At 35.5% G+C, this 576,716-nt stretch overlaps 27 protein-coding genes, 1 long non-coding RNA gene and 26 other non-coding genes across 64 annotated transcripts; 22 read left to right on the top strand and 32 right to left on the bottom strand.

Annotated features, from left to right (window-relative positions):
• Nucleotides 1-6,678: 6,678 nt before the first annotated feature.
• On the bottom strand, nt 6,679-7,358 carry LOC132903447 (uncharacterized). Its single transcript, XR_009657409.1, has 2 exons — nt 6,971-7,358; nt 6,679-6,872 (listed from the first exon to the last, which is right to left on the bottom strand). It is a non-coding gene; the product is annotated as an uncharacterized LOC132903447 (long non-coding RNA).
• Nucleotides 7,359-14,051: 6,693 nt separating this feature from the next.
• Nucleotides 14,052-57,512, bottom strand: LOC106138490 (retinal homeobox protein Rx1-like). Its single transcript, XM_013339649.1, has 4 exons — nt 57,110-57,512; nt 45,012-45,271; nt 14,684-14,855; nt 14,052-14,221 (listed from the first exon to the last, which is right to left on the bottom strand). Exons 1-4 carry the CDS (start codon nt 57,510-57,512, stop codon nt 14,052-14,054), a joined length of 1,005 nt encoding a protein of 334 aa, XP_013195103.1.
• A 51,084-nt stretch (nt 57,513-108,596) lies between these two features.
• LOC106138477 (homeobox protein orthopedia) lies at nt 108,597-146,327 on the bottom strand. Of its 4 annotated transcripts, XM_013339630.2 has the most exons (8): nt 145,839-146,327; nt 139,968-140,093; nt 138,463-138,574; nt 137,929-138,046; nt 116,594-116,759; nt 113,532-113,684; nt 111,657-111,782; nt 108,597-110,568 (listed from the first exon to the last, which is right to left on the bottom strand). In XM_013339630.2, the coding sequence occupies exons 1-8, from the start codon at nt 145,870-145,872 to the stop codon at nt 110,429-110,431; spliced, it is 975 nt and encodes a 324-aa protein (XP_013195084.1). In that variant the 5' UTR covers nt 145,873-146,327; the 3' UTR covers nt 108,597-110,428. The 4 variants fall into 4 exon arrangements, with proteins under 4 accessions (XP_013195084.1, XP_060807855.1, XP_013195085.1 ...); XM_060951872.1 differs by lacking the exons at nt 139,968-140,093; nt 145,839-146,327 and adding an exon at nt 139,545-139,603; XM_013339631.2 differs by lacking the exons at nt 139,968-140,093; nt 145,839-146,327 and adding an exon at nt 139,404-139,467.
• A 5,850-nt stretch (nt 146,328-152,177) lies between these two features.
• Nucleotides 152,178-153,665, bottom strand: LOC132903421 (uncharacterized). The gene is made up of 2 exons (XM_060951718.1): nt 153,457-153,665; nt 152,178-153,374 (listed from the first exon to the last, which is right to left on the bottom strand). Exon 2 carries the CDS (start codon nt 153,300-153,302, stop codon nt 152,178-152,180), a length of 1,125 nt encoding a protein of 374 aa, XP_060807701.1. The 5' UTR covers nt 153,303-153,374; nt 153,457-153,665.
• Nucleotides 153,666-187,005: 33,340 nt separating this feature from the next.
• On the top strand, nt 187,006-228,098 carry LOC106138476 (mucin-2). The gene is made up of 5 exons (XM_013339629.2): nt 187,006-187,588; nt 189,752-190,204; nt 191,070-191,773; nt 222,296-226,705; nt 226,854-228,098. Exons 1-5 carry the CDS (start codon nt 187,006-187,008, stop codon nt 227,799-227,801), a joined length of 7,098 nt encoding a protein of 2,365 aa, XP_013195083.2. The 3' UTR covers nt 227,802-228,098.
• A 1,068-nt stretch (nt 228,099-229,166) lies between these two features.
• On the top strand, nt 229,167-230,612 carry LOC106138489 (uncharacterized). The gene has a single exon (XM_013339648.2). The coding sequence runs from the start codon at nt 229,251-229,253 to the stop codon at nt 229,758-229,760; it is 510 nt and encodes a 169-aa protein (XP_013195102.1). The 5' UTR covers nt 229,167-229,250; the 3' UTR covers nt 229,761-230,612.
• A 4,267-nt stretch (nt 230,613-234,879) lies between these two features.
• Nucleotides 234,880-236,510, bottom strand: LOC132903420 (uncharacterized). The gene is made up of 2 exons (XM_060951716.1): nt 236,420-236,510; nt 234,880-235,919 (listed from the first exon to the last, which is right to left on the bottom strand). The coding sequence occupies exons 1-2, from the start codon at nt 236,508-236,510 to the stop codon at nt 234,880-234,882; spliced, it is 1,131 nt and encodes a 376-aa protein (XP_060807699.1).
• A 2,583-nt stretch (nt 236,511-239,093) lies between these two features.
• Nucleotides 239,094-239,213, top strand: Trnal-caa (transfer RNA leucine (anticodon CAA)). Its single transcript has 2 exons — nt 239,094-239,131; nt 239,169-239,213. It is a non-coding gene; the product is annotated as a tRNA-Leu (tRNA).
• A 420-nt stretch (nt 239,214-239,633) lies between these two features.
• On the bottom strand, nt 239,634-239,705 carry Trnae-uuc (transfer RNA glutamic acid (anticodon UUC)). Its single transcript has one exon. It is a non-coding gene; the product is annotated as a tRNA-Glu (tRNA).
• A 747-nt stretch (nt 239,706-240,452) lies between these two features.
• On the top strand, nt 240,453-240,645 carry LOC132903470 (U2 spliceosomal RNA). The gene has a single exon (XR_009657423.1). It is a non-coding gene; the product is annotated as a U2 spliceosomal RNA (small nuclear RNA).
• Nucleotides 240,646-241,133: 488 nt separating this feature from the next.
• Nucleotides 241,134-241,252, bottom strand: LOC132903473 (5S ribosomal RNA). Its single transcript, XR_009657426.1, has one exon. It is a non-coding gene; the product is annotated as a 5S ribosomal RNA (ribosomal RNA).
• A 206-nt stretch (nt 241,253-241,458) lies between these two features.
• LOC132903469 (U2 spliceosomal RNA) lies at nt 241,459-241,651 on the top strand. The gene has a single exon (XR_009657422.1). It is a non-coding gene; the product is annotated as a U2 spliceosomal RNA (small nuclear RNA).
• A 1,071-nt stretch (nt 241,652-242,722) lies between these two features.
• On the bottom strand, nt 242,723-242,804 carry Trnas-cga (transfer RNA serine (anticodon CGA)). Its single transcript has one exon. It is a non-coding gene; the product is annotated as a tRNA-Ser (tRNA).
• Nucleotides 242,805-243,465: 661 nt separating this feature from the next.
• Nucleotides 243,466-243,537, bottom strand: Trnac-gca (transfer RNA cysteine (anticodon GCA)). The gene has a single exon. It is a non-coding gene; the product is annotated as a tRNA-Cys (tRNA).
• Nucleotides 243,538-244,097: 560 nt separating this feature from the next.
• Nucleotides 244,098-244,171, bottom strand: Trnan-guu (transfer RNA asparagine (anticodon GUU)). Its single transcript has one exon. It is a non-coding gene; the product is annotated as a tRNA-Asn (tRNA).
• A 1,123-nt stretch (nt 244,172-245,294) lies between these two features.
• Nucleotides 245,295-245,413, bottom strand: LOC132903472 (5S ribosomal RNA). The gene has a single exon (XR_009657425.1). It is a non-coding gene; the product is annotated as a 5S ribosomal RNA (ribosomal RNA).
• A 208-nt stretch (nt 245,414-245,621) lies between these two features.
• Nucleotides 245,622-245,814, top strand: LOC132903468 (U2 spliceosomal RNA). Its single transcript, XR_009657421.1, has one exon. It is a non-coding gene; the product is annotated as a U2 spliceosomal RNA (small nuclear RNA).
• Nucleotides 245,815-246,764: 950 nt separating this feature from the next.
• LOC132903466 (U1 spliceosomal RNA) lies at nt 246,765-246,926 on the top strand. Its single transcript, XR_009657419.1, has one exon. It is a non-coding gene; the product is annotated as a U1 spliceosomal RNA (small nuclear RNA).
• Nucleotides 246,927-247,266: 340 nt separating this feature from the next.
• Nucleotides 247,267-247,385, top strand: LOC132903474 (5S ribosomal RNA). Its single transcript, XR_009657427.1, has one exon. It is a non-coding gene; the product is annotated as a 5S ribosomal RNA (ribosomal RNA).
• A 500-nt stretch (nt 247,386-247,885) lies between these two features.
• LOC132903467 (U2 spliceosomal RNA) lies at nt 247,886-248,078 on the bottom strand. The gene has a single exon (XR_009657420.1). It is a non-coding gene; the product is annotated as a U2 spliceosomal RNA (small nuclear RNA).
• A 1,380-nt stretch (nt 248,079-249,458) lies between these two features.
• LOC132903465 (U1 spliceosomal RNA) lies at nt 249,459-249,620 on the top strand. Its single transcript, XR_009657418.1, has one exon. It is a non-coding gene; the product is annotated as a U1 spliceosomal RNA (small nuclear RNA).
• A 2,581-nt stretch (nt 249,621-252,201) lies between these two features.
• On the top strand, nt 252,202-252,320 carry LOC132903464 (5S ribosomal RNA). The gene has a single exon (XR_009657417.1). It is a non-coding gene; the product is annotated as a 5S ribosomal RNA (ribosomal RNA).
• A 216-nt stretch (nt 252,321-252,536) lies between these two features.
• On the bottom strand, nt 252,537-254,527 carry LOC106138480 (growth arrest and DNA damage-inducible protein GADD45 alpha). Its single transcript, XM_013339637.2, has 3 exons — nt 254,243-254,527; nt 253,538-253,754; nt 252,537-253,333 (listed from the first exon to the last, which is right to left on the bottom strand). The coding sequence occupies exons 1-3, from the start codon at nt 254,302-254,304 to the stop codon at nt 253,115-253,117; spliced, it is 498 nt and encodes a 165-aa protein (XP_013195091.1). The 5' UTR covers nt 254,305-254,527; the 3' UTR covers nt 252,537-253,114.
• On the bottom strand, nt 253,846-253,917 carry Trnad-guc (transfer RNA aspartic acid (anticodon GUC)). The gene has a single exon. It is a non-coding gene; the product is annotated as a tRNA-Asp (tRNA).
• LOC106138479 (electron transfer flavoprotein beta subunit lysine methyltransferase) lies at nt 253,962-287,860 on the top strand. Of its 3 annotated transcripts, none has more exons than XM_060951864.1 (5): nt 253,962-254,154; nt 281,566-281,753; nt 286,896-287,026; nt 287,224-287,411; nt 287,694-287,860. In XM_060951864.1, exons 2-5 carry the CDS (start codon nt 281,569-281,571, stop codon nt 287,835-287,837), a joined length of 648 nt encoding a protein of 215 aa, XP_060807847.1. In that variant the 5' UTR covers nt 253,962-254,154; nt 281,566-281,568; the 3' UTR covers nt 287,838-287,860. The 3 variants fall into 3 exon arrangements, with proteins under 3 accessions (XP_060807847.1, XP_060807848.1, XP_013195089.2); XM_060951865.1 differs by lacking the exon at nt 253,962-254,154 and adding an exon at nt 254,548-254,942 and having other exon boundaries at nt 287,224-287,403; XM_013339635.2 differs by lacking the exon at nt 253,962-254,154 and adding an exon at nt 254,579-254,942.
• Trnaa-ugc (transfer RNA alanine (anticodon UGC)) lies at nt 287,116-287,187 on the bottom strand. Its single transcript has one exon. It is a non-coding gene; the product is annotated as a tRNA-Ala (tRNA).
• An 858-nt stretch (nt 287,861-288,718) lies between the features above and the next one.
• Nucleotides 288,719-311,923, bottom strand: LOC106138487 (LHFPL tetraspan subfamily member 3 protein). The gene is made up of 4 exons (XM_013339646.2): nt 311,275-311,923; nt 292,784-292,882; nt 291,305-291,451; nt 288,719-289,274 (listed from the first exon to the last, which is right to left on the bottom strand). The coding sequence occupies exons 1-4, from the start codon at nt 311,675-311,677 to the stop codon at nt 289,087-289,089; spliced, it is 837 nt and encodes a 278-aa protein (XP_013195100.1). The 5' UTR covers nt 311,678-311,923; the 3' UTR covers nt 288,719-289,086.
• On the bottom strand, nt 297,940-299,460 carry LOC132903460 (tektin-4-like). Its single transcript, XM_060951896.1, has one exon. It carries the CDS (start codon nt 299,458-299,460, stop codon nt 297,940-297,942), a length of 1,521 nt encoding a protein of 506 aa, XP_060807879.1.
• LOC106138486 (tektin-4) lies at nt 303,172-304,689 on the bottom strand. Its single transcript, XM_013339645.2, has one exon. It carries the CDS (start codon nt 304,687-304,689, stop codon nt 303,172-303,174), a length of 1,518 nt encoding a protein of 505 aa, XP_013195099.2.
• A 791-nt stretch (nt 311,924-312,714) lies between the features above and the next one.
• LOC106141752 (ribosomal protein S6 kinase delta-1) lies at nt 312,715-331,793 on the top strand. Its single transcript, XM_060951691.1, has 12 exons — nt 312,715-312,974; nt 315,572-315,742; nt 316,014-316,112; nt 316,382-316,514; nt 317,001-317,573; nt 320,621-320,727; nt 321,158-321,325; nt 321,694-322,194; nt 322,889-322,995; nt 323,740-323,968; nt 329,051-329,146; nt 329,652-331,793. The coding sequence occupies exons 1-12, from the start codon at nt 312,882-312,884 to the stop codon at nt 329,778-329,780; spliced, it is 2,406 nt and encodes an 801-aa protein (XP_060807674.1). The 5' UTR covers nt 312,715-312,881; the 3' UTR covers nt 329,781-331,793.
• Nucleotides 331,794-335,012: 3,219 nt separating this feature from the next.
• LOC106141451 (uncharacterized) lies at nt 335,013-420,495 on the top strand. 2 transcript variants are annotated; one of them, XM_060951690.1, is made up of 26 exons: nt 335,013-335,318; nt 363,537-363,565; nt 378,392-378,754; nt 383,771-383,841; nt 384,261-384,358; nt 387,169-387,302; nt 389,411-389,632; nt 390,741-390,884; nt 391,867-391,944; nt 392,587-392,774; nt 393,063-393,234; nt 393,691-393,723; nt 394,085-394,867; nt 397,019-397,142; nt 397,929-398,037; nt 400,452-400,656; nt 401,456-401,682; nt 403,670-403,861; nt 410,169-410,316; nt 411,217-411,433; nt 412,317-412,549; nt 413,210-413,382; nt 414,614-414,799; nt 415,984-416,141; nt 417,566-417,684; nt 419,530-420,495. In XM_060951690.1, the coding sequence occupies exons 3-26, from the start codon at nt 378,598-378,600 to the stop codon at nt 419,535-419,537; spliced, it is 4,179 nt and encodes a 1,392-aa protein (XP_060807673.1). In that variant the 5' UTR covers nt 335,013-335,318; nt 363,537-363,565; nt 378,392-378,597; the 3' UTR covers nt 419,538-420,495. The 2 variants fall into 2 exon arrangements, with proteins under 2 accessions (XP_060807673.1, XP_060807672.1); XM_060951689.1 differs by lacking the exon at nt 419,530-420,495 and having other exon boundaries at nt 417,566-417,869.
• On the bottom strand, nt 343,936-347,985 carry LOC132903419 (uncharacterized protein K02A2.6-like). Its single transcript, XM_060951715.1, has one exon. It carries the CDS (start codon nt 347,983-347,985, stop codon nt 343,936-343,938), a length of 4,050 nt encoding a protein of 1,349 aa, XP_060807698.1.
• On the top strand, nt 350,530-353,247 carry LOC106141203 (uncharacterized). Its single transcript, XM_060951692.1, has 7 exons — nt 350,530-350,868; nt 350,944-351,140; nt 351,246-351,424; nt 351,505-351,752; nt 351,916-352,087; nt 352,195-352,792; nt 352,903-353,247. Exons 1-6 carry the CDS (start codon nt 350,741-350,743, stop codon nt 352,558-352,560), a joined length of 1,290 nt encoding a protein of 429 aa, XP_060807675.1. The 5' UTR covers nt 350,530-350,740; the 3' UTR covers nt 352,561-352,792; nt 352,903-353,247.
• LOC106141199 (uncharacterized) lies at nt 352,256-355,598 on the bottom strand. The gene is made up of 3 exons (XM_013342857.2): nt 355,132-355,598; nt 354,864-355,044; nt 352,256-354,516 (listed from the first exon to the last, which is right to left on the bottom strand). Exons 1-3 carry the CDS (start codon nt 355,366-355,368, stop codon nt 353,324-353,326), a joined length of 1,611 nt encoding a protein of 536 aa, XP_013198311.2. The 5' UTR covers nt 355,369-355,598; the 3' UTR covers nt 352,256-353,323.
• On the top strand, nt 362,937-363,009 carry Trnam-cau (transfer RNA methionine (anticodon CAU)). The gene has a single exon. It is a non-coding gene; the product is annotated as a tRNA-Met (tRNA).
• On the bottom strand, nt 371,656-371,727 carry Trnae-cuc (transfer RNA glutamic acid (anticodon CUC)). The gene has a single exon. It is a non-coding gene; the product is annotated as a tRNA-Glu (tRNA).
• LOC132903471 (5S ribosomal RNA) lies at nt 372,125-372,243 on the bottom strand. Its single transcript, XR_009657424.1, has one exon. It is a non-coding gene; the product is annotated as a 5S ribosomal RNA (ribosomal RNA).
• Nucleotides 381,551-381,632, top strand: Trnas-cga (transfer RNA serine (anticodon CGA)). The gene has a single exon. It is a non-coding gene; the product is annotated as a tRNA-Ser (tRNA).
• Nucleotides 383,115-383,187, top strand: Trnar-ucg (transfer RNA arginine (anticodon UCG)). Its single transcript has one exon. It is a non-coding gene; the product is annotated as a tRNA-Arg (tRNA).
• Nucleotides 416,770-416,842, top strand: Trnar-ucg (transfer RNA arginine (anticodon UCG)). Its single transcript has one exon. It is a non-coding gene; the product is annotated as a tRNA-Arg (tRNA).
• Nucleotides 420,496-420,732: 237 nt separating the features above from the next.
• Nucleotides 420,733-428,428, bottom strand: LOC106136018 (phytanoyl-CoA dioxygenase, peroxisomal-like). Its single transcript, XM_013336447.2, has 8 exons — nt 428,237-428,428; nt 426,507-426,626; nt 425,489-425,600; nt 424,440-424,595; nt 423,202-423,348; nt 422,637-422,780; nt 421,878-422,015; nt 420,733-421,327 (listed from the first exon to the last, which is right to left on the bottom strand). Exons 1-8 carry the CDS (start codon nt 428,284-428,286, stop codon nt 421,274-421,276), a joined length of 921 nt encoding a protein of 306 aa, XP_013191901.2. The 5' UTR covers nt 428,287-428,428; the 3' UTR covers nt 420,733-421,273.
• Nucleotides 428,429-428,687: 259 nt separating this feature from the next.
• LOC106136017 (serine protease inhibitor 77Ba-like) lies at nt 428,688-430,362 on the bottom strand. Its single transcript, XM_013336446.2, has one exon. The coding sequence runs from the start codon at nt 430,294-430,296 to the stop codon at nt 429,073-429,075; it is 1,224 nt and encodes a 407-aa protein (XP_013191900.2). The 5' UTR covers nt 430,297-430,362; the 3' UTR covers nt 428,688-429,072.
• Nucleotides 430,363-436,492: 6,130 nt separating this feature from the next.
• LOC106136011 (serine protease inhibitor 27A) lies at nt 436,493-438,212 on the top strand. Its single transcript, XM_013336439.2, has one exon. It carries the CDS (start codon nt 436,645-436,647, stop codon nt 437,854-437,856), a length of 1,212 nt encoding a protein of 403 aa, XP_013191893.2. The 5' UTR covers nt 436,493-436,644; the 3' UTR covers nt 437,857-438,212.
• A 9,718-nt stretch (nt 438,213-447,930) lies between these two features.
• On the bottom strand, nt 447,931-477,239 carry LOC106136019 (uncharacterized). 3 transcript variants are annotated; one of them, XM_013336448.2, is made up of 15 exons: nt 476,879-477,239; nt 472,498-472,644; nt 471,157-471,310; nt 470,439-470,526; nt 467,342-467,523; nt 465,867-466,057; nt 464,706-464,818; nt 463,795-463,960; nt 463,252-463,508; nt 461,682-461,813; nt 461,105-461,234; nt 460,474-460,592; nt 459,645-459,874; nt 456,535-456,718; nt 447,931-449,485 (listed from the first exon to the last, which is right to left on the bottom strand). In XM_013336448.2, exons 2-15 carry the CDS (start codon nt 472,526-472,528, stop codon nt 449,339-449,341), a joined length of 2,124 nt encoding a protein of 707 aa, XP_013191902.2. In that variant the 5' UTR covers nt 472,529-472,644; nt 476,879-477,239; the 3' UTR covers nt 447,931-449,338. The 3 variants fall into 3 exon arrangements, with proteins under 3 accessions (XP_013191902.2, XP_013191903.2, XP_013191904.2); XM_013336449.2 differs by having other exon boundaries at nt 476,887-477,239; XM_013336450.2 differs by having other exon boundaries at nt 476,934-477,239.
• A 1,614-nt stretch (nt 477,240-478,853) lies between these two features.
• LOC106136012 (uncharacterized) lies at nt 478,854-483,298 on the top strand. Its single transcript, XM_013336441.2, has 4 exons — nt 478,854-479,065; nt 481,186-481,310; nt 481,751-481,941; nt 482,611-483,298. Exons 1-4 carry the CDS (start codon nt 479,032-479,034, stop codon nt 483,062-483,064), a joined length of 804 nt encoding a protein of 267 aa, XP_013191895.2. The 5' UTR covers nt 478,854-479,031; the 3' UTR covers nt 483,065-483,298.
• A 1,517-nt stretch (nt 483,299-484,815) lies between these two features.
• On the bottom strand, nt 484,816-500,035 carry LOC106136015 (juvenile hormone epoxide hydrolase). The gene is made up of 8 exons (XM_013336444.2): nt 499,882-500,035; nt 491,046-491,230; nt 490,449-490,676; nt 489,859-490,023; nt 488,893-489,078; nt 487,196-487,358; nt 486,122-486,356; nt 484,816-485,087 (listed from the first exon to the last, which is right to left on the bottom strand). Exons 2-8 carry the CDS (start codon nt 491,226-491,228, stop codon nt 484,859-484,861), a joined length of 1,389 nt encoding a protein of 462 aa, XP_013191898.2. The 5' UTR covers nt 491,229-491,230; nt 499,882-500,035; the 3' UTR covers nt 484,816-484,858.
• A 2,723-nt stretch (nt 500,036-502,758) lies between these two features.
• On the bottom strand, nt 502,759-511,648 carry LOC106136016 (juvenile hormone epoxide hydrolase). Its single transcript, XM_060951894.1, has 8 exons — nt 511,519-511,648; nt 508,913-509,097; nt 507,773-508,000; nt 507,162-507,326; nt 505,561-505,746; nt 504,904-505,066; nt 504,196-504,430; nt 502,759-503,042 (listed from the first exon to the last, which is right to left on the bottom strand). Exons 2-8 carry the CDS (start codon nt 509,093-509,095, stop codon nt 502,817-502,819), a joined length of 1,386 nt encoding a protein of 461 aa, XP_060807877.1. The 5' UTR covers nt 509,096-509,097; nt 511,519-511,648; the 3' UTR covers nt 502,759-502,816.
• Nucleotides 511,649-512,708: 1,060 nt separating this feature from the next.
• Nucleotides 512,709-522,374, bottom strand: LOC106136010 (juvenile hormone epoxide hydrolase). Of its 3 annotated transcripts, none has more exons than XM_013336438.2 (8): nt 522,320-522,374; nt 517,928-518,104; nt 516,215-516,442; nt 515,659-515,823; nt 515,189-515,335; nt 514,436-514,640; nt 513,498-513,732; nt 512,709-512,988 (listed from the first exon to the last, which is right to left on the bottom strand). In XM_013336438.2, the coding sequence occupies exons 2-8, from the start codon at nt 518,102-518,104 to the stop codon at nt 512,775-512,777; spliced, it is 1,371 nt and encodes a 456-aa protein (XP_013191892.1). In that variant the 5' UTR covers nt 522,320-522,374; the 3' UTR covers nt 512,709-512,774. The 3 variants fall into 3 exon arrangements, with proteins under 3 accessions (XP_013191892.1, XP_060807845.1, XP_060807846.1); XM_060951862.1 differs by lacking the exon at nt 522,320-522,374 and adding an exon at nt 521,990-522,126; XM_060951863.1 differs by lacking the exon at nt 522,320-522,374 and adding an exon at nt 521,982-522,023.
• A 611-nt stretch (nt 522,375-522,985) lies between these two features.
• LOC106136007 (juvenile hormone epoxide hydrolase) lies at nt 522,986-526,532 on the bottom strand. The gene is made up of 4 exons (XM_060951904.1): nt 526,419-526,532; nt 525,055-525,235; nt 524,319-524,553; nt 522,986-523,231 (listed from the first exon to the last, which is right to left on the bottom strand). The coding sequence occupies exons 1-4, from the start codon at nt 526,506-526,508 to the stop codon at nt 523,009-523,011; spliced, it is 729 nt and encodes a 242-aa protein (XP_060807887.1). The 5' UTR covers nt 526,509-526,532; the 3' UTR covers nt 522,986-523,008.
• A 9,820-nt stretch (nt 526,533-536,352) lies between these two features.
• Nucleotides 536,353-544,919, top strand: LOC106139793 (juvenile hormone epoxide hydrolase-like). Its single transcript, XM_060951780.1, has 8 exons — nt 536,353-536,519; nt 538,243-538,437; nt 539,834-540,061; nt 540,844-541,005; nt 541,755-541,901; nt 542,508-542,697; nt 543,773-544,010; nt 544,407-544,919. Exons 1-8 carry the CDS (start codon nt 536,511-536,513, stop codon nt 544,627-544,629), a joined length of 1,392 nt encoding a protein of 463 aa, XP_060807763.1. The 5' UTR covers nt 536,353-536,510; the 3' UTR covers nt 544,630-544,919.
• Nucleotides 544,920-552,332: 7,413 nt separating this feature from the next.
• Nucleotides 552,333-572,423, bottom strand: LOC106139791 (facilitated trehalose transporter Tret1). The gene is made up of 4 exons (XM_060951858.1): nt 571,563-572,423; nt 560,400-560,568; nt 557,930-558,117; nt 552,333-553,423 (listed from the first exon to the last, which is right to left on the bottom strand). Exons 1-4 carry the CDS (start codon nt 572,421-572,423, stop codon nt 552,359-552,361), a joined length of 2,283 nt encoding a protein of 760 aa, XP_060807841.1. The 3' UTR covers nt 552,333-552,358.
• Trnag-ucc (transfer RNA glycine (anticodon UCC)) lies at nt 558,645-558,716 on the bottom strand. The gene has a single exon. It is a non-coding gene; the product is annotated as a tRNA-Gly (tRNA).
• On the bottom strand, nt 558,821-558,892 carry Trnag-ucc (transfer RNA glycine (anticodon UCC)). The gene has a single exon. It is a non-coding gene; the product is annotated as a tRNA-Gly (tRNA).
• Nucleotides 566,318-566,389, top strand: Trnag-ucc (transfer RNA glycine (anticodon UCC)). Its single transcript has one exon. It is a non-coding gene; the product is annotated as a tRNA-Gly (tRNA).
• Nucleotides 572,424-576,716: the final 4,293 nt, after the last annotated feature.

Below are 576,716 nucleotides of genomic sequence, written 5' to 3'. Positions count from 1 at the left end.
AATTTAATTTGATAAGAAATATTATTAAATTTTATAAAACTTTCAGATGATACATATATAGGGTTGTCCCTCCACTTTTGCCTTCAAAATTTTAGTAAAAACTTAAAAATAATTAACACTTAAACATTTTTATGCATAGCGTATGATATTTAAAAAAAAAACACAGTGAACAGCAGATACCTACCTATAGAAAAAAAAAATCCCGCTCCTAAACTAAAAGTTATTAAGTGCGAAATTAATAAAAAGCCGTACCACGGTTCGTCGACTTTGAAATAGCAACAACTGTCAAAGTAAAATCGCCCGTATTGATTCCGATTCAATTATGCCCGTGCTTTGACGGGTAACAATGCCGCCCCCCACCAGTCTCCCCTCCCCCCTCCACCTAGAGGGCCAGGATGTCAGGTTAATAATGATTATTAATATAGTTTAGCTCTCGTTAGGTTTTAATGAACACAGAACTTGTCTAATATAGACGAGAGTAAATAGTCGTGGTTGGGGATAGGCCAAGAGACAGTGGGTATTTGCTATTAGTAAAATTATTGCAGATTTTTTATTTTTTTAATTAATTTTATCTGTGACGCTTTTTACGGTGGAGTTCAGAAATTTTTTTATGTCGGCAGCTCGTTCGGCAAGCAAATGTTTGTCTGAAATAAATTTAGAGACCCAGCGACATGGACTGTGCGTTGGCATGCACTCGGGGGCCAATCTAGTTGGGATATCTGGAAAAATTGTAAAATTATTTTGCATACATACATACATATGGTCACGTCTATATCCCTGGCGGGGTAGACAGAGCCAACAGGCTTGAAAAGACTGAATGGCCACGTTCAGCTGTTTGGCTTAATGATAGAATTGAGATTCAAATAGTGATAAGTTGCTCGCCCATCGCCTAAAAAAGAATCACAAGTTCGTAAGCCTATCCCTTAGTCGCCTTTTACGACATCCATAGGAGAGAGATGGAGTGGTCCTATTCTTTTTTGTATTGGTGCCGGGAACCACACGGTAAAATTATTTTGAATAACAGAATTGTTCTAATTTTTGCCTTAAATCATACACATAATCACGTCTATATTCCTTGCGCGGTAGACAGAGCCAACAGTCTTAAAAATACTGATAGGCCACGTTCAGCTGTTTGGCTATCAATTTTCCATATTTCCATTTTCCATAGAGGTTATAGAAACAATTAACAAAAAACACGTAGTTCTGCTCTGTCGCCCAGGTATTACTTCACTACATAGTATAAAACAAAGTCGCTATTTTAGTCTGTTTGTCTGTATGCTTAAATCTTTAAAATTACGCAACGGATTTTGATGCGGTTTTTTGTAACAGATAGAGTGATTCAAGAGGAAGGTTTTTATGTATAATTTTTTCCGAATTTTGCACCCGTGCGAAGCCGGGGCGGGTCGCTAGTTACTTATAAAGATTAGCAGCGTTTGTACAACATTAGATCGTCCCCTGGTCTATAGACGAGCGTTGTATATTAGCCTCCTACTGGAGCTATTCCAATTATTCCTCGACACAGATCAGATTAAACGTGGTATCTCCGTGTCCTATGGGAAATAGGAATTGTATTTTCTTCGTGTCGTGCCGTGTGGTTTACGGCACTTTAGAATAGAATCACTCTTCGTCTTACCCATGGATGTCGTTAAAGGTGTCTAAGGAATAGGTTTATAATCTAGGGGTTCCCTCTTTTAGGCGTTGGGCTAGCAAGCTGACGCTATTTGAATCTAAATTCCATCATGAAACTATACAGCTGAACGTGGCTGCGCTAAATTCACGCGGGTGAATCTACGGGTAAGTAGTAATTAATAAATAGATGAGTAAGTATGAACACCACTTTATCAAACCTAGTTATCCCAATTTGTAGGGCTTGTTTGCATACAACTAATGCGGTTTGAAGTGGAATTGGGTGGTAATAACCGGTCGGGACCGGATTTAGTCAAATTAAACAGTAAACAAACATACAAAATGTATTAATATATTATTATTGATGTACTTACATTAATATAGCCATAAAATTGAACATGGAGATTCAGTGTTTTTAAACTGCTGGCTCTGTCTACTCCGCAAGGGAAAAAGAAGTGATTACATGTATTTATTTTTTATTGATCTTGTAACTTCATTATTTTATGTAAATTTTTCTAGTTTTCCTATATAATAATCACGTCTAAATTTCTTGCGGAGTAGACAGACCCAAGAGTCTCGCTAAGACTGAATGGCCATGAATGGATGTCGTAAAAGGCTACTAAGGGATAATCATAGCATTCTTCTTTTGGGCGGTGGCCTAGCAACCTGCCACTTTTTAAATCGTAATTCTATCATCAAGCCATACAGCTGAATGTGTCTACTGCCATACAGTCTGCCTACCCCTACGGGAAAGAGGCGTGATTTTATGTATGTATGTACTTAAGTAGAGCCCTGATTCAATAACGGATACTGAACATTTTTAATTACAGAGTTAGCCCGTCTGTTATTCGAATGAAAAGCTCACAACTGACTGTTTACTCGGCAGCTTTGAGCCGCAATTTTAACTGTATATCTTTGATTTCATCTTCAATTTATACCCGTTCTTGAGATTATTTAATGAAATTTTGTAAATTTCAAAGAGAGTTTGTTAATTATGTTAATCCATATTATTTTAAAATTGCGATGCCCGACTGGGTTCATATTGTACCTAAGTACTTATAAGCCGTGTGGTTCCCGGCACCAATAAAAAAAAGAATAGGACTATCCATCTCGCTCCATTGGATGTCGTGAAAGGCGACTAAGGGATAGGCTTTTAAACTTGGGATTCTTCATTTAGGCGATGGGCTAGCAACCTGTCACTATTTGGGTCTCAGTTCTATCATCAAGCCAAAAAGCTGAACGTGGCCTATCAGTCTTTTTGGGACTGTTGGCTCTGTCTACCCCGCAAGGGATATAGACATGACTACATGTATGTATGGATGTACTTATAAGAAGTGGTTGTAATTCAACTGTTGTACTACATGATAGGCTATAAAGATTTTAAATCGGATTGAATTGAAGCAATTATTATTATAAATGTTAATCACCGTCTTACTTGTAGGAAAACCTGACGAGTAAGTACCTAATCCAGGCTCCAACCCAGGGAGAGGTGAGGACGCGGGCGCTCTGTAGTGATGGAATTAAGTTTCGGAGAGAGTATAAGTATAAACCATTTCCTTAATTGACATTAAAATTCTTCATTCTTTTAATACAGCGCGAGAATGCTGCCTGTGTGATGTAAAAAAAGGAGTCCAAATTAAAAAATATTTTTTTTTTAGATTACAGTTTAGGAATTTTACTTTATTTTATTTAAGTAGATTAATTATTAGTATAGTTAAGAAATGTAATAGTTACACTTTGTCAACTTTATTCACCAAATCAATCTTTATTCTTAATATTAATAAGGCTTCTTCTTCACGTAAAATATAACAGTGTGTATTGTTCTCTTCTGACACACAGACAAAATAAAACCACCAAACAACGACACAAATCACAAAAAATCGACAAAACCATTTCATTATCCATCGACGTATTAGTATGGAAATTAAACCGCTAAATGTAAGAAGCGGCAATGTAAGCAAACATAATGTAATTCAGGGGGAGGGGGGAGGAATTTAATATTGGCAGCGCGCGGGTTAAGGCGCCGTGCAAATAAAACTGTATGAGACCGCGTTGGCAGGGTTAAGGCGAAGACGAGCGAAGCGAAATTAATAGGTTTTTTTAAACATATGTGTTGAGGTAAAATTTTGGTTAAAATATTTAGTTTCGAACTGAATAATAATATCTATAATGATGATTGCTAAAAATTTAAATGTTTATTGTCGAGCACAAAAATTAATTGATGTATAACTTTCTTAAACTTGTCTCGATTTTATTTTTGGGACAAGCTCTTTTAATTGTAATCAATATCTATTCTTTTTCTCTTAACATTTTACCATTTTTTTTTTAAATTTAATTTTCTAGTGAAAATACAGCCAAATATTATTTACACTGACCTCTATAAGTACTGTTGTTCATTTATTTTTTTATTAATTTATCTTTATTAGGGAAACAAACAGTTACATGGTTTATATGTTTTAATCTGTATTATTTAAAAATATCTAACTATATTACAAATGCAAAAGGATGTAAGGATGTTTCTCTATTACGCAAAATTACACGCATAATTCTATCTATCAATACGCAGTTGGAAACACGTATTAGATCATTAAAATGTTGTTTTGTTGTGAAACCAAAAGATATGACAATTATTAAGTGATATGAAGTATCCTATAATGATGAATCAAAATTTTTGATTTATTTTCAATTTTGAATTTCGAAGAAATTATTAAAAAATTACACAGAAAAAAAAACCCGGCTAATTTAACTCCGAGTCTCGTTAATCCGCGCAAGCTTCGCCTTAACACTATGTCTGCGGATATTTTTACAAACGTTATTACTGTCGGGAGGCGCGCTTCAGCTTACTTTATTAAATCGTAGTTAGGGTCGCAGTTAGTTCATAGACTGTAGTGTAGTTTAGAGTTAACAGGTGATTATGTGGGGACTGCTTCTTTTGCCGTGGAGATTATAAAAGTCAGCCAAAGGAAAGGAAAATAAACTTGGGTTTCTTCTTTTAGACGATGGGCTAGCAACCTGTCACTATTTGAATCTCAATTCTATAATTAAGGCTTTATAGCTGAATGTGAGCTTTTAGTCTTTTCCAGACTGTTGACTCTGCCTACCTCTAATTAATAAAGACGTAATTATGTGTTATATGAATGTAATTTGATTCAAAAATGTATCTAAATAAAGGATGTTAAATCCATTTAAGTTAAGCTTAAAAAACTTGGTACTCTTCAAGTCATGGGTTAGCAACCTGTCACTATCTGAATCTATTCCATCATTGGGCCATTCAGCTGAACGAGGCCTTCAAGTATTTTGGCTCTGTCTACCCTGTGATATATAAAAGGATAAAGACGTAATTGTATACTTGTAGGTAGGTATTAGTTTAAGTTATTAATGTCAAAGGAGTGCTTATGCACTCCTTTGACACTGGTACTGCCAAAAAAGGAAAAAAATATTATTCGGTCGTAACCGTAAAAATAATAATTTACCATTATTGTTTCCATATTTGGACATTGTTCATCAATTCTATCTTAAAGCCAAATAGCTAAACGTGGCCTATCAGTCCGCTCAGGACTGTTGGCTCTGTCTACCCCGCAAGGGATATAGACGTGATTATATGTATGTTTATTATATGTTGGACATTGTGTTAAAAATTATAAGGAATGAAGAAGATGAAGAAGCTTGCACGAAGAGAGTTATGAATGTGGATGAAGTGAAGGAAGTATGCAGAGATCGTGGCAAGTGGAAAGATGTAGTCTCTGCCTACCCCGCCGGCAAAAAGGCGTGATTTTATGTATGTATGTATTATAAGGACAGGCAGACCACCACATCAAAATGTCTTTTCCACATACCATACCGATACAATATTGAAAGGTGCCTAATAATGGCGGGCCATACAGGTGAGGTATATTTTTACAGCTTTCATCAAAACTAGTTCGTGGTCGGTCGGATAGACGGTAAGACTGACTGCGGTAAAATAAAATTTTTACTTTTAGCTATTTTCATTGTAAGGAGATTAAGTTTTAATGTCATGAAAAAAATGCTTCGTGGTGCGCCGTCAGTTCACTTACTGCCATCTTTAGAAGCAAGTATGAACTAATTATCATTTGCTATTCACTCATAGATGGCGCAACAGACGTTTTATTTATCACTAGTTTGCTTTTCTTTCGTTGTGGTGTCAAATCTTGTTACTAGATGGCGCTAGGTTCAATATCAAAATGAAATTTGATAAGGAAATAATATTCCATAGAATTTAATAATCTGTACCGATGGTATAAAAGATTGTTGGCTATGTCTACCCAGCAAGGGATATAGACGTGATTATATGTATGTGTGTATGTATAAGAGATTGTATGCAAAGCCAATAATTTAAAAATAAAGATATATTTTTTTATCTTTATCCATACGAGAGGTAAAATTTGACAAATTTGACAAAAAACATTTCCTATTTCATAAGCCCTTCCATTGATTAATTTTAACAATTTTTGCGGGAAGAGAAGCAGATGGTAGGGTACACATTTATTTTCTACAACCCCAACATGGAAGTTTACCTTCTCCTTCCTATGATGTTAATCCCGATTACATCCTCACCTCTCTGAAGAGATTCGAACCCGGGACCTCCGATGTCACAGACAAGCGTACTACCGCTGCGCCACAGAGGCCATCCTCCTTACCTTATTGTCAATGTGTTATTTTAAGAAAAAATGTAATTGTGACTAACATGCATACTTATATCACGTCTGTATACCTTACGGAGTAGACAGACTCAAAAGGCGTTCAGCTAACTTTCCAATGAAACTGAGAATTAGATTTGATAAACTTTAACAGTTTGCAAGGCAATGCCTTTATCCATTTTATACTTATTGAATAAAATCAAAACATTTCGAATAATAGGCTATTACACTCTTTTTTGAAAACTGTTTTAAATCAATCCTGAGACTGTGTTATAACTATAGAATTTTTATTAAAATTTTTTGAAGCCGAAAAGTGCTCTAAAAACGATTTATTATTTATGATTTTGTATTTTCGCGCGAAAACGCCATCCGCCATGCTGTTTTGACTCGTGACGTCATACTTTTAGTAAACAATACGGCTCTACGTAAGACTAAAGTAAAAAGATTTTTGTAATAATGAATTACAATACATATTGTTGGTGTCTTGTTCCTGAATGCAAGAATACAAGTATAAAAACACCAGAAAAATTGTGGATTCCACTGCCAAGTGATATTAAAATGAGAAACACGTATGATTCCCTTCCGGACCTGATAACAAAAAATAGGTTATGTTGGATTGGTTGTGTAATAATTTACCTATTATAATTGTGTATTGTAAGAGAATGTTTAATACAATAAATACTTACATCGCTGTTTTAACATTTCTTAACTCAGCAGAACAGAAATCGGGATTAGACGCAAAAAATTTCGCCACCATCAACGTATTAATCCTCGGTAGATTTATATTGTCTGCTTTCACAAAACCGTCTTCCATGATTCTATTAAATTATTAAAGAGTAAAAACCCAAAAACGTGATAGAAATTTTAAAATTTCAAAATAAACAGAGCCTGACATCATCAATATGTTTTCGATTCGATATTTGTTTACTAAAAGTATGACGTCACGTCAGTACCCAACATGGCGGATAGCGTTTTCGACTTTTGAAGAACAGATTAAAAAAGAGGATTTTTTAAATTGAATTATAAAATCCATATTGCACTTTTATGAATAATGATCGATGTTTTTCTTTTATTTTTTACGAAATTTATAAGATACGTGCATTTTTATATTTTTTTTTACATGGTGTAAAATAGCCTATTGTTTACTAATGTACTTAACTCCAAAAAAAACTAACGAAGAAAGGAATACACTGATATTCAACAAATTAAACTTCACTCATCGCCCGGAGCTGTTATATAAAATTGAAAAGGACAAACCTCATTAGATCGTAATTTAAACAAGAATGCATGAAAAGAAATGCAATCAGCAATCCTAATAAAGCGGTTACATAAACTCTTTATAAAGAGCCAATTGGCAATCCAATAAAGGAGAGGGGCGGGGCTGGGAGGGGGAAAGGGGGGGGGGGTGCTTCAATAAACCCTCATATCTCCAGCAATTACTACAAAACAAATGAGAGTTAACGAAATTCACCTCCGAGAGAGATCGGAGCGCGGACTAAAAATGCAGTGGAGATTGTTGTTTTTAGTAGGTATTAAAAAAAACTTTGTCATTATAGCAGATCAGTATAAGAAATCAGATATAAAAAAGATGTGAATTTTTGTTTAAGTATATTGAATAGACTTAAAACTCGATCGATTTTGATGATAATTGGAACTGAGATAGACAAAACTTTGAGTAACAAGCAAAAGTTAGTCTTAAATAAATTGGCTGTTGGACGAATTGCTTTTATCTCCACATAAGTACATATACACACTTCGCATGTGTCTAAATGAAATTAATCGTGGAACATTACTATTGTTTGACTTCCGTTACACTATCCATAGCAAACTACTTGGATACGACTCTTCTTGTATGTTTTATTTGACCTCAAATAGATACAAACAATAAAAGGTATGTATAGATCTTTTAGAACGGTAAAAAATGCGTCAGGCTTTATTCGCTCTCTAAGACACCAGGTTATTTCTGTTTCGTTTGCATACATACAAAGAGTCACGTCTATATCCCTCGCGGGGTAGACAGAGCCAACAATCTTGAAAAGACTGATAGGTCACGTTAGGCTGTTTGGCTTAATGATAGAATTGGGATTCACATAGTGCCAGGTTGTTAGCCCATCGCCTAGAACTCAAGTTTATAAGCCTATCCCTTAGTCGCCTTTTACGATTTATATTGATTTAATGTTAACCAAGAGACTAACAATTTTTTTTTCAATCTTAACCAAATATGAAATGGCTACTTAGGTACTTACAGAGGACTTTACTTCCCACTTGAACAAATTAAAAGTAAAAATAACCACTCCACGCCACTCTCTGTTCCTAACCGAGTGCCAAAGGGCTGTGTGTCGGGTGTTTTAGGGTTTTTTCAGCGGCTTTGTGTTGCAAATTGTCGCGCCACGCCGCGCCCGCCCGAGGCCCACTGCACTTAATTAAAAATCCGATAACAACTAGCGCCGCAGCGGCGAGTGGCTGAACTAGACATGTAAAATATTTAATGTGTCGCTTTACACAAAATGAAAAATGTAAATTGCTTTTATAATATATATTAATTTTAATTTCCGTTATGATATGATATATAACGTTACTCTATCTATATCTGATTATCGTTATGTAAAAATAAATTAAATTAAATATTCTTTTTGCCAAAAGATGGCGCTAGTTCAGTTTTAAGCTACTGAAAGTCTATAACAAGTACTTCATACATATATTTTAAATGTGAAACCTTGTTTGTTTGTCCGTTTTTCACTTCAAAATGATTGAACGTACTGAAACGTCCTTCACTGAAAGAGGACTGAAAAGGTCAAGAGGTACTTTTCACGCGAGCGTAGTCGCGTGGGAAAGCTAGGGAATTCAAATTCAAAATTTTTATTAATTATTATAGGATACTTCATATCGCTTAATAATTGTCAAAACGTATGGTTTAACAACATGGGTTGACGTCAAATAAATTACTTAAAATTAAGTTTACTGCCGCTTCCAAGGCGTCAGTGCAGAAGAAGCGGTAGATAACAAATTGCACTGCAGCATTTTCTTCTACTGAATACAGAATGTTATACTGTTGAGCTAAAAAGGTGCTGTGAGATTTATTTATGATTTTGATAAATGATTGTAATAAAGTTCTTATAATTTTGTTAGTTTTTCATCATTACCTTAACAGGCTTCTCCTTCATTTATTCTTCTTTAACATTAAACTTTTTATACTTTACATTCATACCTAATATAATCACCATTTCCTTTTATCCATAACGGGGAAGATAGAGCCAACCTGAAAAGCCACGTTCAGCTGGGGTGTAATTGAAATTCAGATCATTATCATTCATTCAGAAAGAGCATATTGACATTAGCCCTAGCCCATTGCCCAAACAAAGAATTCAATAAAAGCATTTCTTAAATACATACATACATACATAAAATCACGCCTCTTTCCCGGGGGGGTAGGCAGAGACTACCTCTTTCCACTTGCCACGATCTCTGCATACATTCATCGTCGCAAAGCGGCTTTCAGCAGACCGCATAAATAATTATAATTAAATAGAGAGTACTAACAGTTTCACTGTAAGATTTCAAAAAATATTAAAAGATAACAACGCTAATTAGAGCTGATGAAACCAGGGGCAGAAGTTAGTAATAAATATGATTAATTATCACATTAGTCGGTCAGTTAATGCGCGACTGCCGTGATCGTGCCTATGTTTGTTAATTGTTGTGCTTAAAGCATGTAGTCTAAGAGACAGCATGCCTTTTTTTAAATTATTTTATTTTTCACTAGGCTATGCTATGCTAAAATAATTATAATATTTGCGCTGGAATTAAAGATGATGATACCTCTGCCAAGAATTTTTATATTCCTTTTTTTTCAATTACATAATTGGTACCTTTTGTTTTTTTTTTATAAAAGGAGTTTGTAAAACATATAATACTTGAAGTCAGTATTCAAATAAGTCATAAGTACTTCTTTTTTAAATGGTGCAATGTACTTAGTCCCTAACACTTTAGAATGCGTCAGCTCCGTTGAATTCCGATGAATGTCGTAGCCGACTAAGGGAACAAACACATTCATCTAGTGGAAATTTCAAACCTGGTGGAAGAAAACAAAGTGTGTGCAAGAGTGTCTCTCTTTAACGTTAACTACGAGAAAAGCTTATGAAAATGATATTCTTCTTTGAAAAGATTGGCTTGGCTATTTGAATTTCTTTAAGCCTTTAGTCTTTTCAAAACTATGCGCTCCGTATGGCATGTTCACACAAACTAAAGCATTGAAATTGTAGCTTTTACGGCGAGGAAAAGAATGTTGAAGAAATCTGCACAAAGAATTGCAAATACAATTGAACGTATAACCATCTCATTGATTGCTTTGAAAAGGTTGCGGAGGTTTGATGATAGTCGAAATCCAAAATCATGGTCATAAGGCTCCCCTGGGATCTTCTCCAGGGGCTGATGATGTATCTGGGACAATAAGGATACCTTATTTACTATTGACTTGACCTTTCCCTAAATGACACTGATTTTAATCAAGCGTGTCTTACATAATAATTGATCGTCTGAGCTCAAAAAGGAAACTAAATTTTTCTTCAGTTTTAACCCTGTCTCTTGGACTATACTTATTAAAATTACTTGTAAAATTAATTTGCTTTGATCAACTTAAGCGGACTCTTATGCAAATAACAAGTTTACATATATGTCACCTAATATGTTTTTTTCGGTAATTTAACATGGAGTTAAATGTTTATAATAAATAATGTTACTAAAATAATTAAAAAGGCTTGTTTATTATACTATACCTAGTACTGTCATACCTACCTCATCATTATTTTAGGCAAGCTTATTCAGATTGAGTTACCTATCTTTTACAATCTCATGCTTTTGGCGTTACGTTCGTCCTGGAAATGCCTGTGCCGTGTGGCTCCCGGCACCAATACAAAAAAGAATGGGACCACTCCATCTCATTCCCATGGATGTCGTAAAAGGCAACTAAGGGATAGGCTTACAAACTTGGGATTTTTAGCTAGGCGATGGGCTAGCAACCTGTCACTATTTGAATATCAATTCTATCATTAAGACAAATAGTTCTTTGGTTTTCAAGCCAACAGGCTTGAAAAGACCGAATGGCCACGTTCAACCCCGCAAGGGATATAAAGGTGACCAAATGTATGTATGTATGTATTCTTTCTGGAGAGGAGTCAGGGGTCCGATTCTGAGTACGATCCTGTAGTGGGTTAGTCAGATTTTTATACTGACTTTCTGACTCGCAACAGATCACGCTTTCAACGGGCTTGTTTGTTTGTTTGTAAACTCTTTATTGCACATACAAATAAATATAACAAAAATAGAACAGTCATTGGATACAGAAGAACATGTACAATGGCGGATTTATCCCAATCGGGATTTCTTCCAGTCAACCAAAATAAAAAAGGAAAATCCATAATCAAAGAGGCAGCGCAGATTAAAAGCATATAAGTAGATATTCTTGAGGTTTTGTAATGACGACTTGGTAGTTTTTTTATAAGACAAATTGAGCTAGCCCCAAATAAAGTTGGAATCTTGTGTTATGAGATACTATCAATAAAATTACATTTTAAAAGAGTTATCCTAGATCCAGGACGATTAGAAAAAGTTAATTTTACACTATGACCTGGCCAGAATTCGAACCCGGTACCTTTTTGTGTATCAAATACCGCTTAGTTCCAACATAACCGCTGTGCCAGTGAGACAAGATTAGTACCTAAGAATTAAGTTTGTTAATGCCTGGAGGATGATGATACAGACATCACGTCTTTATCCCTTACGGGGTAATCAGAGCCAACAGTCTTGAAGTATGAAGGCCACGGTCAGTTGCTTAATTATGAATATATCATTAACCTATGGTTTCATTAAAAATTCTGATGTCCTATCAAAGAACTAGACTGAATGTTAAAATAAAAAACAGCTTAATGAAATGACACATTTATTTATCTCTCATAATATAGATAATATAGCTATGTTTACTAGGTACACTCATATATACAAATTACAAATAAATATATATAAATATTTACACATAACCTATAAGTTAGGCCTAAGACATACAAGTACCTACTTACAACTGTTTTAAATTTATAATTATGTAGGTTACCGAATTTATGAACAGTTAGACTAAATTTCAAAGAAATAAAATTTTAAATCGATAAAATATATTTTGACACAAATCAAATATCAAATTAGATACTTACGTCTTTATGTTTCGAATAGATACCCTTTTTACTTCGAAATTATAAGTTTAAGTGCCGTGTGGTACCCGGCAATAATATAAAAAAGAATGGGACCACTCCATCTTATTTCCCATGGATGTCAGAAGAGGCAACTAAGGGATATGCTTATAAACTTGGGATTCTTATTTTAGGCGCTGGGCTAGAAACCTGTCTCTATTTGAATCAATTCTATGATAAAGCCAAACAGCTGAACGTGGCCTATCAGTCTCAAGACTGTTGGCTCTGTCTACTCCGCAAGGGATATAGAGGTGACTATATGAATGAATGAATTATAAGGTAAATGCCCCAATTAGTGACAGAGTTTATATAATGGAAATATGTATTATATGTATTATTGTATATTTAATACCACTCATAATATTAATTTAAATTCATATGTTTTAGTGGTTGCTTTTGTAAAACAAATTTAAGTACCTACCCATCTTTTCAGTAAATATCTACTTTGATTATTTAATAACAGCTAAAACTAATTAAATGCATTTAATTATTATTTGTTAATCCTAAATGAATCATTTAATATTTCAGCAAATTGCAACATAATGTTGGGGTCACTTGAAAATCTAGATAGGTACACACACACAGTAATGATCATAAAATAACGCATTAATTAAACTTAATTAAATGCATACACTTTTAATTAAAATACTTAAGAGTAAAAAATATATTTGCCCTGACTGTCAAAGTTTAAAATGAACCATGGATCAACAGTATACCAATCAAATCATAGTTAATGTAACTGGCTGTTTCCAAATTATAACAACGCGAGTTAAAGAAATAATAATTAGTGCACAAGTTTCAAGGTAGACTTGATGATAATAAAATCTCTGGATGAATGATAAATTAAAGTAAAACGATCTGTAAAACCCATGGTTTATGTTGAATAAATACGCACTACCTACATATCGAAAAATAAAAAAAATTTGTGCTGAATTAAGTTGTTTTATTTATATAATATTAATTTTATTTAGCTTTTTTATACAATTTTAAGATTTTTACATGATACTTTTATACAAACCTACATTCATCTAGGGGAAAATCATGTGAATCAGAATTTGTAAATCAAAATACTGACTTATCAAATTCGTCTTAAATTCCTAACTCTATAATAATTATATTTTATAAAATTATATTATTTACTAATTGAATACACACCAGAGCTATACAATTACATTTTTAGTTAGATACTAGGAAGATGTGATATTCTTTTTTTTTAATATTTACAATATTATTGCTTTTACTCAACCAGCAATAAAATACTAGTCTCATTATTTAATAAACCTAAGTTTCACATCATCTCAGTATCTATATCATAACAATAGATTAAAAAGTAAAATTTCAAAATGGAATGCCTATTGTAAAGTTGATCACAAACAAATCGGAGCGTAAACTAAGAGTTTTTTTTTTTAATTAAATAAGTACACTCAGGTGCGGGAATCAATGAATCAAATTTTTTTTTTCAAAAAGTCTTTGAAAAAGGAATCCTTTCAAGAAAATTTATCACTAGAACACTTTTAAGTCTACTCTTTTACACCATCTGGAGTCCTTTGCTGAGACTTTCGACGTGTTCTTTAGCCTTCATTCTGAGGGCCGCGATGGAGGAGGAGCGCGGGTCGGGCGGGGCGGGCGGGGCGGTGGGCGCGGGGGCCGGCGGGGTCAGGTAGCTGGGGTACCCTGACGGCGGATGGCTGAGGAAGCCTGCAAGGAAAATTGGAGAATTTATTTACAAAACATTGTCAGAAGTTTAAGTTTTCGATCCAATCAATGTGAATTGGTAGGTAGGTAGTGCTCTTTATTTTTCAAGTTAAATTTATTATTTTTTTCATTCTTTGTAGTGTGATTCCTTGCACTTTAGAATAGGACCAATCGCTATTTCCAATGGATGTCGTATAATGCGACTAAGCGATGCTAATGATCTTGAACTCTTCTTTAAGGCGGTGGGTCGGCAACCTGTCATTATTTGTTTGTCAATTACATCATTAAGCCTTACATCTAAACTTGGGCTTTCAGCCTTTGCGAGACTCTGTTTACCCCGTAAGGTATAAAGACGTAATTTAATTTTCAAATCCTTTTACTATCTTCTGAAAGAGTTACCATACAAAATTTCTAAAGACTCAAATTGATCTACGCTTATCGATAATCCAAAAATTATAATCTTACCAGGTAAAGCAGTCAGCAGCGGTGGAGCCAACCACGGGTCTACGGGGAGACCCAGACCACTAAGCCTGGGTATTCCACCACCAGCTCCGCAGCCGTACTCCGACAGCCCCAGCCGGGCCGCCTCCATCTTCTCCTGGCGACGCCATTTCGCCCGACGGTTTTGGAACCAGACCTTAAATAAAAGGAAGGTAATGTTATTTTGATTCAAGGGATTTATTAGATACTTATGCGTAATTGATAAAAGATTAATTTCAGCTTTTTTATGACACTAGTTATTTTTTTCTCTGTTATGATTTTATGATATTTACATTCACAAACGTTAATATTGTTGTAAAAGAAATTGTCGTATTTACTTAATTTATAATTAAACCTTGCCCTACATAAAAAATTAAAAAACTAAAAAAAAAATGTTATATGTAAAGATTAGAACTTTTTCCCTTTGTGATAAATCTGCGATAGTATGTTAAAATTAAAGAAAATAGTAACAGAAATGTGGATTCAGGATGCCAAATGCATATGTGTCGTAGTTAAGTATATTTGCATATAAATAACAATAAAATCCACGTATATACATACTTATAATCCGTCTACTCCGCAGACGGAGCCAATAGTCTTGAAATGACTGACTAACCACGTTCAGCTGTTTGGCTTAATGATAGAATCGAGATTCAAATAGTGACCAGTTACTAGCCCATCCCCTACAAGAAGACTCCCAAGTTTATGAGCCTCATCCTTAGTCGCCTTTTACGACATCCGTAGAAAAGAGATGGAGCCGTCCTATTCTTTTCCTATTCGTGGCGAGAACCACACGGCACAACAAGTGTTTAAAGTTCTAATTACAGTACAAATGACCAAGTTCTCAAGTCACGTAGGAACATAACCTAATAATAAAATAAAGGACCCTGTCGCAAACTTGGCTAATTAATGTGCCACCGTCTATTAACGTATGAAAGTTTACGATACAATAAAACCCCTAAAAAGGTTTAACTTAAACTATAAATCAGAAATAGAACACGTTACTCCTAAGCCGTTTGGGGCCAGACATAACAAAACTAAGTTTGAATACGTTAAAGAACACGAACTCAATCATATAAATGGTGTACCATCACAGTGCCATCCACCCTGCTACGCTGAAATAAAACTAGGAATAGCTTTTATTGCCAAGCCGTAAAGTTTACTTTCGATTGTCACTTGAATAGATATGTGATATGAATGTAGTGTCAAATTGTAGTGTGAAATGATATATTCAGGGGGGGGTCACAGGAATAAAAATACTCGGCGATTGCGTGATCGTTTCGATTTCAGTTCAGGAGACAGCAGGTTACGAACATGCAACATTTGATAGCTTACCTGTCAAATGTATTAAATATGTTTAACAATGGTAATGTGGAGAACGTAAAAAATAAACAAACAACGATTTTCTGGTGCGCATAGAGTTGGTGTAGATATGTTTTTTTTTTGGGCGATAACTTTCGCTAGTTGGCATTAGAATGAATTGTTTGCTTTTATGATAGCTTTCGAGAATTATTTCTGAAATGTGTAATTTTTACTCTCTTTTCGGTACAAGAGCATTTATTCTTGCAATTACCTAACTTTATAATTCTGTCAGTCAAATATAAAGTTTTAGAAAGTATTTTGTAAAAATACAAGTATCAGGGCAGTCCATACTGCAGCGTATTACATTTAAAAAATACTGTCTGAGAAGAAGATGAAGTTTTGTTTTAAAACCTCAAATCCTAAAAGGCAAAGATGAAAAAAAAATCTGTAATAACTTATGTATGAATAATTTCCAGACGAGTTGACGGCGTGTTTGCTAAATCTTTTCTCGATAAGTTGACATCACAACGAATTGTAATCATAACAACATGAACGACAAATTAATCGGGCGATTACAGTTCACCATCGCGTGTCCAAAAACTTTAATACGTGTGACGCTCATAGTGAGCGTGAAGTATGGTGTCTGTCTGTGCCATCGACTGTTCACGCCGTCATAATTTTATTGGGTTTGTGTGATTGTTTAATTGGTTATAGTTCTGTGTAGTTTAAGGTTCTTATTGTCATATTGAGGCATTATACGTAGTATGAACTCAGCTATTGTTATAGAAGGGATTTTCCTTGTTATTATCCTACTGATGTAAGTTTGTAGGTACCATTATTTTACCCATGCAATGATTTGGGATCCAACTATAACCTCGATTCAGAAGTGCAAAGCTAGTCAGTTTTAAGAAGTACCTAACTCTTTTGCACTCTTGATAACGGAAAAACCATAACCATTTTGAATCATAGTAGTTGCGCAATGTCAGAGTGATCATTTATTTAGTCTTCTCCAATGCTTTTAGCAAGAAGAAGAAAGAAGTAAGAGTGGGTCAATTTTCAAAAGCCGAAAACACATGTAACTTTTACCTATAGGTACTTACATGTATAGAATTCAAATAACATGAAAAAAATGAGATGAGCTGGAGCTAGCCCTAAAGTAAGTTTTTGTTCGTGTTATAAGAAACTAACTCTACTAACTAACGATGCTTTATTTTATGATAAATATGTTAAAATTCAATAATCTTAACCTGGCGGGTATTGAACCCAGAACCGCACCTCAGAATTGTGCATTTTATGTACCACTATTTGTGTATTTCTCGTTCTTTTATTATATTCAAAATTTATTAATTAAATAAATATAGGTAACTGTGAAAGGTCATTTAACCTTAATCACTGTTATTTATAACAAAAATTAAACCCATTAAAACAAAGAAAACTAACCTAATCAAAACTGGAAATCGTGTAACAAACAGTCGCATTAACCAACGCAGATAAGTACAGAGAAAAATGTTTTATTAATTCACAAAAATAAAAATTAAAGTCGACAGCAGTAAATGGCTAATTTCTTGCGTTTGTTTGTGATATAATAAGTTTGGACACGCGAGTAAACTTTGACGTTAACAAGCGCAATAGTCGAGAACTGGCACCTTTACCCTACGCCACGAACATCAAGAATTAAATAAAATTGTTTATTTAGTACTTGTTTTTCCTGAATTATGCATTGTCGGGTTACAATGTTTGTTGAAGAAATTCTTTTTTGTAACTTTTTATTGTTGTACTTTTTATTAATGTCACATTTGTTTTCAATTTAAACATCAAATTACAACTTGACTAAGTATATTGTTATACATAATGCTTCATCTTTTTCGTCGCTAATTGAATAAAAACGAATGTAACAAAATAGAATGACAAGAGTACGCCCCCGCCAACTGTCGCAGTCCGCAATAAAAAAAGAAAAATGTCACAACAATGGCGGGAAAAGTGACAGATGTCAGATTTGGGCGCTAGGAATCGAGTGCTGAAATTGAATGTTTGATTTGAATATGATTCGATTGTCTCGAGTGAGTCCCGCTGTTTGTCTGTTTGTAACTTTTGATTGTTATAACTCGATTACGTTCAGTCGTTTAGCCATTAGTTGGACATATAGGGCCACATGTGTTTATCTTTTAGCAATTTGAATGGATATAATTTCATTAATATTGGACAAAAATAAAAAAAAAAACAACAGATTTTTTAAACTTACAAACGCAGGCCTCTTTTTTTACTTTTAAAAATTTAAATCAGTTCATTACGTAGGTATTTTCAGTCAAGACATGTAAGTAACCATATATATTTTAGGTATTTTTAATAGCGCAAAAATTACACAAAGTGTGGCAACTTACACACTTTTTTCGAAGTGGGTTATATATGTTACAATATTTCGTAAAACAGGTGAGTAGTCACGTGACCACACAACGGTCTAATTTAATTTTTTATTAGCTGATGTTATCGTGACCGAGCAGCCGCGATTCGGTCTTGGACAAATTTTTTTATTGTATTATTTTGGGTTTTTAGTTGGCTGAAGGGCCAATTATCGTTGAATGCACTAACAGGGTTCTGATAAAATTATCGATTGTATGAATGTAACAAGATTAAGCATTTTTTAACACAGCATTTGTATCATTACCATACATTATTAGTACGTTTGAGGGTTTCCTCACGATATTTTCCCTTACTATATCATCATCAGTTAGCACTCAAACTAATGACATTACTCAAAAAGTCTTTGGTAAGTTCAAGGCATGGACGCGGTAGGATTTGAACCTGCACCTCGTTGCACATTACGCATTTTAGTCCGCCGTCTGATCGATTCGACCACGGACGCTTAATTTCATATCTATATTACAATTTATATTTCAGTGCAGCATCGGCAGGGTTATTCTAATACAGCAACATAGTTTAATGATAAAGTCCCGTAGAGCTGGTACTATTGGCGTGTCATTGGGGTGAAATTAAGGCAGTTAAGCTGTTCGTGCTTAGAATTGTTCGCTAATTAGACTCGCGACATACAAGCCTGTTTGTCGGGAATTATATAGAGATGATATTTTATTCTCGGTATTTCAATATGGGACAGGTTTCTCAGGTCAGTTAGGCGAAAGTCAAACGCGAGTCGGTCCGTGTAAAGATCTAACTTTGACCATCCTGGATCATGGTCATAAGCTAGGCTTCTCTTAGAAGAGGAAAGGATTGCAATTGCAATACAATTCCGAAACTAACGCCAGAAGCTGAGGGTTTTATTCCCGAAACAAGAACTTAAACAATGGTTCTTAGTGTAACTAGAGCTCACAGTGGGTAAGTATTGTATTTGGTGAGTACATTTTTCTCCTAAAACAATTCCATAATAACACTAAAATGCTGATGTTAATAACTCAATTGTAATAAGTACAATTACAAGTCAAACAATACGTCACGTAAATTGCGATCCTTAACTTAAAAAGTAGAGTTAGGTTAGGTTAAGTTATTGTTAATTTGTTTTCTGTGTGATCACAACTTTATTCATACGCTTTCGATGATTATGGTTTTATTAAGTAATAAATAGTGTGGTATTAACATCTCTAAGCAGTTATTCAAGTTTAATATTTTTGAATTTCGAACCGCGCGTGTTAACCTGCGGCCACCGCGCGGCAATTCATCACCAAAATTATGTTTGAGAGTACACATAACACCACACTCACATGATCCTTACAGTCTCAAACATAAGGGTTATTTTAGAATATGAAATAAAGCGACTTGTCATATTTACAGCGGTTTAAAGTAAATTGAGTTTGTGCCTTGGAGTAAGGTTCAATTTTGCTGTTTATTGCCTTTGTTCAAACTGTATGTTTCTTTGCGGTGTTAAGATGTTAATAAAAGTTATAAAAGTACTTCACATACATACATATAATCACGTCTATATCCCTTGCGGGGTAGACAGAGCCAACATACATACATACATACATATGATCACGTCTATATCCCTTGCGGGGTAGACAGAGCCAACAGTCTTGAAAAGACTGAATGGCCACGTTCAGCTATTTGGCTTAATGATAGAACCGAGATTCAAATAGTGACAGGTTGCTAGCCCATCGCCTAAAAGAGGAATCCTAAGTTTATAAGCCTATCCCTTAGTCGCCTTTTACGACATCCATGGGAAAGAGATGGAGTGGTCCTATTCTTTTTTGTAATAGTGCCGGGAATCACACGGACAGAGACAGAGCCAACAGTTTTGAAAAGTCTATAAGGCCACATTCAGCTTGTTTAGCTTAATGCAAGAATTGAGATTTAAATACTGAAAGGTTGCTAGCCTATCGCCCAAAAGAAGAGTTCGAAGTTTATAAGCCAATCCCATGTTACAAGCATAGAGTACTTTACACGCAAGCGAAAGCTAGTTTTTAGTACGAATAATTTTAAATCATTTCTAGTAAAAAAAAACATGTTAAAAAATGTTAAGAAAAATAGATGTTGGCCGATTTTCAGACATATACAATATGCTCACAAAATTTCATGAGAATCGGTCAAGACGTTTCGGAGGAGTACGGGAGCGAACACGGTAATTTTATATATAAGAAAAAGCAAAGGAGCTAATTCCAAATAGCTTAAGAAACGCACGACTGTCTACAATTTTATCAACAAAAGATACAGTCCCTTTAACCTCGAATCTCCAGGGACAGTTCAGTTTATTAAATCGGAAACGCGGAGCACTGGCGGGGCGGCATGCCGCGTCGCAAAGTATGGAAGGAATAGAAAGACAGGAGAGAGAGAAAATGATAGACATTTAATGAGACATGACGAATTTGTGTTAACAATTGTGCTGGAGAAAGGAGAAGAGGCACGAAGAATGAAATATTTTGAAAAAAGAATATCAAACATGCTTGCAAATAAAAAAAGTGAACGGAGAAAACAAATGAATGAACGACGCTCCAAGAATTATCTCTTAAATTTTAGAAAAAGAAGATACTTAATAAGTGGCATGAATTATGCAATAATTTGGTGGCTTTGATATCGGTCTACAAGTCGTGTATTCACTAATTATATTGTAAAAAAGATATCTACCTAGATGAAAGGGGTATCCTTTAAGGAGAACAAAAAAAAAACAAAAACATACCAATATATTTTGGCAAGGAGATTAAAAAAAAACATTTGATTCGTAAAGATCAAGGCAAAAAGGAAATAAAGAATATTTACTGGTTAATACCTCCACAATCATTGAGTCGCTTTTGGCTTGAATATCTTAGATTCTTTACTAGAATCATCATAATACATACATACGATAACGTTTTCATTCCTTATGGGGTTTATAGAGCCAACAGTCAACAGCCTTGAGAAGACTGAACGGCGACGTTCAAATGTATGGCTTAATTGTAACAAATTGAGATCCACTTTAATTGATACAGCGCGAAGTGAATAAAACTTCATTATCTACAAAATATTTAATAAAATACGTTTCATCAATATTTAAAACCTTTTTGACTTTGAATCTATGCAGATTAGTGTTCTGAATTTATAAGACAAATATAATTTTTTTAACATGCATATTCACTGTTTCCTTATTGCTTCAAAAGAAAAGTTCATTTCTATTTTTTCTTTATTTTGAGTCAGCGGAACGGCAGAGGGGAGGGGTAGCTACTGACACTTCCGCGCCCTAACGAGATATGTTTCGGAGATTTCTGAACGAATTGAATGCGGGATATACGTCTTAAGTTTGTTTAGGAAGATATTTCAATTGGGTTTGTGTAAATAGAGCTTTGTTTTTATTTTTGAATTTGTTTTCAGTGATATTTCCTGAACTTAAAACATAATTAACCTTTAACACAAACGTACAAATTTGTATAGACATTTCAGTAAAAATATGAGATAAGTACCTAATAAAGAATTTTAATATACTTAAAAGTGTAAGCTTACCGGATAAGTCCATATTGGTTTATATGTCTATGACAAACTATTAATCGATTGCAATGTTAAAAGTATCCTTATTCTGGCAGTTTAATAGACAAAACCCACATTATTTAGGTTTAAGTATTTAAATACTTTCTGCTCTACTTTATTCAGTCAAAGAAATTAACAAAGAGATTTTTTACATATAGAAAAATACACTTGTATGTATAATTTCTACATCCATAGGTACACAAAACATAACTGAATCAAACCCCAACTCGACATTTAGTTTCACACAGAAAATAAATAAAACTAGCATTCTATTTTTAAATTCTGACAGATATCGAAACGTTTTTTCCGAATTCAAACCGAGCAGTCAGCTGTCACAATCAATAACGACTTGGCATGGAAAAAGAAACAAAAGTGGAATCGAAAAAGGACAAGCGCTTTGACAGTGAAAATTTTGATTTTTGAAAATGGAATCGCGGCCTCCGTCGACCCACGACACGTTAGTAGAGTTAACTAAAATTCTTGCAGACTTTCCAACCATCAGTACTATAGGGTTTATAACTCAGAACAAGCGTAGAGAGAAACGGTTTATTTTTGACAATCTGGCAACTTTTAAGACCGATTCAGCACTGTTTTGGTGGCAAAGAGTCAGTCTGCTCGGTGCAATAGAAGTCGGAACCTTAGGTGTGCATAATTTTTCACATAAATATTATGGAGATGATATGAAATGTTTATTTTCATAATGATAACAGTCGAAAACTCTACACTAATATTGATAAAATTAAATGCAGAAATACAAGACATTCAGGAGTAACAAAAGCTACTTTCTCGAGAACCCACAAAAGACGCAACTGGGACAAAATCTAGAAGAACACCTAGATAATAAAGTAGTTAAGTAAAAGTTATAATACTTGAAATATATGAAAATATTGGAAATTGCATTAAATATCAATATATTTAATGCAATTTCCAATATAGATATTCATAACGAGTACTTACATGACCTTTAAAAAAATAAATTGAAACACTAGAAACAAATAAAAATCACTGATCAAAACAAAATTTTGGCAATAAACGCATCAAAAACCAGTCGCATAACCAAGCAAAAACAAAAGAATGAAAAGTTTGGGGTAAAAAGGGGAAAATATTGGGGTAAAAATGACATGTGTCGTTGGACAGTTTGCGATGTGGGCATTCTCGGACGCGTGACGGGTTTAACTCACTTCATAAATTGAGGAGTACTATGGTGTGGATGAATTTACGTATTGTAAGAAATAGTTTCTTTTCCACAACTTTGTATAAGGTAAAGGAGTACGTATAGGTACATTTTAATATCATCACCATCACGTATTTTCTATAGGAGTATACATACAGACCTCTTTTGCTTTCTCCACATATCTTATCATAAATAATAGTCTAATGTCTGTTGAAATAAGTAGCACCCACCTTTGTACTTACTACAATTACAGTATTAAATGCTCCAGTATATAATTTTGTGTAGGTACCTAAATAAATAAATAGTTAAGACGCCTTTTGTTTAAGTATAATTGTTTTGAAATTACATTTTTTTTTACTGTTAATTAAGTATCTTCTACTTATACCATTTAATTTTAGTTCTAACCATTACTAAGCATGAAAAAAATTTGTAATTTCTTTAGAAAAATAGACAAAATATCTAAATGTAATAATAATTAAACTTTATATTTTGGATACAAATAATTGTCTCAACTACATTCCTGAACAAATTACAGTACACTCCCTTCTTGAGCATTTGTGTAAATATACAATTAAATGTAAATGTAGCTTCTCCCTTCAAAATCTTTAGGTATCAAGAGCCATTGATCGCTCAATACCTCTTTATTTACACAACAAACGAAATTGACTTTTGACAACTCTCTCGCTCTAACACACTACATAAACACGAACAAAAGTACTTCGCCTTCTTTCCATTACGCAAGAAAATAACAAGGATAGACTTACGTTGACGCAACGTGTGAACAAGGGATAGAAACACTTCGCCATCTTAGATGCAGCGCATGGACCAAAAGTTAGCCAATAACTCACTTTGCGGGAATCAAAATAGAGTATGTCACAGCCAATTGTTGAGTGAAATTCGATTTTATAGTGTTGAGATAGAGTTGATTATTCTTTGCGGTTGTTTGAAGTAAAATTAATAATGTTTGTTAGGTTAGGGAAGTTCTTAAGGGGAAGCTGTAATGATGGTGTGTAGGTGATGGGCGGTATTGTGATTCTGTGACGAAGCCTGAATTTGAAGTGGCCTGTAATATAGGTCTATTAACTTGAAATTGTTGGGCGCAAACGTCAACAACTTCAAAGAGAAGGCTAATGATATTATGCAAGAGACGGGTTTCATTGTTTTTTTGTATGGTTAGGTATAAAAATTTATTTTTATAATTTAATGGAAATACATAAGTATTTCTACGCCAAATTATACTTTACCTAGGTATTTTAAATTTATAGGGTAACCTCCATCGATAGAAATTATGTTAGCGTATTAATAAATAGTACTTAATGGCTAACAAAAGCGTAGGATTTAACAAGATATTGATTTTAAAAAGGCAATGATAACATTTGAAGTAGTTTCTTTTACCATTGACGAACTCAAATATCGCTTTATGCTTTGCTGTAGCGCACTAATGATATTTTTTTTTGTATTGACTTAAGATTTTGTTTTTTTTTATACATTACATTTGGTGTATATAGCAATTGAAATAAATGCATTATCTATCTATCGTAGTTTTATATTTACAATTTAAGTATGTCTAAACTAAAAAATAGTATACTACGTCTGCGAAAGTAGGTACACCTTAACAAGGTCAGTCCGCAAATCATATATCTACCTACTTACTAGGTTTGAAAAGTGTATCAGGATAATTTTTTTCTGTTTTAAATCGCACAAACAGTTGGTCCATGAGGAAAACGTAATATATTACCTATTATATGTCAGAGCGGCTCACACTTTGTCTCGTAAATGCTTTTAAATAAATAAATTACGTAAAAAATGCGCAATTACCACCGGAGATAACTATCCACTTTTATTCGAATTCCAACTCTATTATAACTTATTAAAGTTTATGAAACAAAAACAGGGCAAACCCTTGATCATCGTTATTATTGGGTTATTTGAAATTGGGACCACCGCCTATATAGTTAGGGATGACATTCGCGTGATTTCAAATTTTGTTAAGGGTACGTCGGGAGTTAATTTAGTTGCGGATTAAGTACATTTGAGTGATTGATGTTTTTCGGTCTTTTGATGCGTTTGCGGGCGTTTAGCTTTGTTCATTGCTCGGGTGAATGAAATTGAGATAGTTAAATTGTTTGAATGATTTGAAATTATGACTCTTTTTCGTCATGGCGTTATATTCTCATATCTTTGGACAGGCGATTGAGGTGCATTTATGATCATTATTCTGCTTTAGAAGTCAGGCTTTTCATCCGATGCGTTTGTAAGGGAACCTTACCAATATTGGATCGTGGTTGAAAAAAAGTAATGATAACGTTTACAAATTTATGTAATTAATAGGTAGGCGACCGTAAAAAAATTGTCAAAACTTTCCACTGCATGTAAGTACAGTTCAAAATGGCGTAATAAGATGACTCCTTATAGCTAATAATCTAGTGACAACTACGTCTCTCAAAAACAGATTCCCATAAAACCAATATGAAATTCGATAGCTCCGCTGTTGCATCACCCTCTGTTTAGAAAGTCTTAATAACTACTTATTTATTTGCCCCGAGGATCAGGGCAGTAATTGCGAGCGAATATGAGGACTATTAACTTGTGTGCGCGCGGCCTTATTTGCTAGGGTTGGCTTTATTTGCCGTTGGTTCTTTTCGAATTTAGAAGTCCTGTTCACTAAAAACTTATAGAAGTATATCGTTTAAAGAAAAGTATCATTAGACTCTTATTTTAGGGTTATTTATAAAATCAAAAAAAAAGTATAATTTTTTTTGCCGTGTGGTTCCCGGCACCAATATACAAAGAATAGGACCATTTTATATCATTTCCATGGATGTAGTAGACGGCGACTAAGCGATAGGCTTATAAACTTGGGTTCCGTCACTATTCGAATCTCAGTTCTATCATTAAGCTAAACAGCTGAATGTGGCCTATCAGACTTTTCAAGACTGTTGGCTCTAGGTATCTACCCCGCAGGGATATAGACGTGACTATATGTATGTATGTATTTATTTTAGGCTACAAAGACATTTTTTTCTTTCTCTCTAGACATAATTACCTAATTAATCGCGAGCGCTGATATGAAATCTACTTAGAACAATCATCAAAAATCATATAATCACGTCTTAAACCTTACGTGGTAGACAAGAGCCAACAATCTCGCAAAGACTGAAAGGCCACGTTCAGCTGTATAGCTTATAAATGGTATTGAGATTTAAATAGTGGCAGGTTGCTAGCCCATCGCCTAAAAGTAGAATGTCAAGTTTATTAGCTTTGCCCGTATTCACCATTAGTTGTACCCGTGACTTCGTCCGCGTGGAATAGTTATTTTGGGCCCACCCTCAGGGGTGAATAATTTTCCTTGGTTTTTTTTCACATTTTTCATTTTTTCTTCGCTCTTAATAGTTGCAGCATAATGTTATATAGCTAAAGCCTTCCTCGATAAATGGTCTATTCAACACAAAGAGAATTTTTCAATTCGATCCAGTAGTTCCTGAGATTAGCGCGCTCAAACAAACAAACTCTTCAGCTTTATAATATTAGTATAGATTAATGACTAAAACGATGTCAAAAATCAGACATCATTCTGATTCTGATTCCATCATTGTGGGAGTGAGTTTATGTTCCCATGTTAAGGCTTCTAAGGTAGTATAGAGAGGAATACATTCTCACAGACCGATAATCATGGCTGGGATATTTCGAGGAACAAAAAATATGATCATTTTTCTTTTTCCCATAATGCTCTGTGACAATGACTTATTCAACAATCATTACATAATTCTTTGTTATGGTCGTTAAATTTGAAAATAATCCAAATTTAAAAGGCAAAATTCCGAGTCTGTAGGTTCCCAATGAGGTGAAAAGTATTAATAAAATTCTATAATTTTATATTCAAAATATATAATATATAACTTAACAAAACATAATTGAATTGCAACAAGAACATTAAAACCACGCGGCTCCGCGGTTTTTTATAGTCCAACGAATCAATTGGAAATAAATTACTTACGAAACGAATTGAGTCGTTAGCGACATTGTTGTGAAAAAATTGAATCAACTTTGTAGGAAATTAATTACTGGCGGATCGGGTTTTTCAATTTGGTTGATTGAACCTTTTTTGTGTGAAAGTCCGTTTTTTATTGACAGTTTGTATTGAATTAGGTTTTGGAGTTTTAGCAAAGCTGGAAGTAAAAAGAGTGTTGTCAGACTTTAGTTTGTATTTCATAGTAAAAGTCCCTATTGTGGAAATAGGTAAGTACCTACTTATTTATCTTCCAATTTTAGTATGAAACAGTTTGCAAACATATTTTTTTTCATAAATTATAATTGTTTTTTGTCTGCTATTGCGTTACCCAATTAAAAAATGCTTTAAATTATAAAACTTAGCTTGATATCTATGACGTAAATGGTACATAGTAGGCGTGAAAAAGACAGACCATAAAATATATACATCGCTCACAGAGATAAACCTATATTTTACAGACCAGACCGATATTTTTTTGCAATTCATAATTAAGGTTACAACTAATTAAAATAGTTTCAATGAATAATTATAAAATGTTGCAAGTTTCTTGTTTAATAAATAAGTACACGCATATGAAATTAAAATTTAATATGCAATAAATACCAAAATATCAAACGAATAACCCTGCCAAATTGAAATGTAACACTAATACGAATACACGACAAAAACACGACTCCATTTAACTAATGCATAAGCCTATTGTCATCGGTTCCCACCGCATTGAAAATATACAATTAGGTGACAGCCCTCGAGAGAACAATGAATGAATGGATTCACGATCACTCGTTCAGTAGTTGACACCCCTAGCGACAGAATGTTTGCAAATGCAAATGTTTTCGTAATTAAAAAATAATAATGTGTCGCTTGATTTTACTTACTTTTGAGGCCTAAAGGAACCTTACTTGAACAACCTAGAACATCGCGATTTGATATGTAACGTTCCGGGAAAGGTTATGTCAATTAACGACCTATAAAAAAAGCCTCTACCTATCTGTCCGGGAATTTGGGATTATTTTTCGATAAGTGTACTTATATGTGAAAAATTACGTCAATAAGAGCAGACTTAATTATCATCCACTAAATTTAATTAAAATTAAAGGAATCATTCTGAAAAAAATTCTTTTAAAATTCGAATAAAAAACATTCTGCGTTCAAAATCTGTGACCGCGCAAATATTTGCCGCCATTTGACAAGAAACAAACGACAAACAGTATCCTTCTCATTGCACCCTAGGTCACGTGGCGAGCACGTGCGTGGGCCTAATTACAGGCCACTGCTGGGCCGTCACGCGCATTCACCAGTTCAAATTTCGAACTCCTGGGATTGGGTAATACTGTTGCGGGTTGCGGGTAATTCAAGATTTGCGGGTAACAGACATTCTTGATTTTTGAACAATTTTATAAAAAGAACGTGTAGGTATTAATTTTTCTCGTGATCGGTTAAATATAAAGAGATACTGCTATCTTCGTTCAAATCATAGAGTTATGCTCACGCTTAATTAACTATTGTACATCCTCTCCAGGATAAAACATAGTGATACTATAAACACATGTAACAGATCTGTACTACTTACCTATGTTTTACAATAAAGTTTTTGAATTTGAAATTTGAATTTGCTCAAATGCTAGCATCTTCCCCTTATGTAGATAGATATATTTTTGCAGAATTTATTTTCAAATACTTTCTGTTGATTATTATGTATCTATACATATAAAACTCTTCCGTTACTGAGTGACTGACTGACAGACAACGCACAGTCGAAACTACTGGTCGTAGACAGCTAAAATTTGGAATGTAGGTTCCTTGGGATATGTAGGGGAGCACTAAGAAAGGATTTTTGGAAATTCAACCCCCAAGGGGGGGAAAAGGGGTAAAAACGTTTCTATGAAAAATCTTATTCCTTGGGTTTATAAACTTGAAACTTGGCATGAACACGTACATAGACAAGTAAATATGTTTGACATTATAAGTTTTTTCAAACTACCCTCCAATCGTGATTTAGGGGGTGCGATTGGGTGACTGATTTATTAACGCACAGCCGAAACCGCTCGGTATAGGAGTCTGAGATTTTGAACAGAGGTTCCTTTAGTAACATAAGTGAGCACTAAGAAGGGATTTTTGAAATGTCAACCCCCAAGGGGGGGAAACGGGATAAACTGAGCCGGGGCTGCGGGAAAGTTCTAACGAGATACCGTGGCCCCGGAACGCAAAGGGCAACTGAAGGAACGAGGTGGGTTTTAGTCAGTAAAAGTCTGACACTCCCTTCCGTTCCACCCAGAGCGGGAGAGGTCATTTGATGATTTCCCATCCTTAAAAAAAAGACTTTGTATGACAACTTTCAGTCGTCTCTTTAACAAACATAATAACATACATAATTATGTACATACATGCATAACATTAATAACATCACGCCTTTAAATCCCTATTTTGTGTTAACACTACCCATACAAACAGCTAAAAGGAAACAAGTGAAGAGACGAAATTTGTCCGCATCCATTTTCACCTAAATTCTTAGCGTTAATGAGATTTACTTTTTATTATCAGGTCAACCTAATAGCCTCACATGTACGTATAACTTCGTAAGAATTTTCTTTCAACTCCTAACCGTTGAGGAGTTGTACCTTCCATCATCAGGTCATTCACATGGGATGATGACTATCAGACGCAAATACTTAAACAGATCTATGAAATTGTCAAAAACGTAATTGCCTGTAAATTTGAGGTTTGCCCTTGATTTCCCTGGAATACCATCATCAGATCCTGACTAGGTAACAACGGGACCAACTTGAAAGTATACTCTACCGAACAAAAAAAGAATCACGTAAATCGGTCCATAAATCTCGGCGTAATCGGTATGCATAAATAAAACACCCGAATTTTATTTTCTTGTTGAGTTGTCTCGATGCTCGATAGATGGCGTTGGCATCGAGATAGATCGCGCTATGATTTTGTCTCGCTTTACTTTTTCTATATAGATTTGTATGTATACTAATATTATAAAGAGGAACAATCTATTTTTTTATATGTTTGTTTGTTTACACATGTAATCGATAAACTCCGAAACTACTGAATCGATTTCAAACATTCACCATTAGAAAGCTACATCATCCCTGAGTAACACAGGCTATATTTAATTCCAGTTGTAACAAGATTTCAGCCTGTGGAAGACAAAGCCCTGTCGAGATCATTAAAAAACGCTATATATAACCGAATTACACGTGGGCGAAGCCGCGGGCGGAAAGCTAGTTTACCTATATACATAACGTTTCTTGTCAAGAAGAGGTAAGAAAAAATGTTTGCAAAAATTTCCTGTATTTGTGATACAGGAAATTTTTCGCTTGATTTCTACTCTGTCTACCCCGAAAGAGATATATACGTGATGATATGTATGTATGCATGTATGTTTATCTTTAATTTTAACCTTAGAACGTCGGCGGTAGATGTAACCGGCACTATAGCCGGGAGGAACATCGTTAATTTAAATCTATCCAAAAACTATTTTAAACAAAATACTCAAATAACTATTAAATCACACAGGTAACATTGTTTAATTTTAACAGAATCAGTTTTCAATAAATTTAAAATTGGTTAAAACCAATCTTCGCCTCATTATAGTTATACAAACGCCACCCAATTCCCAATTAACTTATTAAGCGAGCCCGGTCGTGTATGTGTGTATATAAACTGTATACAATGTGTGTGTATGTATGTGTGTTTGTATGTATATAGGCGAATCGGAACGAGGTTCCGCTAATTTGTTTATTGTGTCGACGCCGGGATAACAAAGTGTGGAGATGGACTTTGAAAAATATATATAGGTATAACACTAAGATTCTTTGTCACTCGATCCTGAGTGACTGCACTTACGAGTAGCTTTATCATTGATTTTGCTCAATAATTGGGAAATAAATACATGTCATCACGCTTTTCTCCCATTGAGGTAGGCAGAGACTTTGGGTAAAAACTGTTTTATTTTTATGAATTGTGATTAAAGTTTAAAAACAGATAGGTATACCTACTTACTTTTTCCAGAAGATTCCCAAGACAACGGGAATAAAGAGAAATTAAAATATGCCGCGGACGTAAAAGCGTAAAAAAAGAGCTTGTGAAATATAATCAAATGATTATATTTCACAAGCTCTTTTTTTATCTTCTAGAATATTTAATATAAAAAAATGCTTTTTTAAATTTTCCCCTTTAAAGTTAAACCACTGAATTGATATAAACAAAACTTGGCACAAATTTATATCTAAGACTTTTTTTAATACCTGCGGTAAACGGAAAAATAGAAATATGAGATTGACGTAGGCGCAACTGTGGGCGAAAGATAGTTGTATAAAATGGTATATCATTTTATACAATTATCTTGCCTATCATCTAGTTGTATAAAATTATCTAGTTATATTGTCGTATGTATAAAATGATAGTTGTATCATTTTATACACATTCATGTATTTGTACTACTATTATTAGTATCACAAATAATAGTATAATGAACCTCAAGGAGAATAACAGCGAAGCCGACTCCACACATGCAGCCAACAAACTAGGAATCCTTAATTAAATTTCGCACTAACGCCAACTCCGCCTGCTTGCCGCGCTAAGAGCTTAATTCAGTATTTGTCAGCTTTACACTTCAATACTGAAACGCATTTAATGCACAACACTTCAAGTTTACAGCAAAATATTTTAAGTGTTTAAACATATGGGTTTCAATTTCTTACCGATTCGACTCTCTTTTAGTTAATATAACTGTTACTATATATTACTAATCGGTAAGAAATTTGTGAAACGCATAAAAAGTACAGGTTCAAATCCCACTTCGGACATCAATAACTAATTTCTAAAATATGTGATTAGTTTAATTACCCAAATGAATGCTCTTACAATGAAAGAAAACAGTGATGAAACCCGCATATTCAGTCAATTACGGTCAGTCATATCCAATACGGGTTAGGTTCCCTGGTAAAGGTTGCGATGGTCAGATGGGAGTCGCTTCGTATATAACCCTGACTCACCCAATCCAGGATCCCTGGTCAAAGGCATACCCCGGGCTCCTCTCCAGAGTGGTGAGGATTCAACCAGGTCTATAGCCATGAGGAAGAAGATTTTAATTTCCATTTTTTCTTCATCATGTGCCGTGTGGTTCCCGGCACCAATACAAAAAAGAATAGGACCACTCCATCTCTTTCCCATCGATTTCGTAAAAGGCGACTAAGGGATAGGCTTACAAACTTGGGATTCTTTTTAAGGCGATGGGCTACCTGCCACCATTTGAATCTCAATTCTATCATTCAGCCTAATAGCTGAACGTGGCCATTCAGTCTTTTCAAGACTGTTGGCTCTGTCTACCCCGAAAGGGATATAGACGTGACCATATGTATGTAAAAACTTACAAGAAACAATTAACAATTTGCGTATTATTAAACGTATATATGTATAGCGTATTATTATTTGCGTGTTATTATTAAACATACATAGGTACCTATGTATGTTTTCTTCATCATCATGGTTATATATCTACTATTTCATTCAATCACTACATTTGAACTGTCATTCAAAAGTTAGCTAAAACCAATCCTTATTTTACTTGTTATACTATATTTACGCGGAGTGATAACAAAATGTCTATGATGTAAGCTTTTTTAATAAGAGGGCTTCGCCTTAACACCCAGACTGTTTCTTCCATTTAGCAGTTCGAACGATCAACGCCTTAATTTATTCACGGCGATTTAATTAAAGTAATTAATTTATCAAGCCCTGATGAACGTCGCAGTTGTGAAATAAAGAAAGGAAAGATGTTAAACACTTACTTACATATTAAACTACATAATTGATTCAGTACAAAAAGACACATATATCACGACTTTATTTCTTACTAGCCTTGCTCACGACTTCGTCCGCGTGGAATAGTTATTTTGGGCATCATTGAAATCCTCAAGGATGAATAATTTTCCCCGTTTTTTTTTCATATATTCTTTTATTTCTTTGCTGCTTATAGTTGCATAGTGATGTTATATAGCCTAAAGCCTTCCTCGATAAATGGTCTATTCAACGCAAGAAGAATATCAAACAAACAAACGAATTGAGTTCTAGTGTCGCCTAAAAGAAGAATTCCAATTCTTAAACAATCCGCGGGGAGATATTCAGCACTCACTTTGTTTTACTATCGTAACTAAATCTTGTACTAAATGACTCGGCTTGTTCTATTTGTCGCCTTTTACGGCATCCACGGAAAGAGTTGGAGTAGTCCCATTCTGACGTAATTGTGCAAAATCTGTTTAGCAAATATTATTCTTTTTCCTCATAAAATGCTGCTAAAATAAAATACTGAACAAACGTCTTCGCCTTAATCTTAAAGCGATCTCAACACAGTATATACCAACATTATAAGTATCTAAGGTTGTTCAGAGCGACGTTAATTAATTCCCCAGACGCCATAATTGAATAATTACGTAATTAGAAATGATTTGCTTAATGGCGGCGCTCGCTGGTTTCTTTGAGGAATTCTTGGATGAAAACAAATGAGAAGCATTATTTTCGAATGAGAAAAACATAGTGTGTAGAGAGAGTACATACATACATACATACGGTCACGTCTATATCCCTTGCGCGGGAGACAGAGCCAACAGTCTTGAAAAGACTGAATGGCCACGTTCAGCTATTTGGCTTAACGATAGAATTGAGATTCAACTAGTGACGGGTTGCTAGCCCATCGCCTAAAAAAGAATACCAAGTTTGTAAGCGTATCCCTTAGTCGACTTTTACGACATCCATGGGAAAGAGATGGAGTGGTCCTATTTATCTTTTTTGTACTGGTGCCGGGAACCACACGGCACTATAGAGAGAGTGCTAGCTGTTTTTCCTGCCGTGCAGATTGTGCAAGACAATTAAGGGAAAGTATAATGAACTTGGGATTCTTCTTAAGGCGAAGAAATCTAGTGGTGACTCTTAAGCTGACTCCAAGCTTAAAAGCCTTTTTATTAGGTAAAGTCTATGGTGAGAAAGAAAGAAAAAAAGAAGAAGAGAGAGATAAAACTTATAGGAGCTAAACATACTTACATAAATACATATAAGCACGTTAATATCCCTGGCGGGATAGACAGGGCCATCTTTAGAGACCACGTTCAGATTTATAGACCCTAATTATATACCTAATTGAGATTCAAATAGTGACAGGTTGCTAGCCCATCGCCTAAAAGAAGAATCCGAAGTTTACAAGCCTATCCCTTAGTCGATTATTCATGTCAAGAGCGTAGTTAAACAGAAAAGTAATTCAATGACAATTTTGTCCAAATTTATCAGATCCTTACTGTAAGCCGAGCGCCCATTCAAACTAAAGTCTCATTCAAAATACCATATTATTAGCGTTCTTTGATATTGTGAACTACAAACTCAGTTTAAAAAGACGGCTCACTAACATTCTCAAATTTCACAGTATAATACCCTTCTTTTGAGTTCAATTAAAATATACTATATTTTCCAAGAAGCAGGATTTAGATTTGCTTGTGTTAAGGTGATTTTGAAGTTCGCTCTTCATCCGCCGACAGTCGTCGCCGATTTCAATGCAATTGGATGCGTTCAATTGAATTGGATGTACTTACAATTGTATTAAATGGACGATTGGATGGATAATCTGTGTGTTTAAAACTATTGTTGTCAACTTTTTGTTAGGTACGTAAGCTTTGGTAAGTTGCTAATGTAGATTTCGTTGGAATTAGTTGTTTTCTTGTTTGTTTTATTTACGGTTTGTGTGCTAATTTATCTTGTAGTAGTGTTAAGAACTTTGATGAAATAGAAATTTTTTAACTTCTCTTATCCTGGGTGTTCCAAGTAGGTAGTACTTAAAGTTGTATCTGTAATTTTTTTTAAATTGATTAATTTGTATTTTATTTAGTAAGTAACTATCTTGAGATTCTTCTTTTAGGCGATGGGCTAGCAACCTGTCAATATTTGAATCTCAATTCTTTTATTTAGCCAAACAGCTAAACGTGGCCTATCAGTCTTTTCAAGACTGTTGGCTCTGTTTACCCCGCATGGGATATAGACGTGATAAGTACGTATGTAGTAAGTATCTCCCTAAGTTGTCAGTTTCACCTTCAGCGGTTGAGCTGCAATCCGTAGGCTTAGGATATAACGGAACGGTTTGTTTTACAAAGTGTTCGTCTATTTTACGTTACTTGATTAATATTTATATGTAGAGCTACCGCAACCCAATAGGTTTTATTGTGATATAATAAAAATAAAAAAGACTTCGTTGTACCCTCTGGGTTGTGGAGTTAAGACGACAGACGCTTGAGACAGAAATGAGAAAATTTTAAATCACATGACTTTAGAAGTTAGAGCATTGTCTTTGGAATAACATGCATAATCCCATCCCTTGCATATTTATATTTGAACTAGAGACCGCCCGCGACTTCGTCGGAAACTCCGGGATAAAAAGTAGCCTATATTCTGGGTCTTCAGCTACCTACACACCAAATTTCATCGTAATCGGTTCAATAGTTTTTGCGTGAAAGAGTAACAAACATCCATACTGACATACTCGCAAACTTTTGCATTTATAATATAAGTAGGATAAACAAACATTTACCAAAACATTTGCAAGTCGGACGATTGCAACGGAAATATCAGGTTTGAAGTTCCGCCGACCGTTCCCGTAATCCACACCGACATGATACGTGCGGAACCTAACATTACCGTCTCTATTCTTCTTAACTCTTTGTACAACAACCATTATAACTTGAACCCCCTCCGTCTAACAACTCCCTACTGAATCACACTATGAGAGGTCAACTTAAAATGGCACTTTTATAATTGAATTACTTTATTATTAGCTTCCTGTTTTTTATATTATTTTACAGGAAAGAGACGTCAAATTTTAATCAAATTATTCTTTAACAAAAGCGGGTTATGATTATGTTCGTTTATTGAAATCTATTGATTATAGGGTTTTGACGCGAATTCAATAGGTCATAATTCAATAATAAGTTTACTCTAGGCTTTTTTTACTGACTGTTATTAAGATAAGGAATGATCCTTAATTGTTTTTGACATTACTCTTATACCAATGAGAATTAATATTTTGAAAATAAAGTTTTATGTAGGTATCCATCCAACTTTGGTCTTAAATTTCTATTTCATTGGATAATCAACAAAAGCTTACCGATTATACATACATACAATCACGTCTATATCCCTTGCGGGGTAGACAGAGGCAGCAGTCTTGGAAAGATTGATAGGCCACGTTCAGCTCTTTGGCTCGACAACAAAGTAACAACAGATTATATCTTTAACTTGAAAGAAGCAAACATATTTTTGTCATGTATTCCCAAAATAAATAAAATCCCAAAATAATAACGAAAATAGAGAAATAATTTGAGTTTTTTTATGGACAAAGTATAAAAGTATCAAAAAAGTATTTACTTTAATACTTTTTTGATACTTTTATACTTACTCGGTGTATCCTTTTTCTACGTTAGCGGAATAACGTCCAAATCAAATTAATAACTTCTTCTTCTTCTTAAATTTAAGAGCTACTTAACTCTTGCCGGTGGAGTTAAGTGGAGCGTCCTCCATTCATCTCTTTTCTTTAGTAATTTTTTATTTGTTGGTATGTTGTAACGTTCACATAAAAAAAATATCTTTTATTTCTAAGATAAAACGAAAATGCGTTTGTTTTGCAATTACACTTGAACAAGCTTAAAAACAATTTGTTCTCGCAAAGTTCCCACCGCCAAATGGACAGACAGACAAGAGTCAGCTTCAATAATAGGATCCACAAATTACATGATTGGTTCCACTGAAGGAAACCAATTTGCCCCATTTACAACCCTTCCAACAAAAGAGGGTAATGGTTTGTGTAATTAGCGCTGTTTTTGTGGTATTAGAAATAGTGTAATTGTGAGTTTTCTGTATTTGTTAAACTACAGGACGCGGCTTCGTTCATACTTCAAAACCTATTTATTATTATTTCATGCCGTGTGGTTCCCGGCAATAATGAAAAAGAATAAGACCACTCCATCTCTTTCCCATGGATGTCGTAAAAGGCGACTTAGGGATAGGCCTACAAACTTGGGATTCTTCTTTAGGTGATGGGCTAGAAACCTGTCACTATTTGAATCTCAATTCTATCATTAATCCAAATAGCTGAACGTGGCCATTCGATCTTTTCAGGACTGTTGGCTCTGTCTACCCCGCAAGGGATATAGACATGACCGTATGTATGTATGTATGTATTATTTCATTTATTTGTTTATTTTTCTATATCATTGAGCCTCAAAGTTACAATAAGCTTAATGCTTAAAGAGATCTCTACCAGTCAACCTCTAGACAATAGCAAATAAACAAATAATCCGGTGTCAATTCATGAGTAAGAAAAGAAACACCCAAATGTTTTATACATATAGAATTAAAAAATAACTGACCGATACTTGAAACATATTCCCCCTACAAACAGATCATAAAAATATAACTATTTACAACCCCAAATAAACACTGCGAGCCATAAAAATAAAATTACCCGGTAATAATCACACGAACCGGGTAATCCCTAGATCTCTCATATTATCGGGATTATGGCCGCCCTACCGTCTTTGAGCAGCTGTGGAATCCCACATCTTTGGAAAGAAATAAGGAGTTACTTCATAATAGTAAGCATTTTTATCTAATTAATTTGCCGTGTGGTTCCCGGCAGCAATACCAAAAAAGAATAGGACCACTCCATCTCTTTCCCATGGATGTCGTAAAAGGCGACTAAGGGATAGGCTTACGTGACCATATGTATGTATGTACACATACACACACACACACATGGTCACGTCTATATACCTTGCGGGGTAGACAGAGCCAACAGTCTTGAAAAGACTGAATGGCCACGTTTAGCTATTTGGCTTAATGATAGAATTGAGATACAAATTGTGACAGGTTGCTAGCCCATCGCCTAACAAAGAAGCACAAGTTTACAAGCCCATCCCTTAGTTGCCTTTTACGACATCCATGGGAATTGAGATGGAGTGGCCCTATTCTTGTTTATGTTGGTGCCGGGAACCACACGGCACGTTTGAAGTGCTGATTAAAAAATTGTATAATATATAAGTTCTCATCCCTCTGCGACCGAATAAGTTCTTACTTATGACTCTCTTCTGAATTATGTCAGTACTTATTTGATTATTAAATAAAGCTCTTAAGATGATCGAAAAACTCGTGAGTTAACAAACACATTTAGGCACCTGGATATATTAATCGTGACCAAATATGGATTAGAAGCCTCTGCAAAGATACCGGAGGATAATACTGGAGTTGCTTCAAGTAAAATACTTGACTTACCCAATTCAGAGTCACGGTTAAAGGCACACAAATAAAATACCTTATTTTGAAGAATGTCTCGAAAAAAAAACTAATGTTAGGAGGATAATGAGAGAGATTTTAACGCCAGATTAAACGAACATAGCTATAATGATTTAACGTGAGCATATATTCGATTAGAAGCGGCGAGGCGACGCGCATATCGAGTTACTTCGCAATTAATTACTATTATAACTTAATCCCATACGACCTAGGACACACATTGAGGTAAAAATTCTAGATATGGTACAGAAATCTTAAGTGGCATTAGTCGCGGATCGAACGTTCACGACTATTATTGGCTATGTTTTATCATTTACTGTGGGAGCATTGGTTAGCAATCATATTAACATACTTACATATAATCACGTCTATATCCCTTCGGGGTAGACAGAGCCAACAGTGATGATAAGACTGATAGCTCTGTCTACCCAGCTGTTTGGCATAATGATAGAATTCAGATTAATATAGTGTCAGGTTTATAAGACTATCCCTTACTCGCCTTTTACGACATCTATGGGAAAGATACGGGGTGGTCCTATTCTTTTTTGCCGGGAACCACACGGCACGTTTAGCAACCAAACTAATATAATAACTCAGAAAAGAGTCATTGATGACGGCGTAGGATTTGAAACTGTTCATCACTCTTTATTGTTAGTTTCGTTTTATTTTTCTAGCCGTCTCCTTCGTTTAAAGATCTCTTCCAGTGCACATAGCACTATATCTTCGACACACGAACGCCATTAATTCAGTTAGCGTCGACTAACTCGCAGTTAAGTTGTGCTTAACTGGCGCGCGTCGATCCGGTTGTTTGGGTCCCATAAACTGTACTGCATGTAGCTGTTTTATTATTGCACACACTTATATTTTTTCGATAACCCTTACGGGGTAAAGTAGGCATAGTCAATATACTACACTTCATACATACATATATAAAAGAAGACAGAATAAAATACAGTTTCAATCCGTGGATAAGGGAGTTCCTCACGCGCTCTTTAGGCAAAACTCCGCATACCTATCCAGCGAGGCATTACATCTCCTTGCCACGCAGCTCCAGCTTGTACGGCTCTAGCACTGTCTACGTTTACATACATACATATAATCACGTCAATATCCCTTGCGGGGTAGACAGAGCCAACAAACTTGAAAAGACTGATAGTCCACGTTAAGCTGTTTGGCTTAATGATAGAATTGAGATTCAAATAGTGACAGGTTGCTAGCCCATCGCCTAAAACAAGAATCGCAAGTTTATTAGACTATCCCTTAGTCGCTTTTTACGACATCCATGGAAATGAGATGGAGTGGTATCAGTATTTTTCTTATTGGTGCCGGGAACCATATTTTTACGTTTATTTATATATTTATTTATTTATTAAGGTCCCATAGAGACAGATTACAAAATTCCATGACTATCCTTAGGAATAATTTAAACAAGTAAAATGTCCAAATTTAGTATAGGTACACAGCATGATCATGTAAAATGAGTCATTAACAGAACAAGAACTCAAACAACAAGACATTAAAACAAAAACAACGAAGTAGTTTAGGAAGTTATCACAAAAACTTTATTTACGTTATAACGTTTAAATTATTATGCTTCAATTCAGACACATACAAAATATCACGCCTCTTTTTCGGAGGGCTAGGCAGTTACTGCACCCTTCCAGTTGCCACTAATCGTGCATAGTACTTCGCTTCTTTTACATTAATTACTCCCTTCATCTTGATTTAGATTACTCTCGACACACACCTCTGACCCGATTTGATCAAGGTACTATTCGTCTTGGCCACGTCTATATCCCTTGTGGGGTAGACAGAGCCAGCAGTCTTGAAAAAACTGATAGGCCACGTTCAGCTATTTGGCTCAATGATAGAATTGAGATTCAAATAGTGACAGGTTGCTAGCCCTTCGCCTAAATAAAGAATCCCAAGTTTGTAAGCCTATCCCTTAGTCGCCTTTTACGACATCTATGGGAAATAGATGGAGTGGTCCTATTCTTTTTTGTATTGATGCTGGGAACCACACGGCAGAGATAAATAGTAATAAAACAAATTCTTCCTGCATCCGAGGCGTCATAAGACTCGTGAGAGCCCCCGGCTGTGTACAATTTGCCCCGGGAAATTGTGTTTATTGCGATCACATCATTTGGTTCCTTCAGACCCCGTAATGTCGTTTGCTTTTTTTTGGATCGTGCATTAGGGTCTTTATGGAGTAATGACGTTTGTAAATGGTATATGTTTTGAAGGGGTATGTTTCTGAGTGTGGTGAGGTATTTGTCAGTATTGAGATAGGAGGTTATTAAATTATAATTTTATAATAACGAATAGTTTACTGAATAGAAGAAAATACCTAACTAAATAAAGGACGCTCCATGTCCAAGCATTAAGTTTCGTAATAAGTATAATATAAAACACATTGGGTTCATGCTATGAATCAATAGTGAAATATCCGCCATTAGATGTTTCCGTATGTCGCTTGCGGAACTAGGCCGCAATCCGGCTCGAAGGACCATGTTCAATAAGGGTCCAATTAAGTAAAAATGCCGTGTCCTAGGCGAACTAAAAAAGAAAATTTTATTTCTCCATCTTACCAACTAGTAACAAAAAAAAACAAACCGTAGCAACCGAACAATGCCAAAAATCAAAAGAGTCCATACATTTACAACGAAACTTTATGCTTGGACACTCCACTGACAAAAGTAATTCATAATTTATATGAGAAGATCGAACAACGTGCAATCTGTGTTACTTTTTTGTTTCATACGCTAAATTCTAAAATTATAGTTAGGCTGTCTGAGAGAAACATTTCAGAAAAACTCGTAGTTACCAAATTTGTTCCACTTCTGGACTCATTGTTTGCAAAACTCATCATTTTCCCGCCTTTTTGCATTCTTACCTCACTGGAGATGAGCCCGGATTAAGCCTTTGACCAAGATACTAGATTGAGTAAGTCTTAGTGTAAGTGTAAGATATTTCACGAAGCGACTACCTACTGACGAAGGTATCTCTGCAGGGAAACCTAAACCATATTGGATCGTTGTTACACTTCATTTTCGGTTAACATGGTTGTGTGCTGGTTTCTTCACGATGTTTTCCCTCATCGTAAGTTTTTGTAACATGAACTTTACAAAACAATTTGGTCGTTAAAAATAAATAATAATGGCACTCATTGCGACATCAACAAAATATCTTTGTAAATTCACAATAAAGTGTCGCTAAACAAACGTGAAACGAGTAATTCACTCTCAACGACCCTTAAACCCCAATTAACAGGCAAAACTAAACCTTTACACTAAATAAATACAGTTCAAAATCTACTAAAACTGTAAACCGTCAAAATCTTTACAAACTTCAAGCAAAAGTCTACTTTATAATTTTAGTAGTAAAGGTGAGTTCGGGTTGGATGTAAGGTTGGCTATAAAGGGGTTTGCAGACTGGGGCGTGTTGGTACAAAAACGTTTATTAGCACATTTTGGCCGCAAGTCGAGCGTAGAACAGATAAGTGACAAGCTATTGGTTTGTAGAGTGTGCAAATATTCGGCAATATTGGGATTCTTATAAATGCGAAAGAGAGATTTATTCTTCGGCAGTAACTTGGCTTTATTGTTCTTTTTGTATCTTTATTCCGAAATCTTCCATTCTGGTTTACGAAGGAAAATACAGTGAGAAGCAACTGTCATAGAGGGATCTTAGGCTTCGCACTGAAATATTACAGAACCTCTAAAATATGTGACCAATTAAAATACGAGTAGCTAATGTCTTTGACATCGGTGGCGTGGACGGAGCGATTTTTGTTAACGGGTCATTTCTATATTTCCTATAGTTTACTCGTGACATTACGATTCTACATCAATTTTCAAGATCATTTTTAGCCAATATGTTTTTCGAGGTTAATTTGTTATACAACAAAAAAGTTTCATTCGAATACGTCCGGTAGTTTCGGAGATGAGCGTCTAAGTACAAACAGACAGTTTTCTTTATCAACAGATAACAACAAAATATTTAACTCTAATAGTGTTCCTTCATCGCCTTTTTGTTTTTATGGAGTAATATTCAAAGTACCTGTTTTATTGTATGTATCAATAATAGTAATAAAATTTCTTTATTACCTAAAAAATACAACTTATAATTAAATACGCAATTCACAAACTATTGTCACCCTAACGAGTCCTAGCGAATTCGATTACCATCGCTTTCTCATTGTTGTCTATTTGTCCTTAATGGACTCCCAGCATTGTCACCCAGCCAAACATAGCAGACATTTCACCCTGTACAAAACACCCTACGTCACACACCAACTCGATTTGGCTGCGTTAACTTAATAAACAATTTGGTTGATCCGCCACTTCCCAATAGTTGTTACAATTCAGAGGTCACATTAAACTGGTCGATTTCTTTTCATTTTGGTGACAATAGATTAAGTTTATATGTGACTGGTTTACAAAGAGGCTAATTTGTCGATCAGATGAGATTTAAGATAGGAAGAGTAACTTTAATAGTTTTTTTTTTAAACTTGAGTGTTAACGGAATACGGGTTTTGCAGATTAATAGTGCGATAGTTTTGTATTAGTTTCATTGTAGTTTTAAGGGCCTTGTTAATTTGATTTTCAAGTGTGACATACCCTTTATAGTATTTTTATAGTTTTTACATTTTTTAATGTAGACAATGTGCATTCGTCCACGAGTTAGATATAAGAGATCTATATTTGTAAATTGACGTTCGGTGTAAGTGCTACAGTGTAGTTTGTTCCGCTGCTTCTTTTACACATGCGCTTTGGACGCGGTAGTAGATATAATTAGATTTAAGTTATGCGACGTGAATAAGTGATACCTTGTATCCAATTTTGAAAGTAAATCTCAGTATTCTCCTTATATTGTCTGCTTGATGCAATAAAGATTCATTTCTAGATATGAATCGTACTATATTATAACTAACTTTCAACAAAAAAATGTTAGAAGCCCTCACATCTCTTTTGAAATTTTGTGTCGTTTTAATATTAATGCTAAGATCAAATTAGACGTAAACTATAACAAAAAATAACTAGGTGTAAAGTAAGCATGTCAACCTTGAAATTGTGAACTACTTATGTACCCATATCCTTGTGAGAAGTGAATAAAGAAATTATTTATTTATTTATTATTTATTATTTATTTAAGCAGAACCTTTGTAATTTTCTTTCTTATGATTATCAGTCTCGATGTGTTCTGTGCATAAATTAGTAAATAAATAAATAACATCCTTAATTAAAACAGTTAAATTATCCGTCTCATAAACGAGAATTCGCCAGATTTCAATCTCTACTTTATTTGAATTTTTAAACATTGTAAGAAAACGTACACACGTAGGTAGGTAGGTAGGTACTACTGTTATTTCCATAAATGTAGTAGAACTAAGGGTTCCAGAGAAAAAGAAATAAGTGACCCTATTTTGAATCACTTAGCAATAGAATTTGATTCCTTTTCCAATACGATTAAGTTGTCTTTTTGCAAAATATTCTCACGAAGATACCCCGACTTGAGCAATAGTTTGTATCAAACGTTTACCTAGCAAGTCTTGAGGTCTATTAGTACTTCAAGACCCTTTCACAGCTGTCTGATAAAGCAATATCAATTAACGACCACGAAATGCCACAACAAAGACTCTATGCCAATTGCATAAGCACTATTTTCATTTAACCGCACATTTTTGCGGCTCAATAAGAAAGCAATTACGTAACGGCAAATTTAGAAAGACCCGTAACATTACGTTTTCCCTACAGCTTTGTTCAAGGAACACAGGTCTTTTTATAATGGTCGTTAGTGACATATGTTTTTCTCTTAAAGCTAAAGGGGATTGAGTGGCATAAGCCCTTTTGGTTCATTATTGCCCCTTCACCCTTTTCAAAAGGGCCCTTTGCTGTTTACCAAATGTTCTCATTTCACTTAGCGTCGAAATTTTGTTTAATTTCATTTTGCGATATTGAAATATGTCAAAAGGATGTGTTTGGTTAGTGGTATAGTTTGGAAAAGTTTGAATATGGGTGGGTATTAAGAAATGATTTGGATAATCTGACTCGGTTACCGTGTAAAGCGGTAAAACACGTGGAACACAAAAAGTAACATAATTTAATATTTTGCTACTCATGCACGCAAAAATTTCTGATAAAAAAAACTGCTGTTCACATAAATATTTTCAAAAAGAAAATTGTTCTCTTATGTAAGTAGGTACTCGTACCTTAATTATAGTTTTAACTTACAAAATTAAGTAACACTTTCTGATAAAAAGCTATTAACTAACAATATTTCTATCACTAAGCCAAACAGCTGAACGTGGCCTATCAGACTGTTGGCTCTGTCTACCACACAAGGGATACAGACGTGATAATAAGTATGTAACTAACAAAATTTAGCTAAATTCCGCTTCTTTTACACATGCGCTTTGGAAGCGGTAGTAGTTATAATTAGATTTACGTGACGTGACGTCAATAAGTGATACCCTTGTATCCGATTTCGAAAATAAATCTATTCTGTTCTATTTATAATTTATGAATCCTCACCTGCACTCTAACCTCAGGCAGGTTGACCTTCATCGCCAACTCTTCTCTCGAATACACATCAGGGTAGTGACTCTTCTCGAACGCCCTCTCCAACTCATGCAGCTGATACGTCGTGAACGTCGTCCTATTTCTTCTATGTTTCTTCTTGTTGTCCGCCGCGGATCCAGGGCGGGGCGCGTCGTCGTCAGAGCCGGGGGGGGACTTGTCGTCAGGGGGAGTTCGCTGGCTGTACCCGTCGTTACTGTTGCAGGAACCCTCGCCTGAAAAAGAAATTTGATTGTCATGAAGAAGAATGAATGAACGACCCGTCCCGACTTCGCACGGTTAGCATACATATAAATCTTCCTCTTGAATCACTCTTTCAATAAATATAAAATATGCATCAAAATTCGTTTTGTTTATAGTTTTAAAGATCTAAGCATACCTACATACCTATACAGAAAGACAAACGCGGAAAGTGACGTTGCTGTATACTACAATGCGAAAATAAGTTTGTTTGTTTGTTATCTCTCTACACGTGATATCTACTGATATATAATTTAAAGCCTGGAGAAGGATATCGGGTACCTTACGTCCCGGGTAAAACTATAGTTCCCGTGAGATGAGCAAAAAACCTGTATTATTTTGAAGGTGGCGCTAAATTCGCGCGTATCAAGCTGCAGGTATTTGCTAGTCTATACTAATATTATAAAGCTGAAAAGTTTGTTTGTTTGTTTGAACGCGCTAATCTCAGGAACTTCTGGTTCGAATTCAAAAGTTCTTATTGCGTTGAATAAACCATATATCGAGGAAGGCTTTAGGCTATATAACATCACGCTGCAACTATTAGGAGCGAAGAAATAATGGAAAATGTGAAAAAAACGGGGATTCATCCTTGAGGGCTTCAATGACGTCCAAAATTCCACGCGGACGAAGTCGCGGACACAGCTAGTAAAAGAAAAATCCTAAATGTGTGCAATGTGCATTACATACGGAACCTCAACATGGCTGCCTAATTTATGTCCAGCAATTACCTCCAACAAGACAACGGGCAATAAATCAAACATGCTTGTTTGTTTATGCTAAACGCCAGCCATCGCCGTGTAATGCAATTATATTCAAATTTAGCAAACTGGTAGACTGTATCACAGATATAGGATGTCTATTGAACTAGCAGCGCTCGGGTATGCGCACTTTAGTGGAAATTTTTTGATAAAAAGTTCCCTAAAGCAAGTAAATCCAATTCATATTTTACCCGTGTTTCAAATTTCGTTAAAATCCTGTCATATATACATACAAACAGTCATACATACATAAAATACTTGCAGGGTAGTCAGACCCAATAGGCTTGAGAAAACTAAAAGGCCACGTTCAGCTGTATGGATAAATGATGAAACTGAGATTCAAATAGTGCCAGGTTGCTAACCCATCGCCTACAAAAGTAATCTCAAGTTTAGAAGCTTATTCCTTAGTGGTCTTTTACTACGTCCATGGGAAAGATATGTAGCGGTCCAATTCTAAAGTGTCGAAACTCGGAAGGCTAAGCTTTTCAATAGGTAGGTAAGTACTTTTTGCGTGAAAAAGTAACAAACACACTGACATCCTCACAAACTTACGCATAATATTAGTACGACGAAGTTAAAGAAGAAAAGAACAATTAATTAAGTAATATGATATGATTTCTCAACTTTGGCACAATTTCATGGAAATAATTTATAACACTTACAAATTAGTCAAAGTATGGAAATTTAGCTTCGCAGGCGACTCTTAACAACCAACAAGAGCATCAATGTAAGTAAACGAATTTACATTATAAATCGTTTGCGGAAACACAACCATTGTCGGGCTATTATCGCGCAATTATTGTGTCTGCGCCGTATGATCGAGTACTGTGAGAGTGTATCATTTACTTTTGATTAATGGCGTCGGAACGGTTTCACCCCGCTAAGTAAATCGCGTGAAGTTTCAGCATAAGCCCTTAAATTTTAATCAATACGTTTTTATAAATAGAACTGGGGTTGTATTCTGTAATTTTTGATAATTTTAAGTAGATTTAACGAGATGACATTGGTAAATCTAGGATAAACATTAATATGGGAACTCTCAAACAGTTAATGCAGGATAAGAGTCTGAAATTCAAGATAATGGTATTTAGCAAAAGTGAAGGATCTAGAATGGACTAACTTTGCATGAATAACCGCGGTATTCGCGTTTACGCCTTTTTCTAATAAAAATGATTAGGATTAGGTAAGTACTTTATAATGCTTTCATAAAAAAAAAACGTTCTTATTATTTTTTGCCGACTTCAAAAAGAGAAGGTTGTTTAATTCGACAGTGACACTATACTTAGTGGTAAATTAAGTTAGTCAGTAATAAAAAAGAAATTGATCTGATAGAATGCCTTTAAACTAGTGGCTCATCAAATAGAGAGAACAGCAGAGATATTAGATAAACAAAAACGAAGCTTTATAATAAAAATGTAAATGTCACTCGTAACACCGATTAAGAAATCAAAAATCGATATGACGTGACAAAACGTCCCTTCATTGTACAAGCCGTGTCACAGATTGAGTGTTCAAAAGTCAAAACATAACTAATAACCATCCATGTCTCACTCTCACCTACACATCTGCTAATAAAAAGAAAGAGAAAGCATTAAGATTCCTGATACAGATTACAAGCGGGCATACAAAACAAATAAAAATATTATGAGGAACGCATTAAGACGCTTACACTTATCGCGATACGATCGGTAGTTTTTTTTGTTATAATTATCGATAATCTGGCAACATTCAGCATTATCGTCTATAATGGCTTGTCTTTTTTTTTTCACTGGTAACCCTAATCATGTGTCAGATTTGTTGCGTTAGCTTCGCGGGTTTAATGAATTTCAAGATGGCCGTTCAAGTTTTTTGGCGGGCATTCTGAACGGATTTCAATTTATTAATTGGTTGTGATTAAGTCGATTTTGTTTTTATCGACGCCGACGAATCATTTAATGCGTACATTTTGACAGTTTAATAACTTGAATATTAATCGTAATTTCTTTGTAAAACATTAATCGAGTTTGTGAATTAATTTCAATGAGAAGAAAGTGTTACATTGTTAATTTTTGTATCGAAACATGATTTCTTTTTTATTATATAATTCCAATTTAAGTAGCCAGTTTTCTTATTAGGCCGCTACGTATTGTTTGTTTTAACAAATATATTTCTAAGTACTTTATATACTTAGGTAAGTATACAATTAAATAGTTACACAGTTTGAACACATAACACAAACATGTGCTGACTTCGGAAATAACTCCAACCAAATCGATTATGCTTTCGAATAGAGCAAGCCCCAAATCGATCATGCAGATTAAAGTGCGGTCAACGGCGGGCATAATCGAATACTCGCGTAATAGCGCAATCGATTGTAAGCCGCACAAATCGAGTCGACTAGTAATGAAGTTTCCGATTATTTCCAATTTCACAGTTTGTTTGAGGTAAAAATGTTTCAATTGCTGGTTACAGTGAGTTAATGTAGCATGTAGCGTCATATGTATTTTTGTTGCCGGGTAGAAAAATACGATTTTTGAATGTAGGTATGTATGTATGTTTGTAACGCGATAACTTTCGAAACGCTTATCTGATTTTGATGAAATTTACAATATATGTAAGAAATGTCAATAGAATTTTAAGTTCATGGGGCAATAAAATCGTTTCTGAGATATTCTCAATTTCGTAAAAATAAAACCATTTATGAGGTCAGGTTCACGGCAAACGACTAAGTACTTTAGATTTAATAAAAACTTGCAACAAAATGACAAATTAGTAGTGTCTAAACGGACGTGCATTGCACGAAGAGACGAGAAGGGAAGAGAATGTCGGAATGAATTAAACGAAAGAAGTAAGTACCTATGCAAAGATCATAGAAATTGTAAAAATCTTTCAACTCGCACTTGTCTGATTTTTTTAATGGAAGACCAGATTTTTCTTATTAGTTATATGTTATGGTTTTCATTTCAACTCAAACAGGCACACACAATCTATCGATCTTCTATTTACCGATTTTTGTTTCTTAATAAATCACCTTTCATCCTTAAAAATTTTTTCAACAATTTATATTATAAACATAAAAAGATGGAAGTAGAATAAGAAATTTCTATTATCTAAAATTATTCCAACTTCTATGCTTAAGACTTCTTATTTTTACATTACAAAACAAAAAATATCTTTACAAATTTAAACAAGCTTTTTATAAATCGTTGTAAATTGTACCTACTAGTAGTTCTTATTAAGGTACGGTTCCATGTAACACGTAGCTTCGATCCGATAACGTAACTCGATTAGCTAATTATTAATTTCACACAAATTAAAATGACCTCGGGGCGACCTCGTTTTTTATTTGTTTATCAGATTTTGTTGTTTGTCGGCCTCATTTTTGGGTTAAACACAGTTTATGAGCGTGACTTTATAATTATTTCTTCTAATTGGATAAGAAAATTGGAAAGAAAATATAAACTAGCAAGCTTTTGCACAGGTCTTTTTTTCTCTTACGTGGGAATGTACTCTTCTGCTTTTAGACTTTGAGTTTATTTGTTACAAACAAATACTTAATTTCTTTTTATAATATTAGTATGTATTAAATTTCTCTGAACTTCACAACACAATTCTACGAAATTTAAGGTCATCTGCATGCATAATGTCGCTTAGATACTCAATACATGTCACACAAATTTAATATTTTTTCTGCAAATAATTAATCTGTCTTTGTCTTTATATTATCAGAGATTGCTTAAAAACATTTATGAAAATTAATAAAACAACAATATGATTCACGTAACCGAAATCCATCTTATCACAATTGGAACAGTTGCATCAATGTTACAGAAGCTCAATAAAATCATTTTACCGAAGCAATAGCTTTAATTACATACATATGTCATCAGATAATTGAAATAAGAAGACGCGTTACTCTATATTACAAATAAATAAATGCATTTTGTAAAACGCATTAATGATATTAATCTAGATTGAGACGGCGTGGCTACTGATTGAGGAGCACTACAGGTTGATTTCAAAACGCCGTCACGAATTCGAAGTATATTTTTTATTATTAGATTTAGTAAGTGTTTTATTTGTTCATTTGCAACAAACACGTGATAAGTATATAGCCATGTTAATACAGAAAAAGACACACAAAATTTAAATCTGTTTTATCTAAGTATTCGTGTGCTGCATTTTGTAAAAAAAGTTTTTATGATTATAAGAGTCATAACAATCATAAGATGAGATGAGTCATCTTCAGGAGTAACAACCAACTATTGTTATCCACAAAAAAAAATATCAGTGGAAACGACAACGACTTTTCTATGAAAGCTGTTTTTCATAAAATTAATGTAAAAATAAAAAATCGACGTTAAAAGTATTAATTTGAAACAGTCCTATTATGTCAAAGCAACGATATTGAAAGTTCTCTTTCCAGCTTTGTAGATAGATAGATAAAACTCTTTATTGCACCATAAGAGTAAAACATACAAAACAAAACAAAGCAGATATAGATGGTACAAAGGCGGACTTATCGCTAAAGCAATAAAAAAAGCATTGTAAATTAAGACCATCCTGTAGTTTCACTGCTTGGTCAGTCCATTAGCTTCCTGATGTTAAGATAGTGTCATGATGTTACTTATAACTTGTTTCTAGTACATAACTTGGTAAAGGTCTGTGTAATTATTTGTAAATATCATATTTTTAAAGATGTGTTGATAACCATGCTCTCCCTCAAAATGTTCTGTCGTCTTTGATATATAAGTATGTACAATAATGTACTTTTATATTCCCATACAAATGTCAAACGGCAATACATGACTTACCCAATCGTGGTCAAGTTATTTTATGCTAAAGTATTCTACCTAATAATCTTGTTGTAACAGTTGAAGAGACTATAGTTACATGGTAAATAATATATAAATATGTACGGTGCAAATTACACAGATTCAGGTAGACTCGAAGTGAGTGCGAGACTTGTGTTACGAGATAACAACCCAACGATATTATATTTTGTTATAACTACTAATATAGATCCAAGACCCAGGTCAATCTGAAAAAGTTCGTTTCTCATCATGCATCATGCATGCATGCGGGATGCGACCCCAAGACCTGCTGTGTCGCAGACAAGCGCATTACCGCTCCGCCATAGAGGCCTTCAAAAGCACGTGGATAAAAAGGAAAGGAGGAAAACTGCATATTCAGGTTAGTGTATAACCATGATCCAATACTTACGTGTTAGGTTCCCCCCCTTAAAATGTTTCGGAGGTCAGACGTGAGTCCCTTCGTGTAAAACCTAACCCACACAATCAGGAACTATGACTGACTCACTATGATTGTCCGGTTGACTGGAAGAGATCCCTTCATGGGATAAGTCGGCCATTGCAAGTGATTTGTTTCTTTTATAACTATGTACTTACTATTTTCTTGTTACTGTGTAAATTTCTATGCAATAAAGATATCACAAACAATCAGGATCTTGGTCACAAGATGACTTCAGATTTCTCTCCAAAAATCCACGATCAGGACTAACGTTAAGTGGAAATGCACATTTTTGACAATTTCTGGTCGATAACTTGATTTTACCAAGAAATTTTGTAAGTAAGATGAAATCTTTATAACAGATGGTAAATGGGTTAGTAAAACTGAATAAGTAAAAAACTGAAAAAAAAATCATTACTTTTGTTATTAAATTTTGGTATAAAAGTATGCAGGAATCATTTCAGCGGTATGATGTAGTCATAGCCTACCCCTCTGGGATTTATATTCCAGATATGTTTGTTAACTTTAAAAATCGTTTTTTAAGCGTAATTTCTTTTAAAATCCCCACACCATTAACTATAAATAAACTACTCAACAATCATTACTAGTGTTACTCATCTATTTGAATCAAAATAAAATGATTGATTCAATTATTAGTCCGTTTCCCGACCGAGTAGAAAGTTACTGACGTGCCGTATCCGGTGTTCATAACTTGTAGTTTAGGATATATCTACTATATATAAAAAAATGTAATTGTTGTCTGTCTGTTGCATGAAGAGAGTTATGAATGTGCATGAAGCAAAGGAAGTGTGCAGAGATCGTGGCAAGTGGAAAGAGGTAGTCTCTGCCTACCCCTCCGGGAAAGAGGCGTGGTTTTATGTATGTATGTATGTATGTTGTCTGTCTATATAATATAGATGATATAGAATGCAAAGCGGCGGAGAGTGACGTAAGGGATAGTTGATAAATAAGATAATGGGCTAAGACAAAGGAAAATAAGAATAGGTTTTCATAGAAAGCTACTCCCATCTGATCTCCGAAACCTTTGTAACCTAACCCGTTTTGGAATATGGTTGCACATCCAGTTGCCTGAATGTGCAGGTTTTCACGCAATGTTTACCCTCACTATAAGAGTATCGATTAGGAATTAAATCGATAACGTAAACAGGAACCAGTACAGGAGTTGAACCTGTGGAACTCTTAACATCATTCTTTTATATTCGGACACCTTAACCGTTCGACCGCCGACGCACTTTTAACACGCAACATTTGAGCTTAATGTGGGTCGTTGGTTCGTGTTGTTTATTTATTTAAAAAGGAGGTTAAATTTGTTTTTCCTTTATTAGACCCTGGCGAATAACTTGTCACTCTATATGAGTCTTAACATACACAGTACATAGTATGTAATTCTTTTGAATGTATGTAATGTACCCAGCTGTTTAATAGTTGGTTAAACTTAGAAACTAATTTTATTTAAACTATTAAAATGGATAGAATCCATGTCTATTACTTTTTAAAATAATGTTAGGTATTTAATACAAGACTCTGTCTTTAACGCCTGCTTAATCAATTTTTATAAAATTTTATTCTTCTTTTTCATCGTGTTCTTTATTAGGTCGTGTCCGTCCTGAAACGCTTTGACGGATTAGCTAACGAGCTGTTTCCAAGCTGTTCCGCTTTCGGCTTTTCACAGGATTTAACTCGACAGAAGTCGCGGGAAAAAGACTAGTTCAAAAAAATGCTTATTCAAAATTTATATATAAAGGAAGTCGCAACATTCTACATTTGTATTGTTCCGTCTTGGCTTGGTATACAATTTCGACTGGCAGAGATTTATACATTATTTTAGTGCAATAATTAAATTTACAACTACCTTTTAAAAATAATAATTAAATTTACAAAGAAATAAATAACGTTATTTTAACAAAGAAAACAAAATGTGTAGCACCATGCCGCTACGAATAGGCGTAGCGGCCTACGGCGTAGGCGAGTGCTACGAGGCCCGCCCAGTGCGCCCGCCTTCCGTCGGCGGCGTACTAAATAGTCAGGCATTGTTAGCGACACATTAAATTTAACATAGCGCACACTCGTAAAACATTGTCATATTGTAGCACACTCATTAAGTATTGTATTGTATAGAACAAAAGAAGCGAGATCAAACAATACCCCCACCACGACGGTCAATTGCATTAGATAGTACACTAGAAAGCGAATGAGCACTTTAGAGGCATATTTTAGATATTGTTATTATTATTTATGAAACCTTATTGATAAACGATAACGCAGACCGTCATAGATAAGTGATAACGCTATTTTTATAAAAGTCAAGGACACAAGGTCAATAATTGGATTATGTTTTTTGATGTCAACAAATGTAAGTAAATTTCTCGAAAAGTTTATTGTTTATAGAAACGAAAGTATTGTAATAAGAAAGTATGATATGTGTATTTTTGTATAACTTAGAATTTATTAGAATCTTATATTGTATATTCGAGAAATATTTAAAAGTTGACAAGAAATTTTGATGAAAGCATAGGTTGAAGACAAACTTTTGTGAAAATCTCTTTGAGAAAGAAATTGTGATATTTGTAAATTATTTTATATGATGAGAATTTTTGTTACTTTATTTGGAAAATGGAAATTGTTATGTTTTTATCATGTGAAATTGAGAAAAGTAAATAAATATCACCTAAGCGAAGCTATGCACAACACCAGAAATCGTCACGAAATTTGAGGTTCGCGTTAAGGTATTACTCCGACTTACAATAGTAAAATCGGCGGCAGAGGGCGTCGTAGTGCAATTGTTCCAGTTTAAAGTGAAAAATCAAGAAAAAGAAGACCTCAAGAAAGAAAAAGTCCTCAAGGAAGAAAAAGTCTGCAAGAAAGAAAAAGTCTTCAAGAAATTAAGTCGGAATAATACCTCTTAGTGTAATAGTTTAATAGTGTTAGGAAATTAGTATAAGGTGTTGTGCGTGGTTAGTGGACGGACAAATTGTGTGTATTGTTTTCGTTTTTTAATTCTTCAATTAGTTTAGTGGTTTCCAATAAGACTTGAACATAGTGAGTAGGTATTCCAATTAGTGATAGTGCTATTGGATTTCAGTGACTGAACCCTTAAACCGTGAGTAATTCAGACTTTATTAAGTGACATAGACTTTAATTAGAGAGAGAGACTCAATATTTAGTGATCATATAGTGAATAGACACTCAGTGAGTAAGGTCAATGACCCCACGTATAGTAGTTTTATTAACAATCAAGTGAAATTAGACATAGGCTTTTGGAAGAGGTTGATGACCCCATTTCTACACAACCTACCATCCGAGGATTCTTTGTTGGCCTCACTGCCGCGTCCGCAGCCGTTGACGTCATATACCAGCGGGGGGGGGCGGACTTCTACTGGAGCGGAATTCGGGACTCCCTATATGTGAAGGGGAGGCTAGGGGAGGCAGGTACCTAGTCAGGGTTATACTGTCACCTCGACCCGCAACAGGCATAGTTATTTCTTTACTAGCTGTGCCTCGGGGCTTTACTCCAGTGGGAATTTCGGGATATAAAGTGTTTATGTTATTCCAGGTTTTAACCGTGTACGAAATTTCATTAATATATTTGGCGTGAAGGAGTAACGAATATACACACCACACGTCCTTTTCGCACAAATTTTCGCATTTATATTATTAGTAAAAATATTTAACCTTTTTCTTTTACATACAATATAAAATTACAATGAAAATATATATTTATATATCTGTAACTTACAAATTAAATGATATTTATTTTTGTACTGTATGAGGCTATTGTTTTTAGAACAATGTAGCTAAATGTAGGTATATAATGATGGTTTTTGAATTAATTTATTTTTTATTAGCTATAGCAATTTAAACGTTTACATTTATTGAGATGAACGTGCCCTATCAGTCTTTTGAAGACTATTGGCACTGTCTAGCCCACAAGGGATATATTTATGTATGTATTTATTTTGACATTTTAATATCTAGTTGTTGAAGTAGATATTGTATTACCCTGTTATTCCTAAGCATTTTGTTAAGAATTTTTTTACAATAATAATTAAACAGCCATTCGATTCATATTTAATTAGCTATTACCTGCAGCTTCACGCGCGCGATTTTTATCGCCACCCACTCGCGCTAATTTAACGCCACCTTCACGCGCAAGAATTAAATGCCACCTACCAGGCTTTTCGCAAATCCCCCAGGAACATAAGTTTTTTCCGGGATGAAAAGTGCCCTATGTACTTTTCCTTAATTACATAAAAGCAAAATTTCATGACAATTGATTCAGTAAATAACGCGTAAAGACGAAACAAACAAACTAATAAATTAACTTTTGCATTATTTAAAAGTCATATCAATGGTGATTTGTTCACGGATTATATTTTAGGTCTACATTAATAAAATGCTGCAGTATAACTATACTTAGTTAATTGATTTGTTTCACTATTTCTTCTTAACTGTAATTGTAATGTTTAGCGTTAATAACACTTAATAACAATTTTAATATTTATTGTCGTTAAACTTTAAAGACTGCTGGCTCTGTCTACCCTGCAAGGGATACAGACGTGATTATATGGGTGGATGGATGGACGTTAATAAGTGATACTTTGTATCCTATATTGAAATGTCATGACCTTAATTATATTTTATTCTTTATTTTATTAATAAGTAGAAAGCCACTTAGATATATAATTCATTTATTTAATTTGCTACAAACAATTTATAATTTCAAATGAAATACAAATTAATAAAGGTGTGAGTTGCAGCAATACAAAAAGGTCACAACTCAACGAATTTATTGCTATAGAGCAATACGCTGCTTTTCAGTTATAACTTAGGTCGGTACACTTCTTAATGTTATGCGTATAGCCTACCGTAGCTTCCAAAACGGTTAGGATACTCGTAACGATAAGAATTATGATGCTTATCTTATTATTTATACCTATTTCATTATATTTGTTTTGTGTCAAAACTTATTTCTACATACAATACAATACAATTATCTTTATTCTCCATAAAAAAAATACGTATGTAGTAGAAACATACATTATGAATATGTTGAGCAAAGGCGGACTTATCGCTAAGCAATCTCTTTAAATCAAACTTTATATTACATAAATACCAACCAAAAATAAGCCGTCGGTTTCACTGTTAAATATTTACATACATAAAATCACGCCTTTTTCCCGGAGGGATAGGCAATTTTTTACATAAGTATTGATTTATTATATATTTTATTGTTATTTTTAGAACTATTTAGTAAGTAGGTATGCATATAATTAAAATATGCATTCATGTTGTTATTTTTTACTTCTGTTTATTAAACTTAGGTATTATTTAATAATTTCAAAGGCTGTTAAACAGCATTAATTTAATCATTTGAAAATACTATAAAATGTTAACGAATGTTATTATACTTAGATACCAGCATTACTATATTTTTAAACAAACCATCAGTACTAAATTTTATTAATTAATGTGAAATTTTGAATGTTATTTCTACTTAATTAATTTACATACTTTATCAGTAAATAATAAAAGATTTTTTTAAATGCATGAGCTTAACAAAATGAAGATGCGGGCGATTTGCTTCAAAAATTCTCATTATTTATTTATTAACCCTATAATGCCATAACCATTTTTGTCCTTAAAATAAATTAAATATTGTTTATAAATATTTATATTTTTTAAACTTGGCCGAATAATACCTATTAGTTACAAATGGCTAAGTACCAAATAAACATTATAATTTGTAAAAATATTTCGTCATAAATCTCAAGTGTGTAATGCACAATTCTTTTAACGCCAACTTACCAGCACTTTCGACGGCCCCGGGCGAGACAGGCACCGGCTCGCACTCCCTCTCCGTCCTCTGCTCAAACTCACTCTGCACTCTTACCGGTCTCCCACCGTTCAGCCCCAAAATAGCGTCAATCGTGTGTCTGGGCCCCTGACTAACACTAGGCACTTGTGTAAACGCTAATCTAGATTTAACCGCGTCAAAACTCTGATTCAAATGCATTTGCTGAGCGTGAAAAAACATGCCCATCCGATTCAATGTCTCTAAATTTTGCTGATGCTGCGATAAAGATATTGATTGGTCTGTGACATTTATTGATGATGTTGAATTAGGACTACTCATTTGCGATCTTGGCGAGTTTGTTTCGGAACGCTCTGGCGTTCGGTTGCCGAAGAACCGGTCTTCAGGGACGTCCATTCCGGCTGAGGGCGCGCGCGTCACTGACGGGGCTAGTACGGGGACAACTAAGGCGGGGCTTAGCTGGTGGGGGGCCGAGCGAAATTGCCCATTGAAAGTGCGAAATTTGGGGTCGCGAAGTGATTTTGTTTGGTAAGAAGCAAGAAGCGGCATATTAGCATTTTCCCCCGGGCCTTTGAGAGGTTGAATAGTTTTTTTCGATTTGATTGGGCCGATTGTGCCGGGTGTTAGAGCGTCTCTGGCAGTTTGTTAGTGATGTATTTGAGGGTTAAAGGAGTTTATGACTTGTTAAGAAAGTTGCGACTTGGTGTTTAGGAAGATTATCAATGTTTTGTTGTGCTTCCCACTGAACTGTCGTGTCGTCGAGATAATTTTCTTTCAAACTTAAACTGTTGTTTTGTTAGAAGCTGTAAAGATATTAATTATATTAAATATTGTTATTTAAATCCACTTCAAATTAAATGAAGAATTAAAACAAAGATTGCAACGAATGTTAATTAACTAAGAACGCAGATGTGCGCTAGGTAAACGAAATTCTTAATTACGCCGATGCTAATGAACCCAATTGGAATTAATCAACCTAATCAATACACAGCCAATCAGACTCGTTGCTTCTTTGTTTCATTGCACGCGAGTAAGAGAGATAGAAAATCACCGGACATCTGCCTGTTAACACACAAATTTAACCAAATCGGTTAACCCGTAACCAAACAATAACAGCTTTTCCAACTGACCATCCTTGCATCTCTCTACGAGCATAATATTCAATAGAATACAATAAAATATAAACTTCAGTTACATATTGCATAAGATCAGTTTTCAAATACGGAATTTCCTAGACATAAGTCCTTTTGAAATTAGAAGACGCATCGTCAATATAACTTTGTCTTATTCACACTAACGCAGATCTCACTCGCTCTCATCTCAGGTGAAACGTCGGTTGCTAGGGGGCGGCGCGAGCGTGACGTCACCCGCCGATCGACCAATCAGAGCGCGTAATTCGCTTTTTTTTTCTTTTGCTACAACTTCTTTTGTCGACGTGCTTCTTTTGTTCGGCGCTCAGTGATTGTTTGCGAGCGGCTGTTAGAGGGTTAACTTCGCGAATAACAAGCTACCGTTTGTATGTTAAATAAAATAAGTACTTATCTGTTTTTCGAATAAGGAAAATGGAATTTTTGAAAATAATAATTCCATTTTTAATAAATATATTTTATCACTTTTATGAAACAATACCGAAGTATAAATTTTATAACCGTAAAAAGAATATTAATGTTTAAGGCTTATATTTTTTTATTGAAAAATAAAATACTTACCTTTTAAAAGCCAGAATGACCGTGGATATATTTTTAATGTTAGAAAAAAATACTTTTATTTTAATATCTAAGTTAAAAATATATACCTATTATATATTAGTCAATATATGTTGTATATTAGTCAGTTTTAGTTGTTGTAGTTTTAAGGAATATAAACATAAAAATTCTCCTAACTACTAACATAATGGTCTCAAAACTGGACAAATTAATAAACTTAAACAATGCCTAAGCGACAAAGAATGCAATTTTGGACAAAAAAAAAAAAATAACAAGGAGAAAAATAAAATAATGACCAGAGATCTTTCTTAAATACGATTATGTTTCAATATAAACAAAAGAATGGTTTCAGTATTTATTGCACCTGTTAGGTAGGTAAGTACCTACCTATAGCTCTTTAAATATATTTAATTACAAAATAACTCTGCTATAAAATTAATTAAAAAAAAAACGATTCTATTAATATGATAAAAGAATAAACAGATTTTTTATATTATGTATTTGTTTCAGCATAAAATTTTAATGGCACTTTTTTATGAATTTAAGCAGAAATAAAGGAGTAGGTTAGTAAGGTATAGGGTTACCAAATCGACCAAAATAGGGTGCCTGTTCAATTTGAATTTATTACATACCTACATACATATGATCACGTCTATATCCCTAGCGGGGTAGACAGAGCCACCAGTCTTGAAAAGACTGATAGGCCACGCTCAGCTGTTTGGCTTTGTGATAGATATGAGATTGAAATAGTGACAGGTTGCTAGCCCATCGCCTAAAAGAGGAATCCCAAGTTTATAAGCCTATCCCCTAGTCGCCTTTTACGACATCCGTGGGAAAGAGACGGAGTGGTCCTATTCTTTTTTGTAATAGTGTTTTTGAATTTATCTGTTTTTAAAATTCTCCAATCAGACTAAGGACCAAAAGAGCCTCGCCTGAGTTAAGTTCCTAGGTTTCTCTATAAGGTTTAAAAGGGAGTAAGAATTTTCCAGTAAAAGAAGAACTATTGAACTGACCTATAAGTAAGTACCTTCTTAACTACCAATTTTTTTTTATTGCTTACTACTATTTCAGTCTTTATTTAGTCTTTACCTATATTGTTGCCTTAATTTTTTTGATTTAAAGAATTTTTGAGAGAGTGATTTTTACAAATGAAAACAAAGAGAATTGCCGTGTGGTTCCCGGCACCAATACAAAAAAGAATCGGACCACTCTATTTCGATTCCATGGATGTCATAAAAGGCGGCTAAGGGATAGGTTTACATACTTGTGATTCTTTTTTAGGCGATGGGCTAGCAAACTGTCACTATTTGGATCTCAATTCCATCATTAAGCCGAGCAGCTGAATGTGGCCATTCAATATTTTCGGGACTATTGGCTCTGTCTACCCCGTAAGGGATATAGACGTGACTTTATGTATGTATGTATGTATTCTTCTTTTAGGCGACGGGCTAGCAACCTGTCACTATTTGAATCTCACTTCTATCTTAAAGCCAAATAGCTGAACGTGGCCTATCAGTCGTTTCAAGACTGTTGTCTCTGTCTATCCCGCAAGCTATAGACGTGATTATATGTATGTATGTGTATGTATACCATAAAGTCCAAATAAAATTACAGATTGTAATTGAAATGGCCCAAAAAAAAACTACGATGTATATCGTCCATGTGCACACGCCCTTCACTCGTTCGCTAAACAACGGTGCAGTAATACATTTACGTGATTGCAGCGTCCAAACATCGTATAAAATAATGATGGAACAGAAATGAGGTTAGGGTTTGTGTCTCTAGATTTTTTAAGCAACTGTGAAATCTTTAGATTTTAGGCTTGAGGCGTGGAACTATGTGTGGATAACCAGTACAATACAGTAGGTGAGAATTTAACGCGAATAACATCTGAAGATTGGATCTGATAGTAATCGTAGATGAGACCAACTAATGTCTGAAGGTAGAAGATTTGAACTGAAAATAATCGAACAATAGACTGCTGTGTTCAGTTGCCCTTTTCTGATACTGCAAAAAATCATTACCTAAGTAAATTCTGCAGTGACACTTAGACTCCACTTCAAAATATACCAAATGGTCCTAAAATTTAAAAATGCGGCACATCTGTACTCTTGTTACTTGTGCACCGCTGAATATTTAACGGGGTGGACAATTAACTCTGAAAACTCTTCACTTGATTGGCGCACGCGACTCCGGCGAACGGCTTTTAATGACACGTTCGATTTTTAAAATTCAATTTTTGTAATGCAACGCCTGCGTTTTTTTATACTGATTTGATTAATTTTCTAGAATTGTATTAAGTAAGTAGTTATTGTTTGGTAGATAAGGGAATTTTAATTAATGAATAAATTAAGTAATGTAAGCAAACATGTATGCACTGACTTGTTTCTATACTGTAGAGTTATAGTTACAATTACAATGCATACTTGCCTATATACTTGTAATGCATTGATTGTACGTATAATGTACATTGATAATATACAAACATATATCACGTCTATATAGCGGGATTAACATCTTGTTAGTCTTAAGATAAGTATTCTATAACTAATTCCCATATTTTTTTATCTTTTAAACTTTTATATGATGTTAGATATAAATACAAAGAAACAAAAAAGAATAGGACCACTTCACCTCATTCCCATGGATGTCGTAAAAGGCGACTAAGGGATAGGCTTTAAAACTTAGAATTCTTCTTAGGCAATAAGCTAGCAAACTGTCACTATTTGAATCTCGATTCTATCATTAAGCCAAACAGCCCAACATGGCCTATCAGTGTTTTCAAGATTGTTGGCTCCTACCCCGCAAGGGATAAAGACGTGACTGTATGTATGTATGATCTTCATTCCTTGCAGGGTAAACAGATCCAACAGACCCGAAGGAACACCCGAAGCCACGTTAACTGTAAGTATAGCTTTATTAACTTACTAGCTGTGCCCGCGACTTCGTCCGCGTGGAATATATATTTTGGGCATCATTGAAGCCCTCAAGGATGAATTATTTTTCCCCTTTTTTTCACATTTTCCATTATTTCTTTGCTCCTTCCTCGATAAATGGTCTATTCAACGCAAAAATAATTTTTCAATTCGAACCAGCAGCTCCTGAGATTAGCGCAAACAACCAAACAAACAAACAAACTCTTCAGCTTTATAATATAAGTATATCATCAAGATAACTACTATCATCAAGATAAACAACGGTTTAATAAAGGCCAGTTAGCCTAACCAGGTCCAAGCCACGCGAAGGTATGGGTGGGGGTGCAGGTGGTGGAGGGGAGAGAGTTCAAAACCAATCAATGTTGGTTAATTGATGCTTTAATGCTGCCTCATTCAACAATTACAGAGGTCTGTCAACTGCCAGGTGTCTAGTGATGTGCTTTGGTACTTATCGATAAAAATATTTTCAATTTAAAATTAATCATATATCTATAATTTTTAATTTTAGGCCTGAGAGTCGGAAAGCTGAAATGTCATTGATCTTACAAACCTATGAGGTAAATACATTTGAGCATGGTGGTAAAAGCAACTGACAAAAAAAGAAAGTAAACAAAGCTTAATAAATGATAACAATACCTAAATCAATCCTAAGTTACTTATCTATATTTTAAGTACCTAAGTAGGTACTTATTTCTGGTTGGTATAGCTTCTGGTTACGGAGGTCAAACCGGCAGTCGCTGTGTGTAAAAAACACTCTTATAAAAACCTTTATATGGCTTAACTGCTAAAATAATAGGTAGTATGAAATTGTGTATGAAAATTTATTACACGAGATTAAACTTAATTCTTTTAACTTAAAATTTTTAAATAATTCAATGCTAAGAAGTTACCATAATTTAAGTTGAACTTTAGCGAAAATTCGATAATATCCATCAAAATTATTGACATCCGTCTTCCACTAGTTGTATGGTTGAAATAGATAAGTCTCTCCTGATTATGATTCTCATCCTGAAACTAAAATAACTCATGTTGCCGCCAGAAGATGATTTAAGGACTAAATTTTTACAATAAGAATTAACAACTATAACTATCTAATTAACACAAGTATTTTGATGTTAAAGTTAAACAGAATATAACATATTAAAATTTAGGTCAACATATAAACTTTTTTGTGAATAACAATGTATTTGATTAAAGCTATCAACTTATTTAATAACAAAATAAGTAATTAATATTTTTTTTATATTGTCGATAATATCGATCAAAATTATCGACACCTGTCCCTCCCTACCCACAAATTGTTGTATGGTCGTAGTAGATTAGTCCCCCTTTATCCCGATCAATCTAAACGCAAACTCGCTCAATTTACCTTTGAATTCGCAATTAACCACTCGTTATTATATCATCATGCTTCCTTTTGAAGGCTCCAAAGGGTTTAATAAATGTTATTTGATTAGAACTTAATTAGTATTGTTTGTTGACATTGGCAAATTGATTTCGAAAGTTGATTGTTTACGCTAAAACGTATAAAGATCAAAGTATTAAGCTGGAAATTGCTGGTTAATTGCTCATTCAATGCGTAATAAATCATTAATTCAACAGATTCTTAAAGAGAACAAATGATCGCCTAATTTATCAACTTGTTACACAATTTCTTACTTCACTATTAATCCCAGTACATCTTTACTTCTCTGGGGAGGAATCCGGGGAGTAACTTTTAACCACTATACTTTACTCGACGCGACTCCAACCTTTGCAGTGGAATTTAACCCATATTGGCTTATAGATTATGTACAGATTTTATTTAAAAAAAATTTTCTTACCATATGAGTATTGGTTTATCATTAAAGAATGACATTACTATGAAAAAATGTATAAGTAATGTGTATTTTTATATTCGATTACCCAAACCGTTCATTACGCTCTATGCCTATAAATAAAGCCTTGAAAAATCATTGTAAAATCTAATAAATGACCTCGACTCGGTGAGTGGCCATCATCAACAATCCCTTACAGGATTTGCTGGCCATAGATAAAGGGTGATTCGAGATCAAAGTGTAGCAAAAACAGGTGAGCTGGGGTGACAACACCTGTCGGAGAAAAACGGGATATTTTCATATTATTTTGGAAAGTTTCGAGTTAAACAATTCATAGAAATAAACTTATACATACCTAATTAAAATACTGACATAACATACGTTTATAAAATCACGCTACTTTCCCGGAGGGTAGACAGAGACCATATCTTTCCACTTGCCACGATTCCTGCATACTTCTTTCGATTCGTCCGCATTCACGCAAGTCGTTCGAGTTAAAGCTCTTATTCTGAATATACGTATGAGTAAGTACTATATGTTTTTTTTTTTGTGATCCGGTGTTACCTTTTAGATTTGAAATGTACGTAAGTGCACATGTAATCTTATCCTTTTCAATCTATGTCGTTCTTTTCTCAAATAATTAATTAAAAAAATAATTTTGATAACAACTTAATATTAACTAGGTCTATGACCTCCTTGATACTTTTTTATCGTATTGCGGTAGGTATCATATATAAGTTTAGAATAACTTCTTACTAAATTTTAACTTGTACAGTATTGGATAGCTGTGTGGTCTCCCAACAGAATCCCCCGCTGCGCACAGTTTAATAGCAATCTGCGATATTAATTATCTCTAAAGCCTGGCTTTATTACTGATGATTTAAACATGGACTTTTGGTTTACGGTGGTTGACTGTTGAGTATGTCAACTAGTTTTATCACTTTAGGACATACCAATACCTATATTTTTTTGATCTGTCTTTTGATTGACAATCTACAAGGTAAACTTAAACTTGTAAGTTATTATCAACCACATCAGTAGCATCTTTATCAAAAACATATCTTCTTGCGTCTTCAAAGTTTTAAAAATTTCTTACATATCTATTCATTGATACAAAAATAACAAATTTGATTACGTTTGAATGATCTTAACTTTTAATGTTTATTTATTAAATCATCCATCATTGTTCAAAATCATGAAGAGGAAGCAATCAAATCAACGAATTGATTGCTTCTTCTTCTTCCTGGTGTTATTCCAGGGGTTGCGTCTTCTTACCTCTCTGGAGATGAGCTCGAGTCGAGGTGTGCCTGGATCGGGTGAGGTTATTAAGGTAAGAAGGTATATAACCTACCCGAAGTGAAGAAAATTCTAACAATACCCAATAATTAACGTGCTTCACTGAATACTACTAAAGCCTATAACGGTCAGTCTATCACAATTCTGTGAACAATATCCCAATTACGAGAGCAGTAACCAAACTCATTCCTGGGAGCCAAGATTGTTCAATATAACATGTTTACATTGTGCGAGTGGCGAGCATACGAGTTGTTCAACTAGTAGAGTCACAAGTAGATGTCACTCACAGAGTAGCGTTTAAAGGTTTGTATTGTCAGTTTATTCTCATAAAGAACGTAGTTTACAAAATATCAGAAACGGTGTTGTTTTTCTAAAAACGAATTACCTACTACATTTTAAGCACAAGTTAGATAAGAGTATTTGAAAACTTCTTTGGAGGGTGTATCCGAGAACACGCAAAGATGAGAGAGAAAAAGCATGATATGATATCATTTTTTAATATGTTGAGTAAAATTACAAGCCACCCATTTGACATGTTGTCAACTCGACCAATGTGAACCTTATACTAAGACTACGTCTTAGTATAAGGTTCACATTGGTCTATACAATACTAAGACCAATGTGAACCTTATACTAAGACTACGTCTCGTCGGTGCAATCGAGTTACATAGCAGTTATGCCTCTTGGACACTTGCACAGAGTAATTAATCTGTACAGATGTGACGTGTTTTTATTAAAAAAATTGGAAGTAATTATTTGATTCTTAGAAATTTATTTCAAAAAGTATTCTCGATAAGTCTGCATTTGCCTTCGACTTTATTTATTGAAGATTTTATATTGGTACAAAAAAAATATGAAATAAAAACAAACTAAGCATAAACCAAAATGAAAGAAATCATTTTACAGATACTGCAAAGCAAATACTTATTTCCGAATTATATTTACGCAAATTCTAGAAGCACAGGTGAAAAAGTGCCCTATGTCCTTCTTAATAATTCTATGTGTGTGACAAGTTATCAAACATAAATTTGCTTATCCTTTTAAATACCTACAAAAAACATCCATACACTACATTTTTAAAAATAGAATAGGTACCTACAAATAAAACACCGACTCTGTCTCTCACTACACTGTGCGATACAAACACGTTATCACAAGACAGAACAAGTAACAGTAACTAACCATTGGTGAGGTGCAGGACATTGGAGATACTATCCAGGGATAGCCATCCTAGTTTCTAGACTTAGGTCTAGGTATCAGTGTGACCTAAATAATCCTGTGTCAATATTAATGATTACTAAGTAAACTTTTATTTGCACTTATGTACCTACTTAGGTACTAATAATAAGTCATAACAAAGTTGATTGCTAAAAACAAAATTGGCGGACTGTAATTAAGAATCAAGAAAAACTCTTTTTAATATTTAATTTGTTTTCTTTTTACATACATTAATATAGTCACGTCTACGTATATCCCTTGCGGGGTAGACAAATACAATTTGCTTTGAATTTTAAAATAAATAAAACCAAGTTAATATTTATATTTTTTTAAAAATCAAACTGACTTTAATGATTTTTAAAGAAATACTATACTAATCCAACTATCCAACACAGTGGATATAAAATGTATCGACATCAACAATCTTGTATAACATCTTAGCAATTTGACGAAACGAAAAAAATCGCTGACTCATCCAATCCATCACCTTCGATCATTAGAACCCTCAAATTAATACCTGCCTAGCCAATAATAGATTTAAACAATACACCAATTTATGTCGACCTCCAATGGATAGCAAGTTATTGCAAGACAGAGGTCTAAATAAATTGGATTAAACAACACAGAATTGTTATTAGTAATGTTAATTTTTAGGTTATTTTGAATGAAAAAAATAACCAAAAAGTATTTAGAGTGCTTTTAGTGGAGCCATTGATATATTTTCGGTTAAACTTTTTGTATGTAATTAGCGACTTTGCTACTTCTTTTTACTTTGACAAGATAAATTATATTATTTACATTTTTATGAGGTTTTTTAAACCAATAGCGAACTAATTATTAGTAGGCAAAACAGAGTAACCAACTTTTTTATCTACCTATAGAATGAGTATATTGTGTAGATCTTGGTCTGATCCTGCTTGAAGGACCAATAATTTCTGATTCCACATTTTGTGCAACTCCATCAGTATGAATTAAAACGCATTAGTTTATATTTCAATTTTAAATTGGTACTTTAATTTTTTTATATACTTACTTTAAATTTAAAGAAAATAATTATGTTATATTGAAAAATTATTATATTAGGTTATATTCTGAAACATTACAAACATTTATTTATTTTTCTACTTAGAATAGCACTGAATAAACGAACCTTGTTTTTGCTCAATTAGCTCAAATTATTTAATCCACTACATTCTACCAAACAACATAGAATTTCGTATCATTATTTTATTACAATTTATAACAAGCAGTCATTTTGGTGAGAAAAAATAAACTGACCACTCAAGCAAAGTGGGTAAGCGTGATTCAGTTAGTTTTATATTCTTCTCTACAATTACAGTAATTCTTAGTCAACACGCTCTCTTAAGTTAAGTATGTGTGATGATTACTCTAAGTGTCGTAATCATAGAATTTAAAGTATTAAGTGATTCTGTGAGAGTCTATGGAATTGTCTACAGAAGAAGCGTCACATCATCTTTCCAGTGTTTTAATAAATAAATTAAAAGTATATTGTCAAGTTAAAAAAAAAATTAAGAATAAATAAAGTTATTAGTTACTTCAGCCTAAATTAATAAATGAATGTTTTTTTTCTACAGCAGATTTCTTTTTCTACAATTAAAAACTGCAATAAACAGGTCAATCTGAATCTTTCATGATCAAAATACTTTAAAAAATCTGCAATAAAACACTCCTTTTTCCGCAGTCAGGTAAGAATTCAGTGTAGTCGTCGGCGCGTGCTCAAAACTAAATGTCTGGCAAATCGGATCTCTTATCAAACATCTTGAATATTTTGTAATTTTTGCTTTACTTATTTTGTTTGTCATTCTGGAAAATAAGCAGTTATTATGACGGCACGAGCTAAAAGGGCAAAAGTGATTTTACTTTTAAAATATTAGCAAGAAAAAGTATTTTTTTTTACTGTTGGCTAGTAATAAAAGCGAGCAAAAAATTATAATCGTATCGCTTGTCGTGCTAAGAATTAGCAGACGTAATAGTCATTTTGTATAAATGTTATACAAAATAACTATTACGTATTGTATTATGCCGTACTCCTCTGAAACGGTTTGACCGATTCTCTCATGAAATTTTGTGAGCATATTGAGTAGCTCTGAGAATCGGATGTGATTATATGTATGTATCAATGATAATGTAATTGAATAACCCAGTTTGAACCTCCCAAACGCTATCATTTAAATCACATTTCTAAAAAGCTTTTGCCAGTAGCCTCCTCTTAAAGCCAAGCCTAATGGTATATGTTTCTTTTAATATAGTTGTATGAATAAATAAATAAGCAAACATACTAAAATTATAAATAATAAAACAATACAAACAAAACAAAATAAAACAATTACAACTTAAAACGTAAAAGCGCCGTTTAATAAGATTCCCGCTAACTGCGACAATCTCAAGGCGTCAGTAATTACCTCTCCCCCCTCTAGTGAAAGCCCCTCCTCCCCCTACCCTGGTCCCTGGACACAGGAGATTATATTGTTCAGACTTAATAGGGTTTTTATTGTTTTATATTACGCTTAGGCTACGGTTAATCTTGTTTGGGCGTTTTTCATTAGGTAATAAAATAAAACTGCTAAGATCTGAAATGATTCTGCTTAATTTTAAGACTTCAGGCAGATATATCCAGATATACCTTAAATGTACTCAAATCAATAGAAAGATGTTAATAAAACAAAAATATCTATAGATTTTTAATTGAAAATTGTGGAATATTTAATATACATATATCCATAAATATTCACACATACATGTATTTCATATGGATGTTGTAAAAGGCGACTAAGGTGAATTCGTCTAGTAAAAGCTTCCATGCTGGTCAGGTAGTGAAAAAAAACTGATTGCATACCAGCTCCTTCTATTTCCGTCTAGATTGTAAAAGTAAATCAAGAGAAATGCTAATAAACTTGACATTTATCTTTAAGCCATACAGCTGAATGTGGCTTTACCTGGCTTTATGTTTGATAATTTTTGTTTTGATTTTGGAAGCAGTAGTAGTTACAATTAGATTTAAGTGATGTGACGTCAATAAGTAATAATACCTTGTATCCGATTTTGAAAATTAATATATTCTATTCTAAAATTATTCCTATGTTTTTACCAAATGAAACCTCACGAAACAGGTGCAACCTCATCGCCTCCGCTAAGTAATTGTCTACAAATTAGTCTCTGCTTTTATAACACTAAACTGAGATGTTTGATGACAGAGACACCATGTCTCCTGTCTCGTTCACTCGTTCTTTGCTGTACTTAATAGAAGTAATGTCTGTGAAATTGTCAGTAAAAGGTTTGTAATGACGAGTTGTTTAAATTTGTCGTCAGATTGTTTGTTAAGAAAATATTGTATTGCAGAATGGTATCCATACTAATAAGTAACATAAATGTGAGTGTGATTGTTTGTCTGTATATCACGTCAATACAACTGAACCGTTCGCTATGAAATTTTAAATACGTCTAGGACCAATTATATGTTACTTTTCAGGTATTCATATTCATTTATTTGCCAACTAAGTGTAGGTACATTGGTTTTCAGAGTAGGAATAGAGCTTATAACTTAGCAAACATTTACAGACATGGCAAATAGGTGGCGTATCTAGATCCTTTATATACATACATATATGTATATACATACATTTTGAACCCGAATAAAGTCGTGAGCAAATGCTAGTCAACAAAAAAACAAATTAAATGTAGGTATCCGTAATTATAACTGGATTAAGTATAATATAGTTATTCTAATAGAAGCAAAAGTAAAAAAAATAACCTTTTCAATATTTACAATGCAAAGTGGCACTTGTATATTTATAAAATATTTGTAATCTTGGATTTCTACTGAATGGTTATTAAGGATTGTGTATTATGGACGAAAGGTTTACATTCAGTGGAAAGAGCGAATGAAAAAAAATGTTGAATGATTGATAGGTAATCCTTTTTCAATGAACGATAATGCTTGGATTGTCCTTTTCGAATTTCAAACATTATTTGAAATATATTTTTAAGATATGTTTATAAATATATTTATAAGATTTTGAAAGATATCTTGGAAGTAGGTTCACTAATATACTCTGTGATATGATGGTAGCGTGGTTGACTTTGATACTAATTGGGACAACGATACTATCTGATACTCAGGTTTTTCATAGACCGTATAGGATAAAACCCGACATATTACATTTGGATAAGGTCGTCAACTCTTTTTCAGTTAATTGAAAAGAAAAAAAAAATATACATACATACATATGGTCACGTCTATATTCTTTGTGTGGTAGACAGAGCCAACAGTCTTGAAAAGACTGATGGGCCACGTTCAGCTATTTGGCTCAATGATAGAATTGACATTCAAATATTGACAGGTTGCTAGCCCATCGCCTAAAAAAAGAATCCCAAGTTTGTGAGCCTAACCCTTAGTTGCCATTAACAACATCCATGAGAAAGAAATGGAGTGGTCCTATTCTATTTTGTATTGGTGCTGGGAGCCACACGGCATAATAAAAATGATATTAATTTAAATACATTTTTAAGTTACTCCTAAAGTATACATCGCACAGCAAATAAAATTCGCAACATTGTCACGAAACTGTATCGGAAAAAACAACATCTCTGTCCCCCTTCAAATATTTCTCTCTCGCTCACTCTAATCGTATTAAGCATCCATTTTTGTTAGCGCTCCGAGCCCGATCCAATTTCAAACTCATTTGTTAGAGCATAAAACAATTATTAAAAAACGCCGGTGATTTGGCGGGAAATTTTTATCGTTTACGTCACTTAGTGAACAGGGAAACTGTGGAGCTGGGTTTTTAAAATGGTTTAAAAATTTAATATTTGAACACAAAAATAATACGAAAATAGGGAATATATGTGCCTTATCAAACGGTTATATGAGAATCTGGTACTTTCAGACAACTGCATGTTTAACCATAATTCAATATAGGTTACATATATACAAAAATAAAAGTACATATATACATACATATAGTCACGCCTATATCCCGGGGTAGACAGAGCCAATAATCCCGAAAAGACTGAATGGCCACTTTCAGCTGCTCGGCTTAATGATGGAATTGAGATCCAAATAGTGACAGGTTGCTAGCCCATCGCCTAAAAGAAGAATCCTAAGTTTATAAGCCTATCCCTTTTTCGCCTTTTACGACATCCATGAAAAAGAGATGGAGAGGTTCTATTCTTTTTTGTATTGGTGCCGGGAACCACACGGCACTACAGGTATTACAGGTATTTCAAATACTACTAGGAAAAGTACACATTTGACAATTTCCATAAAAAAGACTGTTGACCTTCGATATGAGTAACCTTACATTACCGGGGCTAACTCCAGGAAGAACAAGAAGCATCTAAACAACTAAATTACATAATTTATATCAAAATTCGTACTTTAGACGTTAAAATGTAAAAGACAGACAGACATAATGTTAGTTAAGTAGTTTTGTATGTATGTCTGTTTGCAACGCTATAACTTTAGAACCGTTAGTCTGATATTGATGAAATTTAAAATGTATAAAGAATCTGTCAATAGTATTTTTAATATCGTTGGGCATCAAAATATATTAAAAAGTTTTTGTGACATTAACTAACTAGTGTAGATTTGAAAACACGGAAATAAATAAACTTTATTTAACATCTACCTTTTCAAATCGGAATATAACTCCTAGACGAACGTATCTTGATCAAATTAAGGACGTCCTGGTAAAGGGTCAGCAGGCCAATTCTGCTATTTGTTAACCGAAACAGTTCGGATGCGTTTCAGCTTGGTTATAGTTGCGTTTATATTGTCGAACGGTATTCCAGTAACTTTACGTTGATAGCTGAAACGCAAATGAAACGGAAGCGGTTGGTTATTTGCTGCCGATGCAAAACCGTAACTTTGGACAATTCAAGCAATGCAGAACCGTTGCGTTTCGGCCGGACCAACTGTCAAAAACTTATCAGAATACGAAATAATAGCCGAACGGCAAACAGAAGGTTACGTGTCCTTTAGCAGAATACGACAACCAAACCGTTTCGGCTGCGTAACCATTGCGTTACGGCTTCGTTTTGACAAATTGTTAGTAGAATACCAAAAGTTGTAATCAATGCGTTTCAGATCCGTTTCGGATTAAAATAAAATAGCAGAATTGACATGCAGGTCAAATGTACCCGAAACCGCCGAGCTTGTATCAAGAGAGTTATGAATGTGGATGAAGCGAAGGAAGTATGCAGAGATCGTGGCAAGTGGAAAGAGGTGGTCTCTGCCTACCCCTCCGGGAAAGAGGCGTGATTTTATGTATGTATGTATATTTCTCTTAACAAACAACACAGTGACAGACGCACAACTTGTAAGTACCGTATCATTAACCGACCTCAAACATCGCAATTAGCGATATAAGATTATTCCGTGCGATTCCGTACAAACGTGTTATTACATTCATGAAACTCTCAGTTAGCGCCGCGGGGAGCCGCTGGGACTATTTCGAGGTACTTACAGTTTGTTTGAGAATGGTTTTAGGGTTACTTACAAAATTAAACCAAACCAGTTGTTAAGCCTCAATTATATTTTTTACATACATACATTAATACGTTCACGTCTATATCCCTTGCGGGGTAGACAGAGCCAACAGTCTTGTTAGGACTGAATGGCCACGTTCAGCTATTTGGCTTAATGATAGAATTGAGATTCAAATAGTGACAGGTTGCTAGCCCATCGCCTAAAAAAGAATCCCATTCTTTTTTGTATTGGTGCCTATTCTGTTTTGTATTGGTGCTGGGAACCACACGGCACATATATATTTTTTGATTCTTGCAATACCTAACTTGAAACAATATTATGAAAGGTTATGTTACACCGTTAAATTTTGACCTATGTTTGTTTTTGTTTAAGCCGTGTGGTTCCCGGCACCAATATAATAAAGGATAGGAGCACTCAATCTCTTTCCCATGGATGTCGTAAAAGGCGACTAAGGGATAGGCTTATAAACTTGGGATTCTTCTTTTAGGCGATGGGTTAGCAACTTGTCATTAAGGCAAACAGCTGAACGTGGCTAGTATTTCAAGACTACTGACTCTGTCTACCCCGCAAGGGCTATAGCCGTGATTATATATATTAATAATAAATATATGGGCCAGCAACTTGTCACTATCTGAATCTTAATTCTATCATTAAGCCAAACAGCTGAACGTGGCCTATCAGTCTTTTTAAGACTGTTGGCTTTATCTACCCCGCAAGGGATATAGACGTGATTATATGTATATAAAAAATATAAGTTTATTATATATTGTCACCCACACAAAGATTCTCTGCTTAATCCAATGGTAGACTGTAAGATAATGCTGTTATCATTAAGTCCGTCTATTATAATTTACAACATGTAAATGTTTCAATTAAAAAAATATATTAATAGAATAAAAATATTTAGGTAAATAATAATACGTAGCACTCGTAGCAGTTCTACACGTCTGTAGCACTGCTACGAAAGATATTCTACGCTCTAATTTTCATACAAATATATTGATTTCCAAATCATAGTTTGAATTATGATATAGATATAAACATGATTATAATGTGTGTATGTATATATTATTATATATTAGCTGCGTCCCGAAGTTTCGCTCCTGTGTAAATTTCGGGATAAACACCACCCAGGTTTAATATTATGTTTTATAAACTTTCGATTACATTCAGTTTAAGTAGACAATGTTCTTAGAGAAACCGATTACGAAAACAATAAAAAAAAATTTAATTTTGATTAAAGGAACTCGTAATTCTTTTTATCACGGCCTCAACTATGTACATATATATCAAATAAAAAAAATGAAATATATCAATTCTATCCTTAAGCCATCTTAAGTCTTTTGAGACTATACTCTGTTTACCCCGTAAGTGACAAAAACGTGATATACATACGGAATCTACAAATTTAATCCCCAACACACCCTCAGTTATTACAGACGGGATGTCGCCAGCGGGAGGCCCGGGTTCGAATCCCCGTTCGCTACACTTTAAACAAGTTTAATACTGTTATTGTGATCGTTGCCCTGGGCGAATGAATTAAAATATGGAGAATGATATTAAACGTTGTTAAGTTACATGTTTTGTTACAAATAGAAATTAGATGTTTAAAGTCCATACGTACTTACATACATATATATAATTACGTCTATATCCCTTGCGGGGTAGACAGAGCTAGCTAGCTTGCGGGGTAGACGTAAAAGACTAACAGGCCACGTTCAGCTTCATGATAGAATTGTGCTTCAAATAGTGACAGGTTGTGTGCCCATCGCCTATAAGACGAATGCCAAATTTATAATCCTATCTCTTAATCGCCTTTTACGACATCCTGGGGAAAAAGATAAAAAATAGGACCACTCTGGTCCTATATTTTGTATTGGTGCCGGGAACCACACGGCATTCAAAATAACGCGATTAGAAAAAAGCGCATAAGTCAAAATTAATCCTTAGGTATTATTAGAATAACTTTAGCTTTGATATTAGTTGGTCATAAACTTAAGTTTTATAATAGGTATATTTTAATAATGTATTGCTCTTTTTTTACCTAAAAGTCAATCAATACTTAGGTACAAACATGAAGTTCTTCGCTTCGTTCTTCTTGAATGTCTGAATCGCACGTTTTCCCAATACTATTGAGTTTGTCCCACCCGTAAGGTATAAAGACGTGATTTTATTTTAATCTTTCGTCACAAACCCAAAATAAGTATGTAATAATTCAGTGAGATTTGTGGTAATTTTTTTACGCGGGCGAAATCGCGGTTATTAGCTTGGATACACGGTTGGTTAGTACTTTCATGTAATTAATAGTTCTACTCGTTAAGATCTGTGCCGAATTTCGTCAAAATCGACCATCTTTTTCGATTAATCTTACACTTAGTCTATAGAAAATTAACAAAAAAATTAGTAAGGTTCATACATAGTACATTGTAATCTGCAACATGCAACCACATTGCAACAAAACAAATCATATTACATCTACCTGTCTCTTTTTAACTTATATGTGATGTCCCTCTCTTACAGACTCCCTACGGTCTCGTTAGTACTAAACGCTGTAATAGAACAACACAAAATAGAATAATGAAAAATAAACATGGACATCGCAACCTTTAAAAGAACACATTTGAAAGTCTTACTGCATTACAATAAAGTTGAAATTCGTATAAAACTTTCTTAACATAAGTTGGTTTTCGTGATCAATTCAAAAATCGAATAATAAAAAAATATACACATCGGCTGACAATGTTAAAAATGCGTGTTATTGAATTCTTATTACTACATGTTAAAGTTGAAAATAAAATAGTAAGGTTGTAATTAACATTGTGGTGTTTGTTTAAATGTGACATTTGTTTGAGGCGTTCTCCCAATATGGCGACGGAGTGGTAATTATGTTTTTTAAATGCTACAAATAGATTTAGGGTGTTGGTTATTTGATTCTGTGACAAATTTCGGTATTCATTATTAAGTCATCTAGCTGAGCGTCGACTTTTAACCTTTTCGAGACTAATGGCTCTTTCTACCCAGTTAGAAAAAAGACGTTATTATATATGTATTTATCATTAAGCCAAACAGCTGAACGTGGCCTAAAAGTCATTTCAAGAGAGCTTGTTCTGTCTACTCCGCAAGGGATATAGACGTGATTATATATGTACGTTTATATTATGTAAGTTGGCATTTGATAAGTATCTTTAGTTAAACGATATTTTTTTGAGTTTCTCTCACACATTGTATTACTCGTATTAACACAAGTTTATTTTCCGCACGATCTACTCTCAAAGTAAAGTATAAAGTTACCATACTGCACATATCATTTATACACGAACAGGAATTTCTATACCGTTCTTGCATCGGCACTCTTTATGCAACTGTATCTGCTTTCGATCAGATCCTGAACAAAGCCAGCTGTAGCAACTAGTAATTATGTGACAATAGTAGAATTGATGAAATGAGCTATGCAAACCGCGTGGTTTTTTTTTTAATAATTTTTTTGAATTTTTTTTCATGATTTTTGATAGACATCTTTTCTTTATTAAATAATAACGTTGTGGAAATAAAAGTAATAAGTTCTTCTCAATTTGAACTTTTTTTAAACAAAAGAACAGGATTTAAATCTGAATAAATAATTCTAATATAAATTTAAAATGGCTTACAAAATTTGGATTCTTTTTTTTGGCGATCGGCTAGTAACCTGTCACTATTTGAATCTCAATTCTATCATTAAGCCAGATAGCTGAACGTGGCCTATCAGTCTTTTTAAGACTGTTGGCTCTGTCTACCCCACAAGGGATATAGACTAGACCATAATGTATGTATGTATTCAATACACTTAATTTACCTACTTGTCACTAATGATAAGCACGCTGTGCGTACTAATTTGTTGGGTTTCAACCAGTCATAACTTTTGCTATGTGTATTAAAACATTTCATGTTGCAAAACCAATAGTGTGCCAATAAATAAATAAATTCTTTAAATACTGCAAATCTATACTTATATTATAAAGCTGAAGAGTTTGTTTGTTTGTTTGAACGCGCTAATCTCAAGAAACTGGTTCGAATTAAAAACATATTTTTGCGTTGAATAGACCATTTATCGAGGAAGGCTTTAGGCTATAGGTATAACATCACTCTGCAACTATAAGGAACAAAGAAATACTGGAATATGTGAAAAAAAAAACGGGGAAAATTATTCGTCCTTGAGCGCTTCAATGCCCAAAATAACTTTTCCACGCGGACGAAGTCGCGGGCACAGCTAATCGATAACAAAACATTATCTTTCGTCAAAACGAAAACGAAAGTACTGCCCACTCAATGAAGCAAAACATCACGAAATCTTACTCCGAACGCGTTACAACAAACATTTTTTTGTACCTTGTAAATTGGCACAAATCCTTTTACACCGCCACAATGCGTTTGAGAAACCGCGATATTTCTAAGAACCTCAAAGCTCTTGACCACTATACAAAATAGGACAATAGCCTCACATCGGCTGTGTCATATTTCAAATATCTAAAATTACAAAGTAGCCACAATAGCGGTGTAAACGTAGCTAAGTGACCATTGGATTAGTTATGCTACTGTTCGCTTTTATATCCTTGAGAGTGTAATAAGAATTGTATTTATGTTTATGCAGGTTATTATAGTGTTGTGTCGTTTATGGTATTTTAGAATAGAACCACTCCATCTCTTTTTTATATAGGTATGTCGTAAAAAACGACTTAGGGATAGGCTTTACTAGCCTATCCCTTAACTAAGGATTCTTCTTCAAAGTGATGGAATAGCTCCTGCCAGTAATTAAATCTCAATTTCATCATTATTTCCAATGAATAAAGGGTTTCGGCTATCATCAGTCGATCAGTGATGGAATAGCAACTCTTGCGGTTCTGTCCACGACTTAAAACAAGACACAATCTAAGGCTATACTTTTATTTATTGCACTTGTATGTACCCTAACACATTGCCAGGTGTTCGGGGGTGAAGGGGGGAGGTGCCTGAATTCGATTCCCGGCTATTGAAAAGTTTCAAGAGGCGAAAAGCTTCGACAAACGAAGCTAAGTGAATTTTGAGCCCTCGGTAATGGCTGGGCCGGATTTGGAGAGATATCGATATTTTTTTATTTATTATTTGTTGTGTATATTTTTTTCCTTGATTGCGTATACTGTCGCTTTTTTAAAAATCATAAAAAAATATATATACAATGAAGATTTTTTAGAAATTATTGAACTGAAATCCCAAATCGGGTTGCTATTTCTTAAACATTTAAAAGGATACTTAATTTCATGGTGGAAACCATATATGTACTACATATTTCATATTTTAGTAAATTTACTTAAAAATATGATAAATTCGCTTTGTCCAGTGTTCATGAATTTGGCCCACATTCTTCATGTAAACGTGAAAGATACAATATTTAGGTTTGTTTTAGATCTTGAAGATGAATCACCACAACATCTTATAGATGAATTTAAACCAGAGCTATAGACGTAATATAAAAGATCTTTACACGTGTATCCCTTTCGTATGCCCGTATTTTTTTATCATATAATGAATTACATACATATGTATGGTCACGTCTATATCCCTTGCGGGTTGACAGAGCCACGTTCAGTTATTTGGCTTAATGATAGAATTGAGATTCAAATAGTGACAGGTTGCTAGCCTATCGCCTAAAAAAAAGAATCCCAAGTTTGTAAGCCTATCCCTTAGTCGCCTTTTACGACATCCATGGAAAAGAGTGGTCCTATTCTTTTTTCATTGGTGCCAATTGGGACCCACACGGCACATATTATGAACTATAAAAATAATCCTTAATCCGGTTCTGGTACGGCGGCTTGGTTCCAATTTTTATCAATCCCATTTCATTTCCCCTTACGAAAGTTTTCCTCCAATTTCTCGCTCGCGCCCCCGCCTGCCCTAGTGTTGTTTCATTATCGATACGTTGTCATTTTATCGATAAAGTTAATTTGGAGCAACACTTATAAAAAAAAACAGTCTACCTATATGAGTGAATTGCCAAATATAAATTACAAACGATCGACGTTAAAAGACAAAGCATCGGGACGAGTTACTGGATGTCACATTATATAACATTATTAATAATATTTCGGAAATTTAGTTAACGTTTATATATGAACAGAGATAAATTTTAATAATTTTAATTCAAAAGGATTATAAATTAATCAAAAGGAAAATAATCAAAGGATTTAGGACCTGCGTCAACACTTCTTGAGAATCTTGTATTCTCAAGAAGTCTTAAGTCAAATAGTGCCTATTCACTCTCGCCTTAAAGTTGTATGTATCGAAGAAGAGAGACGCGGAGAAGGAATTCCAAATCACAGATTAGGCGCTTTCCAAACCCAAATTTAATTTTCATAAACAACCAATGGTCTCAGCTTTGCATTGTCTGTCAGCTTATCAGTAATAAAATATAAATAAGTTCTTACATGGTAATGATCAAGTATCGTTCCCAAAGGAGCAGGCAGAAGCTATACCTTTCCACTTCGTCCTAATTTACTTCTTTTTCTCATTATCGAAAATATTTTTATACATATTTTATAAAAGCAATTTTATCGATGTTTTTTTTATATTTCATTATTCTACATCCCTACAGTTTAAACATTAAAGTATTTCTCGAGAGACGCGGGCGTATCAACGATCATTTCTTAGCTATTACGCGGCCAAATTCGATTGCTGCGCGTTTACAATGACACTTCCTTATTAACTGACCTACTGAAAATGGCTGGTTATATTGAGTTCATTTCATGAAATATGGTGAGTTGTTTAATTTGAAGTAAAAAAAAAACTTATTTGAGTGTCCATTTTTCTTATTTGTAAGTAAACTATTAAGGAACCATGATCCAATATGGGTTAGGTTACCCTGGAAAAGTTGCGGAGAACAAAAGGGAGTCGTTTCGTTCAAAAACCTGCCGCCCGTGTATAATGAAAAAATTCCCAATATTTCCTTTCCGTACCGTGTGGTTCCCGGCATCAGTACAAAAAAGAATAGGACCACTCCATCTCTTTCCTATAGATGTCGTAAAGAGCGGCTAAGGGATAGCAACCTGTCACTATTTGAATCTCAATTCTATCATTAAGCCAAATAGCTGAACGTGGCCTATCAGTCTTTTCAAGACTGTTGGCTCTGTCTACAACACAAGGGATATAGACGTGACCATGTGTATGTATGTAATTCCTTTCCCGTGAGAATTTCGGGAAATCTTTCCTTACGATGTCATCATCACAGTAACTACATGCATGCCCACGGAAGACCAGCGTTGTGGAAACCACAACAAATGCTGAGGGGGCCACTTTGATACAGAAGTTGTGACAGGTTAATATTTCTGTTTGATATATTTTAATGTACCAAATAAACATTTATTCTTTCTTTCTTTCTTGTTTCTTTCATGCCAAATTTCAGCCCGATCGTTTAGTTTCTAGTGTGCTGATCTGATAGGTCAGTCATCTTCGTGTTTTCTTGATAAGTTATGTTTCATTTGGCATGATTTTTCCATTTGGAAAATAAGTGCAAAGTAATTCAACATTTTCAATGAGGTCTGGTTTACGCTAAGAAGTACAAAAAAATCGTCTTTATTATCAAACATACTAAATCTTTACAAAGAAACTGATTTAAATTGTGAACATAAATACTTGTAAAAAAGAAATCTCAAACTTCACAAAGTCTTTAATCTCTTTATGATATCTTCTGCTGATCCAACATCAGAAAGGCTGTTACAAAACGACCGATAGACATATTGTTTGATCATATTTGTTACACCTACTTACGGCGTGGTTTACAAACAAACACACATTACACCTTCCAATAATAGCACTCGAGATTTGCGCAATATATTTAAAAAAAAAAGGTATTGTGTTCAAAATAACACCTTTTAACAATAAAACCATATCCATTTAAAAATTTACACAAAAATACACTTAATAGCTTTAATATTGAGTTCCTTTTAGTTTGAATTATACTAAGTATTAATCTTTGCCGGTTTTGCGTTAACATCTTTATTTTGACGGATTAAAAATACTTGAACATTTTACAAACATAAAATTACTGTAACTTAAATAAAGAACGGTTCTTATGCCTTTTGCTTCATGAGAGAAAATCGATTGACAGGTATAGATTTTAGCTGTATGTAAACATGGTTTTATTTATAATGTTATCAGAATTAGAAGATGCCGCACGTGTTTCGGGAAATTCTATAATAAGCCTTAGTAAAGATACATTACACAAAGGTGGTTTGATGGAACCGCAATGGAATTTAAAATATTATTAAGATACTTTTAAAAAAGCCCTATATAGAAAGTTCAATTTTTATTCGATTTTTAAATTTTGTTCTAGCTGGCTGGTAACAATGGCTCATGAAAAAGTTAAAGCTCAAATTTAGTTCAAGAATTCGAAAACTTAAAAAAACCGGATAATATCCTCATCTCTATGGAGACGAGCCATGAGGTGCTATTAACCTGGATTTGGTGGGTCAGGTTTTTACACGAAGTGACCTTCGTTCGACACGTCTGACCTCCGCATCCTTTGCAGGGACACCTTATCTATAATGGATCATGGTAAAAACTGCACATATGATCAAAGCACTAGGTGAAGTTGCCTATTCTATAAGTACCTAGTGTCCCTATTCTAAAGTGTCGGATACCACACGACACTAATGACTATTCATATTTTATGTATTTATCTGTCAATCATGATGAAGGTTTATAAGAAGGAACTTATATACTTAGTTGCATTTAAAAATAAAATGTGTATGAAGCGAAAGAAGTATGCAGAGATCATGGCAAGTGAAAAAATGTAGTCTCTGCCTACCCCTCTAGTGAAGAGGCGAAATTTTATATATCTTTCTTCTGTTTGGACTCTCAGCTTTGTAAAGGTTTCTGATTATTTTTTGACGCCAAGTTAAAAGTTGTTAAACCTAATTTGCAGTGAATTTACAAACTCTGAGTTTTAATTTATTTTCTGATCTTTCGAAAGTAATTACAAAGTTCCATCTTATTGCGAATAATAAGATTTTTACCGGCGTAGTAGGAAATACATTCAGTCAGAAAAGTATCGGGAATGGATTATTTATTTATGGTTCCAAATTCAAATTTTTGTTTTTTTTGTTGTTGTTAGATTGGCACAACTGTTTTCCATTTTGGCGCGGAGTTTGAGTTGCATCTGTTGTTTACATTAAATACAGTGCTATTTTTAGTTATATCATATCTAGTGTGTATTGCTAATTTCATAATGGATAAAAACATCGAACAAAGAGTTTGTCTTAAATTTTGCATTGCCAATGGAATATCGTGTTCGAAGTCACTGAAAATGTTACAGAAGGCTTACGGTGAATCGACTTTATCAAAAACTCGTGCTTATGAGTGGTACAAAGCGTTCAAAAGCGGTCGAGATGTGATGGAAGATTTGCCTCGCTCTGGTAGGCCATCAACGTCTGCAACTGAAGTTAACATCGCAAAAGTGAAGGAAATAGTGACTGAAAATCCTCATTCAACTTTGAGAGAGATAGCCACCGAACTTTCTGTATCTCACGAGTCGATCCGTACCATTTTAACTAATAATTTGGGTATGAAACATGTTGCCGCTCGGCTAGTCCCAAAAGACCTGAATTTTTTTTCAAAAACTCAATCGCATGAGAGTCGCTGAGGACATGCTAGAACGAGTCAATTCCGACCCAACATTCATGAAACGCATTGTTACTGGTGACGAGACGTGGGTTTACGAGTTTGACATGCAAACTAGTCAACAAGCTTCGGAGTGGCGCCTTCCAACTGAACCGAAACCGAAAAAACCACGCCAAAGTCGTTCAAAAGTCAAAGTCATGTTGACTGTTTTCTTTGACTATCGCGGTGTTGTGCACTCGGAATTCTTGCCGGAAGGTCAAACGGTAAATTAGGAATATTATTTGAGTGTTATGCGGCGTTTAAGAGAGCAAATCCGACGAAAAAGGCCAGATTTGTGGAAAGAAAATTCTTGGATTTTGCACCATGATAATGCACCTTCGCACAAGGCCATCAAGGTGAACGAATTTTTAACCAAACACTCAACAAATACCATCGAGCAACCACCATATTCACCAGATATGGCTCCAGCCGACTTTTTTCTTTTTCCTAAACTCAAATTACCACTTCGTGGCACCCGTTTTCAATCGGTAGAAGACATAAAAGAGAATTCGCGGCGAGAACTGACCTCAATTCCGGAAACAGCGTTTAAAAAATGTTTTGATGATTGGATTATTCGTTGGCGTAAGTGTATCGTTTCTAAAGGAGCATATTTTGAAGGTGATAAAATAAATTTGGATGAATAACAAACAGTTTGTGTATTATTGATCTTTTCCTGCTACTTTCTTGACAGAGTAGTATATTTTTGACCCCAAACTGTCTTTACCTTTAAGTTTTAGAGTCTCAAAATTTAGTAGAGAAATGAAATTATTCACAAAATATGATTATGAAAGGTTTGTTCGCATATTTATGCGTATTTACGAATTAGGTTTTTAAAAAGGAATTATGAAATGTTAACTTAAGTAAGTAAGTAAATAATATCAATGTCAATAAGGAATCATTTTGTCACCAACAACAGTTTTGCGACCTTACCATTTCTATAATTTAATATTATTTTGACTGCATTGATACAAAAGAACTTACGTAAGTTGATAATTGGCGTAAAAAAAAAACAAAGACAGATATTTTTTTAAAACGTAATAAGTAAAATTTCTAATCTGCAAAAAGGCTTAACATACTCATATTTATTTATATATACATATATCGGATGTCAATTAAAAGTTACCACTGAATAATAAAATGACCTCATACTGTTATATCACAATAATCCCATTCAAATTACACATAATGTGGTAACGACTCCATTCAGGGGGGATTATAACGCGTTAACAGCTATTAAATAACGTTAAATAACGATTAGCTACGGTTATTAGCGGCATATTCCACGCTCTAATGCGCTGTATGAATATGTTGCCAATATTTTTACATATACAGGAGGAGTTAAAAATGGAGAGTGTCGGTGGTCGAGTTAAGATGCCCGGTTAAAATTCACGATAAGCAGAAAGCCACAGGTTCAATTCCCACCTCGGCCATGTACCAATGACTATTTACAAAGTTATGTACATTAGTTTGAATACTAACCGATGCTCTTACGGCGAGGGAAAATATCATGAGGATACATGAGGAATCCATTCAGGGAACTGGATATGTGACAATGGATCCAATACAGGTTAGGTTAACCTGCCAAGGTTGCGGAGGTCAGATGGAAGTCGCTTCTTGTAAAAATCTGACTCCCTCAATCCAGGATCCATGGTCAAAGGCATACCCCGGACTCCTCTACAGAGAAGTGAGGATGAGATCAGAACTAAATACAATTCCGAATAATTTTAAAGGTAAGTCCCAATAATAAGACTCCTATTTGACCTCCAAAACATCTGGGTAACGGAACCCTGATTTGATCATGGTTACACATAAAGTTTCCTTAATGTGCAGTTATACTTAATATAAGATTGTAGGCTCTGTCTACCTCACAATCTTAGACGTGTTTTTATAGATAGGTAAGTATCTACCTATTTTATTGATGGAATTATACCCGAATTTTTGAGCATCCTGTATAACAACAATGGCGTCGTGTCACGCCGTGTGACGGCCCTCGTGTGAAGAGCCCTTGGGATTACAACACATTAACACCTTTTTTGCAGTCGGGTAAGTGTTAACACCCATTATTTGGGGATTTTGCGCGGTGTAATTTCTTTATTATCATAGTTTTATGGCAAAAAAATAGTTCGTTTACAACTTCAGAAAATAATTCTGACAATAAATCTTATTTTACTTTACTTTTATCCCGGTAAAAACTATAGTGCCCATAGAATTTGCGAAACGTTGCGCTAAATACGCGCTTGCGTTGCTTGAATTAATAAATAATTTACACTGAAAAATATGGGCAGTTTTAATTAGAGGTATTCCACAGGGACTGACATGACAGTTTTTATAACAGGAAGTGTATCCGATATAGTAAGTAGTACTTAGGTATATTGAAAAATTAACTGAGTAGTGTCAGACTTATTAAATACAACAGTAACTATTATAAATGTTGCTGAATATTTTCTACTAGAACTTATTATACGATATGTGCTAGTCCAAAATATGAGTCTCGTCCAATATATAATTATTATTAAATGACGCCTCTCTGTCTTTTCAAGACTGTTGGTTCAGTCTACCCCGTAAGGGATATAGAAGTTACTATATGTATATATGTATGTCTCATTCTAAAGTGCCAGAAACCACATGGTAATAGTACCAATGCGAATGCGAACACTCCATTATGTTTCTCATAGATGTCGTAAAAGGTGACTAAGTTAACTAATTTGAATCTCAATTCCAACCATACGTACTGAACGCGATCTTTCAGTCTTCTCAAGACTGTTGGCCCTGTCTTCCCCGCTAAGGATAAAGACATGACTTGACTATATGTCGATGTCTAAAAACAATACTTATAAAAATAATTTATTCCTACAAGGATATTAGATAATAATAGATGCAAAATGAAAGGAACAGACGTTGAAACTGACGTCGAAGATTACGGGACGCTGTGGAAATGAGAATTTTAACTGCATTCGTTCAGCACAATTGCAGTTAGGCCCTTGATTGAGAAAGCTAATTTTATTAACACTAAGGTCTACCCGTCTTACAAGATGGCGGGAATCGTTGCGTCGTTGTTTTTACTCGATTTCGCAAAACATGTTCTGTTTTTAAACGACACTAAAAAATGGGGAGGTTCTGAATTCGACCGTATTTTTTTTTTACTATTAATTGCCTATAAAGGCAGTTTCGCACGCTTGCTTATTTTTGGTTTTCGAGCAATTCCCGCGGGAACATTATTTTTTCCGGAATTAAATGTATCCTATGTTGTTTTTAGTACTCATTATTGGTCTCGGAGCCCACTGAGCAGATCCTTGATTGGGTTTTACACGATGAAAATCTGACCACAGCAACCTTTGCAGGGAAACCTTACTCGTATTGGACGACGGCTACACATCCAGTTTACTTGAAGGACCTTCAGTGAAGGTACATGTTTACTGACGATGTTATTCCCTTACCGTAATAGCATCGGTTAGTACTTAAACTAATGTACGTAACACCCTTAGTACTTACATAGCCGAAGTGAGATTTGATCCTGTGCCTATATATTTGGCCAACAACATTCTTCAAATTTTAAACACCATTTACCTAAGTACATTTTTAAATCAAAAAGTCATCAGCGAAATCGCTATAAATCCGTAGAAAACTAATTCCGCTACGAGGCGCGACTGAAAATTGCCTGAATAATCGTCACCAATTAAAACTGCTTATTTCCTTAATTCAGAGCAATCGGTCGCTTAAAGAGTTTTCATTCCGATGGTTAATATACAACGCAAACTCAACCGTATGCCTCAAAACATGGATTCCATTTTTGTAAGTCAACTTCTAAGATCCTCATCAAAGTGGGTTTCTATTTGAGAATACACTTTATTGTGAAGTGTTAGAGGTTGTTTTTGCGTGTGCAAGCGATGATGAGTCGAGGTAAATGGGAAATTGTGTGCTAACTCACCAACGGAGGAATAAAACAACTCTTTGCGCTAATAATGAGAAAGAATGTACAGAGTAGTGTGTGAATCAGAGGCGGCAGGCTCCCAGGGTTTTGTCTCTGTAGAATCTTCCTTTCTAGAGCACAGGCCTAATATAACACGACCACCAAATAATAATTATGTTTTTTTTTTATTATTGTTTATTCGTTATTTTTTGTACTGTATAAGTATAACTATAACAAACTTAATGTTTTTATATATCTTTAAGGTGATGATTGAGATTCAAATAATGACAAGTTTATTGTATGAATTAATTAACAATGATATGATTTTGAATCTAATAATTTTTATATTGATGGCTCAGTCTACCCCGCAAGTGATATATGTGATTATATGTAGGTATATGTTGACAAGGCATATGTCTTAATTACCTTCTCTATCTAACTTCAAAGTTAACTGCAGAGTAAGAGAAATTAAAGTTAGACAAGGTCTTATAGACGTTCTTAGATCGACCCCCAGTTCTTCGCAAACCTTGCAATTATGTGATTCCTCTGTGCGTCGTTGCTCTGTGCCGGCAGCTAGAGAGAATCCAATGACTAATGATCGAGTCTGAGTCTACACTACACTTGATTGAGCTCGCGTTCGTTTAGGCCTTTATTTTGGGCTGAAGTATTTTCTTGAGAATTTTCATGGAAATACCGAATGCATTCAAAGTTAGGTTAAGCCGTTTTTTCAGTCAATATCACTAATTGAATCTCAATGCTTGAAAGATGTCGGGTGGTTATGGCACCAATAAACAAAATAAAAATAGTGCAACTCCATCTTTTTCCCATGGATGTCGTAAAAGCGGTTAAGGGATAGGCTTGTGAACTTGGCATTCTTCTTGCGATGGGCTAGCTACCTGTCACTATTTGAATCTCAATTCTTTCATTAAGCCAAACAGCTGAACGTGATCTATCAATCTTTTCAAGACTGTTAGCTCTGTCTACCCTGCAACGGATATAGACGTGATTATATGTATGTATGCTTGAATTGAATTGAATTGGATCTTATCTACTTTATTTGTGTGTGAGTGTGTGTTATTTCGTGTGATTCCGCTTTTATAAGTTTGTTGAACTCGTTTATAAAATGTTTCTCAAGGAGAGTGTGGAGGGAAAGGTCGGAGTGGGAAGACCTAGACGAACATATCTTGAACAAATTAAGGACGTCCTGGAAAAGGGTCAGGTCAAAAGTACCCGAAACCGCCGAGCAGCTTGCATGAAGAGAGTCATGAATGTGGATCAAGTAAAGAAGTATGCAGAGATCGTGGCAAGTGGAAAGAGGTAGTCTCTGCCTACCCCTCCGGGAAAGAGGCGTGATTTTATGTATGTATGTATAAAATGTTTCTTCTTGCATTAGTCCCAGATGCAACACCACGTCTCCAGAGATGAGTCCGGGGCAAGGAGTGCGCGTTTTGACCAGGATCCCGATTTGGGTAAGTGGAGTCTACAGGCGAACCTAACCCATTTTGGATCCTGAAAGCATCTGTTAGCACACAAAGTAATATTTTTGGTCTTTTAATTAACTATTAGATATGTGATTAATACAAAATATTTTATACTGACGTTGATGTTAACACTGTCGACAAACCTCTGTGGTTTTTATCAGTGTTCTTATATATGTACTAGTTATATTTAATTTTTATATAAGTATATTGTGAAATAAATAAATAAAAAAAGTATACTTAACTAGTGCTACAATCATTATCAAAACTGGCTCAGACATATTTACATAGATAAAGCGATATTCGTAAGCGTATTGCGGATTTTCTGAAAACAGCAAGAACGCAAAAGAAAAAATGCGTTAAGGGTTCAATTTAACTTCGTCGTTATCTGCATGTATTGGGTGCCAGTATTTTATAATTAAAGATACAGACTTTCGGCGAGCTACAATTTATCGAAATCAGCTTAGCCGCTTGGCATTCTTTTTGAAACTTATATTTTCAGGATCTAAAAAAATTACAAATATTGTCAGTTTATAACGCCATACATACATACATAAACTCACGCCTCTTTCCCGGAGGGGTAGGCAGAGACTACCTCTTTCCACTTGCCACGATCCCTGCATACTTCCTTTGCTTCATCCACATTCATAACTCTATAACGCCATCTTGTGTTCAATAGCCCTGTGCTAAGTTAAAACTCATTTGCTGCAAAAAATGTAATCAAAAATACGTACGTACTTTAAAACAATAATTTAAAAAAAAGAAAATCATTCGGCTCAAAAAATGTGCCAGGGTACATAAGTAATAATAAAACAACAAATCTGAAAACTAAACATCAAAATTCAGGAATACTATTTTACTGCCATCTAGCGTTCAGTAACAGCAGTGCTAGTATCGTTGTATGTAATCATTCTCAATACTTTTAACTAGATGGCGCTTAAAAGAATTACAGTAACAAACTAAGTGTTTACCTTTACTGTTAATAGATGTCACTAACAAGAAGGAGACATAAGCGCGATGCAGACTTTGTAGAAATATAGTCAGCACTTTTCATTGAAACTGACTTTTTTTTATTAATTAACGGTTTCATAAACGAAGACTTTGATGGCTTTGCTTCCTGTTTCTAGGTGATGATGCCTCGCTTCCCGAGGGAGTTGCGCCGACGCTTTGAACTGGGAATAATCTGCAAAGAACGATTTTATTTTTACTCGACTGTTGTACAGAGAAGTAATGCTTTTCGTTATTTTCATATGGTCGTTAAGTATTGAACAGATTATTCATTGACCTATCATTATCGTCCTTCCGATCCTATGTCTTTTGTTTTATAGGTCTACAACTACTGTGCCGTGTGGTTCCCGGCACCAATAAAAAAAAGAATAGGACCACTCCATCTCGTTCCCATGGCTGTCGTAAAAGGCGACAAAGGGATATGCTTATAAACTTGGGATTCTTTTTTAGGCAATGGGCTAGTAAGTAACCCGTCACTATTTGAATCTCAATTCTATCATTAAGCCAAACAGCTGAACGTGGCCTATCAGTCTTTTCAAGACTGTTGGCTCTGTCTACCCCGTAAGGGATAAAGACGTGATCATATGTATGTATGTATGTATGTCTACAACTACACTCCCAAAAACGAGTGGTCAGTTTGACGTAAAGTATAAAACACAATTAATTATAAGGCCAAAGAGGTTAACTTACTTCATGACCTTATACTGGTCTGTCATCTCGTTCACGGCTGGTATCGGCTCAGGGTCGAAGGTTTTCAGCGCAAAGTATGGCGCCCCCACGCTTACAGCACGCGCCATCTGTAATTAGTTAGTTATTCTCATCCGTCAGGCGTTACTCTCTGTTAAGAAGAACTCCTTAAAAGCAGCTACGTTTATTCTTTAGACTATAAAAAATTACTAATCTAGTAGTCTACTAGTCATATAGTTAACCGTTTAGCCACCGGAACACATGGCTACGTGTCCAGAAGGCTGGTTGCGTTGCCACGTTGAATACAAATTCACGATTTCAGATTTGTTTTTCATAAGTATTCAGAAGATTAAGTCATAAAGATTAACAATAAATAAATATATACCGGACAAATTACACAGATCGAGTTAGCCTCGAAGTAAGTTCGAGACTTGTGTTACGAGATACTAACTCAACGATACTTATATAGATAAACATCCAATACCCAGGCCAATCAGAGAAAGTTCGTTTCTCATCATGCCCTGGCCGGGATTCGAACCCGGGACCTCCGGTGTCGCAGACAAGCGTACAACCGCTGCGCCACAGAAGCCGTCATTAATATAAAATCACACACACACACACTCACATCTACATCCCTTGCGGGGTAGACAGAGCCCAAAATTTTAAAAGACTGATTGGCCACGTTCAACTGTTTGGTTTTATGGTAGAATTGATTTTTAATTATTAAAACAACTTACAGCATTCATATTGGTTTCCATGTCCGCTAGTTTCCTGTTCAGGTCGTGCTTCAGACCTTGCATCAATACAAAGTCCTTTTCCAAAATTCCTTGGAGACCTAAAATTGACAACTTATAATGAGTTTGTTTGTTTGTATATACTTTATTGTACATAATTTTTTTTTAATACTTACGTAATATTACTTTAAAAAAAATAAAAATGCACAATAGCTGACTTAACCCAATGAGGGATTTCTTCCAGTCCACCAGGTAAAACATAGAAACATATTAAGTAAGAGATAGCACAAAGAAGTATAAGCAGTTACAGTTATATAAACTTGGGATTCTTCTTTTGGGCGATGAGCTGGTGACCTGTCACTATTTGAATCTCAATTCAATCATTAAGCCAAACAGCTGAAAGTAGCCTATCAGTATTTTCAAGACTGTTGCCTCTGTCTACCCCGCAAGGGATATAGACGTAACTATATGTATGTGTGTATTTAAATACTGTTAAATTAAAGTATAATGAGACCAACATGATCTCATTCTCTTACTCTTAATTAATGGTACACGTACCAGCATTTTCCAGTAGCCTTTCTAGATCTTGTGGGGGATTTTCAGCAGTGGACGGGGCCAGGAACCGAGGGGAGGCTGTGGGGGGAGTCCTCGGGGATCTCCTGGATAAAGCTGGTGCTGTGAACAATAAGATTTTTGCAAATGTTTGTCTATTGTTCAGTGCAGCGATACCTTATCTGCACTCTTTCACACATATTTAGTACTAGTGGCCGCCCGCGACTTCGTCCGCGTGGAAATAACGTTACAATCAATACCGCCGGAACTCGGGGATAAAAAGTAGCCCATATGTTATTCTGGGTCTTCAGCTACCTACATACCAAATTTCATCGTAATCAGTTCAGTAGTTTTTGCGTGAAAGAGTAACAAACATCAATACTGACATCCTGACATACTCACAAACTTTTGCATTTATAATATTCGTAGGATAGACTTTGCATGACACCTGTTATTAAGGGATTTTGTGACGTCATACGACAGAGTAGAATAGAATAGATTTTTTTCCAAATTGGATACAAGGTATCAGTTATTGACTTCGCATCACTTAAATCTAATTATATCTACTGCCGCTTCCGAAGCGCATGTGTAGAAGAAGCGGCGGAACAAACTACACTGCAGCAATTTCACCGGACGTCAATATACAAATATATGGATCTCTTATATCTAAATTGTGTTCGGATGCACATTGTCTACATTAAAAAAACATAAATGAATATAAAACTAAAGTTCTGTATTGTATTACAAAAAAATTTAAAACGTTACATATTAATACATACATATGGTCAGGTCTATATCCCTTGCGGGGTAGACAGGGCCAACAGTCTTGAAAAGACTGAATAGCCACGTTCAGCTATTTGCCTTAATGATAGAATTGAGATTCAAATAGTGACAGTTTGCTAGCCCATCGCCTAAAAAAGAATACCAAGTTTGTAAGCCTATCCCTTAGTTGCCTTTTACGACATCCATGAGAAAGAGATGGAGTGGTCCTATTCTTTTTTGTATTGGCGTCGGGAACCACAAGGCACATATTAATCTTAACGTTTATCTTATTATTAGTATTTTTCGCGGATAAATGTGTGTCATGTAGCATGTGTGGCATGTTTTTACTGGCGGCTTGATTTTGCTGAACATTAATTCGAAGCTTGCATTCATATCATGATTCATTGAAATTTTTTCAAAGGCCCGAGCACACTTATTGCTACAAACTGCATTGCTTCTTGGTCAAAAGTACCCGAAACCGCCGAGCTTGCATGAAGAGAGTTATGAATGTGGATGAAGCGAAGGAAATATGCAGAGATAGTGGCAAGTGGAAAGAGGTAGTCTCTGCCTACCCCTCCGGGAAAGTGGCGTGATTTTATGTTTTTATGTTTAAGTATTATGCATTGCTTCTCACTTGCTCGTGGTTGGCTTACCCGACAGCACATCGTCAGATATTTCCCATATCGAGGGCCTGCGCGCGCGCAGCGTGTCCCCGGGAGGGGGAAGGATTGCCGCGAGCTCCTCGCGTCCCCTGATCGCGACGGTGCAGACGTAGTCACAGCAGGTAATGAGAAGTTCTGGTCGGTTGAAGCGTGTGTATTCTCTGGGAGATAAGGTAGTTAAGTTAACTGCATGAGACGAAGTTAAATTGTTATTCCTCTGCAGTTACTGTGTAAACCTTGGGCACGCGCGACGCCATTTTTATTTCGCGAAAAACTATCGCTGTTTCGCTTTTTAAACTTGAAACGGGATGGAAACCGCAGAGCTTGCATAAAGAGAGTTATGAATGTGGATGAAGCGAAGGAAGTATGCAAAGATCGTGGCAAGTGGAAAGAGGTAGTCTCCGCCTACACCTCCGGGAAAGAGGCGTGATTTTATGTATGTATGTATTTATTTTGAAATGGGACAGCGATAGTTTTCTTTTTTCTCTTTTCTTTTATTATAGAACGGCATACTTAACACTTAAGTACCTACACACTAACGTAGGTTTAAGAGATCTGTATTCTGTGCTCTCACGGGTATTAAGGTGGAGATAAATGAAGATCTGAATCACAAGAATTATCCTTATATTAATGTGATTTGGTTTCCGACACTTAAGAAAAGAACGACTCCATTTCTATGTCGTAAAAGGCGACTTAAGCTTATTAAACTTGGGATGCCTCTTGTAGCTGATGGGCTAGCAACCTGTCACTATTTGAATCTAAATTCCATCAGGAAACCATACAGCTGAACGTTGGCCTTTCAGTCTTTTCGAGACTGTTGGCTCTAGCAACCCCGCAAGAGATATAGACGTGACTATATGTATGTAATCATATTAACGCTTAGCAAATGTAAGTAGGAATATTTTCTGCTGCTCTCCCACACTCATCTATACTAATATTATAAAGCTGAATAGTTTGTCTGTTTGTTTGTTTGTTTGTTTGAAAGCGCTAATCTCAGGAATTAATGGTTCGAATTGAAAAATTATTTTTGTGTTGAATAGACCATTTATCGAGGAAGGCTTAAGGCTATATAACATCACGCTGCAACTATTAGGAGCGAAGAAATAATGGAAAATGTGAAAAAAACGGGGAAAATTATTCCATTTTTTTATATTGATGCCCAAGATAACTATCCCATGCGGACGGAGTCGCGGGCACAGCTAGTAGAAGAGTATGAAGTTATTTACGGTTCTTCTGCCAGTTCCCTGGTCTGCCAGTCATCCTCAGGGTCAGGCTGCAGCATCAGCCCCCCTGTGGAGCCGGCATACACGCTGGAGCCCCGACGAGACATCACTATCTCAAGCGGAGACTCTGCGCGACTCTCGCATTGGGATAACCTTCTTCTTGCAGGCCCTGAAGTGAAGAATAAGAATATGACTTCATATATCACATCTTTGTTTCTCGTGGGGTAGACAGGACCAATACTAGATTAAATTGGTAAGATAAAAAAATCATTAAAAGGTATTTTTCTAATAGTTTATTAAAAGTGCCGTGTGGTTCCCGGCACCAATATAAAAAAGAATAGAACCACTCCATTTCTTTCCCATGGATGTAGTAAAAGCGGACAAAGGGCCCTTAGTCCCCTTTTACGGCATCTATGTATATAAATTTGGGATTCTTGTTTTAGGCGACGGGCTAGCAACCTGTTGCTAAATGAATCTAAATTTTAAAGCCAAACTGCTGAACGTGGCTTCAGTATTTTCAAGAGTGTTGGCTCTTTCTACCCCGAGAGGGATATAGACGTGATTATATGTATGTATATTATCATAATACTAGATCTATATGTTGATATTTTTTTTTATGTGGATCGATCGACATTATGGTTAGGTATTTATTTAATTCTAATAATCTTTCATTTCAGGTATTCTTCTTTCTCCTGAAGTCAAGATAACACAACTTTGACATTGTTGAACAACATTGTTAATTTCTTGTAGGTGGTTAAGTATCAACGGACTGTGTTTCCTGGGTCAGGTATATGACATTTTACATAAATACATATGATCACGTCTATATCTCATGCGGGGTAGACAGAGCCAACAGTCTTGAAGACTAAATGGCCACGTTCAGCTATTTGGCTTAATGATAGAATTGAGATTCAAATAGTGACAGGTTTGTAGCGGGAGCGATGATTCGGCTCGACCGCCACCAAAGGGAAGATCTTCCGCCAGGCTAGGTGTTATGCCTGGGGAACCGCGGCTCCGACGATGTTGAGTCGGAGGTTGTATATATAGCTCCAATCCTTGAAATCTCTGAAATCGCGATTTGGGTTCTTCGCTGCTATTGGCTGAGCGCGTCGATTTCTTCGAGATGATTGACAGTTGTTGTGTGATTTGATGTTGTTGACGAGTGGCGTAGAGATGGCGCCACAGTACTCCCCCCCAAGACCGGAGGTCTGAAGTCTTGATCTTGCTGTGCAATCTGTGCTTCAGTAGCTTGCAAGTGCCAGTTGTCTTCCAGTGAGTCGGAAGTTGCTCGAAGTCCTAGTGAGTCAGGAGTGAGCCGTTGCGTTGCTCGTAGTCTGCGGTGAGTCGAGACAGTAGAGAGCGAAGTCGACTTGTTGGCGCCGGGAGATATCGTGCAGAGCTGCCACGCTGGAGAGAAGAGCGGCCGTCGAAGAGATCCAGGCGTGGGCTGCGGTAGATGCGTCGGTCGCTGAAGTCGATGAGAATGAGTGCTGGTGGAGACAGGACCAGGAAGCTCGGTGAGTCGGCTGCGATGGACCTGCTGCGATACCCAGTTGCTGGCTTGCTGTGAGACTGCTTGCAGAGTGAGGAGTGATGCTGAGGATTGGAGTTGATGATGAAGAAGGTTGCTTCCAATCACGTCGGGGTATATAGCAACTTGGGAATATTGAAGAGAAAAATACGGTTTATAAAATAAACATATATTGGTTGCTATTTTAACAAAAAACTAACTTAGAAATATATTGAAAGAAAAAATGTGACAAGAAACAAAAACGCAACGAAATTCATCGAATCCGCGATTTCAAAATGCCGGGCGCTAGATATTCCATTAAGGACAGGACCGTATCTAGGGGCCGGACTCAGCAGAAACTAAAATACAAAATAATTAACAAATATTAAAAATCTTTAAATATTAACAATAGTACAAATTTTATAATACCCGCTACACTACCCCCCTGCTAGCCCATCGCCTAAAAGAAGAATCCCGAGTTTATAAGCCTATCCCTTAGTCGCCTTTTTCGACATCCATGGGATAGAGATGGAGGGGCCTATTCTTTTTTGTATTGGTGCCGGGAACCACACGGCATGACCTTTTACTGCAATTGAAATTGGTACGTTACCGGCATGTATAGAATATGCTCCGAAATCCACCTTCTTACCGAGGACGCCCAGGAAGGGGAAGTGGAGTTTTATTGACTGCAGGAGACACTCTTCGTACATGTCCCAGATGTGAATCGTCTGGAAATATTTTGATGAGAGAAATTGACTTAAAACTTACTTCTTACTGAAGTTAAACTTACTTCTTACTGAAGTTAAACTTACTTCTTACTGAAGTAAAACTTACCTACTTCTTAATGAAGAAAACTTACTTCTTAATGAAGTAAGAAGTAAGTTTATGAATACTGAAATTGAAATTAATTAATGAATACTGTATTCTGATGCATCTAACAATTGAGTGTACATATGTAAGTTTATATATATGTTATTTAAGTATGTATGTTTACCATCAATTATGTAGAAATGTATTGTTTATTATAACGCATCCTCAATGTTTTTTATGTGCGATGCCATTTTAATTATGGAATTTTCTTTATATTTTGGTTTACTAGAAGAAATCACAATTAGGATAAGTCCACCATTCTACATATTCCTCTAAATCCAATAACTGTTTTGTATTTTGTCATATTTGTTTTACATACATACATAAAATCACGCCTCTTTCCCGGAGGGTTAGGCAGAGACTACCTCTTTCCACTTGCCACGATTTCTGCATACTTCCTTCGCTTCATCCACATTCATGACTCTCTTCATGCAAGCTTGGCGGTTACTTTTGACCTGACCCTTTGCCAGGACGTCCTTAATTTGATCAAGATATGTTCGTCAAGGTCTTCCCACTCCGACCTTTCCCTCCACACTCTCCTTGTATATCTGCTTAGTCAACCTGCTTTAATTCATCCTCCCCACATGACCGAACCATCTCAACATACCCTTTTCTATTCCTGTAACTACATCTTCTTTCACATCACAACATTCCCTTATCACGCTGTTCCTTATCCGGTCACTCAATTTCACACCCATCATACTCCTTAACGCTCTCATTTCCACTGCATTTATTCTGCTTTCGTGCTTCTTTTGCCATACCCAACTTTCACTCCCATACATTAATGTCGGGACCATCACGCCCCTATGCACAGCCAGTCGAGCCTTTTTGGATAGTTTTGTTTGATCAAGATATATATTTATTTTAATGTGCAATGAAGAGTTTACAAACAAACTTACACAGTTATTGCAGTATGCCAGCACGATTTCCTCGGGCGCCACTATAGCGACATCCAAGATGGCTGGGTTGGCAGGAGCGGCGAGGGTCGCGAACGGAGTCGGTTGGGTGGTCTCCCAGAAACGAATGACGCCGTCTGCACTGCCAGTGACCAGGAGGTGGAGAGGGGTGATGATGTGGAAGCAGGTGACACCCTAGAGTGAAACATACATACATAGGTACATACACGTAATCACGTTTATATCCCTTGCGAGGTCGACCATTAGTCTTGATAATACTGAATAGGCCACGTTCAGCTGTTTGGATTTAAGATGGAATTGAGATTTAAATAGTGACAGGTTGCTATCCCATCACATTAATGAAGAATTCCAAGTTAACAAGCCTATCCCTTAGTCGCCTTTTACGGCATCCATGGGAACGGGATGGAGTGCTCCTATTCTTTTGGTGCTGGGCACCGCACGGCACAAACAAAAACAAACATAAGTCGAAATTTAACGGTGTAACATATCCTTTCATAATATTATTTCTAGTTATTGCCAGGATCAAAAAGGAGAATATCATTTATTGCAGCTCCTATCCAGGGAGCTGAGGATTTAACCGGGACTTACGCCAGGAGTAAAAGGATTTCTTAACAAAATTTGAAAGAGAAAGATTGAGAATTAAGAAGAAAAAGAGAGACTTTTCTTTTAATCTTCACTCACCCTCTGAACTTTGAACGTGTAATCCTTCAGCTTTCCTGGTACGTGTCTAGACCTCACGCTGACTGTGGAATCGTGCGAGCAGGACACCACCATATCTCCATCTCTTGTGTACGAGACGCGACGCACTGAGCGTGAGTGGACTCGCCGCCAAGTCGTGATGCTGACGTAGGTAGTGTGGGGGGGAGAAGATAGCTCCTGAAATTTTACACACACACAGAGTCAACAGTCTTGTAAAGACTGATAGGCCACGTTAAGCTGTTTGGATTATTGATAGAATTGAGATTCAAATAGTGACAGGTTGCTAGTCAATCGCCTAAAAAAGAATCACAAGTTTGTAAGCCTATCCCTACGTCGCCTTTTACAACATCCATGGGAAAGAGATGGAGTGGTCCTATTCTTTTTTGTATTGATGCCGGGAACCACACGGCATAAATTGAAATTTTAAAGACTTGATCATTTACGCGTAGAAAATGCCACTAAGCCTAATCGTAGGGTGCACTCGAATATAAGAACAAGATGCCACGATATCTCCATCTCTTTTGTACGAGACGCCACTGATCGGGAGTGGGCTTGGTGTCAAGTGGTGATAGTCCTGGATTAAAAAATATACATACATACATACATAAAATCACGCCTCTTTCCCGGAGGAGTAGGCAGAGACTACCTCTTTCCACTTGCCACGATCTCTGCATACTACCTTCGCTTCATCCACATTTATAACTCTCTTCATGCAAGCTTGTAAATAATAATTAAAAGATATGTTCGTTCTATTTGTACGCATGGTGTCTTTGTTACGTGGTTCAAGTGTTAATTTATTAAAAACTTTATTGGACAAAAAGAAATGTACAAAAGGCGGACTTAATGCCGTTTGGCATTCTCTGCCAGTTTATGTCCGAGCCCAGGTGAAGAAGGTGTTCTGATATTAGAATAGATCACTGGTCATATACTGTGACGCTGACATAGGTAGGTACATACATACAATAATCACGTCTATATCCCTTGAGGGGTCGACAAAAGACTTGAAAAGACTGATAGGCCACGTTAAGCTGTTTAGATTATTGATTGAATTGAGATTCAAAAAGTGACAGAATGCTAGCCCATCGCCAAAAAGAAGAATCCCATGTTTATAAGCCTATTCCTTAGTCGACTTTTACGACATCCATGGAAATGAGGCGGAGTGATCTTATTATTTTTTCGGCACTTAAAATAACACTTTACCATCCAGAAATAATAATTAATAGACTCCGGTGACTTGCTGTGAAAAAGGGACATTCTTGGCTGCAGGAACTTGACGCGGGTTAAGTCTCCTCTTTCAGTCCCGAACACCAATTCTGATCCCTCTGCTGATGGCGACGAGGGGCAGTATGATAGGCACTGAAATGGACATTATTCGTCATTTCACATTTGCAATATGGTTACTTTTGTGGTCACTATAAAAAAGGACTGCTCCAGATGTTAGAGGTAAATGGGAGAATAAAGATATAATTGTTCTAGATTTGTGATTCCTCTCCAGGGGTTCCTCTCCAGACACACTAGGGCCAAACGCCAGGAGAATAATGATGTTAAGAAAATATCAAAAATGTTAAATCTGAGCTGGGAATGTTATTGAGAATATAAGAATGACAGAGAAGTTAATTGTACATCCATACTGAAGAATAATAATTACTCTTAAAATGCGATGGCTGTTCGTCTGCATGCCTGTAATGATTTCATGACTAAACCGTTAAACCGATTTTGATTAAACTATCCGAAGTCAAAAGTAGGCATTATTATATACGAAATTTCCACGGCATCCAACCACGAGGAAAAGCTAGATAAAGTAAGAACAAGTATAAAACGTACAGTTGGTATATTAGGTAACCCAGTAATGCAGAATGTAGGTGTATGGGTGAGTGTGGAGGCGTCGTACACCATGAGGCTGCGGTCTGATGCTGATAGCACCAGGTTTTGGACGTCCTGGAAATTAACACACACAAGTTTACAATCAATCAATCAATATTTTGTGTGAGAAAACGCTAGTGGGGATTATATTAAGCAGAAGATTTACACTGCTCAAATAAAAAGTATTGTGTTGTGTGGTTCCCGGCACCAATCGAAAAAGAATAGGACCACTCCATCTCTTTCCTATGGCTGTGGTAAAAGGCGACTAAGGGATAGACTTACAAACTTGGGATTGTTTTTAGGCGATGGGCTAGCAACCTGTTACTATTTGAATCTCAATTCTATCATTAAGCCAAATAGCTGAACGTGGCCATTCAGTCTTTTCAAGACTGTTGGCTCCGTCTACTCCACAAGGGATAAGCGTAACCATATGTAGGTATGTATGTACTCACATAAAAATATATAGCGTCGGTGATCCAAGAATTTTTGACACGCTTCCGAAGACCAGTTCGGTGATAGAAAACCTGTTGATGTGATGTTAAAGTTTGAGAAATATTAATGGAAAAGTTTCTCCTTTTAATCTAAGTATATATACATGAAAGAGAATACTTATTGACTTAACATGGCACAAGACAAACCGCTGTAATTATAGATGAGACATTGGACACGTAGGTACGTATATTATGTGGTCCATTAGTGCACTAGAAGAGAATTTTCTCGAATTCAGGAATCCGCAGCAAGGAAATTTGATACGTTTTTCGTTTTAAACGATACGACCGGGACAAAAGCAAAGATAACCTTTGAATTTTAAGAATAATCATCGTCATAATCAACAACATCTATCCTCGGCCACTGCATTTCAGTTTTCAATCATCTCTACAAATCAGTTGGACTTAAAGAATAATTATTATCATTTCTTTTGATAGTGGTGAGGTACGAACCTCGTATAAGTGCACCAAATCCAGTTCCCCACTGTACACCCCCACCCTCCCGCCTCTGGATACGGCCACGTAACAGAAGGAGTCTGCTCGTTCTAGGCTCACCAGTTTGATAATAGTCTCCCTCTGAAAAGAAAAGGTTTTATATCAATCAGCATTAAGAACTTACGTACCGCTTAACGTGGCCTGTCAGTCTCTTTAAGACTGTTTGCTCTGTCTACCCCGCAGGGGTATATAGACGTGACTGTATATAGGAAGAACCTTCATGAGAACACGCGAATATATACGCCAAAGTTTTAACACTTTTAGTTTAGTGTCCACACTTTGGCTAATGGTTAATGGGTTGACAGTTTTAAGACATCCACAAAAATAAATGATATGTATGGTCTTATTCTTACACTAACACTTACTGGTCTTCTTGGCTCCCAAGGCTACCAGCCTGTCAATAAACTGCCTCCACCAAACTTTGCCTTTATTGAACGGATCAAGAAAATAGTTGGGAGTACCGAGAACCACACGGCATCATATAGTAACCACTATATCTTGCAAAGCTCAAGATTTGGTTTTTTCAATATCCACAAAAACAGATTGAGTGGTCCTATTCTGAAGACGTATAAATCCACTTCACCTTACAATGTTCCAACCTCTTCATTCCTTGTTCCGCGGCAGGTTTCCACACTTCAGCCCTGGATCTGGTCTTCTTGGCCCCAACGGCCACCAGCCTGTCAATCAGCTGCCTCCACCAAACCCTGCCGGTGCTGAAAGGATCCAGGAGATGGAACAGCTTGTGCGCATGAGTGGTGTACTTGTGATGCCCTGACAAAGACAGAATTATTTAAACTTGATTTTTATTTTTTAGGTCAAAAGTACCCGAAACCGCCGAGCTTGCATGAAGAGAGTTATGAATGTAGATGAAGCGAAGGAAGTATGCAGAGATAATAATAATAATAATAAGGCGTCGGGACGTGACGACCCCATCGCCCCCTGGGTCACCTTCCCAGTGCAATCAGTCTCCGCAGGGCAGCTTGTGGCGAGCTGTTGGGGAGTAGCGACCCCACGGACCTGAGTGCTCCCAGGGGAGGCCCCTGTTCCTCGCCTCCGATCTTCCTTCGCCAAGGTCGGAGTGGAAACCGATGAGGGACAGGACCCCTACCTCTGGCTTGCCTTAACCGGCCGGTCAGAGTGGAGTCGCGAGAGCTATACGCTCGAAGGATGGAAGTGTAAAATGTCATAACGCCGGGGGTGCCTGACTGGATCACCACGATTTCACGCCCCGCAGTCTCACCTCTCGACATCCTTAGCCACCCACGCCGATGTTGCCCCTTTGTTGCTTATCATGGTGACTGATTTGAGGGGCCCATTTAGTGAGTGGCGAGTCACCATCTGCCACATAATAGTCACGTATTCATGATTATGGCAGGTGTCCGAACTTCTCCAGCAATAGCCCAGTCTAAATCCATCCAAACGTCAACTCCATAACCCATATTCCTTTCCCTTATTTTGTAATAGCTCCACCTCCTGCCGAGACCTGTTCATGGACATATCGTCTATTGATATGCCCGGGAACGGGTTTTGGCAGGAGAACAACATTACATCAACTTCTCCAAAGGGCCTCTACGTGTTGGATTTATATCCCCACGCAAGCCTCTCAAAAATCCGGGATGTATAGACCCGTGAAATCTAAGAGGAGAAACATAATAATAATATAAGTTTATTGCTCACCATAATCAATTGCAGTTAAGTTAGATCGTGGCAAGTGGAAAGAGGTAGTCTCTGCCTACCCCTCCGGGAAAGAGGCGTGATTTTTATGTATGTATGTGATGTTTATGCCGCTTTCTTAAGTTCTTTGTGACGTCAATTAGTGATACCTTGTATCCAATTTTGAAAATAAATCTATTCTATTCTAAGTGGCCAATCTCATGACTGATACTTTGAGGGGAAAGAGGGCCATTTCTTTTCTATCGAGTTCTTCTTAGACTTGGATGTAGTGAGACAGTCAGGGAATTATATGTAGATTCCCTAAAATTCAAGAGGAAAGCTAGTCAAGATGAAGAGAGTGATAAATGTGAATAAAACGAAATGAGGATATAGCCAAGTGAAAAGATTGTCTTGGAAATACCAGATTGAGCACATAAAAGATAAACTTTCCGCAGTAATTGGTTCATTTCGGCATATTACTAAATGCATTCCACGTCACATACGGTATACTATTTATAATTCTCTGGTAAAATCACACCTTCTTTACCTTATAGAAATATGGGGCAGTGCTGCAAAAACGAAATTAGCTGAACTCCAAATTATCCATACATATAATAAAACTGTAACTCAACTTTGTCTGTACATTGAAGATATTTAAGAAAAAAAATTATAAGTGGTCTTTTTAGGGTCAATAGAAGCCAAAACAATTTTTTTTAGAATTTTTGTCTGTCTGTCCGTCTGTCTGTCTGTATGTTTGTACGCGCATCACGCAAAATCTACCGAACGGATCTGAACGAAATTCGGCACAGATATAGTTAGTAACCTGGATTAGAATATAGGCTACTTTTTATCCTGAAATTCTATCCCAAGGGGATGAAATAGGGGGTGCAAGTTTGTATGGAACTTCGTCATTTTTGATTTGAATGGATATAAAAAGCTATAAATAATTATACATACATACATACATATGGTCACGTCTATATCCCTTGCGGGGTAGACAGAGCCAACAGTCTTAAAAAGGCTGAATGGCCACGTTCAGCTATTTGGCTTAATGATAGAATTGAGATTCAAATAGTGACAGGTTGCTAACCCAACGCCTAAAAAAGAATCCCAAGTTTGTAAGCCTATCCCTTAGTCGCCTTTTACGACATCCATGGAATCCATATCCATACATATAATAAAACTGTAACTCAACTTTGTCTGTACATTGAAGATATTTAAGAAAAAAAATTATAAGGGGTCTTTTTAGGGTCAATAGAAGCCAAAACAATTTTTTTTTGAATTTTTGTCTGTCTGTCTGTCTGTCTGTCTGTCCGTCTGTCTGTCTGTATGTTTGTACGCGCATCACGCAAAATCTACCGAACGGATCTGAACGAAATTCGGCACAGATATAGTTAGTAACCTGGATTAGAATATAGGCTACTTTTTATCCTGAAATTTTATCCCAAGGGGATGAAATAGGGGGTGCAAGTTTGTATGGAACTTCGTCATTTTTGATTTGAATCGATATAAAATTCTATAAATAATTATACATACATACATACATATGGTCACGTCTATATCCCTTGCGGGGTAGACAGAGCCAACAGTCTTAAAAAGGCTGAATGGCCACGTTCAGCTATTTGGCTTAATGATAGAATTGAGATTCAAATAGTGACAGGTTGCTAACCCAACGCCTAAAAAAGAATCCCAAGTTTGTAAGCCTATCCCTTAGTCGCCTTTTACGACATCCATGGAATCCATACATATAATCCATACATATAATAAAACTGTAACTCAACTTTGTCTGTACATTGAAGATATTTAAGAAAAAAAATTATAAGGGGTCTTTTTAGGGTCAATAGAAGCCAAAACAATTTTTTTTTGAATTTTTGTCTGTCTGTCTGTCTGTCTATCTGTCCGTCTGTATGTTTGTACGCGCATCACGCAAAATCTACCGAACGGATCTGAACGAAATTCGGCACAGATATAGTTAGTAACCTGGATTAGAATATAGGCTACTTTTTATCCTGAAATTTTATCCCAAGGGGATGAAATAGGGGGTGCAAGTTTGTATGGAACTTCGTCATTTTTGATTTGAATCGATATAAAATTCTATAAATAATTATACATACATACATACATATGGTCACGTCTATATCCCTTGCGGGGTAGACAGAGCCAACAGTCTTAAAAAGGCTGAATGGCCACGTTCAGCTATTTGGCTTAATGATAGAATTGAGATTCAAATAGTGACAGGTTGCTAACCCAACGCCTAAAAAAGAATCCCAAGTTTGTAAGCCTATCCCTTAGTCGCCTTTTACGACATCCATGGAATCCATACATATAATCCATACATATAATAAAACTGTAACTCAACTTTGTCTGTACATTGAAGATATTTGAGAAGAAAAATTATAAGGGGTCTTTTTAGGGTCAATAGAAGCCAAAACAATTTTTTTTAGAATTTTTGTCTGTCTGTCTGTCTGTCCGTCTGTCTGTCTGTATGTTTGTACGCGCATCACGCAAAATCTACCGAACGGATCTGAACGAAATTCGGCACAGATATAGTTAGTAACCTGGATTAGAATATAGGCTACTTTTTATCCTGAAATTCTATCCCAAGGGGATGAAATAGGGGGTGCAAGTTTGTATGGAACTTCGTCATTTTTGATTTGAATCGATATAAAAAGCTATAAATAATTATACATACATACATACATATGGTCACGTCTATATCCCTTGCGGGGTAGACAGAGCCAACAGTCTTAAAAAGGCTGAATGGCCACGTTCAGCTATTTGGCTTAATGATAGAATTGAGATTCAAATAGTGACAGGTTGCTAACCCAACGCCTAAAAAAGAATCCCAAGTTTGTAAGCCTATCCCTTAGTCGCCTTTTACGACATCCATGGAAAAGAGCTGGAGTGGTCCTATTCTTTTTTGTGTTGGTGCCGGGAACCACACGGCACCATAAATAATTAATTCTTATGTTTATTATAATGAAAAATGATGATAATGATTAAAAAAATAGCATTTTATTGATTTAATTCATTATGCTTTGTTTATTGATTTAGTTCCCGTGGCTTAGGTATTTATTTTTTGACCACCCGATACGAGATGGCGCCTCATGAGAATTTAAGAAATAACACGATTGTAGCCGCCGGCAAAATTTTTAATTAATTAAGTTTTAATTAAGTAATTTTAGTTTCGCCAGTACTTACTTCCATTATTATACTTATCTTTTTTTGTCTTTAGAATTTATTCGTTTTTTAACAGCTGCGCCCCCGGGACTTTGCTTTTGTAGGAAAAATAAGTTATGTTCTATTCCAGGCATTATTCTTCCCGTGTACGTAAGTTTCATCAAAATCTATCCAGTTGAATTTGCATGATTGAATAGCATCCTCAAACACGCACTCACGTAGGCACATCTATTTTTTTGCATAATATTAGTTTATGTCAATGCAAGGCTCTTAATCTAAGCAATCTTTTTATGGAAGCGAAATTAACGTAGGCGAAGCCGCGGGCAAAAGCTAGTAATGAATATGAAACAATTATATATCTACACCACATGCATTCTTATCCGAAAAATATTAAGTGGCTCACTCCATGCTAGTTTAGCATTCACAAAGGTGAAACAGATAACACAAAGATGCACGCGTCGCGCTAGCTTTTTGGTTCTACCCAAGACAAGAACGAACTATGGGAAAAAATCAATTACCTTCGAAGGCGCACAGTTTTATAACGAACTACCGTCTGACTTAAAAAATGTAAACCCATTTAATGCATTCAAGGTTAAACTTGCAGAATATATTATGAATCATTATTAGCTTAAATGTTTTAGAGGAAGTACGTACATAAAGTGACTAAAATAAAAACAGTGAATGCATTGCTAGGGTGCAAACAGTGTGTGTGCGAACGAGGCGAATGTAATACTTTTTACTCTTTAAATATGTTCTCATGTAAGTGATATTTTGTCTTTTTTGAGAATAAATATCTTAAACCTAAACCTAAAGATGTAGTTTCCGCTTACCCTCCGAGAAAGTTAGTGATTTTATTCATCTTGGTAGGTACCAAGATGAATAAAATCACTAACTTACTAACATGATTTTGTACGGACTATACTAGGTGCCGTGTGGTTCCGGGCACCATTACAAAAAATAATAGGACCACTCCATCTCTTTCCCATGGTTGTCGTAAAAGGCGACTAAGGGATAGGCTTATAAACTTGGGATTCCTCTTTTAGGCGATGGGCTAGCAACCTATCACTATTTGAATCTCAATTCTATAATTAAGCCAAATAGCTGAACGTGGCCATTCAGTCTTTTCAAGACTGTTGGCTCTGTCTACCCCGTAAGGGATATAGACGTGACCATATGTTTGTATGTATGTATACTAAGATAGTAATTATAAAGACAGTCATTACCAAATATGTCATCGAGGGCACTGACAAACGCTTTCTCTTCGAGCCACAGGGAGTCTTCCTTATGAGGCGCTGGTGGTGGAAACTCTATGCCTTCCTCGGCAGCCGCCAACCGCATCACTTCTTCTACTTTCCTGGTGACCAACCATTATTCTTAATCAAGATGGTATTTCCGTAAAAGATACACTTTTTTCTTTTCCTTTTTTGATAGAACTAGAGGCCGCCCGCGACTTCGTCCGCATGGAAACCCTATCAATCCCGCGGGAAATCTAGGATAAAAAGTAGCTTATATGTTATTCTGGATCTTCAGCTACCTAAATATCAAATTTCATTGTAATCGGTTCAGTAGTTTTTGTGTGAAAGAGTAACAAACATCCATACTGACATTCTGACATACTCGCAAACTTTCGCATTTATAAATATTAGTAGGATTCAAAAATAAATGAATAGTTTGAATACATTAGCATCCTTTTAACTTTAGACTATTCTCATAATTTTCAGTTATTCAATCCTATCATTATTTAAATTAAACATCGTATCTTTCACGTGTTAAAAAAAGCTCATTGATAGGCTTTCCATGCGAACGAAGTCGCGGGCGGCCTCTAGTAAATAAATAAATCAAACTCACTCTATCTATATACTACTTAAGTAACAATCCAAGTGTTTTCAAAATCAATTCGGTATATATAGTTCAAAGTATTTTTGGAGTAAAGTAAAGATCCTCCATGTAAAGTGCCGTGTGGTTCCCGGCACCAATACAAAAAAGAATAGGACCACTCCATCTCTTTCCCATGGATGTCGTAAAAGGCGACTAAGGGATAGGCTTACAAACTTGGGATTCTTTTTTAGGCGATAGGCTAGCAACCTGTCACTAGTTGAATCTCAATTCTATCGTTAGGCCAAATAGCTGTACGTGGCCTATCAGTCTTTTCAAGACTGTTGGCTCTGTCCACCCCGCAAGGGATGTAGACGTGACCATATGTATGGATGTAAAGATCCTGTTTATCTCGAATAATAGAAAGGCGGTCTTACCTGTCGATATCGTGCGATATATTCCGATCTTTATTCTTCTTAAACACTCGTCGAAGTTTATTTAAAACAGCGGGGGTCATCTTGTTCATGACCTCGCGAGCAAGTAATTCATCTTCGTCACTGGAAATTCATGAATTATACAAGGTCATGTCTGCCTTTGATGCCGTGCGGTTCCCGGCACCAATTAAAAAGAATAGGACTACTCCATCTCTTTCCCATGGATGTTGTGAAAGGCGACTAAGGGATAGGCTTACAAAATTGTGATTCTTCTTTTAGACGATAGGCTAGCAACCTGCCACTATTTGGATCTAAATTCTAACATTACCTAAGCCAAACAGCTATACCTATGTGACTTTTTAAGACTGATGGCTCTGTCGACCCCGCAAGGGATATAGACGTGATTATATGTATGCCTTTTAGATTTACCAAGATGCTGAACTAAACCGACCATAAACAGGAAGGGGCAAGGGCAGTGAACTTTTACATTAATTTTAACACCTTGATATAATATTACGGTGTACAAAAAAGGCAGATACTTCCCAATTATTTATATAAAATATAATTCTCATACAAACCATGATAAACTTTCTTCCGACGCACTCCTATCAGAAACTGAATACCCTTTTTCAAATATCTCCGAGCACTCATCGTTCAGAGATTTTTGGGATTTTATAGACATGCTCAGTCCCCTAATACCAATTTCAAATCTCAACCTACCTGTTGGTTCAATACTGCGTAACTAACAATCAAAATATATTTCGTGTAAGCGCCATCTAGGAGAGTATCAGTGAACTATTTCGTACAGTTCATGGTAGTAAGTCTTGAACCAGGCTCTCCTATACTTTTTATCACTTGCTGCGGGGCGCTTGCTAGTGAGGTGGTGCTTTTATTTGCACAATAAGTTTAATCTGTGATAGATGGAGCTAAATGTACTTATTATGGTGACAATGATTTTAGTTCATTTTCAGGATCACCAACAGCACAAAAATAAAATATTTGTTAACAATTTAAATATATTTTCTAACATACCTTTAAATTCGAAAAAAATGGACTAAACTAATGTCTATTTCATGTAAGATGTTTGCTCAGGAATTTGCTCTCAAAGAAATTTCCCGAACAAAAAGTAGCTTACATTATACTTCTGAAGATTTCTTGTTTGTTATTTTGCAAATTTTCTTCAGAACTTAAGACTCTAGTAATCGAATTCTATATTTTTACTGCCACCTGCTTGTCTGACATAACCACTTTCAATTTCCAGGTACTTCATCGAGATAGTATCGCTAAACCCATGAAAAAAATCATTTTCTCGGGAATAACTGCCATAGTAATATTTTTATTATTTTCTATTGTAACCCAAAAGGATTTAATAAACAAAATAAAACTCCAAAAATGAACATTGTCTATTTTATTGTATGTATACATAATAATACTTAGGTAACTAACATAATGTATACTAAATGTAGGCTATACAATACATATAAGGGCGAGCGAGAATTATTCACTTAATTTATTTTTCATACGCTAGAAATCTTCACTCAGTCCATCACTTACCAAAAAATGGAACGTAATTGGTTCAATAAATTAACTGATTATTGTATAACAGTTATATAGATATTGTTTTGGTTACTATTTTTAACCAAGCAAAAAAAAACATTTTTTTTTTCAATAAATATTAGATAAAATAATAAAGAATTTTTTGTTTTTTTTTTTTAATTTTGTTAATACCAGAAACTAAAATTCAAAGGATGATAACGGACGGAAACATTGCAAACACAATACAAATAAAGATATAATTATTACACATAATATTTCGGGATAAAATAAAGCAAATAGGAACTGTGAACCACTTTTTAATTAAAAACGTAAAGTAAAATAATAGAGTGGTATTCAGTTTCCCAAATTAATAAAAATACTTATGTTCTTATGATATTTATTACCTAACTATACATTTACACACACAAAATATACTTTGGATTGGAACACCCTTCAAAACAGCTACAGTTCGTGATTGAAAGACATTATTTTAGTATTCAAATAACAGTATTAATTTCATTTTTGACAATCTAATCAATCTTTTTCTTTGAATTTTCATGTTAAAAAAGCTTATTATTATCTTAACAAATTATTGATATAAAAATGCCTTTATGTCAACGGATAAAATAATAAAAAAATGTCACGAGAGAGACCTTTCATCTGATATCACATTTACTCTCTCATTATTTGGCTTTATTGATTAGTGTCTATTTCTTAAATGCAGGGTAGAGGTTCCACAGGCTTCTTCACATTAAAATCAATTTTAAAAAAACATACAAAATTTACGACGAATACATCTAAAATAATTTTGAATGCGAAGAAGCCAGACTATTTTATTCTATAACAATTAATTATACTACATTTTGAATTTGGAATGTATTAAAACATACCTACTGGCTATGTTTTGGATTACCACAATATTTTTTGTAGATACACCAATGTATTATGCCTAATTAAAAACTACTTAATACCATTATTTATCGCTTAAGAAATAAATAGCTTACGAGTTATTTATAATTATTAAATTTATTATTGTACGAATGCGTATACATGTATTTTCAGAATACAGTAAATTTTTTTTTGATATCCTGGAAAATATATATTTCATGGTCACATTAAAAATGCATAGAATTTTGAAAATCAGACTTTGGTTTAACTTATTCGTATATAAGAAGTTCGTATACATGAAAAATTAATTTTATTCAAGCTGAGTTGATGAGACTACGTTATTTTGAATAATTTTACACTCACGAAGGTGTTTCAATCGCAATAATGAATTTATATTAATGAAAGACAAATCTTGTTGATGAATTATAATCACTTTTTGATGATACAAAAATTTTAAATCTTTGAAAAAGGTGATTTATGCATAAAATGGTATCGAAATATTGCGTTTAGTTTCTGCCATGTCGCTTCACTAAGAATAGACCGTATATCCATTACAATTTAGCTGCACGTAAACGGAATGACGATCGTATCTTCGAATATGTTGATTTAACTATCAAGTTGTATTAGAAAATTGCGTACAATTTCTTTTCTATCACTGCATAAACTGAGAGTCACAATTCAGCTGCAAGTTGGTACGGTCTCAAAGACATATCATTACAAACGTTACCTGCGAGTTTAACGTCAAGTCGAATCGGAATATTGCAAGTAATGTCGGCCCTGCGCGTGCGCCGGCGCGGGCGGTCAGTAGACGGGGCTGTGCGCGTCGTAGTTGAGCTGCAGGTAGGGCGGGATGGCGGCCGACAGCTCGGACGCGCGCCGGCGCAGCGCCGCGATGCTGTGCCCGCGCCACACCTCCTCCTCCGCCGGCTCGCCGCCGTTGCCTGCAGAACATTGTAATATACATACATACATACATATGATCACGTCTTTATCCCTTACGGGGTAGACAGAGCCAACGGTCTTGAAAAGACTGATAGGCCACGTTCAGCTGTTTGGCTTAATGATAGAATTGAGATTCAAATAGTGACGGGTTGCTAGCCCATCGCCTAAAAGAAGAATCCCAAGTTTATAAGCCTATCCCTTAGTCGCCTTTTACGATATGGAAAAGAGATGGAGTGGACCTATTCTTTTTTGTATTGGTGCCGGGAACCTCACACCATTGTAATATCAGTTCTGTTCTCGTCCTGTCATTGATCATTACGGCTCTCTCTTTTTCTTTTTGTTTTTTTTTTTTTTATACGGGACTAACATATCATTGGTTACGGCTCTCTTTTTTTTTAATTCGGGATAATTTAATCAGTTCTGTGTTTGTCATATCATTGGCTACGACTCTCTTTTTTCTCTTTTTCAAATTACACTGGTTGAGTTAGCCTCGAAGTGAGTTCGAGACTTGTGTTACGAGATAATAACTCAACGATACTATATTTTATAATAAATACTTATATAGATAAACATTCAAAACCAAGGCCTAGCAACCTGTCACTATTTGAATCACAATTCTATCTTAAAGCCAAATAGCTGAACGTGGCCTATCAGTCTTTTCAAGACTATTTACTCTGTCTACCCCGCAAGCGATATCGCTATATAGACGTGTAAGTGTGTGGCGTGTGTGTAGACGTGTCTATATAAAAGATCGTCTATATAGACGTGACCATATGTATGTATATATGTACATACATACATACATATGGTCACGTCTATATCCCTTGCAGGGTAGACAGAGCCAACAGTCTGGCAAAGACTGAATGGCTACGTTCAGCTATTTGGCTTAATGATAGAATTGAGATTCGAATAGTGACAGGTTGCTAGCCTATCGCCTAAAAAAGAATCCCAAGTTTGTGATCCTATCCCTTAATCGCCTTTTACTACATCCATGGGAAAGAAATGTAGTTGTTTCTATTCTTTTTTGTATTGGTGCCGGGAACTACACGGCACTATATATATATATATCTACAAATATATAAATTACCGGAAGCGTTAGGAGAGCCATTGTTGTTGGCGCAGTGGGCCATGTGGGGGGGTGTCGGCGACCCCTCCAGCGGTCCTGACTGCTGACCGCCGCTGATGTTGTTGCAGTACGACATCATCGTATCTCCTGGAAATATACAGTTATATTTATTATTTGAATCACTACATGGTACAAAACAAAGTCGCTGTTTTAGTCTCTTTGTCTGTATGCTTAAATCTTTAAAATGACGCAACGGATTTTGATGCGGTTTTTTGTGACAGGTGGAGTGATTCAAGAGGAAGGTTTTTATGTATAATAACATTTATAATTTTGCACCCGTGCGAAGCCGGGGCGGGTCGCTAGTGGTATATAAAAGGATATTACCACTCCATTTCTTTACCGTGGATATCTTAGACAGTTATATTTAATAATACAATGGTAGGTATATAAATGCATAGAACTCTATTTCCTTACCGTGGATGTCGTAAAAGGCGACTAAGGGCTGAGCTCATAAATTTGGGATTCTTTTTTTAACGCTAAAAGCTAAAAGGTAGCAACCTGTTACTATTTGAATCTCAATTCTATCATTACCTACACCAAACAGCTAAACGTGACCTATCAATATTCTCAAGGCTGTTGGCTCTGACTACACCGTAAGGGATATAGATGTGATTATATGTATGTATACAAGAATTTATATAACAAGGTAATTTCAGAACTGTGTTTCAGACCCTGTCCAAGCACCGTGCATCCTTATTAGTATTCAGTAATAATCAAGGCTTCAGCTCGCTGTAAGATTATTTAAACAGAACATCTACATCAACTGTCGAGAACTGATTTGAAAAAAAAAAAGTACTAAAATTCGATTCGAGGCAATATTATATTCGCTCGATACTCAATGAAATGCCCTATAAAAGTTATAAGGAAAGTTCTACACGAGCGTTACAGGGATTAATTCGTACAAAACAAACTTTACGCCAACTGTGGCGTCTGTTTAGAACCCTTCCACACTTCATTTTCACGACCAAATGCAGTTAGAACTGCATTAAACTTAGGCGGGATGCTGTCGCCGGCGACTGAGAAATCTCACTATAGTACACCTACAATTTGTGTAACGATAAAATATCAGAAGCATAATTATAACATTTGTCCGGGATTTGTTTCTGTTCAAATTGTCAGGAATAAAAGTGTAATTATTAATCTATTCAATATATAATTAATTTATTTGATTTGCTACACACAATTTACAATTTCATATGGAATACAAATTAATAAGGGTGTGAGTTGCAGCAATACTAAAAGGTCACAACTCAACGAATTTATTGCTATAGAGCAATACGCTGATTTTCAGTTTTTATTACGTACATATAGTCACGTCTATATCCTTTGCGAGGTAGACAGGGACAACAATTTTGAAAAGGTTAATGTGTCACGTTCCGCTGTCTAGCTTAATGATAGAATTGAGATTCAAACACTGACAGGTTGCTAGCCCATCGCCTAAAAGAAGAATCCCAAGCTTGTAAGCCTATCCCTTAGTCGCCTTTTACGGCATCCAAGGGAAAAAGATGGAGTGATCCTATTCTTATTTCTATTGGCGCCGGGAACCACACAGCATTACACTGTTTCTATGACTTGAGTTATTGCAAGAGGGAACAGTGTGTGTTACCACTTAGACCATATCTTGCTTATCACCAGCTAGATTGAAGACTAACGCACTCAAATTTTCAAGACGTAAAATACATATTTCTCCTCATTGATTTATGGCCGAACTTAGCCGTGGTAGTATAACAAAATACGGATCTATTTCTTTTAATATAAATTTCGATAACTATGAACTTAGATAAAGGTTTACCGAAGTACCATCCAAAAGGTATAAGTATGATGATGAAGACTTACCCAAAGAGTTGAGGGGGTAATGCGACTGGTAAGGCTGACCAGAGGCCACAGAGCTGATGGGGAGTGAGGGGTTCAGATCGGCCGCCAGCTGGGGCAGGGTGCTCGCCCCGAACCCACCCATAGATACGCCCCCTTGAGATAGCTGACCCAGTCCTGAAAACGAGAACATACATATACATTTATATTATCACGTCTATATCCCTTGCAGGGTAGACAGAGCCAACAGTCTTGTAAAGACTGATAGGCCACGTTCAGCTGTTTGGCTTTAAGATAGAATTGAGATTCAAATAGTGACAGGTTGCTAGCCCATCGCCTAAAAGAAGAATCCCAAGTTTATAAGCCTACCCTTTAGTCGCCTTTTACGACATCCATGGGAAAGAGATGTAGTGGTCCTATTCTATTTTCTATTGGTGCCGGGAACCACACGGCAAAACGAGAACATTGTGTTGAAATAAATAACATACATAAAATCACACCTCTTTCCCGGAGGGGTAGGCAGAGACAACCTCTTTCCACTTGCCACGATCTCTGCATACTTCCTTCGCTTCATCCATTTTCATAACTCTCTTCATCGTCTCGTCTCGTCGACGTCGTCTCGTTCGTCTTCCTACTCCGACCTTTCCCTCCACACTCTCCATGTATATCTGCTTAGTCAACCTGCTTTCATTCATCCTCTCCACATGACCGAACCATCTTAACATACCTTTTTCTATTCCTGTAACTACATCTTCTTTAAAAAATAAATATATACGGGACAAATTACACAGATTGGGTTAGCCTCGAAGTAAGTGCGAGACTTGTGTTACGAAAGACTAACACAACGATACTATATTTTATAATAAATACTTATATAGATAAACATCCAAGACCCAGGCCAATCAAACAAATTTTGTTTACATGTACATAAATTTCCGAAAGGGTAGGATTGTTTGTTTGTTTGTTAACTCTTTATTGCATATAAAAAAATGAAACAAAAAATAGAAATCAGGCACTGGATTTAGAATAATATGTACAATGGCGGACTTATCCCAATAGGGATTTCTTCCAGCCTATTAAAATATAAAGGAAAATCCAGAATCAAAGAGGCAGCGCTTAACTTTACTTAAAAAAATGGCACGTACTATATGTCCTGTCATCAAATTTTATTATTACATAAGAAGACCGCAGTAAATTTTTTTTTCATTTCCTTTGATGACTGAATCCTATGTTAACCTTGGAAATTTAAGATAGTTAAGTGATATTTTTTCTTACCAGGTAGGTAAGAAACTTACAAACTGTAAGCTGATATGCAATATTGGATTCTTGCAACATAATTTCAATAACAATCGCTCGAATATTTCACACATTCACATTTCATCAGGATTTCTTATCACCTTGGCAGTGTGCAAATATTACACACGATAAGTCCGTTCGCGATAGTAGTCGCTTTGTGACATACATACGTATAATCACGTCTATATCCCTTGCGGGGTAGACAGAGCTAACAGTCTTGAAAAGACTGACAGGCCACGTTCAGCTATTTGGCTTTAAAATAGAATTTTCGTGTGGTTTGCCGTGTGGTTCCCGGCACCATTACAAAAAAGAATAGGACCACTCCATCTCTTTCCCATGAATGTCGTAATACTCGACTAAGGGATAGGCTTACGAACTTGGGATTCTTTTTTTAGGCGATGGGCTAGCAACCTGTCACTATTTGAATCACAATTCTATCTTAAAGCCAAACAGATGAACGTGGCCTATCAGTCTTTACAAGACTGTTGGCTCTGTCTACCCTGCAAGGGATATAGACGTGACCATATTTTTTTTTTTTTTTTTTTTTTTTTTTTTTTTTTTTTTTTTTTTTTTAAATAATAAATATAATAAATAAATATATACGGGACAAATTACACTGATTGAGTTAGCCTCGAAGTAAGTTCGAGACTTGTGTTACGAGATACTAACTCAACGATACTATATTTTATAATAAATACTTATATAGATAAACATCCAAGACCCAGGCCAATCGGAGAAAGTTCGTTTCTCATCATGCCCTGGCCGGGATTCGAACCCGGGACCCCTGGTGTCACAGACAAGCGCGCTACCGCTGCGCCACAGAGGCCGTCGTATGTATGTATGTAAACACTTTAGGGCCTACACGCGTTGCCAAATCTGAACGGAGGTAACCCATGCGGTTAACAGCGACCCAAGAGACCAAAAGACATTGGTACTCTTCTAAATTTACTCAATATCAAACAATGTTGACGCATACTCGTAATGTCTTTAAATAGATCTTAATTATCTGCAGGCATAGACCAGGGTCTATCAGCGAACACGCCAGGGCTACACACGTCTCCAGCTCCGAACGGGGGTAAACCATGGGAGGGTAACAGCGACCCAGGGGACCGAAAGATGTTGGTACTCTTCGTAACTTACTCTAATGAGTAATACAATGTTGACACATACATACGTATAATCATGTCTAAATCCCTTGCAGTGTAGACAGAGCCAACAGTATTGAAAAGACTGATAGGCCACGTTCGTCTATATCCCTTGCGGGGTACACAAAGCCGACAGTCTTAAAAAGACTAATAGGCCAAGTTCAGCGTTCAGCTGCTTGGCTTAAAGATAGAATTGAGATTCCAATAGTGACAGGTTGCTAGCCTGTCGCCTTAAAGAAGAATCCCTTAGTCACCTTTTACGACATCCATGGGAAAGAGATGGAGTGGTCCTATTCTTTTTCCTATTGGTGCCGGGAACATACTTGTGGCGACATCTCTACGCTACTCGTCACAACATCAAATCACACAACAACTGTCAATCATCGCGAAGAAATTGACGCGCTCAACCAATAGCAGCGAAGAATCTAAGACGCGATTTCAAAGATTTTCACGGATTGGAGCTATATGTATATACAACCTCCGACACAACATCGTCGGAGCCGCGGTTCCCCAGGCATAACACCTAGCCTGGCGGAAGATCTTCCATTTAATGGCGGTCGAGCCGAATCATCGCTCCCGCTACATACTCTTAATGTCTTTAAAACGATCATATACTCTTAATGTCTTTAAAATGATCTTAATTACCTGCGGGCATAGACCAGGGTCTATCAGCGAACACGCCAGGACTACACACGTCTCCAGCTCCGAACGGGGGTAATCCATGGGAGGGTAACAGCGACCCAGGTGAACGGAAGACGTTGGTACTCTTCTTGCGTTTCTTCCACTTCGCTCTCCGGTTTTGGAACCACACCTGGAAGGAATGATGAAAGTTAATATACATTATTAATATTAATAGATAGATAGATAAAACTGTCGTGTGATGCCGTGTGGTTGCCGGCACCAATACAAAAAAAAAGAATCGGACCACTCCATCTCTTTCCCATGAATATCGTAAAAGGCGACTAAGGGATAGGCTCACAAACTTGGGATTCTTTTTAGGCGATGGGTTAGTAACCTGTCACTATTTGAATCTCAATTATATCATTAAGCCAAATAGCTGAACGTGGCCATTCAGTCTTTTCAAGACTGTTGGCTTCGTCTACCCCGCAAGGGATGTTGACGTGACCATATGTATGTATGTATGTAGATAAAACTCTTTATTGCACCATAAGAGTAAAACATACAAAACAGCACAAAGCAGATATAAATGGTTCAAAGGCGGACTTATCGCTAAAGCAATCTCTTTCAGTCAACCTTTGGGTGGAAATAAACCAAACAGGAGATTGGCGTTGGCGCAGAGCAAGATTACGAGTATTTAAGTAGTACGAGTATTACGAGTATTTAATTAACTGTTATCGCACTACCCGTACATACATAAATCTCAGTTTGGTCCAAATGTGCCTTAAGGCAGGAAGGCCACCTACAAAATTATATTCCAGGTTGCCACTATTTGAATCTCTATTCTATCATTAAGCTAAACAGCTGAACGTGGCCTATCAGTCTTTTCAAGACTGTTGGCTCTGTGTATTTTGCAAGGGATAAAGACGTGATTATATGTATATGTACATACATACATACATATGGTCACGTCTATGTCCCTTGCGGGGTAGACAGAGCCAACAGTTTTGAAAAGACTGAATGGCCACGTTCAGCTATTTGTATATGTACGTAGGTAACATATGTATGTTAAATCTCATAGTAACCCTAATTATTAATATTAATACCAAAACCCTATATTAACTTTAATACCAGACGTTTAAATTTCAAACCGATCGTCCCTCACCCATTTCTATTACCAATGCCTATCCTGATCTATTAATCAACCTTCGGGAAATCCGCAAATCTGGAGGATTTCACTGCAATCGTGGATCATTTTTCACGAACCCCGCCGCCATATTGATTGTATGGTGCGGCGGTAACAGAAACTGTAATTTATCTTTATATAAGTACTAGCTGTGCCCGCGACTTTGTCCGCGTGGGTGTTAAGGGCATCATTGAAGCCCTCAAGGATAAATAATTTTCTCCGTTTTTTTTTCACATATTCCATTATTTCTTCGCTCCTAATAGTTCCAGCGTGATGTTATATAGCCTAAAGCCTTTCTCGATAAATGGTCTATTCAACACAAAAAGAATTTTTCAATTCGAACCAGTAGTTCCTGAGATTAGCGCGTTCAAACAAACAAACAAACTCTTCAGCTTTATAATATTAGTATAGAAGATGTGGGTTTGACGTTTCCGTTTGTCATTCTATTTTTAATTGTAGTTTTAATATTGTCATCAATTTATGGGCCCACTACAACGTCGATCTTGGCTTCCGTGAAATTAAGAAAAGAGAATATGTTCGACTTTAGGTTTTTTCAAGGCAAGCAAAAAGAGGCATTATATGAGGAACCGTATATCACTTTCTTACTTTATCTTATTATATTACGAATATTATTATATATATATATATGTATATACTTGTCATTATACAGTAGTTTAAGACGTCATTAAAATTTCCAATGTCAAAAAATTACTGCCAACAAACAACTTTTAAGATCTATAATTAAAAACTAATCACAAATAATGAAGTAGGTGATATAGACAACCCGCTTCCGTAATAAAAGCATTTAAAACCGAATAAAATCCCCTACACCGTGTGAAAGTGACAACGTATTAAACAATACGCACGTGCGAAAGAGACGGTCGAACAAGGGATGGGCACACTCATTTGGTACCTGTCAAAGGCAAGCTCCATTATTTATCGTTTGTCAAGCTTCTGTTTACATCCACCGAGTTTTCCTTAGGATTTTCATGAGATGAGATGATCGTATGCGTTCATCTATTTCTTTTTTACATACATACATAAAATCACGCCTTTTTCCCGGGGGGGTAGGCAGAGATCACTGCATACTTCCTTCGCTTCATCCACATTCATAACTCTCTTCATGCAAGCTCGGCGGTTTCGGGTACTCTTTGACCCTTTGCTAGGACGTCCTTTTTTACATCGCGTTGCAAAAAAGAAAACTTAAGGCCTAGCACATGCCCGACATTATTTGAATTTTAATTCCATTCAACAATGCCACATTTAAAACATGGACTTTCATTATTTTTGAGACTGTTGGCGCGTTCTACTCCGTAAAGGATACGTGATTATAATATGTATGTTAAGTTGCTTTAAGCCTATAGAACCTTCGACTAAATAAGGAAGTAGAAGCATAGGGTGCAACTTGGAACACGCAAATGTGATAAAGGTCATATTTTTGTCATCTTAATCGATTGAATTTCTGCTTCAAATTGATTTGCAAGATTCCACCGTAACAAACATACAAATTCACATACAAAAAATCACGCCTATTTTCCCGGAGGATAGGCAGAACCTAAATCTTTTCACTTGCGATCCACTACAACGTTATTCGTACATAACCTTGTAAAAAAATCGACTTATAGCTACAGCGAATTTTAAAAAATGTCTAAACTTATAGCTATAGCGAATTTTTAAAGAATGACTAATGTTTTCTGCCGATCGCTGCCATTATTTATCTGTGTAAAATTCTACCGTTGATAACTGACAAATAGACTACGCACAGTCCAAACCGGTGGTCTAGATCGAAAATAGGCTTGTAGGTGTTTTATGTGGTCTAGGAAGGCAATAAGAGAGGAATTCACGAAATTCCCACGGGTATCAACATACATACACACATACAATAACGTTTATAAGCCCATCCCTTAGTTGCCTTTTACGACATCCATGGGAAAGAGATGAAGTGGTAGTTTTTATTTTTCTATTGGTGCCGGAAACCATATGCGACGGTCTCTGTGGCGGTAAAACGCTTGTCTGCGACACCGAAATTTCGGGTTCGAATCCCGGCCAGGGCATGATGAGAAAAGAACTTTTTCTGATTGGCCTGGGTCTTGGATGTTTATCTATATAAGTATTTATTACAAAATATAGTATCGTTGAGTTAGTATCTCGTAACACAAGTCTCGAACTTCGAGGCTAACTCAATCTGCTATTAGCCAAATAGGTATTAACGACATTTTTCTATAAACGCAGTTGACACCGCGAACGTTCTCTAGTTTCTTCAATATATCTTTGAAATCCTTAACCGTTTCCCACCCGGCTGCGTCCCGGTTTGACTGATGATCGGGATCACCGGGAGATCGCGGATCATCACTCCCGGCGCCCGGGTTATTGATTCCGTGCGTCTGGGGAATGAGTGGACGGGACGGGGGAATGATGGATTCTGGGAGACATTCCTATTTCTTATATTTCTCCTTTTTTTTATTATTATATAAAAATATTTATAATGTTTCTTCAATATATCTTTAAAATCCTTAACCGTTTCCCACCCGGCTGCGTCCCGGTTTGACTGATGATCGGGATCACCGGGAGATCGCGGATCATCACTCCCGGCGCCCGGGTTATTGATTCCGTGCGTCTGGGGAATGAGTGGACGGGACGGGGGAATGATGGATTCTGGGAGACATTCCTATTTCTTATATTTCTCCTTTTTTTTATTATTATATAAAAATATTTATAATGTTTCTTCAATATATCTTTAAAATCCTTAACCGTTTTCCACCCGGCTGCGTCCCGGTTTGACTGATGATCGGGATCACCGGGAGATCGCGGATCATCACTCCCGGCGCCCGGGTTATTGATTCCGTGCGTCTGGGGAATGAGTGGACGGGATAGGGGAATGATGGATTCTGGGAGACATTCTTATTTCTTATATTTCTCCTTTTTTTTATTATTATATAAAAATATTTATAATGTTTCTTCAATATATCTTTAAAATCCTTAACCGTTTCCCACCCGGCTGCGTCCCGGTTTGACTGATGATCGGGATCACCGGGAGATCGCGGATCATCACTCCCGGCGCCCGGGTTATTGATTCCGTGCGTCTGGGGAATGAGTGGACGGGATGGGGGAATGATGGATTCTGGAAGACATTCTTATTTCTTATATTTCTCCTTATTTTTATTTTATATATATAAAAATGTTATTCTATAAACTCTTATATACATATTACCACGGCTACATCCCTTGAGGGGCAGACAGAGCTAACACAGTCATTTAAAGACTGAGAAGCCACGTTTAGGTGAATGGCTTGATGGAATTTAAATTCAAATAGTGACAAGTTGCTAGCCCATCTCTAAAAACAGAATCCCAAGTATATAAGCCTATCCCTTAGTGGCCTTTTACGACATCTATTGGAATGATATGGAGTAGTCACATTCTAAAACTGCTGCTTATACAGTTGGCTGATTTTGTTTTAGGAAAGGCAAAAACAAAGTTTTCCTTTTTCAATACATTTTTAAAATCATCCACCGTCATTATTTGAATCTCAATTCTACCATTAAGCCAGCTAGGCGTGGCCAATTAGGCTTTTCAAGACTGTTTGTTCTGTCTACTCCGCAAGGGATATAGACGTGTATACATATATAGATAGAAGGAAGTATGCAGAGATCGTGGCAAGTGGAAAGTCTCTGCCTATCTCCGGGAAAGAGGCGTGATTTTATGTATGTATGTATTGTATGTGTTGTATGGCTGTATCTCAAGGCTCTGCTTAGTTCAGACACCAGTCTCTCACAATCTTTTTTTTATATTCCTTACCTGTGATTTGTTTGTTTATACACTAACTATAAGATTGTAGAGAAAATAAAGAAATTTTTGATTTGATTTGATAGGAATTCAGACTGCAACTTTCAGAATAGTTTCACAAAAGTACAGTTTGGGGCCAATCAGTTTACAGCGTGCTATATCGTCACGGTCGTGTGTAGCGAGTTAGCGGTGCCCCGCGTGTTTGCTCGTCGTGTCGGGGGAAGAGCGTGCACTGATTGTTAGGTTGTGGTCTAAGGTAGAGGAGGGAACGGGTTTGAATGATTTAAAAAAAGTATGTTTTTTTTTTAAAGTGAATGATTTTATATTTGTATGTTTGTAACAGATTTTTGTTTTAAATTTTAAGCGTGAAATGCGATGTTCCCGATATTCGGTATTCGTCTATAATCAATATTTTAGAGATAGGCTTACAAACTTGGGATTCCTTTTTAGGCGTTGGGTGTCACTATTTGGATCTCAATTCTATCATTAAGCTAAATAGCTGAACGTGGTCATTCAGTCTTTTCAAGACTGTTGGCTCTGTCTACCCCGCAAGCAAGTATAGACGTGACCATATGTATGTATGTTAGAGAATAGGACTGGTAAAAGTTTTAAAGACACTGATAAAAAAGTCATCTGGAATGTGACCTAGTAAACATCTGATATCTCCTAATTTTTTAAATACAAAAATAATTTATCTCAATTTTCCACGTATTGACATCGTGGCACGATTTATTATCTTACTATTCATTCAATAAATCCTATTATAAAATTATGTCTTGTCCCATTTAGAGTTCTTAATTTAATCTTATTCAGTCGTTAAACGCTAACTTCAACGCCACAACTCTTAAATTATTTATGAATCCGTCCGAGCTCTGTGGAGCTTACACAAACTGTGCTAAGTGTCTTATTTGCTCTCTCTCTATCTCTCTCTCTCTTTCTAGCTCGAAACTTCTACTATTATTGCAATTCAAAACCCTTAAGAGACCATCATCAATCTTTTCTATTTCAATCTCAATTCTATCATTAAGCCAAAAAGCTGAACGTGGCCATTAAGTCTTTTCAAGAATGTTGGCTTTGTCTACCCCGCAAGGGATATAGACGTGACCATATGTATGTATGTATGTATGTATCAATCTTCGAAAAACCCCACCCGCTTCCGCTTGTGCCGTACATCACCCGCTTGTCTCGTGAAAGCGTTAATATGTTCCACAAACGTATAACTCACGCTGCGTTTACTGTTGCTACCTCAGCTGCGGCTAGAAATGTAGTTCTAGGTAAATATTCTACAATTGGTAGTAACAGGCAAACCGTAAAGTCTACGGTAGCGTTTTAAAGTTTATCGTCCCATGGAAAGTAGCGTATTACTACGCGAAATAAGCTACCTCCTACTACAACTAAATTGTATAGTCACGACGCAATCCTGTTAAATATTTTACAGAGAAAAGATTAGTATTTTTTTTTGTAACGAATAAACTCAATAGCTGTGTGAAAAAAATGACTTTGTTAATTTCGGAAAAAGAATAAAATAGACTTTTTGTGCCTCATATTCAAGAAAATGATTTTATTTAAGAGTGAAGCGAGGCTTGTCTTTTTTTAAAGAATTTATTAATGAATTATTTTTTAAGAATTTTTCCTTATTTAGAAATGGCAAAGTTGTTATGCGGGATTATAAAAGTATATTATACGGAGTGTCTGCAGAGTTAATAGGAGACTTATACCTAAACAATTTTCATTAATTTTTACGTGAATGTACTCAAGGTGTCCTCGCTTTGTTATCTTAAAATCTGGAATGAACTTGGTTTAATAAAAAAAAATCATAAGATAAAAATGCTCAAAGACGTATAATTTTAAAAATCCCATACAATAGATCGTAAAGTATGAAATCGATAACCTCTTATTTAGAAGTTATACTTAAAGAACAATACAACTCTGTATTCTGCACTTATACTTGTTAGAACAAAGAAAACTTTATACTCAGCGAACTTAAAGCTCCGCACTTTCTTTGTAATTCCGAATCGTAGTACACAGTACATAACAAAGTACATACGGTTACCGTTTCGCTCGATACATACGCGCGCAAGCGTAAACGCGCGCTTAGTTTAGTGATGGGGAATGTTTTCGTTATCGATATTTTTTTTACTTTGCCCATTTGACGTTTGGGTTATCGATACTTATTTCATAATAAAAGGGGAAGTCAAAATATACTTTTACACTTTTATATTTGTTACGTGTATTTATACTTTTACACTTTTATATTTTGTTACGTTTATTTAAATCTCAATACTGAAGGCGGCCTTCCAGTGTTTTCTAGATTGTTCATTCTGCGAGGTAGCAGAATGACCAATCATGATGAAGACGTGATTATATGTATGTTTAATTAAATTACCTACTATTTAATGATAATTCAATAGGACAAGTCCCTGAATAGTAATTTAAATTAAAATAAAGAAAAAAGGATTTATAAGTAAAATAATTTAAAGAGGAAGAGGTCATGGTTTTGCTCACCAAAAGGACATAAATAACTTAAATGATTTCATTTATGCTTATTGTTCAAAATTGAATGTCCAATTGGTTCATACACAGCGCGGCCATTGTTTTACCACCACAACCTAAATTTAAGCCTACAATCAAGTATGAAATAGGTTTATTCAATAAAATTTTGTTTATTTTTTTTGTATCTATTCTATTTTGCCAGAAACCTCATGGCTAAAATTAAGATTAATTAATACATACATACATACATATGATCACGTCTATATCCCTAGCGGGGTAGACAGAGCCACCAGTCTTGAAAAGACTGATAGGCCACGCTCAGCTGTTTGGCTTAGTGATAGAATTGAGATTCAAATAGTGACAGGTTGCTAGCCCATCGCCTAAAAGAGGAATCCCAAGTTTATTAGCCTATCCCTTAGTCGCCTTTTACGACATCCGTGGGAAAGAGATGGAGATTGATTTATCATCAATTAATATAAATGCCATTTTAACTTACCAAACAAAACACACTATTATCGATATGAACAAATATGATTATCGATATGACTACATACCACTTCCCTAAGCTCCGCCCGCCCAAACGTAGCTTCCGGTCGCCCTCCGAGCCGACCTATGAATACCTACGAGTAATGTCGACTTTTACCTAAATGCCTACTGCTTTTACGATATGAAATAAAGTATAAATTTAAGTACAATATGCCGTGTGGTTTCCGTCACTTTAGAATAGGACCACTAAATCTCTTTGCCCCATGGCATTCGATATCCATATATCGTAAAAGGCGACTAAGGGATAGGCTAACACACTTAGATTTTCTTTTAGGCGATGGGCTTGCAATCTGTCACTATATGAATCTCAATTCAATCATTAAGGTCTACATCTGAACGTGGCCTTCTAATCTTTTCAAGACTGTTGGCTCTGTCTACCCCGTAAGGAATAAAGACGTGATAAAATATATATGCGTATGTATTTTAGTCTTGAATTTAGTTGTTATAGACGAAAAAAACAAATTTTGGAAAAGAAAAAAAACAATGATGTTTTGAAACTTTTACGAACACAGCGTCAATAGTCTCTTAAAGACTGAAAGGTCACTTTCAGCTGTTTGGCTTATGAAATGGGACTCTACTTTTAGGCTATGGGGCCCATAGCCTAAAAGTCGAGTATTCAAAGAGAGAGTATTCAAATAGTGAGAGATTGCCAGCTCATAGTATGGGCTGGCAATCTCTCACTATTTGAATTTCAATTTTTTCATTAAGAGTAACAGCAAAGCCTAATCAGTCTTTTAAGACTGCTGGCTCCATCTACCCCGGAAGGGATATAGACGTGATTTTATGAATGAATGAATAATAAACAATTAAAAGCACAAAACGAGACAATGTTCCGTGGAAACAAATTAAAGTAGGATTTGACAAAGCCGAGGTAGCTCACATTAATATAAATGGAAGTTTGAAGTCGCCGCCATTTCAAAGAGGTTCATTCAATTTCCCGACTCAGGGATTACATTTTCGCGGTTTTAATGCAGATTTCGTTTCATTATTAAATTTTTAGTTACATCAATTTATTTTTTCAGAATAAAGTATATAAGTTGAATTAAAGTTAATGCTTATAAATAGGTACAATATGTACCCTGTTGGGCATCGCAAAATAATATGAAACGGCGGGCAGGTTTATGTCGGCTATTATGTTGAATATAACAATAATAAAATAATGCCGCATTATATTTGGAGATAATATTAATAAACAATTTTAAATAAATATAATTTTTAAGATATATTACATCTTTCTATGTAGTTTATGTAAAGTACGAAAATTTCGGAATAGGACCGTAGTAAAAAAACAATATATGTATATTAATAACCCAATCATTCCTTGATAGCATCTTGGTATAATGGATTTTAGTTCAAACTAATTATAAGTAGGTTCAATAATTTTTATATTATCTGTGTATTTTTTTATTGTACTTACAATAAAAATATGTATGTATTTGAACAAAATATAACCATATATCTCGTGGATAAAACGTGTTAGTTTAGTGTAAAGGGAATTAATTCTTTTATCTAGCTTGAATTGGTTCGCTGAGTCAAACAGTAGTCACGACTTGCAACCTAACTTACCGTATAAAGCAAGTAAGCGTTTTTCTTCCTTGAAATTCCCACAAGTGCAAAGTCGCGGAAAAAGTCTTATATCTGTAATATAGAAGCATCGCTGACGAAAACTTAACCCTCCCCCCGCGGGATCGGTCAAACTCAAACCAGACGCGAAGATACCAAGGACTTCATAAAGCGCAAGTTATGTCCCCAGGGAGATTTAATTCTGTTTGCATGTAACTGTCTACCGTCGTAACTCGCTAATGGCGGGATTCTTTGCGGTTCCGTTTTTAGGGGCCGTAATGGAATATTTGAGTTTTGTTGTTTAAAAATGCGAAATAAACTGCGCTACGGTGCTGCCTTTGTGTTTTTAGTCTGTGGTAAAAAAATGGTAGGTTAGTTTGTCTATGATTTAAACATACTATGATTTTATTTTTTTAAACTGATTTCATTTGAATAATCAATTAATTAATTTTCTTGGTTATAAGTAGGTATATACGTACTTAATTAACGATTTTAGAAAAAGAAAAAACGAGTAAAATAATTTTATTTTCTACCAAATACCCGTTTGCTTCAATTTCAAAGCTTATTTTTCAAATCACGATATGGATAATTATACAGTTTCAACTGTTATTTAGTCGATTTATTTCGGAACGATTATAGGTAGGTATTTAAAAAATATGTAGGGACACCATGTCAATCGGGTCGCTTAGAATAAATGTCAAAGAACAATGCTGTATTGTAACTAAAAACCAAAATAAAACATATCCGAAAATGTTAGGAGTAACTATTAACTAATTACTGTAATTAAATCCATATTTCATAATTCGGTTGTTCAACACACAAAAGTAACTACAATTTAAAAACGCATAAGCCTCAAAAAAAATATGAAAATCATCTATTAAGTTTTATAACTTCCAAAATTACCCTACGAACACTATTCTCAATAAAAGATAATGTTGCCACGCCAAAAAAATGTGCCCCGAAATTGGCCTACAGCATATTAAAGGGCTTTAGCGGTGATATAAGACTATTTGCAAGCATTTGCAATAAAATCGTATAAGGATCAGTGTTAATTTTGCGGGCCACACTAGGGGTGTCTGGAATCCGATTCCCATGTGAGTCGGTACTCATTTTGTTTTAGTTGGTGATTTTATGTGGCAAAAGTCAATATTATTTATTTTTATTGTGTGGTCAATAAGATTTTTTTTTTGGTGTTCAAGATTGTGTTGGAAAAGAAAATAATTAGTATTTGACTAAACGTTTGTTAACTAAATTCTAATCCAAGTATAAAAGCTTTACATAGCGTTACTTCTAAAGGTCAATTCTACCTCTGTATAAAGTTTTATCAAAAATAGTCAAACAAATATATAATCTTCAACAATGTTAGTATGATCTTGCAATCAATTTGCACACGCACACAAATTTCCTATGAAAAATGACAAAGTGTAGAAAGGAGATTTTAGAACGAAGGGAAACGAATTAATTAATATTTACAACGAATAAACGAAAGCATAGAAATAATTTTGTTGAAAGTACTAAACAGCTGAACGTGTTCAGTATTTTGAAGACCGTTGGCTTTGTCTACCCCGCAAGTGACTATATGTATGTATGTTGAAAGTAGGCATAAAGATTGTAAGATTGAAAAAGCGAATGGCATATTTGATACGATACAAAATGATTGATTATTAATTTAAGGCTTTATTTTGAACGATCTAGATGAAAAAATCTCCAGTCAATAATTTTGTTTATAGTTATTATTCAATTTTGGAAAAATCTCAGTTAAGTCTTAGACAAAGACTTACATACATATAATCTTGTCTATATCACTTGCGGGGCAGACAGAGCCAACAGTCTTGAAAGACTGATAGGCCACGTTCAGCTGTTTGGCTTCATGATAGAATTGAGATTCAAATTGTGACAGGATGCTAGCCCAACACCCAAAAAAAATCGCAAGTCTATAAGCCTATCCCTAAGTCGCCTTTTACGACATCAATTAGAAAAAGACGGAGTGGTCCTATTCTTCTTTGCATTGGTGCCGGGTACCACACGGCACACCAAAGACTAATAATGTAATTTTTCTCATAACTGGTCAAATATCACCCGACCGCATTCGCTACTACAATATAAATTAGCCAATTTCACCCCCCACGGGGTGAGAACCCCCGTGATGGCGCTGGTATATTGACTTTTAAATCCCGGCCAGCTGTTCATTATTAACAGGATTACAGGCTCAATTAGCTTTGTTTGTTTGCTTATCAATATTTGGGATTTAACACGTGGTTAATTTTTAGTTTTGGTTATAAAAATTGAGGTTGTGACACACGTTTTTTAAAGTTGTCACTCTCTGGACTAAAATAACCCTTGCGTTGCTGTTTTTCATGTAAGATACAAACATACATATATAGTCATGTCTATATCCCTTGCGGGGTAGACGGAGTCAACAGTTTTGAAAAGACTGAAAGGCCACGTTCAGCTTTTTGGCTTAATGATAGAATTGAGATTCAAATAGTGACAGGTTGCTAGCCCATCGCCTAAAAGAAGAAACCCAAGTTTTTAAGCCTATCCCTTAGTCGCCTTTTACGACATCCATGGGAAAGAGATGAAGTGGTCCTATTCTTTTTTGTATTGGTGCCGGGAACCACACGGCACCAATATGTAAGATACTACATACATACATATAGTCACGTCTATATCAGGTAGACAGAGTCAACAGTTTTGAAAAGACTGAAAGGCCACGTTCAGCTGCTTGGCTTAATGATAGAATTGACTTTCAAAAAGTGACAATGACTTTCAAGATGTGACGTAAATAAGTGATACCTTGTATCCAATTTTGAAAATAAATCTATTCTACTCTAAGGTCTATTGATTACTCCGTGGCTAAATCAACTTTGTGGTGGTGCGGTGTAAATTTGGTTAGAGATTGCTTTAGCGTTAAGTCCGCCTTTGTACCATCTATATCTGCTTTGTGTTGTTTTGTATGTTTTACTCTTATGGAGCAATAAGGAGTTTTATCTATCTATCTATCTATCTACATTTTACGCGGACGAAGTCGCGGGGCACATCTAGTATGAATATAATTTGCCACCTGTCGATCGATAGAAGGCGCGGCAACCAGGTGTCGATAAGTTTAATAGTTCGATGTTACTTGAGGGGTTAACTATTGCATTCAAATTAATTTGATGTTAAAATGATAGCTGGTCAGTTTAGTTGACGAACCCTCCCGATTAATTCTTTTTTTTTACATACATACATATAATTACGTCTATATCCATTGCGGGGTAGACAGAGCCAATAGTCTTGAAAATACTGATAGGCCACGTTCAGCTGTTTGGCTTACTGATAGAATTGAGATGCATATAAAGCGACAGGTTGCTAGCCCGTCGCCTATTGATTTTGAAAAATGTACTAATCCTAAAATTCTCATTTCGATAAAAACTTAAAACAGTTTACAAACAAAAAAACAAAATTAAAATAAAGATATATAATTAAAGTATATATATATATATATATATATATATATATATATATATACTTAAAATATAACGACAAACTGTTAAATTACTTTCCGTCGCAAACGTAATATTTCTGCCGTACCCATTACGTTTCTGGAAAATGTCCTTTTCAAACAAGATTTACTAAAAATCAATACATATTCCAACATCGTGAACGTTTAACACAACTAAATAGTCACAGTCCGCTGAGTCTCAGCGTGAGTTATGGCTTCATAAATCTCAATACAGCCTCTTGGGCGCATGCTAATGTCCCATAATGCGGGACGGTGTGAACGCAGCTTTCTGATATAAGGAGGGAGAGCTTGCAGTGCTGAAATTATGTATCTTAAGAAGCAAAGATTATATAGAAAACTAGCTGTGCCCACAACTTCGTCCGCGTGGAATAGTTATGGGCATCATTGAAGCCCTCAAGGATGAATAATTTCCCCCGTTTTTTTTTTCACTTTTTCCATTATTTCTTTGCTCCTTATAGTTGCAGCGTGATGTTATATAGCCTAAAGCCTTCCTCGATAAATGGTCTATTCAACGCAAAAAGAATTTTTCAATTCGAACCAGTAGTTCCTAAGATTATCGCGTTCAAACAAACAAACTCTTCAGTTTTATAATATTAATATATAATATATGTAACTAGATGTGTAAAGTAATGTCAATCTACATCATAGTTAAACTACTCATTGGTGTTGTAATTAATAACCGTAGTACATCACACAGAGATTGCATGAAGGTGAAGAGAGTTATGAATGTGGATGAAGCGAAGGAAGTATGCAGAGATCGTGGCAAGTGGTAAGTTGTAGTCTCTGCCTACCCCCTCCGGGAAAAAGGCGTGATTTTATGTATGTAGGTATGTATGTATGTCTGTATGTATGTATGTATGTAGGTAGATAGGTATGAATGTATGTAGGTAGGTATGTATGTAGGTATGTATGTATGTATGTATGTATGTAGGTAGGTATGTATATATGTATGTAGGTATGTATGTAGGTATGTATATATGTATGTAGGTATGTATATATGTATGTAGGTATGTATGTAGGTATGTATATATGTATGTAGGTATGTATGTAGGTATGTAGGTATGTATGTAGGTATGTATGTAGGTATGTATGTATGTCTGTATGTATGTATGTAGGTAGGTAGGTATGTATGTAGGTATGTATGTATGTATGTATGTATGTAGGTAGGTATGTATATATGTATGTAGGTATGTATGTATGTATGTATGTATGTAGGTAGGTATGTATATATGTATGTAGGTATGTATGTATGTAGGTAGGTATGTATATATGTATGTAGGTATGTATGTATGTATGTATGTATGTAGGTAGGTATGTATATATGTATGTAGGTATGTATGTATGTAGGTAGGTATGTATATATGTATGTAGGTAGGTATGTATGTATGTATGTATGTAGGTAGGTATGTATATATGTATGTAGGTATGTATGTATGTATGTATGTATGTAGGTAGGTAGGTATGTATGTAGGTATGTATGTATGTATGTATGTATGTAGGTAGGTATGTATATATGTATGTAGGTATGTATGTATGTATGTATGTATGTAGGTAGGTATGTATATATGTATGTAGGTATGTATGTATGTATGTATGTATGTAGGTAGGTATGTATATATGTATGTAGGTATGTATGTATGTATGTATGTATGTAGGTAGGTATGTATATATGTATGTAGGTATGTATGTATGTATGTATGTAGGTAGGTAGGTATGTATATATGTATGTAGGTATGTATGTATGTATGTATGTATGTAGGTAGGTATGTATATATGTATGTAGGTATGTATGTATGTAGGTATGTAGGTCGTCGTTGCGCTTGCCAAACATGATTATATACATTTGATCAACTTCTCAGGACGTCAAAAAACAGTTTATTTTCGTTAACGTCATATACAACAATAAAAAGATAAACAACAAAACATGGCAAATTTTTCAAACATATCAGGTTTGGCAAACGCAGCGACGATGTATGTATGTAGTCAAATCAAATCAAATCAAATCAAATCAAATCAAATCAAATCAAATCAAAATCAAACGCTTTTTTTTTTATTTGAATTTTTTTGAATTTGAATTTACGCAAAATGAAAAATTCCGTTTATTTCCATTGTATCGAAAAATTCACTCTTAGCGAACCAATATGCTATATTTCAAATTTCTCGCCAGCGATTTAGGCTGTGCGTTAATATTTCAGTCAGTCAATGTCCTTTATTTAAACGAAATAAATCTCAGTACAGCCCGCTGATCGCATGATTATGTCTTATAATTGGTGTGGACGCAATTTTCTGATATTTTATATTATAATCCATACAGCTGACCGTTAGCTCTGTCTACCCCGTAAAGAATAACGACGTAATTATACATATGTATGCATACAATCCAAAGCCAAAATAAATCGTAACAAACGAACTACTACTATTTTACAAAGGCTACTAAATATTGTAAACACAATCATAGGTGAATAAATGAACTTTGAATTAAATACAAAAACAAACATGTGAACAGTTCAAATAAAAATACTTTCCAAAAAATAGTTCTTACAAAGCAACCTTATTCGAACAAAATCCGATTTATCGATAAATATTTTTTTGCCATCCTTAATTGCCAATGACGTACTACACAAATGTTCCATTAATACGTAAATACAAACTAATGATTGGATATTCAGGGCTGGCAGGCGCCGGAGAGTTACACGGGAAATCTTTTTCTTTCATTAATTATTCCAGCGGATCGCTTTTTAGTGCACGCGTGAAAGTTTCATGCATTCTGAATCGCGTTTTATGTAACGTAATTATTAATTTATTTGCAGGTCTTTTTTTTTTTTGTTTGTTTCCATGCTGTTATGGAAGCGATGATAAGAGATACATACATACATACATAAAATCACGTCAATATCCCTTGCGGGGTATACATAACCAACAGCCTTAAAAAGACTGATAGCTAGCAACCTGTCACTATTTGAATCTCAATTCTTTCCTCAAGCCAAAGATCTGAACGTGGCTTATCAGTCTTTCAAGACTTTTGGCTCTGTCTACCCCACAAGGGATATGTATGTAATTATATGTATGTATACATATAATTACATACATATCCATGCATATATATATATATACATACATATCCATACATGTATGTATACATATAATTACTTACACTTGTGGGGTTTTAAACTTTTTGAAACATATCCTTAATATACTTACTGTGTGGCCTTTTTATGTAACAGCGTGTTTATTCAATAACTAATTAATACGCGTCAATAAAATCAAACCTACCAATGTTCTTAATCAAAATCTTCTTAATTTATATCCTATCACTACAAATATCAGAGGGAACCACCCCGATAGTTTCATTACGTATAATTAACTCGCCTCCCTCCAGACACCCACCTCTGACTAAAACGCTATTTAGGTATTGAAGACTATAGACATACTTATTTGCTGATGAAGAATATGTTTCCGTTTATCAAATTGTACATGTTTTCCGAAACGCATTTAGGTTTTTTTAGGTTGTGGTCTATTGCTCATGAATAGTTTGACTAAAGTATTATGGCTGAAATTCGACAAAATGGATTACTTAATTTGCCACTCAAACTGTTAAAAAATTATTGACCACGACCACTCTGATCCTGTTTTTTTGAGTTTTAATTAAAGTTTGAGTCAAGAGACTTTCAAAAACAAGGAAATATAAAAAAGAAACATTAATACACGATGAAAAGAATTTGTGTAGGACGATACTGAAATAAAACACGACCTCAGGTCAAAAATCTCAAATGCTCCAAATTCAAACAAAAAACTTATAATCTTCCGCACAATCCCAATTCACATCTACCTTATACAAACACCACCAAAGAGGCCGAAATCAAAGGAACTCTGTATACATTTATGACCTTGCTAAAACGGATCGTGACGTCACATCGTAACCTTTTAGGCGCTCGGCATTTTCCCCGATTACAGCATTACTGTTATTATATGGTAATGCGTATTGGTTTCAGTAGTAAATGTTACGTTTGTTTTTGGTCCCATTGAGCAAAATGAAGAAGGAATTTTCGGATATCAGCTACTGTTCTTAGATAGCATATTAATTATTGGGTTTCTGATGATGGAGCGTGGTGTTATATTGTATGTAATGGTAATAATAAGAGACTAAATACTATGTAATCTTTTGCAAAATCACCCTTGATTGCCTCACTATGAATCCTTAATCATCATTAACACTTAAAAGCAAATCTTAGATTGGAAAAATGTGATTTCGGCCCAAAAGTACAACATAACTGTCTATCCTGTTAGCCATAAATACGTGATTATATGCAGGTATGTACATAATAACTTATTCACCCACAATCATCTAGCATTAACTCCGCTAATTGTTCTATACATTTGTATTTTGTGTAATGAAGTTTAAATAAATAAATCCAGATAAGAACATTTAAACAACATTTAATTATTCACAAAATTGACCGCAACGAAGAAATCTCAGGCGTTCAAGTCAAATATGTACACCAAAACCAAAGCTTTTCCCAAGTAGAGACCTGTTTACACAGTGCCGGCTGCGTATTTAGTTAATATAGTTCCAAGGCGGAGCAAATATGTGTACGAAATGTTGTTTGCTAACACGCCCGTTTTGATCGTGTTACTTTGTTGTGTGCTGTGCTAAAGAATTTTGTACATTTTTGAACTGATCGACTCAGAGACAGAGAATGAAAACTATAACCGCCTATGTGGCGCAGCGGTAGTGCGCTTGTCTGTGACACCGGAGTTCCCGGGTTCGAATCCCGGTCATTGCATGATGAGAAAAGAACTTTTTCTGATTGGCCTGGTTCTTGAATGTTTATCTATATAAGTATTTATTATAAAATATAGTATCGTTGAGTTAGTATCTCGTAACACAAGTCTCGAACTTACTTCGAGGCTAACCCAATTTGTGTTATTTGTCCCGTATATGTATATGTATTTATTTATTTATATTTATCAAACGGCGATAAAATGCTATCTCATCAAGTGCCTTAAGCGATTATAGGTACATCACATTTAAAATCAGTAAGTAAATAACAACTTTTGGCTAGATAATGCGAATCGTACGAAAGTTGTGAAGTTCTTACTGCTGACTTTGACAACAGACACTTTAAACGTTTTAAACAAATTTGAAAAAATTGAACCGCAATCGTTACTTACTTACTACATTACAGATGCTGAATTATTTGAAGGTATTTTGAAAAGAAAATTATTGTCACGTATTGTCGCGAAAATTGTTGATTTGGCACGTAAAATACATCTATAAACTTGTATTTTATGGCTTGAATTAAATTTAAACTACAATTCCTAAACAACTTAATCATAATCTGCTCAACAGTTAAAATCCTAATTTCTGCAGAAAAATCATAAAATGAGCAAGTCAGTAAGTCTTTACATGAAACCACTCCTCTCTGACCATCGTAACTTTTGCATCACATATTGTCAAATAGTTTCCTAAATGTGCAACTTTCCTCCTCGTAATAGCATTACTTAACGATCAAAACTAATGAATAAATCTCATTCATAATTTTTAACTGTAGAATTTAAACTTTTGAATCACATTTTTTGTTTGTTTGTTTGTAATATCTTTATTGCATAGAAATTTACACAGTAACAAGAAAACAGTACATAGTTATAAAAGAAACAAATCACTTGCAATGGCGGATTTATCCCAAGAAGGGATCTCTTCTAGTCTACCGGCAAGCAATAAAGGAACTAGATAATTAAGTAAAAAGCGGTATGTCAAAATTTTTATTCGGGTACTTCAACAGTTCGACCATCGACACACGCCTTTTGACGTCAAATCACACTAGTAATTAAATCCCCTAGCCCAGTAGCTAGTACAGAGTCTGACCATGACCACACGGGAGCAAACAGTCTTAAATTTTTCTTCGTTTTTTGTTCTGCACCACCACTTCGCGCCACACTGCGACTTTACGTTAGGCCTTTTTTGTTGACGCTACTTTTTTCTCTCGCATTTGTTTTGTTACACCGTACGTGTTGTGTTTCGTTGACTATTCTTGATTTATTAAACGACGTTATAAAATATACTATATTTATTCCAGCTTTTAATATTAAAACTCGCATGTTTTGATAGCCTTGAAATTTTGTAGTCGTACTGAAACTTACTTTATACTATTTATTCATTCGGTAATGTAAAAATGTTGAGTTACGCTAATATTATAATATTGACGATGAAAAACTTCAAATTTCCGATGAAAAATACTTACTATAATTATGTTAAAAACAGCAGATCATAATTTGAAAAAAAAAACTCAATAACATAGTACTAGTCAAGTAAAAAACAAGTCAAAAATCTGATAAAGAAGAATGGTGAAGCTAATCTAAAACGTGTGACAAACCACGACATACACATACGAAAAATAAAGAAAATTTCTATGAATCACTTCATAAATTACTATTAGAATATGCCCGCGGCTCCGCCCGCGTTAAACGAAAAATCGCAATCATTTCCATTCTCTAGACCACCTTAGGAACCTACATGCCAGATTTCAAATTTTAAGACCCAGCGATTTGGGCTGTTTGTCTGTCTGTCAGTCAATTACTCACTCACTAACGAAAGAATTCCATAAATACTTAGATCGAATTTATGAAATAACTTTTGATGTTTATTCCCAAGATAATGGTTACTATCACTATCGTAAATATGACACAGCCCTCGCATCTCATCTAAAATACCTACTTGAAGATGATAAAAAGAAATTACATGAGTCTTATGAAAAGTAATAAAAACATCTTAGCCAGCCTGCAAAAATATGAAAATTACAGCGGTCAATCTATATTTTATACGAGTATTTTAAAAAAAGTTGGTCATTATTGATAGTAAATTGTAGAGAAATACTACAAACTACATCAAGCACGACATTTTCGAAGACGTTCGTTTAATAGTTGTTAATCCGCTAAATCTGTATGTCACGAATGCTAACGAAATACAAATATTAGTGAACATACGACACAAATTAAGGCTAATTTCCAATGCAAAGCATAGTTTAACTTGAAACTAAGTGCTTAACCAAAGCGACAGTTAGCGAACCACGGTTAGTCGATAGAATTAGGAGGTGAGTGGTTACTGGCGTGTTAATCCTCCGATTATATTAAGGTGTAAATAATATAAATCATTTAGCATTGGTCAGTGACTGAGTTAGATAAAATTGATGACAATTGGTGTTAATGAATGAATTATATTTATTCTTTTTCAATCGCTGTGATGAAAATAATTCAAATTTTCATTTTTAATAAATCTGATCCGATTTTTATACAAAATATCAAGATTGTTAATGTAAATATATACATATAAATAATGTCACAATGTTGGAAATAATAATAAGGCAGTCATAGTCTTACTTTATGCTACACAGAAATGGATCATAATATCCAATCCATCATCTTTCTTCCAAAAAACTACATAGTGAAAAGGAATTGTCTAGTTGTGAAACCGCTTGACTCGAAATGGACTGTGAACTCGTTTGCTTGTTCAGTTCCGTGAACATTATCAATTTATTTTGGACGGCTTTGAAATTATTTTTAATACATTGCAAGGCAGATTTACAAATATAATTGCTCCAGAAGACCATACAAAATCCAATGAAACGATAACATGCGTTTGATTGCGACGACCACCCATTCACAGTATCTTAAATGGCTATAACTGACGCATAAAGTGAATTTTATGCTTGTATCACGACGCTACAAGAGTAGCGACTCAGGTAGAAGGTCCTGTGAAATGTATCAATATAGTGCAAGTTTTGTGTGCAACGTGCGAAGAGGGCCCCCGCAAGGTGATCACCTTGGACCGATACTTTTAATATTTTTTTATTACTATGATTTTTCAGCGGATGTTGATTTTTAGTGGTAACGGTTTTAAGAATACGTCACTATTTTTGGCTGGATCGAAGTTATATTTGATTAGGGAATTAAACTAAATCGAAGATATCTTTGAAGATAAAATATTGTTTTATTTCTTTTTGAAGCTATAAATAGTGACTAATGTACCAAGATACAAGTGTTGATTTACTCAGGCACGATTCGTAACGCTATTCATTACTTCGCTTTTTTATTATTATTGGTTTCCACCCACTAAACAATAAGATATATCTACCTAAAGTTAAATTGTAGAAAAAATAAAAAGTGATTTGGTTTTAAAATGTTAAAAAAAGTCAATAATGTTTGAGAGAAAATAGAATTTAAGCCAATATATCAAGGAGGCATTAATAGGTACCTAATTAATTAATTAGTTCTGAAAATAGAACTCACCTGAACTCGACTCTCCGTCAGGCCGATCCTCATTGCGATCTCTTCTCGCATGAAAATGTCCGGGTAATGAGTTTTTGAGAAACATCTCTCTAGCTCGTTCAGTTGTGCGGGCGTAAACCTGCGAGTAAAAGAGACAGTTATAATTAAATCCGCGTTTTTATTGGTTAACACAAAATCTATAGGTTGACTTGAATTTTCATTACTCATCGTCTTTCTATAAGCTAAAACAGTTTTTCATTCATTCACCAAATTATATATTTGTTTTCTATTTTTAATTATTTGCATTAATATTATTCACTTTATATCGAATACTAAAGTATAAAACAAGAATAATCCGTGTAAAAAGAAAAATCGATTACTTTCTGTGCCTGCGGCAATATCGAGAAATCTTCTCAGTGCTAAAACCTAAACCATATAAGGCAGTGATTTGTCTGTCTGTGATATAGTATATAATATGTCAACTTAAGTCACTCGACCACTTACCTCTTTTATTTGACAAAATTTAAAAGTACATCAAAGTTGAAACATGCTCACCTCGTTCTGTGTCTCTTCTGTTTGGCCGGCTTATCACTATCTGACGCTGACGAGGACATACTGACAGGCACTGTTGCCATATGCCCCCCACTGTGCTGTTGGTGGATGCCACCTGTAGAAATAAAATTAATAACATAATCATTAAGAAACTATGACTTGAATAAACTTACAAGACTACCATTATTATGTCTTACTAACTTTTATTCATTCGCCTAAGGAGGCAGAACTTGGTACTTACAGACATCTATTACTATTTAAGAACAACCTCTATGTATGAACCCAAGTTTCAGAAATACTTAAATGATTCTAAATAATTTATACAAAGAAAATATTATTGATTTACCATATGGGATCTTGAGATCAAAGAAATTTCAATTGAAAAGTCAGGAATGTGACCTCTTTAAAGGATAACTTATAATCGAGATAGAAGTAATTACCGTCGAAGTAACGTAGCTTAAAACCTAACCAAAATTTTCCAGTAAAACAAACCTATTACGGAATGGTCAATATTTCATGAGTGTGAACGGAACTAGAATGATTCATACCAAAATATGTCATGGTCCCACATTGAGTTTCTCAGAATACCTAGAAAGTATTTGACTATTTATTCATTTGATATTTGGCCATCAATTACTGTAACGGGAGTTATTTCTTTATTGAAAAGTAAAGAATAAAAAAAACTCTTTTTGTGTAAATATAGAATTCATCAATGCTATCTGTGCTTGTATATTTTAAGCAAAGCCACTAAGATACTGTCAGAAAACAAAATCAAAGAGAGAAAGAGAGAAAGGTAAGAATACCTTGTAAGTGCTCAGTTGGTATGTTGTGAGTGATGTGTAACCTTGCACCGAGCGCATGGTGCGGTCGCTCAAACCTAGGCTTTGAAGCAAACAGCTGAGATAGATATAATCATGCGATAAGAGTGAGAGAATAAGGTATACCTTGTAAGTGCTCGGTTCGTATGTTGTGAGCGATGTGTAACCTTGCACCGAGCGCATGGTGCGGTCGCTCAAACCTTGGCTTTGAAGCAAACGGCTGAGATAGATATAATCATGCGGTAAGAGTGAGAGAATAAGGTATACCTTGTAAGTGCTCGGTTCGTATGTTGTGAGCGATGTGTAACCTTGCGCCGAGCGCATGGTGCGGTCGCTCAAACCTTGGCTTTGAAGCAAACGGCTGAGATAGATATAATCATGCGGTAAGAGTGAGAGAATAAGGTATACCTTGTAAGTGCTCGGTTCGTATGTTGTGAGCGATGTGTAACCTTGCGCCGAGCGCATGGTGCGGTCGCTCAAACCTTGGCTTTGAAGCAAACGGCTGAGATAGATATAATCATGCGGTAAGAGTGAGAGAATAAGGTATACCTTGTAAGTGCTCGGTTCGTATGTTGTGAGCGATGTGTAACCTTGCGCCGAGCACATGGTGCGGTCGCTCAAACCTTGGCTTTGAAGCAAACGGCTGAGATAGATATAATCATGCGATAAGAATGAGAGAATAAGGTATACCTTGTAAGTGCTCGGTTCGTATGTTGTGAGCGATGTGTAGCCTTGCGCCGAGCGCATGGTGCGGTCGCTCGATGTTCGGTTTGATCTCGTGCTGTTTACTCTCTTCGGAGCACGAATCTTTGTGACCTACGACAAAACAATTAATTAGTCCTTTTGTATCCATTAACAAAAGACTATCCTCATTAACAGTATAAGTCAGGTTCACCTGCAAACCTATTCCCCACAACGGTTTATCCATGCCTTCAAGGGTAACAAAGTGATCGGGTTTAGCGACAAGGTCGCCTTTTGTTGTAAGGTTTACAAATGTGTCTCTGTAATATCTTGTGATGCAATAAAGTACCTAGTAGTCTTGTAACAATTGATTTGAAAACTCGTCAGTGCATCGGTAGTCCAAAAAAACATTACGCACAGGCTCAAAATCCGTCCGCGGCTATGTAACAGCGACTCTTTTCTGAGTAACGTTATTATAATACTAGAGGCCGCCCGCGACTTCGTCCGCATGGAAACCCTATCAATCTATGTGTTATTCTGGGTCTTCAGCTACCTACATACCAAATTTCATGGTAATCGGTTCAGTAGTTTTTGCGTGAAAGAGTAACAAACATCCATACATCCATACAAACTTTCGCCTTTATAATACCTAGTAGTAGGATTTTGATTGCTAACCGATTCTCTTATGGTGAGGGAAAACAACGTGAGGAAACCATGATACCTATACATATGTTATGATCTCTGCAAATGTTACGGAGTTCAAACTGGAGCCGCTGTGTGTAAAACGATTTTGTTAATTCAGTTTCATGGTCATACGGAAACTCGGGCCATCAAAAACATCCTGTAAAAAACTAAGTCTCGAAGCTCAGTCTTTCTACCGTAAAAAGTTGTGAGATCCATGTAATACCAAGTCGGTTGATCTATTTAGTCTCTATTTAAAGGACTTTCTGTCTTAAGTTATTACAAAAGTTATTATCATGCCAATGTTAAAAATATTTTACGTTTTCAACAAATAGATCTGATAGACTCCAGAGAGGTAATTATAACCGGGACTAACGCTAAGCGAGAAGATGAAAGTCAAGAAGGTAACAAACAAATATACAACACATGGCATTATTAGGAACTATTTTCAGCAAAATTAGGCCTACAGTTCTAATGAATTTCCAATTCTAGCTACACTATTAATAACTCATCATTTAGTCGATGCTAATAAATAAGTCATGATTACCTTATTAACAACAAATTTATACTAATTTGAACCAGAAATAGATTTTCGTTCTATTTTTTTCCGGACTACTATTTTTGCACGGCTGTAGGTATTTTTAAACACCAGTCAAATTCTCTTAAAATATTTGATATATGTTTCAACAATTAAAGAGGAAAATATTTTTGCCATATAAATTGTATATGACTGGACGCAATTTACCTACTGCTTTTTAAAATTTTCTATTGAAAAAATCTTCATGAAAAAAAAATCTTCTTTGAAAATAGGCTTTGCAAATCATACAGGAATATTACAGATTTTCGAGATGGAAAACCTATGTTCTCTTTAGTATTCCTAACTATGCAATATGCCAAATTTCAAGACTGATCAAGTAGACAAAGCAAAAGCGTGAGAGCAGACAAACAAACACATTTTCCCGTTTATAACATTAGTATAAAAAAATTTCTAGATTTGGCTGTTTTTGTTTATTTCATACACTGCCCAAGCCAAAGAATACTCGTACAAGCAACACTAAAATGGACAGACATTTTAAGATATGTTTGGCACTAATTTATAAACCCCTTGCAGAACCCTCAGGCCGAAAGCTTATGGTAGCGACCCTCAGTCATGGTGTGGAAGATCTATAAATTATTGTCATGGCACATTTAAGACCAGTATTTCAAACCTAGCTTCATGATTATTTATTAAAAGTATTATTTATTATGACTTGACTAAAGATTGAACCCTAACCCTACTATTAATATAGATGTAGTCTGTGTTAAGTTTTCCCTCGCTATTCCGTCAATGATCACGGTCGAAATCATCAGGTAAGGTTATATAAAAAAATACGAGGCAAATTACACAGATTTGAGTTAGTTTCGAAATAAGTTCGAGACTTGTGTTATGAGATACTAACTCAACGATACTATATGTTATAATTAATACCTACTTATATAGATAAATATTCAAGACCCAGGCCAATCAGAAAAAGTTTTTTTTTCATCATGCCCTAGCTGGGATTCGAACCCAGGACCTCCGGTGTCACAGGCAAGCGTACTACCGCTGCGCCACAGAGGCCGTCAAATTATTATTAGCCAACGAAATAAATACTTGAATATGAGTTAAATCGAGAGTCGAGTACTATAATAAAACATATTTTTATTATAGTACTCGACTCTTATATTGGCAGTGAAAACTTTTGTAACAGCTTTCTGTAGGCAAAACTTTTGAAAGTAACAAAAATAGAAATACAAGAAACACATTGTGGATTGCTGCCTGGAACTTTTACAATTCGGACTCTAAAACATACATATAGTCGCGTTTTTGGACGGAGTAGACAGAACCTGCAGTCTTGTAAAGACTGAAAGTTCACGTTCAGTTGGATAACCTAAATGATGGAATTGAGATTAAGAGAATGAGATGAAATAGTAACAGGTAAGTATGTATGCTTGCCCATCGTCTAAAAGAGGAATCAAAAGTTTATTAGCCTATCCCTTTATTGACTTTTACATTCCGCACGGGAAGAAAAGCTGGTGCTACACACTTTGCATTAAAACAACAAGGGTGTTTCCCGTGTGGTTTGGTGTGTGTGGTGAAGGAGTAGCACTTTAGAATAGTCCTATTTTAAAATAGAAGAACTTTAGATCTTAAGAATAGTCCTATTTTAAAATAGAAGAACTTAAGATCTTTAGAATAGTCCTATTTTTAAATAGAAGAACTTTAGATCTTTAGAATAGTCCTATATTAAAATAGAAGAACTTTAGATCTTAAGAATTGTCCTATTTTAAAATAGAAGAACTTTAGATCTTTAGAATTGTCCTATTTTAAAATAGAAGAACTTTAGATCTTTAGAATTGTCCTATTTTAAAAAAGAAGAAATTTAGATCTTTAGAATAGTCTTATTTTAAAATAGAAGAACTTAAGATCTTAAGAATTGTCTTATTTTAAAATAGAAGAACTTAAGATCTTTAGAATAGTCCTATTTTCTGGCGTAGCATATAAAAAGAGAAAATATTTGTATTTTTTGTTTAAGCATAACGATCTTACAAGTGGCAAGTGGAAAGATGTAGGTAGTCTCTGCCTACTCCTCCGGGCAATAGGCGTGATTTTATATGTAGTATCTATGTAAAATTGAGAGAATTAACTCCGAAGCCCCCAATAGTCCAAATTGACAAAGTTTGGGAAAGCGATCCGCAGAACGAGCTTTGGATTTTCTATTTTCTCTGCATTACCAAGTTGGAGGTACTGCTGAAGTTTTCAGTGCCAATATAAAGACAGTTTTCTTTTGTATATTTATAAGTTATTGTTTAGTGATCTTTAAACGGGAACGGATTTAAGCGAAGTTGAAATTTAAGACCTAAACGCCAAAAGCCTTTAAAAAAAAGATACTTTTGAAAAAATCAGAATTTCAACTATTCTTGGTACTAAAATAAATATTTTGAGAATTGCATTTCCATATTACTTAAGCCATTGGGCAAATTTGTATTCATTGCTCATATACGACATCTTAAATAAGCAAGTCATGACTCTCAGCAAATTAATAGCGCCTACTTCTAACAAAATGACTTATTTTAAAATAAATAAATATATACTGGACAAATTACACAGATTCAGTTAGCCTCGTAGTAAGTTCGAAACTTGTGTTACGAGATACTAACTCAACTATACTATATTTAATAAATACTTTATGTGTTATCAATTTATAATTGTAATATATCGCAATATACCGCCGAGCTTGCATGAAGAGAGTTATGAATGTGGATGAAGCGAAGAAAGTATGCAGAGATCGTGGCAAGTGGAAAGAGGTAGTCTCTGCCTACCCATCCGGGAAAGAGGCGTGATTTTTATGTATGTTTGTATGTATATATCCCAATTTCCTTGTAATATAGACCAACTGTCTGCAACCTCAATAATCTCCAATTAAAAGTTAAATTATTAAAATCACTGCGACCTCAACATGCAGTCTCGATTCACCCTTAGCTGCGGGATTAGGGCCGGTTCATAAACAGGCTTTAATGGAATCGAATCCCGTAAAACAGAGCGGGCGGGGTTTAAGGCACTAACATTTTATGGGGGTAGTTGCAATTTAGCAGAATGGCTGGGTGCAACCGTACGTTTATATTAGGCGAATTTTTTGTTATAACGTTTTGGAAATATTCGTTTACTAGCTTTTGTAAGGGGCTTCGCTTCCGTGGGAATTGCGAGGGAAGTTAGTAATTAGTTTGACTAAGGGTAATTTAACAAGTACATAGAGTACTTCTGAGGCTATTTTAGAATTATAACTTTGTCAAATTAAGGTTTTATGAGCAGCAAATTTAAAGGAAAAAGAATAGGTATAAAAAAATTATTTAATTTATGTAAGTAAGTATAACAATAACCATAACCTTAAGTACGTATGGTTAATGCGAAATGCTTGTATGTCTGTTACGATTTTAAAGCTAAACTGAAGGTTTGATTTTGATAAAAATTTACATAGGTACATATAATCAGGTCAAAATCCCTTACGGGGTAGACAGCGCCCGCGGATTGAAAAGACTCATAGGCCACGTTCAGCTGTTAGGCTTAATGATAGAATTGAGATGCAAATAGTGACAGGTTGCTAGTACATCGCCCAAAAAAAGCATCCCAAGTTTATATGCCTATCCCTTAGTCGCCTTTTACGACATCCATGGGAACGATATGGAGTTGATCCTATTCTTTGTTTTTATTGGACCCCACGACATGATAAAAATAATTTGGAATTCAATTGGAATTTATCTATGCACGTCTGTTACTCTTTTACAGCTAAACCAATAGACAGATAAAATATTCTGTGATAATAGAAGTACCTACCTACCTAGTTAATGGGTGGGATGGGTTATCCGAGGTTAAGCATAAGAGGGTTTCCTTTCTCGAAATTCCCACGGGAACGTATAATAAACGGAAAGTTTTGTTAAACACGAGCGATGCTGCGGGCAAACTAAGTACCTACCTAAGTACTTACTTAGTGCTTTAGTAATTAATAATTCCTTACTGTTTTTCATTCTGTAGAGGATGACTGACAAATGTTTAAGCAGTTAATACTCAAAATATCAAATATTTCTATCTGCGGTTTTGTGTTTTATTAAAAAATATTATTAAATATAGAAACCTTTTTTTGATAAAAAAATTTACTATAAAAATAAAAGCTTGTAAAATATTTACTGATTCGAAAGTCTGATATAGTATTTTATTAAATATTTCAAAGATGTAAGACTTTGCCATTTTATTTTTACTTTTTTATACATACATATAATCACATCTAAGTACATATATCCCTTGCGAGGCAAATAGAGTCAACAGTCTTGAAAACTGACTGATGGGTCACGTTCAACTGTTTTGCTTTAATGATAAAACTGGTTGCTAGCCCATCGCCTAAAAGAAGAATCCTAAGTTTATAAGCCTTTGCCTTAGTCACCTTTTACGACACACATGGAGAAAAAATGGAGTGGCCCTTTTTTATTTGGTGCCGGGAACACGGCTCTTTTTAAATATATCTATTAATATTTAAATCATTTATATGTACGGCCATTTTCCCTTCTCAATGATATTTCACCAAACTTTCTTTTTTTTTGTTTATTAGTTAAGTATAGGAAACCCGGAATACTTATACCTATAGGTTATGATAATTTCTGAACTTAAATAAAACCATTCTTTACCTCCTAAAGCTGTTGCCGTGAGGTTATTGAGCATGGCCTCAAAAGGCCAACCCTGGCCGCCCCCTATGTCGACATCGTCTTCAGCACTGCACCACAAACCATTGACAAAAACTTCTATAAGCACACAACCCTATGGATCCTATAAAATCACTCGTTTAAATCACATATAGAAAACATCCTTTATTGTTCACGAGAAGAACTGACGATCATTTTAACATTCAAATTTCGAACACAAGTCTTCCCGCGTCACAGTTTAAAAAAGCGCGACCGCAAAACGTCAAAAAGGACAAAATTCCGTCAAAAAGCCGCCTTAATACAAAATAATTATCGCTATATTACCCCCAATTAGTTTTAATTACGACTCGGTTCAAACTTATTTACACACTTAATTTTTGTTATAAAATTAATATAACCCGTTTAGTATTAATTTGTATAAATTTGCAGTTTGATTGGTTCGCCCTTAAAATGATCGTTTAATGTGAAAACCGACCGACGACTGGTACAAAAACAGATATGTAGAGCTCACATTGTTGCCTTCAGACCAACATAAAACTGAACCAAGAAAAATATCGTTAACTCTTTCTAACGCTCGCATTCCTATATAAGCCTATCCCTGATTCACGCGATGCATCAGTAATGGATGCTTACATTTTGTTTACGTTCGATTTGAACAAACGAATAATCTATTATTTCATTCGTGCACGTATTATTGATACGAGCCTTTCGCATTCATACAATATTCATACGTGGATATTCTCATACCTGTCCTTGTTTAACCCACGCAACTCGCGCATATCCTACGTATTTCTGTCTCTGTCTATCTCGAGTTTGAATATCGAACGCGCTCCCCGTCACTTGGTATCTACCAATGGGAGAGCGTAGAAATCACTTTGGCGGCGTCTAGGGTTGGTACGGCCGCGATATTGAAATATTATTGCTATAGTCCAAGCAAGGCGTTCCGTTCTTTTGTAATGGAAAAAACAAATACAGTGCGCGTCTACTATAGCTGTGTAGAATGAACGAGAGCACTCGAAGCGGTGGAAATATTTCAGCGGCGTCCAAAACGTCGCAGGTTGAGTGCGATTTCTTGTAAAGGCGCCTTTAATTTTCGGACATTGTTGAATAAGGAATTCGGCGACGTCAAACGGATCGGACCTTTTTCTATTTCCATTATTTTTATTATTTTTTTTATCATCGTTTCGCTACTGTATTTTTGTTTGTGGCTAGGTATATAAATATACTATTTCGTGCAGTTTCCTGGAAGTTTTTTATTTTATCTTTTTTTCAACTTTTAAAGGTATAAAATTATTTTTATTACATACATAGGTACATACATATAGTCACGTCCACATCCCATGCGGGGTAGACAAAGCCAACAGTCTTGGAAAGACTGAATGGCCACGTTCAGCTATTTGGCTTAATGATAGAATTGAGATTCAAAAAGTGACAGCTTGCTAGACCATCGCCTAAAAAAGAATCCGAAGTTTATAAACCTATCCCTTAGTCGCCTTTTACATCCGTGGGAAAGAGATGGAGTGGTCCTATTCTTTTTTGTATTGGTGCCGGGAACCACACGGCGATTTTTTATTTTTATTACTTACATAAAATCTTCACCACCTCCCTGGGTCCTCCAGGGTCCACCTTTAATTACGATTAAGTCCGGTTTTTGCACGAAGAATCCATTCAGACTTCTGCAACTTTGCAGGGAAACCTGACCCATACCTATTAGGTGGATTATGATAAAATATCCAGTTGCTTCAATAAGCATTCCGTCTCGATGATTTCCCTCACCGTCAGATGGCTGCATTAGGATCGAATCCTGTGCAACAAGCTTTTTATTCGGCCACCTTAACTGTTCGACCACTGCGACTCTTACTCGAAGATAATAAGAACTTATGTAGTAATTATGTTGTAAGGCTAAGAAATCTGTTTAACTTGAATTTTGGAAAATTCATAAGCCTGTTAAAAACTGCCGTGTGGTTCCCGGCACCAATATAATAAAGAATAGGACCACTCCATCTCTTTTCCATGGATGTCGTAGAGGCAACTAAGGTATAGGCTTACAAACATGGGATTCTTTTTTAGGCGATGGGCTAGCAACCTGTCACTATTTGGATCTCAATTCTATCATTAACCCAAATAGCTGAACGTGGCCATTCAAACAAGATTTCTCGATTCACGCAAATCTGTGAGCATAATCTAGAAAATTAAAAAATATATTTAAAATTTTCATTTGAAAATCGAATTCAAATCAAATAAAAAAAAAATTGCTACAAAACAGAATTCCCTGAATTCCCACAGCAGACGAACTCTGAAAAATAAGCTACATACAAAATACAGGTACATTTGTACCTAACTATGTTTTGTACCTACCATCGTTGTAAGCACAATGAAATCGGGAAATATATGAAATTCCCGTCGTTTCGTGAGCTACGCCGCTACGAGAATGTCGAGTGCTACGCCGTAGCGTTGCGTAGCACCCGCTACGAGGGGACGGAATTACATTTTACGTGCACGCGATTTTGAGTTTTTAATAAAGGACCAAATGAGATGAATGTTTCATTAATGTATAATACATACATACAATCACGTGTTTATACCTTACGGGGTAGATAGAGCCAACAATGTGGAAAAATATGTACCTAAGGCCACATTCAACTGTTTGGCTTAATGATGGCTTTGAGATTCAAATACTGACAGATTGCTAGCCCATCGTCTAAAAGAGGAAGTTTTTCCTAAGCTTATTAACCTTTCCCTTTGTCGCCTTTTACGACATCAATGGGACGGACATGGAGTGATCCCATTCTTAAGTGCCGGAAACTGCACGACATAGGTATATATATATATATTATTCTGATGATATATATATAATGATATGAATTTGGTGAAATAATATTCTGATGTGTTGCTCTAAAAAGAGAAATTTATTATTGAAAAGTAGAACGCAAGACAAAACACTAAAACAAAAACAACTTAAAAGTAATATTCTTACCTAAAAAGAGAAACGACATATAATGCAATTATTTCACTCTAAACTAACAAAATATGGAACTTATTTATTTTAACTAATTTATTTATGATATTTTGTAATTCAATTTTATAGTCTTGAGAATATTTGAATTATTTTTACCGGTTAATCAATTGACAGTGACATACGTCACAAATATTCTAAAATCCTATGATGAACCAAAGAGTTCAACATATCTGATGAACCAAAGAGTTCATTACATCTCCCCCCCTAAAAAGTGCTTTCTCGGATCGGAATTAGTTTAGTGATATGGAAAATATTTGATTCACACTTTTTATGACCTGTGTCAATTCTATAAATTGATTTAGAAAGCTTCTGTAAAACTTCATAAGGACCTATTTTTAATTCATCTAACTTTTTCCTGTTCAGTCGGTTACCATTTTCAACATAAACCAAATCTCCGACTTTCAAGTCATAATTAATTCTGTTTTTATCAAAGTAAATTTTATTATAATTGTGTGATTTTAAAGTATTTTCTAATGCAATTTTTCTATCTTCCGTCAAATCATTACAATTATCATATTTTAATTCCTCCGGTAAAATATCAGTATTTTTCCCTTCTAAAAGATAACTTGGGGAAAACCCTGTTACCGTGTGTTCTGTTTCATTATACATTTGGGTACATTCATGAGCAATAGTTGTCCAAGAAAGTTTATTTTTCTTCTCATTTAACCTACATCTTATTTTGTTAACCAAAGTTTGGTTTAATCTCTCATTTAAACCATTTGAAAAAGGCGCATTTACAGCAGTGAAGACAATAGGTATATTTTCTCTATTTAAATAATTCTTAAATTCTTTGGAATTGATACCCGGATATTGATCAGAAAGAATGAGACCAATCTTATTTCCCTGTGGAACTTTTTGAATCAGTTTTATAAAGTCAGTTGAATTTTGTGTTTTTGAAGTCAATATGAAAGCATATCTAGAAAAATGATCTACCAATAAATGTAAATATGTTTTAGTGGATCGTGTGCCACCAAATCCGCCCACAGTATCTATTGACACTATCTCAAAAGGATAAGTAGCAGGACCCAGGTGAGACATTAGTCCAAAATTGTACTTTCCTCTTGATTTATTCTTTATGCAGGTTTCGCAGTGTTCACAAAATCTTTGTATGTTGTATGATAAATTTTTGGCTGTATAGAATCGTTTGATTTTATTTTTCATTTGTTGTGTCCCGATGTGACAATATTTATAATGAACTTTCTCTATAAGTTTTTTACTGAATTCTTCTGTTAATACTATTTTGTCTCTTTTTCCAACCTTTTGATAATATATATTATTTCTTTGGGTGAATTTCTTCTTATTCAGGTTTACATCTTTATTCTTCTCTTGATCAGTCTTTATATCCTCTAATGTAATAAAATTTACCAATTTCAAAATATCTTCTTGATTTTCATATGGTTCCAGAACGGCATTTCTGCTTAAACTGTCTGCTTCTATGTTATATTTTCCTGGAGAATATATAATTTCAAAATTAAACTGAGATATATAATAAGTTAAATCTCCCAAATCTTCATCTGTTCTAGCTTTTATATTCATTTTCTCTAGTGGCTTATGATCTGTAAAAACTTTAAATCTTTTTCCAATAAGCCAATATTGCCAATATTTTAATGCTTCTTTTATTGCTAAACATTCAATATATATAGCTTTCTTCTTTTTTTGAGAGTCATTTAATTTCTTTGAAAAATATGCACATGGTTTTTCTACTCCATCACTTTGTGGTTGTTTTAATACCGCTCCTAAGCCCAGTATACTAGCATCAGTATAAATATGTATAGGTAAATCCGGATCAAAAATTGCTAAAACAGGTTTCGAGCAAAGAATTTTTTTAGTGATTTCGAAAGATTCTTGACACTTTTCTGACCAAACGAATTGCTGTCCTTTTTTTAATAAATTATGTAATGGGTTTAATATTATTGATATATTTGGTATATACTTTCCATAAAAATTTATTTTACCTAAAAATTGCCTTACATTTTTTTGTGACTTCGGAACCGGGAATTCTTTTATAGCAATTAAATTATCCTTTAATGGAGTGATTGTTTTGTTTTCGATGATATGACCTAGGTATTTCACTGAATTTTGAGCAAAACTACATTTCGAAAATTTCAATCTAAAACCTTCCTTTGAAATTGCCTCTAATAATAACGATAAATGTTTAATATGATCCGAGAAAGTCTCCGAGAAAACCAGAATATCGTCGATGAACGTTACAGTAAAATTTGATAATTTATGTTTACGTATAATGCTACTTAGAATTCTCTGGAAAATCGCCGGAGATGTCTTTAAACCAAAAGGCAAACAAGTCCACTGATAATGTCCTTCTTGTGTAACAAACGCTGTCTTCTCTCTATCCTCAATTTTTAATGGTATTGACCAGAATGCTGAATTTATATCAAGTGTTGAAAAAAACTTACATTTGGTTGTCTTTACCATCAAATCTTCTATCCTTGGAAATGGTTGTGATTGTGGAACCACAATTTTATTTAACTCACGAAAATCTATACATAATCTTGTTCTTTTCCCATCTTCTTTTTTATAAGCTAAAGTTACTGGCGCAGCAAAAGGACTATAAGACTCTTCTATCAATTTTTCTTCTAATAGTTTAGAAACTTGTTCTTCAATTTCCTTTTTATCTTGTATAGTGCATCTGTATGGTCTCTTACTACAATATTTATCCACCATTAAATCAATATGAGCTTCATACCCCTTCACAGTGCCTATATCATATTTATCTTTTGCGAAAAGGGACTTATATTTGCATATCAATTTATCTATTTCAGATTGCTTTTGAATATCTAAATGATTTACAAATATTACAAATTGGTCTTCTTCAATATGTTCATTAAAGTTTATCATATACTCTTCTTTGTTTTTCATATTTCTTCCGTTTTTGTTAGACTCTTTAATCATTTTTCCTATATATTCTTTATCTTCATTTGTTTTTAAATTGAGTACAATTTGAGCAATTTCTAACTTTTCATTTTGAGCTAATTGAAACTTTTTTATACAGTCTAGACCAACTAAAAAATTATACTCAAAATTTTCTTTATCTATTACAAAAACATCCATATTCTTCTCGATATCAAAAATCTTTATCTTCAATGTTACTATCCCTAATGTTTTTTTCACACCATTAATCGTTCTTAAATTTGCAGTTTTAATAGAAATATTATTGTTGCTTGATAGATTTTTTAAACATAACAATTTAGAATTTATCAAGGAAACATTTGATCCCGAATCATAAATACCAGTTGTTTCTAGAGTATCGTTCAACAATAATTTAATCTTGATTAATGGTGGTACAATCAGTTTTTTGGATCAATTTCATTTAATTCGGTTTCTAATTCAGAATTATTAACAGTTCTTATGTGTTCTCTTTTATTATTATAGCTATTATTTTTAAACCAACATAATGATTCTGGATGATAACGAGAGCCTTTGTTTTCCTTTTCACAAATTCTGCATGGTTTATAATTACTATCCTTTTCTTTATTTTTATTTCCCAAATTTCCGGCGTTATTATTTAAATATTTTTTATTTGCTAGATGTTCCAATCCCCGTATATTATTAAATAAATCTTTAGTTTCTTTTATATTACATCTATCAATCTTGTCAGCAATAAAATTTGGGAGTCCAGTAGCAATTAAATCAATAAGAGTTGATGAATCCATTGTTTTATTTATCTCCAATAAAAGCTTTTCTTTTTTTAAAGCATACTCCATTAACGACCCTTGCCTATATTTAAACAAAATTGCATATCTTACCGGAGACCACCCTCTATCAGCAAATGTTTCACAGAAGTTTTCTTTCCAAGTTGACCATTCCGAATTTAATGTATATTTTATAAGCATAGAACTATACCAGTCAAGACTAGAATCTTCTAAGAATAACCTTAATGCTTCAATTTTAACAGAGTCTTCCGTTATACTCATACGAGTACATTCCATTTCGAATATGTCCAACCATTGTGTTACATTTGAGGTTTTTTTATTAAATTTCTGCAAAACAAATTTCTCTGTCAATTTCTTTATATTATAGGATTTTCCAGTCTCTTTCTTACAGGCGTTGAAATTTTCAAAGAATTCTGTCATTGCTTCTTCTGAAATACAGGCCGCAGGCTTTTGTATGTCACATTCCTCTAACAAATATCCTTTAAACTGCATATTTCCATCCTCATCCATATATGCTCCTCTTATCTCCGGTGTTACACGTATCCAAACTTGTCTTTTGTCATGTCTTTTATGTATAGTATCTTTTAATTTCAGGTAAACTTGAGTTTTGATCACTTGTTCATGTAATCTTGCTGGTTGAAGTTTTTCAGGTATCAAATAAGTGTGTTTCTCAAATTCCAATGAAGTAATGCAAAGTACGTTTGTTTTTGGGTCATTTTCCATCGCTTTTATTACGAATTCAAATCGTATTCTCTCCATTGTGTAAAGGTTAGCGAATATGTCGTTTTATAATGATATGAATTTGGTGAAATAATATTCTGATGTGTTGCTCTAAAAAGAGAAATTTATTATTGAAAAGTAGAACGCAAGACAAAACACTAAAACAAAAACAACTTAAAAGTAATATTCTTACCTAAAAAGAGAAACGACATATAATGCAATTATTTCACTCTAAACTAACAAAATATGGAACTTATTTATTTTAACTAATTTATTTATGATATTTTGTAATTCAATTTTATAGTCTTGAGAATATTTGAATTATTTTTACCGGTTAATCAATTGACAGTGACATACGTCACAAATATTCTAAAATCCTATGATGAACCAAAGAGTTCAACATATCTGATGAACCAAAGAGTTCATTACATATATTAACAAATCAGAACTTCAGGGAACAAATGAAGGGCACTAGACTAAACAGCAATATAATTGCATTCCAAATGTCAAAGCGAGCTTATTGCAGCGCGGAGTGCTCTCACGACCAGACTACAGAGCTATATTACATTTTTATAGATGAACATACATACATACATTTAGTCACGTCTATGTCCCTTGCGGGGTAGACAGAGGCAACAGTCTTGAAAAGAATGATAGGCCACGTTCAATTTTTTGGCTTGATGATAGAATTGAGATTCAAATAGTGACAGGTTGCTAGCCCATCGCCTAAAAGAAGAACCCCCAGTTTGTAAGCATATCCCTTAGTCGTCTTTTAAGAAATCCATGGGAAAAAAAAGGAATGGCCCTTTTCTTTTTTTTTAATTGGTGCCAAAAAGAATAGGACCCCTCCTAGTCTTCCCTAAAGGCGACTAAGGGATAAACTTGTAGCGACATCTGTGCGCCATGAGTCACAAAAATAAAAAATTTAATCACGCGACGTTATCAGTCAAAAAACAGCGAAATACGGATTGGAGCATATATACAACCTCCGACACAACATCGTCTGTCGCGCGGTTCCCCAGGCGTCACACCAGCTGGCGGAAGATCTTCCCTTTGGTGGCGGCCGAGCCGAATCATCGCTCCCGCTACAAGCTCATAAACTTGGGATTTCTACATTTAGGCGATAGGCTAGCGACCTGTCACTATTTGTGTCTCAATTCTATCGTTAAGCCAAACAGTAGAACGTGGCCTATCAGTTTTTTAAAGACTGTTGGCTCTGTCTGCTTTGCGGGGTCGCAAGATATATAGACGTGACTATATGTATGTACCAATCTTCTAGAAATTCCGCGTACATATAATTAAAGGTCTTGAGAAGGAGGTGTATACCTTTCATACCGGTAAAAACTATAGTTCCCATGGGATTTGCAAAAAAACTGTATTCTTTTGTACATACGTAATTACATATGGTCACGTCTATATCCCTTGCGGGGTAGACAGAGCCAACAGTCTTGAAAAGACTGAGTGGCCACGTTAAGCCATTTGATTAAATGATAGAATTGAGATTCAAATATTGACAGATTGCTAACCCAACGCCTAAAAAAGAATCCCAAGTAAGTAAGCCTATCCCTTAGCCGCCTTTTACGACATCCATTTGTAGGTGGACAGGAGGACAATCTTTTGTAGGTGGGGCTAAATTCGCAAGCGAAGTCGCGGGTTGAAGCTAGCTACAATATGAAGTAAGCATTATCATCGCAGAGATTAGCGACACGTGGCAGTCAGATTGAATTGTACCTTTGATTGTGACGTCACTATCTATTTGTCAGTCACAATTATAGCAGTGACAGGAAGGGGAAAGTCTTATTGACATATTTTATTTTTTAAATCACAAACGATACCTACTCGGGTTGAGGGAAAATTTGTGCACATTTTCACATTTCTTTTCTCAATTTGGATTATTTCAAATTTAATTTAAATTTGAATTTGACGTTGTTAAAGAAAATGCTGCAGTGCTGTTTGTTACCGCTTCTTCTGCACTGACGCTTTGGAAGCGACAGTAAGCTTAGTTTTTAGTAATTTATTTGAGGTCTCATAATAATGAATATATTTTTTAATTTTGTTCACATTTGAATTTAAGTGCCTCATGGTTCTCGGCACTTTATAAAAACATACATACACATATTCACGTCTATATCCCATGCGGGGTAGACAGAGCCAACAGTCTTGATAATACTGATAGGCCACGTTCAGGTGTTTGGCTTTCTGATAGAATTGAGATTCATATCAAGTGACAGGTTACGTATAGCCTGTCGTTTAAAAGAAGAATCCCAAGTTTATAAGCCTATACCTTAGTAGCCTTTTACGACGTCCATGGGAAAGAGATGGAGCGGTCCTATTCTTTTTTCTATTTGAGCCGGGAACCACACGGTACTTTGTGATAGGAAAATTCATCTTCTTCCATGGATATAAAATCTATGCAACTAAAGCTTATGTTACTAGTGACACCCAATATGAGGTAGTACTCCTCCATTTGTCGCGGAAGCCAGCCAGGAAGTCGCTTCGTAACGAATATATGACCATGATCATGTAGCTTACAAACTTGGGATTCTTCTTTAAGGCGATGGGCTAGCAACCTGTCACTATTTGAATCTCAATTCTATCATTAAGCCAAATAGCTGAACGTGGCCATTCGGTCTTCAAGACTGTTGGCTCTGTCTACCCTGCAAGGGATATAGACGTGACCATATGTATGTATGTATCATGTAGCTTACGTTAGCTTTCTCACGAAACAGGGTCACGAAGGTCAGAAGGGAGGAACACTTAATTTCCTGACTTTTTCCATCCTTGGCAGTACTTACAACTGGACACAAAGTGCCGTGTGGTTCCCGGCACCAATAAAAAAAGGAATAGGACCACTCCATCTCGTTACCATGGATGACGTAAAATGCGACTAAGGGATAGGCTTATAAACTTGGTAGGTATTCTTCTTTTAGGCGATGGGCTAGCAACCCGTCACTATTTGAATCTCAATTCTATCATTAAGCCAAACAGCTGAACGTGGCCTTTTCAAGACTGTTGGCTCTGTGTACCCCGTAAGGGATAAAGACGTGATCATATGTATGTATGTATGTATGCACAAAGCTCCCTCCATGAGTCTGAGACATCAGGAATCTACAACTTACCTTTACTTACTAAATCTCAATTCTATCATTAAGAACAGCTGAACGTGGCCAATGAGTCTTTTTAAGACTGTTGGCTCTGTCGACCCCGCATGGGATATAGACGTGAATATATGTATGTACGTATGAACTTACTAAATTTTAATATAAATACCTTCAGGAAGGTCATTAAATAGTTCTTCCCAGTACATCTGTGTTTGCGAAATTTCACGAAGAAAAGAAAGGAAAATAAAACCTAAACTCGAATAACAAACAAATCCTGTTAATACCATACGCTAAGCGATGATTTTTAATAAAAAAATACACCCTCATTTTAATATTAGTCATGTCTAAAGGCCTATTTCTTCGCAACACCAAAAGCACTTAAGTGCGAATAAAAGTGTACACAAAAATAAACTGTATCCTATAATAAAAAGAATATGATATCGCGTTAGCATTTTAACGTTATTGTATAAACTTTAAGCACAAATGATATTGAGTTTTCACCCACTAGAAATAAGACTGGTGTTTGCAGAAACGTTAACAGATAATTGTGTGGGGTAACGCATCGTGATGTTAAAACCGCGTTAGTTTATTATAAGTTAATACGGCGCCCGCCTCAAGTCGGCTGGCCAGATAACGTTCTGTGTTATACACTTAGCAGGCAGAAAAAGTAGATAGATAGATAAAACTCTTTATTGAACCTTTTTACATAAGAGTTAAACATTCAAAACAGAACAAAACACATAATGATGGTACAAAGGCGTACTTATCGCTAATGCAATCTCTTCCAGTCAACCTTTGGGTGGAAGGAAACCAAACAGGAGATTGACGTTGGCGCAGAGCAAGATAAATAAATGTTTAAACTTAATAAAATGCACACGGAATATATATCTATATATATATAGAATACATATAAATACTCACTCCATGATGAAGTCATACTTACTCTTTGTAATTGCCACCATTGTTACAGTTGCTATGTACTTATATATAGAAAATAAATGATACATAATGTGAAAATATTATAATGTTTTATTTCACGTTTAATTATACTAGAGATAGAAATTCGAGTCAAGAGCAAATTTGATATGGAGAAAATATTTTAATTGGAACATTTCATTGAGGAAACAATCAAATATAATGATAAAATATAAATAAAAGTAAAGTATGATGTAATTATAGGAAAATAGAAAATTACTCGTGTAATTTTATCAATCTTATGTAGACCATATTTCGGTTTTTCTAAAAAAAATGTTTACAAATAAGAAGCACTTATGTAGAAAGGTTATTTTAGAAAACATGGTAATTAATGTCAAGCAAAGGCAAAAAATATACTAAATTATTTTTTATAAGTTAACCTACTTAGTAATTGATCGATAAAAGCTGAAATACTTTATAATACCATTATATTTAATATTTTTCACCCTGAATCTTGCACTAAAGTGTACAGCCGCGCCCCAGTGCAAGCGCTATTGTCATAAAGTTACACGCTTTTTAACTTTGCCGGCACCCTAACATTGCCCCGAAATGTACTATATTATTCATAGGATACAGTTAATTTTTAACACCTTTTTTTAAGTCAAAATCGAAGCTATATGGAAAAACTTTATGCACATAAATTAAGTTAAGTAAGTAAAACAGCTTTCAGATAAAATTAGTATTTTTAATGAATATTCGATTCTATTTGTTTTTCTTTTACTACATCAGCCTAGTTGCGTGTTTTTTTTAATAAGTAAATAATTAAATGAAAATCTGAACCTTCAAATAAAACATTTAAGTGCCTGATCAAAGTATTTTTAATTATTTCGCAAAAGACAAGAAAGCCAGAGTTTAATTAAAATCTTTGCTCGAAATATTTCATTGCGAGATGAACGTCGGTAAAGACGGAGTTTGCCCACTAGTGACGTCACTTATTTCTAACGAACCATGGACTTATCGATATTGAAGTTCAAAAATAATGTGATTTTAAAATTGCCGATAATTTAATTTGACGATCGATATCAAAAATATGTCACGGTATTTATTTCTTACATACATACATACATATAGTCACGTTTATGTCCCTTGATGTATATTGTGAAGATGATATTCTTTTTTTCTAATAAATATTCTGTGAATGAATACCCTATTTTGGAACGTGAGGAAATAGGCCCAGCATTTGTTAAATGCTTTAGTTTATAAATATTAATATATAATTATTAAAGTATAGGTATATATATTATATAAAAATATGTTTATATAATTGACGATTAAAATTACTTTTTTTATGTCTAAAAAACACACATTACACATAAAATGTTACCCATTTGGTATGAATAGGTATTCATATTAAACTTTTATTTCAAACTGTAAAATTGTTATCATTTTTATTCAATGAACTAAATTAAGAGAACTAAATCACATAATTTAATTACAATAACTGTAAAATCGTAAATTAGTTATTTAAAATTATAAATTATTTCAAGAAACATAATCGACAGTCGATACATTGCAACGCGTACCACATCCCTAACTCGGACGGGCGTAAGAGCTAAGCCCTGTTCCCGGTCCCCGGGGAACTAATATATTGTTATTTGTAACTGGAATACCTACTGTGAAATATTAGCTATACAGCTGTATAGACGAGCAAAGCGTTTTTGCTGTTATGACATACAGATTTATAGGTAACTAGCTTTTGCCCTTGGTTTTAGTCCAATGGGAATTTTCAAAAATCTGTTCTTAGTGGAGGCATTATTTCATTATGTATTACAAGTTTCGGATGTAAATAATACATACACGTCTATATCCTTTGCGGGGTAGACAGAGCCAACAGTCTTAAAAAGACTGAAAGGCCGCGTTCAGCTGTTTGTCTTCATGATGGAATTGAAATTCAAATAGTGACCGGTTGCTAGCCTATCGCCTACAAGAGAAATTCCAAGTTTAAAATGGTAAATACCTTATTCGCCTTTTACGACATTCAGTAGAAATATATGAAGTGCATTTATTCTAAACTGCCGGAAACCACACGGCAGATAAAGAATAAAACAGCGAAAAATTTAAGGGAAAGATTCTAGAAGAATATGAGCAAACCTTAACAACCTTCGACTCGGCATCTCTCGCGCGATACCCCATGCTCAGTGTAACTTTTTCCCTTTGTGGCACGAGTCGAGCCCAAAACATCGCTCCCGCTAGTATATATTCCTGGAAAAATGCCAACGATAGCGCAAAATTCACGAGCGCGCCCTTTATCATAAATAGTGCGAAAGCCGTCGCAACTACAAATCGGCCCGCGAACATTTTTCCCAAATAAACCCATTTGATCCCAGCAGTACAAGATATGGAGAGGACAGAAACGATTTGACGATGGTCCAGCAACCTGTCACTATTTGAATCTCAATTCCATTTTAGCCGTACGGCACAGCTTAATGTGATATTTCATAATACGAGTATGATTATAATATGATTGTCCGAAATCTATGGTTTTATATCGCTTGGCTGAAGTGGAGTTTTGACGGTTGAGAATACAATTGGAAATACGTAGGCGAGAACGAAGTTGGAAAATTATGACTTAATACTAAATTAAGGTATAAAGAATGGATTTAAATTGGTTAAAAGTATAATAATCATCGCTACTAAGAAATGATATCGTTTTAAAAAAAATGTTTAGTTTATAACTAACTTTTAAAACACAAAATTAAATGAAAACTATAATCAATGACAATCTTCTTCTTAAAGTTTTTTAATTTAATCATTATCTCCGGTGTAAAAAACATTTGAAAAATCAATGAGAAATTCTGAGAATATTTTAATTTCTCATAAACACGCTTTTCTTTTCCTTATTACTACGCTAAAGCTAAGTCTAGTAACAAATTTTGGTACTATAAAAGATTTAAGAGCGTTTTGGAACGTGCTAGCTACGTCACACGCATTCAAATCAATTATAAAAGAAAATTTGCTGTTGTTTTTTTGTCTTTCTTGGAACAAAAAAAAAACCAAAATATTTTTTTTTAACTCCAATCTTTTTGGTAACAAATGTGCTATCTACCTATACCCTCCATATTTGTCATCGGCGGTAAACAGGGCCGAATACAAACTGCCTCTAAGCAGGCTACCGGCATAATTCAAAAAGTATTAAAGGTTGATTTATAAAATGCCTTTATGCCCACAAATGGGGGAATTCGCACGTACCCTCAGGATTTTTATGGATAATGTCCTGGATTATGTTAGGTCAAGTTAATGTTTTAATATTTTGTTCTTTTAAGGATTTTAACCGAGGGGAAACAAGTCGAAATTATCAAAAACTTTTGTCAATGGGACACGAATTTCTCAAACTTTAAATGTCACGTAAAAATGAATTCATTGGTGGTATTCATTTAATGAAACTTTTTATATGAAATCTTCACTTTTGTTTTGCATGTAACGAATCATTTAAACTAAGTCACATAGAATAATAGGAAATGAAATACTCCGCATAATAGTTTTTGTGGGAGTTTTTCTTTTTTTTTATTTATAAGGAAAATCATGATTTCCTTAAACAATCACACATTCCCAATGGAATTCCTAAAAAATGTGAAAATTTTGGAATCACGCGAATCGAGTCAACATGTTGTTACGAATTTTCGCATTCATATCATTATTTCATTAGTGTCTTTGTTCAATAGGTAATATTAATTAGACTATAATTTTTATTACTATGCTCACTTACACATTATGTTAGTTAATTAAGAATTCAGGTGAACGATAAAGCAATCCTATTTAAAAAAACAATGGCCATTCTCAACTACACAATAATCTGCATATCTTCAAGATTTTTCGGCAATTTTTTCCGGTTGCGTCCTGACTGGAAATGTTCAAACACAGTTTTACTTTCGAAACAAATAAATAAGCTAAGAAAAACTTTATAAGCCAACTGCATGGAATTTACTCACCTTTTGACGTCGAAACACATTCGTCGACAGAATGGATTAACGAAAATTAGTTAAAAATTAAAAGATGATGACAAAATATAATATATCGTCTGACCGTTCGTGAGACAAACCACCGCCTGCGCATAGTTTGAGTCTCAGTCTCTCAGACTGAGATGCCACATTCAGCTGCATGGACTGATGATGGAATTAAATAATGGTTCAGGTCAAGAGTACCCGAAACCGCCGAGCTTGCATGAAGAGAGTCATGAATGTGGATGAAGCGAAGGAAGTATTCCGAAATCATGGTAAGTGGAAAGATGTAGTGTCTGCCTACACCCCCGGGAAAAAGGGGTGATTTTATGTATGTATGTAATGAATGAAACTAAAAGTAGTATTGCAAATTTTAATGCCATCCCATTTCACAATATATACGAGAAGAGAAGCAGCTGGTACACCCTATGTTTTATCTTTGCTACATACATACATATAATCACGCCTATATCCCTTGCGGGGTAGACAGGGCCAACAGTCTTGAAAAGACTGATATACCACGTTCAGCTGTGTGTCTTAATGATAGAGTTGTGATTCAAATAGTGACAATGCTTCACCATCACCTAAAAGAAGAATCCCGAGTTTATAAGCCTGCCCCTTAGTCGCCTAACACAAAGTTTTTAGACCCAAAAACGTAAATAGAATACCTATATCTATTTAATCAAACTCGAATTCTATGGAATTAAATGTTACTATACACGGTGCACGTCAAACAAAATAACATCAAACGGAACAATATACAGTAATTAACGTAGGAATTCTCACGAGAATGCGTACATCAGACACACAGCCGAACCTACACAATACATTATATACAAAACCAACTTAAATCACATTTTAGAGTAGTAAAATCCAATCGAAAATAGTGCTTATGTAGCAGAGATAAAGGTCATGGTTTAAAATTTTAAGTGTTACTGTTATCGTAGTCAACGAGGTCAAATTGAATAGTGCCCCCCGTTTAATAAACATCAATCAACTGACTATTAAATGCACCTTTGCTGTATGATATTGTAGTTTGTTCCGCTTTCGCCCATTGAAGGGTTCCTATGACATGAAACAAGTGGAACTACATACTTAATTCTTCTTCTTCTTTCTCCTGGCTTTAAGGCCGAGTTGCATCCTCACCACTCTGGAGAGGAGCCTGGGGTATGCCTTTTGACCCTGGATCCTAGATAGGGTCCTAGAGGAGTCAGGTTTTTAAACGAAGCGACATCCAACTGACCTCTGCAACCTTTGCAGGAGAACCTAACCTGTATTGGATCGATCATGGTGAATCTTGTTGCCTGAATGTGTAGGTTTCCTCATGATGTTTTCTCTCGCCATAAGAGCATCGGTTAGTATTCAAACAAATGTACCTACATTACTTCGAATAGTCATTAGCCAAGTTGGTATTTGAACCCGTGCCTTTCTGCGCATCATGCTCTCTTCTTACATACTTAATACTAAGTGGTATAAAATAATGTTTAATAATTTCTAAATTCTTTTAGAAGAAAGTCAATTTTCAAATAAGAGTAACCGCACTGAATTTTTTTTAAATGTAGGTATATCTTTAATTTATTTTAATTTCGTGTAATATTTTTAATTGATAAATTTTAATGTAATAATTTTTGGTTCTCTTTTACATTTTTATAATTTTTTTTATTTATGCCATTTGGACGCATGGATAAAAGATTTGAAGAAGACGTGTGTGTTTTCTATGTGCCAAGCAAGTGATTTAAAGATTTTTGTTTATTTATTCAAGTTCAGTACGAAACATGTGACGGCAGATTAAAGGCAAAAGAAAAAAAGATTAAAAAAATAAATGGAGATCAAGGGGGAAGTGAAAATTTTAATTTCTTTTTAGGAAAAAATACAATAAAAAATGCTTTCTGAAAAATAGAGGCAAATCCTTAGCGCCAAAGGGACTCCACCCGACGCGCAACGCATCACCTGTCTCGCGCGGCCGGCACGCGCCCTGCAATATTATTAAATTGTTACTCAATGTAGCGAACAGTCGCCAGGAGCGAAGGCATGGGTGCAGGGGGAGGAAATAAGACTCAAAAATCAATCCTTGTCTGTATTTTTTAGGTATCTGTACTCAGGTCAAAAGTACCCGAAACCAAACATGAATGTGGATGAAGCGAAGGAAGTATGCAGAGATCGTGGCAAGGGGAAAGATGTAGTCTCTGCCTACCCCTCCGGGAAAGAGGCGTGATTTTATGTATGTATGTATGTATGTATCTGTACTCCGTTACTAGCTTTCGTCCGCTCTACCCGTAAATTACTAAAAAAAATTAATCTGTGTGATTTTGTAAGTTCTAAAACTATTTTTTTTTTCAAGTAACATAAAGATCGGTTGCGAAGAGAAGTGGTTACAAACGAACTTACTTTCGAACTTATTTAGATTGCCTCGGCATATTATATCATTATGAAGACGTCAAGATTGTTTAGCTAGCTTGTTCTACCTGTTGAGTGGCGATACAGAAGCTACCAAAGCATTAAAAAGAATAACTCTTTCCAATGCCAAAACCTCCAAGACACACAGACTTTCCCTTCTGCAAAGTCACCTCACGCTGAGCTGTCCAAAATTAAAATCCCCCGTCGGCCTAACCCGTCAAATAAATCATTGTACCTTATAAAAACATTCATAAGGTGCATCCACACTGCGCTAACTGCGGCCACGCGGCCCGCACGCGCCTCCGCTGGTAATCTCCTAATATCTATTTATTATGTCTGTTTTCGCAGTCATTATCGCGGCGGGTGTGGACGCACCCTTATTTGTTGCAAGTCACGGGAGAATTATATGGTGTGAAATTGTTTTAAGTAATGTTTGGTTGTGCAAATGACTGAATAACGGCTAAAGCGAGTCTGGAGTTACGAGTATCTGTGTGTACTAGTATTAGGTACTTATAATTATACTTAAGCAAATTGTGCCGTGTGGTTCCCGGCACCAATACGAATAAGAATAGGACCACTCCATCTCTTTCCCATGGATGCCGTAAAAGGCGACTAAGGGATAGGCTCACAAACTTGGGATTCTTTTTTTAGGCGATGGGCTAGCTACCTGTCACTATTTGAATCTCAATTCTATCATTAAGCCAAATAGCTGAACGTGGCCATTCAGTCTTTTCAAGACTGTTGGCTCTGTCTACCCCGAAAGGGATATAGACGTGACCATATGTATGTATGTTAAGCAAATTTCTTTTACTCATAATAATCATAAGTCTAGAGTACCCGAAATTGCAGAGTTTGCATGAAGAGAATAATAAATGTGGATGAAGCGAAAGAAGTATGCTGGGATCTTGGCAAGTGGAATGATGTAGATTCTGTCTACCCCTCCGCGAAATAGTCGTGATTTTATCTATGTCTATCTTCCTTTTGGCAATTGCTATAGCAATATATTTCTGCTTGATTCAGAAATAAGTTCTAGATCTTATCACTAGATACACGAAGCTATCCCATCTACCTACTGGCCTTACCTATATCTTATACTAGCTGTGCCCGCGACTTCGTCTGCGTGTAATGGTTATTTTGGGCATCATTGAAGCCCACATGGATGAATAACTGTCCCCGTTTTTTTTTTACATTTTCCATTATTTTTTCGCTTTCAATTCAACACAAAAAGAATTTTTTCAATTCGAACCAGTAGTTCCTGAGATTAGCGCGTTCAAACAAACAAACAAACTCTTCGGCTTTATAATACTCGTATTAGTGTACATAGTTATTGCATTAGACGAAGGTATTTAATTCTTAAGACGTCTCTTACGTCATTTGGAAGTCAGAAAATGATGGAGTAGACCACGAGCAGACCAATTTTAAAGTTGCGAAAACCACAAAGCACATATACATACTTTCTTGTTTTGTTAGGTACCCACTTAGTATTGATAAGGTATAAGTAGAGATAAGTGCCGTGTGCTTCCCGACTAATAGAGAAAAGAATAGTACCACTCCATCTCCATCCCATGGATGTCGTAAAAGGCGACTAAGAGATAGGCTTATAAACTTGCGATTCTTCTTTTAGGCTAGCTAGCTAGCAACCTGTCATTTTATAAGAATTTCAATTCTATCACTAAGCCAAACAACTGAACGCGGCCTGTCAGTGTTTTCGGGACTGTTGGCTCTGTCTACCCCGCAAGGGATATAGACGTGATTATATGTATGTAAGGTATAAGCACCTATCATCCGTTTAAACCTTGGACTACGTCAATCCCAACGCTGGAATCTTGCGATTAAATGCTACAAATATACAGCAAACGGCATATATTGATAGTGATTGATTGATTGATATGAACAATACACCGAACGACCTGTAGAGTCTGTCTGTATAAATCCCAGTAGGTAATATCACGACCACTTAAGTCTAGACCTCTTATCCATATTGAGAAGTGTGGGCAAGCATACGGGAATATTCTGGAGTTAAATGAATAAGGTACAATTAGTTAAAGGCGAGTGAGGGTTAGGCTTATAAACTTGGGATTCTTCTTTTAGGCGATGGGCTAGCAACCTGTCACTATTTGAATCTCAATTTTATCTTAAAGCCACATAGCTGAACGTGGCTTGTCAGTCTTTACAAGGCTATTGGCTTTGTCTACCCCGCAAGGGATATAGATGTGATTATATGTGTGCATGTATGTAGGAATCACCCGGACTGCTCTGTCTCTCTAAAGCTGTAATTAGGATTCGGTTGACATCAGGAGAAAGAATTAAATTATCACAGTTTAACACAAAATGTTATTAAAATTAGGTTTAAAGATTTAGCTGTGATAAAAACATAATTTCACATTCATAATTTCAATTTGCCACTGACCCTAAAAATTACACAGATTTTCTAAATAAAATTGCAAGTCGGATTTTTGTGGGGTGCAATTTCTTCCCGTGTATTTTCAGTGGCTGAAACAATTAATTCGGCGGCCATCTTGAATCGGGGACATTGTTGTGATGTTTCCATCAATTTGCTCTAATTTGAACCGAGGTATCAAAGGTCGCAAAATGCCATATTTGTTACAAAACATTTCTAAATTTCGAGACGATGAAAGTGGGTACATTTTATTTAACTAGGTATAGTAGCGGGTCTCAGAGAGCTCTATAATTATTTCCGACAATTCTTCCCTGACTACTACAACGACAGTTTATCTTTTTAAAGCCAAAATCAGGGAAATGTATTTATTAACCTGTGAGTGAGGAAACCTGCACATTCAGGAAACTGAATGTGTAACCTCATGGTTACACATTCAGTTTCCTGTTAAAGAACTACAGGTTGAGGTATCCCCTGACATAAATTGCTGGGGTCAAATGGGAGTCGAGGTCAAGAACGTATCCCGGGCTCCTCATATTATGTCAGTTATCATTTTATCGAAGTAAGAAGAAGTCAATTTTGGTCAATTTCCTATAAAAAAAATCACATTTTGATGTAAGAATGTCCACGGACGAAGGTCATAAAACAAGCTCATTCTCATGAGAACCTTACAATAATATTACATCTTTCAATTGTGTACAATAAAACACCTCTTCGATAAGACATAATTACATAATAAAATACCTTAAGACCGTCACAATAAATTGTTAAAAAAATTAAAAATAAATCAGAAAAAATTTGTGAGTGTAAAATAAACTTTACAACCACAGCAATAAGATTTAATATCACCATACCAACAAAACTCATCAATTGATTGAAAAAAGAAATATTTGATAAAGAAATATAAACCTTCTCGCTTCACAAAAAGGATTTATTCATAGGAACAAAGACCTCCCACGCGTACGATTGTCGTTCGAATTTAAAAATTCAAATTTTTACTACGCTTTTATTAGCTTGGGTTTGTATGTATGTATGTATGTATGTATGTAACGGAATCTTTGAGCTTAATTTTCACTGATTTCTAAACGTCTGATCAACTTGAAACTTTGCACACGTATCAAGGACCGATGACAATGCAATATTTTGATAAGAGTTTCTCATTATCCTTATTAAAACTGCCAGGATTAATAAATTCATTTTTAGATCCTTCGTATGAGAGTAAGAGAGACAGAGATAGCACCAGTGCCAGTAATCTCCATACAAGAAACCAAGAAGTTCTGACGCATAAGGAGTCCAAAAAGAGATGTAATATATTTCCATATAATGTTACTATTAACCTGAGGCTTTTTTATTTCATCGCATCGCTCTATTTAGAATTACCATTAGAAACAATAGTAGAATTAGTAGAATATTTTAAAACAATAAAAAATATATAAGTAATAAAAAAAAAGTAATAAATGAAAATTGAACAACTAAATTTACAACAATACAAGAATAAAGTTACTACCTACAGAACTTTGCGATATTTAATACGTATTTAACATGTTAATGCGATTCTTGAATTAACATTATGTAACTTTTGCATATTTATAATAGCAACACTGTAATACTCGCTTGGAAAATGAGTGACAGTTTGTTTATTTATGTAAAATAAGTTTTGCAGTAAGTTTTGAATTCGATTCTAACACCTGTAAACTTTCTTTCTGTTTTTTTACCGGTGCCTGTGTATTTACCTATTTGCACTTTGTTTTGTGCTGATAACTTGTCGTTATTTGGAGTTTGGAATCTTCCGTTGAGTCGAGCTTTGTTCTTCCGGATATTCGTGTGATTTTATCATCTGAGATTGGACTCTGACTGTGTTCACTGTGTTGTGCAGATATTTTGAGATAGGACTCCTGTAAAAAGTACCTGATTATTTGAGATAGGAGTCCCAAGTTTGTGTTTGTTTTTGTGAAAGACAGATTTTACTACAAAAGTGCCACGATGTCTTCAGATAAACATTGTTGCGTTCCTGGTTGTAAAGGCAGTGGAGGTATGTTTGAAATATTTTTGTTCCTGTATCAATCTGCCTCTTAATCTTGTGGTTTGATTCCTGGCAAGGCCACAATCGAAAATTGTTATGTTTGCTGGATAGTCAAAAATATTATTAACAGTGATTTATCACTATAAAATTCTTTTCAACTGGGTTTAACAATCATCATACATACATGCATACATATAATCACGTCTATATCCCTTGCGGGGTAGACAGAGCCAACAGTCTTGTAAAGACTGATAGGCCACCTTCAGCTATTGGGCTTTAAGATAGAATTGAGATTCAAATAGTGACAGGTTGCTAGCCCATCGCCTAAAAAAGAATCATGATGATGAGAATATTATGAGATTTAATCCAATCAGGCCACATATAACTTTAAGATAGTTATACAGCGTAGTAGAAGTAGTAGGAAGTTAACACTTCTACCAAAAAATAATTGTATAAAAAAACTAAAAAACTAGGCGTTTTATTGCTAATCAAACTAAAAAATAGAAAATAAATAATAGTTTAAAAAAAACTAAAAAACTACGCTTTATTGCTAATCAAACTAAAAAATAGAAAATAAAATTTAAAGACAAAGGAATTATAAAACAGTAGTAGCAAGTCGAACAATCGGTTATAGTCAATTACCTCCGATTAAAATTATAACAAAATTAAATTTATAAACAAAACAATTTAAATCAGAGTAAAAAGCGTGGGGTGCATTTTACTTCATTTTCATAACTCTCTTGTCATAAATATATGCTAATAGAATGATTTTAATATTTACTACATCAGGCACCCCACGCTTTTTACTCAGATTTCAATTGTTTTGTTTATAAATTTAATTTTGTTATAATTTTAATCGGAGGTAATTGACTATAACCGATTGTTCGACTTGCTACTACTGTTTTATAATTCCTTTGTCTTTAAATTTTATTTTCTATTTTTTAGTTTGATTAGCAATAAAGCGTAGTTTTTTAGTTTTTTTTAAACTATTATTGAACTTAGAATAGCTACCGGAAGCGGCGCGGGCGCACGGTAGCCACGGGCTGATACGTCAATTAGCGGGTAAATGTCAAAATCCGATGTGAACTACGCTGTACTGTACAGGTTGATTACATTATCTTAGTATATGGAATATAGTATAACATTTAGATTCCCGCTTAAAAATTGAAGCTTCGAACAATCGATTTTTATTTTAACAAGTACCATTTTAATCGAGAGATCGATTCGTCTATTGATCGATGCTTCATTGGTGTAACTACTTGCTAAGCTTATTATGTTTCGGGTACTTTTGACCTGACCTATTACCAGGACGTCCTTAATTTGATCAAGATACGTTCGTCTAGGTCTTCCCACTCCGACCTTTCCCTCCACACTCTCCTATAGAAATAACGTTGTTAAATTAAATTATAGCCCGTTAATTATTCAAGACATGGTAATCATTACTCTTTAATCAATGATTCTTCAAGATAAATTGAAACCTGGCCAGCATAAAAATAATTGTAATTTCTCCAACATCCTGTATAGCTGTAAATGAAGCGCGCACGCCGCTTCGCCGTATGTTTTCACACGTCGCAGGAACTTCCCTCTCCCCACCACCGCCCGTCGAAAACAACCATACGTAATACGTATACTATTTGAGTTTATTTAAAACTAGCTGTTTTCCGCGACTTTGTATGTCCGCGTCACCTGTTTTTCTCAATTAAAAGCCTATGGTCTTCCTCAGGGTCAACTCTATCTCTAAACCAAATTTCATCAAAATCTATTCAGTGGTTTAGGCGTGAAAGCACTAATTGACAGAGTTACTTTCGAATTTATAAAATTTCCTAAGTATAGTAAAAACAATTTTTGGGATAAAATTTTTGAAGGGTAGGCAAAGGATATGCTTATTTTGGGATTCTTCTTTTAAGTGACAGACTAGCAACCTATCACTAATTATCTCAATTCTATCAAAAGCTGAACATGGCCTATCAGTGTTTTAAAAGTGTATTTTACTTCGCACCGGACCAACTCCCTCAAACATCCTCTCAAACTACCATAACGATTCAGCCGTTCAAGACCAGTAGAGGAGATAAAGAATTTTAAACTTAATCAACGCAGCATCCTACACAACTTTATTTTTGAAATGTTTATAAAAATTCCAACAGTCGCGTACATAATTCAATGGTTAAGCCGAATTTAGCGCAGTTCGCACCCCCCGTGTAAATCACAGGCGTGATTTAATATTAATGATGTTTTAACCTTAGTGATTTATTTGAACTGGTGCAATTGACAAGCGTTGCGCCGCTAAGTCTTTTGACTCACTTTTTTAATTAAATGCGGGCCGCGGTATTTACCTAGCTAGGAAGAGATGTAAATTAACCACAATAAAGTTTCTGAAATATAATTTTTTTCACATTTGACGTGTTTAACCTTTAATTTGCAATAGGGCTCAGTTTCGTACCTTTTTTCATCGATAATTTGTTTATGTTTTTGGAACAAGAACGAGAGAAAGATATATATAACCTTAACTGACTTAAGGTATCAAATACTAATCAAATGCAAATAGAAAATTACGAGTGTGTATGGAATTGCATTAGTGCCACTAGGTGGCGCTGATCAAATCACATACAAATTTGCGTTTACTTGCTCGACGCCTTTGATCGAGTAAAACTCGCACAACCCCTCCGTCTCCGCTTGTGGCTTGTCCCGCGCGCACGAGACCTCGCTGTGTCACCCTGTTTTTGTTTATTGCTAATAGGCTATCGCGACTCTGTGCGCAGGGGGCCGCTTTCACACCTTTTGGATCTCAGCCCATTTTTGCGAATCTTTCGAAAAATTGTATCTGTTTTTTACATTCCCATTTTGTTTTAGTTAACAATTTTTATATTAACTATGCATACATAAAATTACGTCTCATTCCGCTACGGTAGAGTAGACACTGTCAAGATCCCATTCATTCTTCTTTCACTTCATCCACATTTTCTACTCTCTTTGTGGAAGTTTGATTTTTCTTCTATATGGCGGTCAAAAAATTAACCATAATGTTCTTAATGATTTAAAATACAACATTCCCGCGCGTTAAAAGGGTTAAAAAAATAGCCATAGTTCAATCAAAGATGGCTGCCACTGCCAGGTATTCGTGCGTTGCATCGCTCGTTTCGCGGCTTTTAGCGTTCGAGGTGCGAACGCGGCGAGCAAACAAAACGTGTTTGTTCGTCTCTGGCCAGTACTCTGATTTCGAATTTCGAAATCGAGCGCAAAGAACACGTTCTGTGGGTTCGGTGTTCTATTTTTGATTTTTAAATGGTTTTATTGTTCATAACTCATTGAAATATGCGACTATGAAATTTGAATAGAAAAATAAATTCATAGATTCAGTGTAAAAAAAAAAACATTTTTTTTAATTAGACAAAATATTCTGGGATAACTTCATACTCTTTAATATGTATACTTACAACTGTATGAAATACCTGAATTGTACTGTTTCTTAATAGATTCAAATATGTTTCCGCCAAGAATAATCTTTTACTATTCCTCTGAAGCGAAACTCCATTCAGAGCTGTTTAATAAAACCAATACGAGCTGAATCACAGATAGTGGCTTGTTTACTTATAAAATTAACATTTTTAATACTAATTCCTTTTATAGCTGAAGTCTATATTTCCGTAGCTTCCTAAAGTCAATAGTCAAGTCAAAATTGTCGCCAAGCAAACAGCGTAAAAGCGCCAAGAGTTATGACAATGGTTCGATAATTGATATACTTTGTAGAACCAGTGTTTGATCTTATCATTTGCTTGGAATCTAGCGTAGACGCCTGGGCACTTTCCGCTACAGTTTTTAAGATTTTTCCTCAAATTGTTCAATTGTTTTTTTAGATACATACATACATATGGTCACGTCTATATCCCTTGCGGGGTAGACAGAGCCAACAGTCTTAAAAAGACTGAATGGCCACGTTCAGCTATTTGGCTTAATGATAGAATTGAGATTCAAATAGTAACAGAAGTGAGGCATCATTAAAGCCCTCAAGGATGAATAATTTTTCCCGTATTTTTTTTTCACATTTTCCATTATTTCTTTTCTTCTTATAGTTGTAATGTGATGTAGGCCTAAAGCCTTCCTTGATAAATGGTCTATTCAACGCAAAAATAATTTTTCAATTCGAACCAGTAGTTCCTGAGATTAGCGCGTTCAAACAAACAAACTCTTCAGCTTTATAATATTAGTATAGATTTGTAAATAAAACAATGGTGATCTCATTAACTCTTTTGTAAGAAAATTCGTAATTAAACGTGCGTTTAGTGACAGATGACAACGTTTAGCTCAAAGTAATTGAAAACTGAAAATTGGCATATAAGAAAGCTTTCTCAATTCCTGAAATTAACGCGTTCAAACAAACAAACAAACTATTCAGCTTTATAATGTTAGTATAGATTCTGGATGACACCCTCATCCCGAGAGACGTCCCGTCTCATTTGTCAGTCGTGCCGGGAACACGGAAACTTCATTAGTTGACCCCGGATTCAGTGCATTGTTCTGCAATCTGTTACAGATACATGCTGTTTGAAGAAGCTGATGAAATAAGTCATGTACATACATACATACATACATATGGTCACGTCTATATCCCTTATGGGGGGTAGCAGAGCCAACAGTCTTAAAGAGACTGATTGGCCACGTTCAGCTGTTTGGCTTAATGATAGAATTGAGATTCAAATAGCGACGGTTTGCTAGCCCATCGCCTAAAAGAAGAATCCCAAGTTTATAAGCCTATCCCTTAGTCGCCTTTTACGACATCCATGGGAACGAGATGGAGTGGTCCTATTCTTTTTTTTAGGTATTGGTGCCGGGAACCAAACGGCATAATAAGTCATGTAAACGGTATGTAATAGGTACTTACGTAAGTATATATGAACTAGATCATGACCATGCTGCCCCGGCCGTGACGGCAAATCTCGTTAATATCAAATATTTAGCTATCTTAGTGCCTACTTACATACATATAATCACGCCTTTATACCTTGCGGCGTAGACAGAGCCAATAGTCTCAAAAGACTGATAGGCCACGTTCAGCTATTTGGCTTTAAGATAGAATTGAGATGCAAATTGTGACAGGTTGCAAGCCTAGAAGAATAATCCCAAGTTTGTAATCCTATCCCTTATTCGCCTTTTACGACATCCATGGGAAAGAGATGGAGGGGTTCTTTCATTTTTTGGTGCCGGGAACCACACGGCAAAGAAAAGAAAGAAAAAGTAAAGTAAAGAATAAAGTAAAATAAGTAATGTAAAGAATGGCCTTACGAAAATGGTAACGCCGAAAAACGAAAATAAGTAATTTACAAAACGACTATAAAAATAATAAATAAATATTCATGTGCCCGCACCAGGATTCGAACCTAGTACGCTATCTATGAACTGACGGCATGCACTCCAGTGGTCGACCTGTCTCCGGGGACTACAAGACTCTGCCATTATGACGTCATCAGTGACGTGGGGCTAACAACCGACATTTCTATGACTCGAGTTAGTGCAATGGTTGTTGGTATTATTATTAGATTAATTAAATTCATTTATTATTATTCTACTAAGTTTGGATATTAGTGAAGTTGACGTTGTTGAAGAAAATGCTGCAGTGCTGTTTGTTACCGCTTCTTCTGCACTGACGCCTTGGAAGCAGCAGTAAACTTAGTTTTAAGTAATTTATTTGATGTCAACCAATGTTGTGAAACCAAAAGTTTTGACAATTATTAAGCGATATGAAGTATCCTATAATAATGAATAAAAATTTTGAATTTCAGTTTGAATTTGAATTTGAGATATGATAAGTGGTAATAAATGTATGTAAAGTAGACTAATATAATACTAATAACTAAAAGTAAAATAACAAAATATATTTTCTGCTTACCCCACCAAGAATAATTCTTTATTATATGTACTTATATGTACCAAAGTACCAACAGACAATTAGGTGCACTAACAATTGATTATTAAACTTCTTTCAAATTTCATCCCAATCATTCTAAATGCCATCAGTAGATTTTTGTGATTATGAAATAAAAAAATGATTTATCTAGGTATATTTTTGCGTACAATTCAAAATTATAGCTTTGAGATTTTTAATTGTGGCTCCATCTCTGCAATTAACGCAACCAAGTTTCTGCTAAGCTCTCAGTAGATGGCGTATATTTTATTAGTACCGCAAATACCAGGCATTAGGCGAAGTTAAGTGAATAAAAAGTTACTTCTCTGATATATAGATGGCGCTTCGACTTCTGTTTGCAGCTCTATCTATTAGCAAAAATGTAAAACTTTGGTTTTACTGTTCTGTACTAGATGGCGGTACATTTATTTTTAATACAATATCTTGCTCCTAGATGTCGCTGTAACTTGCCTAAATAGTTTTTATTTAGCCCAATAGAGGTCGCTACCTTTGAAAAAAATGCATTTGATCGTTATATTGAACCACAAACCACGCGACCCCAAAGAAAAAGGAAAATAAACCTATACTTACAAGCAAAGTTTTTTGATGATTTTATAATCTGTGAATAAAACAGATTATAAAAAGCGTCAGTCAACGCTTAGGTAAATTAAAGGAAGTAAGAAAAAAAATATTTGATATTTTTTATACCTGACATTTGTCAATCTGAACCTAAAATTCAGAAATAAAAATTTATCTTCCTTACAAACTGTATACAGTTAGCCGTATCGTATGACCACACAATTTTAATGGAAAACACACCACATACTCAATTCATGACATGCAAGTAGTATCATTCCACCGTTCATAGCTACAAGTATTGGTTACCCGACTCGACGTAACCGTGCGAGTGTCACGTTCCCTTACTCGCAGTTACGTCACGCGGTCATTCATGTACCTAACTACTTAGTATGTTGACAGAATACCTAACTATATAAATGGCCAGCATTTATTAAAAAAAAAACACTTAAAAACCAGATATAAAAATTCAAGAACAAGTAATTTTAAGAACGTTCTACATGATAATATCTCTCTCTCTCTCTTTCATGTTCCTCCTGGCTTTAGTCCTACACCCTCACCTCTCTGGAGAAGAGCACAAGGTGCGCTTTTTTTACTATAATCCTGTATGGTGAGTTAGGTTTTTACACGAAACGACTCCCACCTGACCTCCGCAACTTTCACAAGGGAACCTTACCTATATTGGACCATCATTACCTACTCCAAGGTCTTCTTATTTTGTTTTCCATACCGATTAAACACTGTAGGTGTGTCAAACAAATAAAATAAGTAATGAATGATCATGAACAATAAGTTATTCCGCCCATGAACCGACTTGACCGACTTACGAGAAATAAGTGTGTAAAACCGCGACACGTGATGTTCACACACCGCCGTTAACTTGTTGGACTTTATCACATTGTGAGTAGTAGCACGAAGCTTTTGGACGCGGCAAAATTTTATTAAATTAATGATAATAACTTTATTTTTAAGTGAAAATAAGCAAAAGACTGAAGGGAAAAACGCCACTTATAAAACCCAAAATTTTTTAAAGACCTGTAGTATTTAACAGACATTTGGTCATCCTCATTCTGATCCTGTGGACCAACATGAGCTGAAACATCACGTGCTAAAATATAAATTCATACTAGCAGGCCTGTTTGCAAGAGATTTTGGATTTCCACTTACAAAAATATCTACAGCGGAATGCAAGGGAAAGAGAGATTTTCATACTCAACGTTGTAAATGCTAGAAGATATAATATATGTAAAACGTAGATAGTTACACAACAGGCGGATAAAATTAATGAACCTAATTGTTGACTGATAATGCTTCTAGCATTAACTCCGCCATTTGTGCTATACATTTGTATTTTGTACAATGAATTCGCTATCCAAATTTAACTATAGCATCTAAACAGCACTTTACTGCGCATAATAAGAACTAACATTTGAATGAATGAATACCCATATTGCACATGTGTATAAATTACAACATAATATCTTATATTTATGCTAAGATGATATGATAGGTCAACTTATATTCCTGATAATAAACTATCTAAATACAATCTCAGATTTGACGAAATCTCTAGGCACGTGATTAATGTTTACTCCCACGATGAAGCACATTGCAAAATGTAGCACTATGATAACTAACATCAAGGTCCAACTAAAATGGGTATGTAGGTCTGTTTGTGGTAACCAAAAATAGACTTCTAAGGAGACCTATGTAGATATCATTTCGAAAGAGTTTGATCCTTCTTGCATGAAGAGTATGAATGAGAACGAAGCGAAGTATGCAGGGATCGTGTCATGAGGGAAGATGTGGTCTCTACCTACCCTTGCGGAAAAGAGGCATGTTTTTATGTACATTTATCAATTTTTCTTTTCATTTATAGACAATCATCTATCTCTTTTTGTTTTCTAATGTATCAATGGGAATAAGTACCTATTATTTTTTTATAAAGAAGCTTTTGATCAATATAGTAGATTCAAGACACATTTTTTAACCTGCATTTAGTCGCCTACTACGACATCCATAGAAAAGATGTGGCGTGGCTTTTATACTCTACCAGAAATTCTACCGTTTTATTAAGTAAACCCAAAATGAAATTTCTTTATTTTTCATCCTAATCTATGGCAAATCCGTTATAAACATAACTGGTTCTTTCGAGAAGTTGGTTAACCAAAAAAATATGCTTTCATAACATTTTTTATCAATCACAAAGCCACCAAATAATTAATTCAGAGTTCTTTAATTAATAACATAATCAGCTAATCACACCACAAATAATTATTGAACATTCCGCGCATACCGCAGATTACGTCACTAAAGCAATAGATTACTGACGTTATGAAACTAATTGAAATATACATAATTAGTAGCTTGTAATGAGAATCGGAAACCTCATTTGCAGTACAGTCAGGCGCATTTATTTCAATCAACCAAACAAAACTTAAATCTTAAAATTGATAGCTTAGTTCAATGTACATATTCTAAAAAACCTGTTTCAGTTTTTTCGTTCAGTCTCATTTTGATTTCAGTGAATTATTATTGTATTTATTTTAACTACTCAAAAACACTGTTTAAACTAACATAACATATAATCGCGTCTATATCCCTTGCGGGGTAGGCAGAGCCAACAGCTAAACAGTTAGTTGTTCAATCTAAGCTCAAGTATCGTGAAAGACGACTACGGGATAGGCTTACATACTTGGGATTCTTTCTTAAGGCAATAAGCTAACAATCGATCACTATTTGAATCTCAATTCTATCATTAAGCCACACAGCTGAACGCGGCCTATTAGTTTATTTAAGACTGTTGGCTCAGTCTACCCCGTAATGGATAAAGACGTGACTATATGTATGTATTGTATAATACAGTGGACTGTACCGGCCACAGGTGTTGATAGCTTTCCCGCCCCGCGGCGGTTTACGAAAGTAAAACTTGTGAAATGATACCTAAGTACCCTGTTATTATGAGACTGCTTGGCGTGTGAGTGAATGAATGAAATTCCCTTTATTTTGGTCACAACATGTAAAAAAAATACTTTCTCTCGTAAGAGTGAATGACTGAAATTCCCTTTATTTTGATCACAACATGTAAAAAAAATAATTTCTCTCGTATGAGAGAATGAATGAAATTCCCTTTATTTTTGTCACAACATGAAAAAAAAATACTTTCTCTCGTATGAGTGAATGACTGAAATTCCCTTTATTTTGATCACAACATGTAAAAAAAATACTTTCTCTCGTATGAGTGAATGAATGAAATTCCCTTTATTTTGATCACAACATGTAAAAAAATTACTTTCTCTAGGGCTTTACATTCTCACCTCTCCGGAAGAAAGCCTTTTTGTCATCGAACGGGTAATCCTTTTAACAGACTACCCTCTGAGTCTTCACCCGGGAGAGTGTGGGATTCCTGTCACCTAATGCGACAGCCTACCCCACTAAAACCCCTCCGTGCCCCTTTTTGCCATTTTGGGGGCATGACCTCCGGAGGGTAACCTAGGGTACACGTTTTGACCCCTGATGCTGGATTGGGTAAGTCAGGTTTTCACACGAAGCGAATCCTGTCTAATAATATATATCCCGTATAATAATCGTCTGACCTCTGCAAACTTTGCAGGGAAATATAACCAGTTTGAATGAATGAATGAATGACATTTTATTTATTTACAGTAGTAGTCGTACATAATACAAGTGTTTGTCTGTATTCGATTTCTTAGGTCTTCATTTAGGTCTTAGAAGACGTGTTTAAAAAAGGTTTCACTCATTTGGCAGCCTGCCATCATTCTTGGCTTTCCACACTTGATTGTTAGTGGGTTTTACTAATTAAAATAATTACATGAGCTTTGAACTGATAAGAATCACTTAGATTCAGAATGTCAAAACCAAATATATCATTGTTAGCCAAATTGTTAGTTTTCTTCGGAAATCCCCCTCTTATAGTGCACCTCTAGTGTAGACCACATAAGAAATTCCATATTCACATCTCTAGACCGAGCGTTTTGCTACTCTATGTTGACGTGTCAGTCAGTCAACCAATTAACATTGATTGACTGACTAACTAACTATATATAGAAGATAGATACAATACTCAGTCGTCTCAACAGCATCCACATAATTGTTAATGTCCATTAGTGAAAACTCTCATTGTAGTCTGTTGGTCAGCCGGCCCACGCCGCGGGGTGACGTAACATCGGGCGTGGAAGAAAGTGCCTATTTACTTATGTAGCCCTGGTACAGGCGGGCGCTCAGTTTTGATGTGACAGTAAAATTAAATAATTTATCTGTCACTAGCTGTGCCCGCGACTTCGTCCGCGTGGAATAGTTATTTCGGGCATCATTGAAGCCCAGATGAGATTAGCGCGTTCAAACAAACAAGCTCTTCAGCTTTAAAATATTATTATCATAGTATAGATTATAGTTGTATTAGCTTACCGACTTTGCTCGCGCGAATTTAGCGCCACCTACAGGTTTATCGAAAATTCCACGGGATTTTAACGAGGATGAAAGGTATGCCCTTCTCCAGACACACTATACTATACATATACTCAAATTTCAAGAACTTATGCCTCCACTGCAGAATAAATGCAGTGGAAATGAGAGCGTTAAGGAGTATGTTGGGTGTGAAATTGAGTGACCGGATAAGGAACAGCGTGATAAGGGAATGTTGTGATGTGAAAGAAGATGTAGTTACAGGAATAGAAAAGGGTATGTTGAGATGGTTCGGTCATGTGGAGAGGATGAATGAAAACAGGTTGACTAAGCAGATATACAAGGAGAGTATGGAGGGAAAGGTCGGGGTGGGAAGACCTAGACGAACATATCTTGATCAAATTAAGGACGTCCTGGTGAAGGGTCAGGTCAAAAGTGCCCGAAACCGCCGAGCTTGCATGAAGAGAGTTATGAATGTGGATGAAGCAAAGGAAGTATGCAGGGATCGTGGCAAGTGGAAAGAGGTAGTCTCTGCCTACCCCTCCGGGAAAGAGGCGTGAGTTTATGTATGTATGTATGTTCAAGAACTTTGGTTCAGTAGATAACGCGGGTAGAACAAACAAACTTACGTTTGCATTTATAAGACGTTCAGACTTGAATACAATGATCGAAGACTTAAAAAAAGAAGAAAAAAAGAAAGAAACAAGAAACTACTTAAAAATTATTTATATGGCAAAACAACGTTTGCCGGGACAGCTAGTAACTTATAAAAGTGTTACGCAATGCCTACGGACAATGATTTTGCAAACTGATATTATGTTTAAGTACTATAGTATAAGAAACCATTCAACCGTTTGACTGGTAGTTGGGGAAGTTCCTGCTTTTCTAAGCCACCTTATGTTTGTCATATCCTTATTATTTACCAAGTTCAAATTCAAACTTTTATTTGCATAATATGAGTAGAACAAGGTCTTAAATATTATGTATACCAGATCTTCATATTTACCCTTTCGGATGTTGCAAACATTTATTACTAGAGGCCGCCCGCGACTTCGTCCGCATGGAAACCCTATCAATCCCGCGGGAACTCTGGGATAAAAAGTAGCCTATGTGTTATTCTGGGTCTTCAGCTACCTACATACCAAATTTCATGGTAATCGGTTCAGTAGTTTTTGCGTGAAAGAGTAACAAACATCCATACAAACTTTCGCCTTTATAATAGTAGTAGGATGTTTTGGAAAATGTATCTTTAAACGCTAAACGCTTGGCAATTAATACTTAAGGATATAAAGATGCTCCAACTTCCCGAATTAACTCCTATTGTTCATAGAAAAACTAGCTTTCGCCCGCTTCAAAACGTACTCTAAGTCCTACTCCTCAGTCCGTACCATAAAATACTATTAGATACAAATAACAAACTTATATAGACAGATTGCCATCGCCTAAAAGATGAATCCCAATTTTATTACCTTTTCTTTTATAGACTTTTACTAGCTGCACGGATAGATAACATACAACTCATACTCACAATGTTATTCTACGCTACCAAATCAGCAAATGCGTTTGCGCAGCAAAACAAAAATAAAAAAAAAAAAACTCAACACAATTTCGCGCGCGCCAGTACATTCGTGAAACTCGTGTCAACATTTCTACGGCAGACGAAAACGGTCATAATGGACGGGCCGCATTCCTCGCCGGCCGGACCACGCTGTAACAGACACCCATATGCGAAAGGAGGCTTGTTACAGCTACTTACAAAAAAAAAACGTTGGTAACTTTTACATACATATAGTCACGTCTATATCCCTTGCGGGGTAGACAGAGCCAACAGACTTGAAAAGACTGATAGGCCACGTTCAGCTTTGCGGCTTGATGGTAGAATTGAGATTCAAATAGCGACAGGTTGCTAGCCCATCGCCTTAAAAAAATAATCCCAAGATTATAAGCCTATCCCTTAGTCGCCTTTTACGACATCCATGGGAAAGCCTTATCTTTTTTATTATTGGTACCGGGAACCACACGGTAACTTATACATATAAACGTAAGTCCAACAGCCTGGAAAATACTGATAGGCCTTGTTCAGCTGTTTGGCTTGATGATAGAATTGAGATTCTTATAAAGTGACAGGTTGCTAGCCCGTCGCATAAAACAAGAATCCCAAGCTTAATCGCCTTTTACGACATCCATGGAAAAGAGATGGAGTGGTCCTATTCTTTTCTCTATTGGTGCCGGGAACCACACTGCAAACAGTGTAGCCTGCTGGTATTCAGTCGCTCGGTGACCGCGGATCATTGTTACATGATTCGAAGCGTCCGAGATAAAATAGGGGTACTTTACGTACGCGTTTAATACCTATATCTATACTAATCATCACTACATAGTATAAAACGAAGTCGCTATTTTAGTCTGTTTGTCTGTATGCTTAAATCTTTAAAATTACACAACGGATTTTGATGCGGTTTTTGTAACAGGTAGAGTGATTCAAGAGAAAGGTTTTTATGTATAATAACATTTATAATTTTGCACCCGTGCGAAGCCGGGGCGGGTCGCTAGTGCCTATATAAAGCTGATGAGTTTTTTTGTTTGTTTAAACGCGCTAATCTCAGGAACTCTCAGTTTGAATTGAAATTCTTTTTGTGTTGAATAGATCATTTATCGAGAAAGGCTATATAACATCACGCTGCAACTATTAGGAGCGAAGAAATAATGGAAAATGTGAAATAAACGGGGTAAATTATTCATGCAATGATGCCCAAAATAACTATTCCACGCGGACGTAGTCGCGGGCACAGCTAGTTATTTATAAATACTCTTGGCTCTCTCTATCCCTTAAGGAATAAATGTATATTTATGTAAATTACGCAACCTGTCAGCTATCACAATCGAAGACATCTGAGCCCCCGGCGACCGATTGTTTCATTTGTTTACAGTTTGGGTTCAGACTCCGCTCGGGTCATCGTAAACAAACGCCGAACTACAGGTATAAATCATACTGAAAAGAAATGTAATGACAATTGCTCATTATGGAGTTCGATTCCTGGTCAGGTCATGACCGAAAACTATGTACCTTATTCTGATTAGATAGATATATAGATAAATAATTCATTTATTTGATTGTGCTACACACAATTTACAATGTACTTAAAATAAGTACTGAGCACCAATAGAAAAAAGAATAGGACCACTCCATCTCTTTGACCAAATAGTCATTTTGTTCGGAGCATACCATACCATGGACTTCTCTAGTTTTTTTTTTTTTAATTCTCATATAGACCTTTTACTCTCAAGGCAGTAATAAAATTGACATTATGTTCGCCTCCTTTAAAAAGTTAATCTGAACATCAATCTACCAGGCGGTGCGGCTCAAAAGGAAACTGAAAAAATGGTTAATTTTGTGGGATAAATAAATATGGTAAAAAACTTATGGCGTTCGGTTCTATGGCTGCCGAGACAGGGACGCATCTTATGTAGATTTCGTTAGGAATGTTTGTAAAAAGATTTTGACCAGTTATTGCTTTATCCCATTAAATAAACATTTTTGAATAGATTTAAAATAAATATTTTTTATTTAAATAATTTTTAAACAAAATCAAAAAAAAGGAACAGTTTTGACTTCTCGTCTTTATTCATTTATTAATTTCTCCACTATAATATTTGTGTATATGAAGAATTTAATTAATAAGATTTATATTCGAAAAATAAATTCTATAAACCATATGTTACTTAAAAAAATTATAAGTATGTATTAATATAAAAAATTTAAACTGGAATAAAATTCATTGATTTACGTTAAAATAAAGACATTACGCATTTTAAACAGGAAATTTAATTACAGATTATAATGACCAACCGTCAAACATTACCGCTAAGTAACAAAATGCAATTATCGCAACTCCGCCTAATGCCTTATAGCAATGAGTTCACGTGAAACATCCTCCAAGCATCCTATTACCAATTGCATCCTCTTTTCAACACGTCGTCATTACACATTCAAAGTTAACTAACCGACTACACCCAAAAATGGCCTAATACAATGATTGTCAAATGTCAATTTATATTCTTCTTTCACTATCACGAATATAATTTGGTGTAAAAAAATTAAGAAATTAATGTCCTCTCTTTTTTTTTGGACCCACACTTCTGCCCTAACTTACATCTTTACAGACCTAATGCCTGTCTAATCTGTCTGTAACGTACAATTATGGTTAAACCTCTGTCTTTAAGTGTAATGTTCCTCAAATATTCCTAAGTGTTAAAAAACAACACACCTACTAAAACGTGTTAACGTAACTTTCACATCACCTTTTTTTTACTTTATCTTATAAAAATTTACATTCTTGCAACAAATTTTCATTCGGCTGAATCTTAATAAAAATATTTGAGAAACACTGACTCCACAAACGAATCGATTTTTTTATTCATTATTTAATTACAATATTCGAAATCCTGATTCCGGCCCTGTCTCGTCTGCGCCTGCGCCGTCTTGGACGTCTTTCTCCACGAACCAAAGTTAGTCGGACCACGAATCTCGTCAAAGACAGTCGTAGCTTTAATAAAACCTTCACTTCGTCGAACAGTGGCGATGATGAACCATTTTTGTTTGTCGGAAAATGTGATTCAGTCAGTTTTTGGTTGACATAGTTTGAACTTCTGGATTTTTTTTGTGTTGAGACAGTTGAGTGATTTTTTTTTGAGTTATTTTTTTGAAATTTCCTGTGGCTTTTAAAGGTGAGTTTAATAATTTTTAAGCAATTTAATTAACAACAACATTTAATAAAAATCGTGAGCGATTTCATATATTTTTAATACGCTTTATTGTTAATTTTATAATGTGTAAGTATTTTAAGAAAATAACAAAATTGAGTTTCAAAAAAGATAAAAAAACTTCAAACAGACAAATATTACTTATATAAAACTATTTATTAATTAACTATATTTATTAATAAATTAATTCTAAAAAAAATTCCCTCTCTACTTAATCTGATACAAAATATTTATATTATTTTTCAAAAAATAAATGTAACGCACTAAAAGTTTTAACATATAGTCACGTCTTTATCCCTCGCGGGGTAGACAAAACCAACAAACTTGAAAAGACTAATACGCCACGTTCGGCTGTTTGACGTAGTGAAGAAAAGGTTTTAATAACTTATAAAACTAAATATTTACTCCATTTTATACGTAAGGACTTATCATATATGTACATACCTACCTAAAAGGTGAAATTCGAGTATCAATCAACTTAAAGAAAATGCAATAAATTCTGCAAAAGATTTCTGCAATAAATTATTGATATTACTTAATTTTACAACAGTTACATAACCCTTTCACAATTAAGACATACATATCTTAAAATGCATTATACGAGTATGTACCTAAAGACTAGCTGATTCCTGCGACTTCAATCGCGTGAGTTAAGGGTAGTAAACCCCCTCAATTTAGATTACTATGCAATAATAAATAAAATAGTCGGCGTTATTAAATAATGTTGCAAAACAATAAAGTAGGTTACTAAATCAGCAAAATTGTCATATATAAGTAGTATTAAGATAGAATTAGTTGAATATTGTGTTAATCAATAAAGAGTGCAGTTACTCTGCCGGTCGAAATTAAAGTTGGTTTTTTTTTAAACCAACCCACTGGCCACCACTTGACTGGCGCAGCCTCTTTGTGTCCTGTCGTCGGGCTACTGTGTGTTCGCGAATAGACTTTTTCGTGGTTCCTGGACTCGACGTTCGTCTTACCGATTTAACAGGGTACCGAACCTACAAATCTTATAAATTCGTCAAGTGTGAAACACGATACCGCAGAGACTAAGTGCTGTCAATATTCCAGTGTCACAGAAGGACTACGGAGTACTACGGGACATGTGAGTAGATCTTTTTCACTTTCCTTGTTGTTTTCCTTTCTCGTCCTGGTGATATTTATATGTGTTTCGTGTCTTAATAGGGATTAACAAAGCCTTATTTTACTCGTTATACAATAATTAGGTAAATTCTTACTAAAATAATAGCTTTTAGATTTTTATTTTAAATTGTATCAAATTAAAATTAAAATGACAGGTCAAGGTCAAGATAGGGTTGAACTTAACGATAGGGTAGTGACCTTACCAACTGGGATGCTAAAACTCATCCCTGTTTTCGAAGGAGAGGCAAGAACCTTGCCATTCTTCATTCAAAAAGCTGAGTATATCATTAGACAGTTTCAGGGAAATGAGTTGCAAAATGAGTACTTATTTCACGCTATTACAAGTAGATTAAAAGGGGAAGCAGCGGCACTTTATGGAGAGAGAGAGCATATTACGTCATGGGACGAATTAAAAACTCTATTGCAAGAACATTTCGGGGATCCCAGGACAGAAGACTGCCTAGTTCTAGAGTTAGAATCTATGAAAATTCAAAAGGGAGAAAGTTATTATGATTTTTGTCACAGAGTGCAGCATATGCGTAGTATCCTTATAGCGAAAATCAACGAAACTACAGCAGACATATCGCTTACGAAACAAAGCATTTATACTAATACTTCATTGAATGTTTTCTTATTTAATTTACCGCAATATTTAGTAAGATTAATTCGATTGAGAAATGTCGCGACTTTGGAAGCAGCCCTTAGAGTGGTATTAGAAGAACAGAATTTCCAAACTGTATATAATCAAAAAAATTCAATACAAGTTAATCCTAATTACAAATTCCAGGGACGGAACAATTTTCAAAATTCAGGAAATAGATTTAATATGCGAACTTTCCAAACTACGAGTAGTAACTCAAACAATAATTTTCATAATAATAACAATTTTCAGGGTACTAATAATTTTCAAAATAACAACAATATTAATAATCAGGCTATGCATAATTCTTTTGAACCGGGACGTTCAGGATTTTCAGGAAATCTACAGTTGCAACATACCCCTATGCAACCTAGATTTAGGAATAATAATAATTTTAATAGTAATCCTCATTCGACTAATAATTCATTCCAAATGCGAAATTTTAATTCTAATTATAGATCGCAAAATTCTTTTAATAACTATCAACCACGACAAAATAATTACAATCAGAATTATTCTAATAATGTACAGCGCGGATCAAATGACGCATCACAGGCGCCGCCGTCGCCAAGCGCATCGGGTTGCAACACCGACGTCACAATGCGCACCGCCAGTTCTAGACGCGTAAATTATACGGAAAATAATTGTAATTTTAATGAATCAGATTTTAACGACATTCAACCTACACCTAGTACTTCCGATAACAACAATGTGCAAAATTTTTACATAAGGGTGCCTACACACCAGAACAAATAGTATTAAATTGTGACAAATTAAATTTACCACATATTTTTATACCAGAATTAAATTCAATCTTTATGATAGATACAGGAAGTACACGCTCATTTGTTAGTCCAGATTTAGCAAAAAGACATTTTTCCAAGTTTAAAAGGCCTGAAAAATTTGAAGTTGTAAGTACTCACGCTAGCAGTACACACGGGGAAGTCGTGAATATACCACTCCCAATAATATTTAAAAGCCCGGAAAAACATAAATTTTACGTCTATAGTGTGGATGAGCGTTACGATGGATTGATTGGTAGTGACCTACTAAAACAATTAGATGCGAAAATAGATATGAAAAATCAAATATTATTTACAAGAAACACTCGTATTCCAATTAAGTATACACCACCAATGAAAAAAATATATGAATTACCTCCGCGTAGTGAACTAAGGGTAAAACTCCCCGTAAATTTACTACAAGGTGATGCCATTTTAGAATATACACAATTTACTGAAGGAGTTAGGATGCCTGCAGCATTAGTTAGATGTGAAAATAATTTTGCTACAACAGTCATACAAAACACTAGACCAGAAAAAATGGAATTAGTTATTACAGCACCTTTTAATGTTCAGCTGTATAATGATAATACAATTAAAATAAATAATATCAGTAGCTTTAGTAATAAACAGATAAATGAACTATTAACAAAAAATTTAAATAAACTAAATTTAGATCATATGAATCAGGAAGAAAAAGAAATTATAGGTAGTATTTGCAAAGAGTATAAAGATATATTTTATTGTGAGGATATTCCACTGTCATTCACAAATGAAGTTAAACACCAAATTAGAACTAAAAACGAAGATCCTATTCACATAAAAGCACGAAGAGCACCTCCTGCTCAAACAGCCGAAATTAGAAATCAAGTAGAAAAGTTGTTAAAAGATAATGTTATTGAAAAATCATTCTCACCTTGGAGTGCACCAGTACATTTGGTACCCAAGAAGATAGATAACTCAGGAAAGCAAAAATGGCGTATGGTCATTGACTATAGGCGGTTAAATGATATAACAGTTGATGACAAATATCCATTACCGAATATTAATGATTTATTTGATATGTTAGGTAACAGCATGTACTTTACCACTCTTGATTTAGCTAGTGGGTACCACCAACTAGAAGTAGAAGAAGCTGATAAAATGAAAACAGCGTTCAGTACACCTTTTGGACATTATCAGTTTAACCGTATGCCCTTTGGCCTCAAAACAGCTCCTGCAACATTTCAGCGAGCCATGGACAATGTCTTAAGAGGTCTGCAAGGTATACACTGCCTTGTGTACCTTGATGACGTCATTATATTTTCAAAAAGCCTTCAGGAACATGCAGATAAACTTAGAGCAGTTTTTGACAGATTTCGAGAAACAAATTTAAAAGTACAACTCGATAAATCTAATTTTTTAAGAAAAGAAGTACTTTACTTAGGTCATACAATAACAGACGAAGGATTAAAACCTAATAATGACAAGATAGATGCTGTACTTAAGTACCCAATACCAAAAACAACCACAGAAATCAAAAGTTTTTTAGGTTTAATAGGCTATTATAGAAAATTTATTAAAGATTTTGCTAAGATAACAAAACCCCTTACGTCATGTCTAAAGAAAGGCAAAAAGATAATTTTAGATGAAGAATACATAAATAGTTTTGAAACATGTAAAAAATTACTAACCAATGCTCCATTGTTACAATTTCCAGACTTTAAAAAACCATTTATTTTAACTACCGATGCATCAAATCATGCAATTGGTGCAGTTTTGTCACAAGGAACAATAGGTTCTGACAAACCCATAGCCTATGCTAGCCGTACATTAAGTGACACGGAAACTAGATACAGCACTATTGAAAAAGAGTTGCTAGCAGTAATATGGGCAGTAAAACATTTTAGACCCTATTTATGGGGAAATAAATTTTATATCTATACCGACCATCGTCCACTTGCTTGGTTATATTCACTTAATGAGCCAAATAGCAAATTAACAAGGTGGAGGTTAAGATTAGAAGAGTATGACTTTGAAATATATTATAAAAAAGGAGCACAAAATACCAACGCAGATGCACTTTCAAGAATAAAAATAAATTGTATAGATGAAATAAATAAATCCATTATATTTAAATCTAACGGAAAAATATTAAAAAATATTAGAATTAATGCAACAGATAACGACGATGTATCTATGATAGTTAACGTAGACAGAAATAAAGAAGAAGAGTTAGATGAATTCGTTCGAAACGTAGCAGAAGAATTGTTAGGAAATAATAATAAGGAAATATTAGTAGATAATGAAAATGAGGAAGAAATAGAAATAATAGAACTTTCAGATTCTGAATCATACAAAACAATTAATTTAGGACAAGACTTATCACCGGAACCGATAGACATTTCAGATTCGGATGATGGAGCTACAGCTCATTCCATTTCCAATAGAGAACATGAAGGTATCCCAATATTAAACGAAGCTGTTGATACAAAGCCTAAACAAATATTAGTTTACACTTGGTTTAAAAATGATATTTGTGTCAAAGACATATCTAATAATAAACAAAGAATATTAGAAGTCCACATGCCAGCAACTAACAATGAACATTTAGTGAAGAAATTCTTAAAAGAATATGTTGATTTTAAACACAAATATTTCATTTATTACGAATCACCCATTTTTAGACAGTCATTTAGCAAAGTAGTCACTAACCTATATAAAAAGGGTACACAAAATTTGGTAGAATGTACAGAAAGAATAGTAAATATTACAGACGAAAACGATCAGAGGGAAGCAATTTTAAAATATCATGAAGGTAAAACTTGCCACAGAGGAATTAGGGAAACTCTTACTAGGCTTAAGCGAGACTATTGGTGGCCGAATATGAAAGAAACTGTTTCAGCTATAATTAATGGTTGCGAACCGTGCCGAAAGATGAAGTATGAAAGAAAACCTATAAAACCACACATACAATTAACCCAAACACAACTCACTCCATTCGAAGAAGTTTTTATGGATTTATTTTACATTGAAAATAATTATTATGTAACAATAGTAGACGCTTTTAGCAAACTTGGACAAGCATTTTACATACCAAATAGAAGTACACCGGAAGTAGTACAAGCTTTGATAAAATATTTTAGTGTGTATGGATTACCGAAGAAAATTAATAGTGATCCCGGAACTGAATTCAATAATAAATTAATCAAAGAATTGTTAGAATTATATAAAATAGAGATGCATGTAGGAACACCAAACAACCCTAACTCAATGGCTATTGTTGAAAGATTCCATTCAACCATACAAGAAATATATAGGTTAGCCAAATAAGAGAAAACTGATTTAGATGCAGCATCTGTTATGACATATTCTATTATGGCATATAATAACACCATACATAGCGCAACAAATTTCACACCATTCGAAATAATCTTTGGTCATACAGACTCAGGAAACGTATTTAATATAGACAGAGATAAACATTTCTTACAAAAACTAGTACAAGATCATAGAAAAAGGTTAAAAGTTTTATACGAGTATATAAGCGAAAAATTAGAAACGGACAAAATTAAAGTTAGAGAAAAGAAAGGTGGAGAAATACCAATACCAGAAATAAAGGACGAAGATGACGTTTATATGAAAACCACTAGAACTAGAAAAGCAAAAGAATTACCGCGTTACGAAAAAGCTAAAGTTTCAGGAAAAGTTACTAGGAATATAGTACCAGTAGATTTTAAGAAAAGAAAAACTAAAGTAGCTATTAAGAATATTAAACGACCTCCGCAGGTGGCAGGTTGCAGTCGGAATACTTGTGGGACTAGCGGGAAGAGTATGCAGCCTAAATCTGCAAAATCTCAGCCACAATCCAGGGATAGCACCAATTCGGATGGGATCAGCAGTGATTCAGAATAATCACTGGACCATAATTAAGACAATAGATTTAGATACTATAGTAAGCCATTTATATAATAATAGTAATGAGTACTTTAAACTTAAAAATATACTTAGTTCAGATAGGTCTTTAAATAATGAGTTCGCTGGGTTATTAATACAAATAGAATCATTTATGGAACTAACTGAAGATAGGTTACATCAATTAGTACCGAATAGGCGGATAAAGAGAGGATTACTAAACCCGTTAGGTTCGCTTATTAAAACCATTTCTGGTAATTTAGATCATGAAGATGCTATAAGATATAACGCTGAAATAAGTTATCTCAAAAATAGAGAACATTCAATGGAAAGAAAAATATCATTAATGCAAAAAGCTTTTGATAAATTAGTTAATATATCTGATGATTTAAAGTATAACATCATCCATTTAAATTATAAAACTTTACATATAGATAGTTTAGAGAATAAAACTCATATAGTTCTAAGTCAAATGAACACTCTGTATCAAATTCTAAATAACTTTCGAACCATCTATAACGTTGTACAAGAATTAGAAACAGCAATTGCTTTTAGCAAACTTCACACATTACATGCATCAATAATAAACTCTACAGAGTTAGTTGACATTTTAACTGAAGTAGAAAAACAAGAACGTTTAATATACCCAGTTAGTAGAGATAATTTAGTTAAGCTTGAGAGAAATATAGTTTTAAAATCCTACTTAGATAATAATAGATTAATTTTTATTTTAGAAATTCCTTTAATAGATACAGACACATATATATATTACAAAATAATCCCAATACCTGTCCAAGATCCAGTTAACCACCATACCTATGCTATTATTCCACAATACCCATACCTTTTAGTGAATGGATTAAAATACATACCCGTAGCTAGCTCCTGTGAAGAAATAGAAGATAACCAATACCTCTGCAAAGATACAAGCACGGTACCCTATTCTCCTACAACATGCATTGAACAAATAATGCTCACAAAAGACGACTATTCAGAATGCTTCAAGAAACCAATCATACTGGAAAGCACGAAGATACAAAAAGTAGCTGATGATACCTGGTTGTTATACTCTACGATTGACATTCCCTTGACTGAGAGCTGTGGAGCAGAAATCCAACAACACTTCGTAAAAGGAACTTACATCGTCACACCAAGTCGAAACTGTACTACTCGCATCAGAGAAGAAATTATAAAACCATTTCAAACTAAAACACCCACATCAGATGTTTTAAGAATGAGAGCGATCCAGATTCCTGAAAGCCACGCTGAAATCAAGAAAGAAATAAAACAATCAGATCTTCGCAACATAGACTTAACGGATATCAAAAGTTTACTAAATAGTGCAAAGTATACCATTGAAAGTAATAATGATAGTGGACAGATAGACATTACAACAGATATAAGTGTATGGACATTAACCGTAATAGCTGTATTAATTTTAATAGGAATTATTGTTTCTTTAAAAATATTCAACGACTTCATCGTCTCAAAACGAAATCATCCCCAATCACCTGCTGTACAAACCCCAGATGATTTCGCTCTTAGGGAGGGAGGAGTTAAGGGTAGTAAACCCCCTCAATTTAGATTACTATGCAATAATAAATAAAATAGTCGGCGTTATTAAATAATGTTGCAAAACAATAAAGTAGGTTACTAAATCAGCAAAATTGTCATATATAAGTAGTATTAAGATAGAATTAGTTGAATATTGTGTTAATCAATAAAGAGTGCAGTTACTCTGCCGGTCGAAATTAAAGTTGGTTTTTTTTTAAACCAACCCACTGGCCACCACTTGACTCGTGCCTTTCAGGCATAATTTTTATATTTCCAATAGTTTGGCTTGACCATTATGACCCTACATCAAGTGTTCCAGATCTTCGATTTTTATATATTTATTCCCCGTTACAAATAATAGATAAACTTGATATTGTGACAGGAAATGAACCTGACCTTTGTAAACTTTCTTCTGCATCTCCGTAACACGGGCATAATAATATGCATAAATGTAAATCGCACAGTTGGTCACCAGTATTTCCCGAAGCTGTTTCCGGCGCGCGCGCAGCCACTTTCACTCGTTCAAGGGCAGGTTTCGCGGGAAAAAGCGACACATCTGTGATCGACAGATAAGGTGATGGTGTCCGTCATCACTCTTACTTTGCCGTTCATTTTCTGATCTGTTATGTAGTACCTGTCATGGCCGTTCGAAAGACGGACAGTCGATGGTCGAACGGATGAAGCAGCTGAACATAAAATAAATCTACAACCTACTTAGGTGACATTTATAACCAAGGACTAGGAACTGATTTTGTAGGAAGTATAGTCGCAAAGTTAGTTATTCACTACAGATGAGAGAAGGAGGAAAGAAAAGAGGAATAATCAGTTAAAAATTACTATACGAGTATTGTTGGACATGAAATAAAAATATTTGACAATCTACATATGTATACTAATATTATAAAGCTGAAGAGTTTGTTTGTTTGTTTGAACGCGCTAATCTCAGGAACTACTGGTCCAAATTGAAAATATATTTTTGCGTTGAATAAACCATTTATCGAGGAAGGCTTTAAGCTATATAAGATCATGCTGCAACTATTAGGAGCGAAAAAATAATGGAAAATGTGACAAAAAACGGGGAAAATCTATCCGTTAATCGCCTTTTACGACATCCATGGGAGAGACCTGTTCTAAAGTTCCGGGAACCACACGGCATAACAATCTAATTTGATTATTTTATTTTTCTTCATGCTTCAGTTCATAATGTCATTAATCCCATGTTTTATTACTCTGTAAGAGATTTAAAATTACCTTTCCACGTTCCGGCGAAGAGCGAAACTTTCTACCGTCAGTTGTAAACTGTTATAGCTATTACTAGCTGCGCCCGCGACTTCGTCCGCGTGGAATAGTTATTTTGGGCATCATTGAAGCCCTCAAGGGTGAATAATTTCCATGTTTTTTTCACATTTTCCATTATTTCTTTGCTCGAAATAGTTGCAGCGTGATGTTATATAAACAAAAGCCTTTCTCGATAAATGGTCTATTCAACGCAAAAAGAATTTTTCAATTCGTACCTGTAGTTCCTGAGATTAGCGCTTCAAACAAACAAACTCTTCAGCTTTATAATATTAGTATAGATTACTGACTTATACTCGTAACTATTATATGATACAAAGATTGTTATAAAGTTTTGATTCAAGACTTCAAGATGTCCAATGTCAAACCGACCAGTCTTGGAAATTGGTGATGCACTTTCATTAGGATGTCATATTGACCGCCTTAAAAAAAAGTGGCTCTCAGTTTGCAGAAAGATACAAAGTATCAGATCCATACATACATATAATCGCGTCAAAATCCCTTACGGGATAGACAGAGCCCGCAGTCCTGAAAAGACTCATAGGCCACGTTCAGCTGTTTGGCTGAATGATAGAATTGAGATTCAAATAGTGACAGGTTGCTAGCGCACCGCCTAAAAAAAGAACCCAAGTTTATATGCCTATCTCTTACTCGCCTTTTACGACATCCATGGGAACGATATGGAGTGGTCCTTTTCTTTTTTTTATAAGAAACTTTAACAAAGCGTATGTTTTTACTAGAAACTAAGAAAAAACATACGCTTTGCTTGTAACTCTTACTTAACTACCATAATTCTACCCGTGACCAAACCGGTCACCTGACCAACAATACATTTGACTGACTGGTCAGCACAATAGCAGGTGTCATCCCACACGGGGTCAATGAACCCACTTTCGCCTAGAAAGCTTTTAATATGATTATGGATATCAGTAAAAACCGGAGGCATTTGTATACAGATTAAGAGTAAAATTACATACATACATACAAACATATAGTCAAGTCTATATCCCTTGCGGGATAGACAGAGTCAAAAAACCAACAGTCTCGAAAAAACTTGTGGATTTCAATCCGCGTTCAGCTGTTTGGCTTAATGATATAATTGAAATTCATATAGTGATAAGTTACTACCCCGCCGCCTTAAAGAAGAATTCCACATTTATAAGCCAATCCCTTAGTCGCCTTTTACGACATCCATGGAAAAGAGATCGTGTGATCCTATTCTTTATTCCATTAGTGCCGGGAACCACGCGGATAGTTAATATACAGTTATTTATAGAGTAACAGTCTTAAACACATTCCTACATAACAGTGTTATATTATAACTTATTTCTCAACAAAACAACAGCAGTCCGATTCGCGATGATACGAGTATGCCGGCGTCGCGTGCGCGTGCGCTACACCCGATAGCGATTTAGATCACTGGGCTAACTGTGTCCACTGTCGTGCGTTACGTTATTCGTTTATAATAATAACGTGTTATTCAAAATATTACGCACACGTATTACGTTACGTCTTACTCAGACTATCACGGTGTTGTCAGAGTCTTTGAACGCCACGGCTTGATTATGGAATAGAGATTCAGGAATGAAGTTGGAAAACCGCCTTAAAGAACACCACATACACAAATAACAGGGTAGACAGAGCCAACAATCTGGCAAAGACTGATTGGAAAATCGGTAGCAATTTCTTTTGATTGATTTATTCATTCATATAGCCACATCTATAACCTTTGCGGAGTAGACAGAGCCTTGAAGAGACCGATAGGCCACGTTCAGCTGTTTGGCTTCATGATAGAATTGAGAGTGAAATAGTGACAGGCTAGCTCATGACCTAAAAGAAGAATCCCGAGTTTATAAGCCTATCCATTAGTCGCCATTAACGACATCCACGGGAATGATATGATGTGTATTATATACTATTCTTTTTTTTATTGGCGCCAGGAACCACACGGCACTTATACGTGCACACTGTACAAATTATGTCAATGCCGTGTGAGAATGGACACAAACAAATTCCTGTGGTACATCGGCCGGCGGCTTTCCGCGGGAAACGACATCTAGAGCGTAGCTGTTTTCACTGCGCGATGCAATTCGGTGCAACGCGGACATATTTCACAAATAGTATACAGGGTGACATTTAAAACAACTGCATCCTTTTAAACATAGACTATACCCATGCTTCTGAGCCGTTTGAGCCTATTTTTATTTAAATTAAACGTCATTTTCACATTTAAAAAACCCTCAAAAACTACGTCACACGCTTTATTAAAGACCAATACTACAAAAAGAAATTAAAACGAAACATGTAAATAAATGTCTGAAAAATAAATTATTTTTCTACTATCAAGAGCAAGTAAAGTACAGAGTTGTCGAGATCGCTCAGCTGAATGAATTGTGTCGTTGACCTCTGAATCTTACTCCCTGTATGGTGTGTCCCCGGGCCGTCCGGAACAATGAAATAAAACTTTAAATACTGCACTGCGTTTATTGTGACCGAAAATATAATATTTAGATCAATTTTATAATGTGGAAAGACGAACTCTTACGTGGAAGAGGTAAAAAGGAAGGAAGAGTCCTTTTTTAATGTTACCAGGCTGTGTGTTCCGGCGCATAAAAATCCTATTCATAACTCTCGTCATGCAAGCTCGTCGGTTTCGGGTACTCTTGACCAGACCTTTCTCTAGAACGTCACCGATTTGATCAAGGTACGTTCATCTAGGCCTTCCCAAACCAACAGTTACATTCTCACTTCCTTTATATATTTGCTTAGACAACCTGCTTTCATTCATACAAATAGTGAGATAAACATTTTATATTAATGAGCATATAGTGCATCTATTGCAATGATCCAATACGGGTTAAGTTCGAGTCGCTTCGTGGAAAAACTTATACATACGTACATATGGTCACGTCTATATCCCTTGCGGGGTAGACAGAGCCAACAGTCTGGAAAAGACTGAAGGGCCACGTTCAGCTATTTGGAAAAACTTGATTCACCAAATCCAGGTTCAAGGTCAAAATACACACCCTTACTCCACTCATTATGACCACGATTTGTGACCATAAATCTATTTATGGTCGTAACATTATTATATATCATAATGTGTGTAATATTCAGTACGATACAAGCAAAACCTTTCCCCATGGTATAATTGACTGGTAGATAATGCTACTAGCATTAAGTCCGCCATTTGTATTTAGTGCAATAAAGTTTAAAAAGTAATTAAAAATCGATCTAATTAAATTAAAAATGATGTTTTCATTCGTTGGTAACCACCATTATTTCCCAAACATTTGGTCCTAACTGTAAATACTAAAAACATACATATGATCACGTCTATATCCCTAGCGGGGTAGACAGAGCCACCAGACTTGAAAAGACTGATAGGCCACGCTCAGCTGTTTAGCTTTGTGATAGAATTGACATTCAAATAGTGACAGGTTGCTAGCCCATCGCCTAAAAGAGGAATCCCAAGTTTATAAGCCTATCCCTTAGTCGCCTTTTACGTCATCCGTGGTAAAGAGATGGAGTGGTTCTATTCTTTTTTGTAATGGTGGCGGGAACCACACGGCACAAATACTAAAAATTAACTTATAATTTCACGTTCACAGTAAAACGATCATGTTTTTAATAAATATGGCGAGTTTTAATGTTGTTTCGTGTTACATAAGTATTATTTAAGTATTGTTCATTCATTGCTTCCTTATAATTCACTGGACATTCGAAATCTTTTGCATTCCCACACAAACACTCGTTATACATAAAAAATTATAGCATTTATCACGCTACACTGTTAATTAAAAACTGTACAGTACTTGTATAAGCCCTTATGTGTCACATTTTAGGCCTTACGAGGTAGACAGAGCCAACAATCTTGAAAAGTCTGAGAAAGCCGTCTTAAGACTATTCTCTTTCCACTTTGTTCGCTCTGCACAGTCTTCTTTTTAAGATAGGTATATCATCTTTTACAAAGTCAAGCTCAATTAATCCTTTTGCCGTGTGGTTTGGTTTCCGGCACGAATAGAAAAAAGAATAGGACCACTTCATCTCTTTCCCATGGATGTCGTAAAAGGCGACTAAGGGGCAGGCTTATAAACTTGGGATTCTACTTTTAGGCGATGGGCTAGCAACCTGTCACTATTTGAATCTCAATTCTATCTTAAAAGACTGTTACAGACTTACAAGACTGTTGGCTCTGTCTACCCCGCAAGGGATATAGACGTGATTATATGTATGTATGTATGGCAAAAGGTCAGGTCAAGAGTACCCAAAACTGATAAGCTTACATGAAAAGAATTATGAACGTGGACGAAGAGAAATAATTTATGCAGGGATTGTGGCAGGTGGAAGTCTCTGCCTACCCCTTAGGGAGAGAGGCGTGATTTTATGTATGTATGTATGTATTTGTTTTATGGATATAGCATAGTTTATACAGTACAAATAGCCGTGTCATTACAGCTTAAAGGTTTCTAAGAACAAATTTACTTTCTCTACAACTACTAGGAAATTCATTTATCGTGACAACACATTAATTAATCTGCCATCGTAATTTCAATGAAACTATGCTTGGTATTGCAATGTTTAACGTATATTTAAGATGGAATTTTATTGCTTGCTGCAGTGTAGTTTGTTCCGCCGCTTCTTCTACACTTGCGCTTTGGAAGCGGTAGTAGTTATAATTAGATTTAAGTGATGTGACGTCAATAAGTGATACTTGTATCCAATTTTGAAAATAAATCTATTCTATTCTAATCAACTTGTAAATGTGAAATTGTGAAAGCCCTAATCCTACGGATTCTATTTCACGCCTGTTCATGATGAACAGGCGTGAAATAGAATCCGTAGGATGTTCATGATGAACAGGCGTGAAATAGAATCCGTAGGATTATAGGAAAATTACTGATACTCTGACTAAGAACATTACTTTAGCCAGGAGATTCGTTATTACATAGGCCTCCTTTTGCCCTAGAACTGGCTCTTAGTAAGGTTAAATGTATTTGTTAAAAAAAATAGGTTTTGTAACATAAAGTTTACAGTACAAAAGTCTGTATTATTGTAACTCCGACACTAAAAAAGAAAAGAAAATATCAGTTTATTTTACAATTTATAACAAAACATCAAACGAACGAATATGTATGAATCGTCCTGAATCGTTAATATTTAAAAAAAATCCCACATTTTTTAATTGTTATAATTGAGAGCGCTCCAATAAACCATTCATACATACATTACATACCTACATATAATCACGTCTATATCCCTTGCGGGGTAGACAGAGCCAGAGAGAACAGTTTTGAAAAGATAAACCATTCATTTGACATAATATTTTACAAAGTATTCTCATTTCACTTTCCAATCCAACAATTCACATTTAATTACACTAATTGACATTATTGTCCACTCTAATTAAGGAATAGTATTTTTGTTATGTCATGTTACGAAATAACGGTAGTGCGATAACTTCACAATCGCGTTTTGTATAACCACGAACTAATTCCCAAATATCTGGTTTAGAACCTCGTGTTGTGTTCAATGCTGAGAAAACTCTATTAGATAAATGCCCCGAAATCGGAATTGCGTCACGAGATTGTTACGAGAATAGATTAATTAGAGTACGGAAGAATAAGCTCGTAATTAATTGTTACTATTTTTATGTTTTTTGTAACAAAAGTTTTGGGCGTTTTATATTTTATCAACCATGTTTTATAAATACACGAACTTAACTCCGAGTGAAGCCTTACGGTTATTCGAGTTGATATAGAAATGCTTTTTCGAGTATTACTTTTCTTATTCTTGCCGTGTAGTTCCCGGAACCAATGTGAAAAAGAATAGGACCGCTACATTTCATTTCCCATGGATGTCGTAAGAGGTGACTAAGGAATAGGCTTATAAACTTGGGATTCTTATTTTAGGCGATGGGCTGGCAACCTGTCACTATTTGAATCTCAATTCTATCACAAAGTTAAACAGCTGAACGTGGTCTATCAGTCTCTTCAAGACTGTTGGCTCTATCTAGCCCGCAAGTGATATTCACGTGACTATGTGAATGAATGACTCTTCTTGTCCAGTCGAAATGGAGACGATATTTAGCCCTGCTTTACTATATATGCAATGCAATGTATCTTATATAGAGATGTGGGTTGAATGTGAAAAACACAAATCATAAACTAGATCATAATTATTTCTTATTTTATGCACAGGGCTTCTAGTTATTTAGGAATATTGTCAAAATAATTTGCTTTAGTTTAGCTTCTTTTTAGTGAAATATGATCAATGTTAGGTTGAGAGGTTATATCAAGATTAGTTTTATCTCTCTAACTCATAATTACAGAAGCAATATAAACTTCACAGATGAAGCGATTCAATTTTCAATTTAATGTGTATGAAGTATGCAGTGATCGTGGCAAGTGGAAAGATGTAGTTTTTTTTATTTATGCATGTGTATGTATATAATTTTCAAAAAATCACCCTTCAACGCTGTCAGCTACAGCGCTCTCTTTAAAACTAACGTCACTTCTATAAATTATATGTTTTACAAAAATTTACGCAATTCACTGAATGAGTATGACGGCGAAAAACAAAAGACAAGTCGGGGCAAGTCAAAACAAGTCGACGTAAGAATGAAAGTGGCCCGACCGGTCGCGGCGAAAGCCGAACAAAAAGTGTCAGAATCCGTGACCGCGGTGTTGTAATAGTCCGATTTTGATGCGAACTTACTCAACAGTTAGCACCTGTTTTTAGGAAGGACGCGCTAAATGCTTTCTATTCTATGTATGTTAAATATTTTAGTTCCGTTTTGACGATATAATAGAACCCTTGCTATCTCTGTCTGATCGTGAGCTAATGTGATGCGTTTTGTTCAATGCGACCTGGAACTAGTAGAACCTAGTTTCTTTTTTCTTAATTTTTCTACATCCCGGGATCATAAGTAGTAAAAGACTCTTCATGGTGTGGCGCATAGGAGATAATTTAAAGATTTATAGTCTTAATAGAGACTTAAATTTAAGTCTTGAACATAGCTTAGGTAACCACATAAATCCTGGTATTCACAAGCTGAATTCCTATGTTAGGAAACGTCTAATGGGTACTCTGATAAATAGGGACAGACAGACGGACAAACATTCTTGTTGCAATGTAGTAATTGGTGCTAGTGATGTTGGCAAATCGACTAAACGTGCTTAGGACGCACGTAGTTTACGATTAGTTAGTTTAGTCAACATTCAGATGACCATGGGATAGTTTAGTGACAGAATTTAAAATAGTAGACGAAGTGGTGCCGTGTGATTTCCCGCACTATAGAATAGAACCACTCCATGTCTGTCCCGCGCATGTCGTAAAAAGCGGCTAAGGGATGGGCTTATAAACTCTGGATATCTCTTGTAGGCGATGGGCTAGCAACCTGTCGATGTTTGAATCTCAATTCTATCATTAAGCCAAACAGCTGAACGTGGCCTATCACTCTTTTTAAGACTGTTGGTCCTGTCTTCCCCGCAAGGAATATAGAACGTGATTATATATATGTATCATAACATCGAAAACATTGTTATCAAACCAAAGCATTGGTGCCCCGAACAATTGACCCCTCGCTGGCTTATAATTGGTCCACAAAACTCATTGTTGCCAAAATAATGGCCGTATTCAAATGTACATATCGCAACGCAAGTTATCCTTCGCCGATTTTGATCTACATACAATGAGAACCTGTTTTGTTGATGGGGTGTTCAACCTTGATGTCTATCTTAACTTGTGTTATGACAAAAAGGTTTGTAAGAATGGAAAAGTTTTGATAGCCAAGGGTTTAAAGCTATTAAATTGGGTACTAATAAATATATATTGCCCAATTAACATAAGGCTCTATAATATGCCGAACGAGCCTTTAAATATTGTGCCTGTAGGTTCTGTTTACCACAAAAAAGTATCTACCAAATTGGACCGCATTTTATCTTAAGTTAAAAATATAAACAACTACTACTGGAAAACTAAAACTAGCAAAAACTGGTTGTAAAATAAAATAAAAAAAATACATAAATGGCACCTTACCTTATATATTGTAAACTAGAGGCCGCCCGCGACTTCGTCCGCATGGAAACCCTATCAATCCCGCGGGAACTCTGGGATAAAAAGTAGCCTATGTGTTATTCTGGGTCTTCAGCTACCTACATACCAAATTTCATGGTAATCGGTTCAGTAGTTTTTGCGTGAAAGAGTAACAAACATCCATACAAACTTTCGCCTTTATAATAGTAGTAGGATAAGAAAAAATTCCAAATAATTTAGTATCGCCCAACACCCAAACAGTCAATAAAATAATACCTATTATATCACTGCGGTAATAAAATTTGATCTGATTTCTTACGTAACAAACTAACCAGTTCTTTGACATGCGCCCACGCAGTATAAAAATAATGAGAGCATAGAATAAACTTAATTATTCTTTGAAATATTGCGGGTCTAATTTCACAGATTGAGCTAGTTACAAAGTAAGTTTTAACTTATGTTATGTGTTATCAACTAATTAATACTACATTACTAAATAAATACATTTAAAAATGAACATTTACTGCCCAAGCCAATCAGAAAAGGTTCTTCATCATCATGCCTTGGGGATTTGAACCCAGTACCGTGTATGTCACTTTTCGTCATACCACGAGTATATCTGAGCCAAAAAACCAGAAACTAAATACATTTTTTTTTTTAATTTTGTCACCTTTTTTATGTTGTTTATATTTTGAGTCGATTCTTAAGTATAAAAAAATGACTACTGTAAATTAATAATTATGATTATTACTTCCTGTATATGATATGACCATTTATAAAGAAAAAATAGAATTCATAATATCAGGGTACAAAATAGCTCGATTATTATGTAATTTTATTTATTCCAATTATCAATGTTTCACCACACTTATCAATGAAACATAATATATATCGATTTTAAGGAGACTAAGAAGAAACTCTTTTTTATAAACAAATAAATAAAGTAAAGCTTTCTACTTTACATATAAGTAAAAATAATACAGTGATCGTTGATGTCTTTTGTATGGCACATTTTAGTTGTAATTTTTTCCTGTGTTAATTTAAACATTTTTTAATGTGTTATACGTCCATTCGCTAACAACCACTGAAATAAGCTATTTGCAGAAAAATAATTTTGCCATATATGATATGACTAACTTTATCCCGCAGTTCCGCTCGGGTTACACCAAAAATTACCATTTACCTTTATGAGTTTTCTTAAAAAGAAGTTTATGATTATTGCTGTATAATAAACTATATTTATACGAATTTCATCACATACGGTCCAGCCGTTTTTAATTATAGCACTTATATTTCGTAATTATATTCTAAGAAATATTTCTTTCTATGTAACTCAAAACAAAATCAAAAATGACCTTAACTATTTCAAATCAATCTATAATAATAATCATTTAATAACTCGCACCAACAATGATACCGTAATTAAACAAAATGATTTAAATCCTACGTGACGCCTACATTTCGTTACGACAAGGTTGTATTCAAAGCTCCCACGAACTTTGAAAGCGCCTGCATTATAATTAAATAATAACATACATACAAATCACGTCTTTATCCCTTAAGGGGAAGACAGAGCCTACAAAAGGAGTGGAAGGCTACTTTAAGTGTATAGTCAATAGACCTATCAATACAGTTTATGGATTCGTTGGGCATCGAAATCGGTTAAGCACTTTTTGAAATATTCATTATTTTGTAAAAATTTCAATTTTTCATAATAAATACTTATATAGATAAACATCCACGACCCAGGCTAATCAGAAAAAGTCTCATCATGCCCTGGCCGGGATTCGAACCCGGGACCTCCGGTGTCACAGACAAACGTACTACCGCTGCGCCACAGAGGCCGTCAAGAACGATACATATTACGGAAATGAGATGAAATGGCACTACTCTTAAATGCCGTGAACCACTTATCCATTACGCATTTGTAACATTTCTTAATGGTATTACGAAATATAACACAATAGACATGCGATGTAAACTAACACCATAAAAACACCATCTGAATTGCAATAATAACATTACCATTCGACACGTTAAGGACATACGGACATGCAAACAGACACACACATACATATTGTAATAGCTGTGCTTAGAATGTGTTACAAGGACAAGTTTTCACCCACGCGACTTGCTTTGTCGGGATTTCGTACTAAAGTGATTTTATTAACTTTTTTCTTACGGAACAGAAGTGCCGTGTGGTTCCCGGCACTAATAAAAAAAGAATAGGACCACTCCATCTCTTTCCCATGGATGTCGTAAAAGGCGACTTAGGGATAGGCTTACAAACTGGGGATTCTTTTTTAGGCGATGGGCTAGCAACCTGTCGCTATTTGAATCTCAATTCTATCATTAAGCCTAATAGCTGTACGTGGCCATTCAGTCTTTCCAAGACTGTTGGTTCTGTCTACCCCGCAAGGGATATAGACGTGACCATATACTCGTATATGTATGTAACAATGTAATAAGAAAATGCTGTGATGTGAAACTGTTTTTTGAAATAAGATATAGTAACTTGCCGTGTGGTTCCCGGCACCAGAATAAGAAAAAGAAAGACCAAATCTTTCCTACGGATGTCGTAATGGACGACTAAATTTAGAATTTTTCCTTAAGAATGACAAAAAGAGATACATATATGTATCTCTTCCTGATCGGGAATAGAACCCGGTTACTTACTGAAACTATAAAACAGAGAAATAAACCAACTTTAGTGTAGCTAATTAACGTAAATGGTGACTACAGCTTTCGACTAATCACAAACAAGAATAAGGAAGCTTACAGTAAATTACACTTTCCATCATTCCACATTTTATCTGCGGTGTTAATTTTTAAGCGGAACTTATCTCTCACTTCATTTCCTACTTCATACTTTACTAGAGGCCGCCCGCGACTTCGTCCGCGTGGAAACCCAATCATAACATATCAATCAATCCCGCGGGAACTCCGGGATAAAAATGTATGTTATTCTGGGTCTTCAGCTACCTACATATCAAATTTCATCGTAATCGGTTCAGTAGTTTTTGCGTGAAAGAGTAACAAACATCCATACTAACATCGTGACATACTCACAAACTTTCGCATTTATAATATTAGTAGGTTTTACTTCTATCTCGTGGCGTTAGTCCTAGTTACATCTTCACCTCTCTGGAGAGGAGCCCGGGGTGAGCCCTTTGACCATAATTCTGGATTGGGTGAGTCAGGTATTAACACGAAGCTATAGTTTATTTTCCGACACTTTAGGATCATGAAGATCATCATAGGAACCACTTCAGTTGGGGAGCCCTTGACCTGATGATGGGCAGAACATCACCGATTTGTTCAAAGTACGTTCTTCTAAGCCTTTCCACTCCAACAGTCCCATTCACTCTCTCCATGTATATATATTTGCTAAGTCAACCCGTTTTCATTCATCTTCTTTGCAAGATCAAATCAACGTGATTTATGTTTATTTTTACTGCAGTTTCTTTACTCATTGCTATCATCGATATAAAATCGATTTCGCTTTCAATATAAATGTTTGTATAAAAATGCCGGATCTAGCATCTAGGCCTTAAATGACCATGTAACATAATAGTCCATTCGTGTTGTGAAAATGCTCCGTCGTCGATTATCCCAGATTTCTAAATGGGGAAACTTATTTGCACGTTGCCGGCGATTTTGTAGTAGTAATGTCAATAAAATACTACACATATTTTGTATCTTTCTAATGTTGCACTAGGAACAGATGAATCCTCCGCCACTAATGCTTTTGGAACCTGGGTCTAATTACCAACATTTTCTCTTTTTAACCGGTTTTCGATCACCTCAGTCAGTATCTCTCATATCTTCAAATTATTTCCCTACCTGAGGTTGTCAGGACACAGTCAGTCTTATTGTTTATATGTCCACCCACAATTGAGGATGTCCGGCCTCTTTGGCTGTTTTTATGCTTTCATTACTACGGATCGAGACTTACGAGCGCCAATAGTTCCCATTTCTCGGATAAATTTCTGCAAATGACGATCAAAATACAACTTTCCGTATAGCAAATTATGAAATATACTAAAAGAAAAAAAGGACGTCCGGCCTATCTACCCATATGCTAAACCAAACTTGCAGGTCTATCCGGCCTTGATATAAGATGATCTGGACACCCTGCTTCCACTCATATTTATTTATTTTACGCCAATAATACAAAGCAAATACCTTTTAAAGTATTTGGCAAAGAATTCTTATTTAATAAAATATAATCTTGACAGTCTTCATTTAAAAAAATGTTGGACAAAGAAAAAGTATAATATGGGCAAGAAACCGAGAAGTTACTTACGGAGTCTCTCTCTATCACTCTTCCTATAGGTGACGAGTAACGAGAGAGATGGGTTGATTTTGCATTTATGCCTTCAACAGTACGCCTTATTTTCACTCTTTACAAGTTCTCTAAATACATATAATCTACAATATTTCGTATGAAGCAACTGACACGTTTCTTTTTATTTGCACCTAAACCAGCATAGAAGAAACATAGTTACAAAAATAAATAAAATTTTTCTTCACCAATAATTTCCCGTCAACCATACAAATTGGAAGTCATCAGCGGTCATGACCACGACCGGAGAAAGTGACCGCACCAGCTTCAATTGATTACGTGCGGTTTGGAAGGTCATGGAAAACCGTTTGTAATCTGTGTCATTATGTAAGGAACTGCGTTATTTTATTTAGTTATTTGAATCATGTGTGTGTTAATTTTGTTTCATCTAAATTGGATCACTGTAACGCTCCACTATATATACCTAGTGTTGAGTATAATTTAAAATGAATATTGGTTAAAACTCTTTTACTTCGTTTACAATGATTGCAACTGACCACATACAAAAAAATAAAAAGAAAGAAAATTTTTGATTTCACTTGGAATTCTATTAAGTTAGAAAATAAGACCAATTTCATGTTTTTCTGTACAAGTATTATCCGTAAATAAAGTTCATCTTTTTTATGTTCCAAGTGCAATTTCAATTCATCAAGAGTTAATTTAACTATTTTTTAACAAGTGCTTGAACACCTAGCCCACATTTATTGAATTGAGGAGACCTACCTTGATTAAAGGTCATGTCAAGAGTTCCCTAAACCGACAATCAATATGTGATGAATGAGATTCTTCTTAACGTGTGCACTCTGGCAGATCAATTCTCAATTACTCAACGAAAGTTGATAAAGCGGAGTATGCAGGGATCGTGGCAAGCGGCAAGATGTGCTACTCTGCCTACCCCGGGTGCACTAAGATTATTTCTTAATGTCCTTAAAAGATATTCGCCAAATTTGACATAAGCTGAGGACTTTGTTCACCTCGTAATCAGTCCACGAATATTAACTATTTGATAGTAATATTTACAGATACAGATATACAAATCACAAACAATTTCAACAACATCCTACCAACTTATAAAAACCGCTATTCTTTATATGTACAGTACTGACCGCATGATAGTCATTCTTAACGCAATGAAAGTTCAGCCATTGTTTCTGTGAAGTAAGAGTAGAGTCAAGGTCACGTCGGTTCAGCAGCTCGGGTGACGCAACAGTAGTTATATGAGGTAATGCTACAAAACCTGCAGTTTATACTTAGCTATGACCGGGTACTGACTAAAGTACTGAAAGAATTGAATACCTTTCTTTTTGTAAACCACATAATACATACATAAAATCACGCCTCTTTCCCGGAGGGGTAGCCAGAGGCTACCTCTTTCCATTTGCCACGATCTCTGCATACTTCCTTCGCTTCATCCACATTTATGACTCTCTTCATGCAAGCTCGGCTTGTAAACCACCCGAGGAAATATCTGCTCAAAAATAACGTCGAACAACATGAAACAAAAAAGATAACGTAACACTACGTGAAACTCAAAAAATAACGTCAAACATCATCAAACTCAAAAGATAACGACAAACAACTTCAAACTCAAAAAGATAACGTCAAACATCATCAAACTCAAAAGATAACGACAAACAACTTCAAACTCAAAAAGATAACGTCAAACATCATCAAACTTAAAAGATAAACATCATCAACAACTTCTTTGGCTTCATCCACAATCACCAACCTCTCCAATAAAGCTAGCTGATTCATCAGACAACACACCATTATCATAATCGGCAATCATAAGAAAATTAAATCAATAGAAAGTTCCAGTAAAAAGTTAGAAAGTTTCCGTTGACATGCCGATTATTTCGGCTCCCATAGAGGCTTTATTAACCCGACCACCATAGTGTCAAAGACCATAGAAAGTAATGCCCATGGTGTTATTGGATCGAAACCGTGTAAAACCGACATGGTTTTAAAAAGCAAGAAGCGTGAACAAAATGGAGATTTACATGCAACTTATTTCATTAAAAGATTCAAATCTCGCATATTTGATCGAGTAATTTTTTTACAATTAATATGTAAGTACGTAGTTCGTATATATACTTTCACGAAGTACAAACGGATTGCTCCAAAAATGTTTGATGTTATCATTTTGATATTTTTAAATTCTTGGTAAAATTATATAATGTAATTAGTGTGATGTAACAATTGTCTGAATCATGAATTATTTGCTAGCTTCCGTCAGACTATATATAATTGTAAATATAACTTAAACTTATATTTTTGTTCACAATTCATTGTAGGAAAATAAATGAACATTGATTTGTCTGATAAGCAATGTTAACTTTTATCAATATCCGTTAAGTGGTTTTTCTTGAAAGAGTAATACAAATACTTTTAATATAAATCAGTAACTAAATATGCTATTATAAGGGACTCAACGATACAACACAAGCATTCACAAACTTTCGCATTGACAATATAAGTAAAATTAACATTTTTTTAAATTAATTTCCAACCCTCTCTCTATAATAACAAGACTACTTTTAAGTAGTGGTTAATTTGAGTCTATTTTTTGACCAAAACATATCGTGACATGAACTTCACAAACTTAAAATGTAGAGGTCAGAGAATCACCCGAAGGCTATAGAAGTTGAAAGTGATGAAAGTGGTCACTGACCCCGCATTCCGTTTTGGTTGACCGGTTCCTTCATTGTCGGCGGATTCAGGTGATTAGCTTTGGGAGAATTCTAATTGATGATATCAAAACACGTAACACGTACCGCCGAGCTTGCATGAAGCGAGTTATGAATGTGGATGAAGCGAAAGAAGTATGCAGAGATCGTGGCAAGTAGAAAGAGGTAGTCTCTGCCTACCCCTCCGGGAAAGAGGCGTTATTTTATGTATGTATGTAAACACGTAAAAAGCGGACCCCGAGCCCTGAAGCGTGGCGGTGAGGATGCAATCACTTGCAATTCTCAGGAATACATAAAAATGAGAAGAGATATATATCGTTGTGCCGTGTGGTTCCCGGCACTAATATAAAAAAGAATAGGACCACTTCATGTCTTTCCCATGGATGTCGTAAAAGGATATGGATTAAGGGATGGGCTTACAAACTTGGGATTCTTTTTTAAGGCAATGGGTTAGCCTGTCACTATTTGAATCTCAATTCTATCATTATTATCTATCAATATTCAGTCTTTTCAAGACTGTTGGCTTTGTCTACCCCGCAAGGGATATAGACGTGAATGGTCACGGCTATAATTGGATCTTAGCTAATATATTGGATCTTAGTTACATCCAGTTGCCTGAATGTGCAAGGTTTCTGCACTATATTTTCGTTTGTTGATAAGTAACGTGTTTATTACGTGTTTTCAACAAATCAATAGATATTCCGTTCACTATAAAATCGCTAAAAACAGTTACTATTCCGAGTCGAAGGCCTCGGTAAAGGTCACACGGTGGCGATAATACACTCCCTTCAATTTAGACCACGATTCTGAAGCACGAATGTCACGATGTCAAATTTATGGGATTTATGAGTCTATCATAATCCTATTGTGTTTTACCTTTACTTGTATTTTACCGCAAGCAGTTATACATTTTACTACATGTATACCAAACAAATCACTAAAACAAATAAATACCTACTTATACTTATACTACTTATACTTAACTACTAATGCCTACTTATACTTTATGTAAGGAACCTATCCCTCAGATTTTCTTGTAGATGTGACTTTAGCTTGAAAGGAACAAATTCAAACGAAAATCCAATTCGAGACCTATATAGCTCAATTTACAGTCCATAATATTATATGTTTCACTGGCCGGTTAGAAAAAAATAACATAGGATAATAAAGAAAATGCACGATGTTATTTTTTTTTTTCATTAGTGTCGGTAGGCAATAGCAAAAGATTAATTAATGTTTACTCACCTCACGGGGTAGACAGATTCAACTCTTTTGATAAGGCTTTGACTGCATGGAGCTGTATAGCATAATGATTTATATTTGGTCTTAGCTTAATATGTTTAATTTGTTGGTTTTTACCGACACAGCAATCATCATCAAAGATCGGAATAGGTAGATTGATTTTATGTACTTGCATCATGAATTACCATAGAAAGAATAACATGGATATGCCTCTTTTCCGGGATTCCATTTCTATACTTACACTTACAGTAAACTACATTGTCCGCGAGTAACATAGGACTACAATTAACGTAAACGAAGTCGGGGGAAAGCAGCTACCACTAATATATTCTTCATCACACTTGTAAAAATTCCGGAAAAAATCTTAATAATTTACAAATCCCGCGATCCCGGACGGAGGCATGTCCATATTAATATATACGTTTCAGTTCATTGACCCCAATTCAATCTACCTATTACGATCTTTAATCATCATTTATCTCAACAATAATTTTTTTAGACACTTACTAAAAATAACCACCGAATTACCGGGTGCGCAGACGAGTCTTCATCGGCCGCCAAGAAGTTCCTTGCGTAACCTGCGGGTATTCAACGTCCATAAAACATCAAGCAACTGGTTTCCAGCCGTCTCATCCATCATGGGAGAGAGCCAGCGCCTGTTGCGACATGTTATTTCACCATACCCTGCAAAGTAACAAATTTTCATTAATTTTGTTGCTTTTCCGTGGGACCTAGCTCCCGTGGGAGTTTCTAGAAAAAAAGTACTCACTTACCTTTGTTACTTTTGAAGGTTTTGTCTGTCTCTTTGCCAAATTTTATCAGAATTGGTCCAGTACTTTTTGAGTTTATTCGTTACTAGCAAAAATACGAATCTTCTTATAGTTTGGATATTACAAAAGTGCATGTCCTTGAGTCGGAATGAAAGACTTCACTCCTCCCTCACTTGCAAACAACAATGTTAGTAGTCACGTCTATATCCCTTGCATGGTAAACAGAGCCAACAGCCTTGAAAGGCCACGTTCAGCTGAATGGCTTTTCCCTTTTCTTGGATCATATCGTGTTACTAATAAGTTCCCAAAGAATGCTGTGGAAAGAAAATAATAGTTGTAATCAAGAAAGTAACAATTTTAACAGACGCACTAGTGCCTAAGCACATCATAAGCATAATCTTTAAATTCTAGCTTTATGCACTTATAACCTATTCAGTGCAATAAGCCTACTCACTGCACTTTCTAGGATTATAAAGTTCTATATCTTGTGTTAATTCCAGTACAATAAAAAGTTATTCATTCATTCAAACAATTTTACAAGCTTATTCATCAACTTTCCCAACTTTCATATTCATAAACGGATTTCATAACAATTTCGCGAATCTGTTTAATCTATAGAAATCTGAATAGTGAAGCAAATTCAGATTAATGTGTGGTCTATCTCCTGAATAAAATATGTATTCAAATGATTTAGTTTTTGATAGAAAGTATAATAAATTGGTTGATTAGTCACGGTAACATTCAAAGATCAAGATTATGTCATCCACCAATGTTAATACTTGCTATGAATATAATAAAATTGAGAAAGTTTTAGATCCCTTGCGGGGTAGACAGAGCCAGGAGCCTATATCACAAAAAGACTGCAACTACGTTCAGCTGTATAGCTTAATGATGGAATTGAGATTCAAATAATAACAGATTGTTAGCCCATCGCTTACAAGAAGAATTCCAACTTTATTAGTCGCCTTTTACACCACCCACGGGAAAGAAGTGGTTCTATTCAAAAATGCCGGGAACCACACGGCAAAGATGTAATGATGATTAAAACAATCTCACACATGCAGCTAACAAGGCAAGCTCATTGACATTTGAACTCGACATTTATCTACGTGTAATTTATCACGCATACGAGAGACATAATAAATGTTATATGTGACTGAACAAGTTCGGGCGAAAGTGAAAACATGAGCCGGAAGACATGATGATATATCACATACAGGTGTTTAACTTTGGGCGGTAATCTGCCGTGTGGTTTTCACGGAATTTCATTCATTCATTCATATACGTTCGTTCATATATACTATATATATTCATTTATATACGGAATTTTAAATAAGAAATAAGACAGTTTTCTTCATCTTGATGTTAACCCCGCTATCATTCTCACCTTTCTGGACAAGGGCACAGGATGCGCCTTGTGAGTATGAAAAATGAAAAAAAATGAATAAAGATTTATTTTTTCCACAACATACCAATATACAAATTAAATTTATATTGGGAGGTGGACTGGAGCCTAAACTAGGTCAGACCTGTATTTCAGGCCTCCAGGTCACCCACCCGTGGCAAGAGAGGTTTACATCTATACTAATATTATAAAGCTGAAGAGTTTGTTTTGTTTGTTTGTTTGTTTGTTTGTTTAAACGCGCTAATCTCAGAAACTACTGAACCGATTTGAATAATTCTTTCACTGTGAGATAGTCTATTTATCGAGGAAGGCTATAGGCTACATTTTATCCCGGATTTCCTACGGGAAACGTCAACAATGCAGGTGAAAGTTGAATGAGTCGGCCATCTGCGAGCTTTCCACGCGAACGCTGCGCAAACCAACAAAGATATAGTAAAACAATGTACTAAAGATGTGAAGTACTCATTTTTTGCCACAAAAAGTCCGCGAGAGCATATATCTATCTCTTAAGGTTTACTTACAATAACCACTTTTATGTTCATTTTTTAAGATTATTTTTCATTATAAAAATAAGTTATTTTGAAACCAATTTTCTTTAATTCATTATTAATCCTTATCCAAATAAATATGTTTATTACTTTCGGCTTCTCATGTAGACTAAAATTGCCATTTACAGTATATAAATCAGACGTATAGGTTTTGAGATATAGTCGTTATAAGCAATTTGCAGCGAAACATTTAATACGGCGAACCAGCGTTCTTTCTAATACGCGTGACCGCCTGAGACATCTTAGAAGATATTACTATTTTAAAGTAAAGTATCAGCCTGTAAGATCCCACTATTAGGCAAAGGCCTCTCATCTCACTATATACGGTCTCCGTTCCGTCGCGGGTAATGATGTGGGCCAAGTCGTCGCCAAGTCGCATAACAATTAGCAGCTATAATTGATAAAGCCGAGGAGGATGTTTGCAAAAATAAATATGATGCCCAAAATAACTATTCCACGCGGACGAAGTCGCGGGCACAGCTAGTATTACATATATTGTGTTCGAAGTTTACAAAATGTGAACGCAAGTATTACCTTAAATCTAGATAAATGTATGATTCTGGATTGGGTGAGTCAAATTTTTACATGAAACTACTCCCGTCTGACCTCGGCAAGATTTGCAACCTAACCCATATTAATTGGGTCATTGTAAAAGCTGCCTAGATGATTGTACCTATTCCCTTGGTCGCCTTTTCCGGCATCCATAATTCAGACCATTCATACATTAAAATTACTTTAGGAACCACAAAACATGAAGTCGGAAACACGGAGTGCTATATAGTAACGAAGAATAAGAAAATACATCAAAAATTTAAAACCGACAACTTACTCGTCGCATGCGCATACTGTAAGACTTCCTTAGAAAGTCCGCGTGATACAGGATGGCATTCAAGATCTGTTGCATAGTTTATAGTCAAACCACTCTTACATCCGCGCATCTAGGTTTTTATGTTAATCTATGCCTATTTTTTTTTTTCATTTTATTGTACGGCCTGCGTTATATTTGCTTTCGCGCGAGAATTTCGGCTAAATACCTTAACCGGGAACCGCACGGCACCACTTCATTTTATCAATATTATGCAAACTGCCTTTAGACTATTAAAAACGAATATTCACGTATAACAGACTCAGCGATCCAATTCAAACCAGTTATATCCAGTTCACACTGGATTGGTCACTCTTCCAGTCATTTCACTTGTTTTTTATTAAAAACGAGATTAGATCGTGTGTAACTAACTACACAAAACGGACTAGGAAGCCCTTATTTAACACTTAATAAGGTTTTAAATCGTCTATTTAATGCGCACATGTATAAACTTGTTCTGGTTCACTAGGCATGTCTTGTAAGTGGTTATTTCTTCCTGTTAGTAGTAATCTCATGTTACTTTTCATAGCGACGTTTCATTTATGACGATTAATTAACTTTAGCGTTAAGGACTTGCACTGGTTAAGTACCTACTAAGCAACAAAAGTATGAAGACGTCGCCAAGTGAAATTATGTTATCTCTGTCTGTAATAAATCGAATCAGTAGGTAAATAAAATTAACATGATATTATGCCGTGTGGTTCCCGGCACCAATACAAAAAAGAATAGGACCACTCCATCTCTTTCCCATGGATGTCGTAAAAGGCGACTAAGGGATAGGCTTACAATTTGGGAGTCTTTTTTAGGCGATGGGCTAGCAACCTGTCACTCTTTGAATCTAAATTCTATCATTAAGCCAAATAGCTGAACGTGGCCATTCAGTCTTTTCAAGACTGTTGGCTCTGTCTACCCCGCAAGGTATATAGACGTGACCATATGTATGTATGATATTATGCTTAAATACATACATCATGTCTTTATGCCATAAGGCGGTGTCAAAGCCAACCATATCAAAAGCCACATTTAGTGAGCAAAAAAAGAATTTATGTTATGTCTGAGATTCGAAATTCATTCATATGTCAACATTACAATTGCAATGATCTACTTGTTAACAAGAATACTCTCTTTACAATCATTAACTTTCTAATATCGCTTCTATGGCGTAATAAATAAAGTTAAGACTTCTTCCCCCACTTTCACATAAAATAATAATGACTATAAATCGAATTGTCAAATAATTTTCTGTCTTGAATCCCTCAGATAAAGTTTGATATCGTTTGCGCTTATCGCTTCCGCGTTGCGAAGATAGTAAATTATCTTTGTATGTAATTGCGTTCGATACGCATCGTAAGTTTGAAATTTTGAATGTGCGACATATTGCAAATTTACCGGTTTCAAACATTGTTTGAATTTAGAATCACTGGAATACCTACGATAATAATTTAATTTATTTTGTAGACTAATTTTTCTCGTGTATTTCAGTCCATTCAAGCCTTATAATTACCTTATCTTAATCATATCGGGGACGTTCTGAAAGGTCAGGTCAAGAGTAAGTTAACAAGCGTGCCTTAAATAATGAACGTGGAAGAAGCGAAAAAAGTATGCAGGGATTGTAGTAAGCGGAAAGATATCGTCTCTGCCTACCCTTTCGGGAATGAGGAGTGATTTTATTTATGTATGGAATCTAGTCACCCAAATACGCATTGAACTCAATCACCCACCCATCTTATCACCGGCCGTAATCTACGTTGCTTGACGGCATTATTAACACGCTAATTGTATAATCACCGCCACGGTTCAGTGGTTAAATTGGCCTGTTTGCATTCGCTCCAGTTCGATGTCCGACCTGTGTTACTAATGGAGTATTAATTACATGCTAATTATGTCTTTTTTTGTTCACAGGTAAAGTGACTACACTTGTTACAATATTCATCGAAAGAACTGTTTAAAAGAAGGTACGATATACATATGAAAAAAAAAGACTTGAAAGCTCCTTGTTTGTTATTTTAATTCATGCTAATATTTGTTAAAAACAAAAAATATGACTGACAACTGACTGAATCAGCCTATACACAGCGACCGTCTGATCTCCATGACATTATTATCTTGACTCCAACTTAGATTATGATAACATCATTATCCTGACGTTAATTAGTCCCGATTTTGCCCACACTATGATCTTAATTTGGGTAATTCAAATCTTTATACGAAGCATCTCCCGTCTGACTCCCTAAGCATTCGCAGGGGAATATAAAATTAATAGTTTTCATGGTTAATAGGTATAGGCTTACAAACTTGAGATTCTTTTTTTAGGCGAAGGGCTAGCAACCTGTCGCTATTTAGATCTCAATTCTATCATTAAGCCAAATAGCTGAACGTGGCCGATCAGTCTTTTCAAGACTGTTGGCTCTGTCTACCCCACAAGGGATATAGACGTGACCATATGTTCATATGTATGTGTGTTAATATGTCCGTTGCGTTTTGTCTTATCGTGAACATTGCTTAACATCTCTGAGTTTCAATTCGAAATGCTTTACCAATCGCTCGCCGACGCTCCCCTGGCAAATGATCCACACTCGAATGTAAGCTAGACCGCTAAACGTCCGAGCTTGAATCTAGATCTATTTAGACCAAAACCGGCTTGATTTCACTTAAACGTTCTATTTATACCGTCTCGCCAGCGCCTTGTAAATTGTGACCCAGTTTTCAGAACTTGTAGAAGTAAATAAATTAAGTTTAATGTAAATTGCCTGAATGAAGAATTCTGACACGTCCGCTGTGGGTAGACAATTAAGGTACAAATAACTTTGACATGTAAAAATTCCCTACATACTGTGTACTTTTAAACACTGATTAAATTTACTGAGTATAAGTTTCGTTAATAAATTTAATGAACTTTCGCAAAGAAATCTAACAATTTGCCATCAAGTACAAAATGGAATCTCTAAAATCTGTATTTGTACTGAATCTATGATTCTTTATTTGTAAAGCCACCTGTTAGTATCAGTCTGGTAGGCTGCATAAAATGAAATCTTCAATACTAATATCTAGAATATTTTGGCTCTCATTATTCATTATCCAACAATGGAAATGCAGTCGAATTATAATTTAGATGTCTGAATGCCTAGCTTTCCTCCCGCCGTTTACATACATACATACATATGGTCACGTCTATATTCCTTGGGGGGTAAACAGAGCCAACAGTCTTGAAAAGACGACGTTTTCTTTAACCTTTATCAAACTAATGTATATAACTCACGAAAAGCCTTTAATTACATGATGACGGTAGGATTTGAACTTACTCCTCCCTGTACATCACATTTTTTTTTTTTTTTTTTTTTTTTTTTTTTTTTTTTTTTTTTTTTTTTTTTACGGGACAAATTACACTGATTGAGTTAGCCTCGAAGTAAGTTCGAAACTTGTGTTACGAGATACTAACTCAACGATACTATATTTTATAATAAATACTTATATAGATAAACATCCAAGACCCAGGACAATCAGAAAAAGTTATTTTCTCATCATGCCTTGACCGGGATTCGAACCCGGATTTTTATTCGGGTACCTTCACTATTCGTCTATCGATGTTCAAATTATACCAACAAGTCATCAAGATTATAATCTGCATGAGAATTTCGAAACAATAGTATTATATAGGTAGGTATATCCTTCAAATGTCAACAACTATCCTATAATTAATGATAGCCTAAACAAATGTCAGTTGTTTTGTTACAAGGATAATCTCTTGTGCTACAATTTTTTAATCATTTCAACACGCAAAAGCAAAACTAGAACTTCATCTTACCAACAGAACAATACTGAAAAGTACATCGTAGATTTCTCAGTAAATCTTTGCCTGAATTCTTAATCTTGTTTTGAAACTATGTTTAAAAATTATATTTCGTTGCCTTACATTCGAACACAGTTAGTTAATCTAAATCTCAGAATTGAGAAGCTATTAAAACGTTATCGTGTCACATGCTACAATCTTATAACCTCTATTTTTATGTATTTACCAAATCTTGTTCACAGAAAACATAAAGAAATGATACACAAGATACAATAGTACATAGATACCTAAGTTCTGCTTATTACTAAAGAAGTCTTAACAAAAGCGCTAAGAAAGTTTATTCTATAGTCTTATATTATTCCGATTATCTATTTCAAATACCTTATACGAGTTATAAAGTTAGGCATTTTACCAATCATGGCAAAACAATCTTCCGTTGTAAAAAAGCAGGCATCACCTTTACGATTCTTAGTAGCACTGGAGACTCGATTACTTCCTGTGCAAACAGACAAACAGTCCTCAGGTTACTTTGTTTGTAGTTTTAAATACATACATACATATAGCCACATCTATATCGATTGCGGAGTAGACAGAGCCAATAGTCTTGAAAAGACTCATATAGGCCACGTTCAGCTCATTGGCTTTATGATAGAATTGTGATGAAAATAGCCTTAATCCAGCTTTCTTTTATGCAGCAGACTTTTATGGGCTGTTTAAGTTGATATTGTATCTATCGGTCAGTCAGTGTCCCCTTTTAAACATTATAAGTCAAAAACATTGTTAAGCAACCAATTAAATCGCGAAAAACTACCATGACATGCGCTGTTGCGTTTCTCGGACAATCGACTGCGTGGAACGAAACGCGCCTGCCTGGGCATACGTTCCGTTTTATGTAACCAGTAACCCCCATAGCGTTAAGTACTATCATAAATCCAGAATTATTAATAGTAGGTACAATGGAATAGATCAAATATTAAAACTGTTAAAAAATCTGCATATAATTTGGTTTATCAATAATTCTTAATATAATAATTTACCGAAACCGAATAAATCTTGCATGAAGAGAATTATGAATGTGGGTGAAGCGAAAGAAGTATGCAGAGATCGCGGCAAGTGGAAAGATAGTGAATAGGTAGTCTCTGCCCACCCCTCCGGGAAAAAGGCGTGATTTTATGTATGTATTAATAATTCTGTACCATGATCATCCTTCTGGTGTTTGTCCCAAATTAGTCTTCTCCCCCGGAGAATTAAGATCAGAGACTACATATTCTCACTTGCCACGATCCCTGCATACTTTTTCGCTTCATTCACGACATACACCACTTCCTCCTCCTGACCTGAAATCTTGACCAAAAAAATATCAACCTTTTTCAGTACTTGTGTAATTTGACTGACAACTAAATAGCTACACCAAGTACGTCCCATACATACATTCCTTCTTTGGCCATTCAATTCTAACAATACCCAATTACTTGAAGCACTGTATAGACAGACAGACATGTGCCCTTTGTTCAATGTAATTACTGTGTAGAGAAAGTAAAGGTACACAGATTATTTGGTTAGAGAGTTAAGTGTAAGTTGTTTTAAGTAGGTTTAACAATACTACTTTAAACATTCACAAACATTTGCCTTAAAGGTTCTTGCGGATGTCGTAGGAGGCGACTGCTGCCCGAGGTCCATTTTTCCAATGTCACTTTTCGGAGTTACGAACATTAGTTTGATTACTAACCAAGCTATTATAGTAAAATATCGTGAGCAAAACCTGCGCATTCAGGCAACTGAATAAAAACCATGATACAATAAGTGTTAGGTTAACCTGCCAGGTTGCGGAGGTCAGACGGGAGTCATGAAATCATCTGACTCACCACATTTAGATGTGAGGACGCATTCGAGACTATTTGCACGCAACTTCAAGAACTATTACCTTCGAGACTATTTGGACGTACCTTCAAGAACTATACCTACTATACCTACCATTTTACTAATTGCCACTCAATGTCAAGTTTAAGCATAATCCACTTTTACTTAATGTTGATAAGTGAAAATTAAGTACTTTAATAAGGCGATTAAAATTAATTATTATCACAAGCGTTTTGTAGTTGTAAAGTTTTTTTTTCCCACACTTTTACACGTATATTGTTTGCATGTATGTGTATATGCTTTTTTCTTTGAACTTCAACATTATAATAGATCAAAAAACAAACAATTTATTTAACAAGCTTTCTTCAATCAGTGCTTAGAAATATCAATTTATTTTGATTGTTTATAAAAAAGTTAAAGTCATTTTACACTATTTATCGAATGTATGAAACATCCAATTAAATTTGATTTATCACTTAACAAAACAACGAAAGATTTTATTAATACCAAAAAATCTGGATGTTCATTTATTTATGTACGTATCACTTAACTACATATTAGTCCCCATATTTTCTTAGTCTGTGCGTATGCGCTAATCTCGAAAAGTTCTTGACGGATTTTGTTCTCGTTCGAAATGTTTGGAAGAGGGTTTCCCGAAGAAGGTTCTATATCTAGAATGCCACCCGTGCGAATCCGGGGCGGGTTGCTAGTGTATTTTTAAATAGAGTATATCGTTGAATTAGTTTCCCGTAACGAGACTTGAAATAATGTCTCGAACTTACTTTGCGAACTTACTCAATCACAAAAATTTAGCTAATTTGTCCTTTTTTTTCATACTGTATGCATGTAAAATAGTACATAGGTACATATAATCATGTCTATATCCCTTGCGGGGTAGACAGAGCCAACAGTGTTGAATAGACTGATAGGCCGCGTTCAGCTGTTTGGCTTAATGATAGAATTGAGATTCAAATAGCGACAGGTTGCTAGCCCATCGCCTTAAAGAAAAATCCCAAGTACCTATATAAGCTTATATCTTAATCGCCTTTTACGACATCCATGGGAAAGATATGGAGTGGCCCTATTCTCGTGCCGGGAACCACACGGCACTTCCTTTCATTTTTTATTATCCAAACTAAACTTTTTCTCGGCAAAGCAAGTCATTGTTTACCCATCGAGCCATCAGTGGATGATGATGATCTTTAGTAGATATCTACAACAAATTGTCTCCATATTGATTTATCTGAGTGAAAGTGGTTGCAGCCGTAATGACTGCTCACCGCAAAAGGAAAAGTCGGATCTGTGCGGAACTTAAATTAAAATTTCTTATATATTATATTATATTTTTATAAGGTAGCTATTACCCGCGGCTCCGCCTGCGTGAAAAGTGCCCTCTGTTCTTCATACTATATGTGTAAAAATGTAATATGAATCTGCGAGAACCAAATCAGCTGTGTCATATATATTTTACCAGCAGTGCCCGCGACTTCGTCCGCGTCGCTCCCGCTACAGGTCTAATTAAACAACACAAGTGCACTTTAGAATAAATAAATGTATGTGAATCTTCACACGTTCCGCAATGGCCTCTATTGTGTGACGGGACCTGCTGACCCCAGGACATGGGATTCTGAACACGTAATGAACATACAGCCATAGATAATTAGGTGCTGGAGACATTAACCTATATACACACGTATGTATATTACGTCTTTATTCCTGTCAAAATAGAATCATCCCCCTGAACGTATCTACTTTTACTAACCACGATTAATAAATAATTATGCTTTATGTTCATTCATCAATTTTTCATACAAGTTCGTCGGTTTATTGTAGTGCTAGTTGTTGTCCGCAACTCCGTTTGCGTGTTATTGGAAATGCGACGTTATTAAATTTACTAAAATTTCCGTACATAGGTATTACAGAGTAGATGGTCCCTTTGGCTTCTATATCACATGATCCTCCATTTTCTTTATTTCTTCATCGTTACAAATTATTTTTTTTAATATACTCCATGTAGGAATGTATAAAATTTGATTGTTTTTAGGCATTTTTTGTGAAAAAGTGCCCATCTCCTACCTCCCCTACAGACAACCTTTTTTTACTGTTTTATTATATGTATTGATATTGGTACCTATTAATGATCTAACCTTTCACCAAAATGTCCCAGATTTGACTACAATCTAGAATAGTCAGACCTGATCGTCGAATCCTGGCCAGGGTATCCCAACTTAACGTGATCTTCAAGCCCCTTATCTATTAGCTCTGTCTCTCCCGTATAGTTTTGAGACGAAACTAAAAAGACCCATTCAAAATCTAGCATTGCGTAAAATAATACTTTCAATGCATCATACCTATTTAACAACCAGTTATTTGTCTGTCAGCATACAGTACCCGCATTTGGTTGCAAAATTATGGAATTTGCATCAAAGTTACTTCACTTGGCCAATTTTGGCGGGAATCAACACGTGACGGCCTGAAACACATTATAAGCAATACCTTTTAAAATGTTGTAATTTTTAGTGCCGTTTTTCAAAATATCCATAAACCCCATGTAACTTTTGCAGAGTGCCGGTGGTCGGACGGTTAAGAAACCCGACTAAAATTGCGCGGTCTCAGGTTCAAACTCTACCGCGACCATGTCAATAACTTTTGTTATGGATTCGTTATGCCCGGTAAAACGCAGCTCTCCTTGTTCTAGAAATGCCACTATATAACGGCATGAATAAATAAAATACAGAGATTGCAAAAATACGGTCTTTACTTTTTTACTGACAAAACGAAAAAAAGACAATATAAAAAAATAATTACATTACAGTAAAGGAAACGTTTTTAAACCCGACCTTTATGGTCAACCCCAACAACTTTATATGATTATTAACTGATGCTCTTGCACATTCAGGTGACAGGAGGAAAAGAAACTGGAGTGTAAACATATTCCAATATAACTAGCCAAAATTACCCTGCAAAGGTTTCAGGGGTCTGATCAGACGGGAATCGCTTCGTGTAAAACTATGACCGTTCTAATTCAGGATCATAGTAATAGATGCACCTCGAGTGCCTCTAAAGAGAGGTTAGAAAGAAATTAGGGTATCAACCTTTAGTCGCCTAGGCGTCTACGATAACTTCTTTATCTGTAACACTGACATAATGAAATAATTATTTCTTAATTCCATAAACCATGGAATAGTTACATAAAATGATGATAGTTATTATACCGTGCAATATGTGAAGTAAAGATTTTCTCATATGTGTTTTGCATAATATTCTTTTGTTAAGATTCACAAGGAATGTTATGAAATTTACATGAATGGGGTTATTATGAGAGTGTTTTTTTAAAATATCCTACCCATTCACTCTTGCCCAAAGCTATCGATGTTTCGCTTTTTATTAAATATGTCGTTTGAAATGGAACAGCGATAGTTTTCGCGCGATAAAAACGATATCGCGCGTGCCGTACTACGGGATAGGCTATTTCGAGGGTCTCTTATGCCTTAATCTCCCAAATATACCTTAACCAATTTTCACCCCCATTATTTACCTACTTTATTTAGCCTGCTACACAGAACAATTTTCCGGCCGACATCTCATATTCCCAACTCTAATCCGAGGCAAAATACTTCACTCTTGCTAACAAAATAACCAAAAATCATAATTCACTTACTTATTCGCTATTTTCAGATGACCCGCCACACACACACTCTGGTCTGCCTAGTGGTACTCCTGGCTGTGACGTCATCGGAGAAAGAACAAACAAGATGGTCAAGACAGATCAGCTCCTACACAGCAGACATCAGCGACTGGGTGCCGTTACCAGGACCGGTACACAGGGAACCACCACAGCCCAAAATAAACACACCAATCAAGAGGCAAGCCGTTGCTGAACCAAGAATACTCACGGAACCCTTTCCAGGCTTCGCCAGACCGACTGGCTTCGGTCAAGACACATTCCCTTCAAGAACTTATTTCAATTCACCAGCTAACCAACAGCTTTATCTGCAATCTGTGCCATCGGCTCCACAAAACTTCCTAACAGACCAAGGCTTTGGACAAAATATCAGATTTGGCCTCAGTCAACCAAACTACCCCCTGAATCAAGGATTTGCGGCACCTCAGTATTCTTTCGAGAATCCACCACCAGTTAAATCAAGGCCGCCATCTTCGCCCTCGAATCCCATCAAGTTCGAAACATACCCTAAACAAAGTATCGCAGCTTCAATTCCACAATTAAAGCCTTTCGTTAATCAAGTTCAAAAGATAAAACCTGAAGAAGCTAAATACCTAGACGAAAGTAACTCTAATAGAAAGAAGGCACAATCACTTCAGAAACTCAAGTTTGACACGTTTGAGAAATTGCCCAAAACGGAACCAATTCCACCGAAGCCAAAAACTCAAAAAGAAGAAGTTCAGTTACTATATGTGCCGCTAGAGTCATTAAATCGAGGACAGTTCAACTTCCGAGGTCCAATAGCTACTCCCCAAATACTCAACCCTGACCTTTATACGCAAGGACTTCCTAAGATTGACCCATTAAAGCAGCCATTCACCACAGATTTTCAGAGACCAGTCACAAAACCCATCGAGAACTTTGGATCTGCCGGACAAGACTACTATGGCAACTTTGACTCTTTGAAAGACTATGACCAAGTACCGAAATTCTCTACTCTATCATCACCGTTCCCTACTACATCACCAACCACACCCAAACCAAAGAAATTAAAACCGCATCAACCACCGCTAGCTATCTTCCAAGAAGCAAAGCCGAATACCCAAACCAAAGTGGGAGATGTATTGTCTTCACTGAAGAATGCCGATACTATTGCGGTTCTAGATACTGTCAATCCTCTTAACTCACCTAAGGTATTCATCGGACCGTCTTCACTAACACCACCTGAGGGCTTCGTAAAGTTTGAATTACCATATTTATCAAACATAGAAAATAGTGATAAAAAGTTAAGACAACTTCCATTTTTCGTGGCACCGTTGAGCTACAATACGCCTAATGGTTTTGCCAAGATTCCATTCCCATCCCCTCATGTTGGATCTGTAGTTATAAACTCTCTGATTAAGGACAGTCCACCAAGTTACCAAAATCAACAATCACACTCTACGCCTCCAGCGTTCTCTCCCCCATCAGTGAATGTTGCATACAAAGACCAACCCTTTTATAAACCAGAACACAAACCTGTAACGCAGAAGCCTAATGTAAACTATTATAGCACATTGGCTCCTAAGACAAATGCCCCACTAAACCAACAATCTACATATTATTCCTTTGAACCCCAGACAGTTACTTCTTTGGCACCTCAATTATCAACATTAAAACCTAGCCCGCAAAAAGGAAACTACTTTTTATCAAATGTAAATAGTGACGTTTACAATCCTTCGCAATATGTAAATAATTTCCCTGTTCAAGACGACTATAGGAACCAAGCACCGGTCAAGCCAATTTCCAATCCAGAAACGTCAACAACTCTAAGGACTACTACAACCACCACAACTCCTAAACCCTCTACATACTCTAGCCAACTTTTGGAAACCCACAACCCATACTCAATCAATCAAGCTTTCCACTTCAGTACGCCATTAGATTATCATAATTATTTCGATGAATTCAAAGAGACCTATGCCCCACCAGGGGTGAGCCTTGAAGTACCCAAAGCTTCAACAATACCTGTAAGCTCTACTCCTATCCCCGCGAGACCACATGAAGTTGTAACAGAGAAACCACGACAACAAACATCACCGAACTATGCACAAAATTACTCACCAGAAATTCAATATGAATCTGAACAAGGTTCTCGTTATCCTGTGTATAATACGAATGACTATACCAGCAATACGGAATTAAACTTAGCACCACAGCAACCGAATAGTGTGGAAAATGTTCAGCCAATATTACAACCAAGCTATGACAATCTTACGGAAACGATTATTAATAGAATAACAGGACCTTCATCAGAGATTGATAGCTCTAAGGTTTACGAGCAATACGAGACGAGTTACGCTTCTAATGATCTCTCGAGTTCGACATCATCAACTAGCACTACCACAACTACGACCAGACGGCCACCGATAAGGAGTAGGGGCAGACCTAGATACACGACGGCTAAGCCGGACTCCAACGAATCAACAACCAGAGCAACATACACACGCAAACCAATAAGAGAACGGCGTCCACTACCAACAAGATCTAGGTATGAACCAAACAAAATATCAACTGAGAAGACCACCAGAAAAACTGCAGACTCCAATGAAAGTACTACAAAATCAACTAGATCTAGAACCCGAGGACGTATCCAGTACAAGCCTTCTGATAACGATGAGTACTACGATAAGAAAAACAAAGGACAGAACAAAAAAGAAGAAGATCTCGCATATCAGAGAGATATCCTGCACCAGAATTATCCAGTAACTCTAATGGAAAGAACAAGTACTGTTGATATAGAAGCTATTACTGAACCTTCTCCTAGAATATCCTCAACAAAAACTTTGGACGCAGCAACAGATTCATATGACACATATGATACTGAGAACGCATATGCACATGAGTCTGCTGCGATCAGTCATTTAGGAAATTCGGAACTGCGAGATGAAATACCTAATTACACTTCAAGAGTAGAAACGCAATATGAAGACGTCGCTATTCCTAAATATTCTACTAGAAATGAAGAATTATATCAATCTAGAAGCAGTGCCGCACCGACGCAGTCAGTAGCAACTCATGAAGAATCAATGGAGAAACAGGAAGACTTTCCAAGACATACTACAATCCAAAGAGTAGAAAAGCCCAGTGTTTCACCTTATTCTACAGAACAACTTAATGTTAACACGGAACAACCTAGTTACTCTTTGAATATCGAACGTAATCCTAGCCAAGAAGATGCTACAACAAACCAAGACTCAGAAGTATCTAAAGTTGAACCTCAAGAAGATACCATCGAAGAAAAGCCAGAGGAAAATGTTGTCCAAACTACACCATCGTACAATCGCGTGCGCGTACGACCTGGAGTAATTAGGCAATATCATCAAGCCTCTTCTACGGAAAGCTCTAAAACCAAAACTGACAGACGACGACCAGTTCAAGCTATTACATACAGACCAGCGTTTGATAAGCGACGAACAACTATGAGGATTGATGAAATAGAGGCTGACCTAAAAACGAAACAAATTCATTCCCGCCCTGAAGTTCAGGACTATAGACACCCCGTATACAAGCCAGACTCAAATACTGAAATTTCTACGACATCTACTACACAAGAGACTACAAAGCGTGGTCAATTTAGACGTCGTAGGCCTACATACACAACAACATCCACAGAGGCTGCCAGCACCAAAAAAAATTACGAAGTAAAGAATCGATTTAGGGGTCGTCGGCCAACTGTTGAAAAACCAAGTGAGAAACTAGACGTTCAGACCGAAGCAACAACTACTACCGTCAGACATACACCTTATAGCAGGTATAGCCACAGGCCAAGACTATCAGAGAGATACAATAAGAAACCAGAACCAGAAAATAATGATTCTGAGGATCAAGATTCAAACTATTCTATCAACAGGCCAAAATATGTTGCACCAGAGAATGAACAATGGTCTCCCAAAATCACATCCGAATCTTTCAAACCGTTTAATCCTAACGACATTTTAGATGAAGCCAAATTGGCTACAACAGAGCGGAGATCAGATAGGGTAGAGGAAGGCGAACTAGACATAATCACAGCAAGAAATGACTACGATGATATTCTTATTTCCGTTACACCGGCAACAAACAACAGGAGTGTGAAAAAAATACCCGACATCCCACCTACTTTAGAGGCTTTAGTAGAACAAAGCAAAACAACGAACAGTGATTCCACTGATAATATGTCTACTTTTGAAACTATGTTAGAAGAAGTAATGAAAAGTTTAGAGGAACAGGATAAAGATGAATACACATCAAATGTTATGAAACATAAAGGTGGTGAAATCGGAGAAATACCTCCTGAGAAAATTATTTCTTCTGATGATACAGATCCAAAGGCGACTTCAGCACAAGACCAAGAGGTGACTACAACTGAACCTGCGGCTGAGGATGCCACAAAAATAAATGAGGTAAATTCCATATTTTAAAAAAGGTTTGATAGTAACTTCATAGATGTACTAGATGACTAGACATAATATTTGAGACAGATTGATTACAATACAAATATGCATCAGTTATAAATATTCCATAAAACAACCGCTTCTTTTCATATTTCAGGATCAACAGAAAGGTCCCAAAGGCCGCCGCCGTGGTTTCTGGAAGAAGGTCAAAGTTCGTCCTATGAACGCAGAGTCTATAGAAGTTGCTGAATCCCAGTACTATTCGAATACTGTGAATAGACTGGGTGAATCAATCAAAGACAGCATACATGACAAATCGGAAAAACAAAATAAGCCTAGGATTTCCGTAACGACATACAAACCAAACTTCCAATTCATTAAAAATATTTTAGAATCTGAAGATTTATCTTTCCCTGAAGCTAGTTCAATAACGGATATTGATATCCCTAAAGTAACACAGAGTGTATCTACCAAGAATAATCTAGATAATGAAGAAACAAAGAAAACAACGGCTGTGGGTGAAGTAACAACGGAGAAGGTAACAAGCCTAGGTGATGAAGATCTCGGCACCGGATCTCCTGATTCTACTATGATGGACAATATGTATTACAGTACACCTACTGAACCGACAGCGAGTGATAATATGTTTGGTATGTTAAATAAAGCAGACAGCTTTAGCTTAATGGACTATCTTTTCGGCTCAACTTCAAGCGATCATGTCAGTCAAAAAGACAATAGTAATGAAACAACTACCGAAGATTCTAAAAAGACTACAGCTGTTGATAATTCCGAAACTACGACTGAACAGATCAAGTCCAAGATTGTGACGACAGAAACTTCATACATACCTGAAGAAATTACAAGCATACCTTCAGAAGAAAGCAATACTGAGTCTCTTGAAAAATTTGATGACATTAAAAAAGTAATTGAAAAAGAAAACAGTAATACAACAGTAACAGAGGTACCGTCTGAAGCTACGTCCTCGGAATCCAGTTTCATGAATCCATCTAACGTTGTCAGCACTTCTATGTCTACAGAAATTTCTCATGAAACAGAAATTTGCTTCAGAGGCAAGTGCATAAAAACTAGCAAAGATATTTTATAAAAGAAAATAGTGCTAAAAAGACTTGTGTTCAAAGTGAAAGACATTAGATAAGTGATGTGAAAATTACGACTTTCAAATATTGCTACTCGTATTGGGTATTTCTTTGATATTTAAGTCAATGTAATCTTTAGGTTATTTATTTTATTTCTTGGTGAAATTTTGTAAATAGCAGAATACAACGCTCTTTACTTGATTCCACCTATTTTACTAACTTTATTAATCTAATTGATACCAGCTTATAGTGTTGTGGCCACGACTAGAAGCTATGTAATGTAATATATTAAATATTTTAAAATAATTTTAGATATTAGATCACATTAATTTTACACTTTTTGTAATATAGATATTTCGACTGAAAAATATTTTTTATCATATTAGTTTACTTCTACTTTTATCTGCTTATTTATTAATTTATTTCATGTAATTTTTTGAACATCAAATGTCCCAAATACTTATGTAGTGATATTTATACAAAAATAATATACTATTTAAGATTTTATTATTTTACTATCACTGTACCACCAAATGTTTATAAGTTTATGCATTATTAAAAGATACAAAGATACCGTCTTTGATATATTTTTTAGTGTCAATTATACAATTTATGAGAAAAATTATGTTTTTATGTTTTAACCAAGTTGTGTACTGTTAGTCTGATATCTGTCGTCTGTAACTGTAATGTATGTTAATAAACAGCGAGTGTATTTTTATAACGAAAAATAAAAGTATTCAAAGTATTATTGTTATTTTCAATTAAGTGTTATTGTATCAGTAAATACCTTTACCACCACAAACACCGAATCTCTTGAAGCCCTGATGTTTGCGTAAACGTCCATAGACCTACTTATAGGAAGATATTCCGAGTGTATCCCATGTGGGCCGGTTACTTGGAGAATTGACTTAGGCGATATTGTAGCATTTATATAATATATAAACTTTCCTCAGAAAACCCTCTTTCCAACATTTCAAACAGGCACAAAATTCTTCCACAACTTTCCGAGATTAGTGTATAACTTTGTTAGTAATGTTGATGATAGTGAAGTGATAAATCATTAAAGAAAATTACGAAATAAATATAAATGAGAAAACCTGCCATTTCAAGCTAACTCTATGTCAGTGGTTACGAATCTTTTTTGCGTCCTTTTAACTAATTTTCTTTAATCAAATCTTCTAATCAGATAATGTTATTTCATTCATAATTTCATTAAAAATCCAACTGCTGTTCTGAGAATGTTTATAGTTTATTGTCATTTTAAAGTGCATTAATGTATTCTTATGTCAATGCTCAGGAAACATTAAAAACGAATAATGTCTATGTCATTTCATTGAATGGTTTTTGACAATTTAGTTTGAGGTTAGGTTTGTTATGATTAAAAAACAGACGCCGAATTGCAAGCTGTGATTACAAATTTAAAAGAATTCTATCCGAATCTATATTTTTACTGCAAAATGGATATAGAAACTAGCATCAAACAAGACATGAAATCACTTGGGTGCGATTCTGATGTGAAGATTTCCCTTGCTTACCAACTTTACATACATTTGGTTGACGAGAAACTCATGTACGACACCGAATATTGTTATAACAAAGATGTGGACACATTGTACGTCGTCGCGAGGCCTAGAAAGAACGAGAAACTGAACATTTACGTGCCCATACGTACCTACGACGATATAAGTGTCGAATTTATTAACAAAATGCAGGAAAATTTATGTACAGTGGAGTCAGGACATTCTATTAACTTGGCTTTCATCGAAGGTGATTCTACCATAGTTATTTATTCTTTCACAAAAGGACTCGTGGAGCGGCCATCGTCACAGAAAGTTACTGAGTATAGAAAAAAAGAAGAAAGGAGGAGTTACATAAACAGTGAATTGATGAGGCATCGGAGTGAAATTCTAAATGATGCATTAAATGGAGGCATGGTTGATGACGATGATTGTCAAGTTCTGGATTGAAACAGTGGAGAGGATAAATACGAACTTTATTCAGATGTTTATCTATCAACATTAACTTCTGCTAAATAAAAATTAAATAAACAATCAAATGAAGGATATACTCACTTTGATATATTGCTGAAGTCTATTCAATGGATTTAGTTTGTTTGAAAGCTGGATGAACTCCAAAGCTTTTATGGATAGAATGATAATTCCTAACATTTAAACTTGCAACTATAAAGAGAAGTCATCTACGGCTTGGAGTGAACCGTAAATTTCTCAAATTTCAATTTGAAAAATAAAACTGTTAAGTTTAATTGCCTATCAAATACAAATAAACATGTCTCTTAACCAGAGAGTGAGGCAAACTTTTTTTTTACAGGCCAAAAATGCTTATAAAACTATATGAGCCAACTCAACTGCAGTTAAGATTATTGAAGTATAATTTAAATTTTCAATTGGGTTTAAATCCCTCTTCTTGCAACGAGACTAAATGAGAAGTATAGTGATTGTTGATAGAAAATATTTAAGAAGTAACGCCTTTGTGATGCTTGTTTAATGAGCGAAATAATTTTGAGGAAACTGAACATTCAGGCAACTTGATTGTGTTACCATGATCCCAGCTCAGTTCAGGTCCACTTTTAGTGGCAGAGGTCATACGGGAGCTGTTTTGAATAAGAACATGACTTACTAAACTACTGTAAGATCTGTCTGGAGTTCCTTTCAAGGGAAAGGACGCAACTGGAACTGACACCAAGAGGATGAGGAAAATATAAGTGTAACTTTTGTGGTGAATCAAACATTTAAGTATAAAGAAACACTGTTTATGAATGTTTTATCTTTTTAATGATATGACTAAAGAGTTTCTTATTATTGTGTTGTTTTCCTGTGCACCTAATGCATGAGAAACTAAATAATATTAGAATAGAATAATTTTCAAAATTAAATACGAGGTATCACTTATTGATGTCACACCTAATCATATCTTATTAGATGAATAAACTTGTTATGACATTGCAACAGTTAATTTTTAACTACCATTGTATTCAGTGTCTTATATGTTGGACCACTAATTCAAACAATGTCTATTATTTACACTTACCTTAATAACCTTACCCTGCATAAAATAATTATTGTTGGTGCTGAAGAAAAATGATTTTACAACATCAGGTAGGTACTTAGAAAGATTCTCCTCACTAAAAATACGTCAAACATGAGTTTAGCTGGTCACTGAAGTAAATAATAGGAACGTTAATTCTAACTAGATAGGAAAAGGGAAGTCGTAATACCCAATATTTTTCTATACAGTGCAAGCATATCCATATTTACAGCTTAGAACTTTAAGTAGGAAAGCGAATCGTGAAGCATAGCGGTGTAGAGTTCAAGAGGGAACCTGCGAAACCAACTATGTAATCTTCCATCAGGTGGACTGTTTGACTGTTCAACGTCGCTTATGACCACGATCCAGCAACGAGAAAATATCAAAGTAATGAATGTTAGGACATAGGTCATAATTAAGTCGATACTTTAAGAGATAGGTATAATAAAAACAAAGCATCACAATAATCAAATAAAACACCAAGAATGACCATAACTTTTTTTATTATGTAAATGATCGATTTATTTATTTTTTATTGAGGCAAAAAACGGTCATGAACAAGTTTCCATAAGTACCTAACTAAAATTAATGGTTAAACAAACTTACCTTAAGTGACGTTTGACCATAATTATATGAGACGTTGCATCCGAAGAGATTTATTTATTCACTAGGTAGTACACTTCTCAATGTACTAGGCATCGCGCACAAATAGTTCAGATATAAAAAAAAATCTGAAATAAAAGGTAATGAAATGATTAATATCGCCCCACCCCTAGCTCCCGAGCCGTTGCGCCCGATTGTGTCAAACTTCATTATTTTCAGAGCCAGGCTATTTCGCGTATACATATAATAGGGCGAGATTCTTCTAATAGTAATTTAAAGAATCTTCGGGTAGGGCGGGTGATAAATCTCTTCGGATGCAACGTCTCATATAATTATGGTCAAACGTCACTTAAGGTAAGTTTGTTTAACCATTAATTATATTACGACGTTGCATCCTCGAGATTTATTTATTCACTAGGTAGATGTTTAGCGCTAAACGCGAAATAGGTTATTAACAGAGGGAATTATATGGTTGATGTAATTTAACCAGATTGTATTTTTAATCAATTTATTTTTTATTTTTATTTTTTCCAATGATTAACAAGTAAACTTAAGCGACATTGTCATTATATATGAATACACTTGTATATAATTATTATTTATTCATACACTGCCACCGCGAAATCGTTAGCCTCGTCTTCAATGACCGGTTGATTATAGAATTTTGCAAAAACTAACGAATGTCCGGTCCATCCGGCTGTTCTTTTTATTAAATCTATAGACACGCCTTTTCTTTCTGCCGCCGACGTCGATGCGTGGCGCGTGCTATGGGCAGAAAAGGTAGTTACATCTACGCCACTGTCAGAGAGCACTGCCTTTATCCACCTGCTTATAGTTGAAGCAGTAGCATTATGGATGGGCTTTTTTGTGGTTAAAATGAGTCTATCGGTTTGAGGTAATTGTCTAAACTGATGTGTCATTTCGATATACGAGACTAAAGTTTTTGCGGGGCAAATTGATTCTTTTTGTGAGAAAAAAGGAATAATTAGTCGCGGCATTGGTCTACCGAGACCTGATGTTTTAATGAGATCATTAATTACAATTTCAATATTATTTAGTTCTGCGTTGATCCTTATATTAGACAACCGTATTAGGGATAGCGTCTGGACGCGTTGTGCGGTCGACAACGCTAAGAGAGCTACCAGCTTCTTTGTTATTTGAGTTAAGCTCAAATTCTCATTGGGAAACCAATCGCTGACTTGATCGAAGACTAAATTAGGGTTCCATGTTGATTGATATTTAGGTAAACATGGTTTTATTCTAAAAACACCCTTCATAAATCTAGTAATGCGGTCATGTTCGCTTACTTTTTTACCCAAAATAAGGCCCAACGCAGATCTAAATGTATTCAGAGTAGAATAACTAGCTCCATTTTTAAATTGGTCGGTAAGACAATCTAAGATAAATGGAATATTATTATTATAACAATCACAATTGTGTGTTGAACAATAAAGCCACCATTTTTTGTAAGCGACGTTATACTGCTTGATCGAACTTTCCGCAAGGGAAGAAACTATAACGTCTATTGTAGACTCTGAGAGGGATTCTTTTATGAAGGCGCCCCTGATAATATTGATGACACCAGGGTAAGACGTTTCCATAGAGGGTGTTGTGTCCTGAAAGGAGAGGTGAGTAGCTCAGAATTTGGGCCCAAATATACCAATTGGGAACATGAAAGTTTTAAAAACAAAGGGTACCATGGTTGACTGGGCCAGTACGGGACAACCATGATGCCCACAGCTTTCTCATTCTCTATTTTTCGTAGGCTTTTTAATATAAGAGAAAAAGGTGGGAACGCGTAGAAAAAATATTCACCCCAGTTAATTGTAAACGCATCTATATTAAATGCATCTGGATCTCGTTTCCATGAAATATATTTATAGTGCTTTGCGTTTAATCTAGTCGCAAATAAATCTATTTCTGGACAGCCTAAACTACGTGTGATTTTATTGAACGCCGAGTGGGACAAACTCCACTCTGTATCAATGTTACTTCGTCGAGACTCTTCGTCTGCTTCGTTATCTTTTGACTTGACATACGAAGCAAAGATGAATAGTTGGCGTTTTTCGCACCACCGCCAAATCTTTCGCGTAATATTATTCAAGTGTTCATGTTGAACGCCACCGTATCTGTTAATGTATGATATAGCGGTTGTATTATCAATGCGTAATAATATTTCTGAATTACTTAAGGAATTCGCAAAACATTTAAGACCGTTAAAAGCGGCTAATAATTCTAAACAATTGATGTGTTGTTTAGCTTCGTCTGTGTCCCAAAAACCACTAGTTTTCTCATTATTACAAACAGCTCCCCAACCTGTCAATGAAGCGTCAGAATAAATTTCGATGGCATATTTTCCCTCGCGAATAGGATTACTAGCATTCATTATGTTACTGATCCACCAAGAGAGGTCATTATTTAAGTGAGGTTTTAATGACATGACCCTGTCATAATCATTATCACATTTAAGCAGTGCAAGAAATTTTTCTCTTTCGAGGCACTTTGTATACAGCCATCCATATGTAACAGCTGGGCAGGCCGAGCATAGTAATCCCAACAGTTTAGAGAAATCTCTAATTACAATTGATTTTTGATATTGTACTTTAAGTACTAGGTCTCTAATTTTTTGGCGTTTTTTCTGGGGTAATAATAAACTCATTTTTGTAGAATCTAGATCGAAACCTAAATACGTTTGTAATTGTGACGGTTTCAGTTTACTCTTTTTAAGATTTATAATAAATCCTAACGATTCAAGTAATTCTACTGTTTTTGTGACACAGTTAACGCATTCATTGTATGTAGATCCTATACATAATATATCGTCTATATATATAGCTATTATTAGACCTTGAGATCGCAAATGAGTAACTACTGGTTTTAACAGCTTTGTGAAAACCAGCGGTGCTGTAGATAGACCAAACGGGAGACATTGAAACTCGTATAATTTGTCAAATTTAAATCGAAAAAAAATTTTGCAGTAGTTATTCATAGGTACCAAAAAATAGGCGTCTTTGAGGTCAACTGTAGCCATAAAACACTGCGGGGTCATTAATTTTGTAACTGTTCGTATATCCTCCATTTTAAAATGTGTATGAGGAATAAACTTGTTGAGGTTTTTTAGATTAAGAATAAAGCGATATGAGCCATCCGGTTTTGGAGTAAGGAATATTTTTGATAAGAACTGTTTCGGATGTGGTTGGCATTCAACAATAGCTCCCAATTCTTTTAATTTATGTATTTCTGTGTTTAGCCGACTAATTTCAGTTAAGCTAAAATTGTTATTTATTGGTGTAGTTTTTTGGACAACAGGACCGTCAAAGTGTATGATGTAACCTTCTGATATATAACTTAAAATAATAGGGTCATCTGTAATGGAAACCCATTTTTTATAAAAATGACGTAATCTACCTGCATGGGGTAGTTCAAGGTGTAGTACCTCTACTGAGCCTTGGAGTTCTTGTCGGTTGGTTTGGCCGGAGCTCGCGGTTGCCGATCGCGGGCTGGCGGCAGGGCTCGCCGGTTCGATGTCTGGTAACGGTTCTTCTGCCCACCCTGCCTGTATGCGCGTTGAATCATCGAGCGGGGTGGGCCCCTCGCATTTCCCTGGTTATTGTACCTCTTATAGGATGTTGTGGGAGCATCATTGCGCTTGATTTGCAGCCCAGATCTTTCCGCTGTTTTTGAAGCTTTTATTTTTTCACCCAAGTTGGTTCCGAACAGAAACGTGTCCCTTTTAACGTCAGTAATCATGTTAAGAAATTTTTTGTCGAGCGACGACGCCACTAATTTTCTTCTTCTCTTAGTATCTTCGTAGTGCAAGTCTAAAAATATTTGACTTGCTTCCGAAACTTGTCGTAATAATTCTATTTTATCACTATTTCCTTCGATGATACTGGATGCGAGGTTTGTTAGACGAGATATACCGACACCTAGTTGTTTTTGCGATTTTTCTAAGGCTTTGTCCCGATTGCGAGCTTGTTCATTTAGCACGGGAGTTAGTTCCGGATTTAATATCGGTGCCTTTGCTAATCGAAAGTTATCAGGTATTAACGACTTCTCTAGGATACTTTGTTTTTGGTCTTTGGTGAGGCCGTCTACCAAGATCCGTCCCCAACGTATAGAAATATCTTTTGGGATTTTTGGTCCAAATACTTCCTCTTTGCTTTTGGGATCTCCGAGCGCTTCTAAAATTTCCGTTGGTAGCGGACCAGTGTCTGTATTTCCGCTAGGAGTTGTACTGACCAAGGTAGAACTGGGGCCTGGTTGAGGCTCTCCAGAGACGTGCATTGACAGCTCGTTGCCGGTTGTGGGCACAGTGTCCACGACGGGCTCATGAGCTACCCCAGATGAAGCGTCGGAGTCGTCTACATTAGGGTACTCATAATCTATATCAGGGGACCGTGGTGGTTCCCGTTCAGAATAGTATCGTGGCGGGTTTTCGTAGTGATATGAATTATGATGGTTTTGACCACGCTCATCTGTAATAATACAGAAAATATATTTTAAGTCTCTGATCATAAGCACGTTATGACGCTAGACTGAATGGTATATGCCATGTGCACGACATGATGTGTAACCATATTAGCTAAAAAAAAAAATAATTATGATATTTTTTAAAGTCATGGAACGTAAGCCCGTTACGTCGCTAGACTATGTTAGAGTTATACTCGTGCGCGCGTCACGAGGTATCATAACCCGTAATAATTTAAAATAGTTGTATGAGGTGATTTCTTGTCCTTGAAATAAAGGTTAGTTTCCTATGCATGCATCTTACAAACGTTACTTGTTTACGTAACGAAGTTTCATCGCGTGAGCAATAGATAAGGAACAATAGAAAAAATGTTTCTAATTTGACGGTAGAAGAAAAAATTAAATGTATTCATGATCCAATTAGAGTCTGTTATGGACATGTGTATTTATTTTGTTATGATAATAGTAATCCATTGCAAACAAGGTAGAAAAAATTTAAATTCCTGACCTTCGGTTGACGATGTCGACGAATCCGAATACCGTCGACGCTTCTCTCGCCTTTTCCTTGAGTGGCAATCCTTGTGTTTTCTCTTTCCCATCTTTCACTTCACTTCTAATACACTTCCACGAGATAAAATACCTTTATTTATTTTTTCATAAAAAATAACGGATACGATGTTGCGATGCCCGCACAAAGAAAGCGAATGAAGTTTGACACAATCGGGCGCAACGGCTCGGGAGCTAGGGGTGGGGCGATATTAATCATTTCATTACCTTTTATTTCAGATTTTTTTTTATATCTGAACTATTTGTGCGCGATGCCTAGTACATTGAGAAGTGTACTACCTAGTGAATTAATAAATCTCGAGGATGCAACGTCGTAATATAATTTAAATCAGATTTTATTGACCTATGTAGTGCCACAAAATACTACGGATATGTAGCGTGATTTCAATCCCTAAAGGTCAATTTTAATTTTCGCGCTTACTATTGCCGGAAGTTAAAGGGGAGGTAGTCGTTGTAATGGTCGTGCATGTAGGTATTTCGTTTGTGGTCAGTGCTACCACTCTGTGATTCAGATTTAGCTACATTTAAGTACAGCTACTTATACATATTACATAGCTATAAATATGTTTGCCGAGTACCTTTAATATACTGTAGGCTTAGGCCAAACTTAAAATTATATAGAGCCAACGTATGCCATTATAATACTTAATTTGGCATACTGCCAACTAGGTTGCTACTGATCAATTCTCATGTTTTAAATATCTTTACATTAATGATAAACTAAATATTTTTGTACTAAAATAAGAAATGTTAAGGTATTTTAACTGTCTTAGTTTTGTAAATTCTTACGAAAGCGATGCCTTGGGCAAAATCTACTAGGTATAGTATTGTGTAGGTATATCAACGGCAACTTATCCAAAGCTATTAATGTTTAAATAAACTTCTTGAAATATATATTTTAAGAAGAACACAAAAAAAAATATTTTTTTTACTATCTTCTTATAAAAATAATGTATAATGCTACACCCACAAACTGATGATTTTAAATATGCAACCTACCAATTACCGATACCTAGAATAGTGGCAACATTAATTTTAGTTTGTTAAAATGAAATTGAAGAATTTGAACGAGTGCGAAAAGCTCGCGATGTTTTTGATTTTTAAATGAAATTTTCACATTTCATTGATTAGATTAACATGAGTGATTAGTTATTTTAGTAGGTTTGTGGAAATTGGGATTTAGTGTTAAAAATTTATGATACAAAGTAGTGCATAATCAGATGCCTGCCTATTTATGTTCCGTTTGGTTGAATTCTGTTCTAGCATCAAGTCTATCGAAAACGGTAAGTAGATTTCATAATACTTTCTGCTGTTAGATTTTATAACCTAATTAGAAAACACTCACGGCTCCACCTGCATAAAACGAAAACTATCATTTCCGTTGTAATTTCGGGAATCTCGAGGAACCTAGGTAGGTAGGTACCTACAGTACATCCCACGAAACAATTACACCGAGGTAGGCAGGTACGTACCTAGGTACTTATTTAGTTGTCCTCCTAGCTCTTTTTATCCCGGTCGCGACTGAAAAACAAAAGCTATAGGTAGAGTGCCTATTTATCTATACTATCTATATTATAAAGCTGAAGAGTTTGTTTTGTTTGTTTGAACGCGCTAATCTCACGAACTAATGGTTCCAATTAAAAAAATATTTTTGTGTTGAATAGGCCATTTATCGAGGAAGACTTTAGTTTATATAACATCACGCTTGAACTATTAAGAGCGAAGAAATAATGAAAAATGTGAGTAAAACGGGAAAAATTATTCATCCTTGAGGGCTTCCGTTACGTGCGCTGCGAAAACGAATTATTTCTCTTGAAATAGGTAGTCTATGTCTATCTTTTAAGATTAACTCACTAGAACCGCTTTTATGGTAATCAAAATTTATAACGCTGAGGAGCCTGTTCGCAAAAATAAATGATGTCCTAAATAACTATTCCACGCGGACGAAGACGCGGGTACAGCTAGTTTATTTAACATAGTTTATAAGATAGTAAGTAGATACCTACAGAAGATTCAATGGTTTCCGGCAGATTGGCAAAATATCTTCTTATGGGTTTTATAAGAGGCGTCTAAAGAACAGCGCATAATAAAAAAACCTACAGCATCTACCCATCGCATGCCCACCTCACGCCATCTATAGTCTATTGCACATTACAAAAATATTTCTGTGTAATGTAAATAAAATAATCCATCAAAATAATGGGGTAAGATTCTTATAATCTTCTATTATTTTCAATCATTAGAAGTTAAATACCTACGATCTACATACCTACCTTTACATGTATGAAACGAGAGCCTTATTTATTGGTGAAGTTCCTTTTTATTGGCATATCGCCGTACATTTTTAAAAGCTTTTATTTTTATCTCATTGCAATAAGTTCTCAATTCTATAAATAAATCATAGAGTCATTAATAGATGTCGCTATACTATAAATGATTTCTGTTCTGTTTCTCGAAAAAATATTATAATGAGTGTTATTTAATTTCCTATTTTATTTTAATCCTATCATACTTTTTTGTAGGATATTTTGATCATTTTATAAATAATTATTTCGTTTTTACTATCGGAAACCATCTACAGCATGTATTGCATAATTTCAACAGTTTTCCCATATGTCAGGATGGCCGAGCGGTCTAAGGCGCCAGACTCAAGGTTTACCTTGCCTGCTAAACGCGGGTAGCATGAGTTGTTCTGGTCCTCTCTGAGGGCGTGGGTTCGAATCCCACTTCTGACAAATTTTTGGCCCAAAAAGCTTGGCACTAAAAAAAACACGACGTTGGTGTTTGTTTGTATTTTTGTATGCTATCCGAAAATTATTGAATGATAAATTTTTTTTCCCATTCTTGATATTCAGTGGGAAAAAACTACTCGCGCTTTTAACAAATTGGGACACAAATAGTTATTCTGATGAAAACATAGGCTACAATTACTAAGATAAAAAAAATCACACCTCTTTCTCAAAGGAGAGGCAGACACTCATCCTTTTTTTACTTTCTATAACAGATTATATAAAATTCGTTCTATCATTATAATAATTTTGTGAAAAAACTACGCGAAATAAATCAATTGTGTAAGGATATCAAATTTGCAAAGATGATTTATTTATTTTGAATCCACAAAACAACAAAAATAAAGAAAATCGTAAAAAAGTTAATTCCCGTACCGGGAATCGAACCCGAGCCTCCTGGGTGAAAGCCAGGTATCCTAGCCACTAGACCATACGGGAGATGAAAACATTATTGAAATTTCTGTTTAAATAAACAAAATCCGTAAAGTAGACATGACACGAATAATGAGATAATTTAACTAATGAATTTTATAAAAATACATACATAGGTTCATCAATCACGCCTCGTAGACCACATCATTCCACTTGCCACAATCTCTGCATAATTATTTCGCTTTAACCACATGCATAACTCTTCATGCAAACTCGCTGGTTTCGGGTAGGAATTCTGAAAATATATCTGTAAAAATTTCAGTTCAGGCAGAAGGAAAAAGTCAGAACTAGAAGTTTTGTATATAGTCTTAAATTACTATTTCGGTAATAACATTGTGAATAAATAAATGTATAAGTATTGTTTCAAGTTAAGCATCTTTGGCAAAGAAAGAAAAGGCATGCTTTGGTAAATTACCTACTTCTAGGGTTTCTTTAACTGTTACCCACGAGGTAGCGTGGGTTTCTAGTTTACATTCACGGAGTCTTGTAGTTCGATTCAAACGCAGTAGATGTCGCTACTATATACACAACATGATCGCACGCATGGTTTCTTTGGGAAACACTAAACTTGGAAACTAAATAGACAATTTCTGTCATTAATTTCTATGATTTTGTTTGCGATTTAACTGATATGAAACTGTCCACAATAGTCATTTCCGATAGATGTCGCCACCATTAAACAACGTATTGCAACTACGCGCTAGAGAGTTTTTTTGACTGAGAATCACCTCGCCTCAGCCGCTTCCTTTGGTTATCGCTTCTCGGCCTTTTGGCTAAGATCAAAGTGTAGTATCTGTTCTTTTCAGCTTAATATCTGAAAGTTCCCCCACCGGGGGACCAGTATATTAAACTGATTTTTGTAAACCGACGGGATGTTCGGGGCTCGCTCCACTTCGGTCACGGGTCGGCCCGGCATTGCAGTGCCGCCGGGATCGGCCCATATTAACTCTTTGAAAACACTTCAAACCTTAAAGTTTTGTAAAAGGGGGTCTCCTTTTAATTATATTGGTTCAACTACAATTACTTTCCACTTACTCTAGTTTCAGTAAAATTAATATAAGTAGCGCATATAACTGCTACGTCATTGCTCAATAAATGTATTGCTAGCTAATGCAATGAATTCCAACTAATCTTTTTCTATAATGTACAGTACAATATTCAGTACGGACCAAAATGAAGCGAGCCCAGTTGAGTATATCAAACTAAGCGATTTAAAAAAGCACACGGAATAAGTATAGTTTGAAAACATTTTGTTATAGCTGAAAGTTGATAATAGCCAACAAGTAAAAACATTGATTCCGTCGAAAAAAAATTATCAGAGAAGAAAAGCCAAATAAGCTCAGCTGTCTTGAGGGGAAAACAAACCTCTTGCGACTTCTATAAAAAGGAACTTAAGTATTGATTGGAAAATAATACTTTCCGCCCTGGCAAAAAAGCCAACATCACGTGGTGTTCCCAGGCGGTCACCCATCCAAGTACTGACCACGCCCGACGTTGCTTAACTTCGGTGATCGGACGAGAACCGGTGTTTTCAACGTGGTATGGACGTTGGCAACAGAGGTTTTAATTTATACGATAACTTGGTGCACAAAGAGCAAGACATTATAATATGAAAATACCATATTCTGATATAAAATTATTTGTCTGTAAAAGTTCATTTCCCGATAGATGTCGCCACCAATAAACAACGTATTGCAACAACGCGCTAGAGATATTTTTTTTGCTGAGAATGACGTCGCTTCAGCCGCCTTCTTTGGTTATCGCTTCTCGGCCTTTTGGCTAAGATCAAAGTGTAGTATCTGTTCTTTTCAGCTTAATATCTGAAAGTTCCCCCACCGGGGGACCAGTATATTAAACTGATTTTTGTAAACCGACGGGATGTTTGGGGCTCGCTCCACTCCCGTCACGGGTCGGCCCGGCATTGCAGTGCCGCCAGGATCGGCCCACATTAAATCCTTTGAAAAAAAAAAAAGGCTGAATCGGAAACCTGTTTGACAGTTCATGGTACCGAACACGGAAAATTTTTTTAAAATACACTCTCTTACTAAACATTGTAATGTTGAAAATTCAATGTTATCAACATTGAAATAAAATTATTGATGTACAGATAGTGTAGGTACGGTATGTATTTTAATTTGTACCTACTACAATTTTTACGAGGTTCTTGCGCCAAACTCAAGTCAGATGATTTTGTTCTTCAGGTAGTAATCAGTCCTTCAATTGACTTTGCTTAGTATAATAAGGCATGAGTAATTTACGTAAATTTCTATCAGATGAGATTTAAATTTTCTGAAAAAGAGGTATTTTCCTTACGTATATTTTAGAAATATACTGGGACGATACTGTATGTATACTTATTTTCATGAAAAGTTAACTAAGCGAATTTTGGTCCAAAGTCGTAAATCTCTCTATATAGGTATATTAGCCGTGTTACCAGAGGCCAAAATACATAGGTATAATACTAATAATACCCCAAAATAGCTGACATAAACAAGCCTAACTGTAAGGACTCATTTCCTCTTCAAAACATACAATATAGCTATACAAAAAATATGAGAAATTTCGCCATCTAAATACTCATACGTTTATTTTTAGAGATCAAAAATTAATAAAAATTAATTTGACGGCCTCTGTGGCGCAGCGGTAGTAGGTACGCACTATCTGTGACACCGGAGGTCCCGGGTTCAAATCCCGGCCAGGACATGAGGAGAAAAGAACTTTTTCTGATTGGCCTGGGTCTTGGATGTTTATCTAAATAAGTATTTATTATAAAATATAGTATCGTTGAGTTAGTATCTCGTAACACAAGTCTCGAACTTACCCCGAGGCTAACTCAATCTGTGTAATTTGTCCCGTATATATTTATATTTATTTATTTTAATATGAGCTACGAGCTAAGTTCAATAAGTGCTGTAACAAAGTACTTTACTGAATACTACGACTGTATGAATTGTTTCCATTCTTCTTTCGTGCAATTCTCAATCAATCTACAGAATAACAGGCAACAAAAAATACAAAAAGTTCGCAGCCGGTAGGATTCGAACCTACGCTCCCAGAGGGAATCTGATTTCGAGTCAGACGCCTTAACCACTCGGCCACGACTGCTTCACGGTTCCGACTTGAATTATAACAATGGTTGCTGTAGTAGCTACTCATATTTTTCACGCTATCTCACTAAGTACATTTTTGTGGTACACTAACTTTAATCGTGGACTTAAGCATTGTAATATAAATATGTCTACATGTGTTATTTAATATTAAAATTAAATTAAATATTAAATAAAGAGAATAATAAAAACATTACTACTTTTCTAAACTTATGTTGTATTAAGTACAAATGCCATTTTTAATTTAAGATGTACAACTGTAAAGGGTTTGTAAATTAAACAAACTTAGTATCCAGAACCGTAAGTTTTATAAAAAAAACTGTTTTATTTATTACCCACCCTACTTATTAGAGACTATCTATATCTCTATCGATTAAAAAATTAAAAAAGGGGTTCTTCGAAGGTAGGTACTACCATGTTTGTATCAGCAAAAAAGATAGTACTACCCCGCCGCGAAAAATTGTTGATTTTATGTGTGTATTTATTTATCAGTTTATTCGGATGTGTGGGTGTACCACACCGATACGATAGTCTGACAGATCTGAAACAATTCACCAACAATAAAATGAACACATATATAAATCACGTTTTTATTCCTTACGGGGCAATCAGTCTTAAAAGTAGTTGCAAAAATGACTAAGAAATACAAAAGGAGAATCAGGGGACACCCGGGTTTGAACCGGGGACCTCTCGATCTGCAGTCGAATGCTCTACCACTGAGCTATATCCCCGATGACTGCAGTGTCAAAAATATATGTTGTATGATATGTGCTTGCCAAGAATGAATGTTGTTATAATCACGCCTTTTTTTACGGAGGGATAAACTAACAGGACAAGGATTAAAACTTCTGGTAATATTCATTCTTTTGGTTTAAATATGTATAGATAAATAGGTAATGTAGTGTTGACGTGTAAATATATATACTTATTAGAATAACTAACATATCTTTTTAATTATTAATATTGTTGGCGACAATTTTTATTAGATAGGTGTATGTGACTTATACGTATAAAGCTATACATTAATACGTATAAAACTTTTACAGGAAAACCAGTAAAATATATCAGAATAAGCAGCGGAAATATAAAAAAACTGACATGACACTAAGAATTACATAGGACATTCAGTATTATAAAATTGACATTTATTTTCATACGAATTTAAAGACTTAATGCAAGTTTCTCACTTTTTATGATGATTTATGTCTAAAAATATCATTTGACGAAATAGCATGAACTAAGTAACTGTTTGCTAGTTTTTAAGAACAAAATAAAGAATTACCAAAAATTCCGCCCCCGGGTGGGCTCGAACCACCAACCTTTCGGTTAACAGCCGAACGCGCTAGCCGATTGCGCCACGGAGGCGATGGTAAGCGTGGTGAAATTTCGTAAGAAATTACGCAATAGATACGTTAACGTGGAATTAGATAATAACTTCAATATATGTATATATGTATTAATAGACGTAGGTATGTTAATCTTTTACAGCTAAAATAATTGCAGAAAAGTTGAGAGTGGATGTTAGGAAGAACTCATTTAAAATGCATTATTAAGTACCTATATTTCTATATTTGTTACTAGAGGCCGCCCGCGACTTTGTCTGCGTGGAAATCAATTACGAATCAATCTCGCGGGAACTCCGGGATAATAGCCTATATGGTATTCTGGGTCTTTAGCTACCTACACACCAAATTTAATCTTAATCGATTCAGTAGTTATTGCGTGAAAGAGTAACAAACATCCATACTGACATACTCACAAACTTTCGCCTATGTATTTCGTAAATAAAAGTACGAGAAAGCACAAACCTTTTGGGTAACTGCAGTTCCATTTTTATGTTGTTGTACATAAATAAAAGCAGTAGGTAAGTGCCATATACGCCAGGACCTAGCATGCCACAATCTCAAGGTAGCGCCATCATTGTGTAGTATGGTGAATTCGCGCCATCTACCTGCGACAAAGTACATTATCAAAATGAATGATTCCGGTAAATTTGGCTAGATGTCGCCCTGCAGATCACACAGAATAAATCATATTCCTTTAATTTGTGAGTAGTTGTGAAAATTCGTTTGAATACATACAAATAAACTGAATAAATAGCTACTACTATACTAACTATCCTATATCGTTTGTAATCCTTTCTACTCATATTATACATAAATCCGAAAATTTTGTAAGGATCGGTGTGCGTTTACTGTTCAAGCAAAATCTGAACGGATTTTATTGTATACGAGTAGAATATGAGAAACCTGAACCTGGAATAACAACACATAGGGTACCTACTTTCGATTCGGAAATTCTCACAGGAGCGAAGTCCCAGTGCGCAGCTAGTATACAATAAACTAATACATTTTAGTGTACGTCATGTAGCGGTCTTAACAGAAAATGGAAATTATACGCATCTACCTCCTTCTTCCTATGGAAAAAAATATAAATATTTGGTCTCAGTAAAGCGAGGAAAAATTGGAACTGTAAAAGTATTGCAAAAAGCCAACATCACGTGGTGTTCCCAGGCGGTCACCCATCCAAGTACTGACCACGCCCGACGTTGCTTAACTTCGGTGATCGGACGAGAACCGGTGTTTTCAACGTGGTATGGACGTTGGCGACAGAGGTTTTAATTTATACGATAACTTGGTGCACAAATAGCAAGACATTATAATAATATGAAAATACCATATTCTGATATAAAATTATTTGTCTGTAAAAGTTCATTTCCCGATAGATGTCGCCACCAATAAACAATGTATCGCAACTACGCGCAAGAGAGATATTTTGGCTGAGAATGACCTCGCCTCAGTCGCTCCCTTTGGTTATCGCTTCTCGGCCTTTTGGCTAAGATCAAAGTGTAGTATCTGTTCTTTTCAGCTTAATATCTGAAAGTTCCCCCACCGGGGGACCAGTATATTAAACTGATTTTTGTAAACCGACGGGATGTTCGGAGCTCGCTCCACTCCCGTCACGGGTCGGCCCGGCATTGCAGTGCCGCCGGGATCGGCCCATATTAACTCTTTGGAATACTCTTTATCGAAGAACATTTTGCTATTGATGGCTATGTTTATAAAGGAAGGAGTGGCCTACACCTAGATAATTAAAAGTCAAAAAATAGTAATGGATGAAAGAAAACGTTATGATTTTAATGGCTATGTTTATTACCTGTTTATTTACCTGTCACTATTTGAATCTCAATTCTATCATTTAGCCAAATAACTGAACGTGGCCTATCAGTCTTTTCAAGACTGTTGGCTCTGTCTAACCCGCAAGGGATATAGACGTGATAATATGTATGTATGTATGTTTATAAAGGAAGGAGTGGCCTGTGTGGCCTACACCTAGATAGTTAAAAGTAAAAAAATAGTAATGGATGAAAGAAAACGTTATGATTTTAATTAAATAAGAAAGAACCAATCATACAAGTCTGGCAAATAGGTGCTCACTCAAAGTTTTCGATTTTTTCCAAGCATGATCCCGCATGCTTGGAAAAAATCGAAAACAGACAATTTTACTCAGAACTTTGTTTGGACTTGCGTGGAAAGCTATTTTCAAAATTGTTGTATTTTCAAATTTTTCATCTATCTTCAAACGTTGCATGATTATAAGTTCCTAAACACCGTTCCTCGTCACGAAATTGTATTGTGTACTACATAAATAAACCGTCAAGGGTTTCCCGCTATTTGGCCATCTTCGACTTCAATTACAGCTTCGATCATAAACGATTCTGAAATTGCAATTTGAAGAGCCAGTTCAATTCAAATGCACGGGTAACCTTTTTTTGTCCTTCCCTACCTTCTAATTAATCGTGCCCAAAATTCTAGTGGAGAATTTAAGTGCTTTTTATTTTTGTTTGTAGTTTCACAGCACCACTACAGATGACGCTATTCTGTTTACTTGGTTTCTGATTCACGCTATGGAGATTTTTTAGCTGTGAATGACGACTCGGGCGGCGGGTTGACAAAGCATACTTACCTGGCGTAGGGGATACCGTGATCAAGAAGGCGGTTCCCCCAGGGCGAGGCCCTCCCATTGCACTGCGGTTGGGTTGACCCTTGCGATTATCCCTAATGTGGATAACTCGGACGCGTAATTTTTGGTAGTGGGGACTGCGTACGCGCCGTCCCCCTTTAAAACTTTGTATAGAACTTGAATAGAAAAACCTATGAACACCTACCTTATTTGATTCCATTAAAACAATCATGCCATGTCAATACTTAGAGTATTGTGACTATTCATTACGTTGCTCCTTTTAAGAGAAAAAGGGGGAAAAGTTTACTTACGATTTTGCTGCAACATCTGACGAGCGGATAATAATCTACGCTACAATTTTCTATTACAGGGACATCGACGGTAAAAGAAAAATAAATTATGACTCAGCACTAATTCATTGGAAAATTTAACACCCCTATCGCCCCCTTAAGGAGTGAAGAAATACAATAGTGATTCTCAATTTTAACACTTCTATTGCTAACGTCCATACCACGTTGAAAACACCGGTTCTCGTCCGATCACCGAAGTTAAGCAACGTCGGGCGTGGTCAGTACTTGGATGGGTGACCGCCTGGGAACACCACGTGATGTTGGCTTTTTGCCAGGGCGGAAAGTATTATTTTCCAATCAATACTTTTAAAGTTCCTTTTTATAGAAGTCGCAAGAGGTTTGTTTTCCCCTCAAGACAGAGACAGTTGAGCTTATTTGGCTTTTCTTCTCTAATAATTTTTTTTCGACTGAATCAATGTTTTTGCTTGTTTGCTATTATCAACTTTCAGCTATAACAAAATGTTTTTCAAACTATACTTATTCCGTGTGCTTTTTTAAATCGCTTAGTTTGATATATTCAACTGGGCTCGCTTCATTTTGGTCCGTACTGAATATTGTACATTATAGAAAAAGATTATTTGGAATTCATTGTATTAGCTAGAAATACATTTATTGAGCAATGACGTAGCAATTATATGCGCTACTTATATTAATTTTACTGGGCCTAGAGTAAGTAAGTGGAAAGTTGTTGTATTGTAGTTGAACCAATATACCTAAACGGAGACCCCTTTTACTATACTTTAAGGTTTGAAGTGTTTTCAAAGAGTTAATGTGGGCCGATCCCGGCGGCACTGCAATGCCGGGCCGACCCGTGACGGGAGTGGAGCGAGCCCCGAACATCCCGTCGGTTTACAAAAATCAGTTTAATATACTGGTCCCCCGGTGGGGGAACTTTCAGATATTAAGCTGAAAAGAACAGATACTACACTTTGATCTTAGCCAAAAGGCCGAGAAGCGATAACTTCAGGAAGCGGCTGAGGCGATGTCATTCTCAGCCAAAAAATCTCTCTAGCGAGTTGTTGCAATACGTTGTTTATTAGTGGCGACATCTATCGGAAATCTGACTATTGTGGACAAACAGTTTCATATCAGCTAAATGGCAAACAAAATCATAGAAATTAATGACAGAAATTGTCTATTTTTCAATTATATAGCTTTTCAAGTTTAATTTATTCCAAAAAAAACCATGCGTGCGATCATGTTGTGCATATAGTAGCGACATCTACCGCGTTTGAATTGAACTACAAGACTCCGCGAGTGTAAACTAGAAACCCACGCTACCTCGTTGGTAACAGTTAAAGAAACCCTAGAAGTAGGTAATTTACCAAAGCATGCTTTTTCTTTCTTTGCCAAAGATGCTTAACTTGAAACAATACTTATACATTTATTTATTCACAATGTTATTACCGAAATAGTTATTTAAGACTATATACAAAACTTCTAGTTCTGACTTTTTCCTTCTGTCTGAACTGAAATTTTTACAGATATATTTTCAGAATTCCTACCCGAAACCAGCGAGTTATAATATAATATATAATAATAATATATTTTTGCTATAAATACTTATTAAACAATAGTATTTTTTATTTATATATTTATGTACATCAAATAAAAAATTGAATTTAAACCAAAAATAAATTTAGTACAAGCTGCACTAATTATTTCAAGAGAAATTTCTTCCAGTAGGCCCACGACTGGAAATTTTTAGATAGGCATTGGTTTGTGTAAATTATTAATAAAATATAAACTTAATGATGATACTAAACATATCAAATTATAATAACAGATTCATTACATCATCTTTCTTGTATTTTGTTTACAGACAGGGGTATAAATGGCGGTATACATATTTTGACGTATCTGAAGACTGCTTCTTTGAACACCATTCCACATCAGTTTTAACCAAGCTCAGAGTTGGTTCAAGAGGTTAGTTCTCCTAAGGACAGCTGGGCTTATTGAGCTATTTTCTCTTATATAATTTTTGCGACTGTATCAATGTGGCGAAAATCTCATTTCTTTGCTTGTTAGCTTTTTTCAACTTTCAGCTATAAAAATGTGATTTTCATTGTGCTTTTTTAAATCGCTTAGTTTGATGAACTTGGCTGGCTTCGTTATTAATGTTTCAGAGCAAGTTCACAATCCCACCACCTATTGGAGAATCTGAGAACAATTTTACATTCTACAGTCTTCGTCATATAATGTAATTTACAACAGCGCTTTTTATTTTGTAGTTTCACAGCATCACCACAGATGACGCTATTCTGTTTACTCGGTTTCTGATTCACGCTATGGAGATTTTTTCGCTGTGAACGACGACTCGGGCGGCGGGTTGACAAAGCATACTTACCTGGCGTAGGGGATACCGTGATCAAGAAGGCGGTTCCCCCAGGGCGAGGCCCTCCCATTGCACTGCGGTTGGGTTGACCCTTGCGATTATCCCTAATGTGGATAACTCGGACGCGTAATTTTTGGTAGTGGGGACTGCGTACGCGCCGTCCCCCTCTTAAAATCTTGTATTTGTCATTAGCATATTTGCCCGTCTAATGATGTTTATCGATCATAGTATTTTGCTATTGAAGCACAGTACATACATACTTTAAATTAGTTCCATTACATTAATGAATTACATTTTGCTAGTGTAGTCTACTATATCTACTATTTATAATATAATTTAGTTATCGCCAATTTAATTCATTAACATTTTAAAATAAATAAGGTTTACCCGCCAAATAGTAAATTTGTCGCCAGATAATATAAAATCAACATACATACATACATACATAAAATCACGCCTCTTTCCCGGAGGGGTAGGCAGAGACTACCTCTTTCCACTTGCCACGATCTCTGCATACTTCTTTCGCTTCGTCCACATTCATAACTCTCTTCATACAAGCTCGGCGGTTTCGGGTACTTTTGACCTGACCCTTTACCAGGACGTCCTTAATTTGATCAAGATACGTTCGTCTAGGTCTTCCCACTCCGACCTTTCCCTCCACACTCTCCTTGTATATCTGCTTAGTCAACCTGCTTTCATTCATCCTCTCCACATGACCGAACCATCTTAACATACCCTTTTCTATTCCTGTAACTACATCTTCTTTCACATCACAACATTCCCTTATCACGCTGTTCCTTATCCTGTCACTCAATTTCACACCCATCATACTCCTTAACGCTCTCATTTCCACTGCATTTATTCTGCTTTCATGTTTCTTTTGCCATACCCAACTTTCACTCCCATACATTAATGTCGGGACCAACACGCCCCTGTGCACAGCCAGTCGAGCCTTTTTGGATAGTTTCTGACTGCTCATAAAGGCATGCAAAGCTCCATTCACCATGTTCCCCGCGTTCACTCTCCTTTCAATATCACTATCATACTTGCCATCTGATGTAAACTTTGATCCTAGATATACAAACTCTTTCACTTGCTCCACTTTTTCTCCTCCAATCAAAATATTACATGCTGTCATTTCTTTCTCCATTTCAAAAACCAGTGTTTTAGTTTTACTTACGTTCACTTTCATTCCTTTCTCTTTCCTTTTTTTTTTTTTTATAAAATCAATTCTACAAATAATCATCTGAAATCGTCGGGCTATGTTATCAAGTCCCTAATACATTATTTTTGAATTGATATTAGGTTATAGAGCTTTGTGTCTTTATGATGGAATTGATATTCAAATAGGGACAGGTTGCTATCCGATCGCCTAAAAGAATAATCTCAAGTTTATAAGCCTATACCTTAGAATACTTACATAATAAAAGATGTCAAAAACTTTTCTGACAAGAAAACAGTCCACTTTTGCAAATAACATATTTCATAACGTTTTGAATATGTGTTCACACGAGGATATTATGTCAGTAACATAAAAGTATAGATACGCCAAAATATGATCTCTCAAACATCGTAGCTGTTATAATTCTAATTCATTTATTCTTTTAAAATATGTATATACCAGGATGGTCACTTAATATAAGACGTCAAACATCCTTTGCCAGCTGAGGCGTAGGAAATAATAATAATATTTCGAGGTGCATTATTTTGGGAGTGTCATGTAGAAAATTTGCGAATAGCAAAGACTATGATAGGGGCCATACACGTCTCTAGTACATACATACATAAAATCACGCCTCTTTCCCCGGGAAAGAGAGGGTAGGCGATAGTAGTAGTAGTAGAGTAGAGAGTAGAGGAAGAGGTAGGCAGAGACTACCTCTTTCCACGTGCCACGATCTCTGCATACTTCCTTCGCTTCATGATTTTTAGGTATACATACAGTGCCCGTGGTGTGCCGTGTGGTTTCTGGCACCAATACAAAACAGAATAGGACCGCTCCATCTCTTTCGCATGTATGTCGTAAAAGGCGACTAAGGGATAGGCTTACAAATTTGAGAAATTTATTTTAGGCGACGGGCTAGCAACCTGCCCCTAGGTGAATCTCAATTCTATCATTAAGCCAAATAGCTGAACGTGGTCGATCAGTCTTTTCAAGAATGATGGCTCTGTGTACCCCACAAGGGATACAGACGTGACCATATCTATGTATGTATGTATACAGTGCCCAGGCCGAAATTGGGCCAAACGCCTAAAGGAGAGTAAAGACGCCCAGCCTTGCAACTTGCAATAAAATGTTTGTACAAATAATGTTGGTAGGTACCTACATACTTATGTCAACTACTTTATAAAATGAAATAAGCAAATATTTAATAAGTATTTAATTTTCAAAAGATTAACTATTAAGTAGATCTTAAAAAATGCCAAAGTACATATTTTACTTTTGTTTGTTGTCTCTTCACGCGTTATGTCCTAAACCAATCTTCTTGAAATTTTCGTACCTATAGTATAGGTTTAAGTTTTAATGACTCCGGAAAAGGACATAGGGTAAAATGCTGCCTGTATTTTTATAATTAAGAAATTCAAATAAAGCTTATACGTAAAGTAGCTGTATGTAAATTTTTTTTCAGATTTCTTTTAATTTGATACCTTAAATTAACTTACAAATTGTAGGCCAGAAATATTGCGTTTTTCGTTGTTTTCCGTTCTTTTATTTGTATAATTTGATTCCTTAATTCAAAGATCCTCTCGCCAACGTCCATACCACGTTGAAAACACTGGTTCTCGTCCGATTACCGAAGTTAAGCAACGTCGGGCGCGGTCAGTACTTGGATGGGTGACCGCCTAGGAACACCACGTGATGTTGGCTTTTTGTAATTCGTTTTATTTTTTTTTAACTCGCTGGTAATCTTGCTTTTTCTGCACACTCATCATTACAGTACCCTAATTTTGTAATATATGTAGGGTAGGTATATAAATATATATAGTATATAGTATATAAATATACCTACTACAGAGGTAATGGAATAATTATAGTGCAAGTAAAAAAACCTTAATTTTTTATAACAAATAATTTATTAGATAAATTTTTTCTATAATTTCTTACTTTTAACATTAGAAAAGGTATAAAATCTTAGTTCAAATCTCCCGTGCTCTTCTTATAAGTATACAAATCAATTTATAAAAGAGGTTTCTCTAATTCTTACGAAGGACCAAAACGCTTACTGAGCAAAATCTACTTAACAATTTTTTTATAAGAAGACATTATAATTAACATTTTGTACTTTTGCAAACTGTACGTACAAGCACAATCTCCTGACACTATCTACTCTGAAATATTATATGTACTTTGAAAATTTCTAACAAGAATCAAGAAAGTTGAACAATTTACTGGGAACGACCAACTTTACTGGGAAAAGGTCTAGTGAATTTTCATAAATTTCATTCAAAATATTCCAAATTTCGTATTATACAACATCAAATATGTAAAAGAACCTCTACAAATCACAACTCACAAAATGTCCATAAATCCATCGAGGATTTAACACTATGAACACTAGATGGCGTTGTACGCCGAAGCCGCTCCGAAATTGGGTGCTTCTCAGCATGTCGATGCGAAATGCAAAACTTTAATCAATATCAATAAATTATTCTTCAAATAATTCACTTCTCGGGCAACTTGACGACTGGGGGTTGAGGATAATGCCAGTTCAACTCGCAATGTTCAATCAAATCTTGTTCGGCTTGTGACAGAATGGAAAGATCAATCTCTTGACTGTCCATAAACGGGTCTGTGTAAGGATAATGTACTAAAACGCAGCTGTAGTCAGACGATGTGCAACGATCTCCGATCAAAGACTTCATTTTGTTTTGAGAATCGACCTGTGAACAAGGAAAATGTCGTAATTAGTACAAGTATGTAATAAACATTTATTATTTGAGTTCTAAGTTAAAAACAAAATTAAAATTACGTTTCAAGTGCTTCGAATATGAAAATAAAGAGAGCCCTGTTAAACTGTGTGCAAAATCATAATTATAATTGGACATAAGTAAAAAAAAACAAGGAATCCCTTGTAAAATATTTACCTTGATGACGTAAATGTCGTTTTCCGTGCAAAATGCTTGCAGCAGGACCTCTTGCATGTGCGTGGCGCTGTCACCAGGTGGCGCCTCTGCAGTAACGCAGAAAAGGGCGCCATCACTATTCTTTGATAAATACTGGATGGCGGGAAGCAGGCCGATGGTTAACCTCTTCTCGATGCATGCTCTACGCAGCACCGTTTTTAGGCATAGGCCTATAGGGCTGTAAAAAAAGAAAAAATATAGATGAATTAACCATTCTCTAAAAAACAAAAAGAGTATTAATTAAAAATTCGCTAAAATAAAGAGTAGTCCTCCCCGGCGGGGAATCGAACCCCGGTCTCCCGCGTGACAGGCGGGGATACTTACCACTATACTACCGAGGATTGTGGCGAGGGCGGTAAAATTCCTTAGTAGGTTATGAGGACATTGAACTTGGTAGTCTGGTTTGCCGGACTGTGATTTTTTTTTTCCATTTGGTGTTTGATTTGGTATATTTAGCACGCAACGTTAGAAGAATTCTTATTTGATAAGATTTTTAAGAAGTTTTTGTGATTTAATTTAAATTTATCTTATTTAATTTTAAAAGTGTTATTTCAGAATCAAGCGCAACTAAATTTCATGTAAGTAATTATTTAAATTTGCTTAACTTAAACTTTCTAGGTATGTACTTATAAGAATCCGATATATAAAATTGAAAATGATAATTACCATTTAGCCGCAACTCCACTGAAAGTCTCCATTTTCACGGGCACTACAGAATCTTTGTACATTTTGTTTGATATGTTGATGCTCTTCAGGTTATAATTTTCACAAATTTTGGAAACTTTCCACGATTTGTGTGTAATTGTCACTGGTTTCACGATCACTTATCACAATATTATTATGCAATCCAAGTCGCGTGCCAGCGGGTTCACTCGTAACTATGTCACAATAATTTCACAAGTTCGCGAGCGCAAGTAGCGTGTGGTCGCTTCGAGAGTTTAGCGAGAAGTGTTTAACGTGTGACGCGCTCGACGTATTTATGCAATTTCACACATACAAAGGGACTTATCAATGTGTGTGTGGCGCCTGAACCAGCGACGCGTGGTTTCCTCGGAATTCCTCACACACATTGACTAAGATAACTTTATTAATGTGTGCGTTGGGCATTTTTGCGTCCGCACAGGTCTCAACGTGCTCGTCTGACCGCCATTTTCATTGAACCTTCCCTGTCCCCCGCGCAAAGTTGAATCAAGGCGATACAGGGGGTTTTACTAGTAACTTGGGAGCTTAGTATGTTTGTTTAACGTGTGTGCTTCGGAAATCCCGCTAGCTTGGGTTTTTAGCGGAGGAAACGGTTGCAGGAATTCTCAAATTGGGTTAACTTGATCGGATAAAGCAATGGTTATTTTGCTGGATTTGTAATTAGGTAAGTACCATGATACTTTCTCTTATAACGATCTAGTTAGTATCCACTATAACCTTATCTTACTTTTAAGGTGATAATAGTTAGTGTTACCACTGCTATCATGCAATACAATAATCAGTATGCGTTACAGATTAGCAGATAACAGTTCCAGTAACTAATATCGATTATAACTGATACTTATGACTATGTGATTTCTGATAATATCAGAATTATTAAAAGTTGATAATGTCAAATCATACAGTCACTGTGTTATGTTCTTAGAAGTACATAAGAGGAAAGTCTGTCACGGAAACTACTCGTAATCAAAATGCTTTGCCTCAAATTTCGTAATGACACTGGGTCTAAACTTTTAATTCTTGTAAACGATACTATAAAATTCAAGGTGATGATCTTTGAACCAAGTCCAGGGTCCGGGTACTTTTACTTAACCAATGCTGACAAGGCATATTTGTATCAACTTTTGGATATTATACCTAGGTATTGTAGGAATGTATTATTTTCATTATCTACTCTACCCGTGTAATTAACAAAAGTCATAGAAAGATGCATGAAAGTAATTATTTAAAAATTATTGCTCTTAATATAATGCAAGTCAACTCATGTCATAAGGAAGGCCTTCTCTGCCAGTAGAACCTTTAGAAATATTTGTTACTCGATCCACAGCACTAGTCAAAAGGTTTAGTCCGAAGTGGTGGCGAATTCGGCTATGAAGATCACTTTGCATTGCGCTAAAAATAGGCCACTCGGAAAACACACGCTAAACAGAAACATTAATAGACTCTAAATAGACACGCGTCAATGTAAACTGAATTCTCCAAACTGCTACAAGACCAAATTTGTCTCGTCTTGGACCAAGATGGCCGTGTTTTTCAGGAGATTAAAATAAAACATGATTGTGACAATATTATTGAATAACAAAGATGTATCCAGATCAAAAGAATTCAGAAATCGAATAAAGTTCTTATATATATATATGAAATAACGCAAAACAACAGAAAAGAAATTAAGTGCCGTGTGGTTCCCGGCCCCAATAAAGAAAATAATATAAGACGACTCCATTTCGTTCCCATGGATGTCGTAAAAGGCGACTGAGGTATAGGCTTATAAACTTGGGATTCTTCTTTTAGGCGATGGGCTAGCAACCTGTCACTATTTGAATCTCAATTCCATCATAAAGCCAAACAGCTGAACGTGGCCTACCAGTCTTTTCAAGACTGTTGGCTCTGTCTACCCCGCAAGGGATATAGACGTGATTATATGTATGTAAGAAATTAAGCATAAAGAATGGCGAATCTACATACTTATTAATTTACTTATACATCACGCTGAGATGCATGGCAGCTATTAAAATACGATTAGATTACTATGTAAAGTCGCAGTTGATAAGGAATAATCAACTCGTGCCTAATGTATGTTGAATTTGATAGAGAATGACTTGACATGAATGCTGACCCTATGATAATGATAATCTGATAGTGGTACTCAGGAAAATTATGGATTATTTCTTGACATAATTGTTGACAAGGGCAAGCAAAAGCATGAATGAGTCGAAGGCGGAAAATTAGTCTTTCGGGGTTTTAAATGTTTATACAAAGACGACATAAATATAAAAATAAGGCTAGATATTTGGCTGAGCATGGCTGAAAGAAAAGAAGAAGAATTACGATAAAAAATATAAAAAAAACTAGGAAAAATGATATTGATAGCAACAACAATTTCCATATGCAAAACAAACGAAGCACCCAAAAACCCGATTAAGGAAAATCTAAGAAATCCATTGATAATGACCAAACTAATAATTCCGAACTTCCTACGAGTATATTCTGAAGAATCTTCGTCTCGAAGTCATTAATATTTATGACTACGTGATTTTGGGCGTGTTCCGCCAGTGCAGCCTATTACCTGAGTCTGATGATTATGACCTGTGTGACCTAAATCCTAAGAAAGACATCGCCCCCATTAACATATCGATATTATTTGACACTGATGAAGTCGTTACTACGATGTCATTTTGTGTAGTAGCACGAAGTTATATATTTTATAGTTATATTGAAACTTATTCTGATGCATTTTCTTTACTGATTTGTGGAAAGGGATCAACGTGAATCAAGAAGTTAGGGAAAGTATTTTTGACATTTGAGTGAATCATTTTGAAGCTTATATATTGTTAGATACATTTTATAACCTCAGATAGGATATAACACGTAAGTAAGGCTATAATCTTTTCATATTATTAAATCCTTAAAAGAAAATTCCTATTATAACATTTGATGCCATTTGACGTAATTATAACATTTTATTATATTATTCTTTTAAGGATATATTTTTATATATCCTTAAAAGAATAATTCTTATAAAGAATATCTATTATTGCGCATAACAGTCTTGAAATTCTTCATATTTCATCATTTACGTCACAACTTGTAAATACTTATACAGTATGATAACAATGGAAATTATCACAGAAATAGCAAGACTTGACATTGATTTATCCGTTCTTACATAAGGAGGGATTTTGATTTGATTAGTTGAATAACTTGTAAACGTTAGTTCTTCGGCAGATCATCGACTCGATAAACGTTTTCCATTTGATGAAAAATACCGGAGCGGACCTTAAACTCTTGTATTGTCTTCTTGATGTCTCTTCTGCGCAGCCAATTGAGCCTTGTGGGGTAGACAAAGCCAGCAGTCTTCAAAGATTGATAGGCCACGTTCAGCTGTTAGGCTTAATGATAGAATCTAGATCAAATAGTGACAGGTTGTGATTTTGTTGCCCATCGCATAAAAGAAGAATCCCAAGTTTATAAGCCTATCCTTTTACTAAATCATCTTCAGAAATGTTCTCTGTTTAACCGACTTCTAAAAAGGAGGTTCTCAATTCAACCGTATTTCACTATCTTTTTTAATAGTATTTATAATTGTTACACCTAATTAAGAAGAGTTTCGTCGAATAGTGGTCGGTGGAACAGCACGATTGTCTTATATGCAAAATATTAAACTAAAAATACTTGCGATCATCACATGGAAAGTATGAAGTTGTAAAATTACCATTTCATTTGTCTTAAAAATAATCAAATTTCACAACAGGACAGCCTCTTGTTATACAAAGATAAATTGTACTCTCAGGAATAAAAATAAAAATCAGACGTATCCTATCTTGTTGCGATGCTTAGCAATGAAAAGAGTTCAGACTTTTGACCCTAATAAATGTAATGGAATATTGACAAGACGAGATAAAGATTCCCTGTAATTTAGTTAATTTAGGGAAACTGAACGGTCACATTGTTTTAAACTGTATTATTATCTTTGCTTATTAGCTATTTCTTGTTTGTCTCGGCCTTACCGGGTAATATCAGTTGGCATAATGTTTTGTTCATATTAACTGGTATTGAATTTTGTTATTTGTTTATCCGTGTGGGATTTACGTCAAAATAATTTTGTCAATGTATTCAAAGAAATGTTATTGATGAAATAAACGAATACATTCATTTGCAAACGAAGATTTCTTAATTTTTTGGGATAAAGTAATGTTATTGGAGAAACAAAGAAGTGGTGCCGATACATCTATACTTAATATTATTAAGCTGAAGAGTTTGTTTGTTTGAACGCGCTTATCTCAGGAACTACCGGTTCGAAATTGAAAAATTATTTTTGTGTTGAATAGACCATATATCGAGAAATGCTTTAGGCTATATAACATTATGCTGCAACTATTAGGAGCGAAGAAATAATGGAAAATGTGAAAAAATATTTTTCCTTAAGGCCTTAACGATCCCCAAAATAACTATTCCACGCGGACGAAGTCGCGGGCACAGCTAGTTTAATTATACTTTCTGTTCTTTTTTTTTGATGAAGCTTATGTCTAAATTCAGATAATTGAAATTATTATACATTTTATGAGTATTCATGATTTCTTTTTAATGTAGACAATTTGCATTCGGTCACAATTTGTAAATTGACGTCCGGTGAAAATTCAGCAGTGTAGTTTGTTCCGCTGCTTCTTCTGCGCATGCGCTTTGGAAGCGGTAGTAGATACATATAATGAGATTTAGATAAGTTATGCGACGTCAATAAATGATACCTTTTATCCAATTTTGAAAATAAATTTATTCTATTCTGTTCTTTTCTGAGTAAGTAGCTGTAAAATAAAACAATAGAAACTTTCATAAGGTCACACATTAAAATTAATAAATAAATATATACGGGACAAATTACACAGATTGAGTTAGCCCCGAAGTAAGTTCGGCACTTGTGTTACGAGATACTTACTCAACGATACTATATTTTATAATTTATATAACATTAAAAGTTAATTAATACGTACCTACTTAAAATTGTATTCATAAAATTGAAATTCCGATAAAAATTACGACTACACACGGCCTTCACATTCTCGATTATCAATCAATTATTTCTATTGACATAATGTCTGTATGTGGTGACGAAGGGGGGATGATTCACAAGGTCAAGGTCACTGGGCCAAAAGTTCAAAGTTCAGGAAGTAATAAAATTTTCAATTCCCAAAGTTAATATTGGTTTTGTAAGTGGTAGATCCCCTTTTTCGAAAGTGAAGAGCTTTTCAATGATTTCTAATAGAATTTACTTTAATTAACTTATATCGTTATCATATATTGTATCTCTTAACTGTTTGCATTTTTCTTATATGGTCTTAGTATGTACACTGTTTTTGAATTTGTAGTGTAGATCGTAACCTTATAATTTTACTATTATGTATATTTTTACTACAATTTGTTATGTGTATTTAAATAAATAAAAATAAAACATCAAATTAAAAAAAAATAGCACAATAATTTATGTAAATCTCAAAAGTAAATTAGGAATTTAATATGTAGTACTTACATATTTTATAAGTACTTTATTATTATAATATTTCTAAAAGACACATAACCACTTCACTTTTTTGTGTATTATCTGTATATTACCCGATTTTTTTCAGAATTTTGACATTTTTACTCGTACAACTCCATTTTACATTTTGGCGAATTTTCGAAATAATTTCTATACTGCTATTACTATCCTCCTTCCTATATGAGAAGGATCAGCCTTTCCATATTGATCCAATTTCTGTGTAATCTTAACCAGGTCAGGGTCAAAAACGATTTGAGTTCGTGGAACTTTGTTTCTCGAAACTCGATTAATTCGTATAAATATTGTTGCCTTAACGAATTACTAATAATTCTACTTTGTTTTGTCGTTTTTTAAAGTAATTTTACAGGTTTTATTCAGTTTAGAGGAAGATTTCGTAATATTATTTAGTATATTATCTAATCTCCAAAAATATATATTGCTTTATTTTGACACAACAATGCGCAATACTTTTTGAAGTGAAGATTAATTTTCGGTTAAAAAAATTTAAACTTTAAATTTCGTCTTACCAAGTACAACGTGCTATCTAATACCGTATCCGATGAGAATTTAGAGTAATCCTCTCAATTATCCTACTCTACCTAAGAACTGTACAAAAAATTTCCTATTTTCGCCTAAAAATTCATTTTCTCTTTTGTCTTTTATTCAAAAATTCAATTTCCACTATGTCCTCAACTAAGAAAGATTTTTCTAAACAAATACCTATGTTTACAAATCAAATTCTCTAGACAAGTAATCCAGTCTACATAGCACTGCAGAAGTGTCCTTGACTCCATGGCCTTCGTCGGTGGTTCGGGTTGAACGCCTGGGGCCGTCAGGGAGGTTCATTCGCCTGAACGTGATGGTACAGAATCTTATTAAATCAATGAGGACACTGACTGAAAGATTGACTGACATATCAGCATACAGACCTTGCACATTGCACATACTGAACCGGTCTAGATTTGAAATTTGGTTTACAAGCCAAATATAAGGGACCAACAGGTCCATGTGGTCTAGTGGTGCACTAAGATAGCATTTTCAATGAAGGAATGGAAATTGAGGAGATTATTCGCATAACGTGAACGGCGCCGTCTAGTAACTTCGTAAACTCGTTTGAAATGTGACTGCAGTACTCAGAAACGAGAGGAAAGTTTGCTAGTTACAATAACAAAACCTATGGCTTCCCACGTGGATGTTGGGAAGAAAAGAAACATTTCAGATGATTGTTAGCGTCAACAATTTCGAAATCCATACGCGATTTTAACTGCAATAAAGATTAACGGATAATGCACATTGCAGCAAATAAACAGCTGTACAAAAGTTGTCTAACCGAATGGCGGCACCCCTTTTGTGGCGGTTAAATCGTTAACTATATATCTACTGTGATTATTTTTTAAGTTTTTACGCAAACTGTGGTTTGGTTAGTTAGGTACTTATATTTCCTATTGAAATCCTTTTCACTTCGAAATAACTAAAATCACAATGATTTATTCAAGATTTTTGCCCATTCTAGTTCAGCACTAACATCTTTTTGGACGAACCATACAACTCTCTAAATAAATCTAATCTAAATCCAATAACTGTTTTGTTATTTGATATATTTATTTTTATGTGCAATAAAGTGTTTACAAACAAACAAATAAATAATTTCTAATGCTATGAAACCACATTTAGTACGTCTATGGATTGGTTACATAAATTAGTTTATTCCCACAGAAAACCACAAGTTCTTATAAAATCAATACTATCCCGCGAACTAACGCGATTAACTGTTGAACAATGTTTCTCTGAAGTTATGTAGGCGATGGTCTGATCGGCCAGGAGACCTTGACATTACTCATACCAAGAACCTGATCGATATGAGAGGTTAAACACCCGTTTACTTACACAGTACACACCCCTTCCGTGAATCAGACATGTAAACATTGATATTGGGAGTAATGAGCTGCCAAGTGCTATATGTTAAACATCGTCTGTTAAACCCTGGTCAGTTAATGAGTCAATGCCCTATATCAGTTCAGTCTCTTTGTTGTTATAATAATCAGACGGAATCACATCAATGCGATAATCGGATGATCGGATGTCGTAAAAGGCGACTAAGGGATAGGCTTATACACTTTTGATTCTTCTTTTAGGCGATGGGCTAGCAATCTGTCACTATTTGAATCTCAATTCTATCATCAAACCAAAAAGCTGAACGTGGCCTATCAGTCTTCAAGACTGTTGGCTCTGTCTACCCCGCAAGGAATATAGACGTGAATATATGTATGTATGTGTACAAATATTTATTGCTAGTTCGAGATTTTCCTCTCGCATCAATACACGATTTGACCCTCAAATATAACTTTAATTACTAGACAGACGACAAATAATGTCAAACACCTCTATGTCGCATGAAAATCTCGTGCTTTTATCTCTTATCTGTAATTTTATCATCTTATCTATACGTGCCCCAACAGGCGCCTGAGATATATATGTGAATATTAGATATATATATGTGATTGGATGATATTTTTTGCGTGCCTTTTATGTTCATGTTGTGCAATAAATTCTGGCTCCTCATATTTGGTTGCTTTCAATTCTATCACTGCACTTGTGTCTAGGTTGATACCATTAGGATTTAAATGCAGATCATCTAACTGATTTAAAAGTTTAAGAATACAGACTACTTTGTCATTTCTATTAAGTAAGCATTGCGTCTATTTTTTTATGGTACTTTATTCACCCCTTAATAAAAAGCTACATATGTAATTTTTTTGAGCAAACAATCGACATCTTAAAATTGTTTTATTAGTTACTATTAATTATTATACATATCTCGTCTTTAACCTTTACTTCGTTCGTGGATATCGTAAGAGGCCACTAAAAGATAGGCTTATAAACTTGGGATTCTTATTTTAGGCGATGGGCTAGCAACCTGTCGCTATTTGAATCTCAATTCTATCTTAAAGCCAAACAGCTAAACGTGGCCTGTTAGTCTCTTCGGGATTGTTGGCTCTGTCTACCTCGCGAGGTAGATATTTGATGTTGATAGATCCACGCAAAACGACCGTCGTTCGAATAAGTCAAAGCCCTTTAAGATTAGATGTGTAAACAGTATTAAATATATCTCATGTCATTAACATATGTTTGCATACACGAAGGATAATGTTCCCACATGTTTGCCCACATCTGGAGTTTGACGTGATCAAGCTCATGACGCACTTACTTTTTTTATGCAAGATCATATTTACTATATCCTTTGTATTGAGATTTATAAAAAAAACGTATATTTAAGTTTGATGGAAGAACATATTTACATTATTCTTTGTATTTGAGGTGCATAAAAAACATACCATAAAGCAAATTGAAACTCTATCATTATTACTGATCTTTCTAACTGAAGATAACATTATGTGTATCCTTTTGACAATGGAATGTAGGTAGATCTCTATTTTTTTTTTAATATTTGTGTATACGATCATATCTTTTTACTTATTTTACTTTCCAACTTTCGTATTTACATTTTTCTGTGTTGAGTTTTCCATGCCTAATTCTTTATTATTTCAATATAAAATTGAAGAGCTTTCCACCTCAATCTGCCTGATGAGGTGAATATTTGTTTGACCAGTAATGCCTATTCTATTGCCTTGATAGTTTTAATCCTACAGGTGCTTGGCAACAAAAGCGACCCTAGTCACCATCGTGATGACTTCACCCTAGTTTCAAGGGCAACCGCGGTTATCGAATGAACTTTGTTGTAAACTTTCAGGGTTAAGGTTACGCATTTTGCGGCTTTTTCTCTAATCGAGGTCGCTATAAAAAATGTCGGTAGAATGGAAGAGAAACGAATCTTAAGAAAAGAAATTAATCTTATTTCAGGTGCAGTCATGCTCTGGGTCTTTATTCAGGCATAATTTGTAGATCGTTGTTCAAATTTTGTTTATATAATAAAAATACGCAAAAATTTATGGCGCCCAGTATGGACCCCTTGCATAGCCCTAGAGACTACAAAAACAGCTTTTACCCAGGGATGTTACAAAGACATAACTTCTTCATATGATGTCGTCTTATTTTGAGTGCTCTTGGAATCATCGCTCGGAACTGATGTAGACTACGCTGGGATCTCCTTCAAATTGACTGCCATATCAACGGAGAACCCAAACAACTAGGCCTAGAGATTTTAATGTAATGAGTATATCCCGAAATTTTCGCGAGAAAGCAAATTAAGGCGTATTTTTGTTTACGTTCCCGAGAAAGCAATTTTTATGATGCATAATTTTTTGATAGACTGTAACATTCTTTGTCGTTGTGTTTGTAGATTACCGGGTTAGTCTGCGATTTGTAATGTTTGTGATTCATATATCTTTATCTCGACGTGCACCTATCGTACAACAAAAAGTCCCACTCGACACATCCTGCTTAAAGATAATATCTCAAAGGATTTCCCTTAGGGATTCCCAGTTCAGTTATTTATAGAAAAGAACTAATTGATGGAATCAAGCTTTACAGCACTGAATTTTATTTTGTTAAAGTTCTTTTGATTCTATCATAATCTATTTTTCCGAATTTAAAATTTTTATCATTCAATTCGAAAAGCAGATTGGTGTAGCAAGTACATACCATAACCCTGTTCCCAAAATTTTCTCAAACCATGTAAAGTATACATGTTGAGTTTAGAAGTAATTCTCAGCTGGATACTACAGAAGTACACAACGCCGAACGGTTTTGTCTGTCAGAATCACAGACATTTCAGAAGAATGAAAAGAATATGGGTCGTTATGTGTACCGTCGAAGGCAGATAATACTAACCACCTCTCGATATAAAACAACACCATAAAGAGGTAATATCTATCCCCGACTGTAGTTAATTAAATTTGAGAATTAAAGTACATTATTGTAATTTTCTCCCGCCATTAATCCCGGTACATCTTCTCCCTGACAACGAGCAAAAATCTTGGACTACTCGTACCATAGTCATTATTTAACACTAGCTGTGCCCGCGACTTCTTTCGCGTGGAATAGTTATATTGAGCATCATTAAAGCCCGCATGGATGAATAATTTTCCCCGATTTTTTTCACATTATTTATTATTTCTTCGCTCATAATAGTTGCAGCGTAATGTTATATAGTCTAAATCCTTCATCGATTAATGGTCTATTCAACACAAATATTATTTTTGAATTCGAACCGAGATTAGCGCGTTCAAACAAACAAACTCTTCAGCTTTATAATATTAGTATAGATTTTCATACGTCAAGTAACACATGAGTTTTAGCGTACGTTATCCATAGTACCCATACGCCAATTGTAAGTTGTAACTAGCTATGAAATTACTTGTGGCTAACAAACGCTAATTATTACATTAGACTGCTAATTTATGACTAAAATTTTAATGTTCATTAGCATGTGATGCTATTTACAATATGACTATATATTGGTTTTAAGGACCACACTCTTCTACGTCGAATCATCATGAATTCATCACTGATCGTAGTAGATCATTTTGGTTGTAAGAGTTCTGAGTCTTACAAGCAAACTCGAAATGTAGAATTAAAGTAAGTGCAAGTCAATGAGTATATTTCTTATGGAGATGGAGCCGAAAACCACACGGCACCAATAGAAAAATGTCAAGTTTTATGTATTTGTAATAATAATGTAATGTCTACTTAATAATATTATGTCATTATATGGGTCATGTAACCTGAAATATTAATTAATTTATCTCATAGTTAGCTTTGAAAATACCACCTCAAAAATATTTAGATTGTTATGTAATTTTAAAATTAACAAAGATAAATGTCAATCAATCACTGAAACTTCAAATCATCTCCGGTGAATGGGTTATCCATGTTTTTTTTTTTCATCAAGATGACAAGCCATTCAAAATCAATCCAAGTTACGGATGTCGAAGGTGGTGGAAAAACCATTTCATGGCTTGTTTTCGTGTTGCCAATAACGTTATTTTTAAGAATAGGTACCTACATTATTCCAAAACGGAGCTAGGAACAACAATGTTTCTGTAGATACGGTGTATAATTTCGATTTGAATGCTTACCAGATTTTCGCTTTAGGAGCAAACGTAAATTGAGGTCATAAGTGTAAAAAAATGTACTCACAAATAATAATTGTTGACGTGAAACTATATTTCTCAAAAAATAAATTCAACGTCATGATATCATACAGATCCTTAATTACCTTTAAAAATTTCTCAATTGCCTATACTAAAACATGGTCTACAATTAAATTTATAGATTGTGTAGACTTGTCAACAGAAGGCTGGTAGCATTACTATGTTGAATGTTTTTTTCTTTTTTCTATACTTGTGATAGCATAATCAATAAACATTATTTTCACATAACAAAATTAGATTACAGATTATTCATATATGCGTTGTCACTAATTCTTGCAGATTTCAAACCGTTCATTACGTTTTAAACGTCAAGGAAAAGTAGCGTATCAAAGTCCGAATGTAAACACAAGGTAAACACTGACAAACAGACATAAAATCACGTCTGTGACCTGAATCGGCACCACGATGTCACTTTCGTAACTGTGACGTCCGACGCAACCAAAAACTTTTGGCCACGTGTCGCGGAACACGTGGCCGTTGAAATGTTGATATGATTTTGTGAAGCAAGTTATTACGAAATACTAGAAATATTCGGAAAATTGGTAAATTGATAAAGAATTGACTTACATTGTTAAGTGTTATAAGTGGTCAAAAGTCTCAACTGAGTAAAGTTGACTGTTGAAGGGATAAGATGTAAGAAGTGATGAGTAACTATTGTAGAAAAATTAAAAGAGAATGAAATTGACCATATTGATGTTAATGGCAGTGGATAGGTGGTCACGGACAAATGGACGAACAAGACAACAAGGGGAAATGTGACGGCCTCTGTGGCGCAGCGGTTGTGGGTTTGTCTTGACACCGGAGGTCCCGAGTTCAAAATCCCGAGCTCGCCCTGGCAGGGCATGATGAGAAACGAACTTTTTGTAATTGGTCTGGGTCTTGGATGTTTATCTATAAGGTAAAATACTTAACTCTGAACTCAGAAACGATAAAACAAAGAATGCAAAAATAAACATTTAAAAAAAGATTCTACAAATTAAAATGCAAATTAAATCCATCAATGCGACAATACAATACTAGAAAAAAAGGAGGAGTCGTATTTGAAAGGTGGACTTTGGTTATTACATGATGAAAGTACAAAGTCCGTTCAACAACAACGTCATTGCCGTTTGACCTGTGGAGTACACTGTACACATATAATTAAGAAACCGGTGCGAAAAATTGCTTGGTCATCATGATTATTGCTGAAACGTAGAATTTTTTTTGGAAATTGTAGTTTTTGTCCGCAACTTCAACCGCAAAAAATTTAAAATTCTGTTTTTTTCTTCTTACGTAGGTTCCATGTTAATCTGACAATCCTATAGAGAATAAAGGCGAATTTGTATGGAGGAAGCAAAATACTCTTACGTTTATTTTCTCTATGCTCCCTAAGAAGATCAAAGTAAGAGAATTGAGCAGGAATCATCATGAGCTTGTCAAAATTTATCTCAGTTCTTGTAGTCGCTCAATAACGGGATAGTTTCCTAAATTGATATCCAAGGTCTAGGTGATGACTTATGACCAGATGATCACATCTACACTGTATCATTTGTATTTTGACTATTTTAAGTTGTTAAATTCCAACAAGCACTTGCCGCCATCCTCCGCCACTACAAACTAATATATTTGTTGAATTAACTCCGCCAACGGTTTCTGAATCAGCTCCAGTAACTATACCACTATAATTAATATCATATAAATAAAATAAATAAAATAAAATAAAAGCATTTATTGACAGTTTCATTACAATTTCAATGAACAAAAGTGCACTGCCAGTGTCCATCCTTCAGCCAACTCGCATCGAACTAGGCGTGAGCCTGTATCTCGAGTGTCGAGCAGCATCATGATGTTCCGGCAGTACAGAGATGAGGTAGTAAAAGAAACTTAAAATATGACCTTAATATTAGGATACAATAATTCCCAAGCTAGAATAATTCTGTGCTTTGGGAATCCGTATAACATTATTGTTGATAAGATTTAAAAAGTATAAAAGTATGTACTAACTTTTACACTTTTTTTTGGTATGTAGGTAGTAACAAAATGCTCTCAGCCGCCTATTCAAATTTAAATAAAATATGTACATAGGTATATAATTATATTATAGATAAATAATAGATAAATAATTGATAAGTTACCTATACAATTGATACAAAATATTATATATATATGTGTGTGTTCAGTTTAAATGTTTGTGTAGTGTTTATTATATTATTAATTTACATTTATGTTAATTTATATTTAGATTGGTATTCTACTTTATATGAGTTTCAGATGTTTGTAGATAAAAAGTTTTCAGTTGCTTCATAATCTAAAGTTAGCAACCACTGATGAATTCTGGACTTACTTTCCCGTTTGGTGCAAGGATAAAATTTCAAAGTCTTATTAGCTTTATTATAAATTCGACCACTAAGTACTCTAAAGTGCCGTGCCGCTAGGACAGTTCTATGAATTAAAATGGGACAAACGCGGTCGTATCTACGTCTTCGAGTTCTTAGTGTTGGGTCGTAGGTAAGCTGTGCATGTTTACGGAGCAATGTTGACTTGATGAAAAGTTGTCTAACAGTCAAGACAGGTATATCGGCGTAGAGTTGAGTTGTGCAGTAACGATAGGGTTTTTTGGTAATAACCTTAAGTACTGCTCTCTGTGCGCGCTCCAGTGGCAACAAATTAGTTTTCGCTGCTCCACCCCAAGCCGTGATGCAGTAGGATAGAATTGACTGGCATAGGGCGAAATAAACCAACTTTAGTGTATCACGGTCGGCACAGGTGTTAAGCCTCTTGAATACATATATGAGTTTTCTTATTTTGGGAATAAGTGTAGTGATATGTTTCCCCCAGTTTAAAAACTGATCTATATACACACCCAAATATTTAAGGGCCTCAGTTCTCTCTATAACAAAGCAGGAGCAGTGTGAAGAATTACCACCACAAGTATGTGCCTTGATGATAGTTTCCTCAGCAGGAGGTATCGTCGAAGAATTTATGGCGAAAGTAATAACATATGTCTTATTTACATTTAGGGTTAGGACATTTTCATCAAGCCAGGTTATTATGGTAGCCAAAGCATCTTGCGCGCGGGCAAAAGCTTCTTTCCAATTTGGACCCTTGATTATTAAAGCGGTGTCGTCTGCATATGTAAATATATCACAGTAAGGAATATTGAGTTTGCACAAATCATTGACGTAAATAATAAAAAGGGTTGGTCCTAAAATTGAGCCTTGCGGGACGCCATATACCAGTTCTTTCTCGTCACTGATGTATTCTCCGATTTTAACTTGTTGGGTACGATTTTGCAAATAATCTTTGAAAATTGACAAGGCTAGCCCGCGAATCCCAATCCTCTCCAGTTTGTTCAAAAGCAATGGAATCGAGACAGTATCGAATGCTTTCGAAAAATCGAGAAACAGTCCGACACATCTGTCCGCATCGTCCAAACCCTGCACAACCGTCTCTAGAAGAGAATTGACTGCATCCTCCGTACTAACTCCTTTTCTAAAACCAAATTGATTCCTCGCAATCAAATTTTTTCTTTCTAAGAATGCAACTAAGCGTTTATTAAGTACCTTTTCAAGGATCTTAGATAAAGCAGTCAGAATTGATATTGGCCTATAATTTGTTACCTCATCTTTCGCTCCGGTTTTATGGATCGGATGTACTATGGCTTTTTTAAAAGCAATAGGGAATACTCCTGTCGACAATGCCAACTGACAAATATGAGTAAGGATGGGAACAAAAATTACACGACAGGACTGAATGATACGAGCCGAGATTCCATCCCAGCCCACAGCACAATCGCTACGGAGGCCAGATATCACGGAGTCTATTTCGATTTCGTCAACATCAAAAAGATAAAAGGAATCACGTTCAGATTGAAGGTTATTAATTGGATTCGGAGAGTATCTACGATTTTGAATAGCTCGAGCCAAATTTTCACCAACGTTGACAAAGAAGTTATTTACTTGATTAACTGAATTCATTGGATTTTTATCTAAACTAAGAAGTGGCCTAGAATTTGAAGGAATGGATTTAATATTAGATATGGTTTTGACAGCATTCCATGTAGATTTCATGTTATTCTTAGAGTTGTTTAACAACTTGGTATAGTAATTCTTCTTTAGGGTTTTCAGCAGTTTATTTATAAAATTTCTATATCTTGTGTATGTGGTCTTGAGTATAACATTATTGGGGTTTCTCTGTAATTTTCGGTGCATTTTGTCACGATTTCGGATGCATCTAATAAGTCCAGGTGTTACCCACGGTTTAATATTTTTTGTAGATCTTGTTAATATAATTGTGCGTGTATTCTTTTTGATAATATCCGAAACCATGCTCACTAGGCTATCGACAGCTTCATTAGCATCATGCATACCGAAAATATGAGAAAAATTTGTGTTCATAATAGACGTGCGTATGGACTCATGATCTATCTTAATTTGAGTTTTGGGGATTAGTGCAGGTTTTCGTCTTAAGCTTGCCATAAGTATGGTTGGTTTATGATCAGTCAAGTGCGAATCAACGATAAGTGTAGTGGAAGGAAATTTTGATCTCAACATAACGTGATCCAGGCATTTTATGCCTCTAGTGATAAAGTTGTGGGCAGGTAAGAGACCATGGGCAGCATTGAGATCCAAGTAGTCATCCAAACGTGGGTCTATTGAGTCTCGTTTAATATCTATATTTACGTCACCAATGAGACTAAGTATCGGATGACGAGACAAGGTCAAGAACAGGGTGTTCAGGCTGCTTAGGAAAATATCAGCACTAGTATATGAGGGCGATCGATATATACTAACAATTGCAAAATCCTCACTTACTTCGCAAACCAGACAGTTAGCTTCCTTTATACAATCCGGCTCATATACTTTACAGTCGAGGCTATCTTTTACATATATAACGATACCGCTGTTTTGATTAAGGTGTTTGATGGTACCATGTGCTGTGTAGCCACTAAGAGTTGGGAGGTAAGGCGCCGAAAGTAGCCAGCACTCTGTTAAAATAATAATTTCGCATGGGGTGTCCATAGCAGCGAACAAGGCTTCAAACTCATCAAAATTGTGATTTATGCTGCGAATATTTAAATGAAATACGGTTATGGATTTACCATCGTGTTGTAAAAAATTAACACATTCTTCCGGGCGACAGTTGAAGGCCTTCGAAACGGCAAGATCATCGAGCTCCGAGGATACAATATTAAGATTATCTAAAGTCATAATAAAAGAAAAATAAACAACAATAATCAAAAAGTTTTTCGGAGCCAGAGTGATCCCGCCATACGAAGATATAAGTCGTTACAGCTGAAGACCGACACGAGATTATTCGACCCAGGAAGAAAATTGTAAAAAGTATTGTTATACCCAAGATTACGGAGATAGATACATTGGCTAGTATATAAATTGTGTGTATATAGTGCAAGAATACTGTGTAGATTAAGTAATTATAAAAATACATAGCGTGAATATTAAAGGAATTAGAGTGATTAATAAATATAATATAAATTTTACTGAACCATTTATGTGAATGTGTAATGTGTAAGTTAATTGAATTTATGTATATATTGTTAAAAATAAGAATAATGTATAATATTTCTAAACCATGGCAGCAGGCGCAGTATATATCTCTAATTGGACAGTTTTCTAATATAATTATAACAGTAGAGAAAAAACTTATGACTAAATATATTTGTTTCTTGTAAAAAATACTTAAAGGGTAAACATGCACATAGGAGAAAGCACAACATTGTTCTTCTAGGCAGAAGACTAGTCATTCTGCAATGAGCCCGTTTAGGACAGCCTCTGACTGCACCCATAAAGCTTTAGATTGCTCACTCTTGCGCAGGTAAATTCTATTGTTTGATATCCAGCAAAACTTGTAGTTTTGAGCTTTGGCAAACTCGCGAGTTTGATAAAACAATTTTCTCCCACTTCCGGGAATGTATTCGGATATATAAATTGGAGTGCTTTTGCCTGCATATCCAAGCAATGCGGTGTTGAGCTTGCTGTCCTTAGAACGAGAGTCATTAAATTTCTTCACTTCCGATAAGAAGTGATTTTTTTTGTCAACTGTAGCAAACTCGGCCACAATTATCCTAGGCTTGCCCGGCTTACCGGATATCAAGCGTCAATATCATTTATTAATTTGTCAAACTTCCTATATATTCCTATTTAATTCATATCTCCTTAAGGTGAAGAGTCCAAACAATTTTATCTTTCAATTAACTGATACCTGCTCATGTTATCAGTTCGTCGGTCGAATGATCAGGCGACCTTGTAAGGTCGTAGAAATAATTGTTTATTGCTTTGGATCCTGGAGTTTTTTCGCTAAGTTTTAATTTATCTTTATCTATTCCCTTAAAACTAGAGTTCGTATCGGAATTTCGCCTTGGTTATAATCTGCCATCAAATTTTACAGTTTTAAGAGGGACTTTTCGCATTTGTAACATTTAGATTTTTTTTAGATTGACGATTAACTTGACGCTTTTTATCAAAGACTCGATGGAATGATCACAGGTTATTAACCTTTTCATATTGTAGAGGGTCCTCAACAAATACATACATATAGTCACGTCTATATCTCTTGCGCGGTAGACAGAGCCAGCGGACTTGAAAGACTGAAATTCAAGTTAACGAATTCAACAAATTCAATATAAATAAAGAAATAATTGACCAAATCAGCAACCGCAAAACATATCGAAACAAATAAGTACATCAACAGTTTCCTCAAACATCTTATCTAGCTAATCCAACTCGAACTTGGCACAGAAATAACTTTGTGATTCACATTGTTATGATCGGCGCGTGCGCAATGATTCATAATGTTGCGAAATCCAACCTTTTTTGCATTTGTTTCTATGCATATAAAGTAATGAAACTCGGGTATCCTATCGCATTTCTTATTTTTTTGATTCAATAACTTGGCATAAATGATTGTTTAGCTTTCGTAGTTAAAACATTATTTATACCGTTTCGGATAGAGATTTAATAATTCTTCCACTGTACACTTTATAACACCACTCACATCTATTCCTCTATTTGATCTTTTAGTAATTTGGTAGAGAAAATCAAAAGGCATTGTTAGTCTAATCTAAAGCAACCTTTGTACTTAGTTTATGCAATAATGTTTAAAATTAAATTACTAATTATCTCCGCACTGGCATGTTCACTCTTCGAGTAGGAATTCAAACTATTTACTGTTATATATTCATAGTTTTCAGTTGAATCTCAATTCTATCGTTAAGCCAAAAAGCTAAACGTGGCCATTCAGTTTTTTTAAGACTGTTGGCTCTGTCTACCCCGCATACACACACATACATACATATGGACTTGACCATATGTATGTATGTTTTCATCTTTTATCTTTTGCATGCTCAGATTTGCACCCTCAGCCTAATTATTATTTCTTTGTCTTATTTATTCTTAAAGGCTCACTTCGCTTTCTTACATTTTACCTTCTTATTTACCAGTACTTTGACCAGGCTCTGTATTAACAATTATGTTAGAATTTGCATCAGAATCACGTTCTGTCGTGTCATGACAAACACGTATATTTATCTTTTATCGCGTTGGCGCTGTTGGCGGATATGTGCGATCATCAGCTTTGTGTGTGTTGTCAACATTTATATCATCATTATCATGCAGGTTAAATAGGACATTGTAACAAACGGGTTTTTATTTGTCTTGTTCTAAGCTACTGTCTCGCTTGTGTGGATTTTAGGTTTGAAAGTACAAAAAAAAAACTTAACAATTCTTATGATCAGTTTGGTGTGTTTGACGGTCTGTTTGTTTAGCGAATTGCTTGAAATTCGTTTAATGATTTATGTGATTCTAATGTTATTAATTACCTGATACATTATTTAAATAAAAAATTAAAGGATAATCTAAGGCTATCTTTATGTTTAGAATTTCTCGGGGACTTATAACTCAATGACTCCTATCAGACTTTAAAGACTACTGGCTCTGTCTACCCCGCAAGGGATATAGACGTGATTATATGTATGTATAACTCAAAGGTAGAGTGGGTAGAATTATGATTGGGTGACGGTGAAAAACCGCATAAAACACCCAAATGCAAATAGGAAAAGCTGCGAGGAAAACCCCAACATCTTCATGCAGTAACGTATTAAAGTTGTCATTTCTTGACTTTATGTATGAATATCTTTGCGTTCTCATCCTTGATTTAGCCCAAAAAGTTCCCCTACCTTCCTAAAGATCTCTCGAACCAAGGCCGAGATTGCGAACATTGAGATCTCATTTCAGATAGTGACAGTTTGTTTTGTAGTAGAATCTCAAATTTAAAAGCCTTTCCTTTGATAGACTTTGAGGCATACCGAAGAACAAATATTTCTAAAGTCTTATATTCCGAATTCTATAATAAAAACTTACATACGGTCACCTCAATCGACCAAAACAAAAACAATACGATTCCTAGTAGCTTGCTGATAACTTTATCAGGTTGTACCTAGTACGGACGTCTCCCATCTCTTACGCCCCTGGCGCCTGCGCCCGCGCATCTGTTCTGTGCAGTAGATATCTAAAGTAATACATACGTACATACCACATCACAGATTTATACCTTTAAGAGAAGAAAAGATTCAAACGCCAGTTATGGAGATGGCTTTGTATGGAAACAAAAGACCTGAAAAAAAAATCTTTGATAAAAAGAATTTTTCAACTACAGGTTGTGACTGTTGTGCTATACAGACGATGTCTTTCGTATTGCCTAGACTTTTTGTTTGTCCAATATCATTGTTAAGAGGACCAACTGACCGCGCGATAGACGAGTTTCATTTCCATTAGAGAGGCCTTTTCAAACATTTCAGCCTTTAACCTGCGTCTGTCAATTATGATATTTCTATTTGTTAGTTCCATAATGATTCTTTATCTGAAAACAAAAATAATTTTCTCACATTATAGAAAGGATGCAGTTTACCTCAGAGAGAGCGAGGTGAGAAGTGGACGTTATACGGCTGATAAGATGATGATTGTAAAAAAAAAATTACATACATACATATGGTCACGTCTATATCCCATGCGGGTTAGACAGAGCCAACAGTCTTGAAGACTAAATGGCCACGTTCAGCTATTTGGCTTAATGATAGAAATGAGATTCGTAGAGAATGTAAACAAACGCGATTACCAGGGTACAAAGTACCTTTGTCCAGCACACTATCACTAAGCAGACCCTAGCACCGACGTCTCTGAATAGCATCTGTTTGTGATCAATCGCATTTTGCGTAGTTCACTTTGATATACGACATGCATAGAATCCGAAATAATCTTTAAGTAACTGTATATAAGATAGAATACTGATTGGCTGATATTAAACGCACAGATGAAACCGATGGATTTATAGATTTTAAATTAAGCATGTAAGTAGATTTCAATTCCTTCGAAGCTTTGATGAGACAGATCTCTTCTGAACAGATAGGTAAGGACGTGATATATGTTATACTAGAGGCCGCCCGCGACTTCGTCCGCATGGAAACCCTATCAATCCCGCAGGAACTTCGGGATAAAAAGTAGGCTATATGTTATTCTGGGTCTTCAGCTACCTACATACCAAATTTCATCAACAAGTTTGCACGAAGAAAAAGATGTAGTCTCTGCCTAACCCATCGGGAAAGGTGCATGATTTTAAGTACCTATGTACACTAGTTTTATCAAAAAGTAAGAATTAAGACAGTTTCTCTGAATCGAATCAATGATACGAGCGATCGCCTAAAAATTAAATAATTTCCTTGTAAACAAGTAGTATAAACACTTTTCTAGGAAAATACTGTTTAATAAAAACGATTTATTGGGAGTTATTGTTTATTTAGTTTTTCCAACAGAAATTTAAAAATAATTCAATGGAATTTTTAATTTAATACTTATTTACCATCTTTAAAAACCTGATATTGCCAGTAAGGAAATTGCGCCAGTTTTACCATTTCTAAGGCTAATCTAACAAAAAAAATATTCACTTTACCCATTCTTCTTGTAAACAGCTTTTAAATACGTATTTATTTACTTCACCAAATCAATTCCATCCCTGGTATTCTTTATTTAGACATACAATGCAACTATATGTAACGCAAACAATAAGCCAATTATAGCAAATCGAAACCCTAGACAGGTCTTATACGTCATATCTAACCTAGAAGACACAGCCTTGCTTTTATAACGCAGCTAAGTTAATGAAACAAAGATCTTTATTGACTCAACTCTCGTACTCATGTTAGTATTATATTGACTATACTTAATAAGATCTAATTGTATGTTAAATTTGTTGGTATGTTGTAACGTTTACATTTTGCTTTATTTGATCTTATTATTTTATTCTTGGTTTTCCACTTCCTCTCTTTCCATTATTTTTCCTTATTTTATAACAGAGAAAAGAGATGAATGAAAAAAACTTCACTTAACTCCACCGACAAGAGAAAGCTCTTAAATTTAAGAAGACAAGAATTACGTCAAATTCCTGCTAATATTATAAATGCAAAAGTAGGTAACTGTCAGTAATTTTATATGTGTGTAGTTTTTTTTATGGTAATGTCACATATCTATAGTATAGACGTCAGAATAAATGTCGCAGATCGTACGGAAAACTCATAGACGTCATTGAACTTCGATATAAACGTTATTATAAGGAAAATATTTTATGGAACCGGTTATGATACTGTTATAGAATATTAATTAGTTGTCCCAGCCTCGATGTGTGAAATATAAATATTTATGAAACTGTGACGTATGATGAAAGGCTTTTGCGCGCGGCTCATTCGTTATCCTCCTAACTCGAGCCCTGGGTCCGCTATTCATAATTGTCTTCTTGCAAGCTCCACGGTTTTGGGTACACTTGACCAAGTCACAAGATTTAAATGACAATAAGAAAAAAATGTCTATTTCAGAAGAAGCTGACGTTTTCCCCATGTTTCAACATTTATATGCGTATTTCGCCGAAACGCCTTGTGATTTTTCCAGTCGTCTCGTTCTAAATAAAGGCTAGTTACTGCGCATTTAGTTCAACAACCTAACATAGTTTAAATAGCACACATCGGCCGAAACTCACGAGTTTGCTGAAATAATTATCAGTAAGATGAATGGCGGCACTGTTAAGAAAAATGGAAATTTAGTCTTTTGAATAATTGATATTGTCGATTCAGGTTATATTGTGTCTGGGTTGTTTTTACAAAGTTCTACTATACTATACTCCATTCAACTCCCTCATAACTTGGCAAAGGCTAAAAAAAAAGCTTTTTTAGACCTAGCTCTTGTATGGATACTTTTATCAAACTCACTTCTGTAGATTTGTATGTTTGTAACGTATTAACTCGGAAAACTACTGAATCAATTTTGATGAAATTTGGAACACAGATTTATTTTTCAATTCAAGTCAAAGTAGTCTAATTTTCTAATTCCTTGTAAAATTTTATGGGTTAGTTAATTTGTTACCAAATAAAATTGAGGATCAATTAGCTTATTTTTTTCTCAAGTTGTAATATTTCTCTGTGGTCGATTAGACTAAAACACTCTCTTTGTTTATGAGCTTATCTTTACAAACAAAAATACAAACTTATCTCTTTCTGAAAAATCTAAAGGCGCCTACCACGGCACGGCATAACATTTTAACCAAAAAACAACAGACATTATGTGGACATTATCCTGTTATGTTTGCGAAACAATTCACGTCTGGGCCGTATCGCCTGGGACTGTCCAGAGGTATTTTCCCTGTAAATACTGTTTACCTTTATGCACAGATTAAAATATTATACCTATAGTGATGAGTTTCCATTCTATAGTCAGTGTAGTAGGAAAGCACTTTAAATCTATCCGGTGATGTTCTAAGAAGCTGTGGTCGACGTCTCTACGCTACAAGTCAGGGATTGGAGCATATAAGAACTTCCGATTCAACATCGTCTGTCGCGCGGTTCCCCAGGCATAACACCTAGCCTGGCGGAAGATCTTCCCTTTGGTGGTGGTGGAGCTATAATCATCGCTCCCGCTACAAAGTAAGTATGTAAAGTTAAAAAAAAGTATAAGTTAATCTTCATTTATTACCTGAGTTACGTGGACGCCGGTGTTTTAAAGGCAAATAGTGCTAAAAATACACTTTGGATTGGCCAGCCTTCTGGCTATTGTCGCCGAATCATGGGAGGAGCTAGCTCTCTGACAGCGCACTCTTTCTTGAATACCTACAAAATTTCTTCAGAGTCATTTTAGTTCTGTATTTTTCACCCCCCTATTCTAGAGGTGGCTGACGATACACGAATATATCGAATAGTCGCCTTAAGGTGTTATCCTGCAGACCTCCGGATTCTCTTGTTTTGTTAAAATACTAAACACCATCCTGGTTTAAAGATATCTTTCGCGGCCTCTCTTGATGCCGCTGCGAAACATATGCCACTATGCGCGAAATTTCGAAGCCTCTTGAAGTTCGCCTCTAACCCTATTATGTTGGAGTAGTACCTATACCGGACCCGCTAAAGATACAACTAGGAAAGTACTTAACCGATTCCGATGAAATTATAACTGTAAAGTTGAATCCTGGGTAGACATCGCAGGAGATTGTCGAGCCAATTTACTTATTATAGAGGATGTCGAGGACTAGACAAACTGGATAAAGATATGTCGGAAAATGGACCCTGACTCCTGGGCCCTAAAGAATATAGGCTGGATTATGAAACGTTGGTGAAAGTTATAAGTTATTCAAATGACATACAAGTTTACGACGAAAACTGACGCCAGTGACGACAATAATTGAGATGCATAACTCCAAAACTCGTGTAAACATTTCATACCTAGCTACGTCTTAAAATTTTGAAATGTTTGCTATCTCTTTCGGTAGCGGGGAAAATTCCTAAGGTGTATTTTACTTGTACTACGTTTCAGTTTAAAATAAATAGTGGGCTCATGCAATTTACTCATTTCTTATCGGATTTTATTAATAATATATAAAATAAATCTGATCTCAAAGACAAAATAACACCACTCAAGCTCTTCTTATGAATATTATAGATGACTTTGGCTAAAGGACAAGAAGCATTTATTGCAACTACTGCTTTTTTAATATGGATAAATTTTCCAATATGGATTTGTTACTGACTGAATGATGAATGACAAAACTTTGATAATACATAACTCAGACAAGAGAAAATTGTCAAATCTTTTCGTGAATAAGTTATTTGTGTCAGCTATTGCATGCTATATGTATGATCCAAATAACATATGCTCTTTCATTCCAGTTTGTCAACACAATAACCCAAATCACACCGTTATTTCGTCCTCCATTACAGCAGACTAACTGCGCATTTACGCCTCTTTTGTTATCACTTATCAATCATTTATGAGGATCAAACTGTTTGCCGTGTGGTGTGACGCAGCGGCCGATTTTCGGTGTTTAGTGGGCGTGGTGGCGGGTGTTTCTTTAATTTTCTAGTTTTTTCGTTGACATTTACATCGGTTATCACACCCCGATCGCCCCTACTGCAGACATTTCCATACTGCACATTCACACTGAAAAAGGTATTCACTAAGAAATGTATTCAAGAAAGAGGGATACATAACGCTAACTTATATATACATTCTCGAATTATGTGTTTTCATAAGAGAAAACATTATATTCTTTAAGAAAAAAATTGTACTCAGAAGAAACCAAAGAGAACCAAATGTAAATAGTGAAATTCAACAAAAGTGCTTTTATTAACGGCATTAAAATATTTAACCACTAACCTGCAGAAATTAAAAGTATAATACTCTTAATATAGGTAATTCTATTTTATTATAATACTCTATTATTCGAAAATAAATTAAAAGCTTGGTTGTTAAATAATGTTTTTTTTTATAATTTGGTTGAATGCTTTGACTGCTGTACAAATTAAGCATAAAAACTTTGATCAGATATTAACAATATTTTATGTAAAGTTAAGAAAAAGTTTTATGTCTGTATTATTTTATATACGTCAGTATTTTCAATACTAAAAATATTGCATGCCTGAAGGGGCAAGCTGTTGATACTGTTAAATGTAATTCCATCACCATGTCTACACATTTATGCAATAAATATTTTGAGTTTGAGTTTGAAAAAACAATGGTAATTGCTTTAGTCTTGTGTGAAACAAATTAGTACATATGTATATTATACTTATACAGTCTTGTCACTGTTGGCCCTGTCTGAGCCTATAAGGGATAAAGACAAGAATTTATGTGTGTGTAATGACGTATCATTACGTCACTCCTGCTTATCATCTTGTCTTGGCCAATCAGCAATTGCTCTAAATCTTTCGCACTATTTATACCCACTTTCTGTCAGAGAATCTTTGATAAGGGATAGGCTTCCAAACTTGGGATTCTTTTTTAGGCGATGGGCTAGCAACCTGTCACTATTTGAATCTCAATTCTATCATTAAGCCAAATAGCTGAACGTGGCCATTCAGTCTTTTCAAGACTGTTGGCTCTGTCTACCCCGCAATGGATATAGACATGACCATATGTATGTATGTATGTAATCTTTGATGAGGTCTGTGACGTGGTTGGAGAAATCTAACTGGACAGTGTGGGTGGTAGTTGTTTCACACATTTGTCCTCTATGATACATATACATACATATGGTCACGTCTATAACCCTTGCGGGGTAGACAGAGCCAACAGTCTTGAAAAGACTAAATGGACACGTTCAGCTATTTGGCTTAATGATAGAATTGAGATTCTAATAGTGTCGGGTTGCCAGCCCATCGCCTAAAAGAAAAATACCAAGTTTATAAGCCTATCCCTTAGTCGCCATTTACGACATCCATGGGAAAGAGATGGAGAGGTCCTATTCTTTTTGTAATAGTGCCGGGAACCACACGGTACAAGATTAGTGGTTATTTTCTTTGGGTATTATTTATACCGGCCCGACGACCGCCGTTAATAAGTCAGGCAACTAATAAATAAATGTTATAGCCATTGAGGAAACATTCAACTGTGATTCCACTAGATAAAGAACTTATGTTATTGTGTATTTGTCCATAATGTCACGTTTTCCCTATACATGTGCTGTATAATTAATATTTTGTTTGTAAATTAAATAAGGAATATTGTCAGTATATTTAGTGGGAATTACTTATCTATGGTTTAGTATAATCATGTTTTATCCTTATGATTCCACAATTTGTGCCGTGTGGTTCCCGCAACCAATACAAAATAAAAAGAATAGGATCACTCCATCTCTTTCCCATGGTTGTCGTAAAAGGCGACTAAGGGATAGGCTTACAAAATTGGGATTCTTTTTTTAGGCGATGGGCTGCAACCTGTCACTATTTGGATCTCAATTCTATCATTAGGCCAAATAGCTGAACGTGGCCGATCAGTCTTTTCGAGACTGTTGGCTCTGTCTATCCCACAAGGGATACAGACGTGACCATATGTATGTATGTAGGTATATGTATGATTCCACAACGTTTCGGAGATGTGACCATGATGCGCAGGTCAGACCGCTATCGCTTCATTTGAAAAACTGACCTTACCCATATTGTATCATTGTAAAAGTTGTGCTAGATGATGCCTAGTCCCTTAGTCGTCATTTAGTGATCCTTTTCGAAAGTGTCAGGAACCACAAAAAAACATACATATTAATACTTTTACATAAAACAATATGTTTTAGATTTTCTACACCGAATTAGCACTCATATGATGATGATGATCTTCCAGACGATGCTGAAAGACGTAGCTTCCCTGATCATCAAGCACACGGCGCCCTCCCGCCGCCACCTCACCCCTGAGCTGGTCCTCCGCTTGGTGACACCCTCCTGCCCTCTCTGGACTGCTAAGGAAGACCAGGTGCCCTTCAAAGACCCGTTCTGGGCGTTCTATTGGCCAGGGGGGCAGGCTACTGCTAGGTAAGTCGTTTTATCTCTTTTTGTTATAACTACTACTTACATACATATACACACAAGCATAGTACCTATAGTTACGTCTATATCCTTTGCGGGGTGGACAGAGTCAACAGTCTTGAGAAGACTGAAAGGCGATGTTTGTAGTATCTAAGTAAGTATATCTACTTCTTTTATTTTATCCGCATTCAAGAATACATTTATGCAAGTAGGCTTTTGTCGATTTCAAGAAAAGTGAAAAACGTTTTAGATGTTAAAAAACGGTTTTATTCAACGAAAACGATCGAAATTATGTTCATGCCCATAAAACGTTTTGGTTTTTCAATGTTCAGTTCGAACGAAATCGAAACAAATCGTTCTTAACCTAAAAAGTCGATAACGTTTCGAAAAACTAACCGTTTTCCAAGCCCTGCAAGGAAGTATTAATATAATTATTTGTAATATATGGTGAAAGTAACGTCGGATATCAAGCCGGACCTACGAAATGCAATTACGTTTTTCCCCAAACCTAATATAACCAGGATCCTTCACCTGTATTCATTGCTTTTACCTTCAAATATTGCAATACTGGTTTTATCAATGAAACTACTACCACTACTAAAGTTGAGTAAAATTATGTAGTTCGTTTATATATCAACCTTAAAATTGTACATCTAAGTATCAAAATCGTCTGTTTAAAAAAACATTTAATACGTTTTGATTTGCGTCATTAACGCAAAGTGAGGTATATTATCAACCGTATGTTTTTAGCTATAAGGTTGAAAATGAGGAGTCGTTTTGTGTATGTGTGTGGTTTGATTCGTCTATGCAAGGGGGTTTCTCGGAATTATTCATAGCCTGCCTGACAAGTGATAAATGCGCCCGCGTGCCAATTAAAAAATAATTATTTTATGACCAATGTATTTTGAAATCTATAAATTCTTATATATTTTTTTACTTTATTTTGACATTTTTGAAGTGAGTAGTTTCATAAGTTTCTATTAATAGGAATGGAACAGACAGGAAATACAAATTCAGATATGTTAAGAAATTCGAAAAAGAATTGAATAAGAAGAAACGACTATGAATAGGACCTGAATGAAAAGAGACAGCACCATTTGTCAGAGCAAGATGGAACAACGTCTTGTAAGAAGAACAGTGATAGCAACAAGATTGCTTTGATAAAAAAGAGATGGGTGTCTGTGAGTCATTCTGAAGGCAGTTCAGGAATTTGTTGCGATGAGTCATCCTGAAAGAAGTAGATGCCTAACGTACTTTACGAAAAATGAAAAAAAAATAATTAAGTAAATCGAATCCTTAAAAAATACAGCATAACTATTTTTATGTAACTGAAAAAAACATCAAAGTCAAAACAAAAAAAGAAAAAGTTTTTTTGTATTCGAGCATGGGAATTTCCATGTGGTTTCCGTCACTTTAGAAAAGAACTACTCCATATCCCCCATGGATGTCGGAAAAGGCGACTAAGGGTTAGGCTTATAAAGGCTGAACGTGGCCTATCAGTTATCAAGACTGCTGGCTCTGTCTACCCCGCATGGGATTATAGACGTGAACATTTGAATGAATGAATAAGCATGGGAATTATTACAATTTTTTTTTACTTTTTACTATTTTTTTAATTATGGTTACACATCTAGTTACATGACACTCAACATAGTTACAATACATACATAGGTACTTATTGCTTTTTATTTAATTTAAAAAGTTGGATTAAACCATCGTACCCTGCATACTTCTTTCGCATCATCAACTTTCATAATTCTCTTCATGCAAGCTCGTCGGTTTCGGGTACTCTTGACCAGACCTTTCGCTAGAACGTCTCCGTATTGATCAAGGTATGTTCGTCGAGGCCTTCCAACTTTCCCAATTTTTTCCAAATCACTTAAGCATTCCTATTAAATCTATTATAAAATACTTACAATAATTATAATAACTAGAGCTACCAGTTATTGTAATAATGATTCAACTGACAATATCATGGCGACATCACATAATATGTTGCACAACTCATGATGACATAGTCATCTATTATAAAGGTCTATGAACCCGTAGTCAAGTACACTTCGAACCTACATAGGTAATTAATTAATATTTTTATGTCAACTACTTTATTGATACTAGAAGTAATTAGATTAGAGTTGGTAATTTTAGAATATACCATAGTACCTGTTATATGATAAACTAATGAATAGGTTTGTCACTTGAAAAAAAAGAATACCTAAGTCGGGACAATAAACATTTGATAGGTACTTAAAACAGGATAATCGCTTCAGTCTGGTCTATGCTAGCTATGAACAAATAACAATTATAATATTGCATAAGCAAGGATTTTTATTAAATTGTGTATGAATATTCCATTATTAAGTAGTACCTATTCAATTATTTAATAGTAATAGTAAATTTTCCAAAGTCAAACATAACCTCTTTTTTAATATTCCCACCAAGACGGCAAAAAAAGGGAAGCTTAAATTTACAGGAATTCAAACGACTTCGCGACCTTGAACCCGTGACTCATCGTCGTTATCCTGAATTCGATATCAACTGAACCTTCCTCCTCCCGCCGCTAGGGGCGTTCTGGTCGCGAGTGACTCATCCTGTAATTTTTCCTTTACGCACAATCTTGTTATCCCGAATTCCCAAAGTGAGTCATCACATCCCACAGGTATGTAAGGAATCAAATCACGCCTCTCTCCCCGTAGGCAGAGTGCGAGTAGTGCACTATTCCTTCATGTACAGTCATTAATCTTTTGCATGGCACAGAAAAAAGTTGCTAGCATTATATTATTTAAAAAAATAATTCCAAACTTTCCAACAAAGCTTACATAAAATTTCTTCCCTATCAGACCAGCATTAAACTTGCATTTTGTTGACATTAACACATTAAAATAAAGAAAATTGAGTTTTTTATAGTTAAAAGTAGTGCTACTAGATGTCGCTTTTCAAACATAGAACGCAACTGGAACGCGTTATGGTTTGTCTTCTACACGTAATAGGGTTAAGAGAGGTTAAGAGCGATAGTGGCTCCATCTTACGCATTATAAATAAAATCAGTTTGTAAACAAAGTAAAAATATTCCTCATGATTTTCTATTTTCTCATGACGTATATCACGTCTTTATCCATTGCGGGGTAGATAGCCGAAAGGCCAAGCTTTGCTGAATGCCTTAAAAATAGAAATTGTACTGAAATTGGGATAATGACAAGTTGGAAATCTTCTAAAAGAATCCCACGTTTTTTAGTCTTTCCCGTTATTCAAGCCTATTTGGAGAATAAATCCCTAACTTAGGCAGCCTCAAAAAAGTTATCATATTAGTAGGCAACCGGAAGAACAATATCACAAGATATTGTAGGTATATAATATTTCTGCCATACAATATTCATCTTATACTCGTACTTTATCCAAGTATTCATTACCATTTCAAACATATCTACATAGCCGCGGAAAACCAAAGGACTCTGGGCCGAAAGGGAACAATACAAAAGTCTAGCTATATACAAAGAAATTGGATATATCGCGTCGCGTACTTTCATGGAAAAAAGAGAGTATATGAGTCACCATTGTGTTTCAGTTACAGGACGCTATGACTCATTTCTCGTATTGAAAGACGTTCGTTCATCGCGTTCGAAATCTCATTGATTTGATTACAAATTACAATTGTTATGTATGGAATGTTTGATATTGCGTTAATGCGTTGTTCATATTTTGAAATTTGATGAATGGAGAGGAAAATCACCGAATGCGTCCCGAAGATTAGGCACAGATTATAAAAATCTATACCACTAGTCTGTTGACTATGTTAGTAGCTTAGAATTCTATAAAAAATTATAAACTTCATAGTCATAGGTAAGGTAAGTATGCTAATTTAAAAATTTTGTGCTTAATTTATAAATGTGTACTTTGAGTTACTGACAGCGGATACTATTCAAGATTTTTTCCTTTCAATATAATATCTTCTTAGAATTCCTCTCCTATCGGAGGTTGGACAGCATCATAGCGATTTTAATTTTTAACGTCGCTGCTCGTAACAGCGATGTGGTATCCGGGCGAACCAAGTCGCGGGTAGATATCAATTAAATATATCAAGAGATTGCTGGTAGCTATTATAGATAAAAATGCTAGAGAAAACATGGAATGTTGACTTTTTTGTAAATTTCGTATATTCGGGCAAAAGCCATTGCATTTTTTTATTAGCAGTTATACATCATTACTTTATTCATTTGTGAAAATTACCTACATTTATATCTAGTCATTAGATGTCATTATAGTTGCGAAAGTCAAAAATAAAAAGAGAAGGTAACTTCAACCACTTGTTTTTTCTAGAAAAAGTTTTCATAATGTTTTTCTATCCACTTCCACGACCCTTAAAACTATTAATCAATCAAGAGATTTTCCCAGAATTTTCTCCCGCAGTCGAGACGGCGCGCCGGTCTGTGTTCCCTGAAATCGGGGGGATCCACCCCCCTCTCGATATTTCCAGGAACACCCCCGCTTTTCTGGAAACTCCACGCTAATTCTGCAGATGTTGAGAGCAGTTTTATGTTTATTAGCTTAGTTTATTGCTTTCAGTAGATTTCGGAGAATCGGTTAGTTACAAAAGATATTGACCTCGAAAAGTAACTCTGTGTGTTGATTTAATCATAATAAAGTGTAATATATGTATAATAAATGTATAAGTGACAATTTATATTATTGAATAAACCATTTGACCGAGTACAGGTATTAATTTATTATTATTTTTATTTTAGGTAGGTACAATAATAAATACCAAGATTAAGCATTTCGTGTACGCATTTCGATTATGGTTACCCAGCCTGGGTTGGGATCATAGTCAGGGTATATCTACATAAGTTAACAACCCGCGTGCGGGATGTTAGTTATGCAAATCCTTAAAAAAAATATACCTTCTACTCTACAAATAAAACATTTTACAACGAATTTTGATAGTACTGACGCCATCTATACGCAATGAACAAAAGTTATTTTTCATAATGCGTGGTGCTTTTGAAGTAGAGTGATTGCCACTCAAGCTAAATGTAGTGAACGTTTATATATTAATTGACATCACCGTAAGATGGCGCTAAAACATGATTTCATTCTGATCTAAGTGCAACCTAAATTTTAGGACTTGATTTATTTATTTTTCTTTTTCAGGTACATTTTAGACAATGAAGAAATCATAAAAAATAAAAGAGTACTAGACATTGGCTGTGGATGTGGAGCTGGATCAATAGCGGCGGCAAAAATGCAAGCAAAGCGAGTTGTTGGAAACGATATTGATCTTTGTAAGTATAAGTAAAGCATAATTGATTGTATTCATTCATTGTATTCTATGAAATGTGAAGAAAAATAAAACAAAAAAGGAATTACCGCCTGGAGATGCCGGGGATCGAACCCGGGGCCTTTCACATGCAAAGCGAACGCTCTACCACTGAGCTACATCCCCGATGTCAACTTATGCTCAAATACCATATGGTTTCAGATGCAGTCATAGCTACAAAAATAAATTCACAATTAAATAATGTTGCCATAGAAACGAGTACAGATAATTTTATTGGCGCGAAATGCGAAGAATTTGATACAATTTTGATTGGAGACATGTTCTATGACGAAGAATTTGCTAATATTTTGTTCGAATGGCTGATAAGTTTGACTGCAAGTGGTAAGACTGTAAGTTTTGTTTTCAACATAAATATATACATTTTGACGGAGCGAGATGCAGAATCTACATCTTTTGTTTTCTAGTAAATTGATAGTTGTTCGTGTTGAAACAATTCATTTCATCAACCCTTAAATCTACCAATACTAACCATCTAGAAACGAATCACGGGAAAAGTGCGTTTCGCCCATATCCCACAGAAATCCGAATATGCCTTATACCTATTTACATAGCGCTTCTTTTGATCTGCTGTATGTTCTAAATAGAGTTTTAATATAATTTCTTACTTGCAGGTTTTAATAGGAGACCCAGGTCGCCACGGGCTGACAAAGAAGAGGCGTCAGCATATCACTCTGTTAGCGAAGTATCGTCTACCAGAAGAGAGCTGCATGGAAAACTATGGGTTCACAGAGACTGCGCTGTGGAAACTTAATTAAATAAAGACTCCAATGGTTTTTTAAATTCATGACCTATTAGAAAGCTTAGTTAAAGGGGATCCCCTTCATTTTTGTGTGTGCCTGGTTGCACCATGCTATAAGTTCGGTTCTTTATCCGGTGATATGTGCCTTTATGTGATCTGGGTATTATCAGCGCATCGCATATTATCTTTGCTACGCAAAGCCGCGATTTCTTTCATTTTACTGTTTTACTTAGTGGGATATCGATCCTACAATGAAACCTGTACATGTGGATATAATAATTCTGTTGTTAAAGCCAAAACTTAAATTTGACACCTTAAACGACATATATACCTAAAAATCAAAATGGCCACCGACTGACGAGAGGATAAGCAATTTATTAGGCTAGTATAATTAAATAAGAAGTATTCTTTCTACGTTAATATGCGATTATTGCTAAAAGAGGCCGCTTCTAGCAATTAACTTAGAAAACTACATAATAAACCCGGTTGTTGTAGCCCGTTAAATTGCTTGTAATATTATCTAGTAATTTAATGTAGAACATTTATAATTATCGTCTTTGTTTTAGGTTAAATGATTAATTTCAAACGAGGTCGGCACTGCGCTATTGAAAAATGTGAAATTTGTCATATTTTTATCACATCAAGAATAAAAGTCTTAACATTCAGTTCTGTGACTGAAGAATATTTGAATTTACCGGAGTTTGGACTGTGAGAGAAAGGTTTGATATAATAACCTGAGGGCCCAAACTATAAAGGCGGAGGGAGCAAATGACAACACGCAAAAGAGAGAGGTGTGAATTTAGGTAATTAGATACCTACTTAGTTAATGTTATACAACTTTGATAACTATCGTAGAGGTTAAAAGGGATCTAGCAAAGTAAAAAAAAAACCAACCCGTATAACTAAATTATTTTATTCAATATTACAAACAACAGTTCCAAAATTTCGTTGTACAAAATCGTTGAGACTCACATTACAGAGTAAAATTAATACCTAAGCACTAAATTCAAAATGTCATTACCTAAACAAACATTACAAATATTTACATAACTCTAATGTTACAGCAATAACTTACATTACATTAAATTAATTCAGGTAATTTAATTATTAACGATTTAAATTTCATGAGATTTCCAAATTATAAAATGCCATTATTCAGTACAACGCCATCTGTTGGCAAGGGGCGGAACGACTTACCAAAGCGATGAGCGATACGGATGTACTTTTAAATTCTTTATTAATCAATTAAAAACATAATTTTACAATTAATAATTGTGCATGGTGTTGGCGTAAATGCCATGTTTTGACCTGGCAGTCCTTCCAGAGTAGTGGGAATAGGTATCCATGTCCATGGGAGCGTGTGGGTGCATTATAAGCACTGGTTGCAAGGCTAGCGATTTGCGGGAGCCGCTCACAGATGTCGCGTCAGTCACGTATGCGTTGTTCACTTCACCTGAAAAAAAATCTTTTATAACAATTTGAATAATTCAGTCTTGTGTAGGTAGAAGTTCTTAGAGTGGTATAGACAGCGTAGTAAATAAGGCTTACTGCCCGAAACGGCAAAAACAATAAACCTATCCTAGGCTAAAACTTATTCTAGTTCAGATGGCTGCAGAAAGCATACAAAAATTGCAACAACATGTATGGCTCTGAAGCAACACCGCTGAAAATGATGATGTCAGTCTAGTGCTGGACAACATTCTCTAAAATCCATACTAAATGCGAAAGTCTGTCTGTTACGCTTCCACGGCGTATATTCACTCTAGACTCAAATGAAATTTAGGGTTTATATGATGAGAGTCTGGAGGTCATAATATGACAATCATTAATATGTAATAATATATATAATATAATATCATAATGCCTTTTATGCTTGTCATAAAAGGCAAAATATGCTAAAATCTTTCCCGGGTGATTTGCGAAAAACTCGCATAGTTTTGTAGGTGGCCCAAAACTCACGCGGTCGAAGGTGCGAATAAAAGCTGGTCTATAATAAAATGTGTCATTAACTGACTGACTTATCAACGGAAACCCGGCTACCGCACACCGCTAGGTCTACATAATGATTTGGCATGTAGGTTTTCTAAAATAATCTAGGGGTGAACTAAGAGAGGATTTGCCGTAATTCCCGCAGGAACAGAAAATATCTATACGGTATAGTTATTTTCTGTTCCTGCTATAATATACTACTATACTATAAAAATATTTTATTGCCTTACTAGACTAGGGTATAGACTATACCCTATTCTAGTAAGGCTGTAAAATATTTTCGACTAGGTCGTGGCTAATCACCCACGAACAAATTGAGCCCAGGCGAGTTGTAAGTATGTCAACCGTTACCATATTCATGAGTTTGATGCTAAACACACGATAAACTAGTTATTTAATTCTGTCTACAGTAAAACAGGAATGTTACTGATTGGTAGCAGTCATCTTTGAGTGGATTTCACACTGAGATGTATTTCAGTGTCATTCGTTTCATCATTCATCAGTGTCAGTCATTTGTTTCTTTTCCTTGTGTCGTTAGTCCTGAGCCCAGGGTGCGAGCTGTGACCATGATCCTAGATAGGGTGAGTCAAGTTTTTACACGAAGCAATCCCCGTCTTACCTCTGTTGCAGGGGAACCTGACCTTTATTGTATCATCATAAAAGCTGTATAAGATGAATGAATGTGCCTATTTTCTTAGTGACATTTTATGCCATCTATGCCAAAAATTTGTAGAGGTCCTATAAGGTCAGATAAGTCCTGGGAATCACACATAACACAGGATGTAATTAGGTATTGGTAATGGTTGACTGGTAGATAATACTTCTAGCATTCAGTCCGCCAATTGTGCTATACATTTGTACAATGTAACAAACAAATCGAGCATTTTACCATAGATATATTTAATTTTTTATAGAGTTATTTATTACTGTAGTAATCAAAATTCTGTGCATTTTACAGCGACATGTATTCCATTTTTTTTTTAATTTTAACTAAATTGTATACTATTTTCACTGAATAAAATTCAGTATCTTATGTCTACGAATCCACATCACACACTCATTATATGTTTGTAACGATTTGATGAAAGGTTTTAATATCCTGGATTGTATCTCGCCACCGAAGCAGATAGTCAGTCAATTAACTTTCCATATTTAATTCAGTCATTCGCTTTCAGTCATATAAGTGGGTCACTCCGGCGCAGTCAGCGTCGCGGAACCAGCATAACACAGATTTAGTTGAGTAATGTTACGTGGTTTCACTGCTTTGGATGTTTGAATATTCATATAGTCCCCTCAATCATATACATGTATAAGCATAAGCAACAAACTCCAACCATAGTATGGATTGCGTGACGAAGTATTTATTGACGAAAAACTATCGCCGTTTCGCTTGTTATTATGACGTAAATAGGGACAGCAACAGCTTGTCTGTTGGTATTCGAAAAAATCTCCATAGCGGGTTCTAAAACCGCACAGCGCCATCTAGGGGCATACCTTTGTAAAGCGACGGCGGTGGGTACCCGCTGTCGGGCTGAAGGCGAACGTGTCTAGTTGCCAGTATGAACGCCAGCGCAGCCAATACGATGCCGTCGAGACAGCCAATCACAGCGAGGAGATATGCCCATCGGATGTGGCAGCGACCTGGAATTTGAAAATGGAATTTCAAAACTTTCCTCTAAGGGATATGCCAATAATCTAGGGATTTTTCTTTAAAGCGATGGGTGAGCAACCTGACACTTTTTGAACTCAATTCTATCATTGGGTCATACAGACTTAAATTATTTTCAACACTATTGGCTCTGTCTACCCGACAAAGGAAAAAGACGTGAGTATGTATGTAGGAAAAACTGATTTAATAAAATGCCTAATGTGCGCCAGTAAAAGCCACACAACACAATGCATTTAGAATACTTTTCATCTAAGAAATTTAACAAGCAAACGCCATCTTTTGACGTGGAAGTACTCGTAATACTTAAATTTTATTTTCTTGACTAGCTGTGCCCGCGACTTCGTCCGCGTAGAATAGTTACTTTTGGGCTTCATTGAAGCCCTCAAGAATAATTTTCTCCATTTTTTTCATATTTTCCATTATTTCTTCTTTCCCTAACAGTTGCAACGTGATGTTACATAACCTAAAGCCTTTCTCGATAAATGGTCTATTCAACACAAAAAGAATTTTTCAATTCGAACCAGTAGTTTCTCAGATTAGCGCCTTCAAACAAACAAACAAACTCTACAGCTTTATAATATTAGTATAGATTATGATTTGTAATGTCCGTCCATCTTAAGTACTATTCAGTAGGTGTTGGACAACTCGATCACAGTACCTATATATAAAAAGTATTTATTTGTCTCGCTCTGCGCCAACGCCAATCTCCTGTTTGGTTTCCTTCCACCCAAAGGTTGACTGGAAGTGATTGCATTAGCGATAAGTCCGCCTTTGTACCATCTCTATCTGTTTTGTGCTGTATGTTTTATTCTTATGGTGCAATAAAGAGTTTTATCAATCTATCTAAAAAGTATTCTAGCATTCAACAGTCAATTCATACATACACTACACAACTCAAAGGCGACTTCAGCAGACTCAAACCAATTGTGTTTTTAGATACTGGTGCACGTAAACCTGTGACATATACCAAAGTTCGCGGGCTTCGTTATTTGTGTAAAACTACATACATACAAACATATGGTCACATCTATACCCCTTGCGGGGTAGACAGAGCCAACAGTCATGAAAAGACTGAATGGCCACGTTCAGCTATTTGGCTTAATGATAGAATTGAGATTCAAATAGTGTCAGGTTGCTAGCCTATCGCCTAAAAAAGAATCCCAAGTTTGTAAGCCTATCCCTCAGTCGCCTTTTACGACATCCATGGGAAAGAAATGGAGTGGTCCCATTCTTTTTTGTATTGGTGCCGGGAACCACACGGCACATTGTGTAAAACAAAATGGTGTTTACAAGGATATTATTACCAATATTGTACTGATCTGCTGTGGGTCCACAGGTCTCCTGGACTGAAGTTTCATTCCAGGCTGCCGGATACACCGCCACTCCAGCTACCATGCATACAGCTGGAAAAAATGATGTTCTGTAAGTGATTGTGTTAAATTTGAGACTATATACATACATATGTACATAAAATCAAGACTTTATCTCGGAGGTGTAGGCAGACTACATCTTTCCACTTGCCACGATCTCTGCATATTTCCTTTTCTTCATCCACATTCATAACTCTCTTCATGCAAGCTCGGCGGTTTCGGGTACTTTTGACCTGACCCTTTGCCAGGACGTCTTTAATTTGATCAAGATACGTTCGTCTAGGTCTTCCCACTCCGAACTTTCCCTCCACACTCTCATTGTCATAGTGACAGGTTGCTAGCCTATCCCTAATATAATCCCAAGTTTATTAGCCCTAGATGAGCTTTAAATAACTGCACGGGAAGAGAAGTTAGTTTCATACATACATACATATCATCACATCTGTCTTTCCATTGCGGGTAGACAGAGACCAATTGGCCACGTTCAGCTATTTGGCTTCAAGATAGAATTGAGATTCAAATAGTGACAGGTTGCTAGCCCATCGCCTAAAAGAAGAATCCCATGTTTATGAGCCTATCTCTTAGTCGCCTTTTACGACATCCATGGGAGAGAGATGGAGTGGTCCTATTCTTTTTTCTATTGATTCTATTGGTTGGTAAGTTAGTTTCAATAACTTTAATAACTTTATCCATTACATAAAGTAACCGATTTGCGTTAATGCGTCACGGTCGCGTTGCGTCGATCTGAGAAAGCCTACATAATTACAATTTCACCACTTCGCTGATGAAGGGAAAACGTCCGGTGTTCCGTTCAAGAGAAACTTTATCAATATCCCATTTATACAATTTGTAGAACTCGAAACAATGAGACTTTAGAAGCGGTAGGTACTAGCGTGACGGATCAAATCAACTGACTGTTGTTTTTTAACCCCCTTCAAAAAAAGGTGGTTCTCGGTTTGACCTGTATGTATGTATTTTTGTCCGCGATTATCTCGCATTTCGCTGTACCGATTTTGATGAGGTTTTATGGAAAGTGTTTGTTACACTTAGGGGAAGGTTTGAGAAAATTAACTGAACTTAAAAACGGTTGATATCGATAAGGGGCGGGTCTCATTTTACAAAAGTTAGTGTCGCACTAACTTTTGTAAAATGAGAACCGCGAGAATGAGAATCTTAACGTTTTCGTTAAAATTTACAAAGATTTAAGGGGGACGCAGTCGCGTTCAACAACTAGTTAATCACTACAGTTAACCTTAGTCATATACCTTACTAGCGACCCGCCCCGGCTTCGCACGGGTGCAAAATTCGGAAAAAATTATACATAAAAACCTTCCTCTTGAATCACTCTGCCTGTTACAAAAAACCGCATCAAAATCCGTTGCATAATTTTAAAGATTTAAGCATACAGACAAACAGACTTAAATAGCGACTTTGTTTTATAGGTACTATTAGTGATTATCTTCGTTATAAGACCCGTTGATCAAAGTAAGTGCAAATCTCACTTAACAGATAATTTTATTAGTTAACCTCTATAATTAGACGTTTCGTTTCGCAGGCAAAGGAAATGTCAATCAGACAATCTACTTCAGTAATCATTTGGCAAGCGTTGCAAAAAACAAATCGGTCGACATTTTGCTGACTTAATCGATGAGTTGACGTTGTAAATCGAGGCATTGCAAAATAGGTACATTTATTCAGTAAAAACAAGTCAATGTGTTGATGTCAACAATAAAATTGCACATCTGCTATAAGACTTAATACAGAAACACAAAATGAATAACATCATCATACCTATTTATCCTGGCAAATAAATTATTTTGTGTTTTCTGCAACCTAAAATGAAGTAGGTACCTACTGAGAGTAACAAAAAGAAAATAGAAATTAACATTACTTTTTTTGGATAGCAAGCATTTATTTGACCAAGCGAGTGAGGTCTACCAATCAATATTGGTCAAAAATTTTTTGTATGTATGTTTGTAACGCGATAACTTTCGCTTCCACTGGGTTGATTTGGAGAAATTTAAAAAGTGTGCAGGATCTGTCAATGGAATTCTTAAGATAGTAAGGCATCGAAATCGGTTAAGTAGTTTTTAAATAATATTTTCAATTTTGTAAAAAAACGTGTTCGCATGGTCAAGTTCGCGGCGAACGACTTGTTATTATTACTCTAACAATTTATATTTATCATTATCACCCGAAATAAGTAAGTATGCAGGGACTATAGCAATTGGAAAGCTGTAGTCTCTGCCTCCCCCTCGGGAAAGAGGAGTGATTTTATTTATATTTTTTGTAATCTTTCAATTCGACTTACACTAGGTAAGTAATCGGAAATAAATAACACTAGTTTACTTAAACAAATTACAAAAAAACAAGTCAAAATATCCATATTTTGATTAGATACATGTAATTTTCTTAACAATTCACATCAGTGAACGCAATATTACATTCCTAGTATTACTAAGAACAATGTGTTACCTCAATGACTCCGTCTCGTATCCTTGATTCGCGTCAGAATGCACCTGTCTCCAAGAAATCATTAAAAATAGACCCTTAACCCGTGGAGATAAGGACAATTTTTGGACAAACCTGAGGTGTTTAACCTGTATCTTACAAACAATAGGATGCCGACAGACAGAACCTACCTCACGCGATGTCGAGACTTTGTTCTTGTTGGTAATGGTGGCGTTTTACTAAAACGTCGCAGGTAAGAGCGATGAGCAGAGATCGGAATAGGTAGATTGAATTGGGGTCAATGAACTGAAACGTATATATCAATATGGACATGCCTCCGGGATTGCGGGATTTGTAAATTATTAAGATTTTTTCCGGAATTTTTTACAAGTGGGATGAAGAATATATTAGTGGTAGCTGTTTTCCCCCGACTTCGTTCACGTAAATTGTAGTCCTATGTTACCCGCGGACAATGTAGTTTACTGTAAGTGTAAGTACTGAAATTGAATCCTGGAAAAGAGGCTTATCCATGTTATGTTTTCTATGGTAATTCATGATGCAAGTACATAAAATCAATCTACCTATTCCGATCTCTGGTGATGAGAGATGATCAAAAGATTGATAGAATAAAGGCAAACTTTATTTGGACTAGATTAACCAGGTCGTGAGTTTAGCTGTAGACACGAGTTCCAGCAAGAAGCCGAGGATAGCGAGCTACTTAGTTAATACTGATAGTCCAAATGTCAATACTGATGGCTGCTAGCCCATCGCCTAAAAGAAGAATGTCAAGTTAATGAGACCATCCCTTAGTAGCTTTTTACGACATCCATGGGAAGAAGGGAGTGGTCCTATTCTTATTTCTTTTGGTACCAAGAACCACACGACACAGTTACCTAGTTCCTGTTTTCGAAAACGAATTGTCTGGTAGGAGCCAACTAGTCCTAAACATTTTGATATCTGTGCTTGCCTGTGATTAGCTACATCACTTCGATTTAAAAGCAAAAACGATGGAATTAAAAAAAAAGAGAGAGGCACAGGTAGATTAGACCTTCAGAAGTAACATTTGTAAAGCACTTTTATTTCTAAAAATTCCCTGGCGAGTGAATTCTAGTAATTACATGTAGACGTAATGAAATGCACTATACAATTTCCCACACAATGTCTGGGCGATGATGTAACATTGCAATTACAACAATTTCTTAACAAGTATAATCATCGCATTAGTTACTATCATAGTTATAAACGTAACAATTTTATTTTATCTGTAGTTCCTACGTCTTATAAAAACAATGGCTCTGAAAGTTACTAAGAATCGATTTACATAGACAACATTTCTCGAAGAATTACTAGCACACGTTAATCTAATTCATACCACACTTAGCTACCATTTCAAAGGAAACACGTACAAAACGTACAATGTACTTACAGACAAACATACATTACAGATACTACGTGATAATATGCTGTACTCTGTCACGTACAGATCAGTGATATTTAAAATGTAATTGAAGATAATCTTATAGATACTTTGTTACAAAAAAAAGACGTTGAATGAACAAACAGGAGAAACATTATTCTGTTTCAATAGGTTTGTACACGCTGTATATTATTTAAGCACAAAATTTTAGAAATATAACCTCTGGTATTTTGGAGAATTATACATACACAAAATCACACCTTTTCCCGGAGGGGTAGGCAGAGACTACATCTTTCCACTTGCCACGATCTCTGCATACTTCCTTCGCTTCACCCACATTAACTATCTTTATGCAAGCTCGGCGGTTTCGGGTACTCCTGATCTGACCCTTTGCCAGGACATTCTTAATTTGATCAAGATACGTTCGTTTAGGCCTTCCCACTCCGACCTTGCCCTCCATATTCTCCTTGTTTATTTGCTGAGTCAACCTGCTTTCATTCATCTTCTCCACATGACCAAACCACCTTAACATACCCCTTTCTATTCCTGTTTCTACATCTTCTTTCACATCTCAACATTACACCTATCATAAAACCACTTTCCAGGCAACAGAGACAAAAAAAAGAAAAGTCGTAAATAAACTCCTAATCTCACTAAAGAGTAGGTGTTTCTATAGAAATCCGGAAATTACAATTAGGCAGAGAGAAATCAACAGCTAATCTTCAGTTAATTCAATAGTGAAATCAATCAATGTTAAGCTACGTAAAGAATAAGTAGGTCAAAATGGCTAAACGATATTAAAACAATATAGATTAAGATAACATATAAGAGATCTTGGATGTGAGTGGTAGCTCGAGACAAGACAAAGAACCATTACGCAATTCGCTTTTATGGTAGAGTTGAGTATTTTAATGTACTTTGTTTCCTGATGCTTTAATAAAAAATAAAGATATTTGGTTTTCATCTCAAATACTACTTCTCTGCGCACATCCTTAAATATGAAAAGGTGATTGAAGCCAACAGACCCATGGATATAAATATTCCGTGTAATGACGTGAACTTTAGGATTTAGGATAAAACTTTATATGTTGAGATTTTTTACGATCAAGTCAACGAAGAAATTGTATAAGTCATGTCAATAGAATAAACAAATCTACTTACTGCAATTTTTTATTGTGTTGCTCAAACATACACAAAACATAGTTACTCAAAAAATTCAGAATTACCCTCCAGCAAATTCTTCAGGCTTTGGCATATGTGCGCGAACCCTCGCCAGTCTGTCCTGGTCAATGTTGAGGCTTTTCCTCTTGCTAGCTATTTCCTTTTCCAAGTCGCCTCTATACTTCATCAACTCTGATCTGATCGCTTCAGCTTCTCTCATTCTACCGTTAAAACTCTCGGTGGTTTCCTTTATAAATTTCGCTTCCGCCATCAATGCATACTGTGCCTCATCTCTACAATTTTCTACATTGGGCCTGTCATAATTTCGAGCGTGAAGTCTTGTCATATTCAACTTCGTCCTCTCACCCAATTTCCTCAACTCATCTTTCAGATATGAAATTAAATTCTCTATATCAGCAATCGTCTTCAAATTATCTTTCAAAGTCTCTTCTAATTTGTCGCGTAGCTCCTCGGTTGTAGAAACGGATTCAGCTAACGCAGCGTTAGTTCTGTCTCCTTGTGTTTTCAAATCTTGACCGCCTTTAACAATTGCGGTCATCAAATCACCACGCAAATTTTCAGATTTTTGTCTTACTTCGTCACAATTTTTAATACTCTCGGCGCAATAATGTAACCAATATTCTAAATTAGATGCATTTTCTGGCCATCTTGCCACACCTGGATGATATAAAAGCAAACTTGATTCAGGTGTAAAACTCAAACATTGTTTATCCACTTTTAACGCAACCATTTTATCATTCCAATCCGATTCGATGGCGGATTTCGCTGCTCTATTATTAGCCATTTGCTCTTCGACTTTGGCTAAAGTGTTTTCGAAAACTCTTCTTATTTCTCCAACAATGGCCACCTCTTTTACTAATTCTTGCTCAGCATCATCTCTCACTAAATCTGGTTCGTATCTATTAGTACGTAGTTCTAGGCATTCCTTAGATATCGCTTCGGGAAGATTTAGGATTCTGCAAGCACCTTTAAGCTTACTTCTGTCCTGATCTAAAAGTTCTATCTCATCATCCATAGCTCGTAATGTTTGTTCTACTTGCTTCTTCCAATATCCCAAATCTTTAACCCTTTTTCCTAAATTGCTATTAGTTTCATCTTGTTTTTTGTCCAAATTTTCATTAGCTATTTTTATATCTCGTTTGATGGTTGCATCAGCGTGTTTAGCCTTGTCTGTAGCTCTGGGAGTTAACATGAATAAATTGTGGTTCCTCCATTCTCCAGTAGAGTACCTGGTTATAGAATACTTGTCTACTACTGGTCTGACACCAGTCGTTCCAGCTTGTGGCGTCCAATCAAGATGACCTGCTGCCCATGGACCAATAGGGCCCATTCCGAGTATATCTCCACTGGTGCTATCAGTTGGTTGAGGAAGGTATCTAGGCGGAGCACCTGGCGGGTAAACCTTTGGTTCTGGAGGTTTGATCATACCCGGTACGTAAGGCGAGGCATGTGGATTCTCTGGACCCCTTGACATGCCGGCTTTGAGATACTCTTTAGGCGGCGCCGCCACCGTATTTGCTGGACATATGTCTGGACATGTTTTGAGTGTATTCCCTGCCATTTTACGGTAATTTAGCCTAAAACTAAATTAAAAATAATACAAAAATCACGTCCTCAATAAGAGGTATAAAATGACAATGACATTATGTGTTTTCAGTGGCAGTTTCTAGGTGGCCTTGTATGTTGACTATAAAAATGCTTGCTGACCTTTTCATGTGGATAGTTTTGTGAATGTAACAAAACAAAGATAACATTACTTGAAGTTCTTTGCACAGTTCTTCACAGAATATTCTGTGATTAGTCGGTGTGGTTTTCGGCACTTTAGAATAGAACCACTCCATATTTTTCCGATAATTTCGTAATAGGCGACTTAAGGATAGGTTTTAAACATGGGATTCCTCTTGTAGGCGATGGGCTAGCAACCCGTCACTATTTGAATCTTAACTCCATCATAAAGCCACACAGCTGAACGTGGTCTTTCAGTTTTTTTCAAAACTGTTGGCCTATATCCCTTGCGGGGTGGACAGCACCTCGCAAGGGATATAGATCTGACTATATGTATGACAATGAATGTATGTAGTCGATGCTGCTCAATTGTCCAGATACTTAGGTATTTTGTGATGTCCTTTTTTCAAGTCCTAAATATCTAAATTCGTGTTGCCCAAAAAGATGCTACCGTTGCATCTATTGCTGCAACGTTAATATGAGAAAATAACGTTATACCTCTTGTAAATGCAACTGACATTTCGCCCATGCCAGAAACGTTAATACCACATATATCTGTGCCTAGAATTACTTCACACAAAAGGTCACATTATTATGTACCGTGGGATCCTCAGTATTGAAGTCGTATAACTGCTGTTACAGTTTTTGTGGGAGATTCGACTATTGTTTCTAAACCGTTAACGATTGGAAGATAATATTGGTATAATGTTATGTATACCCAACCATCGAGTATAATTTGATTGAGATTCTGATCCATAGAGAGTGCATTGGTCAAGTTCAGCTAGTTTTTGAATTGTAAAAAAAGATTTAACAAGACAGCAAAAAACTGATTGGCATTAGTCTTGGATGTTTCTCTATACATATAAATAATAATTTACTATTAAATGTAGTATCGTTGTTAGTTCCCATAACACAAGTGTTGAACTTTGGGGCTAACTCAATCTGTGTAGGTTGTCCTGTATTTATTTATTTAGTCAAGATAAGGCACCCTAAACTGATGAGCTTGCATGAAGAGAATGATGAATGTAAATGAAGCTAAAAGAAGTATGCGGGGTTCGTGGCAAATGGAGAGATGTATTCTCAGCCTATCCCTCTGGGAAAGAGGCGTGGTTTTATGTAGCTATGTAAAAAAGGGACATCGGGCAGACTTTAGACATACCGACAAAAATCTTATTACGATCAGCTTATTAAGATCATAAAGGCATTGCACACTTCGTTAACTCGATAGACTTATAGTAGGTAATTCTGAATACCTACCTAGTAATTTAACACCATACAGCTGGTGTCAGGTAGTTATTATGGTCAGCATGTAAACTAGTGCCGTGTGGTTCCCGGCACCAATGAAAAAAGAATAGGACCACTCCACTCCATCTCTTTCCCATCGATGTCGTAAAAGGCGACTAAGGGATAGGCTTACAAACTTGGGATCTTTTCAAGATTGTTGGCTTTGTCTACCCGCAAGGGATGTAGATGTGATCATATGTGTATGAATGTATGTAAACTGTAGCGTTGAATTTATGTTATCATAATATGATTACATAAATTCAGAGCAAGAAAAATCATATTATGATATCATATTATGATTTTTGTTGCTCTGAAGAGACCTATATCCAAAACAATTGCTGAATAATCATTTTAAGGTCAGATATTTCTCAAGAACATGGGACTAGTTTAAAAACAATTGTTACATATTTATTGTCCGAGCTATATCGGTAAGTAAACAGAAAAAGCATCCATCAAAGTTGGTGACACTTTATATGAAAAAAGCTTTCAATGCTTTATTGCTTAACCCATTTTGATGAAACTTAGTATAAGTACATGTTAACGACTAGAGTCCAAACCTAAATTGGAGGGTTGAGAATTTGAATGAAAATAGCTTTTATTGATAAACTGCAAGACCGATTTTAATGAAATTTGAATAAAGTCGGTTATTGTTCATCATGTAAAACCATTAGAAATAAACAAACTTTATGGCGCTTCACACCTGTGGGAATATATACTAAAACCATGTAATATCAGTAACTAAAGAGCTAGCTCTGTTTACCCCGCTAGGGATATAGACGTGAGTATATGTATGTATGTAAATGTGTGACCATGAATCTGTATCCTAATGAGCCTAAACGCGCTGCAATTGCTGCTAATGAAAATGTTCAAACCCGAGTACAAATACAAATTAATTACTACGATATCATCGTACAAGCAACCACTAATGATTCTATACTCAACATAATGAGCAGAGGTGGAAACAACGGCTATTAAATTTGTATAAACGTTGTAACTTTGTATTTTTTTTATAGAAACGAGCTTACAAATAAGATTAACTTTTTAAACGCTTTTATCTTTTTTTGTGTTTCCAACTTTACTTCCCATTAAGAAATAATTGCTTCCATCGTAAATCATTAAAAAAAAAATTTGAATAAAGAATATAACATTTTTTTGGTGACGCTTGGTTCTGATATCTAAATGGCTGGTTATCAGCCTTAGTGTCTTTATTACGTGGAATTAATAATATCTTCATAGGCCAAAAATTAGTATAAATCAATATGACAGATAGCGAATTGGCGGGAATAATGAAGAGGAATCTCTGTCTCATCTCTGTGTGTTTTCGGTTGCATCCTCCACAGAAGTGTTTCGGGGCCCGGGGTCCGCCCGCCGGAATAATGAAGCATGTTATATCTTTACTAATATTATCAAGCTGAAGATTTTGTTTGTTTGAGCGCGCTAATCTCAGGAACTAGTGGTTCGAATTGAAAAATTCTTTTTGCGTTGAATAGACCATTTACCGAGGAAGGCTTTGGGCTATGTAACATCACGCTGCAACTATTAGGAGCAAAGGAATAATGGAAAATGTGAAAAAAAAACGGGGAAAATTATTCATCCTTAAGGGGTTTCAATGATGCCCAAAATAACTATTCCACACGAAGTCGCGGGCACGGCTAGTATATTTAAATACATTTGAAAGCACGCTTAATTAAATGTTTTTCGTGTAAACGCTCATCTCCAGCAGCCACTAATGATCCTATCGTCGACATAATGAGTGCACGTGGAATCACATTGTGGACAAGAAATCTCGATGAAATAGTACATTTGTTATGCCTTTCACTCACATTGTCTCGTCTTCCTTATTGTGCAATTTTTACTGATTAATAGTAGTAAACTTCTATGATATGCTGGTCTCGCAGCGAAGAAAAAACAAATGAAATACGAAATATAGAAAAATCGTTTATTTGGCACTCAGAAACATAACAGTTTAACAAAGTAGATGCAAGCAATTAATGGAAAGGTTAATAAATTTGGGATTCTTCTTTTGCGTTTGGTTTAGGTGCCACAATTTTGCGAGAAACACAACTTGGAGGAAAAAAATTGAAGAGCAAACGCGTGCAGGGATATCTCTCCGGGAAAAACAAGTGATTTATGTAATACTCTACTCTTTGTTCATGCTGTTCTGTCCTTAAATATGAACATAACTTTCGATCGCTACCAAAGATAAAAAGACAAATTCTTAATCTTTAACTCTTTAATTTGTAAGAAATTATAATCCCAATAATCAGTACCCAGCCAATTCCGAAGCAGAAGGATAGTGTGATCTCACCATCCCGCACCGATCACGGTCGATGTTCAAAGTCTTTCTTTTCGATGCAATGTCTTTCTCCAACACTATTCTCTTCTTCAACAAATCATTCCTCACCCGTTCTGCATTATGCAACTGACCAAGAAGTGACGTGACCGTCTCGTGAATCTTCTTAACCTCATCAATAAGTCCCAAATGAGGCTGATCCCTCACGTTTTCTCCATGAGGCCTCCAATTATTTCTATTGTCAAGCCGAGTCTGCGCTAACTTCATAGCATTATCCATCTTTCTTATAGAATCGTGTAAATTGTCTATCAGCGCTTCCATGTCTGCAATTTTCTGCAACGTGCTTCTTAAAGTTTCTTCCAACTTGGTGCATAACTCTTGCGTGATCGCTACAGTCTCGGCTAAAGCCATGTCTGTTTTGTCAGCTTGGTTCCTCAGTTTTCTGCCTCCGTTCACTAAGATGGCATTCAGACTGCCTCGGAGATCTTGCGAGTTCTGTCGGGCAGCCTCACAATTTTGAACGTTCTCTCGACAGAAGAACTCCCAATACTCTAGAGGAGCTGTGTAATCGCCAAATCTAGTTGATCCAGGTCGAAACATTATAGTACTAGATTTTGTGTTAAGACCAATGTTTGTGACTTCAGTATTATATGCTAGCTGCTTATCGCACCAATCATATTCGATCCTATGCTTAGCTGCCTTATTGATAGCCATTTGTTCTTCGATTTTCTCTAAAGTAGCTTTTAGTGTACCTCTCACCTCGGACACCAAATTCATTTCTTTGATCAGTTCCTGTTCTGCTAAATCAGCAACCAAATCGGGTTCAAAGCGATTAGATCTAAGGTCAAGACATTCTTTAGAAATAGATTCAGGTAACATGAGAACTCTAGAAGCTCCTTTAAGCCGCATTCGTTCAATTTCAAGTAATTCAACCTCTTCAGTTATTTCCTTGCAAGCTTTCTCTACTTCGACTTTCCACCTGAAAATATCTCTAGCTTTCTGTTTTAACCTTTTATTGTTTTCGCTTTGTTGTTTGTCAACATTTCCGAACGCTTGCATGATGGCTGTCTTAGCATTGTAATCTACTATATTTGACTCCGTTATTGGCTCAGGATCTAAGATTTCATTATTATGTTGCCTCCATTCGCTCAAAGAGTATCTACTTATGGAGTATTTATTGACTCCTGGTCTAGTGCCTGTCATGTCGGCTAATGGGGTCCAGTCTACTTTGCCATCTTGTCCAGGTCGAAGATTTGGGAGATATTCTTCTCCTGATGGTGGAGGTCGCGTTGTCTCTGGGGGATTTTCTATTGGAGCGACCGGGGCACCATCAGTTGCGGGTGGTGGAACATCTCTTGCCTCTTTAGCTTCCTTGATTTCCTCCTGAGCCTTTTCCGGAGATTTTTCCGCCTTCTTAAAGGCTCCAATGTCGGTACAAACTTTAGGACACTTGTCATCTTCAGGGAAAGAAGTTAGAACTTGTGCCATTTTAGTAAATTAGGTTAAAAAAAATACAAAATCAGGCCAATTGATTTGGCTTTAGTTGTCAATTTTGTGACTTGAAATATTTGTTTAAATGTCAGTCATAGTAAAAAGTAAAAATGTACCTAACTTATAAAACTTCCTTGAAGGTAGTAGTCATTACAAACAAAACACCATTTTAGACCCATGAAATCCACTTGATTTTAAATGCATCCTTAAGTGATCCAGAGGAGATCGTTTAATAAATTTTCTAAAATTCCCACAGGATTGTTAAATTACAGGATTCATTTTTAAAGATCGGATCCGCGGGCATAGACTACTCTTCAATAATTTCATAAAAAAATAACTTGGTTCTTAGACAACGCTAACATATTTAAGATTCCTAACAAATTCTAGTTTACAATCTACGTGTTTACACGTTCGCTAACTTTCTAATCAAGTGTCGGGTCTGATCTCAATGTACGTCCTGCATTGCAACGTTTTTATCCTCCGATTAAAGTCAATCAAGGGAATAGCTCGTAAACTAGAGTTCTCTGTTTAGGCGATGGGCCAGTCTTTAGTTATAATATGACTATTGGCCCGTAGTATACTTACATATGTATTGTACTGGCAACCAGCTTCTGCTGCGCACAAATGCAATAAGTACTTATTAATGAATAAAATTTCCTTTTCAATCACTATGGGCAAGGCGTATTTTTAATGATACGAACAAACATGGAGACATATAGCGTCCGATAGGAGAAGAGTTGTGCCGTGTGGTTCCCGGCACCAATAGAAAAAAGAATAGGACCACTCCATCACTTTCCCATGGACGTCGTAATAGGCGACTAAGGGGTAGACTTATAAACTTGGGATTCTTCTTTTAGGCGGTGGGCTAGCAACCTGTCACTATTTGAATCTCAATTCTATCACTAAGCCAAATAGCTGAACGTGGCCATTCAGTCTTTTCAAGACTGTTGGCTCTATCTACCCCGCAAGTGTACTAAAAGACAACTAAAGTGATAACAAAAATCAAAACTTTACTGGTTTTTTCTCATATCAAATAACAGTTTTTTCACACGCATTATTCGAAAGTCTCCCTTTGTATTAACTACATACCATATTTCGAACAATAACCATAAATGGTTTGTAGCAATTAAAATTAGTGTCGTGCGAATGTAACACAAAGACCAAATAACACGTTACGTTAACGATATAGGGAGAGATATCTCTCATTATGTCACAACGCTTTTACTTTTTTATTGCATTTTGGTACGTGCAAATTTCGTTAATTGTAGGTACGGTGTTTGTCGCGCGTTTTCGTTACGCCGTTACCGGTAGGGTTGATAATGATAAAAGTTTATCAACCGTTATTGTATCGTTCTTACTTTTTTACTATTACAAGATCGAAATCCGGGAGAAAAGTGCCAACTCATTTTCTAGGACGAATAACCTTTTTTAAATCATTTTCTAGGACGAATAACCTTTTTTAGTAGTCGTTCGTTCCGTGAGCTGGACGAAGACTTTTCTTCAATAATAATTCATAATTACAACTTGCTAGCAAACTACAGCTTTAGCGTGAAAAAAATCGGGCATAAATATTTAAAAAAAGATTATGTAGGAAACCTTAGACATCTGTGTACCTTAACCTTAGCGTGTCAGATGTACTGACGGTATTGCGAATTTTAGCTATTTGGCTCCGGAACTCAAAAATTAAGGGTATGATTTACCTACCAAATAACTAGCTTATTAATTACTTAAACAATGACACAGTCATTCTACACATACTCACAATCTAACGATATTTCAAAAGCCATTCGATACTAGAGCTGCGCCATGGTAACCCGAAATTCCGGATAATTCTGCCGGATAATCGATTTGGAACCGAATATTATCGAATATCCGTACGATCGTATATTGGACGCACTCAGAAGAAGAACAAAAAAGTATTCTGTGGTTCCTGGGCCACGCAATTTGGCCCGAAGAATATAAGCCGGTTGAAATATATTGGTTTCAATCTGGAACAAACTTAATTTTTAATTGATACCCTAACAGACACCTATGTTAACAGTTCTTTCTCACTAATTAACACACGTAACTCAAGTCTTTATTCAGTTTTTCCGGTCACGTAGCGGTACATGAACTCTGATGAGGTCATACACAGAGCACAGTAAACTGCCTTGAGACGCTTTTTTAAATTTGTAGTTACCAGATGATATTTTGTTAGCACTATTAATAACTATGTTGCGATTATGGGTATGACGACAACGCTATTAGAAAGATGAGTTTGATCACTAACCGATGCTAAGATAATTACGTTGAGGAAAAACATTGTAAGAAAACCTGTACATTCACACAACTGCATGATATCATGATCAAACATAAGGTGTTCTTGAAATGAGAAGGAGATCAGACGGGAGTCGCTTCGTGTAAGCCCTGACTTACCCAATTTAAAATCGCAGTCATAGATGAACCCTGGGGCTCAAGAAGGGAAGATGATGAAACAGGGACTAACGCCAAGATTACGATGATAAAGTACTTTACCTGATAGAGAAATCTTTTATTTATATACCTTCAGGTTCATTGACAATTTGATATAGAAATTATACAGCCATCATCATACTCAAAGTCAGTAACTTTCGCTAGAAAACCGAGATTAGCAGACCGGTTAGATTTTCGCTGGACTGTCTAGAAAATTATAGTATTTGCAGGTAAAGCTTCTTTCTCAAGATAAATTGCAGTTTTCTTGTAGTAATCAAGTGCAATGACCCTTGCATTTAAACAAAAGTGTAATAACTAGAACTTCGACCTCGAGAACTTTTAAATTTTTACAAGATCTTTAATAGGTATATCAATAAAACAATTTGACCGGTTTTGAAGCCCCACCAAATTAAAAATTCTATTGACAGATCCTACATACCCTATAAATTTCATTAAAATCAGACCAACGGTTCGAAAGTTACTGCGTTACAAACATACATACAAAAAATGTGTTTTCGCCCCAAGTCGATTGGTAGACCTTGCAAGGGAATTTTGTGAGAAGTGGATACTGAGGACATTATGAAGGGATGTTTTGTTGATGCTGCTGTAAAGAATTAGAAAGTGTAGATTTTTGTCATTACCAGATCTAAGACGACTATATAAGAAAAAAAATAGAAACAATAACATTTAAAGCCAGGTGTGGATTATGGGTGTTTTAGTAGTCTGAGAACCAAGCGAATTAACAGTGTAAAAAAATATTCATTTTGTGTGATAGATACAACATAATATTTTTAAACAATACATACATATGTACATAAAATCACGCCTTTTTCCCGAAGGAGTAGGCTGAGACTACATCTTTCCACTTTGATAATCTTTCAACATTTTTAAACAATGCCGTACTGTTTACCTTTCTTAAGAACCTGATGTACTTTAAACCTACAGATCGTGGGTCAATACAGAGCAGCGTGAAAAGGAAAAGTAAGAGAAAGCTGTTACTCATCCGTAAATGTTTGGGGTCTGTTTTCCACCTGTTATTTGCATTTAAACTTAGTAAAGTACAGCTGTAAGTTAAATGGGAACTGTTTCTAAATATTTCTATCTCATCAACTTAGCTTGAGCAAAACGGGACGTTCTCGTAATAAGTCGGATAAAAAGTACCCTTACAAAGAGGTTGCACGATTACTAAGTAGTTAGAAGGATAGGTGTGTGCGAATTGCATACCACTAATTCTTGAAGGGGTCGATTCGCACGCAATTTAAATACTTCCGTGCGAATCGCCTACTAAAAAAATATTTTTATTGAAAGGGGACGATTCGCACGATCGTGCGAATAATTTTCGTGCAAATCGACTACTAACCCATGGAATTGACATGATGAGATAGTACTCCGGGGTATAAAATATCACGTATGTATAGGAGTATTTTTTTTTTTTTTTATAAGATGCTAAGTGATTTGTTTGGTAATTAATTTTTTTTTTTATTAAATGGGTATGCTGTATTTTTGTATGATAAGTGTAGCGTTGGTGGGTCTCTGCTATTTGATACAGATACTGTATAGGAGTATTTATCGACTAAAGAAGATAAATTGACTCTCAATCTGCGCGGGAACTGAACTTATTCACTTCTTTATCTATCACATCAGAGAGGCTAGTGCGAGTTTTACTCGATCAAACGCGTCGAGCAAGTAATAACGAATTTCTAGGGAATTGCATAAGTACCATAGAGTTACCACTAGGTGGCGCTGATCAAATCAAATACAAATTCGCGTTTACTTGCTCGACGCGTTTGATCGAGTAAAACTCGCACTAACCCCTCGGGTAACGAGAGATATATAGAAAAAGAGAATATATAATATTGAGATATGCCCTTTTTTTTTCGAGAATAAACTTCTCCAAGCATGGAAGGATGGATGGATAGATATACGTCACGAAGCCATACAAGTTTGTAATTCTTACGGGAGCAACTCAGGCGAACCCTAATAAGAAAGGGAATGCAATAAAACATATCACTTCCTGTCTGCACCCAAGCTAAGGTGCCTACATTCGAATCTACAGGTAAGCGGATAGTTTACACTTGCCTTGCGTATAACTTGGAGTCATGAACAAGACTACTAAGTAAGTATTGATACATACATACATACATAAAATCACGCCTCTTTCCCGGAGGGGTAGGCAGAGACTACCTCTTTCCACTTGCCACGATCTCTGCATACTTCTTTCGCTTCGTCCACATTCATAACTCTCTTCATACAAGCTCGGCGGTTTCGGGTACTTTTGACCTGACCCTTTACCAGGACGTCCTTAATTTGATCAAGATACGTTCGTCTAGGTCTTCCCACTCCGACCTTTCCCTCCACACTCTCCTTGTATATCTGCTTAGTCAACCTGCTTTCATTCATCCTCTCCACATGACCGAACCATCTTAACATACCCTTTTCTATTCCTGTAACTACATCTTCTTTCACATCACAACATTCCCTTATCACGCTGTTCCTTATCCTGTCACTCAATTTCACACCCATCATACTCCTTAACGCTCTCATTTCCACTGCATTTATTCTGCTTTCATGCTTCTTTTGCCATACCCAAGTAAGTATTGATATGGTGTTTATTTATTTCGCAACACAATAAGGAACGCCCTGTAGAACCCAGGACCTCACTCCCAGTGGATTTTTAGAAATAGAAGAAGCTGTAGTAATGTTAATATAAAAATCACGACGTTTTTCATTTTTATGGTCACCATTTTTATTTTTTTGTTCTGATGTTATTGTTCTAAGACATTTGCGGTACCCAAGCTTTGGACTCGTTTGGCGAAGGTCGACATTTACCAATAACTTTCGCTTCGTCAGTGGCCTTTATTAAGGACCTTTGTTCGACAGAAGACATTCTTAAAATATCATTTATTTGCAACTAAGTCATAAACGGCTTGTAAATTTCATCAGATTTCAAGAAAGAATTAGGAAGGTAATTTTCCATTCATATGTTAAGTAAGTAAGTGAGTATGTAAGTTAATGAAATTAATTTAGTTTATGGTAGGTATGAGTTTTTGATTTACCTTAATCTCCTACTTCAAATTATTATAAATTCAAATGTTTCCAATTTTAAAGACTAGGGTTGCGCCGTGATTATGCGGCATTTCGAAAATTGCCGGATATTCGATGACCTGACTAATATCGAATTTCCGTACTACGATCATTTATGCTGTGTTAAAAAAAACAGAAAGTATGAAACAGTAATAAAGTTATTACGTAATTATTCGTCACTTTTGTTGAATAAGAAATTTTGTGTGTATGTAACCTTTTTGCATTCCTAGTCCATTGTATTGATGCCATTGTATTATTGTATTGTACTTTAGTACAAGATTATGTAGGTTGAGAAAACGGTTCTTCGTTATGTGTGATATCTGCTTACCTAAGTAAATTGTTTATTTTTAAAATCTTCATTGCATTCGATTATCATAATTAACAAATTATTCTAATCTGTTCAAATTATTGTAGTGTGTAACTATATGTATGGCTTAATTAAAATTTAAACGGCCTCTGTGGCTCAGCGGTAGTACGCTTGTCTGTGACACCGGAGGTCCCGGGTTCGAATCCTGGTCAGGGCATGATGAGAAAAGAACTTTTTCTGATTGGCCTGGGTCTTGGATGTTTATCTATATAAGTATTTATTATAATATAGAGTCGTTGAGTTAGTATCTCGTAACACAAGTTTCGAACTTACTTCGAGGCTAACTCAATCAGTGTAATTTGTCCCGTATATATTTATTTATTTATTTAATTATTATGTTTAAAAAAATAGGTACCTATATTTTTAGGCAATACGTAATTTAGGTTACGATATGGTGATTTCAATATAGGTAAAGTAGGACATGAAGTTAATCATCGATTGGTCTTCACAATCAATGACTTAAGTTATTGTACGCACAATATCAAGCATGGTTTAGTTTTGTTTTATAAGGAACTACCTAGGTACCTACTTACACCTAGGTATTAATTATACCCATTATGTAGTAGATATAATAAATACCTAAGTACTTACCTACCTATTTAGATGAAGATGAACTTTGTAATCAGTTACTATGGTAACTTTTTAACAGTAGGAAGCAAGATTTTACGAATAAAACTCACCAGATAAAAGCTGAAGCCAGCCGCAGATGTGGAAAACGGTCGTCGATTGACAAAAGAAGAACAACAGCATCGCGCATATTGTAAACAGAGCCAGTGCAACTGCGACACCCACTAACACAGTCGTGATTTTAAACACCAATCCATTTATAGACAAGAACTCATCCAATCTCCCTTTGCAGTCCTCCAAGGCATCCTCTGCCCGACACACTTGCCATAAACCGAATTTCCGCGGATATTCCGTTTCTAAGTCCCCAATCCACTCCGGAGTCACGAAAGCAACAACAGCGATTATCGCGTAGCAAATAGTGAATATAGCCCAAAGAACACCAATAGCTTTCGAATTTCGAACGTAATTCGTTGCGTACAAATGTGACGAATCCACGTATTCGATTTTTGAACCCATCTTGGCGATATCCGGATGTTTTTGTAGTTTTTCGATCACCTTGCACTTCACTAGTTGTCAAACACACATTTTTTTTATATTAATTTTGTAATCGGTATTATCTACGAGGAGGAATTGTGTCATTCATGTCTTGAGAAAAAGTATTGGTGCAAACACTCGAGGACACTAGAAACACGATACAAAACAACTCAACACAACCTCTCGCCGCGCGCCATTCGGTTGAGTGAGGGGCGGAGGGGATAAGTAAAGTAATGAAGCCACAAGTTGACCTATTGCGCCTTTCTGAGAAATATTTTCTTCGAAAACTAAATAAAAATAACGAAGCAAGAAAAGAACTTACAAAAATTATCAAAATCTCAACCTAACAAAAAAAGAAATACGCATGAGTTTTGTGGATAATTCAAGAAAAACATAAATCTAGTTTTTATGCTGCTTACTTAATTTATATAATAGTGAAGCGACATCTAGACATCGGAATGAGAAACGTAAATAATTTCACTTAAATTCTTTGAAAAGTTTAAGTCCATTTAAAATGCTTTTAAAAACAACAACAAATAGTAGGTACTGCCTACCTACTAGTAGAAAAAAATATTGCAACCTGAAAAATTTGGCACGTGAACTTTATGAATATTTCAAGAAAAACTTGTATAGTATACATACAACTTCATTTACTTATAGCGACATCTAGACATCGGTATGAGAATCTTTAAACGACATCTAGTAAAAAAAGCATATGTAATAAAATTAAGATAAACATCTATATTTATCTAATCTTATTACATATTGTTTTAATTATTTTAATTGTTAGGTTCTTTTAATTATTAATTATATAATCCTAAAAAAGTAGATACATTATTTAGCAAACGGAAATTATTTGCGATTAAAGAAACGAGTAATAATCTACAAATTTAAAAAGTTCAAACTCTATGTCTTGTGATGCTGATGAAAAGATTTCAAACTTGTTTGCGTTATTTCGTGTTGACAATGAAACGTCAAGCATACCTACTGTCAAAACACGTCAATGTCATATTATAAATATTCTTTCTTCGCTTTTGACTACGGAGTCGGAACTGTGATATTTATTAAAAATCTGTCGATAATTCTATTTAATAATCGACATTATCATGATCGTTGTATTAACAATACATGCTGCACCTGGATAAAAGCATTTAAGTGTTCTACAAGTTTGTGATAAACTATTAAAATGTCTTCAAAGGACAAATGGGTTCGCCGGTTTTCAGTTGACGAAACATCGCGACACCAAAATGGGTTTACTATTTACAAAATCACTTCTGTTGTAAGTTTATTTTATTTATAATATGATATATGACTTTTTATATGTATAATTTAATCTCCCTTAACCATCCGATATAATACAGCAGCACTGAAAAGTACCTACATACAATTAAATGCAGTAAATACTTTCACATTATTTGTATTTTGATTAAGTAGGTTGAATTTAATTGTTCTTTTACATTATTATTCACTTTTGTGATGTATTTCTCTTTGTGGAACTTTCTTGATTTGTGAAATCTTGGAGTTTTATTATAATTGTGTTGCAGTTTCACAAACATTTATAATTTTAAAGTTTTAATTAAGATTTTTCTAAAGTCCTAATGGTTTTTACTTAATTTACTATATATTAAACTAATATTTGATTAATTAATTGGGCATACATATAGATTCTCATGTTAACTGGAAAAGTCATTAGAGAAAGGGTCAATATGAAGATATGTTATATACATACATACATAAAATCACGCCTCTTTCCCGGAGGGGTAGGCAGGTAGGGTAGGTTTATATGTTATATATATTTAAGAATTTGTTGTACTCATATTATGTAAATAAAAATTTGAATTTGAATTGTTAAAGTGGAAACATTAGTATACATTGTTCCAATGACAGAATGTAAAGTGAGACATTTTTATTCCAATATATTGATAGAACATAATATTTCTATTCTATTCTAAGTATAATTTAATATTGTGAAGTTGACGTTGTTGATGAAAATGCTGCAGTGCAGTTTGTTACCGCTTCTTCTGCACTGACGCCTTGGAAGCGGCAGTAAACTTAGTTTTTAAGTAATTTATTTGACGTCAACCAAGTTGTTAAACCATACGACAATTATTAAGCGATATAATAATATCCTATAATAATGAATAAAAATTTTGAATTTTGAATTTTTGAATTATGACTCATATATAGGGTAATTGCGCTGGTTTGGCGTCCAGTTCTACTTTTCGTCCATTTCACTTTTAAACGCATATAAAAAGAATATAAACACACCTATGCACGCATGTTGCAACTTGTCACGATCCTTCATACTTAAGCAACAGTTCTAACAACCACAAATTCCAATTTGTCAAGTGAAAACTTCGAAAAAATTAAACTCAGTGGCCGGCATGTGTTCGTGTCTCGTAGACGTCATTGCCGATACAAAAAAAATAGCTGGTGCTGGAACACTCCGTGGTGGGTTTTATGACTATTTCACATAGATTGGGTAATATTTTGGCATGTAAGGATATTTAAGAGTATAACTAACATTATGTTTAGGTTATTTTACAATGTTTTTGTAGTAATCTTAGTAAAAGATTGCGGACGAATACTGACATGCCTATTTTACCAATTATTTGGTATCCGTCCACGTGGACGGAAACTAAAACAGCAAGCTAAATATTTGGAATGTTCATTTTACTTTTTCAGACCTATAAAAAAATATATGTTTTCTTTAGATATGAACTTTATTGGCTATTTGACAAGATATTTAGTTAACGTCCAATAATTTCTCAGTATTGCTTGTTTAAAAAAATGTTTAAATGGCATGGACGAAAACTAAACAGCAATTTTTTTTGTATTACTTTTCGTCCATAATAGTGTGGAATCTACTTCTAACACATTTTCTTGTTAATTCGTACAGGTTTTTCTAGTAGGTACTAAACTATGAAATTAATTGTTATAGATGGATTCGGGAAAATAAAAAAAGCAGGAAATCTACTGCTGAAGAATAAATATTTTTGTTGATTAAATAAAAGATCATAAAGACAGTTTTTATTTAACATTGCACTTTTACTCTTTTTTACATACTGGACGGAAACTAGATCACACCAGGGCGAAAACCAAATTTTTTGGACGAAAACTAGTGAAATCTGCCATTTAACATTTAATTATTTATATAAAAAACAATGTAGTTATAATTAAAAGTTTCTTAATTTTTATCAAAAATAGACTATATGAGGTATATAAACAAATATGAGCTATTTTAATTAGGATACTTTATCATATTATTTTTACGTCTGAAAGCTAGCAACTCCGCTAATTGGACGAAAACCAGCGCAATCACCCTACATTGCACAGTCTTGCATAACCAGATTTGAAGGGTAAGGTTTTCCTCAAAGTTGTAGTATTGAGGAAACATTACCCATGTTTTGTTTTCTTGTTATTCTGAGAAAGAAAACTCGATAACAAGGTAATTTACAATAAATAAGATTTTCTTTAATCTGTTCTTGCTATTATTTTCCTTGTTGTACATAAATAGATACATACATTTAGTCACATCTACACTCTATCATTTACTCTCTACCCTTGCAGGGTAGACAGAGTGTAAATGATATAAATGATGCTATTGGGATTTAGATAGTGACAGGTTGGCCTTTGTCCATTCAGCTAAATGTGGCTTAGCAGTCTTTTCAAGACTGAAAACTTAGTCTAATCGACAAGGGATATAGACATGATTATACTTATGTATCCAAACTCATCACTCTAATAACGCAAACTCATTGGTTTAGTTACCTTTGATGTGACTATTCCAGTTCATCTACATACATATAAGCACAAAGCTGTGTAAACCATCCTTACCCTAAGACAGAGGTTTTGATTTTGGACTCGTCTCTACAGTTGTTCCCGATCGAGTCGCCTGAAGCGGTCACAGTGGTATCGGTGTGGAAGCGGTACAGTGACGTTCAAAGACTCCATAAGAGCATGAAGCTGCTCCATGCGGGCCTTCACCTGAGGGGGACGATACCCGTGTTAGCTCAGAGTAGCTACTTCAAGCGTTTTCAACAAGAGGTGTGTATACCCTTAACGGGTTCCTTCTTCTGGCTTTAGTCCCGGTTGCATCCTCACCTTTTCAGAAAGGAGCCCGGGGGATGCCTTTGACCATGGATCCTAGATTGGGTGAGCCTGGTTTTTACACAAAGCGATTCCCGAATATAATAAAAAGTGAAACAGCGATAGTTTGCAGCGCGATAAAAACGGCGACGCGCGTGCCATCCTACGGGAGCTTATTAATGTTTTAGAAAGAGAGATATGACTATTAAATTTGTTTTTTTAACATCAGGTGATCGAGGAGAGGGCAAAGTCGATCAAAGCCCTGTTGGAATTTGTGGCAGAACATCAACTCCTATTTACAAGCACAGACTTCGTCAACTTTCTTCAGGTAATTACATAAAATTGCCAGTATAAAATTGACAAACAATTTAAACCAACTCCAAAAACTAAAAAGCTAAAATAATTCAAAATTAAATTGACAATACGTCATAACATAATTATAAACATATAATATAGACGTGACTGTATGTTTGTATTCGTCTACTCTTACGCTTTGCAAGCGGTTGTAGATTTAATTAAAAGTTTTATTTGCCGTCATTTAGTAATAATACCTAGCTTGTGTTTTGTTACTAAATCTTTTTTATTCCTGCTTTATAGACGGGCTACCCCGAGCCAGAGTCCACGGGCGGAATCATCAACGCCATCAGATCATCTCTTCATCTGCCTATAGAGGAGACGCCGCCATTGGAGTACCAGACCGATGATGATTCAAGAAGTCCAGTACACACAGGTATATATTGTTTTTTATTATAGTTTGTGTAGGGCTATCTTTTAATTAGACGATTGTCGCAAGGCCTTTCACTTGTATGTTGGTAAAAAAATATTAGGTCAAATATAACTTAACCTGATGAACCTGCATGAAGAGGATGATGAATGTGAATGAAGCGAAAATGGATGTTGCAAGTAGAGAGGTTGTCACTACTTATCAATACCATACATACATACTATCTACTACCATACAACAGAAGCTAAAAATTCGCATTCGCAATAGGCCAAAACTATGGCTCTCATTTGAATGTGGTTTTTTTATAATTAAGGCTTGGTCTTATTAAAAACTGGCATACAAAAGTACCTCCCCTCAACCCTCTAAGGGGCAATACAGGGAGTCAGCTTTTTCAGTTAACTTTTACGCCGAAGAAAGTCGCGGGCAGTAGCTAGTTTTGATTTATAATGCACAATATAAACATTTATTAACCACAAAAATCAATGTTTCCAGCACGCCCAGCACAGTCAAGCAACCTTATAGACGACAGCCCTCAAACCGCAGATGAAATGGACAGCATATCAAGAATACCAATCTACGAAGCGGACCACATAGAAATTAAAACCTTCCCAAAACTATCAGACAGTTTCGAATCATTAAATTCCCTAGACAGCATAAATAGCGACCTCTTTGAAGAACTAAACAAACTGGCCGTCGATAAAAGCAAACCGCTAGTGAAAAGTAAATCAGTGTTGCCGGACTTAATTAATTTTGACGCGCCGTCGTGTTCTAAATTTGAAGATTATCACACAATGCCCGCGAGAGTACCAGATTCGGATACAAATTCGTTGAGTTCCAATTTTGAAAATGATTCTAGAAGAAGCAGTTCGCGAGTGTCCGTTTATAGTAAAAGAAGTGTAATGTCTCTTTCTAACGTTGAGAGTAAAACAAAGACGGAGGATAGTTATGTGTTCGAAGCGGGTTATATGTTGAATTTGGCGACTAGATGTGAAAATTTGGGTGATTATCAAAGGGCGTTCGAGTGTTACAAGTCTGGCATTGAGAAAATGCTAATCGGAGTACAAAGTTAGTGAGACTTTTATTTATTTACATACATAATATTTTTCCAAGTTTTAATTGGAAGACCGCCCAGTATAAGTAAGGTTTCACAAGCGAGAAGGTTGCCTTTCCGGGCTTTATAATTCTATTCTGTTATTTTATGTGTACATATATGTACATACATACATACATAAAATCACGCCTCTTTCCCGGAGGGGTAGGCAGAGACTACCTCTTTCCACTTGCCACGATCTCTGCATACTTCCTTCGCTTCATCCACATTCATAACTCTTCATACAAGCTCAGCGGTTTCGGGTACTCTTGACCTGACCCTTTACCAGGACGTCCTTAATTTGATCAAGATACGTTCGTCTAGGTCTTCCCACTCTGACCTTTCCCTCCACACTCTCCTTGTATATCTGTTTAGTCAACCTGCTTTCATTCATCCTCTTTTGTATGTATACATGTAGATGTCGTAAAACACATATATCTTATGCCGATTTTGCTATGATCCAAATGGTTCCCTTACCAAGGTTGCGGAGGTCAGACGGGAGTCGCTTCGTGTAAAAACCTGACTCACTCAATCCAGGATCCATGGTCAAAGGCGTACCCCGGGCTCCTCTCCAGAGTGGTGAGGCTGTAACCGGGACTAACTCAAGGAGGAAGAAGAGAGGGCCATAAAACGTCACAATGTTCGTTCCCGAATTCCTCTGAAACGGCTTGACCGATTCTTATGAAATTTTGTGAGCATGAGTAGGTCTGAGAATCGCCCAACATCTATTTTTCATACCCCTTAGTGATAAGGGTTGTACACCCTAATCATTATTTTTTAACTAGAAATTATATAAAAATGATTTATATATGGCAAAACATCGTTTGCCGGGACAGCTAGTTTTATTACAAAATTAAATAATTTTTTGTTACTACATACTTACTTACATATGTCTAGAATAAAACCTGCGATAACAACAGATTACACGCCTAATTTCCTGTTATCACAGCCGGAATCTATGAAGTGGCGTTGTGACATTCACAATGGTTTACAGGTGAAATGTAAACGTTTACATACAGGAGGATATAATAATATTATGTCACGTCTTCGTCCCTTACGTGGTAGACAGATCATACATACAAACATACATAAAATCACGCCTCTTTCCCGGAGGGGTAGGCAGAGACTACCTCTTTCCACTTGCCACGATCTCTGCATACTTTCTTCGCTTCATCCACATTCATAACTCTCTTCATGCGAGCTCGGCGGTTTCGGGTACTTTTGACCTGACCCTTTACCAGGACGTCCTAAAGAAACAGATCATACAGTCTCGAAATGACTTAAAGCCCCCGTATCTTGGCTCTTGCGATAAACTATCGCTGTCCCGTTTCGCGTCCTAACAAAAAGCGAAACAGCGATAGTTTTACGCGCGATTGAAACGGCGACGCGTGCGCCGCTCTGCGGGGGTTGGTTGGTTTAGTGACGGTATGTAAAATATAACCGTATTTATTAATAGTACACTACTAGCTTGAGACTCCGTCTTTGCTCGAGTCTTAATTGTAGCTTAGTTATGTGTTAATCTTGATTATATGTGGATTTATTACAGTTAAGTTTCATCTAAATTCGTTCAGAATATTGGCGTGAAATAGTAACAAACGAACTCATACAAAATTTTATACGGTTGGGGAATTTCGAACGTTTGTCGCTTCCCCTAATTAAATACATACATACATATAATCACATCTATATCCCTTGCGGGGTAGACAGAGCCAACAATCTTGAAAAGACTGATAGGCCAAGTTCAGCTGTTTGACTTGATGATAGAATTCAGATTCAAATAGTGACAGGTTGCTAGCCCATCGCTTAAAAGAAGAAACCCGAGTTAATAAGCCTATCCTTTACTCGCCTTTTACGACATCCATGGGTTCATCCATCCATTCGTATAAATGTTTATGTTTTTTAGGCATAAAAGTTAATTATTTGATTTAAAGATGCAGTCTCCGCCTACCCCTCCGGAAAAGAGGCGTGACTTTATGTATGTATGTATGTATGTTAATTATTTGAAAACATTATTAGAAACACCCTGTAGTCCTAACATGCGATTTGTTTTATTTAACCGATAACTGCAGATAACTTATCGATTCTTTTTACACTTAGATTGCGTATTTAGTTCAGTCGGTGTTTAAAATAAATTCAACAAGCGTGATTCAAAAATAGTTTTGTATTTTTTATTTTAATGCATATCAATAATAACTTCACATTTAAAATTGCCTATTTAAAAAAAAATTGCGCGGCGAAAACAAATAAAGGGTTTATTCAGAGGAAAATAAATCTCTGTCTTCTTTATTCTAAGTTCTTGAAGGTTCTTCCTTGTTCTGTGTTAATAATAATCATTTAAATAAAACATATATGTATTTTAAGTTGTTTTTTTTTATTAATAACTTTAATTGTAGAGAAGTTTAACTACAAAATATAAACTTTTAAGTATATTAGTGTGAGTTTCAAATATGGATTTCCTGTACCTTTGTGATTACTTTCTTGACGAAGAAAACGGAAAATGCAAACGTAAGATTAATGCATTTATTTATTGTAAACTTTTATTTAAAAAAAAACATAAGGTTGACTAGATGCCATACAGCATTCTCTACTCAAATAAAATCAGAGATAATACATGGATGGTGCGATCAAATGCTTAGTATTAAACGATTATTGAAAAAATATTGAATGTATATAGTAACTATTATTTAAACAATTATATACAGAACGTATTGGGATCAAAGTAAAAACATAAATACATAAATAAAATCACGCCTCTAAACATCAAAAAAGGGTCAGGAATACCTGAAATGGACGAGTTTGCTTGAAGAGAGTTATTAATGTGGATGAAGCGTGTATTTGTGGCAGTGAAAAGATGTAGTCCCTGCCTACCAGAGAAAAAGGCGTGATTTTATAAATTTCATAAATTTTTATCCATACACGAGATTTGAACCTGTTTACCTCGTTATTGGTAACTTTACCTTTCGTCCACCGACCGTCCTACCAACCTGCTAAACGATTTAAAAATTATTAATTCTTGTTTCAGATGACTCGGACCCCCAGAGAAGGGCGTTAATAAAAGAGAAAACAAACAAATATATAACATATGCTGAGGAAATTTATAAAAACCATCTCCGTGATGCCGAACAGAGTGTAAGCACATAATTATTACCCTTTTGTCTGTAGTGCAAATTAAATTGTATTGTAGTATGTAACTTTATTTTGCCAATAGATGGCGCTAATATTAAAAAAGCAAATGTGACTGACTGACTGATTTATCAACGCAGAACCAAATCTAATGGATCTATCGGGCCGAAAAATTCTTACGAGTATCGAAATGGTCGGGGTTTTACGCGGGCGGACCCGCGGGCGTATTAATATAGTCGGTAAAACAGTGCATTGTAATTATGTTGAATACCTGTATTAACGCCATCTGTTGGCGAATAGAATTCGCGGTAATCATAGACTCACCTCTAATTGCAGCTACTACGTCATTTTCCAATCTAAAAATGACGGTACCATACCAATCTCATCCGTCATACAAATTTTAATTATATTTTATCATTTTATCCCTTTCAAACAGCTATTAACAGAAAGAGAGGACTACACTCGCCCCCTCCACTGCCCCATTCCGATATCAATGCTGAAACGTCCGTATGAAGAGCTGTCTTCGTATAGAGTTTTAGCTATATTGGGGTCAAGTATAATGCTGGTTCTCCATAAAACGGAACAGACTTGCTATGCTATGAAGGTAAGAGAAAGTTAGTGATAATCACTACATAATATATGGTAATAATCACTGCATATTTATAGGTACTTATATAATTAACTGATTTTAAACTCTCTCGTTGCGTATACAAATTTCCGAGATTAGCTCTTACATACTGACACAGAAAATAGGGGACTTAACCTGATTTTAAACTTTGGCGTTGCATTATACTATTTATAAATGCTACAGGTATTAAACGCGCATGTAACGTACCTTTATTTTATCTCGGACGTTTCGAGTCGTGTTACAATGATTTACAATGATGATTTTATAAAGTTTTGTTAGTTAATCTTTTTATCTTGTTGTACATAAATTAACTAATTTGTTTAATATACATATTTTTTTTCAAGGTCATCCAAAAAATTCCCAACAACTTGACAGAATTCGACGAATACTTCCACCAAAGGCCCGACGAAACTCGACAACCAATTTTAACAACAGTAATTCCATACATGGTCCCTTTACACGCCTACGTGGAAACAAATGACTTAATATTCTTAATACTATCATACGCACCGGGCGAAAAACTATTCGATTATATAAAAAATTACGCAAAATCCATACCGAATACGCCGGCGAGGGAATTGAATCTAGAAAACGTTTTTCCGATAACTGATAACGTTACAACGAAAACCGATAATAACGTTTCACCGAAATTGAATTCTGAAAATAATAATCCCAGTGTCGAAATTGAGACTGATTGCATGGAGAATGTTGAGATTTCCGTGAACGATTTGGTGTTGAATTCTAAGAGACTGTTGGAGAATGTTGATAGGGTGTTGTGTGAGCCGAAATTGTTGGATAAGACTGATTTGGATAACGATAGAGTTGACACTTCGCCGATTATTAGGGTAAGTGCTTAGAATTCGGAATAATATTAAGATTAATAAGTGCTTAGAAAACTGTGTATAATTGTTTATTCATGTTGTTTTTAACTCAAAATAGTATTTCTATGGTAGTTGGTGAATTGTTTTTTTAGACAAGACAAACTATAAACAAATATAATAGATTAACTTCTAAATTAATCGTGCAAAATATCATTAAACATCAAATCCCGATGCATAAATAGGTATTAGTCAAGTCTATATCCCTTGCGGGGTAAACAGAGTCAACAGGCTCGCAACGACTATGGCCACGCTAAGCTATAAGGCTTAATGATGGAATTTTTTTTCAAATAGTGACAGGTTGTTAACCCATCGCCTACAAGAGGAATTCCTAGCCTATTCCTTAGTCGCCTTTTACGATATCCATCGATCGGTCCTATACAAAATTGCCGGGAACCACACGGCAATGATGAAAACGTGATATGTGTATAATTTGATGAGAAACGAACTTTCTCTGATTGGCCTGGATCTCGGATGTTTATCTATATAAGTATTTATTATAAAATATAGTATCGTTGACAAAGTATCTCGTAACACAAGTCTCGAACTCGCTTCGAGGCCAACTCGATCTGTGTTATCTGTCCCATATACCTATACTTATTTGTTAATCGATTAACAATCGATAAATTTCAGTAATCGAATGAGAATGATATGATTTCAGATCTCTCCCCGCCCTGTAGACGTGTTACCCCCCTCTGCGGTGTGCAAATGGGCCGCGGAAATATTGACAGCTTTGGAGAGTTTACACAATAGCGGAGTCGTTTGCAGGTAAATTATCTTATATATAAAATTCTCGTGTCACAATGTTTGTCTCCGTACTCCTCCGAAATGGCTTTACCGATTTTAACCAAATTTTGCATGCATATTCAGTAGGTCTGAGAATCGGCTAACATCTATTTTTCATATCCCTTAACTTTAAAAATTATTAATATGGCTATACAACGTTTGCCGGGACAGGTAGTTCACTATAAAATCGTAAAAGTACCCGAAACCGCCGAGCTTGCATGAAAAGAGTTATGAATGTGGATGAAGCGAAGGAAGTGTGCAGAGATCGTGGCAAGTGGAAAGAGGTAATCTCTGCCTACCCCTCCGGAATAGAGGCGTGATTTTATGTATGTTTGTATGTATGTAAAATCGTAAAAACACAGCTGAACGTGTTCTTACAATTTTTTCGCCGTAATAATAATATCAAAAGACTGAACCGTCAAGTTCAGCTTAACTATAGAATACATACATATGGTTACGTCTATATCCCTTGCGGGGTAAACATAGCCAACTGTCTGGAAAATAATGACAGGCCACGTTCAACTATTTGGCTTAATGATAGAATTGAGATTCAAATAGTGACAGGTAGCTAGCCCATCGGCTAAAAAAGAATCCCAAGTTTGTAAGCCTATCCCTTAGTCGCCTTTTACGACATCCGTGGGAAAGAGATGCAGTGGTACTATTCTTTTTTCCTACTGGTGCCGGGAACCACAAAATTTACAGTTAATTTTTTTTTTTCTGTTACAGAGATTTAAACCCATCAAATATTTTACTGGGAGCTGGTGGTCAAATAATATTAACCTATATAATTTCATATCCCGGTCTGGAAATGTCTCTGGCAAAGTTAAGTCCGTCTGTCAGTATGTACATAGCGCCTGAACTGTACGTGAACACGATACTTGATAACGAGGTGGATGAAAAAGTATGCGATTTTTGGAGTTTCGGTGCTATAATGTATGAGTTGTTGTGTGGCGTGGTGAGTTTTATACGAATAATTTATTAACTTAATTAATATATTTCTTCCTCCTGGCTTTAGTCCCGGTTGGATCCTCACCACTCTAGAGATGGGTATGCCTTTGACCATTGAAGTTTAAAATTAAATATAATATACTCAAGAACCATATTCAAGACTGAAATTCTGAGGAACTGTAAAGATTTTAATAGAAAACATAAACAAAAACTATGTGCGGGCAATCTTTGCTTGAAAAAGAAGGAAGACACACCTATATTTGTGTCGGAACAGTTGACAGCGAGGGGATCACGTCTTTTCTTTTTGGCCCGCGATCTTGCTAGGTCTAGGGAATATAAATATTGCTGGACCTCGTATGGGAGGGTGTATCTTCGGAAACAAGATAATTTGCCTATTATAATTATTAGAAGTGAAGCGCAGGTGCAAAATCTCATGCAAGCGAAATGACTAGATTTAGAGAAATATTCGGGGCTTATTAAACGGTCTGTGTCGTGCAAGATTTATATTCCTTACACTTTAAAATTAAAATTAAAATTAGGATTAAGCTTTTTCTTTGATTTATACATGTGCTTGACTGATAGGGAGATTTGCGTGGTGGGACGGGGGATCAAGGCGCATACCAAAAATTCACCTTTTATTATAATCAGAGATCTTTGGAACTCATTGATTATGAACAATATTATGAAACCAAATAAATATTTTAAAAAATATTTTTATTACGATGCAATTATCTTAAATAAATTCAGGAAAAATTTTAAACACGTTTTTATAGGAAAACAATGCAACAGCATGCATTCGATGAAATACTCTGAACATTTATATCACTACCATGAGTACAACACTGATCTACTATTACTAAACATGACTAAGTACCATAATACTATTTATGCTAATATAGAAAACAAAAACTATTTAAAAACTACGATTATTTTAAATGTCAAGTACCTTTACTTTAATTTAACGACAAATATCATTCTCTTAAGGGATGAACATGGTTAGTCTCTTTACTCATACGGAAGAAATAGACAAAATTGACATAGCGAAATCAGAGCAGATGTCCATAGAGGACTTTACAGTGAGACGATGTGTAACAAATAAAAATGACTATACAATTGTCTCACAAAACATTGTTAGTATATACAAAAATCTGGACGATCTTATCGTCACTCTTTCGAAATTTAAATTTAGAATTGATGTAATAGTTTTGAGTGAATGTAGGATAAATGGTGCTAAACCAATACCTCAACTAGAAAATTACTTATCTTATAATTCTACAAATCATATAAACCAATCTGACGGAGTTGTTATTTACGTAAGAAATAACCTTAAGATTACCGTCAAGGAAGTAAAATTAATTCATGCTTCTTGTATGCAAGTCAATCTTCCTAATCTGACTATACTTGGCATATATCGTTCACCATCGAATAGGTCTGCAGAAGCTTTTATACTATCATTAGACACTCACCTAAAAACTTTGAAAAATCGTAAACAAATCGTAGTAACAGGCGACATTAATATTAATCTTATTCAAAAATCAAGTGAAAATAGTCTTGAGATTGGGAATAGAGAATCTTACTTAAACATGTTAGCACATAATGGCATCCAACCAGGTCACTTGTTACCAACTAGGGATAATTCTTGTCTAGATCATTTTATGCTGAAGTTAAATGAACATCGCCACAAAGCAACCATAGTTATATTGAACACTACAATTACTGATCACCGTTTAACATTGTTGAAATTGACCAATAGTGACAATTATAATAAAAATTTTAAAAATACTAAATTCAAAACAACTGTTGATTACGATAAAGCTCTTTTTAATCTAAAGGAAAACAAATTTTCTGAACTTATATCAATAAACGATCCTACAACATTGGCTAATCGACTCATTGTAAAACTTAAAGAAAGCATTCTTGAAAATACTTTAACTAAACAAATACGATGTAAAGACCGTATTATTAAACCTTGGATCACCCCTGGTATCTTGCGATGCATAAAAAATAGGAATGACATGCAACGTAAGCTTAAAGACAATCCACAGAATGAAGTACTAAAGATTACTTATAAACGTTACCGTAACCACTGTAACACTCTGTTACAAAATCTAAAAAGGGAATTCGATCGAAAGCTACTGTCTAAAAATTCTAAAAATCCAAAATCATTTTGGAGTACAATTAATACCCTAACAAATCGAAAAAAAATCTCAAACAACAATTTCGATCTTTTGCATACTCACTCAGAACCTGAATTATCGGTAAATAACGCTAACGATTACTTTGCGAATATAGGAAGAAATATGGCGCAAGACATATCAAATGAACTTCCTCCGACCAATAGCCCATTTAAGGAACTTTCACCTGTATCTCAGTTATCATCGTTTGTACTGCTGGAGACTGATTGTGAGGAAGTGTATCATGTATTGATGGGACTTAAGTCAGAGAGCGCCCCAGGCTGGGATAATGTGCCAACTCGGTTTTTAAAATTTGCTCACGAACTAGTTGTTCCAGTTATAACTCATTTAGCAAATCTTTGTTTTGTGCAGGGGGTTTTTCCTAATGCTCTGAAGCAAGCTATCGTTGTACCAGTTTACAAGAGCGGTGACAGGGATGACGTATCCAACTATAGACCTATTTCTGTCCTCACAGCGATTTCAAAAATTATCGAAAGGCTGATTAACAACCGACTACTCAAATACTTGCAAAAGTACAAAATTATTTCCGATTATCAATTTGGCTTTAAAAAAGGAGTTTCTACAGAGGATGCTATCATTGCACTGACTTCCGTAATTGTTGAAGCAGTAGACAGTGGTAAAAAGTGCTTAACGTCATTCTTGGATCTCAAAAAAGCATTTGATACTGTCTCTGTGCCTATGCTTTTGCATCGCCTTGAAAAGGTGGGTGTAAGAGGAATTCCCCTTGCTCTTATCACTGATTACCTCAGGGACCGCGGGCAGAGTGTTAAGGTGGGCCACTATATTAGTAAACAAGCTAAAATCGAGTACGGGGTCCCCCAGGGTAGTGTCCTTGGTCCTACTTTGTTTATAATATATATCAACGAACTTTGCAATATGAAGCTTCAAAAAGGCCATATTTTTTCATACGCCGACGACACTGCCGTGGTTTTTGTGGGCGACTCTTGGGAAGAAGTTAAACGCTGTGCAGAACATGGCCTTGAGTTGATGGCTAAATGGTTGAGAAATAGTCTCCTAACACTTAACATGGAAAAAACTAACTATATTACTTTTACTAACTATACTAATACACAACCTAAACAAGATTTTAATTTGAAAATACACGTTTGTAACAATACTCAAGAATGCAGATGTAATAGAATTAATAAAGTAGAAACTGTTAAATATTTGGGATTAATTGTGGATCAGAGACTTACCTGGCACCAACACTTGCAGCTTCTCATAAAAAGAATACGCAAATTAATGTGGGTTTTCAAAGCACTTAGATACCTAGCTGACAACAAGTTATTAAGATTAATATATGTTACACTTGCCCAATCTATCCTCGGTTACTGTATTTCGGTTTGGGGAGGTGCTACTAAGACTGAATTTTTGCACCTCGAAAGAGCACAAAGATCCCTTCTCAGGCTGATTTATTTTAAACCCTATAGGTATCCTACCTCTCAACTATACTCAGACTGCAATTTACTTTCGGTTAGGAGACTTTATATCCTAAACATTACCTTAAAAAAACATAAAATTCTTGATTATAACCCAGAAAAACTAAATAGAAGAAGAAAACATACTGTGGCTACAATTGTCCCTGTGAAAACTATATATGCTAAAAGACAATTTTCCAGCCAGACCTCACGTATATACAACCAATTAAATAGACATCTAAATATTTATGAGCAAACTTATTATACATGTAAAAAGACTGTGACTTTATTCTTGCAAAACAAGAACTTTGATGAGATAGAATTGCTGTGTGCATAATGTGTTACTTAACCGTAGACTACATAAATGTGTATACTTTTTACTTACCCTTACTTATCACGCTTACTTCCATCTTTACATTACTTGGTCATAATTATCCTTAAAACTTTTAGAAATAGCTTTAAAATAACCCGGACTAGACTCTAGGCTGGGCTGATAATATTGTTCTAATACTTACTCTTATATTGGTGGTATGCGTTTTGTGGTGTGACACATCTTGTCTAATCCTAGGTTTTTAGTTCATATTTTTGTTTGTATTCTGATTTGATTTGCCATATTCAATAATTATTTGTATTTATTGCTTACCACATAAGAAGAGCGGGTTCTCCAAACACAAGTATTTATACTTAAATGGAGATCCCATTCTAAACGAGATACTGTAAAGGAGTTAAATAAATAAACTTTTCATTTTCATTTTCATTTTCATACTAATTAGTGCCGTGTGGTTCCCGGCACCAATAAAAAAAAAAAAGAATAGGACCACTCCATCTCGTTCCCATGGATGTCGTAAAAGGCGACTAAGGGATAAGTTTATAAACTTGGGATTATTCTTGTACGCGATGGGCTAGCAACCTGTCACTATTTGAATCTCAATTCCATCATGCAGCCAAACAGCTGAACGTGACCTTTCAGTCTTTTCGAGACTATTGGCTCTGTCTACCCCGCAAGAGATGTATACGTGATTATATGTATGTTAAATATACTAGTTATCAATTAATGGCGCAATCATCCCAACTGATATTAAAAATGCGAAATTATGTTTGTTTGTTTTCTCTTAACGCGTTTTGAAATCTTTTTGAAATTTTGCGTATATATTAATAAGTCTGCGAAAAGGACATATCTTTCATCCCGTTAAATACTATAGTTCCCGTGGGATTTGCGAAAAAACCTGTATTTTCGTTGATAGGTGGCGCTATATTCGCGCGGGTGACGCTGCGGGTGAAAGCTAGTCACATATAATTCAAGTAGTCTGTTTAAAATTTTTACTTATTTAAAAATTTTTACTTCATTGTATGTTATACCAATCTAAGCTATGTTTTTTGCGTGAAAAATTAACGTTTCACACATTCTTACAAACTTTCTCGTTTATAATATTAGATTTATTTTTAAAGATATGTTGTTTTTTTTTTTCTTTTCAGCCGCTATCGCACTACCACAAAAATATATTCACGAGTCATACAATACTATATCTGCCGGATGGATTGTCTGTCGAGGTGGAGTCATTGTTGACACAGGTATGTAACAAATTAATTTTATTATATACATAAAATCACGCCTCTATCCCGGAGGGGTAGGCAGAGACTACCTCCTTCCACTTGCCACGATCTCTTCATACTTCATACATTTTATTATATCATTGTTCCTATTTGATAGATTTAACAAGAATAATTTACATCATACATCCGCGTAAATTAAAAAAAATAAAGTCATATTTTGAAAATTCTTTTACATGCCAAATTTTAAACCCTACTGTGCGTTGATATATCAGTCAATCAGTTATTCAGTCAGAGAAAGAAATTATTCTCAACTTTACAAGAATGCAAACTTAGAATTAAAAATAGAAATGTGGACGAGAGAATGCATTGTTAAAATGCATTGATTTCATTTGAATTTAATTAATAAAATTTTAGATGTCAAATTTAATAACGAATGTACATTGTTACTTATAAAAATTGTGAATCAATATAAAATTAATTATCTAAAAAATATGTTTTTTTTTTATTTTTTTTTTATAAACAGCTCCTAACTTACGAACCCTCCGAGCGTCTCGGCGCCGGCAAAGATGGCATACAAGAGATAAAAAATCATCCCTACTTCAAACATATCGACTGGAAGGAAGTCTACGACAGCTGGGTAGTGCCGGGTTGAATGTTGAAGCTGTAGGTGCGAGGTTCGATTCCGTTCGGAACTATTTAAATACGGACGCCATTTTGTTTGTCTTGGTATTTTTTACATACATACATACATTGTATAATCACGTCTATGTCCCTTGCGGGGTAGGCAGAGCCAACTGTCTGGAAAATAATGACAGGCCACGTTCAGCTATTTGGCTTATTGGTAGAACTGTGAAAAGTGACAGGTTGCTAGCCCGTCGCCTAAAAGAAGTATCCCAAGTTTATAAGCTTATCTCTTATTCGACTTTTACGACATCCATGGGAAAGAGACGGAGTGTTCCTATTTTTTTTTTATAAACTTTTTATAAAATGCATAATAATCTTTTTGGAATACATTCTGAGATTTTAATACATTTTGGGCACATTGCATAGAAAAATAATATATGTATATACCTAGGTGCCTTTATAAAATTGTCGATGGAACGTTCTAGTAGTTACAGTTATCTTTATTTTAACACTATACGTGGTATATTTTGTTTTCGTTGATAATTACAAGTGTTAACTGCTCGTTTTCTCAACTCTGTAGTAACATTTTTTACTTTTTGATAAATGCATGTTTTCTTAATTTTTGCGAACATTAAAATCCAAAGTAACATTTGGAAATGAAACCGAAACTTTTGTAATGGAACTTTGTTAAACTATTTAATAAATAATACAGGTTAATAACCGTGTACGTAACTTACTTTTATTTTATCCTCGGACATTTATTAACGCTCGGTGACTAAGGATCACTGTAACATGAATAGAATAGAATAGATTTATTTTCAAAATTGGATACAAGGTATCACTTATTGACGTCACATCACTTAAATCTAATTATAACTACTGCCGCTTCCAAAGCGCATGTGTAGAAGAAGCGGCGGAACAAACTACACTGCAGCATTTTCATCGGACGTCGATATACAAATATAGATCTCTTAAATCTAAATCATGGACGAATGCACACTGTCTACATTAAAAAACATGAATGGATGTAGAACTAGTGACATGATTAGAAACGTCCGAGATAAAATAAAGGTACGTTACGTGCGCGTTTAATGCCTGTATTATTAATAAATAGTATAATGCAATGAGAGAGTTTAAAAATCATTAATATTTGTTAAAAATTTAAAATCCAGGTTCTTTCTAGTTCCATGTACAAACGTGACATTTGGATAACGTGATACTTAATATTTATATATTTCCTTGTCTTTGTGTATTATTCTGTGTATATATGAGCTTTAATTTTTTAAAGCTGTTGGCCAGAAAAATAAGAGCTATAATTTAAAAAAAAAATGTCGCGTTTGTATTTCTTTTGTTTGGAAACATGACAACTTAAACTTTGTATCTCAGAAACCCTGCAAATATACAGCTTATTTCATTGTATTATCAGTTTATGTTTTTAAGGAGAGAGAATGAAGGTATACTGAGCGATTTTGATTACTGGCCGTTATAAGATAATAATAATAAGTGAGATATGTAGAATTAATATAATTTAGTAGTATTGTTTAGGTGTATGCTTTAAGCCCTTCAAAAAAAATTAAATTAAATGATTAATAAATAATCAGCCCTCCTAATGATTAATAATTAATAATCGCGGTTGAGAAGCAAATTCTTCAAAGGATGGTCCTGTTTTCTTTAGGTTTAGAGACCCATTCTTCCTTCTTTCCAACCTTGGCTGGATCAAGTCTTCTGGTTTATCTCTGTAACCTGAGTTCATCTTTTTGATCTCTTCAGTTCTGTAAAAATCCTTTTCCATGGCGTCAGCGCGCATTTTCAATTTATTAAAATTAAATTGACGTTGAAAAATTGGGTGGGCGTATGTTACTGGTATCATACCTAGAATTTTCGAAAATATTTACTGTTGGGAATTAATTTATTAGTAGAAAAGCATTACAATTTAGACATTGACTGCCTTAACTTTTGAAGGGATATCTAACGCTAACATAAGTATTATTTTTAAGAGTTTTAAGTAAAATATAAGAAATATATATTAACAGATGTTGTATTTGTTTAAAAACAATTATATTATGTGTTTATCTAGTCCACATTTAAGTTACTTAAATATTGTATGTTTAGAAATAAGTATAGTACAAAATAATTTGAAGTGCAAAAAGTGTATACTCGGTACCATAGATACTTTTATTTTTCTAGATCTGTTACTAAAAATAGGTGGCTATTTTCTTAGTTTTAATTATTTATTTTTCAAATGTATGTTTATTTTTTCAGTACGTTTTAGCTCAGTGAAGTTTTCGGTTGATTTTTGTGATCGGTCAGATTATGTTGAAAAACTAAGTTTGTCTGATTTGTTTTTTACGTCGAAAAATACTTTAAACTTTTTCAATTCAATTATTCGACTCAAATAATATAAAAGTTCATATGATTCGAAGTTAAAACCAGTGCAAATGGATTTGCTATAATTCTGAAAATTTATTCGGATAACAGATCTACAAAAATAATAAATATCTTTTTATATATTGACATTATCAGATCTCATATTCGGCTATTCCAAAAATGTTAAGTTCCTTGAACTTGTGTTAAATTAATTATTTATGTTGTATACGTATTGCTTTGAAAGATTGTACAAAAATAAATGCAATTTGAAAATTTTTGTTTTTTCATATATTTTCGTGTGACTCGCGCTCAGGCGAATGGATAAGTAAATATATAAATATAATATAAAAACAAATAAAGGAGATAAACGAATGAAACAAAAAAAATAAAGTCCTTTCTTTGCGTATGTGAGATGCCAAATTGATACAGTAAATGGAAATGTCGATACTACTTTTCGCTCTATCTATAAATTGCTTACTCTGTGCTAGTGCTGACACTTTTACTTACCAATAAAGAATCGTTTGATATCTCAATAAGATTCAAAATAAAAAGAGCCTTTTTAAAAGTTTTATACCCTGTTAACCAAATAATAAGTATGCGTGTTCATTTGTCACTTCAAGGCGCACTTTTGGCACTCCCGTGGTATATTATTATTATTAGACGGCTTCTGTGGCGCAGCAGTAGTGCGCTTGTCTGTGACACCGGAGGTCCCGGGTTCGAATCCCGGCCAGGGCATGATGAGAAAAGAACTTTTTCTGATTGGCCTGGGTTTAGATGTTTATCTATATAAGTATTTATTATAAAATATAGTATCGTTGAGTAAGTATCTCTTAACACAAGTCGCGAACTTACTTCGAGGCTAACTCAATCTGTGTTATTTGTCCCGTATATATTTATTTATTTATTAAGATTTATGTCTGTGTATACAACCTTCTATTAAAACAGATATTAAGTAGCGACAGGAAATCACGTCCAGCTGTTGACGGAACTCCGTTACGTGAGTGACAGTCAATTTCTACGCAACGACGCAAAATGTGGAGGGTGCAGAGTGGTTAGTGGCCACTGGTCACGATCAAAAAGATCGTTTAAACTTTACTCTAAGTTTAGTCACAGAGACATATCGCAAACATAATATATAAAATTACGCCTCTTTCCCGGAGAGGTAGGCAGATACTACATCTTTCCGCTTGCCACGATCTTTTGCATACATTTTCGCTTCATCCACATTCATAATTCTATTCATGTAAGCTTATAGGTTTGGGGTAACTCTTACCGGCTAAATTTTAATCAAATTTATTTAAATCCAGTCCAGCCTAAGTACCTGGCAAATCACTTTGATGATTGCCGATGTAGCCAGCCCCACTTAATTGTATGATTGTTGCACAATTTAATAAATATCGTGAGATGGTTTGTTGTAATGTGAAATATAATACTTACCTAATTATAGACACAGTTTGACTAGGATCTCTTCTGTAACGTCGTTATTTTAATGGCGATTTCTTTGATTTTTACTATGGCATATTGTGGCGGATAGATTTGTGATAACGGATAGATGTGATATTTCTTTTCGTTAATTTTTTTACTTTTTACCTACTAGCCTCGGATACTTATAACTTTTTACCTACTTTAAGGACACATCCTTTTTTCGGAACGATTTTACTCCTAATGGCTCACATTATAATTAAGTCTCGCGTGCCTAAAGCGTTAAGATAGCAACCACCGAGGAATGAAATCTTTTTTAGATGCCTGGGACGGAGTGAACATGTTCTCAAAAAAAAAATCGTCTTTCTGTGGAATATAGGTACCTACCTACGTATGGCGATCATAAACAAGCATGACTAAGTATTGGAGAAGATATTGATATTTGATGTTATTCCAAAAAGTCCCGAGGAAGGGTGAAGTGAAAATACTCACAGCTATAACTCGACTATTATACTATTAATAGCTATAATGACGGGCTGAAACATTGGCATTGACATTGGCTAAAATAAGCTTATGAGTAAGTGCCTAAAACAATTATAAAGGGATCGTTTCAAATGAAAAGTTGTAAACTCCACCTAACCCTCCGCTAATTTTAGGCCTACTTATGCTTGTTTAAAACATTACCTCTTTATAATAATAGTATAGGCTACATAATAATATGTAAGTAGGTAGGTACTTAGATTTTTACAGACTTGAAGCTTAGTTCTACACTGCCGCCATCCGCTCTGATTTCCAATAACATACATACATACGTCTCTATCCCTTACGGGGTAGACAGAGCCGACTGTCTCAAAAGAACCGAAGCTAAACTTAATAAGCTGTTGGAATTAAGATACAATTGCCATTGGAAAACAAAATCGCAACCACTTGGCGAAGTCGTAAATTACGCATGCGCAAACTTACATCACTCTTCAAATACCTATCAAGATTCTAAGCAAGCTTCGAATGCGACTTCTATGCATGCCACATACCAGCAGAGGCCACCACATTTCTTCTAAGGTGAACAACTCCATAATAAACTATTTATAACGAAAATCGACAGTCTTACTAAGAAAATAAAGTGCTTTATCCATTTCGTTATTAACTCCATTCTATTTCATTATTTGCCAAACGAAAATTTATCTTATTCTAACAGGAATAAACAAAATTATTTCTTAAATAGACAATCTAGCCGTAGAGCCTTCCAAAGGCATTAATAATTAATGAAAATAAATTGTATTCAGATATCAATAAAGTCTACAATCGATCGGCGAATTAATGAAACAGATTATAACCCAATTCTACGAATAGTACTGATACTTGGAGCTAACTTGAGAAGTAAGGTGACCAACTTAATTCGTGTGAATTATAATACAATCTTCGGAGAATGCAAGACGCCTATTGGCGCAAGCAAGCCAGTCGTTGCCTCGACGAAGAAACGCGCGATCGTATTACGCATGCGCGTGTGAATGTTTCGAATTTTGAATGTGAAAAAAATAACTTGAGTGATTGTTTTTTTTTGTGTGGTACTATTTTAAAACTGTTTCTTTATTTTAACTTAGGCAAGGATATTATATGTATACAAATTTGTGTTAGAACGTTAGGAATTTCCTAACACGTAAACTGGTTTCCAAGATCGGTTGTTTATTATAGATTTTGTAACTGCCTTATTATTATAATCTATTGGATTCTACATGTGATTTGACTGTACAAAATACCTCGGATTGCTGTTGGGAAGGTAAGTCGTTAGACTTGTAACTTGTTGCTTACTTGTCCAGTTATACAAGTTTATAACTACAAGGTGACTCGGCTGTAATGTTTAAAGTAAATTTTATATTAAGTGTACATTACATACCTACATACAGAAATAAAATCGCGCCTTTTCCTGGAGGGCTAGGCAGAGACTATATCTTTCCACTTGCCAAGATCTCTGCATACATATTTCGCTTCATCCACATTCATATCTCTCATCATCCAAGCTCGACAGACGACGAGTTAGGTTTAACAGTATATTTTTTATCTAAGTACATAGTCATTTATTTTGTTTTATAATTATGCTCTACGGACTCTTCGGTGACCGGTGAATATAGGTATTAGGTATTTCAAAACAGGACACTAACTATGGCTTACGATTTAAATACCTACGTAAAAAAATAAAGCTACTTATAAAACATAGTTATTTCTCGCTGTTTTAATTTCCGAGGTGTTATTCTAAAAAGTCTTTCTGCCAACTTTAATAAAGTTTTATTATCATAATTCAACAGTTTATACATTACTTATATGAAAAAGACAGTCCGATAGTTTGCCGATCTAACTTTTTATTAGCAAACATTGAAGTTGAACATTTTCTCAAACGGTACAAAAGAGCATCATGATTGATTGACGCAATAGATACCTACTTAAAAAAATATTTTCCACTTGCTTAGAAATTGCCATAACTGGAACTGAATTCATTGATCCTACTTTTACGACGTGGGTTAAAAATGTTAAGAATTTCGGTATATTTCATACAACAATCGAAATTGAAGGTTAAATTTGTTTAGTTTTACTACATTGCTGTGAATAAAAAGGTATTTTCTTTGTTATAGGTAGATATTTGAAACTGCTCAAAATAGTCAAAACAATTTTGTAAGGGTGACCACAAATTTCCTTTTAAAAATCATGCAATTTAAATATCGAATCTACAAATTTATTAATATCTAATTATTGAAATCAGATTTCCATATTGTCATGTCAGGTAGAGAAGTAAAAAGAAAAAAGAATAGCGCACCAAAAAAAAAAAAAATTTTTTTTCGTCGTATACAATCATTCGTATTTGTGAGGATGTAAGTGTCTTAAATGATTACTACCATCCTCACAAACGAGTATCATAACAACCCTAGGCACATAAGCCTCCACCAATGACTTCCACCTAGCTCTGTGGGGGATGGCCTGAATCCAACTTCCCTACTTCACGAGATCATTGGTCTAACCTGCGGTCCCTCCTAAGGTGCGTTTTCCGGTACGTTGCCATCAGCTGTATGTAACAGCTGAATGGATATATAATTGTTGAAAAATTCAAAAACAATTGGTGAATAATTAATAATCCTATAGATTTTTGAAAGTAAGTTTGCAATTTAGCACTACATTGACGAGTGAAGCGAGAGAAGAAAATTAAATTATTTCACCTCACTTGACAAAACAAAAAAAAAAACACGAAAAATATAATGCGCCTATTATGGCGTATCTAATTGGACTTATTGCAACGGTTCTTACGTCATCAAAGATGCTGGAATTTGCAAAAAGCATCGTAACTACCAGTAGATAATAAAGGAATAGAGTTCATAAATAAAAATATAAGTAAATAAAAATGCAAAACACTAAAAACATTAATTGAATGTTTTAAATTAAAGAAAAATGAAAATATTGCGTAATAATTTATAAAAATACATATCTTATTATAACCTCATTTCTCTACTCTAAGTTGTATTATATTAACCACATTCGCCATGTATTATAGGTAGGTACATAATTTGATAAACTGTCGAGTCTATATATTATGAAGCATAGATAAAACCGTGGGACTATTTTCTCTTTCTAACCTATATAAGTGTGTGCCGTGTGATTCCCGGCACCAATAGTAAAAAGAATAGGACCATTCCGTCTCTTTCCAATGGATATCGTAAAAGGCGACTAAGGGATAGCCTTATAAACTAGGGATTTTTTTTTTCAGACGATGGGCTTGCAACCTGTCACTTTATATGCTCAATTCTATCAGTAAACCGAACAGCTGAACGTGGCCTGTCAGTATTTTCAAGACTTTTGGCTCGCAAGGGATATAGACGTGATCATATGCATGTATAAGACAGATTAAAAATCTTAACGATCTGGCTAGATAAAGCGACATCTGAATAGATTTTAAAATACTTGGGCGTATCATCAAATTCATCAACACCTATGCAAGGTGACTAATATATTTCACATTGACACCTACACCTGCTTTGAAATTAAGGTCAAATGTTTACATTTAAAGAAAAACAATTACCTTGACATTGTAAATGCAGTTTATGTGAGTCACAGATGCACAACATATGTGTTTCATTCCACCTGAATGTCACTTAAAAGAATATTAAAACATGTAACAGTTAAGTGTAATCAAAAGTCAATGATTTCTTTAATACAGCGATCAATCTTATTTATCTTTATTTAAGTAATTATATTAACATGTAAATAAATTGTTTTTTGATATATTATAAAATTAATTTGCGCGAAACTCAATTGAAATTGAAGAAAACTGGTAAATATAATCAAAGGCTCAATGATATATTTCAAACAGTACTCGTAACTTGCCTTATGATAATGGCAACTCAACGATACTTGAATAAGTTCAGTATCTACCTTGATATTCGCCCCAATCAATAGTCCTAGGTTTAAACTCGGAACTTGTGTTTTAGAGGCAATAATGCTACTGTATAACAGAGACTTTAGAATTTAAGTAGATAATTTTAGTGAAGGTAAGCTAAAACATATAAGAAACAAAAAAGTTTAGATCAAGGTATACATAAGTTGGCAAGAAAAGCTTGATATGTGAATGAAGCGAAGAATGTAATCATATTTTTCAGACACTTATGACACAATGTAGTAAACTAGTAGTATACAACTGCTTACATAATTCCGCATGTGAAGTGTACACTTACAGGCAAATGACTACTTTTAACATGCAATTAGTCAAAGCATATAGGCGTTGACGTAACGCCAGCCCATTGACAAAGTAACAGAAATGTACAGTTTCTTTGATTGTAGAAAGTATAGTTATAAAGTTATTTATTCCTACAGAAGATAGAAGGAGATAAGAGGAGAGAAAAAAATCAGTTTAAAATTACTATATTAATGAACATAAAAATTGAGAATTATTAACAATAAAAATTATTTTTGACATATCTCTAACAAAACAAAATCATGGCAACAAGAAGGTTGCCTACATTGATTTTTTTTACTTTTTTCTTTACGGAAATTGTGGTCAATGTATATTTGAATTTGATTCTTCCTTAGTTCAAATATTAAAACCGGTCAAGTGTGAACCGGGCTTGCGCACCCAGGGCTTCCGTACCATTAGTTCATAGATCATAATTTGATCGATTTTTAAATAGACTTAAATTTTAGGAAGAAGTCTGATTTGATGTTGGAGTCACGTAATAAATTAGCTATAAAAAAATGCTGAATTTCCAATCCACCTGACAATCATGTATGTAATAATGAGCAACAAGTTATTAAATGATTTTTTTTCTCAGTATTTTTTCTCGTTAATTTCGCACGCGTGACTTTCATGTTAACTTATGTGTTTCGGCAAAGTTAAACAACTTTCCCTTACATAAGCCGCTTTTTATGTAAATTGTGAGTTCTTTCGAATTAAGATCGGCGTCCACTTTCGTAACGACGAATTGTTGAAAATTTGGTTTAATGAGTTAATAATGATTAAAAAATTGCTGGTTTGTTGAAAAATGGGAAGTTTCTAAAACAAAATTCGTGCATATAACCGTTATTAAAATTTATTAATTGGTTAATTTGTGAATTTTCTAATAAAAAATAAAAACAAATGAGTCGTGAGTTAACTATAAACAAATATGTGACTAAAACGAAGGTCCAAATCAAAATAATGCATTGATTGTGGAGGTCAGACGGGAGACGTTTCGTGTAAAACTGACTTACCAAATCTAGGATCATAGTCATAGGAATACCCAGAAATGAGTACGAAACCGGGGGATGATAGAAAACAATCAACAAGGTTTTACTAAAAGGCGACCTTATCACATCTCTGGCAGGAGCTAAAAAGTACAAGGTTCAAAAACCAAGAAGCCAGAACCTTGATCGGATTGTATTGTACTAAGAATATTGGTTATTGTTTTAATACAGGAAGGCAAAGCTGGGAACATAAGATGTCGTGGGAAATATTGAAAGTTCAACAATTGTGTTTAGAGTTGCGATTCAATCACACGTTACTTGATATTAATAGTACGAGTATTAAATCTGCAAACAATACCACGGACAAAATAATTTGTGTATTTTTCTACATACATATAGTCTCGTGTACATCCCTAGCAGGGTAGAAAGAGCCAAATGTCTCGAAAAGACTAAAAGGCGACGTTCAGCTGTATAGCTTCATGATGGAATTGAGATTCAAATACTCGTAGTGACAGTTCGCTAGCCCATTGCCTACAAGAGGAATCTAAAGCTATTTATTATTAAAAATATCTGTATTTTATTTACGTAGTATGACAATAAAAGTTTAATGACACATTTAACAATATAAAGCCCAAACCAGGATTTCACAAAATAGGCAAACATACATATAGTAAATAAATATATTTTATTATATGATTAATAACACTTAAAAACATTTTCTATGATATATCCAATACAATATATTTCGCTACATTATTCTTGAAAAAAATCGTTGAATTTTAAACTCATAGTCACCCTTATCTGGCGATGTAATGCACAATCTGATTTATTGATAAATGTTAGTCAAACTGAAGAAAGCTATGTAAAAATAGGTCGTCAAGGTAACGTAAATTTATTACTAATTAATTAACATGTTGAAACCATTAAGAAACATTTTGAAGTAGGTTAGGTATGCAAGACCCTATAAAAACTTAATTAGTGATTTTTAATTATGTATGAGTTGTTTATAAATTATAGTAGACGGCTACAGGAAATTTAAAATTTTGCACAAATGTGTTGATAAGTAATTAGTAAGTTAGATGAAAACCTGTTGTATTTTTTAACTTTAAAAAAGTTAGTTGGTATTTGGTCCATTTAAAAAGCGTTATAAATTTTATGTAAATCGAACATTTACACACACGAAAAGATTGCAAGGTTAGATGTTCAGCTCAATGGCTTAGCGATGGAATTGAGGTTCAGATAGTGACTGGTTGCTAGCCCGCAAAGAAGAATACAAAGTTTATTATTCACTCCCTTAATTGACTGATTGGAACATAAATTTAGTTCAATTCAAATAAATGTACTCACATTGTGTACACATAAAAAAAACAAGTAAGTAAACCTAATTTCTCAGTAATGCAATTTTTCTAGTTAACCACACAACATTCCGTTCTGCACATATTCGCTTAAATAGATAAAGACTGTAAATGTATTTAAAAATGCTATGGCATCCGGCTCGTAAGATTACGAAGGACCAGAATTATTTAAACGTTGTATAATAGCTGGCAAAAGGTTTTAAAATGCAGTTCTAACTATTAAAATTCTTAATGTAATTGGATGTCCAGTAAGAAAATAAAAGTAAGACTATTTTTAACTGTGCTAAGTACATTTCTTGTCTAAGTTAATCTGATAACACGGTTATCGTTGGCGGAGACTAAAGAAACAAGTACATAGCACATGCTATATTATAATTGGCTTAAGTTTAAACGGAACCGTAATTCAAATAATACACCGTCAAATTAAAGAATCTAAAAATCTTTAGTATTAGTGAATGTTACGACGCAATTGAAGGTTGTGGCTGCATATCGTTTTTTTATTGCATTTCAATCCTCAGATTTATTTGACAATGTTACAGCCTGCGCTGAAAACTGCATGCAGTGCAAGACACATTATCCCTTTAGTTTCATGTGGAATTTCTATTGCTTTTCACCAATTTCAATGCTCTAAAAGAATTCAAACGGTTGGTTCAGTGCGCCGATAATAAAATAAAGTCAACCTTGAAATTCGTTCAACACCAAATGAAATAATCGTTATTGGATTTTACGACACGTCTTATGATATTTAAAGAATCGAGGTTTAGATTTGTGACGTCGATTAGGACAAGTTCTTATGTTATTCATTGAAGATAAAATCACCATCTGTGCTTAAAATGATTCGATTCAAAAATATTACAAAAAAAAAAACGTTTTTTTTTTTAAATTCAGCATAAGTAATTACTTTTATTTTCTTCTTTGCTATAGGAATTTGACATTTGTGCAAAACACTTTATGTTTTGCTCATCTTCATATTGTCGATAAAACGGAAAAATCCCAATAAATCGAGACTATCTGGTAACCCTAGTTTATAGCAAAGTGTAGAGGGTTTTTAATTCAGCTTGTGTAAATCATGTCAATAACTAAATTGTATAAGTCAAGTCCATATACATATATATGTATAGTATTACTGTTTCAAAGATGTGGCGACCCTTATGATAAACTAGAGACCGCCCGCGACTTCGCCCACGTGGAATCAATCTCGCGGGAACTCCGAGATAAAAAGTAGCCTATATGTTATTCTGGGTTTTCAGCTACCTACATACCAAATTTCATCGTAATCGGTTCAGTAGTTTTTTGCGTGAAAGAGTAAATAACATTAATCGGTGATTCAAAGATTTGACAAAGGCATTTGCGCCGCAGCTAAGAACAATTTTGTCTCTATTTTTACACAATAACAATAGTTGTGTTCTGTAACAGTTAGCAAATGGTAAACGAGATAAAATAGCCGTGAGAAACGGTAATTTCTCAGGTTAATGTTGTAATTACATGGGAGAACAATGTTCCGGGTTTTTCTTCGAATAGCGTTTACAATGGTTTTATAACGGCGGACTTTTCATTTTAACCCCCTGTCTTAAAGATAGGGAGATGAATAAAAGACAAATTTTCTTCAATACGAAAGTTCCAATATTATTCGTTGATAATGCTTTATCAATTCAACCAATCTAACAATCTTTTCATTTTAATCTTCTGTCTTAAAGAAGGGAAAATGAAAAAATAAATGACGATATGTTTGAAGCCTCTTTCCACAAATCTAAAGTACCTACTCAAGATGGTTTGGTAAGTAAGTAAGTAAGTTAATGCTTTATTGTTCACTAAAGAGTACATTACAAATATAAAACAGTACAGTACAAAGGCGGACTTATCCCTAAGTGGGATCTCTTCCTGCCAACCTTAATTATGTTATGATTTATTATTAGATATTTTCGCTTGTTTATGTTGTGAATTATCTGCTAACCAATCTAAGTATTTCGCACACACAAACTTCTAACACAAAGCCATTTTTGTCGGAATCTTTACTTGTTATGGTTGAGGGAAAACTTCATTGGTAGAAGTAGGAACAAACAGAAAAAGGGAAGTAATTATGGAATTCGTGAAGGAAAATATAACTAAGAGAAAATTGTGACTTGTAGTGAAATCCAAGCGAAAGGTTATGAGAGTGCTTTTAATCTTTTGCTTCATCAATTCTGACTGACATCAAAAATGACTCTCTTCATGCAAAGTCAACTTCTGACTCGTCAGGACGCCCATCCTTTTATATCTGCTTAATCGATCTTATTTCATTCATCCTCTTCAGATGACTTAACTATCTATGTATTACTGTCACTATATCTTCTTTCACATCACAATCAGGAGTGTATCAAATCTCTTTAACTTAGCCGGTTTCAATTTCATCTTATCCAAGGCAACTTATAGCGTAAATAATAAGATCACCCGATGAAACATATCTGGTTTTGCAATCCTATTGTGTTCGTTTCGGTCAATTCGCACGAGACACAATGGCGGTTGTTTGAACTTGATTGGAGATCTCAATAGAGATTTTTACCTTCGGAGCACATTCGAGAATGGGACCTGTCTTTGTTTTGGTCTAATAATTTGTAGTGAGACCAATGTTTCTGACTCGACCGCCACGAAGAGAGATTTTTCGACTAAGTGTAATGCCTGGGGAACCGCGGCTCCGACTATGGGTAGGAAAGTTATATTTATGATTTCATAGAGAAACTTTGATAGCGCGTATCTTCACAGCTATTGGCTGATGGTGTAACATTCTGCGCTGTGATAGGTGTCGTAATTGAAAGGCAGGTTGAACCAAGACCAATTTGTTTATTCAATACCCACAAATAAATGACATGCACCAATAATAATCACAACATCTTTCCCTCACAAAAAAAAAATTAACAGAAAAAAAAAAATTAAAATAATTTGTTATGTTATGAGTCAGCAACTTAAACAATAATATACATAGAGAAAAAAAAAAAAAAACAAGAAAAATAAACATATAACCGACTTCAATACTACATACCTTAATATATATATATTATATATCTAGATTAATGTATATTTTTACAGTTTTTTATAAAGGCTAATCTTATCATTGTAATTTTTATGGGATCACCGCTGATATATATAAGCCCTTTTAAACAAAAATATATTAATCGAAAATTTGGAAAAAAAAATGACTAAGAAAATTGGTGAACATACATACAAAAATAAAAATACTTACATACATTTAATTTTATGAAGTCGGACAATTAACAATAACAGCTTGGGTGAAGTAACATAGTACAATCTTTTATACCAATTTTATACAATTCTAATTTTAAGCTCAGATTGCATTATGATTTATTTTTCCCTATTTAGTTTGGCAATAATAGTGCGGGCCGCCTCAGCCGCCGGTCTGCGCGCGCGATCTAACCGGCCTTTCAAAATATCACCCCGGGAGTCCTCAGAGAGACGCGACCCATCCCCGCTGGTTAAAACAAACGTAGGATCATCTGCGTTGTCCTCACTTTCGGCCATGGACCAATCCTCTTCCTCGTAATGTTCTTGCTCCTCGGGCGTATATTGGGATGTAGAAGAAAGAGCTGCCTCCACATTAATTAAATGGCGTCTATTTCTTCTGTACCGCTTTCCTGTTGAGTCTATTACGAAGTAGGAGCGTGGTTGTGGCGCCCGCGCCTGGACGCGCGCGTGCTTCCTGTCTCCGGCGTCCACCATCACCACACGTTGCCCAGCCCGCAGCTCCGGCAACGCTCGTGCTCGTTTATCATAGTGCTGTTTGTCGCGGGCTTGCTTGCTTGTGATAGCCTTATAATCGTCACGGTTGTCACGGCTGGGTTGCAGTTTACAGTCGTGAGATGGGAGCCTGGAACTAAGCCTGCGTCCCATAAGTAACTGAGATGGTGAGCTAATTCCATCCCTGGGAGTTGTTCTAAGGTTTAGCAACCCTAAATAGAAATCAGAACCAGATGACAAAGATTTGGTTAACATATTTTTAACTATGTGTACTGCCTTCTCACTTCGTCCATTTGATACCGGATATTTCGGCGAACTCGTAACATGTTTGAACCCCCATTGCTTACTAAATGTAGCAAATTCCTTCGAGGCATACGCTGGCCCATTATCAGTTATCAGTTCCTGTGGGATGCCGTGCCTTGCAAATTGATCCTTCATCGCTGTTATGACTGTCTTGCTAGTAATGTTCAGCAGTGGACAAACTTCGATATAATTCGAAAAATAGTCGACTAAGATTAAAAAATACTTGTTACCGTTCTGAAATATGTCCGAGCCTATTTTAGCCCACGGCAGGCTCGGGATAGGATGTGGCAAGAGCGGTTCCCGCGCGGGCCGCGCCACCCTCTCGGCGCACGTCGCACAGCGGCGTACTGCACTCTCGATGTCTCGAGACATCCCTGGCCAGAACATCACATCCCGCGCATGCCGTTTGCATCTATCTATACCCATATGCCCATCGTGAACTCGCTTTACCATTTCGTACCTTAACTTAAATGGAATATAAACCAAATTATCTTTAAATATTATACCATCGACATATTCAAAACTTTCCTTATACGACCACTGCTCTTTTACTCTTTCATCCACTTCATACTTATAATTTGGCCAGCCATTTTTTATATATCTTATAATTAACTGACATTCTTCATCTTTCATTGTATGCTCCTTTATCATACTCAATTTACTGTCACTAAACCTAACATTTTCTATAAGAAAACATGATTGCTCCGAAATTTCATCACTTACTTTTTGTTGTAACTGTTCAGGTAAAGGTGCCCTCGAAAGGGTGTCTGCAACGAACATATATTTTCCAGGTTTATACGTAACCTTGAAATCGTATCCCTGTATACGTAACATCATGCGCTGCAGTCTGGCTGGAACGGAATCCAACGCCTTATGAAATAGCGTTTCCAATGGCTTGTGATCCGTCTCCACTGTGACATCTTTACGGCCATAAACATATTGGTGAAATCGTTCGAGCGCAAACACGATCGCCAACAGCTCTTTTTCAATTTGAGCATACCTGCATTGCGTGTCGGTGAGTGTGGATGACGCATACTCGACCGGCCGGCCGCCCTGCATGAGCACTGCGCCGAGCGCGCGAGAGCTCGCGTCTACTGATAACAGCACCGGCTCGCGCGCAGAATACAAAGCCAGTACAGGCGCGGCGCACACTGACTCTTTTAAACGCCGCACGGTCGCTTCATGTACTTCGTCCCAATTCCATACAGAGTCTTTTTTCAAAAGGATACGTAGAGGAGCCGCTATCTCTGAATAATGTGGTATAAATTTTGATAAATAATTTACCATGCCCAAAAAACGCTCTAATGAACTCCTGTCTTGCGGATTCGGCATGTCACGAATTGCCTTAAGTTTACTTTCATCTATTTGCATACCTTTGGAGCTAAAGGTATGTCCAAGGTAAGTTACCGTTTGAACACAAAATTCACATTTTTCTTTATTAAATTTAATACCAGCATCACGTGCCCTATTTAATAAAAGCTTAAGCCTCTCGTCATGTTCTGAAATTGAAGACCCCCAAACTATGACATCATCAACAAATGAATCTACGCCCTCTAAGCCCTCTAATATTTGACGTATTTTTTGATGAAAAACTTCAGATGCACAGTTTATACCATAAGGTAAACGTAGATACTGGTATCTGCCATATGGTGTTCCAAACGTACATAAATCAGCGCTATCATCATCTAACTGAACCATCCAAAATCCAGATCGAGCGTCTAATTTACTAAAATACCTAGCTCCTTCTAATTTAGTCGCGATATCAGTGAGCGTCGGCAACGGGTAGTGTGCGCGTCGCACGGCCCTATTAAGCGGCCGCGGGTCGAGGCACACTCGAATGCTGCCATCTTTTTTCGCCGCCACTACGATTGCATTCACCCACGGGGTCGGGTGCGTCACTCTTCTAATAACGCCTAGATTTTCCATTCGATCTAATTCGATTCGTAACTTATCTCGTACGCCCACGGGTATTTTTCTAACGGGACAGACTGACGGCTGCGCGCCCGGAATTGTTACTATTTTGTATTTGCCAGGCAACTTTCCCAAACCTTTGAAAATATCATCATACTGGTTAATATCTATTGAATATAAACGTTTTATTAAGCCTAGTTGTTCACAAGAAAATTTGCCCAGCACATTTTGACAGTCGTGTTCAGAAATTATGAAACGTAATTTATACACTTTATTTTTATAAAACCAATTGATGTAACATGATCCAACAATAGGAATAAAATTGCCACAAAACGATAAAGCTCTCGTATTATCTGATGTTAACTCTGATAAGTTCAAACCCAATTTACAATATGTTTTCAAGGACATTACATTTAAATCCGAACCAGTATCTAGCTTAAATCTTTCTTTTAAATCACTACCATATAAAAATAAAGTCTCATACCATTTGTGGCTGTCCATACCGTCACCGAAATTGTCGACCGTGGAGACGTAGTACAAATCTGAATCGTCAGTTGATAACTCTTCCTCAATTTGGTATACTCTGCTCTTTAACTTAGGACATGCACTTTTAAAATGTCCCCGTTCACTGCACCAAAAACATTGAGCATTTCTAGCCGCACACTTATAGTCTCCGTCACACTGATCCTTCATGCAAGCCCGACACGCACTCCTAGAAGCTGCCCCGCGTCGGCCGCCTGCAGTGGCCGCTCCCCGAGCGCCGGCCGCACGGAGCTGGCCCCGCGGCCGCGGCCGGCCCCAGCCGCCACGCGCCGCTCGCGACGGTCCGCCTGCGCCGCCGTACACCACGTCCACGGCTGCCGACGACGCGCCCCCGTCGGTTACCGCCTTGGTTCCTTCTATCTGCCGTTTTTCCTCTGTAGACATCTCACTAGCTTGACAAATCTTCACAGCTCGTGCGAGGGTCAGATCCTCAGCTCTCAGTAATCGATCACGTATTTTTCCATCGGTGACCCCGCAAACAACACGATCGCGTATCAGACCTTCTTCGAGATGCTCGAATTCACAATGCTGCGAAAGTATTTTCAATGCTGTGACGTACTCATCGACAGATTCACCATTTTCTTGATTTCTTGTAAAAAATTTGAAACGAGCCATGGTAGTATTTTGTTTCGTACCGAAATGCTCATTAAATTTGCTGACCAACTTGTCGAAATTCTCCCGATCAGTCTCCTTTTCGAATTTAAACGTAGTATATACGTCGTAACCTTCTGAGCCTATCAGGTTAATGAGGAGACTGGCTTGTACATCTGTCGGTTCTTTATAGACTCCCGAGGCCTTCAGGAACACCAAAAACTGCTTGTACCATTTTCGCCACGCGTCAGCGCGGTTTGCCGGCCCGCCCTCTAGGCATAATTCCGATGGCGGACGCGCGTGTTCCATAGTAATAATAAAACACTATCACTTTTTCTACGTACGAACACTTAATTTTAGCTTAAAGTCGACTTTTTATACCGAAAATTAATTATTTTAGACGACACCTGACACCATGTCGTAATTGAAAGGCAGGTTGAACCAAGACCAATTTGTTTATTCAATACCCACAAATAAATGACATGCACCAATAATAATCACAACAATAGGCTAGCGTGATTGTATTTTTACAGTAATAAACGACTACTGAACTATCTGTAATGGGTTCTCTATCTATTAGCATTAAATTTTGTGTCATAATTTTACATGGCATACCTAACCTAAGAAGTACTCGCCTTATAGCGCATTACACTACATCTGCTCCGAGTAAAATATAAATTAGTCTAAACTATATTTATGCCTTTTGAAATAGTATGCCAAAAAACTATTATGACAAAAAATAGTATGCATAACTCGTTATGCCAAACTAAAATAGGACAAAAAAATTAGTCGAATGAAAGGGATCCCTCTGTAATGAACTATGTAGTCGACTTCTTCTGGGCTTTAGTCGCGAACTCTGAAGATTTTTTTTCTTCCTCCTGGCGTCAGTCCCTGTTGCCTCCTCCCCTCTCTACAGAGAGTCCACCCATGAACATGGTTCTGAAATGGGAATAATTTTGGTGTTTACACGAAGCGACTCCCGTCTGATCTTCGCAATCTTGGAAACCTTATCCATATTGGATCATGTCTACACATCCAGTTATCTGAATTGGATTCATTTGGCCACAAAGTATCAACTTTAATTGGAAACTTGAAAACAGTTATCCCTTACCAAACTCGAAGTTTTTACAAGTTTCACAACATTCTCGTATTTCTAAATTATTGGCCAATGAACACGCGTCAAATATTTCTCTACCATTAGAGTCATTATCTTTCAACACCGCCATCTACATTCAGTTAAGAGTGAACCGCGTATTTGCCGTTTTTTCTTACAACGCGCATGACGCAAGCGCATTGGTATGTAGGGCTGTCACTTTCGCAAGCTTAACTGGTGCCTGTGAATTGTCTAGGTTCAATAGGAATCTAGTTTTACTGCAAGTTTGGGTGACTGACTCATGAATATACAGTCATTGAGCATTGGGTGGTAGGTAATTACAAACAAAAGTTTCAAAATTACAGTTCTAAATTATAACTTTTAATAAAAAAAAAAGGTTAGCGTGACTAATTAAATAGTTGAACGCTAAGATATAATCCCGGAAAAAGCTAAATATTAAATATTTATTTTTATTTATTATTATTATGTCATTATATTTATTATTTGTCACAATCTCCGGATACTTTCGCTTTATCTACATACATTTACTCTATTAAAAAAAAACAAGAAAGTTTTAATTACTCATTAAATCACTTAAAATTGTCAATTCTTGGTTTCAAGCCATTGGTTGATTAATTATATATTAATTATAGTAGCCATTGGTTGACGTCATATTTTTTATTAGTTTGGTGCTGCTTCCAAAGAATCAGTGCAGAAGAAGCGATAACCAACGGCACTGCAGCATCTTCTTCAACGACGTCGAGTTCGCAATAATCCAATAGCTTTAAACAATCTTCTTGGTTAAACTACACGATTTTTTACGTTCATGTTTGATCTTTCGCCAGTACTTTTGTGAGACTAGGATCTTTATAAGTTGTATTTAGGGTTGTAAACATTTAAAAAATCAGTTTCAGTCAGCGTTGTGCCGTGTGGTTCCCGGCACCAATACAAAAAAGAATAGGGCCACTCCATCTCTTTCCCGTGGATGTAGTAAAAGGCGACTAAGGGATAGGTTTACAAACTTTTGATTATTTTTTAGGCGATAATCTAGCAACCTGTCACTATTTGAATCTCAATTCTATCATTAAGCCAAATAGCTGAACGTGGCCATTCAGTCTTTTCAAGACTATTGGCTCTGTCTACCCCGCAAGGGATATAGACGTGACCATGTATGTATGTAACATTTAAAAAACTGTTATTTGGCAACCCTATATACATGAACAGGGAACAGGTTTTCTTACCGTCATATGTGTGGTCACTCTATGATATTTATAACAAAAGTTTATTTGCCATTGCCACCTAGCTGTAAAGGATTTTTTTTTGGGCAATATTCGCTAAACTTGGTAACCACAAAACTATTTGACTGTTATCTACAGATTCAACCTATTCTTTTGATAACGAACAAACGTACAGATTCTATCTATTAAAAAGCTTATGTCATATCTCATTAACATCATGATTGATTTGTTCACTGAATAGAATAACATAAAGTGGGAAGGCGAAAGGGGATGACAGAGGAATATTTCACAAAATAAGAGTCTGGAATTCAAACAAAATGACAAAGGAATATTTCATAAAATAAGAGTCTGGAAAAGAACCCTGAAATTCACGAATCTCTTTTGCCTCACACACTGCAAAATTTCAAAAGGATTTAATTTTTAAACGTAAAGGAATAAGTCAATCACTCAAAAAAACATACATAACGCCAAAATAGGGAAGATGCAAATATGATATTTATGAAAATTTTATGTTTAAAATGTTAAATAAATATAAAAGAAGGACTTCTTCAACGTTTTTATTTTAAATTATGTTGATTTTTAGCAATTATTACGAATTAAAATTACGTTAAACGAAACGCATTTCAAAACACCAATCAGCGTTCAGTGACGTCACTCGTGCGGTGTCAACTTTTAGAAGTTAACTTTGCGATTGATATATGAGCAGTGCTTATTATTTACGTTTTTAATAAAAATGGAAGTCGGATTTAATAGAGCAGACTCTAGAAATTTACCAAAAGTTAGTGTCGACATGGTAGTAACTTTTTTTGTCGTGAGTCCAGAGTTTTCAAGTGTAGAAATGAAAGGGACTAAATTAGTACGGTATGTTTGAATCATAGTTTTTAAACGTTGTTTACATTTTATTCAGCAATTTCAAACATAGCAGTTATATTTTAGCTCAACGAGGGAATCTTACGGCGATAACGCAATCGGTTATGTGCAAATTAAAAGAGATGGAGAATTATGTACAGTGAAAAGTCGAGTTACTCCAGAGCACAAAGTACGAAAAGAAGGTTATCGTGTTACAGCTGTAATAAATGAAGCACAAAGCTTAGTTCTGTCCTGCCAATGCGAAGATTGTGCAGCTTCTGAAGGTAAAATATTACGACATTAATGAATAATGAAACTGTTCGAAAAAAAAGGTTATTTTAAATGCTATGAGGTATGGATTGTCATGACTAAAACTTTATCATATACAGGTGGGTGCAAGCATGCTGCTGCACTATTGCTATGGTTGCACAGAAGGTCTGAGGAGCCTCCAATTACGTCCGTCACATGCTATTGGAAGAAGTCGAAATTATCTACATGTGCTTCTGGAAAATCTTTTATAAAAGCCAAAGAAATGGGTCAAGTTTCAGTCAATAACAGTTTCTCTCAAGTAAGCAGCTTTTTTATTTAATGAGATTGAAAAGAAGTTAAATGATATAATAAATTACAATAATAACTGCATATTTTTAGGTGGATATATTAAAAGAATTTGTAGATGCTGTCAATAAAAAAGATTGTCGGGCAAGTATTCTTCGCTACTTTCAAGAAGACCAACAAACTACAAGCATTCATAAGCTGTGTTCAAGCTTGATTGGAAAGTTGGACTCTCCAGAATCATTTCTTGAAACATTATCAAAGCAAATGACCACTGATAATATAAATATGGTATTTTCCACCACCAAACATCAAAGTGATTCACCAATATGGTTTGAGTTGAGGTTAGTAGTAAGACTTCTAGCTTAGTATTGTTTATTGTATTTATCACTAAAATACCATGAATAAAAAAAAATATTTTGACAAAATAAACTCATTTTCATACTCACATAACATAAACTTGATTGGCATATTAACTGTATATAAGTTTATTTTTCTATTTTACAGGTACGGCAGAATTACTGGCTCAACTCTTTATGAAGCCGCTCACTGTAGAACTATAAATGGTTCCCTTCTGAACAAAATTCTGGGAGAACATTCAAAATTTACTTCCATTGCGATGAGTAGAGGGAAAATACTAGAAAAAGAAGTTCTCAAAGTAGTAAGCAAGAAAGAAAAGGTAAGTTGGGTGGTTTTTGTTTGTTTGAATATTTTAAATAAAAGAAATTTGAAATGTTTGGTTCAAGGCTGTAGTACATAATTAATATTTTTGTTTCTGCAATTCAGATTGAAATTGAAGAAGCTGGACTACTTCTTAATGCCGAGTATCCTATTTTTGGAGCAACACCTGATGGGCTTACTAAAGATTATACAATAGAAGTCAAATGTCCTTCAACCGAAGCTGCCATACTTTTCTATGTGAAAGACAATAAAATAACACCAAAATGTTGGACACAAGTACAACTGCAAATGTTGTTCAGCAAAAGGAAAATAGCACTTTTCTGTATAGCACACCCAAATTTTGAAATATCAAAAGAAGTAGATATTTACCATGTGCCATATGATAACAGCATCATATCTGTAATGAATATTGCAAAGAAATTCTGGATAGATGCTGTATTTCCAAAATTAAAAGATATATATAATATTTAAGCACATTTTTTTGTTTTTCAAAAATTTATTAAATAAAACTATGCTTCGCAAATATTGTTTTTTACAGATACGGCAGAATTTCTGGCTCAACTCTTTATGAAGATGCTCACTGAAGAACTATAAATGGTTCCCTTCTGAACAAAATAATGGGAGAGCATTTACTTCCATTGCGATGAGTAGAGGGAAAATACTAGAAAAAGAAGTTCTCAAAGTAGTAAGCAAGAAAGAAAAGGTAAGTTGGGTGGTTTTTGTTTGTTTGAATATTTTGAATAAAAGAAATTTGAAATGTTTGGTTCAAGGCTTTTGTAGTACATAATTAATATTTTTGTTTCTGCAATTCAGGTTGAAATTGAAGAAGCTGGACTACGTCTTAATGCCGAGTATCCTATTTTTGGAGCAACACATGACGGGCTTACTGAAGATTATACAATAGAAGTCAAATGTCCTTCAACCGAAGCTGCCATACTTTCCTATGTGAAAGACAATAAAATAACACCAAAATGTTGGACACAAGTACAACTGCAAATGTTGTTCAGCAAAAGGAAAATAGCACACCCAAATTGTGAAATATCAAAAAAAGTAGATATTTACCGTGTGTCATATGGCAACAGCATTGTATCTGTAATGAATATTGCAAAGAAATTCTGGATAGATGCTGTATTTCCGAAATTTAAAGATATATATAATATTTAAGCACATTTTTTTGTATTTCAAAAATTTCTGAAAAATATTAAATAAAACTATGCTTCTAAAATATTGTTTTTTATTCAATTTTAATTAAAGGTGATTGTAAATTCACAAGTGCACAACAAATGATTATACTATAGTCTAATTGGGGTATAAGAAAATGATCTACACAGGCATGTGGCTTTAGAAAAGCAAATTCTCGAAGTCTTCTAATTACTCTTTCAATATGGATTCGAAGACTTGCAATTTTCTTAGAACGTAGTACTTCGTCTTTTGAACTTTTCTTGGAGGAGCTAACACTAGGTGGTCTTATCAACTGAAAGTGGTTTTTTGCCAGCACTTCTTCAATGTGCTTGAAGCCTCTGTCTGCCATGATACAAGCTTTAGGTGGTAATACATCCATAAATCCAGATTCTTCAAAGATTTTTAAATCAGAAGTTCGGCCTCCAAATCCATCTGAGACAAAGTTTATCACCCCGTCTGGTGTTGAAGATATCAAATATTTTATAGTGTTGCATTTCTTGTAAGAGGAATAGGTCAGAGATTGGTGTACTGCATCACTAGGAACTTCTATTTCTATTTCAAGGCAATCGATTATACAATATGTTTTAGAAAAAGAATTTCTGAAGCTAATTGGTAAATTGGCAAGAACTGACTCTCGTGAAGGCTTTATAATGAACTTTTTTAAGACTTCAGCCATTTTCCAACATATTCTTGAAAATATTCTGCTTGCTGTAGTTTCATGTATATCAAAATCTTCTGCTAAGATGGAAAATGGTTCATTCAGTCGTAGCTTTTTTAACACTAGGCAAATATGAAAAAGATTGCATTTTAAGCATTTTTGTAGAAATTCTAGAAGAATATTGCAAGAAAGTGGAATCCCTATATATAACTGTGGCTGTGCCATAATCCGTCCCATTGTTATGCCACATAACTGTCTTTGTTGCAGCTTAAATACACTTGAAACTGATTCTGCAGTGCTATCTGTCTCATCCTCAGGTTTAAAAAGACTCCTAATACTGTCAGTATCACTAGACTCAGAATAAATAATTTTATACATATTTAGTTTTATGGGTGATGTTTTATGATCCCTCATGTTGACTTTCTTAGGTGATAAAGCTACAGTCTTTTGGGGTATTTTCATTTCTACTTGAACTGGTTTTGATCGTTTATGAGGATATATAGACACCTGTACACCTTTATCATTGGATATTTCTATATTCTGAGAATCATGTGTTTCTGTGATTGATGAACACTCCAAAGATGGATCTGAAAAATGCAAAACAATAATATATCTAGGTAGTTCTTTATCAGAAAGTATTATTTTTATATCATTATAAAAAATGTGAGTTAGAATGTTCAGTGTAAGAATAAAATAATCTGAAAGAATATATAAATATTATACATACATACATACACAAAATCACGCCTCTTTCCTGGAGGGGTAGGCAGAGACTACCTCTTTCCACTTGCCACGATCTCTGCATATTTCCTTCACTTCATCCACATTCATAACTCTCTTCATGCAAGCTCGTCGGTTTCGGGTACTTTTGACCTGACCCTTTACCAGGACGTCCTTAATTTGATCAAGGATCCTTTATTTATAAATATTATACCTGCATTATTTTCAATGCTCTCAAGAATTTCACGTATTTTCCTTTTCATTATTACTGATCTAGGTTTCAGTGGCATCATTCTATTTTGGCATTCAAAAAAGTGAGGTACCACATCCTTTTTCAGATAAAGTTTCCCCCCAATCATTTTAAACTTCATCCAATTTTCGACGTCGTTCTCCAACTGTAAAATTAAAAATATGTCATTAAGTTTTGAAAATACTTAGGTACAGTACAAGCAATAATAACAAGTAAGTATTCGCCAACTTACGTCAAAGTGGTCTTCACAGCAACGAATAATAGTCTTTGGAGAATAATAGTCATTCCTCTTTGCAGCTTGAAACCACTTTCTTCTTAGTTTTGGGTCAGTAGGTCCAGTCAAGAACAATTTATTTGGAAACTTTGTTGAAGTAGATGGACACATAGGCACAAAACATGAGTCAACACGACTTTTTATCCGAATTTTCTCGGTATTATTGTGATCACCTGATGTGGATGGATATTCCATTTTAAATTATTACAATAAACTTATTGGAAAGTTTGCAATTTATAATAATCAACGAAGGCACAAACTAAATAGAGATACTATAACGAAGGCAAGCACGACAAATGTCAAACACGTGTGACGTCATTGGAAGTGTAGGTCCGTTTTGGCGCGAAAATTTAAACGATCAGTTTAAAGCCGCATTTTTTTACGATAAATTAGATTGTTTTAATTTTTCAATATGTTAAGACCTATTTTACATGGAATTCTTTAAAATGAAATCAAAACTAAAATTATTGCATGTTCCCTATTCAACAATTAATTATTATTGTCTATGTCATTTTTAATTGAAATAATACTGGCCAGTTATTGAGACTGCATAGACTTTAATGTAATAAAAACATACATACATATGATCACGTCTTTATCCCTTACGGGGTAGACAGAGCCAACAGTCTTGAAAAGACTGATAGGCCACGTTCAGCTATTTGGCCTTAATGATAGAATTGAGATTCAAATAGTGACGGGTTGCTAGCCCATCGCCTAAAAGAAGAATCCCAAGTTTATAACCCTATCCCTTAGTCGCCTTTTACGACATCCACGGGAAAGAGATGGAGTAGTCCTATTCTTTTTTGTATTGGTGCCGGGAACCACACGGTAATAAAAACAAGTCGATAAAAAATAAAATGTAATTAAGTAAAGTTAGTAACAGACCGTACCCAATACGTTCAATTTACGCAATCACTCGAGAATTCGAGTTGCGCCAGTGAATTTTTTTGCTGTCCGTATGCCTATTTGTCCATACCGGGCCCTTACATACCAACGTTTGGTGAGCAAAAAAATGTCTCGTGTGTCGCTATGATAAGACCAGTTTTTCTGCCAGTTTCAAACAACCTTTCTTTAACTTAAACCAATATTTGAATCGCAATTCAGTTATAAAGTCTAAGTAACAATTAGTTCTGTCGACATTATAGATAAGGGATAAAGATATTATGGTACATATTATGTACATGTGTATGTGAATTTATTTTGAATCAAATATGCCCCCTAAAAACACACTATAATAACCATTTATTGCTATTTTGCCCTTTTCCGTGCCGTGTGGGTCTCAGCACCAATTAAAAAAAGAATAGGACTGCTCCATTTCTTTCCCATGGATGTTGTAAAAGGCGACTAGGGGATAGGCTTATATAATTGGGATTCTTCTTTTAGGCGATGGGCTAGATACCTGTCGCTATTTGAACCTCAATTTTATTGTAAAGCCAAACAGCTAAACGTGGCCTTTTGACTTTCAAGACTTTTGGCTCTGTCTACCCCGCAAGGGATACAGACGTGATTATATGTATGTTGCCCTTATCTTATTCCTGGCGAAGATACCAAAAGCTTTTCAAAACTAATTGATAAAGCTCGTTCTAAGATACCCGTATTTCAAATTAGAATCGTGTTCATTATTTAAATAATGGTAAGCAATCAATTAGTCACGATAAGGATGTAAAGCCACAGATTATCATAAAAACAGACGAAGGGAACCTCTTTGGTCGTGACCGACCTCAAGGTCTGACCTCTAAGGTCTTAAAGACGAGTTATTTGGTCCCTCAGAAGAAGGAATTTTTTAAACACTAGCCAAGTGCGAGTCGGGTTTCGCTTCTAAATTAAGTACGCTCGAATAAAATGGCTGTAATTTGACGTACTGACGGACATAACGGAACTTTAAAGATTTCGCATTTTTTATTGGATTTAAAAACTCCTACCCGATATAAGTCTTAAAGCTAATTAAAAATACGAAGAATATATCATAACTCTAATTATGTGAACTCTAATTAACCTGAGGGCTAGTTATTAGTGCAAATTTTACTCGATCCAACGCATCGAGCAAGTAAAAGCAAATTTGTATGTTATGGATTTAGTTCCATCGCGTTACCAATAGATGGCGCTGATTACATCACATACAAATTTGCGTTTACATCCTTGTTTGAAAAACCCGCACTAATCACTCGTCCACCGACACTTAGTATCTGTGTCAATCAACATATGTATGTTAATATATTTTTATGTATATTGTGGTCAAGTTGATCCTCTTAGCCTTTACTGGAACAAAATGTGACACAAGGTTTCCTTATAATTAATGTTAACCTTATCCAGTGAGCCGCTATATGTGTAACATAGGTAACTTACAAAGGTTTTAAGTCTTTAAAAATGCTCGATTCTATCAACCATACGACACAGGTAACAATTTCGAAGAAATTTGAAGGCCACATTCAGCTGTATAGCTAAATGATGGAATTGAGATTCAAACATTGACAATTAATCAAAAGTTTTGTTTGTTTGTAAACTCTTTATTGCACATAAAATATATATAACAAAAATAGAACAGTCATTGGATAAAGAAGAATATGTACAATTTAATTATAATATAGAAGAATATGTACAAAATAAAAGTTTTATTACTCCTTTTGCAAACTAGCCGTCGTCGGCCATGACAGCGCCGCGACATATACATTCAGGGTAATGGGTTATAATTTTTTAAGCATAAAGTCGCTTGACGGCCCTTGTAGGTAATTTTAAATATAGCCGGTTTTGCCCTGATTATGTATCTTATATTATTATTTTTAGTGATTTAAATAATTATTAACAGTTTTTAAGAATATGTACAGTGTAATAAAATTCGAGTAAGAAATAATTTATTTTAAAATTAATTAGTCAATGAAGGATCAATTTTTTTACGTCAGAAAATGTTATCTAATTGTTAGTAATGCGCTTCCTGCGTCCGAGGTTGTAAATATATGGTTTTATGTACAATCATTCTTAATGGATTACTTTTCGGTTTTCGCGTTCAAATATTTTCCACAAAAACTCCAACATCATATCAGCATACTATTGGAACATTTACTTTTACATACTTGAACCCTTGGTGCGTAGTTTTAGTACAAGGGCAATAAAAGCTATGAACGGGGTCGCTAATAGCATAGACTTGTTCAACTGTACTTTGACTGAGTTCACAAGAGCTATGTTATATGAATTATCCTCATAAGTACACAAATAATTTGCTTAATATAATTGTAATTTAATTAGCTACTCTATCGCATTGGGTAACACTGTAATGATAGGGTTGGTTATTGTCAATAAATAAATAAATAAAATAAATAGTATTTCGTAAGCAAAGCCGGGGCAAACCTGACCACTAGTTTCTATATATTATTATTATAAGTATCTAAAAATCGCGGTACGACGTCCTTGTGTGATCTAAGCGATGATGTGATGTCGCTCACAAAAACTGGGCTTAGTGTACAATACAACACAATACCTATCATTACTGTGCGGTATAAAGGCGCGCGCATTTTACATTAATTTGCTAAATATTAGAGCGGTGTCAGTGGCTATTTTTGAAATACATACATACATACGGTCACGTCTATATCCCTTGCGGGGTAGACATAGCCAACAGTCTTGAAAAGACTGAATGGCCACGTTCAGCTGTTTGGCTTAATGATAGAATTGAGATTCAAATAGTGACAGGTTGCTAGCCCATCGCCTAAAAAAGAATCCCAAGTTTGTAAGCCTATCCCTATTTTTTAAATAGATGATTAGAGTATTACATACACATTTATACACAACTGACTTTTATTGGAATATACACTAGGCTTTATACGAGTAGTTGGGAACGGGCACACCAATTAATATCTTCTATGACGTGTTAGCAGTCAGTCACAAATATAAAGAAATTATACAAGACGGTATTTATCAAACTGTAGGACGAGAATAGATAAGAAATTACCTTACCGTATTTGCACGATGTGTAAGAAACAACTTATTAGTCCTTCAAATCGAATGGCGAAAATTAGCACGTCTATCCAGCTTCCTTTTTCACACTTCCGTCACTTTTCACGAAAACATCTCCCGCAGATTGCGAAATTTGATGATTACATACGAGTACATATAGTCACGTCTGTACCTTTTGCGGGGTAGACAGAGCCAACAGTCCTGAAGAGACTGGCAGGCCACTTTCAGTTGTTTGGCTTTATGATAGAATTGCAAATCAAATAGTGACAGGCTGCTAGCCCATCGCCTAAAATAAGATAATAATAATAATTAGACGATATTTTGTTCAATTTTAGGTTCTATCTATCGATGTTTTTAACTTTCACTACCCAAAGGTTGGCTGGAAGATATTGCTTAGCGATAAGTCCGCCTTTGCTCAACATATTCATAGTGTATATTTCTAATAAATATGTATTTTTAATAGGCAATAAAGAAAATTTGTATTTATCTTTGTATATTATTATATCCTAGTATACTTCTTGAGGTTCTTCTATATATAAAATGGATAAGTTGGCTTTTAACACGAAGCGACTCAACCAAACTGAAAGCCAAACCCATCATAAAGGATTCCGTACTGATTCTCATAAAAAAGTAACAAGTGTGCATGTAACATCACTTAAAAACTTGTGTACTGACTAAAGTGACCATACGTCCCGCTTTCGGCGGGATTGTCCCGCTTTCAGGCTGTCTGTCCCGCTGTCCCCAGCGAGAGCAAAAATGTCCCGCTTTTTCAAACAAACCAAATTTTTATACTTATTTTATATCAACATTGCACTCAAATCTCGCAGACGAGAACAGTCAGTCAAAAATACTAAATGTACAGACAAAATATTTTTACTGTTTTATTATATTTATAGATAATTATTTATAATTAACATATCAATAGTACTTATATTTTTTTATTTACTTCTATAAAAAATTCCGTAAGCGTCCCGCTCTGACGCAAAAAAAAATGGTCACGTTAGTACTGACGTTCTTTGGCATCAACCATTTTTTGCGAGACGAACGTATAATCGGTGGTATAATTCTCAACAAATAAACAACAAAAACTCAAACCCATTAATCTTCACCTCCGAATAACTTCGCGTTCAACGTATTGAATTGAGTGAAGTCGTTTAAGCACGCAAAGCGGTTATGAATACATACATATAGTCACGTCTATATCCCTTACGGGGTAGACAGAGCCAATAGTCCCGAAAAAGCTGAATGGCCACGTTCAGCTGCTCGGCTTAATGATGGAATTGAGATTCAAATAGTGATAGGTTGCTAGCCCATCGCCTAAAAAATAATCCCAAGTTTGTAAGCCTATCCCTTAGTCGCCTTTTACGACATCCATAGGAAAGAGATGGAGTGGTCCTATTCTTTTTTGTATTGGTGCCGGGAACCACACGGCAAAGATATATTAATATGTTTTTTTTAAATCTGTCTGCACTGTAATTTCAAAAATTATTAAGAAGTCGTCGACAAGAGAACATTTCTGCTAATTATGTTTTCAAGTTAGTTAGTGTGAAGGGCTTACTTGATCTGCTTTCTCCAATAGTTCCGTAACAATAATTATACTACTAAGTTACAGCCCATTACACATTTACAATATTATGGCGTATTACGTCATTAAACATAATAGTGAGTGGGCGTCAAAATGCTTTATAATCATGCAGAAATGTGAACAAAAAAGGTTTGGCATAAGTGTAGAAAATTATATATTACTAGAGGCCGCCCGCGCCGGCGACATCGTCCGCATGTAAACCCTATCAATACCGCGGAAACACCGGGTTAAAAAGTAGCCTATATGTTATTCTGGGTCTTCAGCTACCTACATACCGAATTTCATCATAATCGGTTTAGTATTTTTTGCGTGAAAGAGTAACAAACATCCATACTGACATACTCACAAACTTTCGCATTTATAATATTAGTAGGATAGCCTCACCTCTCACTTATTATGCCTAAAATAATCGCAATTTAGATTTCGTACTTCTGGTAACAAAAAAAAACCATATAAAGTGTGTGTCAGCAGCAAATTAATTTTATGTCCACTATTATTTTTAAATCCAGGCAATCATGGACGAATGTATCGTCCATGATTTAGATTAAAGAGATCTATATTTATATACAAACTAGAGGCCGCCCGCGACTTCGTCCGCATGGAAACCCTATCAATCCCGCGGGAACTCTGGGATAAAAAGTAGCCTATGTGTTATTCTGGGTCTTCAGCTACCTACATACCAAATTTCATGGTAATCGGTTCAGTAGTTTTTGCGTGAAAGAGTAACAAACATCCATACAAACTTTCGCCTTTATGATAGTAGTAGGATATACATTTTCACCGTATTGTAAATTGATTTTTTTTTACTTTCATCATAATTTAGAAGCCATTTTTATAGACGAACAAGTAGAACTAAGCTATTTAAATTCTAGACCTGTACTAAAACAGCTAGATCTAAATACCGTTTGATACCAAAACGGCTCTGACCAAAGGGGGCTGAGACCTAAAATGGAAACCTAGTGACGGTCGATTTGGTTTTCTTGATTTTATTAGTGTTTATTTTTAATATCACTATATTTTTAACTTCAATATTAAGTTTCAGTTTAAATGTTTAAAAAGATAATAAATTAGAAATAAGATTTTCAGAATATCCTACTATCAAATGCGAAAATTTAGGTGGATGCGTGTGTGTTTATTACTTATTCACGCAAAAACTACAGAACATTTTTCATGAAATCATGCAGTTACATTAAATTTTTATAATAAATTAAAATTTAAAGATATTTCTTTCTAATTTGATCATAATAAAACAATTCAGTGAGCCTGTAAAAATATTTTTTTTCACGTGCGGACGAAATCGCTTGTACCTACCTACTATATACATAGTCTCTGATAATCTCGTATCACTTACTACGTGTTTTTTGTTGACAAGACAGCAAACGACTGGAATCATTCAAGTATAGGTGTGGCCCGTGAATCGTTTAACACTGTTTAATTGAGTGAAAGTAACGTTGTTACGTCATTGCGTGAGATACCAGCCGAGACGCAAGAATTACTTCTAAATAGTAGATAAGTGTAGTGCCGTGTGGTTCCCGGCACCATTACAAAAAAAGAATAGGACCATTCCATCTCTTTCATACGGATGTCGTAAACGGCGACTAAGGGGTAGGCTTATGAACTTGGGATTCCTATTTTAGGCGATGGGCTAGCAACCTGTCGCTATTTGAATCACAATTCTATCACTAAGCCAAACAGCTGAGTGTGGCCTATCAGTCTTTTCAAGACTGTTGGCTCTGTCTACCCCGCTAGGGATATAGACGTGATCATATGTATGTACGTACGTAGTAGATATGAAATGTGTGGAATATGTAGGGCAGTATTTTTTTCACCTTATTACACGCTTCAGTTCAAAGAACAACATAATTAAAAGTTAAAGTTTGCCTGGAAGAGATCCAACTAAGGGATAAGCCCGCCTTTGTAGGTACTGTACTGTTTTATGTTATTTATTTAATTTATCTTCTATTAAAAACAAGGTTTTACATACTTACCTAATGTTTTGTTTATACATACAATATTTATAGGTACATATACTTTTATAGAATATTTTTTTTGGCGGTTTATATTCACTAATATGATTAAATATAAAATGGTATGCAGTAAATTTCAAGCATTAAATGTAACTCATGTCACTGTATATAGGCGAATTATCGACTTTAAAATAAAATCTCAATCACAATATTTAAAATTAAAAATACATGTGATGACCTATTTCGTCAATTGTTCACAAGCCTCGGTAGCGCAGTAGGCAGCGCGTAAGTCTCATAATCTTAAGGTCGTGAGTTCGATCCTCACCCGGGGCAAACCCTTTTTTATTTGCGTCGATTTTCTTTTAAAATATTTATTTTACCATTTCAAGGTTTTGTCCCGTTTTCTCCAACCTGTTCAATGTGCCTTGGGTGTTCATTACGAAAGTAAACGTATGCAAATCTCGTGTTCTAAACAATGAAATCTACTTGATAAACCAGTCAGCCCACATTTCGCAGCGGAATCTACGATTGTCTTCGATTCTAAATAGACCGCTAAATACCACCTTGAGAGATTTCGACAGGCATGTGACATCACGTAACTTTATGCAAATTATTTCTAACGCCATCTATTGGGTAACTTTTGACCTTAAAAAAATATTAGCCCTTATACCGTGTACCTACTGTACAAAAATATTACTGATTAAGAATCTATGTTTTAAATATCATAAAATTGTGTTATATAAAGACATTTATAGGATCTGTTGCTTAGAAACATATTTTTTTTTTAAATAAAAATGTATCTAGGTTTGGTTTTAACTTAAATTACGCAGTTAAATTATATTCTTGTTTTTCTGTTTCAGATACCTACCTACTTAGTAGAAAATCTAAGGTAAGTTACGAAAAACTCCAATAAGTGCACTTATTAATATATTTAACGCAAACGTTCCATTTTTCCAAGTTACATTGTTTGCACAAAAATAAGTCTCGGCCATGTTATGTAAACGTCTGTAAAGTCAGTTTTAAGGTCGCATTATATATACGTTTGTAAGTGGCAGGAGTTTATCTTTTTTTAAATAAATTAATAGGTATATCAAGGGGATGCCTCACGTTGCTTTTCCTTTTTGATACTGTTGGCTCTGTCTACTCCGTAAGGGATAAAGACGTAATTTTAAGTAAGCAATTAAGCATTTTTGTAACATAACCTTACCTCACACGGGTTAACTATAAACGCAGATTTAAAACAATGGGTTATTATTAGATTTTTCCTGCAGTCTTATTGGGAATTTTCGTTAATTATATGGGAACCCTAGATTTTTCTTATTGATTTTTATTATTCTTAATTACTTAGGTAGGTAAATGTCTGTATGAGCTATCACGAAGATTGGCGAAGTAGCATCACGTAAAGCGTAATGACTTGACGAACATACTTTATCGTTTAATTATAAATATTTCTCGTATTTTTTTTACTAAACTTGTAAAAAAAACGTTTCGTTCATTATTTGAAGAAATAATGATGATAGCTGTTTCAAAACTAATTAAATATTAATTAATGTGTATTAAAAATAGTATGATTCATTATCTCTAGTTTATAATCAGTGTGAAATTGAACCAAAGAACGTGCCATACTAGAATCTAATTATCACATTTAACGCTATATTATCACACCACGTACTTATAAAGAATGCAGTTTTTGTCACGAGCGCCAATGCCATTCGACGTCATTGGTTAAAAATTACAATATTTTGACCAAGTGAACTATTTACTTTATTTCTTTTCTTTGTACTACTAGCGCCGCACGTGGCGAGTAGCGCTAGTATTTTAGGGCGGTGTTTTCAATAATTAAAAACGCATTCAACATAATTTTCATACCTAGTCTGTAAATTATGTTGAATTATGTTATGAGATGTCTGTAAATTTTATATAAAATAAAATGTTATAAGCGAAATTTAAGGTGTATAAAAAACAGCCTTTAAGATAGACTAAAAATATTTTTGAGTTTTTAACTCCTAGAGAGCAGCTCTGTACATTCCAATGAATTTTTTTATTTTTAAAAATAATATAGTGTAATGTGTAATACCAAATACTTTTATGGTAATAATATAATATTATTACAAATTATTATTATTCAAAACAAAGTATTATTTTATATTAATTTATAGGTTAACTATTTTTCAACTGATAAAAACTTAAAACCCGAATAACAAACAATATGTTTGTAAATAAATCACACTGAAATAAGAGTAATTTCACCACAAAATGAGTTAGATATTACGGTCTAAAAACCAAAAATTTTGTTAACTTTCACACAAAGCTAATAAGATGCTTCTACGCTTTCGTTACGTTACTGCCTGCCCACATACTATGACATACATTACCTACTTTATTCAAGGTCGGTTAAATATATTGACAAATTGTTTGTATGACTGTAATCATTTCGCAACGCTGTTAAGTTTGGAGTAAGGAGATTATATTGAGATGAGAACATATTATTTTTATTATCTTCTCTTTTTTATTATTATTAAAATTAGTAATATTAAAGTCATTTTGATGTTAAGATAATAAATATTTGTCTTAATTGAATAAGATGAACATGTTTCGTCCATTAAATAGAAAAATTAGTTTTAACTTAGTTATGTCCGTTAAAAAATAATGGAGTTTATCACCAGATGTTTTTATGTCCATATCCGTTAATGAAACAATGTATTAAGATATATTTAAGTAAAGGTAAGTTATTATCCATATATACATACTTATAGCCACGTCTATACGCTTACGGGGTAGGCAGAGCGAGCGATAGAAGAAAAGATAGAAAGGCCAAGTTCAGCTGTATGGCTTCATGATGGAATTATAATTCAAATAGTAAACAGGTTGTGCTGTTGCTGCAGGTGCTAGCCCATCACCTACAAGAGGAATCCCATATTAATAAACCTACCCCTTAATCGCATTTACGACATCCACGGGAAAGATATGAAGAGGTTCTATTCCAAAGTGCAGGAAACCACACGGCACTAAATAATTGTGTATATTATAGCAAGTAAAACATACATAGTGTCATCCTTTCGCATTTCTCCGCGTACTATTGCGTCAATTGGAAAGTGGTTTCGTCCATCTTGAACCTACCTTACACATACAAATGTACCTGTGGACAGATTTTTAAGGACAAACCTTCTATAAATCAAAATAATAAATAAAAATACCGATGAGTTCTCGGAACTAGCACTTAATAAAAAGATGAAGTGGGTAAAAAAAGTGATGTTATGGTATGTATGATATGTGGTAGGTATTTTAATTATAACATTACTGCAAATAAAAAGGAGATTGAAATAAGGATAAAGCCGCTTTTGAGTCTTAATTTATAATTCATGATTTCATTCACAATCAAGCAAGCTTTTAAATAAAGAAGAAACACTTCAACACTCTGAATTCACAGCGACCTATAAATTCGCCAAAACGTTTTCATAGCGCGATGTGGAAGAGCAACGCCATCTATTAATAACTTAATGTAAACTCAAATCACTTCACTCAAGATCACAACTTGCAACATTTTAGCTTTACAAAACTACAGTCACGGATAAAACCATCTTTGTTTATAAAATGTGTTATGCAATTACATAAGGTAATAATTAATTATAATTTCAAGGACGTTGAGTCATCATGAATAACTAATGGTGTAATGTCAAGGCGTAAACCTTATTAGACGATGTTTTTGAGGTTAAGTTGTTCTGAACAAGTTTTGTCTGAATATAGTTCTCTTCTTTCTTCTACTACTCATACTATATAATTTTTGTGTTCTTTTTCTTCACAGAATAAAGGCACGCTTCGACTTTTTTTAACGCGAACGGTTTAAATTAAATATGAATATAGGTAGTATAGATATTAATTTTACGCAAGAGTCTTGGTTTGTTTTTAAAAGAATTTCTTCATAGATTTTCATTTGTAAAATGACAAAAAGATTTAGCAATTAAGTTTGTAGTAGGTTAATTATTTCAAAATCTTCTGCAAACAGCCATTTTGTTACATTACATGCTTAAATTTGTCACAGAGTAACATCAATTTGTCATCTACTTGTACAACCGTGAAACAGTGAAAATTGTCAATATAACCGAACGATCGTGGAGAAACGATTCGAGACACCGACAATTTTGCAAATATAATCCTGCATTTGCCATAACTTTTCCTTACTGATGAATAGGTACTTATGTGTAAATATTAATAATAAATTGTTAAAAAACATAAAAACAAAATATGTATCTCCTGCTATCTCGCTCATAGCCGTACATATATAGCAGACAGAGGAGTGAGAGAGAGAGTGGGAGTGAGAGTGCGTATTTTATGTATAAGTTTGTATGTCTACTAATACATAAAAATGTTTGCAACACCCGAAAGGGTAAATATGAAGATCTGTTATACATTATATTTAAGACCTTGTTGTACTCATATTATGCAAATAAAAGTTTGAATTTGAATTTGAATTACTTGATCAAAAGCGCCGGGCAAGTAATCACGAATTTGTATGGGATTGCATTAGTGCCATAACGTTACCACTAGGTGGCGCTGATCAAATCAAATACAAATTCGCGTTTACTTGCTCGACGCGTTTGATCGAGTAAAACTCACACAAACCCCTAGTTCAGTACGCGGCTTTAATTCAAATGATGTCTCAACCGCAAAAATATTACCAATGGGAAACAGGCGTGTATGTATGTAGTAAGTATGTATTTACTTTATAATGTGTAGCGAAGTGATAGACCCGTTGTTATTTTCCTACTGGCTGTCCCGGCAAAAGTTGTTAAGCATTTTGTGGGTATGAAAAAAAGATGTTGGCCGATTCTCAGACCTACTCAATATGTTTACAAAATTACATGAGAATCGGTCAAACCGTTTCGGAGGAGTACGGGAACGAACATTGTGACACGAGAATTTTATATTTAAGATTTGTTAGGTATGTATATTATGTACATCATCCGAGAATAAAAATTACTCGTATAAGTCAAAAACCAAAACTCCATATATTTCCGCTAGATGGCGTTGTTCCGATTAATTCGCGCTATGAAAGATTTTTCTATCTTATAATATATCTATATAATAACTACTATTATGTAGAACTATTATAATAGTACTATTATGAAGCACAATCATAGATAATTACAAATTTAAAAGTTATAAATGGTTGTACTTCATTTTTTTTTCATGGTTTTCCTACATCTTTAAACCTTTTAACGCATAAATCAATAAATCTTTCGACTTTTACTTTTACCAATGATTTTCGTGTTGAGAGGGGAACACTCAAGTCAAGAATGAGTCAAAGATTTATTTTTAACGGCATTGCTTCGTCGGTGGAGTCATTACAACCATAACATCTTCCTCATGATGTTAGTCCCGGTTACATCCTCACCACTCTGGAGAGGAGCCCCGGGGTTCGCCCTTGACCATGGATCATGTCTTGGGTGAGTCAGGTTTTAACACGAAGCGACTCCCGACTGAAAAGAGGAAGAGGCCGCCCGCCATCGACCTGGTGGTCAAATATGCAATAGAATCTCACGCAAGCCCAGTTGCCAGAACCGACAACCCAAGACCGAACGTCTTGGCGCAGAAAAGTGAGAAGACCCGATCCCACATAACGCGACCAGGGAAGAGAAGAAGACTCCCGTCTGACCTCCGCAACCTTTCAACGCAAGAAGAGAAGCAGCTGTCAGTCACTTTGTTTTTTCCCAAGCATGGAACCTTGCACTACACTTCTCCAATTCCCTTAGTCGCGTTTACGACTTTCTGTCTTTTCTGTTTAGTGATCCTATTCAAAGTTGCTGTCAACCAGGCACATTAAATTGGCTATACATACAAACATATACTCACGTTTATATCCCTTGCGGAGAAGACAGAGACAACAGTCTCGAAAAGACTGTAAAGCCATGTTCAGCTGGATGGCGTTTGGAAAAAGATTCAAATAATGACAGGTTGCTAGCCCATCGCCTACAAGAGAAATCCAAAGTTTATAAGCCTATCCCTTAGTTTCCTTTTACGACATCCATAGGAAAAAAATGGGAGTTTTTCCTATTCTTAATTGCCGGGAACCACACGGCAATGGTGAGTATTATAGTCTCCAATCGAAGGAAAGTTAGCCACAAAAACAATTCAAGATCGCAACGAATTGCGTAAAACATTTTTTTAAGCCCTTAGAAACCGTTTTCACAGAACAATAGCTTCCACCGTGGCAAGATTAGATAATTTCATTTAGTTTTGTAATTGTGTTTTTGACAGATATACTTACCTCAGTGAAAGAAAACAGAAACATTACTTTCTTTATTTTCAACTCCATCTTAAGTAAAAAAATGAGTAATTTTGTAAAAATGCTCAAAGCATTTTTAGGGACAGTTTTTAAACTTTTTAAGCAAAAAACAATATTACTTAAACTCACTTTACTGTTTAAGTTAATCATATAATACACGTGTAAACGATTGAAGGCTTAAAATTAACATCACTTATAAACTAGACTTAAGTAGATCTACCTAACCACACTTCATATAAATAATATAGCAACGCTATCCTTTTCAAATTTTTCAACGGCGCAGTGCTGCACTAATTTTATTTTATTTTTTCTAAAACAATGACTCGGAGAATTATAATTATGTTCTTCATCAAATTACTAGATAATATTGCCAGTGGTTTATTGGGCTAGTATTATTACTATAATTAAACGAGATGTTTTATTTCTACTTTAATAAGCTATAATTGACATAGCAATGTTCATATATTAACTTAGAAAACTACATAATATAATAAACGCAGTTGTACTAGCCAAATTAACTAACTTCCAATAATTCAAGGTAGAACTAGCTTTCGACTTCGTTTCAGATAAAACGATTTATTTCAAATGAGGGCAGCGCCTTTGAAAAATGTGAAAAAGTATTTTGTCACCTACAAAAGGTAAATAAAACGAACGCTTACTTTCTATTTCGTCGTAAAAGTTAGGAAACGTCATCTTTATTTCACCATGCTCTAGTGTTAGACAACATCTGATTTTATCAGCTTTTATTACACCTTAACACAATACAATAGAAACTTATACGATCATTGATAAATATTAATAAGAAGGTGTAGAAAACGTAGGTAGGTATTTGTTGGCCATGCAGCAAAGAAAAATAAAATGTTAACTGGGTGGTTCTGGGCTAATTAACCTGTGTCACTATTTGAATCTCAATTCGAACATAAAGCCATACAGCTGAACGTGGTCTTTCAGTCTTTTATTATTAGATTATTCTCTCTACCCAATAAGGGATATAAACGTGTCAATATCTATCTGTGAATGGCAAAAGTCAATCAAAGGAAAGACTAAGAAACTTGGAATGCTTAGAAAATCGAGAACATCACTAGCCGATTGATTGATTGCAATATTTATCGATTTGCGACGTAGGTATACACGTAACATAGTTGGCCAATGTAATTTTAATTGCATAGAGCAATAGTTTTAATTAAACTCGAGTGTGTGACCAACCTACTCGATAGATATACCTAACATTTCACAATAAACTCGTTTTATGTGCCATTACCGTGAGAAATAAAAAAAAATGTCTATGGTGAACTGGGTGGATGGAATGGAACCCGTTTCTTTTTTTAAACCTTGTGCTTTCTTAGGTTCAATACCCTTAAAACTGATTCGCATTTTACGCTTTAATATTTTTTTTGCTACTTGGCGAGAAAAATGATAAACTATTGCTGTTTCGAAAAGGTCGACAAGTTTGCATGAAGAGAGTGATAAATGTGGATGAAGCGAAAGAGAATTTAGGGATCATGATTTGACAATAAGACTGTACGCGGGAATGAGGCGCGATTTTGTGTATGACTAACTATTGCCCGCGTTAACTTCGTTCGCGTAAAAGTTCACTAAAAAAGCAGACCCCGTGTATTTCATTGTATACCTCGATATATATCTTATGTCTTAAAAGGTAAAAAGTATTTTTTGCACAAAGAACTATGCATGTATGACTATTTAAAGTACTTAATTAAAGTCGATATTGTGATTGATTCTGACATAACAATAAATAATGATCGAAAGTGTCATCTGACATAACGATTCGCCTGGTTTTGCATGGCTGACCGTAATTACTGGTTAGTCAGATTGAACAAGTAACATTAATTAATTTAACCACTGAATCTATTTGTAAATTCTCTGTTGCCGCATACCTATAACTTGGGAATTTTCAAGGCAGGAGTGATTCTGTATTTTTTGAGCTTCCTTAGACCTTATCTTCTTACCTGACTGTTATTGAATACTTATTGTCCATATTAAATAACTCGTACATACCTAATAATAACTATTTAAAAAAAAACCAAACTAAACCCTTTTAAAACTTATCTTTTTAGTTTCTTCTTATCTATCTATTTCCAATACTAGATGGCGCTGTCTGTTTAAGTAACTGTTTAAGTATTTAGCTCTGTAATGGATAGTATATTATATAGTAAAGATAGGATGGATGGGATAGTAGTGAGGAAGTTTTAACAAAAACTAGTATTAACCTTATTTGTATTGATTTAATTTACACGAGATTTATTACCTTACTGTGATAATGAACAGTGTATTTTGATTTGATATCTAATGTTGATACCTTGGCTTAAGTATGTACTACTACTTGATGATAGATGGCGTTAATTAATTAATATTATTTCCTCTTGTTCACCCGTACCAAACTGCCTAATCCAGACTTTATTTTACGTGGGCAATGTGCATATTTACTTTAACTACCTGAAGGAAGATTAAGCCGAAATGCGGGGATCGTGGCAAGTGGAAAGATGCCTCTGCCTACCTCTCGGGATACAAAAAACTAGAGCTCTAATATTAACTGTTTGGGTTTCGTTTTTGCATCTACGGAAAGCCCTAAAATTATGACTGACAAAGATAAGATGTAACTAACACTGACAAAGTCGCGGCTAAGCAGCTTGTATACATTCACAAAAATAAAAATATTTTGGACAAAAAACTTATTCCGATACCGGGAATCGAACCCGAGCCTCCTGGGTGAGAGCCAGGTATCCTAGCCACTAGACCATATCGGATATATCAACCGTGTTGAAAATATTGAACAGTTACATTTGTATTGCCGCCAATAAAACTGAATATGTACCCAACTATGGGTTCTGTGTGTCTGGTCTGCCTCGTTAAATATGAAGACGTGATTTTCAATAATGTCTTTGTGTGTATTCTAAAACAGTAAGTAGCCGAGATTCTATTTGGCAACACCGTAATTAAGTGCATCATAAAACACCATGGGAAAACAAGGTGTTCCGCAATAGGTAGGTATCTCTTCAAAAAGCATGAGAAAAGATTTGTCAATCAGTTCATTATTGTCGGGCTCTTTTATGTTGCCTGTAGATTGCTGCTATGGTGTGTAGTTAGTAAAAAAAAAATAAAAGGCGAAGAAGTGAGTAAAAAAATACTAAATAAGCCGCAAAAAGCCAACATCACGTGGTGTTCCCAGGCGGTCACCCATCCAAGTACTGACCACGCCCGACGTTGCTTAACTTCGGTGATCGGACGAGAACCGGTGTTTTCAACGTGGTATGGACGTTGGCGATAGAGCTTCCAAAATTGAGAATCACTATTGTATTTCTTCACTTCTTAAGGGGCAGATTGCTTCGATTCATTCAACATTTTATGCAAAACACTAACTTTATTTTTTACATACAATGGTTTGCAAAAGTATAACGTACTAATAAGGCAACAAGGCCATAAGTACCTAATGAAGTCTTGACATGATAAACGGCATGCAATTTGACGAATTATGATTATATTGACTCGTCACGTCTGTTTTCTAAACCGGTCAGAGAACACCTTCAAATTGTAAATGCAGATGCCCTTACTGTTGCGTAATGTCTGTGAATGGGTGATTCGGAATAGCACATGAATTATTGATCAGTGTTTTATTATTTTATATTACAACTTGAAAAAATTTCCGCGCCATATTCTTGTTTTTTTTTATTCTGCTTTTTGAGAGCTTTTATAGTGTTGACATGTCAGCCCAAACGAAATTTTTATAATCAACAATGCCCATTCAACGTTTCGAATCATGTAACATAGTTAGTTACCTTTATAAACAGGATAATGCCACGCGAAAGTTTAAAATCAGTTAATTTTTTTATTGTTCTATTTATGTCGTCCCTTTCATTCAAACATTCATAAATTTAAGAGAAAAATATACTATCAGAAAAAAAGTGCATTTTGGGCATAGAAATTAGTCTCTTATTATTCCAAACTCTGATTGGGGTTGGGGTGTTGGGAAGTATGTAGTACCTACTTACTTAGGCTTCATTATCTAAAAAGTTTACTTTTATGTATAAATAGCGACCCGCCCCGGCTTCGCACGGGTGCAAAATTCGGAAAAAATTATACATAAAAACCTTCCTCTTGAATCACTCTACCTGTTACAAAAAACCGCATCAAAATCCGTTGCGTAATTTTAAAGATTTAAGCATACAGACAAACAGACTAAAATAGCGACTTTGTTTTATACTATGTAGTGATATATTTCGAAGCTGTTATATTTTGGGCTATATCTATTAAGATTGATAATTTCTTACAAAACTAAATTAAATGAAAAAAAAAAATATTATAATCATAAAACATTGTGGGCCTGCTGGAAGAAATTACTCTAAAAATAATTAGTGCCCTTGTACTGAATTTCTCTTTATTTTAAGTTTTTTTTCTTATTTCCCTTGTTGTAGATACATAAATATATAAAAACATTACATATACGACACTGAAAACATGAGAATAATAACATTAGGTAGTTACAGAATCATCCCACAGCCGTTATTTGCTTTGAAATCTCGTTGACATAACAATGGTATTTTGACACCGCTGCTGGGCAGCGTTTGTTGAAACCGGCCTGTTGAATTTGAATGTTTATTGTTTGTGCAAACTGAAAATTTCATTCGATCTTCGTTTGTTTGCATAAGCTTCACCTGTAACTACATACATACATACATATAATCACGTCTTTTTCTCCAACGGGGTAGAGACAGCCAACAAAAAGACTGGAAGGCCAGGTTCTGCAGTTTGAACTGAGATTCAGTGACAGATTGCAACTTCAACGCCTAAAAGAAGAATCCCAAGTTTAATAGCTTCTTTCATTGACTTCTACAATTTTCTTGGAAATAGAAGCTGGAATAGAAGAATAAAAAAAAACGAAAAGGACCACTCCTTCCCTTTCCCATGGAAGTCTGTAAAGGGCGACTAAGGGATAGCTTTATAAACTTGGGATTCTTCTTTTGGGCAATGGGCTAGTAACCAGTCATGGGCTAGCCAGGCAATGGGCTAGTAACACACTATGTTTTTTCTTCGCTTCCAGATCAGCATAAATAGATGCGAAATTCTGTCTGTCTTGCTCGCTTTCACGCCATAACCACTTTTTTTAATGACGAGTCAAACATACTTATCTTTAAAATCTAAGTTTTAGGAACGGAAATTTTAATTTCACTTGAAGCGTGATGCAGGAAAATTATTTCCGAATAACTTGGAATTGAAGTTAAATGAAATAAAACATATAATTAAATCTTCTCTCATTAATTATAAAATTTATAAATTTATTAAATTGTACAAAATAAAATTTATCATTAATAAATCTCTCAGAAAAAAAAAACAGCTACTCTCCCATAACTTTCATACATACATATGTATAATCACGTCTATATCCTTTGCGGGGTAGACAGAGCCAACAGTCTTAAAAAGACAGGACTTTCATAACTTATACAATAATAACTTATACAAACTAAGGCTCGGCTTAAAGTACTTTGACAAGCTCAAGAAGTCTCAAGTACCTAATACACGCACCTGACCGTTAACATTTCACGATATGTAAACGATCGCTGCCGTGTGGTTCCCGGCACCAATACAAAAAAGAATGGGACCACTCCATCTCTTTCCAATGGATATCGTAAAAGGCGACTAAGGGATAGGCTTACATACTTGGGATTCTTTTTTAGGCGATGGGCCAGCAACCTGTCACTATTTGAATCTCAATTCTATCTTAAAGCCAAACAGCTGAACGTGGCCTATCAGTCTTTACAAGACTGTTGGCTCTGTCTACCCCGCAGGGGATATAGACGTGATTATATGTATGTATGTAAACGATCGCTTACAATAAGATTTTCGCTGTATGCAGCCTCATAAAACTGTGAGTAGGAACCACTAGAGTGACCACGGCGGCAGCGGCAGGTGGTAACTTTCACTCGGATTCCTCTTTCTGATAACGTTACGCCCACGCCTTGTTCAATATTTGCAATTTGAATGACGCAAATACATTTTTGATCTACGAGCTATAGTACGTGCTACATCAGAAAGTGGTCCATAGAATTAAATTAAAAAAGTGCTCTTTTGAATTTCCGAAAATCTTTTATTGTCGTGGTTGCAGCTTATTACGTATTTGACATTTAATTATTAACAACATGATTATAATTAGACAGAGCTTTTACACGATGCTTATCTATACTAATATTATAAAGCTGAAGAGTTTATTTGAACGCGCTAATCTCAGGAACTTCTAGTTTGAATTGAAAAATTATTTTTATGTTGAATAGACTATTTATCGAGGAAGGCTTTAGGCTATATAACATCACGCTGCAACTTTTAGAAGCGAAGAAGTAATGGAAAATGTGAAAAAAACGGGGTTAATTATTCATCCTTGAATCCTTCAATGATGCCCAAAATAACTTTTACACACGGACGAAGTCGCGAGCACAGCGAGTTTAAAATATAATGTGAAAATTCCGACGCTTCATGTATGTACATATGTGCACAAAAACTACCTTTTGCGATGACTTTTGAATATGGTCAAGGAATAAGTTATTATAAGTACTTATATATTTTATTTCTTTTGTATTCGACGTGAATTTGGGACATTAAAATAGTCAATATTTTACGCATATCATAACCTTGTGTTGTGTTAATACATGTAAGTAGTATGAAAAAACAAGTCGACATTTCATCAAGGTTAGAAAATGACAAACCATGTCCCCAACTAGAGATATTGATCAAATCATCAAGTTATTCATCAATGTTTGATCACAAAAGCTTATCTGATTTATATTTTTGTTCTAGCCGTTTTTTTTATTATGCAAGTGTAATTTATTGTTCAAAGTTACGCCATTACTCTTATAGCATAAGTCAATTACTTTTATCACAATCGTAATCTTTCCGGAATGATTTGTGGATTGTTTTGCAGAAAAAGTAAGCTTGTAGTAAGGTTTATTGAACTTCTAGTTACTCGCGACTTTGTCCGCCTTAAAACTCTATAAATTTTAACTTATTATGTTGTAACTAAATGTAACTAAATGCAAAGTTTTAATGAATCCTTTCAGTATTTTTTTGCGTGAAAGACTAACAAAGAAACACACATTTACTCAATCTTTAGCATTTACATTTATAAGTAGGATAGGATAATATGATGGCTAGGACTTAAATACTGTAAATAATTTTTATCAGGAGATCTTAGTTATAAATACATGGTCCTCATATCCCTTCGTTTGTGACAATTTCACCCTTACTAAAGAGGAAGTCGAGTAATATTAATTAGGTGTCAATATAAGAATGAAAAAAAAATCAATTAAGAGGATATGATCGTCGAGAGTGAATAAAAGAACAAGAAATTATATATAATGTTAGAAATCTTAGCAAGTGGAAATCCATAACAGTCTCATAAAGACCAAGCCACGTTTAGCGGTCTTAATGATATATTTGAGATTCACATAGACATAGGTTGTTAGCCCATCGCCTAAAAGAAGAATCCCAAGTTTATAAGCCTATCCCTTAGTCACCTTTTTTGACATCCATGGGAAAGATATGGAACGGTTTTTTTTTTGGTGCCGGGAACAACACGGCATGACGTGTAATAACCATCCAATAACAAAAATATGGCGTCGAAACCACTTAGCTTCCGAATGCAAAGTGAAAACAAAAGTTAATATAAATAACAAGAGACGCGTTCATTGTAGCAGAGAAAGTTACGTCCGTAGAGTGTGACGGACACACAGACAGACTATTATTGTTACTTACATACTAATATTCCTTCATATTGTTGCCAAGACGATTTAATCCTTACAGCTGAGAGCGTAAAGTTGTTAATTGAAAAAGCGCGATAAAGATTTAAGAGCAAGTCATTTCTTAAATATTGACATATTGATTTTTAAGCATTTTATCATGTTTTTTATTTCTTTCAATGGTAACGATGCTTTTGTTATATTTTAATAAACATTAGCTTGATGTAGCTTGAGATTAAAGATAATAATAATAATTATTTAATATTATAGAATAAGAGATGGCGAAACTTTTCGCAGAGAATTTGCGCATAACGCAAATTAAAACTGTACGCAAAACGTACGCCAGACTATACTTATTTATAATGTACATACATACAAAATCACGCCTTTGTCGCTTGCGGACTGGGTAGACAGAGCCAACAGTCTTGAAAAGACTGATAGGCCACGTTCAGCTGTTTGGCTTAATGATAGAATTAAGATTTAAATAGTGACAGGTATCTAGCTTATCGCCTAAAACAAGAATCCCAAGTTTAAATAATATAAAGTCTGATATCGTCGTAATTATTTCGTTTATAATTCAATAAAATTTGCATGAAACTTTACAGTAATTTATCTTATAACTAGTCTGATATAAAATATTTTTATATGTATGTACAGGCACAACATCAAATCTCGTTTACCTTGATCATCCATTGCTGTTACCGTAAAGGCAATGAAAGGGACAAGTAGTACTTAACACTTTATTGAGATCTTTTGTAATACTGATATGATGTATAATTTCTGTCAGTCATCCACGAGTAATCAGGCACAAATGCTTTGTAATTTCACAATTAGTCTGTTTATTATAGGCATTAAGTTTGAAATTCTTGTTTGTTGCCTATACTCTATAACTATTGTGAAAAAAGGATTTAAAATTTCTCATTCATTAATTTATTCATATAATCACGTCTATATCCCTGGCGGGGTAGACAGAGCCAGCATTATGCTGCAACAATAACGAGCAGAGAAATAATGGAAAATGTGAAAAAAAAAATGGGGAAAATTATTCATCCTTGAAGGCTTCGATGATGCCCAAAATAACTATTCCACGCGGACGAAGTTGGGAGATAAAGACTTGTATGTTCCATAATGAATATAAGAAAATTTGCTTAAATATACGAAACTATTCGAAGTCGCTGACAATTCCTAATAATTTCCTATAGTTATTGAAGCCGGATCAATTTCCAATCCCGACGGTTTTGTTGTCTCCAAACGAGGTATCATTACGTTGGAAAATTGGAGCAATTTTATCGCGGCTAGAAACGAAACCAGAGGCAAGTGTTTGTTGAAAACTTTCTTTGAAAGCTAACGTGATGTTTATGTAAGACATAATGACAGCCACAATGGAAATAATGTGATAGATTTGATTGTGGATATATATTTATGATCTTCACTGTCTATCATTATTTCGTCTTAGATGTTGAAGTTACTAGTAACTGTAGATATCAGTTGTTCCGTAGATATTCGGTTTTATTTGATATTTAGAATTGGTTATAGGGAAATATATTTGTTCCTTAAGAATGTGTTTCTTTTTTTTTCGTTGAGTCTTTATTAGTATGTCTTGTTAGTAGGTTATTTTCTTTGTACAGTCTTTCTTTTATAATGTTTATATCCGTCTTGTAACGATTGTTTTTTTTTGTTGTTTCAGATTTACGGATCGCGAAGGATTCAAATGGAAATGTCAATACAGTGACGGTGAATTAAAAAAATAATATAGAAAACTAAAGCTTTAAAATCAATATAAATAACGATGATCAAAAAACTAATAAAGAAAACTTTATTAAAATTTGAGAGATGAAGAAAATTGAAATCAGATTATAGTTAGTGGAAGTGAGTGAAGTGATTGAAAACAAGATGGCGTTGTACAAAGTGACGCTGCTTTGTGTTGTGTTATGTGTAGTGCTTGTTTGTGTGTGTGGACATGTTGCATTGACGTACCCGCCGGCGAGGAGGTTTGATTTGGACTTTCTGGACAATTCCAGGACGAAGCCGCCATGTGGGATGCCCAAAGGTAATTTGAAATATTTCCATTTAAAGTTTTTCTGTACTGGAATATAAATTAGCTTGCTTCTGTGACTTTGATCAAACCAAGCCCAAAATAATTAATCCACGCGGACGTGGTAGCGGGCGCAGCTAGTCTTATATATAACATTCTCGTGTCACAATGTTCGTTCCCGTAAGTACTACTCCGAAACGGCTTGACCACTTCTCATGAAATTTTATGAGCATATTGAGTAGGTCTGAAAATCGGGCAATATCTATTTTTCATAACCCTTAGTGATGAGGGTTGTCCACCTTTAACATTTTTTTTAACTAGAAATTACTTAAAACAAATATTTATATGGCAAAACAACGTTTGCCGGGACTGCTAGTAAAAATAGAAACATATAGACGAATTAACCGGAAGCAATGTTATGTATTCATTTGAAATTTTAATTGTATGTCAAAACAACTTTACTGAAATCTTATTTATTATACAGGAAACTATAAATTAAGTGACAATATTAGGTAAACCGAGTTATTAGCTACCGATTTCATAAATCAAACGAATGTTTATTTCGTGACAATATATGCAAATTATTTCCGAATGTTACGATTATTATGTTGAGGGAGAAAACAGTTGACTTCATAATTATAAGGAGTTCTAAAAAGGTGTACTTATATTAAAATTAATTTAATTTTTATGTGTATAATGTACATAGGCTGTCTTCTTGTAAAGTGATAGTCTAGCAACCTGTCACTACTTGAATCTCATTTCCGTCATAATGCCAAACAGCTAAACGTGGCCCATCAGTCTCTTCAATACTTTTGGCTCTGTCTGCCCCGCAAGGAATATAGACGTGACTATATGTACGTATGTATGCCGTGTGGTTCCCGGCACCAATACAAAAAAAAAAAAAGGACCACTCCAACTCTTTCCCGTCGATGTCGTAAAAGGCGACTAAGGGATAGGCTTACAAACTTGAGACTCTTTTTTTAGCCGATGGGCTAGCAACCTGTCACTATTCGAATCTCAATTCTATCTTAAAGCCAAACAGCTGAAACGTGGCCTATCAGTCTCTTCAATACTGTTGGCTCTGTCTACCCCGCAAGGTATATAGACGTGATTAAATATATGTATGTATACTACGAGTACCTCTAGATATAACAAATATGTCCAGTGTGATCAGAAGAAAGCTTAACAGAATATTACACACACACAAACTCATCTAGAATCCAGGTCACCATTGAGTACTTACAAGCCTAAACACTAGATCGTGTACCTGACCTACCTCGAACCATCACTACAGGTGACTCACAGGCCAATGACCTAGGCGCCGAGGTCGGTTTGAAGTCTAAAATGTAAACAGATGAAATATTATTCAACTTCTTTTTTTTTACATAAGCTGGCATTGTGTTTTTAAGATTTTAACATACGTAATAAGTTATGCCGTGTGGTTCCCAGCACCAATAGAAAAAGAATAGGAACACTCGCATCTCTATCCTATGGATGTCGTAAAAGGCGACTAAGGGTCAGGCTTATATACTTGGGATTCCTCTTTTAGGCGATGGGTCAGCAACCTGTCACTATTTGAATCTCAACCCTATCATTAAGCCATACAGTTGAACGTTGCCTTTCTGTTTTTTCCGAGACTGTTGGCTACGTCTACCCCGTAAGGAATAAGAAGACGTGATTTTTTGTATGTATGTAATTGACAATGATAAAGCGCATAAACAAAGGATTTGATGAGCAATTAAAAATGGCGATCATAAGTTGACTTTACCTAAATTGGTATGAGATCGAAATCTGAAATGCCGTGTGGTTCACGGCACCAATACAAAAAAGAATAGGACCACTCCATCTCTTTCCCATGGATATCGTAAAAGGCGACTAAGGGATAGGCTTACAAACTTGGGATTCTTTGTTTAGGCGATAGGCTAGCAACCTGTCACTATTTGAATCTCAATTCTATCATTAAGCCAATTAGCTGAACGTGGCCATTCAGTCTTTTCAAGACTCTTGGCTCTGTCTACCCCGCAAGGGATATAGACGTGACCATATGTATGTATGTATGTATCGAAATCTTTAATTTTTTTTGCATAACATTGTAGACATACCTACCGACAGTAAATCATATAATTGCATACCGCAATGGTTACTCCAATGGGTAATTGCTTGACCCCACGACCAACACAACACATCAACTTACCTTATTCGTATCGTTTGGAATCAACAATTGACAACTCAATTTGGCTATGAGTCAGTCACTTTTGTGTTCTTTACAGCGTTTTATTCCTTAATATATAAATTTTTTTGAAGGAATGAAGAATTTACAAAGTACAGAGTAAAGATATTTTTGAATATTATTATCAAAATAGGACCACTCCATCTCTTTCCCTTGGATGTCGTAAAAGGCGACTAAAGGCTAATAGGCGTATAAACCTGGGATTCTTCTTTTAGGCGATAGGCTAGCAACCTGTCACTATTTGAATGTATGTATGTATGTATGTCGATGGATAAAATCAGTACAGGTATTATTAGTTGCGTCTTCTTCTCGCCGTAGCGGAGTCCAGGGTTCCTCTATAGCTGCTATCCTGCAGTAGGCTAGGTACCTAGGTAGCACAATCAAGCAACCGATTAAGATTCCCTTGAAGAGTCATTGACCTCAGACAGGAATTATAATCGGGTACCTCTTCTGACCTCTGTGACTCTTCAGGGTGTTTGTGCTGGTCATGATATTATTCCTCTCCGCATTGTACTCCCCCTTAAATACAGCATAAAAGTATGATGTACAATCCGTTGCGTAATTTCGACCTTCGCCGATGTGCAGTCGTGGCCGAGTGGTTAAGGCGTCTGACTCGAAATCAGATTCCCTCTGGGAGCGTAGGTTCGAATCCTACCGGCTGCGTATTTTTTTAATGCTTTCATGTATTTTTTTAAGAAAGGCCTCTTCATTGTTTTCGATTGATTTATTAGCTGTTGGATTTATAGTTTTTGAATTTATTCTTTCTTATTCCCGGCAGCACCTTCTACAGAAGTGTTTTAGGGGCCCAGGGTCCGCCTTCCAACTTTTTTCTCTGCATTGTAGCCTTTCTTAAAACAATTAAATAGATAGCGGCAACTATTTAATTATCAATGGCATTCGTTTCGTATAAATGTTTTACTTTCTCAAGTTGATTTGTTTCTCAACTTTTACTTTCAAAGCTTAATGTAAGTTTGTCTTAAATTCACATTTTCTACATACATACTATAATCATGTCTATGACCCTTACGGCGAAGACAGAGCCAATAGTGTTGAATAGACTTATAGATTACGGTCAGCTGTAAGTGACAGGTTGCTAGCCCATTGCCTAAAAATCCCCGGTTTATAAGCCCCTAGTCGCCTTTTACGACATCCATGGGTAAGGGATAGCTTCGTCCTATTATTTTTCTATTGGTGCCGGGAATATCTTACGAGTATGTTTTGGGAAAGTCATTGTAAAGCTTAGGGTTTTCTAGTATCAATACTGCCTCAACTTTTCCTTACCCGACTCTTACCTTATGTTATATCCCAACTAAAATTATAAATGCGAAAGTAAGTTTGTTTTTTTTGTTACCTATTCACGCATTATCTACTGAACAAATCTTATTGAATTTTTGCACACTTAAGAACCTGAAGGAGAGCGTATTTAGGGATAGGTACTTTTCATACCGGTGAAAGTAATATATATGTATGTATATCTATATTCTTATTGATGTATGTCTATAAAAAAACATTGGTGTATGCTTTTATTCTTACTCTTAAATTGACACCGGATTTGTTTGCAATTTTTTAAAAGTTGACTGGTAGAGAATTTTTTTGCATTAATTCCGCCTATTTTTCCATAGAGGCTCAATAAAGTTTTAAATAAAAACTATAATTTCCGTGGGATTTTCGCCCAATCTTTCTTATCTTATTTTAATTATATGAGCTTTGAAAGCGCTCCATAGTAGTAATATAATTATATTTAAGTTATGTTACGTCAGTGACCCTTTACCAGGACGTCCTGGTAAAGGGTCAGGTCAAAAGTACTCGAAAGCGCCGAGTTTGCATGAAGAGAGTTATGAATGTGGATGAAGCGAAGGAAATATGCAGAGATTGTGGCAAGTGGAAAGAGGTAGTCTCTGCCTACCCCTCCGGGAAAGAGGTGTGATTTTATGTATGTATGTATGTAATAAGTGATACCAAGCATCCAATTTTTAAAATAAATCTATTCTATTCTATACAAAGATGATTCAACAGGAGACTGACTAAATGATTGATTAAGATATCAATGCGCAGGACAATCTGTTTATGTATGAAAAATCAATGAAAATGTGCGCGCAATATCACTGCGGCAACTGATATGTACTATCAGCATCTACGTCACTTGACCGTGTGGCCTAATGGATAAGGCGTCGGACTTCGGATCCGAAGATTGCAGGTTCGAGTCCTGTCACGGTCGTATAAAATACTTTTTTTGTTCGGATTGTATTTTTTCTTTGAAATAATTTGTCATTTTTTTCATTTATTTTTATGATTGAAAGGGGACGTAAAAAATGTATACACAACGTTTTGAACATTTCCAATTTTTTTATTACTTATTTTCCTAAAACACATCTCTCAAAAAGACGAAACAGATGTATGTAGATGTAACATGTAGCAACCTATTATTTTCAATAAATATAACGTAGGTTTGCATTAAATGTTATGAATCAAATCGATTATAACCGTGATAGGTACCTATTGTAGGCCGAGATAATGAATAAAACGTTGTCTAATACAGTTTCGAAAACTAGGGAAATAGGTAAGCAACCATGAGAATCGTGCTGCATTATGTAATCAAGTATTTATTTGCGGTAACATAAAGAAATGCCGAAAACGCGTTCTCACGTACATAAAGAAGTTACACCTGCTTGCGACATCTGTTGCCGAGTTATGTAACTAATGTGCCGGGTTAAAGTTCAACTACTCGATGATAGATGGCGTATTTAATGTTAAATTGTTTATTTTTGTTTTGTTTATAATTTTGTTTTCTTTTATTTCAGGATCGTTGAAAACGACATTTTTAGCTGGATCTGCATTCACGGTACATTGGCACTTAGCGTATGCACATCGGGTAAGCCTTGTTGTTTTATTATAAAGTTGTACTGGTAGGTAGTAACTGGAATTGGTAGGTAGGTACTTTATTTTTTATAACGTTGGGGGTAGTAAAATACTAGACTGTGGCTCTGCCTACCCCGCAAGCGATATAGACGTGACTATATGTGTGTATGTATGTATTGATAATGACTAGTAAATACATTTTTAACTGACACTCAACGCATATATGTATTAGGTAGGTACTCTAGTACTAGTGATTTTACTCTCTACTAGTGATTTACATAACTGAATAACCAGAACCAGAAATTTCTTCCAGCAGGCCCACGACCGAAAATTGTAAAGAAAGGCATTGGCTCGTGTACATAATTAATAGGTAGGTAGGTATGATATAAACATCATTACATTTCTTTACAAGAATTTTCAATTATATTTCAGGGCGGGTTCAGCCTTCGAATCCTGGATGAGCTGGAGCGGCCCGTCTTGGACCTGACCCCGAGGGCCGGGGGTTCGGAGTTCGTGCGCGATGACGTCACGTAAGGAAGACGATACATACATACATATGATCACGTCTATATCCCTAGCGGGGTAGACAGAGCCACCAGTCTTGAAAAGACTGATAGGCCACGCTCAGCTATTTGGCTTTAAGATAGAAATGAGATTCAAATAGTGACAGGTTGCTAGCCCATCGCCTAAAAGAGGAATCCCAAGTTTATAAGCCTATCCCTTAGTCGCCTTTTACGACATCCGTGGGAAAGAGATTGAGTGGTCCTATTCTTTTTTGTAATGGTGCCGGGAACCACACAAGGAAGATCTTTTATGATGGAATTGAGATTCAATTAGTGTCTTGCTGCTAGCACCATAGCCTAGAAAAATAAAAATAAAAGAAACATCTCCTTTTATCTATTCCAGAATAGAATAGAATAGTTTTATTTTTCAAAATCCAAATTTTTTTTTTATTGGTGCCGTGTGGTTCCCGGCACCAAATAAAAGAAAAAGATTAGGACCACTCCGTCTCATTCCCATGGATGTCGTAAGAGGCGACTAAGGGATAGGCTTTTAAACTTGGATTCTTCTTTTAGGCGATGGGCTAGCAACCTGTCACTATTTGAATCTCAATTCTATCATTAAGCCAAACAGCTGAACGTGGCCTATCAGTTTTTTTGAAGACTATTGGCTCTGCCTACCCCGCAAGGGATATAGACGTGATCATATGTAGGTATGTATGTATTTTCAAAATTGGATACAAGGTATCACTTATTCACGTCACAACACTTGAATCTAATTTACTGCCGCGCAATTTAAGAACGCAGTAAAGAACACGAGAACAGTTTCGAGAAAAACGCGGTCAAAGTTTTAAACTTATTTTAGGCTACCTAAAACATGTTATGCAAAATTTTTTAAAAATAACTATACTGACTTAAAGAGCATAACTCGAAGATTATCTTGATAGTGGCGTTTGGTGTTTAAATTATTATATAGTGCATAAAATTTAATTAAAACTGTTTATGTTATGGCTTAATTAATTTTTTCATAAGACATTATTTTCATGAATGCAGTAAAATTGATCCTTACGGCATTTATGCTAAAATTCCTTTATTTACAGCACATAGGTTACGTGAATTAATGTTATTTTACATTTTGCAACACAATATATGCGCCGTAACTTTATAATATACTGCATTTATGATAGATAACATGAAAGGAAATGACTTATCACAGATTATATAGCGCAGTAATATTGCATTTACACTGCATTTATCTTAAGTCAGTAACGCTTTCATTTTGAACTATACCAAAATAAAAAATAAAATGAACTTTACAAATTACTTTTGAAATCCTTTTATTTTATAAATCACAGATTTTAAAACGTACAATCAGTTCAAAATCTTATAAAATAAATTAAAGATCTTCTTGGTCATCAAAAAGATATCTCCGTTTGCGTAACATAATAAAATAATAACTAATAATTAAGTATAAAATGGCACCCATTTCGATGTTCGTAAGGTAACAATCAGTTCAAAAACTTATAAAATAAATAAAATACCTTCTTGGTCATCAAAAAAATATCTCCACTTGCTTAACAGAATAAAATTATAACTAATAATTAAGTATAAAATGGCACCCATTTTGAGATTCGTAAGGTAACAATCAGTTCAAAAACTTATAAAATAAATTAAAAACCTTCCTGGAACATGTCCATTTGCTTAATAAATAAAATTAATAATTCGATAAGTACGAAATAATAACCTCTGAGGTTTAAAAGTTTGAATAATAATGTAAATGTTTTATTATAAGTTTTATTTAACTATTACTAATCATATTGAAAAAAATAAATCTATATTTAATTTAATCTATTAAATCTCATATAAGTAATTTTTTTTAATGTACTTGAGAGAGATGATTTAACATTTTGAGCATTTTGTTTTCGATGCATTATTTCAAATTCAATTCAAATTCAAAATTTTTATTCATTACTATAGGATACTATATATCGCTTAATAATTGTCAAAACGTATGGTTTAACAACATTGGTTGACGTCAAATAAATTACTTAAAAACTAAGTTTACTGCCGCTTCCAAGGCGTCAGTGCAGAAGAAGCGGTAACAAACTGCACTGCAGCATTTTCTTCAACAACGTCAACTTCACAATATTAATTAAACTTAGAATAGAATGTGGACGAGAGAATACATTGTTCAGATTTATATATTTATGAGATTTAATATTGAAAAAAGAAAATATATATATATATTATGGATTGCCAATTTTAAAAAGATTTATGTACAGAGTGTACTGAATTTTCATTTAATATGTTTCTACATAATACTAAATAAGTAAGTGTTTTTACTGCAGTTATATTATGAAAGTGAAATTAAAATCTGCTCATTACTGCATTTATGTTATAACGTATTTCCGTTTCTAAACGAGATAGAAGAAAACGGGTCTTTGATTCTTGTAGATCGCAATGTCAGCATCTCCTACATATACGACAACCATAAACGCAGTAAGTGGTACTTACTGCGTTCTTAAATTGCGCGGCAGTTTAGCTACTACCGCTTCCAAAGCGCATGTGTAGAAGAAGCGGCGGAACAAGCTACACTGCAGCATTTTCACCGGACGGATCTCTTAAATCTAAATCGTGGAAGAATACACATTGTCTACATTAAAAAACATGAATGAATGTAGGACTATTTATTTATTTATTTATTTAAACTTTATGCACGTAAAATGTACAACAGGTGGACTTAATGCCACAAGGCAATTATGACAATACGAATATTAAAAAAATCATGAATGAATACCTTATATAATGAAGAATAACCTTCCTTTATTTTTGTCACACAGCGCTCAGAAGTACGAAGTACGTCTACCTTCAGACTTCACCTGCGAGAATTGTACCCTCCAGTTGCAGAGGGAGGCGGGGGAGTGGGGGGCGAATTACAGGTTTGGGTCGTGCGCAGACATCGACATATTACCACGTAAGTATTTCTCTCCTTTTAAAAAAAATATTTAAGAGTGTTTTACTGACTACTTGACTAACTGTTTAAGAGGATACAAGTGCAAATTGAAAACTATGCAGCTTTATTGGAATATATACCTAGTAGTTGCCCGCGACATCGTTTACCGTAAAAGTTGCTGAGAAACCACAGGGGGTCACCTCTGTATCGCCGCTTATGTAGTAATAATAAATGCAAACATATATACATATAGTCACGTTTTTATCCTTTACGAGGTAGACAGAGACCACAATCTCGGAAAGACTGGAAGGCCACGTTCAGCTGTGAATAGAATAGAATAGATTTATTTTCAAAATTGGATACAAGGTATCACTAAATCTAATTATAACTACTACCGCTTCCAAAGCGCATGTGTAGAAGAAGCGGCGGAACAAACTACACTGCAACTGTGAATGATGAATGTGGATGAAGCGAAAGATGATGGTGACAAGTGGTATGATGTAGTCTCTGCCTACCTCCCCAGGGAAGAGGCCTGATTATAAGTATGTAGTGTTTGACATTTAAGAATATTTTACACTTAGATGGGCTAGCAACCAGTCTCTATTTAAATCTCAATTCCCTCATTAAGCCATACAGCCGAACGTGGCTTTTCAGTCTTTTTAAGACTTTTGGCTTCTTGCCTGCATGCATATTCGATGACTAGCTGTGCCCGCGACTTCGTCCGCGTGGAATAGTTATTATGGGCATCATTGAAGCAAGGATGAATAATTTTCGCCGATTTTATTTTCACATTTTCCATTATTTCTTCGCTCCTAATAGTTGCAGCGTGATGTTGTATAGCCTTAAGCCTTCCTTAATAAATGGTCTGTTCAACGCAGAAAGAATTTGTCCGTTCGAACCAGTAGTTCCCGAGATTAGCGCGTTCAAACAAACAAACAAACTCTTCCGCTTCATTATATTAGTTTCGGGTACTCCTAACATCTCTCTTTTTCGTTTTAAATAAATATCTAAATAAATGTACGGAGTCTTAATTAATTATTGAGTATGAAAGTACCAACGGATATGGAACTGTAGATTTTAGAAGCTCATTAAAATTTCTAATGGTTTAAATATCTTATTTACATACTAACGAAGGTAATACTTACATACAAGGTTAACAAGAGAATTAATAAGTACTGCTTTCTCTATAGGTATGGAATTAATTATTAATGCAAGATTATTCTAATGCAGTCAAAACTGACCATGGTCGAATACCTGTATTTAAAAGATTATAATCGTCCTTTCTTTAAATCTGAATAATAAGAGAGATATCCTACTAATATTATAAATGCGAAAGTTTGTGAATATGTCAGGAAGTCAGTATAGTTGTTTGTTACTCTTTCACGCAAAAACTACTGAACCGATTACGATGAAATTTGGTATGTAGGTAGCTGAAGACCCAGAATAACATATAGGCTACTTTTTATCCCGGAGTTCCCGCGGGATTGATAGGGTTTCCATGCGGACGAAGTCGCGGGTGGCCTCTAGTTTAATATATGTATAATACCTTTATTTGTAATGCAAATTAATAAGATTTGCATAATAATTGTTATGAGTAGGTATGCGGTTGAACTTACTATTTATAAAAACTAACGATTTTAAATACATATGTATATGCGACGAATGGACGTACTGAGTAAAAAATACGGTCGAATTAAGAACCTCCTCGTTTTTTCAAGTCGGTTAAAATTCTTATTAACAGTGAGCTTATTTTTAATCTTAACTAACTACATACATATAATACCGTTTATATCCCTTGCGGGGTGGACAGAGCTAGCAGTCTTAAGAAGACTGATAGGTCACGTTCAGCTGTTATGCTAAATGATAGAATTGAGATTCAAATACTGACAGGTTGTTAACCCATCGCCTAAAAGAAGAATCCCAAGTTTATAAGCCTATTCCTTACTCGCCTTTAACGACATCCATGTGAAAGAGATGGAGTGGTCCTATTCTTTTTCACACACACGTCACGAATACTTGGTCCTATTCTTTTTTATATTGGTACCGGAACCACACGTCACGAATATTTGAAGATCAACAATTAAAAAATTCCTAGTGATGATTTAAGTTCTTCTTATTTATTTACTCAGGTAAAGATTACCACGAGACATGCTCCGGCCACGGTTTCCACATCCTCGGCCGTTGTAAATGCAACAAGATGTACTCCGGCCCAAGATGTCAGTTCAGCGAGGAATGTCTAGAGGACACTGACTGCGGGCTGAGGGGGAAATGTGTGGATGTGAACACTACAGAGTCGCCGAGCAAGATGTGTTATTGTCCACACGGGTTTTATGGCAAAGGGTGTAATAAAAGTTAGTACATACATACATATGATCACGTCTTTATCCCTTACGGGGTAGACAGAGCCGACAGTCCTGAAAAGACTTATAAGGCCACGTTCAGCTGTTTGGCTTTATGATAGAATTGAGATTCAAATAGTGACGGGTTGCTAGCCCATCGCCTAAAAGAAGAATACCAAGTTTATAAGCCTATCCCTTAGTCGCCTTTTACGACATCCATGGGATACGAGATGGAGTGGTCCTATTCTTTTTTTTTATTGGCGCCGGGAACCACACGGCAACGTTAGTGTTGTTTTGATCTTTGGTTCTTGATGATATAAGGCGAAGGTTTTCATTGTGATGGGGAAAACTTGGATGAAAATTTACGGTTAGATGAAAGTCTTCAATACTGTTAAGACGTGATGACGCTTCATGGTTCACCCTGTTGACAACAGGTAAATGATCGTAATTTGATCTGAACGTATTACTTAAATTATTTTTTGTATTAAAAAATTAAATCTAATTAATATGAATTAAAAATACCTAATTAAACCTAAGTAGTTTCACCATTTATAAGCATAATTGATGTCTGGCCATTTATACAGGGTGTCTGGTAAATCGCGTTTCATATTAAAGAACATAGTCAATCACGAACACGTTTAACTTTATAAAATAAAAAATCATTAAAAATATCACTAGTTTAAAAGATAAAAATAATCAAGTGCACCTGAGGGTTTAGTGCTAGTTTCACTCGATCAAACGAGTCGAGCAATTAATCGCGAATTTGTATGGAATTGCATTAGTGCCATCGCGTTACCACTAGGTGGCGCTGATACAAATTGGCGTTTACATGCTCGACGCCTTTGATCGAGTGTAACTAGCACCAACCCCACAGGTCTCAGAATGTTTGGAAATCGAATTCAAAAGATCATTTCAGAAAAATTCAAAATATGTGTTCTGCGATTCGTCCCGATACTGTTTTTTTTTTTTAATAAATATAGTACAATTAACACACAAGAGTGTGACTTTTCAATATGCAACGCGATTTACCAGACACCCTGTATAGACTACCTAATTCAATGATAATTTAAGCTAACAGCAAATATTACTTCGAGATCTAATGAAGATGGTATCTTTACAGAGGCGCCCTGGAAAGACAAGAACATCAACCTAGGGCTCTACAGCAGGAAGGAGCTCTCCAAGCAATTCAGGTTGTACTGGCGCGTCCTGAAGGAAGAGGGGGAATTGGAGGTGGTCATGATGGTCAACGGAACCACTTATGCTGGTAATTTAAGTAGTTTTATTTTGGAGCAGTAAACAATTGATAGACTAATTTAACTGTATATTTATTTACTAGCTGTGCCCGCGACTCCGTCCGCGTGGAATAGTTATTTTGGGCATCATTGAGGCCCTCAATGGTGAATAATTTTCCCCGTTTTTTTCACATTTTCCATTATATCTTCGCCCCTTATAGTTGCAGCGTGATGTTATATAACCTAAAGCCTTCCTCGATAAATGGCCTATTCAACACAAAAAAGAATTTTTCAATTCGAACCAGTAGTTCCTGTGATTAGCGCGTACAAACAAACAAACAAACTCTTCAGCTTTATAATATTCGTATAGAATTATTTATGTACGAGTACATTAAGGAAAATAACTTAATACTTATTTCTAGAGAAATTTCTTCCAGCAGGCCACTTTTATTTTTTACGAAATTGTGAATAGGTACCTCAAAAATTACTTAATTGACCGATTTGGATGCCCTACAAAAATAAAAAAATCTATTGACAGATCCTACATTCATTTTAACTTTAATTTAAATTAGACCAACGTTTCGAAAGTTATTGCGTGACAAACATACATACATACATATCGTCACGTTTATATCCCTTGCGGGGTATAGAGAGCCAACAGTCTGAAGGTCCACGTTTAGCATATTTAGTATGGCTTTATGATGGAATAGACATTCAAGTAGTGACAGGTTGCCAGCCCATCGTCTGCAAAAGGAATCCCAAGTTTATGAGCCTCTACGGAGAACATCCACGGGAAAGAGATGGAGTGGTCCTATTCTTTATTATATTGGTGCCGGGAACCACACGGCAACTTGAAAGATATTGGCGTCATTGGTTTCAAAGAGATCGCTGAGTTACAATGTTTTGTAACAAAAGTTTTTTTTTTTTTTTTTTTTATATTTACATGTAATGTACACATACAATTAAAGTATGTATAATTATTTTTTTAAAACGAATCCTTCTTTCTCATTTCAGCTGTGGGATGGAGACCGAGCGGGTTGACAAAGGAATGTAAAAACTTCCCTGTTTTAGGACCTTCCACTGATAACAAGCGTAAGTCTATTATTTTATAAACCTTTTTTCATCCTAAAAGCTTCCATAGATGAATTTTATCAGTATCTCCGCCAGTAAACTTAAGGAAATTATCTGTCAGATAAGAAATTAATATTTGTATTAGTTTGAATACTAACCGATGCTGCCACGGTTAGGGAAAACATCGTGAGGAAACCTGCACGTTCAGGCAATTGGATGTGTAACCATGATCGATCTTATACGGATTAGATTCCTCTGCAAAGGATGCGGAGGTCAGATGGGAGTCGCTACGTGTCAAAATCTGAATCACCCAATCTTGAATCCATGGTCAAAGGCATACCCCAGGCTCCTCTCTAAAGTGTTGAGGATGCAACTGGGACTAAAGCCAGGAGGAAGAAGAAAGAAAGGAAAAAGAAAGAAAGAAATTAATATTTGTACCTATAGAAATCAGTAAAAATTTGCCTGAACACATTTGATAAGTATACCTATACAAAATATGTGTGTTTTTTATATATGTATAATAAGTAAGTTTAGTTTTACTAAGTACATGTAGGCTTTTTTTCTGATCTTTGCTCTTTAAAAAGTATTTCTTTGTTTTTTATCTCATATTTATCACCTTAATAAGGAATTTCACTACGGTTATTCATTTGATACATTTTACAGCAAGCACCTTAAAACCAGAGCCATTACCAGAACCCGAACCAAAAGCGGAACCAGAACCCAAACCGGAACCAGAACCGGAACCTAACGCAGAACCAGAACCGACTGCTGAGCCCAAAGCTGAACCGGAACCAGTGGCGGAACCGAAACCAGAACCAAATTCCGAGCCAGAACCTACTGCTGAGCCTAAGGTATATTTAAATACTTTTTTTACTTTATCATGTTAATTTTATCAGTTATCTCACCCTCACTTTTGATGAAAGATTACTTTTATATTAGTTAATATGTTCCAAGAACTTGAATCAAAATACTATTATGGCCAATGAAATAAACCCTTTATCAATTATGTACTTTCTTTTACAATATCAGTAAAATTCAAAGAGTAGGTACCTAATAAAGTTACTTTTTAATTATTGCAGTGAAAAGTTTAAAAAAAATATTGTATCATAGTTAATTTAATAGTATTTCGAAAATTACAGGCTGAGCCAGAACCGACAGCTGAACCAAAACCAGAACCAACTACACCAGCAGAAAGTGACAGCAGAAACAAAAGAGTTGCCATGCATTCTCTTGACGGGATTGATTTCAAAAATCTTGGCGATGATGTGACTGTGAAAACCAGTATTTCTTACAAGGTGTCCAGTTCTAAAGGTGTGTTATATAAAGGTGTTTATTAATATTTTTCATCTAAATTGGATTATAATTGCTCTCCCTTTTTTATTTACTTGTTCTCCTAATTTTTATTATTACAAAGAACCTGTTTAAAAAATAAACATGGAGGCAATGTGTATCAAAATCAACATCTTATAATAATAATTAAAACAATCACATTTCTACTAAACCTTAAATGCGGATATTTGTGTAAAGATAAATTACTTGAATTATCTAAGGTAAACTATATTTCTTTCTGTTATCTTGGTTTCGTAGACAAGATTAGTTCAGTTAATTTTCTTTGCTAGCCCTAAAACTAGCTTTAGCGACCCTTAAACTTATGATTCCATTCTATTTTCTATTAAAGGTTGTTTTATTAGAAATTACGTATTCACTAATAGGCCTCAATATATCTAAATATGTTTTACAAGACGACAAAATATGTTAATTTTCTAGGACGACGAAAGCGTGCAACTGCCGATGCTGACAGTGAGTATAAATCAAAACAAAAATCCTCGCACACTTAACAAAAAAGCTAAAATCACAAACAATTCACGAGCACACGCAACAGCACACAACACCAAAAAAAATAAATAAAATAGAAACTAAACTAACAGAAATTTGTAATATACACCTTTATCCTGTCAAAGGATTTGTTTTCCTTTTATAGACAATGCATTGCAACATGATGTTTTCGATCAAGAAACTATGATTCGTTATTATTATGTTTGTATATTTATTTTTAAAATACAATTTTCACAAACATATTGCAATGTAAAGTTGGAAAATAAGCAATTCCTTGATCAGGAATTAATGTATATATTTTTGCATGGTTGCATTATTTTTGCAGATGTGGAAACTACGACCACAGTTGCCAATGAAAATAACGTTAGTCCCACTCCAGAACCTACCCTTGAGCCTAAAGCTGAACCTGAAACCCTAGAACCAAAGTCTATACCAATATCTTCAACCACACCTAAGCCTAGACAAAGATTTTCTCCTAAACCAAAGTTTACACCAAAGTTTAAGCAGTTACGTTTTAATTCTACAACAACCACTACTAAAGCTCTACCAGAGACTACTCCAGCCCCAGAACCAAGTCCTGAACCAAAGTCCGAACCAGAACCCACTTCGGAACCAAATTCATTACCAGAACCATCACCCGAACCTAAGTCGGAACCATCTCCCGAGCCCACATCAGAACCACAACCTTCTCCAGAACCTAATTCGGAACCAGAACCAACAGCGGAACCCAAATCAGAACCAGAACCAACTCCCGAACCCAATTCAGAACCAGAACCAAGTCCAGAACCCAAATCAGAACCAGAACCAAGTCCAGAACCTAAATCAGAACCAGAACCAAGTCCAGAACCTAAATCAGAACCAGAACCAAGTCCAGAACCTAAATCAGAACCAGAACCAAGTCCTGAACCCAAATCAGAACCTGAACCAAGTCCTGAACCCAAATCTGAACCTGAACCAAGTCCTGAACCCAAATCAGAACCAGAACCAAGTCCTGAACCCAAATCAGAACCAGAACCAACTCCTGAACCCAAATCTGAACCTACCCCAAAACCCATTGCTGAAATGGAACCAGAGACATTGCTAGTGAAGGGACTGACAGAAGAAGCAGGTAAAAGCACTATGCTTAGCACTAAATTATAGACAATATTTTCACTGCAATTAATGAGCTAATTATAAGTCACGTTAAGAGTACTCGAACAGCCGAGCTTGCATGAAGAGAGTTATAAATGTGGATGAAGCGAATGATGTATGCAGGGATCGTGGCAGTTGGAAGTCGCTGCCGACCTTTCTGGGTAAATGGCGTGATTTTATATAGGTATACATGTATGTGTGTAATTAATGAGCAAATAGGTAATTTTCATTTATTACCTAAAAATATATATATGGATAGGCTAACAAACTTGGGATTCCTTTTGTAGGCGATGGGCTAGCAACCAGTCACTATTAACCCGTCATTATGAACATGGCCTATAGGTCTTTACAAGACTGTTAGCTCTGTCTACCCCGCAAGGGATATAGACGTGATTATATGTGTGTATGTATGTTACACATCCAGTTGCCTGAATGCCTAGTTTAGGTCTAGGTTTAAATTGATTATTTGAAGTTTTAACTTAATTTCAGTGAAAATATTTGTCTTTGTAAAGCAAAATTTATCACATCACTTTTGTTGTTTGGTGTTGGTTCTCATACATACTAATATTAAAATATAATAACGTATTTATTTAGAAATAATATACATTTTGTAGATTAGTATGTATTACAGCAAAATTTAGAACATTACAATGCTATAGAAGCTTTACCTACGAGTATGTACAAAGTAATATATATTTTTATTTTAATTTATATATATATATATTATAGAGATATACAAAAATATTATTCACATAGGTAAATAAGAAATGTGCCGTGTGGTTCCTGGCGCCAATAGAAAAAGAATAGGACCACTCCATCTCTTCACTATTGATAGCCTTATAAACTTGGGATTCTTCTTTTAGGCGACGGGATAGCAACCTGTCACATTATATGAATCGCAATTCTATCATTAAGCCAAACAGCTGAACGTTGCACTATCAGTATTTTCAATACTGTTGGCTCTGTCTACCCCGCAAGGGATATACATACATACATACATAAAATCACGCCTCTTTCCCGGAGGGGTAGGCAGAGACTACCGCTTTCCACAAGGGATATAGACGTGATTATATGTATACGTATGTAAGAAATGTTGAATGTTCATTCACTAGTTTCATTATTTAGGCATGTTCATATCTTATTTCTTAATTTCTTTCTTGCTTTTGCTTAAGGTACATTCTTCTCTTTTCTGAATGTATGTACTTGCTTTTTTAACGCGACTAGCACTAAATGACTTCAACAACTACCTGTAACTTTTAATATCCCTTACCATTTCCTTCTAATATTCTGGATTTTTTTCTTTTCTTTTCTTCTCTCTGTTCTCATTTTAACTGACATGGTTCTTATAATACTCTTTCTTCGAGTTTATTTTCTTCTGGGCACTGGTACTGTGTTAAACGAGGTATTAACCTTTTTGACCCACTTCAAACAAGGAGGAGGTTCTCAATTTGACTGTATATTTTTTTCTTTCTCGTGGTGTTGATTCCGGTTTCCTTCACACCCTTTTGGTGAGGAGCCCAGGGCGCGCATTTTGACCATGACCATCCCGTATTTGGTTTTTGTTTATGTTACCTATAAATCTATTTGGTAATTTGTGTAAATTTGGTTAAGAAATAGTTACTCATAACAATTTCTAGGAGAGTGGATCAACGTATGAATAATTCTTTATTGCACTCAAAATAAGAACAATTTTGTGGAAATTGCATATATCTAGATGTACTTAGAGTGATTTTGTAATCAAGGGCTTTTAAGTCCTCTAATGAGCTGTAAGGCGGGTCTTTTTCCAGTAGACCTTCACAATACACACCACCAAAAGGTCTTCTTCGTTTATTTAATAGAGTAAAACAAGGCATAAACAAGACACAAAATAGAGTGGAAAAGGTTTATTCGTTTATTTAATAACATAGAAACAACTAAATATGCCGTTAATTTCTGTTCCTGCTGTTCCGGAATTGCCGGGAATACTCTTTCAGTTCATCCATAAACCACATAAGAAACTTACATGCCAAATTTCTAGTGGCAAGGCCTGTGAGTCAGTCAGTCAATCCGTTACGGAAGAGTTTTGATTTTACTTCAAATTTCATCAGAAATGTTTTTTCATTTCTGAAAATGTTAGTTATATTTCCAGGTTACTTCCCGGCCCACGAATACGTGCCTAAATTTGACTTCAACCCAATGGACTGCACTGATATCGTGATTGGAACAGCTAGGGGGAACTACCATAGGGTCTTGGACTATTATACCAGGGACAGGTAAGGAGTGTATCTATTAATGGGGAGACCTGGTGACCTGTAACACAGGTTCTTCTAGGACCTAGTATAGGCGCCAGTTCTCCACAATATAATTATGTAACAGAAGTCATACTATTGTTTTACATGTAAAGGTATTGTTATTGTGGAGGAAAATAAATAAAGGATTATTATTATACTACCATTTTTAACATACATACATACATACACATGATCACGTCTTTATCCCTTACGGGGTAGACAGAGCCAACAGTCTTGAAAAGACTGATGGGCCACGTTCAGCTGCTTGGCTTAATGATAGAATTGAGATTCAAATAGTGACGGGTTGCTAGCCCATCGCCTAAAAGAAGAAGACCAAGTTTATAAGCTTATCTCTTAGTCGCCTTTTACGACATCCATGGGAACGAGATGGAGTGGTCCTATTCTTTTTTTTATTGGTGCCGGGAACCACACGGCACTTCAACATACATATCGGGATAGAAAGACAATAGGATAGCGCAATTATAAAGCCAGTTTTAGCAGGATGATAAAGATCATATTGGCTGCTGATTTAAGGATTTAGTATAAGAAATTGATAGTGTGTATCTAGCTTTTTTGATTTGAATCAGCTGGTTACATGCCAACTTGGGATATTTGTCCTGTCTCTATTTGAATCTTAATTCCATCATTAAGCCTTATTAGCGTAAGGTTCGAATAGCAGAGGATGCCTTGAGGTATTAAGTCTGATGTGACGTCAATAAGTGATACCGTGTATCCAATTTTGAAAATAAATCTATTCTATTCTATCAGGTCTACTCCTCGCGTGGACACCTTCTGGGGCGGCCATGATGACATCACAGCCGCATCTGGCTACGAAGAGAATGGAGTCACCACTATCATGTTCAGGAAAAAGATTAAGGTATGTTCTTCCTTAATTTAACTTTTTAATAAATTAAAGTAAAAGCAAAAATAACATCTTGGGAAAATTTGCGCATTGAGGCAATTTAATCAAATACCTGACTGACTAACGTGACGTCAATAAGTGATACCTTGTATCCGATTGTGAAAATTAAACTATTCTATTCTACTAACATACATGCATATGGTCACGTCTATATCGTTTGCGGGGCAGACAGAGCCAACAGTCTTGAAAAGACTGAATGGCAACGTTCAGCTATTTGGCTTAATGATAGAATTCAGATTCATATAGTGACAGGTTGCTAGCCCATCGCCTAAAAAGAATCCCAAGTTTGTACCTAAGCCTATCCCTTAGTCGCCTTTTACGACATCCATGGGAAAGAGATGGAGTGGTCCTATTATTTTTTGTATTTGTGCCGGGAACCACACGGCACTAATATCATGATTATAATCTATGCTATGATCGGTAAGTCTGTTTTTGACATTCTGACCGACACGAAAGCTAAAAGTTGTAAGTACATAATATTAGTTAAATTTCTTAGTAGGTACATAAGTATTTTAGGTAACAAAAAACGCAATCAATATGAATGAAACCCAAAAAATGCTGCATTGCAGTTTGTTACCTTTGGAAGCGGTATTAAACTCAGTTTTAAGCAATTTATTTGACGTCAATCAATGTTGTGAGACCAAAAGGTATGACAATTATTAAACGATATTGATTTATCCCAGTAAGTCCGGGGTAGATGGCCATAGGGGAGAGATGGCCTATGGAAATATTTCAGGGACTTGTTGACTAGATGTCACTGTTAATCGTTCAGTTCGCCGCGCGTCGTCCGTGAGAGCAACGGTACGGCAAAAGATTTGGCGAAAAAAAAAGAAAAAGTAAGTAAATCCTTTGTTTTTTCTTTCGACTACTGTGAATATTATTTTGATGTCAATTGTTTTATACAACTGTGGTGTCAGTTTCTGAAAATAATGGTGATATTTGTATTTGTTGCAAAGTATACAAACAATGCTAAGTTATCACCTCAAAATTATTTGTTAAGTGTCATGAATTGTTTTAGTTTTAGTTGTGGCCATCTTGCACGGAAAAGAAGGAGAGATGGCCAATTGTAATCGGTGTATGATAGCCATATGGCCATCATATACCGACTGCAATTAGCACTATTGCCATGGTACAGAAATGATGTTTATCAACTGGAGTGTATCCTCTCAACCCAGAAGCGGTGCCAGATTACGCATTTATTCAAGAATCTAGTGACTCAACGAATACTTCTGCTACACAAGAGCTTTCCCAATGTGCATCTGCTGTGGACAATGAAAAGGAATCTGCACCAGGGTGTTCTCATGGATCAAGAAGTAAAACATACCATAGCCCTGTAATCAGTTCTAAAAGATCAAAAATCTCCGTAAGAACTGCCAAGACGTCTTATCTTTCACATCCGAGCACTCAGAAAGAGGTTTCATCCAGTAAAGATCCAGATTACACCATTACCACATATTTCACAAAAATTGATTGAAGGGCGTAAACGAGCAAAGCAAGTTGGAACACTATTGACATCGGAAGAACACATCAAAACTAGAAAAAAAGGAAAACGTAAGAAAATGTGTCAAAATAAAGAAGGAAAAGGAAGAGACAAGAAAAGTTACTGTTCAATGTGTAAAAAGAAACACTTCTCATCGAAGACTGGCTTCAATGTACAGTGTACCAGTTTTGGGTTCACGAACACTGTACTGCATTTGAAACCGCCACAACTGAAGTGCTCCAGATGTAGCGAAGAGAAAAGAAGACTTAAAAGTAAAAATGAGACCAAAAAGTAATTATAAGCCTAGAGTTAAGTTATGGCCATCTTACCTCTAATGCCTTGGCCATCACACCCGGACACCTCGGGAGAGATGGCCACTTGTGATTTTAAAAAAACTTTTATTAGTAAGGAGTTCTCATTAGAAGTTTTTACTTTTATGTTTGTAATATCAAAGTTGATTGTTTAAAGTTTAATAAAAAATAAATATAATTATAAAAATATAAGTATTTGATTTCTAGTAGAGCTAAGAAAAAACTATGGCCAACTACCCCGGACTTACCCTAATAATGAATAAAAGTTTTGAATAATATAGCCGTGCCGTGTGGTTCTCGGCACCAATACAAAAAAGAATAGGACCACTCCATCTCTTTTCCACGGATGTCGTAAAAGGCGACTAAGGGATAGGCGTACAAACTTGGGATTCTTTTCTAGGCGATGGGCTCGCAACCTGTCACTATTGAACCTCAATTCTATCATTAAGCCAAATAGCTGAACGTGGTCATTCATTCTTTTCAAGACTGTTGGCTCTGTCTATCCCGCAAGGGATATAGACGTGACCATATGTATGTATGAATAATATAGCATAACAGGTTTTATTTAATCTCAACAGGCCAAAGAACCCACAGACCACTCCGTAGTCGATGATCTGATGCACGTCATCTGGTCTCGGGGTCAGGAGCCAGGGAAATACGTTCACTCCCCCCCATCAGGGCTGGAGAAGGATATGGCGGCGGTCGCCGACTTCTACAGGCAAGACGAGCTGAAATACCACGGTCATGGCAGCCAGAGAGGCGTTACCAGGATCAATTTCTTTGGTAAGTTTTAAGAATATTTTCTACCATTAAGGCTGCTGGAGAATTTTTACATCCTATCCTACTACTATTATAAAGGCGAAAGTTTGTATGGATGTTTGTTACTCTTTCACGCAAAAACTACTGAACCGATTACCATGAAATTTGGTATGTAGGTAGCTGAAGACCCAGAATAACACATAGGCTACTTTTTATCCCAGAGTTCCCGCGGGATTGATAGGGTTTCCATGCGGACGAAGTCGCGGGCGGCCTCTAGTATTCTAATAATAGTTTCGATTAAGATTTACAGGGACTTATTATAAGTACGAAAGTTTGTGAGTATGGATGTTTGTTACTCTTTCACGCAAGAACTACTGAACCGATTACGATGAAATTTGGTATGTAAGAAGCTGACGACCCAGAATAATATATAGACTACTTTTTATCCCGGAGTTCCCGCGGGATTGATAAGGTTTCCTTGCGGACGAAGTCGCGGGCGGCCTCTAATATAATAAAATCACGGAAATGTAATACAAAAACGGTGGCGGTGTTAAGTAAATTCGAAGTTTCGACGTCAAACAACGTGAGACCAAAAGATATAACAATTATTAAATTTATTATTTTTATATTTTTTTATTTTTTTAAATGATGTCTGAAATGTCTCATAATAACAAAAAAATTATATAATAAAAGAAAAAAAAATTATATAATAAAATAAAGTATCGTTGAGTTAGTATCTCGTAACACAAGTCTCGAACTAACTATGAGGCTTACTCAATCTGTGTAATCTAAAAATTGAAATAAAACGCCATTTCTTTTGCAGAAGAAGAAAAGTCTTCCATCTCTGGTGGCGTTTTACCGCTTGAAGATAAATGCGGAGGTCAATGGAAGTTCCCGACCGATTGTGACCCAGCCAACAATACGTGTGAATATTACGCCTCCTGGGAGTACCTGGGTCAGAAGAGGGGGAAAGACTCTGTCAGGTTCACTATAAAGACGAAACAGAGCAAATTCTGGACGGGCATCGGATTTAGCAAGGATAAGAAAATGGTGGGTAAAAGAAAAAAAAACATTCATTCATTCGTTCGTTCATTCATTCATTCGTTCATTTATAAATTCGATTAGTCCAATGTTAAAAAAAATCCAACTTAGAATTGGACTATCGCGAAAAAGGTGATAAGACCAATTGTGTCGCATAACTTCAAACTTGGATAAATCCTTCTTCAAAGATTTTTAAGATTTTGGTATCGTTAAAAAGAAAAAAACACAAGCTTTGAATCTATTTTGTCAGTTGTGTATAAATCCACATAGTTTGTGAGAAATTAAGAGTCAAAGTCATATCATTTTATGAAAGCCAGATATATCCACTGTCCATTTTTTTTCAAATGATGTTATATCCATGACGACCAATCAACGCATTGCTTTTATCCAATATGTCCGACAATTGACGTAAATTTTACGACTTTTAACAACTTGCGCTCCCGTGTTTTATTATTTATTTTGGGTAATTACTTCGTTTCCATGGATAATTCTATTAAAATTGTATCACCCAGTAATGCCCGTAAACGGCCTAATTTAAAAACTCGCCGTAAGAAAGAGGAAAGACCGAAAATTCGGTAAATTTGTAATACGTATGCAAGCGTTATTTGAAATCTTCAGACAGCGCTAGTGATGTGGCTAGCCATTATCTACTCAATTACCTACAGTTACTATTGTGTTATTCTACTATTACAGAATAATTTGGATGTGACGAAATATGAAACAAGTTTTGTTTTACATACGACCTCTCCGATCTTTTAGTAGGTATACAGGACTATCTGTATAAGTTATTGTCCAGAGAATCTGCCAATTGGAGTTCCGATTAATAAAGCATAATTCACTGATGTTCGCAAATTGCCGAAAACTCACTTGAACAAGATTGGGCTTCGTTGCCGCAGTTAGTTAGTTAGTTTTTTAGTTATAAAAATATGCTCAACAGTGAAAATGTGATAGGGCGACCAACGCTCGAAGAAGAGATTGCAGGAGATGACTCAGAAGAAGTATTAAGTTTTGTTTAAAATAATTTATTTTGTTACTCACTCTTTTAATAAAAAAAAACTTCGTTTTTAATAAATTTTGTCACACCTTATTTTAATTTAAAAAAAATGGTTTGTCCTAGTTATGTTATTTTTCTTTCTATTCAGTTAGCTAACACGTTTGACCCTTGATAATTTACCGTGATATCGTCATGAGCACATAGAGCACATCCCTAACTCGGGTCGTATTTTTTTAAATTTAGTTAAATCCAGACAGGTTAAATCAAAATAATATAAATCCATCATAAGTTTTTTCAAAGATGGATAAAATGCATTCCATTATATCGAATATGGGTAGATCCAATCTTAAAATTAAATTTTTGCAAAGACGAATTGATAAATTATTATAATTGATGAAAGGGACGGTTTTATTAACTATTGTTGCCATTTTAAAATAAAAACTGCCTTAGAAATCAAAGTGTGTATATTATTATCACTGTTTTCTGAATATCTTCTAAAAGTGTAGAGTGGATTTATCTGACTTTGAAGTTAAGCGACACAATTGCGAATTGAACCATTTGCGTCTACTGCATATAATCACGTCTATATCCCTTGCGGGGTAGACAGAGCCAACAGTCTTGAAAACTGATAGACCACGTTCAGCTATTTGCTTCAATGACAGAATTGAGATTCATATAGTGACAGGTTGCTAGCCCGTCGCCTAAAAGAAGAATCACAAGTTCATAAGCCTATCCCTTGTTCGCCTGATGGAACAGATGATGCTATTATTATCTCTATCTACCGTCTACTACCTCTACCGACGTCCTGGTAAAGGGTCAGGTCAAAAGTACCCGAAACCGGCGAGCTTGCATGAAGAGAGTTATGAATGTGGATGAAGCGTAGGAAACATGCAGAGATCGTGGCAAGTGGAAAGAGGTAGTCTCTGCTTACCCCTCCGGGAAAGAGGCGTGATGTTATGTATGTATGTATCTATCGTCTAAACGATGATTCTCCAATTCCAGTCTCAAACTGACGCCATCATTGGCTGGGTGGACCCCCGCTCCGGGCGGCCGTTCATCATGGACACGTGGGTGAGCGGGTACTCCGCCCCCAGGGTCGACTCGCGCCAGGACCTCTCCCGGGAGGGCGGCAGCGCCGTGGACGGAGTCACCACACTCAGCTTCGTGAGGAAGAGGAACACGGGAGACCAGAAGGTTGGTGTCTGTGCTACATACATCAAATCAAATCATAATCGTAAATACATAACATAGGTAATAATAAGAATATACATAATAATTTAACGGCCTCTGTGGCTCAGCGGTAGTACGCTTGTCTGTGACACCGGTGGTCCCGGGTTCAAATACCGGTCAGGGCATGATGAGAAAAGAACTTTTTCTGATTGTCCTGGGTCTTGGATGTTTATCTATATAAGTATTTATTATAAAATATAGTATCGTTGAGTTAGTATCTCGTAACACAAGTTTCGAACTTACTTCGAGGCTAACTCAATCAGTGTAATTTGTCCCGTATATATTTATTTATTTAATATGAGAGATTAGTGTCTGAACTAAGCAGATGCCTGTATCTCAGAAAACCAGCCTCCCCCCACTTGTGGTTAACATAACTCATGATATCTCATGCACAATCTCATATGAAAACAAAAAGTATTTATTTAACTAAACATATGTAGACTTTTACTGGAGTACAAACATATAATTACGTGCCGTGTGGTTCCCGGCATCAATACAAGAAAGAATAGGACCACTCCATCCCTTTCCCATGGATGTCGTAAAAGGCGACTAAGGGATAAGCTTACAAACTTTGGATTCCTTTTTTAGGCGATGGGCTAGCAACCTGTCACTATTTGAATCTCAATTCTATCAAGCCAAATAACTGAACGTGGCCATTCAGTCTTTTCAAGACTGTTGGCTCTGTCTACCCCGCAAGGGATATAGACGTGACCATATGTATGTATGTATCGGTTTAAAGAACTTTATTCTCATTAAGACTTTTACAACGCCACTTACATGAGAATTAATTTTAGGTTGATAATAATGTTCAAAACACTTAATAAAGAACAGATCACTATGTACTTAATAACAATTAATAAAAAGAAAAAAAAAAAAAAATTAAATGAATATTTTGTTACAACTATAAATTTACAATATGCTGGGCTAATTTGCTTTTAAAAGCTCCAAGAGATTTGATATTTTTTATATCTGATGGTAGTTTGTTAAAAATCTGTGCTCCCTCAAACGTAAACATTCGCTTGCCATACTTTGTGCGAACTTTGGGTAGAACAAGATAACTAGCCCGTCGTGTGAGTCGCTTAGTCACATGTTTTGTTTGTGTGAGTGTGATCGAGGTGTGGATGGTCTTGTTTAATACTTTACGTACGAGTATGCATGTGTGGTATTTATACAATTGTTGAAGAGTCATAAGTTTGGTTTCTTTATAGATTTTAGTACAAGAGCTAAGATATGGATAATGAAATAACAATTTTATAATTTTATTTTGTGCAATTTGTAGTTTGGCAAGTCTAGTTTTTGAGGCGGTACCCCATATCTCAATCAGATATATAAGATGTGATTTTACCGTAGCATTATAGATAGATAATCGTAATTTTCGGGGGAAACAACGAACAACTCCGCGTAGTGAAGCCATTAGTGCCGATAGTTTTTTTTTTAGATAATCAATTTGAAATTGCCATGTCAGTTGGTTATCTATTCTCAAACCTAGATATTTTTCATTTGATTTTTCATTCAAGGGGATGTTATTAATAGTTAATTTATTGTATAGTGGAATTTGTTTGTTTCTAGCTTTGAAAATAATATATGAGGTTTTAGATATATTTATCGTGAGAAGATTAGTTTGAAGCCAGCTAAAAAGAACGTCAAGATCTTGTTGAACACATGGAATTATTTCAGTTATCTTAGGGCCAAAATAAAATAAGCACGTATCATCTGCGTATAGAGTAAGATGACCTTGTAGCCCTAAATCTTGCACATCATTGATATAAACGAGAAAGAGTAATGGACCCAAGATCGATCCTTGAGGGATTCCATATGTAACCGGAAGTGGTGTACTTTCATATTCATTAATTTTGACAATTTGACTGCGATCCCTAAGGTAAGATTCGAACATTTTAAGGGCAATGCCTGTTATACCGATCCGTTGAAGTTTTTTCAGTAAAATTTCATGACTAACTGTGTCAAAAGCCTTCTTAAAATCAATGAAAACACCAAGTACCACATTCTTTCCATCTATATTGCTTTTGATTTTTGTGACTAAGTCTACTGTAGCTGCCAATGTATTACTTTTGGGTCTAAAGCCAAATTGACGTTCCGATATTATTTCATGTGAATCTAAATGTTCTATTAGGCGTTTGTAAAGAACTTTTTCTAATATTTTTGACAATACTGGCAGGACAGAGATCGGTCTATAGTTTCCGGGATCGGCTTTGGAGCCTGATTTGTGTATTGGGGTAACTTTGGCTGTTTTCATTGATTCGGGAAAGTATCCTATGCTTAAGAGATCGTTAAGGCAGGCAGTGAGTTTATCGACTATAAGTGGTTTTAGTGCTTTAGTACTAATTCCGTCGATACCAGTGCTAGTGTTAGAATCCAAACTGTCAATGATTTCAGATATTTCATCAACAGTACAAGGCGTTAAAGTTGTGAGGCCATTGATGCTTGTTGTTGATTGAGTGTGCATATTTGTTTGGTTTCGGTGCGAGTTTTTTGAGATAATTTCATTTGCCAATAGTGAACCAATTGTGGAGAAGTATTCATTAAATGTATTACAAATTTCTAAAGGATCGACAATAGTTTTATTTTTGATTGATAGTTTTGGGGGAGCACAGTTCTGTTTAATTTCATTTTTAGCAAGATGATTTATAAGTTCCCACGTCTTCTTCGGCTTTCTATCACATTTTCTAAATTCGTCGCAGTAATACTCTGCCTTTTTGTTTTTAATCTCAGCAGCCACAGAGTCGTTTTTCCTATTATAAGCTTCTTGCAGAATTTTGTTCTTCGGATCATTTTTTAAGTTCGCCCAAAGCACATTTCTTTCGTTAATTTCTTGTAAAATACTGCTTTGTATCCAGTCATTTCGGGGTAAGTTTAGTGTTTTGATTTTTGTGTCTTTGCTTTGGTTGATGCTTTCTTTAATCTTTGTTTCAAGTTGAGCAATACTTATCTTATCTCTATCATTAATAGTATTTTCCATAAATTTGTATAGTTTATCATAGTTTAGCCCTTTGTAAACAACACGTTGCTTTGGAGGAGGTTTATACCTCTTGAGTTCAAAATGTATCTGTTTATGGTCAGTCAGTGGTGATTCAATGATAGTAAAATTGTATGTATTATTTTTAAGATTAGAACTGATATGATCAATGATAGATTGTTTTGTTGTGGTTTCTCTTGTACAGTACTGAGTTTTAATTTTATTTAGTATATTGTAGCCTGATTCTTTAAGGATATCTAGATATGACTTTCGTTTCTTTTTTGTCCTATTTTCTTTTTCAACTGTCTTCTCTTTCAATAAGTTGATGTTAAAGTCTCCAAAGAGTAGACCTCTTTTTCGTGATTGTAACTGTGTATCGAGTGCATCTAGAAAATCGTTTATATTAGTATCACCGGGATAGTACACCAAACCAATCTCCAGCGCCAGTTTCTCTAGCTTAATCCATAAATAGTTATTACCGCCAGAGTACAGCGATTCAATTACGCAGTGCTTCAAATCATTGTGAATAAAAGCAGAAACTCCACCTCCAGTTTTGTCTGTTCTGATATTGTAATGGTGAGTATAATTAGGAATTTGGTATTTAAGGGCATGTTCTTCATTTTTAAACCATGTTTCAGTGAGCAAGACTACATGTACTGTATGAGTCATTATCCGCAGTATGCATTGTAATTCATCAAATCTTCCTTTAGAACTTATACTCCGGGCATTCATGTAAAAGAAATTTATACCAGACTTAGAGGTATGGATATCAGTGTACTTGTTAACAATGGAAAAGTTATTACTAGGTGTGTTTATAGTGGTTGTTGATTTTGATTGAGACAATTTAAGTTTTTTGACTCGGGTTTAGTTATTTGCGGAATTCCTTTTACATATTTTATTATCAGATCTTTCTCACCATCTTCCTGACGCCTAGTTAGTTCGTCCTTTAGATTGCGCATTAGTTTTTGTTGCGCGGGCGTTTGGTCAGAATATATTCTGATGCCATCAGGCAGATTGAGTTTAGTTCGTAAGAGTCTAAGCGGAATGTCATTGTTTTCGAAGCAAATTTTCAATCGGCGATTTTTGGTCGGAGTATATTTTCCTAAACGAAAAACACTAGTTGGTTGAGGTATAGAATATTCAGTAGTTGCATTTGTAAGAATATGCATGACTTCGGCTTCGTCTCTCGCCAAACGTTCTTTGTGGTCTTTAGTTTTCTGTTCCGCAACTCCCACAACTATAATATTTCTCTGTCTGTTATTACGCTCTTGGATTTCTCGGAGTATTTCTTCATTATAAATCATTCTTGACACCTTGGTTGGAGAGGATGTAGATGGTAAGGTTGATTTAATTTTATCTAGCTCGGCTTTTATTGCGAATACTTCTCCTTCACCTACAACGAGTTTCTTATCCAGCTCAGTAATTTGGGACTCAAGATGCCCTTGCTTCGATGCTAAGTTTGATATAGTGGATTTGACATCATTGATATGAACTTTTAGATCCTGGATTGAAGCTACGGTTTTCTCATGTGTCGAGTTTATTTCTTTGATTTCGTTTTTTATATCAGTGAAACCTTCACGTAGTGTATCGGTATTTTGTTCATGGCAGCTTATAAAGTTCTGCAGAAGAGAAGATATGTTTGATATTTCAGTTCGAAGATTTGATATTTCTTTATTGCAATCGCAGTGGTCATCGGGTTGCTTTCTTTTGCGAAATGTGATTTGTTGGTCCATCAGATCAGGATTTATTTTAGATAAGTCGGGTTGTGATCCTCCACCAGTAGTTGTTTTAGTCGGTGAACGCAGTAGGCTCATGGTCTATAATCTTTCAATGCAAAAGTATGCGTGTGATCTTCGACTATACTAGTAGTGATTTATTTTTTCCTACCTCACGATGGATTGTCAGTGTGTGCATCGATAGGGATAAAAAATGTCACCTTCTTTTTCTTGCGTGGAGATGTGCGCCCCTCTCTCACAGTTAGCGGTAATCACTTCACGGTAAAGAAATAGCCTAAGTCACTTAACGCACTTCCGCGAGAATAACTATAATTGTGAGTGTGTTAAGAATTGAAATTAAGGAGCAAAGAAAATATATTCTTAAATTTAACTATGTACACGTCTGCTCTGAACTAAGTGCGAACGCCGTATATATTTACGTCTCTATCCCAAAAGACAGAAAACGCACGTTCAGCTTGATGGACCAATGATGGAATTGAAGGTCCAATAGTGACAGGCTGCTAGCCGCCATCGCCTACAAGAGGAATCCAATTTTAATATAACCCTATCCCTAATTCGCTTTTTACGACATCCATGGGAAATATAAAGAAGAAAATGCTGCAGTGCAGTTTGTTAACGCTTCTTCTGCACCGACGCCTTGGAAGCGGCAGTAAACTTAGTTTTAAGTAATTTATTTGACGTCAACCAATGTTGTGAAACCAAACGTTTTGACAATTATTAAGCGATATGAAGTATCCTATAATAATGAATAAAAAAATCTAATTTGAATTTTGAATAGGAGTAGACAGAGCCACCAGCCTTGAAAAGACTGATAGGCCACGCTCAGCTATTTGGCTTAATGATAGAATTGAGATTCAAATAGTGACAGGTTGCTAGCCCATCGCCTAAAAGGGGAATCCCAGTTTATAAGCCTATCCCTTAGTCGCCTTTAACGACATCCGTGGGAAAGAGACGGAGTGGTCCTATTCTTTTTATATTAGTGCCACGAACCACACGGCAAATATCATTCAATTAGTATCACCTAACACAAGTCTCGAAATCACTTCGAGGGTAACGTAGTATTACTGCTAGGGTAACTGACGGTAGTAGTTATAATTAGATTTAAGTGATAAGTGACGTCAATAAGTGATACCTTGTATCCAATTTTGAAAATAAATCTATTCTATTCTATTTTGCTGCTGTGCTGGTAACCACACGGCCACAATTAAAAAATTATCTTCTATATAATATAAGTCTATTATCTCTCGAAATAGACTTATATTATATATATATATTTATATATATATATTAGTATGTTTATGTAGTTTATTACTGTCATTTATTTAATTGTTCCATGTTTAATTATGTAAGTATTAGCATGTATCTTTAGTTAAATGTTATTTATGCACACGCCATACCGCTCCAAAATTCATATCTCCTCTCATGGGTCTAGTGGAAGAGATTTCTTTTGAAATAAGTAGCACCTTTGTACTATAATTACTGTATTGAATGCTCCTGTATATAATTTTGTGTACATAAATAAAAGAATAAAAATAAATAAAAAACAAATTTCTATCACCAGGATCTCGCGTTCACCGACACGGAATGTCTTTACATGATGTTCGTCATCCACGGCGGGAACTTTGACCCTGTCAACAAGAGGACCAACAAACATCAGGTGGTGCCAGTCATCACTGAAGATCGGGTGTGCATCAGGCCTTGTGGTCCAGGTCAGTTGTTAAAGGAAAAAGTCTTTTATTGGCCTAACTTACAATTCATTTCAGGTCAGCACTTGAAAGAAAGAAATTGTTTTATACATACATACATAAAATTACGCCTTTTAAATAAATAAATTGGCCTAACATACAATTTATTTTAGGTCAGCACTTGAATAAAAGAAAATGGTTTTATACATACATAGATAAAATTACGCCTTTTAAATAAATAAATATATACGGGACAAATTACACTGATTGAGTTAGCCTCGAAGTAAGTTCGAGACTTGTGTTACGAGATATGAACTCAACGATACTATATTTTATAATAAATACTTATATAGATAAACATCCAAGACCCAGGCCAATCAGAAAAAGTTCTTTTCTCATCATGCCCTGGCCAGGATTCGAACCCGGGACCTCCGGTGTCACAGACAAGCGTACTACCGCTGCGCCACAGAGGCCGTCCAACACGCCTTTTACCCGGAGGAGTAGGCAGAGACTACTTCTTTCCACTTGCCACGATCTCTGCATAATTCCTTCGCTTCATCCACATTCATAAATTGCATTTATTTGTGCATACATTCATTCATTCATTCATATAATTACGTATATCAATTGCGAGGTATTCGTACAATGCAGAGTCAGCAGTATTGAATAACTGACAAGCCACGTTCAACTGTTAAGCTTAATGATAGAATTGAGATTTAAATAGTGACAGGTTGTTATCCCATCGTCTTAAAGAAGAATCCCAAGTTTATAAGCCTATCCTATAGTTGCCTTTTACAACATCCATGGGGAAGAGATGGAGTGGTTCTATTCTTTTTTCTATTGGTTCCGGGAACCAAACGGCACATGACAAACTAAAAATTATGCATACATTTTTAACCATTGTTCTATATATTTCTTCTACAGAACCAGCAGAAGAAGAAATCACAACCGAGAAGGCGGTCCCTGGGGAGACAGTGTACACCATGCTGATCAGGATCACGGGTCTCGCAGACAGCTTCAAGCCGCCAGCTGCTGGCAGCAAGGAGTACGAGGACCTGAGTCAGCAGGTCGCTGACAACCTCGCCAGGGAGCTGAAGGGGACCAAGGGATACCACGGATTGGCCGTCAACGGGTTTATGCAGTGAGTTTCTTGATAATCTCCAAAAATCCCAATCTCTTTGAGCAGCAGAGACTGTATACTTTGTCACATCTTTCATACTTCTCCATTTACTTCTAAGGTCGAAGTTAATCGTCCTTTTCATGCAAGCCGAAGTTGGGTTTGAAACCTATGGACTTGGCAGGATCCCTCTATTTAGTTTCATTTAGTTCTTCAATTTTGCTAGCTCGTTGGTTAAGTGTAGCCTTGAGAGAACATTTTGCCACTCATTCCAAGTGAAGCAAAGGATATGGTACTATAAGATGGATAAGTCGTCAACGTAAACCCGTTGACGACCAGTAAGTTTTTAAAAAAAAAGAGACTCTCTTTCCAGAAATCGCCATGTCTGCATCATCCACATTCATCAATATTGTCCGTCTTTTTCACGAGTCCCGTTGAGTTGGCCCACGGTGAGACGTGTGGGACTAAAACTTGTATTTATTTTGTCCAGGTCCAGGAGAAATGACATATCGCTACTGAGACGATTTCGTTAGTGTCGTTTGTCCCATGGTTCTGTCCCACTAGTGCCATTGAATTGTCCCAACGCAGTGTAGTGGGGACAATAAAATATTTTCTCGCAAGCTCGTCTGTTAAGAATACTCAACTCAACTAGCCTCCATATTGATTAGAACGTCCTCAATTTGGTTAAAATTATCCATATAATAATTGTCTAGACCCGAGTTTTTAAAATATATTTAGTTTGTATAGGTTTGTGTATCCTATTTCAATATACCTATATCATGTAAGTACATGATGGTCTAGTTCTTCGAAAATTAAATTTGTGGGCGATCAAATGACAAGCCATTATAGTCTTCTGGAAATGTGAATATGTTTTCTTTTTATAAAAAATATTTTTTATCTATTTCAGAAACGAAACTAGCGCCATTATTGCTGAACTAACACTCAAATCGATCGATTCCAACTTAATCGAGGGCTCGAGCGCTCGTTCACTCGACTCTTCCATCTCAGCCGGCGGCAACGAGACGAAAGGAGACAGCGATATGGAGAAATGGGAGAGGGTGGTCAGAGACACTCTGGCGCAAGGGAAAGTGGGGAATTTGAACGTAGATCCGGAATTCTTGGTGTTTGAGCCACAAAGCTGTAAGTAGTGATTTATTTTACTTTCTATAATATATTTTATATTTGAAGTAGTTTAGGTCGCTAATAATAGTTGTTTTATAGTTTTGGAATCAGTTTTGATTAAAAAAAACACATTTTACTATTTGAATCTAACCTTTCTTACCTGTAACGGATAAAGACGTGATATGTATGTATCTATTTCCATATGCCGTGTGGATTCGGTTACTTAAGAAAAGAACCACTTTTTACGACATCCATGGAAATAATCTTTTCCATGGATGTCGTAAAAGGCGACGGTATAGGTTTATAAACTTGGGATTCCTCTTATAGGCTGGGCTAGCAACCAGTCACTATTTGAATCTCAATTTCATCAAGAATCTTTAAAGAGTTGTCCCTGTCTTACCCATAAAGTACTTAGTACCCGGTTGACCGGTCTACCAGAGATGGCGCTGATATAGTTTCTTAAAACGCGGTTTTAAAAATGTTTATATATCTTGGGAACCGAGCTTTTCTCGAACCTAGGACCTTGATAAATCGATTCCTTGAGCCGAAAAGCCCCTAATCTGTAACTTTTATGCTAATCGTTGGAGCCGTTTCCGAGCTCCTGATTATATATATACAAGAATTGCTCGTTTAAATATATTAGATACAGACGTAACAAATTATATTACATACTTCTAGTGCTATCGAACCGGCCAGAAGTCGAGGGAGAGGGTAATGCGCGCACGTTCTTCGGCTTGGCCGAGACCAAATTGTACGTGGTGGTGGGGTGCGTGGCCGCCCTCGTTCTCGTGGCGCTGCTGCAGGCCGCCTGCACCCTGTACAGGACCAGGTCTACTGGAAGTCACAATAAGGTGATAAATAGAATAGAATGGTAAAGGGTCAGGTCGAAAGTACCCGAAACCGCCGAGCTTGCATGAAGAGAGTTATGAATGTGGACGAAGCGAAGGAAGTGTGCAGAGATCGTGGCAAGTGGAAAGAGGTAGTCTCTGCCTACCCCTCCGGGAAAGAGGCGTGATTTTATGTATTTATGTATGTATGTAGAATAGAATAGATTTAATTTGTGCCGTATGGTTCCCGGCACCAATACAAAAAAGAATAGGACCACTCCATCTATTTCCCATGGATGTCGTAAAAGGCGACTAAGGGATAGGCTTACAAATTTGGGATTCTTTTTTTAGGCGATGGGCTAGCAACATGTCACTATTTTAATCTCATTTCTATCATTAAGCCAAATAGCTGAACGTGGCCATTCGGTTGACTGTTGGCTCTGTCTACCCCGCAAGGGATACAGACGTGACCATATGTATGTATGTATGTAGATTTATTTTCAAAATTGGATACAAGTATCACTTATTGACGTCACATAACTTAAATCTAATTATAACTACTACTGCTTCCAAAGCGCATGTGTAGAAGAAGCGGCGGAACAAACTACACTGCAGCATTTTCATCGGACGTCAATTTACAAATAGGTATAGGTACACGTGACATTTTACACAGATCGAGTTATTCTCGAAGTGGTGTTTGGGCAACTGGATGTGATACCATGATCGATTTAACACGGGTTACGCTTAGGTTGCGGAGGTCAGACGGGAGTCAGTTCGTGTAAAAATCTGACCCACCCAATCCAGGATCCATGGTCAAAGGTATACCCCGGGCTCCTCTCCAGAGCTGTGAGGATGCAACAGGAACTTAAGCCAGGAGGAAGAAGACTTATCGCTTCCTAATGTCAAAAGTAGCAAAAGCTTGCAGTTATCTATTGTTTAAAAAAGCAAATTTTGTAACTTTGAAAAAAGTGCCGTGTGGTTCCCGGCACCAATACAAAAAAGAATAGGACCACTCCATCTTTTTCTCATGGATGTCGTAAAAGCCGACTAAGGGGTAGGCTTATAAACTTGGGATTCTTCTTTTAGGCGATGGGCTAGCAACCTGTCACTATTTGAATCTCAATCCTATCTTAAAGCCAAATAGCTGAACGTGGCCTATCAGTCTTTACAAGACTGTAGGCTCTGACTACCCCGCAAGGGATATAGACGTGATTATATGTATGTATGTATGTTGAAAAAAAAAAAATATTTACAGGAACAGTTAATCCCAAACGCGGCTTGGAAGGACTACTCTCCCTCGAACACTAATTACGCCTTCGAGCCGTTGGAGAGCGACAAGTACGGCGGCACGGCGTCCACGGCGGCGCTGCGCGCGCGCACGCCCGCGCGCCCGCCCGGCCCGCCGCCGCCGCGCCCCGCCAGCAGTAGGGGGACTCCTAAGGTGACGTCACATTACTTTCATAATCATAATCATAAATACCTGAAAAGACAACGGCCTTCGATCGATATCCTTGAACCAATTATCTATCTAAAAAGACAACCGATTCCAATCGATATCCTCCCTTTTTGAAGGTGGTTAAATTTTGTCTTCTCTTAAGTATAACAAACACTTTCCTGAAAATAATATTAGAATCGGTTCAGCGAAACGCGAGATAATCGCGGATAAACATACATACAGATCAAACTGAGAACCACTTTTTTAAGGCATTATGATAGTAGCAAGTTATTATGATAGTAGTAATTAAAGAGGAACAGTTAAATAAAACCCTTTATACTCGTAAGTAAAAATCTCTTATGAATAACAACTAAAAGAAAGTTTTAAATTCCGTAGGAATAACTTTTGGTGTCATAAAATAAACTAAAACTCAAAGGAAAGTTAAAAACTATTGGTATAATATAAAATCTAAATACTTATGAGCAATAAGGTAAGGGACCATATAGCAGAAAAACGGGTGACAAATATGGCGGCACAGCTTCCACTACAGCCATGCGCTCGCGCACACATTCTGCGAGACTTCCCGAACCTTCTCCATAGAGACCTGGGTACAACAAAAGAGGAACTGCAGATTTAGACTACTGGATGTGCAACCATGATCGATCATATGCGGGTTAGGTTCTCCTATAAAATTCCAATCCCAATTCTATCATTAAGCCAAATAGCTGAACGTGGCCATTCAGTCTTTTCAAGACTGTTGGCTCTGTCTACCCCGCAAGGGTCATAGACGTGACCATGTGTGTATGTGTGTTCCCCTATAAATGGTTACGGAGGACAGTTTGGAAGTCAGACGCTTCGTGTGAAACCCTGACTCACACAATCCAAGATCCATGGTCTTAGACATACCCGACACACGGCACTTTTGTGACAACATAGAATTAGAAAGAAACTAATCATACATACATACATACATATGGTCACGTCTATATCCCTTGTGGGGTAGACAGAACCAACAGTCTTAAAAAGACTGATCGGCCACGTTTAGCTATTTGGCTTAATGATAGAAACTATAGAAAAACTATAGAATGATAGAAACTAATCATGTCTTGAACAAAGTTAGGTAGTAACACTATGTCATTCTATATCGAATTATCTCAACATTTTAGTAAATTTAAAAATTTTTTTTCCAGCCACCAGTGAACGGCCACAAGATGGCGGCCAATGGTAACAAAATGGCGGCGAATGGCACTAACGGGAGAAGCACGCCCAAACACAATCCACAACAACAGTATTACCACGAAACTAGGTCTTTACAGCGACCTAGAGGCGGGGGGGCCACACAATATGGGTAAATAAATCTCATCATTTATTCATATAACCACGTCTTTATTCCATGCGGGGTAAACAGAGCCAGCAGTCTTGAAAGACTGATAGGGCACGTTCAGCTGATATCACATCTGAGAAAACCGCATTTAAATCGGTGCAATAATTGACGCGTGAGTGTGCATTAATAAAAAAAAAGAATAGGACCACACCATCATCTCATGGATTTCGTAGGGGACTAAGGGATAGGCTTGATTGGCAAGATACTTGGGATTCTTCTTTTTGGCGACGGGCTAGCAAACCAGTCACTATATGAACCTCAATTCGATCATTGAACCAAATAGCTGAACGTGGCCTATCAGTGTTTGCGAGACTGTTGATTATATGTATGTACGCAAATTCACTGAAAATTTGCCTCTATTACCGCAACAAAGAGTTCCATTACGGATAACTTAATATGCGGTTGACTGTAATAATTGTTTTAGATATAGGTAACTATTTTGTTATGAAAATCCCTTATTGCATTCTATTATTCCCTTAGAATTTAGGTCATGGGTCAATACAGACTTATTTATTCTTCCGTGACCCAAATTCTAAGGGTTGTATACACCCTCTAACGATAGTGCCGCACAATTTCGCCGCAGCTTTCATGAGACCGTGTGGCCTAATGGATAAGGCGTCGGACTTCGGATCCGAAGATTGCAGGTTCGAGTCCTGTCACGGTCGCATGTTACTTTAGTTTTTTTTTTCGTTTTTGACTATTGTCCTATGTGAAATAGGTGAAATGAAAAGTAATTCATTTTAAAATGTTAAAATAATTAGTAAAGTTTTTGTAATAGATACATCATTTCTCGCCTTGTGTCTTGACTTTATAAGAATTTCTGTATGCCATCCTTGTATATTTTTTTTATACGATGTGAAGGTTTATATCGCTCTTCATATCATAATTAGTTATAATATAAATCATATTTTTGACTAAGAGAATAAGCGCTTTTAATACTGCAAGAATAATGATCTAAGTAAAGCTAGGTTAGTCATGTAAATTATTATTAGTAGTTCCATTATGGAACTGTACTATGGTACTTGTAGTGTCAACCCTTCAAGGGGAGCCCTTCCCCTAAAAGGTTAGGGCAATTTATATCACTTCTAAATAATAATAATGTATAATCTTATACAACTCAAGTCTAATATGATAAGCCATCTATGACAACCTAATATGGATTTTCAATCCATATTAACAATAAAGGGAAAAGGTTTATATTTTTGTTTATCACAAAATTTGGCACAAATATAAAAATAGATCTTAGAAATTGACAAAGACTATATTCAAGATTTTCCCATTTAAGCAAAGCCGTGCGCAAAAGCTAGTCTTGTAAATTCTGGCTCCATATCCCCCGTAAGACGTTTAAGTTAATAAATAAAGGCAATTTTCACCGTAATTTGTTTCAGTTACGCGAGCCGGCCTGAGCGCGCGACGTACTCGCTCCCGCGCGGGCCGCGAGAGCGAGACGGCACGCTGTCTCCGCACCCCGACTTCTACTTCATGCCGTCACAAAGGAAATACGAAGGTGAAGTGGTCAGGGTTTATGTCAACTATAGGGACAGGGAATGACTTGGGAGATTTTAGTACGAGTATGAGAATGAAATATAAAACGGGGAATGACATAGGAAATTGTAATTTAACACGAAAAAAATAATGGTATATTAGAATAAAAATGCAATATAGACGAACGGCTGGGGGTTTTTTTTAATAAAAAAATTATAAACATTAATTATGGGGTAATGGAATATGTAAGGAAATTTAATACCGGAAATGATAAGACCTATGACGGTCGTGTGTGAAACACAGTTATTTTTTTTAAATATTGTTTTTATTTACCTTTACTCCTTTCAAAAGGGTGATTAAAAACTGCTAAAAAAAACTGGATGTGGATGAAATTTGACATGTTATTTATGTAGGTAGCTCAATAGCATATAAGTTAAGTTTTTATTGATTTTTTTAATATTATATTATGCCAAGCTGAAAGTGAAATTAAGAAGTTATTCGTGAATATATTTGTGACAAGAAAACGTTTAAAACTTAAAAGGGTTTATAGCTTTAATTTTTTTGTGCAATAATTCGATTTTTGCTTATTTTTATTCGACTTATTTTCATTGGCCCCCATTTTGATAAAAAAAAAAATTTTTTTAATTTAATCCCTGAAAAGAAAATATTTGTCAAATTTGCTGCGTTGTCAATTCAATACTTCTGAAATTTATATATTAATTAAACGGTTTTATTTAGCTCACCCCGTTTGTTTTATTTATTCTTGGGTCAAATTTATATCATATTTAGGCCAAATGAAAATGAGCCACATTTTTGTCATGTGCCAGTAACTATTCCTGTAAATATTTAGATTTATGAAGTAGTTTAAAAAAAGAAGTAAACTGGAATGTTACAATAAATAAAAATATTTTTTATTAATCCAGAGTTTGTCCAAATAAAATAAGCTAATAAATTCTCCTTAAAATAAAAAAAAAACCATGTTTTTGAAATTGTATTATTTTTCAATAGATATTAAAAGAGCCATTTTAGTTTACTTCTTTCCTAACTTGTATTTGAAATTCGTCAATATTGGGTATCTACATTTAAATGTCATAATGTGCGCATAACATTTTTTGTTACCATCATTAAATTTAAATTTTATGAAAAACGTTGCATGAATTTAATTTTTTTTACTCAGTGTTTATTATGCTAAAAATCGTTATGACATTAAAATTTATAGGACCCAATATGAACCATTTTAATGTGCGTGAACTAAGCATGATTCTAGCTTCAAAAACGCCTGCTTTACTCAGCTTTTAACGCACAAAGCTTTAATGTAGTTAGATTTGGTTTGGACGAGGTTTTATTTGAAACAATTTTAATATTTTTAACTATTTTTTTTATACATTTTAATATTTATTTGTACTTTTCGATCATCTTATTACAAAAAGATAAACTGTAAAGGTGAAGTAATATGGGCTGAAATTATGAATTTCGACACAGTCTTAATTTTGAACCCAAATAATTCAACACTCATTGCTTCGATAAATATTATTATTCGACTAACATTAATCCAACAAGATACACTTTCGAACTTTGGCACTTTCTTTTTTGGTAAAGCTTCGAGGACACAAATTAGAAGTTTTTATAATAACTCAATTTGTAATAAGGTGGTGAAATATACCGTAACAATAAGCTTTTAGAAAAAAAAATATTAACTTAATAATAAAAATTAATACAAATTTATTTTAACTAATAACATGATAAAATATAATGATAACACCAACCTATCTTATAAATTCAAAGAATTAAAAAGATTTACGGAAATATCACCCAAAATATTTTTGCAACTTTTTGATTATTTTATTTCCAAATTTCTTTTTTTCAGATTTTTGACGGAGACACCGAAGAATTTTAATTACATTAATTTAGTTACCAGATCAGATTTTTCTTTACACCGAACAAATGTACCTTTTAAGATATATTTCACAGTATGTATTTATTTTAATTCTTTTTAATAATTCTCCAAACCAGATCTAGTCTCATGTCACAGTTTTAAAATAAGTTATTTTCACATTAATGTAATATTAATATTTTTCTTTTTATATTAATAATGTAAATATAATATTTAGAAATATTCTTCGCTGTATATTGCACAACAATAGCAAATTAAGGAATTATATATCTTATGATAACGTATAACTTTAAATTAGAAATTAAAAAATGTAAATAACAATTTAATTCGAATGATGCAAGTAGCGCCATCTATTTCAAACTTGCATTACTAACATAACTTCGAAAATATCGTAATAGAAACCAGAAAAAGGTTCATGTTTTAGAAATAAATTAAAAATTAGCAGAACAAATATGTAGATTTATTAAAAAGATATACAACATTATCGTAAATGTAATAATTAGTATTCTGTGTAAGTTATTTTAGGTATGTCATTCACACATATTGTATCGTGCAAAGAGTCTTTATTGCTGTCATATTTATTTTAGCTCAATATTTTTGCCACTTCGTCGTTATCAAAATGATAGACAAATATATTATAAACAATTAACAAAATATTTAAATATAAGTATAATTTTTGTCAAGACAGGATAGCAGTGAAGTGTAATAGCTTTTCTGTGTTTAAAGATTGTATAAGAAAATAATAGCTAGAAGAAAGGGATTATTAAGATTATTCCACTTGTTAAAGGAATGTACTTAGTTGATACTGGTATTAAAATACCAAATTAAATACTTTAACTTATATTATTTTGAGAGCATCGTTTCGTAATATATCAGTTTAACAAAACAACGAATTATCGATTTTAATTAAGTTCTAAGTATTTACCGAACCTAAGACTATGGACAAAATAAAATAATTTTAATATAATGTTTGTTTTATTGCAGACTGGTCCAAATAATACCTGACAGATAATAGAAGTCTGTTAAGGAATTAACTTATATACATCTATTCTACTACATCTATTTACAGGGAGGTGAACTATTATCGTAAATATTCATTGGTACACACGGCAGAGGTGGGATTCGAACATTTTTGAAGCTGTTTTTCACGATAACCTATCATAAATAAAAACAAGGTTTTAACAAGTAAAATTTATTTCAAAAAATAACAATTATATCACAATATTAATATAAAAAAATTATACTTAATTAAACTCTCAATTAACCATAAACCCTTAGATTAAATTACAAAATTAAAGTATTTGGAATGTCAGCAATACTTTATACAAAGATTATATATAAATTGAAAATAAGAAAAACAGAACAATAAAAAAAATATATACAAAAATATATTTTAAAAGTTTTATAATTAATAATCAAATATCTTAACATAATCTTCGGTATTGTACATACGTTGTGATGACAACTCAGGTAACATCTTATTAAATCTATTTCTATAAAGCTGAATAAGAACCAAATTGAAATATCACCCACTAGCCTACAAATACATAAATATTTGAAATATCGCTAAATTTTTATTTAAAATTATAATATTTTAAATTAATAAAAATTGAGCAAATATATATAATATATACCTATATATATATTTAAATGAAAATTAATATTCATTTTTGCAATTTTTATGTCATGCTTCATATTTCAAACACCATTATTCTAATTACAAATTAGAACGAACGCCCTTGACGATCTTACTTCTATACTTCCACGTTTCCTGAAATTAAATTATTCATCATCAATTGTTTATGTTTAAAATTGGAACACACACGCAAATTCATTTTGAGGTTTACAACCTCAATAAGAGATATGACATCTGCAAAAATTTATATTGTGGACCACAGTTCCACATTCTCACGTGTGTAAATCCGGGAGGTGGTCCGTAAAAAGGGTTGCCTCTTCAAAAACAAAAAAAGGCAACGTAATGTAACGGTGGAGAATGCAACTGGCAACATTGCGTATTTCCAGTTACAAACACCGCCACTAAATATCCACAAAGATGGGAGAGAGAGAGAGAATAGTCTTAATTTCATCAATATCGGTACAATTTAAGAGAAAATTTATTAAAAAAAATATCTTTAAAATAAGACTATTTTATTATTATTAATCTAATATTAATCCAAATTCTATGATTATTATTAATGACTGATTAAAATTTAAAGTTCTCTGTCAGACCCCAATAGTCGAATGGTAGATATTATACTCCAGCGCAAATAGTCCGCCATTTGTTTTTTGTACAATAAAGATTAAAAAAAAATCTCTCTCACCTGAAAAGTGAGATCAAAGCCTCTTCTCTTCGCTTCTCCCACGATCTCCTTCGCCAGCTCTTCTTGTATCGTGCCTTTTACGTCTATATAATAGCAGTCGCCGCTTGCAAAGTGGCACGTCATTGATTTGCGGTAATTCTAAAACAAAAAAAAATACTTGATAGCAAGGTAAACGTAAATACAAACACGTCTCTATCTTTTACGGGGTAGGCAGAGCCAATAGTCGCAAAATATACAAATAAATATATACCTACGGGACAAATTACACAGATTCAGATGGCCTCGAAGTAAGTTCGATACTTGTGTTACGAGATACTAACTCAACGATACTACATATTATATTATATAAATTTCATATCATAATACACACTTATATAGAGAAACATCCAAGACCCAGACCAATCAGAGAAAGTTCGTTTCTCATCATGCCCTGGCCGGGATTCAAACCCGGGACCTGCCGTGTCACAGACAAGCGTATTACCGCAAATTATAAGGCAAAATGAGTCTTGAAAAGACTGATAGCTAATACTAATAGCTAATACTGTTATATTGATCAATGATCTAATACTCTTATATTGATAAAATAATAACTGAGATTCTTTTTTAGGCAATGTGCTAGCAACGCCACTATTTGAATCTCAATTCTATCTTAAAGCCAAATAGCTGAACGTGGCCTGTCAGTCTTTACAAGACTGTTGGCTCTGTCTACACCGCTAGGGATATAGACGTGATTATATGTATGTATGTATAAAATAATACCTTAGAAACGTTAGCCCCGGAACCGTGTACCAGTAGGGGGTGGAAGAAAACCGTGTCCCCCGGAGACATTTCAAGCTGCACCCGCTTTGCCGCGGGGGCTACGGCGTCTTCCTTTATAATGCCGTGGTACAATTTCTTGGAAATCTTTAAAAAAAAAACAAGAGCAAATTTAAAAGAATTGTACAACAAATTTATTTGCTTTACTAGTGCCGTGCGGTTCCTCTTGCCCTTTGGGATAGGATCAAACCACTTTTTCCTATGGATGTCGTAAAAGGTGATTAAGGGAATAGTAGCATTTAACTAGTGCGAGCTTCCATTCTGGTGTGGTGGCAAAGAAAAAATCTGTGGCTAACTGCTTCTCCCGTGATTGTAAAAGTCTATCAAAGGAAAGCCGATACAACTGGCATTCTTCTTTTAGGCGATAGGCTAACAACCTGTTACTATATGCATCTCTATTCCATTATTGAAAACCATCCAAATAAACGTAGAGTCTTTTAGAGACTATTGACTCTGTCTATCTCGTAAGGGATAAAGACGTGATATGTGTATGCAAAAATAAACTTACTCCAACATTGCCGTGTTCATATATTTTCTTCTCCTTGTGCGAACCGGGAATGACGTAAAGGCAGCCATTTTGAAAATCCACGTGGTCTATGGCCGTCCAAGCCGCTATGATCTTATCGGCTGGACGGAACGGGAAATAAAATAGATCCTGAAATTGTTGCGGTCAAATTAAGACGTGTTATTACATACATATATACATATGGTCACGACTATATCCCTTGCGGGGTAGATAGAGCCAACAGTCTTGAAAAGACTGAATGGCCACGTTCAGCTATTTGGCTTAATGAGAGAATTGTTATTATTTTTAAAAACATTTTATTTGTGACGTCAACATAAAACATTTAAATCAGTCTTAAAATTTATTGTTAAACAAAGGGTCAGTCCCCTTTTAGGGCATTTGGGGAATAATATTGGAAAAAAACATTTTTCTTTCAAACTTTTATTTGTGACGTTAGTTAAAAACATCAAAATCAGTTCAGCAGATAAGCCCTTAAAATAAGAGCAATTTTCTAACAAACTGTCACACCCCAGATTAGATTTTACAAACTGTTCTACTTCACACTTGTGCCGTTTGGTTCCCGGCACCAATACAAAAACGAATAGGACCACTACATCTCTTTCCCATGGATGACGTAAAAGGCGACTAAGGGAAAGGCTTACAAACTTGGGAATCTTTTTTTAGGCGATGGGCTAGCAACCTGTCACTATTTGGATCTCAATTCTATCATTAAGCCAAATAGTTGAACGTGGCCGATCAGTCTTTTCAAGACTGTTGGCTCTGTCTACCCCATAAGGGATATAGACGTGACCATATATATGTATGTATGTATGTTCTACTTCCTCCATGCTTGAGTCCCGGTTGCATCCTCACCTCTCTGGAGAGGAGCCCGGGGTATGTCTTTGACCATGGATCTTATATTGGGTTACTTTTATTTTATTTCGTACGTTACGAATCATGTTAAAATGATCCAAGGTCACCGATCAATAACTCTTAATTATAAATAAGCAAGATTTCAAGAAGCTGTTGAATCCATTTTCTTAAAATCATACTAAAAATCTTCTTGATAACGCGTTAAGAGACAACAAACAAACAAACTCAATTTCGTATTTATAATATTAGTTGGATTTAATGAATTTATCGTTCAAACATTCATTTTGTAAAAACATTACGGCGCAAACAACATATTTAGCCAAAAAGTCAGTCAGGCATCTACTCTAGTAAATAAATACACAACTCACCTGATGAGGCGGATGTCTGTCGGTGCCGGGCGGTTTGTTTATCATCATGCTGTTCACCGCTGTTATCTCATCACCGATGAACTGTGACAACACGTGGAGAAGTCTCGGGTGCTCGACGTATGTGGCGAATACATCGTCGTATAAGACGTCGTTTAGCTGTAACCAATATATCGCACAAACTTATATATGTATATCTAACAGTGTGTGCGTTATCATAAACAAATAAGTATGGGTTATATCTTTAATATAAAATTCTTGTCTTATATATAAAATTATTGCCTTATATATAATAATCTTGTCTTATATATAAAATTATTGTCTAATATATAAAATTATTGTCTAATATATAATAATCTTGTATTATATATAAAATTCTTCTTATATATAAAATTCTTGTCTTATATACTTGTATAAAATTCTCGTGTCACAATGTTCGTTCCCGTACACCTCCGAAACGGCTTGACCGATTTTCATGAAATTTTGTAAGCATATTGAGTAGGTCTGAGAATCGGCCAACATCTATTTCTCATACCGCTTTGTGATAACGGTTGTCAAGCCATAATTTTTTTTTATTTGAAATTTTTTAAAAATATTTATATTAAAAAAATCGTTTGCCGGGACAGCTAGTAATTATAATTACTATAGTATTATATAATTATATATAGTATTATTTGAAAACTCCGTATTATGTAAATAAATAGTAAATAAATATATACGGGATAAATTACACTGATTTAGTAGCCTCGAAGTAAGTTCAAGACTTGTGGTTACGAGATACTAACTCAACGATACTATATTTTATTATAAATACTTATATAGATAAACATCCAAGACCCAAGCCAATCAGAAAAAGTTATTTTCACATCATGCCCTGGCCGGGATTCGAACCCGGGACCTCCGATGTCACAGACAAGCGTACTACCGCTGCGCCACAGAGGCCGTCAAAAATACCCTCAAATATAGACATAACGTCCTTTCAACATTCAAGAATAAAGCTCCCGTACAGACCGCCATTATTTTGGTTCAACTTACGTTCCGAACGTCATTACCTTATTGACGTAATCCTCTGGTTTCCTCTGTTTATCGACGAGCGATGGCTCCTTAACGATGGTCATGGATCCTTTGTCTACGAGGCCGTTGCATACTTGTACGAAGCGTTTCCTGTAATTAAACATACATACATATGGTCACGCCTATATCCCTTGCGGGGTAGACAGAGCCAACAGTCTTGAAAAGACTGCATGGCCGCGTTCAGCTATTTGGCTCAATGATAGAATTGAGATTCAAATAGCGACAGGTTGCTAAACCATCGCCTTAAAATGAATCTAAGTTTGTAAGCCTATCCCTTTCTTGTATTGGTGCCGGGAACCACACGGAAATTAAACTTACTAAACATACAGACAAACATACAGAAGAAATAGGACAGGGCCGGATTCGTCGAACTTTCAAGGACTAAATTGCGAATGACTTAAGAAAAGGGAGATGTTAGTACCCTTGATCGTCGAATATTCATGAGAGGCCTGTTAGGATCGTAGCAAGTGGAAATCCATAGTCTCCACCCAAATGGGAGACAGGTATGTATACATACAGAAATTCAGAATTCTCTCCTGGAGGGAATGCTTATAATCTATACTAATATTATAAAGCTGAAGAGTTTGTTTGAACGCTTTAATCTCAGGAACTACCTGGTTCGAATTGAAAAATTCTTTTTGTGTTGAATAGACTATTTATCGAGGAAGGCTATATATATATTTAGGCTATATAATATCACGCTGTAACTATTAGGAGTGAAGAAATAATAGAAAACGTGAAATCAACGGGGAATATTATTCATCCTTGAGGGTCGCGGACGCAGCACAGCATATATGTATAGTATTGATGCTACGTTATGTTCATATACCTAGGTCTTTCTAAATCTTAATATCAACTAGGCGTTCACAATCTCCTTGTACCTATATTACCTTAGTTAACCTATTTTTATTCATCATCTCTACATTACATGACCAAACCACTCCTTTCACTATTGATGTTGTTAGTAAAAATAAATGATAATATGAATATACATACTTGTAACTGTACAAAGATTCGAAGTCTATCAACTCTTTGATAACCAGAAATCCGTTCTCGTCATAGAATCGAAACTGTTCTTTGGACACTTTGTATGTCTGTGGCAACTCAGCGAACACACTGAAATTATTATTTCAATATATATTTTTAGAATATAGTATACTATACAGTATATAGATGTCGTAAAAGGCGACTAAAGAAATAGGCAAATTAGTCTTGTGCAGCTTTTAACATGATCCGATAATGGGTCAGGTTCCCCTGCAAAGGTTGCGTAGGTCAGATGGATTGCTGTCTGTTGAACCCCACATACATAGAATCACGGCTTTATCTGTTACAGGGAAGACAGAGCCAACAGTATTGAAAAGTCTTGTTTATTACCGAAAAGACGAATCCCGTTTTATAACCTTCCATTGATTGACTTTTACAATATAGGTAGGTACTTATCACTTTTGAAAAACAATAATCGGTAATATATAAATAAATATATATATACGGGACAAATTACACAGATTGAGTTAGCCTCTAAGTAAATTCAAAACTTGTGTTATGAGATACTAACCCAACGATTCAGTATTTTATAATAAATACTTATATTGATAAACATTCAAGACCCAGGATAATCAGAGAACGTTTCTTTCTCATCATGCCCTAGCCGGGTTTCGAACCTAGGACACTAGCACGGAGTCATACCAGTACGGGTACTTGTGGCATATCAGTACGGGTGTACGGAGCAATACCCCTATGCCACAGAGGCCGTTTATCAGTTAATCAGTATTGATTGATAATAATCTTGTTTGTTGTTTATGAAGCTTTATTTTAATAATACCTAGTTTTATAAGTGATAAGATATTAAATTGATAAAATACTTATGGGGGATAGGTATTACTGGGCTGGGTAGTTTTTTGATGCAGTATAAAGGGATAATCTCTTTTCCATAGATGTAACAGATGACAAAGGGAACTAAGGGTCTGAAGGGATATAGCTAAATGATACTATTACATACATACATACATATAATCACGTCTATATCCCTTGCGGGGTAGTCAGAGCCAACAGTCTTATAAAGACTAATAAGCCACATTCAGGTGCTTGGCTTAATGATAGAAATGAGATTCAAATAGTGACAGGTTGCTAGCCTGTCGCCTAAAAGAAGAATCACAAGTTTATAAGCCTATCCCTTAGTCGCCTTTGACAACATCCATGGGAAAGAGATGGAGTGGTCTTATTTTTATATTTTTCCTATTGGTGCAGGGAACTACAAGGTACAGTAAATGATACTATTATTATGTATAATGATATAATTTTATTAAACCTGGGCTAGCATTCTCTTTGATAACATTGTAATTGTATTTGAGGATGCTAAGAGAAACAAACAATTTTCTATGTAATGTTATGTTTAGAAAAAGTTTTATGTCTGTATTATTTTAGATATGTTAGTATTTTCAATATTAAAAAATATTGCATGCCTGAAGGGGCAAGCTGTTGATACTGTTAAATGTAATTTCATCTACATATCTACACAGTTATGCAATAAATATTTTGAGTTTGAGTTTTAGAACATGGAAAGATGAGAAATGTGAAAAAAAAATAATTATTAATCATAAGTAATTTATACTGCTCCATTCTCATAATGATCTCATTCTAAAAAAAGGAAATAACTTTAGGAGATAAAGCTAAGATACTTTGTAATCGATGGATAGTAAAGAAATCTACATTGGGATCTTACTCACTTCTTAGGAATCACTCTTGATGATAAAGTATTACTCCAGTAGAAATTCATAGTATTAAATATTACACAACGCCGTATAACACAAACACCCAAGTACGAATGAACGTAAATATCTAAATTTAATCGAGCGAAGACGTGTTTACTAATAATTACAATAATCTGACTTGAGTGATAGATGATGAATAATCTATGTAATGTAAGTACAAGATAGTACGATTCTGTTGTACTTTAGAATTTTAAATTATCAGCTTCGTTTAAAAACAACAATACTTTGAAACTTTGCACTCAAGTTTCTCTTTTTACTTGTATTGTTTTGCCAAAATCTGCCAAATGAAACTTGTCAGTTTGAGTCAAGTATTGAATAACTGACATTGACGTTAGCAGGTTTTCAAGCAAATACATTGAATCTGCGCGTTTATTGCTACCGTGTTTATTATTTCGAAGTCGTAGATTTAGTAAAGACCATCCTAGGATATTAATTGTAAATAGTATTAATTGAATAATAGGAAAATACTATCGGGTCAAGTTAAGAATAGGATTATCAATGTTTGCAACTAGCCGAATAGGTACCTATCTAAGACAAGGACACAACTGGGAGTAATGCAACGAGATTGGAACCATTGGAATACAGGTAATAATTAGGTAAGGATATCAAATCATAAATTAAAAAGAGTATGAGTAATATTCATTGTTAATTCACAGTTTCAGACAAATTTAAAAGGTCCATTAAATTTTTTTTTTTTTAGGTCCATTAATTTTTTTTTTTCAGTAACAGTATGAGACGCAATCTTTTGCCACGATCTTTTGACGCGACTTATGAGTACTTTAACAAATTTCTTAACTCGTATATTCGAAGCCAGTAGGCTTTGAGAATGCACCAACGAATAAAGGCAGCTCTTTCTCAGAGTTTACTATCATGAAGAAGAATGGTCTGTTTGCCACAAATGATAGATCCAAAGACCTCCAGCCTAATTCCGCTTCTGTTACGCTTGCAGCCTCTGTACCGTCCTCTGTCACTTCTATTTTCGCTTTTTGTACAAAGTTATTAATGTATACATCCACTCCAAGATCGAACTTAGCACTGAAGTCAAATATACTTCTTAAACCCATATCTGTCAGTAGTTCTTTTAAGTTATCTAACTCGGAGAATATTTCAAAAGACGGTATTTGGACGTCCAATGTGCGTGGTCCATCCATTTCGAATTTTCTAAAAACCGTCGCCAGACTTATATCTTTGATGTTATAAATCATCGTGGAAAGAAGAACACCGTCGAATGGCAAGAAAATCAACATGGAATACTCTTTATTTTTCCCATAAGGGAGCTGTAAAACACTGGCTTTAATCTGATCTAAGTTGGTGTAGTTAAATTCGCTGTTAAGAAACATGAGTTTCACTTTACCGACAACAGCTCCTAATTCATTGTGAAAATCTACAACGTCTGTGTTATGCGTTGGGAAAGCTGTTGTCCATGATCCTCGAAAATATAATGAATCTAGAAGGATAAGATTCGTTTCATACAAATCTGTAGGATTAATTATTTCCTTAATGTTTCCATTTGTGGACTCTCTAACGTATTCATTGATAATACCAGCTGTTTGTGGTGCGTCGTCAAAATTTTGTGTGATCACTTTACACATATTGGTTTGATTTAAGTTTGAGAGGAACGATGATGCCATGAAAGGTGAAAACGATTGATCTAAAACCACTAATGGAGATCGTTTCACACTCACGTCGTTAGAATCTTCAGTGTTCATAGCATCGTTGACAACGGCCCAATATTTCCTATTGAAGCATTTATGAGGGTGCAATTCTAGGACTTTTTTCAATTCCATTGAAGTTTCTTCAAGAGCTCCAATAGACAAAGCCGAAAGTAGTATCCATTGAGAGATTGGGGAGGCGACGAAATGATTCTCTTTATCCAGAGCAAGCCTTGTAGCTAAATCCATCGTGAAACGAAACACTGGCCTTTTTACTAGGATAGCCGCTTTTGGTAATGTACATTGTCCGAATATTAAAGGCAAAACTGCACTGACAACTAATAAACATTTTAAGACCGCCATATTGTGACTGGCGCAAGAAATTCACTAGATATTTAAGACACGGAATAGTATCAAACAAGATGAACTCAAAAATTTATTCTTGCCTTATCAAATGACCTAAGACGATAAATGGATAAAGGTTGACTTTGGCACGAATAGTGATATGTAATATAAGTATTTCATTGTTAATTTGGGACGATCCTGTTGTTTATAAGATGACAAAATGTTCTGATAGCAGACTTTTATTAGCATAATGACCTAATTCCTAAATCAATTATTAATGCTGCCGTGTGGTTCCCGGCACCAACACAAAAAGAATACGACCACTCCATCTCTTTGTCTTTGATGTCGTAAAAGGTGACTAAAGGATATGCCTACAAACTTGGGATTCTTTTTTAGGCGTTGGGTTAGCAACCTGTCACTATTTGAATCTCAATTCTATCATTAAGCCAAATAGCTGAACGTGGCCATTCAGTCTTTTCAAGTCTGTTGGCTCTGTCTACCCCGCAAGGGATATAGACGTGACCATATGTATGTATGTATTATTAATCTAGTAGCGGTGATTGGTTGCTCTTTACTTTTGGCTGGAGTTGTACCTACGTTACTCCTGCAGAAATCTAATCTTGTTGTAAATACAAAGTTTGCTTTGTATTTAGTTTGTATTGTAGAATTGGTGGTATTAATCGAATCCCGGCCAGGACATGATGAGAAACCCACTATATATAATTATCCTGGGTCTAAGATTGTCTATTTAATATTTCTTAAAAAATATAGTATCGTTAAGTTAGTATCTCGTAACAAATGTTTCAAACATACTTCCGAGGCGAATTAAGATGATTTGATCAAAACGATCAAGCAGGCTTTCACGCTGGTAGTAAAGAAAAATATAGGTAGAGTTTGTTAGTTAACAAAGGGAAAGGGGATGCCCAAGTAGCCTTTCCTTAGTAGATAGCATTAAGGTTTAAAAAAGTGATAACTATCTTTGAATCTTAATGCCATCATGAGCGTTAGTTCGGGCTCGACCGCCACAAAGGGAAGATCTTCCACCAGGCTAGGTGTAATGCGTGGGGAACTGCGGCTCCGACGATGTTGTGTCGGAGGTTATACATGATACGAAAACTCATTGCTCTACTCATAGAGCTCCTTAGTTATCAACCATGTTTATAATGTCACTTATATTGTATTTCAATACGTGCTGTTTTAAGCTGAATAAAACCAACGTTCCTTATGGTTTTGTCTTTATTCTTGTATCAATACATATGCTCCAATCTTTACATACATACATATGGTCACGTCTATATCCCTTGCGGGGTAGGCAGAGCCAACGGTCTTGAAAAGACTGAATGGCCACGTTCAGCTATTTGACTTAATGATAGAATTGAGATTCAAATAGTGGCAGGTTGCTAGCCCATCGCCTAAAAAGAATCCAAGTTTGTAAGCCTATCCCTTAGTCGCATTTTACGACATCCATGGAAAAGAGATGGAGTGGTTCTATTCTTGTTTGTATTGGTGCCGGGAACCACACGGCACTCCAATCTTTGCTTGCGCGATTTAGACTTTACGCTGTTTTTGACTGATAGCGTCTCGTGATTGGTTCTTGTTACTTGTGGCGTACAGATGTCGCCACAAGTAGGTATTATAATTAAACTCTATTTGCTTGCCTTGTTAACGGTTATCTCTCTAGCTATCGCGAATGCAATTTTGTGATACTATGGTTAAAGTTATATGGACATGTTCTACATTACTTAAAGTTTATTTATTAGCAGCTTTTACCCACAGTGTCGCCTGCGTAAATTAAGCGCCATCGACGACGAATAAAAACTATAAATTTAAATTTTATCTTCGCCATCTTTTTTTTTACTTTTTTGAGTAATATACACACATATAGACACGTCTATATCCCTTGCGGGGTAGACAGAACCAACAGTCTGAAAACACTGATCGGTCACGTTCAGCTATTTGTCTTGATGATAGATTTGAGAATTAAATATTGATGGGTTGGTAACCCATCGCCTTAAAGAAGAATCCCAACTTTATGAGAAATAAATGGAGTGATCCTCTTCTTTTTTTTTATTGGTTGGGGAAATACATGGCACATCTTTTATGAGTTTAAACAAAAACAGCGATATTTATAAATATATTTAAAATATCTGCGAATCATTCCAGCACAAAACGCTTTAACAACTAAAAATGCAATAGGTACTAATTATAAAAAAAAATGGTATTTTTTCCTACCCTTGACTTGGCAACCCCACGCTAGGAATGGAAGAATCATGCCAATTAGTATTTGGATGTTTTAAAACACACATTTATTACGTTCCTATCCCTTATGGGCAATAATTATAAAGGCTATTTAGGCTTAAAATATTATTACTTACTAAATAGGATAAGTGTATTGTTAATAAGAAAAATAAGTCAGTCAGAAGGCGACGTTCTTCTTGATGGCTTAATGATGGAATTGGGATTGAGAGAGCATTACGGATAATATTGTGATATTCAGATTTCTATGGCGTGTCCACATTAACCCAGTCAGTTCATTGACCCCATAGCGGTACTTCGGCCGATCTCAAATTATCAATATACTATACATATTTAATATGCACTAGATTTTCCGTTAGTAATACTGACGATAGCATGATTGAAAAATTAAACGGTTGAGATTAAAACGCGGAAGAACAAGAAGTTCTTGAAATGGCATATCTTCTACCTTCTCTTCAATCAAGTAACAGGTGATTCTAGACACTTTAGAATCTTCTCCACATCTTTCCCATGGACGTCGTAAAAGGCGACTAGGCGTAGGGCTTATAAACTTAGGAATCTTTATTTTTTTGCTGGGCAACCTTTCACGATTTCATCATTGAGCCGTTAAGCCGAACGTGGCCTTTCAGTCTTTTGGCTCTGTTTACCCCGAAAGGGATATAAACGAAGCTAAAATTTAGAGTTGGCAACGCTAGTTTAATCCTAGGACAAGTCGTAACCAAAAGCCTATTTATAGTTTAGTAGTTCCGTAAGATATTGGTAAAGATAAGATAAAACTCACGGCTACTCAAAGGCCATAAATTGATAAGAATTGTTTAAACCAAACAGGTTTAGACATTGCCTAAACGGTAGATTAGAAAATATAGAGTTAATAATAGTTTGTTTATAGAATGGACAGTTTTTTCTCGACATAATCCGATGCTAACACGGCAATGATGAGAGTAAAGTGAGAAATCCACCATTATTTTACGGGTATACGGGTCTTCTTTTGAGTCGCGAGGGTATTTGTTACCTACTAGAGGCCGCCCGCGACTTCGTCCGCGTGGAATCATACCCGCGGGGACTCCGGTATAAAAAGTAGCCTATATGTAACTCTGGATCTTCAGCTACCTACATACCAAACACCGTAATCGGTTCAGTAGTTTCATCCTGACATACTCAAAAATTTACTCATTTATAATATATAATTAAGTATTTTATTTTATATTTTGTGTAGATATTAAAGTATTTATTTAGTTTGACCCCACATAAAGTTCTCTGTCAGACCCAATGGTTGACTGGTAGATAATGCTTCTAGCATTAAGTCCGCCAATTGTTCTATACATTTGTATTTTAAACAATGAAGTTTAAATAAATAAATATTTTATTTATTTGTTTATCCAAATCTTAGTATATCGTTACAGTTTAAACCTTGTTACAGTTTAAAACTTAAACTAAGTGACTTATAAAAAATTTAATTTATAAAAATCTTTTAGTTTTAATGGTGTGACGTCATCATTTTAACAGGTCATTCCATTATCCTTTGTCATTCTCCAGACTCTTAGTAGAGATAATTACGCGAAATTTAAGAACATTGGTTCCATAAATAACCGGTGAAGAAGCAACAAACAAACAAATAAACTTACTTTCTCATTTATAATGTTAGTTGGAATAGGTTGCATTTGAAACGGCGCGGCGAGGGCTTTCCTTTGAGATTTCTAATTGAACACGGCGTCACCTTAAGTTAATGTTGTGTTTAACTTTCTCGGTGTGTTAACGGTCTCAGAATTAATCATTTAAATCATTCCTATAAGTAATTATATTTACCTCAACAAACTTGTTAAATCGACGGTAGCTGAGAAAAGTTAAAATAATAGGATTAGAAGACAGATTCTTACTATACTAACATACATACATATAATCACGTCTTTATCCCTTGTGGGGTAGACAGAGCCAACGACCTTGAAAAGACTGATAGGCCACATTCAGCTTTGACAGGTTGTTAGCCCAAAAGAAGAATATAATCGCTTAAAAGAAGAATCCCAAGTTAATAAGCCTATCCTTTAGTCGCCTTTTACGACATCCAAAGGAACGAGATGGAATGGTCCTATTCTTTTTTTTTGGTGCCGGGACCCACACGGCTCTATAATTCACTACACACTAGACAAAAACACTATATCAAAAAAACATGCTCAATTTTCATTTATTGCGTTAGTATTTTCGTTTTAAGCGCCATTTTACATTTTTAAACGGCACAGTGCTGCCCTCATTTGTTATAAATTATTTTATTTAAAACAAAGACGTAAGTTATAATGTATTATAAATAACTGGATATTATAGATGTAGTATCTGCGTTCCCCTCCGTGAAAAAGGTTATGCTCCGTGATTTCATGTATACATATTTTTTGGGCAAGTAGGTACAATGTAATGTTACCTTTTGTGCTAAATAAAGATTTTTCTTTCTTTCTTTCTATATTGTAGCGTACTATATAAATAGTAATAAACAAAGTAAGTATCAAATTAAAGTGTCATTTTCCCGAAACAAAAGGTTGAATCTGTTTCTTATTGCATATAGGTATCTCTTTAATCAACCGCCATTCTATATATTATATTTTATATGTGTTTAGATATAATTATATATATATATACTCACGTATAACCAATTATTGTACAATGACACGTTATATTAAAAAAAATAATGAGTTTATTCTAAGCATTCGTGTGTTTCACTTCACGTCTACACTCACTCCACATGACAATATAATATGTTTTTTGTTGTAACATTTATTAATTAAACAAATTTTAAATAATTTATATAAATAAATAAAAAAATAAATGTTTATTGCACCAAAAACAATGTACAAGTTGTGGAATTAAACCATTCAGTAAAATTCATTTTTAAGAACACCTGATGTATAGGTACCATTATATCTTCTACGTGAAAGAATCGCCGGCAAGAGCGAGTTATTTATGCAAAATAAAAGTGGAGAAAATTCAAGATACAAAATTGCTTTGAGAGCAAAGACCTCAATGTTTAGACATGAAGATTTATTTCAGAATATTTTTACTTTAGTTTATGTATCAATATGTTTACTTTAGCATCTAGATCTAGACCATTTGGGGATCTTAAGAGGAAATACAAGGTTTGTCATGAAAAACATAACGTAACGTATAATTATGTAACTTTGTAAATAAAAAATGTTTAATGTTAACTAATATTATAAATGCAAAAGTAAGTTTGTTTGTTTATTACCTCTTCACGCGTTATCTTATCTGAACCAATCTTGAAATTTCGTATATACATATAATTAAGAGTATGGAGAAGGACATAAGAGATACCTTTTGACTCTGGTAAAAAAATAAAGATTCCGTGGGTAACGTTATCAATTTTTTTTAAATTGAAGTTGTTATTTTACTAGAAATGTACAACAAAAATTAAACGAATTACGCTTAAATAAGCATAACAGCAACAATTTTTGGCGATATCTTTTCAATGTTTCATTTTGTTTTTAGTTTTCCTAGTTAGTATTAGGTATATTACGTCTGTGTAAACCGTGTATTGTACAACCACCTTACCCAAATGTTTTCAAATACTGTGACTAATTTTCGCAACCTAGAGTATGTTGCTTTAAGATATGCAACTGGTATATCCTCTTAAGTGCTGATTATTTTTCTAGCTGGTTTTCAGATTTAAACCTAGGATTTCTGAGAAGAATATTTGCTTTGAAGAATGTTTGAAAAATCGGTCGTTGGTTCGGGACGTCATGAGACCTCAATGTTCATCGTCTAAGGTTCGATTCAATAATCTCAGTTTTGAGTTTAAATATATTCGTAAAAACATACCAATTAAACATATACTTTTATGTATGTTTTATATGTTGATATTTTACAAAGTTGGTCCGTTTTCACTTTTGTCCAATCTGTGTATTTACCTGTACCATTTTTAATTTGTAACACACAAGTTGCTCTGCCATGAGACCGTCGAATGTAGTGCTAAAATACTCCTGCGCACGATCGCACGACTGGAAAGTCAGCGCGGTTTTCGCGCCGAAAACATGCTACCATAAAACCGTAACTACGAAGATATTACAGAAAAAAGTCAATTAAAATTCTTAAAGTTAAAACTTAACGATGTTGTTCAAAATAGTTTTAATACTTACGTGTATGTCAACTTTCCAATGCAGTAAGTTCTGCAGTGATTACCGAACTTTGGATGTACTTAAAAGATCGTCATACGATTTTTCAGTGAAATTATTAGACAGTGTGTTACAAGATACGAAAGCTGATGATTTTGTCTTCTCACCTTTGGCAACTTGGTTACAACTAACGTCATTAGCGGAAGGCGCAAGGAAGAAGACTTTAAAACAGATATTAACAGTGACCAAACATTCCACACTACAATGTCTGAAGAAGAAGTGGAAGAAGTTAATAAACAAAATGAATTCAGACTTGGAAGTCGATCTTACACTTAGAAATGTGATTATTATAGATAAACTGTTCGGTGTTAAAAAAGGTTTCGTGAGAAACGTTGAAAAACTGAAAAATACTAAAGTTCTTTTATACAATTTTAATAATATCGATAAAGTAGCTGATGGAACGAATGATTTCATCGAAAAAGAAACTGATGGTAAAGTTTCTAGTATAGTTTATCCAGATTATTTCAATTCCACATATTTAGTAGGCGTTGGAGTGTTATATTTTACTGGCAGTTGGAAATCTGCCTTTCAAAAGCAGTATACGCAGGTGAAAGACTTTTATTCTTTATCAGGAGTAAAGGTGGGGCAAGTGAATATGATGAGACAGTCAGGATACTTCAACGTGACTTACATCCCGGTGATAAAGTCGAGAGTTTTGGAACTGCCTTGCTCGAACGAAAGGATATCCATGTTGGTATTCATACCGAAACAACAGAAGCACTTGTTGAATTTCTTCTATTCACTGCGCAGAATAGAATTGAAATCAATATTTACAATGTTCAAGAGTTCTGGTGGGAAGTATGTAAATTTGGAATTACCCAGATTCAAAATGAGCTTCGAATTTGATAATATACCTGAATTGATTTATGATTTGGGTGCTAGAAGGATGTTTAGTCCAAACAACGCTGAGTTCAAAGGTATAAGTGATTATACAATTTTCCCATCAATGCTGACACAAGTGGCTGATGTAGAAGTTACCGAAGAAGGTGTTCAAGCTAGATCATTAACTGTGGAGAATCTCTATCAAAATAGTAGTGAAGTATCAGATTTTATTGCCAATAAGCCCTTTGTATTTATGCTAATTGATAAAGAAATAGAAGTTATACTATTTGCCGGTATGTATGGTAAGCCTACAGTGTACGAATGAGCTTTGACTTATTCGTTGAATGTAATAATTATTTCGATAGTGGAAAAGAATTAAGTCAATTTACTTGTCAGTATAATGTGAAGTCTTTATTTGAAATGTTAATAAAAGCATTTTAACTTTAATTCAAAGTAGAGTAGAATGTGATATTAATAATTATTTATGGCTTATAATATTAATTAATACTTAATTGTTTTCTTTCATTAACGATTCAATAGCAGCTTGCGCAATCTAGTCATTTTAAAAATCTATCAAAAATAATTATAATAAACTTATGTTCTTTAATTATGTTATACTTTAAAATGTGTGAATGTAATTTGAATAAATTGGCATTTCTGGCTTAAAACTATAAATAATTATCAGCACACGTTTTTTTTTCGTAAAGTAAACTAAACCCATTTGCATATAAATTAGTTTGAATTTCATAAATCATTGATTGGTATTATTATACGTTCTTTTTTCAAAAAGTAGTCGATCCAACTATTTTTATTTTTCATAAATTTAGGTATTAGATTTTTTTTAAATCAGTTTGCTATATCTGAGGTATGCTCTAATGACAGAGAGTCAAAAGTAAATCTAAAAATAATATCATCGTATTAATTTATGTTACCTATTGAAAATTCAAAGTAATTTCATAGCTGAAAATGATTTTTTTATATATATATTTATTCATTTCACAATATTATATTATTTTTATTTATATTAGTCGACTAAGTTCGCGACCTGCCCGAACCAGGATTATGTTCAAAGGTGAACCCTAGGCACAGATTACAATCTGTGACCCCGGGCTCATTTTCACCTGGGGAGGACACCTGATGATGAAGATGTAAGGACATGAAACACTTGGATAATAAGGATTTCTGAACCCCGGGTGAAGATGTAAGGATAATAATACGGATTTCTGAGGCTAGCGACCCAATAAAGACTTTTTGGTACCTACATATCTGTTACTACATTATCAAGGTATAATCTCATATTCTAATCATATCAATATATCATAGAGAACAACGTGATAGTATTTTTACATAGTGAAAAAAATCTAGCGTGACAGATGTTATTTTTTCGTGAAAAAATAAAATACACACATTATCAAGTCTTTAATTGGTGGTTTTCCGGCCTTTTATAATAGAAGAACCACTCCATATATCTTTCCCGTGGATGTTGTAAAAGGCGTTTAAGGGATAGGCTTATAAACTTGGTATACCTATAGTATCATGGGCTAGCAACCTGTCACTGTTTGAATCTAAATTTCATCACGAAGCAGAACGTGGCCTTTCAGTCCTTCCACGACCTTTGGCTCTGTCTACCCAGCAACGGATATAGACGTGACTATATGTATGTATGTTCTTTACTGTATGTTTACAATAAAGCATCAATTAATTTCGTTTTATTAACCTATATAAATATTACTACATCTACTGTTTTATTATAATATGGTAATAAAGTAGATTCATAAGACAGGATAGCTATGCATATTAAAAAGCTATTATATAAGCTATATATGTCACAGTAATACGCGTTTGCGTAATTTATATATCTTAAATTTTGAATTAATGAATATTCTAAATGTCATTTTTTTTGTTATTCGGTAGGTATATAAGCTTCGGACTACAATTTTAACTGCAATAATTTGGTTGGAATCGTAATATATTAGGACAAATGAACCTTTACCATATTGGGTACATTTTAGACTAGGTCAAGTGTACCCTAAACGGATCATAGCATGAAGAGAGTTCAGTGTCCTTACGCGGAAGATGTATTCAGAGTAAGCGAGCGGTAAGATGAGGCCTCTGCCTACCCCTCCGGGAAAGAGGCGAGATTTGATGTTTGTATAAATCTTAGTAGGTTACAATAACATTATAATTTGTCGGGGAATTACAGCGCCGGAAATTCGTTTTAAATATAGTGCGTTATAATTATTTGCTCCACATAATTTATGTATATTTCGTTTTAGTAACGCAAACCTAATTTTATGCTTACCGAAATATCGATACGAGATACAATTGATGCTGAAATAGTTTTATACATATAGGTACATACATACCATCAAGCGTCGGTGGTCGAATTAGCTCTGTCTACCCTGCAAGGTATATAGACGTGACAATATGTATGTACTATGTAGCAAATTATTCAAAGGTACAATTAATTAACTTGTGTACAAGCTATGTGACGTTGCACTTACATACAGTCATACATATAATCACGTCTATATCCCTTGCGGGGCAGACAGAGCCAACAGTCTTGAAAAGACTGATAGGCCACGTTCAGCTTTTGGCTTTAAGAAAGAATCGAGTTTCAAAAAGTGACAGGTTGCTAGCCCCTCGCCTAAATGAAGAATCCCAAGTTTATAAGCCTACCCCTTGGTCGCCTTTTACGACATCCATGGGAGAGAGATGAAGTGGTTCTATTCTTTTTTCTATTGGTGCCGGGATCCACACGGCGCTTACACACCACACATTGCACTTAAATAGACAAAATATTTGAGTTTAGTTGTTTTTCCTTAATATGACCTCGAGATCTGCTATAAAGATAGACTATTTATAGCATACAACTTCCTGACAAGTCTGGCTGGGCTTTTATGATTTTTTTTTAATTTACTTCTATTTGAATCTCAATTCGTCATTAATTGAACGTGGCATTTAGTCTTTTCATGACTATTGGCTCTGTCTTCCCTATAAGGGATAGAGACGTGATCATATGTATGTAAGTATGCTAACTGCAATTATAATAACCGTATATATTTATGTCGCAGGAAAATAAAGTAACCAGAGATTTCGCGAAATCCCTAGGGATATCACGAAATCACGGCATATATTGAATATTCTTATTTACGACGCCTTCTTACTAAAATAGTCAGTGAAATGTCGTTTCACTTAATGAAATGTCAGAAAAACGGATACCTCCGAGTAAAAATCGTCCAATGTATCTCTCTCCCTCTCTCTACCCAAACGGACACAAGTGGGAGCGGAAGGAAGCCGCCGTGGAAGCGGCCGCCGCGTCAGGAATATGAGCGAGGGCAGCTCACACTCCTGACAACGAAGCGGTAGGCGATGGCCCCGTGTGGTTTTAGTAGGTTCAAGCCCCACGTAACCCGTCCGGCTTCCCGTACCCGGCCGGGTAGACGAAGGTCTTTCCACACGTAAAAAAAAGTTTAGGTTAGGTAAGGTTAGGTTAATAATTATGTATGTATGTACTTTTAAAAGGACTTAGCACGAACCTTTTTCATGCTTTATTTCACTAGATTTAGATGAGTGAAATAATATATCACTAGATTGAAATAGTATTTTGTCATATCACTAATAATTTTTTAGTAAGAACATGTATTAAATAGGAATATTCACCATCTTCCGTGATTTCGTGGTATACCTAAGGATTTTGTGAAATCTCTGATATCCTCATTTCTCTGCGACATTTATTTATCGTGGCAAGTGAAAAGATGTAGCCTACCCTTCGGGAAAAGAGGCGTGATTTTATGGAACCTTTGTACTGTACAATTATATTTTGTCCACAAATAGGGTAAACCGTATAGCTATTGCCCACTTAAGGACTTCAAACACTTTGGCTTCAAATTATAAAAAAAGTATTACAAGTTTCAACCATTTATAATTTTTTTCTTATGTCTAAATAAGATCTCCATCAAAGTGTTAACGATTTTTAGTCAAAACTTACATGGCTTAGAAAATAAATAAACAAATTTAAAATTATCCAAAAATGTACAGTTATTGCCCATTGCTTACACTAATTGCCCAGTACCCTTAAATGATAAATTAGACTTTGAACTTTTGTCACTCCTTCTGATGTTCTTCAAAAATGCCTTCCACCAACCATCACCTGGCTTATTTAAAAAAAACGAATTAGGGCGCGGGTTTTCTTCCAAAAACTTTTGCACGGAGTCTAAAATGTCTATTTCGAGGAAATCCTTTTCTAGCGATATTTTTATCCAATCCTCCAAACGACTTTCTTCAGACATTAATAGGTATAGGTGACTAGCTGTGCCCGCAACTTCGTCCACGTGGAATAATTATTTTGGGCATTATTGAAGCCCTCAAGGATGAATAATTTTTCCCGTTTTTTTTCACATTTTCTATTATTTCTTTGCTCCTTATAGTTACAGTGTGATATTATATAGCCTTAAGCCTTCCTCGATTAATGGTCTATTCAACGCAAAAATAATTTTTCAATTCGAACCAGTAGTTCCTGAGATAAGCGCGTTCAAACAAACAAACAAACTCTTCTGCTTTATAATATTAGTAAAGATGGTCCTGTACCAATAGATTTAAAGCTAACCTGATTGAAGTTGAAGCGCAATCAGAGTAAGAGAAGAGGGGAAAGGATATAAGATAAAATGAAAGATTTAAATTACTTTTTAAATGTATAGGAACAAACGGGCCAAAAAATACAATAAACTTGACTCTTGTCAAACAGACATTTTTTAATTTACTTGTTCACCGAATTTATGGCGGGACGAAGGTGATCCGCGTATGAGTTTTTATACATACGGTTGTCCGTTTGTTACTAACATATAATTTTATTTATTTATAGTATTTACAACTATTTAAATGTGATCCCTACAGTCCTAAACTGGTTTTATGTCCCAGATTTTTAATATAGTAGCGGAGACTGGACCTCGGAACACAGTATTTTTCAACAATTTGCCTTGTAGACAAATTGTTAGAAGCATCTTGAAGAGCCTCGATAGCTTTCTGTAAATTTTCTTTGCTATATTGCATTTTTGATGTCTTTGGCATACTGTAAATAAAACAATAACAGCCAATAAGATGTTGTGCATAGCGATTGGCTACCCGCACCCACGAAATAATGTTAACAATATTTGCTACATTGTCAATATTATTGCGTATGTTTGGCAAAAATATTGACAATATTACATAGTGAAAAAAATATTGACAATATTATTGCGCGTATGCAAGCCATTAAGCTAATAAATGTGACGGCAACATTACTGACTTAATCAAAAAATTGCCGATAATGATTGCCCTGGGCAATAACTATAGATATTAACCATGGCAATCACTAAAATTATGGTGGGCAATAACTAAAAATATGCCGAAATACGTACAGCGATTGCCCACCGTTAAAAAACCGTTGAATCTAATCTGATTTCAAATATTTTCATTAAAAACATAACATAACACTTATGATTTCGTCATAACCATACACCAATAATGAAATATCAAATAAAATTTAAAAAAAATGAACCTCTAAGCAAGTAATTCCTTAAGAAAATTGCTAAAAAGCTTACCTGTTTGAGTTACACGTTCACCCGTCTTGACAAAATATACCTTAATGGTTTTTTTTTCTTCAGTGTTAACACTTATCAATTTTAAAATCTACTATAAATTGACCATAGAGTAACCTAGTAAATTATATTCGAAACAAGTGAGAACACAACCTTTGATTCAGATTTTTTTTCTAAAAACGGGCAATCACTGCCTGTGGGCAATCACTCTCTGGTTTACCCTACCTGCACAAAATATAATTGTACAGTTCAGGAATTGAAGTCAGTTCCGGGTGATTTGACATTAACAATTTGTCATGCACCATTTGATAGGCATGTATTTAGATTTGTTATTTTAATACCTATTGTCTTCTGACAATGCACGTGCGGACATTATATTATGCTATTATGTCGTTTTATTTGGGTGGTCCTTTTCAGACGGTCAGGTTTTGAATATCCTTGTAAATAATAATATCTAGTATTGAAAAGTTTCGTATTGAATGGTGCCGTGTGGTTCCTGGCAACAATAGAAAAAAAATAGGACCACTCCATCTCTTTCCCACGGATGTCGTTAAAGGCGACAAAGGGATATTTTTTTAAATAAATAAATATATACGAGACAAATTAAACTTGATTGATTGAGCCTCAAATTGAGTTTTTGAGTAAGCCTCGAAGAAAGTTCGAAACTTGTGTTACGAGATACTAACTCTGTAATATGCTTGTAAACTTGGAATTCTTTTTGTATGCGATGTTATATGCCTGTCATTATTTGAATCTCAATTTCATCATAAACCTGATGCAGCTGAATCTGACCTTTCAGTCGTTTCAGACAAAGGGATATGCTTGCAAAGTTGGGATTCTTCTTTTGGGCCATGGGCAACCTGCCACTGTTTGAATCTCAATTCTATCATTGAGCCAAGCAGTTTGATTTGGCCTATCAGACTGTTCAAGACTGTTGGCTCTGTCTACCCCGCATGGGATATAGATGTGATAATAAGTATGTATGTTTCTTTGTTATATCTTTATTTCACAGGAATTTACACAATTACATTAATTTACACAAGTACATATCTAGTACCTTATTATATCTGGTGATAATCCCGGGTTAGATCCTCGCCTTTCTAGACAGGAGCCCGAGGAACGCCTTTACGACTCTATTTATTCGGTGATTCAGGTTTTTACACGAAGCGACTCCCATCTGACATCCGCCATCTTTGCAGGGGAACCTAACTCATATTGGATCATGGTTACACATTCTATCGAAATAACATACATATGGTCACGTCTATATCCCTTGCGGGGTAGACAGAGCCAACAGTCTTGAAAAGGCTGAATGGCCACGTTCAGCTGTTTGGATTCATGTTAGAATTGAGATTCAAATAGTGACAGGTTGCTAGCCCATCGCCTAAAAAAGAATCCCAAATTTGTAAGCCTTTCCTTAGTCGCCTTTTACGACATCCATGGGAAAGAGATCGAGTGGTCCTATTCTTTTTTTGTATCGGTGCCGGGAACCACACGGCAAATCGAATATATTTTACAGATTCAAATCGAAATAACAATTGAGTTTAATATCTCAATGCGCAGCATGACCGGCATTTAGGTAAAGCGAGACTTTCACAATTTCACATTTCTATGTTGTTTTCGTTCATTTCGTTCAATAGTTAAAACGGTAATTTTACACGTCCTCGTAAAAGGTACCTTCACGTTTCATTATTCTAATGTAAGTTAACATGCAGTTAGGTAAAAAAAAAAGTTAAGACTCTGCGCCGTGAAGTAGGTATAGAAAAAATGAATGTTGAATGAATGAAAACAATATTCTTATTAAATGAAAAACCTACACACATACTTATATATAATCACGTCTATATCCCTTGCGGGATAGACAGAGCCAACAGTCATGAAAAGACTGATGGGCCGCATTCAGCTGCTTGGCTAATGATAGAATTGAGATTCAAACAGTGACAGGTTGCTAGCCCATCGTCTAAAAGAAGAATCACAAATTTAAAAGCCCATCCCTTAGTCGCCTCTTACGACATCCATCGAAATGAGTGGGAGTGAGAGAGAGAGAGAGAGTTTTTTTGGTGCCGGGAACCACACGACACTTAAAATAATAACTGTTTGTTTATCGATTTTGGGCTTGATTTTCCTAAATATTGTTATCAAAAATGCGATCATCACTATACTATGTCATAAACATTTTATGAATAAGAAGAATGATGGGCGCGAAATATAAAATGAGTCAGCCATATTTGCTTTATCGTGCGTAAAACATGATAGTAAACGCGCAAACAGATTCATTATCTTTCTTATCTAAATTAATTAAGCAAGCAGGCGTTATGTTGGAATAGTGTTTTATATCATTTTCAAAATTAAATAGGTCAAGTGTGGATTTAAATCGATTGCTAATATTTTTAGGACATTGTCTTTACTAAATTGTTTTTATAATATGTGATCGTGTCCTTAATCTGACCGCAATTCCTGGTGGAATTAAAAGACAGGAATAAGTTATTTCTATTATGTGATATGTGATAGAAGAGTCGTGATAGGTGTTAATACTAGAATATTGCCTGTTCGCTTAGTCGCCTTTCACGACATCCATCTCATTCCCCTTCTCTTTAGAATATAATAGATTTATTTTCTAAATTGGATACAAGGTATCACTTATTGACGTCACATCATTATAACTACTACCGTTTCCAAAGCGCATGTGTAGAAGAAGCGGCGGAACGAACTACACTGCGGCATTTTCACCGGACGTCAATTTCCAAATATAGATCTCTTTAATCTGTAATGTTTCTTTTCTTGATGTAGTTATGTTGTTTTGTGTTATGAATATTTTATAATAAATACTTATACGAGTATAGATTAACATTACGCAGACGCATGCTTATTATTATTATAATAGATAATATAAACAGCTGAACGTGGCTTGAATCAGTCTTTTTAAGACTGTTGGCTCTGTATACCCCGCATGGGATATAGACGTGAATATATTTAGGTATGTATGTATAGATAACATAGATGCCGGAACATACAAACAGATAACAATGATCAGACTACAATGAGAGAATGCATTTATGGCGTGTATGAGTGTCACGACACGACAGTGTGAGTTGCCGTGTGGTTCCCGGCACCAATACAAAAAAAAAAGAATAGGATCACTCCATCTCTTTCCCATGGATGTCGTAAAAGGCGACTAAGGGATAGGCTTGCAAACTTGAGATCAATTTTTTTAGGCGATGGGCTAGCAACCTGTCACAATTTGAATCTCAATTCTATCATTTAGCCAAATAGCTGAATGTGGCCTATCAGTCTTTTTAAGACTATTGGCTCTGTCTAACCCGCAAGGGATATAGACGTGATTATATGTATGTACGAGTGACACCCGTCGAATAGTAAAATTAACACATGCCAATGCCATACAATAAAAACCTTGAGCGACTGTGTCTTGCATCTCGTGAAAAAAAGTTAAGACGCATTGCTTTAAAGACGATGATATAATATGTGCGTTCGAGCATTCAAATTTCATTCATTCATACGTACATACATACATACATACATATGGTCACGTCTGTATACCTTGTGGGATAGACAGAGCCAACAGTCTTGAAAAGACTGATAGGCCACGTTCGGCTATTTGGCTTAATGATAGTATTGAGATTCAAATAGTGACAGGTTGCTAGCCCGTCGCCTAAAAAAAGAATCCCAAGTTTGTAAGCTTATCCCTTAGTCGCCTTTTACGACACCCATGGGAAAGAGTTGGAGTGGTCCTATTCTTTTTTGTATTGGTGCCGGGAACCACACGGCGCGCAACAAAATAATCGCGGTTAAAAAGGTTGACATAACCATTTCACATTACATTAAGTCATCTTGCCTTTCAGACACATTTAAACTGAAGGCTCTGTCTACCCCGCAAGGGATAAAGATGTTACTGTATGTATATAATTAAAATCACCGCGGTCAAAAAGGTTGACATAACCATCTGACATTGCATTAAGTCATCTTGCCTTTCAGACACATTTAAACTGAAGGCTCTGTCTACCCCGCAAGGGATAAAGATGTTACTGTATGTATATAATTAAAATCACCGCGGTCAAAAAGGTTGACATAACCATCTGACATTGCATTAAGTCATCTTGCCTTTCAGACACATTTAAACTGAAGGCTCTGTCTACCCCGCAAGGGATAAAGATGTGACTGTATGTATATAATTAAAATAACCGCGGTCAAAAAGGTTGACATAACCATTTCACATTACATTAAGTCATCTTGCCTTTCAGACACATTTAAACTGAAGGCTCTGTCTACAAATCAAATCAAATCAAAATAATTTATTTGTAAATACAGGTGAATACAAAGATGTCAATACAATTAAGGTGCTCTGTATTTTGCCAAAGTGGCGTACAAATATAAAGTCATAAATAAAAAATAAAATAATTAACATTTATCTACCCCGTAAGGGATAAAGATGTGACTGTATGTATATAATTAAAATAACCGCGGTCAAAAAGGTTGACATAACCATTTGACATTGCATTAAGTCATCTTAACTGTTACTTAGGCTTGACTCACATCGAGGTTAGAACCTTGTCTAGTGTTTGCATAATTAAATATTTTTAACATGTAATTATTCTGAATCGTGTCACGAATGAGACATTATGTTAGGTCATGATCATCAATGATCAACTGATTGTGGACTAGGGGTCCCTATGTCTATGTATATGTATGTATGTGGACAATATATAAACAGTTACCTTGCGTATGGCCATTTTTTTAAGATTGAAACTGAGACAAATTTAAGGAGAGCTGATAGCTTAAGGACTGAAATAAAACAAAAAAAATATATTAACAACAATTTATTCTTAATGACTAGTAGTTATAATTACCTATAACAATTTAATATTAATTAAAAGCTAGCTTTTAACTATATCAGCAAGTTATTTACCAGGATATCAGTTTGGACGGACTATGTAAAAACGGAGAGGTTAAAAATCATAAAAGAATTCATAGATTTCGGAATAATATGAAACAGTGAGAGATGACTGTGACACTATCATATCACATTATGTTTTCACTCTTTGATAGACTTTACAATTGTTTTCAAAAGGACACACAATTTTTATAGTTTTAAATATCTACAATATAGCATTTCTATTGTCTCAAACTATTCCGATTTCTATGTACACGCTGCGTGAAAAGGTACTGGTTAAAAATAACCACTGAAGACACTTTTCGACGAGTACAGTGGTTTACAGAGAAAAGTACACAACATTAGATACGTTTTAGGTAGTTTTCGCTCACTGCACAAATATTTAAAAAATTATTAAGTTACCATCCAAACCCTAATCTTTTACGTAAAAGCACATAATTATCACATTTTACATGCCTCGAAGGGCCACTAACCTTATGAAAAAACAGCCATTTTGTGAACTAAATTTGCCTTTAAATAATAACGTACTTATTTAATATCACTGTGTAGGTTTCAATAGCGTGAGAATTTCTAAATTATTTCGCACCGATTCTTCAAATTCAAAGAAAAAAATCACCAATTCAGGCATCAATGTATAATATTGTGTATACATTAAAACTTTACCTATTTAAATTACTAGCTGTGCCCGCGACTTCGTCCGCGTGGAATAGTTATTTTGGGCATCATTGAAGCCCTCAAGGATGAATAATTTACCCCGTTTTTTTCACATTTTTCATTCATCGCGCTTAATAGTTGCAGCGTGATGTTATACAGCCTAAAGCCTTCTTTGATAAATTATTTTATGTATTTTTCGCGCGAAAAACTATCGCTGTCCCGTTTCAAGTCATAATAAAAAGCGAAACAGCTGTAGTTTTTCGCGCGATAAAAACGATTTCTCGCGCGCTTTTCTACGGAGGTTTGTATGTGGCTAGAAATGAGTAGCCTTTATAAAGACACTCCTCATATCTTTTTCTACGTATTTTGTTGTGATTTTTGAAAATTCAATTATCATTATTGTATTTCATGCTTCAATCATACTAAAAGTGGAGGAACAGGTCGAAGTGGGAAGACCTAGACGAACGCGTCCTGGTAAAATGTCAGGCCAAAAGTACCCGAAACCGCCGAGCTTGCATGAAGAGATTAATGAATGTGGATGAAGCGAAGGAAGTATGCACAGATCGTGGCAAGTGGAAAGAGGTAGTTTCTGCCTACCCCTCTGGGAGAGAGGCGTGATTTTATGTATGTATGTATCATACCAAAATTCTTTCACTCCTATCATTTCATTGGAAAGCGAACACTAGAATGAGAATTGGTACGGCGATAACGCACGCTAAGTACACGGAGGTCCTGGGTTCACATTCCGAGACTATGACGAACTGCTCGTTCCACAGGGAGTCGTTGTTCCGTAGTGGTACTTCCAGGACCACCTGCAAAAAGGTAATAGGTTTGAATCATTATCTTATTACAATTTCTATACAACTAAAATACTACCTACATACCCTACATACTCGTACATACCTACATAAAATCACGCCTCTTTCCCGTAGGCGTAGGCAGAGACTACATCTTTCCACTTGCCAAGATCATTGCATACTTCCTTCGCTTCATCCACATTCATAACTCTTTACATGCAAGCTCGACGGTAAAAAAAATAATATTACCCAACCTATATAATTAGTTAAAATAATTATAATAGTTCTACATTCATTCATGTTTTTAATGTAGTCAATGCGCATTTGTTCATTATTGAGATTCAAGAGATCTATATTTGTAAATTGACGTCCGATGAAAATGCTGCAGTGTAGTTTGTTCCGCCGCCTCTTCTACACATGCGCTTTGGAAGCGGTAGTAGTTATAATTAGATTTAAGTGATGTGACGTCAATAAGTGATACCTTGTATCCAATTTTGGCAATAAATCTATTCTATTCTATACACATAATTTAGACAAAGATTTAAGCCTTCGTGCTGGTTTGGTAGCCCGGCTTTGGTAGACTTGATTATACCTATGTATCTATGGATGGGATTGGATGTGCCGTGTGGTTCCCGGCACCAATACAAAAAAGAATAGGACCATTCTATCTCGTTCCCATGGATGTCGTAAAAGGCGACTAAGGGATAGGCTTTCAAACTTGGGATTCTTTTTTAGGCGATGGGTTAGCAACCTGTCACTATTTAAATCTCAATTCTATCATTAAGCTAAACAGCTGAACGTGGCCATTCAGTCTTTTCAAGACCGTTGGCTCTGTCTACCCCGCAAGGGATATAGACGTAAACATATGTATGTATGAATGGGATTTATACCAAGAATTTCAATCACATTGCAGTCTTTATAGCTCTTCAGATATTTCAGCGAGTCTGTTTTCACTTTACTTTGATCTCCCGTTTCATTGCCAATTCCAAAAATAGAATATATACAATTTAAATATCTACCAACCTACGTAATACATACATCTTTATCCCTTGTTGGGTAGACAGGACCAACAGTTTAATTATAAAATTGAGATTTAAATAGTGACAGGCTGATAGCACATCGCCTAAAAGAGGAATCCCAAGTTTATAAGCCTATTCTTTAATTGGCTTTTATCTAAAACTCATTCCAACTAAAATTGTAAAGTAAGTTAAGTAAGTTTATTTGTTTTTTACCTCTTCACTCGTTATCTACGGAACGTATCTTGAAATTTTGATATAACTGTGGCGACATCTCTACGCCACTCGTCAACAACATCCAATCAAACAACTACTGTCAATCATCGCGAAGGAATTGACGCGCTCAACCAATAGCAGCGAAGAATCTAAGACGCGATTTCAGAGATTTCAAGGATTGGAGCTATATATACATACAACCTCCGACACAACATCGTCTGTCGCGCGGTTCCCCAGGCATAACACCTAGCCTGGCGGAAGATCTTCCCTTTGGTGGCGGTCGAGCCGGATCATCGCTCCCGCTACATGTATATATATATATATATATAATCAAGTCTGGAGAAGATCATAGGGTATTTTTCATTCCGGTAAAAAGTATGGTCCCGTTGGGATTTGCGAAAAACCATTTGTAGGCGGCGCTAAAATCGCGCGTGTGACGCTGCGCGTAAAATAAAAACCTGTAGTAATTAATTTTGAATTGTAAAACGTTATTGCAAGGTCTACATTGGCGGTGAACGACTTTATAGTTTTATGATTGGCATAGCTATTTTTATTGGCAGACAAATTAACCGTTCCAGAGTCAATATGAACTGATCTGATAGGTCAAATAACAGTAAAGAACCTACTACAAATATACTAACGCCACTTAACGTTTGACCTTCAGAAGATCGTGTAAAATTTAGTTTCGGGTCATTGACTTCAACATCTGGTATATCTGCCTAGGGTTGCTGAAAGATAATACCATACATACTTGTACATACATATATTGTCACGTCTATATCCCTTGTGCCGTGTGGTTCCCGGCACCATTGCAAAAAAGAATAGGACCACTCCATCTCTTTCCCACGGATGTCGTAAAAGGCGACTAAGGGATAGGCTTACAAACTTGGGATTCCTCTTTTAGGCGATGGGCTAGCAACCTGTCACTATTTGAATCTCAATTCTATCACTAAGCCAAACAGCTGAGCGTGGCCTATCAGTCTTTTCAAGATTGGTGGCTCTGTCTACCCCGCTAGGGATATAGACGTGATCATATGTATGTATGTATGTATATCCCTTGCAAGCTAGACAGAGCCAACAGTCTCGACAAGATTGAGTTCCACGTTCAGCTTTATCGCCAAATGATGAAAGTGAGTTCGACTCGTAATATAAAAAGCATGGAATGGACCATCCTCCATATCTTTCCCATGGATGTTGTATAAGTTGACTAAGGGATAGGCTAATAAGCTTGGGATTTCAACCAACCAATTCCATTATTTCGCTGTACAGTTGAACGTGGCTATCTAGTCTTACCAAGACTGGTCAGTCTTCCCCGCAAGGGATATAGACGTGACTATTTATATGTAATTAAAGATGCAAAGGACAGGCCGAACACCTAAAATTATAGCTGGACAAATAATCCTGCTGATTATTATGTATGTATAACCCTAGCCTGCCATAAGCCTGGATTAGCGTGAATAAGATGCGAGATGAATGGCGATTATCTGAATTCAATGGAGGTGTATAAAGACAGCTACATGTTATTTGTATAGATCATTTTTCAGCCAGGTTAATAAACATTAAATTTTTTTTTTTGAAAACATACATACATACGTCAAGGTCACGTCTATATCCCTTGCGGGGAAGGCTGACCAGTCTTGGTAAGACTAGAAGGCTACGTTCAGCTGTACAGCTAAATAATAGAATTGAGATTCAAATAGTGACAGGTAGCTAGCCCATCGCCTATTAGAAGAATCCTAAACTCATTAGCATATCCTTTAGTCGCCTTATACAACATCCATGGGGAAGATAAGAAGGATGGTCATTTTGATCATATACATATGTACATAGATACATATGGTCACGTCTATATCCCTTGCGGGGTAGACAGAGCCAACAGTCTTGAAAAGACTGAATGGCCACGCTCAGCTTTTTGGCTTAATGATAGAATTGAGATTCAAATAGTGACAGGTAGCTAGCCCATCGCCTAAAAAAGAATCCCAAGTTTGTAAGCCTATCCCTTAGTCGCCTTTGACGACATCCGTCATTCGTCATTTTACCATCGGGGGTTAAAAAAGTAGGAGACAGTGTTCGGATGGAAGAACTACGATTGTTAATAAACTTGGGATTATTTTTGTAGGCTATGGGCTAGCAATCTGTCACTATTTGAATATAAATTCCATCACTAAGCCACATCTACAGCTGACGTATGTTTTTTTAAAGATACTAGCTGTTGCCCGCGTCTTTGGGGTAAAAGTTCACCGACAATATTTCATCCCCTCTTTTAACCTCATCTCCTTTTTTTTAAGTGTTTTTTTTCCTCAGGGTTTTTCTCTCTATGTACCGAATTTCACCCAAATCGGTTTAGTGGTTAAATGTAATTGAGACCACTCCCATCAAATAAATGTGTCGGTGTTATATCAACCAATTATATGAGTTGAGATTAAATCTGATACGAGATTTAAAGCACTTGAGTGCCGTGTGGTTCCCGGCACCAATACAAAAGAGAATAGGACCACTCCATCTCTTTCCCATGGATGTTGTAAAAGGCGACTAAGGTAAAGGCTTACAAACTTGGGATTCTTTTTTAGGCGATGGGCTAGCAACCTGTCACTATTTGAATCTCAATTCTATCATTAAGCCAAATTTCTGAACGTGGCCATTCAGTGTTTTCAAGACTCCTGGCTCTGTCTATCCCGCAAGGGATATAGACGTGATATATGTATTTTTTTTAAAGATTTTTTTAAGATAATTTACCTTTTTTACAGAACCTAACGATATGGACTATACATTTTGTTATGTTATATTTATCTAATTACATTCCCAATGATTAAATATTTCAAGTATTTCTTTTGATAATTATACAATGAAAAACCGTCTGTTCTGTTATCCAAAAAATAGTTGGAATTCTAACAGATAACGTTTTCACAATGAATTCGTTGTTACATCAAACAACATTTAATTGTTTGAACAAATTGTTTAAAATTGTATAGCGCAGGGGCCGCTTAGTTTATTTTATTCTCTCGTCCGCATTTCTATTTAAAGTTTGGATAATTGTGAAATTGACGTTATGGAAGAAAATGCTGCAGTGCAGTTTGTTACCGCTTCTTCTGCACTGACGTTTTGGAAGCGGTAGTAAACAAACTTGGTTACAAGTAATTTGTTTGACGTCAACCAATGTTGTAAAATCAAAAGATATGACAAGTATTAAGTGATGTTGCAAGGTCCCATAATAATAAATAAAGATTTTGTATTTAAATTTGAAAAATAAAATTAATTAAATTGTAATTTTTGAACAATTATTGCCAATTGTTTTTTTTAATACTTTTGTAGGTAGCGCTAAATTCACGCTGCGGTTAAAATAGTAGTCTTACAAAATGGAATTATCTAAAATTAAGTTTTTGTCATCACGTCTATTCAATGTTTGATAGGAACATTAGGAAAGGCCTTCGCGTAGTCTCTGTCTAGGCAACAGACACCATTTTTACTGGTTGGCGGCACTCCAAAACTTGGGACAATAGGGCACGTTTACACTGTTGTAATAAAATTGACAATTGGGTAAGTAAATCTTTTTTATTTTATTTCTTCTTGAAGAAAAAGTTCATGTTTATTTGTTTGGTTTATAGTATTTGTAGTATATATATTAAGTATGTTTATTATATTATTATTTTTTCACCCATACATAACTTCTCTGCTTAACCCAATGGTAGATTATACTCGTAATGCTATTAGCATTAAGTCCGCCTATTGTACTTTACATACATACATAAAATCACGCCTCTTTCCCGGAGGGGTAGGCAGAGACTACCTCTTTCCACTTGCTACGATCTCTGCATACTTCATTCGCTTCATCCACATTCATAACTCTCTACATGCGGCGGTTTCGGGTACTTGTACTTTACAAATTGTAATTATAACAATAAATAATAAATAAAAACATACTCGTATAACCGTCCTATATTTATTTCTGAGATCAAGGAAGACTTTTACTGGCTTTCTCGCGTCTAATTTTAATTAAAAGGTACCGGGTTCGATCCCCGGACGGGTCATGATGGAAAAGTAACTTCTTCTGATTGACCTGGGTCTTGGGTATTTATTTATTTATTTAATTAAACTTTATGCACGAAAAATGTAAAACAGGTGGACTTAATGCCGCCGAGATTCTCTGCCAGTGGAACCATTCGCCCAAACCGAGATTAGTTTTTTTTGAGCTTTGGAAGCGGTAATGAACTTAGTTTTAAGTTATTTATTTGACGTCAACCAATGTTGTGAAACCAAAAGATACGACAATTATTAAGTGATATTGAAATGTCCCAAAATAATGAATAAAAGTTTTGAAATACGAAATTATATAAATGAAATTTTTTTAGTTAGTTAGTTAGTGCCGTGTGGTTCCCGGAACCAATACAAAAAAGAATAGGACGACTCCATCTCTTTCCCATGGATGTCGTAAAAGGCGACAAAGGTATTGGCTTACTAACTTGGGATTCTGTTTTTGTTGCGATGGGCTAGCAACCTGTCACTATTGAATCTCAATTCTATCATTAAGCTATTTGGCTTAATGATATTCAGTCGTACATATATGAGATTCAGTCTTCTCAAGACTGTTAGCTCTGTCTACCCCGCAAGGGATATAGACGTATGTATGTATGTATGAAAATTGACTGGAAGAAATCCCATTGAGGATAAGTCCGCCATTGTACATATTATTCTAAATCCAATAATTGTTTTGTAATTTGTTTTATTTATTTTTATGTGCAATAAAGAGTTTACAAACAAACAAAAATTTGTTCAATGTGAACACCGCTTTGTACACATTGACCCAAGTAACGCGTTGTAATAACATGATGTCAGACGCAAACACTGTTTGATTGGCATGCGAATTCCATATTTATTTAGTTGTTAGTTGTGACCAGTCTATTAATAATTATTATTTTGTATTATTACGACGATATTGAGTGTACGATTCATACATATAATCATGTCTATATCACTTGCGGGGTAGACAGAGCTAACAGTCTTGAAAATACTGATTGGCCACGTTCAGCCTTTTGGCTGGATGATATAATTGAGATTCAAATAGTGACTGGTTGCTAGCCCATCACCTAAAAGAAGAATCCCAAGTTTATAAACCTATCCCTTAGTCGCCTTTTACGACGTCCATGGGAACGAGATGGAGTGGTCCTATTCTTTTTTTTTATTGGTACCGGGAACCACACGGTCTTTAAATATGTACGTACATACATTTCTATCATCGTGTCTTTATCCGTTACGGGGTAGACAGAGCCAACAGTCTCACAAAGACTGAAAGCCACGTTTAGTCGGGTCTTTAAGTAAAAATAGGAATTTTGCATCCCCTTAATGACATCCCAATGAATAATAAACTTACTTTTATTAAGGACGTCCTGGTAAAGGGTCAGGTCAAAAGTACCCGAAACCGCCGAGCTTGTATGAAGAGAGTTATGAATGTGGATGAAGCGAAGGAAGTATGCAGAGATCGTGGCAAATGGAAAGAGGTAGTCTCTGCGTATCCCTCCGGGAAAGAGGCGTGATTTTATGTATGTTTGTATTAAACTTACCTTCTGCATACATACATACATATGATCACGTCTATATCCCTTGCGGGGTAGACAGAGCCAACAGTCTTGAAAAGACTGAATGGCCACGTTCAGCTATTTGGCTTAATGATAGAACCGAGATTCAAATAGTGACAGGTTGCTAGCCCATCGCCTAAAAGAGGAATCCCAAGTTAATAAGCCTATCCCTTAGTCGCCTTTTACGACATCCATGGGAAAGAGATGGAGTGGTCCTATTCTTTTTTGTAATAGTGCCGGGAACCACACGGCGGCTTACCTTCTGACTCGAGAATATGTCTAAAGGGAGGTCACATCTTTCAGTGCTGTTCTTGCATTCTCTCAAAGCGGTCCTGGCTACGTCATATCTGGTCTTCTGAAGGTCGAACTTGGCTTTGATGAAGTTCGTCTGGACCTCGTTTTCCGAGTTGAAGACGAAGAAGTAGTAGCCATTTGCTGGTACCCTGATACAAAATAACGATACATATACATATATGTAATCACGTCTGTGTCCTTTACGGGGTAGAAAGAGTCTTGTAAGTCTTGTCAAGACTGCAAGGCCGAGCTTGGCCGTGAGAATTTTAGGATTAAGATTCAAATAATGACTAGCCGTTGTCCACAAGAAAAATTCCAAGGCTTTCGCTTGATTTGACTTTTAAAATCTGCACGGAAAGAAAATCTGGCACACACAATGTGTTTTCTTTACAACCAGACCAGCATGCTTGCTCTCGTTGAGCTCCTATTTCCTTAGTCGCCTTTTACGATATCCATGGCAAAGAGATGAAGTGGTCATACTCTAAAGGGATTGGAACAACACGACGCAAAACAAAATAAAAAGATATTTAATTTGCAAATTCATCATCATCAAATCATTCATTCATTTATATGATCACGTCTATGTCTTTTGCCGGGTAGACAGAGCCATCAGTCTTTAAACACTGATAGCATTGAGCCACGTTCAGCTGATACTCGTAGGCTTACTGCTAGAATTGAGATTCAAATAGTGACAGGTTGCCAGCCCGTCGCCTAAAATGTCCAGTTTACAAGTCTATCCTATAGTCGCCTTTTACGAGATCCATGGGAAAGAGAGGGAGTGTTCCTATGCTTTTTTATATTGGTGTTGGGACCAACACGAAACTACAATAATAATAGGTAACAGTAATCATGTTTCACACTCCATTTTAACTTCTCCGGGGAGAAGTCCGTGGTGTGCATTTTGACCATGGTCTTGGGAGAGTCACCCTGACCTCCACAACCCTAGCAGGGTAACTTAACGTAATTCATGTTGGATCATGTTAAAAGCATGTAATGAATAAATATGTCTATTTCCTTAGTCGCCGTCTACGACATCCAGGGGAAAGATAGCACGCAAAATATAGATTGGTCCGCCACGGCTATAGAGGAACTTGATATGCCTTATCGCTATTAGACAATCAAATGAAATCCTTATTCAGATTGATTTTTATCACACGACTGTGTCTGATCACCAATTAGTGTTCTGTGACAATGTCTAGATAAATCTGTCATCAATTAAAGTTTCTAGGAATGTTGTTACCACTGACATAGATATAGATAGACCTTACGAGTGATTAAGAGTCATTTCTCACTTTTCAACGGCGCAGTGCTGCCCTCATTTGAAATAAAACATTTTACCTATAGTATTATGTATTAAGGACGTCCTGGAAAAGGGTCAGATCAAAAGTACCCGAAACCGCCGAGCTTGCATGAAGAGAGTTATGAATGTGGATGAAGCGAATGAAAATATGCAGAGATCGTGGCAAGTGGAAAGAGGTAGTCTCTGCCTACCCCTCCGGGAAAGAGGCGTGATTTTATGTATGTATGTATTATGTAGTAGGTACTTAGTTTTATGTAGAACATTTATAATTTTTGGATTTTATTTAAGTAAAAATAGTTTGTATCAAATTAGCACTGCGCTGTTGAAAAATGTAAAGTCTTTCGCGCGTCCAAATCCCGGTGGGTAACCAAAGAACTATTATAATCAGTTTTTGTAGGAGCGACAAATGTACATTCTTTCGCAAATATGTCATTCGATATTGTGTAGCGATTATTTGAAGTTTCTGAATGTAGCCTTGTGCTGTATCAAGTTCTATGTTTAATGTATGTTTAAAATTGTCGTAAAAGGCGACTAAGGCATAGGCCTATAAGCTTGGGATTCTACTTGTAACAATAGTTGTATAATAGTCTACCCTGCATGGGTATAAACTTGATTATATGTATGTAAAATCAAATAAACGGGTGAAAACGAAACGTTGGCGTAAAAACTGTTGTACCTAAGCAGTAAACATCTTGACATCTAGTTTTCCTGAACGTGAGCTATCTAACTAGTTGTAAGTCTATGGTAGTTCCCAACCTATAGCGTAACATAACATTGATCTTCATGGTCAGTTCTATTTCTTTAGAATGATGTCAGACTGTCTGTGTCGGTTTAAGATCTGTCACATTGTAAATACTTACATTAAGCAAAAACTTCACAATTAAATTTGATACGGAGCAGAAAACATCTTGACATCTAGTTTTCCTGAACGTGAGCTATCTAACTAGTTGTAAGTCTATGGTAGTTCCCGACCTAACATTGATCTTCATGGCCAGTTCTATTTTATTAGAATGATGTCAGACAGTCTGTGTCGGTTTAAGTTCTGTCACATTGTAAATACATTAAGCAAAAACTTTACAATGAAATTTGATACGGTTTGTTGTTCAACCGTGGTAGATATCCTAGGTTAATAGATTACAGATTAGTCTTTCCCATGGATGTCGTAAAAGGCGACTAAGGGATACATACATACATATGGCCACGTCTATATCCCTTGCGGGGTAGACAAAGTCAACAGTCTTGAAAAGACTGAATGGCCACGTTCAGCTATTTGGCTTAATGATAGAATTGAGATTCAAATAGTGACAGGTTGCTAACCCATCGCCTAAAAAAGAATCCCAAGTTTGTAAGCTTATCACATTACCTAAACGTTACAGCATCAGTGGTCGAATTGGTAAGGTGCCCGGTTAAAATGCGTGACGCGCAGAAAGGCACAGGTTCAAATCCCACCACGGCCATGTACCAATGACTATTTTCAAAGTTAGTTTGAAGACTAACCGATGCTCTTACGGTGAGTGGAAACATCGTGAGGAAACCTGCACATTCAGGCACTTGAATGCGTAACCATGGATCCAATACTGACTAGGTTCACTTGCAAAGGTTGCGGAGGTCAGATAGGAGTCGCTTCGTGTAAAAACCTCACCCAATCTAGGGTCCATGGTCAAGGGCATACCTCAGGCTCCTCTCCAGGGAGGTGAGGATGCAACCAGGACTAAAGCGAGGAGGAAAAAAATTATCCAGGTAGGTGAGGATACAACAATGAGGAAGAAGATTACCTATACGTTAGGGCGTTAGATCTAGCAGCGTTATAAGTCTGGTCATCCGTAGCTTTATCAGTGCAGCCAGCAGATGGCGTCAGTGGCAGATTGAGGATCAGCCCATCGCACTCCAACAACGCTTCCTCGCTGCTGGAGAATGATGACCAGTATTCTGAGTTGCTCATGTCGAAGGCTGTGGTCTCATTGATGTGCTCGTGGTGTTCCGCGTAACCGTCTGGTTGGAGACCCTGTGAAGTTGTATTACATACATATGGTCACGTCTATGTCCCTTGTGGGGTGGACAGAGGCAACAGTCCTAAAAAGACTGATAGGCCACGTTCAGCTATTCGGCTTAATGATGGAATTGAGATTCAAATAGTGACAGGTTGCTAGCCCATTGAAAAAGAATCCCAAGTTTGTAAGCCTATCCCTTAGTCGCCTTTTACGACATCCACGTAATCATAAATTTTTACGTTAAACGTTTAACGACCCTGTGACGAGTTCTCTAAGGCTAAATTCCTTTATTCAGATGTGGGTAAGTTACGCAGGTATAGGAGTATCCATAAAGCATATATTACACAAATAAATATATACGGGACAAATTATACGAATTGAGTTCGTCTCGAAGTAAGTTCGAGACTTGTGTTACGAGATACTAACTCAACGGTACTATATTTTACAATAAATACTTATAAAGACAAACATCCAAAACCCAGGCCAATCAGAAAAAGTTGTTTTCTCATCATACCTTGGACGGGATTCGAACCCGGGACCTCCGGTGTCACAGACAAGCGTAATACCGCTGCGCCACAGAGGCCGTCAAATATGAAACTAAAAATGTAGTTACCTCTTCAGCAGCGTAGTCTCTGGCTTCGTCGTCTTCATTGAAAGATTTCTGCAGTTCAATTTGACCTAACATTAGTTCCCTTTTAGTGCGAGCGGCCTCGCGGGCGTCACGTCGTTTTTCTGAAAAGGGAAAGTTATTTTTATAACTTGTACTCTTTCTATCATCATTGCCAGATCCTCGGGCCCGAGGTCTACTTTTAAACTCTCCTGTCTAAAATTTTGAATGGTCGTCTTCAATTTAATGTTCTCGTATACCTGTCATCTTTCAGGTGTTCTTGACAAAATTAACTAGTATTAAAATTCAAATTTCTTTATTTTTCTTTACAGAAACTTAAATCAAAATATTTACAGAAACGTTAACTATATGTATATACAAAGTTTGTGAGAGACTAGTTAAAAACGGTTAAATGACATTTGTTTGTTTAAAGGTTTTGATATTCTGTTAAATAGTTATTTACTCTGCAGGAAACAAAAGTATAACTTTATTTACATTTTGAGGTTTCACCACTTCTACATTGTCTCTAAATGTCTCAAAGATACTAATCTCTTCAATTTTGTGTGCAATAATAATCATAATAGCATTATTTGTGTCGACTGGATTTCCGGCTCCTATTATTTAGTGACAAACTTACGTTGTCTCTGGTACCTCGTCTTCTCCTCATCTATGGCTTCCACCAGCACCTGCCTGAGGTGGTCCAACTCCTCACCGCTGCCCGTTACCCTGGACATTATATCAGGTTTAGGCTTGCCATCCAAATTGGACTGAAAAGGTTTAAATAAATTATTATTGTGATTTGCAATCTCATTTTTTTCTGTATTAAACATAGGAACATAAAATATATCAGCCAGGCCATAATTTAAAATAATTAACATTATCTTAATCGATGGAATGAAATCTTATGTCTTTGGGGCATTTTCCAAAGACCAGATACCGCTAACATGTCAAAAAATCTATATTTTATTTCCAAAACTTCTTTGATTAAAAAAAACGTATCAACTGTCAAGAATTATTTCTTCACACAGTGTATTTTTAGAAAACGAAAAATGACGATCTTCATTGTTAATTTTCACAACAATGATTTAAGACGTATTGAAGTTAGGATTATTATTATAGTATGTTTTTAGTATTTTATTATAGTTTCTCTTTATTTTACCAACAGTTTTTTATTTTACATCCCGGCTAATTATCTAAACACAGTGTTCGTTCACCTCGTGGTATTCCACTCCCATTGTATCGTGTAGCCGAGCCAGCACTCTCGTGCCCCTCTCTCCAAGCGCCCGTAACCTCCGCAGAACATCTTCAAACACTTCTCTTGAATTTGGTTCTTCAGTTATAGGCACCTGCATATAAATTGTATTGCTGGAGAGTCATTGTAAGTTTGTTACATTCATAGCTTTCTTTACTCTAAGTTTTTTGTTTTTTTTTATGATAATTAAAATCAGAAGCAAATCTATAGAAGATTTTTTTAAATCCTATTGAAGCAATTGATAAATCAGAGAAGTGCGATCGAATTGATTATATCAGGTGTTTGATAATTAAATTGTTAAAACTAAAAATTTTGTTATTAGTATTCATAATTTTATTTTCATAATTACTTAAATGATATAGAAATGATAAACTGATATTTTCTCGTAAGTTTACACTTGATTCAGATTCTTCTTTAGAGATATTTCTTTTAAAAAAAACTAGTTATGTAGATAAAGATAATATTTATTCTCGCTTTTACATGTAACATTTGATTTAGATCACCTCTCTTTGACAACTTTGGATATAGCTTTCGTTAAATTAGGAATTTCAGTTTCGTCTCATATACGAGTACCTATACTATACATACAGAAACGTGACCCTATTCTATTACCCCATACTCAATGCCTGATTGTTATTCTCAGAAGGAATATGTTATCTATTTGAACCTCAGACCACATTATATTTATCGAATGGCACACTGCTCTATTGACTAAGTAGATTATTCTAATTCTTATCCTAGATAATTCCACATACGTCTGTTGAAAATTTTCCATTAAAATTCTGCTTTTCATTCCATTAATATTTAACACTCTCATTGTATTTAATATTTACTAAGAATCAAGTAGACATACACAGAAATTCGCTGATTAGATAATTCTCAAAATAAATGCGAATTGTCTCCGTAATAGAGATTTTTTCTTGCTGAAATATTTGCTCTTCAAATATTGCGAATTTTACTCGTAAAACAATGTAATGCCAACATCCTGGCAAATAAAGCATTTAATGTTATTTTGATACTTTTGAATAAGATAATGAAAACTAAAGACAGAGACAAAATTGTGTTTATTAAAACGGCACAGGTGTCCCAAAAATTGCTAGTCAAATTGCCTTAGCTAATTTCGAAATTCCCCGTTATAAAATTTTTAACAATCGGTGGTTTACCCTATCAACAAAGAAGCTTTTAGGATAAAACTTTTTCCCCCATTTTACCCCTACTCAAAATTTGTGTAAAAGGGAAAACATACATCGGTTTTTAAATTGATATATTAGCTTAAATATAGCTAGGACACTCAATAAAGTTAACCTACTAAATTTAAGGGTTTAAAATTTTCTGTTTAGTCATTTGAACTTGCTTATATTGGAAATGTTTGATTGTACAAATGTGTTTTAGATAACATATGCTGCTTTTCATTACATGAATAATAAACATTGAAGTATTTATGATAGAACCTTTTGATATAAGTTTTGGTTTAACTGATAAATATTCCAACTGTTTTTAAAAATGTTGTGTACATTTTATGCGTTTCTTACCTTTGTAGTGAACTTAGTAGCAACAATTTGAAGCCCATCAGTTGTAGTCTCAACATCATCTTTAATGTCTTCTGTATTCTGATCTTCTGCTTTTATAGTCGTTGTTGTAATTTCAGGTTTGTCTGTTACTATATTTGTTTGAATATTTTTTCTCTCCATTGTTTTAGTAGGATTATTAGTGGTTGTTTTATTTGCAGTGATCTCTATAGTTTTATTATCAAAACTTTCATCTCCATCACTGCTTTTGCCGTCAATATCTGAAAATTATATTTTGAAATATTTAATAGTGATATTTTCTTTCAGGGTTTGTTTTAGGCAATTTACGATACGAGATATAGTAAGTATATAAGTAATAAGTATAAATAGTTTAAAAGATTTGCAGGTCAAGTTAAAATGATGTCTCAATAATAGAATTGAGATTCAATTAGTTACAGGTTGCTATCCCATCACTTTAAATAAGAAACCCAATTTTATGAACTTTAGCTTCATTGACATTCTACAAACTGAAAAGATCATTGACAATTTCAATAGATGCTAACCTACCTTTGAAAATTAAGAACCTTCTCTCATCTTTATCGACATTGGCGTCTCTATGCCTGTGGAGGGCTGGCAGAGACATCAAGTGGTCTGGCGGATGGTAATATTTCAAAGATTCTTGTTTAGCAGCCTCGCGGAGAGCGTGAAGGCGTTCTAGTATTTCACGGAGCTCCTGAAAAGAGAAACATAGTTTTTTATAAGACCACTTAGGACTAATGTTCTGGTTATGTTTCTTGTTATTTTAAAGCAATGCGAATAAAATGTTTCTTTTTGATTCTTTTTTCATTAACCGTATAAATCATAATTTTAAAAACAATGTTTTGATATTTTTCTTTAGGTCTTGAAATGGAGAAAATACATTTTTGAAAGAACATACAATGACAACGTTGATAACAAATTTTATGTTAATTATGTCGAAAAGCGAAAATATACAAGTTAATTGCACCAATTGTGTTGAATAATATAATTGTAATTTGAGAAACTAAATTTGAGGTAGTTTTCGTTTAAGACTATAAATTAAAGTATATGTAAGACTATACTTTTCTCGTACCTACTATTATTTTTGGACCGCGTAGTATTGTTTTTTTTATATAATTATATTTCATCTCAGTCTCTGCGGGATGATGCATTATTTTAAGTACAGTATGTGCAAAAGGCAACTATAACAGAATCCTTTAAAAATAATAATACATAAATACCAACACGCAATATGAATTATAATTATATTGATTTTAAGATATCCCAATTGGGATAAATCCGCCATTGTACTTTTTTTTAATTACAAATACTGTATGATTTAATTTTTTTGTTCAATAAAGAAAACAAACAATTTTTTTCCTTTACAAATGAACAAACTGTTTAAAATTTTTAAAGGAGTAAATCTGATTATTACCTAGTAAAGCAAAGTGATTTATTACCTTGGGATCATGATCGGTAACATCTAGTGTTGGTTCTGAATCAGGATACGTCACGTTAGCCGCATTGCTTGGATCGTGGAAACTTACACCAGCTTTCTGTCGCTTCATTTCATCTAGAAACCAAACGATTACATATGCTTCTAACTTTTACACACATAATGGAATATTTATTTAGCACCATAAATATATAACTAGCTTTTGCCCGCAGCTTTGCCTGCGCGAATTTCGTGCGACCTACAAAAGAATGCAGGTTTTTCGCAAATACCACGGGAACCATTAGGTTCTATTGGGATGAAAAGAATTCAAGAAGAGTTCTTCTTCAGATTTTAATATTATATACGCAAAATTTCACACAAGTAAACTTACTTTCGCGTTTAAATATTAGTTGGAATTGGGATTAATCAATGTGTTCAATTCTTTTAAGTAAATAGTAACGTGTTAGGAGATAGACCATACTCACGCATTTTTTCCGGAGGAGCAAAGACTACTTTCTTATAACCACGATCCCTGCATACCTCTTTCGCTTAATTCATATATATTTTCATGCAAGCGTCTCTGTTAATAGTACTTATATATCATCATTAACTTGTAGATGAAAATTAGTTGAAGTATCTGTCTACTCCACCGGGAAAGAGGCGGAATGTTTGTCTTTACAAATATCATAAAACAGTGTACCATTAACGATCATATCATCTAACAAGGCTATTGTTTGTCATTCTAGGTCGATCTTTAATTGAGTTATTATTTATAGTGTTAAGCCGACTTGTTTCGAGAGCTCGTTAAAAACTGATAAACTGATTAGTTATCTTCGACACGTGGCAGCTACTTCAGAAATTATCACAGCTATGATACTGTTTGAGTCATCAAATTTATCATCTGTTGGTGTTAGACCAAGTTGTGTCCTCAATTCTACGGAGATGAGTCCGTGATGCGCTTATGATCCTATGTGTTCAGGAGTTATTTCTTCAAATGATGATAGATATCTTGCTATTACTTGTGAGGTGAGGTTTTAAGTGTTAGTTCATTATTCCTTAAATGTAATCACGAATTTCTCAGAAGCAACTTTCTAAATTGGATAACTGCCCGCTCTAAATAGCAGTATGGTCTAACTGGATGGACGGAGCAATTGAATTGTCATGAAATGGAAAAAATCATTCTTACCCGGATTGTTGGCTTTCCCTTCCACTCTGTTCAGTTCTTGTATCTTCTTCGCCAGTTCCGTGTTGGATATCAATCCAAGTTTGTTAGCTTCTAGTAGCTCGTCGAGTTCTTCCGAAGAATCGTCTCCAATGTACGCGCAGTCTTTAAGGTGCTTGTAGCCTTTGATCATGATGAGAGAGGCGCCTGGCCATCTGAAAATTGAGGAAAATATTTGAAATCTTTACGGGGTCACGGACATGTCTCGACATGTCTACCGGCTGGAAAACGAAAAAAGGTTTGTATGGGCTAGTTGTTTCTCTTACGCTATATATACCTACTTATGATCACGTTCTAATTCTTTAGGGGATAAAAGAACTAACATTCTTGAAAAATACTGAAAGGCCTCGTTCAGTTCAGTGGTAAGAGCATAACGCAACAACGCCTGGACCAATTTGCCCAATTCTTATAATATAATAAATTTTCAGATTATAAAATAGGTAAGAATAAAAAACTGCTACATTACAAATCTTTTTGACAGAACGAAGTCTTTCGGGTCCGCTAGTAAGTAATACGTTACGTAAGTAATACCTTTATTAATATAGTAAGTAGTAATAAAGGTATGTTACGTGCGCGTTTAATACCTGTATCTATTCTAATATTATAAAGCTGAAGAGTTTGTTTGTTTGTACAACCAAGTAGGTTGGAATCAAAAATTTATTTTTGTGTTAAATAGACCATTTATCGAGGAAGGCTTTAGGCTATATATCATCACGCTGCAACTATTAGGAGCGAAGAAATAATGGAAAATGTGGAAAAATCGGGGAAAATTATTCATCCTTGAGGGCTTCAATGATGCCCATAATAACTATTATGGGCCACGCCCACGCGGACGAAGTCGCGGGCACAGCTGGTTATTCATAAATTTTTCGTGTAAATATATGGAAATAGTCCAAATCAAATTGTTTATTTTTACGTTTTATTACGATCCTCATATTAAACATCTGTTTACAAAGCAATCATTAAATTGGATATGTTAATTGGATGACGGCTGTTTATTTGCGTCCACATTTAGCATCTCTATAATTTTTAGTCTGATTTCAAAATGAACCTAGTTGTATCCTCACCTATTTGAAGGGTAAGATCATAAAGTGCCGTGTGGTTCCCGGCACCAATGCAAAAAAGAATAGGACCACTCCATCTCTTTCCAATAGATGTCGTAAAAGGCGACTAAGAGAAATGCTTACCAAATTGCGATTCTTTTTTAGGCGATGGGCTGGCAACCTGTCACTATTTGAATCTCAATTCTATCATTAAGCCAAATAGCTGAACGTGGCCATTCTGTCTTTTCAAGACTGTTGGCTCTGTCTACCCCGCAAGCGATATAGACGTGACCATATGTATGTAAGATCTTAACCATTCGACTCCCGACGCACTTATACATACGTGTTTTTGAATGATTGTTAACAAAACATGATAAATCCTGATGATGAACTGACCTGACGCAGGTGGAGACGGTCACACTGGATCCCTTCAACAAGTAGAAACCCCAGTACTCCTTCATGTCGTCTTCTAACTCCAGTTCCCTCGTCATGCTGACAGGCACCAATTCCTGGCTGAACTCGGGAGGTCCCGGGACCAGGAACGCGTTGAAAGTCGCATTGGATCGCACCACTTGCCTCTGTAAGAAAACATACATATATTAAGTCACGTTTATATCCCTTGCGGGGTAGACAGAGCCAAAAGTCTTAAAAAAGACTGATTGGCCACGTTCAGTATTTTGGCTTAATTATAGAATTGAGATTCAATTAGTGACAGGTTGCTCGCCCATCGCCTAAAAGAAGAATCCCAAGTTTATAAGCCTATCCCTTAGTCGCCTTTTACGACACACGAGGAAAGACATCTCTTTCCTCGTGGATGTCGACTAATCTATTGGTGCCGTGTGGTTCCCGGCATTATTCATATATGTAGGTATGTAGTGATTATGTTTAGAAATATCGTCTCCTTCAGCTTATTGATAAAGTCTTAAGATAACTGTTATCGGTCGGCGGCGGTAGTTCAATTATTATTTATATTTTTTATGTACGTAACACAAGTTTTATAACAATACTATGTTATCTATACTAATATTATAAAGCTGAAGAGTTTGTTTTGTTTGTTTGTTTGTTTAAACGCGCTAATCTCAGAAACTACTGAACCGATTTGAATAATTCTTTCACTGTTAGATAGTCTATTTATCGAGGAAGGCTATAGGCTACATTTTATCCCAAATTTCCTACGGGAAACGTCAACAATGCAGGTGAAAGTTGAATGAGTCGGCCATATGCGAGCTTTCCACGCGAACGCTGCGCAAACCAACAAAGATATACTAAAACAATGTACTAAAGATGTGAAGTACTCATTTTTTGCCACAAAAAAGTCCGCGAGAGCATATATCTATCTCTTAAGGTTTACTTACAATAACCACTTTTATGTTCATTTTTTAAGATTATTTTTTCATTATAAACATAAGTTATTTTGAAACCAATTTTCTTTAATTCAGTATTAATCCTTATCCAAATCAATATGTTTATTACTTTCGGCTTTTCATGTAGACTAAAATTGCCATTTACAGTCTATAAATCAGACGAATAGGTTTTGAGATAAAGTCGTTATAAGCAATTTGCAGCGAAACATTTAATACGGCGAACCAGCGTTCTTTCTAATACGCGTGACCGCTTGACCGCTGATTATGTCTATCTTTTAAGATTGTTGTTGATTATGAGTATTTAATTGTAAACACAACTGTCTTTGATATCACTTAATTTCAATGAACATCTTAGAAGATATTACTATTTTAAAGTAAAGTATCAGCCTGTAAGATCCCACTACTGGGCAAAGGCCTCTCATCTCATATACGGTCTCCGTTCCGTCGCGGGTAATGATGTGGGCCAAGTCGTCGGCAAGTCGCATAACAATTAGCAGCTATAAATGATAAAGCCGAGGAGGATGTTTGCAAAAATAAATATGATGCCCGAAATAACTATTCCACGCGGACGAAGTCGCGGGCACAGCTAGTCAATTATATATGTTAAATGGCTGCTTAATTTTGATACAAGGTCTTACTACTACTATTAAGTATATGTAGCGTAAAACCGTGTGGTTCCCGGCAACAATACAAAAAAGAATAGGACCACTCCATCTCTTTCCCATGGAAGTCGTAAAAGGCGACTAAAGGATAGGCTTACAGACTTGGGATTTTTTTTAGGAGATGGGCTAGCAACCTGTCACTATTTGAATCTCAATTCTATTATTAAGTCAAATATCTGAACGTGGTTTATCATTTTTTTCAAGGCTGCTGGCTCTGTCTATCCCGCAAGGGATATAGACGTGACCATATGTATGTATGTTTTTATACAATTTTATGTGTAAGTAAATAAATAAATAAATAAATATATACGGGACATATAATTTAATGTGTAAGTATAGTTAATCTAAACATACAATTAAAACTATTCGAATTTCAATTCTATCATTAAGCCAAACAGCTGAACGTGGCCGATCAGTCTTTTCAAGGCTGTTGGCTCTGTCTACCCCTCAAGAGATATAGCCGTGATTATAATGTATGTAGTATAGTAATTCTATTCTATTCTAGAGGAGAGAACGGAATCGGGAATTCTCATGGAAGCAAAGCTACTAGCATAAACAAGTTCAACACATTGACGTCAATGAACTGATAATAATTTACCTGCATGCTCTAAGTGTTACTGTTGAACAGACATTTTATCAACCTATCAGTGAATTTGGGTATCTAACGTGATATGCTGTTGGTGTTGAGAGTTTACCGTGTGGTTCGCGGCACCAATAAAAAAAAGGACCACTTCATCTCGTTCCCATGGATGTTGTAAAAGGCGACTAAGGGATAGGCTTAACTAGGGATTCTTCTTTTAGGCGACGGGCTAGCAACTTGTCACTATTTAAATCTCAATTCTATCATTAAGCCAAATAGCTGAACGTGGCCATTCAGTCTTTTTAAGACTGTTGGCTCTGTCTACCCGCAAGGGATATAGACGTGATCATATGTATGTATGTTGAGAGAAACGCAGACGCACTTATACACACTTCCGGATCTTACCTGTCAAGCCCTCTCTTCCATGTTCAAATATTTTACAGTGCCATTGTGCATGCATATGATCACATCTATATCCCTAGCGGGGTAAACAGAGCCATCAGTCTTGAAAAGACTGATAGGCCACGCTCAGCTGTTTGGCTTTGTGATGGAATTGAGATTCAAATAGTGACAAGTTGCTAGCCCATCGCCTAAAAGAGGAATCCCAAGTTTATAAGCCTATCCCATAGTGTCGTGTGGTTCCCGGCACCATTACAAAAAAGAATAGGACCACTCCATCTCTTTCCCACGGATGTCGTAAAAGGCGACTATGGGATAGGCTTAGGCTTATAGGCCATTGTTTTAGTTATTATAATTAAGTCTAAATAAATAGTAAGTTTTCCTTTATCAAAAGTCTTTGATCTTTGCTTATTTCATCAGTTGGCCGCATAATTCCGAAGAGTCATTGTTACATGACCTTGGTGGGATTTGAACCTGTATACACCTACCTGGCACCAAGTGGTGGATATTTTGCTGTCAATCAGTCTCATGTCAGTCATGCTCATGGGATACATTTGTCCGGAGAATACACGGTATCTGAAACATTAGTAATTAAAATTAATTATTTTTTTAATTCATTATTATGGGACATGGTCAAGAATACCCGAAAGCGCCGAGCTCGCATGAAGAGTGTTATGAATGTGGATGAAGCGAAGGAAGTATGCAGAGATCGTGGCAACTGGAAAGAGGTAGTCTCTGCCTACCCCTCCGGGAAAGAGGCGTGATTTTATGTTATGTTATGTTATTATGGAACATTTCAAACATGACTACTGTCATATCTTTTGGTTTCACAACATTGGTTGACGTTTAATAAAATGCTTAAAACTATGCCCCGCAAGGAATATAGACGTGATTATATGTATGTATGCACGAATTCAACAATACATACATATAGTCACGTCTATATCCCTTGCGGGGTAGACAGAGACAATAAACAGTCTTAAAAAAAAAAATCATTTTTTTCATTTTTTGGTCACATTCAGATTTTTGGTTTGATGATAGAATTGGGATTTAAAAAGTGACAAGTAAAAGTAGAATCCCAAGTAAAAAAGCCTATCCCTTAGTCGCCTTTTACGACATCCATGGTAAAGAGAACGAGTGGTCGTATTCTTTATTTTTATTGATGCCGCGAATCGCAATTCACTAGACAATTAAACAATATCTTACCTTAAGTATAAAGGTACGAATATAAAAGTAGACGGTAGTAGTATCATTAAGGCTAACATTCGGCATAGCCTAATTGGACCTCGTATGCAGGACTGAGAGGCGATACGGCTGCAGTGACGCCCCACTGTGGGTCTTGGGGGTCTGGGCAAGCCGGCTGTGGAAATGATATAACATAAATATACTGGGTGACATTTAAAACAACTGCATCCTTTTAAACATAGACTATACCCATGCTTCTGAGCTGTTTGAGCCTATTCTGAAATATGAACCGATATTTTTCTTTTAACATTTTTAAATATCCTTTAGATGAGTACACTTAACAGTTAAATTTATGCAGTTGAATTAAAAGTCACCCTGTATACCTACGGGACTAATTACACGGATCTAGTTAGCCTCGAAGTAATTTGAAGACTTGCGTTACGAGATACTAATTATATGTATTCAACGAAACTATATTTTTATAATGAATACATACATACATATGGTCACGTCTATATCCCTTGCGGGGTAGACAGAGCCAACAGTCTTGAAAAGACTGAATGGCCACGTTCAGCTATTTGGCTTAATGATAGAATTGAGATTCAAATAGTGACAGGTTGCTAGCCCATCGCCTAGAAAAGAATCCCAAGTTTGTAAGCCTATAATGAATACTTTGGTATACTTAGATAAACATCCAAGAACTTTTTCTGATTGAACTGGGCCAATCAGAAAAAGTACGTTTATGATTATGCCCGGGTCGGGATTCGAACCCGGGACCTGCATTGACCTAGCCAAGCGCACAGAGGCAATCAAGAAAGAAAATTTGAAATTTGTAAAAGTAGAAACTCATAATATACATTTATTATTAGTAATTATTCTCAAATACATTAGCAGCTTATACGAGCGAGGTTTTCGAATCTGTTAGGTGCGGTTAAAATGCGTTAAGCACAGAAAGGGCACAGGTTCGAATCCCACCTAGGCGTTGTACCAATGACCATTTTCGAAGTACATTAGTTTGAAAACTAAACGACGCTCTTACAGAGAGAAAACATCGTGAGGAAACCTGCACATTCAGGCAACTAGATATGTAACCTAATTGATCCAATATGGCTAAAGTTTACCTGCAAAGGTAAAATGAGTCGCTTCGTGTAAAAACCTGACTCACCCAATTTAGGGTCTATGGTCAAAGGCATACCCCGGGCTCCTCTCCAGAGTGGCGAGGATGCAATCGGGACTAACTACTAGCAACTTATAAAGGTAATGCGTCTAGTTTGGAGAATTTGTCTAGATATCTTCTTACAATGCGCGTGGCTCAACACGCACTTGACCGATTTTATCAATTCTATAAGTAAAAATACTTACATTCCAATGGCACTAATTCTTGTGGATCCATGGTCACAGTATATACACATCACAGTGAGTTAATTATGTCTTTGTTTTTTTGCACTATGTCACTTTGTATCACATTATTCTTTCTGTCTTCGTGTAATGGTTTTAAATCTGAGCTTTCTGCACATATTATTTCATTGAATGGTGTGTTCAAAGATTTAAAGAATTTTGATATTACAACCACGAATAAAATGTTTTATGTTAACATTGATTTGTGTACATACATACATACATACGTAGGTACATATACCTAGTCAATAAAATAGTGCAATGCTTGTGATTTCACCTAGAGTATATGAAAATTCATATAATTAATTTTTACTAGCTAGATACATAAATCAATGAAAAAGCCCAACAGCTGAACGTGGCCTTTTAGTTTTTCAAAACTGTTGGCTCTGTCTACGCAAGGGACATAGACGTGAAGATAAGTATAAAATACAAGTGTATAGCTCAATTGACGGACTTAATGCTAGAAGCATTATCTACCAGTCAACCATTGGGTCTGACAGAGAACTTTGTCAAAAATGGGGTCAAATGAAATAAATTGTTTCATGGTATAATTAAATTAACCTTTTGTAACATTAAGCTAGATACTTTTGAATTACGCTAAGCCTGTAAAAATAGTTGTTAGTTTAGTTTAAAAAAAAATCATCATCAATACATTTAAAAAAGGTAAAAAAAAAGTATAAATATTTTGACTTTAAGTATAATTTGACGGATGACGAAAATTTGAGTTAATTTAATTACCTTAACCTTCGTATTTTCAATAAAACGCTAACGGAGTTGCGGGCAACAGCTAGTATAGAATAAAATAGGGCAAGATCAAAATGAACCGGGCCCCTAAAGAGTTAGGTAGAGGGTGCAACAGGGAACTCGCAGGGATGAGACAGAGATGACTGACGGCCTCTGTGGCTCAGCGGTAGTACGCTTGTCTGTGACACCGGAGGTCCCGGGTTCGAATCCCGGTCAAGGCATGATGAGAAAAGAACTTTTTCTGATTGTCCTGGGTCTTGGATGTTTATCTATACTATATAAGTATTTATTATAAAATATAGTATCGTTGAGTTAGTATCTCGTAACACAAGTTTCGAACTTACTTCGAGGCTAACTCAATCAGTGTAATTTGTCCCGTATATATTATATATATTATATTATATATTAGAGAGAGAGAGAGAGAGAGAGAGTAACGCAAGAACAATAAACAAATTGACTGACGTCAAAGATTTCTAGAAATAAATTAGTCATAGACAATCGTTAAGGACTAGCACATTTCATAATAACCATATCAAAATTGATTTACACAATAATGAGGCATAGAACTCTTTTTAAAAACAAAGATCCCATCTCGGCTCTGCTGGAAGAGATTTCCTGATTTTATTTTAAGCTCGTTAGGCTAGCAACCTGTCACTATTTGAATCTCAATTCTATCATTAAGCCAAATAGCTTAACGTGGCCATTCAGTGTTTTCAAGACTGTTGGCTCTGTTTACCCCGCAAGGGATATAGACGTGATCATATGTATAGAATTAAGATTCAAATAGTGACAGGTTGCTAACCCATCGCCTAAAAAAGAATCCCAAGTTTGTAAGCCTATACCTTAGTCGCCTTTTACGACATCCATAGGAAAGAGATGGAGTGGTCCTATTCTTTTTTGTATTGGTGCCGGGAACCACACGGTAATATCAATCGTCAATAAAAAGACGTAGTATCGTAAAAGACCAAGGGTCAACGCTTTACTCTCTCATTACAATACGCTTATGATTCTCACAATATGATGTCAGTCAATCATTATCAACGTCTTATCAGCCGTTATCAAGGAAATGGGGCTAGCTCGAGACTAGAGTGTTTGTCTGTCTTTTTCACTTTATATTGATAAGTTCTTCGTGGCCCGATGCTTATTTTCACCCAAAAAGGCTTAAGACAAAAAGATTTTGTGTGTTTGTTGCCGTGTGGATCCCGGCACCATTAGAAAAAAGAATAGGACCTCTCCATCTCTTTCCCATGGATGTCGTAAAAGGCTTATACAATGGGATTCCCCTTTTAGGCGATGGGCTAGCAACCTGTCATTATTTGAATCTCAATTCTATCATTAAGCCAAACAGCTGAACGTGGCCTTTCAGACTTTTGATGACTGTTAGCTCTGTCTACCCTGCAAGGGTTATAGACGTGATTATATGTTATGAATTTTAAATGTTTTAATTGTAATACATTCTCTATAGTGACATTTAAAAATAACAATAACTCTCAATACTATTTAGTCGATACAATTACGTTACTTACAAATGCAATGGGTCTTTTTATGTTCCTCTCGTTCACACTCCATATTTATATATTATTTGTTTGAACGCGCTAATCTCAGGAACTACTGGTCCGAATTGAAAAATTCTTTTTGCGTCGAAAATACCATTTATTAAGAGCTTTAGGCTATATAACATCACGCTGCAACTATTAAGAGCGAAGAAATAATGGAAAATGTGAAAAAAAGGGGAAAATTATTCATCATTGAGGGCTTCAATGATGACCAAAATAACTATTCCACGCGGACGAAGTCGCGGGCACTGCTAGTCCCTAATAATACTCTAACTTCAATAACATTACCTAGAAAAAACTATTTTAAAGCCAAGGGGGAAATATTTATGCACTAAGTGAGTGAGACTTGTGAACTCTTGAGTTGACGTCGTTTTAGGACCGTAATCAGTGTGGAGTGTGTACCTACACTGATTACGGTAAAAACTAACTCAATAATATGTATAATTACGTCTACACCCCCTGAGATTCACAACATAATAAGTTTCAACAATTTTTTTCAAACAGTCACATCAATACGTACTAAGGTACAAAATTATATTTTATACATAGTTAAAAGTTTTTTTTACTTAATAGGATTTTTTTAGGATACATGATGATATACATATTTCCTTATACACATTTCAGTGCGAGATCTTTAATCACCACATCATTGTCTTCGATACAAAATAGAAATGACTAGTTTTTGCATAAATTTCATTAAGTAATGTTACATTGGTTATTAGTTTGTCCTGCTTGGAGAAATTCATCTAGAAATAATTACTGCCCTTGTACTGAATTTCTCTTTATTTTAAGTTTTATTTTTATTTTCCTTGATGTACATATATAGGTTTATAAATTAATACATTGTTTTAGCCTTGTGATTTTCACTAGACTATAAAAGAACCATTCCAAATTTTAATTAAAGTATCTCCAAGACTTAGGAAAAACAGGTAAAGACAAATGAACAATAAAAAACCTGACCTAAGCTAGGTTCTGGTCTAGCGGAGGTCAGACGGAAGTGTTTTTGTGTAAAAAATCTGTGACCTTGTTAAATTTAGGTTACCTACAAAATTTCAAGAGGGATAAACAAATGAATGTCGTTTGGTTCCCGGCACCCTTATAAAAAAGAAAAGGACCAATCCATCTCTTTCCCACGGATGTCGTAAAAGGCGTTGATATATCAGTCAGTCATTTATTTCTCTTTTTTTAAATTTATTTATTTACACCAATTAAAATAAAATGGTTAAAGTACACCTCTTATGGTGATTGTCAAAGAATTCAAAAGCATAATATAATTTTGTCAGTTGTGTCTCTTCAAACCATGACATTTGCAGAATCACCGAAAGTCCGGTGGAAGCCATAATATAGAAAAGAAAGAAAGAAAGAATTTTGTCACTCTTCACTTACCTATGTATTTTAAAAAATTAAAAGATAATAAAGGTATGTAAGTAGTTATTTATTTACAGGATTGTAAGTAGTTTAAAAAGTTCTGTTTTAAAATTTTGTGTCTATAATATAAGAAATAAAGATTTATAATTATTTACCCGACATTTGCATAGCATAACAAACTAGTTTGTCCTCATATGTTGGTAGGTACTGTCGATAAAATATACAGAACACGATTTCCACACGTGTTTTATGTGAACATTATTAAGGTTTCGTAATTAAAAAAAACGGATGATGAATAGAAATGTACTTTTAAAAAACTGCACAGATTCAATCATCCCCGCGGTAAAAAATAAAGAAAGGATTGTTTATAGGTAAAATGTTTTTCTATTTTTGACTCTCGCCAATGAATATTGTATTTTTTAACCGTTTTATTAAAATACACCGGTTTTTTGGTAAATTAGAAATTTTGAAATGCTAGATTTTTTGTAATATTTGAGATTTTATAATTGCAACATTGAATGTAACAGCTGAAAATTATCATTTTTACTATTTACTTGAAAAAAAAAATAACTTGCAACATACATCTTAATTCCATCCAATTTTCCACAATATAAGAATCTACCTATATGATGCTGGTTTGTTAAAGCTATTAAAAATAAAAAAACAAATCAATATACCGATTAACCTCCAGTTCCAAATTTAAACCGAAATTCACAATGACAATAGAAATACCGCGATGATCGTGACACCAAAATACCGCGAATCTTTGATCACACCACTAAATTAAATACAACACTTTTGTCAACGCAATTAAACTACACTGACGGGTTTTTAATTCGCTATCTTAATTTTTACCACTTTAAACGTGTAATCATAAAAACATTTATTAAACTTTATTTGTATCGCAATAAGAGTCAATTTATATTTTTTCTTCTGCACGTATGAATTGGTAACAGATATAAATAAATAGAATTGCTATCAAAATACACGTGTGAGTTTGTATGGTGTCGCGTCGTTACTGCTGTTATCAAATGAAAATACGCATTTATCAAATACAAATGTAATTAGTAATAATTGACTGGAATATGACGGAATGTGACTATTAAATTAACCATTGGGGTATTAGTTTTTTTTTTATTTCAGTTTAGTTTTCTTGAAGTTATAGCGGGAGGGAAGATTCGGGCTCGAGACTGGATTAGTGTACTTCCAATTGTCTGTTTGTAGATTATAATAAAAGTACTGTTTATAATTATGCTGCTATATTACACACCTATATATATTATACACACCTAGCTATATTACCTACCATGAGCGTAATAATACTTTCGTGAAAACTGTGAATCAAAATTTAGCAGCAGTACATAATTGCAAATTTGAGTTTCAGTAAACTAAAAAGTATCCTATGAAATGATAAAACAAAAATTCCTCTCATTATTTTTTGCCTAAAAACAATTGTGCAAACATTTATATTTTTTGACCAGTTAATTAATATATCAAATAAAAAAATACCTACATTAGTAGTTATTTAGATTTGTCAAAATGGAAATAAAATATTACTGCGCCGCTTAAGGTGCATCTAACAATCGTAAAGAGATTATCAAAATAAAGATAATTTTATTATAGTAATAAGATTACAATTATTACTTTATTTCGGGGCGAAAAGAATTTAAGATAAGGCTATCTTGTCTATACAGGGTGTTTGGTAAATCACGTTACATATTGAAAGGGTGCAGTCAGTATCTGATACTCATAATAAATAATTAGAAAAAAAAAAAAATGGAGAGTTTAAAATTGTCCTATTTATCCAAAAAAGAAGAGTGGAAATCACGCGGGCGGCGCGTATTCAAATAACGAATCGACAGCTGTCTCGCTAGATGCGCGAAGTGAGCGTATGGTGTTCAAACATTAGAAGAATTTGTTCACAATTTTTATCTTTTAAACTACTAAGTATTTTGTTGATTTTATATTTTTTTTAAAATAAGCGTGTTCATGATTTACTATGTTCATTAATATGTTACACGATTTACCAGACATCCTGTATAAATATGTATTTGGTAGGTATGCAAGGTACGGTAAAATTAAGAACAAAAATGTTTGCAAGTAATGTTTCGTTATCAACAATTTATGTTGCATGGGATTATTTTTGGTTACCCTTATATATTTTTATTGTTATACTTAGCGACATGAAATGTATTATCTAGGTAGGCATATCAACTCAAAAAAATTTTGGCGACTTCGTCCACCTTTTAAATCTCTATAAATTTTATGAAAGTAGTTTTTGCGTGAAAGAGTTACACACACACACATATCCACACATTCCGCATCTAGGTACGAATGTTTATTCGTAGGAGAACGGTTATTCCTATAAAATTTCAAGAGTTCTATCAACGTATCATCGTCGATTGATTATGGCAGCACGTCTAATATCCTATCCAAAAAAATAATAACCAAAATCATAGGCAGAGAAAGAAAACGCGTTCTAACAAAAATATTAAAAAAAAACAGTTTAAATTTAGAATATCCTCATTTTTTTTACTCAGTAACAAAAAATGAGACAGACTGAAAATATACTCTGTACTTGATAAGCTTTAATAGTGTTTCATGGAAATAAAACAAAAGGGAAATCCCTACTACACTCCGCCCTAAAGCTCCCATTGGCCGGTTTCAGTTCCAATCCCAGCCAATCAGAATACAATGCTGACACCCTTCGAAATTTAAAAAATACGCTAATAACCTTCAGTCGCTTTTCGGATGCTGTAGTGAAAACATTAGTGTTGTTAAAATTTGTTGAAAATTGTTTTTTTGCGTTGTGTGTGCTAATATTGTTTTTATGCCAACTATAACGGACATATCGGGAAGTAGTGGTTAGTATAATTTATTATATCTTATAAACTGCAAGCGAATTACACATGCTCCTTTATTATATTTTAGATTCCATACTTAAAATAAAAATATACTATACGTCCTTAAAAAATTCTTAATTAAAACTTGTAAAGCAAAATCTCCTTCTTGATCAATATAGTTATTGAAAAAAATTTAAATAGTTTATGTCGTCCATCGGTATAAAACCCCACCCATAACCATCACCACGGGAAAGAAGTCGCAGGCATAAGCTAGTCATGTTATAAGTTCTCATAGGAACTACTATAGTCCCGGTTGCATCCTCACCATCTGAAGAGGAGCCTGGGGTAAGCCTTTGACCATGGACCCTGGATTGGGTGAGTCAGGTTTTACACTAAACGTCTTCCATCTGACCTCTGCAACCATTGCAGGGGAACTTAACCCGTATTGTATCGATCACGCTGACACATCTAGTTGCCTGAATGTGCAGTTTTCCTCATGATGTTTTCCTTCACCGTAAGGGCATTGGTTAGTAATGTACCAACATAACTATGAACGTAGTCATTGGTACTTTGAAAATAGTAATGGCCGAGGTGGGATCCGAACCTAGGCCTTTCTGCGTATCACGCATTTTAACCACCACACCGATTCGACCATCGACGCACCTCTACCTGCATAATTTTATCATCACCGGTCCTTCCCAAAACCTCAATATAAAATAGTATTGTAACAAGAATGTTACATTATAATAATCAGCAGGATATTTTTATCAGCGGATGTTCATATAAATAAACGTGGTTATTATTTTAGTTTATCTATACTAATATTATAAAGCTGAAGAGTTTGTTTGTTTGTTTGAACCCGCCAATCTCAGGAACTTCTGGTTCGAATTGAAAAATTATGTTTGTGTTTAATAGACCATTTATCGAGGAAAGCTTTAGGCTATATAACATCACGCTGCAACTACGAGTATTAGGAGTGAAGAAATAATGGAAAATGTGAAAAAAAACCGGGGTAAATTATTCATCTTTGAGGGCTTCAATGATGCACATAATAACTATTCCACGGGGACGAAGTCGCGGGCACAGCTAGTCATGTATAAATACCAACTCTGGGTTTTATATAGGTACAATGAGCGAAAGCCCAGGACTACAAAAAAATACAGCTTATAGATTCAGAAAAAACGGATATGATCCAATATTATGTTCCCCTTCCAAGGGTGCAGATAGGAGTGGTTTCAAATAAAAACCTGACTCACCAAATCCAGGATCATAGCCAAACAGCACAGGCTTCTGTCCAGAAGAAGGTAGAAGGCGTGCACTTTACCGTTCGCGCCTACTGCCTCACTAGGGTCACTTCCCGACCCTGGGATGGAAAGGGCGTTCAGCAACTTACTGGTCGCCCATTACAGCAAGATTCCTGGCACAGAAGCGCCGGGCAGCCAGAGGGCATCGTGGTGAAATGCCTGCGATCCCATGATGCCCTCAAAATGGCAAGAAGGGCGCACGGAGGGGTTTAAATGGTGGTATAAAAAGTGCCGTGTGGTTCCCGGCACCAATACAAAAAAGAACAGGACCACTCCATTTCTTTCCCATGGATGTCGTAAAAGGCGACTAAGGGATAGGCTCACAAACTTGGGATTCTTTCTTAGGCGATAGGCTAGCAACCTGTCAGTGTTCGAATCTCAATTCTATCATTAAGCCAAATAGCTGAACGTGGCCATTTAGTCTTTTCCAGACTGTTGGCTCTGTTTACACCCCAAGGGATATAGACGTGACCATATGTATGTATGTATAAAAAATGCTTCTGTCCAGAGTTGTGAGGATGTAAGTTATAATTTGGGGTTTTAATGGCAAGATTGCATTATTTGATGAGTTGGCGTAAAGGTATTTGATCTCATATGTCCCAAACTATCAGTAAGAAAAATACCTAGTGAAGTAAGTAATGTGTTACTTTACAAGAAAGAAAGAAAAATGTTTATATGGTACATTGGAACATAACAAAAATTTCACTTAAAATAATTTTTTTGTACTAAAATAGTCCCCTTAAGCATTTTTTGTGGTTCAACACGACCGTAACGCTGGTTTTTCTTAGGCATCATGAAAAAAAAAAAAAAAACTAAAGTTTGTTCTGCTTGCTACAGTGTACGTCACCTCCATGGCGTCAGACCAGGAGTCCTGTTCTGATGAGGAACCAGACAGTGAGATGTTGAGTGATGACTTCTGTCTACCAGACAGCGATGATGATCGGCAAATCAGGAGTGTTCAGGTAACTGTTAGCAGTTATAATCCATCTTATGAAAATATGCCGTGTGGTTTCCGGCAGCAATATAAAAAAGAATAGGACCAATCCATCTTTTTTCCATAGGCATCGTAAAAGGCGACTAAGAGATAGGCTTATAAATTTGAAATTCTTCTTTTAGGCGATGGGCTAGCAACCTATCACTACTACAATCTCAATTCTATCATTAAGCCTAACAGCTGAACGTGGCCATTTAGTCTTTCAAGACTGCTGGCTCTATCTACCCCGCAAGGGATATAGGACTATATAAACATTAAATGACAACTAGTTTTTGCTATGCCCCTGCAGAGTGCCATTTTACTTAATACTTTTGTGTCATCTTCAAACTTGTGACTTGCAATAAATGAATCTGAATCTACCTTACACTTGCCTTAGACTTACCTTCAATACTAACTCATCTCTCACAGAATCACTCAGAGGACCTTCCATCCCTCAACTCCTGCCTCCTCCGTCCACCTCGCAAGCTGTTCACGAACTGCCGAGAACGCTGGAGACAGCAGAATGTTAGTGGAGCCTTCGCAGAGTTGAGGAGATTGGTGCCAACCCACCCCCCGGATAAGAAATTGTCCAAGAATGAGATCCTAAGGATGGCTATAAGGTAAGTAAAGAACGTTTTAACTTCCTTTATATTAAGGCGTCTAAGGCTGGTAGGAGACTGATCATCTTCCAGAGAAGAAATGGTATAAGCGTGAGATCCTATGATCTCTAACTACAGGTTTCTGCTAATCTAAGGTACAGCTTTAGAATTTTTTTGAATACTTGCATAGATATATTTAAGGGTGACAATTTTGAAAAATATACCAATTCACCCAGGTGACAAAAAGTGGAATAAACCATAATTTTGATATTCTCAGCGGAATAGATTGTTAGCCCTATATTATTATCGGTATGAAATACCTCTATCTTTCTAATGTTTGCATGTTCCCAGTTGTCCACTGCACTCATATGTTATTTAGCCCAGAGTTCATTGTCTGATATTTCTTTCTTCATGTTAAAAATATAGAAACTTTACTCCGATATAACCTATACACAATAAGTTTATCTAGTATTTAAAAAATTTACTGATTAATAAGGAGTTTAAAATGAGAGCGTTGAATCTCTCTCATCTTCTAAATTTAAAACTGTTGGTTTCATGTCGAATTTCAGCCATTATAATACCGTATGAAATAATAAGTCAATTGAGAAATTCATATTTTTCATTTTTATTTCCATGATAGATTTTTACATATATAGACTATCCAATCCACTTAGCAAAATTATTTTTTAGGTACATAGGCCTCCTATGCGAAGTACTAGAATGGCAGAAGAACCATGGTCTATCTATGAACAAAGAGAATTCAGTAAATCTCGCTATCAAATGTGAGCCACCACTAAGTCCTCAGTCTAGGAGACTCCGACTAAAAAGGCCATACTTCGAAGATGACGGTCCTAAACACAAAATCTTTCATGAAACTGATCAAAAATATGGCAATGAAGAAAATGAAGAACTGAAACGGAATTTTCAGAGGAATTTGACACAAAGATCAGATTTTTACTTCGGCAAAGAACATTTAAGGGTTTTGCGGAATCAGTATTATTTTAATTCAAGATGGCGGCCTAATGTTCCGTTTAGGAGCTTGGCTGATAGAAATGGGAACAATTTACTGATGATTGCTCCAGCTCAAAATGTTGATGGAAAAACCGGAAATGCCAAAGAGAAAGATATAAAAGATAATAAATAAAGGGATATTCCTGATATAATTTGTATGAAGGTGACGGATTTTTAATTGTTCAACCTCTTTTCTGAAGTTACAAGAACAAGTAATAGTGTTGATATTATTTTCATTGTAAATAGTGTATTAATCGTATTTAAATGATCTCTTGTTATTATTAGTGACATACTTAGTTGTATTTACGATACTATTATATTTAGTGATTAAATAAATGTATTAACATAAATTAACCTACATTTTTTATTTAACTTGTTGACGAGAATTTATTCTTAGTAATAATTGTTATATTTTTAATAATTGTTGTAATAAAAATCTTGAATACAATAAGTTTAAGTAATTAACGCTAAATATTTGCCGACCTTAAGGTATTTTCTGTCATTTCGCCTTTTTTATTTTTTTATAAATTCCTCTCAACATTATGAAATCAAATGTAAATTAACTTTAATATTTACTTAGTATAAGAGGTCGCCACCCCAAATTGGCTATTGAACAAATAATTCGAATTAATCTGCTCCAATGTGATAAGGTTAATCCAATATTAGTATGTGAGTGAGACTAGGCACGCGCCGCGACGTCGCTCGCTGTCTAATTCATTTGCATTTAGGGTAAACAATATTGTAGGGAACAGTGTTGGTAGAGTGGGAAGACTTGAAAAGGGAAAGTTACTTTTTTAAAATTTATATATGGCTACTACAAGTCACACACTTTTACTTCTACTACAATTATGCAAAAATTTCAAATAATGTTTCACTCTTTTTTTTTATTTTGTCATTGTAAAGAATTTAAAAAATAAACTAAAAAAACGTACTTAATTATGGTACACAAAAATATCGTCATGCATGTAACCTGCTAGACATCATTGTACTTTTATTTAATTTATTATCGGGGAATCCCTTCTGTTCCCATGAGATTAATAGCAATAAAATCTATAAGCAAAGCAATAAAATATATACGAATGAGAAACTGTACTGAACTGAAGCTGCTACCAAAAGCTAAACATCGTTGGCATGTTTGGCACAATATATACTTAATAGGTTAATTTCTTTGCTGAGCTAGGTTATGAATGAATCCTCCAGATCAAAAAGTAATAAATAAATAAATGAAATCATCCCACAACTGATAAAATAACTTCAAATATTAATAAATGCCACACTTACCATCCACAATAGTATTAAACCCTCGTCGATCCTAATGTGTTAGAATTAATTTGACAACCAACGCAGCGACACGTGCCTTGTCAAAAACGAGGCGAAGATAGCGCAAAAAATAGGGTGACTTTTACGACGTAGATTTGGCGTGATAATACTTACCAGAGCCACGGTAGTCACCAACTTTTGAGGTAATAGATTTTTTAACCCAGTCTCTGCCCGAATAAAAGTAGGTACCCTTACCCTATGTCCATCTCATAATTCATCGTTTATTTTTTCTACCGGGTAACTCTTCATTTATTTTTACAAAAGTTGTGCTCACATATAATTGGGTTGCATGCTTCAATGTAATTACAAAAATAATCAACTAATTAGACGACAATAATTGAAGTTTAGTTTATGCTTATCTCTATGCCAGTTTTCATACATGCTAAGTTATACTGTTTCTTAGCGGGATAAGGCAGAGACTACATCTTTTACATCATTTATAAAAAGCGCTTCAATATTTTTCAAATTTCATAAAAATAGCTTCAATAGATTTTGAGTTTATTGATTACAACAAAAAAAAAAAGATTTTTAATATAAGGTTGAACAAATAAAACGTAGTACTAATTAAAAAGTAAAAAATAAACTTTATTAAAAAAACTTAACCAAATCACAGTTCAGTCTTATTCTTCTTAACGTGAAACTCTCTGAAGGCTTTCACAGCTTTGAACACGTCTTCGGCGAAAATTTGCGGTAGTTCAAAAGCTAGAAAATGGCCGCCGTCGTCCAAAACTGTTGTGTTTAAAAGGTTGGTATACTTCACTTTCAAGAAGCTCGGGGGCTGGTAGAACAGCTCATGCTTAGCCTGGAGCGCCCATGTGGGGACTGGCGTCTTTATCCTGGAAATAAAAATAAGAATTGTTTCAAAAATACGCCGAATGGATTAACTTGTTACTTGTTGTGATGAAGAATTTACATCTAAAGTGTTACATAGATTGCTAACTATGGAATCTGAAAAAAAATATAAAGATACATACATACATACAATCTATTAACCTAACGAGGTAGACAGAGCCAACAGTCTTGAAAAGTCTGATAAGCCAAGTTCAGCTGTTTGGCTTAATGATAGAGTTGAGATTCAAATAGTGACAGGTTGCTTGCCCATCGACTATACCTTTAACGACATCCATGGAAAAGAGTTGAAGTGGTCCTATTCTTTTTTCTATTAGTGCCGAGAACCACACGGCACTGTAAAATGATATTTTCGTGAAAACTACGCTGTTATATGGATGAAGAATTTACTTCGAAATTGTTGCATAGATCCACGGGTTCCAAAAAACTGTAGATCTCAAGTAATACATTTTGGCATCTTAACTTATCCCCGATTGAAATTTTAACTGTTGGTTTTTGGGGTCTGCTCCGCTGATAATAAACAGGATGTGGTAAAAAAATTGAATAAAACTTCAGAGTCAACGGCTTGGGGATTATTGATCAATAATATTTAAGATTATTTTTTACTTCTTCAATCTTTTAGGCTTTCCTCAACCTTCACTATGATGTATAATGATTATTCTAATAGGCTAAAAACTAACGCAGAAAATACCTCATCTACAATCTATACTAATATCATAAAGCTGAAGAGTTTGTTTGTTTGGAACAGGAACTAGTGGTTCGAATTGAAAAATTCTTTTTGCGTCTAATAGACTATTTATCGAGGAAGGCTTTAGGCTATATAACATCACGCTGCAACTTTTAGGAGCAAAGTAATAATGGAAATTAAAAAAAAACGGGGAAAATTATTCATCATTGAGGGCTTCAATGATGCCCTTGATAACTATTTCACGCGAACGAAGTCGCGAGCACAGCTAGTCATATATAAAATAACGTATTCAATAAAACGCAAACTCTTAAGAAATAGATAATGATATCTTACTGTTCCAATTTCATATTCCTCGTTTTATCGCTCATGTTCTCAGCGTAGAACCTCATCGAAGTGGTGATAGACTTCGGCGCCCAGTACAGCATGAGGTTGTCAATCAGTTGGTCTTTGGTGAAGCGGAATTCGAGACCGCCATCGAGCTTCTTCTTGTGGTCCAAACGGGTCCACGTGGAGAACTTCTCGACTATGTAAGCGAGGAGTCCCGCAGGGGAGTCGTTTAGGGCCGTTCCTGAAATGAGAAAAGTCGTTGTCACCAATGAGTCATTGCCCAAGCTAGTTTTAGGTTTCCTATCATTATTTGTAAATTAATCATAATCCCACGTTTAATACAAAAACTATGATAATAGTTCGGTTTTTGTACATATTTGATGCATTAGGTGAAATAGTACTTTACATGTTTCAGTCATTCAATTATACATTAACTAGAGGCCGCCCGCGACTTCGTCCGCATGGAAACCCTATCAATCCCGCGGGAACTCTGGGATAAAAAGTAGCCTATGTGTTATTCTGGGTCTTCAGCTACCTACATACAAAATTTCATGGTAATCGGTTCAGTAGTTTTTGCGTGAAACAGTAACAAACATCCATACATCCATACAAATTTTCGCCTTTATAATAGTAGTAGGATTACTTTAAGAATGTCGTGCGTAACGGAGTTTGTGATATAGTTAAGTATATGCATTTTAACTTCGAAGGTGTTTTGCTTCATACATATCTATCTTTTTAGGTATAAAATTTCTGCGTCCTTCTAATAATTTTTTTTTTCAATTAGTGCCACTCCATCTCTCTCCCATGGATGTCGTAAAAGGCGACTAAGGGGTAGGCTTATATACTTGGGATTCTTCTTTTAGGCGATGGGCTGGCAACTTGTCACTATTTGAATCTCAATTCTATCTTAAAGCAAATTAGCTGAACGTGGCCTATCAGTCTTTTTAAGACTATTGGCTCTGTCTAACCCGCAAGGGATGTAGACGTGATTATATGTATGTATGTAAATTTCTGCCTCCAATTTGTATCATTTACGATTTTGCTTCTTAGGTTTCTACAATATTTGACATGTTAGCTTACCAACAGTATCAGGCTTAGTTGCCTGCAGATGGAAGTACCCAAACTCTTCTAACACGTAAGAAATGAAGTTGGACAGTGGGTACATGCGGTCAGCCAAACTTGGGTCTACCACCAGCGAGGGGAAGATGGAGCCAATGAATAGCTTCAGATAGTTGCAGTTGGTCTGAAAATATAAATACAAACGTATGTGAGTAATGTTCATGTTATTAAAGAGCCGTGTGGTTCCCGGCACCAATACAAAAAAGAATAGGACCACTCCATCTCTTTCCCATGGATGTCGTAAAAAGCGACTAAGGGATAGGCTTATAAACTTGGTATTCTTTTTTAGGCGATGGGTTAGCAACTTGTCACTATTTGAGTCTCAATTCTATCATTAAGCTAAACAGCTGAACGTGGCTATTCAGTCTATTCAAGACTGTTGGCTCTGCTATCTCGCAAGGGATATAGACGTGACCATATGTATGTATGTATTAAAGAGCATAATTAAGTATTTATATCTTTATTCTACTTTTTACTGACTGTTGGCTCTGTCTACCCCGTAAGGGATAAAGACGTGATAACATGTATGCATGTAGGATTACATAAATTACCAAAAAAAAAAAGTATACAAAATAAACTCCATTCATATTCGGAGACTCCTACCAAAGCAAAACCACGGGAAAATGTAAATTATAGTCTAAGAAAAGGCGTTAGACTATCTGAATATTAGTCTACCAAGACAAAATCACTTTCGCATTGATGATATAAATCAAAATTGGAACAAATACATAAGTAATTTACAAACAAAAATAGGTCTCTAATAAAAATATTATTAATATGATACAATAACAAGCGGTCTGTCCCTTGGACTAGGTTTTAAATAATCACTGAGTCGTCACGGAACCAAGTCGTTGACCTGTTCAAATTATACAACAAGATACAGTAGCTCTTTCTCTCTCTATTCTACGTGGTGATAATGTTTCTATTCTTCTCTAGGTAACGGTAAACAAAGTTATTGACGCGTAAATGTGATGAGTTTAAAAACTTATTAGACTAAAAACAGTGTTCAAAGGATTGCTTTTTACAAATGTTTTACGATTTTTAAAACAAATATAGGTATAATAAACAAGCTGTGCCCGCGACTTCGTCGCTTGGAATAGTTATTTTGGGCATCATTGATTGAAGGCCTCAAGGATGAATAATTTTATTTTTTTATTTCTTCGCTCCTAATAGTTGCAGTGTTATGTTATATAGCCTTAAACCCTCCTCGATAAATGGTCTATTCAACACAAAAATAATTTTTCAATTCGAACCAGTTCTAGTACATACATACATATAATCACGCCTATATCCCTTGCGGGGTAGACAGAGCCAACAGTCTTCAAAAGACTGATAGACCACGTTCAGCTTTTTGGCTTGATGATAGAATTGATATTCGAATATATGTTGCTAGCCCATCGCCTAAAAAAAAGAATATTTAGTAAGCCTATCCCTTAGTCGTCTTTTACGTTATATGTATGTACATACATACATACATAAAATCACGCCTCTTTCCCGGAGGGGTTGGCATAGACTACCTCTTTCCACTTGCCACGATCTCTGCATACTTCCTTCTCTTCATCCACATTCATAACTCTCTTCATGCAAGCTCTGCGGTTTCGGTTATATATATATATATATATATATATATATATATGTATGTATGTGAAGCATATTACCTGAACAACAGCCATGTTAGTGTGATGCCCCAACACTTCATTTGGGAACAGAGTAGAAATGGAGGAAGCGATGAGTGCGCCCCAGTCTCCACCCTGGACGTAGAACTTCTTGAAGCCCAGCCTGTGCATCAGGTTGCGGAAGATGACGGCTGTCTGAGGAGCAGCGAGACCTGGGCGGACTGCACCCTGGAAGGAATTAGGATTTGTAAAAGGTGACTCACATTCTGACGGTTCAAGGTATGTTAAGACTTCTCTATAACTTCATTAACTCTTCTTCTTAATAACATCACTTTTATTCTAGTTAGATTGTAAAAGTAATTGAAGCAAAAGGTCTTTAAATTTGGGATTCTTTTAGATGATATTCAATCATATTAATATTTCAATTCCATCACACACATTTCCTCTGTGGCGCGGCGGTAGTACGCTTGTCTGTGACACCGGAGGTTCCGGGTTCGAATCCCGGCCAGGGTATGATGAGAAAATAACTTTTTCTGATTGGCCTGGGTCTTGGATGTTTATCTATATAAGTATATATTACAAAACATAGTATCGTTGAGTTAGTATCTCGTAACACAAGTCTCGAACTTACTTAGAGGCTAACTCAATCAGTGTAATTTGTCCCTTATGTATTTATTTAAAAGCAATTAAAGCGAAAGGTCCATAAATTTGAGATTCTGTAAGGTGATATTTTTTTTAAAGAGCTAAGATTTTTAGTTGGCAAAAATTTCCAAGATTAGGTGTACGAAATGTTATCGTAGGAAGAGATGCGTCGATGGGTACCTGCTTTTTAGGTGATATTTAATCATATTTTCAGTTCTATCATTAAAAGCCGCTGCCTTCGAGTCTTATCCGAGACCGCCTCTGTCCACAATAGATTAAGACGTGACATGTTTCTATATAAAAAAAAGAAAAAAAGAAGAATGCAAAAAAAAAATGCCGGTAAAAGAAGAATTACTTGTTTCTTACATCAGAGAATCCATATCCAGGTAGACTGGGGACAATAACTTCGAACGCGAAGTCGTACCCTGGCCTCTGCTGTGTGAGGAACGGGATGGCTTCGTAGAATTCCCGAACGGAACCTGGCCACCCATGCATCAGCAGAATTGGTACCACTTTGAAGCCCTGGGGCACCTGGAGGCATAAAGATTTATTTGTCAGATTAATGCAACCGTGCCGTGTGGTTCCCGGCATCAATACAAAAAAGAATAGGACCACTCCGTCTCTTTCCCATGGATGTCGTAAAAGGCGACTAAGGGATAGGCTTATAAATTTGGGATTTTTTTTTTTCTTGGCGATGGGCTAGCAACCTGTCACTTCAGGCTTTGACAACCTGACACTATTTGGCTTAATGATACAATTGAGATCCAAATGATCTCAATTGTATCATTAAGCCAAATAGCTGAACGTGGCCATTAAGTCTTTTCAAGACTGTCTACTCCACAAGGGATATAGACGTGACCATATGTATGTATGTATGTATGGAACGTTTTGAAAATGTTAAGGGCTTAGCAATAAAGTGACAATATTACTTATCTCCAATGAGTTTAATAACATACCTGAGGTGTAACCCTAATGAAATGGATATCAAGACCCTGGATATTAGTCTTGAACTGAGGGAACTGGTTCAAGAACTTCTCCCTGGCAGTGAAGTTGTACTTCTCAGCCCAGTACTGAATCCAGGTCTCTATGGTCTTGCTGTTGAAGCCGTATTCGAATCCGATGCCTTCTAGAGGAGGCGTGAAGGGACGGTGATTTTTCAGGCGGCTTTTTAGGTCTTGTATTAACTGAAAAAGAAGTTTTAATTAGCGGAGAAGAATAACTATGGGTAATTAATATTTAACTCCCCAAAAGCGTAAAAGAAGCAAAACTCGTTCTATGAAATCTCTCGAATATGAAAGACAGTGAAGAAATAATACACCTTCCGTTTGCGATTGATGTAACTAAGTTTATTTTGGATGACTGTTCTAAACATTAATTAGTTAAGTGACGTCACGTCACTTAGAGAGAGAGAGATAGAAAAAATATATATTCTTTATTTATTTATAAAAAAATATTCTCAAAAATGAAAATACTACGTAAAAGACAAGTTATGAGGTTACAATGGCGGATTTATCACTAAGCTAGTGTTCTGTTTTATCGGCTGTGATACTTACCGCTTCGTCAAACTTCACGTGGAATGGTCGTATACTGGCATCAGTCCTTCCTTTCAGGTCTTTAGGTCCCCACCACTCATCCAGGTCAAGCTTGGGCACTTGAGGAGCGTCACAGCATTGGAAGACATACCATATACCAGCTCCAATCGCCGCTACGGCCAATACTGTCAATACTCGACCCATGGCTGAGAGAGAATAGAATATAATAGATTTATTATTTTAAAATAGATACCGTGTGGTTCCAGGCACCAATACAAAAAAGAATAGGACTACGCCATCTCTTTCCCATGGATGTCGTAAAAGGCGACTAAAGGATAGGCTTATAAACTTGGGATTCTTCTTTTAGGCGATGGGCTAGCAACCCGTCACTATTTGAAAATCAATTCTATCATTAAGCCAAACAGCTGAACGTGGCCTATCAGTCTTTTTAAGACTGTTGGCTCTGTCTACCCCGTAAGGGATAAAGACGTGATCATATGTATGTATGTAGAATAGATTTATTTTCAAAATTGGATACAAGGTATCACTTATTGACGTCACATCACTTAAATCTCATTATAACTACTACCACTTCCAAAGCGCATGTGTAGAAGAAGCGGCGTTACAAACTACACTGCAGCATTGTCATCGGACGTACGGAGAAGAATAGGTATTTACATAAAATCCATATTCTTGGAGTGTTAGGCAGAGATTACACCTTTCCACTTGCCACGATCTTTGCATACTTCTCTCGCTTCATCCACACATTCAAGAGAAGATTTTTATATACATATATTTTTGATATAACCATTCTTTCTCCTGGTACAAGTACATCCTCAACTCACCTCTCTGGAAAAGAGTCGGGGGTGCGTCTTTTTGACGGTTATTGTCATACATACATACATATGGTCACGTCTATATCCCTTGCGTGGTAGACAGAGCCAACAGTCTTGAAAAGACTGAATGGCCACGTTCAGCTATTTGGCATAATGATAGAATTGAGATTCAAATATTGACAGGTTGCTAGCCCATCGCCTAAAAAAGAATCCCAAGTTTGTAAGCTTATCACTTAGTCGCCTTTTACGACATCCATGGGAAAGAGATGGAGTGGTCCTATTCTATTTTGTATTGGTGCCGGGAACCACACGGCACTTATACGGTTACAGTCATCGTAGATGATTTTTGAGGTCTTAATGATAATTATCTAAATATACTTGGTTACTTAGGTGACTACATTTATGTTGGCAGCGGTGACCGCACACCACGATAAACCCCTGACCTGTTTGCAACTTTAGGAATCTTCCATATTTTGGCAGAATCACAGGTCTCAAAGTTATTTTGTATAGTTGTTGTAAGTGCCGTGTGGTTCCCGGTAGCAATTTATTTATTTATTTATTTACTAATTTATGTACACAGAAAACATCGAGACTGATAAACACAAGAAACAAAATTACAAAGGTTCTGCTTATTTCAAAAGAAATCTCTTCCAGCAGACCCGAGATAGGAGACATGATGGAAAGGGTGACAGGCGTGTACTCCACTCACACAACTAATAATAGACATAAATAAACAAATAAGTACATATACAAAATATAATAAAATACATATATAAATACAAAATAATAAACTTACATAAAATATGTACAATATTTACCAAATTAGCAAGGCTTGGAAAGGTAATAATTTTTAATAATTTTTTTAAATTGGGACAGTAATTTAGAGTCACGTAACTCGGTAAATAATAAAAAGAATAGGATTACTCCATCTCTTTCACGCGGATGTCGTAAAGGGGACTAAGGAATCGGCTTATAAGATTGGGATTCTTCTTTTAAGCGATGGGCTAGCAACCTGTCACCATTCAAAGCTCCATTCTATCATCAAGCCAAGAAAAAGCTGAACGTGGCCTATCAGTTTTTTCAAGACTCTGTCTACCCCGCAAGAGATATAGACGTAAGTATATGTACCTATGTTGAGATGAAACTATACATACATACAAATAATCACGTCTATATCCCTTGCGGGGTAAAGAGAGCCTATCTACAATCTTGAAAAAACTGACAGGCCATTTTGAACTGTACGGCTTAAGGTAGAATTGAGATTTAAATAATGACAAGTTGTTAGCCCATCATCGCCTAAAACTCAAGAGTAATTAGCTTCTTTATAAGAAGAACACATTCTGTATAGAATAAATAAGCAGAACCTACGTAATTTTGTTTCTTGTGTTTATCAGTCTCGATGTTTTCTGTGTACATAAATTAGTAAATAAATAAATAACACATACAATTTACATTCGAACGGAGTCACGGGCGGATGTTAATAACCTAACTGTAAAATTGAGCAATCGCGTCTTGCGCCTGTGACATTGACCGCTGTTTAAAATATATTGGTTACTAGAGGCCGCCCGCGACTTCGTCCGCATGGAAAGGAAACCCTATCAATCCCGCGGGAACTCTGGGATAAAAAGTAGCCTATGTGTTATTCTGGGTCTTCAGCTACCTACATACCAAATTTCATGGTAATCGGTTCAGTAGTTTTTGCGTGAAAGAGTAACAAACATCCATACATCCATACAAACTTTCGCCTTTATAATAGTAGTAGGATTAGGTATGTACGAGTATATTGTATCTATATGTTGACTCCAAAGTTGAGTTGAAATCCAACTAATATTATAAATGCGAAAGTTTGTATGTCAGTATGGATGTTTGTTACTCTTTCACGCAAAAACTACTGAACCGATAACGATGAAATTTGCTATGTAGGTAGCTGAAGACCCAGAATAAAATATAGCCTAGAATTGAAATTCAAATAGTGACAGGTTGCTAACCCATCGCCTACAAGAGAAATCACAAGTACATCAGCCTATCCCTTAGCCGCCTTTTACGACCATAGTAAAAATATGGAGTGGTTCTATTCTTAAATGTCGGAAACTACACGGCAACCTTATGTATCTTACTTAGTATTCCAGACTTTAGCTTACGTGTAGATCAAAGGTCGCTCGTTATCTAAAAAAATAATCTTATTTGTTTACAATGGCGGCCGATAACAAATATAAAGATACCCGATGCTCATACGATGGGGTAGGTATACTAATAGATAATCTTAATCCTAAACAAACAAACAAACTACATACATACATACGGTCACGTCTATATCCCTTGTGGGGTAGACAAAGCCAACAGTCTTGAAAAGACTGAATGGCCACGTTCAGCTATTTGGCTTAATGATAGAATTGAGATTCAAATAGTGACAGGTTGCTAGCCCATCGCCTAAAAAAAGAATCCCAAGTTTGTAAGTCTATCCCTTAGTATAAGTTATCTAGTGGGCCTATTCTTTTTTGTACTGGTGCAAACAAACAAACTCTTTAGCTTTATAATATTAGTATAGATTACTAGCTGTCCCGTTGAAAACGTTGTTTTGCTATATAAATAATTTTTAAGTAATTTCTAGTTAAAAAATGTTAAGGGTTAACCCTTATCACTAAGGGGTATGAAAAATGGATGTTGGCCGATTCTCAGACCTACTCAATATGCTGACTATCCCATAGTAATTCATTAGAAAAGTAGATATTGAGTTGTTCTATTCTTAAGTGCGGGAAATCACACGGCGATGACAATGTTTTCTGTATATTCATAAAGTTTATATACCTAGGTATGACTACGAGGTAGTCATATTATATAAATGTCAGTCATGTCATGACAAGTACAATTGTAAATAAATACATTCCTACAAACACAGACGTCCTTGCGAGGTAGACAGAGCCAACAGTCTTGAACGACTGATGATAAGCCACGTTCAGCTGTTCGGCTTCATGATAGAATTTAGATTCAAATAGTGACAGTATTAAGCATATCCATCGCCACAAAGAACAATCCCAAGGTTATAAGCCTATCCCTTAGTCGCCTTTTACGACATCCATGGGAAAGATTAATTATGCATGTGTAGAAGAAGATTTCAAAAGGCGCAACTTTAGAGGTGTGGATTTAACCTGGATCCAGGTGAAAGAATAAGTTAATAGGAGATTTGTAACTGTGTAAAATATAAGCCATTCCAATTACAAAGATCCAAGATGGCGGGTTAGGTTCAGAATAGTCGTTCTTGCATCAAATTATCATTGCTTACGGGTTTGTATGCAATTAACTAATAACAGTTAAGCATAAAACAGACAGTTACTGCGCTAACGTAGAATTTATGAATTCATAATAAGTTACATACTTACATATGGTCACGTCTATATCCCTTGCGGGGTAGACAGAGCCAACAGTCTTGAAAAAACTGAATGGCCACGTTCAGCTATTTGGCTTAATGATAGAATTGAGATTCAGTTAATGACAGGTTGCTAGCCCATCGCCTAAAAAAAGAATCCCAAGTTTGTAAGTAAAGGGATAGGCCCTTAGTCGTCTTCATCGATATCCATGGGAAAGAGATGGAGTGGCCCTATTTTTTTTTGTACTGGTGCCGGGAACCACACGGCACCATAATAAGTTATTTTTCAAAAATTCTTTAAATGCTACTTGTAAATCTGACTAGTAGATAATATCGAAATATTCTTTCGTAGCAATTGCTTATTCTTCCTCCTGGCTTTAGTCCCGGTTGCATCCTCACCACTCTGGAGAGGAGCCCGGGGTATGCCTTTGACCATGGATCGTGGATTGGGTGGGTCACGTTTTTACACGAAGCGACTACCGTCTGACCTCCGCAACCTATGCAGGGGTACCTAACCCGTTTTGGATCGATCATGGTTACACATCCAGTTGCCTGAATGTGCAGGTTTCCTCACGATGTTTTCCTCTGTCAGCATCGGATAGTATTCAAACTTACGTTGTTATAAAAAATCTGTTCCTTTGCCATGAAATTCTTTCAGAGGTTTCGTCTTTGCTTTGATAAATAGGTTTTCTTTTTATTTTGAAATACTTATATTAAAACCCCTCAAAATCTAGATCATCAAAAATACCGCCGGTAGAAGTGACCAAAATTTCACTTTTTATAAGAAACCAAAGAATGTAAATTATTACAAATGCTGTACTTACCTATTTAATTGAATCTTGAGCTTTGAAGCCAACAACAAAAAAAAAATGTAATATTTAACACATTAAGAGGCTGTTGATATGTCAATAACCCCAAAATAATTTAAAGACTGTTGGCTCTGTCTACCCCGCAAGGTATAGGCGTGATTATGTGTATGTATTTTCCAAATAAAAAATAAAAATTGTATTTGTCTCGATGAAAGTCCCATCCCACAGTTTGAAGCCATTGAAATGATAGAAAAATAATTAATAATAAATATAGGTAGGTATCTATGCTAATATTATAAAGCTGAAGAGTTTGTTTGTTTGTTGTTTGAATCTCAGGAACTACTGGTTCGAATTGAAAAATTCTTTTTGCGTTGAATATACCATTTATCAAGGAAGGCTTAATTACATTTTTTAGGCTTTAGGCTATATAACATCACGCTGCAACTATAAGGAGCAAAGACATAATGGAAAATGGGAAAAACATTTTTTTTTTCACATTTCCCATTATGGGAAACATTCACGGGGAAAATTATTCATCCTTGAGGGCTTCAATGATGCCGAAAATTACTATTCCACACGGACGAAGTCACGGGCACAGCTAGTAATAAATAAATCTGCAAAGAATAACAAAACGTACGTAGGCAGACATTAAACTGTTGACACAGAACAGTAATTACGCAACCCAACCGCGACATGGCAAAATGAACTTTAGTGACCTTCACTAACTGATACAGGAGGCAAGTACACACGCGATCATTGTCAAGGCCTAAAATTATACAGATTTGCAATGTTTGTACGTCGTTCGGTCTTTGTATACCTAATCATCATAAGCTAGACTACATCTATACTTAATATTATAAAGCTGAAGAGTTTGTTTGTTTATTTGAACGCGCTAATCTATGGAACTACTGGTTCGAATTGAAAAATTCTTTTTGCGTTTAATAGACAATTTATCTAGGAAGGCTTTAACATCTCGCTGCAACTATTACGAGCGAAGAAATAATGGAAAATGTGAAAAAAAAAACGGGGAAAATTATTCATCCTTGAGGGCTTCAATGATGCCCAAAATAACTATCCCACGCGGACGAAGTCGCGGACACAGCTAGTAATAGTAGTATAAAATATAGTCAGACTTAGACTATATTATTGACACCAAATAGTTTCGTCACCCACACGCCAAAATGAAATTAACTGACCTTCACTAAATGATGTAGGGGATACACAGGCGATCATTGTCAAACTCACTGGCTCAAACTATATAGAAGTTACTCCAAAACGTTTGGACGTCTGTCTAAGTAGAAACATCAAAAATTGGGCTTAATAGCACCGTGACTCTTTATATTTTTGTTGAATCTTTGGACTTTGAATAGTTCTGTCAACAAGTGGATAAAGACTGGTCTACATAGGTACTACAGGGCAGGAATCTGAAAATCAAGTTCAAAATTCCATGGCTTTGAATTTGTGATCCTTCTCTTGTCCTGATAAAAAGAATTAGGATACCTATAATGAGAATGGACCAATGAAGCTTAGAGAGTTGAAGCAGGAGCGATGATTGGGGCTAGACCGCCACAAAGGAAAGATCTTCCGCCAGGCTAAGAGTTGTCTGGAGAACCTCGGTTCCAGCGATTTGGAGTACGTTCTATGTATGTTACGGCAGACCACCTCAGGCCGACGGGTCACCCTGCTGGCCTACTTACTAAAATAGTCAGTGAAATGTCGTTTCACTAAATTAAATCTAGTTAATTGTCAGAAAAACGGATACCTCCGAGTAAAAATCGTCCAATGTATCTCTCTCCCTCTCTCTACCCAAACGGACACAAGTGGGAGTGGAAGGAAGCCGCCGTGGAAGCGGCCGCCGCGTCAGGAACATGAGCGAGGGCAGCTCACACTCCTGGCAACGAAGCGGTAGCCCCACATAACCCGTCCGGCTTCCCGTAGCCGGACGGGAAGACGAAGGTCTTTCCACACGTAAAAAAAAAGACCACCGCAGCGCTGCCCAAACGACATCAGACGGCACGAAGACTGGATAAGTTGGGCACAAGACTGCCAAGAATAGAAGAAGAGGGAAGAGGCCTATATCCAAGACTGGAGTCTCAAAAGGCCGCCATGATGATGATGATCCGATTAGTAGAAACTTGAAAGTGAGAATCTTCGCTGTGTTACTTGATGGCGTGTAATGTTTTAGAGATGTTGTCACATAGTTCCATATACTATCAGGAATGAAAGATCCATTATCAAAATGAAAATTTAACAAGAAAAGGAAGTAGTTTGTATAGGAGAGGATTGTGTATGAGGAGATTGGGCCAACTAAAAAAGGTTACCCCAGGAGAACTTTACTTAATTATCTAGTTCCTTTATTGTGTGTCGGTTGTCTGGAATAGATCCCTTCATGGGATAAGTCCACCATTGCAAGTGATTTGTTTCTTTTATAACTATGTACTATTTTCTTGTTACTACAATAAAGATATTACAAACAAATAAACAAAGAATATTGGTTATATTGTGAACCAGCTTTAAAACTAATCTTCATCAGACTTTGAACCTTGTCCTTTAAATTTTGATGCAGACAGGTGTAAAATCTAGAGATAAAAATATGTCAGTCTGTTAATGTTTATGTTCGTCAGATACTTACAAGTGGACTTTGATAAAGATAAACATATCATCATCTGTTTAAAACTAATAAGAAAGAAAAGTTGTACTTTAGTCATGCACTTAGTGCCACTCGGGTCAGTCAGTTATATACCGTAATGTAATAAATGAGGTATGTATACTTTTAAAAGTTTCTGCTTATTTATAAACTTTTATAAGGTAGTATTTTATGACGTTACCTTTTTCCACCAACATAATTAAAATCGTAATCTTAATTGTAATGCAATGCAAAATTTAAGTAAGTTTTCATTTTGCAATTAAGTTAAATATTGTTTTTATTTCACTCACTTTGTTATTTAACTCTGTTCTTACAATTATTTTCATAAATGTGAATGATAAGTAAAGACAGGTAATAGTAAGTTTATATTGCTACAACTATCAAATAATATTATTTTGTAAAGAATGTAATAAAGAGTGAGCTTAAATATATTTTTTTTTACTTTTTATTAAGTTATGTTGTTAAATAAATATATCATGACTTTACATGGTAAGATATCTTTATCAACCAAGATTTTAACATACACAATAAAAATAATATTATATACATTAAGAAAGATTCAATGCTGTAGACAATAATATGGGAAATCCAGTCTAGACTAGGATTTTTTTTATTATGTCAGACAAGAACTTAATAATATATCTCCATATCTATCCAAAGAGGGAATGCGGCAAGTTTAATGGGTACTTTTGAGCCGGGTGCAGTCCGGGGTGGTATTTTTGATTAAATGTATTTGTTTGTTTCTATTTTGTATTACCTTGATGTTGACGAAGCTGTTGTGAATATTTTGTAATATTTTGATAAATAAATTACAAAGAACTTAATATATAGAGATTATAAACCTGCGACAAACATCTAAAATGCGTCGCCTTGTTTTCGTTTAGATAGATTAAGTGATAATTTTCCAAAATGGATATTGATCCGTCTATATTATCAACTTGTCATGTAAGAAAAATTTAAGAAATAGTCTCAAAATTCTTCGTGTCAATATTCATTTGTCTCTACAAAATAATCAACAAAATGATATCACCTGTTTCACCTTGAAAACAAAACGCTCGCAATTCGAATGTTAGTATAGAGTCACTATAAAGACCTAAGAACATTTATTGATCGAAGATACGGCATCTAAATTTATTATGAAAATATGTTTGGCAGTCAAAAAAAAAAAGAAAAACCGGTAAAAACCGGTAAATCTTACCTCAGACAGAAACACGTTCCAACACTGGCCCACTCGCCGGTAAACTGCGTGTTGACCGTAAGTTGTGTTATCGTGCGTGTATGCAGTTATCTTAGTCCAAGAGTCGTAAGACAAATGATTCTTATTTTGTTTTTGTGGTAGAATTGTTTTTATTTTCTCACCTACTCAGCTAGATAGATTTTTTTCTTACATACTCAGATAGCTCAGGTTCAGGAATACTGGATGTCAAGATGTTTTCTGCTTAGGTGCAACAGTTTTTACACCAACGTTTTCACCATTTAATTTGGTTTAACATGTGGCGCCATCTCTACGCCACTCGTCACAACATCCAATCTCACAACAACTGTCAATCATCTCGAAGAAATTGACGCGCTCAACCAATAGCAGCGAAGAACCCAAATCGCGATTTCAGAGATTTCATGGATTGGAGCTATATATACAACCTCCGACACAACATCGTTGGAGCCGCGGTTCCCCAGGCATAACACCTAGCCTGGCGGAAGATCTTCCCTTTGGTGGCGGTCGAGCCGAATCATCGCTCCCGCTACAAACATATAATCACGTCTATATCACTTGTGGTGTAGACAGATACAACAGTCTTGAAAAAACTGATAGGCCACATTCAGCTGTTTGGCTTAATGATAGAATTGAGATTCAAATAGTGACAAGTTGCTAGGTCATCGCCAAAAGAATCCCCAGTTTATTACCTATCCCTTAGTCGCCTTTGACGATATCCATGGGAACGAGATGGAGTGGTCCTGTTCTTTTTTTTTATTTATGCCGGGGACCACACGGTATTTTTTTTCTTGGGTGTACCTATAATTAGTTTGCATATATAAGTGTGACCAATACATCTGTTTCCTATGGATGTCGTACAAGGCGAGTAAGGGAATAGACTCATTAACTTTTAAGCATTTGCAATGATCCAATATGGCTTCACCTACACAGGTTTTTCAACTATTATCATTAAAAAATAATAAATATCTTGTTGGTTCTCGCAAAAAGTAATATTAAAAAAAACTCCAAGCTTTAAATACATTTTACAAACTCTGGACTATATGGTACAGACGTTATGCTCAGATTATGCCCGTTACAGTTATGACACAAGATTCAGTTTACATGTTTTCTATTGTAATGATCAGTCATAACTGCTGCCGTGTGGAAGCACAAATGATAGTATGTTTTCTTGGATATAAAAATATAGTTACATATAACTCAATAGAATAGAATAGATTTATTTTCAAAATTGGATACAAGGTATCACTTATTGACGTCACATCACTTAAATCTAATTATAACTACTACCGCTTCCAAAGAGCATGTGTAGAAGAAGCGGCGGAACAAACTACACTGCAGCATTTTCATCGGACGTCAATTTACAAATATAGATCTCTTAAATAATAGTCGGAAAACTCAGGGCTTTTCGTACTTAATCTGCATAACATTTTATATCGTACATATACACACTCCGGGATTAAAAGTACCCTATGTGTTATTCTGGGTCTTCAGCTATCTACATACCAAATTTCATCGTAATCGGTTCAGTAGTTTTTGCGTGAAAGAGTAACACACATCCATACTGACATTCTCACAAACTTTCACATTTATAATATTAGTAGGATTATACACATATCACATTTTTGTTCCTTATTGCGTATAGGGTCAAAATTAAAAATATGGAGTGATTATATTCTAAAATGCCGAAAATCACACGGCTCCTGGACTAGTACATTAAACTCACAGAATAATCTTGTCTTGATGCCGACATCAATAACAGAGTTTTCGTCGTGGTGACCAAAATAGTTCCAGTTCGTTTTTTTCCACAGATAAACAGACGCTGGTCTGGTAGAAAGAAAGAATATTGTGTGCCAGCTGCTTCCTTCCCATGCAGATTGTAAAAGCCTATCAAGGGAAAGGCCTATATTTTGGGCTTCTTCCTTTAGGCGATGGGCTAGCAACCTGTCACTATTTGGATTTGAGATCCAATCATTCAATGAGGTCCGTATATCATGAGACTCTTGGCCCTGTCTGCTTCGTAAGGAATAAAGATGATTTATATTGAAGAGATCGTCCATTGAAGATTTTCTTGCACTCCAGTTATTTAGGGGGTTTGGAGGGTTTAAATATGTATGCCCATGTACCGAAACGCAAGAAAGTTATTAAACTTTTAAGGTTTAGTTTACTGTCTATCTCAGGGATACAGACGTGATAAATTTATGTGTTTGTTAGATATACCTTGCTGTGACCGCGACTTCGTCCGCGTGGAATAGTTATTTAGGGCATCATTGAAGCCCTCAAGGATGAATAATTTATATTTATATATTTACTAGCGGACCCGACAGACTTCGTTTTGTCAAAAAGATATGTAATATGACAGTTTTTTGTTCCTATCTATTTTACTATCGGGGCAAAAATTCTTTCTGTGCTCCAACGCACACTGCTTTGATGTTAGAAACACACCCACATTGCTTAGAGTGAACTTTATATATTAACAATAAAGCTCAAATTGACTGTACGTATTAGTTAGAAAACGTTTGTATGGGATAAAGAAAAGGACTGGTTTTAAGGTTTTTCAGGCAATTATTTGGTATTTTTTCGCCATAACCATCCTTGAGCTTTGACGAATATTAAAAAGATCTTGGCCGACTTGGTCCAGGCGTTCTTGAGTTATGCGCTTACCAACACATTTAGCGATTCATTTTTATATTATAGTCTAAAGCCTTTTTCGATAAATGGTCTATTCAAAGCAAAAAGATTTTTTTTATTAAACCAGTAGTTATTGAGATTAGCGCGATCAAACACACAAACAATAAAACTCTCCAGCTTTATAATATTAATATAGATTAACATAAACTTTAAAAAAATAAAACTCGTGAATATAAAAATAACAAAATGTATTAACAAAAACTTAACAAAACAAACCATAATATGTATATCACAGTTCAGTTCTCTTAATCGCGTGCCACGCCCTAAATGCTTTTACAGCTCTGAACACGTCTTCGGCGAACACTTTGGGGAGTTCAAAGGCGAAGAAATGACCGCCGTCGTCCAAAACGGTCACATTAATGAGGTTGGTATACTTCGTTTTAAGGAAGCTTGGGGGTTGGTACGCCAACTCATTCTTGGCTTGAATTCCCCATGTGGGAACTGGTGTCTTGACGCTGCAAATTAAAAAATAAAAATAAAAATCAGAACGTAATTAGTTCTTTTTGGTATTCATTACATCCTTAAGGCCTTTACACAGTTAGCGTCTTTCAAACATCGTCGTCTTGGAAGCGCCTGCGCAGCTTACACCTGTAAGATCCACTTTAGCGCTACGCCGACGCGACGCTGAATGAAAGCAAGCGCGTGCGCAGCGCACCTGTCCCATGATTCTCCGAAGATAACCGGACGGTTCTTAGAGGCATAGATGGTGTTGGCATTAATTTTTACCGTCGAATTTCTTTGCTTGTAACGTATCTTTCGTGAAGAATTAATTATTGTGGATACTAACGTTTACGTGTCTAATACTCCGTTTTATCAAGCGCTGTTTTGTTTGTGGTACTTATTTATCCGGATGTGGCGAAATCTGTACGCCACAAGTCACAAAAATAAAAAAATAGATTCACGCGACGCTATCAGTCATAAACAGCGAAAAACCTAAATCGCGCAAGCAAAGATTTCACGGATTGGAGCTATATATACAACCTCCGACACAACATCGTCTGTCGCGCGGTTTCCCAGGCATAACACCTAGCCTGGCGGAAGATCTTCCCTTTGGTGGCGGTCGAGCTGAATCATCGCTCCCGCTACACGGATGTAGAAGCCTCAGCTTCCCAGCCTATGATCATCGTTATAGGCGCACCCCGGGCTCCTCTCCAGAGAAGTTACTACCCAACCAGGACTAACGCTAGGAAGATTATTGCTTAGCCGGATAAATTTAAGAGTTCAGTCCATTGGTTGAGTCACTTAACTACATACAAACATATGATCACGTCTCTATTCCTTACGGGGTAGACAGAGCCAACAGTCTTGAAAAGACTGATAGGCCACGTTCAGCTGTTTGGCTTAATGATAGAATTGAGATTCAAATAGTGACGGGTTACTAGCCCATCGCCTAAAAGAAGAATCCCAAGTTTATAAGCCTATCTCTTTGTCGCCTTTAACGACATCCATGGGAACGAGATGGAGTGGTCCTATTCTTTTTTTTATTGGTGCCGGGAACCACACGGCACATAACACAACCACTTTTCTAAACATTGTTTCAAAGCTAACACTTAAGAAAGCTTCCAGTAATACGGTATGATGTGCAAAAATAGATATACCCATACTTACTTATCCAGAGAGAATGCCAAGTTTTTCTTATTCATATTCTCGGCGTAGAACCTTACAGAAGTTGTGATTGCTTTGGGGGTCCAGTACATCATGAGGTTATCAATCAGCTGATCTTTGGTGAAGCGGAATTCCAAGCCTCCGTCCACTTTAGTCTTATGTTCAGGGCGGGTCCATGTTGAGAATTTCTCCAGGATATAGGCTAGAAGACCGGCTGGAGAGTCGTTCAATGCGGTTCCTGGAAGAGAGAGAAAACATGATTAAAGAAGGTAAAACAGTAATGTTGATCTGATAAAAATCAGGACTAAAATTGTACAAGGTTGTTGGGACATCATACGCATAATCACATCTATACATTGCGGGTAGACAGAGCCAACAGTCTTGAAAATACTGTCTATCCTCTAGTCACTTTTTACGACATCCGCGGGAAAGACGAGTGGTCCTATTCTTTTTTATATTAGTGCTGGGAACCACACGGCACAAACGTTTAATATAACTTCTTGGCGGAAGTAATTCATATCGGAAAAGCCTTTCTTTTCCAGGATCCATGGTCAAAGGCATACCCCGGGCTCCTCTCCAGAGTGGTGAAAATGCAACCTGGACTAAAGGATGAAGAAATAGACAAGCATAAAGTCTTTAACAAATTGAAGAAGTAAACATGAGATTCTATAGTAATGGGTATCTTTTTCCATCGTAAAAGGAATCACTTACCCACTGTATCAGGCTTCGTGGCTTGCAGGTGGAGATATCCAGACTCTTCAAGCATGAAGGAGAATATTTTGGACAATGGGTACATGCGATCGGCTAAACTGGGTTCAACCACCAATGACGGCATGAAGGAACCAAGGATGAGTCTCCAAGTAGTGCTGCTAGACTGAAATGATTTTTATTTATATACATACATACATATGGTCACGTCTATATCCCTTGCGGGGTAGACAGATCCAACAGTGTTGAAAAGACTGAATGGCCACGTTTTTTGCGTTTTTCTTTTTCTTATGGTGCAATAATGAGTATATTTATCTATCTAAGTTCAAGGCTACATACTTATATATAGTCAAGTCTATATCCCTTGCGAGGTAGACAGAGCCAATAGTCTCGAAAAGACTGAAAGGCCACATTCAGCTGTGTGACTTTATGATGGAATTGAGATTCAAATAGTGACAGGTCGCTAGCCTATCGCCTACAATAGGAATCTCAAGTTCATAAGCCTATCCCTTAGTAAATAACTACTACTATACTAAATACAGCTGAACGTAGCTCTAATCTTTTCAAGACTGTTGGCTCTGTGTACCCCGCAAGGGATATAGACGTGACCATATGTAAGTGTATGTATTTTCCCGCCAAAACTGTCCTAAAATAACACACCTGAAGAAGAAGCGAGTTACTATGATGACCCAGTACTTCATGAGGGAACAGTGTAGCCAGACAAGAGGCTACCAGCGCGCCCCAGTCTCCACCCTGGATGTAGAACTTCTTGAAGCCCAGCCTGTGCATCAGGTTGCGGAAGATGACGGCTGTCTGAGGAGCAGCGAGACCTGGGCGGACTGCACCCTGGAGGGAATTATGTTTTTAGAGCATTTACGTGTTTCTAAGTTAAAATACGTTAATCAATTCATGTTCTAAAGTATAAAAATAAGTATGTTTTATTTTTTCGACTTCCGAGTCGGTTTCTTGCCGAATTCCCGTTCAGGAAGAGGGTGATTCGACGTCCCCTTCAATAGAAATACTGTTCCCTAAAACTTAACTCAACATAGCGACTGTGTGTATATATGTATATGATAATATATATATATATATATATATGATATGATAATAATATTTGTATATGATATAATAATAACTTTATTAATAATATAATATAAAAAGATTTATATCTGTAATTGCTACCTGTACGACAAAAAACAAACAAATTTATTTAATTGGAATTTATAATAAGTATTTTGTTGGGATATAATCATATTTGTTATAGAATAGTTGTGTTGTGTGGTTCTGGGCACCAATAAAAAAAAAGAATAGGACCACTCCGTCTCGTTCCCATTAATGTCTTAAAAGGCGACTAAGGGAGGCTTATAAAAAATTGGTATTCTTCTTTTAGGCGATGGGCTAACAACCTGTCGCTATTTTAATGTCAATTCAATCATTAAGCCAAACAGCTGAACGTGGCCTATCAGTCTTTTTAAGACTGTTGGCTCTGTCTACCCCGCAAGGGATATAGATGTGACTATATGTATGTAGAACAATTAGGTACGCAAACTAAACAAGGTAAACAACAACAAAAAATACTCCGAAACGTCATAATAATAATATATCATTTCATGCAGAGTCATACTGATTACTATAGGTTCTTGAGAAGACTTTTGTAATGATACCTGTTTCAAGAAGCATTTTAGTATATTTTTTTTTTCTATTCGTCCACGATTTACATTTAAGAGATCTATTATTTGTAAATTGACGTCCGACGAAAATGCTACAATGTAGTTTGTTCCGCCGCTTCTTCTACACATGCGTTTTGGAAACGGTAGTAGTTATAATTAGATTTAAATGATGTGACGTCAATAAGTGATAACTTGTATCCAATTTTGGAAATGAATCCAATTTAATAATACGTACTTATACTGTATGTAAATGTCACCGGATGTAATGTCAAGAAGTTAAATACATACATACACAAAATCACGCCTCTTTCCTGGAGGGAAAGGCAGAGACTACCTCTTTCCACTTGCCACGACCTCTGCATACTTCCTTCGCTTCATCCACATTCATAACTCTCTTCATGCAAGCTCGGCGGTTTCGGGTACTCTTGACCTGACCCTTTACCAGGACGTCCTTAATTTGATCAAGATACGTTCATCTATGTCTTCCCACTCCGACCTTTCCCTCCACACTCTCCTTGTATATCTGCTCAGCCAACCTGCTTTCATTCATAAGTTAAATAATTAAGAAAAAATATGACAGTGAATACTTACATCAGAGAATCCATAACCAGGTAATGCGGGGACAATAACTTCGAAGGCGAAGTCGTATCCTTCCCTCTGCTTCGTAAGAAGGGGTATGGCTTCGAAGAACTCCCTGACGGAACCTGGCCAGCCGTGCATGAGGAGAATTGGGACCACTTCCACACCTTGTGGCACCTGGAGGATTAACATACATACATACATATGGTCACATCTATATCCCTTGTGGGGTAGACAGGGCCAACAGTCCTGAAGAGACTGACAGGCCACGTTCAGCTGTTTGGCTGTATGATAGAATTGAGATCAAATAGTGACGCTACGAATAGTGCTAGCCCATCGCTCAAATGTTAAGGGCGGACAACCCTTATCTGTATGAAAAATAGATGTTGGCCGATTCTCAGACCTCAATATGCTCACAAAATTTCATGAGAATCGGTCAAGCCGTTTCGGAGGAGAACGGGAACGAACATTGTGACACGAGAATTTTATATAATAAGGTTAACCGATCTTAATGGAATTGTATAAGGATAAAGAGTTATTTACATGTGGGAGGAACTACAAGCGAAATGTTATTAAATAAATATTTAATGGACGAATTATGGCTAAGATGGTGATGATTTTACCTGAGGTTTAACCCTGATGAAATGGATATCCAGGCCCTGGATATTGGTCTTGAACTGAGGGAACTGGTTCAAGAACTTCTCTCGTTCACCGAAAGGATACTTCTCAGCCCAGTATTTGACCCACGTCTCCAGGGTTTTGGAGTTGAAACCGTATTCGAACCCGATTCCTTCCAAAGGCGGAGTGAAGGGACGATGACTCTTTAGACGTGATTTCAGGTCTTGTACTAGCTGAAAAAGATTTATATATACATATAAGTTTTAGTATTATAACCAGAGATCGGAATAGGTAGATTGATTTTATGTATCATGAATTACCATAGAAAGCATAACATGGATAAGCCTCTTTTCCGGGATTCCATTTCAGTACTTACACTTACAGTAAACTATATTGTCCGCGGGTAACATAGGACTACAATTTACGTGAACGAAGTCGGGGGAAAACAGCTACCACTAATATATTCTTCATCCCACTTGTAAAAATTCCGGAAAAAATCTTAATAATTTACAAATCCCGCAATCCCGTACGGAGGCATGTCCATATTAATATATATACGTTTCAGTTCATTGACCCCAATTCAATCTACCTATTCCGATCTTTAATTATAACTGATACATTGTTGTTACAGTCTTGGAAAGACTGATAGGCCACATTCAGCTTTTTGGCTTGATGACAGAATTGAGATTCAAATAGTGACACGTTGCTAGCCCATCGCCTAAAAGAAGAATCTCAAGTTTGTAAGCCTTAGTCGCATTTTACGACTTCCATGGGAAAGAGATGGAGTGGCGGCTTTTACTATGATCTAATATATCTAGGTAAGATTCCTCTGCAAACGTAGCCGAGGTTATATAGGTGTTGCTTCGTTGAAACACTTGACCTAATAAATCCGGGATAATGGGCATCAGATGAATCCAGAGAGCTGCAGTGTAGTTTGTTCCGCCGCTTCTTCTACACATGCGCTTTGGAAGCGCTCGTAGTTATAATTAGATTTAAGTGATGTGACGTCAATGAGTGATACCTTGTATACAATTTTGAAAATAAATCTATTCTATTCTAGAGGTAATGATGTAACCGGGACTAACCCCAGAAGGATAAATAGAAGACCAATAATATTTTTTATGAAAACAAAAAAAAATACTTACTGCTTCATCGAATTTGATCTGGAACGGTCGCACACTGGTGTCAGTCTTTCCCTTCAGTTCGTTTGGTCCCCACCATTCCTCCAGATCCATCTTGGGGGCCTTCGGAGAGTCGCAACACGGGAACGCAACCCATAACCCTAAACCGATGGCTACCACCGCCAAAATTGTAAGTACTCGACCCATTTCTAAAAATGAAAAAATATTCTACATTCATACATTTAATCACGTCGTTATCCCTTGCGGGGTAGATAGAGCCAACAGTCTTGAAAACACTAATATGCCAGATTCAGCTGTTTGGCAATATAGGTTAATAAAACTAAAAATATTCAAATAGTGGCAGGTTGCTAGCCTATCTCCTAAAAGAAGAATCCCAACTTTATTAGCATATCCTTAGTCGCCCTTTACGACTTCTATTGCAAAAGAAAAGGAGTGGTCCTATTCTTTTTTATCCGGAAACCACACGACATTACGAGATTATCTATACATATAATAAAACGTTAAAAATATTTTGTCTGTACATTTAATATTTTGACTGAAACGGATAGAGAATTTTTTTGTTACATTATTTGTCTGTCTGTCTGTATCCGACTGTATGATTAAGATTCGCGCGATAAGTCGCGGGCAACAGCTAATTAAAAAATATTTCAATTACTTAATTCATCTGTTGCTATTTTTTATTTATTTAAGTAGTTACAACAACCAAGTCTTGTCTTGTCGCTATGTCTATTGAATGCAAGTCACTGTACTGTTATCATATCCGCAAAAAAACATTTCGAACCTTAATTCATCATGATAAGGTTAAATACAATTTGATAATAATATTTTGATTAATCTATGGACAAGTGACTTGCGATTTTAAGTCTTGTTAGTTGGTTATTAGGTCGTAAATTGATAAGATAATTGTGTTAAAGGTTAGTATACAAACAAAATTTGAACAAGTTTGTGCATGAACAGAAATCTGAATAATAATAACCATCAAAAACATCCTGTAAAAAAGCCAAGTCTCGCAGCTCAGTCTTTCTACCGTAAAAAGTTGTGAGATCCATTTAATACCAAAATCTATTTAGTCTCTATTTAAAGGACCTTCTGTCTAAAGTTATTACACAAGTTATTTTCATGCCAATATTAAAAGTATTTTACGTTTTCAACAAATAGGCCGACTTAGACAATAGACTTGGATATGACAATTATATTAGATTCTTTAGTCTATCACGCTTCACGCGATTGAAACTCTCGTCTCCAAAACAAGCTATAAATGTTATATAACGCCTGATTAGTCACTGAAAATTCAGGCTTCTTTTTTTATCCACAACGAAATTATAGCGGAGTCGAAAATAGCCTGAATTGTTTCGAAAAAAGGATGGTACGGCCGTGTCGCCTTTTTGCTCGACTTGTCGGGGCCACTGCCGTACCCCCAGATTATACCGATGTCTGTGTATTACACAGATTGTGTAATTCATGATACGACTGATAAGTCTTGGGCCGTCCACCCATACATGGTCGATATCCCCAGCTCTCGCACTCTCGATTCGCCAAATCTTTCAACATGCGAAGGGCTGGGATTTAAAAATTCCCTCCCCAGATGCCTACATACATATCATCACGTCTACATCCCTTGCGGGGTAAAGAGCCAACTGTCTTGAAAATACTGAAAGGTCACGTTCAGCTGTTTGGCTTAATGATAGAATTGAGATTCAAATAGTGACGGGTTGCTAGCCCATCGCCTAAAAGAAGAATCCCAAGTTTATAAGCCTATCCCTTAGTTAACGTTGTTGAACAAAATGCTGCAGTGCAGTTTGTTACCGGTTCTTCTGCACTGACGCCTTGGAAGCGGCAGTAAACGTAAAGTTTTAAGTTATTTATTTGACGTCAACCAATGTTGTTTAAACATACGTTTTGACAATTATTAAGCGATATGAAGTAACCTATAATAATGAATAAAAATTTTGAATTTTTAAGGGTTCCGTGCCTCCTCTTTACCGAAGAGATAGGCAGAGATTACATCTTTCCAGTACCAATACATGATCCCTGCATACTTCTTTCGCTTCATCCACTTTCATAACACTCTTCATGCAATCTCCGCGGACATATGATCTGACTCAATCTTTATGGTGCTTTACCGACTCTAACTTTTGTATCCCAAAATTTCCTACAACTACCTATTTCTACATAGGTTTATACCAGTCGTAAAATGCGACTAGGAATAGGCTTATAAACTTAGGATTCTTATTTTAGGCGATAGGCTAACAATCTGTCACTATTTGAATCTCAATTCCATCATTAAGCCGAACAGCTGAACGTGACCAATCAGTCTCTCCAAGACTGTTGGCACTGTCTACCCCGCAAGGGATATAGACGTGAATTTATGTATGTATGTATATATTATGAGTGGAAAGACCTAGACGAACGTATCTTGATCAAATTAAGGACGTCCTGGTAAAGGGTCAGGTAAAAAGTACCCGAAACCGCCGAGCTTGCATGAAGATAGTTATGAATGTGGATGAAGTGAAGGAAGTATGCAGAGATCGTGGCAAGTGGAAAGAGGTGGTCTCTGCCTACCCCTCCGGGAAAGGGGCGTGATTTTATGTATATATATATGTACTTACCAGTAGTTATCAACACTTGTGGTCACTAGCACTGTTCCCTCAATACTGATTGAATGACTGTATTTTTGTGCCGTTTTGTTCGTTATCGTACAAGGCTGAAGATACCTCGTCTCACGATGACCGAAATTATTTGTAAACCTACTTTAGGATATATACAAACATATAGACACGTTTATATCCCTAGCGGGGTAGACGATGCCAGAACAATTAAAGGCCACGTTTAGCTGTATGGCTAAATGTGACAGGTTGATAGCCTATCCCTTATAAGAAGAATCGCAAGGTTTTTAGCCTCTTCCTTAGTCGCCTTTTACGCATCTAGATATAGTGTGATCGTATTCTAAAGTGGCAAGAACATGTTCTTCAAATTTATTGGGTACTGTTAACGGCTTCGCTCGCTTTAAAATGCTCATAACTAGGTACGCTACTACGCTATTTGATATTTTCAATTATGGAATCATCTCCTTATCTTTCTAGACTTTAAGGAAAAGACTGAATTCTGGAAGGCAGCAATTGTTGCCCTTCTATGGGTTTAGGAGTATATCACGGCTTTATCCCGTACGGGGTAGACAGAGACAACAGTCCAAAGACTGAAATGCCACCTTCAGTTGCATTGCTTAATGATGAAATTGCGATTCAAATATAGTGCTTAGCTCTTAGTCTAAAAGAAGTGAGTCTAATAATACAAATCAGACAGGGTCAAGTTTCTTTCCAGGTTTACATATTTCGTAAGGGTCAGGTCAAAAGTACCTGAAACCGCCGAGTTTGCATGAAGAGAGTTATGAATGTGGATGAAGCGAAGGAAGTATGCAGAGATCGTGGTAACTGGAAAGAGGTAGTCTCTGCCTACCCCTCCGGGAAAGAGGCGTGATTTTATGTAGGTATGTATGTGTACATATTTTCTTACAGACATTTTTTTAATACATGGGAGAAATTACACAGATTGAGTTAGCCTCGAAGTAAGTTTGAAACTTGTGTTACTAGTTACTTACCCAACGATACTATATTTTATAATAAATACTTATATAGATAAACATCCAAGACCCAGGCCAAACAGAGAAAGTTCTTTCCTCATCATGCCCTGACCAGGATTCGAACCCGGGACCTCCGGTGTCACAGACAAACCTATTTACCGCTGCGCCACATAGGCAGTCAAGTACAACAGGTACTTTCTTAAAAGAAAACTCAAACTCTTAAACGCAAAAACTTTAATCGTCCAAAAATATCACATTACGCACATAATTTAATCAAAATTACATTTAAACCTTTTTCCTGTATTCTCTAAAAGCTTTCACAGCTTCCAAAACGTCTTTAGCGAATACCTCAGGTTGTTCTAAAGCCAGAAAATGGCCGCCATAATCCAAAATGGTCGCGTTCAGAAGATTCGGAAACTTGAACTTGATCATCCAGGGTGGGAGGAATGACATCTCATGACGGGCTTGGAGCGCCCATGCTGGGACCTGTGATGGGATTCTGTTGAAGAAAATGTCGTGTCTGAATTAATCGTACCACAGAATTTTAAAGGTTAACATTTGAATCATAAATATAAATAAATATATATACGGGACAGTTTTTTATAGCGAGTTAGCCTCGAAGTAAGTCCGATACTTGTGTTACGAGATACTAACTCAACGATATTATATTTTACTAGCTGTATTTAGATTATTTTCACATTGTCCATTATTTCCTTGCTCCTAATAGTTGCAGCTTGATGTTATATAGCCTAAAGGCTTCCTCAATAAATGGTCTATTCAACACAAAAATAATTTTTCAATTCGTTCCTGAGATTAGCGCGTTCAAACAAACTCTTCAGCTTTATAATATTAGTATAGATAATAAATACTTCTATACAAAGATAAACATCCAAGACCCAGGACAATCAGAGAAAGTTCGTTATTTATCAGGCCGGTATTCGAACCCGCTACCTCCCGTGTCATAGACAAGCTTACTACCGCTGCGCCACAGAGGCTACATCTACTTACTCATCCAATTTCATATCAACAATCCTCTTGTTAAACGACTCAGCATAAAGTCTCATAGAAGTGGTTATAGAATTAGTGGTCCAGTATAACATGAGGTTGTCGATTAGCTGATCCTTGGTAAAGAACTTCTCTAAGCCGCCATCAGGCAAAGACCGGTGGTCTAAACGGGTGTAGGTGGAGAATTTCTCTAGGATGTACGCTAGTAAACCTGCTGGTGAATCAGTGAGACTCACTCCTGAAAAATGATCATATAATTAGTGAAACAAGACAAATACGTGTGTACCTACAGCAAAATTAAAAATGAACCTTTTATCAATTGAATTAAAAATCTTTATTGCATGTCATAAAGTAGGTAGATACATCAATTGAATTACAGTTACAGCTTATAAATAGGTACAATATGAACCCTGTTGGGCATCGCGGTTTTAAAATAATACGGAATGGCGGGGCAGGTTTATATCGGCTAATATGATAAAAAAAATCAATTAGATATAGAATAGCAGATGAATCAAGTTGGTTAAATTATACATACATATAGTCACGTCTATATCCTTCGCGGGGTAGACAGAGCCAACTGTCTTGAAAAGACTGAAAGGCCAGGCTCAACTGCCTGGCCCTATGACGCCCGATGATAGCCCATCGCCTTTAAGAGCAATGTCAAGTTTATAAGCATATTTCTTAGTCGCCTTTAACGACATCCATGGGAAAGAGAGGGAGTGGTCCTATTCTTTTTTCTATTGTTGCCGGGAAGCGCACGGCATCAATCGAAAAAAAAAAGAAATCTCAAAGTATCTGTAATTTTTTTATAAAGACCACGCAGTCTCTTTTAAGGGGATGGTTTAATAGGTGCCTCTAGGTTTCTACTCAGAGAAAACTATAAAACGTCAAGAGGATGATGACGAAATAAAGAGTTTGGAGGTGAAAAACCTTGTACTTACCAACAGTATCAGGCTTAGTGGCTTGAAGATGCAAATACCCGGTCTCTTGCAGAACATTCGGTAGAAATTTCGAGAAGAACGGGTACAGTCTGTCTGCGTATTTTTCTTCTACAACTAATGGCGGGTAAATCGAGCCGATGGCTGTTAGAAAGGATATGAGTGGAGACGTTGAGAACACCATGTTTGTATGGTAACCAAGAACCTCCTGAAATGAAATATTATATTCGTTTTTTCAGAGTCACTCAAAGTGCGTCAGTGGTCGAATTGGTAAGGAGCCTGGTTAAAATGCGTAGAAAGACACAGGTTCGAATCCCACCTCTGCCATGTACTAATGGCTATTTTTAAAGTTATTTACATTAGTTTGAATACCAACCATTGCTCTAACGGTGAGGAAAACATCGTGAGAGGAAACCTGCTGCACATTTCAGGCAACTGGATGCATAACTAGTTAGGTTCTCTTGCAAAGGTTTCGGAGGTCAGATGGGAGTGGCTTCGTGTAAAAACCTGACTCACCCTATTTAGGATCCAAATTTCAAATGGAAAAGATCCTCCTTATAGTAACTTTGCAGTTATAGTTGTCTTGAAAAAGGGAAATGTTAGGAGTAGGTACCCGTAATCGACGATTATGCATGAAAAGAGTAATGAGTGTTGAGGAAGCGGGTGAGGTCTGTAAGGATCGTAGCAAGTGGAAATCCATAGTCTCTGCGTACCCCGTTGGGAGACAGGCGTGATGGCATGTATGTTATTGTTTACCTCAGGAAATATTGTAGCCATGGCAGACCCAACAAATGCTCCCCAATCTCCTCCTTGGAAGTAGAACTTGTCATAACCCAGCCGTTTCATCAGGTTCCTGAAGATTACCGACACATCTACTGAGCTGAGTCCAGGGCGAACGGCTGCCTGTAATACATGCATACATATAGACACGTCTATATCCCTTGCGGGGTAGAAAGAGCCAACAGTCTTTGGAAAACTGAAAGGCCACGTTCAGCTGTTTGATGCTTGAAAATATAATTCAGCATCTCTTATCAAGCATCAAACAGAGTAGTTTCGGTTAAATAATTTGTGTTTTCATCTCAAATCTCAAATTTCTTTCGCTATGTGAATATGGCCTTTTTATGTCAACTTTTATAAAATTTATGGCAAACATACGTATACCTTACAACAATTGACATTATTATTTAAAATTAAGTCAAAGACTCTATGGTAACAACTTTTCTTACATCAGAAAACCCAAAACCAGGTAGACTTGGTATGATAAGTTCCAAGGCGAAGTCTCTGTCTTCACTGGTGGCAGTTAGATGTGGGATCGCTTCGTAAAACTCTCTAACGGACCCTGGCCAGCCGTGGCAAAGCAACATCGGCACTATTTGGACTCCAGGCTTCACCTGAAAGTATAGGATAAAAGTGGATTAAATTGGAGGTTCTCCTTGTCTTCTGTTATTATATAAAATTTTGGTCACTAATAAAAAAGAGACCACTCCATGTCGTTCCTACAGATGTCGTACAAGAAGACTAAGGGATAAGCTTATTAAATTGGGAATCCTCTTTTAGGCGATGAGCTAGGAACCTGTCATTATATGAACCTCAATTCTATCATTAAGCCAAACAGCTGAACGTGGCCTATCAGTCTTTTTAAGACTGTTGGCTTTGTCTACCCCACAAGGGGCAGAAAAGATTACGGTTCATATATCCAGATCGGATCCAGAAGATAGGAAGGCGGTGTCCATACAACGATACTTAATGTGGTTAAAACCTTAGGTTTAATTCAATTCTTACCTTCGGTTTAACCCTGATAAAATGTATATCCAATCCCTGGATATTAGTCTTGAAATGAGGGTATTTATTGAAGAATTTTTGCCTCTCTCCAAACGGGTACTTATCAGCCCAGTAATTCAGCCAATCAGTGAGGGTGTCACTGTTAAAGCCATACTCGAAGGCTACTCCTTCTAAGGGAGGCGTGAAAGGCTGGTGGTTCTTGAGCCGCCATTTCAGATCTTGTATCATCTGAAATAGAAATGAGGAGATTTTAAGTGTTCAAGACTAAAAGAAACAAGGAAATATAAATAAATAAATATATACGGGACAAATTACTCGTACACAGATTGAGTTAGCCTCGAAGTAAGTTCGAGACTTGTGTTACGAGATACTCACTTAACGATACTATATTTTATAATAAATACTTATATAGATAAACATCCAAGACCCAGGCCAATCAGAAAAAGATTTTTTCTCATCATGTCCTGGCCGGGATTCAAACCCAGGACCGCCGGTGTCACAGACAAGCGTACTACCGCTGCGCCACAGAGGCCGTCAGATATGTATACTCGTTCATCCATTCACTCGTTCACTCATTCACTCGTTCACTCATTCTCTCGTTCACTCATTCACTCATTCACTTGTTCACGCATTCGCTCATTCATATGATAGAAAGCTACACTATTGAGTTTCCATTGGGACACAGGTATCGGGTCTAAGGAGTTCGGAGTCTTGTAATGGTATCCTCTGTGCCCTCATTCTCCTTAAAGCTGATCATCTCCATGTCTGCTACTTCTTCTTCTTCTACTCTATGTATATTTCTAGGAAGGCAAAATAGTTCACCTGCACTCGCTGGATGACCCTGTTCCCGATATTTTTTTTCCTTTTGTTTCAGACATTCAATCCAAAGAAATTATTAAATAGGTACTACAAATTACATAGGTTGAAAAAAGCGGAAAATTTTCCTGTTTTTTTCAAATTCCCTCGTATTTAGGTACCTATACAAGTTTTTTACGAAAGTTTCAAGAAAAATAAGAATGAATTATTTCATGTTTTTTATTAATAAACCGGAAAAATATGAAAGAAACGGAAAAATACGATAGGAAAAGTATTGATTTCCTTACAATATGCATCATTGTTTTAAAAATTGGTAATTAAACGTGTTTTTCCAATCGTTTTTTTTTTATTTTTCGAAACAAACGACGAAAATCTCAATAAAACTGTTTTTCCTCAAGTTTTTATTCTGATATATTTTAATGTTACAAACCAATAAAACGTTTAAAAAACGAAAAAACGTTTCTTTCGCAAAAAAAAAACAATTTGTTTCTTTCGGAATTTTCAACGCTAGTCTCGAAGTTCTTTTACATAAAAACATACATAAAATCACGCCTTTTTCCCGGAGAGATGTTCTTTATTTTATAATATATATCTACTCAAATGGATAAAACATTCAAGACTCAGGCCGATTAGAAAAAGTTCGTTTCTCATCATGCCCTGGCTGGGATTCGAACCCGACCTGTTTTTACAGAACCTACTTACTGAAACAGGCCGTCGAATGTTATGAAAAATATACCTAATCCAATTCTACATACATACATACATATGATCACGTCCTCATACCTTACGGGCTAGACAGAGCAGTCTTTAAAAGACTGATAGGCCACGCTCAGCCGCTTGGCCTTAATGATAGAATTAAGATTTAAATAGTAATCCAATTCTGATTTCTATAATTACCTCCTCACTAAAATTAACTTCAAAAGGTATGACATTGGTGTCCAATCGAGACCTGGTCTCTTTGGACCCCCACCATCTATGGTAGTCCAAATCAGGCAGTGGGGGGGATGGCCTGAAGAACACGTAGCATATCAAAGCAATTACGATGACGAGGGTAGGAAGGAAGAGTTTCACCATCTGCAACATACATAACATACATACATATTGTCACGACTATATCCCTTGCGGGGTAGACAGAGCCGACAATCTTGAAAAGACTGAATGGCCACGTTCAGCTATTTGGCTTGATGATGGAATTGAGACACAAATAGTGACAGGTTGCTAGCCCATCGCCTAAAAAACATCTCAAGTTTGTAAGCCTATCCATTAGTCGCCTTTTACGACATCCATGGGTGGTCCTAGGTATTTTGCCGGAAACCACACGGTCAGTCACATTGTCTTAGTTTTTTTTTCATGAATCTTATCATTGTTTTTACATTTTTTTATGGATATGTTGAATCTATTGTAAATGTTTTAGGATTATAACTGCAAATTTTATATTTGATACCTACGTATATTACTGAATCTACGGGGAACGTTGTGTATGCCTGTAATATGTGTTTTCATAAGAACAATATGTAATATCCCTGTCATTGAACGTAGTAGGTATGTTGGACTACCAATTTAATTAATAAATAAATATATGTGACGTCACAAGCAAAAGTGTGTAAAAATGACAAAGCAATCTTTCTGTTGTGTTCGTAAAAATCAATTAAGGGAAAAGTTTCCGATTCTTATTTCCACCCTGTACTATCTAAGTCTCAATTCTATCATAAATGCGAACTTTGAACTAGCAACCTTTCACTATATAAGTCTCAGTTCCGTCATTAGGCCAATCTACCTGAACATGGCATCCTTGTCTATATATCTATATATTATTGGCTCTGTATACCCCACAACAGATAAGGACGAGTAAATTTTGTTTAGGCTTAAATTCTTCCGCGATCCTTTTGTTAAAGACGAGTACATTTTGAAGCCTATGGTTCGCCTTTGAATGCGATCCTTAGGTATAAGTTGGGTAATTAAATTACGCGAAGCGACTCCCGTCTGACCTCCGTGACCCCGCTTACACTAATGAAACTGTATGCATACATCAACTGTCACCATATCAGTTTCTGAAAATTTCAGAAGATATTCATATTTCTAAGTTCAAGGTCTTATGTTTGAATATTCAATAAAGATTATCATAATTTATAGCGCAAAAACAATGCGTTCGTGAAATATGTGGACTGTTTTACAGTGTTCATACATATATATATCGTCACCTTACTGCAAAAACCAATTAAAGTCACTTTTTGTCAAAACTGAGTTAAGTGTACCTTCATAATCTCCTTTTCAAGCTCTATACGCTGATAAAACCCGTTTTTTGATATGACGCTTCATTCCTGATTTAGCTTTTCGCTAAGATATCTTACAATGTAATTTTGAAAATATTGTACAGTAAAACAGTAATGTGTTGTGGTTAAATAAAATGTTTAAATAAAATTTACAGAAAATATCAGTAATCGTATTTTCAATGGTTTTGGCATGTTAAATTTTGTCAAAAAAAAATTTTCAAGTACTGCAAAAATATACTTAACAATACTAGCAAGCTTTTAGCAGTTACTTGTTAGATAAAATTCTCTATGTTACCTACTTACGAAATATTTAATAATCTGTTAGTCCTTTTTACTGATTCATATTTCCCTCGTAAATAAATATTATCTACAAGAAAAATATAATAAAGTAGTTTTGTTGGCTTTACTTGTAAGCTTTAAACTTTGATTTCATTCAGCCCATCAGCAAAAACCGTGTAAGTCGCGTTTCAACCGCCACTCTTACTGTGCGTCTGCGTTGAATCGTTAAATTTGTTGTTTTGTGTGTATAATTTTATAGTAATGAGTTCCAGATCTAGAAAAATGTTAAACCTTGTATGTGGTGAAAGTAATAATACGAAAAAAGCGGGTAAGTAAAATCATTACGTAATTAATTTTAGTTAGATTTTTGTAAGAATGATTTTGTTACCTACTTAGTTGAAAATTGAAACGGAATGTATTATTATGATCTATATTTTGATTGTATTACACCTAACTATAGCACAATTTTATAATACCTACGCATGTAGGTAGGTACTTTACCGATGATTTCTGACGATAAATAATTTTTCATCTACTAAGATAAATACCTACTTACGTACGACCTGGGGTGGCGGGAAGGCTTATTTTGTTTGTTTAATCATACTAATATTATAAAGCTGAAGAGATTTTTTCTTTGTTTGTTTGTTTGAACGCGATAATCTCAGGAACTAATCCTATTACGGTGCACACATTTGCACAGCTAGTTAACAATATTTTACAACAGTTTTTATATCTACTAACATAAGAATGTGCATGTGATGATGATCGTTTATTTTTAGGTGATTATAATAATACCTAACCAGTCAGTGTAAATGCGGAAGAATCTAACCCATCGGATTTGACCGTAAGTGCTCGTATAAGTGCTTATGGCAAAAAATTACATGTCTAGCTACCATTTCATATATGTCACCATGCTATTTATTTGCTAATTAAAGATATTTAAATGAATGTCCATTTTGAGTTTGAAGGGTTCGAAGAATGGAAGGAGATGAAGGAGGCCTACATCAGAATGCTGATAGAAGAAGGCTAAGAAGAAGAAATCGACTGGCTGTGCATAGGGGCGTGTTGGTCCCGACATTAATGTATGGGAGTGAAAGTTGGGTATGGCAAAAGAAGCACGAAAGCAGAATAAATGCAGTGGAAATGAGAGCGTTAAGATGTATGATCGGTGTGAAATTGAGTCACCGGATAAAGAACAGCGTGATAAATGAATGTTGTGATGTGAAGATGTGAGATGTAGTTACAGGAATAGAAAAGGGTATGTTAAGATGGTTTGGTCATATGGAGAGGATGAATGAAAGCAGGTTGACTAAGCAGATATACAAGGAGAGTGTGGAGGGAAAGGTCGGAGTGGGAAGACCTAGACGAACGTATCTTGATCAAATTAAGGACGTCCTGGTAAAGGTTCAGGTCAAGAGTACCCGAAACCGCTGAGCTTGCATGAAGAGAGTTATGAATGTGGATGAAGCGAAGGAAGTGTGCAGAGATCGTGGCAAGTGGAAAGGGATAGTCTCTGCTTACCCCTCCGGGAAGGAAGCGTGATGTTATGTATGTATGCATGTATGTATTTGCAAGTTAGCAGAGAACAACTACTTATGCACATTTTATATTTCAGATGATAACAGTAGAGGATCTTCAGAAATAAACGAATCAGCCACTAAAACTGCAGACTTTTTGTATGACGTTTTTTATTTGATTTTGGTTATGTTAAATTAATAAAGAATTGTTTTTTTATTTTAACAACATTGATGATGATGATTGTACTATTTGGTATAGTTTTTATACATAATAAAGTATTAAGGCCGACAAAATTGTGTTTTAAACTCGTTTTACCAACATATTTGTAACATTGTAGTGAGTTATGGGATATTTTAATATTAAATTAAAAGCAACTAACCCAATATTAAGTAATATTTAGGGCACTTAAGTAGTAAAGTTAAAAAATCTTTACAGTAAAAACCATTTATTTGCACCACCTCTCGCCCTAATTCCTTAATTTATTCTAGTATTTCGAGGATTTGCTTTTATTGTACTAATTACCTTAAAAGCTTAATAAATAAGTATTAAAAATACATGAACAGATTCTTGATAGGTTACAATCTTAACAGTGATTTGATAGTGCAAACCTTTAAACGTCAATTTCTCGAAACTTAATTTCATGCACTTAGTTGGTTTTTGCAGTAAGGGGACGATATACATACTCAAGTCATAATCACGTCTATAGCCCTTACAGGGTAGACAGGGCTTAGGTACATTTTCGAAGGACTAAAAGGCCACGTTTAGCGTATGGCTTAAAAATAGAATAGATTTGAATATCATGGAAAGTTAATGCATTAGTCGTCTCTACCATTGAATGAACGAATGACATGAATGAATGTCTTTATTTGCATCGTACATACATACATACCATCACGCCTGTTTCCCATTGGGGTAGGCAGAGACTATGGATTTCCATTTGCTACGATCCTTACAGACCTCTCCCGCTTCCTCCACACTCATTACTTATTGGTATTAAATTACAAATTTGTGCCTATTGATAAATATGTATGTATGTAATGGATCTCCAAAACATTGCAACTGAACTCGAAACAGCAAAATAAAAATATATGTAAAGACGTTGTTAATTCATGTATTCCTTATCTTTATAATACATTTTGTCAGACATAGGTACGTGTACAAAATAATGTTAGGCACTTTGTGATAAAAAGTATTAAAATAAATATCAATATATTATTACCTTATTAAAGATAAACTCTGACCCTCGCACTTCTACAGTATAGTAATAACTGAATTGTCAATTACTTTGCATAGCAATATATTTATTGTTATCGTGTCTTGTAACGTTTTTGAATTTATAATATTTTGGCTTCATAATGCCCATTTTGGTGAAAATGGGCATTATTAAGCCTATTATACCCTAAACGCAAGCACTTTACTTAGAGTTATCTTAAAAGGGACATATTAAACCATTCCCTTACATAAGTCATAAACCCCTATGGAGTCTACATACATACACATACATACATACATATGGTCACGTCTATATCCCTTGCGAGGTAGACAGAGCCAACAGTCTTGAAAAGGCTGAATGGCCACGTTCAGCTATTTGGCTTAACGATAGAATTGAGAATCAACTAGTGACAGGTTACTAGCCCATCGCCTACAAGAGGAATCCCAAGTTTATAAGCCTATCCCTTAGTCGCCTTTTATGACATCCATGGAAAATTTATCGAGTGGTTCTATTCTAAAGTGTCGGAAACCACACGGCAATACGGCCTACAAGAATCCCAATTTAAGTAGTTATAAAATAATAATAAAAAAACTAACTCTTGGTAGTTTTGTGAATTTATTTACTTGTCATGTTACAATTTTGAGTCATTCATGACTCTTTTATTTAAGCGAAAATTATTAAGTATGTTATAGAAATTACAATCCATTTTTGCTGATGTGAATCTTCCTGAAAGCAGCTACAGCGGATATCACTTCGTTCGCGTAGACATCAGGGAATTCGTAATACAGGAAATGTCCGCCAAAGTTCAGGATTTTGTGGCTGACGAGATTCGGGAATTTGGTCTTCTTGACCCAGTGAGGGTGCGGAGATATCTCGTATCTGGGTTCCGTTATCCATGTTAGTACTGGTGAAGGAGTTCTGTGAAGGAAACGTATAGTTAAACATACATACATAAAATCACGCCTCTTTCCCGGAGGGGTAGGCAGAGACTACCTCTTTCCACTTGCCACGATCTCTGCATACTTCCTTCGCTTCATCCACATTCATAACTCTCTTCATGCAAGCTCGGCGGTTTCAGGTACTTTTGACCTGACCCTAGTATAGTTGAAATCAATGAAAATATAATAATCCAGAATAATGTTACATAAAAATTGTGAAAAATCTATATTCGTTTCTTTATAAATAGGAGTGCCGTGTGGTTCCCGGCACCAATACAAAAAAGGATAGGACCACTCCATCTCTTTCCCATGGATGTCGTAAAAGGCGACTAAGGGATAGGCTTACAAACTCGGGATTCTTTTTTAGGCGACAGGCTAGCAACCTGTCACTATTTGAATCTCAATTCTATCATTAAGCCAAATAGCTGAACGTGGCCTTTCAGTCTTTTCAAGACTGTTGGCTCTGTCTACCCCGTAAGGGATATAGACGTGATGATATGTATGTATAAATAGGAGTCTGGAGAAGGACATAGGATATTCCATCCCTGTAAAAACTATAGTTTTCGTGTGATTTGTGAAAAATCTTGTATTTTTCTATAGGTGGCGTTAAATTCTGGAGAACTCGCTGGTAAGAGCTAATTTGACACGATCCTGAATTTTAAACAGGTAAAAACAAAGGAGTCTTGTAACTGTTAGAAACAAAATTAAATTTGTGAATCAGGTGATGCGAGACTCAAAAGGTAAATTTAAAATATTTATATTTGTGAACTTGTGCCGTGTGGTTCCCGGCACCATTACAAAAAAGAATAGGACCACTCCATCTCTTTCCCACGGATGTCGTAAAAGGCGACTAAGGGATAGGCTTATAAACTTGGGAATCCTCTTTTAGGCGATGGGCTAGCAACCTGTCACTATTTGAATCTCAATTCTATCACTAAGCCAAACAGCTGAGCGTGGCCTATCAGTCTTTTCAAGACTGGTGGCTCTGTCTACCCCGCTAGGGATATAGACGTGATCATATGTATGTATGTATGTATGTGAACTTGTTTAAAAGAAGAAATACTCACTCATCAACATTCATAGCTATTACTCTATCATTAAACGTTTCCGCGTAGAACCTCATACTGGTAGTTATACTCCCAGTCATCCAATACAGCATAATGTTATCCAGTAAGACATCCCTCGGGATATGGTCTTGGATCTTGACACCGGCGTTCTCCTTCCTGTCCAGGACCCTCGCAAAGTGAAATTTCTCCAGAATATAGCCAAGGAGGCCTGATGGTGAGTCATTTAAGCCAATTCCTGAAAACCATAAAAATATAGGTGAAAATTTTTGGGTCTCTTATGCTCGGCAAATACCATGACGCGCGACATAGCGGAAGAATCGATTAAGGAAATAGAAAAATTTATCATGCGCAGCTTTTACCATGATCCAATACATACATACATATAAGCACGTCATTATCCCTTGCGAGGTAGACAGAACCAGTAGTCGTAAAAAGACAGATAAGACACGTTCAGCTATTTATCTTTAAGATAGAATTGAGATTCAAATAATGACAGGTTGCTAGCCCATCGCCTAAAAGAAGAATCAAAAGTTTATAAACCTATATGGTCCAATATGGGTTATGTTCCCCTGCAAAAGTTCTTCTTCTTCCAAGACTTTCATCTGTCCTCTACAGCTCTTCTTCCAAGACAAGACAAGAGTCAAGTTTTTACATGAACCGATTCCCGTCTGAAACCCTGCAACCTTTGCAGGGGAATCTTACCCGTTAAATGAAGAAGTTAAATTAGTTCTCTTACCGAGGGTATCAGGGCTGGAAGCCTGATGGAAGAGATACGGAGACTGGCGGTTGTCATCGTCCCGAGTTCTCCTCCCAGTGTAGTTGGCGGTGTAGACAGAGTCGGTGTAAGCAGAGTCAGTTACAGATGATAATAGTGAATTTTGAAGAATGAGCAGTTGAGTGAAATAGCCGAGGACATCCTGAAATGTTAGTTCAGTTGATCAGAGTCTACATTCTTCTTCTTGTCACGAAACATGCGTTCTCTTTCTTTCACTTCAATGACATAAAGAGCGTCGGCATTCGAATCGATTAGGAGCCCAGTAAAAATGCGCATAAAAGGGACAGGTTCAAATCTCAGCTCTTCCACGTATCAATGACTATTTTCGTAATTATGTACTGTTTTGATATTAACTGATGCTCTGATACTAACGGTGAGGGATAACATCGTGAGGAAACCTGCACATTTAGGTTAGTGGCTATGTGTTACCATGATAGATCCAATAACGGCCTCTGTGGCGCAGCGGTAGTACGCTTGTCTGTGACACCGGAGGTTCCGGGTTCGAATCCCGGCCAGGGCATGATGAGAAAAGAACTTTTTCTGATTGGCCTGGGTTTTGGATGTATATCTATATACACATACACATAAAATCACGCCTATACAAGTATCTATATAAGTATTTATTATAAAAATATAGTATCGTTGAGTTACTATCTCGTAACACAAGTCTCGAAATTACTTCGAGGCTAACTCAATTTGTGTAATTTGTTCCGTATATATATATATAATATGGGTTAGGTCCACAAGCAAAGGTTGCAGAGGTCAGACGGGAGTCGGTTCGTGTAAAAACTTGACTCACTCATTCCAGAATCCTTGATAGATAGATAAACTCTTTATTGCACTACAAGAAAAAGAAAATTCCACATTCAACATTTACTTCCACACATTAGTTTTGGGACGAACCTGCTTCTATGCACCTCTAGATGAGCCTTTTTGGACAGTTTCTGTCTGATAAAGGCATGCAATGTTCTGTACAACATGTTCCCAAGTTCCCAACATACATACATACATAAATATGTTCACGTTTATATCCCTTGCGGGGTAGACAGAGCCAACAGTCTTGAAAATACTAAATGGCCACGTTCAGCTATTTGGCTTAATGATAGAATTGAGATTGAAATAGTGACAGGTTGCTAGCCCATCGCCTAAAAAATCCCTTAGTCGCCTTTGACGACATCCATGGCAAAGAGATGGAGTGGTCCTATTCTTTTTTTTATTGGTGCCGGGAACAACACGGCACAACCCAACATATACTCTCCTTTTCAATAACCCTTTTACACATTCCACCAAACTGATCCGTGTGAATAACATCGATCAAACCTCACCTCAGGAAAAGCAGTAACAATAAAATTGGCAATAAACATGCCCATGTCGTTACTGGCGATGTAATATTTCTTATGGCCCAATCTGTGCATTAGTTTTCTGTAGAGGATACCCACTTCTGCTGGGCCCAAACCGGGTTTTACAGACGCCTGGAACAAATTCCGATTTATTAGATAGATAAATAGATAGATAATTCATTTATTTGATTTGCTACACACGATTTACAATTTCATATGAAAATACAAATTAATAGGGTGTGAGTTGCAGCAATACAAAAAGGTCACAACTCAACAAATTTGTTGCTGTAGAGCAATACGCTGATTTTCAGTTATGACCTAGGTGCTAGTGCAGGTCAATCTGCGCACGTAACAAAAAATAAACATATAGTAAATAAACAAAGACTCGTGTCGTGACTTAAATTTTATTACTGGCGTTTCTTCTTGTTATACATACATACATACATACATAAAATCACGCCTCTTTCCCGGAGGGGTAGGCAGAGACTACCTCTTTCCACTTGCCACGATCTCTGCATACTTCTTTCGCTTCGTCCACATTCATAACTCTCTTCATACAAGCTCGGCGGTTTCGGGTACTTTTGACCTGACCCTTTACCAGGACGTCCTTAATTTGATCAAGATACGTTCGTCTAGGTCTTCCCACTCCGACCTTTCCCTCCACACTCTCCTTGTATATCTGCTTAGTCAACCTGCTTTCATTCATCCTCTCCACATGACCGAACCATCCCAACATACCCTTTTCTATTCCTGTAACTACATCTTCTTTCACATCACAACCACAACATTCCCTTATCACGCTGTTCCTTATCCTGTCACTCAATTTCACACCCATCATACTCCTTAACGCTCTCATTTCCACTGCATTTATTCTGCTTTCATGCTTCTTTTGCCATACCCAACTTTCACTCCCATACATCAATGTCGGGACCAACACGCCCCTGTGCACAGCCAGTCGAGCCTTTTTGGATAGTTTCTGACTGCTCATAAAGGCATGCAAAGCTCCATTCACCATGTTCCCCGCGTTCACTCTCCTTTCAATATCACTATCATACTTGCCATCTGATGTAAACTTTGATCCTAGATATACAAACTCTTTCACTTGCTCCACTTTTTCTCCTCCAATCAAAACATTACATGCTGTCACTTCTTTCTCCATTTCAAAAACCAGTGTTTTAGTTTTACTTACGTTCACTTTCATTCCTTTCTCTTTTAAAGCTTCATGCATACAGTTTACCATCTCCTGTAACTCCTCCGCTGATGACGCCAGTATAACCTGATCGTCGGCATAGAGCAGACATTTGACGAGTAACTCATTCATCCTTAATCCACTTTTAGACTCTTTCAAATCTGTCAAACAGCTATCCATAAATAGGTTGAACAGCCACGGTGACGCAACACATCCTTGCCTAACGCCTTTCTCAATCTTAAACCACTCAGTGTGCGCTCCGTTTATCCTGACACAAGCACTCGAATCCTCATATAAGGATTTCAGTGCTCGTATTAAGAGACTGCTCACCCCATGCATAGAAAGTGCTGACCACAATTCATTCCTCTCAACTCTGTCATAGGCCTTTTCCAGATCTACGAATGTGCAATAGACTTTTTGACTCTTGGCCAAAAACTTTTCGGCTATGCACCGCAAGGAAAAGACCTGATCAGTACATCCCATTCCCTTTCGAAATCCCGCTTGAGCATCCCATATTTTGTCATCAGTTTCATTCCTGACTCTATTAATCAATACCTTAGCATACAATTTGCCGACGACGCTAAGCAGGCTTATACCACGATAATTTTTGCAGTCCAGCTGTGACCCTTTTCCTTTGTAAAGTGGCACGATAACAGCCTTACACCAATCTTTTGGTACTCGGCCGCTTCTCCAACACAAATTGAAAAGGCAGTACAACTGACTAGCTACTACGCCTTTTCCTGCTTTAAGCATCTCGACCGACACTCTATCACACCCAGCAGCCTTTCCCGCTTTCATACTCTTAAGTGCTTCCACAATTTCGAACATTTCAATTTCGCCTTCCATCTCATTCTCTTTTTCTTCGCTATAGCAGAAATCTTTCTTATTTCCTTCCTTTTTTTCAAATAAACTTTCAAAATAGTCCTTCCATATCTTTAGTACACATTCTTCTCCTTTCACAACGCTACCATCCTGGCATCTGATCCTAGTCAGCTCTCTGGTTATAGTATTTCCTCGGGCTGACCTTACGGATTTCCAGAATACTTTCAGATTTGACTGAAAGTCTTCTGATAGCCTTTTATCAAAATCCTCTTTATACTCTTCTTTCTTTCTAATCACAGCTTTCTTAACCAAATCTTTCATTTTCTTATATTCCTTACGTGCTTCATTCACATCTTCATCTATAACCTCTTGCATTCTTAAGTTAGCTTTTGCTGCTAACAAATCCAGCCATGCTTTCTTCTTTAATCGCACAAGTTCTTGCACATCTTTACTCATCCACGCATTTTTGTGATTTTTTCCTTTCCTTCTTCTACTTACACCACACACTTCAACAGCTACTTTCACAATTCTTTCTTTAAATTCCTTCCATCCATCTTCAATATCGCTCATTTCATCTAAATCTTCAAATTCATCCTTCAGTCTATTAATATACTTCTTACCTACATCCATATCTTGCAAATTTTCCACTTTTACTCTTTCCAAAGCGCTGGTTTGCTCCCTTACCCTGTGCCGCCAGCGATTGAGGATACCCCTTATCCGGGATATCACCAGTAAATGGTCCGAGTCAATGCCAGCACCGCGATATGCACGGGTATCCAGCACTTTGTTCTTCAATCTTTCATCTACAATCACAAAGTCTATCATACTTTTTAAAATACCTTCCACTCTTGTGTAGGTGTGGATCTCTTTATGTTGAAACATTGAGTTCGACACAAAAAGATCCCACTCTAGACAAATTTCTAATACACTTCTTCCATTATCATTCACCTTTTCGTCACCAAACGCACCAAGCACCTTTTCATATCCATCACGCTTTACACCCACCCATCCATTAAAATCACCTAACATAATAATCTTCTCATTTGGCTTGGTAACTTTCAATACTTCTCTTACACTATTCCAGAACTCCTCGTTTTCGCTTTTTGCTGATGTTGTACCCCTCGAACCCACATCCCAAGGTGCATAAACACCTAGAACGAAGATCCGAGTGATTCCAACTTTCAGCCTAATCCATAGAAGACGAGGGCTGACACACTCATACTCATTCACGCACTCAGCCATTCGTGCAGAAAGAATTAGACCGACCCCTTGACAGCCTCGGCTGGTACTGGAAATTCCAGACCAATACGCCGTGTAAGGGCCGTGCTGCGTCGCGTCGCATCCTTTCCGCTTCGTTTCATTCACGCACAACACATCCAAACGTCTTTCATCCATCATCTGGCATACTTCCTCAATCTTATCCTTCATTCCTCCTCTTACATTCATCGTCGCAAAGCGGCTTTCAGCAGACCGCATACCGCTCCCGCCGGGAACGAGACGTGATGGGGTGCGGACACCATCGCCGCCATTTCTATGCTTTTTAAGGTTCATAATGCGATTCCCACGAGACGCTAGGGAAAAATTTTGTCCGCCCCAGCAGAGCCCCGCATGCCAGGGTAAGGCTAGCCATTACCTGGGGGTCGCCCAACCCCATGGCGGAAGTGGCACGCTCGAGACTAGGCTCGCCCCTAGCCATGCATCCATCGGCGCGGCAGACCTTAGATTGGCAGGGATTTACATTAAAGAGGAATCCCAAGTCTATCCCTTAGTCGGCTCTTACGACATCCGTGGGAAAGAGATGGAGTGGTCCTATTCTTTTGTAATGGTGCCGGGAACCACACGGCGGCTTCTTGTTATACGAGTAGGATTTGATAAAGCTCGGATTTCATGTATACAGGGTTGTTTTTAATGCCGTGCCGTGTGGTTCCCGGCACCAATAGGTACAAAAAAGAATACGACCACTCCATCTCTTTCCCATGGGTGTCGTAAAAGGCGACTAAGGAATGGGCTAACAAATTTGGGATTTCTTTTTTAGGCGATTGGTTAGCAACCTGTCACTATTTGAGTCTCAATTCTATCATTAAGATAAATCGCTGAACGTGGCCATTCAGTCTTTTCAAGACTGTTGGCTCTGTCTACCCCGCTAGGGATATAGACGTGACCACATGTATATATGTATGTTTAAAATCAGTTATAGTTCGTAACTTCGGCAAAAGATAGAATGTTGGAAATCTTACCTCAGAAAGTGTAAATCCTGGTATGGACGGGTAGATAACTTCAACAGCAAAGTCTCTATGCTTACTCAAGGCCGTAAGACGAGGTATGACCTCGTAGAAGCCGACAAAGGAGCTCGGCCACCCATCCATTATTATCAGGGGCACCACTTCTACACCTTTTGGAACCTACAAAAAATTGTTCTTTGTTTGTTTGTTTGTAATATCTTTATTGCAAAGAAATTTACACAGTAACAAGATAATAGTAAGTACATAGTTATAAAAGAAACAAATCACTTGCAATGGCGGACTTATCCCATGAAGGGATCTCTTCCAGTCAACCGGCAAACAATAAAGGAAATATATGTATAATTCAGTAAAATGCGGCAAGTCACTGTGTTATTTATTAGCAACAATATAATATATATAAGAAATACAGATAATAGATATATACCTATCCACTAAATATATATAATTATAAACTTATTAATAAATAAACATACAATCTACATATGTTCTTTTTGTCTACTTTTACATCTACATACCTACATACATATAGTCAAGTCTATATTGATAGATTATTATCAAAAGAATGAGTGCTCCTATTCTCTTCCCTATGTATGTCGTAAAAGGCGACTAAGGGATAGTCTTATAAATTGTATTCTTCTTTTAGGCGACGGGCTAGCAACCTATCACTATTTGAATATCAATTCTATCATCAAGCCTAACAGCTGAAAGTGGCCTATCATTCTTTTTAAGACTGTTGGCTCTGTCTACCCCGCAAGGGATATAGACGTGATTATATGTAACGTGTACTTACTTTCTGAGGTCGAACTCTAACAAAATGTATATCCAGACCCTGTACATTAGTAACGTAATGTGGGAATTGATTCATTTTATCCTGTCTTTGTTTAAAGGGATACTCCTTCTCCCAATATTGAAGCCAATCTTCAACTATTCCAGAATTCATCCCGTATTCAAACCAGGCGCCTTGAAGCGTAGGGATTATAGGCCGACGGTGATGCAATCTGTATTTTAGGTCTTCAATCATCTGAAAAATCAAAAAATAACATAAAAAATAAATATATACGCACTAGTTTATTGTATTAACCGTGCCGTGTGGTTCCCGGCACCAATACAAAAAAGAATAGGACCACTCCATCTCTTTCCAATGGATGTCGTCAAAGGCGACTATGGGATAGGCTTACAAACTTGGGATTCTTTTTTAGGCGATGGGCTAGCAACCTGTCACTATTTGAATCACAATTCTATCACTAAGCCAAATAGCTGAACGTGGCCATTCAGTCTTTTCGGGACTGTTGGCTCTGTCTACCCCGCAAGGGATATAGACGTGACCATATGTATGTATGTATGTATGTTATTGTATAACTTTTCATTGTATTACTTTTACTAGGCGCGCGCATGTCTGCGTTTCTCTCAACAAAAGGTTAATAGTCACTTACGTGTTTTCATTAAATATTACATACATACATACATATGGTCACGTCTATATCCCTTGCGTGGTAGACAGAGCCAACAGTCTTGAAAAGACTGAATGGCCACGTTCAGCTATTTGGCTTAATGATAGAACTGAGATTCAAATAGTGACAGGTTGCTAGCCCATCGCCTAAAAGAAGAATCCTAAGTTTATAAACCTATCCCTTAGTCGCCTTTTACGACATCCATGGGAAAGAGATGGGGTGGTAAAATATTAATATTAAATATTAATTAATGTGTATGAACTTACTTCATCACGAAACTCGACTTTGACTCTTTTTATTCTCGTGTCTGCTTGACCTGTCTCCGTGGCTCCCCACCACGCATCCTGGTCAAGTCCAGTCAAGTTTAGCCTAGACCTGAAGTCTTCAAACCCATGGACTATACTTAGTAAAGCTAAATATAGTATAGGTAACATCTGGAACGGATATACAAATTCCATGACATATAATCACGTCTATATCCTTTGCGTGGTGGACAGAGCCAACATGAGTCTTGAAAAGACTGAAATGCCACTGCTGTTGGGAATTACTCCGAACGTGGCCTATTAGTCTTTTTAAGACTGTGGGCTCTGTCTACCCCGCAAGGGATATAGACATGATTATATGTATGTATGTATGCAAACTACTTTAGCATTTATAATATCTTGGGATATGAAAAATGATGAGCAATAATGTCAAAATAATAATTTGCTTATTTTTAACGGATTTTGCTGACTGTACCATCAGATTTCTGGCGTCCTGGTCACGTCCTCACCTCCTAAAGAGAAGCCAGAGGTACACCTGTAACCATGACCTTGGATACGTCAGGTTTTTAATAGAAATTCCCACCTGATCTCCGAAAACTTGCATGGTTACAAAAAGATGATTGCTTAAATTAATGTGTAGAATTCTGCACGATGTTTTTTCACGCCGTAAGAGGTACGGTTAGCAATTAAACTAAGGTGCGTAACTCTGAAAATTTGTTGATGCGTTAGGTTCCGAAAATGTGCACTTAAAAACTGGCCCGCCTTTTTTAAGTTAGAACGAGCCAGTGCTTAGTTATTTTTTAAAGAATAATGTATGAACGTCAGTACGCTCATACATTAGTCTTTAAAATATAACTGAATTCAACTTTGCATGTTTCTCTTCATGACCAGTGGAAAGATGTGGTCTCTGCCTACCCTTCCAGGAAAGACGCGCGATTTATGTATGTATGTTTCTTGTAAAACTTCAAAATTACTAGTAAAACACTAGAAATGTATTAAAAATAATTATTATTTATTTTAAAAAAAACTTAATTTCATAGTTTGTGTAATATTTAAAAAAAATAATTTAAAAAAAACTTAATTTCATAGTTATAAAACAGAAATTACTTTAAACTATGTTAATTCTTACCTTTAAACTAGAGATAAAATTAGTTTCAACTTTCTAATGAATAAAATACCTTATTTATTAATTTTTTAAGATACTAAAACTACAAAATGGTTCGTATACAAACAGTCTAGTTTAAAGTGATACATAATCGTTTTTCCACTCGATTGCATCGATTTATCGAGGCCGAAATGTTTTTTTTAATTGATCGAAGGATGTAAGGAATATTGAATCGATAAATTGGCTAATGATTGGCTAAGTTAACTCATTTTTAAGTAAGACAAACTTAATTTCAGAACACCTGTCAAAATATAACAAATTTTTGAAATTCTTACTTTTCTCTTCTCATACGTATGTATTTTATAATACTAAAAACTTTCATATAAATTAGTAATTTATCTTTAAGTTCCCAAGTAACTTTTGCAGGGAATAAGCGGTATTACTTACATTAGAACTAAACATTTCAATTATCAAAGTCCAAAGTCTTCATTCATTAACCGGACGTTGAAATTTTTTATCGATAAAAGACGAATTATCAAACTGTAATCGATAAAAAAATATCTAAGAGTGCTAATGAATTATCTTAAGCTAGATGTGGGAATGATAGGTAATTGTTCAGACAACTGAATATTTATTCATAATTAAATATAGATTAGGTTTCCCTGCAAAGGTTGCGGAGGTAAAAGTAAAGTAAAAGTAAAAAAGTATTTATTTCGTCTCTGTAGGCACAAAAAAAGGTCAGACAAGAGTCGCTTCGGGTAAAAACCGTGGTCGTCGATGGACCTCGGACTCATCTCCAGAGTGGTGATGACGTCATCGGGACTTACTGTGGAGCTGGCATGAAACGCGCGTCGACGTTTTTAACTCGCGAAAAACTATCGCTGTCCCGTTTCATACATACATACATACATAAAATCACGCCTCTTTCCCGGAGGGGTAGGCAGAGACTACCTCTTTCCACTTGCCACGATCTCTGCATAACTACCTTCGCTTCATCCACATTCATAACTCTCTTCATGCAAGCTCAACGGTTTCGGGTACTTTTGACCTGACCCTTTACCAGGACGTCCTTAATTTGATCAAGATACGTTCGACTAGGTCTTCCCACTTCCCGTTTCATGTTATAATAAAAAGCGAAACAGCTTTACACCATTGCATTTTTATCTCATAAATCTGTTTTCATTCGACAAAGAAAGAAAACAATTATCTAATGATAAAAAATTACCCTTAGCTTATAATAGGTAGGTACCTTAAGATCTTAGGACCTCCATTTTTTTTCACTTAATGCAATCGTACGAAACTGGATTATAAGGAACATGTAATGTAGTAACTCCTACACTTTCCCTATTTTGTAAACTAACTGGCGGATGCCTGGGACTTCCGCCATTATGGTACTTCCGAAAATTCTACCTTATCAAATTGGGATAAGTCAGCCATTGTACATTATTCTTCTAAATCTTACGACTGTTCTTTTTTAATAAATGAATAGGGCAATAAAGAGATAAAAAACAAACAAACAGACAAAATTTGGTTTTTAAAATAGGCCGAAGGGAAAATTCTAACTTAGCGAATGCAATCATTGTAACACTTTGTATTTTCTAATGAACGAATCCGGTAAGTGGTTTTGCCTGTATCTGTATTTATTATAATTTCAGACACATTATCATAATCCTACTGGCATCACGGTCCTTAGCTCGGAGTCCTGTCCGAATGAATGAGAAAGGGAAGATCTTCCGTCAGACTAGGTATGATGCCTGGGGAACCGCGGCTCCGACGATGTTGAGTCGGATGTTGTATTTGTGCTCCAATCTGAGAAATCTTTGTAATCGCGATTTAGATTCGTCGCAGCTATTGGCTGAGCGCGTTATTTTCTTCGCTATCAAGTAACAAGTTTTTAACATACGGTAGACGGAGCCTAATAGTTATTGAATGCAAAATGTCAAAAACTATTTCAGACTGTCGACCGTCATATTCTTTTTTACACACGTCATTTCCTGATTTATTTTAAAAGTGAAAAATAGAATCGTTTTTAAAACATTTTGCTTGTAACACCAATATGAAGTACAATATTATATTGGTGTTACAAGCAAAATGTTTTATATATATGTATAATACAAATTCCATTTTCAATAATTCTAACATTATTTTATTTTATTATGACTATGAAAATAAGTACAATATTCTTTAAGTACAATCCATCCATATCATCTGGATCAAGACAGCTGGCTTTGTCTATATCCCACGCGGGGTAGACAAAGCAAGCTGTCTTGAAAGTCTGTCAGGCCACGTTCAGCTGTTAGGCTTTATGATAGAATTGAGATTCAAATAGTGACAAGTTGCTAGCCCACCGCCTGTAACAACTAAATCCCAAGTCTAAAAGTCTATCCCTTAGTCGACTTTGACGACATCCATCTGAAAGAGAAGCCGGAAACAACACGGCATTAAGTAATAATAATGAGATAAAAGGTCCTTTTTCAATATAATTAATCAGAGTTAAGCTTTTTTTGTAGTCGTAATTGTAACTTATTAAAATATAAATACATACATACATAATATATGATCACGTCTTTATCCCTTACGGGGTAGACAGAGCCAACAGTCTTCAAAAGACTGATAGGCCACGTTCAGCTGTTTGGCTTAATGATAGAATTGAGATTCAAATAGTGACGGGTTGCTAGCCCATCGCCTAAAAGAAGAATCCCAAGTTTATAAGCCTATCCCTTAGTCGCCCTTTGCCCGTGCCGGGAACCACACGGCAAATATAAACATTATGCAATTAATTAATGTTACAAATTCATAAATGGTTTTCAATGTATCAGAGTTTTAATCTCAGTTATTATCTTTGCTGATAAACTCAGTCGTCGCGAAATTCACTTTCAATGTGCAAGTGTCCACGAGCAACATGTGTAAAAAAAGATAAATAAAAAGATGAATTAAGAATTTTATAGTTTGAAGTGAAAGATTGCATTATTATTGAAGAAAATATTGTAGGATTTACTGTATAATGGCCAAGGTGCGTGTTTATCAATTTAATCTGTACTAATATTATAAAGCTGAAGACTTTGTTTGTGACGCTCTAATCTCAGAAACTTTTGGTTCGAATTGAAAAATTATTTTTGTGTTGAATAGACCATTTATCGAAGAAGGCTTTAGGCTATAATTATAACATCACGCTGCAACTTCTAGGAGCGAAGAAATAATAATGGTAAATGTGAAAAAAAACGGGGAAAATTATTCATCCTTGAGGGCTTTAATGATGCCCAACATAACTATTCCACGCGGATGAAGTCGCGGGCACAGCTATTAACTTATAAATATTTTGCAATATCTGAAAAAGACCTGATTGTACCCATATTGCGCAAAAAAAATTTTTTATTTACACTAATATTATAAAGCTGAGTTTGTTTGTTTGTTTGTTTGAACGCGCTAATCTCAGGAACTGCTGGTTTAAGTTACAAATTAATTTCAGTACACACTTCAGAAAAGAGTCATTAGTATCTAAAGCCTCTAGATTTGAACCTGGGTTTACCTTTACATTGCTTTTTACCCGACTACGGCGAAGAAAAAAGGAGGGTTATATTTATTCGGTTCGACCATATTTTGCCAGTTCGTTCGATCAGCGATAAGTATCAAGAAATAATAGCGGATTCCGTGTGGTTCCCGGCACCAATAGAAAAGAGAATAGGACCACTCCATCTCTTTCCCATGGATGTAGTAAAAGGCGACTAAGGGATAGGCTAAAAAACTTGGGATTTTTCTTTTAGGCGATGGGTTAGCAACCTCTCATTATTTCAATCTCAATTCCATCCATAAAGCCCTATAGCTAAACGTGGCCTTTTAGACATTTCAAGACTGTTTGTTCTGTCAACCCCGCTAGGAATAGAGACGTGACTGTATGTAGGTATGTAATAGCGGTTAAGTCAGGTAAAGAAGGTGAAGGTATACTATAAATTATCAAACGGGAAAATGATCACGTTATTAGCGCACAATTATTTAATAGTATTAGCTATTGGTGTCATGGCGGTAGCGACCTTAAAATTATGCAAAAACTAGCTGTGCTCGTGACTTCGGCCGCGTGGAATAGTTATTATGGGCATCATTGAAGCCCTCAAGTATGAATGATTTACCCCGTTTTTTTTTTCACATTTTCCATTATTTCTTTGCTCCTTATAGTTGCAGCGTGATGTTATATAGCCTAAAGCCTTCCTCGATAAATGGTCTACTCAACACAAATATAATTTTTCAATTCGAACCAGTGGTCCCTGAGATTAGCGCGTTCAAACAAACAAACACTTCAGCTTTATAATATTAGTATAGAGTATAGATTAAATACAACATAACAGTTTTAGGATTACCTGGTAATACATGTTGATTTAATGTACAAAATGTGCATTCGTTAACGATTTAGATTAAAGAGGCGCATATTTGTGAATCGACGTTCGATGAAAATGTTGCAATGCTGTTTGTTCTGAAGCTTCTAAAAAAAATAAAATTTTGCCACACGGCTGACTGTGGCCTTTCAGTCTTTAAAAGACTGTTGGCTCTGTCTACCGCAAGGGATATACGCGTGACTATATGTATGTATGTAAAATTATCAATTTATATAAAACATATTTTAAAAAAATCACCCAGTTGAGACTGTATTAATGTTTCTTTTCTCAAAAAAAAAAAAAATACGATACCTTTTTCGAAAAAGGAACTTATTTTTTTTTAAATATACATGTTTTAATTTATAGTCTCGTCTGATTCGCGCCTTGTTATGGCTGCTCTTGATACCAGCTGTGGTGATCCTCGGCTTGGGTTACTGGCTGTTCCTCCAACCACCCCCACCGATACCCAACCTGAATTACGAAGAATGGTGGGGTGATGAGTCTTTGAAGGGGAAGCAGGATACGAGTGTCAGGCCTTTTAATATCACATTTAGTGATGGTGTAAGTATTTTTAGGTAACTTAACATACATACATGATATATGACAGCCTATGTGGCGCAGCGGTTGTATGCTTGTCTGTGACATCGGAGGTCCCGGGTTCGAATCCCGGCCAGGGCATGATGAGAAAATAACTTTTTATGATTGGCCTGGGTCTTGGATGTTTATCTGTATTTGTAAGTATTTATTATAAAACACAGTATCGTTGAGTTAGTATCTCGTAACACAAGTCTCAAACTTACTTCGAGGCTAACCCAATTAATGTAATTTGTCCCGTATATATTTATTTATTTATTATATATCACGTCTATATCCCTTGCGTGGTATAGACGTGATTATATGAATGTATGTAGACAGATCCAACAGTCATGAAAAAACTGATAGGCTACATTGAGCTATTGGGCTTAGTGATAGAATTGAGATTAAAATAGTGACAGGTTGCTAGCCCGTCGCCTAATTGAAGAATGCCAAGTTTGTAAGCTTATCCCTTAACCGTCTTTTACGACATCCATGGGAACGAGATGGAGTGGTCCTATTCTTTTTTCTATTGGTGCCGGCAACCGCACGGCAGTTAGTAACTTAATTTGGAATATATTGAACTTAAACTAAAGGATAGGCTTATTTACTTGGGATTCTTCTTTTAGGCGATGGGCTGGCAACCTGTCACTATTTGAATCTCAATTCTATCATTAAGCCAAACAGCTGAACGTGGCCTATCAGTCTTTTCAAGATTGTTGGCTCTGTCTACCCCGGAAGGGATATAGACATGATTATATGTATAGATATTGAACCAAATTAGAGTTTTGAAGATATGTGTAGTGTATGAGTGTTTACTCCTGAACAGGAACTCACATGCTTTCCTGAAAAAGGCTTATTTATTATCTGTCAGACTTTCTTTCATCTTCATGAGATCTACATTGACGTCCGGTTAAAATGCTGCAGTGTAGTTTGTCACGCCGCTTCATCTATACATGCGCTTTGGAAGCGGTAATAGATATAATAAGATTTAAGTGATGTCACGTCATTAAGTAATACCTGGAATCCAATATTGAAAATAAATCTATTGTATTCTATTCCATATACAAAAAATAGACATACGAATTAATGTGATGAAGTATTCTATACACTAACATCGGAATCTTTCCCCTGAAGTGGAACCCGGGGTGCGCCATTGGAAATGATCCTGGATAGGGTAAGTTAGGTTTTCACACGAAGCGACTCCCGTCTGACCTCCGCAACCTTTGCAGGGTAACCTGACCTCTAATGGATCAAAGTAAAAGCTGCACTAGATGAATAGTACCTATTTTCTTTAACACCATTTACAACATCCACGGGTCCATTATAAAGTATCGAGAACCACAAGGCACAAATGATGTTTTTAATTTCGTTTGCATTTCAGATGATCAAAGATCTCAAATCAAGACTGAAGAATCACGTCCCTTTTCGACTGCCTCTTGAAGGAGTCGGCTTCGAATACGGGTTTAACACTAAAATGATAGACGAATGGACCACTTATTGGGCTGTAAAGTACCCGTTCAGGGAGAGAGAAAGGTTTTTGAATCAATACCCGCAGTTCAAGACTAATATTCAAGGTTTGGATGTTCATTTCATCAGGGTTAAACCTCAGGTGAGATTGGTATACATACACATAATCACGTCTATATCCCTTGCGGGGTGGACTGAGCCAACAGCCTCGAAAAGACTGGAAGGCCAAGTACAGCTGTATGGCGGAATTGAGATTCAAATAATGACGGGTTGCTAGCCCATGGCCTACAAGAGGAATCCAAAGTTTATTAGCCTAAGCCTTAGTCGCCTTTTACGACACCTATGGGAAAATTATGAAGTGGTCCTATTCTAAAGTGCTGAAAACCATATGGCACAGTTTGTCATAATTTTGGACAAAGGCGATAAAAATCATTGATGACTGCCTGTGGCGTAGCGGGAATGCGCTTGTCTGTTCTCCCGGGTTCAAATCCCGGTCAGGTCATGATGAGAAACGAACTTTTACAAATTGGTCTGGGTCTTGGATTTTTATAAAAAAATATTTTTATGCCTAGGATTGAGCTAGTTACCTGACTAATCTGTAAGCTTAACTGTTGACACAGTTTTTCAGTCATAAGACTGGATGTACTTCCACTGTCTAACACTTCACGAACAATATCCTCACGATTATTGTTATCGTGTAATTTAATTAAAACAGTAGACAGAAGTACCTCGCAATGCCCGTTACGTACATTTGCTGACAACGCATTTTTATCTACGTATTTTTTATGAAATATAGTATCGTTGAGTTAGTATCTCGTAACACAAGTTACGAACTTACTTTGAGGCTTCGTTCTGTGTAATTTGTCCACTAAACATTTATTAAAATAATAACTTTGTTTCATCTAGATTTTTTTTTATCTACAGGTCAAAAATAAAGAAGTAATTCCTCTTCTTCTCCTTCACGGCTGGCCAGGTTCAGTAAGAGAATTCTACGAAGCTATTCCACTTCTAACAGCAGTTACTAAGGAAAGAGACTACGCGATAGAAGTCATTGTGCCAAGTCTACCTGGATATGGGTTTTCTGATGTAAGTAATTTAAGTCGAGCACCATCCATTTCTCGAAGCAAATCAGTCCATTTTCGACACCCAATTTCGTCGTGGAAAAAGCAAGACGCCTGAATTTTCAGTTATTTATCAATCAGGCATTATATATTTTTAATATTGGCATGATAATAACTTATGTAATAAATTAATACAGAAGGTCCTTTAGGTAGAGACTAAATAGATTAACGGACTTGGTATTACATGGATCTCACAACTTTTTACGGTAGAAACACTGAGCTGCGAAACTTGGGTTGTTTACAGGATTATTTGATGGCATTATTTTAGACAGCTAAAATGAGACTGTAATTTATTCTCTCTCTCTCTGTGTTCCCGATTGCACCCTCCACAGAAGTGTTTCGGGACCCGGGGTCCGCCTTCCGACTCTTCTCTCTCCACTTGACCAGGTTTTCGGCGTCCTTGGATTTCAGTCCATTGGCTCGCATATCATCTTTTGCGACGTCCAGCAATGATCTCTTCAACCTTCTAATCTATTTAATCTGTGTAATTTACCTTTGACTTAAAAACTGAATTTTTGACTAGGTTGCTAGCCCATCCCTTAGTCGCTTTTTACGACATCCATGGGAACGAGATAGAGTGACGGTCCTATTCTTTTTTATGCACGTATGGATTTTAATGATCTAAGTATTCTATATTTTGCGAGGACCTTTTATTTGTTTCAATTTCTGGCTTTTAAGTTGCTGGTAATTTTCGTTATTAAATAAAATTTTCAGCCGGCGTCTCGTCCTGGGCTTGGTCCAGCTCAAATGGCAGTAATCATGAGGAACTTGATGCACAGGCTGGGTCACCAGAAGTTTTACATACAAGGCGGCGACTGGGGAAGCCAAATTTCTAACATCATGACTGTAATGTTTCCAAAGGTAAGTTTCCAGTCTAAATTTACATGTGAAGACTTTTTGGACCACAATCCTGTCAATACCCACGGCTCCCAACGTTCCAGTTGTCTTTCTTGTGTCATGGGAGTAGTGTAGCTTTATCTAACAGAGCACTAACCCTCCAACACTACTATCTTAGAAAAAACTATTTAAAAAAAAGTCGAACGAAAAAGCAAAGGAACATACTCGTATACGGAAACCTGTACAGTGTACTACACTATCCATATATCATGATTTTATAACGAAAAAAAGGTACTTTTAAATTTAAAAAAGAAATCTTTAGGTTTACCTTAATTTATCAACTTACAAATTGTATTTTTCCTGTAAATCTTTCAGTCCTAGTACTTTTCGTTCAAGCAAAGATTTCATTAACGTATTGTTCGTATGGATGTCGTAAAAAACGACTACGATATAGGCACATGGGTTTTGTGTTCGGCGAGCTTTCAACCTGTCCCTAATTGAATCTTAATTCCATCATGAATCCTTACAGCTGAACGTGGCCTATCAGACTTCCAAGACTGTTGGCTCTGTCTGCCCGGCAAGAGATATAAACGTGACTATGTGTATGTATGTTCATTAAATACTTTCCAGGAGATCTTAGGCTCCCATATCAACTTTGGATTCGTGCCATCGCTAAAGGCTATGGTGTTGCAATACTTCATCTCTTTCTATCCCACTCTGTTCATGGAGGCCAGTTTAGTTGAAAGATTGGAGTATAACAAACTGGTGCTTGTAGAACTTGGGTATTACCATCTGCAGAGCACTAAACCTGATACTATTGGTAAGTTTGATAAGGTACACGAGACCATATAGAAAGCTTTACAGTTTTAATATAATCATCGTTGTGAATTGATGTATTCTTTTCGATGTGACCCAATGTTGAAGGCTTCATCCCGAAATATGACATACATACATAAAATGTAAAATCCTGACTCACCCAATCCAGGATCCATGGTCAAGGAGAGGATGCATCCGGGATTAAAGCCAGGAGGAAGAAGATAAATTGAACTTAATTAGAAGCAATCTGCATAGGTCTTCAGCTACAATCGAGTTATACATAGATATATTTTTAAGTATGCTTAGTTCTTGTAAAAAGTCAACGTCATATCTAAAAATATTTAAAAGTGAACGAAATTTTGCGAACCGAACTATTCAAAACTATATTAAAATGTTATTTTTAACAAGCTGTGCTCGCGACTTTGTCCGCGTGGAATAGTTATTTTGGGCATCATTGAAGCCCTCAAGGATGAATAATTTTCCCCTTATTTTTCACATTTTCCATTATTTCTTCGCTCCTTATAGTTGCAGCGTGATGTTATATAGCCTAAAGCCGATAAATGATCTATTCAACACAAAGATTTTTTCAATTCGAACTTTTAAATTCAGTAGTTCCTGAGATTAGCGCATTCAAACAAACTCTTCAGCTTTATAATATTAGTATAGATTTAATAACGTTTTCAAGCCCTGGTGAACACTGACTGATGTAGGTATTAACACACAGCCCAGACCGCTGTGTCTAGAGATTTAGAACCCTACGTATAGATGAAACCAATAAACTCATTCAATCTCATGGTGCCGTGTGGTTCCCGGCACCAATACAAAAAAGAATAGGACACTCCATCTGTTCCCTTTGGACGTCGTAAAAGGCGGCTAAGGGCTTATAAACTTGGGATATTTTTTTTGGACGATGGGCTTGTAACCTGTCACTATTTGAATCTCAATTCTATCATTAAGCCAAACAGCTGAATGCGGCCTATCAGTCTTTTCAAGACCGTTGTCTCTGTTTACTTCGCCAGGGATATTGACGTGACTAGGGATATGTATGTTTGTATGTATGTATGTAATCTCATTTTCAGGTGTCTGCCTAACAGACTCCCCTGTGGGACTCCTTGCTTATATCTTAGAAAAATCGGTAGCTGCTACAAATTTACACAATGTGAAGCTTGAAGACGGTGGCATGAGATCCTGGAGGTTCAGCAAAGACCAGATTCTTGACAATCTGATGATCTATTGGACTGGCAATTCGATAACTACATCAATAAGAATTTACGCCGAGTCTGCAAGCAAAGCGCATACGAAATTGGGATTTCATCTGTAAGTTTTTCGGCCGAAAGGGATTATTATTTTATTATTTTCCGATAGACTAGAATTCATAGAGTTCGTTGTGTGGATATCAATAGCGACTAAAGGGAAACTAACTGTTAGCCCATCAGAAAGCCTATGAAATGTCTTAAGAACTTCTTTAAAGACAAAAAAAGTCCACAAAAAAAATGATTTTCTCAAGAGAGTGATTTTCATATTTTACGCATTGGCTCGTAAAACACAAATCTAACCGATGGGTGGAAGAAAGTTGCAATTTGACATGTAAATAAGTTCCTGAAGCGGTTTATGCATTATGAGATGATTATCTGAAATTCTAAGAGCACATATTGACACGATTCGATTCTTTTTACGCGCGTTCTCCACTTTATTTATTATTTCTTGTTTCAGTTTGAAATCATACGTCCCAACATGGGTGGCACAAGCCAAATACGAGATTTACTACCACCCGCCTGTGGTTTTGAGAATGAAATACGACAATTTGGTGAACGTTTCAGTTTTGAACGAGGGCGGCCATTTTCTAGCTTGGGAACTGCCTAAAGTATTTTCTGAAGATGTTCTGAACGCTATTGCGGCGTTTAAAAAGTTACAAAAAAGTAAGGATGAGCTTTAAATAACGTTTATATTGGGTTTTTAATCTAATATTTTATTTTTTGTTGTTGATAAGATTCTTTAACTTTCTATGTTTTTTATAGTTAAGTTTTTTTTAAATAAATAAATCTATATTTTTGGTGTTTTTAAGTATTTTTGATAAAAAAACAACAACAAAATTTATTAATATATGGAAGAGACTCTTCCAAATATTATTTACAGAGCGTGAATGGCTAATGCCTAATATTGGTCTAAATCTTCCATATTTTTGAGAAACAAGGTTGTTTTAAATCAGCGACAAAAATTCAAAAATTTTTTTTTTTACAGTGCTTATTGAAGTAGCACATTTGTAGGTATGTATATTTATTTGTATTAAACAGTTACTTAATACTGAAATACGTTATGAAGAAACAAAGAGCAAAAGAAATATTAAATTACACTTTACTGATGAATTAAAAGTGTACCCGTTTTTTTTTCATTAATCTTTGCAACGCTGATCAAAAAGTTAAGCCAAAGAACCTTGTTAATCTCATAATTGCGGGCTTCACTTTTTTATCCCCGAAGCGGTAAAAATCTGATAAAAAATAATAAAGCGACGGAAATCTGCTAAAGATATTGTGAACTTATTAGACATATTGCCAGCCTTTGTATATTTTGTAAAGGGTTCATGTTTAAGATTTTGTTCAAAAGTCAGCCAATAGATTAAGATACAAAGGCCATATTTAGCTATAATGGCTAAAGTGATGAGATTTAGATATTGACAGTGACAGGTTGATAGACCATCGCCCAACCAAAAAAAAAAAATTATAAACTTTCTAGGACATTATTTATGAACTTTCGTACGATTCTAAACGCGACATGAATTGTATTATCTTGTGGAGAAAATATATATAATTATTAAATTAATATATCATTACGTATGATTTATTGTTATATTCAACTAACTGTACCAATCTTCAAATCTTTTAAATGCTAAATTGACACGTTATCAAATAAAAAATTTAAAATAAAAAAACATTTTTATTATGCTACCACACGATTTCCCAATAAAATTAATTTCAAATAGGCACGTGTCTCTAAGCCCCACTGATTGTTAGGGGAGGGGAGTGGGGGGTGGAGTGGGGGGTAATGGTAAAGCGTGCGAAGTGCTGATAAGAAAAGGGGCGGGGCAGCCTGGCGGGGTTGAGGGTGTGAGTCTATGGCAAATTGGGGTTGTAATAGTCCTACTACTATTATAAAGGCGAAAGTTTGTATGGATGTATGGATGTTTGTTACTCTTTCACGCAAAAACATCTGAACCGATTACCATGAAATTTGGTATGTAGGTAGCTGAAGACCCAGAATAACACATAGGCTACTTTTTATCCCAGAGTTCCCGCGGGATTGATAGGGTTTCCATGCGGACGAAGTCGCGGGCGGCCTCTAGTGTATGATATTTTTGTGGTAAAAAGCCCGCAGTTTTATTTTTAAAGTTTATTTAATAACACTTCTTACAGATTTCGAAATAAACAATAACTTGAAATTAGTAGATGAGGCGTGTACCTATTTATGTATGTATGTATGTATGTTGAAATTAGTAAAATAGTTAAAGCTGATTGAAATTAACTGTAATTATAATTGACGATTTATTTTATTTTTAATCATGAAAATAAATTAATTTAATTTAATAAGAAAATATTATTTCTTTTATCCCATACCTTTTAATATTTAACGACTTTAAAGTTTAGTTTTTCGCTGCATGTTATAGTTTAAGCAAAGAAATAGGAGTAATATAGGTTACCTAAGTATACATATAATATTATATAATAATTATATATTTTTAATAGGAGATGCAGATTTTTATATTTTACTTATTAGGTACTTACTGGACTTTAGTATGTATTGAATATTTCATTCAATCCAACCATCCATACTATATTATAAATGCAAAGAACTATCTCTTCTTCTCGGTCGAAAACATATGTATTTTTCACTTTTTAGTTAGGTAGGTACATTTACTCTAATTCCCACGGGAGTGAAGATCCGGACAGGATCATTTGTCCAACTGGTTCTTATCGTCCTGCACACACACACTGAGAGAGGGTGGGTTTATTTGCAATTATAAGGGGAAAGTACCGTGTGGTTACCGGCACCAATACAAAAAAGAATAGGACCATTCCATCTCATTCCCATGGATGTTGTAAAAGGCGACTAAGGGATAGGCTTACAAACATGGGATTCTTTTTTAGGCGATGGGCTAGCAACCTGTCACTATTTGAATCTCAATTCTATTATTAAGCTTCCTACCTGAACGTGGCCTATCAGTCTTTCAAGACTATTGGCTCTGACTATCCCGCAAGGGGCATAGACGTGATCATATGAATAAATGACAAAAAAATAGTGTTTTCCATATCATATCGTATTCATTTATCATTGAGGCTGTGTAATATGTCCCGTCTAATATTTAAAATCTCTAGAGCGGGTCTTGGATTTTGTATGTACTCGTAATACCTAAAACAAAGTACATAATTATATTCCTTGGTACTTTCCATATATTTTTTTTTACTATAATCGTTGCAAACGAAAATATTAAAAAAAAAAAACGTTATAGTTACGTTTATACAACGTTGGAGTTGGAGACTTTTATATATTTTAAAATAAAAATATTATTGTCCTCAATCTGTGTCGTTGTGACCAGAGGAAGGCAACACAGACAGACAAGTTTAAATAATTGTTACCTTGAACATTGCTATGATAACGGTATCGAGGAACATTAGATCACTGCCTGTATTTATCAATATTCGATGAAAATATTCGTTAGTACAAATAATAATAATGCCATGGGGAACTTATTAAACTAATACTATTGTTCATATAATAATAATAACATTTAGCGTCACGTTGAGAGTAAAAAAATAATGATTTGCAAATAGTTTACACTAGCGCCTTCTATCGCTCGGTGTGAGCACTAAAAATAATACGTGATCCATGGAGCGTAGTGCCGAGCATACACATTAATACTTAGTTTAATTGAACGCCGTTAGATTGTACTAAAAAATAATTGAGATAATCAAAAGTTGGTTAAGAATTACCGAGATAATACGAGGTTTAGAACAAATAAAAAAATTTAAGCAGATTTTTTCCTAATTTTAATATTAGGTATTTCATCAACATTTAATTAAATTTCTTGGAAACCGATTCAGTGGCTTTGACGTGAAAGACGGAATAGCAAACACAGAACAACACATTTAAATTTAAAATAAGTATTACTTATATCAATTTATTAAATTAATGTTATAAAAAGAAATATCTTTAATGCCAAAAATTTTCTCTGTTTAGTGCCTAGCACGAAAGTTACAAAACCTACTCTATGGACATGCGCAGAATATTTTTTTGGAAAAAAAAAATTACTACGAATTCCGTTAGTTTTTATTTCTGAGGGTCAATAAAACATCAAGTTATGACAAATCATTCTAGTATTTATTTAGGCATTTTCAGCAATTTACTTAAACCAACTAGAGGAAAAATATTAATAGATTTAATGTTAGTTTTAATCATAAATTCAATTTCTACATAGGTATAAAAGTGACAGGTGAAAACATAATATTTTGTGATTGCATCAAATTACTTTGAAATAAACGCAGTTTAAGAATGAAAATTATTTGGAAATACCTAAAAATACTTCGAAATTTTGATAAATGTTTCAATAATACTTTCTCATTATTATTAGATATTTTTTTATTAAATCGTTTTAACATCATGTTATTATTTAGAAAACATTATTGTCATATTCGTTACTATATAATATTTGAGTATCTAATTTTTTGAATATAAAAAAAATAATAAAGTCACATAAAATAGATGATGTACATTTCATATAATTTAACGCAAATCAAAGTGAACCAAAGTATTATACATTTAAATATTTCATTTGTCATAATTTTGTACACTATAAAGTCTTTTCAAGGACCACTAAACTAATTAAAGCCTTCTATCTTAAAAACTATAGATATATAATAATAGACTATGGAGCCCTCCCAAGAAAATGTAAAAAAAAACTAGATAAAAATATTAAAGCAAAAAATAAAATTTTATTTATCGTGCAACAGAATAAACATATCATGTCTCTTTCCTTAATGGGACATACAGAACAAACAGGCACGAAGCATAAATACCACATTTTTTAAATGATGAAATTAAGATTCAAAGGTCCAAGTTATAAACTAGCCTTTTTAATGATTTGCATATTGTACTTCTATTGTAAAGTAAGATGATTCCATTAAAATTTAAAGTTATCGTAAAGGAAATGGCCATAAAGCTTTCCGTTTTATGTAATAATTAACATGTAATAATTAGCGTTTTTTTTTTGTTCCTTAAGAGGGCGATTTTTTTTAAATAACATTCAATAAGAAAAACAGTAATAAAATTGAATAATATAAACACATAACACAAAGTTTTTTATTACTTGTATCTACATCGATGTTCTAATATAATATCTAATTAATAATTATATAAACATCAGCATTTTCTATTCTATAGGTACTCAATAAGACCTAGGACAGGCACACTTTGCTACCACATTACATAAGCTAGAAGGCTAAGCCATAAGTTCTAAAATTTCGTCACACATCAAATTAAATTTTCGAGTAATTTGCTTCGATGCTAGCTGGTAAAACATTAAAGGATTTTACTATCATACTTAAGTTATCTGATATAAATAAATCCAGTTCGTTTTATTCGATATCTAATGCTCTTATTAAATATTATCATTACTAAGATTTGAATAATATAAATGTTAATTTAAAACAAAGTAGGTACTTACATGAATGAAATTCATATCCGCAAGTACCTACTATGTTTGTGTAGATTTTTCTTAGAAAAAGGAATATTCTGCACATTATCGTTGAATATTACTGAAATAAATGGTAAATATTTTTTTATATATAAAATAAAAATTAATTATTTTTTATGCTACAAAGCAGATACCTTTCGAAATTTAACAAGATATAAAGTAAATTATAATATTTAAGTCCATTATATTCATGGAATTCATATTTAAAAAAAGGCGTTACAATTTATATTTCACAATGACACAATATTTTAATCAATCTTCCCAATAAATGCACCATACACATTTCCATTTGGTGTTAAATTTATAATACGAATTGTGTGCGCTTAGATAATTTTATATTTATTATTTTATTAATTATGCAAGCAAGCAGATGGAACTTACTGACAAAGCCACTATATATTTTTTTTTTTACTTTTTACACACTCATTATCATTATAAAAATCTAGAAAATGTATAAATTCACAACCTATTATTTGTCTATTAATTTATTTAAAAAATTACTCCACTGATTTTTATATAATGTTCTAACAATTTTAGAATTCTAATATTTCTTTTTGTCTAAGCAACAAAATTATCCAAAAAAAAATATTTATTTTAGACGCAGGGGTTTAGGCCTTCTAATTTATAATTATTAAGTTATTGTTAATTTCAACAAAAAATATTGTCATCATGTCAACTCTAGGAATGTTCGTTCAATTGGTGTTATAAAATTATTAATTAAAAGAAATGATTCAACTATGAAATTTTAAATTACATATTTTAATTAATTTATAAATTGTATTTTATATAATTTCTAGATTGGTAGATATATACAAGCTAATAAAGGCATCTAACACGAACAAACTATTTTATATATAATTTTTTTTTACCTATGTATAAGCGATTTTAAACAAAAAGTTCATACTTTTCATACAACGACATTTCTTTGTAAAGTTATTATAATTAATGGAAAATATTAAGAGGTAGAGTGACATAAATAAACATGACATTTTTGTTTAGGTATTTTCGATTAAATTTTGCGAGCATGTTTTATTTATAATAATAATAACACACAATCCATACTTCTTACAGGAAAAAATTCTTATTAATAGTTGAAATGTTTGCCTAATCTAAATATAATTATAGTTATGTATAATTTATTGTCTTATTTTATTGTCATAATATGTATGAAAGCTCGATAAAGTATGTTACTGCTATAATGGGAAGGAAATATTTGTGAAGGCGCAGAATTACCAATTGGAAAATTTCAAAATGTCTTATAAAGGAACAAAACGTTCCAATTTTTTGACGATATTTATTTCGTAATCACAATAATTTTAGGGATTTGGATAAAGTTACATTAAAAAATCTAATCATTTTGTCTTTAGGACATTGTCTATACAGGTAATAACAATATCTAACAATAGGAAGTCTAAGGAGTAAAGGTTAACGATGGACCGCTGCATTCTTAAAATAAATGGTTTTACCACAAAACTAAGTTATAATTTACATTTGATACAGATAAAAATACAGAAAAACAAAATAATTTTACACTTAATTACAAATTTAAAGTTAAATCTAAAATTCAACTTTTTGAAAATTTTGAATAACTAAATTCCACTCACGGAATAAAATAATTATTCACAGAATAACAATACATTGTTTTGTGGTAATACCAGAGGTTACAGTAAATTTTTACGAGTATTCTTGGAATGATATTCGATTTAGAATTAATTTCTACAATTTTTTTATCTAAATCTCTAGAAAACTAATCCGGGATGTATTACGCATACAGGCCAAATAATCTCATGCAACCTATAATAAATTCCAAAGGTCAAATGCAGTATTAAAAAAAATACTCCATATTAGCAAGTTATTGCTTTTCTATTAAACCCAAAATTAGCTTTTTAAATATTTTGTAAAATGTTATCCCAAGATTAATAAAATGGTAAAGTTTGAAGATATGGTAATAGATATGAGAGTACATTATTTTACATTTTACTCTTAATTTTACGACCACGAAAATACTTAAAACGTTTAGGTATTCAGAGTTATTTTACCTTCAAGGAGGAATCGTTGAATGTGACGGTAAAATATTATGTATAACGTATAATTATATAAACTTCGAGAATGATTGACCTATACTATGAAACTAAAATAAAATATAACACACAATATTAGAATAAACGATATCAAATTGTTACAATTTGGTTGAATTCCGATTCTTGTGAAATTACTCTAAAAAATATAATGATTTAATTACAAGTACATATTTTTATCCATACAAAAATGATTAAAAAATAAATGACATGAGTAAAGTGATTCAATATTGACTTATGTTAGAGTTCATCCTCTGGTAAAATAATTATGAACACACAATATCGTAAGTTTTTTTATTTTATTTAAAAAATTTAATAAGCACAGCCAATATCTTGCAGTGGACTCGACAATATTCCCCTACGCACATTGGAAAATTTCCGACTTCTAAAGGGCATCCAACAATAGTTCTATCAAACACTTTTTCATTTTTCAATTATCACTACTCTCCCAAACCTCAGAACATTATAATTTCGGTCAAGACTATTTATCAAAACAATTTCACAGTTTGGTACGTAGGTACGTCTACGGGAAGACAGAGATAATAGTTATAAGTCTCGAAAATGATGTGTTGGTGGCATTGATAAAATGACATTCAGAGAAAGTAACAGGTAGTCCAAACCAAAATAGGAAATTTAGATTTACATTTGATTTAGTTTTTTATATTAGTTTGTAATGATATTTAAATCAAATAAATAGTTGTACTTTCTTTTAAGAAATATTTCAATTTTCTGTTTTATTTCTGAATTAACTTTTTATTTATTTATTGGTTGATTGAAATTTAAAATTAAAAAATTGGTAGACCGAAATTATAACGTTTTGAGAATTTAATATAAACGTCCATTTACCTCTTCGGTGATAAATTCTGTACGTAATTTGGATCCATTTCATCCAAATCTTTTCCTTTTGTTTCTGGTACACAGCAAACCACAAAACATAATCCCCCGACACTTATAGAGGCGTACAACCAAAATGCCCCATGAAGGCCCAAGGCTTGTTGAAAATCAACAAACGTCTTGACACCAACAAACGCGCAAAGATAGCTGAAAGCAGTTGCCATTGCACTGCCGAAAGCCCTGTATTCCAAAGGAAACAACTCCCCAATCAAAAGCCATGATATAGGACTCATCCCGAGTGAAAACGCTATAGTGAAAACTAAAACACACAACAATGGAATCCAATCATTTTGACCCAATGTTTGGTGGAACATAACGTTTTGGATCCTTTGATTCCGATGAACTTCCTCGTAATACGCGTAGCTCCCAAATCCAGCCAGGGCCATCGACATTAACACAGAACTGACGATCAGCAATGGTAATCTTCCAACAGTATCTATCAGTAAGCCCGACAGACATGACGCCAATAATTGCACGAAGGAAACAGCTATAGCTGCACCGTGCGGATTCATACCACCAAACGTTTTTCTAAATATCGGTACGGCATAAAATGAAAACGCGTGAGCCCCTGAAAATCTTTGAAACATCATGAGTCCACAAGTTACCAGAATAGGTCCTAGCAAACGATTCATAGTTCTGACATCTAGAGAATTTATAAATTGACTGCCAGACATTTGGCTTTGACGCTGACTGAAATTTTTGCTGGCCAAAACATTATTCCTTATAGTAGCTAGTTCTTGAGCCACATCGGAGTTAGGTCCGCGAAGCCAGAGGAGACTTTTGTAGGCTTCTTCGTCTTTACCGATTAAAACGAGGTAGCTTGGTGTTTCTGGTATGTAAAGAACTGTACAGAAGAGAAGTAGAGGAGCAGCGGATATACACAAGGCCAATTGCTGCCAGTCGAGGTAAGCGCCGATGGTGAAGCTGAATAGCACTCCAAGATGGCCGACGATTTTGAGCACGGCGCTGAGGCAACCACGAATGTCTGGCACGGATATTTCACTTATGTAGACCTGCAAATTATAAAAAAATATTTTAAGCAAAAATACGGCTTAATGATGGAACTAAAATTGACAGGATCCTGGCCCATTGCCCGAAATATTCATCACCCTTTCTCTTGATTAACTTTAACAATCTACACAGAAAGGAAGGCTTATTATAGGACTGATGATTACTTGAATGATAAAAACATCTGGCTTGGCACAGGAACCTCATTAAGAATGTAGGTAGTTTGATTTGAAACAATTTTTTTTTAATTTTTAAAAATTAATTTAAGTCAATGAATCTGAACAATGTATTCACTCTAGCAAAGAAGCTAAGTTTGGATAGTTGTGAAGTTGACGTTGTTGAATAAAAATGCTGCAGAGCAGTTTGTTACCGCTTCTTCTTTTTTAGTTTTAAGTAATTTATTTGACGTTAACCAATGTTGTGGAACCAAATGATATGACAATTATTAAGTGATATGAAGTGTCCCATGATAATGAATACATTTTTGACTTTTAGTTTTTTTAATTTGAAAGAGAAACAGCTAGCAGTATGCTCTACCAAACCAGATTAGACCAAATAATAATGGAATAATATTTAATAATAAATATTTTATTAATAATATTTTAGTTTGTAATTTTGAATAGATGTGAATTAGAATAGAATAGTATTTTTTTTAATTAATTAATTAATAATAGTTGTATTTTTAATAATCATATGTATGTACCTATGTAATAATCAATTAAATGTCATTGTGAATTAATGAATATAAACGTCATTGAACAGTGAAAGAAAAAAAAACAGAGAAATTAAACTTCTATAGATTTGATCTCAAAACGGTTGACCTTCAAAGTACCTAATCCTCCGTAGCTTAACCCGTCGTTAAACTAAGTAATTTGGATTAATTGCTGACAAATCGTACCCTCTGAAGTTCAATTCATCTCCAATGAAGAATACATTAATTGTTAAATTAATAATGTTTCAGATAGGTACTGGAGTTGATTTGAATTGAAATTTAAACATTCTTACACACGTCTTTTTTTAATGTCGTGTGGTCCCCGGCACCAATAGAAAAAATAATAGGACCACTCCATCTTTTCCCCACGGATGTCGTAACAGGCGACTAAGGGTTTGGTTTATAAACTTGGGATTCTTCTTTTGGGCGATGGGCTAGTAACCTGTCACTATTTGAATCTCAATTCTATCAAAAAGCCAAACAGCTGAACGTGACCTTTCAGTCTTTTCATGACTGTTGGCTCTGTCTACCCCGCAAGGGATATAGACGTGATGGTATGTATGCATTTCTGGTTGGTCAATAAATAAATTATTATTGACATTATTAATTATTATTTCACTTCAAAATATACCTTAATAACACTGTCTTAAGCCTTTTATTAATTATGCAATAAATAATTCCGAACAAGAAGGAACTAATTTTATTTTCAGAATGTTATAATAAATAATAATTTCCATCGTTAACAAGATTTCTCGGGATCGAAGAAAGTTGCTCCTGTAATATGGCGGAATGCTGAAACTTGGGCGAAGTTTGGACTTTATCAATTATACGCGTAGGGTGTTCCCCTCTTGATTACTTGGGTAAGCATGATTATTTCAGGGGTAAAAGTTTGGATAAGCTTTTATATTCGCATATATTTATGGATGGATTTGGATGCATTTACGACATCCATGGGAAATCCATCCATATACATATAATCACGTCTAGCGGGGAAGACAGAGCCAAAAGTCTTAAAAAGACTGATTAGAAAGACTGAAAGGCCACGTTCAGCTGTTTGGATTAATGATAGAAATGAGATTCACATAGTGACAGGTTGCTAGCCCATCGTCTAAAAGAAGAATCCCAAGTTTGTAAGCCTATCCCTTAGTCGCCTTTAACGATGAGATGGTTTGGTCCTATTCATTTTTTTTAGTGCCGGGAACCACACGGCTCATTTACAATTTAAAAAGTAAATATTATTAAAAGCCTTTTATTCTATTGTCCCATATTTCAGTAGAACTGACTGTCACAATACAAAAGCTAAGGTACTCGTATATATGCGGGCGTGACACGGGTAACCGTTATAAAGTTCTAAGTCTGATTAAGGTTTTCATTTACAAATTGAAATAATTTCATACACCTAATGTGATTTTCAAATTTTGTTATAGTAACGATGACTGTTTTCAACTTAATCCTTAGTTTGATACTTTGTACATACCTACATACATACATATGGTCACGTCTATATCCCTTGTGGGGTAGACAGAGCCAACAGTCTTACAAAGACTGATAGGCCACGTTCAGCTGTTTGGATTAATGATAGAATTGAGATTTAAATAGTGATAGGTTGCTAGCCTGTCGCCTAAAAGAAGAATCCCAAGTTTGTAAGCCTATCCCTTAGTCGCCTTTTACGATGAGATGGTTTGGTCCTATTCTTATTTTTAGTGCCGGGAACCACACGACATCGTGTGGTTCCCGACACTAAAAAAAGGAATAGGACAATTTAAAAAGTAAATATTATTAAAAGCCTTTTATTCTATTGTCCCATATTTCAGTAGAACTGACTGTCACAATACAACAGCTAAGGTACTCGTATATATGCGGGCGTGACACGGGTAACCGTTATAAAGTTCTAAGTTTGATTAAGGTTTTCATTTACAAATTGAAATAATTTCATGATTTTCTTCATACACCTAATGTAATTTTCAAATTTTGTTATAGTTACGATGACTGTTTTCAACTTAATCCTTAGTTTGGTACAAAGTTTTATACCTTATAAGTAGCTGTGCCCGCGACTTCGTCGGCGTGGAATAGATATTTTCAGCATCATTGAAGACCTCAAGGATGAATAATTTTCCTCGTTTTTTTTCACATTCTCCATTATTTCATGCTTCTTTTAGTTGCAACGTGATGTTATAAAGCCTAAAGCCTTCCTCGATAAATGGTCTATTCGACGCAAAAATAATTTTTCAATTCGAACCAGTAGTTCCTGAGATTAGCGCATTCAAACAAACTCTTCAGCTTCATCATATTGGTACAGATTAAGTATGTTTACATATGTTATATCTTTTACGGGTAAGACAGAGCCAACAGTTAGAAGACTCAAGTCACCTATAGCTGAATGTTTTAGGAATGGAATGAATGTCAATTGATTCCATCCTCATTCCTTTAAAAAGATGATTCAACATTTACAAGTTGTACTTTTGGTAAACTTTTCCAATCTCTTTCGCTATTTTTACCTGGTGATGTTAATCACGTTTCCGGGGTAGACAGAACCTTATTACCTGAGATAACATAGTCAATATGGAGCGGCAGAACCCTCCAAGGAAGGCGGTACATACATACATATATATAATCACGTCAATAACCCTTGCAGGGTAGACACTGGTCCTATTCTTTTTTCTCTTGGTGCCGGGAACCACACGGCACTGTCATTTATGCGTATAGACAAGTATATCTTACCATTTGACATTCATTACGCTTTCTATGCAAGCTGGTTGGTTCTCATTCCTAGAGGGTTAGGCAGAGACTAATCTAAATTATCCAAATCACCCTTGATAATCAAGTCTCTTCCTCCAAGTGCATACATACATACATATGGTCACGTCTATATCCCTTGCGGGGTAGACAGAGCCAATTGACTTGAAAAGACTGAATGGCCACGTTCAGCTATTTGCCTTAATGATAGAATTGAGATTCAAATAGTGACAGGTTGCTAGCCCATCGCCTAAAAAAGAATCCCAAGTTTGTAAGCCTATCCCTTAGTCGCCTTTTACGATATCCATGGGAAAGAGATGGAGTGATCCTATTCTTTTTTTGTATTGGTGCCGGGAACCACACGGCACTTTCCTCCAAGTGGTAGACAGTATTTACAGCGTTGTACCAAAGACACCGTCATTCCTTAGCACGATCTGAATCAATACATATCTGGTAATATAATCAAGTCACTTCCGTGTCAACTGAGATCAGGTATGAACAGAAACTACAGCATCTTAGTTCTACATTCATTCATGTTTTTTAATGTAGACAATGTGCAATGTGCATTCGTCCACGATTTAGATTTAATAGATCTATATTTGTAAACTGACGTCCGATGAAAACGCTGTAGTGTAGTTTGTTCCGCCGCTTCTTCTACCCGTGCACTTTGGAAGCGGTAGTAGTTATAATTAGATTTAAGTTATGTGACGTCAATAAGTGATAGGTACCTTGTATCCAATCTTGGTCATGTGGAGAGGATGAATGAAAACAGGTTGACTAAGCAGATATACATGGAGAGTGTGGAGGGAAAGGTCGGAGTGGGAAGGCCTAGAGGAACGTATTTTGATCAAATTAAGGACGTCCTGGTAAAGGTTCAGGTCAAAAGTACCCGAAACCACCGAGCTTGCATGAAGAGAGTTATGAATGTGGATGAAGCGAAGGAAATATGCAGAGATCGTGGCAAGTGGAAAGAGGTAGTCTCTGCGTACCCCTCCGGGAAAGCAGCATGATTTTATGTATGTATGTATGTTGTATCCAATTTTCTATTCTATTCTATTCTTACCTGAGACAGCATGGTCAATATGGAGCAGCAGAACCCCCCAAGGAAGGCGGTGATGCACATCATCCTGACTGAGGTGGCGAGGACAGTCAGCAGCCAGGACAGGCTGCAGGGCGCGGCAGCCAGCGACAGCACGCGGCGGCGGCCGTGTCTCATTGCGGCACCGCCGGCCATGCCGCCGAAGAGGGCTCCTGAAATTGACAATTAAAAAGATACATACATACAATCACGTCTTTGTCCCTTACGGGGAAGACAGAGCCTACAGACTGGCGAAGACTGATAGGCCACGTTTCACAATTCAACAATTCACAATTGAGATTCAGATAGTGACAGGTTGCTAGCCCATCGCCTAAATGAGGAATCCCATGTAAATCACCCTTTCCTTTACAATCTGCACGGGAAATTTATTAGCCTATCCTTAAGTCCCCTTTTACGACATACATGGGAAGACAATGGTGTGGTTCTATTCTAAAGCGCTTGGAATCACACGGCTTTATAGTCATTTATGGTTAATATCGTCCTTAAAAATAAACAAACTGTTGTTTTACATCCAATCTGATAGCAGGGTCAAAGAGGTCAGACAGATTCAACCGTGTCGTTACCAGACTTACTATCTGAATTCTACTGTCCCGCAAATAAGCTAAATCAATAAACTAATTAATTAGTAATTTTATTAAAATTGCTCGCAGCTCATTACTTTTGATCTTTACGAAAAATGTGCGTTGGCCGGGAATCGAACCCGGATCAACTGCTTGGAAGGCAACTATGCTCACCATTACACCACCAACGCTTACGATATTTGTTCAAAATATTCCGTCCCATTGTATTTGTCATCAAGTCTCAGAAATTAGTGAAATTGTTATGCTAATTAATTAATACATTTAATTAAAAACGTGCGTTGGCCGGGAATCGAACCCGGATCAACTGCTTGGAAGGCAACTATGCTCACCATTACACCACCAACGCTTTGGATCTCTTGACAAATTTTGGAAATACTTCACTTAAGTATTCAGTTTATTTGTACAGATGTTTCAATTTTATATATACAAATGTTTGTCTACCAAAGTATATGGTACACAAACATTATATACACTATACTAGAAATCATCACAATTTACGTCTTTATCCCTTACAGAGTAGGCAGAGCCAATAGTTTCGAATCTCGAACAGCCGGAGAGCTAAATTGTGTGTTTTAGAAATCCGTCCTAATTATTTATTTAAAAAATCAATTATTTACGGGAACTTGCATTTTAACCACGAAAATAGTAACCTTTATAATAAAAGTGCCGTGTGGTTCCCGGCACCATTTCAAAAAGAATAGGACCACTCCATCTCTTTCCCACGGATGTCGTAAAAGGCGACTAAGGGATAGGCTTATAAACTTGGGATTCCTCTTTTAGGCGGTGGGCTAGCAACCTGTCACTATTTGAATCTCAATTCTATCACAGAGCCAAACGGCTGAGCGTGGCCTATCAGTCTTTTCAAGACTGATGGCTCTGTCTACCCCGCTAGGGATATAGACGTGATCATATGTATGTATGTTTATAATAAAAAGGGATTGTAGGACTAAACAAAAAATTGTGCAATAGCGAAAGACCTAACAAGGGGTCATATAAATTTACGAACGCTGACAAAGCACATTTTAAAATACATTTATACATTCACATTGCATGCTAATTTACTGTGTGCAATTTGGAATTAACGCAATCATAGCGTTTTTCCTGTCGGTTTGCATACAATAATTTGTCTATATCACTTGCGGCTTAGACAGAGCCAAAGGTCTTGAAAAGACTTAAAGGCCACGTTCTGCTTACGGCTTTATGATGGAATTGAGATGAGAGATGAGGGTTCAGGTGAAACATATAATTTGAGTTTGTTACATACATACATATGGTGACGTCTATATCCCTTGCGGGGTAGACAGAGCCTACAATCATGAAAAGACTGAATGCCCACGTTCAGCTATTTATCTTAATGATAGAATTGAGATTCAAATAGTGACAGGTTACTAACCCATCGCTTACAAAAGGAATCCCAAGTTTATAAGCCTATCCTTTAGTCGCCTTGTATGACATTGGGAAAGATAGTGCATATTCTATTCTACATACATACATAGGTACATATGGTCACGTCTATATCCCTAGCGGGGTAGACAGAGCCAACAGTCTTGAAAAGACTGAATGGCCACGTTCAGCTATTTGGCTTAATGATAGAATTGTGATTCAAATAGTGACAGGTTGCTAGCCCATCGCCCAAAAATGAATCCCAAGTTTGTAAGCCTATCCCTCAGTCACCTTTTACGACATCCATGGGAAAGAGATGGAGTGGTCCAATTCTTTTTCGTATTGGTGCCGGGAACCACACGGCTATTCTATTCTAAAGTACAAAATACCATACTTCACATTTAAAATATCAGCTTAATGAAATCTTCATCCGCGCATAAGGTACCAATGAATAAGAAATTGTTATGTACCTAGGAATGAGAGTGAAGCGAGCCACGAAGCCTGCTGGTCGGTCAGCTGGAAATCCCTCCTGGTAGCGTTGCCTCCAGGTCCTTGCAAGGAGGCGATGGCAGGGGAGCTGTACCCTTTGCCAAGACCAGCTGAAAATGGAGCCAGGGACACTGCTAAGGCGGCCAACACCTGGAATTTAAGAAATCGTTGTAGTTTATTGTACGAGTATTGCGATTGTTATTATGGTGAGGGAATATTTATATATATATATTTACTAGCTGTTGCCCGCAACTTCGTCCGTGTAAACTTATTTGCAGGCAAACTCATGCCTTGAGTTCATTTAAATGACGAGAACTTTTTTTTAGTGAACCGATTTCGATGAAACAAACGGTTAAAAATTAATTGTTTTTCTGAGTTCAAACAAAGTTTTAAGTAAATCAGTTCAGTACTTTCCGTGATAAGCGTGATCATACATACAGAAAGCCAGACAGACAAAAAACATTCAAAAATAAAATTTGCTTACTATTATAATTCATCCTAAGTGTCCCTCTATCCATTTCAGTCAAAAGCACCAAATGTACAGACAAAATATTTTTACTGTTTATATGTATAGATAAGGATAGGGAACTACCCAGCTAAAGGTCATTTACCCGGTGTAAGTCATTCCGGAGTCGAAGCAGTTTCCCATCTGACCTCCGAGACGCAAAAGGTTGTATTTTTTTTACGAAAAACAGCAAAACTTAAACAACATCACTAATATCCAGCTGAATTGTACCTTTCAGCCTTTTGGAGACTATCGGCTATGCTGCCTCATAAATACATTAATGTATGTATGTAACAATGCCGTGTGGTTTCCAGCACCAATACAAAAAAGAATAGGACCACTCCATCTTTTTCCCATGGATGTCGTAAAAAGCGACTAAGGGATAGGCTTACAAACTTGGGATTCTTTTTTGGGCGATGGGTTAGCAACCTGTCACTATTTGAATCTCAATTCTATCATTAAGCCAAATAGATTAACGTGGTCATTCAGTCTTTTCATGACTGTTGGCTCTGTCTACCCCGCAAGGGATATAGACGTGACCATATGTATGTAACAAACTCATATTATCTGTTTCACCTGAGCCCTCATAAATTTCACCTATCACAAAAGCACATGAAAATTTGAAAATTTCCACTCATAAAAGCGGGTTTTGCCGTAACAATAAGTGATTCTGAGTCACGACCTGTTTTGGCGAGATGGATGGACAAACACACTCAAGTTTATGTTGTGTAGAGACGTTATGCTCGAGGCCTTTTACGAAATAAGAGGTGACATTTTTGGGGGGGGACCCTCATAGCTTTTTGTGTGTTTAGCAGCAGTCTCAGACTACGATAAGAAGGTATTCGAATCTGTAGGAAACATTACTTGTAATATTACACCTTTAACTTGAGAGTACGTTTACAGACATCTTTGAACTTGTATTTACCCTTTAGTGCCATGTAGTTCCCGGCACTAATAGAAAAATAGAATAGGACCAGTACATCTCTTACCAATGAATGTCGTAAAAGGCGACTAAGGAATTCGCTTAAGAACTCTGTCAATAAGCCAAATAGCTGAACGTGGCTTATACCAGTATTTTCAAGACTATTGCCTATGTCTACCCCGCAGGGAATATAGACGTGATTATATGAATGTATCTTCTGAGTCTGCACAAAGGATAAAGGGACAATAAACATGTTAGGTTCTTTATGTGGTCTAGGATTATTCCAAGAAAGGAATGGAATGAAATTATCAGAATAAGTTAATACGTATGGATGAAGGCGAGTACTTCTCACTTACTTACTTACTACTTATAATCACGGCTATATTCCTTGCGGGCTAGACAAAGCCAACAGTCTTGAAAAGACTGATAGGCCACGTTCAGCTCTTCGGCTTTAAGATAGATTTGAGATTCATATAGTGACAGGTTGCTAGCCCATCAAAGTTTAAAAGTCTATCCCTTAGGCGCCTTTTAGGACATCCATGGAGTGGTCCTATTCTTTTCTTGATTGGTGCCTGGAACCACGCAGCAATAACATAGAACAACATAATTTTGAATAAGTATTATTTTAATTTTTTTCGAATACTTTCGAAGGCAAAATAAAACTACTTTTGAAAATGTACGACATTTTTCATGTTAAAAATTATTTTAAAAGTCCATTGGAAGGATCCATTAAGGCCAAGAAGCACTCATCTCAACCCACAGTTAATAGCTAAATATTTGCTTTTAAGTAAATGGTTTTGCATAATTAATTTAGCGTACACTTAAGGGGAGGTCTAGTCATTAATTTTCGGCGACCCAAAGCAGATTCTTAAGGCTTAAAGATACCAAGTATTACCGTTGTGTTGTTATACTTAATAAAAACTAATTCTATATCTTGAGTCAGTTCCACACTTTAAAACAGCATTCTATATATATCCACACTAATAATAAAGAGGAAAGATTTGTATTTTTGTATGTTTGTGTGGAATAAACTCAAAAACTACTGGTCCGATTTTGATAAAATTTGGCTCAGATATAGAATAGACCTTCAAAAGTGACATAGGCATAAATTTGTTTTGAAATAAATTTATTTCAAAATATAAAACACAAAAATATGTCCACCCGTGCGAAGCCGGGGCGGGCCGCTAGTTCTATATATAGTCATAGACTACATCTTTCCACTTGCGTTCCTGCATACTTCTTTTGTTACATCAATCTTTTATACTATATTTTTTAGAGGTTGTGCCGTGTGGTTCCCGGCACCAATAAAAAAAGAATATGATCACTCCATCTCGTTCCCATGGATGTCATAAAAGGCGATTTAGTCGCCTTTTACGACAACTACACATATAGGCTTATAAACTTGGGATTATTTTTTTGGGCGATGGGCTAGCAACCTGTCACTATTTGAATCTCAATTCTATCTTTATGCCAAACAGCTGAACGAGGCCTATCAGTTTCTTCAAGACTGCGGGCTCTGTCAACTCCGCAAGCGATTTTGACGTGATTATATGTACGTATGTTGCTTTTATATAAATTCGTTGGTATAAGGTACCTACTCTTAATCTATAAATATTCTCGATTTGATCAAGGCACGTTTTTCTTGTAATAAGTCTTCAGCGAACTACTGAATTTAAAATTATTGCTATAATAATTGTCTAAAAATCTTGGTATTCTTCTTTTAGGCGATGGGCTAGCAATCTGTCACTATTTGAATCTCAGTTCCATTTTTAACCCTCAAAGCTGAACGTGTTATTTTTGTCTTGTTTTGACAGTCTGTCTACCCCGTAAGAAATAAAGACGTGTATGTATGAATTGTCATTCATTACTCTGCCTTTTATTTCGAAACGAAGGCAGTCTAGATGTAGAATGAACTGTCCAGTGTTTAAATATTGATTTTATATATATTTTGTTTAAATACATATATTTACACTTCTTAAATAATGAAGTGCACTCTTTCTCAAATATTTTGTCATCATGAGCTTTGTAAGTGCTATTTTTTTGCAGTTATTTGTATCAAAGATTATTACATACATACAAAAGATTTTTATAAAAATACAACTAATTTTAATTAATTATTAAAAAAAATATTCTTAATTACTAAATAGAGGCCGCCCGCGACTTCGTCCGCATGGGAACCCTATCAATCCCGCGGGAACTCCGGGATAAAAAGTAGCCTACATGTTATTCTGGGTCTTCAGCTACCTACATACCAAATTTCATCGTAATCGGTTCAGTAGTTTTTGCGTGAAAGAGTAATAAACATCCATACTGACATCCAGACATACTCACAAACTTTCGCATTTATAATATTAGTAGGAAGTAGGATAGTATATATATTAGTCCATTTCGAGAGATAAAACTCCTTAACTCGTTTGGGAATATCAAATAACCCGAATCGTTTGTGTTAAAAGTCTAAGCCCACAACATATGTATGCTATGAATGTTAATGGTGCCGTGTGGTTCCCGGCACCAATACCAAAAAGAATAGGACCACTCCATCTCCTTCCCATGGATGTCGTAAAAGGCGACTAAGGGATAGGCTTACAAATTTGGGATTCTTTTTAAGGCGATGGGCTAGCAACCTGTCACTATTTGAATCTCAATTCTATCATTAAGCCGAATAGCTGAACGTGGCCATTCAGTCTTTTCAAGACTGTTGGCTCTGTCTACCCCGCAAGGGATATAGACGTGATCATATGTATGTATGTTAATGCTTATCCGACACAAGTATTTTTAGGATAATAATTGAACAGGGACTTGTATATGTTTTTACGTATCTACATCGCCAATTACGAAGCGAAAAACGGCGGAGAGTGGAGTTAAGTATGTCGGGGTTGATCGGGTTCTATGGAGGTTCAACGGTGCCTACGTTAAGCTGGGTAATGAGCGTAACCTTTGGCTGTTTTGATATATACTTATACATATATATACTTTATAAGTGCCGTGTGGTTCCCGGCACCAATAGAAAAAAGAATGGGACCCACATAAGCGCCGTATAGAAAAAAAGAATATGACCACTCCAACTCTTCCACATGGATGTCGTAAAAGTTGACTAAGGGATATTCTTATTAACTTGAGATTCTTCTTTTAGGCGATGGGCTAGCAACCTGTCACTGTTTGGATCTCAACTCTATCATAAAGGCAAACAGCTGAACGCGGCCTATCAGTATTTTCAAGATTGTTGGCTCTGTCTACCCCGCAAGGGGTACAGACGTGATTATATGTATGTATGTACATATGTATGTATATACCACAAATCGATATGATAAACAAGTGTCGTTGGTTGAAACGGTAAAGTGCCCGGTTAAAACGCGTGATGCGCATAAGGTCACCGGTTCGAATCCCACCGCGGCCATGTACCAATGACTATTTTCTGTTATGTACATTAGTTTGAATACTAACCGATGCTCTTACGGTGAGGGAAAACATCGCGAGGAAACCTGCACGTTCAGGCAACGCAATTACCTGCGCAAGAAATAAAGGCTTCTGGTTTTTCAGAGAGAATATTAAAAATATTTCATTTTAGTACCGTGCGGTTCCCGGCACCAAAAGAAAAAAGAATAGGACCATTCGAACTCATTCCCATGGATATCGTAAAAGGTGACTAAGGGATAGGCTTATAAACTTAGGATTTTTCTTTTAGGCGATGGGCTAGCAACCTGTCACTACTTAAATCTCAATTCTTTCTTTAAGTCAAATAGCTGAACGTGGCCACTCAGTCTTTTCAAGACTGTTGGCTCTGTCTACCCCGCAAGGGACATAGGCGTGACCATATGTATGTATGTATGTAATCTACACAGGAAGAAAAGCACTGTTTTTCAGCTCTACCAGCTCCCGTGAAAACTATCGCTGTCCCCTTTTCACGTCATTATAAAAAGCGAAACAGCGATAGTCTCGCGCAATCAAAACGGCGGCAGCCAGCATAGAAGCTTTTACTGAATACACATACATAGATTACATACAAATTCATACATAAATAAAAGTAATCACGCGGTTTTTCCCGTAGTCTCTGCCTACCCCACCGGGAAAGAGGCGTGACTTTATGAAGGTACTAAATATGCCCGCGACTTCGTCTGCGTGGAATAGTTATTTTGGGCATCTTTGAAGCCCTCAAGGATTAATAATTTTCCTCGTTTTTTTCTCATTTTCCATTATTTCTTTGCTTCTTATAGTTGTAGCGTGATATTATATAGCTTAAAGCCTTCCTCGATAAACGGTCTATTCAACGCAAAAAGAATTTTTCAATTCGAACCAGTAGTTCCTGAGATAAGCGCGTTCAAACAAACAAACTCTTCAGCTTTATAATATTAGTATAGATACGTGTGTAATAAAAATTGTATGATGTTAATTTGTTTCGTAAATTTAAACACATCTGTGCAAATAATTTTATTTCTCAAAATTGGTTTGAAATTTCATAAGTTAGTCACAAGGCGTTGGTGGTGTAATGGTGAGCATAGTTGCCTTCCAAGCAGTTGATCCGGGTTCGATTCCCGGCCAACGCACGTTTTGATTCGGTTTACAAATTAATTAGCTGCTATTTAATATGTTCAAATTCAAATTCAAAATTTTTATTCATTACTATAGGATACTTCATATCGCTTAATAATTGTCAAAACGTATGGTTTAACAACATTGGTTGACGTCAAATAAATTACTTAAAACTAAGTTTACTGCCGCTTCCAAGGCATCAGTGCAGAAGAAGCGGTAACAAACTGCACTGCAGCATTTTCTTCAACATTTAACTTCACAATATCATATTATGTATATATTAACCATTATGAGACTTGAATTAATCTTATATAACGTACATAAAAAATGTGAACAAGTCACGTCTATATCCCAGGCTAGTTAGACAGAGCCGAACAGTAACAGAAAACAGAGAAGAACAGAGAATTTATGGCATTGAGATACAAATAGAGACAGGTTGCTAATATATCGCCTACAAGAAAAATTCCAAATTCATAAGCCTTTCCCTTAGTCGCCTTTTACGACATACATAGGTACGCAATATGTGGATTTGTCCTAACCTTAGTGCCGTGTGGTTCCCGGCACCAATAAAAAAAAAGAATAGGACCACTCCATCTCGTTCCCATGGATGTCGTAAAAGGCGACTAAGGGATAAAAAAATGTTATATATGTAAAAATACTTAATAAGGTATTAAACTTAGTACCAACTTTACAAACCAACCACCAAACACCAACTTTTTTGCCAAAAGCGACTAAGGGATAGGCTTACAAACTTGGGATCCTTTTTTAGGCGATGGGCTAGAAACCTGTCCCTATTTGAATCTCAATTCTATCATCAAGCCGAACAGCTGAACGTGGCCTATCATTCATTTCAAGACTGTTGGCTGTGTCTACCCCGCAAGGGATATATTATGTACCGCTTATGTACCGGGAACCACACGGCACAACAACAACAAGTAAATAGAAATCTTGTAGACGCCTGATCGTCTTGAAAACTAGTTTGTTGAAACCTTACGTTGAGTCGTGACCGCCCAACCGAGATATCTTATTATAATATTCCCTTTACGCTTACTTTTGTGTGATAAAGGTAAAGGGTCAGGTCAAAAGTACCCGAAACCGCCGAGCTTGTATGAAGAGAGTTATGAATGTGGACGAAGCGAAAGAAGTATGCAGAGATCGTGGCAAGTGGAAAGAGGTAGTCTCTGCCTACCCCTCCGGGAAAGAGGCGTGATTTTATGTATGTATGTATGTATGTTTGTGTGATACTACATACATACATATAATAACGTCTTATCCCGTGCGGGGTAGACAGAGCCAACAGTTTTGAAAACACTGATAGACCACGTTCAGCTGTTTATAGCATACATATAGTGACAGGTTGCTAGCACATCACCTAAAATAAGAATCCCAAGTTTAAAAGCCTATCCCTTAGTGGCATTATAGGACATCCAAAGGAGCGAGATGGAGTGGTCCTATTATTTTTTGTATTTGTGCCGGGAACCACACAGCAGTAACATGGAACAACATAATTTTAAATAAGTAAGCCTAATGTTAGAATTTAGATTCAAATAATGACAGGTTGCTGGCCTGTCACATTAAAGAAGAATCGCAAATTGATAAGCGTATCCCTAAGTCGCCTTTTACGACATCCATGGGAAAGAGATGTATGTAGGCACAATACTCTTCGCAATCAGGTGATGTCTACCCTGCAAGGGATATAAACGTGATTATATGTATGTACCTATGTATGTACTCCTTTTATAAAAGTATGGATGGACAGAAAGGATGGATGAAATCGCGTTAACAATGCCTTCAGAAACAATAACACAAATCATTTTCGCTGTTCATGGCGGGCTATTAATTATAATTTGGACGTTTGGCGCAAGTCAAAGAAGTTTAACAAGTTTTCAAAAGATTTGGCAGTGAAAACTTGAAATGAATAAAATGCTGCAGTGCGGTTTGTTGCCGCTTCTTCTGCATTCACGCTTTTAAAAGCGGCAGTAAACTTAGTTTTTATTAAGTAATTTATTTTTCTTCAACCAATGTTTTTGCTGTGAGACCAAAAGATATGAGAATTATCAAGTGATGTTTGAAATGCCCTATAATATATAAATAATGAATGAAGATTTAGATTTTGAATTTGTATGGTTAGTTTTATAGATATGAGGTCTTACTTCTTTTACGTTAGGTCTTATTTTATTATTTATAGCACATACAAAGAATTCAACCTCTACAAAGTTAAAAAGCAAAAACAAAGTAGCATTTCAAAAGTATTTTGTATGTTTTTCTTCAAATAAACGCTTTATTAAACCTTAATTAAACGTTAGTCAAACCTTTGTTAAACCTTAGTTAAGGTTTCATTAAACCTTAGTTAACACTTAGTTAAGCCTTATCTAAACCTAACTTAAACCTTTGTTAAACGATAATTAACCTTAATTAGTCTGACAGTGAAGAAAAACAAGAAGCTGTCTCTAAATCTCAATAGTGTCAAAGCCTTCGAGACTATTGTTTCTATCTACACCGTAAGTAAAAAAAACGTAATATGACCTGACCCCGTTTACCGTTAGTTTGTATGAAAAAATATCGTCACCTTCCCGCTTCCGCTTATGAATTGTGACTTATTTAGATTTACTTAGCCGTAACATGACTCGGGTTTCATATTAACCTCAAAACGCTAATAACGAACGGACGAGTTCATGTTCGCAAATATTTTATATAGAAAAGAGAGAATTCAGCAATAATGGAGTCTGAATAAATAAGTGCCGTGTGGTTCCCGGCACCAGTACAAAAGGAATAGGACCACTCCATCTCTTACCTATGGATGCCGTAATGCGACTAAGGGATAGGCTTACAAACTTGGGATTCGTTTTTTAGGCGATGGGCTAGCAACCTGTCACTATTTGAATCTCAATTCTATCATTAAGCCAAACAGCTGAACGTGGCCTATCAGTATTTTGCAAGACTGTTGGCTCCGTCTACGTCACAAGGGATAAAGACGTGATTACATGAATGTATGTATGTAAAAGGTTTTGTTTAAACAGAGAATTGGCAATAACAATCTTTGTAAGAATTTCAATTTCAAAAATTCAGAAATTGAAATTCTTACGACAACGAATAAAGGGGTACTTTAATTACACCGGCGGAGTTGCGAACAAAATATAGTCCAAAACAAATAAAATTACTACCGCTCCACTACTGAAATCGGGTATATTGCAAACCTCAAAAATTTTCATTCTAAATTCCAAAACGCGAAAATTCGCTCGTTCAAACTATCCGACGGCCATTTTGATTTGGGAAACTTCTGGATTTGTTTGCTCAGGCCAGAGAATGCGGGTCGGGTCGGGATCATGCGATCGGGAACCCGGGAACAACTTTATTAATATCTTTATTTGCGAATTGCTAGTCCGGTAGCGCATAAAGCGTAGGGTATGCCCGCTATTTCTTTCTTATCGGTATTTATCACTTACGGGGAAGACAGAGCCGGCAATCTCGAAAAGACTGTAAGGTCACGATATAATGTAATCACTACATATATACATATAGGAACTCTCTATAACTACATACATACATATAAGAACTAGTAATTCAGTAAAAATTCAGACAAGTGAAATATCATTTTAAGTACTTCCTTAATGGTATTTGTCTGAATTAGTTGATAAATTAGGACATCTGATTGAAGTCTAGATAACCTGAATCTTCTTACTCCTAGCCTTAGTCCCGGATGCATCCTCACCTCTCTGGAGAGGAGCCCGGGGTATGCCTTTGACCATGGATCCTGGATTGGGTGAGTCAGGTTTTTGTACGAAGCGACTCCCGTCTGACCTCCGCAACCTTTGCAGAGGAACCTTACTCATATTGGATCGATCATGGTAACGTTATATCATCGACGTCGATTCGACCATCGACACTTTATCTATACTAATATTATAAAGCTGAAGAGTTTGTTTGAACGCGCTAATCTCAGAAACTACTGGTTCGAATTGAAAAATTCTTTTTGCGTCGAATAGATCATTTATTGAGGAAGGCTTTAGGCTATATAACATCACGCTGCAACTATAAGGAGCAAAGAACAATTGGAAAATGTGAAAAAAAACGAAGAAAATTATTCATCCTTGAGGGTTTCAATGATGACCAAAATAACTATTCCACGCGGACGAAGTCGCGGGCGGCCTCTAGTATCATCATAAATTTGAACACGGAACACCATTACGGGATAGCTATCTATACATAAAGTTTTATGTTCCACCCCATAATTACGGACATTAAAGCAATCTGCTATGGCGATGCACAGAGCATGGATTGCTGAAGCGAGACCGCTTTGCTCTGGGGTGGAGCGAAACATGAATAAATATGGGGAACATAGTATTACGATGTCTCGTAGAAATTCTATAATAAATAGTATGATTGAATTTTTAAAAATTGATGTTTTAAAATTTTTTTTTTTTTCAAAAAAAAGTGTTGGCCACTTACACATTATGACAAACAAAAGAACAATTTTGACGGCTCCTTAACGTTTGTGTTTAACCCCTGATGGAAAAAATGCGGTGTTATTAGTTTGATGATATCTGCCGGTGTTATTATAGCTTACAAACGGATGAAACGATTCAAATTTTTAAAGGCTAAAAGGTTATAAACGATTTTCTTTGATTTCAAAATAGAATATTGACTTGTTGTTACTTACTAAAGTCTTAGACTATACTTTAATCAAAACCAAGAAGATAATGATAACAGTAAAAACAACATTTTAATATATTTTATATTTTCGATTAAACAAACCTGCATTTTCTTCATTTACTACATCAGTTTCATAACTATTTAAAAATTCTGAAATAAAACTTTTCACACGATAACGTAAAAATAGGACGTGTAAGTTAACTGGGTTGCCACATGTTTACATCAGATAAAAACTCACCTGGTATGATGCCGTGTGGTTCTCGACATCAATACAAAAAAGAATAGGACCACTCCATCTCTTTCCCATGGATGTCGTAAAAGGCGACTAAGGGTAGGCGGTATGGACGTAGGCTCACAAACTTGGGATTCTCTTTTTAGGCGATGGGCTAGCAACCTGTCACTTTTTGAATCTCAATTCTATCATTAAGCCAAATAGCTGAGCGTGGCCCATCAGTCTTTTCAAGACTGTTGGCTCTGTCTACCCCACTAGGGATATAGACGTGACCATATGTATGTATGTATGTAAAATCTCACCTGGTGCAGGTGCCTTGTTCGTCGCGGCCTTGCCACTTCTTTTCTGTCCACTCCCGTCAAGCACTTCCCATTGGGAACACTCCCAATCTCTTCCGTGTTGCAATTCCGTTCGGCCGGCTTCGAAATTGGAATGTTATGCTTCTCAAAATAACCATTCTGTATCATCTGATCTAATGACACTTCCAATTCTCTAACGGGCACAACTTTTCGACCGACAATAGGATCGTCGACGACCATTTTCCTATTGCATCCGGACACTTCGGAGAATTTAACGTTTTTCTTCACCTCGTCTGGTCTTTTCCGCTTCTTGGTCGCCGCTTCGGTCGTCCAATATTGAGCATTTTGTTCAGACAGTCTCAAAGGTTTGCAGACGGCTACGTTTTTTGGTGCGTTCGAATTTTTTACTTCAGTAAGTATAGGTTTTGGATTCCTCGCGTAATTATCTGCTTCCGCACGCCTAACTTCTGTTGTTCTTTTCCTATAAGGTTCATAAGAATCTCTCGGCCTCCTCCTGTCAGTTTCGATTCTAAAATCGTAATAATCTTTCTTCCTACGACTATTTCTATCGTCGTAATTATAATAGTTCCTCGGTAATGAGTTGTATTTCATGTCATAAGATGTTGGTAAATTTAAATATTCTGGTCGTATTGGTCTGAATAGTGACAGTCTTCCTTGAGCCTCGTCAAAGTCTGAGTAGATATCTTCATAAACGTATCCATTCTTTCTTCTGGGTCTCTCGTGCCTCTCGACTCTGTGGTCGTATCTTCTATTCCTTTCTTGATAATCGTATTTCCTTCTAAATTCATATTCGTAGGCATATTCCCGTCTCTCGTGAAGCAACCTTTCCCGGGAGCCGGCCATTCTTCTAATATTAGATTTTTCTCGCCTGCAAAGAAAGATAGCATATTAATGAGGGGCTTTGTAGTATCCGGGATTTGCCTCTCAAGAGGCGTGAAATTGAGCGGAATTCTGATGTTAGGGAGTCACAAAGGGATAGCATAGTATTACGAGCTTTTAGCTGTTTGAATAAAGTTTAAGGATTTGAGGTTTCATGTTGAATGTTTTCAGAGGTCCTTTTTAGTTAAAATTGTGAATAGTGAACTAATAAGTTGTTCGTATGAGTTTTTATTATTATTAGAAGAAAATATTTGTAATTTTAAATATATTTCTTTCGTTTGTATTTCAGAAAGAGATTAATCATTTATTTATTAATGAATTGGCAATATATACATATGAATTGTCTTTTCAAGACTGTGTCTTGGATTTGTCTACCCCGCATGGGATATAGACGTGACTATATGTATGTGTGTATTCTCTTTTATATTATTAAAATGGACCTAGACGAACGTATCTTGATCAAATTAAGGACATCCTGGTAAAGGGTCAGGTCAAAAGTACCCGAAACCGCCGAGCTTGCATGAAGAGAGTTATGACTGTGGATGAAGCGAAGGAAATATGCAGAGATCGTGGCAGGTGGAAAGAGGTAGTCTCTGCCTACCCCTCCGGGAAAGAGGCGTGATGTTATGTATGTATGTATGTAAGTCGTAAAAGGGACTCCTAAATATATCTACCTGTCAGTATTTGAATCTCAATTCCATCATGAGGCCATACAGTTGAACGTGGTCTTTCAGTCTTTCCAAGACTGTCGACTCTATCTACCCCGCAGAGGATACAGCAGTGATTTTATGTATGTATGTATAATTTGATTTTATGTATGTAATAATAAATTCAATAACCAAATACCGCATTGTAACAAGGTCGCAGGCATTTTGCCAGTCTTCAATGTGTATTGTCAGTGAAACTGTGTTCAGATCGTATTGTTTTGTTCGCCACGAACAATAAATCATATCAAATTAATAGGAATGTTTCCTGTGTTGTTGATACAGTCATTTGTTATGTTTAAGAAAATAAAGGTGTCTTTAATTTTAATTAATTTAAAGGTACTAATGTCAAGAGTACCCGAAACCGACGAGCTTGCATGAAGAGAGCTATGAAATTTCCCTTGCGGAGTTGACAGAGTCAAAAATCTTGAAGCTGTATGGTTTTATGATGGAATTGAGGTTCAAATAGTGACATGTTGCTAGCCCATCGCCTACAAGAGAATCCCAAGTATATAAGCCTATCCCATAGCCGCCTTTTACGACATCCATTGGGAATTATAAAGATACAATCATATTAAATTAATAGGAATGTTTCTTATAACAATAAACTTATCTGAAATTTGACTACATTCAGCCCTGAAATTCATGACTTGCCGCTACAAGTTGGAACATGTCTCGTTCAATTTACATCTAATGTGATCCCACATGCAAATATGGAGGGTACAATTAATATGCATACGACGTGTGCAGCTGGATCCTATATGTGGCTAGGAACATTGGTTTCGGAATTAAGTTTCAAAGTTAATAAAGCAAAAGTATATTAATAGTAGTAAGTTCCTTTTTCATAGGTAAGTATTTTAAAATATTACATATATTTGCCGTGTGGTTCTCGATATTTAAGAATAGGACCACTCAATCTCTTTTTCATGGATGTCGTAAAGAGCGACTATCGGATAGACTAATAAACTTTGATTCTTTTATGCTATAAGTTATCAACAGTGCTGATAGAATTTTATCATTAAGCCATACAGCTGAACGTGGCCTTCTAGTCTTTGCGAGACTGTTGACCCCGTAAGCAAAAAAACGTGATTTTTGTACGTATGTATTTTTCCACTACGACCCACAATTGTATACACTATATGCCGTTGTAATGGTGCCGTGTGGTTCCCGGCACCATTACAAAAAGAATAGGACCACTCCATCTCTTTCCCACGGATGTCGTAAAAGGCGACTAAGGGATAGGCTTATAAACTTGGGATTCCTCTTTTAGGCGATGGGCTAACAACCTGTCACTATTTGAATCTCAATTCTATCACTAAGCCAAACAGCTGAGCGTGACCTATCAGTCTTTTCAAGACTGGTGGCTCTGTCTACCCCGCTAGGGATATAGACGTGATCAAATGTATGTACGTATGTATGTATGTATACACTATATTATGAAATAGGTTAAGCTAGTAAAAAGGTCACAATTCCGCAGTCTGGCAAGGTCGAAGGCCAATTAAGGTAGCATTTTGGCAGACGGTTTGGCATAGTTCCTGCAATGCGCAGTTGTGTTCCAAATTTCAGTTCATTCCGCTATTGGATAAAAATTTTTTGCCCGCCGCTTCACGTACATAAAGTTACACTTATTTCCCGGAGGGGTAGGCAGAGACTACATCGTTCCACTTGCCGTGATCCCTGCATTCTTCTTTCGCTGCATCCATTCAGATTCTTCTGCAAACGCGTCTGGTCGGGTTCCCGGCAGAAGTACAAAAAAGAATAGGACCACTCCATCTATTTCCCATGGAAGTCATAAAAGGCGACTAAGGGATAGGCTTACAAACTTGGGATTCTTTTTTTAGACGATGGGCTAGCAACCTGTCACTATTTGAATCTCAATCCTATCTTAAAGCCAAATAGCTGAGCGTGGCCTATCAGTCTTTTCAAAACTGTTGGCTCTGCCTACCCCGCAAGGTATATAGACGTGACCATATGTGTGCGTCAGGTAAGGGTACTCTTGAGCTGATCTTTTGTCAGGACGTCCGTGAATTGAGGTACGTCGTCTAGGCCTTTTAAGCGGGGATCATGGCAAATGGAAAGATGTAGTCTCTGCCTACCCCTCCGGGAAAGAGGCATGAGTTAATGTCCTGGAGGAGATAATCGATCTCTTTGTCTCTTCGTCTATAGCTATACCCACGCCCTCTTAAATATTGTGATTATTAAATTTTTTTCATCCATTTTTTAAATTTCATATAGGGCAATTAATCTTAACGATGTATACTCTCGTCCATATTTCTATTCTCAGTTTGGATAGTTGTGAAGTTGACGTTGTTGAAGAAAATGCTGCAGTGCAGTTTGTTACCGCTTCTTCTGCACTGACGCTTAGGAAGCGGCGGTAAACTTACTTTTAAGTTATTTATTTGACGCCAACCAATGTTTTTAAAGCAAAAGATATGACAATTATTAAGTGACTAGCTGTGCCCGCGACTTCGTCCGCGTGGAATAGTTATTTCAAGTTGAATGAATAATTTACCCCGTTGTTTTTTTACATTTTCCATTATTTCTTCGTTCCTAATAGTTGCAGCGTGATGTTATATAGCCTCAAGCCTTTCTCGATAAATGGTATATTCATCACAAAAAGACTATAAAATATCAGTATGGATATGAAGTAACCCATAATAATGAATTTTTTTTTTTAAGTTATAAACTGATTTAATTTAGTTAAAATTCCAACAACGCCTACATTTTCTTATTAAACATGACAGTTTCTTACTCTTTATACACAGATTCGGGAAAGCGGGAAGATGTTTCGGATCCACGGAAACAGATAAGTATATATTTCGCGGTTTCTGAATACTGAATTCATTTAATGGAGGATTCTGAGGAAATGAAAATGTTTCCGTCGGAATTTTCATTTTGCAAAGCAATTTTTGAATATTTCAAAAATTTTTGTAACTAGTTAGGTTAAATTATAGAGTATGTCGTGGGAATTTCTGAAATTCGTTCCTATGTTTTTATCTATAAATGCACTTTACGTTTTATCTACTTGAAAAAAATATCAAAATAACTTATTCAAATAGGCCACTGAATAAAGTGTTCTATTCCGAATATTCAGAAGAATTCAGTGCGAAGCTTTTTCAGTGGAGTTCATCATTTTAAGCTTACAGGCTGGTCAAGCGCTTGTACTGTACACAAATTAAAAATGCTATAGATGTGATACTATAAAATGCAGTACTCGCGGCGCTATCAGTCAAAAACCGCAAAAAACCTAAATCGCGCAAGCGAAGATTTCACGGATTGGAGCATATAAACAACCTCCTACACAACATCGTCTGTCGCGCGGTTCCCCAGGCATAACACCTAGCCTGGCGGAAGATCTTCCCTTTGGTGGCGGTCGAGCCGAATCATCGCTCCCGCTAGACGCCTCACGCAAAACGTGTGACAGTCGGCCGCCATTACGTCATAGATGCATCATAGATTATCTCACGAAATGGCTTGTTGTCTGTCACTTCCACATGGGTGTACAACGCCGCCATTACGATGCTTTTTTTTTTTTTCAAGCCTCACTCCGTCC

The sequence above is a fragment of the Amyelois transitella genome, chromosome 26, assembly GCF_032362555.1.
Source record: "Amyelois transitella isolate CPQ chromosome 26, ilAmyTran1.1, whole genome shotgun sequence".
NCBI lineage: Eukaryota > Metazoa > Arthropoda > Insecta > Lepidoptera > Pyralidae > Amyelois > Amyelois transitella.
Note: the sequence above shows the minus strand (reverse complement) of the source record. Positions and strands in the feature narration are given on the sequence as shown.

Coding starts and splice junctions, on each gene's coding strand:
- LOC106136012 (XM_013336441.2), top strand. CDS start 479,032: ATGCCAACTATAACGGACATATCGGGAAGTAGTG. Junction 481,311..481,750: donor GGCAAATCAGGAGTGTTCAG/GTAACTGTTAGC, acceptor CATCTCTCACAG/AATCACTCAGAGGACCTTCC. Junction 481,942..482,610: donor ATCCTAAGGATGGCTATAAG/GTAAGTAAAGAA, acceptor ATTATTTTTTAG/GTACATAGGCCTCCTATGCG.
- LOC106136016 (XM_060951894.1), bottom strand. CDS start 509,095: ATGGGTCGAGTACTTACAATTTTGGCGGTGGTAGCCATCGGTTTAGGG. Junction 508,001..508,912: donor AGATCAAATTCGATGAAGCA/GTAAGTATTTTT, acceptor AATCTTTTTCAG/CTAGTACAAGACCTGAAATC. Junction 503,043..504,195: donor TTGGCATTCTCTCTGGATAA/GTAAGTATGGGT, acceptor TTTAATTTGCAG/CGTCAAGACACCAGTTCCCA.
- LOC106136010 (XM_060951862.1), bottom strand. CDS start 522,037: ATGGAAATCCATAGTCTCTGCCTACCCCAATGGGAAACAGGCGTGATG. Junction 513,733..514,435: donor CACTAAGCCTGATACTGTTG/GTAAGTACAAGG, acceptor ATCATTTTTCAG/GAGTGAGTCTCACTGATTCA. Junction 512,989..513,497: donor GTTGATATGAAATTGGATGA/GTAAGTAGATGT, acceptor TTTCTTCAACAG/AATCCCATCACAGGTCCCAG.
- LOC106141203 (XM_060951692.1), top strand. CDS start 350,741: ATGGAAGTCGGATTTAATAGAGCAGACTCTAGAAATTTACCAAAAGTT. Junction 351,141..351,245: donor AGATTGTGCAGCTTCTGAAG/GTAAAATATTAC, acceptor TATCATATACAG/GTGGGTGCAAGCATGCTGCT. Junction 352,088..352,194: donor TAGTAAGCAAGAAAGAAAAG/GTAAGTTGGGTG, acceptor TCTGCAATTCAG/ATTGAAATTGAAGAAGCTGG.
- LOC106141199 (XM_013342857.2), bottom strand. CDS start 355,368: ATGGAATATCCATCCACATCAGGTGATCACAATAATACCGAGAAAATT. Junction 355,045..355,131: donor GCTGTGAAGACCACTTTGAC/GTAAGTTGGCGA, acceptor TTAATTTTACAG/TTGGAGAACGACGTCGAAAA. Junction 354,517..354,863: donor GAGCATTGAAAATAATGCAG/GTATAATATTTA, acceptor TGCATTTTTCAG/ATCCATCTTTGGAGTGTTCA.
- LOC106141752 (XM_060951691.1), top strand. CDS start 312,882: ATGTCTTCAAAGGACAAATGGGTTCGCCGGTTTTCAGTTGACGAAACA. Junction 315,743..316,013: donor TCAAGCGTTTTCAACAAGAG/GTGTGTATACCC, acceptor TTTTAACATCAG/GTGATCGAGGAGAGGGCAAA. Junction 321,326..321,693: donor AGACTTGCTATGCTATGAAG/GTAAGAGAAAGT, acceptor TTTTTTTTCAAG/GTCATCCAAAAAATTCCCAA.
- LOC106138477 (XM_013339630.2), bottom strand. CDS start 145,872: ATGCTCAATAACCTCACGGCAACAGCTTTAGGAG. Junction 140,094..145,838: donor CACGGCAACAGCTTTAGGAG/GTAAAGAATGGT, acceptor GTTTTGTCGTAG/GTCACAAAGATTCGTGCTCC. Junction 113,685..116,593: donor ACCCTGGTCTATGCCCGCAG/GTAATTAAGATC, acceptor TCTCGTTTTCAG/GACTGGGTCAGCTATCTCAA.
- LOC106136007 (XM_060951904.1), bottom strand. CDS start 526,508: ATGCACAGATTGGGCCATAAGAAATATTACATCGCCAGTAACGACATG. Junction 524,554..525,054: donor TTCCAGCCCTGATACCCTCG/GTAAGAGAACTA, acceptor TATGGTTTTCAG/GAATTGGCTTAAATGACTCA. Junction 523,232..524,318: donor ATAGCTATGAATGTTGATGA/GTGAGTATTTCT, acceptor TTTCCTTCACAG/AACTCCTTCACCAGTACTAA.
- LOC106138487 (XM_013339646.2), bottom strand. CDS start 311,677: ATGGGTTCAAAAATCGAATACGTGGATTCGTCACATTTGTACGCAACG. Junction 291,452..292,783: donor AGCAGATCAGTACAATATTG/GTAATAATATCC, acceptor TTCAAATTCCAG/GTCGCTGCCACATCCGATGG. Junction 289,275..291,304: donor ACCGCCGTCGCTTTACAAAG/GTATGCCCCTAG, acceptor ATTTTTTTTCAG/GTGAAGTGAACAACGCATAC.
- LOC106136019 (XM_013336448.2), bottom strand. CDS start 472,528: ATGGATCCACAAGAATTAGTGCCATTGGAAT. Junction 461,814..463,251: donor CTACTAAGTTCACTACAAAG/GTAAGAAACGCA, acceptor ATTTATATGCAG/GTGCCTATAACTGAAGAACC. Junction 461,235..461,681: donor TGGGAGTGGAATACCACGAG/GTGAACGAACAC, acceptor AAACCTTTTCAG/TCCAATTTGGATGGCAAGCC.
- LOC106136018 (XM_013336447.2), bottom strand. CDS start 428,286: ATGAATTTCTACTGGAGTAATACTTTATCATCAAGAGTGATTCCTAAG. Junction 424,596..425,488: donor CAGAGGATTACGTCAATAAG/GTAATGACGTTC, acceptor TATTGGTTACAG/CTAAACGACGTCTTATACGA. Junction 422,016..422,636: donor CCGGGGCTAACGTTTCTAAG/GTATTATTTTAT, acceptor TTTTTGTTTTAG/AATTACCGCAAATCAATGAC.
- LOC106138489 (XM_013339648.2), top strand. CDS start 229,251: ATGGATATAGAAACTAGCATCAAACAAGACATGAAATCACTTGGGTGC.
- LOC106139793 (XM_060951780.1), top strand. Junction 542,698..543,772: donor CACTAAACCTGATACTATTG/GTAAGTTTGATA, acceptor TCTCATTTTCAG/GTGTCTGCCTAACAGACTCC. Junction 544,011..544,406: donor ACGAAATTGGGATTTCATCT/GTAAGTTTTTCG, acceptor TTCTTGTTTCAG/TTTGAAATCATACGTCCCAA.
- LOC106136015 (XM_013336444.2), bottom strand. CDS start 491,228: ATGGGTCGAGTATTGACAGTATTGGCCGTAGCGGCGATTGGAGCTGGT. Junction 490,677..491,045: donor ACGTGAAGTTTGACGAAGCG/GTAAGTATCACA, acceptor CTTCTTTTTCAG/TTAATACAAGACCTAAAAAG. Junction 485,088..486,121: donor AGGAATATGAAATTGGAACA/GTAAGATATCAT, acceptor TTTTATTTCCAG/GATAAAGACGCCAGTCCCCA.
- LOC106138490 (XM_013339649.1), bottom strand. CDS start 57,512: ATGGACGTCCCTGAAGACCGGTTCTTCGGCAACCGAACGCCAGAGCGT. Junction 45,272..57,109: donor CGGGGCCGTCGAAAGTGCTG/GTAAGTTGGCGT, acceptor TTTCTTTTTCAG/GCGAGGGTTCCTGCAACAGT. Junction 14,222..14,683: donor GCTGCTGACTGCTTTACCTG/GTAAGATTATAA, acceptor TTTTCCTTGCAG/GCTTCCTCAGCCATCCGCCG.
- LOC132903460 (XM_060951896.1), bottom strand. CDS start 299,460: ATGGCAGGGAATACACTCAAAACATGTCCAGACATATGTCCAGCAAAT.
- LOC106141451 (XM_060951689.1), top strand. CDS start 378,598: ATGGCGTTGTACAAAGTGACGCTGCTTTGTGTTGTGTTATGTGTAGTG. Junction 383,842..384,260: donor ACTTAGCGTATGCACATCGG/GTAAGCCTTGTT, acceptor ATTATATTTCAG/GGCGGGTTCAGCCTTCGAAT. Junction 394,868..397,018: donor GGGACTGACAGAAGAAGCAG/GTAAAAGCACTA, acceptor TTATATTTCCAG/GTTACTTCCCGGCCCACGAA.
- LOC106136017 (XM_013336446.2), bottom strand. CDS start 430,296: ATGGCGGTCTTAAAATGTTTATTAGTTGTCAGTGCAGTTTTGCCTTTA.
- LOC132903421 (XM_060951718.1), bottom strand. CDS start 153,302: ATGGAGAGAATACGATTTGAATTCGTAATAAAAGCGATGGAAAATGAC.
- LOC106138486 (XM_013339645.2), bottom strand. CDS start 304,689: ATGGCACAAGTTCTAACTTCTTTCCCTGAAGATGACAAGTGTCCTAAA.
- LOC106136011 (XM_013336439.2), top strand. CDS start 436,645: ATGTTGTTCAAAATAGTTTTAATACTTACGTGTATGTCAACTTTCCAA.
- LOC106139791 (XM_060951858.1), bottom strand. CDS start 572,423: ATGGCCGGCTCCCGGGAAAGGTTGCTTCACGAGAGACGGGAATATGCC. Junction 560,569..571,562: donor GAACAAGGCACCTGCACCAG/GTGAGATTTTAC, acceptor CTTAAATTCCAG/GTGTTGGCCGCCTTAGCAGT. Junction 553,424..557,929: donor TATTGACCATGCTGTCTCAG/GTAAGAATAGAA, acceptor TATAATTTGCAG/GTCTACATAAGTGAAATATC.
- LOC132903420 (XM_060951716.1), bottom strand. CDS start 236,510: ATGGGAAAGAGAAAACACAAGGATTGCCACTCAAGGAAAAGGCGAGAG. Junction 235,920..236,419: donor GTCGACATCGTCAACCGAAG/GTCAGGAATTTA, acceptor GTATTATTACAG/ATGAGCGTGGTCAAAACCAT.
- LOC106138480 (XM_013339637.2), bottom strand. CDS start 254,304: ATGTACAAAGATTCTGTAGTGCCCGTGAAAATGGAGACTTTCAGTGGA. Junction 253,755..254,242: donor AGTGGAGTTGCGGCTAAATG/GTAATTATCATT, acceptor CTTTTTTTACAG/CCCTATAGGCCTATGCCTAA. Junction 253,334..253,537: donor ACGACATTTACGTCATCAAG/GTAAATATTTTA, acceptor CCTTGTTCACAG/GTCGATTCTCAAAACAAAAT.
- LOC106138479 (XM_060951864.1), top strand. CDS start 281,569: ATGCTGAAAGACGTAGCTTCCCTGATCATCAAGCACACGGCGCCCTCC. Junction 281,754..286,895: donor GGGGGGCAGGCTACTGCTAG/GTAAGTCGTTTT, acceptor TTTCTTTTTCAG/GTACATTTTAGACAATGAAG. Junction 287,027..287,223: donor TGGAAACGATATTGATCTTT/GTAAGTATAAGT, acceptor ATATGGTTTCAG/ATGCAGTCATAGCTACAAAA.
- LOC132903419 (XM_060951715.1), bottom strand. CDS start 347,985: ATGGAACACGCGCGTCCGCCATCGGAATTATGCCTAGAGGGCGGGCCG.
- LOC106138476 (XM_013339629.2), top strand. CDS start 187,006: ATGAATCAGGAAGAAAAAGAAATTATAGGTAGTATTTGCAAAGAGTAT. Junction 190,205..191,069: donor CAATTCGGATGGGATCAGCA/GTGATTCAGAAT, acceptor CATACCTTTTAG/TGAATGGATTAAAATACATA. Junction 191,774..222,295: donor TCGCTCTTAGGGAGGGAGGA/GTTAAGGGTAGT, acceptor CGCTATTTTCAG/ATGACCCGCCACACACACAC.